Raw genomic sequence first — 545,119 nt, 5'->3', positions numbered from 1 at the left:
AAGCTACTTTGAATTGTATCAGACAATTGCTCCATCTAGTCAGCACCGAAGTATGAAGGACTACAGAACTGAACATTAGATCCCATATGTTGTGAGACATTACAATGATGTGTATTATAGTGTTACTTTTAACACATGCAACCTGTTCATAAACTTTAAGGAGAGTTGTTGGGTTGTTCAGCAAAATGTAGGACCAATTAGAGGGGGAAACGCCAGTTGTTACCCTCTGAAAGAGATTTTTTAAATTCTAATATAATTCTAATATGAAATTGGTGTTATAAAGATGGAACTGGTCCCTAAGACTTGCCTGTGTAGCAAAGGACTGGAAAATGATAATTGCAACACCATTTTTCTTTAAATAAGGAAGATTGGCATGGAGAAGAGATGAGGGATGGGGGAGGGGGCAGGTAGAATCCCTGGAAATGTCAAACTATTTTTACTTAAAAATTTCTTTATATAGAATTGAAAATCATGCTTGAAGGTACAGTAATTATGCATATCAAAAGAAACAACTCACTAAAGAAGAATCAGTTTGAGTCCTGCAGAGGCAAGTTCTTGCAAATTATTTGAGTATTAACCAGCTTATGAGTTGGAGAAGTGGACTTCCTAGACAAAAAGCTTTTGACAATGTTCAGGGACTCTGTTAGGAAACTAATTTAGCAATCATGGGATAGGAGGGGAGAGCATCTAACCATTCAGCAACTATTTATTCCTTTTCACTTACTGGACATAGTTCTCAAAGCCAAGCAAAGGATACTGATATTTAATTCCATTTTCATTAAAACAAAAATATATTGAGAACTTTTTGGGAGGAGGGGGGAATACATGCCCTAATTATTTAAGTTGCTTTTAGTATAGAAGTTAGTGAGGCAGTTTAAAATTCTCTTGTCAAATTAAGAGAAGGGCACACAAACTTTAAAGAAATGTGTTAAGTACTGAAAATTGGGGGAGAAATGCACTTAGACACACACCCAACAGGGCATTAGCAGCCAGTGACTCACCAGGGACATTAGGATTTCTGGTGGCCACCTCCCTGAGTTTTGATATATATGTGTGGCAATTAATTATAAGGCAAAAAACCATGTTGACAATAGGAAACTAAACTGCTAATACCATGCTTCCATAATCTATGATGCAGTAAAACTATCAGTGACTGGAGCAGCTTCATTAAGAAAACCACCATACTTGGAAGGGGTGGATTACTTAGGCTATGGGAAAAAAAGGCAAAGGAAGTTGTATAAAATGGAGACTTTGGGGAAAAAGTGTGTTGTGTGATGCACACACATATTTGTTTGTATAGCTGTAGAAACAGGTAAAGTTATTTAACCCAAGTTATGTTCAAACCAGCAGAACACTTACTGCATTTAGAGAGAATTACGCAGTTTGTATATAATTAGAAAGGGGCTGGGGCTCCAATCAGTAAAACCTACCAACTCATTTAGGAAAAATCATATATGAAAACCACCATTCCATAGCAGCACCGAAATCTGGTACGAGATATTCAGCAACATGGCTTTCATCTTAAAAATATAATAACAATTATAATTTTTATCTACCCTTGGGCTATAGGGTAGATTTTTTTATCCCTTATAAGAAATAAAAATGTAAGTTTCTGTTGAGAACACTAAGAAAGCATAGATAAATGTATAAATGTGTGTGTATAGGACCTTAGGGTAAACAATACAAAGAAAGAAAAAGTAATAGTGCAAATTCTGTTCACTTTACAGAACACGCAGGGCAACACACTCTGCCATTTCTCTCTCAAGCAAGCAGAAACCTGGATTATGTGTTTTGTGTGAACCTTTCATTCAAATTTACTTAAACCAGCAATTCTGCATCAGTTGACTAAGAAAAGGAGGGGGTAAGAAGAGGAAATGAGGCTTGACAGAAGGAAGGTATTTTATTTAGGTAACATTTGTCACAGATATGGTACAATATTACAAGTTTAGTATATAATACAAGAGAGAGCATTACAAACTTTACATTTCATTACAAGAATCTTTGGATTTTAGCATATTTTAAAAAGGTACAACCAACAATACTTCTGAAAACCAGTCTAAACATCTGTTCTTTATATACAGGCTCCCAACATTTACAAAATGACAAATCAACAGAAAAGACAATTGAGAAAAAGCTGCTCCAAAACAGGAGGTTAGTGTCCAGGCAATCAAATGCTTTTGGTAACCTAGTGGATAGACTCACTTGGAAAGTAAACCCCCCTCTCCAAAGATCAGCTTATCTGCTCGTAGGTCTTTCAGGATACCTTAACTGAGACCTATAAGCTAGGTTAGATGCACAGTGCTGACAGTCATGAGAGGTCCTGTGAGTACCATCATGTTGAATAAAGAATTCCATGTGGTTTTTGGCCTTATCTCAGTAAAAATCTCTTAAAAATGCTGATACAAATTATTATTATTTTTATCCCACTTTTCTGCCCAAAAGACAGTCAAGGCAATTGTGACACTGAAAAGGAACTGTGTGAGAACAGCGTAAAAAGAGAGGTTGCATCTGCCATGAAGAATCTTTATTCCTACTTTTAAAGCAGAGCCTAAGATAGGATTATTCCTTAGAATCATGCAGGGATCTTACATTCCACTGAGTCCCAATTACCATGACTAAACATTGCGTATCATGTAAGGGTGCCAAATTAATGGATGCAATAGTAAGAAATCACATTAATCAGCACCAGTTATCAAAAGAGTGTGTGCTAATATAAAAGGAAGTCTTACATAAAAGAGAACTATATAATTTTGCATTGATTTATTTAATTTAAATCCCATCTTGCCTTGAAAAAAGCGACAACCATCCAATTACATGAAGATCACACAGAGGTCTCCCATGCTGCCAAGTAAACTTTGGGGTTAAGTGGGAGTTTGAACTTAGATCCTAACTTGAGCATTTCAGCTACGATTCCATACAGACTATCTCAAGAAAGGAATTTTGTATACTGTAAGGGCAATTTCCAAACAGAGCCATTACCCTAGTTTCACCAGAAGGAGCTGTTCCAACTACATGGCTGACATACTAACGTTGCCCATCACATGATATGGTCAGTCTCTGGCTCGGACATTTTACAGACTGACATATCACAGCCCCTTTATGAAGGCTGTATGGTGCACATGCTCATCATGTGTTTTTTCACCAATTTCCAGTCTTTCAAATCTTTTCCACAAAGGAACAAACATTTGACAAACAAAGGTGAAGGCAACTAAAACATTCAGAATGGAGAATTGAACCATACAGACCAAAAAAATGAACTTACTATATGAAATGAACTGCCATGCGAAGTGAGGGAAGCAGTAGGCATGTGGGAGCGGTAATAGACAACCAGCTTTTGAACTAAGGCACCATAGTGTGGCTTGGTTAAAATGAAATCAGCTGTGGTTATTGGGATTACATGTCATTTCTTGCAAAGCAGCGTCACAGATGCCTATCACAGCCATCCTAAAGTTTTTGCTTAAAGTTGTTTGATGCAAATCATGTGCCAAAAGGAATACAGTAGTTAGTCAATTAGGTAACATTTTCCACTGCTCAGAATATTTTGAAATATTTTAATGCTTAAGACAGACTTCTTAGTTACAGAGAAGTCTGGGATGGTGGTTTTAGTAGAGCACTTCAGAAGGAGAAAGCTTTTGCTTTAGAACTTAATGGACGGAAACAAAAAAGTATATTCTTTCCTAAGCAGCACGAGCATAACATAAGCAATATTTCAAAACTCATTTGGACACCAAAGAGCATGAAAATCACCTTTGTTAACACAGCTTCGTCATTACTCAACCTGAGGAAAACTCTTTGCTTATTCCACAAGATTCAACCCCATTCCATTTGCTTTACGAACAGAAATAGGTTTTAACTTGGGGAAGGTGGGGCGGAGGGAAGGAGAGAAGAATCTCACTATTGAAAAGAAGGCCCAGTCTTATAAAGATTGCACTTCCAGTCCAGGAAACCAGTGGGAATCTCTTTACCCTCTCAGCATGGCTTTTAGATCAACACTCTCTTGATTATTTCCTTTCTCCACTGTTCTTTCCAATAATTATTGAAAGCTATCCTGCATTATAGATAGTGTGCCTTGGTTGCTGAATAAAATATAGATTAAGTTGTTGGAGGAAGAAGTGGTTTGCGATTCAGCACTGGGGATGGAGAGAGAGCAGGTGAGAGGGACTACAGTGAACCCAAACCTACAAGTTATCTAAAGCAGGGTTTTTCAAACTGCGTTCCATGAAAACCTGATGGGGTTCTATGAGAGGCTAAGGGCAAAAAGGGAAAAAAAGGTTCACTCACATGCAGCCAGTTTTTTATCACTGGAGCTTTGTCTCTTGGTAGAGATTCTGTTTTGCTTCCTTTTTTAACTAACAGGTTCTACAGTATGGACTGAAAACATTTGAGAATCACTAGTCTAAAGGAACTAGGAATTGCCTACAGGCTGCCAACATTCCTTGTGGGATTAGCTCCGTTTTCCATTAGGATAAAGTGCATGTAAAAGACTTGCAAAAGGCCTGCACATCAAAAATATGAAAATACAACAGTAGGCAGTTAATCAGAAAATAGCCGTCCAAGTTGTAGTTAAGAAGGGCCGTGCTTAACTATTGCTTTAGTGTTTTTCACCCATCCAATAAAACAGTCCTGAAGGAGGGCAGAAGTCTGAGAACATCATTAGTACATTGATTTCAACAAGGCTTCAATGTACTTCATTCTGCCTGGATCAGCACCAAGGCCTTAAGGTTTCAAAAATTTTGATTTTTCTTTTGTTGGAACGAAAGACCACCTGTAATCATGTTAATGTTATGCAACCATAAAATATTCCAGTTCCATATACATGAAGAAAGCAAGAAGAAGAAAGCTCTCTAGATACTGTTAGGCTTTGCTGCCAATTTCCTTGTTATCCTTAGTTGCAGTTTTAATTCGAAAACAGTTTTCTTCAGTTAGAAAATCAGATTAGTACAGAAGGAAATCATTTAAGATGTAATAGTTAGATCAATTTCTTAAACCCACCCACTGCAAAGAGAGTCTATTAGCAGTGTATGGAAGGAGGGTAGAAAAATATAGGTCATGAGAATTTGTATGTTGCTAAGCAAGCCCTTAGATAGTCCTCCAGCTCTCCTCATTCTCAGTCTATGTTGTCTTTTCTTTTGGTGGCTAGCTACACCTCTGGAGCCAGAAGATTTTTCCTCTCATTGGCATCCTCGAAGGTGTCTGCCATGGTGTCTGCCATTGCCTAACCTTCTCCACAGAATCCCTTTGCTCAGTTCCTAACCATTCTGCTTTGGACATTCTTGCATCAGCTGCACCTCCTTCACAGGAGCATCAGAAGCCAGATTACCCAGGGCCAAATCCCTGGCCCATCTAACACTGCTTCTTGGCAATGATTGTCCAGAGTTTTGAGCAAGGACCTTTCTCAAGACTGTGTGTAGTTGCTGGGTTCAACCTGGAACCTCTTGCAGGCAAAGCATCTGATTCACCCCTGAGCTACTGCCCTCATTTTAAAAACTGCTGAACCTCATTCTATTTGGGCAACAAAGCTATCCCTGCAAACCCCCCTCCTTTTTTTTTTTTTAGCTCCCTGATGGGACTTTTCGAAAAGAGATTTTCAAGCCATTGAGAAGCCATTTCTGGCTGAAAGTTATGCAGATAAGATCCAATTGCAGCCATGGAAATTATGCAGACCATTCAAGTTGTGACCTCAAAATCCTGCAGACATATATAGCATATATTCATTTTGAATTCACCCTCTTCTTCCATAGGAAGAAGCCAGTTTGAGTATATGGAAAGAAGCTGATTACCCTGAACCGTGTGTGTTTCTGTGCAATGGTAGGCGGTGGGTTGATTGTAAGTCGCAAGGGATTCCCTATGCTTCTTTTAAAAGAAAGCAATAAATAACAAATAAATATACAGCACTAGCAACATGGACAAGCATAGTTTAACCACGTTTATCACTGGTTAAATCCAAATCATAAGGAAGGCCCACCCTACCTTTGAATTCCCTCTTTGCATTATAATGTTATTGAAACAAAGGCAAAGAATGCCAAATGCTGGGGTTTACTTTATAAATACAACAGCACTGAAGGGAATGCTGAGAATAATAACAACAGTAATAATAACAACAATAAACAAACAGAAAAGAAAAAATCAAAGCCTTCTTCCATTTACTCTCCTATTTAAATAGAAAAGGCCAGATATACAATATTAGACTGTAATCACTGACTAAAAGGGAAAGGAAAAGCAATGTGCATGTAGGTTAGTCCCCAGTCCTCATTCCAGTACAGTGAGGAACAATATTTTCCCACTGATATCAATAAGAATAGTTGAAAGATCATGAAACAAGACTTAGGCAGTATTTCCAATAGGCTGCAATTCTATGATTCTCATTGGTTTGCTGTGGTTTAAAGATGAGCCTTGGAGTGACGAATTTTGATAGTAAGCAGCATTTGGCATTCTTTCTAGAAAATAAGTCCTGCCAACATTTCTTATACATGACTTCCCCTGAATGGCTGGGGAATGGAAGGAGAGATCTGGAAAAACACCCTGGGAAAGGCCACCATTTGCATCAAGAGTCTCATGTTACTCCATCATGACAACGGTCAACACATTTCAGTAAAGTAAGTCAAGAACACGCATACACTCTGACACATATCAACCATTTCCTCCAAACTGGCTTAGTTGTGCAAAGTTAAGGCCATTCAGGAAGGAAGGACGGAAGGAAGGAAGGAAGGAAGGAAGGGTCAGCTTCACACAGTAGTGTTGCGAGCCAGGCTGACTCGCCCGCTGGGAAATGCTCTCTCAAGTAGCCCATGATTTCCTGTTTTCTGTATTCCTTTTACTCTTCTCAGGCCGTGGAACTGATCCTCCTTCTGTCTTGGCTAGAGCCGCCAAAGAAGCCAAATTGGAGGCAGAGCCTGAAAAAGTGCCACTATGCCGGTGCTCAGGCCCAGTTGTGCTCTGTAGTTTCACTCCAGTGCTCCGGCGCCTTGCAGGCCCTGTGGCTCTTCTGACCCGACTTGGCTTCACAAGGAGCCCATAGCCTGGATTGCATTTGAAATACTGCCGGCCTTCAATGGAGCCATCATTTTTACCTTTGAGATAAGAGATTTTCTTTTAAAAGGGTTGTTTCATAAGTCATGAAAATAAATGCATCTGGCTAAGGATACTGCCCAGTGGAAACTGGGTAATGGGTAGCTTAATAAAATTTGGTGCCTGAGGACACAGCATCCCATGGGAGAACTTGGCTGCACATCACCACACCTTGTATAGGAGACCTTCCTAGTGGATCTGTGCGTTATCCCCTCCACCACCAATACAGTAATGCCTCCCAGGTTCCATAAACATGGCATAGGAAAGTAAGCCTCTCTTTCCCTCTAACTGATGTGGTAGCTGCACAAGTTAATTCAGAGTGATGCTACAGTCTATAACCCTTGTAATAAACATTTCACTTTCTGTGGCATATTTCCAGCATGCTGTGTATTCAGCATATATTATCAAGACTGTCATCTTTATATGGCAGCTCAAAAATAGAGGCAGACAAAAGGCCAGCTTGCAGAAGCCACTCAAGCAGAGTATCATATGTTTTCAAGCTTTGTTTAACTACTCAAAATACAAGGTTAACCCCTGTGGAATTGCTCTTTCACAATCAGAGCTCATGGTCATATGAAGCTGCACTATTTCCTCCTCTGGCTACTATCCCTGATTCATCAGGCACTTTCCAAAATATATGAATTGCCATCTTTTTAATTAAAGATGTTGTAAACTGAACCAGGTAAAATGAACCCCATCCATACTCTTCTGGATACAAAACATGGGTTCTGCCACTAAGTAGAGAAACCCTTTACAATCAGCCAGATTTCCATATATGCTCTGGATGAGCCACACTATTCCCAATCACTCTTGCTGAGGCCATTCCTCCTTCCACTATAGAGCAATCCATGGGTTGATGAACCTGTCCAAGTAGAGGTGGCAGGATTTCAGACAATACTGGACATTAAGGAGAAAGGCTCACCATATTGGTGACCTTTTCCACCTGCACTACTCCACCCATCCCAAGAAAAAAATTCTACATGCAGCAGACTTACACTGGGGAACAGCAAAGGGATCTAGACAGCCTTCAGTAAGAGACTAGGGTCTGAGGGAATCAGCTGTGGATTGAGGGAAATGAAAAATGATACCAAAGCCAACCACATCCACTTCCTGAACACCTCATCACATCCCAACAACACTTCTCAACACTTACCTGATGGCAAATCCAACTCGACTCCAACCCAGATTCCTTCCTGGAAGTCTGTTGGACCAACATATCTCACGGTGCCCATTTTATTTGTACCAACAGTTACATATTCACCTTCTTTCAGCCAATATGGGAGTTCATTTGCTTCTTCTGAGTCAGATGCTGCTGCATCCAGTTTCTCCTCAGAACCAGCAACTGTGCCATTGTTCTGGTCTGATCCTTCTGAATTCTGTCTGTTCTTTTCTTCTGAACACAAAGAAGCTCCTGGTTCCCCACTCAACATGCTGGAGAAGGACTTGAGTTCTGATGTTCGTACTCTTTGGATTTTGAATGGAGAATTTGCAGCGTTGGACTGAGGAGACAGGTTAACCATAACCTGAGCCTTTGAAGGTCCTGTTTCATAAACAGAAGCCAGACTGGCCTCCTTTGCAACAGAAGGAGGGCTCTCTGTTGGTAGAGTGACAGGTGTGTGTGTCAATTCTGTTTGTTTCTTAGTAGGAGAGAGAGAACAGCAGTCTTTATCCTCAGTAACTAGGGAGGTAAAAACCTGATCTTCATTTAGAGTAATGGAAGAAGTAACAGACCTGGATTTTAAGTTGCCATTTTGGCTGACTTTCTCATTGTCCTTGTCTACTTGATCGCATTTAAGGCCAGGGGTAACTGGATCCCTTTTTGAAAGAGAATGGCAACACTGAGAAGCTAAATCAGAACATGTTTTATGACCCTCTGTTGCAGACACCACCTTAGCAGTTGTTGAAATTTGGGGGGGATCATTTGTGGTGGAGGTCTGATTACTGGCTTGAAGGTGGGGGTCACTTCCTGGTGCAAGTGCTTCAGAAAGGGTTGCTGTAGAAACACTGTGTGAGAAGTACCCACTGGAGGCTTCACTCAAGGGACTTGGTGGCCCCTCCTGAGAGTCCTGTGCTTGGATGTCCACTGTGGACTGCTGTAAAGGCACTTCGGTTGATCTTTCAAGGTTCTTCTCCAACTCTGTCAACTGCATAGCCACCTCAAAAGGCTCTTTGCTCCCTTGTCCTTGGGTAACCTGAAGCAGAAATGGGTCAGAGGCTGTCAAAGCTACATTTTGGAAAATGTAAACACCATGATAAGGATAAACTAGACATTTGTTTTTTTCTAGTCCATCTTCTGTTGCCAGGTCTGAAGGGGTCTGCAACATTTTGATTCATATTTTGAAGGAAGCGGAAGATGAAAGATGTGTTTGGGTAACAGCAAACAAGAGCAGCCCTCCTGCATCATTCAAATCCATATGGCTTTTTACCCCATTTTTAACAACGCTTAGTCAGAGATGAAGGGAATGCCCTATCTGTGTCCACTGATCCCCAGCATCTAGGATTCTAAGGTTCAGAGTTTCTGTAATTCCATATGATTTAAAGAAGTACAGAAAACGTATCTCTCTCCCTTTCCCAGTACCTCCTTGTTCTCCCCGCCCCCCTCCAGGAAGTAAGTAAGCCTCCCACTGCCTGTGATTGCTACTGAATCTATAGTGGGTGGATAGAGGGAAGAAAGTCCCAATATACCATGCAGGAATTCTTAGAGTATACCTACAATTCAAACACCAGGGGTCCATAAGTTCCTTCCCCTCCCAAGAAAAGCTTTGCCCATTATTGAAAAAGTGAGAATTCTCACAGTCTGAATAGGGCACAGTTTGGAATAAAAGCCATTCAAAATTAACAATTTAGGTAACATTGGTATCCAAAATGTATAGATCTACCAGCTTATTGAACTGCATACTTTATCTGGCTCATTTATTGTTTTATCGTATGCATTTTATGGCTTGTAACTCATTCTGAGATCCTTAGGGTAGTGGGCAAGCTAAAATATGTTAATAAATAAGAATGGAATAAGTAAGAATGTGAATAACACATACTGAGTTTATGGCTTATTTCTATACTAGAGCATTAACAGGGCTCAAAGGAGGCAGTCTAGCTAATAGGCATTTTTTTTATTGAAGGCGTAGTAGGATTAATATATAAATGCATATAGCACATGAAATATGACTCCTATTATTTAATAAAAGATTATTTATATTACAGAAAGGTATGTTTGCTGTTTGAAAGGGGCGATTTATGTGAAGTGGGGAAACAAGCCAGATCTATAAGTCTCTCCAAGTTATTTGGCTTAACTCACAGAAGAGATAAATCATCATTTCCAAGTCAAGTATCACCTTGTGTAGCTCCATATGCCAAGCGTGGCTCCCTTCCCAAATGTGTTAACTGCAACACTACAAACCCACAACTTTCAGAATTAATGGTCCTTTCTATGGTTAACAGTCCATAATATACATATGATATATATACCCACACATACACACCCACACACATTATAATAGATATGGAGTAGCACTGGCCGACTTTGAAAGAACAATTACTTTTGCTAACTCATGCCCTCAGCAAACTCTTGGGATCATGACATTTCTTCAGTGTCTCCTGGGCGACACTGCTGCATGTCTTCTCCCTGCTCCATTCAGCACCCTCAGATCTTTGATCTAAGGCCACATGGAGATGTTTCATGCAGAAGAAGATAGGCAGATCTTACAAGAGGACCTTGGATGACAGTAAGAAAGAATTAACTATAGTGTTGTAGATGCCACTGAAGCAAGTAAATAAAGACTCCAAGACTGTGTTTTCAAAGGAAGAATCACAAGAAAAATTCTTGTCCTCAGACACCTGATACTACGCAGACCAAAATGTGCTATTATGGGAGATAAGGAGATGCAGCCACCAAACCTGGCTTCCCATTTCTCTTATTCCCTTTTATACCTGCAACATGGAATACTGCTTACTTGGCATTGTAGTGGAGTTGTGCACCTGCTGGCCTCCACCACACAGATACACAACATGGACATTACAATGTCATGGATAATGATAATTCAACAAGATTTAGATCTTTTTCTGTGAATACTGAGCAATTAGAATGGCTGGCTCATATGGGGCCAAGGCATAAACTGGGATTTCCCTTTCTGCCACTGAAACCTTTGGGGCTTAGTCAGGATGATTCATAGACAAACTTCTCCAATCTGCACCATCAGCATATAAATAACTATAACACCTTTTTGCATATTTTGGAGAATTAAATTCTTTACTGATTCTGGTATTACTGCTGCCTCCCATCCCTATGTAACAATAATGCAGTTATTCAGCACCACGGACAGTTCAGAACAACCCACCTGTTGGGCTTTTGCAGGACTGGCATCAATGCTGGCAGGCTGAACTGTAATTCGTGGGACTGGCTGCAATAAGAAAAGACATTCCACGCCCCAAGTATTAATCTCTGAATGACTGAAAGGAATAATTTTCAAAGGCAAGTAGAAAGTTACTCATTTCGCAGGCAGTACAATGACAATAAAGATTTCTATTCTATCTTAGTTTAAGCATAATGAGAGCTGATGGCTCAGTTCCCTTATAATGCTAAATTTAGTTTATTTGCTTTAAATGTGTGACTTCATTCTTTTATGACTTTGCATTATGTGCAAATTAAACTATTACAACTTGCTTAACAAACACAGTTAAAAACCTGGCTCAATAAGAACACAATATTTCCCAATCATTTCACATTGTAGTTACTGTAGCTACTGCCAGTAACAATACCACTGAACAGGGGCACAAGCCTCCCCTAGCGTCCCTATGCCTGCCTCCTCATGAGTAGTGACCAAGGCATCATCTCGGCCTTTCCAAATGCTCCCAGTCTCTGGTTGCTCGAGTTGAAAAGACTGGATATTCAGTGTAGTTTTATTACTTGGACTGAGCATTCTTATTACTAATTTCCTTCTGCTTCTTCTAAACATGCTTTATAGTGCTTCCTTCTGAACACACTGAGGACAAAGTTATATCTCTACCCAACCCAGGAATATTTGATGAACCATTTGTAACATTTTTCCTTGAAGGCTCTATACTTCCAGTGCTGATCTTTGCATTTTTCAATTCAACTTTTTAATCTGTAAAATTGTCTCAACAATAAAGTACTTTCATACAATAGTCTCCTAAAAATATGATTGAAACCTTCCCTTCTAAAAACTAATACAAAAATTGTTTAAGATGATAAACCTCTTAAGGATTTTCCCACAACATATTCGATTTTTGAAAGTCAATGTTAAAAAATAGAACAAAAACAGCAATTATAAAAGAAAAAGTGTAAATTAAATATACTTGCTGCCAACAGCAAACTGATGGATAAAGGAACATACCCTTTGGGCAGCAAGTACAGAAACTAATCTTTGAAAGGAAACATGGCTTATATTACAAGACTTGGAAATATCAATTTGAGGATGCTCAACAGTGCATGGAAAGGGGAAGGGGACAGAAAGAGAGAAGCCCTTCAATTCATTATCAACTTTTGTACTGTAAGTAAAGTCACAGATTTATCTTTCTAATCTGGTATTTCCTTTATATGCTGTACTTCAAATCTCATATTACTCCAACTATGAGAGCCAGCGTGGTGTAGTGGTTAAGTTACTGGACTAGAAGTAGGGCAAACCATATTCTTATCCTTTTAGGCACAGAAGCTGGCTGGGTGACTTTAGGCCAGTCACTTTTTCTCAGGGTAGTTGAAAAACATCTATCCACTAACTCATACTAGATCAATGTGGTAGACTATGGTAGATTTATAACCTTTGATGAAGGGGCCTTCATCTTGTAGTGGATTGATTCAAGCTGACAACAACAAAACAACAACAACACTTCAAGTAGCATCACCATTAGTTGAGGTATTACAGGAGATGAATCCAACATATCTGGAGGCCAGGAGGCTTAAGAAAACTGTTCTATGAACATAGATAGCTGTCTAATACTAAGCCAGGCCATTAGCTATCAAGCCAGGGCTGGCCACTAGATCAACAATCTGGTGCCCAAGATGGGAAAAAACAGAAATGAACTTTAAGTATCAAGGACCTTCTGCATAGAAAACAATGCTCCTCTCAGAGCCCCTGGCTACTTTTATGCTAGGTGGTAGAGTCAGGTGAAAGAGATCATATTACAATTTCAGAATATTTTTTTCTTCTGAATACACCTACTTTAGTATAATGGCTAAGAGCATGATTGCATTGTGGTTGCCCAGCTTGAACATTTTTTATCTGGAGGCAACTGACTGGCCACAAACTCTAATATCAGCAGGACTTTGCCTTCCTGTTTATACTTGTTACCTTTTGAATAGATCAAGTACAGGTAGTCCTTGTTCAGTGACTGCAATTGATTCCAGTGAAATGGTCACTAAGGAAACCATGTGACAAAGACACTGCAAAGATCGCTGGTTGCTGCCCTTTCATTCAGATAAAGTTCTCTGGTTCAGTGTCTTATGTCTGACTTGCTCCCCCCCCCCTTTTTTGCCCCCTCACAGGGTGGAGAGATTGCTTAAACAAGCCCTCTCTTCCTGAGCTGCTTTTCTCCCCAGCAGCACCTTCCTAAAAAGTGTTCAGGGAAAGTTAATAAGCTCAGCTCTGTGACCTTAATTAGTTGATTAGAACCCTCCAGCCTGCTCCCAGCTGCTGTCTGAAACTGACCAGTTATTCAGTTTCACACTGAAGGCTTTTGTTATCCTAAACGCTGGCATTGGTAGCAAAGTTACTTTCTCATCACCGTGGTAATTGCTGAACAAGGACTACCTGTAATGTTGCCACTAAAAGTGACTTGGAAAATTCTGGGTTCTATATGCTTTGCTTGTCTCTCCATTCTTCCTTGGGTGCTCCTGTCTTCTTTTCTTGCTTGGCAGTTCCAGTAAGAGCAATCCAGAATAAGTGAGTCAAACTGGATATCTTTTTTTTTAAGCAGATGGCTCTCTGTTCACACAGGGTTGTCATTTAAACAGACCAAGAGGCACCCATCAGCCCAACAGAATTTTTATTTCCTCCCATTTAAAGCAGCCCTTAAACAGCTTAATCAGAAACTCCCCTTTTAGGTACATTAAGCAGATTTCAGCGGAAGCCAGTCCAATAGTTACATGAAGAACCCTATTAGGCCAAATTAATTCAATCTGAATAATTAGGGAGCAGGAAGTTCTTTCAATTATTTTATATACCTTCTGCACAGCACACCTGAATACATGAGCAGCTTTTATTAATTGTGGTTTCCTTCTTCTACAGATCTGTTTCTGACTTTGCCATGGGAAGTCAAGGCAGCAGCATAGTTCGCTACTCCCTCCCTCAGTTCTCTGGCAGCAAATGGTGAGAAACCAAACAGAAAATGGGCAAGGAAGATTTATTGAAAAGCAAGAACCCCTACAGGAAGCAGGACATGTCTTTTACATTCAGGTCTATGAAAGAGACACCATCAAATAATATTCTGCACCAACAGTGTAGAATTCCATACAAGCGAATAAGCAAGCACTTTATGAACACTGGCCTGACATTTCTTTTGATAGTCCAGATAGCAAGGAACTTGGGAGGGGGGATGGCATTAAATGCAGAGAATACCACCAACTTCTGGGATTTCACCAAAGCGGACATGTAAGGATTTGGTAGCATCTGTAGAATGTGTACAAAACTTTGCAGAGAGGTGACATGTCCAATGGTCCTGGACACAATCCACTCAGCCTATCTGCAGTCTTCTCAATCATTTATGTCAGGCCCCAATCAGTTAACTGAAGGTAACAATCCAGTCCTGTTGAATTCTTTTCTACTTTAGCCATGGCAGTAAGACCAAACACTCTCCTTGAGCAACTGATCAAGTTTCCAAAGCGCCAGCACTAATTCAGATTATTTGAACACTGTTGTCCAGGTTTATTATTTAATTATTCAGTGTATATGGCTGCCCAATTCTGGGTGGCTTACAACAAATTTAAAAACCAAGATAAAAATATCAGCCTCAAAATAAAACACATAAGTAACTAACCGCTAATACTCATCTCCTTAAAACATCCCTCAGAGTTGGACTCACTCAATGCCCTGACCCAGTGTTGCCAGGAGCAGCTATGTCTTCAGTGCCTTTCAAAAGGCCAACAGGCTGGGGCCATCCAAATTTGAGGGTCTAAGCTGTTTCATGGGGCAGGCATTGCAACAGAGAAGATACAGTAGATCAAGCTCAATGCCTCACAGCAGCAATTTTTCAACATTTCAGCTAAAATGAAAGGTTGAAAAATGGCTCCATCGCTCACTCAATCCTGCCATAGAATCTCTGGCATTCTAAGGGCACATACATAGTCTTCTATTGGTCTATACCAGTGTTTCTCAACCTTGTCAGTTTTAAGATGTGTGGACTTCAACTCCCAGAATTCCCCAGCCAGTTGAGAGTACCTTTGAGATACACCTCTGTGTATTCCTGAAGTTAAGCATTGAAGGAGCAAAGTATTTATAACTGACAAGCTCTTTTTCAAAGATGGGCAATTTCCCTACCATTACTGATCTTTTCCTTGGATTCTTCAGAACACAGGTTGAAAGTCCACAGTGAAGGTTAAACAAAACTTGCCCTCTAGTTTCCTTTGAAGTGAGCTCATTTCTTTCAACTGCTGCTATAACAAAGGCAGTTAGTTTTTCTCACAGACCATCAATCTCTTCTTGGCCTCCTTTCCTTGCCATTTCCATGTGTGCAGAAACTTACAAATGTTCCTGCCTTTCAGAATAGTCCACACCACTTACAGTACATTTCGTTAAATCTTCCCTTTAAAAAATCAGCAGCTCTAGCCCTAAGTCATTTTTCCCTTTTCAGCCAGATCCCTTCTAGCACATTAACTGCTTTCTAATAAATAATCTTCCATTTCTGTAACACCCAAGAGTATCTGCATTGTGGCATAATCACCAACTACAGTAAGCCTTCGGCACTGTAAAACCATAATTTTCATTTGTAGTTAATATAATTTCTTGGCAAGCACAACAGGAAGATTGTTTGGTCTCTTTTAAAACTTCTCTGAATACCTGACCATTCATTTGGATGATTGCTAGTACACCTTTCCAATTTATTGTCCAATGCCCTTTGCTTCTCATTGCATTCCCATTCCACATTTAACTGCGGGGTTGCCTTGCTTTTTTTCTACTGGCATTTCATAGTTGCTGTTCCTTCTGGGATTATTCAGACTGGACCAGATCCTTCTTACCTCCTGCATTTTATCAATGCATACTAGCATCCACAAACACCATTTTTATGCTAACAAAGTATGAATACTGGCTCTCCTTTTTGAATAAAGGATTTTTATAATCTTGCTATTCTGAGATGCCATATGGTGCCTGCACGGACACCCAAGAATTCTCAGATAAAAGGAAAGAACCAGAAAGCAGGAGGTTAACAGAATAGAGAAATATATTTATTGGGGAAAGTAGTAGGGGAACAGACTGACACCTATAGCAATTAAGAGGAGGCTGAATCTATCACTTTTTTTCTTCTCCCTGTGGTGCTACCATTAAATACATCTACAGTTCCTTCTCCATACTGGGACAGATGAAGGTAGGCAATTGAGAGAAAATTAGAACATAGTATCCAAACTAGAGTCCAACAAAAAATGTGCAAGTCTGGAGATCACACCAAGCTTATGCATATTTGTAAAATCTACTTCCCTTAAGTTTGGAGTCCTCCTCCCCCCTTCCCCAAGTTATGGATCAAATCCACATTTCTTCTTCTTCGCAAGTATTTAATTTGTGCCATAAATGCAGGATTAAAAGTAGGCTATGTTGAAGTCCACGATTTCCTCAAAGATTTTGACCTCTTAAAATGAAAATTGTCATCCATCACTTCCCCATAGCCATAAAGAGTACACATGTTTTTTAAAGCAATAAACAGTAGAAAGCACTCACATGATCTGGTGACCATTGTCAGACTTGGACAATGGAATGGAAGAGGTGCCTGGTGAATATAGGTCAGCATGTAGTGAATGAAGAGTGCACATGCGGTTTCGCTGCTGAGCACAGTAGGATGGTGCTACAGTTTGGGTTATACTCAGATCACTACAATACAGGCATGCAACAGCTTTACAAGGGAGTACCCTGGAAGCCAAGGTCATTTATTTTTTTTAATTTCTATGCCACCCTTCCAAACAAGGCCTATTTCAAATGTCAAATGGGGTGAGGGTGGGGAATTAAAAAATATTTGTGTAAGAAATAAAAATAAGAATTCAAATGATGGAGTAAAAATAGCATATGAAAACAGAGATGACTGAATGGGATAAAAACCCATTTCACTTGGATTTCAGGCCAGGATTTTGTACAGAGACAGCCTTGTTGTACTTGTTGATAACCTGTGGATGGAGGTGGTGAATTCATCCTTATGCTCTTTAATCTCCCAGGGGCTTTTGATACCATTGACCACAGTATTCTTCTAGGCCAGCTCTGGGGGTTGGAAATAGGGAGCACCATTTTATAGTGGTTCTCTTACTTCCACCAGAGCAGGCTCCAGTTGGTATTGGTTTGGTGGCAGAGGAGTCACTTCCTAGGCCCTCCTCTGATTCTCTCTCTCCTCTTATTCAACATCTACATGAAACCACTGGGTGAGGTCATTCACTGGTTTGGGGTTTGGTAACATCAGTAGGCTGGTAATATCCAATTATATATTTTTGACTCCAGGCCAGCCAGGTGAGGCTGCCAAGGTTCTGTCCCAGTGCCTGAAAGTTACGCAGGCTTGGATGGGGAGGAACAATCTCCAATTCAATCCTACCAAGACCAAGTGGCTGTGGATGCTAGGGCCACCTAGATCTGGGTGGGGATATTTCATCTTTAACCTTGCATGGGGTAGAGTGGTGTGCAATCTCGGATTTTCTTCCTGAACTCACAGTTCCTGTTAAATGAGCAGATGGCAGCTATGTCCAGAAAGGCCTTTGCACAGCTTCATCTGGTGTGCCAGTTGCGCCCTTCAGGAGGCCCTTCATACAGTCACTCATGCCCTAGGCACTCCACAGCTCAATTACTGCAATGCGCTGTACGTGGGGCTGCCCTTGAAGGCCACTTGGAAATTACAGCTGGTCCAGAATGTAATGGTATGGGCACTAATAGCCATGCCTCAGTAAGCCATGTGACACCCCTGCTTCATGAGTTGCACTGGTTGTGGGTTTGCTTCCAGGTACGATTCAAGGTACTGGTTGTAACTTATAAAGTCTACATGGCACCATGCCTGGTTACTTGAGGTACTGTCTATCTCCTGTGGTGTTGACCTGGCCAGTTTGATCTGACAGGGTTGGCGTCCCTTTGATTAAGTAGTGTTACCTATCAGAAACTCTGAAGTGTGCCTTCTCTGTCGTGGTGCCTGCCGAATGGAATGAGGTTTCCTCTGAGATCCAGGTGGCTCCCACCCAGATGGTCCTCCCAGGCCCTGGGCTAGGACGGCGGGAGTCCCTTGTTGGGTGTATGACATGTTCTTGACTGGATCTTGATTATTGCTGTATTTGGATTGCATATTAGTCATGCTGTTTCTATGCTGTGAGCTGTCAGGTAGCGTCTAAGTTGAATAAAGTAAATGAGAAATTAAATTAGATAAAAAGTTCCACCACAGCATAAAAGTCATTAGATAAGTTCCACTGCAACATAAAACTTAGTAATATATTAGCAAAGTTTTAGAAAATATTTTATTAAATAGCAGGATGAAAAGATAACAAAGCTTGCGCTGGGGGGAGGGGCAGGGATAGTTAACCAATGGCTTGCATATAACCCCATCAAACACCCCTCTGAAAACATCTCCCAGATTGCAATGCTTCTGGGTCAAATCCAATTTTTCTGCAAGGGAGAGTGAGGCCCCTCACTTCATCCTGCTTGCCACCTTTTATCTTTATTTTTTATGTTTTATTGATTTCATTGTAATTTCTTTGTTTGTTATGAGCCACCCAGAGTCATTGAGAGATGGGTGGCATACAAGTTTACTCAATTTTTATCATCATCATCATCATCATCACCATTCCCCCCCCCCTTCCTCCAATTAAGGGTGAAGATGGACAGGAAGGCTGATGGAGGTAAACTGCTTTAATTCCCACACTTAAAACCATGCCAAAATGCTGAAAAATAACATCACTGAAGTTTGGGCATTTTGGACTGAATTTTGAGCCATTTCACAGGTTTGGGAGTGCTTTTAAAGGATGGAATGGGAGTAGTTTAGTTTCCCAAGTCCTCCTGTTCCATCTTCACCTTTAACTTCTGCCAAAGGCAAAAGAGGGCTGAAGTCCCAACTTCTTGCAGCACTCCAAAAGGTTGGAATGCAAATGTCCACTCCTGACCCTTTAAAATGCTGTCTACTTCTACACCAGGAGACTCATCACTGCAATAATCAGATTGCTCTGTCTTCAGATTTATACTTCTTTTGCTGAAGACTGTCTAATACGCTGCAGTGGTGTCTCAAGAACAGACAGCTGCTGGTTGGTGATGATAAGCCTGAAGATTATGATTTTTACAAAGCAGTATGGCTTCCCTTGCAGGATTCATGAAAGATTTTCTGAGAAAAAGCATCTCTGCCAGTTAAACAACTTTAATTAAAGTTTTATTTAGAAATGATCAAGATGGTTTACAGAAGCTTAGCAGCTTTAGTGCTGGTCACTGAGCCTTGTCATGCAATAGCAGATACAGACAAAAGGCTAGTTAACCTCTTCTTGCCTGGGGCACAATCAGGCTTTGGCAGGACCCTCACCACTCTCTTTATTAAGCACTTGAACTGTTCCTCTGATGGCCAATTTATGTGTTCCTCCAATGGCCAAGCATGATGGCATTCTCTCTCTACCACTCCTGTTTGCCATCTAAAATATTCTTTGCATGTAGATAACTAGCAAGTCAGGGAAAAGGATACAGTCTAGCATCCTCCCTGATAGCTAGTATCCCACATGCCGAGAGGATTTTCTTCTACTACCACCATCATCCAGGACAAATTTTTATATGTATTCAGCGGAATCAAGTGGCAAAGCTTCTTTGAATTGGGGCTGATGCTAGAGTGCAGATTAGAGAAAGAGATTTCACAGGAACTGCTGCTGCTGCTGCTGCTGGTATCATCATCATCATCATCATCATCATCATTATTATTATTATTATTATTATTTTATAGTCTTGGAGTACAACTGTCCTCTGTTATAGACTCAAGGAAAGCCAACAAAATGCTCTCCATTCCACCAGCAGCGCTATTTAAACTTATTGATAACACTTAAGCACCCAGCACTTTCATCTACTGTGATTTATGGAAACATCAGTTCCAGCAACAATAGTAAAATTTATGATGAGCACTTAGTGCATCTGTGTATTGCCAAATAGAAAATGCACTTCTATTTTTAAGCCATGATTTTATTCCCTATCCCTCAGCTTCACTCTGATAATCCTCACAAGATAAGGTGGTAGAGTTAAAGGAAATGCTAGTGATCTTGTTAGAGAAGGAGGTTCACAGCTATGAGGTAAGGAGAATATTTATATCTAGATTGTTAGGGACCTTCAGTAGACATACATTAGGAAGCCTTACGCTCAACTCAGGCTGGAAAACTAATAAAACCATGAATGTTTAGGAGACAAAGCAGCACCTGAGAAAGAACTTCTGAGTTCTTCTCTGCCCGGAAGTAAGGTTAGCCTTATCCCTCTTAATATTCTGCAAGTCTCTCAAGATCTGGCTATGTGTTCGGGCCTAGGGGTTCCAGGGGATTGGGGAGATTTTGCAATGGCTCCCTTACTCTTGTTCTGTGCCTAGTTCAGATGAAAAAGAAGGGTGCATGAATTACTCACCATAAGATTTAAGTGTTTTTAAAGTGGGTTCTACAGTATATCTACTATGCATGAACTGTCCCTTATAGATACTGAAAGGCTCCAGCTGATAAATAAAGTCTATTAGTATCATCCCCACTAGTAGACCAGACCAGAAACTCCACAGGAAGACCAGTACATTTTATTGAAATTGTCTATAATAGAATCTTGCAAGTCTGATTGTGCTGTACCTCCTCTCCTTCTTACACTCCAATGAAGCAGGGAGGCATTTGCCTTGTTTCCCAGGACTTAAATAATGTTTCAGCCCCCTTTGCCTAGGTAATGGTTCTTGCGTATTTCTGTCAAGGTCACTCCCTTACTCTCTACAATCAGCCTTTATTTAGCGAATTTTCTGAAAATTTAATTGCAAGTTATTGCAAATGTATTAGGAATCAAAAGGGCAGCTGAAATGTGTTTCACTTAAAAAAAGACCACATTTTCTCTTCAAAAATGGTTTAAGGAGTATTGCCTATGAATGCTTCAGTTTTGTGAAGGAAGAAATCTGTAAAACAGAGATGGACAACTTTTTGGTACCAAGGGCCATGTTTAATACTTTTACAGAAGATGGGGACCATGAAGAGGATGGGACCAGATCATATGCATACAGGGGGAGAAAACTGGGAGAGGGGGGTTGCTTTATTTGTTAATTATGATCTGCCTTTTTACAGATTATGTTTCTGTTTTCATGGCCTCCCACATCCAAATGGCAAGCAACTGTGTTGCCAGTTTTTAGGAATCATGTGTCAAGGGGGCTTTGGGAATTGCAAAAAGATGAGTTGGGGCTACATGTTGCTTCCCCTGCTGTAAAAGGAAGTGTTAAGTCTAAAGCAATTGTTGACCAAGCCTGGTTCTGGTTGATTTGTGAAACGATGATGTAACATTTAATTGCTTATCATTTTCCCCCACTTTCCCATAAAACAGTATGAACTATTGGCTTGAGAACTGAAGACCACTTTGTGATGCTCTTCTGCATTACCATTTCCTGAAGGTTAGCTGAGAACTGGTGCTTGACTGCTACTAACTTGTAATTCGCACTGGAGAGCCTAACTGTGTTTCTCTCCAACTTTCTAAAATAGTTCTTGTATGTGCTGGTTTTGCAACTCAAATAGCTATTTTTAAAGCCATGTTTGCAAGTGTAATAGAATAAAAGATTATACTGAAATGCCACTATTTGGAACTTCTCTTTCAAAAGCAAAACACACATGGAATAAACATATATACTTATGTTTAAGCTCACTGCAGCTTCAAGTTTGCCTTTTTATTACACTTTAACTTTGGGGCAAACCCAACATGAAAAACAAGCCCATCTAGAACATTTGCACAAGCAAAACCAAACAAAATAAACATAACTGAAATGTCAGCTAAGCCACTTGAATACCTCAGGAGCTTGCCGGGGATATTCAAAAGACTGGTGATTGCACTAAAAAGAAAACTCCATCTAAACAGGGAAAATCAATTTGACCCTCAATATTATTTTCCAGATACTAACCTATCACCTTGAATCACACTGATAATGCAATACAAGGATGACTTCTAAATCAATCTCTTCTGATAAAACAATAATCACATTTTATTCCCCTCTTTAAAGGCCCAGCTACTCTTTCTGTGAGATTTTTTGTAGCTTGTAAGTAACCTTCTCTGAATGGCACTACTCCAAGTTATTATACACAATCCAAAATGTTTACTATTCCAAAGATGCTGATCATCTTTCAGCAGCTTTGAAATCTTTATTAATTGATGGAACCACATCTTAGTTTTCTTCCAATGACTTCCTTCTCTTGCACTTTCCCAATGGTAGAGACCTAAAGAGATCCTGACATGTTTTGGTCAGTGAATGAAATAAGCCTGGAACCATTCAATGCATAATTTCTGAGCTAGGCTTTCCAAAATGATCCTTTTCAGATGGGTTCAGATTACAATTCTCAGAACACAACAGTAGTGTTATAAGATCCAGAAGGACACCAGATTGGAGAAGCCAAAAAACCTCAGGAAATAGTAGTAGCAAGTAGTATTGAGTAATTAGCAACCAGTCTTGGCTGATGGACTACATTTAGTTTTTTGCCTCCCAAACTGTACATTATACTGAAATGTACTCCTGGAGTAAGACAAGGTTTGCCCTGGGTGAACACTGCCCTGGGGGAACAATCTTTTGCTAACCTCAGGAATCCACTCCAAACCCCTTTCATTCGTGAACAACTTCACTTTTATTCTTGCCTGCAACCCTCTAAGTAGGATGTTGTTGTACCTGTTGAGCAAGGGGAGATGTCTGCCTGCCCTTCTTTTCATCTCTAACAGGAAACAGAGATTTGAGCAGCTTTGGCATCTGAGGCACGAAGGACTTCACGGGATTCAAGTAAGAGGCAGCCAGGCTACCAAGTCCTGAACAGACAAACAAACAGTCTAATTCATAATGCTGCCACCTGTCTCTTGAACATTCACAATGCTACTGAAGTCCACCTTGAACTATATCTAAATATATGGGCTGGCTTTGCTTAAATACATGGGTGAACAACGTGTGGTCCTTGGGCTGGGTGTGATTACTGAGCCCCTGAAAGCTCCCAGAAATTGTACTATTGAATTTGGCTGCCAAGAAACAGCCAAGCAATTTGGTGGAAAAAGAAATAAATTCTGTTCAAGTCTTTGTTTAGGATAACAAACATAAAGCCAAAGGAAATCCTGGCCTTGCTCATGGCATCAAATCATGACTGTCTATCCAATGTGGTGCTCATCCACCAAAGAAATTAGAAACTATTTCAAAAGTATGGCTCCTAGCTGCCAAAAAGTGCCTTATTCCTATTTAAAAGTGGGGAGAGGTGGGGAGGAATCTACAGCTGCAATGTTAGCTCACATCATCGATCTGCTGTAAAGCTTAGGAATATATATACCTTGGTCTGTAGAGCCATTTTGCTGAGTAGAACCACAGAGACTTGTGGACCTGGAATCTGTTGAAATCTGAGATATATCTTGCTGGCTTTCCCATCGACTCTGGAAATATTAAAAAGAAAAATACTTGCACAATGATCACACTGAAAGTAGCAACCACTCAAGGAATTTGAAAAATGCTGAAGCATACAATGAAACAAGAAGAGAAACTATTCTCATCCCATGCTGCAGAGGAAAGGTACAGGCCCTCCTTACACTTTTCTGAGCCATAGGTTATTATCTAAAAGGACCTGTTGCAAACCATAGCCAAATCTAAGCAGATCTTGTTCTGATTAGGGCCTGAATGGAAGATATCTGGCAATATTATTTATGGAACATTGAGTTTAACTATGTGAATGTAATAATTAAGTAAGTATATCAGCTTTCTCCATTGTGGCAGCATCCAGATGCATAGATCTTGACTCCCAGAATTCTCAGCTGCCATCATGCTGGCTAGGGAATTCTGGGCATTGATATTTACACATCCGGAGGGAGCATAGCTTCAGGAAGATTAGCAAAAGTAATTGTGTCATACATCTTCCTATGCTTGTGTTCTCTATGAGAACAGACCTATACCAGAAGTTCTTAGAACCTTCTGTCCTGAGAAACACTACAATTTCTTATCATGTGTTCTTTAATATTCTGATGGAGCTATACTAATATTCAGGTTGAGGAGAAAAAGGAGTATAATGAGGCTGAACATCTAATACTCTCCTGTGTGTAAGAACTAAGATTCAGGGCATGTTTGACAGAGAGACTGAACCTACATACTATCCACTAATAGACCCTCTTGCCCTTCATTACTAATTTATAGTTGTTGGCATAAAATGGGCACTCTACAGCAGCATTTAATAAGATAGCCTCTGTCTGCACAATTGCAATCAATGGAAAAAGCGTCTGTAACAGTTGGTACATCTGCACTGGAATGCTAAAGGAGTTACTGAGTTGGCAAACATTCATTCTGAAAAATGGACAGAGATATCTCTTTTCATTGTAATCTTGGGGGCTATCTCAAAGTCCATGGAAGGTCTATGGGCTATAATTTAGCAGCCACTAGATCATGAACCCTAGAAAAGAGTTGTGGCTTTGGCAAGTTAATCCCTCAAAAGAAAGAAGAAAGGTACAATGCAAGAAATTAGCACTTATAAGTGCAGATCAAGAGCCTTACAAGATAAGAAGGGAAACTAAAACTTTGAAGTGAAGCTAAAGGAAAGCCAACACAGCACCACTGTTCAAACTTTTTGACCCTACTGTCTCTATCTATTCCTTCTGCCAGCCTATCTAACAGGTTCACATAAAGCTCTTGTCTTGTAACCATTCTTCATCAGTTTGGACATCAAAATTTTATCCAACAAATGTTGCGAAGAGTCACCTACCACACAGTGGCAACCACCAGGAAATTATTTTATTGCAATGCATCAACAACATTCTACCATCAATGAGGTCATTTGCTCAACAAGTGGTGGGTACCAAGGCCAACACTTGATAATGTCTGAACAACCCAGTTTCAGAACTTGAAGAAGTTCATGCTCTTTATGATTCAACCTGCCTAGGTTTTCCCCATATTCTCTCCTCTTCTGAAGCAGATTAAACAAGAGAAGGATGGCTCTAAGTTTTCTACAAAAAAGTCTGTAACAAGGAAAGAACTTATTCATTACTTGTCTGGAGAAATGTTTGCCAAATGACTGGGCACCAAGGTCAGACTTCATTAAACTAATTCTCATCAGCCCATTTAAGAACATCATGCTCTCTGTCTCACATTGGGACAAAGTCATTACACAGATACCTTGGCACCTTCCAAATAAGCCTTATAACTCTCGCCCTTCTTCCTGCAAAAGCCCCACCATCTGTCATTCATCCATTTTATGAAACTGCCCCCACTATGCAGCTCAGGGCAGATTTCCTACATGGTCCATCCATCACTCTCCAATGTAGATAATATGGGAAACAGGATGCTTCTTTAACTGGATCTTGGTCTGCTCCAGCAAAGCAACTGGTAGACTATTTACTAGAGGGATCCCTAACCTGGAAGAAAAAAGAAGTAACAAACTGGGTTGCTCAAACTGAATTTTGGGCAAATCAAAGTATCCATTTAAATGAAGTCCACTGAAGCCTCTTATTCTGAAAATATTTTTTTGCGTTATTTTGCCATAAATATTGAATTTCATCAACCAGAACATTAACAAACTTGCACAGCCACTAGTATGAATTCTATTTTTAGAAACATTCAGTAACATCTTGCTATTTATTTGTTTGTTTGATGGATTTATACAGCTGTTCATCTCGCAAATGGATAGCTAACAACACCTAAAGACAATAAAAAACAATATTAACAAACAGTAAAACCTATAGTGGTTGCTGAGGGTATGCTATATTTGTTAAATTCTGACAGCCACAGAAACTTCCCCTCACCACAAAGTATCCTTAGCTTTCCCTTCCATCCTACATATCAGCAGTAACAAAAAATAAATGAGGATATTACTTGATCTATGCAATCCTCCTTTCTAATCTCACTGTCTTGAATTCTGCATGGCTAACCAGCTCATCTTGACATAACTGCTTGCAGTTGATAATCCACCAAACCAAAGGTTACACTTCACTCATACAAAGCAGGCAATAGGAACTCAGTAAAACTCCTGGGAATTGATGACAGTCTGGGAATGCAAAATCATTAGGGAAAGAGGCTGTGTTCCATCATCTTATAGTTCAATGGCTTGAAAAAATTTTCAAGTTATACAGCTATAACTTTCCTAAACCAGACAACTACAGTTTATACCACAGTGGTGCTAACCTTGCACTGAGCCTTCTTGGAGACACACTGGAAAGGGTTAGAAACCAGATGTATATGCTACTGCAATGTGTAATCTGACACATCATAGTACTGATGATCTATGGCTCTACCACTGAAGAACTGGATGAATAAAAATCACCTCCATGTGGGCTGAGTTGCAAGCTAGCCATTTCTAAACTCACTCTAACTCTTCAATGTGTGCTGAATGCTAGATGGATTTATGGACAGAACAGTTCCGAAGCAGCCAATTTGGCCACACAAACTAATCTCTCATTTGCAGCCTCTCTAAGGTAGGTTATACTTACTAGACCAACTGGAATAGATTGACCATAAATTCAGTAGAAGTTGAAAAAGATACACTACTTCATTCTACAATTTCTGGAATTCATTGACACAAGATGTAGGAATGATTACAAGCTTAAATAGCTTCTCTTTCTTTTGCACACTGTCTTAAGCATATGAAAAGATAGTAAATAAATGATTTAAATAAGTAAATGAAGAATGATTAAACAAATGTATGGTGGGTGGAGGGAGGAAACCCAGGGGGAACCCAGAAACACTTAGTCTTGTGTCACCTTAAAGATTTACAAATATATTACTGGATGAACTTCCATAGAACACAGTCCATGAACCCAATTTATCAGATGCCTGTTATATAGTCCTGTGAAAGAATATTCAGAAAAGAATATATACATCTAATAAAAGGAACTGTCTTCCACAAAGGTTTGTGCTAATAACATTTGTTAGTTTTTAAAGTGAAACTGGACTATTTGCTGTTTGTGCTGCAAAACACTAATGTAGCAACCACTCTGATTTCCATATTTAATTGTGCTACTGCACTGGCCATCAGGGACAATTCATGGGGGAAAAATATTTCCTTTCAGGGCCTGCTTGTGTTCTTTCTATAGGAATCTGCCTGGCCACTACTAGAAACAGGATGCCATGCCCCTTGTCTGATCCAGCAGTCCTCATGTATATTATAACATGCATGCATGAGTCCATGTTCATCCTTCATTCTCAGTTTGTTCCCATGCTCCTGTCAGTAAAGTTTAGATTGAGTTGAACATTTTTTTGGATTTAGGTAACTTTCTTAAGTTTCTCATATACTGATGGCTCTGTACAAGTGCATGCTATTTATTTTCAAATTTCAATAGTCAGACCTCTCCAACTGCTCAGATAAAGCAGGCAAGCTCACCACTTCAGAACCAAGGCCACTTCCAGGCTGGGACGCATACCACCACATTCAGAAGGATTACCTTTACTGCTGGTTAATGAAGCGAAGAAGAAAAAAGGAAGCACAATGACAGCAAATCCAAAGCAGAATGTTAGGATTAGGGTTAGAACACAGAGGACCATGGAAAAGCATTCCAGAAAGGGATACTTTGTTTATCTTGTTCATTAGGTGAACCTAATGAATTAGTTACCTCTGCCACGACCTTGGGACACTGACACATGCAATGAAGGATGGATATCGTTGAAGGGTTAAGAAACAAAAACATAAAAAAAGGAAAGAAAAACAATGAAAATTCAGATTATGAATTATCCTTCCTGCTGAAAATGCTGTTGTTCAAGGAAAAGGTGTTTGCACTCAGGACTATTCGTGGGTTCTCTGAAATTCAGCAGTCAACTACAAACACTGGGCAACAAGAAGACTTCCAAAGTATCTACAGTTGACTGAAAGTATGAATGCTCCTACTTGGCCATGATTTCCCCCTCCAAAAGATTTACCTGCTATTTTCAAGCTGGGATTATCTCAGAGTTTGTTGTGTGCTCTCAACCCTCATTCACACAACAAATCTACATTCTGAAATCCCAACATCTTCTACGTGTGCCTTGGCTAAAAATGGAGCCAAGCCCCTGCCATGATGTTAAAATGATCACATAATAACTTTCTGTTTGTAGCCAATAGTAGTTTTTGGACGTGATCATGTGTTCCATAGAAAGACTGATGCCAAAATTTATGCCCAATGATAAAGCTGAAATTTAGGAAAGTTATAATCCCCATCATCATTACAATAGCCATACTTTAAGTAAAAAAAAAAATCCGCATATAAAAGCTAGGCAAAAGCCAAAGAAAAAAAGAAAGGAAAAGAAAAGAAAAGAATAAAATAAAATAAAATAAAATAAAATAAAATAAAATAAAATAAAATAAAATAAAAGCAGAAATGAAACAAGAAATCCCCAAACCAAAAATCCACAAGGACTTCAGGATTGGGTATTTTGAAATCACAGTACAGGAACTCGCTACTCCTAAGGCAGGTCAACCTTTCTCCCCTAAGATGATTCCTTCTTTTTAATTCTGATGATACTGCAATAAAAACTTTTCGGGAGCATCAGGGAAACAGAATGCTTTCCAATCAGTATCCATGAATAAGCAAAACATCTTTTGAAACAGGAAAAAGGGTTGGAATCCTTTTTGTTTGACTTCTAGATATGCTCTGAAAAGCTTCTTCTGAATCTTTGGTGGAAGAAGATCTAGAAAAATGATTATTTTCTTTATTTTCTATTCAAGGTTATCTCTTGCCATGACAAATGTAGAATATGGTTCTGTACTGTAGATCACAGAAATTTCAAAATGGGACTGTTTTTGAGTTGAATGGAAATGGTATAGTACACATATAGCAATACGTAGTTTTACTTCTTTACACTCCAACTGCAATTTTGTATCTCATGTAGTGCCTCTGTGGACAAGGGGCTATTGAAACTACAGCACATGCCCTGGTATACTGTATTTTCTGTAATGACTCACAGACCCATTTAATAATTCCTCATCCGGTAAAATATCCTGGAAATCTTATGTGCAGTTGTTGCTATCTGATCAGAATGATTTAGTTTCCCTGAACATAGCTAAATTTTGTTATACTGTTTGTAAAATTAGGCAGACAGTGCCCATTGATGATCCCACCAATCTGTAAATATATTTTCATGTTTTGCTTTATTTCATTTTAATGTATTTTAATGCATTTAATGCATCTTTAATGTATTTTTATTTGTAATTCTGGTCTGTGACCATAATAAAGGTGATGATATTTCATGTAGATTTTTTTTCATGAAAGTGCTATAAGGCTGATCTTGCTGAGTGGTATAAGGAGTGTTTAGTAAACATACATTGTTTCTATGATAAAGGTCCTGTAGGCAGGTCCCTTCATCCTAAAAGATATTTATCTTCAAAACATTTGCTATCTCTATAATGAGTTGTTTTTCAGAGTTTTCAAGCTGGGGATTCTAGTTTTAAGCAAATCAAACACTAGATTTTTCAGTTCTGCCACTTTTGTTCCAAAATGTCAAGCCTGGTTAAAATTCTCAAATATCTGATTCAAATTAAAGTTTTAATCTACACATATTTACTCATTCAAAAAGTCTGAATAAGTAATGGTAAAGAACTTTTAAAGTGAGGAGAAGCCCAACTTAGTTTTCTTTTCTTTTGGAGCCAGGCTATCTTTTGCCAAAACTGGTCAGTTGCCAGCTCAACAGGCTGTTCTCCCTCAAACAAGGAAGGGAAAAGACTTTATTTTCTCTGTCTTCTCAATTTCAGATCCATAGTAAATTAAATGAGTAACACTACTGGCCACTTTAGACTGGAAAAGTTTTCTGTTTGTGTTTACCAAGAGAGCAGGCAACCTAACCACATTTTAGTCTACTATAACATCTCATGTGAATTGAGTTTTAGTGTACTTGCAGGTAGTCCTTGCTTATGTCTCATTTAAAAACTGCTCAAAGTTATGATGGTGTAAAAAAAAAAGTTTTGCGACCAATCCTCGCATTTATGACTATTGCAGCGTCCTGTGGTCACGTGATCACCATTCGCATGCTTCCCAACAGGCTTGCAAAAAGCAGAGTTAATAGAGAACACAGAAGCAAAATTGTAAGTTGTGTTTCACTTAATGGTTGTGGTGATTTACTAACGAACAAAGGGGAACTGAGGTCATAAGCTCGTTATGGTCACATGATTTTCTGCTTAGTGACTGTGATGCTTAGTGACAGAGTTGCTGGTTCCAGTTGTGGTCACTAAGCAAGGGCTATCTGTAATTATTTTTCCCTTTTGTCATTTTAAAAATTACAATTCAGCAGCAGCTTCTGGACTGGTTCCAAGGGCCTCGGCAAAGGACTGCATCTTTGAGGGCTCAGACTGTGCAGCCCTGGCTTGATTTGCACATGAACCACTCATTGTAGTTTGTAAACCATTGTTTATGGATTAGCATCTTATGCTAATCTTGTGGCTATTTTTCCAACAGATAATGGTAACCAAGATCACGGCTTAGTGAGATGTCTGAACACAACCACTGACTAACTCTCTAAAGTTTGCACATTGAGGTCTGTATCGCAATGTGATTCAGAGGCAGGAGATCTGCCTCAAGAAAACACTCTGGTCCTTGTTGTGTTGGAAGAAGCAAGTAAGGAGAAATGTACAGGGTATATATTAGAGGCATTGAAGCCAAAATGAAAAACAGTTCCAGTTAATGGACACTGACTGAAAAGACTCAGCAGGATTTAAGCTTCAGAGCGGGGATATTCTATTGCAAAAACTCTTTTCTGTGCTGTATTAAAATGAACAAAATATAACAGTGAAAATATAAAGGTGCAAACAGTGTGTGTGTGTGTGTATACACACACACACACTTATTAAATATATCTTTCAATATTATACAAATATAGGGAAAGTGTATAATCTAAATTAATATCAAGCAACATAATTAGTCCATATGTTATAGTTTTGATGAAAGATAAGTTACGCCTCTTAACAACCCCATCCTGTCTTGGATCCTTTAAACAACTCAGTTTAAAACTTAAGTAAAAGCAGCTTTCAAAATAATTTTTTTCAAATAGTTAAATTCCTATTTTTCTGAAAAAGTGCAACTTCTCAAACACAATAAACAAACAAACAAACAAACTGAATGCTTACTTTGTAAGAAGCAAGGCTGTATGATGGATTTAGATCTTGGCGACTTCCAGATAGCTGAAAGAGTGACAATAAAATTGTGACTTTCAAATGCAGCCTTTAGCCTGCAAGACTGACAGCAAGCATAGAGGTCAACAGAGTGCCAGAAGGTGAAGATACTTCCTGTGCCTGCAGCAGGAACCCAATATACTGTTCCCAGATGGAGAAATGCTCCTTGTCTTCCTACAACTCATTGTGGAGCCACTCTTTCTTCTCTCCTCCCTCTTCCAGCTGTGTTTTTGCTTAGATTTTTTTAATCCCACCTTTATTATTTTTATAAATAACTCAAGGCGGTGAACATACCTAATACTCCTTCCTCCTCCTAGTTTCCCCACAACAACAGCCCTGTCAGACGAGTTGGGCTGAGAGAAAGTGACTGGCCCAAAGTTACCCAGCCGTGGGTGGGACTAGAACTCACAGTCTCCTGCTTTCTAGCCTGGTCCTTAACCACTAGACCAAACTGTGAGAGTTTCAGCTCTAGTATTATAGAGACTTACTCGATTGACATTTGGTGAACTGAGACTCTTCCGATAAAGTTTTCCTTTGCCTGTTAGCTGTTCCTTTACAGCAACCTCCTGCAAGGAATGAACAAATCATTTTTTCTTTAACAATCATTTACAAAGGAAAACAAGTTTGAGCTGAATCAAGGGCAAGGAATGTTAGGCATTTCTGTAGGGATCACTGACAAGAGGACATTTATACATGTGAGTGTTACTGGCTTGGAATTATGGAAAGCATAGCCCAATATATCTGGCTGGAGACAGCTAAGACACACACGTAATCAGAGACTGGAACAAACTGTCATACAAATGCAGCCTAAGGCTGCATGTAAACCTCCTTGGACAACCACATGAATTCGACATTAGCATAAGGCAACACTGAGCCCACCCAAAAAATATCACACCAACTTTTCCAAAATCAGATTATAGTGATAATCTAGTCACTGTATTATAGTGACAATATAGTCAGAGAGTGATTACCTCCCCTTCCCTAAACAAAGAATATTGAAAAGGCCTCTCTGCTAGCTGGTATTCAACCCACTTCTGTGTTGTGAGTAACAGAACAAAAGTGGGACTGACCCCCATCTCAAAATAGTTTAGGTGTCCCCAGTCCCACAAGGAAGGGGAAGATGCTCCTGTTTCAAAGCTCCTTCTCTAAAAAGTTACCAAAAAAAAAAAAAGACAACGCGAAAGAGCCATTCCTTCTCAAAGTTAGCACTTTCTCAACAGAATCCTTCCCATCTACTAGAATAATTTCCATTTATTACTGATTAGACTAACGAAAATATTACTTATATGTAGCCTTATTTTTTTTTTTTACATACTGTACTCAACTCTTTGAGTACAGTAAATCTTTACACATAAACAAGATTGCCACCCCCCGTTCTATTTTCTTTGGAAATTGCCCTGAAGTGAGATACAACCTAAGTAAAATAAAAATATTAGGTAGTTTCATCAACATTCCTACGACCACTTTAATTTTTAGGCCTTTCACAAGGATGTTAGAGTAGGTGTCATAGTTCCACACTCTAAAGCTGGTGTATGGCTCCAGAACCCTTCAGGATCATATGTCTGAAATTCAGCACAATATGTTACTATTGTTTTTTAAAATAAAGCCCTAAAATAATAGGGATTGTAGCAAGGGTTGGCAACACAGAGCGCCAACACCCTCTTTTTATGGGCCTTGGTGACTAACCTTTAATGGCTGCTAATAACTGACAACAGTTTCCTGGGATTTTGAGATGGGAAGCAGATGCAACCTGCAAGCCTTAGAATAGGCAAAACTCAGTCTTGCCCATTAATGATGTGACTTCACCCACTGTGTGACTGAAGGGCACCCCAAGAATATCATTATAGCCTATGACCTGAGGAAGGTCCCCACACCTCTTGGCATTTTCCCTTAGGATTAACTAACCTGGCGCAACCGATCAAGAGTAAGGATGTTCTCTACAGCCAAAACACTTCGAAGGTATTTTTCTATATGGACTTCAGAAGCAGCAGAATCTGCATCTTCTACGTTGGCCGCCATTCTTGCTAATGCCTCACGTTCCTCTACCCCCTGAGCATCCTGGAAGGAAGAGCAAACCTCTCAAATTAGCAAGTCCATCGGCACATAAAAAGTAAAAGAAAAAATGCCAGGGAAACACAAGCCACAGGATGCTTGACATGCTGATCTACATTTGTGATGGCAAATTCAGAATTAAGTGGGGAGGGTAAAACTTTTCAAGAGCATCTCTACGTGGCTGAAGAGATTCTCTCTCTCATTTGCTCACACAGGTACACAGACACACTCTAATACATTCAAATACTGGCACATCTCAGGTAGAGTAATGGTTGAATTCAAAATAAGGTGGCATTCCATAGTCAATATTCATTCAACCACTGAAAAAAATCAGTTTTCTGTTTAATTTGTTTTTAATATAAATGCCTGTGTGCATTTTTTAAACTTTTCAAAAGTCTGGATGCAGAAATGGGACACAGCAGACTTCATAAATATTTGAGAAGCAGACATGACATAGAAATAAACTGATCTGTCCATTTTTACCTCTAAGTAACTGAAAGCATGTGTAGCATTAGGTACTAAGAATCAGGATCTCTAAGATGAGGTGAGATGAGCTGTTAGATACATGTATTCATTAACATGTCCAAGATAGAACTAGGACTATGGGAAAGATTTCTTGGAGAATGCTGGCATTTCCTCCTGTTTGAAACCTCCATGGGAAATTGTTCCAATCAGCTGTGACCATATGTTAAAAACCCAGCATGTGAATTCTCTTAGGATGAGATTAAGCAAACTTATGGTTGTATACTGTATAAAAATAGCAAAGGAAAGTTGCTTGTATTCATTTGTGGGCATATTTAGAAGCAACATTATATGAATTCCCCCAAATATTCACCTCTGGGATATTTGAAACGATTTCAAAAGTGATTCCACAGCCAGGTACAGAACTCCGGTAAGACATTCTTTTCAGAAAACTCTGAGCAAAACCCTAGAGGTAAAAAAGAGATCTTGTAGCTTAAAATAAGTCAATAATAAAAACAGGTACATCTCTTTCAGTAAGGTTAAACCAATACTCATATCAGCAGCAGACTGTTTAGCATGAAAGAAAAGCAGACAGCAACAGATTAGCCAAAGGGAAGTCAAAACAGAGCCATTTAATTTTTGGAAACCCCATTCTTTGTGGTGGACAATATTCCTCTGCCCACCCCTGGCCACATACATTACAGACGATCAACCTGCTCATTCATTTTTAGTAAAGCAACCTTCTTTGCACCCAATTAAACAATTATATATTACTTTCATGATCATACCATCAAAATTAAAGCCTTATGGGGGAGATTCACACATTGTGAGATGTCTCCAGTTTTGGAATCCTTTTCCCCCCACAGTGTAGGAAGATTTGGGGAACTAGGTGGGTTCAAGTAGGGTTGTGTCACATTAAAAAAGGTAGGGAGATGAAACATTGCTCTGATTCCCAGGAAGTAAATATGTGAATTGACCCCAAATACTTTATGTTTGCATCATGACAGAATGCTGACAAGGTGACCGCTTAACCGACATGCTGAGCATGTCTTCTTCTTTTTTCTATGCATGCACATATTTACTTGTGAGCTTCGAATTACTAGTGCTTTGAATTGTCAACAAGTCTGGTTTCTGAATCCCAGGCCACCGTGATCATTACAAACAATGATTTAAGAGGGTCAGAGACATTGTTTATGCTGACAGGAAGGTTCATGAGGTTAAAATCCTGACTCCTGAATTAATGCAGAGATGAGTCATCCCAAGTTGCTGGGTGCCTTGGAAGGTTATTGACACAGTTTTGAAATACATGTTTGGATTGTGTATTGACAGTAGACAAAATAGCTAAATAGCCCAGTGAGTTTAGCAGGCTGCATAGAAAAGAAATTTATAGAGATTTGTGCTAATGGCTGTAATGAACTGTACCAGCTGAGCATTTTTGTGGAGCATTGGCCATCCATGGTCAATGGCAGAGGGCATGCTTTGAAGCTTTGATCTCCAACATCTCCAGTAAAATGACCTCTACGAGCTGAAAAGTCCCCCAGCTGAAACTTTGGAAAGCTGCTGCCAGCCAGAGTAAAGTCTAAACCACACCTAGATGAGCCAAGGATTTGAAACAGTACATGACACCTCTTTCTATTATGGAAGGGCTATAAGCCTGCATGTACAAATGCATGTGAGATTGTTTTCTGAACTTCTTTCTGGATTGATCTCAGATAGTGTACCGCATGAACCCCTTACTGTAAGGCCAAACAAATTTAAACTGTCTCAAGCTTATAAATAAAATGTTGGGGTGTCCAATTTTAGTAGCCCAAGGAGAGTATCAGGGAGCACCTAAGATTTATCCCTCAGTTTCATCTCTGTTTATTCTGTCTCAGCTAAGATCACTTCCAGAACCACAGACCAGCTGGGCAGGAAAGCAAATGGGGAGAATTGCTGGAAGAAAGGTAAAATGAATAAGTAGGGAATGTTTGGCACTCCTTACCCCAGTCTTCCTTTTGCTTGCTATGGACCTGGAACAGTTCCAGGTTTATACATATAGAACCACACATAGCACACCCTAGTTCAGATTTCTGGTACATTTTCCTTTAAGGAAGAATAGGTACAAATGTTATTTGCATTAAAAGTCTTGCCAGGTGTGAATGCTCTTTAGCCTTTGAAACATTCCATGAAAGACAAGTTAGGAAAGAAGGAGAAAGGCTGAGGATATCACTTGACACTCCACTTATCAGTATAGTGGCAAAGACTGGAACTATAGCAAAAGGAACTGATGTGAAGCATTTGTGCAGACCGTGTGGGCTCCCTAACCCAATACTCAAATAGCTACAGGAGTCCTTGAAAAACCCAGTTTCTGAACAGATCTTCTCCCACTTGAGTACCCACCAGATGTGGGACTCAATCCCCAGCCAGCATGGCTATTGTTGAGAATTCCAGAAGATGAGGTCCACACATCTGGAGGTTGGAAATAGCTAGCTTATGCCATTATAATTTAGGTGCTGCAAGAAACCAGCAAGACTAGACCTCTGGAAATGTTTACACAATTTATGTCTCTTGAATTTGTTTAAGCATCCTCTTTCTACTGTCTCACCCTCCCCCAAACCTCAGCTGTTGGAGAGCAAGGCAGATATAAGCAAGGCAGATAAAGCACAGATGTACAAACCAAGGATCTAACAATGACATCAGTAACATTTCAACACATAGCCAAAAAAAAAGTTTCTATTACAAATGTCACCAAACAATATTGACTATGTGGGATGATGAGAGATGAGACAATCTGCTGGCAGCATGGATTTGCTGAAGCATGTTTTGCTAACATGCAGAAAAGCTCATTAAGGTACAACCTATCAAATACTGCCTATAAAAGTCACTATGGGATGAAGTATCTATTTCAGCAGTAAACAATGCTGACAACATGAATGATCCTCAATACTTCAGCTTCTCACACACACAGAAGCCATACAGAAAAAGATGTTTGCTGTAGAAGTGATAGATTACTACCCTTGTGGAGCCTCTATGCAGCATTCTAGCAACTGCCATGGAATCAGGAGCAAGGAAAAATGAAAGAAAAGGGGGGAAAAAAGAGTCAATTAGACAAGAAAATCTGGCTACAGAGAATACCCCAGACTAAAGTCCTAAAACCATTTAATAGATGGAAAAACACTATGAATTCCAAACTTTCTGAATCTCCAGCACTCCCACCAGAAGATGTTCTAATAAAAGGAAGCTGATTTTTACTGAATATACTTTAACTTTCAATAACTATTATAGTTTTGCCCTAGTACTTTCAGTCTCTATCTTGCTGAGACACCCCATATTTGATGCAATGGCACCCTTCAGAATCCTAAAATTTAGAGCCATGCATAATCATCTTAGATCACCTGTTCACTGCAACAATATGCATACTATTGATAGTATGCCCTACTCCCTGCTGCCGAAAACCACAAAAGCAAACTGAAAGCCCTTGCACATGAAGACATTCTGAAAGTACATCTGAACTCCAGCATAACTGTCTTCAAGGATGCAGTAAGTGATCCTAACAACCCAACCGTTCCAAAAAACCTCATGTAACAGAGACAAAGGCACCTGCCTGAAATATTTTTGAGGTCTTTTGATATCAAAGTTAACAGTGACAGCAAAAAGATAGTAAAGCATAAGAGAATATCAAATTTTACCAATAGTTTAATTCTGGATAACCATGCCTGGACGCTAAAAGGATGTGAAAATGACTGTGAATTTAGATAGCTTTCTGAAAAAGTAAAATCTGAACAAATATATGGAATGTAGCATTTATTAAAATCTATAAAGCAGTTTTCCCCAATCTGGTGTCCTCTAGATGTATTTATAATTTCTGTAATTCTGGCAAGCTGGCTAGATTTGGAGAGCAGTAAACGTAACATATTCAGAAGATATCAGATTGGAGAAGTTTCTGCATGCCAAGATAATTCAACAGATAATCCTAATTTAGAAGGGGAAACAGGATGAGGAGAAGCCATTCCATGCTATATATTTTAACTTGGGATATTAAAAGAGCTATCTGTCTAGCAGCTATTCGGAGACAGAATGCTCAGCTAGATGGAGCTTTGGCCTGATCCAGAGAAGTAATGGCTTTAATAGTGTACCTGTTTGCCATAGACATTGACGCAGATCCGCTTACGAAGGACAAGCTGCATTTCTGCGGGATGGCTCAGCTGTACTGTCACTCTCACAATCAGGAAGACTCTCTGCTCTGCAGATGTTCCTCTGCTAAGCTGTGCACAGTTGTGAACTGTGGAATCCCAGGAAGCTTCAGCTTTCACCTGCAAAATCCACCAGAAAAACAAAAGATGAACCAGAGCCAGGCTGAAGTTATAGTATAAGAAGGGTTTGTCTTCAAACCTAGTAAGGTTTTTTTTTTTTTTTTGCAGAAAAGAGGAAACAGCCCACATACAGTATCTATAACAATTCATTGTGTTTACCCACACAGTGACAGGGAGAATGCTAATCTATGGTTTGTTCAAATAAGGTGAACAAAATGAATCACAAATGGCTAAGTTTTTATAAAATAAGTCAGAGATGCAAAAAATCGCAGCCAGAAGACCATATATATTCTCTTGAGTCCTTCAAGAATGTCTGGCAGGCTCGTCCATGGGGTGGGGGGAGCATGTCTCAATCCAGACATTGGGAAGATATAGTCATCAGCAGCTCCTAGGACATATCCAGGAGAATAGCCTTGTAAGCTAAAACAATGGAAGTGCTTGATCACTGGTCTCAGTGGCTCTGATTGCAGTAGCTCCTCAGTTTCAGGAGATCTAAGGACATAAGGCAGGAATTCAATTTCCACATGGAGGAGGTCCTGCTGATGTGTTCTCAGCCATGCATTCACTAGAGCTTGGTTTGAGAGTGCTCTGAAATTGTGCTTGAGCTGTTTCCTAATTTGCCAACAATGCACCTGCTATTTACAGTAGGTGCTAAAGAATACAAAAACGTGTACTTCTCTGAGACAAAAATTCAATTTTTTTCAATGAGATAATAACCTTCCACTGTTATCTCCTCAGACTGGGCTCACATGATGGGATCCCCCTTCACAGAGCAACAACATAACCCTGTGCACAGAAAACTTGCATGTTAAAGGCACCACTAGCTATAACCCTTCTCTTTCACATGCTAGCTTTGGTAGGCAAGGATTCTTTTTGCTCGGAGGAGTAGTCATTTTCTCCACCTGCATTTGTATGGGGCATAGTCTAGAAACCAATTGACCATCTCAGTGAGAAATAAGAACAAAATATGTTTGCTCCTCTCCCTTTAACTTCCAGATGATAAATTATAATTTCAAACTAGCTTCAAAATACATTAGTGGAGTGGGAGCCATTAAGAACCAAAGGAACATGCCATATGTGCTTTCCCAGGGCTATTGTAACATTTCCCGTTAACAGCAAGAGAGCTTTCCCCAGCTCCAAGTGCTTGGGCACTGCCTTACCTCACTCTCATGGTGCTTTACAACTTGTAACTCAAAGAATTCATCTTCATCTTCAGCAACAAGAGTAGCATCCCAGCCACCAGCTTCTGGCTCATCAAGGTTATCCTGAGAGCTGAAGTCATCTGCTATAAGGGGAGAAAGAGAGAGAGAGATTCAGTAAGCAATTGCTGTGCATGATATAATATTCTTGGGAAGTTCTGGACACTATGGCTGTGCAGTACTTTAGGTTCAATTTCCAAAAGGTGCTTCAAGGTACTTAGGAGCTGAAATCTAGTATCTGTCTAAAGCTGTCAGGTTCAGCCCAAAGAACTCCACAAGACAGTGCAAATACAGTTCTGTTGCGTTTATTAGCTTCCACCTCAAGACAGAAATCTCTCCAGACTGAACCTAAGTTCCCAAGCCAGCAAGCCACAACACCGTGAATTCCTTAGGGTGGTGCCAGTTTCATCTTAAACTTCCCACACTCCTGCTGGGGGCTAAGGAAATGCTTATCTTCCTGAGCGTGGCCTTCATAACACCATTCCATCACAAAAGCAGCTTCATCTTTCCCCAGGATTGCACAGCTGTGATGATAAAACTCTTATGTTGTGCAGAAACTAATTGTACATCCTTAGTTCCCATGATGAAGACATTTTGTTAGATTAATCATATAAGCATTCTATTTGAATCACCACACTTATTTGTTCCAAAGAAATGAAAGAAATACCAGCGCACCACAAATGATCGAGGTATCGTTCAGACAAACAGGATGAGTAGGCAGTAGTGGACCAAACTGGCCATATTAGTTTCAACCTGGCCTCCATTAGTTTTGTAAGCTGGGCAAGCAATTTGATTAACAAAAATAGAATGTTTTTATTCTCCCCCTTATCCGGTCCTCACAAGGAGACACATGTACAGCTTCTATTGTGAAGTAGAAAATCAGTGTGGCTGCTCCAACAGAGCGTTCTCACACAGAACTTTAAAAAAGGGAAGATTTTTATGATTAGAGACGTTAAAAGGAGGGCAGCTGCAGCCCCACAGTGTTACACACAGGGCAACATTACTTAGATTACACGCTCAGCATCTCTTATAGCCTCAAAGAACTTTTAACTCTTTAAGGTTAAATGGCAGAGTTACAATGCATAGAGCAAATGCTCTTGTTTTGGGGAAGGGAAGCGAAAGGAGAAGAAAAAAAAGAACACATGGCTGACAGGATCTCTTATAGTTGCTTACACGGTTGTTTTTCACCCACCAAGATATATTCAGTTCATCCCTTTGTTGAAACTCACCTCCCTTCATATAAGCTCTTGTCTCACATTGTTTGCCATGGTGAAACTTACCATTTAAATCAAGGAAAATGACTGGAATGTGTGTCTCCATACCAGGCACTGGTGTCCTAAAAGAAAACAAAAGCCATGGACAAGATCGGCATATCAATTCAGGAGAGTCTTAATGCAGGACATGTTCCTTGTGATGCACAGCAACTGTATATTACATTCAGTACCCACGCAACTGTAGGACAAGGCAATGATAACCTTGGTGAATGTGGCTCTAGCTTAATTTTCTCTTGCAAAGGTAAAGGACGATCAGTAATTTCAATGCCGGTGCTCAATCAGAGCAGCATTCTCAATAGCAAGCACACAAATGTGTGTGTCTATCTCAAGTAACAAGATTGTCTTATGTGCTCTAATTTATATAGTTAACTAACTGCAAAGAAGCATGTCTGCCAAGGGAGGGATAGCAAATAACTAAGGCTTCTAGTTTTCATGGATATGCAGAGAAAAGGAGGTGGACCAAGTGAATGAACGTAGCCCTCGAAAGCAGTTTCCTCTTTCTACAGGTTGAACTGGAAGTAATGGTAAGATGTGCCACCTTTTGGCAACCATTTCTCCAAGATCCAAAACATTGCTAAACCAGTTGTGAGTAGGCACAGACAGTGCAGGGATACAGAACCTTTTTTGGGTCAAGGGCCACACCTTTATTTAGCTGCTGTTACATTTAACAGCAACTTCCAGAAGGCTCTGGAGGTCATATACAAGTGTATTTGTGAAGTAGGAATTCACTGTATATGTGTAACGTATGAAATGACCCTATGTGATATATGAAATTGCATCTAGATCATTTTTTCTATACCAATAATTATTTTGGTAATTCTATACATAGGAAAGAGTGACTTTTCCTAGGGTTATATCTCCAATACTGATAGATGACATTACCTATGCATTTGAAGGGATCTCTTCACACCATAAGGACTAGAAGCTTCATTCTTTTTTAAGAATACCAAGATTCCCAGGAACCTAAATTCTACATTCAGTAAACCCTTCTTATGCTTTCATGGGATGACAAACATTGCAGGTGTATTTGATGTACTTTCAATATTCTGAAAGGACGATTTTGCAAAGTGTCTGCTGTCTACTCAGGAACCATGAAATGCTGAATCCAGGTTAATCTTACATGCAATACCACAAGGAAAGAGGAGGCTTTTAAGTGAATGAGCCAGGCAATTGCTATTCATTTTTTCTTTTTCTTTTAAATCAGCTAAAGTGCAGTAGCAATAAATATTGATTCAACTTCTACAGAAGATTGTAATTAAACTTTGTTTAAAAGTTCTGCCACTTTAAAGAAAGAGCATAGAGCAAAGACTAGGGATTTTTCTCAAACATCCTCAGTATTAGTTGCTTTTTCCTTTCCTACCTTCCTTCAACCCAGGCATTGTTTCCAAATCTCAAATGGAAACCATTCCAAAGGCTGTTTAGCTGTCCTGGGGCAGCTTCCAAATTATGTATTAGATTTCCATATGGAATTGCAAGCAAACCTGATTGATCCTGCAAATGCTAAGGTCAGCCATTTTTTGTGGGGAATTATAAAAGCCATATCCTGTTCAGTTTTAAATTGCATGGTGCTGCCCTCAGATGTGGCAAGGGCCACAGTTTGGATGGTTTTCAAAGAGGATGGACAAATTCAAGGAGGTTAGCCTCTCAATGACTACTATTCTTGGATGTTTACCAACTCTTTGCTCACAGCCAGTAGATTTTAAACCCCAGCTGCAAGTAAGCAACAACTCTGTCCGTGTTTGTGAGCTTCCTGCATACAACTGGTTGGCCACCATGTGACAAAGAATGCTGGACTAGATCACTGTTTGCTCCAATAGGACACTTCATATGATTTATATACAAATATACATTCTCATAACACTATTCCCTTTCAGGGTAACAACATTATGCAGGGCACAAAAAAGGAATAAACAAATGAAAAGCATGAGAAAAAAGAAAAGGTAATTGAAATCTAGTTGATATTAACACTGTATCTCTCCACAGCTTTCTAGCTTATCAGCTCCATCCAAGCACGACTTGTTTTTCCCTTTCTCTTGACCCGTTCACTCTTCCTTCATATATTTGTTTTGCAATATGATCCTCATTCTTTCTTTCTATATGATCAAATGACCTCAGTGTATTTCTTTTGCATTGGTCACTCATTTCTGTACTCAGTCCACATTGATTCAGCACCCATACATTCTTGATCCTATCTCTTGTTGTTGTATCACATGCACTTAAGTGTCCCATTCTTGTTGGATTCAATTTATGTTTTTCCTGACCTAATTAACTCTCACTTTTGAATAACAAAATGGGCAGAAGCAAGCTCTTATACACAGATGTTTTCCCATCTTTCAACAAACACTAACTCCTTGCAACAGACCACATTACCCACTATCCTTCTACCAGCACTTGCACATCTGGTATTTGGGTTCTCAACCAACAATGTGGTATCATTTACATACAAAGGTACACACACTTTCATGCCTCCAACCTACACATCTCTAACATCATGACTAGCGTTCCTTATATATTAATACATTAAACAATCAAGAAGACATCGTTCTTCCTTAGTTTTACTCCCTGCTCAACATTTAAGCATTTACTAGGCATTTCATTCATTCTCATGCATATTTTACTTCCAAAATATCCTACTCTTACTACTTTCAGAAACCGATCTTCTCTTCTACCTTTCTACCATCTTTCAGGAGGGTAACTGAACTTTTTTGATTTCCATCCCACTGGCACAGTACTTCTCCACAGCTACAAACAAGATAAAGGCACCCTTCTATTTTTTCACCACATGTTCAAGCAAATAACAGGAATCTAAGCAATTTGTGAAGCTGGCTGTTTACAACTTTTTTTATTGCAGGCCTTACCACTCAGCAGGTGCTCCAGGGATCCCACTGCCAGCAGATGGCACCATTACAGCATTCCTCTCTTCTGTAAGGGTCAACCTCATCTCTAACAGCTGAGCTTCTCGATCAACATCATCTTCTGATTTGTCTGGAAGAGGCCAAGAAAGTTTCACTATACACTCAGCAACACCTCCAAAGATGACTCCAATGAAAATTGGAAGGGACCACAGGAAACCATATCAGCAGATGGCAGCAACTGGTTGACTGTGTCCATTTCTATAAGTTTAGCAGGTTAATACTTGAATAGGAGACCACCAAAATACCAAGGCTGTAGCCTAGATTGGGAAGTCATTAAATATCAAGGGAAAAAAATGACCACTTTTCTACTGTTGACAAGAAAACTGCCTAATTGTGTCCATGTAATCATCAGGAATCAGATCTGACTTGAAGACTTCTTGACCTTTACCTGGAGACCATGGAAACCTATCTTTCACCCTTGCCTTAAACTGCAAAGACAAATGTATCCATACATACACTGTTAAGGATTCTTGGGAGGAATTTCGTAATCCTATTCAACAATCGTATTAATGCTGATTTGTATGTTCTTCTAAAATACGTACAGGTATAGACAGAAGATGCCATACACGGTAGTTCCACTGTTGCCTCCTCTACCCTTACATGCAGGTCTGGAAGCTATTCTACTTGCTTACAGTAGCCTGGATGCACAGATGACTCTCCACACAGCTGGGGATGCCCAGAACTTTTTTCAAGTTTCTTAGCTTCCCAACAACTTTGGCAGCAGTTACAATGGAAAATAGGAAACTGCTTATGCTCACCAGGCTTTCCCACAAGTTTCTGCAACTGTTGATCTAGGTACTCTTGGCGTTTTGTAAGAACATTTAACCATTTCCTGCGCAGCCTCTCTAGATCTCTGTCCTGTGAAGAAATGAGATTTAAAAACAAAACATTCAGAAGTAATGGTTTGCTTCTGAAGGTGGATATCTGAACTTATGCATGCAAAAAGATTTTGAAAGCCAGGTATCAGAACAAAGAAATAGCCACTGAAAGCAACGGAAAAAGCAATGAATTAATGTTGCATCCATAAGTAGTTGCTTTTTTTATTGCAAATGAAAATCCATTTTTATACAAACTACAAATATGTGAACTTCATTTGCAAACTTACTATTCTAGCTTACATATTTTGAAATCCTGCAGTGATGAAAATTAAAAACTTGAGCATGGCTTTCTTTTTTATGAAAAGCAAATTTTGTTTTGTTTATTTCTATGGCCACCCACTTACCAAGTGACTCTGGGCAGCTAACAAAGATTAAAAACTTCAGTACAGGTAAATGATAAAAAATATTGTAAAATAAAACATACTGTGCTGAGGATCAAACACACCTCATATACTTCCAATGGGCTCATATAACGTCTTGGTCCAGGGCCTGGGGGAAGAACCAAATCTTCAAAGCCTTCTTAAAGGCCAACAGGATTGGGGTCAGCTGAATTTTGGTGGAAAGAGGGAGGCTAATACAGATAGCAGGTGTTGCAACCAAGAAGGAACACCTCCTGAGTCTATGAGATAGCACTGTTTAATAGGTGGGACCCCTAGCATGAGTGCCCTGTCAGATCTTATACAATGGGCAAGAATAAGTTAAGACAGACAGTCCCACAAACATCCAGGCTCTATGCCATGAAAAGTTTTAAAGGTGACTACCAGTACCATGAATTGAACTTGTAAGCCAACTGATAACCAGTGCAGCTTGTGCAATAGCAGTGTAACATGAGCATAATTCCATATGTCTATAATTACTTGTGCTGCCTCATTCTGGACTAGCCACAGCTTCCAGGTGTTCTTCAAAGGCATTTCCAGGTGAGTGTGCTATAATAGTCCAAGCGAGGGTGCAAATGACTGCGGGTAGGATCTCCCAATCCAGGAATGAGTGCAATTGATACACAAGATGAATTAGTGCAAAGGTCCTCCTCACATGGCTGCCATCTGCTCTTCCAGCATGAGCCAGGAGTCTAGGAGAACCCCCAAATTGCACTTCAGTTCCATTTGGGATAGTGCGACCTGAATTAGTACTAACAACTGAAGTTTTCCAAATCCACATCATTTTACTAGGGTTGAGACTAAGTCTGGTCATCTTCCTCCAGACTCCCACAACTCCAGACACTGAGAGAACTTTGACATCATTACTTGATTGGCCCACAGTTGAGATATACATCTGGGTATCATCAGTCCACTGATGATACCTGTGTGCCACCAAATGACCTTGCCCAGCTTCATGTTGATGTTAAATAGCAATGGAGAGAGTATAGAGCCCTGAGGCACCCCACATAACAGGGGTCTAGAACAGGATTGCCTCCCCAATACCTGGAACTGGCCCAGAGAAAGGAGAGGAATCTTCTTGTGCCACCCATTCCTAACTCCCTGAGCCAGACTAGAAGGATAGCATAATTGATGATTTGAAAGCTGATGAGAAATCAAGGAAGGCCAAGATGGATGCTCTATCCCCATCCCAAGCCTTCCAAAGCTGTCCACAAGTGTAGCCAATGCTGTTTCAGTACTATGTCCAGACTTATTCCTACCACGTTTTTGAAGAGAATGACTTATGTTTTTATTTTTATTTATTTATCAAACTTGTACAGCCACCCATCTCACAGAAAAGTGACTCTGGGCAGCGTACAACACTTAATTAAAAAAACAATAAATATATAAAAACATTCATTATTAAAAACTATAAAAAACACAAAAACAGGAGAGGATGATCTTATCTGCAGTAAGGGAGCCATCACAAGATCTCCCTGGTGCCCTGGGACCCCCAGGCCTGAAGGCATAGCCAGGTTTTGAGGGACCTGTGGGATTTTAGAGGGATGGAGCTAACTTCACTCTGGGGGGAGAAGATTCCATGAGGCAGGCGCCACAGCAGAGAAGACCCACCTCCTGGGACCCGCCAAGTGCAGTTCCTGACAGACAGGACCTGCAGCATGCCTTCTCTGCCAGATCTGGTGGGACGGGCAGATATAACCAGGGAGAAGCGGTCCCTCAGATAACCTGGCCCCATGCTGTGAAGGGCTTTAAAGGTCAAAAACAGCACCTTGAATTGGACCTGGAAGCAAACTGGCAAACAATGCAGCTTGTGGAGCAGAGGTGTAATGTATGCTGTTCTAGGGCATTTTGCACCAGCTGAAGCTTCCAGATATTCTTCAAGGGCAGCTCTATGGAGAGCGCATTACAGAAATCTAATCAGGAGGTAACTAGGGCATGAGTGACAGTGAACAGAGCCCCCCGATCCAGGAACGGGCGCAACCGGCGCTCAACACAAAGCTGTGCAAAGGCTCTCCTAGCCACGACTGACACCTGCTCTTTGAGCAGGAGTTTTGAGTCCAGGAGAACCCCCAGATTGTGCACTGGGTCTGTATGGGGCAGTGCTACCCCATCCAGCACCAAAGATGGCATAGTCTTAGAACTGAAAGGCCCCAAAACTTAAAGCCACCCAGTCTTGCCAGGGTTCAGCTGAAGCCTGTTGTTCCCCATCCAGACCCTCACAGCTTCCAGGCACTGGGATAAGATGCTCACAGCATCACTTAATTTGCCAGGGGCAAAGATGTATAATTGGGTATCATCAGCATATTGATGATACCTCGCCCCATGGTAACAGATGAGCTCACCCAGCCATGTCATCTAGATGTTAAATAGGAGAGGGGAGAGCACCAAACCCTGCGGCACCCCACATAGTAGGGGCTGAGGGCAGGATCTCTCCTCCCCAACCACTGACTGGAAAGGGCCCTGAAAAAAGGAGGCGAAGCAGCACCACACGGTGCCACCCCCCCCAATCCTCTGAGCCAATCCAGAAGGATACCATGGTCGATGGTATCAAAAGCTGATAAGAGGTCAAGTAGGGCAAGGATAGAGGCCATCCCCATCATGCCCTTGCCAGAGATCATCCAAAAGTGCAACCAATGATGTTTCTGTCCCAATGCCACTTGTGTAATGGCCATAGTAACACTAATAATTTTGTTTAGAGAGTATAATGTTGATTTTAGAGAGAGAATGTAATGTTGATTAGATAATATAATGTTGATTCGCTAATTAAAAAAAGACTAAATAATACAAAAATTCTTAAGTCTTGAAGAAACTAACAGCGACATATTTACCTGATAACTGTCCATGTCATCATCTTCTTCCTAGGTAAAAACCATGCGAATTCACATAAATTTCAAAGTTTTTGCAGCCAAATCTATACCAAATATGTATATATTATCTATAAGGAAAGACTCTCAGTTAATGTATCCATACTGTAGAGAACCATTCTCATTTATGGTTTCAATTATAATTATTTTTGAACCAATTGTTCTTGGGGGGAAAAAAGTTAACACTGGAGGGGCAAAATTGCTTTAACAGCTCTCTGAAATAGCTATTAGAATATGTAGAACTTTTATCACAAGTTGTTTCTCTTAAACATTTTATAGGAGTGTATGCTAAATTATGTATTTTTGTGCATGTTCTGAATATCAGTAAGCTTCAAAAACTGTGGATGGCTGCAGCCCTATGCTTTGTTAAGAAGTCTGCCTTCTTGCTCAGAAAAATGATAAAGGCTAACTTAGTTAGTTAGACAGATGGGGAAGGTGTTATCTATTTGCCTTCTAGTAAATGGATACCATGAGCCAGTTAAGGCACCAGACTAGAAACCAGGAGACTCTGAGTTCTAGTCCTGCTTTGGGCAGAAAGCCAGCTGAGTGACCTTGGGCCACTCAGCTGGCTTTCTATCTCAGCCCTAGGAAGAAGGCAATGGCAAACTACTTTTGAAATCTTGCTAAGAAAACTGCAGGGACTTGTCCAGGAGTCACTGCTGACTTGAAGACACCAAAAAAAAAAAGAAATTTTATGGCCACAGTAATTGTTTGATGAATGAGAAGTCCTCTGCCGTAGCCATTTTGTAAGTGCCCAAACCATATTCTCTACATTCAAAACATACATAAAAATGCAAAATATCATCTCCCTCTGTCTGAAAGCAGACTTGGAGAACACCATTCGCTGACAGGTATGAACATTCAACCTCCAGCTTTCAAACAGCATAGCTCCCTGTCTCACCCAGACATACATGACTCAACATATATCAAAACTTTGATGAGCTCAAGAAAGTGGTTTCTAATTCACCATTTCATCCTGCATGACAGTTCTGCATTTTAAAGCATTTATTCATTTTATTTATTTATTTGTTGGATTTCTCCCCAGCCCATCTCCCCCACAATAGCATAGAGGAAACAGAGAAATCCAGTAAGCTTATTTGTCCAAGTAATTCAGAATGATCTGCTCGTTCCAAAAACTCAAGCAGAGAAAGTTCTCTGCCAATGATCTACAGATAGACATTTTTGTGGATGGATTTGAGACATGCACATATATGCATAAACACACTTAACTGCTTTTGATATGTATCAATAATCTTCTACCTGATAATTTTCATAACTTTTTGGTGACTTGATATGTCTGATCTGCACACAGCCCACTGCTACAGATAAGATGGATTCTTCCATGAGAGGCAATGTTCCTGATTCTTGTACAGATTTCACTTCCACTTGGATTCGGTGCGACTGGCCCTGCACATCCAGAGAAAATACTGTAAAAAGCAGTATAGGAAGACAAAAGAGTAAGGGGGACCTCTGCTGGTAAAAGGTGATCAGGCAGCCTCACTTTGGAAATGCAGCATCTTGTCCATTCAAACTGATGAATCAAGTTATTTCCCTAACCATTCCAAATTGCTCAGGGGGAGAGAGAACAGACAAAAAACACTTTCTGCATTAGGACTACATATTTTCTAAAAATCACATGTCTCTCAAAACTATAAAACTGCTTTACCATGATAGTTAGACAATTAAGTTTACCAGTTCAGCATTCCTTACTTTTAACTAGCATCGCTTTCCAAGATCTTCACCAAAGGTCTTTTCCAACACAGCTACCTGAGCTCCTTTTGGCCGCATTGTAGCCTGGGCCTCTGATCTATGTAAACTTGGTGCTAAACTACTGAGCTATATCCTCTACTAAGAGCTGATCCTAAGTCTGCAAAATAAAACAATCTCACACTACTCCTGAAAGATGAGCCTGAAAACATTCCATCTACCAGAATGGGAGCATTCCCAGTGTGTTTGGGGCTGCAACTCGCAGAATCAGAATAGGCAGGGACTGCTGGAAGTAGCAGATGCCAAACAGCTGGAGGGTGCCAGAATGGGGAAAGCTACATTAGAATCACTCTTTAACTGATGGTGTAGACTTTAGAAAGCAAGGAAATAGCAATGCCAACTTGGTGTGATGCAACTGGTCTTGTTTGCTCATGTATGCACATTGTTTATTCATTCACTGTGCACGTGATCAATGGCAATTGATCAAAGGAATGGATTCTAAGATAAAGTTCTCATTGGCTGCTTTCACGCAATACACATAACCTAGTAACTGAATTAATTCATCTTCTAAGTTTGCACAATATACTGAAGCACAAACTAACCGATTGGTTTTAACTTGCCCAATGCTAACCCTAATGACGGCTGATGCTAATTAAGATTTCTATGTTGTGCAAATGCAGCTAAAAGCTGAGCTGGGCAGATTCACATAGAGGGAATGCTTTTTCAACCCACAGAGCCCTTCCTATAGAAAACTATCAGTCTTACCTCAGAAGGTGGAAGGGATATTCATTAACTTCAAATATCTGTTAAATCACATTGTTTGCATTCATTATGCAAATATATTGAAAAGATATAAAAGGTTAATTCTGTAATTATGCAAATGACATAAATTACATCAATTCTCTGGGCTGACTTGGAAACAACATACTTTGTCTGTAGTTGGGTGAGAAGTCCAAATTAAAATGTCCACTGAATCCAAAATCCACTTAATGGAGGTCCAAGGAATTGAGATTTATCTACAGGGTAGCAAGGGAAGAATTCTGTGATGTGAACAAGCTTAGCCTCCCTCAGGGGAGTTCAGAACAGCCAGAGCAAAAAATGGGAAGGTGAGAGCTAAGTAGCCTATGCTTGTTCATGTCACCACAGGAAGAGTAGCCTGAATATCATTTGACAAAAGCCAGATTCATAGTGTCTATGTGGTCAATCAACCATTCCACTAAAAAGAGGATATAGTAGGCCAGGCAGAGTAATAACAGTTGATATTATTGATGGTCTTCTTTACCATCTTACCTGCTTGAGCTGAAAAATGCCACCTGTATGTACATCCTTTGCTGGAATTACTTCTACTGGACAGTATTCTCCATTCTCATTGAGTTCCAGAATCTGAACCCATAGTTCCACTTTGCGGGTGACCTCACTCCACCTGCCAAAACACAATTTCTGGGACAGATGAACTACTCTGCCTTTTGGAAGAGTGCACCAAAGATTTTACTCTTCTTTGGAAACTAAACATCAAGAGAAGAGATATTTGCAAGTATAAGTGTGTTTGTATGAAAGAGAGGAAGAGGGAGCATATATGTGCAAGAAAGAGAGCAAGGAAGTGAGCATATGTGTGCATGCCTGGGAAAGAAACATCGAAAGGGGAAATAGCTTCCGTGCAGCTTCACTTCAATTGGGAAAACATATTTAAATTTCCCTTGTGGTTATGCCTAAGTTACTTAGAGTATCAAATTTTGCCTACATTGGCATTCACATTTTGAAAAGAGCTGCATTTTTCAAGTAAAAATCACTCAATTTCTATAGTTATAAAAGAAGCTTGACATTTTAGAAAGGCAGTGATTGAAGTGAAGGGAGAAGGAGTTGTGGCAGAAAACAAACAGGAAGGAGAGACGGTAGCGATGGGTCCCTATGGCCCTTGGTTTCTGAATTCTAAGCGGCAGAGGAATAGATTGGAAGGAAGTGAACAATAATTCATATTTTGCTAATAAATCTGCTCCTCTGACTTCTAAACAGTTTTTTCCCCACAAGTTTTAAATGTGTTTATCAACTAAGTGCCATCTCTTTTACCTGTCTCGGAGGCTTCGTGTTTTGGCTTGAATTATTCCTAAATCCCACAATGCTGGATTTTTGCGAGGATCACACTGTTTGTGTCCATATACTTCAATGGCTAGGGCACCATCAGAAAGATATTCCATAAAATCTTCAGTAATATTGATAGAGAATTCCTGGTCAGAAAAGGAGAAAAATGATAGTGCATCATTCACTTCCCTCCCTACTATTGTGGATTTTTTAGCATATGGAGGCTGAAATAAGGGGGTAAAAATTTTAGCATCCATTAGTCACAACAGGATATCTGAACTGGAACAGTCAATAGCCGAGATATGCAACCTTAACAGAAAGCTTAAATCACTATGATAAATGGAGTACCAGAAGGATCTAGAGAGCAATTTAGAAAGCTTTATGCTTGGAATCCTGAACCAAACCACAGGGGGAAACACAGCACAAATTAATGGATGGAATTTGCTGCCCTACTTTTGCTGATTTATTATTGCTTTTCATTATGATGAATTCATTTCTCTCTTCCATGTGATATTTCCTGATTGGACAGCTTGGACAGGCAATTAACCAGCAGTCTTTTGGAAAGAGGATTTTTTATATAGAGAGAAATTATTCTTGCAACTTAGACTGCCACATCTTGGAGCTTTCAGTATGTGTAGATAATATTTTTATCAGCTTCAACGGGTATATCAATATCACCCATCTGTAATACAATGGCAATAATGTAGGTCTAGCTTACTGGGCTCTTGTTATGATTAGAGTAGCGTTAGATATGAGCAGGTCTTTAGAAACATTTCCATCTGCTAAATTAGTTTTCATGAACCTGTTGTCTTCAAGATGGCGTGGTGGAGAATACAATGCTACATATCCAAAGGGTACCGGGTGGTGGAAGGCCACTGTGACTTCTTTGAGCCTAAGCTACATCAAGAATCACTTTCAACAGTCTGAATCTGCTGCGTTTTATGATCAGTGCCAGAAGCAGCTGAGATATAGTTGGTCAGCATCAAAAACATGGCTGGTTTGGTGCTGACATTAATTAAAACTGTTTTTAAACAGTATTTTGAAAGTGCTGGAAAAGAGGACGAGAGAGAGCTCACACTGGTCAGCAGTATACTGAATGAGTAATTTGTTCTTGAAAGCTCTGAATTGCTTTTCTATTTTTTTCACTAAGGGCTTTTTTAAAGAAGAAAATCAGAATATTTCAATTTCGTAAGTCATAAGAATTCATTTTGATTTTAACGGCATGGTATGCATATTTTAGGCTAAGCAAAACTATAGGCGGCTTGAAGAACTTGCTTACGTTTAAAAATCACTTTTAATGTGAAAAAAGGGAGGGATCCATTGGTTTGAGATAGGCTTCTCCAGAATAGCCTTTTGTACCTTTAAGAGTCCACAGAAGACAAATGGCCCATGAAAAACACTGCAGCTCAGCAAATAAGAGACAGCAAGCCTGATTCACATCTGATATAGCACATATGTTTTCCAGGGCTAGACATTTGTTAACTGGGATAATCCTATTACCCTACTGTGGTGTCCTTTCCTATTGTTTCTAGTCTGTTCCAAGATCCAGGGCAAAATCCTGGTTTTGATTTCTAAAGCTCTAAATGGTTTGGGACTTAGAGTCACACCCTCTCTCATATTCTGTCTGGATTTTGGTCCTTAGTAGAACCCTTGTCCTCGCCCTGTGAAATTCAGAGGGTGGCCACTAAAGACAAAATGTCTCTTCCTTCCAGTGCTAAACTCTTGGTTATAAAATGCTTTTCCGATACAAGCTCAGCCTACCTGATATTCTTTTCAGTGAACAACATTTTTTCCCCTTTGTTTCAGGCTTTTTGAGGCTTTTGACATAGATGTTTTTTAAGAACTCTCAAAGCTCTTAAAGATCCTGTTAGTTTTGAATTTCTAGAGCTGTGTTTCTCAGCCTTGGCAACTTTAAGATGTGTGGACTTCAACTCTCAGAATTCCCCAGTCAGCAAAGCAAAGCTGGCTGTGGAATTCTGGTGGTTGAAGTCCACACATCTTAGAGTTGCCAAGGTTGAGAAACACTCCTCTAGAGTTTCAAAGTTCTACATGTATGATAAAAATGTAAGGATACTTGCTGATTTTTGAGTTTTAAAAATCTCTGCCACTAGTTAGTTATAGGCAGTGTTTGATTTTTTTATTATTCTATTTTAACTCCTGAGGGAAGCCATCCAGAGAATTTCAATTATGTGGCATCCTAGAAATACTCTAAATAAATAGGTAGAGCATATATATCATGGTTAGCCTAGTACATGCTGGAAAGAAAAAAAGGAGAGGGGTTTGGAGCAACACAAAGGAGTATGCCACTTTAAGCCAGGAATCCTGGCATAAAACCACAAACAGGAACCAGCTGTATGCTTACTCAGGCCATATTTTCAATCCTGGTTACAGAAACAGGTAAATACATAAAGTACCAACAAAACAGTGTGACATGCAGGATTATAATTCATTATGGCCCCACATGGCAAGATTTATAAGCTAACAACTGGTTTAAAACTGGCTTATGAATCTAGTAAATTCTTTAGGTGTAACAAATCAGTATCCTTCATTTGGATGTTATACTAAACTATATCTGGTTTGTTTGTTTCAAATGAATGGGCTGCCAAGTATGTAACTCATTCCCATTTTGTTACAACTAGCAGAATTTCAAGCTTGAAGTGAGGGACATACATAGCTCCACTCACATGTAATACCTAGTCAGGATTTTTAAAATCACGAGTTTTTGAACAGCCCATAGTGACTGAGGTCACACATAATGCTACACCATAATATGTGTGTTCACATTACATATCACTCTGTATCTCCCCCCCACGCACAAACATTACAACTTAGCATTATATCTGAATGAGGCTAGTAAGAAAGCATTTTTCACCCCATCCTAGCAAACACTTTAATCATGAAATTGAAGTTGTGATCCTGAGATAGCAGTAAAAGCAATAGTACAATTACATTGCAATGATCGAAGACAACCATGCACCGTGGTTCCTTGCTGATGGGAGACAGAGAGGGATCCATTTCAGGGGCCACTATCACAGGTTCCAGTTGGTCCCAGAAAGAATACTTGCAGAACACAAAATTGGAGAGATGCTGAGGCAAACCAGTAGCTTGAAGGATTTTAATCTGGAGGATTAAAAGAGGCACATAACACATACAGAGGTCACTAAAATAAATAAAGTAATTAATAGATTGCATTCAATAACAATCTATATATCACTAAAACTCTTGGGTCTGTAACCTTCAACTGGGCAAAACGGTGCATCATAGGGCAACAATTTTTGATCCAAGGTACCTCAAATGGGCTAACTTACCGAATGCATCCAAAATCCGGGACCCATGACTCCCGTGGGATTGAAATTTGGGGGATTTGTGGCTGCTTCAGCACTGCTGTGCCACACAGTCAGCAAAAGTCATGTGATTGTCTTGGGCATATCCCTGACCTCTTTCCTGCCTCCCTGTCCCCTGTGCCCAATCGGCTGGCGGCAAGGCCAGACGGACGAGTGGTGATTGGCTGCTTTGGAAACAAGGCAGAAATCTGAAATTTCTTAATGGCTGAGGGCATTGAGGGAAGGATAAGGAAGCGACTTGGAAGCCTGCTGGCGAGGTAGGGCTGGCTGGGGGGCAGGTGCCAGTGGTCGATGGGTGAGCCCTCTTCCTCCCTCAAGGGAGTGGTCCCTTGGGGACTGCCAGAATGGGGAGTGGGGGTGCAGTTTTCCTCACAGTCCGCAGCTCCCTTTGTTCCACCTTCTCCCAGCAAAGTGGCAGGTAGTTCCACTGGTCAGCTGAGGAGGAGGAGGAGGAGGCAGTGGCAGCAGCTTCACTGGGGCTCTCCTGAGGGTCATGAGGGGAGTGCAAATGGCGCAAGCCTATATAATATTTGGAAATGGAGGGAGGGTGGGAGGAAGGATGGATTTCTGACACTCCCTGCCAGCTTCCCACAAGCAAAGTCAATGGGGAACCCACCAGCCAGTCACAAGTCACTCCCACTCCAACTGCTTTTTTGCCCTTGGTCATTCTGTTTACCTGTTTAGGTAAGGAAATATCTCTGAAACAACCCAATGGGTCATGGGTTGTCTAGTTCATACAAAATGTAGCCGAGCTAGTTTGTTCAGACTAATGTTTATCTTATAAAGCCAGAGGCTTCCACATTTAACAGTATTTAAATAAAATCTGCCTTAAATAAACATCTCCACCAGGGGTCACTATATGAGCAGATTTGGGAATCTCAAAGATTGCTTCACTATAAAACAGAAACCAAATCAGAAGACTGGATTTGAAGACAGAACCTTGCTCCAAAATAATTAATACAACTGACATATTTGTCTTTGTGACAGTTGAGAAAAACAGTGGAAGGTATGTACCTTGAGCTACCTAAACTCTCTGGTTTAAATACAACTTCTACAATGAGTACACTCAAAAGAGTACAACTGGGCTAAACACAACAGTGACAAATTGCTTTGGCCTCACAGCTCCAACAATTATAATTAAAATTGATTAAGGCCACTCTTCCTCCAGTTGTTGCCCTCCCAATATATTACACAATACCCACTACCTCTAGCCAGCACACCCAGCAGTCGCAATAGGGGTTTGTTTTTTGGTGCCTTTGAGTCAGGGTTGACTCCTGGTGACTGCCTGGACAAGTCCCTGCAGTTTTCTTGGCAAGATTTCAGAAGTGGTTTTGCCATTGCCTGTTTCCTAGGGCTGAGAGAGAATGACTGGCCCAAGGTCACCCAGCTGGCTTCGTGCCCAAGGCAGGACTAGAACTCAGGGCCTCCTGGTTTCTAGCCTGATGCCTTAACCACTACACCAAACTGGCTCTCCAGAATAGCTATAGATAATGAAAATTATAATCCAGAGAGCACCCAGTTCAGGACAGGCAGGCTTTTCTCTGCCAAACTGTTCATTCTGGAAAAGCAGAATTAGGGAGGCTCTTCTAGGACTCACCATGCACACTAACTTGTGCTCCTGTAGATCATTCTCGAAGCAGCCCTCCAAGCCATCGTCACCTCCTGCAATTCTCTCCCCAATGTCTCCACTCACACGTACCACTTCAACATGCAGGCGACCTGCTACCTGATGGGGTACAAATCCCATAGATAGGAGAGATAAGGTTTTGGGAAGCAAATAAACTATGTTATTGGAAACGAATACACTACGTTAGCAGAACCCTAATCAAGGCATGCTGCCCCAAACAGTAGTATAGATTGTTCAGAGGGATTTAAAGTTTTCCACTGTTCTGCCTCAGGACATACTAGACTTCAATTTTCTTTTTTCTCCAGGGCTTTTTAAGATCTATAATTTAATGTCTGTAATCTAGTTTAAAGTTCTGGGGCTATGGGCTGCTTTTAGCTCCAATAAATTGTGTTGCTATGTATTTATCTGAGCTTGTTACTCTGCACTGGGCTTGAAATGACTTATTGTGATGTCTACTGCAGTATTATGTTTTTAAGTGATTGTTTAGTGCTGGGGGGAAATCACTCTATCAGGCATTTAACATATACAAGAAATTAAAAGTAAAAATTGAATGTGCCATCCTTCATGTAGCTTCCCATGCCCTGAACTGGGAGATGTACCATCAATACAGTAATGTAAATATCCATGCTGTATATATTCCAAGAATAGCAAGGCAATTATCAAGGGATTAATCTTCTGTGTGAATCCAGTGGAGAGGCAAGTGGCAGTAAACTGGGAAAAGTAACCTCTTCTTTCTTCTCATTCAGCTTCAAGGATCATAGAGCCTAGTGATAACATCAGAGATGTCAAGGGAAATTGTCCTTCAAGGGTGGGGGGTTTATGTAAAAGGAGTATTAAGCTTAGGAGAAGCTTAAAGTTTGTTTTACAGCATTTCTAAGCTGCTTCACTCCCAGTGGACACTGGATAGCAAACAACATACAGGTAGTCCTCACCTAACAACCACAATTGGGACCAGAATCTTGGTTGCTGAGTGAAGCGTCATTAAGCGAGATGCCCAGGTGACTGCTTCGCTCAACAACCACAATCCAGACACTCCTGGTTGTGGTCGTTAAGCAATCTCCTGGGTTGTTAAGCGGATGGAGTGAAAGAGCTGTCTGCTGAAGGATTTCAGCTCAGCGCGCATCTGAAATCCTCCCAGCAGGCAGCTCTTTGAGAGCGAAAGAGCTGCCTGCCAGAGAGTTTCAGCTTTGCATAGAGCTGAAATCCTCCTGGCAGACAGCCCTTTTATTCTCAAATGTTCCTAAAGCCCACCAAAGAGTTTGCCCTCCCTTCCGTAGATGGAAGGGAAATCCTTCCTGGGGCTGGAGGAACGGAGCTCAAATCCTGAAGATTTGAGCTCTGTTCCTTCACATGGCTGAGTGGAGAGGGGAAACCTCTCAGTGGTGTGAAGGAATGGAGCTCAAATCTTCAGGATTTGAGCTCCGTTCCCGCACACTGCTGTGTCCCCTCCACTTGCAACCTTCCCTGCCAGCTTCCAATGGGGAAACCAGCAGAGAAGATTGCAAATGGCGATCACACGATCACAGGGCACTCGGCAACCAGTCGTAAATGCAAACCAGTTGCCAAGCGCCTGAAATGCGGCCATGCGGCCACGAGGGGGGGAAGCGCAACGTTTTATGATGGCCAGAAGTGCTTTACGTGCCATAAAGCGCCCTTTCTGAGGCCATCGTAACTTCGAACCATCATTAAATGAATGGTGTTAAGCAAGGACTACCTGTAACAATAACAACACAGTTAAAACAAGCCTCCTTTAATACATTAACATTCCTAGTAAAAATCGTCATGTGCCCCCACTCAGTCCGGGCCAAAGGCACAATGGAATAAGATTGTTTTAACTTGCTTATGAAAAGCCAGGAGTGGGAGGTACATGTACCTTGGGTAGGGGGGGAGAGTTCTATAAAGTGAAAGGCCTGTTGCCTTGTCTACACCCCATGTACCAAAGAAAGAGGGAGACTCTCAGCAGGCACTCTGATGACCATTTTGCAATCTTTCTTTCTCTTTCCACAGAAAAATTAAACTAAACAAAGGAAAAAGTATGCCAGCAAATTTCTGGGCTTTGCTGCTAAATTTCAGTGGTGCAATCTGGGGGCTGTGGGACCGCATTTGGCCTAGGGGTGGTCCACCCCTACAGCAGAGTGTTCATGGGACATCTTTTGCTGCTCAATTCTGCATCTAAGAGCATTGCTAATTTAGAGAACTAGCTTATGCACTGTACATGGCGGAAAGGATCACGAGTGAAATTTTCTCCATGCACACATAAATAATAAGACTAGCGTGCTGAATTCTACGTGTGAAGTAGTTGTGGAGATGAAGGATTACTCCATCATCTGCATTTTCGCCTGCTGTAGGAAATGGTATGGCTTAAGCACAGGTTTAGCAGTTTAATGAGAACTAGTCATACACTAGTCTTCTATGATTCTACTTTTCTTGTACACTGGTCAACATGCCTCCTATAGGAAATCTGTGCAGAAGAGAGGAGAGGTTATCCCAGATTCAAAAATCAGCTTTGTCATGCCTGTTTACACAGTTCATATAATTATCAAATCAATTCCTTCCAAGACAAACTCAGGGGAAGAAAATTAGGCAGAACCAAGAAGCACTGAAATGCAATTGCCTATATTAGAGGCATCTATGTCAAAAGATAGTAGATCAATTGTAACGTGCACAGAGTTATAATTCTCAAATAAGTAACTAGGTAATTATGTGACTAGGTAATGACTGAATAATTGATCATGTAGAAGCATACTTCTCCTTTCTGATTGATGATGGGCACAGCATACTGCAGCTTCACATCATAAAAGAGAGACTCGAGAAAGACATTGGCCACTCCAATGAGGCTGTGGTTCTTTTGCTCATCATAAAAAGGATCTGCTCGCCGGAAATAAGACCTCATGACCTTGAGTGGAACAGAGACCAAAAAAGAGTGAACAACAAACGTCTACAATTATTAGATCCTCTTACCCCAGAGGTTCAAATTGGCTGGGGGATCATATCGTCCCTTGCAACAGACATCTTAATAAATGAGAAAGACCCATTCCTCATCTTCCCAGTTCTTTTTCAGCCACCTTAGTACGGTGCCTCTGATATGGTTCAATCCAGCCTTGCCCAGTGTTGTGCCCTCCAGAACAAAGGCCATGCTAGAGGGGAATTCTGGGAGGACAGCATGTTGGAAAGGCTGGTTTAATCACCTGTGAGCATGTACATGAAGACACATTGAAGGTAGCTGTGTATGTCCCAATAAGTCATGTGATTTGTTTGGTTTTGTCTTAACACAATCACAACCCAGACACTATTTATAAATCATAACCCAGGCACAACTCAGACGTTGTTTACAACCCAGAACCAGTTTGGTGTAGGTATTTTAAGAAACCAGGTTATGAACCCATCCAGAGAGGACCATACTAGTGTGTAAGAACTCCTTGCTATCTCTTATTCATCAATCAGGCAGTGAATGAAGGGAAACAAAAATTCTACCTGAGATTCTGAAAGGTTGCCAGACCAGAAAAAAATATTCAACCAACCCACCCTCCTGTTTCACCTTGCTCAGTAAAGCAGTGGGAAAACAATGATGTAGTAAAGTTGAAAGTCTAAGAAGTTGGCTTAGATCATGGGAAGAAGAGGGAAAATAGAGGAGGAAAAGAAGGGTGTTGGGCTTTCTCTTAAGGCTTGCTTTATGTGTTACTGTGTTATTGTAACTGAAATATATTTAAAGACATGAGTTCATGGGAGCACTGCAGAATTTCCTGGTTAAAAGGAAAAAGTTAAGTCTTCTAATGGCCCTATTTAAAAGCCACAGATAATTTTATTTTGGTTCAATCTATGTAATTACTTCTGGATCTTCAAAGACCCAGCAATTAATTATGAAAAAGCACAATGACTCTCATAAAACAAAGTCATAGTTTCATTTAGGAAAGTTCTCTTTGTACGATAGAGATGGCAAATTGCCTCACATGGCTTTGAGGCAAGATAAGCCACTGATAAATATTTCCTTTGCAAACAGAACATGCCACATGAATGATAAGAAATAATGCTGCAATGAAAATTGTCCTTCTCCCCTCACCTTCTTTTCATTGTCTCACTGGTTGGATTGACAATGTCTATATGCATGTATATTTGTGGTGGCTGGGTGGGTAAGTGGACAGCCACTCTTAAAGGATGGAGTGAAGTTCAAGCCTACAGAACCTTGACATTTTCTCACCTTCAGAGAAACCTAATGCCAAGGTACAGCATCATTTTCAGGGTATAACTGGGATTTAAACATTGTGGCCAACAGCACAGGAAAACCAAAGAAAATCCAGACTTTTACACCTGTGAAGTCTCCCCCTTCCCAGAACTACAAAAGAGAAGAGATATTTTTAATCTTCTCTCTTAATTTTGTCATCCTGCCCAACTTTGGGGCAAAAAAAAATCTCTCTTAAGGATTTTCAGCCCAGACTTAACTAAAAAGTAGCAGGAAAGGAATAATCTTCTCCAAGGATCTCATATATGGATACATGTTCCTTTACCTACTGTTCTCAACATGGGGCTTCCATATGTGCTGGAGTTTAATTTAGTGTCCTCCAAGGTTTTTGAGAGCCAATTTCATATTATGGTTAAGGCACCAGGCTAGAAACTGGAAGACCATGAGTTCTAGTCCCACCTTAGGCACAAAGCCAGCTGGGTGATTTTGGGCGGGTCACTCTCTCTCAGCCCTAGGAAGAAGGCAGTGGCAAACCACTTCTGAAATCTTGCCAAGAAAACTGCAGGGACTTGTCCAGACAACCTCCAAGAGTCAAAACTGACTCAAAGGCACACAAACTTCAAACTTCCAAGGCTGTTGGCCAGGTTAGCTGAGGAAGATGGGAGTTGCAATACAACACATTTGGAGAAAGCTAGGCTGACAAACCCTATTTCAATGATTAAGGAAAAGTGTGACCCTAACCCCAGTCCCCACACCTCCTCCACATACCAGGTTGTCCTCCTCACAGTCCTTCCATTCTTGATAGAGGTCTCGCATATCAACCAATCGGTTCTCCAGCTTCTCCAGGGACCAGATTTGTTTGCCTTTCCCTTTTCGTCTCACCTGAATGGCTGGCTCACTAAGCACGGCACCTCGCTACAAAACACCCAGGAGGAGGAAGAAATGCAAAGAGAAAGAAGAAGAAAAGGAAGGGAAAACAGTCAATCCAAATAAGGAAAAACCTTTTTGTTACCTATCTTGAGAACTTGAATACAGCTTAAGATTGGCAAGCCTCTTCTTTGGCTTGATTTCATGTATTATCTTCTCACACCCTCCAGGGAAGATATAAAGGCTTTTTTTTCCTGTGCAAATTTGTGGTGTTATAAGAGGTTAAATAGTCAAATATACCCTTTTGTTCTGTAATTTTTATGTTGGAGTTCCTCAAGGAATGATTCCTCACCATTAACTTCATTATCTGACAGGTCTGCCAAATTTTATGTTAAATGTTTGTTGATTAACCACATTCCAAGGATGTTATTAAAGTGGCTAAGTTTTTGTCAGTGGCCCTAAGGTAGCAATTACTGTATTGTCAGAGTTATATTAAATTTTTACACTTGGCATACTTTATGTAATATGACCTATTTTCCCTTGTAACCAAGTTTCAGTATCTTGTTTGGGTTTATTCCTGTTTTATTGGCCATGATAAATATTCAGTTCAAAATCAAGACAAATTTTACCCTGGGAATACATTTGAATTCTCTGCCCCCACAATAAAATAAAATTAAAAAATCTCAGGAACAGAATGTGACAAAAAGACCACCATCTGATTTGGAAGAGAATATTTTATTATTATAAATTATATAACCTTCAAGACACACACATTTGGCTATGTATTTTAAATGAACCCAAAGAAAGACTTCTGCAAAATTAATGGCTTAACTAAAACAGAGTCACATAAGGAGATTTTTGAATACAGAACAGTAACCCATAAGCAGCAACGGAGAAAACCAAAAGTGAAAATGGAGGGAGATTCCTTTTCTCTGGAGAAGAAATTTAATCAAGTCAGCCCACAGTTGCTACACTTACATTTTAAAAGGTGTTTTTTTCCACCTTTTAAGAAAATTGTCAATGACAGACTGAACAGAAACATTTAAATTGAACTGGTATTATGACTGAATCAGCACTTCACTCATCATAAGATTCATTTAGGGGTTTTTTGGTGTCTGATAGGAACATCACATCAGCAAATGATAATATGTACTGTGATATTAAACATTCTCTCCATTTGAGATAATACCCTGCAATTTCTTTCACCATTTTCTCCTCTAGTTGAATTTCAGTAGAGACTGTATTGAGGGGGAGAACTGAAGGACACAGACCTTGGCATATTTTCCACATTCTTTTCTTGAAACTTGAGCTTCCTCTCCCCTTTTTAAAACACTGGTAAGTCTGCAGCCTTTTTACTTATATAAATAAAAAGGAATGCCATGCAGGTTACATAGTCACATAGCGAGCCAGAGAACATGCCTGACCAGGTCAGTTAAAAACCTAACAGTTGGTTTGCAAAAATTCAAAGCTTGGTTAACTTTAATTTTGGTTAGTTTTTTACTAGTTTAATGGCTTGTTTGGTTAATTTATCATTCAATATAATAGGTGAAACCAGAAAAGGATTTAAATAAGTCATTACATTAACTATGTTCCTTTAAACTAGCCTATGAGTAGTAAAACTGCACATCAATAAATGTAGAGCCAGTGCAGACAGTTACATGCATGATTCTAATCACAATAAGTAAATAAATCATTTAATTGCTAGAGTTTTACTGTTCTGAACTGGCTGTGAACTGCCCTTCACCCTGCTGTACACCTACACCTATTTTATGTACATCCCACTAGGTCAACAGACAAGAAAGTTTCTATACACTGCTTAAACATCACCTTTGGAACAGAAGGAAATATTGGTCTGGACTGAATACTGGCAGATGACATTTATGTCTGAATAGGCTTAAGTGCCTTACCTTTTTGTTTGCATTAAGGCTTGAGGCTGGGATTTGGAGAGTGACCTTGTATTCAGTTCTTTTGTCCATCTCTTCTGCAATGAAACTGGCTTCTCTAACATACAAGTTGGCCTTCATAATCTGCTCCCTCAGTTTCCGCAAGCTGTGGTTCAGCATCTCTTCTCTATTGCAAAACAAGGGAAAGAGACAAAGGGAGATGGAATTTAAAGGAAATTTTAATTTAAAACACATTCCAATAATCACATTGCTAAGGATGTTTTGTTCTGGTGCAAATCAGTTGACCATTTTTGCACCAGTTTTGAGATTTGTTCTGAACTAGGGGCCATCTGTGCAATTGGCTGCAATGCAGCATGCATGTGAATTGCTGGCCAGAAACTCTGGAGGTCCACATATCCTCCACTCCAGCTGTAGTAATACAGGACTGGTTTAGATGATATGGTTTGTTTAGGGTCTTCCCTCCCTGCAAATTTTCCTCTTCATAATGGTAAGCATTCTGCTGCTTCAGAAAATCCTGCAGTGCTTGATAGTGATTTGTATAAATGTTCACAGGGCATGATCATCCCATCTTTGGATGAATAAATCAAATCATACATGCGGAAGGGCTTCCCATTATTATGTCGCACAGAACCACTCCTAGGTCGCCTAGGATTCTCCATGAGATGTGTGGAATTCTCTTCCATCAACCTCAGAATCCTTGTCTGCAATACAATGCACTCAACATCCCATCTTCAGCCCCAAATCCTTTGTTCTTAGAAATCTGTGCAAATACCCCAAGTGCTTCCTTTCAATGGCAATGTGCAATTCAGAAGCATGCAACAATTTCCTTTTTGCTAATAAGAAAGTTATTTTTATTCAGTGATGTATAAAATCCATCTATTGCCTTAATCCAAATACATGCCAAGATGAATATTCTTCACATTAAAGACGAGAACAGGGAAAAATACCAGGCCTCTGAGAACTGGGTTCATTCCCTTCACCCACCTCTCTTCCGCCCATTGCCGTAAACGTTGCTGAGCATTGGGAGAATGGAAGGAAAACCTGTCCATGGTGCGGAAATGCTGTTTCTCTGGAGACAAGCGCCTTCGGAGCTGTTCTAGTTCGTGCTCGTACATAAGCCTCTGCCGCTCCAGGGCCGACCGCTTCTCCTCTTCGTGCTGTTGCTCTAGACTTTGTAAAATCGACTGCATTGGATCTAAGCAGAGATGAAGAAAGACGTGAGAAGCTACAAGCCTAGAAGGGATGCCTTTACGACAGATTTAAGTGTAAAGCAACAGTTTGAGCAGTAAGAAACACAGGGTGGCAGTTTTGTTTTTAAACGGGGGTAGTCATACACTCAGAGGAGTACAAATGAGTCTTTGCCCCAGTTTTTGAGAGATTACTGGGGTCAACAGTTACCTGAATCAGTTTAGTTCAGCTTCATTGCACCAGAGCTGGCACAACAGATACCCATTCCTTGGTGTGAGGGTTTTCTTCATCTGGTACAGATCACAAACTCAAAGACTGCATTTGTTTCCCCCCCCCAAAACTGTTTTATTATACAAAATTAAACACCTATTCCTTATTTCTAATCTTAATCCTAATTCTATGGTTGTTTCTATTTTCCTACCTGGCTTATTTTACAGTCTTCCTATTACTACTAAGTTTAGAACTATTTCTATATTATTTCATTTATAAATTCCTATCTCTATGTTCTATGTCTACATTCCTATCTCTATGTTTGTAGCACTATATTTTCCTAAATTAACTATTTCTTAGCTCGTCAAGTCTTTTCTTCATCCCCAGGTCTTCAGCTCCTGTAGCCAGTCTCAGTCCATTTGGACGTGAAAACCCTTTCCACTCCTCTATAGACTTGCAAATGGCCTTTTCTCTCCTGCCCCCCCCTCCCCGCACTCACAGTCCTCTCTTTCTGGAGCTCTGCACCTGGGCCTCTGCACACAATGGCCCTGCTTTGGTTCGCAGACTCTGGTTGGGCTCTTTTCCTCCCCGTCTCTCAGCTCGGCCCCTCAGCCAGTCTCGCAGCTCCAAGAATTGCAGTTTTCTTTCCCTGTCTGAAAACTGCTGCTAAGGTGCTTTGCTTTTGTGTTGGAGGTTTCTCTTTCCCACTTCCCGGCTGTCTTCCTGGCTTGATTCATTTCTTGCCACATCCACAGGCATGCTTGCTTTCTGTTTCATTTCATGGGACAAACTCCAATTAAGGAGAGGGTGGGGCTGTTTTAACCCAATTTTAAGGAGAACACCACTCACTGCATGATGGCTCTATGATTCCTACTTCCAACATTTTACCTATCTCCCCCTTAAAGATGGCTCTCAAATGTTCTGGCACTCTATTGGGTCTTTACCTAATAGGGTGAGAGTCTCATCTCTATCCACTGCTCAGTCAGGTCAGTAGTACTAGGCCTGTTAGTAAATATTTCCTGAAAAATTTCTAGAAACTCCTTTAATTTTTTTTTGGAGTGGAGTTAACTCAGGCTTCACATCCATTTCTCCTTTTTCTTGTCTTCCTGTTTTCGTATTCATGGTCTAGGTTTTCTTGGTTGGGTTCTGTTGAAACCATCAAGGTAAGGTTGGACATTCTATTACACCATTTTTGTATGATGTTTCTATGATATATATTTTTTCTATCCCCACCTATATCCAGTTGATAGTCTACAGGTCCTGTTCTTTTTACTATTTTGGAGGGTCCCTGCCACTTTGCTTGCAGTTTACATTCTGTGCTTGGCAGAAGTAAAACCTGGTCTCCCTCCTTCAGCATTTTCCTCTTTGCTCTTTTATAGTACCCTACCCGGTTTTCTGGGTTGTCTGAGCTGAAGTTAGTTTGTCCTGACCTAGGTCCTGCAATTCCTCCCTTTGTTCCAGAATGTATTCCACTATGTTCTTTGGGGCTTCTGCTTCTTTTCTCCAGCCTTCCTTTAATTATATCTAATGTCTCTTGAAGTTGTCTACCATATACCAGCTGAAATGGGTTAAACCTTGTTGATGCTTGAGGTACCTCCCTGTATGCAAATATCAGATAGGGCAACCATGTACCCAATGCCTTAACATGGTTTTAAGGGTTTTATTCATTCTCTCCATTAATCCATAGGTTGGATGATGATGTGGGATAGTCTGTATTCCTTTTACCCCCAGATTCTCATAAATACGTTTTAAAAGTGATGATTGGACATTTGTGGCTTGATCTGTTAAAAATAGTTTGAGGTATTCCTGTCCTACTAAAGTTTTTAACTAACTCTTGATTAGATAAAAGACACTGAGTAATTTTAATGCTAATTGAAAGACTTTTTTGGACTTTTTGCGTGAAACAAAAAAAAAATGAAGTTATGATGTATGGATTTGATGATTAGAAATAATAGTGGACAATAGAAAAAATGAAAGTTATGTAGTAAACTTACAGTAAGAGTTTAGTGTAAATTGATACTTATATCTGTTGTGAGGAAAGTCGGAAGTCATTCTTTTCTGCCTGCCTGCCTGCCTTCCTTCCACTTTTGACTTTGTTCTTTCTCTTCTTTTTCATTTTTTCTTTCCTTTTTCATTCTTTATCTTTAATATTAATTTTTGTTAGTTTTTATTCTTATCTTAAAATTTAATAAATGTATTTGAAAAAAAAACTTTTTAAACTAAATCTTCAGCAATCCTTCTAGTGGTGGTTGTCGTAAGAGGTACAGCCTCAGAGTATCAGGTTGCCTAATCACACAGGACAAGAATATATTGATATTGGGAAATGGCCCCACAGAATCCACTGCCACTTTTGTAAATGGTATTGGTACTACAGGGACTCTCACTCTGCTGCCTTAACCTGTGGCCCTTTTTGCTAGACCAGTTGGTACTGGGCATGATTGACAGTGATAACTCTTATCTCTGGCTATGCCTGGCCAATCAAATCTCTCTAGGGTCCTGTTCCTGTCTATAATGTCCTGACCAGGGGTTCTCATGAGCTAATTGGAGAATCTGCTCTCTGTACCTTGAAGAATTTGTTCAAGTTTTTCTTTAGTTAAGGGATATGCTCTAACTCGATATAATCTTCCATTTCCTTCTTCGAATATGGATTGTTTCTCCCCATCCTTTCTTTTCTCCCCAGTTCTTTTCCAACAGCCTTTCAATGTAGGGTCCTCTTTTTGTATTGGGCTAATACCTATTTTCCAAGGAAGAGATAAATTTTCTATTGGGTGACCTCTATGGATATCTGCCTTACGCAGTTTCTTTTCTTTCTGAGGATGTCCAGGGCATCCTATTAAATCAGGATGGGAAAGAAGTAGTTTTTCCTCTTCATCTACTATCTCTTTTAACCATCATTTTTCTTTCCTCTTCTTGTTGCCTCAGCATCTCTCTCATAATGCCTGTTAGGGCCTCAGATGGGTTGGTTTACTCTCACGGTTGGCCTCTGCCTCTACTGATTCTGATTTACCCTCTTTTTTCATTTCAAGCTGTCTTCTGGGCATGATTTAAATTGTTGCTTTTAATCTTTAAAGCTCTAAACAGTTTACTTTACTCAAAGGAGCTCCTTTTTCAGTATTAATCTTTTCTGGGAGAAATATTAGTAGGAGAGGACTTTTAAAATATAGTCCCAATTTCAGAGGTCAGCTTGTTTACAGTATGGAATGGAATATGTAGTCTCAGGATTAGTCTCCATTCTTTTGGTTTAGAAAGATAGTCAATACTTTTTTTTTCAAATAACCTTTTGGGATGATGATGATGATGATGATGGTTGGGCACACAGTCAGCCATCTGTTTAGACTGGATTTGGCATCTTTATCTACCTATTGAATCTTTCCCAAGGACCTGGGATAGGCAGATGTTGTTGTTTGATGGTATTAAAGGTATCGTAGGATATAAGCTGTTCCAAGTAAAGCTGCTTTTTGCAATTATTATTATTATTTTGGCTGCCATTTACATATGTTAAAATGGACTTTGTTTCAGTGGACAGATCACATAACTGAACTTGACTAAGCAGGTTTGAATATGATTAGTTCTTGGATGGGAAACCATTGAAAAATTCCAGGGCTGTAGAAGAATTGGGAAGTCAACAAAAGCTTGAAAGGAGGCCACAGCAAGCCATTTCTGTCTTGTTTCCAAGGAAACAACATGAACATTACCCATGTATCACTTTTAATTTCCTGGTCAAATGGAGAAAGATGTTCAGGTGGGCTCAGTGAATCGGTACCTAAATATGGATTTATTAAACTACAAAAAATATAGGATGATAGGCCAAATTATTAAAAAGGCACATCTTTGTTTAACACTATACTTGCCCTGTACCAATTTAGTAGCAGTTACATGCAGCTTAGCTCATTAGAAATGGGGACAATAGTAGCCAGTATAGAAACAGGTACAAAACATTATATGCCATTTCATACTGTATATTCCTGTCTTGGGTGACACAGCTTTTAAACTCAGTTCAGTATTTGATTCTTGCCTAAAATACCTTAAATAGCTTGGGCTCAAGAGTACATGTTTGCAGTACCTCTTCTTTGGCATGAACAGGCCATCTCCATCAAAATCTTGCAAGATATTTTGACCCATGGATACTAGGCCTACATGCAGACTATCTGGTACAGGGTCTTCTGAGTAGCAGCATCTGTGCTATTGAATTTGCTGTACTAGGAGGTTCAATGGGCATCGGTACAAAAAAGCTACTAAGTGAAAGAAAGCATTCTCTCTTTAGGCAATCTTTTGGGAATGGCTAGGATAATTTCAACTGTAACTAATTGTGGGCTGTCATCTTTGTGATTATGTTTTTAGGTTTTTCTTCAACTGTTATTAATGTCTTATAATGCTAATCTTCCTTGATAACATGCAACAGCCAAGCTTTACATTAAACATTCTTAGGGTTTCAAGTCTTATAAAACAAACCAAAGCTACACTCACAATTAGCCTCTCACTATCTATTATATACATCCATGATACAATTCCTGGAAATTGTACCATACATTTCTTGAAGGGAAGATTACACATATGACTGCCAACAACTCATAGCTATTTTGGGGGGGCAGGGGGAGGAAGAATGTAACATGTATGATTTCATCATGCAAATGACACAAATTGTGTAATTTTTGCATATATGCACAATGATGCATAACACGTGACATCAATATGGTGTCTACAGAGTGTTTTAGCCACTGATACTCACCTTCCTTGATAACATGCAACCACAGAAGTTCATTGCATATCTTATAGACAAATCAATGTAGAAAAACATTCCCCAGTAAGCTACTGAGAAATAGTAGTTTAAATTTTGTCCCTGATATACAGTAATGCATCTCACAAAACATTGCATTGCAACCACTTGCTAAATGGCATACCATAAATTGGAAACAGTGCATTCACATTCCTTACCATTTCCACCAAGAGCTTTCATAGTCACCTCCATCTGGGCATATTCATAGTTGAAGCTGATCTCGCTGGATACCTCACTGGAGCTATCTCCATCTAAATCCAGCTGTTCAGAGCTGTTACTTCCTTTCATTGAACTATCTTTGTCTTCATCCTCCGTTTCTACTTTCTTTTTCTTTTTTGGCAAATTCAGCCTTAGACAGAAAAGAAAAATGTTGACAAATATCATCCTTTGAAAACTGATTATGAAAAACAAATGCAGAGATGCCTTGTCCATGAGAGAAGGTAACAGTATTCACTAAGGAAATAAGATTATGGCTGCTATAATGAGACACACAGAACCTGAAGTTCAGCTTTTACCCATTATTGGGCATAATGGAAATTGCATTCTAACATACCTGGAGGATATCTGTTAAGGAAGATGGATCTAGCTAAATTCCTTGCCAGGCTCTACTAAGCTTTTGTCACAGCTCCTGTACATTTCAAAAAGGTTGGTATAACAAAACTCATGCCCTGAATTAATTTGTGGGAAGGGAGGTACCAATATAATATTTTGTTCAGATGTTAAGTTGCTTCTAGATAACTCCTATTTATTTTGCTTAGAGCTTTGCAGGAAAACATCCTTTGGCATTTGAGCCCTTTGCTGTACCCATTTTAATTAACAAGACCAAGTGATACTTGGAATTTCCAAATAAAAAATATATTGGGCAATTACTAACTGATTTGAAACATTCTAAGTATTATATTTGACTATTGTAATGCACTCTACAAGCAGCTACTCTTGAAGACCACCCAGAAACTATAGCTGATCCAGATGCAGTGGTTCAGGCAGTATTGGGCACGCCTTGGTATGCCATGTGACACCACTGTTCCGTAAGCTGCACTGGTTGCCAGTTACTTTCAGATGCAATTCAAGGTTCTGGTTATCACCTATAAAGCCTTTCATGACACAGGGCCAGGTTAACTGAAGGGCAGCCTATATCCCATGGTTTCTCCCCATTCAGTAAGATTGGGAGGGCTGGTACGCTTTGGGTTCCTTCAGTCAAAAATGCTATCTATCGGGACTCAGAAAGCATGTCTTCTCTCTTGCGGAACAATATTACATTCTGCTCTCTGGAATGATATCTCCCTAGAGATCCATGTAGCTCCCACCCTGATGATGTTCTGGAAGTTTTTAAAAATTTGGCTCTTCATCCAAGCCTTGGGGTAAGGTGTTTGTGGAGCCTTGTTGGTTATGTTTTGTTTGAGGGAGTGTGTTTGTCCAGACACATGGGATTTTCTTTCCATTGGCTCTTTTTAACTGCTTTTTATTTTTAAGGTAAGCTACTCAGGAATCAAGTTGGAGTTGGGTGCCCCCCAAATTTCATAAATACATAAATAATACAATATAGCTCTCATACAGGAAAACAGCCAGATAATTGTTCCTTCAGCTGAATATAATTTCACTTTAAAACTTAATAATTTTCTTATGTATCATTTTATTCCATTTATCATTTTCAGGCATTTACCTGTAACCATAGAGATGGAAATAATCCAAGAAGTATAGATATGCCATACCAAGAATATTTTAATACCTTCAGTTTAAGCAAGGACTCAGTCTGACAAAAGCAACGAATAGGGAAAATATGTTTCTTCTTAACTATTTGTAAGAGGAATTGTAAAATTACCAATATAGTAAAGTTCTTATACCAGTCTATGGTGAGACTGCACTTGGAATACTCATTCCTCAATAAGAATATTGCAGAGTTGGAAAAGGTACAAATAAAGGTGACCAAACTGGTTAGAGAACAGCTCCCCTACTAGGGAATAGTATAGCTTGTGAGGTTTTGAGAACAAAGACAAGTCAGGAAAGACATGCTAGAGATATATAAAATGACTCAAGATGTGGTAAAGATGGATTAGGAAAAAATCCCATCCTTTCTTACAGAATTAGAGTTTGTGATCATCCATTCAAACTAAATTCAGAACTGATAAAAGGAAGTAAATCTGTAAATAACACACACACACACACACACAGCTTATTTAGATGGTTTTAAAAGGGGACTGGCTAAATTTGTGGAGGATCAGGCTATCAATGGCTACTAGCTTTGATGGCTGTATAGTACACAGTATTGAATCACAGGCAGTATACCCTGAATATTGGCTGCTGAGGACTAAAAGCAGAAGAAGGTTTCTACTTTCCTCCTTGCTGTATTTGTGTGCTTCCAGAAATGAAGTGATTCCAGTCAGGGATGCAGAAAAATTGACTCTTCTTACATTCTTATCATATATTATCTCGGCCCTGAAATGAGGGCATAATAGAGAATTGGGAAATAGAGAGCAGCAGGAATAGCTATTAAGAATGGCTGTTCATCCCTCCTGAATGCTGGAATTAATTTTCACTTGAAAAACAGCATCTGAACATCGAGAAAAGCCAAAAAGACAACCTTCAAACCATAGAGCAGTGTTTCTCAACCTCAGCAGCTTTAAGATGTGTGGACTTCAACTCCCAGAATTCCCCATCCAGCATGCTGGTTGGAGAATTCTGGGAGTTGAAGTCCATACATCTTAAAGTTGCTGAGGTTGAGAAACACCACCATACAGGAAAAGTGTGTGGTCCTTAAAGAAAATGTGCAAACCTAGCTCCCCTGTAATTTTAGGCAAATGACATGCTCTTTTTATTGCCTTAAAATATAAGATGATACCAAGGTGGTCAGCTACAAAAGATAAGAAAACTGAGTCCTCATTTGCCTCTACTTCCCTTACCTCACATAATACTATAACAAAAACAAAACAAAAACCTGAAATTATAGTAATCCACCATACAAGATTTAACATTTTGCTGCAAAATTATGATCATGACATAAATCAGTAGTTGTGACAGCCTTGCACAAAGACGGTGGGTTTACAATTCCTGAAATTCCCAACTAGCATAGCCACTGATCTTGCTGGCTCAAGGAATTCTGGGAGTTATAATTCCAAAATATCTGGCAGTTGCCTAGTTGAAAAAGGCTCAACGATCTTGACTTTTAAGGGAGGACAAGTCCAGCAGATGCATGCTACAAAGCAGAAGCCCTTATAATTCCGCCGAGGTGAGCCTCCACAGCTAGCTTTCAGAAACTAAATGTTTGCCAAAGGCAGTTCAACTCCTATGTCTCAAAGCTAAACCAATTATAGAAGAAAATGAAATGAACAAAGAATAAGTAGCAGCTTACCGGAAGAAGTGATTGTTTCCCCACAAAATTCTATCACCGTGGTGTAGTTGTGTGGGACCTACAACAGCCGTACCATTCACAAATGTCCTGTGTTGGAGGAAAAAAAGTAAATATAGTCATTCCCACATCAAGGAGTTGGCTTGCCCTTAACTCCACATGGCAATGATTAAGGAAAACATAATGTGAGAGAGACTTGTGTTGATTCCTCTCCTCTGAGCCAGGGCAGCAAAGCAGAGACATTGCATAGCAAAGTAAATTGAAGACAACCCAATGCATCCGAATACTTCCTTTTCCTTTTTACAAGAAAGATATATCAATGTTCCTACAACTGGAGAAGGAAAGTCTTTTGGTAGAATCTTCTTCTTTCTACCTGAAAGAGGCAGTAGTCTTTTCCAGTCCTGTTTGTCCCTTTCTGATAACTGTCCCATCTGCTGTTTAAAAACCATCCCAAATAATCCACTTTTGCACCCACCAGAAATATGCCACCAGGGAACAGAGTATGAGAATTTAGGAGAGGCAGCAGCAGCTGGCCTGAGCAATTTCCTGTGCCACCTTGCTCTCCATTGCCCAAAACTGCAGCTCAGTCCTAGGTATGTTGCTTGTTTCAGGACTTTTCGTCAATGCAGCAGGGGGCAGGGATGTTCACTGAGTTTCTCCCTCTCCCTTTACTGAATACATAAACATTCTGAGCCAAGGAAGCCCACAGTTTTGGCACTACTATCTATTCAAATTACGGGCATGCATTTACTCTACTGGAAAAGTATTGGAATGAAAAACAAAACCAAGCAATAGAGGGAAATGTGGGTCCTTTGATTTAACTAAAGGTTCCAAGATCCAACTGTGGAATTTCTTCCATACTTCATTTAATCCTGAAGTAAGAGCAAAACTGCTTGTCTCTATAAGACGTAATACCCAGTTACCTAGTATTCTTCTGAGGTGTCAACATGACTTGTCCATCCACAGTGATATCTATTATACAGTGTTCAGGAAGAATCCCCAATCCACAGAGCTGTATATCTTGGGAATTATCAGATCCAATGAGTGTGTGCTCCTGCAAAAGATTTGAGATCAGGTCCACTGAAATCCAACAGAAAATCGTATTACTTACTACATATGAAACTGACCCTTCTCACTTCATCTCGTGCAGCTTTCCCAAAGTGCTCCAGCAAACTGCACTGTGTAAAACTATGATTGGTTTCACAGCATAATAAAGCAAAACTAAACAAGCACTCGGCCATTATCCCTTACACTTACTGTATAAAAGCCACAACACAGAAAAAATGAACTATGAGGAGGGAGTGGAGGGAAAAAGCAAGCTCAGCCTCCAGTCCTCAGAGTTACAATTATTATCCAATCACCTGGAATGGAAATAATTTAGGAATGAACTTTCTTTGCATTTACTATAACACAGTGCATCCACTTTCATACATTCTTTAACAATAGCAAAAGAGGGAAAGTATGATGGAAGGAAACAAATGGGAGGAAAAGAAGAAAAAAAGAAAGAAATCAAACTTCTCATTGAAATAGCTTTGCTTTCTCCCTCCCTTGTATTCTTTTTAAATTGGGGCACAATTCTGATGAAGAACAATGTATCCAGATAAACAATAATCTGAGAAGATGCTGGCTGTACTGCAATGGAAATTGTACTGCCCTTGCCATTAAACCTACTAAAGTTACTCATATCCACCTATCTATCTAGCACACCTGTCTACATGCAACCTGCTGAATGATGAAAGGAAAAGAAGCAAGCTTCATTTGTTTCTTAAAATTCTGTAACCTTAATGTTGTTTTAATTCCTCAAAGCAGCTTACATCAAAACAAATAAAAATCATAGTAAAAACTCAATTACGTTTAATAACATTCATCATAAATCCTCAGAATAGGAAAGCTGTGGCACAATAAGCCTGGGAACCTGGGTCCTCCAGAATTGCTAAGCTACAGTTTACAGCATCCCTTACCTCTGGGCTTGATCAACAACAACTACCTCCCTACTTCTGAATTAGAGCATCTGACTGAAGGTGAATCAGTTGGAAATGCCTTCCTCAGATCAGAAAGGGGACACTTGGTTGCCTGAATGCTAATAGCCAAGATATCAAGTGAATCTCTTTTTGTTTTGTGGCTGCAGGGAGGCATCATTCAGAAGTAGTCATGAATCAAAGGGATCCCTTTCTGGATGCTACCTGCCTCATTTCTGAAAGCAGAGAACACAACGATGGTCCCACTGAAGACCATAACAGAAATGCAGAATTGTAAGAGAGGGAAGCAGAGTAGGGGCAGGGAACTCAAGGCCCTCCAGATGCAGCCCAGCAGCACCCTGGTTGAATGTTGAATGACAATGCTTACTAACACTGTTGGGAATGATAACTTTCCATGGGTTTGGGCTTCATAGCCATTTCTATTTCTTTATAGTTTGGCACCTGGAACAGATTCTTCCCACAGCCAATCTGGCATGTGGATCTTTATAAACGTGAACTACACATCTGAATTGAAAGAAGCAGGGGAAGTGCATACTTCTCAAGGGTGTGCTTCTCAGAGGCTATGAACCATGCTAATCATGGTAAAAAGCAAAAGAAACAGGTGATATGAAGCTATCCTCTCAATTGTCTCTCTAGAAATGCAAGAACTAGAAGTAGATTTGATTATTGTTGAAAAGATATATTTCATTATAAAGTAAGATACTAACACTGAGTTCTGTGCTCAACTGATTAGTGCACCAAGCTATTTCTCTAAATCCATTTAAACAAGGCTTATTCAGACAGTAAGATCTCATCTATTCTTCTCAAAAAAGAGGCAAAGTTTCAACAAAATGCAAATGACAGCAGATAAGACCAGGAGAGCTTTCATGATGTTGTAGTGAACATGGGGGCAAATTTTATAAATTTGATCAGCACTGGTAACTCTAGCATATTTGTGCACAGCTTCATAAAGAAATGATTATTCTAGGCTCCTCAAATTATAAAGAAGTCCTTTCTGAACTTACTACAAAAGGAGCTGAAATGACTGCACTCATTTCCTTCCTCCTCCCCCCACTTTCTGAATTCTAAGATACCAGTATTAGGGCACTAAGATGAAATCTTATCATTTTGCAAATAACCAAGGTCACCCTCTGAATGTATTTTGTTGCCAAGACATTCTTTGAAGGCCTTCATGCTGAGTGGAAAAGAAACAGATATGGCACCAGTAACTAGTCGGGAGGGGGGAGTGCCAGCTGACAAAGCCAGACACCTACACTGACTTGAAATTCTCTGAAGCTATTCAAAATCAGCTCTTTTGTTGCTCCAAGGGAACAGTGATGACTAAAGACTTCCCCAACCCCCATCCTTACATTCCTCAGGGTGCTAGCCCACTTCATTATAAACAAGATTACCAGTTCTCCTTAAAGAGGCAGCATTTAAAATAATTTCACTGGCCTGTATAAGTTTAGAAGCAGCTTTCAAATATCTGAAACAATATTATGGGAAAGAGAGCCATTCATTGCATAACTCCCAGAAAAGTCTGCAATAGGTGTACTGTAATGTTGGTTTGCTTTAAACTGCAGCCTGTCCATTCAGGAGCCAGCCTCATGATGCTGCATTCCCCACCCGATGCCTCTGTTTTTTGCATTATGACTCGGCATTATACATGCAGTGATGCAAGCCATGATTGTGCAAATCAAGTTCCCTCATAATCATGGCTTGCAACCAGCTAGAAAGTGAGAACTGGGAAATCTCTGTTTCAATTCCATAGCAGCTAGGAAACAGGGCTGTTCCAACCTCCAAGGGGAGCAATAATAATGGCCTACTGGATAAAGCCACTGAGAAGCACTGTAGGGTGTTTTGAGCGCTAAACATGGAAGTATACATTTTCTCCAAGCAGACTATACTCACAGTTGAAGACAGCATGCAAAATATATTTATGGGGGAATTTGATTTGCAACTGCACACATCAAATCATAATGGATACAAATTTTATGTTTTTCAGAATATAAAAAGAACTACATGTATCCTAGTGTCTGTTGAAAATAGTTCAAAATTAACAATAAAATCTTGTGCCTGAGTACACTGGCACTGCACAAATAGCTTTATATTCAGAAGAGCTCAGTCTCAAAGAAATAAAGTGTCACAAAATCTGCTTTTGCCCAAGAAATCTGTTTTGATCCATAAGAAAAAATATTAAATCCAGAGTGGATTTTGAAATGTTTTCTATGTGACTCTTTTTTAAAGCCAGTGGATCTTACAGGAGGGTTCATGAACAAAATTTGTAGGAGCATCTCACATTCAAGCAATTTTGAAACAACCTCCTGTATCTTCCTAGTATCTCACCTTTAAATAGTAGACCAAAAGTTCATTGAGTGCAGGGTCAGCGTTCAAATTCACCAGAAAGCACTTGTTATCACCCACTTTGATCCCAGATGATTGAAGAGAGATGCCAAGACTTTCAAGTTGCTTCTGCCGTTCCTATTTGAGAAGAACACAATTACCATTAGAAAAACAACTTGAATAATATATTCTCCCACATTGTGTGGTTATTCTTCACCCTGGACATAACAGAGAAAGAGGACAAAAGGACAGATGTAGCCAATGATTGGCTACTGTAGCCCTACCCATCTCTTTGAGTGGCTATAGCCATAGCTGCTCTCTTAGCCCCCAGGTTTCATTTTGAATAGGATGGACAACCTGTAACCCTAGGCCCATGCTTAGGCCCTAACCCTCTTTTCACAGATCCAAAATCCCAGAAATTATACTACCAAACCGACTGAAAGAGAGAGGAATGAGTTCCCAACATTTAGGCATAACATGTCAAATAATTATAGACTACATCTCCAATGTAGAAAAGGAAAGACCCTGAAACCACTGCCCTGCCCAATTCAATGACATGGCAACGTTATTGTCCCACAACTGCATCCTTTGGCTGTGCACATATAGCCCACCCCACCCCTCCAAGGGGAAAAAAAAATATTGCTGATCTGATTTGGAATTTACCCATATGAAACACCACTACCAGGAAAATCTGGGACAACAGCAGCCACTGTCAAAAAAGGAAATGCGTAGGTGGAATGTTAATCCAGAGAAGAGGAGGAGGAAAGAAGAAGATATTCAACCCTCTTGTGGAATTTAGTCTCAAGGGTCACTAACTGAGAAACCAGGGCCTTGGGTATATAAGCCAAAGAGATATGCAGAAATGTAAATAATCATATTTCTCCAACCTGCTTTCCGAAACCAAGGAAAAAGTTGAGACGTGCCTTTCTTTTTATAATGCCTATGAAGTCATACTGAAAACGTACAAATCCCTCTGTTTCCTTTACTTGTGACACTGAAAGCATGACCAAAAGGCCCAACATCCAGAATGAGATAAGCACATGGAGGACATCTATTTATTTCTGGTACTGGCTTGCCATTACCAGTAAAGTCATAACTGGTATTTTCGTTTTGGAGTAGTTGGGTCCAAAGTTGATTCAAGTGCTTCTTGTCAAAGATATTTGTTCTGAATCTGATCCAATCATTCCACCAGCTGAGCAGCTGTAACTAGCCTTGTTCAATAATCTGGTGGGAGCATTGTGGACCAGATTGCTCCCACCAGAGTTCCCCAGTTGTCTAATGCTTTCCTGGGCCAGCCCAAGCAGAACATGTTGCAGTAGTACAAATAGAATGTGATGAGACACATGTATCTGCAAGATATATACTAGTTTTAGCTGCAGAGAGGCCTTTCTGGGCACTGAAACCACCCAATGTACAATTTAAATTCGCACAAAAGGGCCATCCCATCCCAAATATATTGCACTGCTATCTTCCTTTCAAGGGATCAGAAGGACCTTCATCTTCTCTAGATTAAGCTTCAAAGTATTTGTTCTCATCCAGTTTATTGCAACATGAAAACCGATTTAGAAAAATGGTTCCCACCAGGGACCACTGGTAGTTATAGGGTGTAGCTTTATACACATACACAACATCAACTGTTCTGCAGAATTCTGGTGCAATAAACAAACATAAAATGGCCCAAATTGCAGGAGAGTGCTCAATTTCACAAGTGTTTGGCTTTCTTGACAAATCTGTGCAAGGTTTCAAGTGGGAACACCAACATTTCCTAAGATCTTATGAAGTATTTTTCATTCCTTTGGCCTTTTGATTTTTTATTTGATTTTTGGGTCCCATGGAAGCCATCTGAGGGAGTACTTAAAGCAGGGATGGCAATCTATATCCCTTAAATACCTTTTTCACACCTCCCCCAGAACCATTTCCATGTTTTCAGTAAAATAAAATTAATATAAAGAACCACCTCTTTCTCCTCCACATCACCACAGCCCCCACTACGTCCCTCAACCTTCACAAAAATCATTATGTGTTCACCTCTCCTTTAAACTATCAGTAAATCCATCACTGCTTTTGCAACAACAATAATCTCTCTTTGAATTGACCATCCTAGGAATTAAGAAAGAACTCATTCATAGGGTCATAAATTGTGCCACTTACCCACAATTATCATGAGCTTTCATGAAGGGATTGTTTAAACCAGTGTTGTCCAAACTTGGCCACTTTAAGATGAGTGGACTTCAACTCCCAGAATTCCCCAGCCAGCCACAACACTGGTTTAAATGGTGACAGTATTGATTGTTATGTGCTAGCAAACCTCAGTACAAAAATGCAGACCTGTGCAATCTCCTCCGTCTTCCTGAGCTTCTCCTCCCAGGTTACTGTCATCTCCTGGATAAGTTTTTCAGACTCTTCCAAACGTTCCTTCAGTTCTGGAGATTTCATAGCCTAGAAGATTAGGGGTGAGTGGGGAGTGGAGGTGAGAAAGGAAAAGCAGAATGTGGGATTCTCCTTGGAAAGGCTACCAAGTTAACGTTCCACGTACTCCTCATTAACTTATCATTGTGATCTATCTGACTGGAAAGTATCTACCCTGAATAATACATGCAGGAAACCATTGTTCATGCTGAGTGAAATACTGGGAGAGGACACCTGCATATGGGTGGAAAAAAAAGTCTTAACTTCCAGCTCAGCATTTTATTCCAATGCTGATGAGAGGAAATCCATGTATAACAATTGCATTATTATTAAATTTCACTGACCAGCATTTGGTGCAATTATTATAAAAGGTTACAAGGTTTAAATTAAAGCATAGAGTTTTCTAAAATCAACAGATGTAAATGAAATAATTCATTTATAATGCCATAAATGCAGATAAGAAAATACTAAATATTAAAACTAATTAATGGGATTATAAAGCTATTTTGTGAATAAAAAACTAAAATGCTTACTTTATACTAAATACTAAACTACTAAGCAAGTATGTACGAAGCATGCAGGTATGTGCCTGTAGATATATGTATATAAATCTTGTTAGGATTGGTGACTGGTCAAATATAACAGAAGACTAAAATCATAAAACAACATGGAAGAGGGGAAAAAAGTATATTAGTAGAATCCTAAAAGTTAAAGGAGTAGTTTCCTGCGTAAAGTGATGTCAGCTGAAATAAATTTTGTAATTCTAGAGATGTTAGGGTTCCTGTCCAATAGAAAGAAGGAAATGAAGATGTCCTCAGAACTAGTGAGAGTACTGTTAGTGAACAGAGTTATAAAGTTAAAGTGCAAGTTACCATAGAAAGGACATCTAAGAAATATGTGGGCTAGAGTTTCAGGTTCCTCCAAATCATTTGCAGACGTCTGCTCTGCAAAACAGGTATTACAATACCTTGGCTCCAAAACTGCAGAGGGCAATACATTAAAGTGGGCTAAGGAAAAAACTCTGCAGTGCATTGGGCAGGTAAGATTGAATAGATAACCCACTGGCATGAAAGCTTTCCTATTTATATGTTACCAAATTCACCCTGCTCTACAAGGAGAGCTTTATTAAACACCCACTGACAGATTGAAGCTCTAGCTCTTGGTAAGCCCATGGCTGGGTGGGCTGTAGTTGACGTAAATCATGCTGGATTCTTGTTTTCCACGAAGAGGAAAGTTTATCAAGAAGGATCATGGCAGCCAGGGAGTTACTAGAAAAGTTTGAGTCAAAAATAAAGCCAGCATACACAGCTACAAACCTGTTCATTCTCACAATGTCAGCAGAGCCCAAGACCTGAGTTTCAGATTACTACTTATATTGCAGTATATATGAAACCACAGCACATCTATTCTTTTCTCTTGACCCACCACAGTTCTGCAGAGTTTGGGGGTAATCTATTCCTCCATTGTCAGGAATTCTTGCTTCATCCTGCATCTAATCCATTAGTAGAAATTCTAGCCTCATGTTTGACTGCTGTGTTTCTTTTTTTTTAGGAACTAGTGAATGGAAACTGGTAGCATGGAACCAAATGCTACCTTCTCCAACCTAACGAACTCTAGATACGTTCAGTTTCTGCAAGTTGCATTCAGGCTGACTAGTGATTCTGGGAGTCTTCAGCTTGTGCAAAACCATCTACAATGAGTAAAAAAGATCCTCTGGTGCCTCCTCCTCTTTGTGGTGCTGGGCACAACCAAACTCTCTGCAATTCTCTTTGGCAATCTTCTCAGGACTTGCCCTGGAATACTTTTGGAGTCTTCAAACTCCCCTCAGCCTAACAGTCTTTCACTAGTGTAACACTGTCTCTCAAGCTCACTGGTCAACATTGTTATTTACTAAACCATAGATCTTTAACAGCCAACATTGTCTAGATCCATCTTAGATTGCCAGCCATTACCTTCCTCCATCAGAGTTCTCTTTTCCAAAGTTCTGTTTTTCAAGACTCCACCATCCTTTGCCAGCTGAGCAGCCCATATTTTCTCTCTCCTATAAGAAAATCTTCCTATGGAAGACTAAGCTAACTCCTCCTTTCATCTTCTGCTTATTAGCTCACTAGAATAAAGTGTTTGAATGTCTGGGTTGCCTTCATGATGGACTCAGAGAGAAGTATAGCTTCTTGTGGCTGACACGGACCTACACAAAAATAAAATATGTTCCAATATCTTACTTCCATAATGCCAGGCATTTGTTTCTGGTAAGTCTATCTGCAAAGATTATATAACAAATGGGAATATGAGTATGCCTCTGAATTTTGAAGATCGTATTTAGTTTGTGTGGAATATATGACTTACCTACCTACATGATCTACCTCTGCTTCCAGCAGAACTGGAGGGAAGGGGGAGATAACTCTTTGCACAGAGATTCAGAGTTGGCTGCTTGAGGAGAATTACTGAACTACTGATCTGTGTGATGGGAGAAGTAGTTCTGCCATTCTCTTGGTGAATAGGCATAGTAGGATCAGAGGAAGGTTTGAGAGAGACATATAGGCAATCTATAACTTTGCCCTGGCAGCAAACTTACCATTGGATCCTCTCTTTGCAATCTGCACAATCTAAAAAACTAGCAAACTCAATATGCTGGAAGCTACATTATTCCAAGTCAGATTACATTCTTTGCAAAATGTGTTGGAATTTGCCTTAGGGTTGGAGGAGAGGGACAGAATCTACTGACTGATTAAATGAATTACTCCTACTGTTGCCTTTGGTGCAACATCTGAGGTAATTCTAAACGGCAAGACTTACCTCTGCTTTGGTAAGCTGTTCCCTGAGTTTTTCTACCTCCTCCCTCAGCTCTCGGATGATTCGGGCATTGGGATCTTCATTGACCACAGCATGGTTCACAATGTTCTTGGCCCGGTCCGCGTACCTCAGGGTAGAAAGTGTCTCATCATAATTATCTGCTGCTGGACTGACAGTAGCAACCATAGCAGTCTTACTGTTGCCACCAAGGCTGTCCTGGGAATGTGAAATCAGGAATAAGAATTTGAGGAGTTTTGATTGATTGCTTGATTTAAAGAATTTATAAGGCCACCCCTCTCCAAGGTTAACAAGAAATAATCTGTCCATGACAAGGAACTGATGGTTTCATCCTCCAATTCCACATGACCACTGCTCCAGGACATATCGAATGTGTGACTCCCACTGTGAGTTGGGTAATCAATATCCTGGATCAGGTCCATGTCTGCCATGGTGGCCATAATGTAAGAGGGACTTCCAAGCTGCTTCAGATTCCAAGCCCAAAGAAGGCAGCTTAAAGTCTCCCAGAACCAGAAGCCTGAAGAACTCCACCACTAACTCAACCATAGCACTGAGGAACTTAGGGAGGGAAGCAGTTATGCAGCGGGGAGTCTGGTAACAATAGCAGCAATCCCATCTTATTCCTAAAGCCCAACTTTACAAGCAAGGGCTCACATCTGGTTATCTGTGGGACAGTGCCCCTAGTAACCATCAGCTTTTTTTGGATGACAATAGCTGGACCTGAGATTATGGTTGTTACCACACCCAGAACCCAGGAGGGCACATTTCTGCAAGAAAAACACATTCCTCCAGGCCTAACCACGTTTTGGTAATTTCTCCTTCAATATTGTCAGCCCCCTTATACAGCAATGGATGAGGCTACCTTTATTACAGACCAATTCTGATGGCCAATGTACTGATTCCTTGAAGTCAGTACATATTTCTTGGTTTGATTTTACAGCCTACATTAAAACAACCAAAGACATTATTTCTACTTGAGAAGCTATTGTTTACATTAGGCTTATCCAACGTAGGCCCTCCAGTGTTCCCCCTTATAACAGAAGGGGAACTTTCTTACATTACAAGGTATTTTTTCCCTTGCAGCGTAACAAGAACCTTGTTAGGTCATTCCATCTTGTCTAATATCCTTTCCCCAAGAGTGGTTAACCAGCTCCCTTTTGGAAACCCACAAGCAAGATGTAGAGACAACAACCTTCTTACTATTGTTTCCTGCTAATTGGTACTGAGAATCACGTTGCCTCCAATTTTAGGGGTGATGTATAACCACTGAGACCAGGAGCCACTAATAACTTTATCCTTAATGAAATTGTCCAATCCTTTGTTAAAACATTTTACTGATAGCTTTCAATACAAACAGAGATGATTGTCCTCAATATCATATACTAGTGACCAAAGGGAAGAATGTTTGTCTACATTGGCCTGAACAGTGGTATCTTCTCTAGGAAGCAGTGATTCTTTCAGAAAGTGAGTTGGGAATCTTTTGCTTTTTCAGATGTTCTGAATTAAAAATCCTATAAACTTCAGCCAGACAGTTTAGCCAATCTGGTCAAACACTCTTGGAGTTACTAGGTTGCTCTAGGTCAGGATGCACAACTTCTTCTAGGGTAAGAATCACATTTGGATTTCAGTTGGTACACCAGGGCCATACTCCAAAATGTTATCACTGGAACCAGGAAAAAATAAATAAATTTGTTGAGTTTTTAATAATTTCTGTCACATTCAAAATTACAAAATGATAACCTCTGGAGAGCTACTGGGGACTACACCAATGGCTTTGGCACTTTTGGGGGAGTGCATGTCACCCTAGAACTTCAGATTGGCATGTCTACTCTAAGTTCTTAGGCAGGGAAAGGTTTTTCTTGCTACTTAATTTTTTTCACCAGAGATTATGCTTTGAGCAAAGCAGATGCCAAACCACCTACCTCTGATCCCTCTGACCAGAAAATATCTGTTGATGATATTCTGGGGAATGAAAGGTACTGTAGCCTAAACTACATGCAGACAATAGGTGAGATGTATATACTTTAAGTTAGCCTAACACAACCAGGCACCCTACACAACCTGTCTCTCTTAGATTACAGTTCCAGTCAGACAGCATTCCTAGTGCCTATGATTGCTAGGGAAGATGGGATTATAATCCAAGACATCTAGAAGTCATTAGGTTGTATAAAGTTGGTTTAAGTTGTCTACAAAATGTAGGCCATGCACTGCTGTTGGGTGTCATTCACAGATCTTTTTGCAACACTCCTAATTATTGTGGTGAATTTATGTTTTCATAACCCTAGTTAAAAATCAGATATAATGTCTTGCATGTTTGCTTTAGATGTGGGAAACTCAGCTTTAAACCTGTGGCAAGTAACCATTAACTTTTCCCTGCCTAAGAGGATGGAGATAAATGAAGATAGCCCCATTATAACGCATAACTTTCTAAGCTATAGGAGAAAAGGCTAGATACTGATCAAAGTGCTTACATCTGCAGCAGTAGCAATAATATACAGCACACTCCAAACATATAAAGCCCTTCAAAGGCATTGTCTTAGCCAACCTTCCAAATACCTGAAAGACATATTAGTTTTCATCAGCGGATTATGGGGAAAGGTAAGTGCTAAGGCAGAGAAAGCACTGATTGGGTCAAGCAACAATCAAATCCTCTGTGCTACAGGAAGTACATACTTTATGTGCAAAAGAGAACTGTTTCTCTTAAGTATATGGCACTGACAGCTGCTGCTAAACAGGTAAACAAAGGACAGAGAACCTGCACACATCTCTAAATGAGTAACAAATGCTTTGACCATGAATGCTTAAAATGGCCTGGACCCAGAATATACTAAGGCAGCCCTTAACAGCCTAGCATCCTCTAGATCTTTGGAATTACTGCTCTCTGAATTCCCAGCCAGCCTGGCCAATCATTCATCCACACTTCTGCTTCTCAGTTGGTTGAAGTTAGTCTGAGCAAAATGCTGCTGCTTTGGTTTAGAGCAACGCTTCAACACAAAAAAAGGTACCATTCGGCTCTGATGTCTTCAATCAAAAAGGCTAAGATGGGTCACTGTTTTAAAAGCATGCTTGTTATTAGCTTTTAGCATTAAATGTTTAATGTTAACTAAGCTTAAAGTACACAAATTACTACTAAAAGAATAGTAGTATCGTTCAAACCTTTTCACAAGCATTTTACCCATCTTGATATGTAGGAATAAGATGCCTTCATAATTTACCTATGGCTGAGCTTGTGAGTACTAGAAACTTCCCCACAACAAGGCTTAGCTGATGACTAGTTTTACTGTGGACAGAAGCTTCCTTGAAGGTACATTGCGGGTACAAATTCTAAATGAAAGAGGGAGGAAGGAAGGAAGGAAGGAAGGAAGGAAGGAAGGAAGGAAGGAAGGAAGGAAGGAAGGAAGGAAGGAAGGAAGGAGCTGTAGAACCAAGGGAGAAATGTAATTCCTAGGCTCTACCACCGAAGGTTGCCTGCAATGTCTCTTAAATAGAGATAAAGAGTCAACACAAATTAGACTTTTAAAGCAGATACAGAAGTGAATAACTCTGCAAGATGATTAAATCAAACAACCATGCACTGGCATAGAAACCCTGGCAGAAAGCAAAAGAAATAATAGCTTTTTCCCCCTCCTGCCCTAAAACTACTGCCAGGATACAAAGAAATAACTCATCCTATTTGTTTAGATTTCAAATGTTATGAAATCCCCGCCAGCTCTGAGTCCAGATTGGGTTCTTTCCCTGTTCCATCACAGTGCTGCTTTAGCCAAGCCCAGGAACTCCACATTCCAAGCCTTCTATTCAGCACAGGGGCAACAGTTGTGCAAAAACATGACTGAAACCTCCAAGCACTGGAGCACAGGTTTCAATGCTTCTTTTCTCTGAAACCATAACACACTCACTCAACAACTAGACTTGGCTGCAGTGTGATGTAGAGTCTTAGATAGATTAGACCTATTCTCAACTATGCCAGTTTCTGCTGCAAAAAGATGATCAGGATGTCTCCCTCCCACCATTTGCATGTCCACGAAAGTCTTGCATCTCCTTATAAAATTAAATCTTTATGCATTTGATTTCTAAGGTCAAACATCAGCTATAGGGTAGTTTGGAACAGGCCAAAAAGAAAGGAGAAAGAAAAGGCAGATCACTGAATGAGTGCCTGAAGCAATTACCTCTGCCGCTCATGACTCAGTCTGCATGACATAAAGGCATGGAATGCAGCAACCTTGCTTAAGTGAAACCAGTTTAAGTCTTCTTAATGTCTTTATTTATACAAGACTTCTCATAATATTGTTAACTGCCTCCAATGAAGCAAGTTTCAAACCTTACTGAAAATAAAACCGAGTTTCATTTATCTCACATTGTGTATAGGCAGTTTATTTAGCTCTGACATTCGTACAAATAGAAGCAAATATGTGTAGCTGAGGGTTGAACTGTGGAGTCCTTGGGGTTCTCTGAGCTTGGTTGTTTTCTTACAAACATTTCATTACCCGGCTAGGTAACATCTTCAGTGCTAGAATGGGATGGGGTTTGTTTATATACTGTGGCATGCCCTGCCAGTGTTGGTGGGGGTAGGGGTTTTGTTTTGTTTTACTTTTTCCCTCTGGTAGTTCCTTGATTAGGGTATTGTTTACTGCTTGATTGTATGTCTGGTGATAATCTTGGTGTTAATCTCTGCTTATCTGCATGATGATTGCTGGTGAGGAGATGTTCTGGTCTTTTGTTTTCCTTTCTATTGTCTCTTTTGAATAGTGTGTAGATGTTGTTTATCTCTATATTTATTTTTATTTATTTATTTATTAAATTTTTCAACCGCCCATCTCCCCCCAATGGGGGAACTCTGGGCGATTCACAACAAACATTAGAACATAAAATATATAAACACATAAAACCTTAATTTAAAACATTACTAAAAAGAAGAAGGAGAGACCAAGAGGATGAAAAATCTGAGGCTGAAGGTAGAAGGACTCTATGGGACTAGCCATCCCCATGCTTGAGATAGTCTCACCCCACCCCAGGCCAAGTGGCAGAACCAGGTCTTCAAAGGCTTACAAAAGGCCAGGAGTGTGGGGGCTAATCGCACCTCCGGGGGCAGGATGTTCCAAAAAGCAGGGGCTACCGCAGAGAAGGCCCGCCTTCTGGACCCTGCTAGTCAAAGTTCTTTCACTGAGGGGGTCCGAAGCATGCCCTCTCTGTGTGATCGGGTGGGACGGGTTGAAGTCATAGGGGACAGGCGGTCCCTTAGATAACCTGGTCCCATGCCATGTAGGGCTTTAAAGGTGATAACCAACACATGGGTGCCTTGTCTGAATACCAAGCTTCCAAGAATTCCCTCACATTTTTGGATTTAGCTTGGTCTAAGATGCTGACAGTTTCCCAGTTAAAATTACGGTTATATCTATCCATGTGTTGTGAGGTTAAGGAATTTTCATCATGTCTTCTGACTGCTAGCTGGTGTTCATGGATGCGCTCTGCAAGCCTTCTGCCTGTCTCTTCCTACATAGTGGTTGTTACAGTCCTTACACTGTATGTTGTAGATGACTCCTGTTTTAATAATAAAACAAAACAAAACCCACCCACCCACCCCCACCAACACTGGCAGGGCATGTCACTGTATATAAACAGAGAGCAAACCCCATTCCATTCTAGCACTGAAGATGTTACCTAGCCAAGTAACGAAACATTTGCAAGAAAACAATCAAGCTCAGAGAACCCCAAGAACTCTGACATTTGTTATTTGGATCTTTTCTTTCTAATGCTATTGTTGCTCTTGAAATTCATATTTGTGGCCTGGAAAGAATTAATTGTGGCTCCTAAAGCAGTAATTCATTTTTTTAAGTGGAAGGATGTTGATGAAATTGAAGTTAATTATTTACAGAGGCTTTGGAATAATAAGCTTGAATATCCTGTTCAGCAGTAGAAGGTTGCTTTAAAAAATGAAATGAGTCTCTCTTGATCTTAAAATAAGTTTGATATTTTGTTTTGTATATGAGAGCCAGTCTGGTCTAGTGGTTAAGGCTCCAGGCTAGAAACCAGGAGACTGTGAGTTCTAGTCCTGCCTTAGGCATGAAAACTGTCTGGGTGACTTTGGGCCAGTCCTTTTCTCTCAGCCCACGACGTCAGGCTTGGGCAACAAGTCAGGTGGTCAATTCCTGTCGCAACCAATGGATCAATATTTGGTTGATCTGAAAAAGTGGACCCTGCACGTGTGGGAAAAACACTCGGAAGAAAAAAAATTGTTTTGTATACTGGACAACTAAATTTATTAAGGATTATCTAGTTGCCTCGCTGCTGGAAACATAGGACTGGATCATTAACTCATAGGTTTATCTTCTATTGCCTTATTTGGGGCTGAAATCCACAAATTTGTCAACCTATTGTTGCTTGTCAAGGAGATAAGTAACATTCTTATCCTGCCCCTATTTGGAATATATTACTGTATCAAGAACTGTGGAGTCTTCCTGCACTGGGATGACTATGAGAACAATTATATAAGATCTGAAGGATATTTTTCTACCTATTTTCCTGGTATATGTTTTTTGCCAACATTTGAATTGGGAGGCTTTCTTCAACAGAGGAGCAAGGAAAAAGATTTTCAAGCAATTTGATGAAATATTTTGGAATTACTTTATTATATTAATTTTCAAGCCTGTTGCCATTTTTAAAAGATGTTTAATTTTTACATCACACTGTCATTACTTTTTAATGAGAATCTTCATTTATAATTTATACTGCTCTTGAGTTTCCCTTCCCCAGTGGCTGAAATGTACACGGTATGTATCTCCACCCTTCTCCAAGATACTTAACTGAAGTCTTTTCTAAACTAAGCCTCTCCATATCCAGTTATGGGTTTGCTTAGTGGTACTAATGAGAAAGAAAGTACATTTTCTTCTTTTAGTGATATAAAACCTATTAAGTGAGAAGCAGACTCTTCTCTGTGCTGATACTTATTATACAGAATTGTCTCAGCAGGAAAGGAAGCCAAGCCCTGTCCTGCTTATCACCCTAATGTAAAATCTCTGAAAACCTCATTTCACACTGTAATATTGAAAAAGCATAATCTATGTATGTAAGAAAGGGGACAAGGGGATTTTAAAATACTGTTCCTGGGTCTCACGTTTTCAGTGGGGTTGGCACAACCTCTTATCTTCAGTTCACAAAAGTTGTCACCTCCAAACGTTGCTACCCAGTTGCAATGTTTAATGTAATAGAAGGTAATAATTATTAAATACATGAGAAATAATCATATCAACATAATTTCATGTGTATGATTACACATGAGTAATTAAATGTAATGCATATTTAATTACATTTTAATTTCTTCTGTCCCCACTTATTCCTTTGTTTTGGCTCTGTCAATTTTGGGGAGTGTGGTCCCTAGCACCCCACCTCTCCCCACAAAGATGACCATCCCTGTGTTAAGCACCAGCTGATGCAGGAAAGAGCAATTAAAACAATGCATAATATTAATAATAACTAAAATTATGAAGAAAGGCTAAAGAATCTGCAATTTGGAAGAACCCTTGAAAGCCAATTTATTAATTTTTATTTTATTTATTTATTTAATCACATTTGTATAGCCGCTCATCTCACATAGTGACAATTAATCCAGATCCCTGACCAATGCAGGGAATCACAGTGTAAAATCTTCTTCTACCCTTTGGTAATTGGGATTTTTTAAAAAAGAAAAACAAAAAGACAATTTCTGTCTTGCAAAACTTGAATATAGTGGAAAGAGAAAGCTTTCACATAATTTTAGCACTCACCAGATGAAATTGGTGACAAATTCGGGATGGAGAAGAAGCAAACATACTAACAGTGTATTATTCAAAGCAGAATTTATGGAGTTCATTGCCAGCAAGTATAGAAACAGGCTTTTCCAGTGGTAAGACAAACATTACAGAAAAGAGCTAGCAACAGTATTTAGACATAATTAGCCAAAAGGAACTATTTATGTTCAAAGGCTATATATGTTTGAAGACCAGTTGGGAAATTCCTTATAAGAAGTCACCAGTAGGGGCTCCATTGAGTTTATTACTATCCATAATGACTGGCAACAGTTTTCAAGAAGAGCAAGTGTTTGCTTGTTTCTTCCTCCCAGCTCTGGAGAACCAGGTATTGATATAAAAAGCTGGATTAAAAATTCTCTTTGGCACCGACAAGTTTTGGATACATATAGTATCTCTGAATATTTGCATGAATATATTTTATTAGCGCACACACAGAAACAAATAAAATTTAGCCGTAAGGTTGTGTCACTGAATTCTTGCCAGTATTTTGTTCCTGTCTGAAGTTTCTCCAAACTAGTTGCATTCTTCTGCTGTAAACATCAAGCCAGCCTTTTGTGCAGGGCACAATCAATTCTGTATCTCTCTCATCTTGCAAGAGACTGACCTCCCCCAACCCTTTCTCTTGAGCTACAACTGATATGTCCATTGCAATTCATGCACATGCTCAATGGATGCAAAATGGCTAACAATTTAAAGCAACATCTCTGAAGTTAGCCATGACACTAACCAAGCATGGGTTAGCCATCATAAAGCTTTTATGGTAGAAGAGCTGTGTATGTGGCTGCCAGTAAATTGATTAAGAGAGATGCTATTGATTGTGAACAGTCCAGAGCGGGAAGCCACCTAAGGGGATCCAACTCTCTCAGAAAGCAAGGGAATTCTATTCCTGGAGAAAGAGCTTCCTGAGTGAGAATTCACAGAGCTACTGTGGTTTTCCACTGCAGTCAGCTGTTGCAACCCTTTATTTTATTTTCAACAGGTGTCACCTCCAAATAGACCTGAAACAGAGAATGACATGTTGAATAAAGGGTAACTTACTTTGAGTAGCCAAGTGAGCACTGAGTCACGATAAGGAACAAATTTGTTCTTATTTTTGCCAGCAGCTTGATCTGCGAGGGCTGAAATGACCAACCCAAGAGTTGTGAGAGACCTGCATTGGGGAGAAAAAGATTCTGTAATTGTACGATGACTAGAATCAGATATACACTTAGCAATAGCTGGCCCCTCTATTAATTTGCATTTTGCTTTTAGGGTAAAATTGCCTAATCATTAATTAACATAAACAGGACCCAGAAAAAATAATTCTTAGTTTTTCTCTTTGTTCTAATATAATAATTTCTGATCTCTCAGAGAAGGAAGGAAAGAAGGATGGACTATTTCTTTTAAGGGAAAGCTGGGGAAAAATGTCAAAGGAGGATGGGACTCTGCTTCTTTCTTTTCTCTTGTTGTCATTCTTCTGAATAAATAAAGAACATTGGGACATATTTACTTTTGCCTTCACCCTCCATTTAAAAACATTTAATCCCTTAAAAAGAAAAAAACTTTACTTGTTGATGTTGCTTCCTTCCTTCAACCTATCACCTGCAGCCCCCGTCTTGGTTGCTCTTTCACTGCCTGCAAGGTCAACCAGGCTCAACTTGCCCACTTTCTCACCAGAGGTCTGCGGAATGAAAACAGCATTAGCCCAAAAACGTTTCACCTCCTCAGCATCTCAAAATATCCCTCTTTCTCTTTCTCAGTTTGGGGGAAGAGAAGGGAAAGGAAGAGAAGGGAAAATGACAGCAACAACAAGGAAAGACCTTGATGCTAAAGAGGAAGTTAAATGAGGACTACATAATGCTATCGTAAATGATTTATTATACAACCAATGTGCCTACTCGAAAGGGTTTACTGAGAAATTTCTCATGCCTTCTACATAAATTTCAGCTCCCCTAATCTCCAGGCCAGAAGTTAACATCTAGCACAAATGAATGTGACTAAAGCTGATCTAGATCTTACTGGTAGGGGAAACAAAGGGATAAGAGAGATTAGAAGCAAAGATAACAAGAGATGAATCCCCCCACCCCACCCAATGCCACTGAAAATAATAAAGTCTATTTTTTTTCAGAATGAGGATTAGAGGGTTGAATGTTTTAAGTCAAACTTGCATGTTGGTGACTTTTAATTTTCCAGGTATGGAATGACCAAACCAATTAAGAGAAAAGGCACAAGACTTCACAGGGACATATTCAGACAATAACATTTGCAGATTTTTGCTTATAAGGAGTCATTCCATTACTTAGGGATACAAGCAAAGAAAGTGACAGTAGCAGACCTGTATATATCCTCAGGTTCACAAGGGACTTTCAGAGTGCAGAGAAATTGGTCCATGGGCAAAGTTCATATATTATATTTTAGCCGACTTGGGCAAAGACAAAAGAGGTTTGAAAAACATAAGATGTCCCCCAAACTCAACGCAGGTGTTCCCTAAGTTTGTGGAGAGGTGCAGTAAGTGCTATGAAAGAAAATATGCTCTTCCCTTAATCTGTTTGTTGGATATAAGGGAATATAGGAGAGTTCTTTCTATCAACGGAAATGATAGTCCTTAGTAGTGTTGCTGAAAAATTCAAGTGCTCCAGCCACAGGGCTTCAAGTATACTTTGATTTCATTGCTTTGGGGGGTGGGGGGAGGAATGGAGAAACACAACAGCCAATGTGTGCCTTTTTAGGGCGTGACGTTTTTCCCTGAAAGGTGAGGGATATATTATCTGTAAGCCCCAAACAACCAAAGGTTGTTAAGGAGTGTCTGGATACAACTGAAACCTCAAGAAGAATCGCTTTTCATAAATAAATAATGTTCTCCTGATTCAGATCCCAAACAACCTTTAGAGAATAGCAACTCTCTCTGACATTATAAGGCTCTGTGACAGCAACCTGGAAGCAAGTCCCACACTATTTTAAAACGGCATTGTTCCCAGAAATGCTATGCTGCCTCTCATGATGAGGCTGGGAATCTGTCATCTTCAGGAAGGCTTTAGTTCCCATCATCTCTGACCTTGGGCCAAAGTGGTGGGGCTAACAGGAATATGAGATGAAGAACATCTGAGGACCACAGTTTCCCCAGTCTGCCCTAGGGTAACAAGATCTATTCTAAAGCAAGTAAAACAGAAGTAAAATTCTGACGAACATACTAATTACAGTTTGCCATTTCCATATAGCATTTATAAAACTCCTTTTTCCATTACATTTTTATAGTACTCTGTTATTTATCAGTAGTGCAGATTGCAGAACTCACCCCTGACTTTACATCATACAATATGTGTGTGAGGATGATCTTGAAAACTGCATGGGATCGACTGCTCTCTTCATTCATGTTTGTTGCAGCAACTGTACGAGATTTATTGCCTTCGGACATCAAAGACTCTATATCCTAAATAAAAGAATCACAAAACATATTGTGTTTTTTAAAGTGAAGTTCATGCATAACTTGAGATGTGAACTAAGCCATGTGGCTTATTCAACAAACCATAATTAAAACAAGCCACAGCTTAATGTGATGTCTTGTCCCAGTCACTGAAGTCTCAGTTTTGTAAAGAGGCTAGAAAGTGCTATATTCGGTGAGTACGAGCTCTTATTGCTCCACACAAATCATGGTTTTGTATTACATTTTCCCCTGATTTACCCTTAATGCTGCCTGGGCAGAGCAGAGAAATAACATGTTCCTTCTGTTTTGTCAAACTGGCTGGCTAATCAAAGTATTACTTGACAGCAAATAAAACATTTTAGCTATCCTCAATCACAAGACTGTTGATTGAACTATGAGTTCTACCAATAAATTCTAATCTTTCTCTAGAGGATTTGGGCACGTTGCATTTTGACTGGTATTGGATTTCTAAAATAAATAGTATGAAAGCTTAAGCAAACTTGGAGTCCTCATGTTCTGTGGCATGGAATTTCTACCCACCTGATAGGGTGCTGGTTCAGTATAGAAAAGCACTCTACATGTTCTAGAATCACAGAGTTGAAAGAAATCTTTGAGGTCATCTAGTCCAACTATATTCAAAGACATCTTCTCCTCCTCTTTGAGCACTTCAGTATGCTCCAAACAGCACCCTTAGCATTTCTTTAGTAACCTCTAGGAGTAAGGCCTGATGATCCCAGGTTATAATTGTGCTTAGTATTTTCATTAGGACATATTAAAATTTTCAGCTAAAAAGTAAGTACTGCATCTGAACTATTTGGGCCTTGCTTACGTTCACTATGTTTAAGATCCTTACTTGAACAAGAGAAACTTTCCTACTGAAACAGGAGAAGGGTATCAAAAGGCAAGACATGGTGTATTTATGTGCATGGATGTACACTTCACGCATATTCATTCATTAAATCTTACAACAGCTTTATATAGTAGATTAGCATTATTATTACTCTATTGCAGGGCAGGATGGGGGAGATCAAGACAGATGGCTTTAGAAAGTGGTGAACTCTCATTTATTGGAGGCTTTTAAGCAGAGGTCTCTGGAGTACCCTGTACCAAAGGCTTCCATTAAATGACCTTTGAGGCCATTTTCAACTGGATGATTTTATGAGATGGCTGGGTTATATTAGACTACCTAGCAAGTTTGCTGCAAAAGTCAACCAGTGAAACTTATGTTTTATTTTAAACCTCTGCAAAACTCTTAGCAAAATGGAAAGCAGTATTCAAATTTTAGAATACAAAGAGAACAATGTAATCAAAATACCATATGCAAGTTTGCCCTGAAATTACACTGAAGTTGGGGAAGGGCCATTGGTCTGCAATAGAGCACATGTGCTGGACAGGAGTCATTATTCAAACTCAATGTAATATACCTCCTCATGTTTCTGACTTGGTCTTCTTATTTTCAGACACTTAAGGCTATTGCTAAAGTTCTGCAAATAAGCCTAGCATAGTTACTTGCTAAACCAGTTTCGCTAGATCTTTCTCTCCTCCTTTCTTTAAAAGCAAACATAACTGAAGTCTCCCTTCAGTCAGGTTAGATTCCTGATGACTTCATGAACACATCCATGTAGTTTATTTGGCAATAATATGGAAGTGGTTTACCACTGCCTCCTTCTTGGATGTTTTTTCAGCTAATATTTCCCAGTGGTCTCCTATCCAAATACTAACCAACTCCACCCCTGCATAACTTTCTAAGACCAGCCAAGTCAATTAGAAGTTAGGATTAGGAAATCAGAACAGTTTTTCAAGATTTTATGAACTACTTCTATAGAAACCTTCCCCATTCTGGTTTCCACTAGATGCGTCAGACTAAAATTCGTTCCACTATCAACTAATATAGCCATGCTGGCTGCAGAGGACAGGAGTTGTAATACTGCAGAAATCTGCTGAATTACAGGGCCTTAATACCTATAGGGCTTATATCGCAGAAGTGAAGATAGGGGGAAAACAAATAATGTTTGTATGCCTCATTAGCTTCAGAGCTATAAACATTCCAAGGATGAGAATTTCCTAAAGGGCAGTTCATGATTGCAAGTACACTGCTGATGGAAACATACCATTTATGCAGATACAACAGAGAGATTAAAGACAAGGTAATGATGGTTCAAATAACACTTTGACTTTGCTTCTGGAGGTGCTGGAGGTCAATTGTTAAAACTTTGCATTTAGGGAATCTCAAACTTAATCTTAAAATACAACACTAGAGAAGTATCTTTTGTAAAAGGCGTGCAGATGACTTCTGCCTCTAATCTTGGAAAGTCAATGCTGATCAAGCACAGGGACTACTAAACCAGACAGAACAATCTGTCCAAGATCTGATTTAAGAGCACAGAAACTATGAAATTCCTTCTCATCAATCCTGAACAGACCATGAGGAAGATGGGGGAGGCATGAGGCTTTCTTTTCTCTGCCACAACTTCATTCCTGCACTTCCACAGATCCTATGCCAAATCACTAGTGAGGGGAACTGGTTGGGCCCTTCCTTCCTCCTAGTGATTTTGCATGCTGAGAAGTCCCAGTTTAACAGACTAGAGTTGCCACATCTTAACTGATTCACTATTATTTTCTAATGTACTTAAGCTGCTTTGGACACAGGCTCTTGCAGAAAAGAGGCACATAAATAATTTGGTAATGACAACTATTCCACTAAACGTTATTAGGTAAGCCTATTGTAATGGATTTCTTTACCTTGTAACTGGCAACAGCTAGTTTAGAAAGACCATCTACATAAGGTCCATAGACACTGTGTTCTCTGACTTTTAAAGATTGACGGCTCCTGTTTGGAAACAAACATAGAACAAGATATTACATTTCCAGAACTCTGAGGAATATTGTCAGTCAGGCACTTCTGAGTCATACTGATTCATCAAGAAGCACCCAGCACTTGCTCAGACCTTTCCTCTTAACCTCAAATGATATTTCAACTTTGACTGGACTGTGCCCAGCATATCAAGATGTATTTGGCGGCTAACCTCACCGCCTAGCTTGAGGGAACTAATTCATTTTTTTCAAGGTGATACTCTCAACAACAAAAATGCTATCATACAATGGTAGGAAAAAAGATAGAAAAAGTAGAGGCTACCCAGTTTGCATGTTATCAAGTTAACAATCAACATATTTCTCTGTCTTCAGATAAATGTAAGATAAACAGCTCTACTGCTCCAGGGAATATTTAAAAAATTAACAGATTTTTGCCCTTAAACTTCCCTCAGATAATTTTGAGATTTAAAAGCCTACTCAAATAGTTAAGATAACTATGTTTTTCCTCTCCCCACATTGCTGGGCATATTTATCAGAAAAGGGATATGATGGCAAACCCCATTCTCTAGCTGTTCAATCTGGGCTCCATCCGAACCTGCCAATAACTTCTTTTTAAAAAGTATGGGAGAGCCTTATCGTGGATCTCCCAGTTACACCATGAGTTCCTGGAAATATAAAAAACGCTTTACACCTAGGATCAGCAACATGGTACCAGCAGGCCCCAAGTTGTCCACACCATTTTAAAATGATGTCTGCAGGCCCTTACAAGTAAGTTAAAATTTATTTTAAAAAACTAAATGGTTGAAACCGTGCCTGAGAATGCTAGAATCCTGCCAGAATATTGAGAACTTCAGCAAGATTTTAAGAGATTGGGGGGGGGCGGCGGCAGAGAGCTACTTGGAGCCAGAAAAGGACCCCTGCCATATATTGGGTCATAGTATAGATTCACCTGAGTCCTGGTGGTGAAGCTAAAGAGAGTGGCTCTCTTAAATTCCAGGGAAGACTCTTTCCCAGCCTACTTAGAGAGGCTTAGGATAAAAGCTGGCCCTTTTTGCATGCAAAGCACATGTTTAATTACTGAGAGAAGGCCATCCCCAGAAACAAAAATTACTGGTTTTGTTCTGGAGGAGTATGTTGATTAAGCTGGTCCCTGGTGAGGAATGCAGAAGTAGGAGACTTCCACTCCCATCAAATGATTACTTTACCAAGTTGCCTGCAATTTTGGTGTTCCCCAAAACCCTTCCTTACCCCTTTGGGTCCAGCAGATCTCTGACTTTCTCATTATAAATCTCCATGTAGGACACTTCCACCTTAAAACTCTGCTCTTCACTCTCCTCTTGCTGGGCTCTTTCAAAGAGACTGCTGCAGAGCCGAGGTATTAATCCAGGTTCATCAGCTGTGCCCATCATTGTGTACGATTTTCCAGATCCTACATAAAGGAGAAAGAAAACATTGTAAGAAAGGAGGAAAGGTGGAAGTTCCTGAAATCTTGCTGAGATAAATAAGTCTACAAGTAGATTTAGGTAACTCTTCCATTATTACTGATGAAAAGATGAAGAATAATTATTCTGGATTCATGGGAAGGCTTCCTTTACAAATGTGAATGCACTACAGCCCAACATTCCATGCCCTGTAGCAGTGTTTCTCAATCTTGGCAACTTTAAGATGCGTGGACTTCATCTCCCAGAATTCCCCAGCCAGCATGCCGGCTGGGGAATTCTGGGAGATGAAGTCCACGCATCTTAAAGATGCCAAGGTTGAGAAACACTGCCCTATAGAGTGTAAATAAATGGTTATAGTTCTATAAACCAAGCTAGATCTAATTAGATTTATAGACAGAGCTGGATTAACAAATTATTGTAACTATCTTATTTTCTCTGATAACACAGAAAAATGACGTGTATATATATATAAAACTGGTTTGTCAAATTAAATAGGTGAGTTGGAGCACTGTAACTGCCTCCTTGTGCTGTTAATTCAAGGTCAGTCATAGGAGAGGCAGGAGATGCTTATCTAGTTAATGTGGAAAAGAACCAAGCCACAGATAAATAAGGGTTATATCTGGCTGCATCCGTACATAACAAATATTATCCTGGATCTCCAGCTTTTTTGTTTGCTGCATATAAGCTAAAAAAACTATCAAAGAGAGTTAAGAGTGGGAAATTCGTGCCCTGTCCTCAGCCCATATCCACCATAACTATTATCTCACTGCAAATAAACCAGGTAGATGGCTAGTTCACAAATTGCATAAACAAAAACAGAAAAGACTAATTTCTAAAATACAACATGACAGGAAAACTTTAATGGACAATGCAGGCATTCAAGAGGCCTTTTTTTGTTATTATTCATCATTATATAAAAAACAAGATGTTCATCCAGATGATATTGATAAATATCTGTCTAAACAAAAATTACCTATTCTTACTGATCAACAGAGAAAATTACTTAATGATCCCATAACATTAGAGGAAATGTTATCTGCCTTTAAGAAAATTAATTGTGGAAAAGCACCTGGCCCAGATGGTTTATCAGCAGCCTACTATAAATATTTTGAGAAGGAGCTTTGTCTTCCTTTACAAATTACTATGAATTCGATTTTGGAATAAGGGCTATATCTGGCTGCATCCGTACATAACAAATATTATTCTGGATCTTCAGCTTTTTTGCTTGCTGCATATAAGCTAAAAAAAACTATCAAAGAGAGGGAAGAGTGGGAAATTCCTGCCCTGTCCTCAGCCCATATCCACCATAACTATTATCTCACCATTATTCTCTGCCCAATACCAGCCAGTATCTTCAGTAGCTAATGGGAAAGCAAAAAGATGTGCTGTTTTTCCCCATCACCCCCACCCTCTCCCACCTTCCTATTTCTTTAAACCTTACTTTCTTTTATATTACCTTTACCAAGCTAGAGCCCTGAGGAGTGCAGTCAACAGTAAAAATAATTGTTTAAAAAAGACAGTAAAGCAGCTGGCTCCTAATTATAAGCTCCCATATTGGGCTTTATTCATCTGGCATTCTAAATGAGGAGCGTGCAACTTTTCTGCAGCCAGCGGCAGTGCTTGGTCTCTGAGGGTTGCAGTGATTGTGGCTGGTAATGTCATCCAAGTAGGTGGAGCCAGATTTTTCAGATTTGGGGGGGGGGGTGAAGCAGCAAAATTGATGCCTGTTGCTCTGCAGAGACTCAAGGAAATTGTTTTCCTCCTTAACCTTCTCCATGTAGAAATAAATCAACCTGATCCAGAAAGGCTTGGGCTTTATTAATGAGCCTTCCATTTCATTTCTTAAAATCCTTCCCAAACTCTAGCATTTTGGTTTTGCCAATTCCTAGAGTGTTCTAAGGGCTGCAAAAGATTCCCTGAGGGTTTGTAGGTTGGGTATCTTTGCTTTAAATTATGGCAAAATGTTAGGGAGAAAGGGTAGAATGGTGGGGGATAGCTTTAGGAAATATAACTCATTTGATCTTCAATATGTCTAAAGAACTAAATTCTGAATCAGTCTATCTAAAGGATAGCCTACTCCCCGTACAATCTGCCCATTTTAATTGTTAACTGCTCTGTGGTTGATTCAAATTTGGTAGGTGAATATGGTGGACTAGGACTACAACTTCTTAACTACAATTCTCAAACTCCCTCCTTTCACCCCAACCCAATCAGGCCCAAACCTTCTCATTAACTATAAATATTCTAATGTTAAGAAACTGGTAAAAGTTGTTTTTTCAACTGGCTTTGGTATGTATTGCATACTCCCCTCTTACGAAAGCCAATTTGGTATAATGTTTAAAGGAGTGGAGGAATTCGAGTTCTAGTCCTCTCATAGGCATAAAACCAGCTGAGTGATTCTAGCTCAGACACTCTGAGCGCTAGGAAGAAAGCAATGGCTACTTCCAAAAATGTCATCAAGTTTTTGGAAGTAATCAGGAATCAGGGTTGACACAAGGGGCCATTACAACAATTTTCTCTATCTATATTGCCCCAGGGTCTGTGTTTCTGTTTCCTTTCTTTATTGTAGTTTAGATGTGCATTACTGTACTTAAGGTTACCAATGTCTTTTTAAATTTTGGGCTATATGCAGCGCCTGGCATGAAGATAATGTGAATATGAGCCATTCAAGACAGATAAGGGAGGAAATAAGGTAGTCACTCTATAGTAGTGAAAAAAGTTGTGTAAGGCTTTATGAAATCAAAACCAGCATTTGAAATTGAGGGAAGCATGAACAATTAAGTTATAAACTATTGTCTTTTCCCTGACATGTTGTTTGGTACTGTTCCTAATTTGTTTAATAATCAAAACTAACACATTTTCCCCCTTTCCCTCAATTTGCACCTTGCTAATGCTTACCAGTCTGCCCATAGGCAAAAATGCATGCATTGTAACCTTCAAAGGCATTCTGGAGAATGTTCTCACCAAGGCACTTGAAAACAACATCTTGACCTAAAATTAGAACAAAAAGATTCATATTAATGGGGGAGGAAGAGTAAAAAAAAAAGCCTTTGTTAAAACTCTCAAAAGCTTCAAACACTTGTAATGTGTGAAAACATTTAATGCTTTTCATGTGTGTCCAAAGTCAACGGAGCCTTAAAAAGTGGAAGGCACGGAGCAGATACTCATCTTGACTACACCAAAGTATCCAGTAACTTCCTTTGGAGTTGTTCTGTGTTTAACCAGCACCGGAAGCATATCTTAACAATTGTTAAGCTGGGGTTTTGTGTGGCAGATACTTGTACTGTTTGAATTCTAAAATCCCAGAGCACTTTAGCTTCTTCATTTTCTATTACTTTGTCTATTTTGTGGTCCCACCAGTTCTTGCTTGCAGACAAGTGATATTTCTTGCAGATATTCCAATGCACCATTGTTGCTACTTTGTCATGCCATTGTTTGTAATCTGTGCGATCTTCTTGCAGCAGCTAACTAGGTGGCCCACTGTTTCTTCAGTTTCTCTGCAGATGATGATGGTGATGATGATGATGATGATGATTTGGATTCCAGATCAAAAAAGTTTACTGATCACACACTTTCTTCCAGGAACTATCAGATTTTACATGCTTTCAATCTGTCATGACTTGATATCAGCTTAAGGGCAAAATATCATTTTAAGACTGAAGGGGGGAGGGAGAATTTCAGACAGCCTCAGGCATGGGTTGGAATGAGATGAAAGCAATATCATGAATATAATAGTAATTTTTCCTTGGAGTCAGACTTGACTCCTTGTGGCTTCATGGGTTAAGTCCACGCAGGTTTCTGGAGGACATTTTCAGAAGTCCGCATGCGCCTGCAAAAAGTTGCCAGAACATGTTTGTACCATATTTACACACAAGGAGGGACAGCTGCTCAAATACACTAGCCAGAACCCATATTGACAAATGCCCATCTCTTACATCAGTGTTCCTCAACCTTGGCAGCTTGAAGATGTGTGGACTTCAACTCCCAGAATTCCCCAGCCAGCTGGCTGGGGAATTCTGGGAGTTGAAGTCCACACATCTTCAAGCTGCCAAGGTTGAGGAACACTGTCTTACATAAACTCTGTCTTACATAAACACTGTCTTACATAAACTCTGCTTTTACAGGGAGGCTCCCACGTGAATTACATTTGCTCATCCTTTCCTTTTCCCATCATGTACCATGAAGGGAAAAGATCCCTGGGTAAAACTGGGGCTACTTGCACAGTAAGCAGATTTTCTTGACCTCTCCATCAGAAAAGGGAATGGGTAGAAATACCTCAGTGATGCATAGCCTAAAGGCTTGGGAATCCCGGAAACATGCTGCACCAAGATGCCAAAGGCATGGACTACCTGCCTGTTCCTTGGGAAAAGCAAAAATCAAATCCCCAGTGAACGCCACCACAAAGCCTGAGAGGCACCAGGAGGCAGGAACTCTGGGGCCAGCTCTAAGAGCTTGTTCAAGGAGCACCTCCACAACACCCAGCATTTTGCTCATCCTTTCCTTGTTTTATGGAGAGGAGAACCACAGGGAGAGCAAGAGGTGCCTTGAACTTTCACCCTCAGGCCAGAAAAGGCAACATTCCCCTTCCTTCAATTCTTCCTACCTCAGAATCTACTTCCTCCTTTCATTAGAGTTAATGACAAAATACCTTATGTAAGACCGTTAAAGCAACACATGCTACATCCTGCAACTGTTCAATATTCAGAACAACAACAACAATCCTAATGGCCCTATAAATATAGACTGTGGTCCAATCTAGCACCAATACTGGCTCCCAAACCAGTCCTATTTCTACTTTTCATCTTATGATCAAACTAGGCAGGATGTAGGTGTTTCTTATTTCTTTCTACCAATAGTTCTGTTTTGGACCAAAACGTAGTCTCACAAACAGCAAGAAATATAGAGTAGCACATCTGCTTAATTTGTCCTTCTTGTTTAATATGTCCACTCAGAACTGCACTTTTGGGAAGCTAGGTAACATCTAGAATAAAAGATAATCTAGAATTAAAACTGAATTCCAGACAGTTTTCAGACTTCAGTGGAAATCACAATGATAACTCTTCAAAAACAGGGGCCAGGCTCTTTCTTGGGAAGGGGATCTGCTGCTGGTCCTGAGAATTAAAATATCGTTCTTCTAGAAATGTGTTGGCAATGAGGAAGCTCTCTTTAAGTTCAGGAGACTACCTTTGAATCTCCTAGGACCACATCTAACTCTTTTGACAAATGATTACTAGACCAATGCCAATTTTCCTCCCACCAGAGTTGTTCATTGTTACAATGCTACCTGCATATTTTTCTTTGTTAGCTTCATCCATAGACCAGAAGCAGTGATCATAGGCAAACACCTGCAGAGAGATAAGCAAGAAATGCCTTAGAAACACTTATTTTAAAAGCCTATGATAAAGTGAACAACCCAATTAGCTGAGTTCACCATATATAGTTTCTGAAATGCATGCCTGCCCACATGATTTGATTTGATTTCTATGATATTCCATTCTAAGCTCGCTCTGAGGATGCACACAGTTCCTCCCTGCTCAGCAGCTAATTTTCAAGAATACAGACTTCCTCAACCTTGGTCTACCAGATTACAGCTCCTATCATCTCTGGCTTGTACCACCACTTGCTGTGCTGCCCAAGTAAGATGGAAGCTGTAGTCCAACCCACCGATCAAATGCCAAGTTTGAGAAGACTGAAGACCGAGCAACATTAATTCTGCCTCCTTATTTGCTCCCACTCACTGCCTGGAGCAGATTTCTTCTAACTTCTATTTAAACAAGCTTTTAAAGCTTCTAGTTGTCATGGGCTAGAAGAAATCAATGATGATAGTTGCTACTTGCATATTTCTAGTTCATACAATGGTGTGTGTGTATGTATGTATGTATGTGTGTGTATATGTATGTATGTATGTGTATATACACACACACACACATGTCCCATGAAAATGATTGAAAATTAGTAGGAATGTGTAAACCCATGACCAAGAGTCATTAGGCTTTAGAAAAGTATTCACTTGGGACCTGCCCCTCACCCCACTCTAACCCTCCAATGCCTGAAGGTATGCTTATTCATGCTAAGAGTCCACTGGTTCTCATAGCCATACATGGCTATTTGTGTCCTTCTGGACCTAGATCTACTTTCTAATTTATAAAGGAAAAAGAAACTTTTGGAGAAAAGTGATGAGAAAGCAGATAAAGTCTTTTGCATTTTATTCTTCAACAAAAAAGAAACTGCTGGGAAATAACAACTGCAATCTGACACTGTGCAAGGATAAAAAAACGACTCTAAAACCAAAATACAAAAAAACCCTAACACTCTTTTACCACAACCCTCAATCCTCAGTGTGTGCTACTGTTTTCTGACTTGTTCCTCTGACTCATGCCTTGGCTGCCAATGTAATATGTGGCTTGTTTGAGAGAGAGAGAGAGAGAGAGAGAGAGAGAGAGAGAAAAGGAAAAGCAGTTTTAAATGTTTTCCCCTTCCTCTTACAATAGCACTGAATACATCTGGAAAGAAAGTAGAAAATATTCTGGCAAAGAACTGAACTTGATTCACTACCCAGGGCTGCAAAGTATTATAAAAATCTTTTACCTTTGGTTGGCTCCTTCAGTTCCATGAGGAAACACAACAGGACATGGCAGGAGAAGAGAAGGGGAAGAAAAGAAACTGATTAATACATACACATTTTAAATGCAAAGGAAATAGCAAGTTTTAAATACATTAATCAACATTAACCTCAAGACAACACACATTTGCAATGTATTCTCTTTGAATTTTTGAGGACTGTGAAAAGAAACCTGGCTGGCCTTGAATACAAGAACTTTCTTTGGAAGACAGAAGAGATACAAGCAAAACAAGATCAATGGCCAATAAATTTTTAAAGAAGAGATCCAAAGTCTGCGACAAGCTCAACACAATGCTCTCATTCTTATTATTATATCTTAAACAGTAACACTGTCTTCTCCAATTTGATGCCCTTCAGATATGTTGGAATACAACTCAACAGAACTCAGTTCTGCTATGCCTACAAAGAAGTGCTGGATGCCATCTGCTTGCTGCTCATGGAGGCAACCATGTTCTGGAAGGTTCTCCCTCACCCCCCAAATCTGAGAGGCACCTACTCTAACATGTTTTAGGTACCTGCTGAAGACTCCATTCTTCACCCAGGCCTTTCTGATATGTAATTCAAAGAATGATTCTCCAGCCCCTATTTTCAATAGCAACAATATAAATGCATCTTTATTATTTAATATTGTTTTTAAAACTACTTTAATGTACTGTTTATTATACGTTTTACTTCTGTTTACTGCTTCAAGATGGTTCAGCACAAAAGGGGGCATGTCAATATACTGTGTTAAATAAAAAATAATTTGCACCTAGTGCTGGCCACAGGCCCAACATATCTACAGGTAATGGATGCAGATACGGGAAAACTGCATTCATAGACTGAATGAGATAGCAGCTTTTGGTGATTTTAAATTGCGGCTTCATAGGTGTAATAATGATAACATCTATACTTCAATGTTTACAGTGGATTTTAGTTTAAGGAGGGTGACTTAAAGAGTCTTGGCTGAATTATATGCCACATCACAGTTTAAAGTAATAAAACTGATTCGTGGGAAGTCCTGACCTCATACATGCCTCCCATATGGCTTGGAGGAAGAATCTGGAAGCTCCACATGACATGAGGTTTGCTAAGGTTCATCTTTCTAAGAACAATGTGCAAACCAGATTCTTATGTTAGTTATATTCATATAAATCTGGTATCATAGATCATTATTGCTCCCACATGTATTTTTTCTCCTTTTTTGATATAATCATTGGCCATCCTTATCCTTGAAACAACTCACAGAAATTCAAATGCAATACTCAGTTCGTATTGGCTGTAAAAGCTGAGAAATCTGGACAAGCAGGAGAGAGAAAGCAGGAACGCTGGCAATGAAGCATACTGCCTAGTGTAAGAGAGCACCTCTTATATTCTATTCCTCCTTCCCCCCTATGAGGAGAAACAAGAGGAAAACAGATTCTCCTTTTCTGGTCATTTTTGCTTCAGAAAAAAAGAGACATTTGGCTCACACTGCGTAATACTAGTCCTGTCTCATCACGTAAAGATATCTTCAACCACTTCAGATCCTTACTTATTCTCCATCACATTAAGTACCTTTCTCCTCTACACACACACATACGCACAGCAATCAGCATTCTAAGCTTACTGAACATGACTATTTAGAGTATCCCCCCTTGATTCATGTAAAGATTCCTATCTAAAGTTTTTTTGTACTTTGACAAACTGGGATTCTATGAACCTGTCCATATTTCCTTTTTGTAGGTGGAAAAGCTATTAGAGAAAGAATTTACCATTAGTTTACAGGGCTGCTTAATTAAGACATATAACTAAATTTTATATCACCAAATCAACATATATCACTAAACTGTATGGAGGGCATTCAGAAGTCCAGGGCCTAAAACTATTGAGATGCATTGTCAAGCCTCTGTACAATTGCACACTGAGTTCCTTCATCTTAGCTGCTCAGAGTCATCTAGATCCAATAAAATGAGGAAATAAATAAACTTCAGTTTCTTATCTGGTCTCTGCCAAAAGATTTATAGCAGAGTTACCAATATCTTTTTGCCATTCTATCATAAGCACAGCAGAACATCTGCTTAAAACGCCACCCAAACTGAATTAGCTCTAGCAAATTGTGGGTGAGATGGAAGGGCGAGCTGATTCTGACAGTTTTTATAGAACCTGGAACTGGAAAAATGTCAGATGACTGGTTTCAGTTAATGGATTGAATGAAGTTTTCTTAGATTATCTCACAACAAGTAAAGTAGAAATGGAACATGGTGCACACGTTGATCCGCTGGACATAATGTTGATCTCAGGGGTATAAGGAAAGAACAAATCTCAGTTATGATATCTAAGTGTCCAAGCAAGCACATAAAGCCATAATGACTTTTAGGTCTTACCTACATTCCAAAAAAAGATTTATGTTATTACTTTGACCTTACATGGTGACATCCCTCCCACGCTCTCATTTAGGGCTGAGATTACAAACAGCAGTAAAAATATAATTCCAGTAAAAATATTATTTTTGTACATGAAGATTTCAAATAAGGGGTTACACTATATACATATGCAATTCAAAAGGCTAATTTCAACTAACCATTGTATTCTTTCTACATCAGTGTGAGCACAGTCTTTATTAAACTTCATTTTAGGACTTCTTTCTTAAAAATGCTTAAAAATCATAACGGATTGCAGTGGCAATAACAGTCTGGATAAGTGTCTGACCTAAATAAAAACAAAGGATCAACCAGGGGAGAGAAGCAACCCAAATCATAACTGACACCTATTCTTTCATTAGATTTCCATCAGAATTTTCAATATTTTCAGCTGTCCAATTGAATCCTTAGATTAGATAAGGTTTCCTATTTGAAGCTGTTATATTATATTGGCCATCTGGCCAATATCTTTTGGCTGGTACAGTTTGGATCCCTTGATTTCAATCCCCAAGAAAGGGAGCCAACAGGAGCTCTCTGAAAGCATTTATTAGCTTTGTCAGTGATAGTTGAAGTTGGTCTGATTTGGATACTGAATATTGAAGATCTGGCAAAATGTGTCTGCCTTACGAGGTAGACCAGACAGGAAACATTAGATGAGCTAATTCTACTTTATTGTAAGGTTACATTAACAGAATCTTGCAAGTCTGAAAGTACTTCTCTCCCCTCATTCCCTTTATAGCCTCCAAAGTAGCAAGGATCTCTTCTAAGCCTCTTGCCCCCCCCCCAGCCCTGCTGTGGGCTAAGCTGCCTTTTATCTGACTGTTCCCTTGGTTGCATGTTGTTGCCCTGTCTCCCAAGGTCATTTCCACATATCGTTACAAAATGTTGGCCTGCATCCTATACCTGATTAAAATATTGGAAAGCTGAATAATTTCTAAATATTGTAGTTCCTTTAGGAATGGCACAACATAAAGCACTGAGTATCTGGAGACACTGTAATCATGTTCAGATTTCTTCACTACTCACACTGAAGGCAGCCACTGAGAAATCCAGGATAATATGAGGGACTAATTTTCCCTACTGTCAGTTGTGACTAAGACAACTGTCCCAGTTGTGGCTAAGACAACTGTCCCAGCAATGACTAGCAGCCATTTGGCCGGGTCCCATATGCAAATCCCCACACCCTAGTTTCCATTTCTTGTGTGTTAATGATTAGATCAGATTTTTTGGCTTTTAAAAGATGACAAATATAATCGTTTTAATGAATTATATTTAGCACCTATATACTGTAGGTTTTGTTTTTACTGCTGAAAATCTTACATATAGGTTTTATTTAATGTTATCCAGATGTAATCAGTCCTGGATGCATTAAGTGTCCTCTTGGGCAGACAGACAAGATATAAATAAATACCCAAACACAAATTTCTAAGCATTACCTTCTGTATTCCACAGCATCAAAGGGAACTTAATTTTTTAAGCTGAAGAGAAGCAAAGAGGCAAGAAAAGGAACCTTATAATCAGATAAGCACTTTCTAATAATTCTTCTGCTCCAGTGATAAGGAAGAAGATGAATGGATTAAGGGATCAAACAAAAAGGACATAATAAAGGGATTGCTCCCTGTCCCTTTTCAGAAGGATATAGAAGTAGAAGTAGAAATCCAGTATACAATCTAACTTTTGAAAACACCTTGTTCCCTGCCATAAATTTGGAAGCTGACAATATTCCATTCTGAGTTGGGAAGGCTTTGGGAATATTTACTTAGATATATCTAATGCAGAAAATTAGAGAATTAACTTTTCATAATTAGCATTTCTTCACTACAAATATCACTTTAGTATACTGTATAAAAATTGTGGATACTGCAATTTTCCATGTCATCTCTGCAATGCAGCCCAACCTTCCCTATTTCTGTCATTCTGTGTTAGTCAGCTTTTCACTGGTGGGAGAAAAAAGAACTGTGGGAGATGAGCTAATTTAGCAAAAAAAGACAAGCGACAATTCTTGTATGTGTGACAGAAACTGCTAATGAATCCTTTACTTTCGTTACTCTCCTGATCCCTCCTGCTAAAGTCCTGGAGCTATGTAGCCATTTTTGTTTTGCATTTCCAAACCCCTCTATTGAATAGATGGGTCATTTGAGAAAATCCCAGAAATCTACATACATGAGGTTTATTTTTAAAAAATGGTATGAAATGTTGAAAGATTGGTCAGAGAGGGATGGAGAGAGACAGAGAATGGGAAAAGGAAACAAGCCCAGATATCAGATATACATGGGCATGAAAACCAGGGAGAAGAAGTAGCTATATTGCAGGGAACGAAGACAGCAAAGCATGAAAAGTATTTGAGTCTCTAAGGAGAATTCAGGCTGTATTTTAGGTATTTCCATTTTCCCTTCCCTACAAGTCCAGTTTTTGAAAAAGTCAACATTTCTCCTTAATGTGCGTTCCATCCATCTTCAAAAGCTTCTCTTACTTTTTGTGATCCTTTGGATGGGCTTTCAACATCTGCTGTATTATTCTCCTACCCACCAAGAATAGCTGTACTGTATCTATCAGGGGCTGGCAGTTGTGAATGACTTTAGTTCTCAAATATATAGAAAGGTAGATAAAAGCACTAAATAATTTTATTCTCATATCTTTTTTCTTGATGTTGGATTTTGATGTCTTGCATTAGTTCACGCCTTCTGTCTTTCCTACCAAGGCATACTCTTTTGCTCTACGCAGATTGAACAATTTTGGCGGGAGGGGGAAGGAGATAGAAAAAACAGAACATATAACATTGTCAGATTATTTGAATTTGTATCTTGCCTTTCAAAATAATGAGTGTGCTTCTCTTATTTATGTTATCTGTACAACCTCCCTTTGCGGTAGGGCATGCCTGTGTGTGTAAACTTCATAGAATTGTATGGCTTGCCACTGCTGTATCCAGCTTGGCTCTGTGTATGAAAGATAGAGATGGGTCCAACATCTCTAGCAATGTTATGACTGAAAGACTGGGGATTCTTCCTAGTCAAGTCTAAGACTGACCATTAACTACATTACACTGCCTCTCCCATAGACCTCCTTGCTCAGTCCTATGCCTTGTGATTAGCAACATCGCTCAAGCACCCAAGCAGGCTGTTTATATAGGCTGTTGGTTATCCTTTATCTAGACACATGGGCATTACAAACAGGTTCAATTAATTAGATTGTTGTAACTGTATGTTTATATTGTGCATAATCACCTTAAGAGACCTCTAGAAAAATGGATGCATATGCACAAATGTGTTAAGTACAAATTCCCCTGCTGAACTGCCTACCTTCCTCCTTCTCCTGTTTTCTGTCATTTACTTTGTGTTTTATCTCATTTCTGTTAGCTTTAGAACCTTGTAATACACTCGAAACCTGTCCCACTTTAATCTGGGTTCATAAACCACTCAGTAAGTCTCTTCCCCTTGTTTCTGAGGTCCACCCATCCATTGCCACATAGTCGTCTTTGCCAAACAATTGTAATGCAATGAGATTCTTACAATCAACAAAGCCAAATTGAATCTCTCATCATTGTCTCCTTGGATGATTAATGTTCTGACATATTTTTAATAATATAAGAGGGGTGGACTTTTCCCTATTCCTTTTCTCCGTACAAAGCATAGTTTTATGCATGCCTATTATATTATCTCCCTCCTATGTTGATACATCACTGTTGAAAGTGGATGGCGTGGCTTTGGCATGAATATGTAAAGTCTTTAATCTGAAAGAGAGAATGATGTGACCTGGGAGATGCTAATTATTCTAAACAACTGTGTGTGTATAAGTGCTTCTTTACATTCAAGGAAATAACTGTAGCAAGTAGGGCTGTGCATCCTGTTGGATTTAAAGGCAAAAGCTGCTTCAAAGCTGGTTGGGGCATTTACCCAGCATTTGTCTTCAGCTCTTTAAAGCAACTGCATCTTTTCCCAGGATCTCATTCCTGCCCCCAGCAGTGTGATCTCCAGAAAAGATGCAACTGGTCAAAGCAGCTGCAAGGAGATGCTACAGGTGCGTATAAAAAGGATTACAACTGAAAAATGCTGCCTGATTTATTAGAATTATTAATAAGTTTGTCAGGGACACTCCACTGTGCAGTGTCCCTGCACCCCAAATGATAGCATTCATATCAGTGTGTATGCAGCAACCTCCAATAGCAGAACTAAAACAAAGGCCTCTTTCTCCATATAAACAATTCTATTTCTTCATTCAAAAACAGTATTGCAGAGTTATCAACACAAAGGAGGACTCCCAAAAGAATGCCAAAGCAGTGCTTTGCTTTGTTTGAAATACTTATACGCCCCTTTTTGAGAATAAAAGCCTTTCCAAAGCAGCTTCTGCTGTGAGATTTTAAACAAAACAGGATGAAAAAAAAATCCCCTCTCATCCCTATGGGTCATATGTACCTTCCTCAATCATTCTCTCAGGTTTACTGTTGTAGTAGCATTCCATCAATTCCAGGTTCTCTTGTCTCGTCCATGTATGGTATATATATTTAAGAACATTAATCTGTAAAAACATTTAAGCAGGTGAAAGTGCTCTAAAAAATAGGAAGAGGGGCACAAGAGATTATACTACCTTTATCTGCAAACATGGCTAGCTACAGTATCAGGCGGTAAACATTCTGCAAGTGGGAATCATTAGTTCAACAGATGTTTCCCAGGAAAACTTTCCTATCAAAGCCCTGTAGGAAGCATGGCCAATTTTCTCATCCTCTTCCGCCATCTTTGAAAAGCAAAGCATTAGGCTTTGATTAAAATATCCTCAGCAGATGTAAAATATTAATATCATGCTTTCAACTCCTCAACCCTGAGTTAGCAAACAAGCTATCTCTTGCTGAGAAAAATCCCAGTTGCTAAAATGTGTGTCAGAGTAAGAAAAAGGAAGGAAATAGATGGAAAGTTAATTATCAGCCATAACAACACCGGCTGACCTCAGGGAGTGAAAGTGGGAGTGGTCCTCATCCATGATCTATCCTTTGGGTTTTACACACCTTGACCTGCCTTCCTGCCTTGGCACAGCAGCTTCACAATTGCCACCATCTAGCTTTAGGGGACAGGAATGCCCTGACCTGGCTTCCTCCTCCTTAACTCTTGCTCATGAGAGAGAGAGGGTATCCCACAACCTGAGCACTTCCTTGCCAGAAAACTGGTCATAATAGTAATAATGGCGATGATGTAAAAGGAAAATTAAGCACTATAGTATCACCTCCTGGCCCTTGTAGCTTGAGGCACGGGGTCAGAGAAACATATCTTTCCCTTCTTTTTCCAGGAGTTGCAAACAAAACAAGAAAGTGTAATTGAAGAAAATAACATTATTTAAAAAATGAGGAAAGGTATAAACTTTCCTTTTAACTTTAGATAGCCAAATAACCAAAACACACGCAAGTAGATGAAATGAAGTGTGGAGTACTGATAAAACCCCAAACGGAACCATAAATATAAATGTGCCATCACATTTATTTTATTTATTTTTACCCCTGCTGTGGGGAAAATGGTACAAATCCATAGTGGGTAGGACCTGAGGCTCAAACCTTAAGGTGGAACAAAATTCCAGGAACCAGCTTTGCATAAAATACAATAAACTTCAGATGCAAAGGTTACTAGTGACAATGACTAGAAACAATTCAAGGAGACCAGCTCTCAGAAAATAAAGCATAAAATCTTAATGGTGCATCTTAGCATACTGATCCCTGTCACTCTATAATCCAATGTTTTACATGAATAAACCTTGTTTCTCACATATTTTTAATTTTTAAATACAGTAGGCTTAGGGGCAATTCAATGATATTCTTCTCCCTTCCGGTTCCAATCTAGAGCTCCCTCCCCAACCTCTATTCTTATCATGGATCCAGACAGTTTTATCTCTCCAAAGTCCTGAATAACTATCTTTGGCTTTTTGGAGCTAAGCCTTTCTTTTTTGACTCCCTGGAGGCTTCTGGGGGTCCCAATCCAAGGGTACCTCCCTCTTTTCTATTCTTCATTTTCTCTTTTCCAGGTTTTTCCATATTTTCCATCAATCTCGACTCCAGCTAGTCTGGCTCACATACAACGCACCACAAGGCTTTGTAAACAGAAAAGGTTGGACTGTGGGAAAAACTCCTTTATGGCTTATCCGGGCAAACCAACCCATCCCCCCTTCTTAAGGCTAGGATTCCAAAACAATTAAATTTTTACTCTCTCCAGCCAAAGGGGTGGGTGGTGGCTCATCAACCAGTGTATGTATTATTAAGCATGTTCCACTAAGGAAGGAAAGGTGTTGATTCCCTATCTGATAGATTTGCGTTTAGACCAGTGTTTCTCAACCTTGGCAACTTTAAGATGTGTGGACTTCAACTCCCAGAATTCTGGGAGTTGAAGTCCACACATCTTAAAGTTGCCAAGGTTGAGAAACACTGGTTTAGACCATCTGGGGTGAGTGTGGGGGCAGCCGGTTTCCTTGACCTATGTCAGGGAGGTTCTTGAGTGACTGGGGGCTTGCCCTTTCACTACATTAGTGATCTTCAGTTCTTTCAACTTGCCTCATTCCATCTTGGTAATAATTTGAGAGAGGGCTACATTTTTATTTTTAAGGATGATTAAGTTCCCAGCTGATTCAGAAAGCCCCAAGCATTTCATTTAGAGATAGGTTCAGACTGATTCCCCTAACACCAGAGTTTGTTGCAAATCCGTGAAATTTAACTTGATTCCCATGGCTTGTTTTAAAGGGAAACATCTTGTTAATTACTTGGTTAATTGGCTTTCTCTGCAAATGGGAAGATAATCAACACTGAAACAGAAGTAGTTTTTAAGGAAGTTCACCAAACTGGCTTGTGCAACAGGCAGTCCTCAAAGTTTACACAGAGCATCAGAGCCAAGTTGTTGTTTGGCAAATGCTTGAGGCCCTTATTATTTTTGCAACCCAAGAACAGAAGCAATGGCTTTAGGCAAGCAGACAGGCCCCTGCATTTCCCACCCCCTTACTATTGTTAGGGACAAACCTAGCACATGAACAATTCTATTCCAAACTCTCAAACTCTTACTATTTATTATAATTCTGTTGCATCTGAAGCCTCCAACCCGCCTTCCAGTTCTAGGGACAAATACTGTGTTCCATTCTACTCCTGAAGAAGTAGAAATACCAAACCCATAGAACTTGAATACTTCCATGAGGCTACATCCCAGGGATCCTACTAATTGAAAGGATTTTGCATAGACTAAATCTGCCGGTGGCTATTAATCAACTATTAGCCTTCAAACTTTGTTATGAGATTCCAGGACGCATTTTGTTGGACACAGCAGAAACAGGATGGTTGACTAGCTGAATCTTTAGTTTCATCCGGCAAGACTCCTTCAAACTCTAGATGGCCAGTATGCTGCTGCTTACCTATGTCCCAGTCTCCACACCTATGGAAACCTAGAAAAATCCCCTACAATAATTTCCAGATTAGTATTCCAAGAACAAATAATTCCACAATTCATCATGCATAGTACCTTTCTCTAGAACTACAGGATAAGGACTAAAGCAAAATTTAATCTAGGCAAAAGAAAGAAGTTATAAGGAAGGAGAAACTCTGGAAAGGATCCAGCCTCCTCTGGATGGGAAATTATTCTTGAGTAGGTCTGGGGATACTTCTGTTTTTGTTTTTGCACTTGGATACCCAACTTTAGGCTAGGGCTAAGAATGTTCTTCCAGTAGTAATGTATGGCTGTGAGAGCTGGACCATAAAGAAGGCTGAGCGCCGAAGAATTGATGCCTTTGAACTGTGGTGCTGGAGAAGACTCTTGAGAGTCCCCTGGACTGCTAGGAGGTCAAACCAGTCAATCTTAAAGGAAATCAACCCTGATTGCTCATTGGAAGGATCGATAATGAAGCTCAAGCTCAGATACTTTGGTCACCTAATGCGAAGAGAGATCTCTTTGGAGAAGACCCTGATGGTGGGAAAGATTGAAGGCAAAAGGAGAAGAGGACGGCAGAGGATGAGATGGTTAGATAGCATCACTGAAGCAATGAGCATGAAACTGAGCCAACTCAGGGAGGCAGTGAAGGACAGGAAGGCCTGGCGCAATATGGTTCATGGGGTCACGAAGAGTCGGACACGACTTAACGACTAAACAACAAACAACAAAGAATGTTCTTGCTTAGCTTAGCTTGGTACACATTTCTGAAGCAGTCTGACCCAAAGAGAAGGCTTTCTAAATCATCAACAGGGAGAAAAGGAAATTTCAGAGATTGTTGGAAACAACTGTGAATCAGAGTATCATGCACAGCTGCTTGCCCAAGTGAACAGCAGAGAAGAAAGGAAGCAGAATGCAATTTAAAGTGAGCAAAAATCACATCTCTTTAGTCCCTCCCAAGACACTTAGCAGCCCTGAAGTATGAATGGAGATAATGAATAATTAGAGATAATGAATGGATGGAATAAATAAGCAAGGGAAACAAAAGAAAAGGAGGAAACAGGTGGATCCCAAGAGGATCCCATTTCAAAATAGGACACCTAAATACTTCAAAGAATATCTCTAGCAATTATAACATCAGATTATATGTCCAAAATTTTGCAACCTAATAATGCAGAAATGTTTCTGTAATTGATTCAAGTATCTGAATTTGGTGCAGAGATTGTGGTCCTCATATAAAGCCTTGTTCTAGGTAACTTTGCTGCACGCACTTAAAACAAGAAATGGGCACTCAACTCTAAAAGCTTCAAGGGGTCCAAAATGCTCTTGGGAGCATTTGGAACAGATGCACATTAAAAATCTGTCATGTAGCTGTCATGAGGCTCTATGGGTATGTTTTGTAATGTGCAGCTTCTGCTTTAGCTGCATTTCTATCAACTTTGTTCACTGCTACTTCTGAAATTTCTAATTAAGTGTATGACTACAGTTGTTTTAAAATGTTGGAAAACCATCTTATCCTAAATCCCCTTGAGAGAAAAATTCAGCTTGGCAATGCAATGCAGTGTTATTTTCTCCTCAGCATGGCAACTGAAGCAATTTCTCTTCTCACCCTGCAATTATTTCCCTTCTCCATGTCTCAGTATTGGTACTCTAATGACTTAATAACAAAATATTCCCAGCGGAAGAATCAGACTGTGCAAATCTAACCCACAGGCTTCCATTAATTGTTTCAGGGGGCAGAAGGGAAATACTGATTCTTTAAAATAAAATGTTTTTTTAAAAAGTAGATGTACCAAAGCTACACTGCGATACTAACATACCCAACTATTTCCTCCAACAAGTAGAACATCATGTTTGAACACCATCATACCAGATAAAATTCCCTTATTAAATCAGAATATCTCATGGTGGTGAGGGGCATGTTGGAATAAAGGAGGGTTTTCACTGAGGACAGAATCTTGGCCTGACTCCTTCTAAACAATTGTGTAAGTAGTAGTTTAGGTAGTGCCAACATATTTCCCTCAAGCCTTCAGGAGAATGTAGAAGTCCATGCCCTTCAGTGCCAAAGATGGCCTTAGTTTCCTACACAATATCCTCAAGGCTACTACTTAGATCAGGGGATCCCAAACTCTTCAGCTCATTGATCCCTTCGTTAAGTTTCAGATTGCTCATCAACCCTCAAACATTTATTATATGAAAAATAATTCAATAAATACTAATTTAATAGTACTATGCATTATACTAATATCAATCCCATGGATAGTCCCACTGACCCTTGGGGGTCGATATTGATCACTTTGGGGAACCCTGACTTGTGGAGTCCTCTGAGCTTGTGTGTTTTCTTGCAAATGTTTCATTACCCAGCTAGGTAACATCTTCAGTGCTAGAATGGAGTGGAGTTTGCTCCCTATTTATATACAGTGGCTTGCCCTGCCTGTGTTGGTGCCCCCCCTCCTCAGTTCCTTGATTAGGGTACTGTTTGTATGTCTGGTGCTAATCTTGGTGTTAATCTCTGCTTATCTGGGTGATGATTGCTGGTGAGGAGATGTTCTGGTCTTTTGTTTTCCTTTTTATTGTCTCTCTTGAATAGTGTGTAGTTATCGTTTATCTCTATGTGCCTATTGATGGCTACTTTGTCTGAATACCAAGCTTCCAGGAATTCCCTCATATTTTTGGATTTAGCTTGGTCTAAGATGCTGACAGTTTCCCAGTTGAAACTATTATTAAGTCTGTCCATGTGTTGTGAGATTAAGGAGTTTTCATCATGTCTTCTGACTGCTAGTTGGTGTTCATGGATGCGCTCTGCTAGCCTTCTGCCTGTCTGTCCTACATAGTGGTTGTTACAATCCTTACACTACATGCTGTAGATGACTTGTTTTTTTCTTCTTGGGCTACTGGGTCTTCTGGTTTGCTTAAGATGTTTTGGAGGGCTTTAGTTGGTTTGTGTGCTACGGAGATGCCATGTGGTTGTAATAGTCTGTTGGTAGTTTCTGAGACATTTCTGATGTACGGCAGTGTGAGCCTTTTCATAGCTTGTGTTGGTTGTGCTGTAGAAGGTTGAGTGGTCAGGCACTTTTTGATAAAGTTGCGTGGGTATCCATTTTGTTGGAAGATGTTGTATAGGTGGTCTGTTTCCTTCTTCTGCTGTTCTGGGTTGCTGCAGTGCATTTGCGCTCGTTTGAACAATGTTCCTACACAGCTCCTCTTGTGGGTTAAATCTGAGGTGTGCATCCATGATCATTAGTCATATCGTTTTATGGCTGCTTTGTTGCACTATTTTCCATCCAGCTGTGCAGTTTATTGGAGTTTTGTATCTGACGCTGGTGGGATGAAAAGGCTCACGCTGCCATACATCAGAGATGTCTCAGAAACTGCCAACAGACTATTACAACCACATGGCATCTCCGTAGCACACAAACCAACTACACACTACTCAAAAGAGACAATAAAAAGGAAACAAAGGACCAGACCATCTCCTCACCAGCAATCATCACCCAGATAAGCAGAGATTAACACCAAGATTAGCACCAGACATACAAACAAGCAGTAAAAATACCCTAATCAAGGAACTACCGGGGGGGGGGGGGGTAAAAAAAAACCCACCAACACAGGCAGGGCAAGCCATTGTATATAAACAGGGAGCAAACTCCACTCCATTCTAGCACTGAAGATGTTACCTAGCTGGGTAATGAAACATTTGCAAGAAAACAACCAAGCTCAGAGAACCCCAAGGACTCCACAGTTCAACCTGAGCTACACATATTGTCTGACTTAGATAATGCCTATGTCCATTGTTGTAGGGGCCACTTGGACAATAGAAGAAACAAAAGAAGCAAGCCATAGCCCTCTTCCCATACAAGATTTTAGAGATCTGTTCAACTGAATCCCTGAACCTGACACAAAGAAATACTCCAAAGCCCTGTACCACTGGGTTTTTGATATTTTACTATTTTATCATTATGTGACTGCTATTGGCTGATCTGGTTATAACCCCTGTAATAGCAATTAAAAAATTGCCACCCCAATTGATCCTAATGCCTGATCCACCTTTTCTCTCCCATCTCAACTCCACATTTTTTTTTTTATGAATCTCTAGTTTTAGGATGGATTTCAGAGCTTCCTATCCTTACTTGAAAACAGATGTACTTTTGGATTGATCGTCAAGTGTGACATGGAAAAATTGTGCTATTAAAACACATATCAAACAATAGTTTCCCCTTTCAGTAAGAATACAGATATCATTTTACAATGTATTAAATTTTTCCTGGCCCCTTTACAAAGGAGTTCACATAGTAAGCTAAGGTTCAGAGAAACCCGTGTTTGTAAAATTGCTTCTTGAGGCAGAAATTAGAGATAGAATCCAATTGTGTCAGTTTGCCAGTGACACAGATGCCATCAGCAATATAGATTCTCCCTTATTATCCCACCTTTATTTATTTATTTAGTAAACTTGTCCCCGCCCATCTCCCCACAATGGGGGACTCTGGGCGGCTTACATTAAATTAAAATCATAAATACATGATTAAAAGTTATAAAAAGAACCCAAATGCCTGCTAAATCTGCTCCAGCAGGCTGGCAAATATGAGGGTGCAGAAAGGAAAAATGAAGGGGAAATTTCTTCACAGGATACCGGGTGGAACTTAGGTTAAACTGTAAAAAAGTATTTTAAAAAATTCGCAAAGCAAGTTAACAAGTTAATGTGACGACAGTTAATCTGTTAGGGAATCATTCATACAATTTAGAAATGGACTCTTCCTCAAGTTTTATACTGAGCTGGGCTCGTAGACAAGTTCATTTCCTGTCCTTTCTTCTATCCCTATTCAGATACTCCTTATCTCCCCACCACGGCCTAAAGTTCTTATGCTATATTACTAATTTGTCCGTATAAGAAAGTAAAAAAAATAACAAAATAAAAGCAATAATGCTGTTATATGTGGCATAATAAAGATATAATAAGACATGAGTTGAGTGTGTGCAACTAATAACCCAACTGCTGCTTAACATTTGGCTAATGTAAATAAAATTCCTAATAGGCAATCTCAATTTATACCCTGTCTCAATTAAAATAGTGACTCATTATATGGTGATCAAGTTATCAGGTTTTATATTGTATTATGTCTGTAGAACACCACACTCAAATGAAAAGAAGAAACATTATCCCAGTTCTTGGGAATAAGTCATCCAGTACGAAATATCTTTAGATCAACAAATCAGTTTATCTTATCCCACATCCCATTTCCAATAGGTCCAAAAGTGACCAACCAGGAAACCCATAGGCTACAATTGCTATCTTCTGTTGCTGCTGGTGTTTGATTGTGAAAGCTCTACTGTGCGGTCCTACTTAGGCAACATTACTAATAGCTATTGGTTGCTCTTCTAAGAGCCTCGTTCCTTTCTGAAGCCATCCAGGCCAATATCCATTGAGCGAGTAGAAGCAAGTTCCATACATTTATTAGAAGTTGTATGGAAATATACTTTCCTTCAGCTGCTCCTGAATTTCCTGCCAATTCATTCCACTGGATGACCTCAAGTTTTCACACAATGGGAAGAGGAAAAGTTTTCACTTTTCCCATACCATATATAATTTTATTAGTCATAATATCCTCTCTGCTAAGTAATCTTTTTTTGCCACCAGCCTTCTCCAGCTTCATACCCTCCAGATCTGCTGTTCAGTTCTATAATTCTACCTTGATCCTCATGGCTGGGAATTATAGGAATTGGTCCAATACATTCAGAGAGTGCCAGGTTGGGAAAGATTAAGCACGCTATCAACTTTGTCTGCCCACCCGGACCCTAAACAGTAGAAGGCAACAGCAGAACCACAGGTTTGCACAGCAGAGTACTCAGCCAGGAACCACACTTGGTCCAAGGCAACACCACGGCAACACGTCGGGCTCACTCCAGGGATAGTTTTTAAGACTCCTGTGAGCTCCCCTTTATATCTGCTACTTGTAGACACAAATCAGATTAGGTGATTTGCCACAACCAATTAAAAACAAACCAATAAAACCCTCAGAAAGAAACAGTGCTGCCGTTATTTTATTGCCATATTTAGCATACTGTAACAAGGCCCCAAAGCATCTTTTTGCCGCAGGAATCAAAAAGGTACATAATCCCTTGTTCTTTTTCATGAGTCCCCCTAAAACAGAGGGAAAGAGGCACTTTCAAAGACACTTGTACTCATGGCTTTTGCACATACAGGTCCAAACAGTGCCTCAGTGGCTGCCAATTTTTCTTCTTTATCCATGTGGAAGTGGGAACATCCAGAATTTACTGGCACATCAATCATCACTAATTTCCAGTTATCTTTCCTACTTAAAGATAGTACAAGCATGATAAAACAAAACTAGGTTTTGCTCAACTCCCTGCCATCTTTTGAAGTGTGGGGATAGAGAAATGTGACCTTTTTGTTTTATTTCCTGAGTTCATCCTAATTTCTTTTCCAAACGCAAATAGAGCAAAAGCTGGGGGAAATACTGAAAGGGACATTCGCTTTTTCTGTCAGCCTGCGGTCTCAACATTGACTTGCAACACTTATCCACCATTTTCCAGGGTAACCCAGCATCTCTTAAATCTCAGTGCACTACGCTATTGCCTGAACTGCCTAGGGCAGAGATAAGGAAACCCGTTCTCTTCAAATATTTTGTATTTCAAGCCTAGGGTTAATGGCCAGGCATTTGAGGAACTGTGATCCTAAACACCTAGAGGTCACCAGCTTGCCTAAACCTCCTCTCCTGGATTGGGGGGGGTACAAACAGACACCAATCCTGAGCTACACATATTATCTACTATTACAAATATACATATGTTTATAACCCCTACCAGAACCCACTCTTTCTTTTTAAACTAATGTAGCTGAATGCTCTTGAAGAACAAGGAAAGGAGCAAGGCTAAGTGGGGCTCCCTGAAACCTTTTGATTCGTTGTTTACGGCACATAAAACATCCTTCTCTGTTAGTGGATACTGTAGTGGGTGGAGGGAAATGTGAAAGTGACCAATTTAATATTTGAAGCAGCAAAAGGCTGCTGACCCAGCTTGGCAAAACATTCCTGCCATGAAACCTTGCAGTATCGGCATAGTTATTGAGTCACTCCACGATTTGCTCTCCTCCAGATGTGAGGTAAAGGTGAAGACTCCTCCAGATGTGAGGTAAAGGTGAAGATTCCCTCAAGTAGATCTCAACTTCTGGTGACTACATAAATATGACCATGTACTTTTCTTGGCAAAACACAGAAGGAGTTTGCTACTGCCTTCTTCTTGGATATATTTCTGACTTCCCAATCTAACCTACAGTCCTGGGAGTTCCCAATAGTCTCTCATCCTAGTACTAATGGCCAATCTTGCTTAGCTTTTTCAAGATCAACCAAGGTTGGCCAGGTATTGCCACTTGAGGCTGTCCAAATGCAAAAGAATCTTCAATAATCTGGTGCTGGAAAAACAGACATCCAGATTGCACAAAACAGCTGAATAATGGGACACAATTATTATTGTTTATTATAATATTATTATTATTATTATTCAATAAACTCAGGAAGAAAACACCAACAGATTCATAGGTTAGATCGTAAAACTAGCTTTAACAAGGATCACATTGTGATGAGTGTCATGCAGTTGCCAAATCAACTTCTGCAGAATTATACTGAAAGAATCACAGCAAAAGAGGATGGACAGCAATAGGTATTTTTCAATGACACCTCCAACATACATGTATAAAGCTACACCTGGTCACATTTCAGCACATGTATATGCCTAAGAGTTGTTGTTGCAATGTAAGGAAGCCAAGTTTCTTGCAAGTCAAAAAGGTACTATGTTTCCTTGCCAGAGTGCTTTGGAGGACAAAGAAGAAGATATTCTACCAGCTGGTAGAGACTATGCACTTTTGAGGTAAGGTCAAAATGATTCCATGCACACAACTCAATGTAATACATTCAGCTTGCTAGAAACTATCCCTGGCAGATGTGAACACTGTATAGCCAAGCTCTCAACTTGCAATGGAAAAGAACACAGAAGGCTGCTCGCTGTCCTGCTTCTGTGGGCAGCTTCTAATGGAGAAAGTAGGAAAGAAAATTTGCTTTGGAAGGTATGTATCATCCAAGTCTCACTTCCTCTCCTTAGACAAGGATCTTCAAATGCCATTTAGTCATGTTAAAGCAGCCTTTCCCACCAAGGTTCCTCCAGTTGTGTGAACTTCAACACCCAGAATTCTCTAGCCAGCATTGCTGGAGTTGGTCAAGTTTGCTTTGAAGGCTCAAAGAAGGGAAAAATAATTTTACCCAAGTTTTCTCTAAGCCCCAGTCATGCAAAGGCGTATGTATCCATAAAGACGAGGAATAGTATGGCCTGGAAGACAGGCTGGTGAGATTAAACATGATCTTCTATCCACAAAAGATATGACATGTAGCAGCCTTTAGTCATAATAGTTGAAATTCTTGTAGTTGAAGTCCCAGTATATCTAGAAGGCAACCAGAATGTGGAAAGCTGACAAATAGTTAAGACTCAGAAAGCCTGAACAACAAGGCAAATTCAGTAACGTCCCAAAATTCCAGGTCCCTGCATTAAGTATAATATTTTCCCTCTCCCTCCATTTTTTTTTTAAAAAGACAATAAATGGAAAGAAAATGGCCATTTTAATCTGGAATAGCCTTCAAACACCTTTGCATTTTAATCAAAGCAAGAAAGAAAAGTATCCAAGATGCCCAGTGCACGGATACAGGAGTTAAATGTTTTCCTCCTGCCTTCCCTTGAAAGTGGCACCAAGTGTGTGTGTGAGGGTAGGCACATTAAGACCATTTGCAAGAAGAAACTTGAAATCAGAGGAAGCCAAGTCTATCACAGCAGCACAAGCCAACACATGAACAATTTGTGCTGACTCCAAAAACCTCAAGCTAATACGGAGGAATGTGAAATATTTTTCAAGTTCCTTGTGTTAGGATTATAAACATTCTTCTAACAGTTTGAAACTGTAGTCTTTAGGGAGTGGGGGGAGAACTAGGCTCTGAGTTTAATAGTCAACTTTTATAGCAATGAAGAACCAATTGACAGGTTGCCTTTGCTAGTCAAAGGCTTCCAAATGTGAATGTCTCATTCTGTGGGAATGTCAGAGCAGATACAGAATAAGCTGTTGGTTAAAATTATATAGAATCGCTTATAAATAGAAGGCAGGGGTGAATGCTGGCACGCTCATCTGGATTTTCTGTCAAAAGGGCAGACGTTGCAGCCCAGAAGTAAGGAAGGCTGCCTTCTGGTCGGCCAAGAGCAGATGTTGCCTTTCCATTAAAACAGACTTATAAAGAGGATACTGCAATAAAGATGCCTTATAAAATGCTGGATTATATGGAGAAAGAAAATGGCCTTCTTTGCCTTTGTCTCTGGCTTGAAGGGACATGGACAGAGATGTCAAGGAAGACAAAAAGAAAAGTATCTTATGCTGTCCCCAAGGATCTCATTAATTAAAAATCTTCCTTTCAACAGAAGCCCTGAGTGTATCTGGGTTGGAAGTGAACTCCTGTTTTTTAAAACAGCTGCATCTGTTTCATAGCCATGCAGCTTTCATGAATTCAGAGGGATTCCCTTCACAGCATACTGGCAAAAATCATGGCTGAGTCATACAGAATGATACAAAGGCACCATTCCCAGACTATTTAAGCAACTTCTACTGAAGCTGAGAGACTTCAATTTTCATTAACTTTGCTAAGCTATGGAATATTTGGTTAGATAAAGGGAAGATGCCTGGGATTTTAAACAAAGAACTTACTTTCCAGCCATGTCAATTCAAAGGAGCCCAAGAGTACAGGATGCAAGCAACAAATAATAGTAACCACTCCATTGTTGGAATGTACTAACAATTGGAGTTCTCTGACACAAAGATATGTATTTAAGGAATGATGCTACAGTTCCTGAAAAGGGGAGGGGGCAGGAATGGTCATGTGGAGTCAAAAAAGTCTGAGCCAAATTATTCAGGTCAGGATTCAGTTCTATTTACTTTATTTGTGAAATGCCCCCTAACGCAGTCTTTCCCAAATTGGAACCCCCCACCCCCCAGATATGTTACAACACCCAGGCTCCCAGCTCACCTAACTGGTGTATTCCAACACCCTTGATGAACATCAGGTGGAGAAAGGCAATTTGTTTCTGTTGGATACAGTTGGGTTATCTGAAGAATAAACTACCATATTATGTAGCACCGGTGTTATACAGTGGTTAAGAAACTGGACCTGGAATGAAGAGATCCAGGTTCAAATCCCCACTTGATTATAGAACTCACTGAGTGTTTTATAGCTACAGCTGCACACTCTTTCTTAGGCCAATCTAACCCCATAAAATTGTTATTGTGGGCATGAGAAGAACCTTCTTGTACTCCACTTTAACTGTACAGAATATAAACACAATGAATAAATGAATAAATAAATATTAACAGCAAAAAAGGGGTGGCTATAAAAAGTTTGTCAGTTTAGTTAGTTCACTGTTTTGTTAATAGAATAGTTGGATAAAAGTACGTAGGCAATCCATGAACACCAGAGATTTCCTCTGAAAGATGCACATGGAATTTTACTGAATGCTACCACTTCTGTTTCTATTTAAATGACACAGTGACAAGAACAAACACCAGAATGTGCTATATTATGGCATCCAAGAGTGACTAATGTTATGCCCTTTCAAAGGCAGTAGCTTCCATCAATGGTTGCCTTCAGGATTTATGCAATAATTATCAGTTCAATATTTACAAAATATTTTGTAATATTTACAATAAGTGCAGTAATATTTACAACAGCCTTGCTTAGGTAGATGAGCATTATCCAACATAATTATAGATGGGAGGTAGAGGTAAAAGTGTCTTGTCTCCAATGAATTTGTGATTCAGGCAAGGTTTTGAAGAAACAGCTTCTTGACTTTCAGCATGCGTTTGTTCACAAAGCTATGGCCCCTCCTCATAATATAAGGTTCTTTCCCCCTCCCTTTTTTTTTTACTGCCACAGCAGCCTCAGAGCCACAAGCCGCTATACTGGAGGATGTGCTCTGCAAGAAGGCCAGATGCTTGATGGAGGAGAAAGTAAAGGATGACCATCTGTCATGAAGGCCAACTCCTTCCATATTTAGACCATGCTTCAATTATCCATGGGCTCCAGACTGCCCATGTAAAAGGGTTAATGTTGCCCATCACCACGTCTTGTGGCTCCAAATCTCTGCCTTGTGGGATTCTCAGCTTCAGCTGCAAGTTTCTAACATTTGCCTGCAAAAGGCCTACCAGTTATAAAAGAAAATGGCAATAAGGATTCAGCTTGCTGACTAAAATTGCCTGTTGGGAACATTTTCTTCATATGTGGTTCCTCCAAAAGAATTTGTCTGTTTACAGAGATTTTATTTTCAAGGTAGCCACACCTTTTAGTTTTTTTCAAGGTTACTTTAATTGCAAAAGCCTTTATTGTGTGAAAGGCTGGAGTTAATGTGTAATAGAAAGCATCCTGCTTTAATGCAATAATAGAAGGCTTGATATTTACTCAAAGCAAACAATTCCTTGAAAAGGATGAAATAATTAAGAAGCCAATTCAGGAGCAAATGACTGCAGCTACAAAATATAAATTCTGAGGTGTTGGCATGTTGAGAATCATTGGGTTGTTTTTAAATCACAGAGAGCAATTTTTTCCTCAACCTCAAGGGCTTATATTGCGCACGCACACAGAACCCAAAACACACAAGCAAAGAATGAGCACATTTCTCCTCCAGGCAACTTGCTGGCAAAACACTAACGTGATCCTGTTTGGATGACTACATCTGATATTCAGAGTCCAACAATAGATTATCAGTAGCAACTCAAGGGGAAAATAAAGGGCCATGCTGCTCAGTTATTCAGCAAGATACAAAGAGAGAAAAACTGCCTGAATTTTAGGGACTTGATTTGTATCCTGAAGCATCCCATCGCTGCTCTCATTTGTTCTGGGGGGATGGCATTCACCCGAAGCATCCCACCTTCCTGAAGTTTGAGATTAACTAAGGAGGTCTCATCCACATTCCATAGTTATAGGTGTTACCCACCCCAAGCAGATGTTTCCTGTTGTGGTGGTAGCGTGGTGATGGTGGTGGTGGTTGTAATTACCATGGAATGGTTATTCTTGGAAGTTCACTTGCTCTCTTCTCTAGTTTCCACTAGAAAAAAGCAAAAGGTATCCCTATTCTGCCAACCTTGAGCTCTATTTGTCTAGGTACTGCAAGAGTTCCTTATTTTTTGTCTTTTAAAAAAAGGGGGGGTACAGTGGTATTTATACAGTGTTGACTGGAGATTATTAACTTAAATCTTTAAAGACAAAAAAAAAAAAAAAGATTACATCAATATTAACTACGACTTCTAAACTGTTAATGCTGGAAAGCATAAGGTTGCTTACATTTTACATCTAAAGCAGAATGTGGCATTGATAAACGACCATGAAATACATTATTTGCTATATAATAAAGGTTTTTATCTTAAGCTTAATACTTAATACTAAGGCCTCCACTGTATTGTTACTTGTTGTTTGTGCATATTAATAAAAAGAAAAAAAAATAAACAAGTTAAAAAAGCTATTTGGTTTCTAACTTCCCCCTTCTTGTGCTTCTACCATTTTGCAGTGTTTATTAGCATTTAGGCCCCCTTAGAAATCACATGGTCAGCGTTTATTGTTGCCATGCTGCATATTTTGTTAACTTCATTTAAATTCTTTTATGATATAAGGCAGTATATAAATGATACAAATCATTTTGTTGCATTAGCCCACGACGTACAGGATCGCCCACCCTCCCTCAACTCTACTGCTCAAACATTTTCTTTTATATAACTCCTTTTTTTTTTTTTTGCTTATTGACTCTCAGATTTAGAATTTCCTTCCCAAACATCTGTGTAATGATACCCTAATTCCAGGGATATGGCACTTAAACTAGCCCAGTGACTGGACTGTCAAACACTCTTGGTGGACCGGATGATAACGGGATGTAGGGGGAGGGGGCTGACTATGAATTCAGGAAAGGGAAATTCTACCCCTGCCATTCTTTCAGTCTTTCCTCTGCTCAGATGAGGATGGCAGGCATTATTCCCAGCCTCCTTCTGAGTGGAAATTGGCAGGCTTCCTTCCACTCTTAAAATCTCTCCTCAAGACCCACCTTTTCCAACTCTAATCTTTTAAACTGCAATAACACTAGAGTAAGCATTGCAAAAGTCTGTTCAAGCAAACAACAGAGCCTTTTGTGTTCTCTTAAAAACTAAGAAATGTTTTGTAAAGCAAACTTTCAGGAGCCAACATCCACTTTGTTAAACACATGTTCTAAGTATAGAAGGAGGAATTATGTTTTGCATCTGGAACAGCAAAATTATTATACACAAGGAATAATTCTATAGTAGTGAAGCTATAACTTTACCCATAACAAAGCATGACTTCTACAAGCATTCTGAGTTTTAGTTATGGGACCAGGGGAGGGGAGAAAAATCCATAATCACTATATATCTTCTATTCTTATCCCAGGAAAATCAATAACTTCAATTTCTACATTACTAATACATTCATTCATTCATTTATACAGCTGTCCTTTCAAAAAATGCCTCAGGGTAGCATACTGTTGAAACAAAGATCACCAAAAGTAAACAATCATAAAATAATAAAATTTAGGTAACATACTGTAGTTATTTAATGGACATAGTTTCACAATGCCAATGTACTTTGTGAAGTTCTCTTTGAAAGGTTTGCAAAGCTCCAATAAATGCAAAGATAGGTTATAAATAAGAAGGTTACAAATTCCAGATGCAGCTAGGGGACAGGGATAGCAAGGGCAAACCTGCCTTCTTGTGATCTGCACAACTGGGTGCATTTGAACAGTCCACCAAGGACATATATTGCACCATTGCAAAAGGGGCCTGTCTACTGGTTGATGTACCATTGATGCAACCAACCTCTTAAATATTTTTCTGCAAGGGTGCAAATGAATTCTACTTTGCACTTGATCCTGCTGCCTCATACATTATACAGGGTTTTTAAAAATCTGAATAAGTTCTAGATTATGAAATACCACCAAAGCAAAACCCAGAAAAGGATTCACAATTTAGCTGGGAAGTGCATTATTTCCTTTTAGAATCTGGTGCTACAGAAACAGAGTTATCAATTCTTTGGAAAGTAGTCTGCATGGCTGCAACTGTTTATATTTTTGAGGATGTGGAAACTGGTCAGCTGAAAAGCATTGCCCAATATGTAAGGTTCATTTATGACTGACCTAGGCATGGTTCAGGGTTCCCTGACATCTGTGGAGAGGAAAATGCACAATCCAAGACTTATTGCCCCAACTACTGCACTTCAAGACTTGAGGTAGCAATATGGCCAAGTACTGTAATGGGAAAGAATTCCTGCTCTCCTGCATTTCGTGCCATAAGTTTGATCTCTTTCACAATAACAGCAACGTTCCCTGAGGCTTTGCAAATCCACACTGGAGCTTTCAGGCTATTTACTTAAAAAGTGGGCTGGCTGTCAAAGTTCGAGGCATACAACCAACCTTGTGATCTTGATCTAGATGCATGAACTTTGCTCAGCGCTTAAGTAAGCAGACTTAGCTGACAGAAGTGAAAGTTCTAGTGCAAACATGGCATTACTCAGCTGGACACCCACTCTCCCTGAGCCATGAATTGTAATTACATGTTTTGCCACTGCTGCCAATGGTTCTCATACTAGCAGTTCTGCTTAAACAAACTCAGAAACAGTAATTTTTGTTGTTATGGCTTTATAATAATTGGTCAAGAACTAAATGGTGTTTAGTCTGTCTTGTCTGCCAGAAACTTCCCTTTATTGTTTTGGGGAGCAATACAGGTACACGAAACAGTGATTTCCCAGCAAGAACAGGAATATCCAGTCTAAAACCTAGCAATAAAGAAGTGGAACTTAAGAAGGTCCAAAAAACTGAAGAGAAAGTTTATGGTCCTATTCCTGCCTGCCAATAACTTCTAGAAATGATGTGAACTGCTGCCAGCTGTTCACAAATTTGCCTCCTTCCTCCATCTTCCTTGACTCCTCACCTGCAACAGAGAGAATCTTTGCTAGGCAGTCATATAATGGCAGTGGCTAGGAAGAACAAAACACATTGGCAATTCCAGAGTAGAAATACCCTTTAGTAGGATTGAAATTTTCCCTATGTAAAAGGGCTTCTCGGAGATTTGGGTAGACATCTGCTGCCAAAGTGGGCTGCCCAAAGTACAGGATCAGCTTAAGAATTCAGACATGGGAAACACACTCTTCAAGAGTTCTCCATGAGTAAGTTGGATTCAATTCTGTTTGTATTTCATGACTCTCAGTTTCTGGCTACTTTGCCTTCACACTGACACCAATAGCACCATCACAGGCCCCAGAAACTTCACATACAAGATTAGAGGTGCCCTCATGTGATAAATGCCATCGTCTGCCAGCAATGCTCCTCCAAATTCTATGAAGGACAAATAAGCCAGGCTCTGCACAAAAGGGCTAATGGACACAAATTTGACACCAGGACTCAAAACAAGGACAAAGTAATATCAGAGCATTTCAATCTCCCAGGACATTTCATTACAGTTTTGGTAGGAAGAAATTTTACCAGCACAATAAATTGAGGGAGAGATTTGCCAGCATTAAAAGGTTTCAGGCCATCTCATAAGGTCTCAACACATTTAATGAGTTTTTAACACATTACAATTGCTAATTAATAAGCCACTTTTAACTGTTTCACATACACCCTGGATCTGCATAACCACCCTGTCTTCCCCCACCATTTTCCCCTTCCGATCTCACTCCAGTTTAAATCCTACATCACTTTGCCCACTCTATGCATTGGATGAACTGAGCTTTAGTTAATGAAAGCTGATATCTTTTAATAGAATTTGTTAGTTGGAAAAAGTGCTGTCAGACTCCTGATTTTTGGCTGCCTTAGACAAATATGGCTCTCCTCTTACAATGACTATAGCTGTTAGTTTTTATTTCTAAAGGAATTTCATGTGGAAAGATGTATTCCTTAGCCTTCAGAATTGTTTATTAAAATCTGCCACTTGATCCACAAGAAGGCATAGTACTGAATTTAGATTACACTACCCCAAAAAAGTGAGAGCCAATTTGGTGTAGTAGTTAAGGCACCAAGCTAGAAACGGGGAGACTGTGAGTTCTAGTCTTAGGCATGAAGCCAGCTGGATGACCTTGGGGCAGTCACTCTCTCTCAGTCCTAGGAAGGAGGCAATGGCAAACCACTTCTGAAAAACCTTGCCAAGAAAGCTGCAGGGACTTGTCCAGGCAATCACTAGTTGTCAAGACTGACTTGAAGGCACCAAAACAAAACAAAGAAGAATAGCATCAATAGAAACCCTATAGACTGCAAGAATCATACAAATTAAGCATTTATATGGTACCATATTTTACATATTTTATGTGATTCTACATGTTTTATCTGATTCTAAGATAAGACAAGAATCATATGGGCTTAAAATCTAGATTTAATTAAAAAAAAGACTGATACATTAATTTCTGCAAATTTCATACTATTTCAGTTATACAAAACCACAGTATACACAGGCTTGACTGTAGGTCTTTGTTTTTATTTCTGCCACTACAGATATACATCATACCTGTCTTCAACTTTCAAAACATCTACTTAGAAAGAAGCTGAAACAGCATTAGTACACAGCTCAGACATTACCACACTAAAATTGGGCAGCTTACTTCATGAAGGGGCACCTAGGAAATATATCTGTTTTCTTGTATTATACAATTTATTTTTGAGATGCTTTTGTGAGAGGCAGCAGTGAACATTATAAAGTACTGATATGTAAACTGAGGTTCATAACTTGCACTGACCAAAATTCTGTGGAGCTGCCTTATAGAAATGTTTTTCTTGTTGTGTTCCAGTTTTATGGAACAGCCCTCAGAGATCCAGATAGTGTTTTCTTTAATTATAATGGAAAGGGGGTCAAAACCAATTTTTTTCTGCAGAGCTTTTAATTGGTTAAGTATTTATGATTTTTAGAACTGGACATGGTTATATTTTATGGAAACCATGGGTATTTATATTTATTTGAACTGTTTTTAATGGTTTTATTCCAATTTTATAAACTGCTGGGAGTTCTTTTGGAGTCAGCTGTGCATAAATACAATCAATCAATCAATGCGTAGGTTTCATAAAAGGGCTAAAATGTATGTCAGAAAGTATGAGCCAGTGGCTAGTGATAGTTACATGTTGTGCTCAGGTGAATGGTGAGGCTGTAGATGAGGAAAAAGCCATATAAGATTATGATCACCACAAAAGGATGAAGTGACAATAGCTATGTAAAAGCGTATGCTTCTATTAATTTTGTTATATTTAAATAAAAGTGGCATAAGTCAAGAGAAAAATGAAAATAAACTGAATGTAATGGGAATGGATTATTTAAGAAGTATGTGTGGGAAAAGAAGAAACAGAATCAAGTCAAGCATGAATGGATGGATGCTGAATGAATGTGATCACAAAAGTGAGTGACCAATATGAATGAAATATATTGAGTTGGCCTGGTCATATAGAGAAAATGATCAAATCACAAAATAAATATATGGAGGGTGAGTGAATGTGTTGAAAGAAAAAAGAGAACTAAGAAAGCTATGATTAGATAGAGTTGATGAGATCCTCAAGAGAGAGAAGAGAGATTCAAAGGACAGAGGAAGATTACAAACTGGTGTATGGACATGCTCCCCAGGGGTTTGTAAAGACAGAAAGATGTGGAGAAGTATAGCAAATTGGTTGGTGTAAAGAAGATTTAGCAGCGTTTCCTTTTGTTTCTCATCTATGACCTTAATTTCTTTGGCTTATCATTTCTTACTTTGTTTCTGCATTTTGCATAAGTTGATTACTCCCAAAGGGAGTATGATGTGTGTGTTTGTGTGTACATGTATGTATATATGTTTTAAAAACTTAGATAGGAAGTGAGCATGCTGTAACAAAGTACCGGCCTTGTGCATCTTATTCATTTCCTAATATGGTTCTGTGTCTCACACAAACCCTATAGAGAACATTCGTCCTTTGGAAGCAGGCCCATCTGCCCAGAAAAAATGTAAGTTGAGGTGGGGAGGAACTTCACAATTTCCCTCATGTAAATGGATATTTTGTGACTGGCCATATTCAGTATTGTAGCCATTTTTGAAGCTGCACCAACTGGCCCCAAAAGGTTAGGGATCTCTGTTTTACATGTTCTCACTGAACGTGAAGAAAGATATATTTAAAATGAATAACAATAATTATATGTTCTATAGTAGTTTTACTATAGTTGTATAATAGTCTTCCTCAAAGTAGAACCTTTTACATGTGTTGAATTAAAATCTTCTGGTGTAGCCCAAGAAAGCTCAAGTAGAATTTTGTTACTATTTAGAATGGCACTTATTAATATTAATATGTGCTAAAGCAGCACATACATTGTATTACTTTCTTCTCCATTCCTTATCCAGAGTTTGAATCACTTCACTTCATGATCTTCAATACATCTTTGCTACCTCTAACATGTTGTTTTTCCCATTCTTCTTTTCTTCCCTATTTTTTTATTCCCACAGCGTAAGCGCAAAGAGCTCGTAACCTGCCAAGCCTTACTGCAATCAAACCACTGCAGAGATCAGTTAGGGATTCAAGATAATATGGTTTCGCTGTAATCTGGAATTAGTTAATCAGCCATTAATGAGGAAATTAATGAATCAATCAATCAATTAGGAGGCCACAATATATGACCAGGAAATTAGTAGTAGATCTAATCAGATATGTTTAACTTGGGTCAGAAGTTATGCCACTTTGCACTAAGCCAAGGAAATAGAAATAAATGCACTCATCACAGTGTTCTAGTTATCTTCCTGTACTCAGAAAATATCTTTATGTCAGAGTCCATAAAAACAACACATTATCCATTGTCTTCCAATGAAACCTATGCCTTGTCCAACCTGCTGCATTCAGCCGTTCACCATTCAGAGGAACTAATGTGCTTTAATCTTCAAATAAATTACTTTCACATAAGATGGTATTTGAGCCAAGCCTTCTCACACTGAAAAGAGTAATAATGTATGCCTGTGAGTAACTCTGCAGTAGGAGATTCTTAGATAAACAAATCCACAGAAAAGCTATGTTTTGCTGGAATATATTTTCAACTATTTATACAAATAAGAGTGAACACAATGACACTCATTTTAAATTGTAGTAACCATGTCAATTTACTGAGAAATGAGATTCTTCCCGCAAAAGAGACTCTTCAATTTCCCTACCCACACTTTGTCACAATGTTTCTTTCTTTAAAAACATATTGTCTCTTTCAGAAAAGAAAAGAAAAGAAAAGAAAAGAAAAGAAAAGAAAAGAAAAGAAAAGAAAAGAAAAGAAAAGAAAAGAAAAGAACTTACCGAGCATCTCCTTTTGAAAGGTTAGTGTTCACAGGATGAAGAATAACTTTGTTTGTATCCACATCTATCACACATTTTGTATGCAGATCTATTTCTATTAGGGAAAAAAGGGAGGGGATAAAAATGTCAAATGCCATTTTTAGAACCACAGAATTTAAATATTCCAACCTGATCATTTCTATTTTGCTAATCAGTTTGTCCCCTGTTTATCTATAACTGTATATCAGAATATTCAACTTCATACTTGGCCTAAAGTTTAAAGAATTACAGCAGCCTTCCCAAATTTGGCAGCATTCACATCTGCTGAATTATAACTGCACTCCACTAGAGTGGCTGGGGCTGCAATGGATGGAAATGACGGGGACTTTTGTCTAACAGGAGGAAGGCACTAGATTTTGGGAAACTGTTACTGGCTTTTTCTGTTGCTCCTCCCATCTCTAAACAGGCTAGCAGTATAGAATCTGCAGAGACATTTTGAAGGACTGTGAAGGAACTGGGTAGTCCAGTAACAGAGAGGAAGGAAGACAAGAGCTGTCACACAACTATTTAGGTTAGGTAAGTAGGAAAAAGACTCCTCCCCTCTAGTTTCAATATATTTACTCTTGTCATTGCTACATCCAGAACAAAAAGAGTTCCTTAATGTAGAGCATCTGACTCACTAGCCCAAGAATGAAGATTTCATGAAATAACGTAGGAAAACACAGAGCAAAATATGATCTTTTTTCACAGATCTACCACTGATGGTCCAACCAGAGCAGATAAATAATACTGGATTAGACAGACCAACTGTAAAAGACTGGTTACAAGAGTACCTAATAAAAAATGATGCAGCATGTCCTCTCCCCTATTCTGATTGGTCCAGACCAGGGTACAAGCTAGTGATACACTCCAAGAAGGATTCTACTTCTCTATCCCCATTTTTATCCATACAATCATACATTTTATTTTATCAGTGTCTGCAGACTTGAGGAATGTTCTCCTCGAGCTCTACTGAATGAGGATGGCAGTCCCCTTCATTGTGCTCAACACTACAAGTTCTCATACTGAGTGTGAGCTGAGCCTGCATGCAGGAAAGACACAGAAAGAGAGGACACTGTACACATCTACCACCCTATGTTGACTGCAGCATTCACATTTTCACATCAGTGGCTGAAGAGGGCTTTGAACTGAGAGACACCAAGAAACATATAGCTTTGTTTCACAACAGAGATGCTGGGAATAGAGCAATACTCCTTCCTGGAATCACAGGAAATTGTTGATAATAGATTTTGATTCTATACTGCAACTTCAAGTGTGTATCATACTACTTTGCATTTCTATAGCTGAACAGCCCAGTTAATTGAAAATCCACTTTTTAAAACATCCATCCACAAGCTAGTTTTACTAGCAAAAAGGAAAAAAAGATGGGAGAACCATAGTCTTCTAGAGAAAATGAAGCATAATCTGGTATGTATTGTCGAAGGCTTTCACGGCCGGCATACGATGGCTGGTGTGGGTCTTCCGGGCTGTGTGGCCGTGTTCTTGAAGTTTTGTTTCCTAACGTTTCGCCAGCACCTGTGACCGGCATCTTCAGAGTGCAGGAGCACAGACAGGAGCAGTTCTCTCTGTGCCCAGGGTGATGTGACCCTTTTGTGGGTATTTATAGAGATCTGGGGGGGGAAAGGGGGGATTGGGGGTGTGTGGGGGGTTGAGTTACTGAGTGGCTGCTTGTTTTGGTGTCAGCATCTGTGTGTATCTTCCTGGGGATTAGGCAGGGTTTTTTCTTCTATTGAATTGTTTAACGAGTGGCTGCTGGGGATGATTAGCAAGTTCATTGTGTGAACTGTTCACATGTCCTGGTGGTTGAGCTGAGTTCGTTGACCTTTTGCAGGCTGTATTTTTCAGGATTGGTAGCCAGGTTTTGTTGATTTTTAGACTCTCCTCTTTTTTATTGAAACTGTGCTGGTGTTTGTGAATCTCAATGGCTTCCCGGTATAGCCTGGTATAGTGGCTGTTGGTGTTGTCCAGTATCTCTGTGTTTTCAAATAGGATTTTGTGTCCAGTGTGCTTGAGAGCATGTTCAGCTACTGCAGATTTTTCTGGTTGTTGTAGTCTGCAGTGCCTTTCGTGTTCTTTTATCCTGGTATGGATGCTGCGTTTTGTGGTTCCGATGTATACTTGCCCGCAACTGCATGGTATGCGGTATACTCCTGCGGCGGTGAGGGGATCCCTTTTGTCTTTTGCGGGGATCCCCTCACCGCCGCAGGAGTATACCACATCACCCTGGGCACAGAGAGAACTGCTCCTGTCTGTGCTCCTGCACTCTGAAGATGCTGGTCACAGGTGCTGGCGAAACGTTAGGAAACAAAACTTCAAGAACACGGCCACACAGCCCGGAAGACTCACACCAGCCATAATCTGGTATTCTAATCATTTTAAGTATTCTTTATGTTTGGGCAGCAGATATTCCAAATTAATGGTACCTTTAGCCTACACTAAATAAATCAAATAAATGAGATCCTGCTTTTTCTTCTTTCCAATTTGAAAATGAGAGCTATTGAAAGTGAGCAGGAATTAGTTCAGACAAGGAATATAATATTTTCTTATTGCACATAAGATGTAAGGGGGAGGAGGTACTCTAAGGCAACACACTACTTCTTTTCAGTAAACATAAAATGCTAGGTCACATGGGAAGCACTCCAGATATAATAATAGCTTCCCAAAATATCCACCCTGGAAAACTGTGTGCAGATTCCTTATAAAATAATTACAGGCTTCCTGGACTGAATAGGACAACCAAAAATCATACCTTTTATGCAAACGCTATTAAAATTAAATTGTTTTGAAAAAAATCAGCAACTCTAAATCACATGCAGACACCATGCAAAGTGATTTACAATCTATCCAGGCCTAAGAGCCAACATTTATGAAGGGCTCCATCAAACTGGAAAGGATTCAAGAAAAGCTGACAAGATGATCAGAAGATTGACAAGTGAGCTCTATAAGAAGAGAGTGAGACCTGATTATGTTAGTAAGTGATAAGAGAACATACTTGAGTCCCGTACAAGTTTCTGAAGGGAGGTCAGATGAAGAAAAATACAAACTAATCTGTATCATCCCAGAAAGCATAATGTGATGGTTTTAAATTATTGGAATGAAGATTCCTCTGAGTGTTAGCAAAATGCTCTAACAATAAAAGCAATTTAACAGTGGAATCAATTTCTATGAAGTAGTGTGCTCTGCATTGCTGAATGTGTTCAACTAGAGGCTAAACTACCATCTGTCAGGGATGTTTTGATTTAAACACCTGCACTGACAGGAATCGGACTTCACAATCCAAATGGACCCTTCCAATTTTATCAATGGATTCACAGATTGTTCTAAGTCACTGTTTGCCTAATTATGGCTATGTGAATAAGCAACAGTTGAGCTGATACCACTAAGCCATAAATTATGGCTTACAAACCACATACACACATATACTAAGCCAAACTGAACATATCATGTTAGTGCTCAGCATAACATATAAACATGAGTCTACGGCCGTGCTTATCATCAAAAAGGAGAGGAAATGTTACTACTATGTTTAAGGAATTGAGAGTGAAGAATAATGATACTTCCAAAGATAATTGATCCTAATAATAGGGGTAGTTTTCATTATAAAAACAAGATAACATTTGTGCAATTGGAGTGGTTATTTTCAAACTTTCTAACATTACAGAACTTCTACACTGCACTGTTTGCTGAAAAGACTTTGTATCATGATTACAAAGCTCATGTACTTTATGGAATATGCTGGGAACCATTCTCAGGTGAACATAACTTCCACTAGTTAAGTTTAACTGCTGTCACAAATTTAATAGATACATACATGAAGCACTCTTCTGCAGCTGTCAATTACAGCAAAGTATGAGTAAATATCTCAGGATCATCAGTCTTCTCACAAATGAGATCTCACCCCCTTTTCAATCACTTTCCAAGAAACTTCAAAATTCCTATGATAGAAAGCTCCAGTGATTCTGGAAATCAACCCTGCAGCTTCAGATATATACCAGTTGGCATTTCAAAAGGAAAAAAAGAGACTTCTATAAGAGAGAACCCAAATAATATCACTGATTAGAGAAACAAAGTTTGGAAGATAACCATGTCTCTACTCAATTTCCTCTGTTAATGCATGTTACTTTTCAAATATCTTTCCTGTAACACCATCTCTAACTGAAAAGTAAAATTGGATTGACTCCACAGCAGTGGAGCTAGGAAGAAATCCAGAAAAGCCAGAGTTTTTATTAAATGTGTTGCCAAGAATGCCAACTAAAAGCATCATCACTGAAGCTTCTTCTGTATACAGTGAATGGAGCTGTACAAGTACTCTAAAAAAAGAAAAGAAACGACAAGGGCAGGATGGGAATTTAGAAAATTTCTTCTGTAGATTCAATGACTAACTCTACAGTATGGTGCGTACCTTCCTGAGGGTCTCCTATTAAAAATAAATGGACTTATTTCTGAATACCATGTGAAGTCTTGTGCTGCTTGTGACACTGATTTTATCTGAACCAACAGTCAAAAGAAAAGTTGGGGGAAGAGGGAATTTAAAAAAAAGAGCTTAAAATAGGGTTTATGATCAGCATTTTTTCTAATCACCTTACAAAGGAAGTCCCTGTACAATCCATTAAAATTTCAGACTACAATAGTTTGTTTATTATGTATGAGTACAGCAACTAGAAAACATACAATACTCAGATTTCCAGTGCTAAGACAGAAATCTAAAAGGTAGTCACGTTCCTACAGTCTCGCTGAAGGAGAGGAATATACTTAGAAACATTATTTGTATGCTTATTTTGAACTCTAAGTGTTTGCAATAGTGTAAAATAAAATCCAAATGAGTAAACATTACTTCCCATAAATCTATCCTTTAGCTAAGAAAAATTAGTAAGTTTTAAAATGTACTTCAAATGAAAATTATCAGTCTTTGGAGGAGTAGCTATATTATGAATATGTTCTTAAAAGTTGTATTCCTATAATCATTACATTAATGTTTTAGGTCACTATTAAGTGCATGGGTTAAACAAGAAGGACAAAAACTTTATAAACTGTGCTGATAATGTCAGGTGGATTGGAATCCATTTTCAAGTGTTTCACATAAAATAACCTAACTGCTTCCTTTCAAAACAGACATATTTAATTCACTACTGCAAGAGAGCATTGAGGCTTTCATAAAAAGAATAGTGCAATTGCAAACTTTTATCACTGTTCTATTTTGAGCATCTTGAAACTATATGGCCACGTGCTTCACTTCTGCAACAGAGTTCCCCCAGATTTAATTATTTCCGCCATGCAACTTATGAACAAAGGACATTCAGAACCAATTAGCACTATGTGCAAAATCTTCTTGGTTTCGAAAAGGATAATTGAGAAAAGAATCCATAGGATTCTCTTACAGTATTTGCCAGCAACTTGAATGTGCTATTTTGTCAAAAGGATAATTCCTCTAATACGATTTGTCTCCTGTAATTAAAAATTTCAGGTTAGTCAAACATTTGCCACCTTCTTATTTCAAAAATGTACAACCCAATAGCACTTCAAAAATTTTTCAACCTAATGTTAGCAGAATACACATGAGAAACATGAGTTGTGCAGGAAAGGGTGTAAACCTTGTGTAAACAGGTTCAAAGGGGAATCCAATACACACTGTATAATTAAGGGAGAGAACAGAAACAGAAGAGGATCTGTCTCATGGAAGACCAACCCCAATTTTATTGTCCCTCTCATAAGCATGGTCCCTTAAGCCAGAAACTGAAAATTAACAATTCAGATCAGAACCTCTAGCCCACACTTCCTCACCACTCTCATCTAAGTTCTGTATAGCATAGCCTTTTTTGGTGTTGCTCTCCATAATGTTGTTTTGGATAGCTCCCACATCCCAGCACATCCAATAGTTAGCGATGATGCGGTTATAGGGAGGTCCAAAATGCATTGACCTGGAACAGACCATTTTGGGGAACTGCAAAATGTTCCATTTCCCTCCAGACCATGCTAAACTTCCTCTAGACAATGCTGTTCCAGGGAGCAGTTCAGCAATTTAAGCTAAACTGATCCTCCAAATGGATGCAGTTTGAGGTGTTCTGAAAGTGACTGAACCCTCAAACAGGCCTGTTTTATCCAAAATATTATATCCAGAATACCGGAAACCACATCCAATCAGAGGATTTACTTCCATGTCACTGTCTCCAAGAATGACATGGAGAAGGGAAATGTAGGAGGTTTGGTATGGTATGGAGGGAAATGGAATGTTCCAGAGTTTTCTGAGGCAACTCATTCCGAGATCATCACATTTTGCACATCCCTATTTAACAGCACCTGAGGACTGCCCTTGGATATATGTACTCTCTTTTATTGGGCCCTTCATCATGAGAGGGGATTGAAAGACTGTCCTTTAATTTTCTGTGAAATGTGATTTGTTGTTATGTCCAAAACTGGATCCATCATTTTTTTTCAACCAAAGCTGTATAGCTTCCACTGGTGACTTACCAAAAAGGGGGCATTAATACTTTTTAGTGTCTGGATTACTAACAATGAGAAGTAAAAAAGGAATGCTATTTTAGCTCAAATAAACCTTACATTAATTTCAGCCAGACTCAAACTCAGCAGAATCCACCCACACACATGACATGGCATGGGTACTTGGATGGTTGTTGATAACACTGGTATTTCTGCTTTGGGAAACTCTAGTTCCCAACATAACTCTCAGGAAGTTAATAAGGAAGCTGGCTGATGGTCTTTGATGCAAGAGTATCAATGAATGAAGCCTGAGATCAATGTACTGCCTTAATTGAAATGCCACTTTTATCTTCTATGTTTTTAAATTATGCATTGTAAGGGGGATTTGAATATGTTTGTCAATTTAGTAGATGGGAGTGTATTAAAGTTTAAGAATCACAAGATTGGCCAAGATCAAAAACTATAGTTTTAAATGGCTTTGTTTTTCTAAATCATAGTTAAGAATGATGCAATTTTTCAGGTTCAGATATAACTCCGTATCATTACTAGTTAAAAAATGGAAGGTAATGTTTCCTTGTAACTACACCAGAGGAAAGGATTTATTTATGATAAACTATAGTTCCATCTTTCAAATGGGAAAACTATGATTTAACATTGTTTTTAAGGAATGAGGATTTTAAATCATCCTTACTATATATTTATGAGAGGAATATAGAGAGATTTCACATATGGCTCCAGGGAACTGAAGCATTTGTAATCCAGAACAAAGATCATTTAAACCATTTTTTTCTAGATAAGGCTATTGTTAGGGCAGACAATGGCATGCATAAGACATCTTTGCTCCAAAGTGAGAGAGAGCTTTGATATTTGCTACAGTCCAACACAGAGCCACAATTGATACTGGAATCTCAACACAGCCCCTCCCCAAAAGAGTCAATTTCTCCTTTTAAAATTCAGCTGTTAAATGAATTTTCAAGCTCCACTCAATACTATACGCACATACATACACACGTTTCGAATGTAAAATATGTCTGTTTTGATAACATGCATAGTTATGAAGTTTGAACAATCTACCTTTTAAAAAAACTAGGAGGTAATAAATGTATGTCTATTTATCTTTTGATATTTTTATCTTCACAAGTTTAAATATAAAGGAATTCTACATGCCTCAACTAGTCTGCGATTTTCTGCAACATAAGGTCTTTATGATATCTCCAAAAATGTCAACAACCATCTTAGAAAGGTTGGAGAAGTTTCTTTCAGGGAGAGCAGAGTGTATATGCCATTGGTACAAATATAAGAGTACAAATTTAATAAATAAATACATAAATGTAGCTGAAACAGACATTGCCCAAAGTAATGGAGAAGAGGTGGAACAAGTCAGTCCCTTCCTGCCACTAAAATTCCCTGATTGCCCCCTTTCTCTTCACCTTCCCAAGATGTTAGCTGGCAGGTCTTTAGCCAGGCACCAAATCAACACCAACAGTTTATGCTTGGGAACGAAGAGGAGATTTCAGCATCTCTTTGGCTGGAGAGAAGATTCTTAGATCAGAAGAGATGGACAATATTCCCCATCTCCCAAAGAAAATGAATTGTGAGTGATATGGATCTGGCCTATGGATCTCAGCTACACAACAAACACTCAATAAGAGCGAGGGTTTTTTTTTTTTTACTTTTTCTGAAGAAAAGCCACACAAGGAAAAGTGGCAGCTGAAATTCTAAATGGTATTATGGCCTTGGGGGTGGGGCAGAGAAAGAATGATAAAGCTGTTTTGTTCAGGGCTTCATCTAATAATTACTTGAGTGATAATTCTATGAGCTCATGCAAAATGTAAACTATTCAGAAGGATAGTTGCCCTCAAGCAGAAATGTGAAAAGGCAGGGTATCAATAAGTAATAAGGAAACAGATGTGCATGCTTTTCCTTAGGCTTCAAGAGGATTCCAGACCTCATTCTCTTGCTATAATCAGATTATTACAATCCCACAGTAATAAAAAATGGTATTGGGAAGACATTTCAAAAGTTTTGTGTCCGTCAGGACTGTTGTAGTTGTTGGAAAAAAATGGTTAGTGAAGTATTATGAGGAAGCATTCATGAAACACTGTAAATTTGAAACTCACATTAATAAAACACAATGGTTGTGTCCATTTACCATGTTATGCCAAACAAACCATATTATTTGCTTGGATGTAGCATATCATAGTGTGGTTCACACAACCTGTTAGGATAACCGCTGGGTTCTCACAACAGACTGAACCATAAACTACCCAACCCCATTTTAACCTAGCCTAGTGAATTGATTGGGTGAATTACAGGTAGTCCCCAGGTTAAGAACACCTGGGTTACAGATGACCCATAGTTAAGAATGGAGCCTATTGTAGCAAAATTTGAGTTAAATACACAATGGTTCGAGTTCATTACACAAGACTTCTTATATAGTATTATACAATAATACTGTTCTGGCTTACATACAAATTTGACTTAAGGACAAACCTTGGGAACGGAACTTGTTCTTAAACTGGGGATTTTCATTACACTTTGGAGTGGTTAGGGATCCTTGTATTCACTGTCTTGCCATAAGTCTTTCAATAACCTTGAAACATCATTTCCTGCCTGGTGCAGCAAGTAACCTGAGCAGCTTTATAGGGATGAAAATTCATGGCACAGGACAGGTTTCTCAGTGCAGTCTCTGGCTCTCCAACCCAGCAGACAAGAAAGCTCCGTCTACACTTGGTACTTGAATATCTTGTAAAATGCCAAGTTTAGCAACTAGCTTTTTGAAATATTGATTCTCAGAGGAGGGGAGGATAAAAATTGAAATATACTAGTTTTCAGGACTTGGCTATACGTGGGGTAGGGGAAAAAGGGATGTTATGCTTAAAAGATGTCAGAAAGTGGCCTCAGTTTTTCAAAATATATCCATGAAAATGCCATTTATGTGCTCATCTAAGTAATTTAGCAAGTTTAAGAACGCCAGCAAATTTCCTCCCTTCCTTCAAACATTACCAGAGAATGACTGTTCTATTTAACTTCCCTGACAGGACACACCTCAATTGAAATATTAGGAGACAACCTGCCGTAATCCCCATGCTTGTATTACCTCACCCAGTGTTGACACCTGCAAAGAAACAGACAGCAAAAGTGCAGCTATAGCACCTCACTGGGTGCTTCCCGACCATCAGAGTTGCAGATTTCTTAAAGGTAATATTAGGATTAATATTGCCAGTCTGAATTAAAGCCGATGCCCTTGTGAAACTGCACAAATGTATCTGGTTACAGTGTAAATATGTGTGAGTAGGTGAAAGTTTTCCACACTGTGGAAAAAATATGCAGAAGGGAAAGCTGGAAAAGGATACAAAATCACCCTAAAAGAGGAAAGACAAATTTACAAGAAAGGGGGAAAGGATGAGATGGCATTGACACAACTTAACCAGGTCAGTTAACAACTTGGCAGCCCATTTTCACAACTTGCAAAACTTAGTTATTTTTAACCTTAGATTTTTGCTTTGTCTTGTGGCCATCTGGTTAATTTATAGAGTCATGTTTTGTGCAAACCCAGAAAAATTAAAAAGCAGGTGACACATAATATATGAAGGCAGCCAATCTCTCATTCTCACCCGGCCCCCAAGTTGCTCAAGATCTACTTGGTTTTTTCTGCCCGCCCCATCAAAAGCTTTTCACTGGCCAGAGCACCTTACTGCAGGGAGCTCCTGCCTTCCCCCCAATGTTGCTATCTCTTTGATTGAAGGAAGAGATTTCACTCTAAACTACGCACACAAAGAGAGCGTGTTTGCTTATTATCTCCTTCTTAATGTTTGGGCCACCCATATTCAGTAGCTTTCCCTTCCCAGGTGAGGGAAGGACTTCATATCCTGTGAGCACGGGATATTCTGCTCTCCCTCCTGTCCCTGGTGGGGTGGGGACATAGAAAGTTGCCGGATCTCATTTTAGTCCACTTGGTCCTTGCTGCTATTTAGGCAGCGGTGACTGCCAGGCAGGGGCCTTCCCTCCAGTTCCTGACCCTGACCCCTAACCCAGAGCCCTGCACTACCAGGTTGAGGATGCTCCTTCCTGTCTTCTGTGTCTAGGGCTCCTGTCATGCCTTCAACCTTGCAAGGGATTCCTTCACCCTCCACTCCCAACCTTTCAAAGGCAGGGAGGCGGGCAAGGCCACACAAACTACGTTTCAGGCTGTGGCTGCTCCTTCTGACTCTTCTGCCCAGTTTCTCCCTCTGCCTCCTGCCCCAGGACAAAATATTTTTTCCATACAGGACTGCTAGGAGGGGGAAGTGGCCCTTCTCCCCTGGACTTTCTGTCAGAGGACTCACCAGACCTTCTCAAATCAGAATGTGGGCTGAGGGTTGGGTTTTTTTTTCCTTCCACAGCCCTTCAGTTCTGGGGAAGCCACCCTGCCCTCTACCAATATACTTGGGGGTGGGGGCAATGTTACCTCTGTAAATATTCCCTTCAGCACTGGGGCAGTGGTATCTCTCCACCACCGCCACCACCACTCGCTTTTTCTGCTCTTTGGATGCTTTTCTCCCACTCAGCTGGGGTGGGGGGTGTATTCGTCCTTCCTTCTCCTTGTAGCGCTGGAGGGGGGGGGGGGGTCTTTCCCGTAGCATTCAGAAGCGTCTTTCGTCCTCCCCGCTTTTAAGGGGGGTGCACCGCTTTGCCAACATGGGGGCGAGGAGGACCTGTCCACCCACAAAGCCTTGAAAGACGGACCTTTCTCGGTTCCTGCCCCGCGACGTTTGATTCCTTCACAAATGTATTTGCGGGGGGGGGGGTCCTTTCATCTGGGCGCTGCTTGGGGAAACCTCCTCTCTCCCCGCTCACTGTAAGGCGCCCGACCCGCACATCGCCCGGCAACTCACCTCTCCTATTCATGGGTCGGATCCGCACCGCCACCTTCACTTTGGAGTCCCCCATCTCGTCAACTCCGCTCCTCTTCACTTTTCCGCAGGCTTCCGTCTTCGGGGACGACAGAGAAGCAGGGGCAGGGGGAGGAGGAGGAGGAGGAGGAGGAGGAGCGTGGCTACGGGGAAAACCCTCCCACGTGGACTACAACAACCAGCGGTCCCTGCGCCAGCACGCGGGCATTTCCCCCCCCTTCTCCGTTGCCTATTGGGAAATGTGGTCTTCTCTCTACGGTCTCCTGACCCATTTCTAATATGGGGAACCGGAGCTCGAGGAGTAGAGCGGGGAGGAGCAGTTTAGCGTTTGGACGTGGGTGATTTGCGGCTCGTAGTTTTGGGGAAACAGGTGTCTCGAGAACAGGAAATCTCTGCATGTGAACAAATAGCACATCACGGAGACCCCCTCCTCTAAGCCCCTAGATGTATACATACAGTGACATATTATGTTGTACCCTATTGACTCAACATTTCTTCCTCATTTTTAAGTGGGAAGTCCGAAAAAAACCCTGATTGCAACAGAACCTAAACCAAAATTTTGATCAGTGTTTGCGAGGCTTCTGAAAGGGAAGCACACTCCGTGACTTTCACTTGAATCAAATTGGGAGGAAAACCTTATTTTACACCAGATGTGTTGTTTTTCAAAATGTGGAAGACCATGAGTGTACATGTCTGTTGTGGCATTAGGAAATGCATCTTAACAACTTCACTGTGTTCATGTTCCGCCGTTGCTACAAATAGTTCAAGTTGAAATCTATCTTCTTCCTACTATTGCCGTTTTCGTGGCACACCTGTGAACTCCCTAGGCTAAGCTGAAGGAAGGTGATCTGAGGAGGGGAGACTTTGAACGGACAACAGAGGACCCACCCCCAGTCTTCAGTTCATCCCATCTTGTTTCTGGAACAAGATAAGTGCATTAGTAATATTTGTCTGTATTTCATTTTCTTTTTTCTTCAAGCCACAGTGCATATGTAGCATGGCCCTATTTCAATTTCTGTGTCATTCTTCATAACACCTGTTACTCTTACAAGTGACCAATGTTCACAAATGTGTTCCATGCCTGTTGATGAAGATACCACACTAAAAGGCATTTTGATGTAATTCCTAAACTTTTTTTTCCTGCCCTGTGATTTAATCCACATGCATATTTGTAGCCCCACAATATTGGAGAAGTGTGATATTTATAAGAGGACAGAATTTAGGACAAGACATTATTCTGAGACTTTCTTTAAGCTAGTCTCCTCCAGATGTGTTGGATCTGCAGCTACCAGAATTGCAATCCCAATACATCTGGAATCAGCCAGGCTGGGGAAGTCTACATTAGACAGAGAGAATAAACAGGGATGGAATATATTTGGAATCCTGTTATTGAACGGGGCAAAATGAATGAATGAATAAAATTACAAAATAGGAGTCATATTAAAAGGCATATCTTCTTGGTTAAAGAAAATCTGTTAATGAAGTGTGATGTATTTGCTTTTGCACTATAAATCCCTTTGATTTTAATACATTTTTCTTTCATAATTTCCTAGTTTTTTTCCTGTGCTTTTTCTAATTATGCAGTATATGTTATATTTTTTCTTGTTAATGAAGAAAAATTCACTGCATCAATCATACACAAAATGAAATGCTATTCTGATTCTTATTTATACTGTATTTTCCAATGACTGCTTGTATCAGTCCTAACTTGATTTTAGAAAGGCCTCAGATTAAATCAGAGGGAGGATGGAATGTAATTCAGAACAAAATCAATTCAGGTGATAACAATAGAATCATAGAATGTAAAGGTTGAAAAGGATCTTGGAGATACAGTCTACTCTGTTTACTACAACATTGTCAAGAACTGGCCATCCAAACTCTGTTCAAATACAGTACTGTGCAAAAGTTTTAGGCAGGTGTGAAAAAATGCTGTAAAGTAAGAATGCTTTCAAAAATATATATTGTAATTGTTTATGTTTATCAATTTACAAAATGCAAAGTGAGCAAACAGAAGAAAAACCCAAATCAAATCAATATTTCGTGTGACCACCCTTTGCCTTCAAAACAGCATCAATTCTTCTAGGTACACTTGCACAGAGTTTTGAAAGAACTCGGCAGGTAGATTGTTCCAAACATCTTGGAGAACTAACCACAGATCTCCTGTGGATGTAGGCTGCCTCAAATCCTTCTGTCTCTTCATGTAATCCCAGACAGACTCAATGATGTTGAGATCAGGGCTCTGTGGGGGCAAAACCATCACTTCCAGGACTCCTTGTTCTTCTTTACGCTGAAGATAGTTCTTAATGACATTAGCTGTGTGTTTGGGGTCCTTGTCCTGCTGCAGAATAAATTTGGGGCCAATCACACGCCTCCCTGATGGTATGGCATGATAGATAAGGATCTGCCTGTATTTCTCAACATTGAGGACACCATTGATCCTGACCAAATCTCCAACTCCATTTGCAGAAATGCAGCCCCAAACTTGCAAGGAACCTCCACCATGCTTCAGTGTTGCCTGCAGACACTCATTATTGTACCGCTCTCCAGCCCTTCTGTGAACAAACTGCCTCCTGCTACAGCCTGCTACTGATGTAACTCATCAGTCCAGAGCACCTGCTGCCATTTTTCTGTACCCCAGTTCCTATGTTTTCCTGCATAGTTGAGTCACTTAGCTTTGTTTCCATGTCGGAGGTATGGCTTTTTGGCCGCAGTTCTTCCATGAAGACCACTTCTGGCCAGACTTCTCTGGACAGTAGATGGATGTGCCTGGGTCCCACTGGTTTCCACCAGTTCTGTGCTGATGGCACTGCTGGACATCTTCCAATGTCAAAGGGAAGTAAGCATGATGTGTCTTTCATCTGCTGCATTAAGTTTCCTTGGCCGACCACTGTGACTACAGTCCTCACTGTTGCCCATTTCTTTGTGCTTCTTCAAAAGAGCTTGAACAGCACATCTTGAAACCCCAGTCTGCTGTGAAATTTTTGCCTGGGAGAGACCTTGCTGATGTAGTATAACTACCTTGTGTCTTGTTGCTGTACTCAGTCTTGCCATAGTGTATGATCTGTAACATGAAACTGTCTTCCACAACCTTACCTTAGTCACAGAGTTTGGCTGTTCCTCACCCAGTTTTAAGCCTCCTACACAGCTGTTTCTGTTTCAGTTAATGACTGTGTTTCAACCTACACATGAAATTGATGATCATTAGCATCTGCTTGGTATAATTGGTTAATCATACACCTGACTCTAATCCTACAAGATCCCTGACTTTGTGCAAGTGTACAAGTGTAAGAATTGATGCTGGTTTGAAGCCAAAAGGTAGTCACACCAAATATTGATTTTAGATTTCTCTTCTGTTTGCTCACTTTGCATTTTGTAAATTGATAAACATAAACAATTACAATATATATTTTTGAAAGCATTCTTACTTTACAGCATTTTTTCATGCCTGGCCAGAACTTTTGCACAGTACTGTATCTCCATTAAAGGACAGTCTATCACCTCCTGAGGAAGTCTGTTCCATTGTTGAATTGCTCTTACTGTTAAGAATTTTTTCCTGACACCCACCTGAAATTTACTTCCTTGTAATTTAAATCCATTGTTTCTTATACTGGCTTCTGGAACAACTTAGAACCATTCTGCCCCTTTTTCCATATGACCTGAAGTATCTGTCTTCTTTTCTCCATGCTAAATATATTCAGCGACTGTTCCTCTTAAGTACTTTCTTTTAGACCTTTTATCATCTTGGTTTCTGTCCTCTGGACACACTTTAATCTGTCAATATCCTTCCTCAAATGTAGTGCCTGAAACATTCTTGATGTGGTCATACCAATGTAGCACAGAAAGGAATGATGACTTAATACTCCACTTACATGTGCAGCCTAGGACTACATTTGTTTTATTTGCAGCTGCATCACACTTTTGGATCATGTTCAGCTTATGATCCAGCTAGATACTCAGACCCTTTTTGAATGTACTGCTGTCCGTCAGAGTAATCACACTGAATTGTGATTTAACTTTAATTTAACTTTAATTACAGGCAATAATTCATTTTTGCCCTGGTCCCACCCATTTAATTACCCTGTTCTTTGGAGCACAGTCCCCAGAAAGTCACTCAAAAGACAAGTTCCTTGATCTACAAAAAAAGAAGGGCATCCTTTGAACTTACCCACAGTATGATTTTTTTAAATTGTGCCATAGTTGCTGTGTGAACCCAGCCATTATGGTTTGTACATTATGGTTTATGTCTCAGTGCAATGTGTGAATCCAGCCATGCGTGTTTTGCAACCAGATGATCTCTGGTTCAATCCTTGGCATCTCCAGTTCAAGAGATCTCAGGCTTCAGCCAGGGAAGATCCCAGTTTAAGACTTTGAAGAACAGCTGTTATCTAAAGACAATAGTTCTAAGGAAAATTGACTAACAATTGAGTCAGCATAAACATACTTTAAGTATTCATATGCATCCAGCAGTGTATTTTCTTAGCTTCATCAGGAGTGCCATTGGCTTACTTGGTACATGCATGCATGTATGCATGCGCACAGAAATACACACCCCTTCTCTTATTACTCATTGCACTGAAACTCCCTCCACCCAGCAGATACTGGAAATCCTGCTCCAGAATCACCTCGGTCTGGCTCCACCCTCTGCTTCTCATACAACGCTGGTCATTGTCCACACCCGGCCTGGTTGCTCAGATTTCATCAGGCACTGCCCACATTTCCTTTTTCAGTCTTACCGGATAGGAACATTTAAAAATAGTAACAAGAGATGAGGATACTGAATTTTACTGCTGCATGATACATTTTGGGAGTAGCTGGCTGTATTCATGCCTACCTATGCCTGTGCCAAACAAAATGGCAAGTCATTTGTTTGTCTGTCTGTCAAGGAATTGAAGAACTGATACAGGATAGATGGATTGCATCCAAGGCTTAATTTAAGGCCTGGCTCCTTTGGGCTTGGTCTCAGAATCAGTTTTTATTGCCAAGGTGCAACCTGATTCAGATACATGGCAGAGAGTGCCTTCAATACAGCATCAGCCAAAGCCCCGCCACCCCTGTGAAGAATGAGAGGAAAGAATCTGTGGTCAGAAGGATGATTACAGGCCTCACTAAGAGCCTTCAGGCAGACCAGCTTGTTCTCCCTTAATTCTGTTCTTCCATATATTCATTCCTCATAGTCTTCCTTTCTCTGAAATCTTGAGGACGATAATTCCTGAAATGGAATTGTTTCTTGATTCCCCCCCCCCGCCCCCTGCCAGTCTTCTGCCATCTTTGGGCATGTTGAATCACCTGGGGTAGGGAAAGGACTCATGTTCACCTGATCATTCCACATAGCTGTCTTTTTAAAGGCAGGCTGCTTTCAGACAATACCCTGGGCTAGCACAAAGATGGACTACCTACTGCAGTGTTGTCCAAACTTGGCCACTTTAAGATGAGTGGACTTCAACTCCCAGAATTCCCCAGCCAGCCAGCTGGGGAATTCTGGGAGTTGAAGTCCACTCATCTTAAAGTGGCCAAGTTTGGACAACACTGACCTAGTGGCCTCCTAAGGCAGCTAACGATCCAAGACAACCACTTGTTGAAGGAAAAACGATTCTCTGTTATTCCCCAAGAGACAGCTTATGAGCTCAGTCGCTGGATATATAAACAGCAGGGTTATATGACTGAGAAATTCTGTTTCCGCCAACTGCTTGGGATATCTACCACAGTGTAAAGAGAAGGAAGCAATGAAGTATGCCCTTCTGGTCCCATCAGTGAAAGGAGAAAGGGTCCAGTTAGCTTTTCCTCATTTCACGTGATCATTGTTACTTCTTTAGCCTGTGCAGATCACACTGTAAGAAGATTCTGAAGCTGAAACAGCTGAAGTCCCACACAGAGCACACTACAGCTCCAAGCCCCAAGATTACCAAGGCATGTGTCGCTGGAACCAAATTACTTCAGTATAGAAACAACCAGCCAGAACATTTCCACCTACCGTGGTTGCCTGGAGCTTCAAGGACAAATGTGGATCCAGAACTACTCAAGAAGTGTCTACCTGCTTCTTTGAACTTCTCTTTTCCAGAAGTGGGAACTGACCAACCAATCAGAATGCCTCCATGCACCTGATTAAACGAGTGCAGGGAAGCGAAATCTGCCTCTGGAATCGAAAGGCAGAAAGATTCCTCATTTGTTAGTTCTGCATTCAGAGGAAAGGAATTTACATTCAGCTAATGTTTAGGACAAAGTAGCTTGGAGGTCACCTGTGAAAAATAGCTGACTTTACATGTAAGTCAGACTGACACCTAGTGGCGTGATTGCTCCTCACTCTAAATAAATATTTCACATGAGTGTTTTTATTTTGTTAACGGTAACTTTTATTTTGAGAACAAGAATCGTTATAAGCATATAAGAGATGATTACAAATAGACATTCCCCAACATAGAGAAAAAAGTAGGTACTTTTTGTATTGGGATTTTACTTTGCAAGCCACTGGGAGTCGCTGTGTGTGAGTTGGGCGGCTGTATAAATTTGTTAAACAAACAAACAAACAAATAAATAAATAAAATAAAATATTCAGAAGTATGGAAGAAGAATTTAGAATATTTAGTAGATATACATCAATGAAAAACCTTTTTTTCTGCATCTTTTGATGTAGGCAACCCTTTTAGACACTGAGTGCCATCACATTATTTCTCTGATGATGTGAGAGCCAAAAAAAGAAAAACAACTAATTAAAACAACAGAAAGTGAGCTTGCCCTCTCCTCTTGATTTTCATTTCTTTTCTAGTTTTCTCCTGCCAGTTCTGCTCACAGTAGAGACTGGATGGGAAGTGCCACCATCTGCTTAGCCTTGCCCTTCCCAGCCCTACTGGGTTCCAAGCTCTTGTCCCAACTCAAAAACAAGGGAGAAAGAGATGCTCACTGGTGAAATGCAACTTGAGGATCCCAGTCTATGGACAAACTGAAAATTCTGGGGCACCAGTTGGAGCCATCCTGGGAGATGCAAAACAAGCCTGGAAAAAGCTGAAGGGTTCCAAAAGAAGATGCATCTTGCGGTGTGAGACTGTCCAACGTTGCTACAAGAACATGGCAGTCTTCACCCATCCCTGTCAAAATGGAGAAGCATTCTGAAGTCGGGCAGTGCCAAAGTTGAATCAAATAAATGAATAAATAATCAAAATAATAGAAATCTTGTATCTTCAAATCTCATGAAATTTCAGCATTCTTGCCACAAAATATCATGAGATTTCGGCAGCCTTGTCCAGAATCCCATAATATTTAGCAATTTTATGAGATTAAAGATTTACATATGTATGATTCAGGGTATGTATGATTCAGGTATCAGGCTATGGTGAATGTCATATAAGCATCACATGGCTGGCACTGTTCATATTTCCATAGATCTCTATAGATTTAAAATTAGGATTAGTCCAGCAAAGAGTAACATTTTGTGATATTGGGCAGCTGTGTGTCTTTTTAGGAAGAAATTTGTGATTCACCTTCTTATTGGAGATGTGGTACTCAAAATGCAACACTGGCTTGATGATATGGTGATGAAAAATAGTGGAGCTACTTCTGCTTATACCATATTGGGGCCCAGATTATGGAACAAATTGCCATTGATATTTCACATCAGTAGCCCAGGCCATTATGGAGATGCTGTGAATGTCTTGTCCCAGTGCTTGGAGGCTGTAATGGTCTGGATGGGATAAAATAAGTTAAACCTGAACACAAGCAAGATGGAGTTGCTCTTGTAGATGGAAGGGAACCCATACCCATGACAGAGCAGATCTATAACTTGGAGATCCTTCTGCAGTCACAGATGCTACTCTTAGAGCAGGTGAAGGTTGCAATAGGGGGCTTTTGCCCAGTTTCAGTTCATTTGCCAGTTATGGCCCAACCTGGAGGACCTTTTCAAAATAACTAATGCTATGAGTACTACTTAACTGAACTACTGCAAAGTACTTTTCATGGGACTGAGGACTACCTCAAAGCTGCAGTTAATGTAAAATGCAGTGGCCTGTTTGCTAACCAGTGTTTGTAACCAAGAGCACATTATATTATATGGCCTGCTATTGGCTGCCAATAAATTTCTGAGTACAATTCAAAGTGCTGGTTTTAACCTATGAAGTCCTATTGGCTTGGTACCTACTTACTTGCATGACTGCATTCTCCAACCAGAATCAAAGTGGCCCATTCAGTTGTCACTGGAGAGGCTGCTTGTAGTACCCCACTTCCATTAAGTAAGCAGGGAGGAGAAGAAAAGTGCTGATGTGGCAACACCTGGTCTTTGGAGTAGCCTTTTGGTTGAAGTTAGACTTGCTCCCACCTTGATTTCATTTTGGAAGATGCTCAAATCTGAGGTCTCTGGTACAGCATTTGTGGATTGACCAAAGCCATCTGAGTTTGTATGTATCTGATTTTTGCCATTGATTGATAGTTGTTTTTTTTAAAATTTTTTAATTTATTCTTCCTGTGGATGGTTTATAGATTGTTGTCTAATTTACCCAGGATACTTTATTGTTTCATTTACTGAGGATGTGTATATTATGTACATTGTTAACTGCTAGGAGTTCTATGGGACATGATAATATACAAGTTGAATGAATGAATGAATGAATGAATGAATGAATGAATGAATGAATGAAAAAATTAATGTAATTTTTTACCCTCTTTCAATTATAAAAATTTTGTCTTGTTTTAATAAAGTAGGTGTGCTGAATCTATTTCATTAATTATCTTAATAAGTAGTAAATAGATTTAAATATATTATTTTAAATCTATTTACTAATTACATAAATAACAATGCAGAAAATCAACAGTGGATCATTGAATTTCAGTGGCCACATCTGGGATGTAGAGGGACTTTAAGGACTGCAAAACAAGATCTGTGGACTGCAATACACGGGCTTCAGTTTGTCTACCATGGTATAGCCCAGCACAAAGTATTATTCAAGAGAAAATAAATGATCAGACATATAGAAGAGTGAGCCTTGCTGAAAAGAGAGCATCATGACCTACAAGGGAGATTCTTGCCTCACTAACTTAGTAGACTTTTGCAGGAGTCAACAAGTACACAGACAGAAGACATCCATCAGAGATGGCATTCTTTGACCTTCAAAAAGTTTTTGACTAAGTCCCCCAGCAACTTGGCAACTGTGGGATAAGGGAGTAGCTGCTATCATGGATTGACTAAAGGAAACAGAGAATAAAATTACACATGCATTTTTCATTTGGAGAGATTTCCATGCTTGTGGAGCATGGATTTTGAGCCATTCTGTGATACGATATGTTGAATGCGATAGTCCCTTGCCTGACCTAGTGGGACCAATTCTCTTGTCAATGCCTGAAGAGGTCCAGCTGATTCTATCATCTTATTCTCATCTTGTTCTGATGTGGTAGACCAAGTATAATGTTTCAGCTGAGGACAATTGCCTTTGAGGGATGAAAAAGTTAAAGGCTTTTATTTGTATTACAAAGGGAATGGAATTTACTGTGTGGGTGGAAAATAGTCACGTCCACCTCCCCACGTCTCCAGTGTACACACCTGGTATAAAAAGCTTCATGCAAAATAGAGGAGAGTTGCTGGATTTAAAATGGGAGACATTCCATTTAACTCTGTTATTTTGATGCTGGGCACAAGAGGGGGCTCATCACCTTTACCTCAACATGTAATTGCCTGCAAGCGGTGGGCATCCCCGAAAGAGGGTTTTGCAAGAGAAGTTGTTATATAATATTTTAGGGAAGTATGATATATATGGCACAATTACTTCTACAGTACATCTATTAGTCTGTTGCATTTAAATGAGGAGACACCCCTGCCTGTATGAAGCAGGGGCCCTTATGTAGCCACAGATCCTGCAGAACTACACAATATTCTTTCACTTGGCCCCTGAAGGATCTGATGCATGCTTACAAGAACGGGTTCTCTGTGCATACATCTGCCCTTGAAATGTTGCTGAATCAGGCCCCTCCTCCGGTGTTGGAGTTCTCCATCAATACATCTATATACACCTAACATTCCTTCTCACAAATATCACAATATCAAAGGAGAGGAAAGCAGCAGCTGGTTTCCGCAGTAGGCAAAACTCCCTGATGTGTTGGACTACCAGATCTGGACTAAAAAAATCTGGATGTAAAACTTCTAATTCTGGTGATCATCCAGATTTTTGCAGCCTAGATATGGGAATCATACAAAGTTGTGCAGATACACAGAAGCATAACATGCAGTAATTCTTTCTTTAGAAACTGGGACTCATAAGAAAACAAGGATTTGGCTATAGCACATAAGATACTTCATTGCTGATACAATAATTACAACAAAGATCAGCTTTTATCTCTCTCTTTCTGTGCATATCCCAAGGTTTCAATCCTGAGTTTCTTTCCCCCATCCTTTTATTGTAATGGACTGTTTGCAGTCTGTTTTTCATGCGAGCTTGTTGATTATACTTGGCTTGTGTTTACAAAATGGTCCTGTCTGATTCCAGGCCACTCATTTTCCTCCTTGCCAATTCTAATCCTCATACCTATCTTTGGTATCCTGCTTTTCCTAACAATGCCTTGTTAACAGGAAGGAGGGGTGAAATCACTACCCATTACTTCAATTTCTTCACACATTCCCCAGAGCATCATTTTCTTTAGAGATCCATTAGAGATTTTTTTTTTTTCAAGCTGTACTGTTCACTCCCCCAGGAATCAGCAAAAATGAATAATAGTCAGTAAATTGTGAATTGTGTCAGTCTCTCTATCACATCTGAATCTCCTCCTGAGATCACATGTCAGATCTACACACAAGTGCCTCTGTTATTCTCAGTAGGAAACCTCCAAGTCCCCTTTATACCTTTTCCATCTTGAGATGCTGCCTGGATTCTTACATTTATGAGAAGGGACTTCTTAACATTCTATGACAGTGTTTCTCAACCTTATCAACTTTAAGATGTGTGGACTTCAACTCCCAGAATTCCCCAGCCAGCATGTTGAAGTCCACACATCTTAAAGTTGATAAGGTTGAGAAACACTGTTCTATGAAGAGTGGATTGATGTTTCTTCTGTGAAAGACATGGAGTCCACCTTCACCAGAATAGTTTATGCAAGGAGTTGTGTGTCATTGAGAAGTATAGACCTACCTATGTTTAAGCTTTTTCTGCAAAGGGAAACAATGAACCAGGAAAACACAGCTAATGGGACATAGTTGTAGGGCACATTTTATCTCTGTCCCTCTAGAAATTCTGAACCTACCAACTTTGTTCTAGCAAAGATCAAGACAAAGACATAGACTAATGGTCATGTCCCACTTTTTTCAAGGTTTCTGCCTCAACCAAGGGATTATGCCCTGGACATAATAAGTGGAACAGCTTACTGTGTTGATACTGTGTATCAAGCAGTCCTACCATTAAGGGAATAAAATGGTGCCTTAGGTTTCATTTCCTGAGGGTCAAGGAACAGCAGCGAGATGTTGGCAAGAAGACTTTTTGTATTATACAGTTTTCCCTGTGCCCCTAAGCCAATCTGGCATCTCCAGAGGCAGTGAAGGACATGACTTATTGTTGCTCCAAGAGGCTTTTGTACAGGGAATGGGAGAGGCATTCTGAATTTATACGTCCTTTGGAATGAAAAAAGGGTTACAAGAGCAGCAAAACCCACACATCTTAAAACTCTATGTATTGTACTGCATTAGGAATGCAAGAGTTCTGGAGGGGCAAATAATTGTATCAGAGGTTTTGTAAAATGTCTTTATTTATTTGTTTGTTTGTTTGTTTGCTTGTTTGCTTATTTATTTAGGCTCATGGGCTGCTTCATTTGCAAATGATTAACATTTTATCTTAAAAAATGTTTGAAAAGTTGTGAAAAAGTGAAATAAATATTATGGCAAGTTTAGCTAACTTTGATAGAAAAAAACAGAAATTGACAAAGACAAAAACAATTCATAGAAAAATTAAAATACGAAATACTCTTGCTTTCTTGTAGATAGATCACCGAATCCAGCCTTCATTTAGGACAGACTATGTGTCAATGAATCTTCTAAGATGATATCATTTCTGGTTATTTTATCATATATTTTAATGATATATTTTGTCATTGGTCATATTGGTCAAAGTATCATTTGTAGTCTAGGAGAAACTGTGTGTGTTGGTTGGACAATTACAATAACATAATTTAGGGGCAGAATAGGAGCCCACTTACTGGATTTTGCTTCCTTTTTCAAATAAAATCTGGAAGTTCCATGCTATGAAGCTCTAGGTCTGAACCATAATTCTGTAATAGCACAAGAACTAACCACAAGAAAGCACCTTCAAGCAACTTGTATCATACCATACAAACATATCATAGAATGATATTGTTGTATCATTCTATCCTTGACAAGAAGCATTTACACAGAGTTAGTTTTCCATGAAGCAGAGTCATCATGTGTACAGTTGCCTATGCAAGTCAACATTCAGTTGTAGCTGTTGGAATAAATTAGAATAACTGGAGGGCTGCATAGCACTTGAGACCAATGAACTATCCATAAAGATGCATTGCAACTGAGGTCCTGAAATTAGCTGGGACTCCCTAGATCTTGCAGGTATGAAATGCCCTGAGATTATAGTAAAAAGACAGAAATAGTTCTTCAATGAAAATATGAAACTCTGCTATGAGGAATCCCTATGGTCACCTTCTTCACCCTGGGACTCTCCAGATGTGTTGAAATTCCATAATTCCCCATTAGTGTAGAGTTTTGACATCCTGGGGATGATGGGAGTCATACTACAGTGCATATGGAGAACATTTGGAAACCATGAAATAGATGCTAAGCTTGAGAAGGCTCCATTGTGCTAATGGCTGAATTCCTTGTAGTCTCAATGTTCAAAGATATTTGACTGTTGATTGGCAAAAGACTTCTGATTGGTGAAGTACAACTGGAAAGGAGCATCTTAATCAATTAACAATGCTTCTGAAACAGAAGTGACCATGTAGAAGGAGGAATACTTTGGGTATCGGTAGGGTATGATTAATTAATATATTAGACATGATTTATTTTATCTTTTATATCTTTTCTTGCTAGGTAAAGGGAGGGAGAAATGGGGCAGGAAGGAGACAAGGGACAAAACCCTATCTATGTTGCAATTTCCTGCAGAAAAGAGGCTTGCCTTCTTTAAAAGCTTACAGATTCTGCAGAGATGACAAGCAACGGATAAGAAAGGGAGTAGAATACAGAAAGGAGTAATAACACATATTCTTTTAAAAAAGCAATTCAGAGTACGATCTTCTTTCTTCAGGCTTGACTCTGTTTAGCTTTCTGGGGATCAGCCAAGGTTAGCTAGAGGCAGCCACCTGCTATGCAGCCCAAGCAGCCACCGCTTAACAGAACTGTACCTAACACATTATTCTCATTTCAAAATTTTAATCTCAGCCATAAAAATAGCTCAGAAAGAAGAGTTAGATCTGCTTTGTTACTGACTAAAAGTTTGTTAGCAAGCTTAGGGTCTCCACCATTTTATGTATTGCCTTGGCTTGAAGCATCTCCATTTTGCTGGGAAGTGGTATAAAATGCAGAGGCATCATCATCTCAGGAAAGTAGGTCACTGTGTACACTTGCTTTCCTCTAATGGTATGAATAGGTACAGCTTGCACTCTCACTTCAGTAGGCTGGGGACTTTCAGGATGTGTAAATAACTTATTCCCTTCTTATTGCCTAATGCAACTGAATCTCGTGGTGCACTTCAGAGAGCAGAAATACCTTGAAGAAACCACTGCCTTATCACTGATATGGGCACTCAGCTATTCCATAGCAACCTTCAGAATTAGGAACCTCGATCCAAAGGATGCACTTGAGACCCTTCTTGAATACTATTTACCTTTACATTTATTACCCATGATAGAAGAAGGAAAGCTAGAATTCTGTCACTTTAAACTTGGATGGGTTATAACCATTTGAAATAACCAAAAGACACAGGCTGCTTCATTCTGAGCAGGAATGGAGACAGTGATTGCTCTTAGAATGTTCAGCCTTCTCTGTATAATGTTCTTTTCCCTCCCCTCATCTTAGCTGTTGATGTCAGCTATCACATTTAGAAGTTGTGTTATTAAGTTTTGGTAGAAGGGAAGGGGGCAACTGACATCACACACATCATTGCCCTTCCAATGGCTGCCTATGGTTATGATACAGAAATGTGTTCAATCTGCTAACTGAACTAACAGTGTAAAGCTTTAGCATATATCTTTTCAATAATGCCTATAAAGTTTAAGTCATGAATTCGGTCTTTGTAATAACATCCGTAATGAAAAATAATATTTAGTTATTATCCAGTTCTGCCACTTCCATTTGAACAAAATTACTGTTAACTGTCTACTGTCCTCTTGTCTCCAAATGGCAGCATTAGCATTGCCTTCACTTACCTTGGGCGTGCTGCTCCATCTCTCTTGAATTCTTCCTCTTCTGTACCCGTTATAGATTTAATCAAATAATTGCTGAGCTAATTTGAATACCCCATATGTTCCCATTCTGTGTGGTTGTAGTAAACCAAAGATTAGATTAGTTTCTAAATTCTGGTTAGTTTTCTAATTCAAATCTTAGACATTCCATTGTTTTTTATGCCCTTGATTAAAAATTCTGATATCCATCCATCCATCCATCCATCCATCCATCCATCCATCCATCCATCCATCCATGTATCTTGATATATGCATATAGAAGAGGAAAAGTGGTAACTGTTGGTGGGTGTGTATATTTTTCTTTGTGTTTGTGTGTACAGTATGTGTCTGTCCAGAGATTCTGTATGCCCTGTCTATAATCTGAAGTGGCATAGTTTGAGAAAAGCTGACATCTTCTTGTGCCAAGTTGAAAAGTACAGCCTCTTTTGCAAAAATAAAAGATAGTTTTTATTTAATCTTTGATTAATTATCATTACCCTTAAGAGAAATGGGAATTTTTCCTTCTTTGGCCTCAAAATGGCACTTCTGCTGAAGATTTGCCTAGTTTCTTTGCTTGGGTTTTCTAAAAAAGATGATGAATCAGAATTTAGCCTTACTTATTACTCTAGTCTTTTATTATTTGGAGCCAATTTTTAGAGTTGTCCACTCAGAAAGAACAAGAAGTGACGTAATGGAGCTAATTTTAAATCTTTATTATGTTAATATCCTGACTTGTCTTTGAAGGGGTCAGGGTTGAGCTATATAAATTCTTCCTGCCATTTTATCCTAACAACAGTCCTATGAAATAGATTAGACTGAGAGTGTGTGTCTGGTCCAAATTCCTCTCTGCATTTTTACTGAGTTCAGGTTTTAACCAATAATTCTCAAGTCCTGCTTTTGATACTCAAAATTCAGGGATGGCCCAAAATCAGAAGCAGTTTGGGAACACCTTTTCTAACTAACAAATGTTATTAAAAGATGCATTACTCTCAAAAGCTTATGCCTTTTAATAAAATGTGTTAGTTGAAAAAGGTGCTACCAGATTCCTCTTGATTTTGGGTTACCACAGACTACTAACATGGCTCTCTTCCTACAAATTCAGGGATGGGAATTTTTCTTCTTTCTTGAGCCGCAACCTTTCTGAGGTAATAGTTGGAAGCCTCATGATGGGTAGGTCTGATTAAAGCACTGGGTAGGGTGATGAGAGCCAAAGGTAGGGTTGTATGGTTTATCTTTTTTACAACCTTCTTTTTACATAGAAATGTAGAAGATATGAGTTGGAAGGAACCTGCAGGAAATGATTACAGTACACCCAGAAAGACTATGTACTGGGAATGATCCCTCCAGCCAAAGCATGTAATCCTTTGAACTGGAAGAGTAACCCTGCCCTATTTTAAAAAGGATGCTTACGTACCCTAAGAGAAGGCAGTTTTGACCCTTCCCATTCTGGATATTTCAGACCACATTTTCATGTCCAGCTATCATTTCCTCAGCTTACCTATTGTCCATTAACTTCTGACATGTATAATGTCATTGCCATGTTTTATCCTTTCTTGTGATCACTTGAAAAATAAAAATATTGAGCATAAGCAAAATTCAGGATTGATAAGCAAAGGAGATATTCCTCTTTCCTGTAACTGTAGGTTCTTGGCTAAAGGGAAAGAGTAGAGTGCCTCTTCACAGAGCCAACTGACTCGGCAAAAAGACAGTAATCTACAAAATCAACAAGAAAAAGAATCAGAGTGCATTAAACTGGACTTTGAGTTAACAGTTGCAAAAATCACCACGGCAAATGTCTAATAAGTCTCAATAAATTGGTATCAACAAAATAATAATAAAGGTTGCAATTGTGACTAGCTACAACTTGATATGGGTATGTATCAGGGATAGGTTTAAGGGATAGAATGCCAAATGTACAGGTAGTCTCCGGGTTAAGAATGCCCGGGTCACAGACGACCCATAGTTAAGAATGGAGCCTATTATAGCAACATTTGAGTTAAATACACAATGATTCAAGTTAAATACACAATGGTTCGAGTTCATTACACAATACTAGTTATATAGCATTATGCAATAATACTGTTCTGGCTTGCATACAAATTCAACTTAAGGACAGACCTTGGGAACGGCACTCGTTCTTAAACTGGGGACTACCTGTATTATAATTCACTATAGACCTTAAGTGGGCTATAGACCACTGGTCAAATGGCCCAAGGTGATTAAATATTTGAGAGTATCTACAGCTAGAATGCAAACGACAACCATTAGGAAAGAGGAAAGCCTTATATGTGTACAGCTGAATAGACTCAAAGAAAGAAAATATGCTTAAAAGCTAGGAGGCTAATCAACTAAAGACTAAAATTACACTAGGAAGAAAAACAAACCTCAAGTCTGCAAAGCAACATCTAAAATGGATTCACCACCCTAAGTAGTTATACCTTGAACTGAAATGAGAGAGTCAACAATGGATCCTTCAGAAAACAGATCAACTGGTGTGGAGATCTCCAAATATATTGGCTATGACCAAACTGATCATACTATAGTCTCATAAGCTAAGTCAATAAAAACAGAAAGAGCTAACAGAAAGAGCAGAAAGGGCAACTAAATCTAAGAGACTGTATTAGTTATCTAATCCAACACCCTATTCATTGTAGGAATTCATCCCTGATAGGCCCAGCTTCCATTGAAAACCTCCAGAAATGGGGAGCCTACACCATTTTAGACAGATTGTTTCCCTGTTTAATTGTTCACATCATCAGGAAATTCCTCCTAAAATTCAACCTGAATTTTCTTTCTTTTATTTTCAGCACATTTGTCTTTGCCGTGCCCTCGGTTTCAACAATGATCAGGTCTGACCCTCTTGCATATGACAACCTTTTAGTATTTGTGGGCTCATCAGAGGGTGCATATGTAAAGTTGAAGGATCTGACTGAAAGAGGCAGCGCCACATAGTATTCCAGTTTTTCTCTTATTTTATTTATCCTCAAAGACAGTGAAAAGCAATTTAACCCAAGCTGTGCAAGTGATTTATGACCCACTAATTGCTGTGCATTCTACAGCGAACAGTTCTCCTCCCTCCCAGCTCAGCAGTCTGTTGTAAAAGTACAGAAGACAAGCAGATTTTCCTCTTGCATCCTATTAGCTCAAGGCAATTCTAAGCATGGATATGTTAGCAAGCTGATATGAGCTTAACATAGGTGCATACGTTGGTTGCATGCACTCTTCTACATTGCCAAATATCAGAGCCACTCATATCTAGGGTTAAGAAATTAATTTACTGGCCATTTTCCTCCATCTGATAGTCAGATGAACTAACAGTTAGCTGGATCTAATGAGTGATCCTCTGACAGGTAAAACCTTTGATTTTTATCTTTTATCTATCTGCTCACAATCTACTGTGCCCTCTGCATTGGTATGATAGGTCCCATGGTGCTTTTCCTCTTTTTCTGGGTCTCACCCACATATGCCTTCTTGAGTTGTGACCACTAAATAATTAATCAGCTTTGAGCAATATAAACACTGTCTAATCCAATTTAGGATCACTAGCCACCCTTTCTCTGCCTTAAAATTAATGGGTCAGCATCTTCCACAATCACTAACACTGTCTGTCTATTTCAGCCATTTGAGCCAGCCTTCTCTTCCATTTCTAAACTTCTTCCTACCAACTTCCTCAGTGTTTTAAGTCTTCCCTTTCTCAACTTGTCTCCTTCTATGAGCACTATGCCCTGTTAGAATCTATACTATCTTCTATTCCCAGCTCCTGATCATCAAAGCTTAGTGAAGAGTTAGTAAGGAGCATTTATTTGAGTATTTTCACGGATGCTGGGATATGTGGAGAGCCAGTGAGAAGGTATGGCTGCAGGCAGGCTTATTATAGGGTTGCTATCATTATCTCCCCTTAATCTTCCCATTTGCAGGTTAAGCACACCCAGCTGCTTTAACCATTTTTTATAGGGCTTAGATTCTGGAACACTTAATCATCTGTGTAGATGTCCTCTGAACCTGCTTAAGCCTCCCTATGTCCCTTTTAAAGTGCACAATCCAGAACTGGGGACAGTTCTCCAAGTATGCGCAGAGTGCAGTGGAATTATTACCTACCATGATCTGGATTAAATGCTTCTTTTAATCCAGTCCAAGATTGTATTGGGCTTTTAGCTACTACATCATACTGCTCGTCTGTGTTCAGCTAGGAGTCGCTAGTATTTCTAGATCCTTTTCGCACACAGTGACAGATCTCAATTCTTGCTAATTTGAAAGTTTTCAGTTCTCTAGGCCCTAGGAGCTACAGTGGGGCAAAAAAGTATTTAGTCAGCCACCAATTGTGCAAGTTCTCCCACTTAAAAAGATGAGAGAGGCCTGTAATTTTCATCATAGGTATACCTCAACTATGAGAGACAAAATGAGAAAAAAAATCCAGAAAATCACATTGTCTGATTTTTAAAGAATTTATTTGCAAATCATGGTGGAAAATAAGTATTTGGTCACCTACAAACAAGCAAGATGTCTGGCTCTCACAGACCTGTAACTACTTCTTTAAGAGGCTCCTCTGTCTTCCACTTGTTACCTGTAGTAATGGCACCTGTTTGACCTTGTTATCAATATAAAAGACACCTGTCCACAACCTCAAACAGTCACACTCCAAACTCCACTATGGCCGAGACCAAAGAGCTGTTGAAGGACACCAGAAACAAAATTGTAGACCTGCACCAGGCTGGGAAGACTGAATCTGCAATAGGCAAGCAGCTTGGTGTGAAGAAATCAACTGTGGGAGCAATAATTAGAAAATGGAAGACATACAAGACCACTGATAATCTCCCTCGATCTGGGGCTCCACGCAAGATCTCACCCCGTGGGGTCAAAATGATCACAAGAACGGTGAGCAAAAATCCCAGAACCACACGGGGGACCTAGTGAATGACCTGCAGAGAGCTGGGACCAAAGTAACAAAGGCTACCATCAGTAACACACTACACCGCCAGGGACTCAAATCCTGCAGTGCCAGATGTGTCCCCCTGCTTAAGCCAGTACATGTCTGGGCCTGTCTGAAGTTTGCTAGAGAGCATTTGGATGATCCAGAAGAGGATTGGGAGAATGTCATATGGTCAGATGAAACCAAAGTAGAACGTTTTGGTCTCAACTCAACTCGTCGTGTTTGGAGGAGAGAGAATGCTGAGTTGCATCCAAAGAACACCATACCTACTGTGAAGCATGGGGGTGGAAACATCATGCTTTGGGGCTGTTTTTCTGCAAAGGGACCAGGACGACTGCTCCGTGTAAAGGAAAGAATGAATGAATGGGGCCATGTATCGTGAGATTTTGAGTGAACACCTCCTTCCATCAGCAAGGGCATTGAAGATGAAACGTGGCTGGGTCTTTCAGCATGACAATGATCCCAAACACACCACCCAGGCAACGAAGGAGTGGCTTCGTAAGAAGCATTTCAAGGTCCTGGAGTGGCCTAGCCAGTCTCCAGATCTCAACCTCATGGAAAACCTTTGGAGGGAGTTGAAAGTCCATGTTGCCCAGCGACAGCCCCAAAACATCACTGCTCTAGAGGAGATCTGCATGGAGGAATGGGCCAAAATACCAGCAACAGTATGTGAAAACCTTGTGAAGACTTACAGAAAATGTTTGACCTCTGTCATTGCCAACAAAGGATATATAACAAAGTATTGAGATGAACTTTTGATATTGACCAAATACTTATTTTCCACCATGATTTGCAAATAAATTCTTTAAAAATCAGACAATGTGATTTTCTGGATTTTTTCCCCCATTTTGTCTCTCATAGTTGAGGTATACCTATGATGAAAATTACAGGCCTCTCTCATCTTTTTAAGTGGGAGAACTTGCACAATTGGTAGCTGACTAAATACTTTTTTGCCCCACTGTATTTTCCAGTGTCCCAGGAACTAAGACCAGAAATAAAGGATATAAGTTGCAGGTACTTAAATTTTGCTTAAACTTAAGGAAAAATATCTTGCTGGCAAGATCTATACAGTAGTAGAACAGTCTGCCTGCAGAGGTTATGGGTTCTCCATCTCTGGAGATTTTTAAGAAGAGGCTCGAGAGCCATCTCTCAAGGAAGGTTTAATTGGTTTACCTGCACGTTACAGAGAGTTGGACCAGATTATCTTTGTGGTCACTTTCAACTCCGCAGTACTATAATTCTATGTAGAACATGGGACAGAATTGTTCTGGAAGGCAGAACAAGAAATAATGGGTTTAAATTACAGGGAAGGAGATTTTAGTTTGTCATCAGAAAAAGGTTCCTAATGGTTTAAGTTGTTTAAATAAATACAGACTGACTGACTGACTGACTGACTGACTGTAGATGGTAGGCCTTGCTCTGTGGTAGATCAAGGAAATTGATGCAAGATTGTTACTGCTTGCACTTCATGGCCTTTTGCCCCTCCCAATTTTATATTATCTATTGAACTCATCCTGGCAAATAGAAGGGGTAGAAATGGAAGCAGTAACAGACTTCATTTATTTGGGCTCCAAGATCACCGCAGACGGAGACTGCAGCCATGAAATTAAAAGACGCTTGCTCCTTGGGAGGAAAGCTATGGCAAGCCTAGATAGCATATTAAAAAGCAGAGACGTCACCTTGCCGACAAAGATCCGCATAGTCAAAGCTATGGTTTTTCCAGTAGTAATGTATGGCTGTGAGAGCTGGACCATAAAGAAGGCTGAGCGCCGAAGAATTGATGCCTTTGAACTGTGGTGCTGGAGAAGACTCTTGAGAGTCCCCTGGACTGCTAGGAGGTCAAACCAGTCAATCTTAAAGGAAATCAACCCTGATTGCTCATTGGAAGGATCGATAATGAAGCTCAAGCTCAGATACTTTGGTCACCTAATGCGAAGAGAGATCTCTTTGGAGAAGACCCTGATGCTGGGAAAGGTTGAAGGCAAAAGGAGAAGAGGACGGCAGAGGATGAGATGGTTAGATAGCATCACTGAAGCAATGAGCATGAAACTGAGCAAACTCAGGGAGGCAGTGAAGGACAGGAAGGCCTGGCGCAATATGGTTCATGGGGTCATGAAGAGTCGGACACGACTTAACGACTAAACAACAACAATTGAACTCATCTTTGTCTATGCACCAACTACCAACCTTATATCTCCTGCTGTTTTATCAGACAGTAGCAGTATAAATTTGGTGTATCTAATGTAACTAATTTTGCTTGAAAAAAATACATGTTTAGATTAGGTAGTCTCTACCAGCCAACATCAATCCCAGTGTCAATGGGGATCAAGATCCATGAATATGACCACTTAACATTTGAACTTGACAATGAGAGATGATTTTAGAGACTAGGAAACCCTATTGTAGTCCTCCATACTACCAGACTTTCTGGACACTGCTCTGCCTTTTTCTTCAGAAGGAGGGTGTAAGGCATAACCAATCTATTGTACAGCCAGTTAGCCTCTGTGCAGCTAATACTTAAAGCAGTAGGCACAGGTCCTTTAAAGTCCAAGAGCTCTCTAGACTAGGCATATGCACACTATTATATGTTTATTTTAAGAGCTCAGTTTGCTATGGATCAGTGCTGGCACAACACTGTTGTAGGAGCTCTCACATCTCAGGTCCTGCTTTCCAACCTCTGGTACCTCAGTTTTATGGACTGTTTCCTTAACTTCTGATCCTCTGCTAGTCATCCTTATTTCACCTTGGGTAATGCTTTGTGCCTGATAACTAACCTTCACTTATTTGTAATCTGAACATGACATTGAGTTAATTTGGGCAGCAGCCTTATTCTTGATTCCACACTTCTAAGGGCAAATCCTGAGTAAAATCCCATCCTGATCCTTGGAAGAAAATGTGACTAACTTTATGTTACCAAATATGTAAGGATATATACAGGATTGCATACCATGAGCAGTCAAGAAAACAAACAAATGGATCATTGAACAAATCAACCCAGAGTTTTCACTCAAGGCACAAATGACCAGGCTCAAATTATTCTACTTTAGATACATTATGCGAAGACCTAGCTCTCTGGAGAAGGCTGTAATGCTGCGAAAGGTGGAAGGAAAGAGAAGAAGAGGACAACCAGTAGTATGGTGGATAGACTCTGTTACCATATCAATGAGTGCACCATTGGAAGAGCTGGAGGACCAGGTTAGGGACGGATCGTCATGGAGAAAATCTATCTATATGGTTGCTAAGAATCAACAATTTCATGGAATATGATCAATCAACTTAAATATGAGAGTTTCAGCATCCTTTCAAAGACTGTGTGTTCCATTGTGGATGAAGACTTGTACTGGTGAAAAGTGGAAGAAAGGAAGAAAAGAGCTCTGGACTCTCTCACAAACAAACATAAAAGCAATTTAAAAAGTTGATAACTTTGTGGTAAACCAGGAGAAATTCCTGAAGCTCTTTTCCAGATGTCTGATTCTTATGTTTTTGCTATGCTACACTTGCTTTAAATGCTTCATGCTTCCCTTTTGATGGATAGGATTTAAAAGGCTTTTAATAGGTTTTAGTGGGGGGGAATCAAGATTTAATTAGTAGTAGTAATAGTGGCATTTATAAATCCATTTCATATCCATTAGGCCCTTCAAAATGATATATTCCTCCAATCCCCATCATCCAAAAGAAATCAGTGCCTACAAAAAATTGGCCTTTTACATGAGAAGCACTTAATAAAATGAGGTTTCCTTCAGGATTATGTTTGCCAGGCTATAACGTTCTACAGGCTAAGGCTGCAGTTACTTGTCTGTAGTCTAAGTGCAGGGTTGCTGTCCATGGTCCTGACTAGAATATTCTTGCCTGGTACAGTACTTGCAGCACTGACCATGATTCCACAGTCTATTTTATCTGGCTCTGCTCCAGTTGGCAGCTCCTTGCTGTGCACTGAGAATGGGATCTCTAATGGACTAGAACTGCTCTGTGCCCAGAAAGAGGCTGTTTAGGAGTGGTTGGGCATGAAGATATTTGTTGATCCTAAAATGGCACCCACAAGATGCATACACATGTGATTGAATAAAAATGCGTTACCAAATTTTGTGTGATGTTACATGAAAGTCCATGAGATATTAGCATTCTGGTAAGAGAGATCATGAGATAACAGCTTTCTTGCATGAGATCTGGCATGTTCTAAAGATGAGATTGCCAAAACCTCAGGAGATTTCTGCCTGCATTTTTTAATTTAAGTTTTGGGAGACACCAGTGTCTGCAAAGGTTCATAGTATCCTAACCCTAACCCCCATTACAATGTAATGGTTGGGTTCAGACAACATGCCAAACCCTATACCATGGTTAACAAATGTAATTGCTGTGTCCGCCTATTATGTTCTGTCCAAACAAACATATTGCAGTTTATTGTGATGGTCTGGTTACCATTAAGCATGTTATGGGATCAAGATATTAGACTGGATTCACACAGCACCCTATGATAGGCTAAAATGGTTCTAGAAAATGTATGGTTCAGTGTGTTGTGGGAATCAGTTTTAGTAACCAAGCTGTCTGCTTAATCCAGTCAGCGGACAACCCACTCTAATTTCATTGTTGGTGCTCATGCCAATATACAATTACACTGGCTATGTAAAAGGTCTCAGTGTTTGGAATTCAGAATCTCTATCCTATTTCTTCAGAATGTGTCAAATCTTCCAAGAGTCAGGAAAAGACTGGCAAGGCTTCACGGCATCAGTAGTCCCAACCCCATTGACCAGATAGGTGGCAGTAGTTATGACTTGGCAACTGCAGCAAATCAAGGTTTAGAACATGTGTTTTGTGCTGCCAGGCCTTGGCAGTGAGGGGCATGATTTTTCAGCCACTTTTCACTTTTTCTTGGCCACAATTCTTTTTCTTGGAGGACTAGATATACAAAATGAATTAACTGACTGGGTTTAGTTATTCCCACGACACAACTAACAGAAAGGAGCTAGTTTAAACTTGTGCATGACTGGATATGATAGGGATAAATTTAACCTTCTGGAGTTATTCAACAGGGCCAACAAATTTATTTATTTATTTTTATTTAGTAAACTTGTCCCCGCCCATCTCCCCACAATGGGGGACTCTGGGCGGCTTACATCAAATTAAAATCATAAATACATGATTAAAAGTTATAAAAAAACCCAAACTTACAGAGATAAAAAAGATTAAATATCTTATTGGTGTGCCGGGACACATTAATTTGCTCATTTACCCAGTTTTTTAAGCATGTTGTGGGATCAGGGACTAAGAGTTTCAACAAAATTAAACCCTATTCCTAGCATTAAGCAAAATAATTTGACCAAATCATTTTTGGTTGGATATTAAACCAGAAAGAGGAATATCATTAGATGTTTATTTTCCTCTCCTTTTCTACCCTACCATTGCCTTATGTCTTCTTGCTAAATACAACTGAAATATTGGTTTTCCTTGTTTTCTGTCTCCTATTCAAAAAAATATCAACCTACACTAAGACACCTCACAAAGTGCTAATAATACTAGAGAGTTCCCATGTTACTTAACCTACTTAGATTGTGCAGACATTAATTATTAGGCAGAACCAGAGTCAGCCATAACAGTCAAGCTGATCCTTCCCCCCTCTTTTCATAGTCCCTTTCTTATTTCAGTTGGGACACTAGGCAGATAATTATATATGCTTTCTGGAAGGTTCCCTTTATCAGACCCAGCCAAAAAATCACAATTCATGGCTCTCCCTTTTGCCAGTGATCTGAAAGCCAAGAACCCCTGGGACTCACCTCTTTTATCTTCACCACCTTGGAAACAGGTACTCAAGCAGCAGCCTGTTGTCCAAGCCTCCCAGGTGGGACTTCTTCCCAAGAACTATGTGACCAAACAGAAGGAAAGTTGATTGATAAGAAAGTTTGCAGAAAGGTTGGGTTTTGTAAATATTTTATAGACACATTCAATACATTTTATAAACCAGCCTTTCCCACCTTGTCCCCACTCCCCAAGGGTAGTGGGCTACAGTTCCCAGAATTAAATCATTAACTATATTTGGCTAGTAATTCTATGAGTTTTATGCTAATACATTTGGAAGGCACAAGAATGGAGATAGAGAAAAGTTGACATTTAAAAAAAATAATAGAATATTTCATAAAAGCAGAGTTCATTTGCTTAAAGGAAGTTCTGATGCTCACTGAGTTTTGTTACTTTCTTAGTTATTCACCATTGATTTTTCCAGTTTCAAAATGCAAAATTGGTCCCATATCCAAATATCTGAAGTGGGATCTCCTGAGCACAGGTCCAAACAAGTAGATCTGTATAAATATGATTAAGTTCACAAGAATTGCTTTGCTTTGCTTTGCTTCTTCTTCTTTGCCAGCCTTCAACATAAATGTTTTTAGGGAACAGCAATAAAAGAGGAAAAATGAATATAATAACAATAAAGAAGTCTGGGTTAATAGTAGGCTATGAGTTGGATCAAATCTCAACAGAGAATACTTTGGATGATAATAAACTATTCTCCTACCTGCAACTCTTCAATAAGCAGAAACGAGCGCTTTGGGCACTAAAGTCTTCAAAGCAATTGCTAGATCAGTAATCCTTATGGCAGCCCAGCTCTCTTGGCATAGTAGTTTCACCCCATCTTGGCCATCTGTATCAGGTGTTCTGATTCCCAAGCCCAGTGTGTTGTCAGCTTTCTTTCATATCCCATTTTGCGAACAGATTTTTAGGACAATCTGCCAAGCCATTTTCAGATGTAAATCTTCAGATTTTATTTTTAAAAGGTTAAAACTCAGTGGTGAAGAAAGCATGGAGGGGGGAAAAAAAGACTTAGACATTGTTTTTTTAAATCTATTTATTTATGATACTTTAAAAACCAACCAATAATAAACATTTGACACTGAGTTTAGAGTTCCAGGAAAATATGTAAGCCCCACTTGATTAAATATGAGCTGGAGATGATTGGACAGCACCATACGAAGCCAGGGCTCAGCCTGAGGATCTTTGGGCCATGGCCTCAGATTAGTAGGGGGCTGCTGAACCTCTCTTCCTCTTCCAGGAACATATCTAATGCTTTGTGAAAGCCATGTAAGTGAGCAGCTCAGGCCTGGGAGGCCCAATCAAATAAAAACAGATGGCAGCACCCTTGAGCAAGCTGCCCCTGATTAATCACAAAGGGCCCTCTTCACCTTAGGGATTAGCCAGGGCCACAGCAGAAGAGGAAGACAGTTCAAGGCATTGTGGAAAATGTTAATGGGCAGGTGAATCCTAGATCTAGCAGCCGCTGCAAAGATCCTGGCCAGTGTCAGGAAAGGTCCCTGCTGGAATTATTAGGCCCCAGAAGCTGCTCATCAATATTAGGTCTTGATGCTTGCCTTGGCTTAATGGATAACACTTCCATATCAGAACTTATTGCTGTAAAATAGATTGAAGATCACAGCACTGCCTTAGAATTTGGCTCTATATCCATTTCAAAAAGCAACTCTCAGCTGAATAGCAGATGCAAGAAAAGATGAGAAAATGTCTATTAAATGCCATAAGTCTGGAAACTAAATATAACTTCTGTCAACAGAGACAGTAGAGCTTTGACTATCAGATACTGAAGAACAAAACAGAAGATGACCTCTACTTCTGTGCCCTGACAATTAGCTTCCCAGGGATATCTGGTTTGGTAATGTATAAAGCAGGATGCTGGACCTTTCATCTGATCCATCAGGACACTTCTAATGTTGGACCATCATACCTTTGGGGGTGGAGGGAAGTGGATGGAGTAAGTTAATGGCCACTAAGGCTGTTGGCTAATTAGTTATAATGAGCCCATCTGAACCTTCCTTAAACTTGGTCAGACTATTGGTCCATCTAACCCACTTTGATCTTTTGTGGCTGTGTTTACACAACACACTTAACCAAATCAGTAATGATCTATTTCATTAATTTATAGTTCGTGTATTACAAACCAAAAAAATGTGTCAGTTCAGTAACAATATTAGGCATGTTGTATGATGGCAGTATATCAGAATTAAAGTTCTTTTGTCAAATATGAGATTATGTGTTTAAACAAAGATGCAGGGGGTTGAACTTGACCCTTTGAAAATTTCAACCACATGCTTTACCACTGATCTATATGCTCTGTTACTGTGTAGAAATACTTCCTTAATTCTTTGCCCCATCCTAGTGCAAGTCCTTTATATAACTTTCTTTATGGGTCTTCCTCTTCCTGCACTGAAAGAAAATTAAAGTTTATATAACTATATTGCCTTGTTTCTTCCCTATTGGCTATGACTTTCTCTTGCCTTCACCCTCTTCTCTTTGCTGTCTCCTCCATTGCTATTTTTTACTGGAATTTCATCTCCATCTCTTTTGACTTGTTGTTCTGAAAGATGTCCAGAAGTCCTCAAGGTATGAAGTCTACTTTGTGTTTTACAGGTATCTCAATGACTTCCAACTGGAGCTATGTGCAAGAAACACCCATTTAGAATCAGGGTGTTTCTTAGCAGGTGCTGAGCACTTGACTACTGCAGTGCAGCTCACAACAATTGTGTACAAAATCCATTCCCAGGTACTGCCCCAAACTTTCTTCAATTCAGCAGACTAATTTTGGAGAAGGAGTGCTCATGTTGCTGTCGCCATTGTGAAATGCTTGGGAGATTAGAAATTCTTGCTAATATACTGCCAACAATTGACAGAGCTAACAATATATCTTGAATCATCTTTTGCTCATCTCTGATATACATCAATTATACTATATAATAATAAATAATATTATTGGGAGAAGAAACTTGGACAGATGGTTTGCATTAAGTGAAACACCTGTTAAAGTCCTGAGGGAAATACAGAAAATAATTCCCAGGTTCTCCAATTTCATTTTGAAACTTACAGAATGGGTCATTTCAGAACACAGTCAAAGAGAGAGAGAAAATGGGAGATAACCTTTTTCTGATCCAATCCAAGCTTATATTTAGATTCAGGAAAAAAGAAATAATAATAATAATAATAATAATAATAATAATAATAATAATAATAAAAAAAGCTGAGGGGGGAAATGCTAAAAACTGAGGCCTTCTCCATCTGTCATGACAAATGAGAAAATATATCCATGACAATCCAGCTTCAAAGGAAATATACTTCTCAAGACATTGTATTGATGTCCCATGTACTTCGTTTGCTTTAGCTCCCTGCTGCAGATGTCAGAATTTGAGTACAAGAAGCCAGCATTAGCAATGCCTCCCCTGCTTTAGAGTCAAGCTATTAAGATTAGTTTGTGGCTCAGTGCTGCATTCGCGTATGACACAAAACCTCAGATTTTTAAAAACCCTGCTGTATTGAACAAGCCATAGCAAATGGTTTTATACACTTTGCTAACTGACATTGGGACGTCATGCATGGATCAAGGAAGTCTTACCAAAGGAGCTAAAATTAAGGAAGAGTTTGTACTTTCAACCAGAACCCAGTATTTGCTGAGTGAAATTTACTTTAGCCAATCTCTACGGAAATTAGGAAATGCTGTGAAACATTTGTTTTTATGTTATTCATTTAGCTATCATGTGGTTGTTGTTGATTTCTGGGGTAATCAATTTTAATCTGATGTTACTTTATTGTACCTTTTAGTTCATATTCATTGATGAAAACTTTAATGTTTTGAGTATGAAAAATTATAAGTCCCAGTTGCTTCTTTCTAGCCACATCAGACTCTTCAGGATGTTGAATGTAGAAATAAGTAAATTTAAATAGGCTATGAGAAGAATCAGGCAGAGGTCTCCAGTTTGGATCCCTTTTTGACAACGAAACCTTAAACACGTATTAAATCTATTTTAGACATGTATTTTTGGAATTAAATGTCCTTGCATTTAATAAAATTTACTTCTAATAAGACGAACCTGCAATCCTTAATGCACTTACCTGGAAATAAAGCCCACTGAATTCAATATGGATTTTGTTCTGAATATGTGGGTATAGCATCTAGCTATGACTATGCATACTTGCAAGTGGCAGCCTTGCTCTGAAATACTGTAGTCTCCATTCTATCCGATTACATTAAGCTGAATTGTTGGTTCCCTCCACCCCCTGCTTTCGAAGGATATCTGTGACGTGGAAGCAAGATTGCAGTGCCATCAAGCATCACTAAATGATCTGATCTGAAGCTGAATATAAGTATATCTTGTTGGATACAAACCCATTTGATCTCAGTGGAAGGCAGGCCGCATTCACGCATTCATTGAGTTATTGCACAGAGGTTAAGTTGAGCGGGACCAAGAGTTCAGTGGTAAATCTACTTTGCATGCAGATGGCCCAGATTCAAATCCCAGCATTTCCAGTTAAAACATTCAATAGCAGGTGATGGGAAAGACCTTTCTCTGCCTGAGTCTTTGAAGTCATTCTCAGCCAGAGCAGACAGGCCTGAGCCAAAGGGATAAACAGTGTGACCTGGGATAAATCTTTCTGGGTACCTCAAAGACTGAAAAAGCAACACTGTTAAAAAATGTTGTTAAGGTCCTGCCTGAAACCAGAAGAAAAAATGGAATGGATGTCAAAAATATAGCTCTTTCTATAGCATTGGAAGACACGGCGACATATTTCTAATGGTACATTCATACAATCAAGCAGCACATATGTGAATCAGCCCTTGCATTGAAGCAAGAACATTTTTAATGGGGAATTCTAGAGTAAGAGTACAATCCACCAGTACGTCCTCTTGGGGAGTAGAAACTTTAAATCAGTTGTGATGGGTGGCTGTCTTAAACAGACCATAGTAAAATGAATAAAAGAAAAAGGAAAAGAAAAAGAAAAGCCTTCCAATTTTATCCGAACCTGATTCAACTGTTTTCTCCTTGTCCTATAGGAGCTATAAGAAAGCATGGAGGACCTTCACATCCCAGGCCCTCTGTGGAAGGCAACTTCCTTTTTTCCTTCTCATCCTGGCTTTGTCTTACCAAGTCCCTTTCGCTTCATGTCCCTGGGCAATTTTTCATCCCTTATTTACAAGGAGTCAGCTCATGCCTTTTCTTCATCTTTAGACCCCCCCCCCTTTTCATTCCTTTTGGCTCGATAGATGATGTGGTCTATTTATACCCCCCACCTTCTCTCCTTGGCTGGGTGGTGGGGGAGGAAGGGGAGGGCTCTGTAACAAATTAAATAGTGGGTGGGGGTCATTTCTGGAGGGTAATTGGTCCCATTATGGAAATGCTGGGGCAGCTGCTGGAGGTGAGGAGATTGTGAGGAGGGATCTATATTACCATACAAAGGAAACAAATGAGTATGTTTATACCAAACAGACTGACATCTCCCCCCACCCGTCTCATGCATACATACATACATACATGGAGCTACCCCTTGCGTTCCAATTTAATTTTTTTTTCCTTTTTAAAGTCAGGGATAAGAAGAAAGGAAGCATATAGTGACCCGCTGAGCAATATGCACATATACACACACACTCCATTCTGAGAACTCACTTGCGTTCTTATGATATATTTTATTTTGATCTGAAATAAAGTTTGATCTGACAATGCAGTTTGTCTCTTTTTTTCCTCTTTACCTACACTCTGAATAATTTGATTGACCCCATTCCACTGAAAAACAAATGCCAGTTAAAGAAAGATATTTGCTTTTGCAGTAGAACTAGCTACATTAATACTGTGGGTGTGCAAGAGAGAAATTACTAGCTAGAAAAGCTCAATCAATATTCCAAATGTCTTTAAAAAAAAAAAAAAAGTTGCAGAAGCATTAGCATTACGTGCTGTTTATGGCACCAGGCAGAACCCATATACACGTATTATTCCTCACTCAAGGACTGCATTTTTACACCTCGCACCAGCATATAATTCCGTATATGGAATCCACAACGCAGTACAGCCCTAAATCACATTTAAAGGTTATGGATGACAGTCATGTAAGTATGTATAATTTGTTTTATAGTTATATTTGAAACTAATAAATGCTGTAGTTATTTTCTCATTTGAGTTTAGTGTCTATGAAATTTGGCCATTGATTGAGATATGATGCAAATTTCATCTCCATCACCACCATCACTAGCATGCATACAGGCACACGTTCTCACTCCGTAACAAAATCGCTTGTCCCATTGCTTTCAGTGATTTAATATTACATTTAACTCTCTAGCTGCAAACCCTGGATTAGAGAAGCACTTGTCTCTGGCTGCACTGTGCTCTGACTTAGTAGTTTTATATGTATTCTACGTATGCTAAATATTTATTTATTTAGAATATGATTAGAAATACATATTTATACATCTACATAAAATCTATCGTAATACTTATCTATGTCTCTGCACAGGTATTCACAGATCTACTGTATGTGATTGGCAAAGGAAGTGATATATTAATAGATAATATAATAATTTATCTCTTCATCCATCCAGCCATTATCTGTTCTTGGTTGCAAAGGATCTCTCTTTTTCCATTTCCATTGTTTATCTACTACTGCATCATACCTATAATATTCATTTTGGCTTCAAATTTAATCCAAAGGGGACTTACTTTCGTGTAAGATTTGCTGTCCTTTGCAAAATAACCTGGGCTGGGGGGGGGGAGTGGGGGTGGTGTGGAAGGGTGCTTATTTCTAGCTGGTGCAGCAACATGCTTGCTTTAATTGTCATCCATTCCTGGCCCATTGGAGTGGATATCATTAAGAATGGAGTGATGCTGAACATTACTAGGTATATCTGGGGATATGGGGATATGGAATCTGATGATTATTGTTGTCATTGTTAAATGCCTAACAATATATCATCACAAGTGTCTTAAAAAAGCAATAAACCTGAGCTCAGTGATAATGTCTCAGGCATATTGAATTTGTGCTCCCATCCTCCACCACATTGGCAGCAATTGTTAAGCAGGGAGGCCATCGTTCTAGGTTTAAAATATCATGCAGGGGATTGCTCACTGAGAGCCAGAGAGAGCCAGGGAGAATCCTGCAGGGACATCTCCTTGAGAGTAAGGTTTTCCACCTCACTTGGGGCTTGCATCTAAGTAAATGTGCAGAAGCTAACTGCCCCCAGCAGCAAACATCTACTGCAGTTGCCAATGAAAAGCGCAGGGGGTGGGGTAGTGCAGGAAGAGGGGGGGAGTGGGCTTTGGGCCCCAATTAATCCCGACTTTAATATTCCTTCCCCTAATTAAGCCTGCCTATGTCCCAAGGTATGGAAAGAAGGGGCCTCTGGTGCATCACACTTACCTGGGATTCAAGTAGGAATTCTTTTTGAGGACGCAGGTCTAGGCTGGGGCTACTGAAATCCAGGTACCAGCCTTTGGCCAAATTGCACCCATTGTGCATCACCCACACACACTCCAGCTCCTATCCATCCTTCCCTGCAGTTCGCCCCCCCCTCCGAATTTTCCCCCTTCCCCGCCGGCCGAAGTTTTTCCAGCCTCGTTCTTAGCATTCACCGCGTGCCTTAATTGTATGGACATTTAAATCAAGGTCCGCTGTGAACACGCAGAGAGGGGCCTTTGCCAGCAGCTGCTGGTCCTGATGCTGACCAGGGTGGGTGGTGGGAGAAAGCGAGAAGGACCCCTTCCTTCCTGGCAGTGCGTGGGCGTGTGGAGGGGGGGATCAAAGAGGGGGAGTTGCGGCTGGCAGGCAGGTCAGCCGAGCCTTCATCCTCCCAACCCCACCCGCAAACAAAAGCGGGGAACGAGAGGCGCGGAGGCTGCCTCTGCGAAAGGGCGTCTTTGTTCTTATCAGCCTCCTCGCAGCGCCGCGGAGATCTCCCGCCACTGCAATAGGCGGTGGGGCCTGTTTCTCCGCCCTCCCCACCCCCCCATCCCACAAGAGCTGCTGCAGGTGCCCTAGTCACTCAGCCAGGACAAGAAGCGGGGAACCGGGGTCGGGGGGGGGGAAGAGAACATCCAGCTCGGGATGGGCGAGGTGATGGCTGGCGTGCCCTTACCTCCCCCAGACCATCTCTTGGTCTCCACTCCTCTCTTTTATCCCTGCTGGTCCTGATGCTGCGGACGCTGCGGCAGACGCCGCTGTTTGGTCTGCCTGCAAAGATGCTCAGCCAAGGCCAGGGTGGGAAGGAGGAAGGGAGGGGGAGATAGAGAGACGAAGGGAGGAAAGGAAAGAAAGGAGGAGAGAGAGGGAGGGAACTTGGGCTGCTGCATTCGTCTCTTTAATGGTAAGGTACCAAGCGGTCCTCCTTCCCCCAAGGATAAAAAAAAGCAGGGGGAAGGACACAGGCTAAGCGGGGGCCCATCTGGCTTGTGCTCAGCTTTGTCAAGTCTTGCATACGCTAAAATGCTAATGACCTAGATAGCTCATGGAAAATGCAGCAGCAAATAGAGAAGGGGGAGGGGAGGGAGTGGGGGAGGGAGGGAGGGAGGGAGGGAGAGGGAGAACCCAGATTCACCCCCACTCGAAAACTCATTCCTGCCCCACCCGAACCCTTCCTAAGTAGATGTGCTTGGTTACAGCATGACCAAAGGTCGCACCACAGTGGATTTTGTGGTGACCATGGTTGGGGGGGGGGGGAGAGAGAAGAGAACCTGATTTCAGGGATTACTTGACTGCATTGCGTTCATCTCTTCAAGCTACCCCCCACCCCATTTTTATCAGAGAGGGAAAGGATCATCACGGTCTCCTCCCCCCTTCCCCTTTTTTCAACTGCAGGAGGGTAACAACCGCAACACTTTTCCCATTAAATCCAATAACCAGCTCATTGCCTCCAACATCCAGCCCAACAGGCTGGCTAAATTCCGCAAAGTCTCTGTCTTGCACACCACACAAACACCGAGGCGCACAACAGTACAACTCTTTGCCTCCTCCATTTCTTTCATGACCTACCCCATGCCCAAGGTCTCTCTCCACCCTCACCTCTCCTTCCCAAACCCAACGGGAAGGAAAAAGAGAGATGGGGAGAATTCCTCATTTCCCAAACGAGTCTTAAGAGAACCTCACATCTCATCAAGCCTCAGAGCCCAAACATCCAAATGGATCTTCTTGGGTCAGACCAATAGGTCCATGATCCCTGCTTCCAACACCGGTCAGCCAGATGAATCCAGAAAACCCACCAGCAGATTCCCCCAGGTACCAGGCAATAGCCCCCTCCCCCTGAGCTGTTTACCATCTAGGAGTCGATACTCAGAGATAGATTACCTCTGAATGGAGAGACTCCACTTAAAGGTTGGCAGAGCTCTCCTCTATGTCACTCTTAAGAAGTCGCTTCTGACCCCCCACCCCCAGCTCCATTTTTCCCAATAAAACCGACCACTCCAGTGCAGAAAGCTGAGCATCCTCTGCCTGTTCTCCGGATTCTCTTCTGGGGGGCAGGGCGGGCTGCACCCGGCGATCTCTTCCTTTGGGGTAAAGGGGCAGGCTGGAAAGGGGTGGATGCTGTGAGGGATGGAGATGGGAAGGAATGGTGAGAAGGAAGGTTGACCTCGGAGCTGTTTTGAAAAGAATAAAATTGAAAATCCGCTGGCAGGACTGGACCCCTCCATGGCTTGGGCAAGCAAAGATGGTCCAGGGGGCAGCCCCTGGAGGGCAAGCGAGGTCAGCCATCTCCAGTGAAGATCCAAGATGTGATGCGCCACGCAGAGGAAGGGAGAAAGGCAGGGAGGCACGCAGCAGCAGCGTTTTTGCTGGTTGCCAGGCACTGCGGGCTGTGCCTCAAGTTGGAGCCCAAGCAAGCTTCAGCAGAGGGACGGGGTGGGCTGAGGAGCTGGGGATGGACGGGGGAGGAGGCTGCGGATCACCTGAGGAGGGAGGAGGCAGAGGAACCCTTACGGGAGTCCTTCCCAGGCCGAGCCCCTACTCTGAGCATCCCCACTATTCTGGAAGTCCTGCCAGCAGTCTTCTCTCTCCCCCACCCTCACCCTTTTCTGATTCTTGGGGGGATTAATCAGCCCTCCCCTAAAACCTACCACTCAACCCTTGTCTCCCACCCCCATTTCTACTGCCTGCCTGCCTTGGCAACAGGAGGGTTAGGCTTGTCCCCATTCAGTAACCTGCATATCAGTCATCAACTCCACCTTGAACTAACTTCCTTCCTTCCTTCCTTCCTTCCTTCCTTCCTTCCTTCCTTCCTTCCTTCCTTCCTTCCTTCCTTCCTTCCTTCCTTCCTTCCATGTTGGGGTGGGGGAAACAGTTGAGAAACCAGGCTGGGGGGAGGAGGGAAGAGAAATCAGAAACCATCCATGGCCTGGCTGAAAAGGAGAGGGAACAGGATTAAAAAACAGAGGAAAATCTCCACCACTCCCCACAACCTTTTGAAACAGTAATAAGCAGCTGATACACCCCCTCCACCTCAAAAATCTTCTGGAATTCCAGAATAGTTATTTGGAGATAAAATCTTGATTGATCCTGCACTGGGGAAAGTGGTTTGAATGTGTTAACTTCAAACCCTTTACCCTCCCCTCTCAATGTATGTAATGATGTGTGCATATAGGTGACACTGAACATCCCCGGTCTGGCACATGTTAGCAGCCATTCATCAATGTGGATGAATACACTTCATTGTATGCATATCTGAAATACATCTGAAGTTGTAATTTTTTTTTTTTAACCTATATATAGTGCCATTGGAAACATACACCACATACAGCATTTTTGGGATACTGCATTATTGCTCAACAGTCAAATTATGGAGATTCTCAGTATGCATCTGTATTCTGAAAATTATGGAAAATATGTTTATGTGTTGTCAACAGTCATGCATGGATTGCCCACCATAGATATGGAGATATTTGTTGCCAGTGTTACTACATGTATATTGTATCAGCATTTCTTTCTTTCTTTTCAAATCCTACCTCTTGTAAAAGCTAGTTAGCTTCAATTTAAAGAGGAAAGATAGATAGATAGATAGATAGATAGATAGATAGATAGATAGATAGATAGATAGATAATCGTGTGTGTGCATGCGTATGTACAGAGAGAGAGAATAAATTATGTGTGTCTAATTCAAATGACATTTTAGAGCTTTAACCCCATCTCCTAAAACCCATCTCAAGCAAAACGTGCATAGATATAAATGCTAGGGGGGTTGAGTAGGGGGGTGGTGGTGGTGAGAGAACTGCAGAGATGGGTAGGTTAGGGAGTAGATTTGGGGTCAGTTAAATTGCCTCCAACTTCTCATCACCCTCTCGCTGGAATTAATCTCAATCAATGTGTGTCTCTCTATGTGTGCAAGGCAAGTAGAACAGCTACTGCTGAAACTGGGGACATGGGGGGGCAAAGAGAGAATGTTGCTAAGGAAGGGAGGGGTAGCCATGTTTTGCAGCTGACAGCACTGCAGTGAAAGCAGAATTGACAGTTGGCTGCATGCAGGCTGCAGCGGTTAGGTATTTTTTTTTTATAACACTCTCTTCTTCCCTTCCCCAGCCTTTTTCCCATCAGAGAAGAGAATTATTCCAATCCCCCCTTCCTCCAGCTGCTATTATACCCTTCTGCACTTCCACTCACCTCCTTGGATCCAAGGTGAATTAAAAGCTTTTATGGAGGAAGATGTAGGCAGTGAGGTACGGAGGCAGGCCAAGAATGCAAAAGGCTGGGAAGAAAATTGAGGGAGGAGGGAAAAAAAGGCCTTAAAGGAAGAGGCACATTTCACCAAGAGAAAAGAAGATTAAAAGGGGTGGGTGGGAAGGAGAGAAGGGGAATGTGCTGATAGTTGTGGGATATTTCAGCCAAGCTTGAAAAAGGAATTTTAGTACTGCCATATTCCTCTGCCCATTGATGGATGAGGGTGAGGAAGGGAGGAGAGAGGTTTAAGCTTGGAAGAAACAGGGGAAAATTAGTTGGCCTTTCCCAACAAGATGTCTCCATATGTGTGGGAGTCTGACTCCCTTCACCTTTGATGATGTGAGTTGGGGCTGATGGCAGTTACAACCCATGTGAGCTATGGGCATCAAGTTAGTAAAGGCTGGATTAAGCAGTAGAATAACCTTAAAGGGGCTATTTAACTGGCTAACTAAGGGGCTCGCTGTCCTTGAAAATGAAAACTGGAAAGAGGGATGTCAGAGTACACATGAGTATTTCATGCATGTCTGAAAGTGAAACTCGGGGAAAATATGTAAACGTGATATTTATGTTAAGATCTTTAAAATTTACACATGTATCTTCTTCTGGAGACCACCCAAACTTATCTATAGGTGGTATGGACCTTGATCAAACTTCACTCTCTTGCTCGGTATTGTTAATATGGACACTGCTTATGCATACTTTCACACAATAGTCATTTAGCTGAACATACATGAGCACACTGACTTTAAACCCGATAACATTCAAGACAGGAATTGCATGAGTTGATGGCAGAGAGATACAGTAAATGAGAGACCTCCAGGTAGAAAGGCCACTCTGGAACAACTGAGTGCATTTTGTGAATAAACTCATGCCCCAATTTCTTTGTTAGGTGCAGTGTGACCACTTGGTCCTTTTTTCCAAAACTGAAAATGGGGACTTACTGGAGTAGATTTTCAGGACAAAGGACAGTACTTTGGCAGTTCAGAAGTTTCTCCACTGATGGAATTCCATCATCACACTGATTGTAACTGTGTTTCCATATTTGAATACAGAAGCAAATAACAAAACATCTGACTAAAGAGAGACCTTTAACTTGAACTGTGTCTAGTTTCTAGCTTACAAGAAAAAGTCAAAATTAAAAGTGGGATATGAATGTTTCTTTATATCGGATGATAAAGGAGTGATAGAAGAGTTCATAAAGCAAACCAGTAAGATTAATCCAACAAACCAACTGCAGTTGATATTAACATTGTTGATGGGTACACCAGGAATTATTCATAACAATTATGAACAGAATCAACAACACTATGTTTTCTATCTATGTCCCACGCTTACTTTTGTTTTTCAGCTTCTTAAGTTCTGGCCAGAGGGAAGAACTCTGAGAAGACCAACTGTATTATTCAAGATATTTTCCTTCTACCTGTTGGCAGAAGGTATCTTTCCTGACCCTTGTAAATGGCTTCTACAGCAAAGACTACTTGGGGATTGTTTTGGTCCACAAAGACAAATGTTATTTGACTTAGTTTATCCAGTTTATGAAATTGGATGAATAGTTTAGTGCTTTGTGACAGTTACTTCTGTCTCTTAAATCTTGCAATAAGGATCTGTACCCAGCTTGGATAGTTGTCCTAGATGCACCAACCAGGAAGTAAACCTAGTCTTGCAGTTTTTGGGGCCAACTATAACATGTTGTTACCCTTCCTCCCTTCTTTCCTTGCATGCCTTTAATATCCATTCTGCACCACTGGGTAGGTCAGATCTGGCTGGTGATATCACCCTACATCCAAACCTTTCAGAGACATCATTGGAAGTCTAGGAACAGTAACGAATTTGAACTGAATTCCAGATGAGAAATGAATGTCCGGCAACATGGCTTTTCATACTCTTGCTTAAGAAAGGCAAGGTGTTCATAATCGAGAGCCAGTGTAATGTAGTTCTTAAAATGTCAGCCTGGGATCAAAGAGATCCAAGTTCAAGTCCCCATTCAGGGATGGAGTTCACTGGGTGACTTCACCCAGTCACACTATCATAGCTGAACTTCAGCCCACCATCTCAGCTCAACTTACAATAAGATTTCTCTTATGGGGATAAAATGAGGGAGATTTCAAGTATGCCACTTTTGAGATCTCAGAGGAAAAAAAGGGATATTAATGCAATGAATTAAATCACCCTCCCCCCAAATAATAACTGATGAGAGTTCTTGGGCCCTTCTGATGTTTCAGAAAGGTAAAATAAAATAACCATCTATTTAACTCTGAGACCTATAAAATTCTAACTGACTATTGTATCCCTTCAGATGCTGTGAAGATTGTTTTTCTAGTTGCCAGCTTCCTAGCTATCCAATCATCCTGGTTATAAATACCTTGACTGTGAAAATTGTTAGCAGTTGCCCTGTTGGACTACTTCCTTCCATCACTGGTAGATAGGGAGTTGGAGACATGATCTTAGAGTGCATCTTATAATGTGCACCCGAAGACCTTAGGTTACCTTAGAAGACATATGTACTCTAAAATAGACATGATTTTACAGTGCACCTTACCAAAATGTGCCCATAGTCTTCTCCAATTTGCAATCTCCTCTGTTAACAATACAATATGCAAGAGCTCCAAAATAGAAGATAGATGTGCTGGATATTCACTTGCTTTCAATAAAAGTCGAAAAAAATGTATTTTCTCCAAGACAACTGTCAATTGCTATTGCAGAAAGTCATGCCCCATTTAGGATCACTACATTATTTTACATTGTAACGGTGATACATCCGTCTATTTAGATACTGGAGAATGGAATCAAATTGTTAAGGAAAGCAAAAGCTACTTCAAAGTAAGGCACTGATCAGATTGTGGGGTTGTTTCCATTGGTGACAGCATCCCTAGCAGAGGTGCGGAGGAGACAGTTTTTGCCAGTTTCATCCTTGGTACCTGCATCTTCCTGTAGATGCCCTAAGCCTGCTCCTAGAGTCTGAGGAAAACAGCGCAAGGAAGTATCACAGAGCAAAACTGGCTTTTCTGTTCCACCTGGGATTGTTCACAGAATCTTCTCCGTGAACACAGATTAAAGTTCAACTCTAAGCCAATATTTATTGCTGTGCAAACCTTGAACTCTCAATGCTAAGTTTTCCTTTTGAAATAGCATTACAAGATTTCTTAAGAGGCATAACCATATTTATGAATAGCAACAATAAAAACAAGTGTAAATATAAATGTTTCCAGGTATTCTATTATGAGAACACTTCCATTGATGACAGTGATTTTATATCACATGAACAGTCCAAAGAGAATGGGAGATTTTCATAATCTTTCTATATTTCAATGCCATTTGTTAAACCAACCATCCTCCCTCGGGTGACAGCTGTAGGGGGGATTTGGTGTGTGCACGTGTGTGTGGTGTATGGATTGGAGGGTGATTCTAGCCAGCTGGTGAAAGCAGTTGGTGGGGGAGGCCATGGCTGATTGGTTGTGGAAGGGAGGGGGTTCTTCTGAGTCCTCCGTGGTGCTGTTTGAGCTGAAGTGCCTGGAGGACTCAGTTCCCTCCTCTCTTTGGACAAATGAATGATCGTAGGGAGGTGATGTGGGGATCCTGTTTTGGGAACTGGAGGGCACATGGTGGGGTGTGTGGGAAACTCGGGGGTGGTTGGGACAGAATATCACGGTGATGATGGGTATGGGAAGGTTTGGTGGGAGGCCAGGGGCAGGACACTTTTGGGGAACAGGGGCCTGGTACCTCGTATCAGTTTCATGTTCTGGTCCCCAAACCTCAATCCTAGTTCCTGGTCAGCAGGCCTTCAGAGGCCCTGGCTTTTGGCTGCTGCTATTGAATGCCAAATCAGTTTGTAAGAAAGCTTCCCTCATCTATGATTCACAGATGAGAAGGTTGACTTGGCGTGTATTACCAAGACCTGGCTAGGACTGGGGGGTGGGAGTTCCCCTCTCAGAAACGTGTCCAGCTGTGTTTAAGGTGTGGAATTAGCCGAGATTCCAGGGCAGGGGTGGAGGTATGGCAGTTGACATTTGGAAATCTCTTATGGCTTTCAGGGGTGCTGCTCTACAAGTTGCCAGATGTGAGACCCTGTTCCTTAAGTTGGGTTCCAGGGATCATTTGGGACTCTTGCTACTGTACCAGCCTCCCTGCTATGTAGCGATCTCCCTGCCTGAGCTCCTTGACTCTGTCTCAGGGTTAGTAGTGGAATTCCCCAAGCTCATGGTCCTGGGAGATTTCAATCTGCCTTCCCTGGGAGTGGGGTCTGAGGTAGCTCAGGAGTTCATAGTCAGCATGACAGCCATGGGTCTATCCCAGGTCATCCAGGACCTGACACAGGACAGTGGTCACACACCTGATCTGGTTTTCTTGTCAGAGCAGTAGCAAAGTGATCTGGAATTGGGGGAGCTCTCTGTGGCTCCTCTGTTATGGTCAGATCATGCCCTGGTAACCATGAGATTCTCTGGCACTGCCCCCCACCCCAGGAAGCTGGACCTATTAGATTGGTCCACCTTTGGTGACTGATGGACTCACATAGTTTCCAAAGAGAGCTGGGGGTTGTTCTTGACAGTTTGCTGTATGGTCCGGTGGAGGCCTTAGTCGCCACTTGGAACAAGAGGGCAGCTGTGGCCATGGACTGGGTTGCACCCATGCAACATCTCCCTTCCCATGAATCCTGTCGCTCTCTGTGGTTTGTGGAGGAGCTGAGGGAGATGAGACAGGAGAAGAGACATCTAGAGTGCCACTGGAAGTCAGCAAAGGATGAACTTGACCGAACATGGGTAAGGGCCGCTATTAAGGCCTACCTTGTGGCAGTAGAGTGGTGAAGCAACAATTCTTCTCTGCCCTTATTGTGTCCATGGATTGCTACCCAGCAGCCTTATTCTGGGTGTCCCGAGCCCTTTTGGGTTGGGGGCACCTGGAGATTCACCTACAAGGCTGCGCAGAGGAATTTTCAGAGCATCCGTCGGACAAAATCGCTCAAATTCATTCTCAGTTAAGACCCCAGCCTTGGTGCAGGCCCTGTGGAGATGCCTGGAGCAGTCTTGTCCTGTTATCTGGGAATAGTTTGAATGTGTTGGGTCTGAGGAAGTGGACAGGGTCCTTATGAGTGTGAGCTTGGACACCTCCTTTTTAGACCCATGCCCCTCCTGGTTGCCCAAGGTTGCCCGGAGGTGACATGTGGGTGGGTTCTAGCAGTGATGAATTCATCCTTGAGAAAGGGGGTTGTCACTTAGCCTCTTAAGGAGGCATTGATGTGCCCCCTCTTAAAGAAGTCATTGTTGGATCCCACCATACTGGACAACTTTCAACCAGTGTCCAATCTCCCTTTTTTAGGGAAGGTTGTGGGTGGTCATGCAGCAGCTTCAGTGGATCCTGGATGAAGAGGATTATTTGGACTCTTTTCAGTCAGGATTCAGGCCTGGACATGGGACAGAAATGGCATTGGTTGTGCTTTTGGATGATCTCTGGTGGGGGCAGGATGGGGGTAGTGCATCCATCCTGGCTCTCCTTGACCTCTCAGCAGCTTTTGATACCACTGACCATGGTTTCCTTCTGGATCAGCTTCAGGAATTGGGAGTGGATGGCACTGTATTGTGTTGGTTCACTTCCTTCCTACGTGGCTGATACCAGTTGGTGTTGATTGGGAGTGAGATGTCCCGCCCTCAGCCCCTACTGTGGACTGCTGCAGGGTTCAGTGCTCTCTCCACTCCTGTTTAACATCTACATGAAATCACTGGGGGGGATAATCTGTTGCCATTGGGTATTATCACTATGCTGATGATATTCAATTGCACTTCTCTGCCCCTGGCGAACTAAGTGATGCTGTTGATATTCTGTCCTGGTACGTGGAGGCTGTGGGGCTCTAGATGGGGAACAACAGGCTTCAACTGAACCATTGCAAGACTGAGTGGCTTTGGGCTTTTAGGGCCTTCCGATTCTGGCACTTTACCATCTGTGGTACTGGATGGGTTGCACTGCCCCATACAGACCTGGTGTGCAATTTGGAGGTCCTTCTGGACTCACAACTCCTGCTTGAGGGGCAGGTGGCAGTCGTGGCCAGGAGGGCTTTTGCGCAACTTCGTGTTGTGCGCTAGTGCATCCATTCCTGGATCATGAGGCTTTGCTCACAGTTATACCTGTTCATCTCCCAAATGGACTACTGTAACATGCTCTACAAGGGGCTGCCCTTGAAGAGTATCTGGAAGATTCAGCTGGTGGAAAATGCAGTGGCACAGGCAGTTACGGGTGTTCCTAGAAGGACACACATTATACCTCTGCTCTGTGAGCTGCATTGGTTGCCAGTTTTCTTCCAGGTGCAATTCAAGGTGCTGGTTTTGACCTTTAAAGCCCTACATGCATGGGGCCAGGTTATCTGAAGGACCACCTCTCCCCAATCCTTATGACTTTTCGTATATATATTTTTTTACTAAGAATTTTGATTACAATAGTAAAAACTAATACAAACTAAATTTAAAGAAAGAAAAAAGAATAGTAAGAAAGAATAAAAAGTACAAATAAGAAAAAGAAAAAGAAAGAAAAAAGAGAAAAGAAAGAATATGATAAAGAAAAAGAAAAGAAATAAAGAAGTGACTTCCAACTTTCATTATAACAAACATAGATAAATTTAGTAACTCTTTATCCCCCATAAGGCTACAAACTGATATCTCTTCATCCCATATCTCATACCTTATCTATTAGCAAATCCATAAAACATAAACTTTTCAATCCTGGTATCAGCAAAAAGTCCATAAAGATTTGCTAGAAGTTTGCAAATAAATATCTTATTTTAACCTTGATCAAATAAACCAACCTTATATTCCCTTCTTTTACTTCTAACAGTCTTAATCTTTACTTCATTCAAATATTATTGTAGGACTTGATTTCTCTTCAATTCTTCTTTATCTCATTGCACAGATTTCTTCAAGGGTTTAGCAAGCCTCTTTTGTAGATCCAATAAGAAAACATTTTCCAGGTCATTCTCTTGGTTTGTCATTTGTATTTCCCCTTTAATTTTTAAAACTTCAGCCAGTTTCTTTTGTATATCCAATAAAGGGTCTTTTTTCAAATCATTCTCTTGGCCTGTCATTTGTAGTCCCACTTTTGCTACATTCTCTGTCTTGTCAGACAAAATTTGCTCCACATCTGTGATTCCCTCACTGACATCTTTTGGATATAATCTATCCATAGAATCAGACATCATTACTGACACTGTTGATATTGTAGCTACTATTTTCTGACTCCATTCTTCAAAGATCTCCTTTAATATTTCCAATGTTATGAAGTTTTGTGTCATTTTGTAAGTCCTAATTAACCAACACCAAAAGCTGGCTTGTATTTTTTCCCCTTCCACTTAGAATCTTTAGTCCCTTCTAGTGCCCAGTTTCTAAAATCACAAAGTCGCTTATCTTTGTTATGAGCCAAGATAGCAAAAATAACTAGTTCCCATGAGAAGCTATTTATTTTTTATAGTTAATTCCAAAATCTTACTGTAAAAGTCAATATTCCAAATTTAACTGGACCCTTAATCTATTTGTAACTTTCTTAAATCAAAATCTTATTTAGCTTTTTGCTCTTTATTTCAAATTCTTTAAATTCTTAAGCTTGTAATTAATTTTTATTTTGTTCAGAGTTGAAGCTAAACTCAAGTGGCAACTTTTCAAACTTCTTGTTCTGAATGTCTCTAATAGCTTTAAGATGGTTAATAGGCAATTTCTCAAAGTGATTAGAAAGTGAGGCTTGCAAACTTAGTGTCCTTTAAAAGGCTCCGCTGTGGTTGTGAGCAAGATGGCTAATCCCTTCATCTCACCAGGAGCAGCTGTCCGGAGCATGTGTGGGTGATCTCCAGTCCTCTCCTTATCTGGAGAGGTTCCAAAGAATCAGTCTACTCACCAGTTCTTTGGTCTTTGCTGTGGGTGTCAGCTCCACTTTTGTGGAGATGTCTTCAGTTTACCATGCCTCCCCTGGAAGTCAACCCTTATGGCCTTTCGGAAAGCCCTCAAAGCATGTTTTTTTCATCAGGCCTGAGGGTCCCCTAGCAGCAGAGAGCCTGCGTGTTGGTTGCAGCACATATGACATCTTAATTAACTCTTTCACAATCCTATTTTTACTTATGTTAATTAATTGCTTTAATTGGTTTTTATATTTGGTTTTAATAGTTGGCTTAATTGTATGCCATCTAGTCACCTTGTGTGAGATGGGCAGCCATATAAATTTGATAAAGAAACAATGCTAGAGCACCAACTCTCAAAAGAACTTCATTGAAATAAATGGTGATATAAGTGTAGGTGTGTGTATGTTGCGTCAGGGACATGCCTTTGATGAGGATGACTGACACCCCTTTTCTTCCTTTTCCTTGTTCCCATCTGGGTTTTTTTTCTCTGCCATCCTTGTTTCTTTGTTTTGTGTTTGTTGTATTGTTATTTGTTTTTAAAAGTTTTTAACAATTTGTAAACCATCCAGAGTTGCTGGGAGTCAGGCAGCATATTCTTCTTCTTCTTCTTCTTCTTCTTCTTCTTCTTCTTCTTCTTCTTCTTCTTCTTCTTCTTCTTCTTCTTCTTCTTCTTCTTCTTCTTCTTCTTCTTCTTCTTCATCATCATCATCATCATCATCATCATATCTTCATCTGTCAATGTATGTGAATAAGAATAGGGACCATAATTTAATGATTGAACATTTTTAGAATCCAGTTGCTAGACTTCAAAACTTGAGCGAATGTGAAAAATACCTGATGAAACTTTCAGAGAGCAGGGGAGACAAAAACAAGTCCTCCAGTGCCCATGACAAAATCATCAGTGACCTTGACAGTTTTTGCTTGTTCCTATGTCTATGTCAATATTAAAAAGGGCAAAAATGGTAAGAAATGGGTAATTGCTTTAATAATACAATGCATATTATGTGTACAATGCATATTATTTGTAGTATCCAGCTTTTCATTTGGGTTATATGTTTTTTAAGCATAAAGCATATATTGTCCTGACCATGGTATGTACAGTACTACAGTTCTGTATCTGTCACACGTACACACATCTATGGTATATTACTTAAGCCAGATTAAGAGCCTCCTTGGTGATGATAAAGTAAGGTGAGGAGGCAGTTGGCACTAGTCAGCAGGTACTAAAAAGTAATGCTGTTTAGGATCTGAGAGAGCAGCTGGGCAGAAATGATGTTCCTACAGTGGTCTATGGAGTATATAATCTTGTCCAACAACCTCATCTAGTAAATAGTTTTTATAACTGTACTGTGGATGGACGATATGGGCTGAGAGAGAGAATCTTACCTGAGGGTACTTAGACAGTTCTTGGTCCCAGTATGATTTCAGCTAAGAGTTTCCTACCATTCTGCTCATACTTAAGCTCCTTGAGGAGTCATGTAGTCACCTGCTCTCGGTGATACACTAACAATCTAATTCTTCAAGCTCTTGCCTGATTTAAATCTGGCACATCAATCTACCTCCTGAAAAAGTGTTAACCTTAAGTCCCTCCTTCTCCCATGTGCTTTTGTAAGTTATTTTGTTATTTTGGCTGCAGAATTTATCCTATCACCTGTGCCATCCAAAAATAAGAGAGGGCACCACCCCAAGTGATAGAAATAATGGGGAAAGACTTTGTTTTCTTTGAACAATAAAAGTTTTTTCCTTAAGAATCAAGTAATCTTTGACGTATAGGCAAAGTGCACATAGAGCTATTCGTTATTCCCAAGAGGCTGTAACACTCAGTGTATTGGAAACATGAGAAAATCAGAGAGATGAGCCTCTAGAAAATCTTACTTTATCAGAAAGAGGGATTTGTTTTAGTTACTGTTTGAGTTTGTTTATTGTTGTGTGGCTCATCAATGAATTGCTTCAAAGGTAAGTGATTAATTAGTCATTCTTGCAACTTTAAGCCTGTTTAAAGTCAATATGTCTGAATCCCTAAGCCAATTCAAATTCATGTTCTTAAGCAACGGACAAGGCTATCTAAGGTCAAGCTGAGTCCAAGCAATGGATTCCATGTCAACTTTTTCTCGGTCTTCCTTCCTAGAATAAACATTTTGTAATATATCCAGTGCTGAGATAACGGAAAAACAAGGAAGGAGACCTTTAATGAAATATATCAGTCCCATTCCATCAGGGTTTGTTTGTTTATTTTGGTACCTTCAAATCAGTGTTGACTCCCGGTGACTACCTGGCAAGATTTTCAGAAGAGATTTGCCCTAGCTTTATTCCTAGAGCCAACAGAGGGTGATTGGCCTAAGGTCACCCAGTTGGTTTTGTGCTTAAGGCAGGAATCAGTTTTAGCCATCCCATACTTTCCAATAATTATATTTAAACAGTAGCTAAGGAGGCCATCCCAGCCTGGTTATGGAACTTGATCTTTCTTTGTATAATTCAATAACTAAAAATATCATAATTATGGGATACACTCTTTCAACAATTGTTTTTAGTCTTCTACCCCATTTGTCCAGCTTTCAAGTAAGAAATCACAACTTTCCTCTTCAGTAGGTTTTTGGAGTTGGATGAATAATGATATTAGCTGTTGTTTTGTACTTTATTTTTTATTGTTGGACACTTCAAATGTCTATAGATAGAAAGATGGGGATACCCTGAAATAACAAATGCTAAACAGTAAATAAGCCCTACAAAATGATAAGGTTTGACAGCACAAGATTCTAGTGTGAATATATTTTAAGAATTGGTCTATCTAACCAGTATATCTGACCTAGACAATTAGAAAAATTCTAGCAATTGTCTTTTCAATTTCTTCTGACCTCAGCTAGAAACAGAGTTGATATACCACAGATATAAAATATGCTCTAGAGCCTTATTAGTGAGCAAGGCTTTTATAATAAGTCAGTGTTGCTGGAGGCAATTTTCCCCATGTCAGTTTGCATTGTGTTCCTGGACTTGTATGGCATGATAGGATGATGGATTTTCCCCATCACTGCAAGAACAAAACATTTTCTTTGATTTTTTTCCTACACCAAAATTACAGTTAATTTGGTATGCCATATTTAATTAAGTATGGTTTGTATATGCTTAACAAAAACATCATCAGCAAGTTTGTATGTCCTTACTTGTGAAATTTGCATATCAAAAAGAGGACAAGTACTGAGAAACATTATATTCCTATGCCAAGACAAGGGATTTTTAAAATTTCTCTTTTAAGGAAAGATCACATATGGAACAATTACATACATGTGTATGTTGTTTTGACCAGTTAAGCTGGTTGTGATGACAGAAGCCAGCTGGCAGAGAAACCCAACATAAGTTGCAAGACACAAACAGGTGATCAGGACCATAGACAGCTCTTTGACAGGCTTTCAGGCAGAACTTGACCACATAACAGCTTTTCTTAATACGGTACCTTTTATGACTTGGCACCTGTATACCTGGATGACTGCCTTCTCTAGAGAGAAACGGCTACAAATCCTACATTTTGGGGAGGTTCAGGGAGTTGAGATGAGGAGGTGCTGCTTTTCTGTTGCAATGCTGATGCTGTGGAACAGTCTCCCTGTGGAGATAAGGCTACCTCCCTCTTTGCTGGTCTTCCAGATGTTCTTAAAGACAGCTGTTTGGAGAACATTCCCCTGATTTGATGTTGCCATCTTTCTTTATTCATTCTTTTCTCTGTATTGTTGTATTGCTGTTGTATTTTTATTTTTTGTACTAAATATGTTTTAAATTGCACTTTTTCTGCATAAGCTGCCAAGAGTCATGTTGATTGTGGCAGCATAGAAACAAACAAACAAACAAACCATGTAGTTGGAATCATAACTTAATTGTATATACTCTAAAATCTGGTTACTGTCATGAGCACTTTAGACAAAGCCTCAGGTGAAGGAGATGGGTGGGAGGGGTTGGATGAGAATTCATGGGGCCAGATGAATCCTTCTGGATTTATCCTTCTACTTCATCATACAACTAGGCCTGATGATACTCCACAACACTTAAGCCAATGAGGATGATGTTGCTGCTAAGTGACAGAACAAAAAACAAAATGGCACAGATATGTCAAGCTTTAGGGCTCTGCTCTTTAGGAATAATGGCTTACTTGTGAATCAGGAATTTCTTCTGAAGAGACCTAGCTCAATTTAGTGCTAAAGAGCACCAGACGCATTAGAATTGAATCCTTAGCTACCCCTACATAAAAATCTGAGTCAGAAGCAATAAAATGTTGGCAACAATGCCTTTCCTCATACTTGTGTGCCCAGAACTCTGATTCAGTTTGATCACTGATTCAATGTGATTCAGTTGAATTTCTGAACGTTGATCTATTCCATACGTTCCCTCTGTGCCTGCTCCCCTGGATATACAATATTTCCCTAGCTTAGATAGTTTCAAGAAATACATTTTACACAAAACATTGATCTGATTGCTTTAAAGAGGCAGAAAAGCAATCTTAATTTTAAAAGTAAAGTGCTACTACATGGATTGTGTGTTCCTCTAAATGAATAGAGACTATGTGAAGAAATGTATTTTGCATAAATTTATTCTATCAGCTATTTTGCTGTCAATTCCCTGCAGATTTCATACTGGCATCTAGATAATCCAAAAGTGGAGGCAGGGAACCTAGTTGAGTAAAATGGGTCCATCTGCCAACATTTATTTATTCTTGCTGCACAACATAATTTTATTTATTTGATCTATGTTGTAAAGTTTGGCTCAGAAATGGCTATGGAAGCTTTAAACCAGAACCGCTCCTCCAGAACTGTAGTAACTTGAAAGATACAAGGTAATTACATCCAGCCAGGTGAACTCTCATGAACTAATATGTGCTCAGTCTTCAGGAGATTTTGGGGCACCCTGTGATTGGCAGAGAATGGTAAGCCTGCGGATTAGTCAGGCCTGGTATAAATCAGCCTTTCCCAGATCCAACCCATCTCAAAGGCACCAGCTCCAGACTTCAATAACTTGGGTGGGGGGTGTAATGGGTTTGTATTTTGGGTTTTATTTCTGTAAGCTGCCTGGAGTCACTGTGAGTGAGTTGGCCATATAAATTGTTTTAATAATAAATAAATAAATGTAGTACTCTTTATCAGAGTACAGAAGTTCAGATATAGATTCCAGGGCTTGGCCATGGTGCTAATGTATACATATTATTGCTATGATACAATCTTCTCCATCTTGACCTGACAGCTGTACTGACAAGGAAGTATTCAGGAAATGGTTGCATTTAAACAAACATTAAATGGAGTGCTACAGTTCAGCGTCAATCTATTTACCAGTGTAACTTCCCTGTAGGTGGAGAAACCTGAGATGTGACTAGTCCCTAAGCACCTCATGAGAATGAGAGGAACAAATCCTAGCTCACATTTTCTGGAAAGGATTGTTTCTTGGGATAGAGCCCCTAAGTTATATGCAGAAATTTCCAAGTGTAATCTGGCATAGCTTGTTAAAAAGATCTAGTAGCAACAGCTACTTTTTCTGCCCAAGATTATGGAAAGCCATCCAATGTGGACAATACTAGGCACCATGGACAAATAATCTAGCCTTGGTTAACGGAGGTTCATATATGTAAATAAATAACTACCAGACCAGGTAAGCTGAAATTTATCTAGATAAGTATTTTGGCTTCCTTCTTTGGTAATGAGTCATTAGATTTTCAAGCCAGGTACTATGGACTAAGGAGACAGATCTAAGGTTTATTTATTAACGGTTCTTCTTGTGCATATATATAAGAGTGACTGACAACAAGTAAAACCAATGCAATTAAAATGACTGAAATAAAAAACAATAAAAAATCAATCATAAAGAGAAGATTATCTAATAAAAGCAAATAGAGCTGATAACATATTCAAATAGTATATCAACTGAGGAATGAAGGTCTTTGTAAATAAGAATGTCTAGACAGTAAAAAACCTCTGGAAATAGCACTTGTCTGCCCTCCTCCTCAGACAGGAAATTTCATGCTTTAGGTGCAGCCACTGAACAGGCCCTTCCTAATGATGAAAATATGGAGGATGGAAAGAATTCTGAGGAAAACAACATCTGCCATGCAAGGCGGAATAAAAAAGCTCAAATGTAAGTTTCATTATTACCTCAAAGACTTGTTAAGGGTTCATTATAAGTATATTCAGAACAAAATAAAATTCATATATTTTATTTTGTACTGTTGGAAATACCGGCAAGGATGAAAGTTGTGATCACCTATATTAAAATGTACTGCAAGAGATTGCTCAAGAATTTAAATCATATTGCAAACATGTGATTTGTAATACAGTGTTGCGATCCCAACTTTGTGGCATCCTGTTCGCATTACATCTATAGATGTGCTGACTAGCAAGGTCCATTTATGTTGTTCTGGAAAGTGACAATCTTCTGTACATGCAGCTATTATAATGATTAGGTTCACCTTGATGCCACACAGGGGCATCTGCAAAGGGTGGTCAGGAGTGTCAAAGTGGCAAGCAGGACCAGGACCGAAGCCCTGTCTCTCCCTGTTTACATGCATAATTGCATATGATGTATGCAATGCACATTAAAAAGAAGCAGGACATCAATCACCTGGTCACACCTGCTATTTTGATACTGTTGACCCTCCCATCCCCAGGGATACCCCGATGCTTTGCAGGGCTGATAAGAGATGAATTTAGATCAGTTTCTGCAAGTTCTGTTAATGTAAAAATGGAGGAAAGCAATGAAAGGAGGCCTGAGATAGCTGAATAAGGATATTCTGAACTGACTATCAGAGGATGCATGCCTTAATCCCAAGTTAATTCTTGGAATAGTCTACTAGGCAAATGATATGGTTTTGTACTTAATTTCATGACAGAAAATAGCATTACAACCACACTGAGAATTCATTAATCTGTTCATCTTCCAATATATTATGGACTATATATAATCCTCCAGCAATTTCTTTCTGTACTTTAGATAGGGCAAACAGATCAGCCTATGACCCACAATATTTTAAAATAAATGGGAGAACATTTCTCCCTCTGTGGAATCTCTGTTACTAATCTTAAAAGGATTGTTCTTGAACAAATTTCAAAGAGAGATGTCCGAATGGCTCAACTGAAAACTGTATGAAGAAATTCAATTCTACCATCTTGGACTTGAATATAGATAATGGTTTTCAAACTCAGTGCATGTGTGAGTTAAATTTAGAAATCTTAGGATCTGTCTTATCTACAACTCTTATGGCTGGTCATTACATTTATTACTTATGTATCTTTAAGCTTTAATATAATATAATTGCCATCATCTGTATTTTATTTCCATCTAACTGTTTAATTCCACCCCAACCCCATCAATTGGTAATAAACTTCATACATCAGAAGTAAGTGGACACTAGTCCCTGAAAGCTTTTATACCATAATAAATTAATCATGAATGTGACCCAAGACTCTTTATTGTTCTTGCATGTCTTTGTGCAAAAAGATTACTTGGGTAGCAGACATTTCTGAAGAAGAAATGAAATGAGGAAAATGACTCTGGGAAATGTGCTTTTTATACTTGTGGACCAAAGGAAACCAAAGCAGAGTATAAATCAAACAAATAGGGTGTTCCAGCATATATAATTCTGTAGGTCCAGGGTAACATATTTCAGTCTGTTTTGAAACAAAGTAATTCCAGTTTAAATCAACAACTACTAATTTAAAGAACTGTTGATATTTTAATTTGTGGTCTGTTGAGCAGAAAACCACAGAAAACTCATTTTCAAAGATGCTGCTGAGGCATGGAGAATTGATCTAATCTCTGAATTGTCCTAAAGGAGTCGTGGAGGTGTCCATAGGTCTATCACACCTTATGAATTATCATACATATATGGTATGATTCATATGTCATACCAAGCATGTCAGTCTGTCCATCTGTCTATCTATTATCTGAGTTTTTCGTAAGAACATAAGAGCTGTGCTAGATCCAGTGAAGAGCCCAACTAATTTGTCTTATACAATGGCTAACCAGATGCACCCAAGAAGCGCATCAATATGGACAGGAAGGAATAGTCCTCTCCCACTGTTGCCACCAACAGCTGGTATTTAAAGTTTGCTGCCTTGATTTCAGAATAAAGTATAGAGTTATCAAGACTAATAGCTGTTGATTGCTCAGTACTCCATGCATTTGTCCAGTTGCCTTTTAAAATCACCTAAACTGGCATGTATCACCACAGCTAATGAATGTGAATTCTGCAGTCCAAACTGTTGCAGATAAGAATCAATGTTGCTGAGTGATGATACCCTCTGCAGCAGCTTCACCGAGAATCTGCTTAGAAATTCCATTACAGTCTGAGTATCACTGTTGAAAAGAGACTGCAATATTACCAGAACGATGTTGATCATTCAACTATTCAATCTTATCTAGACAGTTTTGGAGGTCTTTATATGCAATGAAAAGTTTCTCAAAATATTTTGTAAATGTAAGATCAAATGACAAAATCAGCCTTTAAGTACCTATATAGTCTGTACATTCTGGTAAAAACAAATAGTCTCTTTCAAGTTGATTTCATATTGATTTCAATTAAACTCAAATCTGCCATGTCTGTGTAGTTTTACTGACAACACTATGGGGTTCCCTTTCTAGTCTGCAGCCTTGGTATTTCCTAGAGCAATGAAGGTGAACCTATGACACGCATGTCATGTCAAAGGTAACATGCCATGACGTTTTGGGTGACATGCCAGTGTTCACCAACACCTGGCAACAACTATTCTTCCTGTCTGTGTTACCAAAGAAACTGAGTTTGTTTTACTTGTATTTCATTTTTGTAATTACTTGGCATTTCTTTATATAATACATAGCACCACACATAATTGGACTGTATTTTTTTAAATTGAATGCATAAAGAATTGTCTTTTGTTCAGCGGGGGGAGGTGACATGCCAGCAGAGTCAAGTTAGACATTTTCCAAATTTTTGACACACCAAGCCCAAAAGGTTTGCCATCACTGTCCTACAGGCTTCCCATCCAAGTACGAGTAAGAGCTAAACCTGCATAGCTTTTGAGATCAGCCAAGTTTGATTAGTTTTCATGGAAATTTCTAGGATTGTTATGTTATAGAAAAAAAAATATTCTGCCCTTTCTTTATCCTGATAAAAAGTTGTTTAAGAGTTATACAATTAGAATGCATTTTGTTCTCAACAATAATCTGGTTCCTGGATTCAAAAGAATTTTCTTGACCAGAGGTTCCCATCTATCTGTACAATTGTCCATTCAACAGCTGGAACAAAAGAATAAACATTTTCACTTCACTGTTATTGCTGCATGGCTAGAATGCATGAAAATAAGATTGTCTATTTGAGAATCAGGTTGAGTTGTGATATTGCAATTTTTCATAACTAGTGCCTTCCAGATATTTTGGAATTACAGTTCACAAGACCTCCAACCCTAGCACATGTTGGTGGTGAGTTCTGGATATGGTAGCCCCAACTCATCTGGAAAGCAACAGATGAGTGATTTGAGAGTTTAGTTAGATCTCAGTGCCATTGGAACAACTAGTTTCTCTCCTGAGAACCTATCCTGGGTTCAGAAATTCCACCTCCCAGTTTGATCTGTTCAGTTGCTTCACATATAGGGATGAAGATTTAAGTAGCCCCTTATATGATCAGATAGCACTAAGCTAACTTCTGCTGCACCTTATGTTGGGCCATGGTGTGGAGATATAGTACTTCTTCATCCAAAGGAGAACCCAAGTTGCTGAGTGTATTAAAGTGGCAGATTGAGAAGGAATTGATTTGTACAGCTTTCTTATATATTATCTCATTGCAGGGAAGATGACTGTCTGAATACCCCCACAAGTCTTTGTTCAATTTGTTGTCCAGCCCGTCACATAGCAGTTGTCCTCATCAGATCCGGATACACTCATAGACTCACTAGATCTCTATTGCCATTTACTCTTATGGGGCCACAGATTCATTATTATGGATTCATCCTTAGTTCTGTATCTTTTTCTTGTCCCACCCTTGTTGCCTATTGTTAATGTAAAGCTTGCTGACTTAAGTCTCAAAAGAGAAAAATCTCAGATTCCTACATCTTTTGTTTCTAAATTCAAGCTCACACTTACAGTGTGAGTGGGAGATGTGTGAAAACTGAAGTGAGTTTTACATTCCATTCCCACCCTGAGCATTCAAATTTCAGTTTGCTGTCAGTGTCAGTAGAGTAACACTAATATAGATATATCCTTCCCATAAGCGCTTTGCAATACATTGCTGCATGGGTGTAACAAAATCAAAGTAAATTTACATGCTTTACTGTCCAACCTTAGCGCCCTGTAAAGGAGGCTAACGTTATAAATCACTCAGCTACATTTACACAGCATGGTGAACCTGGTTAGGTTATATGATCTGAAGAGAAACCAGAGTATTTGTTTAGGTTTCTTGGTGGAGGGCTTAGCATGTTGTATGAACTCAGACCATTTAGTTAGTTTATGGTTCAATGGATTCTGCAAACCATTGAGAGCCAGTTTGGTGTAGTGGTTAAGGTGCTGGCCTATGTGAGAAATGCAGTCACGAATCTCTCTCTGGGTTAGTCAGAAGTAACATTTATTGAAGCATTTGCAAAGGCTGGTGGGCTTCGTTGCAAATAAGAAGCCACACCTTCTGACAGATTTCAGCATATTTTATACAATCCTATGCCGACGCCCATCTCTCCCCATTTCCCCATTGGCGGAGGGGTACTCTGAGGTCACAATCTTTGCTGTCTGCCTACTTCCTATTACCCCCCTTCTACAGACCACTATATACTACATACATCACATGTTTATGGCAAATAGATGTAGCTATGCGGGGTGTGGTTTTTATTAGGCTAATAGCGGTTGGGGGGGGGGCAAGAGTTCATGCATTCCTAAAAGATCTCTGCTAAGTATCACTTTAGATAGGTCAAACTGCTCCGGACTGGTTTTATCGCACCTTGCCTCATCCCAGAGACATCTCCCCCCTCCCCTTTTCCGGCTTCTTGCAGCCCCTTGGAACCCCTTGGTAACCATGGCGATGCCTCCTTATCTCTCCCTATTTTGAGGTAGTTTCAGAAACTAAAGCATAGGGAAGCTAGGTATGCTCAGGAGCTATGGTCAGAAAAGGGAAGTTCTGCCTAAGAGCAGAGTGGGGCAACTTCAAATCATTTTTAACTACCAACAATAACTTTTGGATTCCTCCTTCCCTCTCAGCTAGAAACCAGGAGATTGCGAGTTCTAGGCCTGCCTTAGGTATGAAAGCCAGCTGGGTGACTTTGGTCCAGGTGCTCTCTCTCAGCCCATCCCACCGCACAGGGTTGTTGTGGGGAAAAATAGGAGGTAGGAGTATTAGATGTGTGTGTGTGTGTGTGTGTGTGGTGGGATAAAAAAACAATTCTAAAAATGGGTTAAATCAGTAACTAAAGGAAGCAAGTTGTGTGAATGCAGCCATACAATACCATTAAAAGTGTTTCTGCAGGATGAACATGAATTTCCACAAAAGGGACAACAGAAGAGAAAGAAGGATAAAGAAAGTACAAGAATGGGAGGCAAAAATGCAGCCAGGTTTTAATTTCTATGGGGAGTGAAGCTAAGAGAAATGCAGATCCACACATTGCAGTGTATAGCCGCTCCCACCTCTACCCCCTGCAATAACTGCATTTTGCTGCTGCATTCAATTCTTGAAATGAAGGTTTTAAACCTCCCCAAATCAGGTTTGGGCTTTTCTTGTTCTTGCTTGGTAGGGCTCTTAAATGAGATGCTTGTGAGTCAGAAAATGGTGCAAGCCTGACTTCATCTCCTACCTCCATTCTGTTCCCCTCCTCCCTGTCCCTTGATTCATTGCCCAAGGCTGCTGCAAGAAAAGTGGAAACGCTGACTGCAGCAAATTGCCATTTTTCTGCCTTTAATCCAGGGAAAACACACCAAGGAACAGAGTGTACAACCTCATTCTCGGACTGTCTCTTGATCAAAGTGATCTGTTGAATTTGCTGCAGAAATATACTGAGAGAAGGGAAGTGGTGGTGGGGATGGGTGTAGGTGAGTAGGTGTGATGAGAGAAGGAAAGAAAACGTGTGTGTGTGTGTGTGTGTGTGTATCTGTCTCTGCTATGATTCGACAAATTGTGCAAAATCAGAACAAATGGGAAAATGCAGGAAGGTACAGATGCCTTCCTGGAGCTTTAAGCCATGATGGTTGAGAATTCTGGGAACTGCATGAATCCTACACATTTGGAAGGGTTCAGACTGAGGAACAGAATACAGATTTAAGGCAGGGTTAGGGAATCACCCTTTCAGTGGCTGGAGGTTGCATTTAATTTTTGAGAGAGAAGGGGAAAGGCTGTGATGGGTGAGTATTAATGTAAAATGGCTGCATTATATGTGGGTAAAGGCAGAATTTTACATTATTTGAGTGTGTGTGTGTGTGTGTTTCTAAAATTAAGGTAATCCTACTTTGAAGAGATAGGTGAAAAGATCTAGCTGACCTTGAAAAGTTAAGAAGTCAGACATGGCTTGTACTTGGATAGGAGATCACAGGAAAGGCCAAGGTCAGGCAAACATCCTGGAAGAAGACAATGACAAGTTTCTTCTATCTTGTTGGCAGGAAAATCACATGATACTTTAATAAACTTACCAGAAATTGAGTTTGTCTTGAGGGACCTTTTACTTTTTCAGCCCAATTTGTTTATATATTGGCTAAATTTATTTGCTGGCCTTTTCTCTAGGAGCGCAAGTTGGCATACATTGCCAGTTCTCCTTAAATTTTTCTCCATGTAACCAATCTGAGGCACTTTGGAGACCAGCCTAAAATTATCCAGTGAACTTCCATCACTGAGGGTAGATTTCAATCTGAGACCCTAACCCAGTCCCAGTCCAGCACCTTAACCACTACAGCTTATTGGGCTACTACTGCACTTTTGTAGGTTTCTTGCCTCAAAATGGCAGGGAAATGCAATGTCAATTTTTCACAATTATACCGCTGAATTACAGTGAATAGAGGGGCCACCAAAAAATGGGGTTGCCTACCATAGGATCCCTTGAGATATTTCCAAAAGGTATTTACTTTCTTTTCATCTCTGAACATTCATGCAGGGAGTTAAATGGGGTCACACCAACATTATTGACTTGTACTGGCCATTATAATCTGAGATCTAGAGATATGACTTCATTTCTAGAGTTCTGGCTCTTGAATAAAACTCTGGAATATATTTTGTATCATTTAAATAGTATTAAAGGGTATGCTACATCATTCAGGATAGGGTTAGGACCCTAAAAGATACAGTCCTATCAGGAGACGTTTAGGGCTGAACCCAGGACTTTTTCATGGAAAGCAGCAGCTCTATCCCTCAAGCTTCAGACCTCTCTCATTGCAAAATCTGCATTTCACGCCCAGGCAACTGTTGGCTATACTGGTTGGGGTGCTGGGAGTTGTAATCCAATAACCCTGGAGGGCTCCAGTTTGAGGAAAGCTGATTTAGGGGCTCTATAAACATTTCCTCAAAGCAAATTCTTTCTCCCCCTCTGGATACATGCTAGCTATACATGTGACAGAAGCCGAAGTCTCCCAGAGAGTCAGTAGCTGTATAGAGAAGCTTGAAAAACTATTTAATACGGTGATGCCAGAAAGAGACTCAGAGCAAACCTGCATTTAGGAGAGCATATTTGGATTATATGACTTGGATCAAGCTATTTTTCTTGGCACTCATCTGAGAAGTATTATAAGGTGGGGGAAAAACCCCCCACAGCAATTGCCATGTAGAGGAGATTTGACAGACATTTTGGAAGGCTGGAAAATTATCAGATGTTTCCAGAAAGCAACCAATGTGTTGGGAAGTAGCTTCTTATTTAACTGGGGATTTTTCAGGCTTGTGGCTTTACATCTGCCCATTGAAAGAATGAACACCTGTTCAGGGGTAATTGCCACCCATAACAAATTTGCACCGCATTATTTAAGCCCTTATGAAACATAAAGGTGCTGTCCAGTTCACACAGAGTTTATTGGCTGGTTTCAGATCTCATCATTCTGCCACTATGGTCTGCAGCACAGAGGTTAGGTTAATACTGCTCTCACTGAAGTGGATGAAGGAGAATTTCCTTTTGGGAATTACTTCAAAGAAGCATGACGTTTTGGCGAAATTGTCACCAATGGGCATGGTGCAATTGCACTTATTTATTTATGGAGTGCCACAAGATGTGAGGATATCCTATCTTGGATAGTATCATCATCTCTTCAGCAGTCTGAATTCCACCCAGGAGCTTTTTCAGTCTGGGAAAAGTAGATAGTTAGGGATGCTTTTGTGTGACATGATGGAAAAATGAGCAGTACAATAGCCATCTCCAGGGTTAAAATAAGCTTGTAACATCAGAAGAAAATGGAAAGATGTTCTCAAGCCTCCTGAGATTGAAATATAAAATAACAATATAAAAAATGCTTTTCATGTCATCTTTCTTTTCCTTTTTAAATGGGGGAAGAAAACATTGGAAGGTTGCGAGGCAGATTTTGGAGATTAAGCTCCTGAGCTGATGGCTGAGAGGCAGGAAGTGCTCAGCCTCATGCTCTCATTTTGGAGCACTGAAATTGACTCAGTGACACTGCTACATTTGGCCTGGTGTGGGTGGAATACCTAGCATTAGAGGTTGCAGTTTCCAATCCTTGGCTGGTCTCCTTCTTAGCAAGACACACCAGCGGAGACCACATATGGTAGATAACTGGCCTTACCTAAAAAAAGAGAAGCATCTTAAACTCCTTTTCTGTATATTGCAGAAAACTAAATGATATATTAAAGCAGGGGTGGAATTTGTTTGGAGGCCAGGGGGTGCATTGGCCAAAGACCACTATGAGTCAAGTCACGACGTTTCAGGTTTGACAGTCACTGCAGTTTTTAGAGTTCCTGCTTCAAAATGGGAGGAAACCATACTGTGGATTTTTGGTTTGAATTGACTGTGGAGAACATAAAAAATATAATGGGGGGTATATTCTCTGGTGCATCAGATTGCTCACCTTTCTCTGAAATACTAATTCATTTCTGTAGTGTCTGTGTGCCAATACGTGCACAAATCAAAATAGTATGTCTCTTAAGAGATTAAAAAAAGGAAGAGAGAAGGAGAATCTAATATCATATTTCATGATGGAGGCAGTTTGGGAAGGGAGGGACTAGGCCAACGGAAGGGGTCTTGCTGTCTTGTCTCTTCTATGATGCAGCAGAACAAAATGGCTACTGGTAACAAGTGGTTTTGGAAGGCAGAAGCCCAAAGGAAACTTGCTGAGCCAGTCTGATGAAGGGGACCATCAAGTGGTGGGTGCAGACATGGACTCTTGCATTGGGGACCACTGTACATCCCTGGTGATATGAATCAGGACACAGAAATGTGTGACTCCAGCCTACAAGATCAGCTCTTCATGGACTGAGGGCAGCGTATCAACTCTTAGTCTGTGATTGACATCTGATTTTGTGCTCTCTAGAACCAACCTGGTAAAACCATGCAAATCAGCCTTTCCCCTTCTGGCACTCTCCAGGTTTCTTGGGAATATCACTCTCATTGCAAGATGGGATCTATAATCCATCATGCTGATTGTTAGTTGTAGAGGGCTGGTGCAGGGGCTTTTCAACAGTTCCCAATGGAAATTTTCTACCGGATCCTGCTTGTTTGTTTTATTAGAAGTAATCCCAGAGATAGAGTGTGTTTCAACCTGCAGCTCCATTGAGAACAGTTTTTCCTGAAAAAGAAGGTTTGTGCATTAGGGCTTTACTTTCAGAAAGGAAGCATTTTGTGATTATCCATGGCAAGAACTGCCCCTCTCAGAAAGAAGCTCATCTATTTTGACTCATGGATGCCATTAATAGATGGACTGTTCTGGCAGAATGAACTGGAACAGAATGGCCCTAATCATTCATTTCCAGTCTTTGACAGAAGGAGTTGCTTTGTTGTATTAATGCCTGCCTGGGCAACTCTGATCCCTTCTGACTTGTATAGCATCAGGACTTTTATACTTTCATCTGTCACTGGCTGTGAAGTTATATAGGAAAAGGGGATTTTACATACACACAATGATATCAATAATATTGTGTATACAAGAAAATGCACATAAGCATACAAAACTGACCAGAAAGTCCTTATTCATCTTGGGCTTGCTGCAAACACAGCCAGCTTTCCTCAGCTTAGGGGGGAAAGATAAATTGGGACTATAACTCCTTAAACTCCGGTCAGTCACTCATGCCTAGTTATTTCCTGTACGGACTATTGCAATGCACTCCACATGGGGCAACACTTGAAGAGTATCCGGAAGCTACAGCTGGTTCAAAATGTGGCCATGCAGGCAATTTGGGGACCCCAAGGATGGCACGTGTAACACCTTTGCTGCGGGAGCCAGTTTGCTTCTGGGTCCAATTCAAGGTGTTGGTTATTACCTTTAAAGCCCTACATGGCATGGGATCAGGTTACCTGAGGGACCGTCTTATCCCCATTACATCGACCTGTCCCACCTGGTTAGGCAGAGAAGATATATTACAGACCCCACCTATGAAAGAATGTTGATTGGCGGGGCCCAGGAGGAGAACCTTCTCTGCTGTTGCCCCCACCCTATGAAACATTCTCCCCCCAGAGGTGAGATGGGCCCCAGCTCTCTCAGCCTTCTGGAAAGGGGTGAAGACCTGGCTCTGCCAACCCGTGTGGGGCGTGAGGAAGGGTAACCAACCCTGGGGGTGGCTGGCACCCTGAAGATGCTCCCATAGGTTAATAATTTTCATTTACCACCAATTCCTTGGCATACATTATTTATTTATGTACATTTTTAGTGTAATTTAATTAGTATTTATTCTTGTTTTATTGTAAATCACCCAGAGTTGCTCCTTGAGTGAGATGGGGGGGTGACTAAATTTGAAATATGAATAAATAAATAAATTCCAAGCCAGCCAAATGTAAGGCTAGCTGGGAATTCTAGCAGTTGCAATTCCAAATATATCTGGAGGCAGAGGCACTGAGGTGGGGGTGGGGGTGGGGGTAGAGTGTCATGAAAATCCCAAAGATAGTGACTTTTTCATGGACAAAGTGCTTTACTTCTTTAAGCATGCTGGAATTTTCACTGTGGTCCCTTCTCAGCATGCTATTTCTTCTGCTTGACAAAGCAAAGTTCTTTTACCTTTGGAAGGAAACAAAAGATGAGCTGACTGCTTTCCATTCTGGTTCCTAATGTGCCACCTATGGATACCAATGTGGCCACAGTCACCTCTCCCATCTGACTTGAAAAAAAATACTGATCTTTTGCAAAGCTTCAGCCTACTTTGAAGGTAAGTAAGAGTATATAGTATTAGTGGCAAATTTTCCTCTTTTTTGCTCAGTCAGATAAACTGGCACCAGGTTTGATCTAGTGATCCTTTGATAAGTAAGATCTTTGATCTTCTTTTCCATCATCTTCAACCTACCTGAGGTCCTCTGTGACAAGCAAAAAAGACCCTCCTCCTCTTGAGGACTTTTCCCTTGGATTGTGCCCTCAAATTCTTCATGAACTTCAGACTCATGAACTAAAGAGCCTTTGGCAGTGCAAAAATCTTGCCTAATCCATTTTAAGATCACTGGCTGTCTCTTCTCTGGATGGAAACCAACAATTCATATTCAACAGCCATTATGATGTATGTCCATGTTAGCCATTTTAGCTGCCAGCCATATTCCTCATTTCCAAACTTTTCCTTCCCACAGTCCTTCTGTATGTTTTTTAAGACCTCCTTTTCCATTTCATCTGCTACCCCTTCTTCTCCTGTTAGAACTATTTCCTATCAGAATCTAAACTGATACTTATTCTCATACCTATCAGCAATGTGTATATAAATTGTTTTGTCTGGGTGTCTATATGGATCCATGGATATTGGAAGAGCCAGCAAGAAAATATGGCTGAGAGCAGACTCATCCCATTGCTTGAAAAAACCTTTTGGGCTGACTTAATTTTTTCCCCTTGTACTTTAACTTTGAAAGCATTTTAAGGGAAAATAAAGTGAACATTTTGCAGGTTACACATAAATGATGAAAACTACAGCAAGTAAATGAATTTGTCTTCCTTGGTAGAACATTAACTAAAGATGGAACAATGAGCACAAATTGGAATTACAGTGCAGCCTTATGCAGAGCAGACGGTGTGCAGACCAGGTTTTTGCTTTTGAACAGGTCCCTGAAACATGTATGAATACAGTATCAGAAAGGAAGTTTATCGTAAGCTTGTTGATTTAAAGAAAACATACGATTAAATAGGCTTGAATTATGGAATACTTTCACTAACATGGAATGGCTGAATGTGGTAAGACCAGTCCTGAAGAAGGAAAAGTGTGTGTGAGAACTGGGAAGCTTAGCAAATGGTTTAATATTGAGCTAAGGAATAAGGCAAGGATACGTGATGTCCTCTTGGTTGCTTAACGTATTTATGCATAAAGGTATAAGCCACACTGATATTGATGTTAGAGGTTTTGTTGGCTGGGAACATGAATGTGTACAATTCTTCATTTAATTCATGTCACATTGTTGGCAAAGACTATATGATGTATTGAGGAAAATGGATCTGAAAATTAATGTATTAAACACTAACATGCTTAACAGGAAAAATGGAGCGAACAATTGCAGGTTATACTGAAATAGCCCAAACTACAGCAAATAGATGGATTTGTATACCTCAGTAGAATATTTACTAAAAATGGGGAAATAGATTGAGACATGTACAAATGCTGGTATAAAAATGTTGGCTGGTTTGTGGCCTGTTATGTGGAATGTCACCTGGAATGTCACTGCTGGTGACTGATGCCTATAATTTCTTTTCATATATCTGGAGGACTCATGCTTAGAGGACAAGATTAAGATGTAGAAATCCCTGAACATAGAACTATGAAGCTGATGTCAAAGGTCCATTAGAGGATCTTCAGTATGCCATACCTGGCTCCTAAGCCCTGTCAAGCTCCTGGAGGTGCTATATTTCAGGGTGCAGAGCCAAAGAGCCAGCAGGCAAACCAGTGATTATCTACAGGAAATAACTTCTAACAATTAACAGCTTTTTTCAGAAATAAGCTATTTCTTTTGAATAACCTTTCTGGTTGCCTGAGTACTAACATTTGAGTTGGGTAGGTCTCTACAAACAAGGACATAAAAGCTCTTTGTTGGCAACATATCAATGTTGGAACAGTGTCCTTAGATTATACTTCCATCCTGAGATGCTTCTTCAGAATTAAGCTTCTGTGGACTGACTGTTGCTGGACTGACTTTTGATTTGGATTTCTGCTTGATGGCTTGTTTCAACTTGGAATCCTGTTTTATGCCCTTCATCTACCTTTGACTCTGACTGACCTATGCCTGTGAATACTAACTATACTGACTTCTGTCTTCTGTGCTATTTTTGTTGCTTAGGACCATATTGCCCAGAGCAGGACATATTCAGCATTTCAGTTTTAAGCCTACATCATGACTTCACAAATGTTTGGATCTGGCAGGACAAAATTTCAAACTATGGAGGAGATTTCTAGGCATAAAATTAGTGATCATCTACTTCTCCTCAGTGAAGACGTTAATCTACAGAAGATCCTTGATGGAGCATAGAAAGTGTAATGATGTATGAAACTTAAGTGAATGTGGTGGATGCAAGATGGGCCACTAATTTATTATCGAAACTCAAACCTTGAATTATGTTAGAATGGCAATAGAAAACCACTGCAGACCATAGAGTATTGGAGAACATAAACAAAAACCTAATTAAGGAGAATAGAATAGTATAGGGGTGGAGGAAAAGAAAGAAAGAGGAGAGGCCATTTTCCCTCCACCCCTCACTGGTAGATGGATTTATTTAGCTGGGGAAAATGAATTATATCAACCTGAACAAGAGCAACCAATGAAGCATTTGTTATGCAAATCTTTTCATTACAGCAAAGCCAGAGTGCTGATCACAGATAAAATTCTTTGTAGCTTCCACCCCCACTCTCCATCCCTGCAAGAAGCAACTACCTAGGCTGATTATCTCTGCAAGAAGGGAGAAGAGGCAGACCTTTGGGTGATACAGTCTCTTCTTAGCTCCTTTATTTTATTCCCAGAAGAATAAAAAGCTGGATGACAGATGAAAAAACTGCTGGGTTCATCAAAGTTTGCTCATTTTAATTTCTCTTTCTATGTCCCCAGCTGGGGTGACATCTGCTCTTGAATGACCTCAAGTGCCTTCTGTCAGTGTATATTCCTTTGGGGATAGCTGGCCATTTTTCATATGCGCATATATTAAGGTGTTGGTTAAAGGCCTCCCTCCTGCTTTCTTGGATCTCTGCAAGTCCTGTCAATAGTCTAAAGTGGTAAGACAGATGAGGGACAGGTCATTTGTGGCTTATGACAGACCTCAAGTCACTTCTTGTAGTTCAAGTAATGCATGGTCTGTTGGCTGAAGCTTTGTCTACAAGAGGGAGATGCTGAGCATCAGTACAGTTTCTTATGAAGAACTGGGGCTTTCAAAGGCAAGGGCCAGATCTGATTTCTCTGAGAAATGGGAAAGGCAATATAATCTCATGATCCCTGAGCCCTTAACATCTGGATCTAACTATGAGGATGACTCAGGCTTCAGTGAAGAGACCATTCCACCACCACATCTCTTAGATCAGTCTTCATCAACCTGGGTGCTTTCCAGATGTATGGATTTAAACTCTCAGAATTCCACAATTACAGGGTCCATTATTAGAATCCTGGGAGTTGAACTCCACTCCTCTGAAGGTTGCCCAAATTGGGAAAGACTTCTCTGGATATAGCTTGATCTCTGTTTTCAGACTCTCAGAGAAGATGAGACACTCCAGATTTCACCTATAGCTCCTTTTGCTGTAACTAGAGCTTGAGGCAAAAGGCATAGGGCTAGAAAGTCCACCCCAGAGCTTTCAGACTAGGCTTGGCTGCATTGCCAGCTGCTCTATTTAAGTCAGAGATGAACAGTCTGAGGCCCAAGGGCTGGGAGTGGCCCCCAGAGCCCTTTTAAAAATTGCCACTGAATTGTAATTTTTTCAATGTGACAGAAGGGGAAAGTTGTTCAATGTGCGGAGAGTAATGTTAAATGTATTTAATCAACAATTTAATGTTGATTACATTTAAATGACATCAATGTTATTTTTTTTCCCCTTGGCCTTCCCATAAAAGATGTGTAAACTTTATTTTAAGGCTCTCCTGGCTATGAAACATCACTGTAGAAATCTTATGTCTCCATCTTCTCTAAACTCCAGACATTTCCTTTCACTACAGACTATTTTGTGGCTTCTTGTTACTATCTTTGACATACCATATATTATGGACTTGCTTACTCTCACCACATTTTTGCTCATAACTCACTCAGTTAACAACCCTATTTTCTTGGTTCACTTGACATTCAACTAATTATTTGGGTGGATTTGCACAACATATTAGACTAAAATGTGGTTGGCTAGTTGGTTCTATGGGTTGTGCAAACATAATCACTACTTGGGTTCTGACCCCTTGTTAACATTCCTGACTACAGTTTACATTATGGACTGCTTCTTGGCTTCTGATAAGAAGCCAGCTCTGACTACAACTTTCATAATAGATAACAAATTGTATCCTATATCCCATATACAATATATATTAGCTTAAGAAGCTGGTACAAATCATGTATGAGGCAGGAAACTGGGTCTATGGCTAGATCAAGGAATTTCCCCAGTACTTGCTTATAATGATTATTGCCATCTGGAACATGTTAATTATTTAAATATATACCCCACTTTTTCCACCAGAGTTCTCCAAGTGATTATTGTACTCTAGTTCATGTGCTTTTGCTAATAACACATTCAGGAGGAAAAACAATGCAAGAAGGAAAAAATTTGCACTGCTTTCTCTGTACGACCATCTTTTCTCACCTTTGTAAAATTAAGCTTAATTTTAATTTATCAAAAATTGGCAGCAAATGAGAAAGGCCAGGGGTCCACATAATTTGGGGGAGGGTGATTTATACCAGAGCAGAATAGCAGCTTGCAGACCTATGGCTACCTCAGGTGTCCAGACTCCTTTTTTTGTAGCTACTGAATCTGGCTTGAGAGCCAAAATTCCATGGCATGCTTTCCTATTTTGACCTGTAAATACTTGAAAATTGCAGCAAAACCTCTTAAAAATAGGCTTGACGCAGTTTCTAAAAAAGGAAAAAAAGTCTTCAAAAAGATATAAAAAAAAACATGTAAAAAAAAAACCACCCTAGAAAATACTTATTTGGCACCACCACCCCACTCACTGTGGCCCTAGCTTCCCCCAAAAGGTTAAATGCATCCCCCCTACCTCCTAATATTTCCAAGTGGGTGAACCCCAATCTCTCTGTATTTTGTGTTTGAAATCATTTCCATTATCTTAAACTCTTTCACCCGTCAGGCAAGGACTATTGTATAGCTGGTGGCTACAAATTACCATGTTGTTACACATGTGATATAGTAAGATCATAAGTGACGAAGAGGCATAGACCTTGGTGCATGAATGCATTCAACCTTACCATGGTCCTGAGAAGAAGAATTGTAGCAGGAGCTTTTCTGGCTCCACTTAAAGATGCACCTAGGACATTCAAGGCACCTAAATAATTCTGAGCTAGGCAAGCTGCCTCAGCAGGGCCTTGCTGTTGCTATGAGGCATCTTTCCCACCTAGAACATTTCTGTATAACATACATACTTCACACGTGACTCACGTTCCTGGTCCATTCGGGGCACGTACATGACATCTGCTGCTTAGAGCATGCTGCCACTGTGTGAAGTGGTTGTAGACAGAGTGAATGATTTCTTTGAGGGAGCTTTGACATGCAGGGAACCTCAGTGATGCATCAGGCCTCCTTTTCTATTAAAAAATAATCAGAACTTAATCTAGCTTGTTTTAAGTACCTAATGGGATCTGTAATTTCTTGCTAATTATATAATGATTATAGTTTGTTATCTAGGGCTGGCAATTAAACATTAAAAAAAAAACACATTAGGAAAAACCATTCTTCTGACTATCCATATGGAAGATGCTCAGTTTGTGATTTCCTTCTCAGTACCATTCAGATGTGTATTTTCCCTGCAGCAGCTCCCACTCACTGGTCTGAATTCAAACAAGGCCTGTTTCACACATTACAGTAATATCCAGTATAGTTGTTCCTCTTTGGCTTTGTGTGATATGTGATCCTCCATTATGGCTTGAGTGTGAGCCACACCACTACAGTATGTTAATTTACCATTCACCTTGTATGAATGTGTTCTGACTGGCATTTTTTTTCTTTATGCCTAAAGCATTGTCCATAATATGTCAAATATATAATGTATAACTACCCTCTCCATTTTTATTGTACTGTAAAGATCAGAATTGTGCAAACAATGATGTTCCCGGTGACATTCTATGGAAGTGAAAGTTGGACTTTGAAGAAGCAAGATAGGAAGAATATTGACGCTTTTGAACTTTGGGTTTGGAGAAGACTCTTGGGAATACCATGGACATCCAAGAAAACAAACACATGGATAATCAAACAAATCAACCCAGAGTTCTCACTCCAGGCATAAATGACCAGACTCAAATATCCTACTTCAGACACATTATGCAAAGACCTACGTAGCTCTCTGGAAAAAGCTGTGATATTGAGAAAGATGGAAGGAAAGAGAAGAAGAGAACCTCCTTGTGATTCTTCACTTCTGTAAGGTTAGAGCTAAGGAGGGATGTTGGCACATTTTCTCTTTGGGTACGCCTACATTTTGGAACAGCCTCCATCCAGAAATTCAATCTGTTCCCATTCTACTTGTTTTACTTAAGTTAAAAATAGTTATATTGGAGTGCCTTGGAGGGATGAGTTGGTGCCATCAGACTGAATAATGGGGTGATATTAATTGTATTTATTGCTTTATCATAGATTTTTTACTGTATTTTTATCAATGTATGTCAACTGCTAGGGTCTCTTTTGATTGCAGTGGAATACAATAAATATTTAACAGATAAATAGATAAATAATACAGTCTTTAAAGATGTAATAGTTACTTTTATGGGACTATGTTACAATATGTTCTGTATTACAACTTCGGAAGGAGCTCCATTTCTTCTGGGCTTCTTCCTTTTGTGACCATACTCCATGCTTTTAATTAAGTTTAGGCACCAGAGTAGAATTCTAAATGGGCTAATTTAAGGCATTATTCCCTTCTTCCATCTAATGCTTGGCAGATATGCTGGGCTGCAATTGTCATTGCTCCTAGCTAAAATGGCCATTAGCCATAATTTGTTGAAAAGACCAAAACATATGTCTTTACATTGTATATTATCCATTGTTAGCTTAACTATAATCTAACTAACTTTCTGGTATTGTACAATATATGAGACACAAACTAGTCAAAATACATTTTAGTTTCTTGTGTCCTGAGCACCCAGCTTGTAAGTCACCAAAGTCTAACATTCCAGGATGACATCATGCTTGTTGAAAAATTTACAGAATGAACTGTATTGCTACCCTTAAACCACTTTCAAACATTTGTTTCAGCAATTAAAATCTCATCAGCTATAAAATGTAACCCAAGAACCAATATAGTTCTGCCCACTGAGGTGGTTAAGCCACTTCAGCTCTGCATTGCTCTTTGTGTTGGACAATATGCCTCTTAGTCACAAGACCTTGACAAATTGACTATTATGTTTATCTAAAGGAAGATTTTCCCTCATTTATTTACTTGTGATATTTATATAATCACCTGATTCCCCAAGACTATAGTGGTTTACACTATAACCAATAAAATAATAAAAACAACACATTAAAAACTGTACTGTCCACCCAGCATCTGTTAACTAGTGACAACTTTGTGGCTGAAATTACAGGTTAAAAGCTCTGTGAAACAGCTCTGCCTTCATTGCTTTCCTAAATGCCATTAGGAAGAATGGGAGGATCTCCAGGTGTAGGCTATTCCACTGTGCTGTAGCCATACTGGAAAAGCACTTTCTTCTGCCCCTCTCCCACTGAACCTCACATAACGTTCAGCATCTCTGCTTGAGATGAACAGACTGGGTAGGTTGATCCTATCTAAAGACGGTCCTGGAGATATCTCAGTGCAGAACCATGGAAGGATTTATAGTTAATACTAGCACTTTGAGTTGTACTTGGAAGCCTACTGGTAACCCAGGTAGCTCCCACATAATTTATATTATGTGATTGTAATGGCAAGTTGGCTGCTGCATTTTGCATCAATAGCATCTTGTTAGTCTTCAAATGCAACTTCTGCAGAACATGTTGCAGTAATCTATCCTGGAGATGGTGGGGGTGTTACACTGGCCACAGCCTCCTACTCCAAGAGAAGTGTTAATTTTTTTTAAATGGGAGGGCCATATTAAATTAGTTGAGAATAAAGGAGACATTTTTTTCTGTCTGAAAAATTGCATCTTAAATTCAGGATCATCCTACTTTCTAGTAAATATAAAACTTATCTTCTATAGTTCCTTATGACAGGGTGATTGCTTATCAAGGCCATAACTCTGGCTTGTCAGCCATTAGCTTGTCTTAGTTAAGGGATAAATAACCAAATAGCTTCTAGATTGATGGAATACCTGCAGTCCCTTGTTATTGGCCATGTTGGGTGGAGAATCATAACCACTTGTTGCACCCTTTTTAGTAAGGGGTTGTTTTTTTTGATGTATCAGCAGATGGCAACACTTAGCTGACCTTTGCTGATTTTGGAAACAAAGCAGGATGGGCCCTAGTTAATACTTGGTTGGGGACCACCAGGGAATACCAGAGATGCAAGTAAAAAAAAAAAAAAATCCTGGAAGAAGGCAATTGAAAACCACTTCCATATTGTTGCCAATAAAACTACATGGACCTGTCCATAAAGCCCCTAGGAGTAAAATTAAACTCACAGGAAACTTTACTTTTTTAGTTTTTTCTTTGATAATTTGATCAATTGCTGATTATTTTTCCTCCTGACAATGGCACTAAGGCAGCTGCAGTACTCTTAAGAAGAAGAAATTGGATCTTGGTGGTATCTGCAGTTCATTATTTTGTACCCCTCTTTTAACTAGTCTCTGGAATGTAGTGTCTATTCACTTCTGCCATTTTAGAGGACCACTGCTTGGAAATAACACCCCTACACATACACACCTCCTAATGGTCCTTATGTATCATATGCCATTGTTACACTTGTAACCTTGTTAGCTATATCGTTATATGAAATCTTTTATTTGACTGATGAAATCTTCTCCATCAGTCAGGACTACAAATGGTCAAGGTCTAAAATTTAACTTCTTAACAGAGGGCCCTTGAAGGTATTGTTCTGACAGCCATTTCTCCCTTCCAATGCTTGATATTCAGCTGGACCCTTTTATTCCTCTATTACTAAGACAGATTTTGAGCCCTGTAGTCAAGGAGGAAAGGCAACTTGTCAAAGAGAAGTTGACCTTGTTCTTTTAATCACAATGCTTTTTTCTATTTCTAACACTGATCCCTCTTCATCTTGGGAAATGGAGTACAAGCTCTTGATTTAGTTTTGATCTCCAAGTCTGGCCCTCTCCAACTTGGTGCCCTCCAGGTGTATTGGGATTTCTGCCCTCAAGATTCTCAATCATTTGGGAATGATAGTCAGTCTTTATTATGACCCGAGTTTATTGAGGTTGCAACCCAAATATGTCTGTAGGGTAGAGGGCTGGGGAAGTCTGCCCCAGTGTTTTATATTTTAGTATTTTCAGGGATCTGTATATAGGTAGCTATATATTTTACTTTACAAAGGACAGCCCTCTTCCCATTTGAAGGTATCTGAAGGGCTGCACAGCTCAATTTTAATTTAAAAATAAAAGAATCTTAAAAAGGAAGAACAGGAACTTTTATTAACTCTTAGCAAATTCTGGACAGTACAATCTCTGCATCATACCAAGAAATAGTTTTTTCTTTATAGTTTAAAGACAAATTAGCTACATTAATGGCTGGCTTTGCACTTCAGAATTAACCAGGTAAAATAGAGCTAGCATTACATCTGTGTAATATGCTTAGTTGGTAGTTTTGCCTTGATTTGCTTTTTGGAGCTCAGTATACTCTTTTATCTAACCAGTTGGTTACTTTGTAATTCAATGTACCGTGTGAACCCATAAATAGGTTAATTCAAAATCAAGTTAAACCTGTTGTTAGAACCTTGTATGCAAATCTATGCCTTTCTGTTTTGGAATTTTAGGTGATTGCGTAAGTGGTGATCCTTCCTAAACACTGAAGAGTTTTCTCCATGTCTTCTCATGGAGGCACATTTATTTAGCCAAGTTCGGTGGGCCTATTTGTCATATCATGTGGACAGAGTGCATCCTAGAACTTGCCCAGTATTCCTCTGCAGTTGTGCCTTGCTTGATTGAGATGGTTTATTACAATTGCTCAATCCAACAAGGCTCAAAGTGGCCTACAACAACAAAAACAACCAAGCTCAGAGAGCACCAAGAACTCCATAAAAACAATTCAACAAATGAGAAAGTTTTTATCAAAAAGAGAAACAGCACCCTGAGGAAAAGGTACAATATCCAATTCCTAGCAGGAGGATCCACTTCATCACTGATCTACAGTATTCCAAGGCAGATTTTAATGGCTTTCCAATAAACTAATAGGTTGGGAGCCAACCTAATCTTGGGATTATTGTAAAGCTCCTTATCAGAGAAGGCTATCTGCCTTTATTCATCTTTTCCTTGATCCTCTCATAACTGAGTAAGGAAGTTCAAGAGTTTCTGGAACAGTTCCAGAAAATATGTTTTTCCTGAGATGTCAATTCTCTGCAAGTAGGCTCAAATAATTTTAAGGCACTCAATATTGGAAAAGTTTGATTTAGAGAGGTGAACTATACTGATAATTTCTGTGATATGGCCTATTAATTGTGAAATTCTGTAAAGTCATGACTATAGCTGGAACTCTGACTCTTTATTTGCTGTGGAACAGAAACCTGATTCCAAGACATCCAAGATTCCTGTGACTTCTCTAGTCTGAAGGATACAATGGATGCCTTTCTATTTCTCCAGCATATGTGTAATTTCCTAACAATTTTATGTACATTGCAAGTTTTCAGTGACAAATTTAACCTCATAGACTCACCAAAACCAGGCTTCTTCATCTAGTATCATCCACATGTGTTTGACCAACTATGTTTTTCTAGCTAGCAGAGGATGACCACCAAAATTAGTCCAATACATTTGGAGGGCAATATCTTGGAAAAGGCTGGCCTAACTTCATAAAACCCACAGCTTCAGGTCAGTAAATCTGGTCCATTCCTACTGAATGCCCATGAGCTTCTCCAGCAGCAATAACCCTTATCTCAGTTTCTTTCCATATAATTATACACTGCTGCATATAAAGAAAGGAAATTAAATTGGCAAATGTAAAGGAGAAATATTAGCATATGCCAAGGATGGCTGATCCAATTATTACAGGCCATGTATTACTTGGGATTCATTCAAGATGGAATGGCTTTTTCATATTCTGAGTTGCAACCTTAGTAGCAATCTCCTAGATAATAATTATAAGCAGCAGTTACAGAAGTTTTTAAAACACATGCGCACACATGGGGTGAACTATGAAAGACAGTGGACACATGCATTATAATAATGATAAAAGAGAGGACCAATCTCTAATTACCTGTAGGGAGGTAACCTCTTTAATTATGCTGAGTAATGCCCACTTAGAAATTACTGAGCATCCTCAATATGGAATGATGGGAGGGAAACCCCTCCAATATTTTCCACATTAGAGATAATGCATAATTTGTTGGAAAATAAACTATACATACATTAATAAGCCATAAAAAAAATGCAACCCAAAACTAGTTAATATGCTTATATTGGCAGAGGCATTAGAAAGCAAAATATCTAGCTCTACATGCTGGTAATGATGTCCATATTTCTTTTCCATGCTTGAGTCATAACCTTTCTCTATCACAACATTTATTTAAATGATCAGTATTACTTAACTATGAAGAATTATTATCTAAGAATACTTTGAGATATTTATTTATTCAACTTATATAGCTGCTCATCTCATATACGTGGCTCTGGACAACTTACAATAGTGAAATAAATGTTGCTACTGATTTGCTTGTGTAGGGGGCTGAGCATTGTACAGCTTAATCAACACTACTCACCACTGCTCTTGGAACCAGCTCCTTCCTGCTACAGTTATGAAACTTTGTGCATATAAGAAATTTCTATTCTCAGGCAATAATGATTGTGGATTGCTGCCACATCTGCAGCAACCTTGCCTAAAATAACAGTGTCTTCAACCAGATTCCCCAAAGTTAAACATATTCTTTAGAGGAAATTTCTGTATACAGAGTGTTGGTGGCAAGCATGCCAAGCTGTATCTGGTAAACATACAAGATACCCACTTTGGTAACTTTTACTTTTTTGGTGATAGGGTGAGGATGCTCATGGTGGATCTCCTTTTCTATGTAAAACTGAGGCCTTTGGTTGCTGTCAATAGTTGAATACAGATTATCTGAGACTTGTCCTGAGCTATGAACTTCTTAAACCAATTGAAGACATGATTTTATTAGCCAAGAGATCTCTAAGCTAGCTCTGCACTATGCCTTAGTGTGCATCTGCTTCTTTTCTGAGTGTGGCCACACTAAAAAGAGTTGATGACTCTGTCTTGGTACTCTATGCTAAAAACTGGTCTGATTAGAATGGCAACTTCTAATCTGTTAACCATAATTTTAAATGAATCTTGTTTAAAAGACATGGTCAGAAAGCTTATAAACTGGCTATTATTGTCCTCTTGCACTTTTCTTCCTCCCTTGGATGGGCCTGGTTTTAAGCTTTGAAATCCAACTGCTAAAAGCATTTCCTGATGTAAACCGGTAGAGATCTGTAATGCTGCACTTCCTCTGGAAATCCACCAGATGGCTTTGGAGAACTCATGACTAAAACTGAAAACTTCCTAGAAAGAAAATAAACCCCAAAGGGGGAGAAAAACAGTCCATTTAGTAATGTTTAGATACAGAATGGCAAGATAAAGCACATGACTCTGTACATTTATAATCTATTTGTGATGTCTTAGATGTATTAAGAAGTTAGTGTCACATGGATCATAGTTAAGCCTAAGAAAATTCCACTTCAGCCTCTGTTTCATTCATGTTGCAGAAAACATCAATAAGAGTTGTAAAAAACATCTCACTTCACCTTCTACATGGTAACTGGTTGTTGCATGGGCACGGGTGACTACAGCAGTAACAGTTCAGCTGAATCTCATGTAATGAGCACATAACAGTAAACCTCAACAAATTGTACGGGGTCTACAGAAAAAAAAGTCTGATATTTTATTGGATGAAGTCTACCTGGTCTATGGAAGGTGCCACAAGACACTGTTGGGCTAGCATTTTAAATACTTAATACATTTTTAACACTTGTTTTTATCAGGAAGGCTCTACTATGCCTCCATTACTGATATTTGTGCAAACATGTGCAGGAAATGTAAAATGTTGAGTTCTACATCAAAAATAGCCCGCTTCAGAGAGTTTTCAATGGAGAAACTTGACTTTAGCTAGATTCACATATTAAGTAATAGTTTCAATTGACCAGGTTTATACAGTATGCTAAGCCATAAACTGTTGTTTACAAATCATTATACCCCAATAATTTGGGGTAGGTAAGTCATGTGCCCTGTCATTTTAAATACCGGACCAGAGTATGAGATGAACCTATCCAGAATGAGCAGTTTCTGAATGGTCCATTTAATGGCTGCCTTTGGTTATTCTGTTATTCATTCTTTTGGTTCTAGTTGCTTGTTGTGGTTTTATAATTACTTTTTAAAATGCTTCTGTCCAACTGTAAGCTACCAGGGTCTCTTTTATGAATTGGGTGGCCATATCAACGAATCAAACAAATATGTAGCCCCCAAAGAGGGCAGGGCTGAACTTTTCAGATCTGCTTTTCATTTTGGGGACCTGGGAAACTGAAAGGGCATTATGTATCAGTACATAATAAACCACAATAGCTGAATCCACATAATCCACTAGCCAAAATCAAGTATTCATGAGCTGTATGCAAGCCCAGCCTCTTGCCATAATACTAGCAGCACTATCAGTGGGTATGCAGGGCATTATGTATCAGTACCACCCAATTAGTATTGGTATCTCTCAAATTCCCAACCAATGTAATCAATGCTTGGTGATAAACAGAGGTGGAGCAAATAAGGAAAGTCCAGGGTAGTATGAATAGAAGCATTCTAGAAACAAATCAAGGGGAGGAGTGATCTTTTAGGTAACCTGGCCAACAGGCTGCTACAATAATCCAACTATGACATGAGGACATGAATTAAGAGCTTGGCTATCTTAGCAGTGATACTGATAGCACCGAACAAATTTACCTCAATAGTTTTATGTACATGACAGAATGAAGCCTTGAGGAATATTATATAAATAGCTGTAATGGAATGTGAGAATGACCTTGGAAGACGAAGGGAAGAGATGCAGTCTAGGGAACGACCAGACAAAAGAGGGAAGAGCCTGCAACTAAGTAACGGGCAGAGAAAGAAACTTAGAAAGGATCTGCCCTAACTTTCAGGTGGTAAAAAGAGATGGCAGGAGATTTGTACTTCAGACATACAAGCTTCTGTTAACATAGCCTTACAATAAAGTAGAATTAGTTCATCTTGTTGTGTTTCCTGTCTGGTCCACTTGGGAGGCTGACAATAGCTGCCAGTTCAAGGACCAATTACCTCCAAGCAGAAAATTGGTCCTGGCCAGGTTCACCATGCTATAAACTAGTACTATTAAGGTTTCAAAACTCTGGCTGGAATCACATTGTGTTGTTTTAATAATAGTTTAAATAAACCACAATAGCTGAATCCACATAATCCACAAGCCAAAATCAAGTATTCATGATGGCTTAGAGTTGTATGCAAGCCCAGCCTCTGGAAATGCCATAATTGTCAGTTTTGATAGGAATGTCATAGAAACTGGAACAAGTGATAAACTTCAGCTGTACTATTTCAAAATGCCTCTTGATGATTAGATTAGCATATGGGAACATTAGGCTATTCCTTATTCACAAAGGAATTCCAATTTCTTTGGTCAGAAAAACTTTCCTATGGGAAATTAAGGAATGCTATTATGCCATAATATGCTTTGCTTGGTCAGGGCTTAGTGTTGTGCAAATGATGGCACTGCAATTTATGAACTGTGAATTATGGGTTAGTGCTTATGTTTGCACAAAACACTATATTAGGATACCAAATTTTAGCTTAGTGTGTGCAAACTGAATCTGTGTAGTTTAAAGTTACATGTTCTGGGTGAATTTCCCAAATTAGTAAACTATGGCCTAGGATGTCATGCAGTCACATCCACTGGGTTGTGCAAAGCCAGCCAGTTATTTCATAAACCAGGCTTAAGTAAAGCTTAGGTTGCTGTCTAATATAATCCAGGTTTTAGAGAGAAAGCAAGACCATAGCAACCTCTGATCCTGATTGGCCAGGGTTCCAACCGTGAAGGTGAGTACATAACACCCCCATGGCTGATTTAACTATGGTTTAATCTATTAACTCTATTTTCCGAGTACCCACAACATACTTAACCACAAATTAACGCCCGGGACTTGCCTTCCATGACACACTAGGCTAAACTGCAGTCAGCAATCTTGTGATTTAAAGGGCAAACTTTGCCTGTAGCTTCGTCCGTGACAAGAGATCCAGTTATAAATATTGTAGGAGTCAAACGAAGGTTGCACAACCAGCAGCAGGATCAGAGGCAACGGCGGTGCGGCGACAGAACCTGGACGGGCTCCCGTGTTTTTCTTTCCCGCACGGATTGCTAGCCACGTGCCCCAGGTCTCGAGCACACGGATCTGCTGGGCACGTGCCCCGGGTCTCGAGGCCGGCACTTACGCAAGCTACCAGGCGGTTCGTTACCGCCTTTTCGTCCCTTTTGCCCTGGGGCTCAAGGAAGGCGGGAGGGGCAATGCCTTTTGCTGCTGCTGCTGCTGCTGCTACTGCCGCTGCTACTGCCGCCTGCCTACTCTTCCGTACTCTCGCAACGATGGGAGAAGCCGCTTCGTCTTCCCTCAAGATTCCCAGCAAAGAAGCAGCCTTGCCTGGCAGAAACCGGAGTCTTGTCCGTATTCTCGGTAGGCAGAAGGAGAAGGAAAATACTATTTAATCCTGTTGGTGTGAGACAGTTTCCTGCGCATGCGCTTTGAGGATGAGGGAAAACGATCAACGATCTTTCTGAAGCCTGAGGGCGTGCGCTTGCTTTCTTTCGTCTGAGCAGGGCTTGACGCATGCGCCTGAGTACGCCTTCCTGTAGCGAGGCTGCTCAAGGAAAGGAAAAGCAAGTCAGCCTGTTGCGCATGCTTACTCGTGCTTCTGGTCTTCTTCAGATCGAGTGTTGCGTTTTCGTTGTGTTTTTACTACCGTGCTATTATTTTGCCTTTGCGGTAAATGAGTTATTTATTTGTTCCGAGCTTTGGTTTAATATTATTGCTAAGGTTTTTTTTTTTTAATAGTCCATGTTTTTAATTTAATTGAAATTTCAAGTTTTTTCCTTTAGACAAAAACAGTGAGAAAAACACCTGGCCTGCTTTTAATACAAGTAACAGCTTCATGCGCAGAACTCAGCATGTAGAGATTTTAGCGGTCAATTTCAGCTCGTGATTTTGCTGTTAAAGACACGGGAATAAACTAGGAGCAAGTCTATTAGAAGGAAATTTTGTGTTCTCCAGTTGTGTGCCCAGCACTGTAGGGTTCCTGAAATACTACAGCTTATCTCGATTATATATAAAATGTATTATTTTGCTATTTTAAAAAAAACTACTGACAGTTTTCAGTTTTATTATTCCCTTTGTTTTTTGTACCTATAGCTGCATTCTTAATTATATTTCATATCTGTGTACAAACAACAGAACCTGGCTATACTAATGACATCTTGAAGTATTCCTGCTTCCATAATTAGGATTGCTAAAGCCAGCGTGGTACATGGATGTTAGGGAATTCAGTGAATTTTTAAGATACAACAAAGGATCTATGCTAGGATACATGAAGGCTGTATGAAGCCTGCAAAACGTATCAATTTATTTTTTTAATTTATTACATTTCTCATATTTTCTGTGAGAGGTTAAGGGAATATAGATGATTCTCCAGGGCATGTTTTATCCCCAGCAATCCTCTGAGTTCAAGTGGAAAATGGAAGTGAGCCCAGAGTCAGGCATGAGGCTTCATTCATGTAATCAACCTCCTTGGCCTATCCTTGGAATTAGTTGATTTCTGGACGAATATTAGTTTTATATCTGTATAAACTATTTATTTGTAATAACTAACAGATGAAGATAGCCTGTTCTTTAGGATATTTCTTTTTCTAAAGCTTTGTAAGCCATTTATTTATCATGTCTATGCATTTATGACTTGTGGTTGCCAAATTGGCTAGACTCACACTACACTACACTAACCTGGTTTTCTTAATTACGTGCTTTCAATCAACTACAGTTGGCTGGATTCACACACATTAAATTGTTGGCCACAATAGTAGTAATATCCCCGAAGAGCCTGCCAATAAGCCTCCGGGCACAAAAAAGGTCTGTTTAACCGGTTTATTTGGTACCAAAGTGGGGTCCCTCTCATAAGAGAGGGAAAGCCCATTTGTGCATGCAAAACTTTTTATACCTTGTCAGCCTGTTACCTATTGGTTACCTCCTTGCACAAGCATTCTGCAACTTTAGTTATATCAGTATTGACTTCCTTCTGACCAAATAAGGTCTTCCCTTACCTGAGGCGTGGAATTACATAATTGGTTGTTTTTACTTTGCTAATGGGCCCTTTGGTAACCTTTGGTCAAAGATGTCTTCTGCTGCCCTTACCGGTCTAATAACGTTCCAGAGAGCCTTTTCTACATTGCTGGCAGGTGCAGCGCTCACTTCCCATGTCGTTGCCCTCAAAATGCCCCCTTTGGTTCTGAGAAAGCTTGCTTTTGACTGAACCATCCTTCACCAAGATGTTCTGGTAGAATGCTTGCACCTGCCTAGGGACTAGACTATTAAGGGTGCTTAAGCACAGCGGGAACCATTGCATGAAGCAGCAAACCAGCATCCCAATGCAAACACGGCAAACATGATGAATGCCATCCCAATGACCAAATTTCGGAGCCAGGAGAGGTTGGGTAGCCATGAGGTGAGCCATGACCATGACCAGCCCCATTTGGGCTCCTCAGTATTTGCTGGGTTGTGATGGCTGCACAATGCCCCTAATCTGTCCTATCACTTGTATTTCTTTGGCGTTGTCTGGTATGTACAATACTGTGCAAAAGTTTTTGGCAGGTGTGAAAAAATGCTGTAAATTAAGAATGCTTTCAAAAATATATATTGTAATTGTTTATGTTTATCAGTTTACAAAATGCAAAGTGAACAAACAGAAGAAAAACCCAAATCAAATCAATGTGACTACCCTTTGGCTTCAAACCAGCATCGGTTCTTACACTTACACACTTTGTACACTTGCACAAAGTCAGGGATCTTGTAGGATTAGAGTTAGGTGTATGATTAACCAATTATACCAAGCAGCTGCTAATGATCATCAATTTCATATGTAGGTTGAAACACAGTCATTAACTGAAACAGAAACAGCTATGTAGGAGGCTTAGAACTGGGTGAGGAACAGCCAAACTCTGCTACTAAGGTGAGGTTATGGAAGATCCGCCAGAGCATCTGATCTCTGGTGGATGGCCCGATGGAAGGCCCATAAATGGGATGGCCCATTTCTTTGTACTCCTCCAGGTAGAATCACTTTTCCTTCCACTTCCCACCACCCCTTTAGCCCCCTTTTTGCTCCATTCCAGCTCCGGTACTGCCTTTCTTCCTTGTAAGTATAGGCTGGCGTATGTTGAGCCAGGTTCATCTCTTGTCGAGGTATTGGGGCAGGCAATGGACCCCTTCTTTAGCTGCCCTCTTCGCAGCTTCATCTGCCCTCCTGTTTCCTTTTGTTACCATTGTATCCTCCTTAGTGTGGGCCCTCACATGCACTACGGCTACTGCTTTAGGCTTATTAACTTCCTCCAAAAGCTTCAATACCTCCTCGGCATGTTTCATCTCCTTATTGTTAGCCAAGAGTAGTCTCCTCTCCTTCCACAACTCCATCCACTCATCAACCAATGAGCAACCCGACTCTCTAGTATGGCCATCACCGCATGAGGAACAATCACTCTCAGCAATTGCCCCAGCATCAGTTTCTCTGCCTCGTTAACCAGCAGTTAAGCTGTGGCCGCTGCTCTCAGGCAGGCCAACCGCGAGCCACCAGGTCCAGCTGTTTGCTAAAATATGCCACTGGCCTGTCTCACAACCCTACCCGTTGGGTTAGGACCCCTGCTGCCATCGCTTGCTGTTTGTGCATAAACAGCTGAATTTTTTTTGTCAGATCAGGGAGACCCAGGGCTAGCACTTTTCTCAATTCCTCTTTTATTTCCCTGAAGGCCTTTCTGCATTCCTTGGTCCACCTGAATTCCTCATAATCCCCTTCTTTTGTAGCTTCATACAAGGATTTAGCCAGTATCCCAAAATTAGGAATCCAAATCCTGCAAAACCCTCCCATTCCCAAGAACCCCCGCAACTGCTTTCTATCCTTAGGCCATTCTATCTGAAACACTGCCAGTGACCTTCCTTCCTTTATTTTCCTTTGCCCTTGTGACAGTTCGTATCCCAGGTACCTAACCTCCTTCTGGCAAATTTGGGCCTTTTTCTTTGAGATCTTATACCCATACCCTGCCAGAAAATTCAGGAACCCTACTGTGTTTCGGAGGCACTCCTCCTCGGCTGGGGACCCTAACAGTAGGTTGTCCACATATTGGAGTAAAATGGAGGAAGTTCCTGCCTCTGGCTGCCAATTCTCTAAGGCCTTAGCCAAAATGGTTCCAAAAATAGTGGGGCTATTTTTAAATCCCTGAGGCAGCACCACCCAAAACATTTGTGTCTTCCGCCTTCCCTTTTAAGTCTTCCCACTTGAAGGCAAACAAGGATTGGCTTTCTTTTTTAAAAATTTTTAAATTTTTAAATATTTTAATCAATAAACACATATACATACATACACACATAACTTGTTTCTGACTTCTATTACTTTTACATATATTATTAGTAATTACAATTATAAAATGAAATATTAAACGTGCACCCCACCCCCAGACCAATATTTTACTTAATCATTCCTCCTTCCAAAAATATAATAATTCTTGTGTAGGTGTACATCCTTTCCCTTTCAATAAAACAAATTCTATAAATATATTCCATATCTCTGCAAAGTCATTTCGACTTTGCAACCCCCTTCTAACTTTAATATTACATGCTAACTTATCATTGATTGCAACATCCCACACTTCTTTATACCATTCCTCTATTTGATAATCGCCTTGTGTTTTCCATTTTCTAGCTACCTGTATCATTAGACTTGCCACTGTCATTAAATTTGTAATTAAAACTTTAGTAGCTTGAGTGCATCTAACCTTATCATATATTGATAACAGTGCTATATCTGGACATACTTCCAAATTTATCCCAATTACCTCATTAATCTTTTTAAATACCTGTTGCCAAAACTTCTGTACCTGTTTACAATTCCACCACATATGGAGATAAGTACCCAACTCCTGACATCCCCTCCAACATGTTACTGAATATTTCCTATCTATTTGGTTTAATCTTACAGATGTCAGATACCAAATTGTTGTGTTAAGTCATATTCCCATACTCATTTGAGATAATCTTGCTGAACTTCAATTTCAAATAATATCTTATAGATTTCACTTGTTTCACCTTTAATAACTATATTGTCTTCTTTGTCTTCTCTCTCTAAAATCATCTTCTCAAATCTTGTGTAACCTCTACATTCTTTATTTTCATTTATCCACTCCCTAGTCCATTTCTCTAATTGTATAGTTAAGCCATGATATCTTTCTTCCCCTTACCACCTCTCTTATTCTATCTTTACTATTCATTTCTTTCGCCTAATCCTTTATTTGAAATATTTTCTTTTCCCTTAATTCCTTCTCCAATTTCCAGTGGAATGGAAATTGGGAAACATATTTTTTAATAAACTAAGAAATGACTGGATGGAGTCAAGAACCCCTTTTTAAAAACTATTTTAAGGATTTGGGCAAAATATAAAGAGAAATTAATGCTAGCTCTCTCCCCATTGACCCTAGTGGTGATGATGGAAAAATTCCCTACAAATTTAAAAAGGTTGGCTTTCCTTATGTAAGGGGATACAGAAAAAAGCATCCTTCAGATCCAATACAGTAAACCAGGCATCTCGGGGGCTTAATAAGGTCAAGACAGTGTAAGGGTTGGGGACCACCGGGTGTATATCCTCAGTGATCTTATTTATGTGCTGCAAATCCTGAACAAATATGAGCCATCAGGCTTTCTGATTGGCAGTATAGGGGTATTATAGGGTGGTTCCCCTTCCCTAATCAACCCATATTTTAAAAACTTCTGAATGAGTCATGCCAGTCCCTGCCTTGCTTCTAATCAAATTGGATACTGCTGCAATCATGGGATTGCAGCCCCTTCCTTTACCTTCACTCTTACTGGGCTAGCATTCTTTGCCCTCCCTGGAATGCCCTCGTCCCATGCCTCCTGGGCTCAGTGGTGCAGTGGCTTAATGACGCTGGAGTTTGCCAGCCAGAAATGGTTGACTCTCCAACAGTTCGAGCCCAGCTCCACGTGACGGAAGTGAGCTCCCGTCATTTCCCTAGCTCCTGCCCATCTAACAGTTTGAAAGTATACCATCTACAAGTAGATAAATAGGTACCCCCATTTTGGTGGGGGGAAATGCAGCATGGGGAACAGGAATTGGTGCTGGACCTGCCTGGACGCAATTGGTGAAAGGATCGGCGGAGAAAGAAAATATTCCCGGATGAGCTGACCTCGTTAGGAATGCTGCTGGCCAGCTGATGCAAAGCTAGCTTGCCCTCTTGTAGTGCAGCAGTGCAATAATAAATGAATTAGCAATTGGTGGCGCCAGAACATCTACCGTGTGTAGGCTGGGCACTGTATGCCATACAATCAATCAATCAATCAATCAATCAATAAATGTTGTACTAGGTGTACAATCCTGTCCAGATTGCCCACTGGTCCAAGTGCTTTGGCATAGAATGTGCCCAAACACCAGGCCTCGCGTTGGGGTAATTTCATCACTATGTGGTTTCCCTCAAAGGCCAGGGTAGCTCTGAGTTTGCTCAATATATCCCTCCCTAGCAAGGGCATGGGACAATCTGGCATATATAGGAAGCGGTGTTTTACTATCTTAGTTCCCACTTGACATTCTGCTTTCTCCGGATAGTTCACCTTTTGCCCTTTTCCTGAAGCCCCCACCACCATAATTGACTCCTTTTGTACTAACAGGCCCATATTCTTATTCAACACTGATTGTGTAGCTCTGGTATCTACTATAGCTTCACAAGTGTGGTCCCCTATTTGGAGTTTTACCAGGGGTTCAGGGACTGGGAGGCTTTCAGCCTCCTTCCCCTGATTCCATCAATCTTGTTCTTTGGACTGGGCCCATAGGACAGGAGCCAGAGCCAGACCCCAACCCCTTAGGGGTCGCTCGCTGTTTGGACACTCATTTTTCCAAAATTCCTTAAACTTGGCACATTGGTTGAGTCCCAGCAAGATCCCCCCTTCACTTGGTCTTTCCTTGTTCCTATTCCCCTTCACACCTCCTCGCCCCCTCTTCTGCGAGGACCTCTACCTTCCCTTCCAGCATAGCTGTCTCTAATCACCTGAGCTAACAGAATGGCCTTCCGCTTTTGTTTCTCACTCTCAACTCTTGCATTAGCCTTTTGCCTCCCTGTATACACTTTAAAGGCTATTTCTGAAAGTTGGGGCATATCCATACCTACTGCCCCATCTGTCTTCTGGATTTTTATTTACTAATATCCAGGGCTGCCTGCACTATAAACATCATGTTGAACATCTTCCGATTGCCCTGCTCTTCTGGATCCAAATCTGTGTGTTGCCTAAATACTTTGTAAATACGCTCCAAGAAATTGCCGGGGCTCTCATGAGATCCTTGTCGGACCTCATAGATTTTTGAAAGATTTTTGGCTTTTGGTACTCCTTCATGGAGTGCCTCTACCACAGTTCGTTGGCATGTTTGGAGTTTCTGCAGGTGGACTTGGTTTTGGGAATCCCAGTTTGAATCTACGATCGGAAACAATTGAGTCACCTGCGCCTGTATGGCCACTGGTCCCTGGGCTCCCGTGTTAGTAGCCCTCTGTTCAGCAATTTTCTGTCCCCTAGTCATAATCATTCTCCTATCCTCACTAGTTAAAAAAACATTCAGTATAGTTTGTAAGTCTCCCCAAGTTGGATTGTGGCTCCGTACAATAGACAGTACCAATTTGGCTGTTTGCTCTGGGGCTTCCTGATATGGGGGCAAGTTATTCTTCCAGTTATATAAGTCAGACGTGGAAAAAGGAGTATACATGAAGACAATGGCGTGCCCCCATTGCCATCAGGTACTGGAGTTTGCTGTAGAGGGAATAAACCCATTGGCTGGGAATGCAAGCTAGGCCTGTATATTTGTTTTCCCCAATATTAAGATTTAATCTCCCAGGTCTCTCCTTCTCTGTGCCACACCCACGACAAGTCCTTTTTCCCAAAGTGTGTTGGGAATTATATGGTGGTGGAGCCATTTCATCCTTGTCCTCAGAAAGGACCTTCTGTTTCCCTTTTTGACACTTTCCCTTTTCTTTCCCCAACAGGAAAATATGGCAATCCAACCTCATAACATCATCCAATCTAACTTCATTAAACATTTCCAAATACCTCAATTCTAAATCTTTCCCTAAATAGTCCAATTTCCTCCCCAATATGTTGATCACTTCCAATGATAAACAGTCAGCTGATGGCCATCTTATGCCATCATCCAAGAGGTAGTTTGGCTATTCTGACCAGCACAAATGACTTAAGACCTGTCTACTTAGATGGTCATCCCCATGGGTCAGGTCATCAAAGTGTTGCAAAACAACTGTAGGGGTGTTGGAGGAGTGGGTCTCACTGGCAATTTTTCCTTCTTCCCTTTTTCCTCCCCCTTATCCTTTTTCCCTCTTGACTGAGAGGTTCCCATGGTTGACTCGCTTACCCTTGGAGAAAAGCTTCAGTTCCAGTGGTGTCCAGGCCTATCCTGGTCCGATATTTCTGGTCGCTGTTTTCTCTGGCCCTTTTCTGCCACACAGTATGTGGACCTCAGTGCCTATCGACCCGCCTACAAACCTTTTGTCTTTCTTGGTTTTTTTTTTTTTTTCAGAGGCTTCAGGGCGTTATAAGGGCCTGGTCTGAGGGGGGTCTGGGAAATTCCCAGGGCGCGCCTGCCCTTCTCAGTCAGTAGCCCCCGAGTCTATGAAGTCTCCTGGCTGGCTCACCAAATTTGTTGGCCACAATAGTGGTAATATCCCTGAAGACCCTGCCAATAAATCTCTGGGCACGAGAAAGGTCCATTTAACCAGTTTATTTGGTACCAAACAAAGCAGGGTCCCTTTCCCAAGAGAGGGAACCCCCATTCGCGCGCACAAACTTTTTATACCTTGTCAGTCTGTTGCCTATTGGTTACTTCCTTGCACAAGCATTCTGCAGCTTTAGTTATATAAGTATTTTTTTATTTTTTAATTTATTTAGTGGACTTCTCCCCGCCCATCTCCCCACAGTGGGGGACTCTGGGCGGTTTACATCAAATTAAAATCATAAATACATAATTAAAAGTTATAAAAAGAGAACCACACTTACAGAGATAGAAAAAAGATTAAAAGATCCAAGAGGCCAATAGAGGCCACACCAGGCCGCTAAGGGGCTAGCCAACCCCATTTCTGACATCCTCCCTCCCCGCCCCAGGTTAGATGACTTCCTTCTGATCAAATAAGGTCTTTCCCCTTCCTGGGGCATGGAATTACATAATTGGGGGCATTGTTTTTACTGTGCTAATGGGCCCTTTGGTGACCTTTGGTCAAAGATGTCTTCTGCTGCCCTTACCGGTCTAATTCTGTTCCAGACAGCCTTTTCTACGTTGCTGGCAGGTGCACCGCTCACTTCCCGTGTCATTGTCCTCAAAATCATGGTTTACAAATACAGTGGGTGGGTTCACACAACACATTAAGACAAAACTGCAGTAAACCACATTATAGCTTAATACAGTATATGAACTAGTTCACTGCTTTCTAGCATTCATGTTGTAGGAAATGCTATTTAAAAGATTTCATTCAGATGCACTCACTCTTTACATTCTTTTTTCTAAAATAACAAAAATATTTATGCATTAATAGTGCAGTCAGAATTTATGACTGGCACTTGGAATTTCTTAATATAAAGGATTTAAAGAAAGCAACATGTCAAAAACACACAATATTTAAACAAAGCTGCAGTTTCTGGAGTAATATTATCTGGATATCTGGCACTTTCTTATTATCTTGCAGCTACAGTATTCATTGGTAAACCTTTCTCATTTGCAATATTCCCTTCCAGTCCCTAGAGTTCTTGAAAAGCTGCTTAATGGTCCTCTCACACTGCTGTTTGCATAATTCTGAAGTTCTGAAGCTGGATTTCCTCTCTGAGAAGGTTTATGATAGGTTTGTAACTAGAGTACAATTTACTGAGTTGAAGTACCACTTGAAGATAGAGAATTTTATCTGATTCTTGCAATTCCTTGATAGGAAGGAAGTTATAAAAAGGATATATACAGTCCATTGCTTTTTCATTAACTTTAGCAAAAATTGAGATGACTTTTATTTTCCTTCTGTTGTGATCTGGAAAAAAAAAACCCAATCCCCCCAACTGTGTTGAGAATTTATTCTACTTTACAGAATACTTTTTAAAAAATCTTGGAAAGTGAGTGACTTGAAGGGACTATTGAATATCTAGCTGTATTGGCTTGGAGAGATTCTGAAGTAGATACGATTTTGATTTCACAACTGCTAGGCATTGTATTTTGGATGTTAGCAGTGCAGCTTGTCATATGGGGAAAAAGGTACATCTGCTGGAATTTCATATTTTGTGGACTGATTAAAGATACAACAGCTTGTTCTTCGATCAAAATATTTCAAGATTCATGAACTGAACAACAGAAATCTATAATTTTGAATATTTTCCCTATATTTTCTTAGGGAACTAAGCACATTATAATATAGCACATTAAGTAATTTTTCAAATAACATTCATATGGAATAGATTCTAAATGAGATTTGTCAGTGCTGAGTGAGGAATCCTATGTAATATTGGCTAGGTTCATATGGCATGCTAATTTGCAGTTTGCTTAACCATAATTTTATTTATTTATTTATTTATTTATTTATAAATCAAATTTATATGCCACCCATCTCACTATCAGTGACTCTAGGCGGCTCACAAATAAAAGACATAAAAACATTTAAAAACTACAGAACACATTAAAAAACTACAAAGTTAAAAGATGGAGAGAGCATCCTCAAGGTGCCAGCCACCCCCAGTGTTGGGAGCCCCCATTGGACCCCCAAGCTAGTCAGCAGAGTCAGGTGTTAAGGCTCTTCTGGAAGGCCAGAAGAGTGGGTGCCAAGATATTCCACAGGGTGGGGATGACAGCAGAAAAGGCTTTCCTCCTAGACCTTGCCGGGTGAAATTGTCTAACCTATGGGATCCGCAACATGCCCTTCCTGTCAGACTGGGTGGGATGGGCTGATATAACCAGGACAAGGCGGTTCCTCAGGTAACCTGGGCCCATGCCATGAAGGGCTTTAAAGGTCATAACCAACACCTTGAATTGGACCCAGAAGCAAACCAGAACCCAATGCAGCTCATGCAGCAGAGGTGTTACATGCGCAGCCCTAGTGGTGCCCAAAACTGCCTGCGTCGCCGCATTCTGTACTAGCTGCAGCTGCCAAATACTTTTCAAGGGTAGCCCCATGTAGAGCACATTGCAGTAGTCCATGTGGGTGATGACCAGGGCATGAGTGATTGAGAGAAGGGTATTTATTGAATAAACTGCATTTGGTTGAGTACTGAAACACTAAACCTGCAACCGCAACTGGCTGATTCAGGGAGTACGCTCAACCAAAGACAGCCTTTCCCAGGAGTATGTGTTGGTGCAATGTGTACCTGAACCCAGGTACAGATTTATATCTCTGCCGCAACAGAGAACTTTAAAACTGCCAGCAAAAGCAGCATCTTAAAAATATTATTGAAAATACTTATTCATGAATAAAGTGACACTTTAAATGCCAAAGTGGGAGAAAATCTTACAGGCATCTATATTTATTTCCCAAATATGATGTTTACATTTTTTAAAAGGACAGTGTTTCATGCATTGTAATTGGGTGATGAAATGTTGATGTGGCATAACAAACCACACTAAGAGCTTTTGTAAAGTTATCAATAGTAAAATAATATATCAGAGATTACATTATATCTTGTCTACAGTGGTTTCTGGGTTTGCTTCTTTCTTTTAATTCATATTGTCTCTAGAGTGTCTCTACTTCTCATGTAACACAGGAAAGAAGAAATTTTACCAGTTTGAGCCTAATGTCTGTTGCGAATAAAAGTGCTGCTGCTTAACAATTAAGATACATCCAAGTCACTCCTTTAGTTTGTGGTTTATATTGAATAATAATAATAATAATATGATTGTATGACTCTTTGCTTCACTGCATACAAAATACTAGATTCTCCATGACTGAACTCAAGTGTGGCTGACATCAGTTGTTAATATGACTCTTGATCAGTCACTGTCTGTTAAACAAGTGTATGGCCTCTTGGCTGTATTCCCAGTATTTGGAATCTATCAAGAGATCAAGAACAGTGGATTTCTCGGACGTGTATTATGTGTTTTATATATATTTAAAGTTGTAATGTTTTTTTGTAAGTTGCCCAGAGTCCCCTATTGTGGGGGAGATGGGCGGGGGAGAAATCCAACAAATAAATAAAAATAATCACCATACAATGCTGGAAGAAGAAATCAGTGCCTGATTTGCAGCAATGGATTGTTGATGTAAGTTGTTTGTTAAAATTTGAATTAGTTATTTTATGACAATGGAAGAAGACTTGAGAAATACGGGCAATTTTTTGGAGTTCTTGGTTTTCTGCCATGGCACCTGCCTTTTGGAACATATTTTCTTCCCCGCCCCCAGGTGAGATTGGCTCTGACCCTAGTGACCTTCTGGAAATCTCTCAAAATGTGTTTTTTTCAACAGGCCGGGGATCCCCTGGTAACAGGGAGCCCATGTGTTGGTTATATTATGTGTAAGATTCTGGCACACTCTCTCGTGATCTTGTTTCTATTTATGTCTAATTATTTTTAATGTTTTTGAAGAATGTTTTAATTGTTGGTTTATTGTACACTGCCTAGAGTTACATTTGTGAGATAAGCAGCTATATAAATTTGATAAATAAAGATAAATAAAGAGGGACCACCTCTCCCCGATTTCATGTGGCCGTCCTACCAAATCCAGCAGAGAGGGCATGTTATGGGTTCTTTTGCCACGGGAGCTACATTTGGCAGGCCTCAGGTGGTGGGCCTGCTGTGGCACCTGCACTGTGGAATCTTCTCCCCCCTGAGGTGAAGTTGGCCTTGTCATTGTTAAGCTTCTGGAGGTCCCTTAAGACTTGGTTATGCCAGCAGGCCTGGGGACCCCAGGGGACAGGGGAATTAGTGAGGTGGCTCCCTTATTTTTAACATCCTTTTATTCTGTTTTATTTTGCTTTTTATATTTTTAATGTATTTATTGATTGTTTTTAGCTTTGTTGTATGCCACCCAGAGTTGCCTGTGGTGAGGTAGGCAGCTGTATAAATTGGTTTAATAAATAAATAAAAAAGAAATTTAAGAAAAAATTGTAAATAATATATCCTGGGCGTATGTCAATGAATTGCATGCACCTCCAAGGTGATGAGATATGGCCAGCAGTATGCTTGCTTCCAAGGTAATCTCTAGATTGAGTCGATTGCTTCTGATGAAAGAGTGAGATAATTAATGAAGGTTTCAAGGATGATGAAAAGGAAAAGAAAGAAACTAGTGTGAAAGTAGAATGACTAGGAAGTGAAAGTATGAGTCTTGCATGAAAAAGTATTAGCAGATAGATTAACCTCACAAGAGACAGAATGGAAAGTAGACATAAGGAAGTGGAAACTGCTTGGAACACAGTGAAATGAGTCATATTATGGAATGTTGCAGAAATAATAGCAGGAGACATGGTTCCAAGGGTGGGGTGGAAGGGTTGTCATTATTATATATATACAGCTTTTCACAGCTGTAGGGAAATTTGCAGGTTTCAGAGCATGGCCCCATTCAGATATCTACAACCATTGACCTGTGCAGTTGTGACCTGTAGCGGTTGAGACTATTGATGGACATCCCCTAGTGTCAAGCAGGATCACCAAATCAGTGATTCTGCATATGCAGAAGGACCATAAGCAGCTCTACCTCTTGGTCACATTGACTTCCAGGTCATCCTGGGGCCTCCATAGTTTTGCTTCCGTGACCTGATATTCTCCTGGTCTAAAGGCACATTCTTCTTCCCTGCTAAATGATGTTGTGAACATCAGGTGCCTTTGGGCAGTTAATGTGCTTGAGCAACTACTGGCAAAGTATGCAGAGTTCTACAATGTCTTTGACACCAAGGAGTCTAACCATTTTTCCCTGCACTGGCCCTATGCTTATGCAATCAGTCTGAGCCCCAGAGTGATCATCCAGTTTTATTTATTTTATTTATTTAAGCAGTTTATATAGCTGCCGAACTCACTCATGGTGACTCCAGGCGGCTTACAAGAATAAAGCAGTTGTACATAAGCACTCTCTAAATCAGAGATGGAGACTCTGTGACTTCACTGAGAAAAATCTGCAATGGGTTCATTTGTCAATCTACCTCCCAAGCAAGGCCACCCTTCCTGTTTGTGAAAAAGAAATCTGGGGAGTCCATCCTGGAACAGATCAGATTTGTCACCTATAAGCCCAGCTCCACATCACATTTTGTTGCTGGTTGTCCTCTTCTCTTTCCTTCCTCCTTCACAGCATTACGAACTTCTCAAGAAAGCTGGGTCTTCAGATGATTCTAAAATATGATAATTGGAACCTAGTCATTTGTTCCTCAAGTGAGAACTCTGGATTGATTTGTTCTAGGATCCATTTGTTCATATTTTTTTTGGCTATCCATGCTATTCTGAAGAATATTCTCCAGCACCAAAGTGAAAAGTGTTAATATTCTTTCTATCCTGCTTTTTCAAATTCCAACTTTTGCTTCCCTAAGGTGTCTCAGAGAAAACCATTGCCTGCACAATTCTGTTCTTTGTAAGTATAGACATGTCACAGTATGAGTATCTTTTCCAAGGTCTTCATTGCTACTCTACCAGATGTTAGTCTGTGGCATATTTCTTGACTGCTGGTTCCTTTACCATAGATAGTTGATCCTAAAAAGTAGAAGCTATTTACTGCTTCAGTGTCTTCATTGTTAGTTAATACACATTGTTAAATATAATGAAGACTAAACTAATGACAATAGGTACAGAACTAGCCTAGTTCTGTACCTATTGTCATTAGTTTAGTCTTCATTATATTTAATCATAGTTGCATTTTTAACTCTGCTCCTTGACTTTCATATTAGAACTTGCAGATCTTACACATTTTCAGCCATTAGAGTAGTGCGATCAGCATAGAGCAGGTTATTGCTGTTTCCTCCTCCAATTTTAAAATTACACTCATTTTCTTCAAATCCAACCTCCCTCGATTTGTATCTACCACATACGTTGAATAAATGAGGAGAGAAGTGTACAGCTCTGTCTCATTCCTTAGTGACCTGGAGCCAGTCTGTTTCACCATGTTCCATCTGAACTAAGATGTATAGAATTTGTATCAGGACAATAAGATGTTCTGGGGTTCCCCTTTTCCTAACAACATTCCACAGCTTAACATAGTCTTTCTATAGTCAACAAAGCACCTACTTACTTCTGTTTGTATTTGATTTTTCAGTTATCCAGTGTGCATCAACAATAATTTCTCATTTGTTTGTATGTTTTATGTAGCCACTCATCTGACACAAGTCACTGGGTGGGTTACAGGATTAAAACATAAAAACAAAAGTCTGTCCCTCAGCCTTTTCTAAAATGAATTTGAACATCTGGCATCTGCCTTTCTGTGGAGGGCTCTAATTTGACTTGGATGATCCTAAGCATTATTTTGCTAGCATGTGAAATTAGGGATATTGTACGATAGTTTGCACAATCTAGGGATATTGTCTGATAGTTTGCACACTGTTAAGTCTCCTTTCTTTGGTATTGGAATGTTGACTAACCTCTTCCAACCTGTGGCCACTATCATTCTCCAGATTTGCTGGAATAGTTTGGTTAGAACCTTTACTGGTTATTCTTCTGTTGCTTGGCATATTTCTGTATATACCATCAGTTTATGTAGCCTTCCAACTTGCTGATCTAACTTCATCTTCTAGTACTATTTATTTATTAAATTTATAAGGCTGCCCAACACCATAGCAATTCTGAGAGGCATACAGTAAAATCCTTACTAAATACAAATAAAAAACTCCGAATGTCTGGAAGGAGTAATAGGCAAAGTGTATCTTGGATATTGAAGTTCCTAGTGTACAGAATGTTTGTACTGTATACTTTCATTAGTGCAGGAAGTACAGCTTGTATCTCTTTAGAATAGTAACACAACTTTTCAGTAATTACTAAGGCATGCTTTAACTTAGTTTAATCAGTAATTTATTGAATAAAACAAAATGTTCACACATAACATTCTGCTCACATTACTATAATATGGTTATTACATATTATTATGTAATGGCATAGGGGTTAGTTATCTGAGGGACTGTCTATTTCCAGTTGTTTCTGCCTGTCCAGTATGTTTGGGCAGTGGGTATGCTACAGGTCCCCTCAAAATCATATTGTGGGCCCGAGGAAATGTGCCTTCTCTATAGCAGAGCCTGTCCTGGAATCACATCTTCCCAGAGGTATATATATGACTAGTCTTGTGGCCCTTAAGACCTGGCTCTGCACCCAGGCCTGGGTTAATGTGTCTTTGGGGCCCCTGTCGTGTTTTTATGATTTTTTTAAAGTCCAGGCTGTCATGTTTTGTTTTACGTTTTAATTGTGTATTTGGATATTGAAAGCCACCCAGAGTCTATTGGACTGGGCAGCCATAATGAATAATTTTAATTTGTAATAACATTCATGAACAACAGTTGAATGTTTTGTGTTGAGCTAAGCCATAATGTAATTGGTTTTGGTGATAGAAACCTAACCAGACAGGTGATATTGTAGGTTGGCTTCATTTTGAAAAATATTAGGCTATAATTTGAATTTAAGGCTGTTGTCAGTTTAAATTAATATTTAAATTAAATTTATTTTTCCATTGGTATCAGCCAGTGACAAGAAAATCCTATACAATATTTTGGGTTTCTTTATGCTATAGGAAGATCCAACTATGAGAAAAGCTTCTCTGCTGACATTTCTAGGAAAATTTCTTATTGCTAAGTGGTGGTTTGCTTATAGTTCTCCAGGCTTACTGAGTAAGAAAAAAAGTTACTACCCTACAGTGTAAAAAACATGAAGTCTGTAATGCAGTTTGGCAGGAGAATGGAAGCTGCTGCCAGGATATGGTTTCTGACCACCAATATAGTTGGTCAGAAACCATATCTTGGCAGCAGCATCCATTCGGCCAGATTGTCTTACAGATATCATGGTTTGTATACTGCACAGTGGTAATTGTGCACAATATATGCACAATATATTGATTTGCAAAGGAGTTCTATTTGAAACAAGAACTTCTGATAGCCTGGCACAAGCTGGAGCTCTGCCAAGAGTGCTTGGGAAGGTTGCCATGCTGGGAGCGACGAGTAAGCTGAAGAAAAGGGGGAAAAAGGCAAGACTTGGCAAGGTTCAGTCAATCGGCTTCTTTTGTCTATTTTCTCGGCTTGAGCTTCGGGAAAGAAAACCATCTTGGGATAGAGAAAAAATCAGAAGTTTCTGGTATTCAAACTTAGAAGGTTATTCAAGTCGCTTGGGATTTTTAAAAAAGATGATATGTTAAATTTGCTCATCAGTGACATGGGAAACAACAGCCTTTTTAAAAAAGAAGTCATCACAGTGTTTGTTCTGTACATGTAGGATAATATGTACGGTATTTGAATTTTGTATGTATAAGATTTCAAAATGGGAGGCGGGGCAGAAATGAAGATTCTAAAAGTGAAAGGATTCTATTTAGAAAAGAATGTTATTAGTTTGTAAGTTAAAAGTTCTCATTGAGTTTAATTTGTTTTTAAAATCAGGGATGCTTTAAAATTTGGACTAAGAATAGAAATTTTTCTTTTCTGTCTTCATAATATACTGCAGATATTAACTATTAAAGGAGTCCCTTCTGAGATGCATCCCCAGATCTTCTGTGAAGCAAGATTATATTAAACCTGATAGTAAAAGAGTATTTTATTAAAGCAAAACAATTTCTTTTTTATATTTTCTCTTCTCCTGAGTTACCCTCTCCTTTCAGTATTTATGTCAGTGGGAAAGACCAGAACATGCAGTAGGAAGGCACCACTCTGTGCTTGAAAAGAAACAAGCAGTTATGAAGATGGCATTTCGGCTATTGCCCATGAGCAGTTTGGCGATTTACCTTTTATAACACAGGTGTGAGATCAGTGGGTTTTTTTTTTGTTTTTTTTTAAATTTCAGGATAAAAATTGTACTACAGAAAAAGTTACTTCTCTTGTGGTTTGATGGTGGCAGAATTAATCACTTGATGAAGAATGTTTTAGTTTGTGTATCTGTAATTGCTATATCTAGAAGAATAAGTGCCATAATATAATTATTAGTTTAAATAGCAATTGCTGAAAATCAGATTCATTGTAATTTTAATTATGGATTTGAATATTTAAGCTGCAGTCTGTATCTGTCAGGAAGTAAGTTCTACTGAACTAAATGGACCTTAACTCTCAGTAAACGTATTTATTTAGAAACTCTTTTCAGGACATAAGAGAAGAATAATTTATTTCTATTTTTTCTCCACCACATGTATGAAATACTTTGTCAATCAAGCCTTGAATTATTTTATTCTTGATTAACTTTTAAAGGATGATAGATATGTCACCATCTATTAAAATGAAGTTTCCTATCTTAAAAACACTTCTCATACAAATCTGTGAGTAGGTGAGGTGAAAATATTTATAAATGTGTTTATTCGTATTTGCATATTATTGTTTATATTAATTACAACTGTAATTCTCAGGACACTTAGGCAGAAGTAAATTCTATAAACAGTGAATGTGTAATTTAGAAATTAAGCATTAAAATAGGCAGCACTCTATATAGCATAAAGGTTGATTTATTTGGATTTTAAAAAATTCTAAAAACTTGTTTAGCTGAATTATTCCCAGAAATTATTGCAGCATTATTCTTAAACGGTTCATTGAATAGATAGATTCCATTTATGTTTTTGAAAATGAAACATTTCATGGTCTACTTTATTTTGTAAAACTAATATGTTATTAATGGAGGATTACTGTATTTTATAACACTGAGGAACCATTATGATTAATGTGCTTAAGATTTTTGTTAATCCTTCATAATAGAAATTTAACCCAATTCAGTCCACGTCTAGACTTTAAAATCCCATTGATTTGAATGTTTAAACATATGAAATAATTGGGATTGACAGTTCAGTCTTGTGCATTGGACATGTCCTTATATCCAGTGGGGCTCATTCTCTAATAATTACAAAGTTCCTGCTACATTTATAAACCACCTGTCTGAAATTAAAACTGACCACTTGGGAAGTACTACTTGTGAGACGTATATAAGATTGTCCTTACTTGACTTGATTTTTGGGGGGACAGGGGACATTTTCCCCTGTTTTGCATACAAATCCCAAACAAAGACAATGAAATATGTTCGTATTATTTTAAAAACTAATCTAGTTTTATTTAATATTTTACAGCTTAAGAATACATTTTAAACATACTTTGGATAATTAATTTAAAAAGTATTAATGTATTTGTTATCCTTCCAAAACTTTTAAACAACCTTTTAAGCTGAATGATTGCTAAGGAGTAATTCTGAGTTTCCAAATGGAAGTAACACAAATGTACTTTATATGTCAACATCCTGGAATTCTGGAAGATTTTGAGTGAATTCTCGAAAACTCAAGGCTCCAGTTGATGGTTTTGATACATACAAAGGACAGATCCTGTAATATGAGAGTAGATTGAACTGCAAGTATCATTTAATGTGAAATGCTTTTTAAATATATTATTTCCAGTGAAATATGTCCAGAATAAGTTCTGAGCAAGTCTCATTGAAATCAATAATATTTTCATCACTATTGAATGTAAAGAGATTGCATAGAAGCAAGTTTCTGACGTAGTATCATTATGGACTAAATAATACATAAGAGTTTTTGAATATTTAAGTTGCACTCTATGTTTGTCAGGAAGTAAGCTGAAGTGAACTAAATGGGATGTAACTTTCAATAAATATGTATATTTAGAAACTGTTTTCAGGACATAAGAGAGGAATAATTTATTCTAATAGAACCTGCCATTGCTAGCTGTGTTAATGTGCTATGTGAATAAAATTCTTACCATTTGTTTCCTTTATTTTGGAGAATGCACAACCTATAGAATAAATCCTTTTTCACAAAAGTAGGAATGCACAATTTGCAGTCTCAAGGTAGTATGTGACCTCAGATGCCTTTGATGCAGCCCTCAGAGCCTGTCCAAAACCTATGGCTGAGTTTTAATTTTTAACATGATAAAAACATGTTTAGAATACTTGAACAATATTCTATTACTTTATATTTAAATAAGTTGTATGTATTTTATTAATGTAATAATTTTATTTAAATTTAAATCAAATGTAATTTTTGCTCTACTTCTGCTCTGTATTTAATATGCATTGCCAAGCATAACCATCATGGAACTACATCATTTCTGAAAAGGGTTTCATTAGAACTAAATTTTGTCTGTATCCTGGAACATTTTTTTTTTTTTTGGTGGTGCTTTTGAGTCACCGTTAACTCTAGGCGACTGCTGGACTAGTCCCTGCAGTTTTCTTGGAAAGTTTTCGCAAGTGCTTGCTTCCTAGGGCTGAGATAGAGTGACTGCCCAACATCACCCAGCTAGCTTTGTGCTTAAGGTGGGACTAGAACTCCCAGTCTCCCGATTCCTAGCCTGTTGCCTTAACCACTACACCAAACTGTCTCTCTATCCTAGAACAATAGAAACATTAAATGCTTTTGCTTTATTTCATTCAGGATGACACTTGTTTCTAGACTTAAACACATGATAACTTTCATTTTAACGATTGATTATAAAAATAAAGTTATTAACAATGACATCTAATAAAACAACTACAATAATACAATGTATAGCATTTATTAATAGTGTACTAATTGTGATAGAATATATTATACTAAAGAATTAATAACATGGAAAAACATGCCTGTAGAAACTATTGTGAATTCTGTAATGAATCAAGGCGTAAGCATATAAAAAACTCATCAAACGCTAGTTTTTTGGAATAATATTCCATGCAATATAACAGCAGTTAAGCAAACAGCAGAGTTGTCTATTCACTATTTTCTTTTAACCTCCATTCCTTTTTTTAATAGTAATTAAAAGTTGTAATTTAAAAAAAAACTAATACAAACTAAAAAATAAAAGAATAAAAAAAATAGAAAGTGGAGAAATGAAAAAAAATAGAAAAGAAAAAAAAAAAGAATATAGTAAAGGAAAAGAAATATATAAAGAAATGACTTCCCCTTTCATCACAAGTATAAATTTTTAAAATAATTTTATCACCTTCTCTTAAAATACAACAAAAATGATCTCTTCTTCCTTAAAGCCTTGTTGTTCAGTCCTAGTCACGCTATTTACAAAGTGGCAAATATAGCTTAATAATTTTCTAGGCAGTTCTTAATTTTAGTGTTTGTATGTAGTTACTTTTCCTTCCAGAATAAATTCCAGAGCTGCTAAATTCATCATGTCAGTTGCCTTAAATAAACCAAGAAATAGGTTAGTATAACAAAAACATTAACAATAAAAATGCACTAAGTTTCAACAGGTTATTTAATAGAAATAAATAAAAGAATACAAAACTAGTCAATAAAAGTGTAGTCAATAAATTATGGGATAATAAAAGGCAACACACTAAACGAGTGCAAAATACTGTTTTGAAGAATGTTTGGATCTCACAATGACTATGCTGAGTATTCCAAAAGTATTCAAGGCTGAAATAGGGATTTAGGGAGGTTCAAGGAGAGGAGAAAGCATGGTTTAATGAGTTATTTCTTGTGTACACAATTGTTGGATATATTCCAGATTTCCTTCATAATAATCTCAACTATTCTGCTAGCTTGATATTCATAACAAGACTAAATCAAGAGATAAATCTTTCTTAGAAGCACAGTAGGAAAAAGACTGAATCTTTTTAAGAACAAAGCAGTTCCTTATCTTACTCTTCTGTTTGGGTTCTTTATCAAGGTTCAGCAAAATATTAGTATATCATAATTATAACTATTTTAGCATTAGTTCTTGGTAAATTGATTTTTAATATATTAATTTTCTGGCTGTTATTGTCCCTTTCTATCTTACTGTTTATTGCTCTTAGCCTTCGTTAACTGAACTGTGGGATACAGGCAACAATATGCTAGCTTGTGAAGTCGTCTTTAGTTTAGTTCTAGGCTGCATAGAATAGTTTGAGAATACTTAGGGTAATATTGGGCTTTGGCTGTCCTTGTGGCACACTGGCCTGAATGTGCCAGCACTGATCAATGTTGTGTCCTTACAACAAAAGGGGAATGCCAGATTTGACATGGGTACAAGTCAGGCTGGTAACTTTGTCTACTTCTCATCTTACTAGAAAAAATTATGTGAAAGCCTTTGTTGCTCAAAGCCATGCTGGGCAGTTGAGGTCAATATTTAATGGGCCTGTCTCTTAATGATTATGTAGTAGGAAAAATGATAACTTGGCATGTAAAAAAAATTGTATGGTAAAGAAGTGAACTAATGAATGAATTGAAAGAGAAAATTAAATACATGCTGTGTTAGTGCAACTCTGAGAAAAGGGAATAATAATCTGATTAACATTCTGTTCTTGTGGAGTAGAGTGGATGACTACATGCACTGAAGTAAAAATATAAGCTTAATTAAGAATGAAAGGCATAAAGTATATATCAGATAATATAAATTGGTGTCATCTTTATTGTTATGGGTATATATGAAATTTGGGATTCATAAATTGGTGATAATTTTATGTTATGCTCTAAATAAATAGTGTTAATAAGAGAAACAAGAATGAGTTTTGCGAAAAATTGTGCAACATTCTGAATGAAGGTGATCTGGAGGAAAAAGTTGTTTCATGACGTGACACAAATAGATGGATGTTGGTTTCCTATAGACAGAAGGAATGGGCAGCATACAAGCAATGCAAATAAATCAAGAGAATACAGAAAAATTAACTAAGCCATTTGGAGACCCAAGAATAAGAACAATGGACTGTTTGCTGAGTATCTGCTTAGAAAAGGGTGTGTTTGTTTTGAAAATGTAGTTTAAGCATAAGCCTATTCATTCATATGCATGGCAGAGAAATGAATATAAAAGCGTGATGGATTTGATCATTTATTATGAAAGACTGAGTTTATTTTTTATTATTTGTTATGAAAGATTGAGGATATAATGAGGATAAGGGGTTCTGAATGTATGACAGACCATTGTTTGGTGGTGTCAAGTACACATCTTGGGAAAAATTGTGATGGAAGGAAAGAAGTAAAAAAAATGAGTAGAATGACTGCAGGAAGAAAAGAAAGAAAAGAAAGTATTAGAAGGTAGATTAATCTTCTGACACAAGGAAGGAAAGTAGATATTTTGTGGAAGTGGCTTGAAACAAGCATGAAAAAAATTATGCTACAAAATGCTTATAGAAGTGCATCCTTTTAGGCTAGTGGGAAGTATGAAAAGGAATGTTTGGTGGAATAATGAGATGAAAGAGGCTGTGGATGAGAAAAATGTGTGCGTGTGCGCACCCTCCCCCCACATATATATAAGAGTTGCTGTACAGTAAATAATGATAGAAACATATTTTGTAGTAGAGCAAGAAACAGTTAAGGTTAAAAGAGGCAGAGAAAATGCAGAGCAGTTTTGATAGAAATATAAAATGGTTTTGGACGTGGATGGAAAGGAACAAATAAAGAGATACTAGCAGAGTCAATTAAATTAAAAATAAATGTGGTGAAATGATTTGGAATGAAATTCAACTGAGGGACGCCGGAAGGAATATTTTATAGTCAGTTTTGGGGTTGGATGGTACTCTAGTCTTACCTTTGACCAATATTATCTGGTCACAGGTTGAAATAATATCACCATCTCTTGGATTTTATTGTATTTAATACTTGCATTTCATATTTGTATTATTTATGTTTTTATTGATTTTAAATTGATTGGTTGTGAACTGCCCAGAGTCCTTCCTTGTGGGGGAGTTGGGCAGTGATATAAATTTGACATATAAATAAATAAATATTTTAATTTTTTTTATGGGAATGATAGTGATATGTCAAAGAATGGAATTGAAATGAATACTGCAAATGTTAGTGTCCAAGAAAAAAAAGAGAAACAGGAAGTCATAAATGCTGTGAGAATGTTGAAAGATGGTAAGGCTGCAGGTATAGATGGTATAACTAGAGAAACTTAAAATATGGCTCAGATTTGCTTACTGAGTGGCTGAGCTACTTGTTTAATGCTCATGTAGAGGCTATATCTTATCTGCTGAATGGAAAAATGCTATTATTGTTCCCTTATACAAAGGAAAAGGGAACAAGTGAATGCAAAAACTGTTGTCCATGGAAAGGTGTTTGATTGAAACAAGAGGGAACAATCTGGAAAATTTTCAGAGAAATTTTAAGCCAGGCCATAGATACGCAAACTAATTTGTTGCTTTTCAGTAGGTCCCTGAGAAATATGCAAAATGTAAAAGTTTATTGTACATTTGTTAGTTTAAAGTAAATGTATGATAGTGAAAAGGCTTGAATTATGGGATGGTTTGCTTGAATATGGAGTTGAAAGTTAGTTTTTGAATTTGATAAGAGCAATATATATTGGAAATAATATATATTTGAGAAAAAAATGGTTTACCAATGAGTGGAGAGGGAGACAAAAATGTGATGTTCCTTTGGTTAATTTTTTTTTTAGATAAATGTATAGGGGATGCTTATAGTGACATTGAATTGTATAATGCAGGCAAGAATATGGATCTAGTAATTAATCCATAGCAATAGCATAGTATAGCATAGACCACAGTAGTTTGGTTAGGTTTGGTAGTTACGTTTGGAAGGGAAAATGGAACAAATGATTTCAAGTTATAAAAAATTAAGAAAAATTAGAGCAGGTAGGTGAATTTTAGAATGCTTATTAAAGGTGGGGCAGTGGGTGGAAAAAGTTTGATGTGCAAGTACTTACAGAAAGGCAGTGAGTAGCATATGGTATGTTGTGGGAAATGAATATTTGTTGAAATAAATGAAAATGGTTATGGATAAAAGCACACTTCTTGCCACTTTATTACATGGAAATGAGAATTGAGTGTGTCAGGAGAAACATGAAAGTAACTTGAATGCAGTGGAAATTGGTTAAAGAATGCATTTGGTAAAGAAAGAGAGAGTCAAGAATATATGGATGATGAATGAATGTGGATTGAAAGAGTAAGGGACCAATATGTAAGATGTAAGTTGAACATATATATCAAGAAAGGAAGAATGAATGAGTTGAGAGGATGGAGATGACCAAGAAGGTCATGGCTTGATCTAGCTAAAGTAGAGAATGGGAGATGTGAGACAAGACAATGGATATGGTAGAAGTAATTATGATTTTTCAGGACAGAAAAGTATGGAGAGGTATGTTGGTGTATACTAGATTTAATTAGATTTCCTTTTCTCTTTATTTCATACCTTAATTTTGTTTTTCTCACTATTTCTCACTCCTTGTCTTTGTTTTATTTTTAATTTTGCTTATTCATAAATTTAATAAATTATTGTTATTATTATTATTATTCAAAAAGGGAATGTCTGATGGATATGCACATCTGTAATCAGCATTTCAATTTTACTGATTTTTCGTTAATTTAAGTAAAACCATTACACAAGGCAAAAAATAGCAACAGGATATCTATTGGCTGAAAATTAGTTTTAGACTCCAATACACTCTACAAGGAAACTATTTTCCCTAATAGTTACTCTCCATAATGCTTGGCAAAAACAAGAGATAAAGACTTGTGTAACATTCATTTAGCAAAGTGAAATCAGAGAACAATTAACTTGGAAAGCAAGTTCAAAGAAGGAAAGCCAACATTATCAATGATCACAGTGTTTGAGATTCTTTAGAAAACAACCATGTAAACAGAATATATAATAGAGGTGCATATGCAGATAGTGATAAGAATACCAGAATTGGGAGTGATTAACAGGAGCTGAATGTTGGAGATTTCAGAAAATATATGAGGTAATATTTTTTCCATAGAGTGTATAGTTAAAACAATGGAATTCACAGTCATGAACTTGAATATTTTTATTTTATTTTTTGTTTCAATTTCAAAAATTTACATAGTGCCAGTATACAAACAAATGGATCATTGAACAAATCAACCCAAAGTTCTCACTTGAGGCACTAATGACCAGGCTCAAATTATCCTGACACTTCATGTGAAGACCTAGCTCTCTGGAGAAGGCTCTAATGCTAGGAACAATGGAAGGAAAGAGAAGAAGAGGATGACCAGCAGCAAGTTGGATGAACTCAGTTACTGTAGTGCACTATTGGAAGACCTGAAGGACCAGCTTAGGGACAGATCGTCATGGAGAAAATCTGTGTGGTCACTAAGAGTTGACAGTGACTTGATGGCACATAATCACAGTTTTGATAAAACAGTTTGATAAAAACTGTTGTATATCTTTTATAGAAACAATGAAATCCCACCAATCCTTGTAAAATAATAATTCGCTACTTTGCCTTGTCATACATTGAATTTTTTCAGAAACCTGTTCAAGCATAGCTACAGACTAGATCTTTTGATACCATCTATCCATTGAAATATTACCTGGATATTTCCATTATTTAGCAATAACTAATTTGGCTGATAGAGGAACCTGAACATTTTTATGAGGGATTCACTTATTCATTGGGATTATGAATGGCTGCTAATTGAAATTGCTATATATTTTCTCCCTTTGTCTTGAATTACCAGTAAAATAATATATTACAATATTCTTACATGAATATAAGGCAGAGAATTTTGCATATCATCATAAAATATATATTTTTATTGGATTAATGAGTTGGTAAAATAAGGAAATGACAGTTTTATTAAAAATCATTTTAGTCATTATTACATCTGGCTTGCATAACATGATCCACAAAATTGAATGCAGTCAATTTTGACAAATACTGTTACCTGATTAGAGTAGTTTTTATTTTTTTAGTTGCCATGGCTCAAGATGGGATTTATTGTGTAATTAATATGTAAACTTCTCAGTGTTTTACAGTATAAATGTAACTTAGCTTAGTCTTCCTTTTGTTGCAAAAGTTATTTAAAAGCTTTGTCTCTTTCTTTATGAATAACCCCCTCATAAATAAAGAACACTGGGAATGCATGGGAAGAATACAGTATATTCTTACAGGGTGGAGAGCGTGGGAGCCACTAAGGCTGTCCTCATAACTGCATATGGTATGTGCTTTTTAGGGGGCAGCATTTACTTGGATGGAGCCGAGTTTTTGGGCTACCCAGGCTGTGTTTGGACTGTTTGTGCTGAAGGAGAGAATGAGAGTGAACTGGAGGACAAACTATGCAGAAGGATGGCTGTGCTTGCTGGCCATGCCTACCGAGCATCCTTGCTGCATCTGTAGACTTGGCAGTGGTTTTTTAAAATTTGGCTGCAGCTGCAGTTGCTTTTGGAGGAGCTGTTTGGGCTGCTTCCGAGTTTTTTGTCGAGCGGGCTGAGGAGTGGGCCAGAGGACAGGCTGGAGGATGGACCATTCCTGAGGATGGGCTGCTCCTGCTCTTCTGTTGCCGCCCTTGTGACTCAGCAGTGTTTTCTCCCTTTCTGCATCATCTGCTCTGTGCTGGATGTCAGAGCTTGGAGGTGTGGGTGGTGGCTGGGTAGGGAGGGAGTGGCAGGCTGCTGTTGACCCCCTGCCCTGCGGAGGCCTTTTGCCTTTCCTCCTGGTAGCCTTAGCTGGAAGAAAGGCTTGGCTTCCATCTGACGACTAAGTGCCTGAGTGCTGGACTGTGGGTTTCCCAATTTGAACTGAGGACTTCCTTCTTCCTCTGGGTGAGAACCACAGGAGAAATTGGATGGGGTGAATGCAAAGGGAATCCTCTTTAAGCTGGTGGGAGCAGCAAGGGAAGGGGTCCTGTGAATGCTAGGGTGTGTGAGTTTTTTGTGTATGTTAATTCCTTCTTCTGGGTGAGAGCCAGAAGAGGAATTGAGGGAGGTTGAACGGGAAGGGATCCCTCTACCTGCTGGTGGGAGTAGCAGGGGAGGGGTGCCTGTGAATGCTAGTGTGTTGTAGTGAGTAGTGTGTGTGTGTTGTAGTGAGGTAGGGAGGTTGCTGCTGGGTACTCTGATAGCACTGAGAGCTGATGAAACTAAAGTGCCTTGGGGTGCCTGGCTTCCTCTCCCTGGAATGTTTGGGAAGGATGCTAGGAAAATCCCGGTTTTAGGTCTTGGGGAGCTTGGGTGTGGGGATTGCGCTGCTGTTGGGAGGTTGGAGGTGAGCCATAATATAATTGTGGTGACGGGCATGGGAAGATATGGTGGGAGATAGGGAGCAGGCCATTCCAGGAGAATGCAGGACTGATGTCTCATATTGGTTACATGTTCCAGCTCCTTGATCTCAGCCCAAGTGCCTGGTTAGCTGACCTTTAGTGGCCCTGGCCTCCGGCTGCTGCTGCTGAATACCAGGTGGGTCTGCAATAAGGCTTCCTTTATTTAATCATTGGTGAGATGGCCGACCTGGCATGTATTACTGGTTCATTTATTTATCTAACAGATCTCTATACTGCTGCATTTGAAAGACTCCTAGTGGAGGACTTCTAAGAATTATCTTCCAGTTCTAGGAACTGAACCTTACAGAAATGTATTATTTATTAATTAATTTTCTTCCCTGCCTTTCATTTAGGAGTTTAAGGCAGGATCTGTAGTGTTTCCTCTTCATATTTTTCTCTACAACAATAATTCTGTGAGGTAGGTTGGGCTGAAAGAGTGATAGTTCTAAAAATATAGGAGTTCCTCTAAAGACTTTAGGAAACTACTCAGAGTTGGATACATTTCCCAGGAAGGGATATCAAAATTGTTATCTCTGTCTTGTGAAGTTATCACTGGCTCCTGCACCCATATTTGAAGAAGACAAAATAAAATGATAAATAAACCATGGCCTACTTGTTATAACTGGCCATAGCTTAAATCTCACAATCCTGAAGACTAAAATAGTGATAGGTTTTTCACAACCATCTTTCATTAACATCTGTACTCTCCTAGCTTTAAGAAATTTGTTAGGAAGAGAGTTAGTACATTTTCACTTTTGTTCCTCAATACTTGGCAAATATTTAGAACTGGCTGTTGAGTGGATTTAATGATATGAAAGGTGGAATCCTTATGGTCTGCAGTTACTACTCTTCCATGGAGTAAAGCATTTAGATAAACATCTGAAACATCTAAAAATGCTCTCTGTTGATTTGGTAGTAGATTGATGCATGTCCATCAATTAATGTTTCTTTTTTTCCTTTAAAAGTAAACAAATTGCAAATTAGTCCTATGTTTCCTTGGATGTACAGTGGGGCAAAAAAGTATTTAGTCAGCCACCAATTGTGCAAGTTCTCCCACTTAAAAAGATGAGAGAGGCCTGTAATTTTCATCATAGGTATACCTCAACTATGAGAGACAAAATGGGGAAAAAAATCCAGAAAATCACATTGTCTGATTTTTAAAGAATTTATTTGCAAATCATGGGGGAAAATAAGTATTTGGTCACCTACAAACAAGCAAGATGTCTGGCTCTCACAGACCTGTAACTACTTTTTTAAGAGGCTCCTCTGTCCTCCACTCGTTACCTGTAGTAATGGCACCTGTTTGACCTTGTTATCAGTATAAAAGACACCTGTCCACAACCTCAAACAGTCACACTCCAAACTCCACTATGGCCGAGACCAAAGAGCTGTCGAAGGACACCAGAAACAAAATTGTAGACCTGCACCAGGCTGGGAAGACTGAATCTGCAATAGGCAAGCAGCTTGGTGTGAAGAAATCAACTGTGGGAGCAATAATTAAAAAATGGAAGACATACAAGACCACTGATAATCTCCCTCGATCTGGGGCTCCACGCAAAATCTCACCCTGTGGGGTCAAAATGATCACAAGAATGGTGAGCAAAAATCCAGAACCACACGGGGGGACCTAGTGAATGACCTGCAGAGAGCTGGGACCAAAGTAACAAAGGCTACCATCAGTAACACACTACACCGCCCGGGACTCAAATCCTGCAGTGCCAGATGTGTCCCCCTGCTTAAGCCAGTACATGTCCGGGCCCTTCTGAAGTTTGCTAGAGAGCATTTGGATGATCCAGAAGAGGATTGGGAGAATGTCATATGGTCAGATGAAACCAAAGTAGAACGTTTTGGTCTAAACTCAACTTGTCGTGTTTGGAGGAGAGAGAATGTGGAGTTGCATCCAAAGAACACCATACCTACTGTGAAGCATGGGGGTGGAAACATCATGCTTTGGGGCTGTTTTTCTGCAAAGGGACCAGGACAACTGATCCGTGTAAAGGAAAGAATGAATGGGCCCATGTATCGTGAGATTTTGAGTGAACACCTCCTTCCATCAGCAAGGGCATTGAAGATGAAACGTGGCTGGGTCTTTCAGCATGACAATGATCCCAAACACACCGCCCGGGCAACAAAGGAGTGGCTTCGTAAGAAGCATTTCAAGGTCCTGGAGTGGCCTAGCCAGTCTCCAGATCTCAACCCCATGGAAAACCTTTGGAGGGAGTTGAAAGTCCGTGTTGCCCAGCGACAGCCCCAAAACATCACTGCTCTAGAGGAGATCTGCATGGAGGAATGGGCCAAAATACCAGCAACAGTGTGTGAAAACCTTGTGAAGACTTACAGAAAACGTTTGACCTCTGTCATTGCCAACAAAGGATATATAACAAAGTATTGAGATGAACTTTTGATATTGACCAAATACTTATTTTCCACCATGATTTGCAAATAAATTCTTTAAAAATCAGACAATGTGATTTTCTGGATTCCCCCCCCCCCCATTTTGTCTCTCATAGTTGAGGTATACCTATGATGAAAATTACAGGCCTCTCTCATCTTTTTAAGTGGGAGAACTTCCACAATTGGTGGCTGACTAAATACTTTTTTGCCCCACTGTATACCCAATGTATTCGGCCAGTCTTACTCTTAGTATTCTTAGTACTTTGGAAACTCCTAATTGATTAATTAACTAATGCACTGAATTCTAAAGATTAATTACTTTAGATGTCTTTAATTGACTGTTTGAAATTTATATGATCTGTTGCAGTAAGACTGGTTATGAATTAGAATTCATTTTAAAATTATAACTCAAAACAGCAGAATTGTTATAATTACACAATCCTAATAGACTCCATCTGCCTTTCTATGTTCCTATGTCACATTTTGTGGTGTTCCTATGAACTGTAGTCATAACTCGTATAATGTAGATGCTTCTGAAGTGCAGGAATTGCCCATGGGAGTAGAAGAAAAATCAAAAGAAAATTAAATGATTAATTAATGCAATCTAGAGTCTTTTACCAAAGGCATTTCAGGAACGTATTTAACTCTATTAATGATCATGAATTTCAAAAGCAAATTCACAGTGTTTTGAAGGTTATAAAGTACCATTTTGTAGTTACTACAGGGGAAATTATTTTAAAGTTCTGTGCTAAACCTCCCATTGAATGTGGACCTAGAAAGGAGGGATTGAGAATATCTATATATTCTTTAAAAAAAAAGGCTTCCACGAGAGGAAGATGAATATTTGGAAGAAAAATATGAATTAATTGGGTCTAATTAAGGAGCATGCACTATGATCTTATAATTTCCTGCATTTATGTGCAGAGAACTAGTGGTAGTTCTGTCAGGATTTATTGTGGAAGTATGTGAGGCAACTGAGAGTTTTGGAGGACAACATAGGAACAGGATATGACCTGTGATACTCATAATCCTATGTCTGTTAGTAGTGGAGAGAGTAATTGAGCATAAAGTCTACATTGAGTTTCATAATTATGGCTTCAGATTAGAATTAGTTGTAAATTCTTCTCTGATATGAAGGTTGTACTCTTTAATCTTTGGCCTTTGACTGTCACTTAGCTTAACATACTTCACAAGGCTGTTGTGCGAATACAATAGGCATTGAGCAGGTGAGAAAATCTAGGTACAGTGGTGCTTAAAAGCTTGTGAACCATTTGAATTTTCACTACAGGTAGTCCTTGCTTAATGACCATTCGTTCAGTGACCGCTCGAAGTTATGATGGTGCTGAATGAATGGTATTTATGAACGGTCCTCAAAGGTAGGGCCAGTGCAGCACCTTCATGGTCATGTGATCAAAATCTGGGTGCTTGGCAGCCTGCCTGCATTTATGACCACAGGGCGTGCTTCAACTCCCCCCACCCACCTGTCTCCCCTCAGTCTTTGCCCTTTTGGTTGCCCTGCCTTCTGCCGCCCCTGCTGGGTGAGGGGAGTTGAAGCTGAGGTGAGCACAGCAGGGCAGGAAAAGTATGAGGTCCTGGCCTAAAGACGGTGTGGTCCTGGCCTGACGACTGCAACTGGGACTACTGGAACTGCCATCACTAAGTGGCACAGTCATGTCATGTTTCATCTAACTACAACATTGCTTAGCGATGGAAATTCTGGTCCCAATTAGGGTCTGTTAAGTGTGGACTACCTGTATTTGTTGAGGCAGTTTCCAATGAACTTTCAATAATTTCAGTCAGCTACTTTGTAACAGAGTGTGTATAGTGACCTTTTGCATGAACACAAGGGTTAAGTCTCATAGATAACACATACAGACAGAATGACTTTGGCAATTACCTAATATTGTTACCTCCATTGTGGAGCAAATAGGCATCCAACTGCTGTAATTTTAGCAGAAAGTAATTATAATTAATGCTTTAGACCTAAATTCTGTGCATAGTTATGCACAAATAAGATAACTGAACAGATAATTGTTATTTCTGAGTACACGCATAGAATTGTTTTGTGAAGTCTGAGGACTGCCTTCTTTTTTAAAGCTGCATTTGCCACCTTTTAGCAAGAATGCATCCCAGGTTTCTTTGACTGCATAATAAAGGAGGGAGGAAAGCATGATGAAAAAAATAATCTGGTCTTGAAATCTAGCTGAAACATGAAAGAGTTAATTAAATTTTATCAAGAGGTTTTTTCTCTGGTTGCTTTCTCACACCTTTTTTAACCTCTCTTCTATTACATACATTTCACAAGGGAAATTAAATTAAAATTACATTTTGTAATGGTTCTATTTAATGACATCACCACTCTATGTGTTTTTTAATGAGCTGGAAGAAATTATATGGTTTTAGTGAAGATGTAAAACTAGATATGTGACTTAGCAGATACTCAGAGTAATCAAAACTTTTAATTGATTCCTTCCTAAAGACTTAAAGAGGTTAATGTTTATAAGATAAATTTAAACATTACATGTTTAATTTTTTTAAAGTAAAAGGGTTTTTTTTAAATTGAAAAAATGATGTATTACAATTTCATGGTTTCACCTTGGTATGATGAAGAATTGAAGTTCAATGATTAGTATTCGAATAGCGGAAGATGATTATGGCAAAGCTTAGGTAACAATCTTTCTCTGATTTTGCTTGTACCACAGAAGTTGATATAACTGATCCAAAATGATTGGCCTCAGAAGGTGATGCTGAGAAAACTATGACACTATCCCATAGCCATTGACTTATGACTTGTTGCAAAAATCTCCTGTGCTTTTCAGTATGTTTGGGGAAAGTAATCTGGAGGTTTGGGCTGAGGTATCATCAATATGCAGCTGACAATCACTTCTTCCTTTCACTCTCACCTCCTCATTACAGACAGACTGTGGAATTCTTTGACAGAGTCCAAACAAGGCAGAGTTGCTATAGATAAGGAAACTACTACTCTGGTTGCAGATTTACAGTTTTAGTCCTAAATGGGATTTTACTCTCCTAAAAAGACCAGTGTGTGATTCGGAGATCTTCTGGATATTTCACTGACTGAAAAAGCTCAGATGGTATTAGTACATGTTTAGATTGGTATTATTTGGAGGAGATAGTTCTTGGTTCAGTTATCCATCTTCAGGTGACAACATGGTTGAACTATTATATCCTCTACAAGGGACTGTGTTTTAAAGATGATCTGGGAAGTTCAGCTTGCATCAGAGGTGGTTGCTTCCTTAATGACTAGACCATGTGGTATCAGCTACAGTAATTGCAAGAGCATTTCCACAGTCAGTGAGCAGTGCCTCCTGATCCATGAAAGAGCACAAATGGAATATACATTGTAACTGTGCAAAGATGGAAATCACTGGATTGGTGGAGGGGGCTCAAACCTAAAGCCACTCTTGCTAGGGTTGAGTTGAAGCCTGTTCTTCATCATCCAGGCCCCTAAAGTCTCCAGACACTGAGAATATATCTCAACAACATCACTTGGTCAGCCAGGGGTGGGGATGTATAACTGAGTATCAGCATATTGATGATACCACACCCTGTGTGGGCAATTGACTTCACCCAGAGGCTTCATGTAGATGTTAAACAGGAGTTGGGAGAGTATGAGAATTCCACAAAGGAGAGATCTTAGGGTAATGTCTCCCCCACATCAACACTGACTGGAACTGACCTGGAGGAAGAGAGCCACCATAGTACCATGCCCCTCACTCCTAATCTCCTGAGCCAACTAAATGGAAAATTTGCATTAAAACTAGGTATTGTGCATATTTATCTGCCATTGTGGGAACTGATCATACTATATGTTAAAATGATAACCAAGAAACTGTGTTTATAGTCTAGTCTGCATGCATCTCCTTCACATCATGTTAGATGATTTGAGTACTGAACCCATACATTAGTGTTTGTTCACAATCCTTAACTTGTCCATGTGGCAGAGTATTACCCAACACCATTTAGAGACTATGGATACTGACTAGGCAATATATAAAGTGTTTTTCCTTTAGTGACCATTCTCTATGAAAGCTTATGAGTAGAACTATAAGTGAATATGTGAAATTGCTTTATCTTGAGTCAAACTAGTGCTGCCCAACTTAAATGATAGCAAGCTATTCAAAATGTCTGGTTGGAGATTTCCCCTTTGATGGAATTAGAAAAATGCCAATTGAGGAAAGCATTATATACAGTAGGGCAAAAAAGTATTTAGTCAGCCACCAATTGTGCAAGTTCTCCCACTTAAAAAGATGAGAGAGGCCTGTAATTTTCATCATAGGTATACCTCAACTATGAGAGACAAAATGAGAAAAAAAATCCAGAAAATCACATTGTCTGATTTTTAAAGAATTTATTTGCAAATCATGGGGGAAAATAAGTATTTGGTCACCTACAAACAAGCAAGATGTCTGGCTCTCACAGACCTGTAACTACTTCTTTAAGAGGCTCCTCTGTCCTCCACTCGTTACCTGTAGTAATGGCACCTGTTTGACCTTGTTATCAGTATAAAAGACACCTGTCCACAACCTCAAACAGTCACACTCCAAACTCCACTATGGCCGAGACCAAAGAGCTGTCGAAGGACACCAGAAACAAAATTGTAGACCTGCACCAGGCTGGGAAGACTGAATCTGCAATAGGCAAGCAGCTTGGTGTGAAGAAATCAACTGTGGGAGCAATAATTAGAAAATGGAAGACATACAAGACCACTGATAATCTCCCTTGATCTGGGGCTCCATGCAAGATCTCACCCTGTGGGGTCAAAATGATCACAAGAACGGTGAGCAAAAATCCCAGAACCACACGGGGGGACCTAGTGAATGACCTGCAGAGAGCTGAGACCAAAGTAACAAAGGCTACCATCAGTAACACACTATGCTGCCAGGGACTCAAATCCTGCAGTGCCAGATGTGTCCCCCTGCTTAAGCCAGTACATGTCTGGGCCCGTCTGAAGTTTGCTAGAGAGCATTTGGATGATCCAGAAGAGGATTGGGAGAATGTCATATGGTCAGATGAAACCAAAGTAGAATGTTTTGGTCTCAACTCAACTTGTGTTTGGAGGAGAGAGAATGCTGAGTTGCATCCAAAGAACACCATACCTACTGTGAAGCATGGGGGTGGAAACATCATGCTTTGGGGCTGTTTTTCTGCAAAGGGACCAGGACGACTGATCCGTGTAAAGGAAAGAATGAATGAATGGGCCCATGTATCGTGAGATTTTGAGTGAACACCTCCTTCCATCAGCAAGGGCATTGAAGATGAAATGTGGCTGGGTCTTTCAGCATGACAATGATCCCAAACACACCGCCCGGGCAACAAAGGAGTGGCTTCGTAAGAAGCATTTCAAGGTCCTGGAGTGGCCTAGCCAGTCTCCAGATCTCAACCCCATGGAAAACCTTTGGAGGGAGTTGAAAGTCCGTGTTGCCCAGCGACAGCCCCAAAACATCACTGCTCTAGAGGAGATCTGCATGGAGGAATGGGCCAAAATACCAGCAACAGTGTGTGAAAACCTTGTGAAGACTTACAGAAAACGTTTGACCTCTGTCATTGCCAACAAAGGATATATAACAAAGTATTGAGATGAACTTTTGATATTAACCAAATACTTATTTTCCACCATGATTTGCAAATAAATTCTTTAAAAATCAGACAATGTGATTTTCTGGATTCCCCCCATTTTGTCTCTCATAGTTGAGGTATACCTGTGATGAAAATTACAGGCCTCTCTCATCTTTTTAAGTGGGAGAACTTCCACAATTGGTGGCTGACTAAATACTTTTTTGCCCCACTGTATAATGGAAACATCATTCAGTAGGCAGTTGAAGTTAACAGATAGTGTGATGGGCAATTAACTCCTTATGCTGCACACAATAAGTAGGTATTTTTTTGCACATCACAGTAATGTAGTTTATTTTGTTTTTCCTTTTTCTGAAGCCTGATCATTGTGTGGTTTATAAATCATTGGTTATAGTTTGTTATTTAAGTTTAGCTAATAATGACTTATCCAATAAATCACAGTTAAACAATGGCTCAAGAGACATGCACAAACCCGGATTCTCATAGTTGAAAAACTGTGTAAAAAGTTGCACAAAGAATGAAAAGAATGAAAAATGAACTTATATAGAAAAAAACAAATCTTGAAATTTTCTGAAACTATAAGAACATTACTACTGACTGCTCACTTAAATGTGCTACAACTGCCACGCTGTGGCATTTTTGGGTTGAAATAAGCATGCTGGAAAGTCTTCGGAGGTATTTCCTGTATATAAATCTATTCTTAGCATGGTTAGATTGCATACATTTGCAACCAAGAGCATTTACAAATTGTAGATCATTTGGTCAACTAATTATATAGTTACTGCATTCCTCAATTCCGCCAGTAGTTCTAGAGATTGCCACACATTTAAAGTAGGGCCATCTGTACCTAGGGAAGTGCTGTGCTTGATTTTGATGCTTTGTGGGTTCCTGTTGAATTGATTGTGACATTATATAAATAAATAAAATGGAACATAAATTACCTTCTTAGTTGCATGTATTTTGAGATGTTTGGAATCAGGCATTATGCCTTAATGTAATTTGTTCAGATTTGGCTTAATTGGGATTGTTTTTTTCACCAAAGCAGAAAGGTAAATTGACATTCAGCACCTGTTTATGTTTTTTTTTAACTGAATCCTGGGACACTGTTTGGTATTTAGTCATTTTTTATTCAGGAGATTGCTCATACACACACACACACACACACACATATATATATACACACACACATACACACACACACATAGAATTCTATCCACTTGGAGATCACAGACCAAAAAGAGTCCAGATAGTATGGTAAAATTGTGGCCCAGGCATCACCAAAGACTTTGCCCATGGAGAGTCAAGACTAATCAAGACAAAGCATGTCACTGGCACTCCAGTCATAATTTTATCACAGAACTGGGGAGGAGAAGAAATATCTTGACTTCTGTGACTGGAGTGTTAATTCTGATAGTTTTAGTTGAATCCCAAAGTTCTGGATTGCTCACATTTAACAAATGTATATGGTTGCTTATATTAACCAAGTTACTCTGGTGGCTAAAAAAACACATGGACAAAATAACACAGTGTAAAAGCTATAAATGAGAGCCAGTTTGGTGTAGGGGTTAAGGCACCATGCTAGGAACCTGGAGACACTGAGTTCTACTGTACTCCCTAGGCATGAAGCCAGCTGAGCGATCTTGGGCCAGTCACTCTCTCAGCCCTAGCAAGAAGGCAGTGGCAAACCACTTCTGAAAATGCTGCCAGGAAAACTGCAGGGACCAGTCCAGGTAGTCGCCAGGAGTCAACATTGGCTCAAAGGGGCACAAAAAACAAAATAAAACAAAAAAACCCTATAAGCAACAGAGGTTTTTTTTTTTTAAAAATCTAGGTTTGTCACAAAACTGTCTTATAACACAGTACAGAAACCACATACTGGGCTCCACTAGCATCCTGGCCCAAGTGCCTGAGGAAAAAGTCAGGTCTTCAAAACCTCCTAGAAGGCAAACAAGGTTGGGACCATCTAAAACTCAGGGGAGAATCTATTACATAGGACAGGTGTTATGACAGAGAAGGCACACCTTCTGGGTTCCACTAGATGACATTGTTTCACAGAAGGGACACAGAGCATGGATAGGGAGAAACTATTGGAGATAGGCGGTCCCACAAGTAACCTGGCCCTTTGCCATGCAGGGTTTAAAGGTGACAACCAATGCCTTGACTTGTACCCAGAAGCCTACTGGAGTCGGTGCAACTTATGTAGTAATAGTGTTCCATGGACATACTATGGTGTACTGAAAATTGCAAGCTTTGTTGCATTCTGGCACAGTTGCAGCTTCAGATGCTTTTCAAAAGTAGCCCCATTGCAATAGTCCAACTGGGAAGGACTAAGGCATGAGTGACGATGGAATCTAGGAATGGGTGCTATTAGTGCATAAGATGGATTTGTGCAAAGATCCTCCTTACCCATCCTTTGCATGAAAGGACTGTATTTTAAAGATGGTACCATTATTGGGATTATCTTTGCAAGAGTGAACACATTACACTTGTTCCTGGAAAGTAGAAATATGGGTTTAAATGAAAGAGTGAATAAAGAGTAACAGTAAGAAGCTGCTGGGTACAGGCTTAAGTCCTGCAACAGGAGAGTCTCCTCTATGCCTAGATGTTAATGCTTGTCTTAGATGCTATAGGATTCTTAGTCCCACAAGATTTCTGTCTTAGCTATTGACTGCTGTATGTCTACTTTCCTACACTTCAAATATCACTACTTCCTCGGACCTGGGGGAAGGAGACATAGGTTGTAGTGAGACATGGAACTTGGGGTAGCTCTACTTCTTTAATTATGCATAGTGATCTCCTTACATTGTTCTTTTATAGCTTTCACCTCCTTGTCTTTGCCCAGGAAATTTAAAATCTGATACTCTAATAATAGTAGTTTTGTGTATTGTTGAAGGCTTTCACGGCCGGCATACAATGGCTGGCGTGGGTCTTCCGGGCTGTGTGGCCGTGTTCTGGAAGTTTTGTTTCCTAACGTTTCGCCAGCACCTGTGACCGGCATCTTCAGAGTGCAGGAGTTGTCTGTGCCAACGATAGTTTTATTTTGTAAGTGTATATACTAAGCATAGTCTAACAACAACAGTGCAAATCACAATGTAATATAATCAAATGAGTTATACAACCATTATCTAACCATAATTCTACCATAGTTCAGCAATATTAAGAAAAATATTAATAACTTCATAAACATTCTAAAAAAGGAGTGTGCTGTTAAAATATGATTTATGTAGTCAAAATCCCTGAAAAATGCTATATGGCTTTATAGTGCTACTACTACCAACATGTATTTGGTTCTATGGATTATTTAGAGTTGGAAGTATCTTATTCTAGTTTATCATTCAGAAAAGTTATGACGAGGAACGTTTTTATGACTCCAGATCAGAGAGTTTATCTTTTCTTCTGTAGAAAAGTTCTGTAGTTTATCTTCTTCAGTAGTTTATCTTTTTCTTCTGTTCTCCCTGCTGTTCAATAGCATGATCAAGATATAAAAGAAGATAGTACAATTTCCCCCATGTTCCATCAAAGATATTGCCAACATTTTCTTCACAGTATTTATGATATATTTTGCATCTTGGCAGAAATATTCATACCTTTTCCATCAAAGGTTGTAGAAGTTAGATTTTCTGGTACAAATGTAAGTCTCTTCAAGCTTTGCTGTGAATTTGTAAAGGATTGGAACACGGTTTCTGCAGAGCTGTGTTCTGTGTATGATACCTAAGAAGGAGGGAAAACTTCTTTCCTTTGTTATTGTTAAGTGTTCTCTTGTGCCTTTAGAGACTTCCTCAGTGATTTCTCTGTACATTTGTGAATGTGTCTGCTTCGAACTGAGCATTTAAATTTGGTAGAGGATTGTCACAGGTTCGTTTAATATCCAAGGGTGACTTACCCAGACTCACCAAGAAGTTCCCAATGAGACACTGCACACTCAGACTTTTTCTCTCCCCTATTTATACTGGGGGTTCTTTCACTTATAAAACCAATATTCACAGTTAAAAAAAAAGTTTTTTTTCCTACCCAAATGTTTCACTAATACAGTTCTCACCTAACCTATATTTCTATCTCTACTAGTACTACTACTACTACTGTTATCCTACCTTATGCATGTAGGTGACTAAGCTATGATTGTCAGCTTACTACTATATCACTCTAACTATTAAACACAACTCTTATCCCTACAATATCCGTTACTATTCCCAGGTACTACTGCTCCTTTAAAAGGACAATACTCCTGGCCTTTCCATAAACCTTTACTGTTGTGCTCTCTCTTGCTTCCTTCTGCCTCTCCTCTACACACCACACCACCTCTATACCACAACTCACCCAGCTGTTCCAAACACAGGGCTTTTTAACCAATCTCTCCCCCATCTAGACGCAGAGGTGCTTTAGAATTAAAGGAGAAGGCAGGCAATTCCAGCTGCCTACACTCTTTTTACCACCCATCCTTCCACAAGGATTTTCTGTGCTACTCTTAGAACTAACATTCCATCTCTGTTTTCAAAAGTGCTGCAAGGGGCTTGCTTCTTCATCAGCTCTGCTTGTTTTATTGCCAATACCAAAGAAATCATGCTGTGATCTTGTGTGCCAGTTTGCAGTCTTAAATTTTGTAGAATCCCCAATACATTTTTTCCTCCTGCTATGACCCTGTTACTTGTCGTATTATTGAGAACCAGTTAACTCATTTAAAGAGAATTAGTATTGTATTCCATAAGACGTAAAGTCATCCTTACATCCTTTTCTTCGCATTTGTCGATTTTAGGGAATGTATAAGCAACATACATTTAAGCAATCAGAGTAAGTGGAAGAATTGGTGGTATACTATAGTAATCTGTTTTTAATTGGATATCTATGCCATAAGTATAGTGACCATATGTCCTTTATTATAAAGGACAGTCCTTTATTTCAGAAAGCTGTCCTTTATATTTATTTATTTTTCAAAAACTCACTTTTGTCCTTTTTTTTGGTCATTTAACTTTTATCTCACAAATGGTACCACTTAATGCACAGTCTTTCACATTTATGTGAAAAATATGGAAATGGAATGGTTTTTTAAAAAATAAATTTACATATACAGTTTGATTTTAGCTATTTTTATTAGAATATGCTTTTTGTAAAGTTTTGTTTGGTTTTGCTCTTGAATTTTCCTTTGTAAAGATGTAAATATGAATAATTAAAATTTTTTATCCTTATGAACCTCTTTTAGATTTGCCCCTTTTTCAGGTTTGTCCTTTATCTTTTTCTAAGAAAATATGATGATTACATATAAATGGGAGAAGTCGGTGACTAATTTCATACATCATGCTACGTGTTTTATGTTAACCCAGCTATTGTTCTTAAATCATGGTTTATGGCATAGCATGATTTGTGTCTCAGCTATTTTAGCTTATTCTAAGAAATCAGTGGTTTAACATGGTGTATAGCAATGGTATGTAGCAATTAATCAGGTTTTGATTTTTTTCAAAAAATGGAATAATTCATTTAAAAATTACTTATTGCTTCTTGGTAATCAGCTATCATATTTAAGATTGCATTAAGATTACAACAGATAAAAGAAAAAATTAAAATGCAAAAAAAATATCTTGCAAAAAAGTGTTTTTGGTAGATAGGCATCTTTTATGGAATAGCTAATACTCTAGAAGACAGAAATTAAATTAAAAATTAGAAAATTAGTTATTGAAATTAAAAATTAGGAATTAGTTATTTTTGACTCTATTAGAAAAAGAGCCCAAAATAACAAAGAAATTTAATAGAGACAATTTCAAATTTCTTCATTTAGGAAATACAAGTTAAATGTATAGGTAGAGGATATTTGGATTGACAGTATTGTTGTGAAACATCTGGATAGATTATGTGCCATCAAGTTGTTTTTTACTCCTGGCGACCACATATATAGATTTTCTCCTAACAATCTATCCATAAGCTGGTCTTTCAGATCTTCCAATCGTGCACTCATCACCACTGTAACTGAGTCTATCTACCTTGCTGCTGGTCATGTTTGTACTGGAAATAGTAGCTGATTACAAACTGAATGTAAATCAGCAGTTTGATGATGCTACCAAAAAAAGAAAAAAGAAAATGCAATTTTAGACTATACCAACACAAGTAGTTTCTAATTTACAGGAAGTAATAGGACAAACCACATTTCATCCTAGAAGGTAGGACATGAAATAATGGTCCTACGTTACCAAAGGTAGATTCCAGCTGAACATTAGAGGAAGCTTTTCCAAGCAGTGTGGTAGGCTTTTTTCACCCAATGTGTTCAAGCAGAGTTGGACAGCTACATATTGCAGATGATTTATACAGTTACTTCATGGAACAGAAGCTTGAATTATTACTTCCAACTCTATGGTTCTACGTTCATCACAACATCTACCCTAAACATAATGTGGCAGCTGATGGGCTTTGCTGCTAATCCTTTGTCCTTGGATTTCTGTTGGTTGGCAGAGTTGCTTGATTTTCAATAGGAGGTCAGAAACTCTAACTATTTCTTCCTCCTCCTACATATGCTCAATTGTCAGTTGAAGCTGATTTAATATTATTATTATATTATTATTGCCTTTGAACTTATTTCTTAATTTGGGGGTGGGGCATTTTTTTCTGGTTACTGCCCTGGTCAAATCTTTGATTTTTGATCAAAATAAAATTAATCAATGTCCGTATTTCTTTTGATTTCTAATCTATTTAGTCATGCTCAGAATTGAAAATAACCATCCATGTTAATCTGATATTTATTTGCGATAAAGTAAAATACTTATGAAGTAAACAATGCCAGACTTCTATGTTGCAAAATATGTATTTAAATAAGTGTGCATGGCTTTCCTAGAAGATACTGGGATCATTTTTAGTGGATGTTTTGTGGCAGGGAAGCAGTAGAGTTTGAGAACAGAAGCTCTTTAATCCCTCTTCGAATGCTGAAATCTTCAGCTTTCATGTATGAAACATACAGTTAAGAGGATCTCCCCAGCTGATTAGAAGAGGACATCATTTAATTTCATACAAGAGACTGTTGCCAAGATACGCTGGTCCCAAGATCTTTGAGGGTTTTATATGTCAGCTGTAATATTTTGCAGAGTGTTTGTAACTTGGGGTTACTGCCCAAGTTCTGAATCCAAAATAATCAAATAAAATCTATCACTCGTGTGAACCATACCTGTTCTTTCCATATCAACAACTTCACATCCTTAGGGATTGTGTTTGCAGACATGAAGGTACATGATTTTGCTAAGCTACATGTCACTGCTTCATATATACAGTAAAACCTTGGATTGCGAGTAACGTGTTCTGTGAGTGTTCCATAAGACGAGCAAACATTTCTAATAAATTTTAACTTGATAAACGAGCGATGTCTTGCAATACGAGTAGTACGTGACGCCGAACATCACATGATCACAACTGAGCCAATGGTTCTTCTCTCTCTCGCTGCGGGATTGTGGGTAATCGCTCTGATATACAAGTGCTTTGGATTACAAGCATGTTTCCAGAATGAATTATGCTCACAAACCAAGGTTTTACTGTATTAATATGGAATTAATTTCTCTCTTTTTTTAAAGCCCTGGATCTCATTGGAGATCTTGACCTGCATTAACATTTAATGTAATTAAAGCTTTAGTTTTCTAACTCTTTCTCCAAAGTATTAATCAGAACCATTGAATTTTGATTCGTTAATGTTAGTAATACAGAACCTTGTTTCTAAATCAGTGTACAGGTAGTCCTTGGCTTATGTCCATTCGTTCAGCCACCGTTCAAAATTATGTCAATGCTGAAAAAATGGGTGTACGACGAAGTTCTGGCTATTGAAGCACCCCTGCGGCCACGTGATTGGGATCTGGGCACTTGGGTGCCCAGCTCATGGTTATGACATCACAGGGAGCCATGGTCATGTGATTGCCATTTGTGACCTTGATAGGCAAGCTCTGTATGCTTTTCAAAAATGATTGTTTCATCATAGGACTATTCCCCATTGTGTGCCTGGTAACCCCTTCCTCTCTAATGAATGTAAATACAAACATTAATTCCCTTCTTGCTAATTATCCCAGCGCCTGGGTGAGCATTCAAAAGGGTGGGGGTCGTGAGGAAAAGGAAAGCTCAGTTGCCATCACATGATTTCCCACTTAGCAACCACTTTGCTTAACGACAGAGCTGCCAGTCCCAATTGTGGTCACTAAATGAGGACTACCTATAGTGAAGAGACCATGGCTTGCCAGATAGCCTAAAAAAGGCTATCTGTTAAAGGAAAAAAAGCCACTGAAGCAGATCCCAGTGTGTGGGCAAAGGTGTATGGAAGAAAGGAATAATTTATATAATATAGAATTCCAATTATTTAGAGTCTGAGTGCTAATGGAATTAGGACTGGAAAAAGGCAGGTAGCATTCTAGTACCACTATGTCAAGATCTTCAAAGCAGTTTCAACTTTTCTTCAGTTTGCGTTCAACTGTAAATGGGGTTGAAATATCTTAGGAGCTTTTAGCCCAAATTCCTCAGGTTAGGTATTTAAAATCTGAGACGGGATGCAATGGTTTTCCATTTGATGTTGTGTTTTTCTTTACTGAGAGATAACCTGTTACCATTTTTCTCTCATTAAAAGAGAATTAAATGAGAGAATCCCTATTTCTCTGTTGTCATCGCCCATTAAGAGAGAAATTGTGTGCCACTTTTGGCCTGTTTTTCTATTGTGAATCTGAATGCCCTTCTAATAATATATTTCTCTTAATTTTTCTGTCTCATGTTTTTATTACCCAAGGTTGCACGGGAAAATCACATTAAGTATTCTGAGCTTTGCAAAACAAGGGCACTGTAGTGGCTTCCTCCCCTATGCCTTTCCCCTTGAACTGACCTAGAGCAATTATGTTTCTTCCCTGATGAGATGCAGTTATGTGTTACTGTTCTGTTCCTAGTGTGCTTTTGTTTGTGTTCTCTCATAATTACAGGGAGCAAGATAGGCAAGCTCTGTATTCTTTTCAAAAATGATTGTTTCATCATAGACATCTGTACTCAAGGTCTGCTGGCCATTTTTGGAAGAAAAAATGAATGATCTTTCTTTCACTGTATTTGCACCGTAATTACTTCAGTAAATGCTGATTTATTTTCTGATGCATTCATATTTTTTAATGTTAAAAAATAACTTCCCAGCTTTTTTTACTGGTATTTTTCTTCCTCTTTGGGATAATTCAGATTTGAAAATATGGCTACACTTTCCTGAAGAGGAATGCATTACATGGCAGTGAATATTTTATATGGTGCTAGTCAATTAGGACATTTCCTATCCTGAATAACTATTATTCCACTGTGTGTGATCTAAAATAAGAAGTAGGGAAGTGTAATATTGTTCTGTTTGCTGTTTGGTGATATGTTTCACTTCCTTCAGGCAAGTAACCAGGCTTATTTAGTCTCTATATAAACAAGCTATCTGACTTTTTACTTAGCCTGTTTAGAATTATGTCTTGTAAGTACTGTAGATAGTCATGCCCAAGCTTTGTGATGTACCGTATTAAGCCTTTCTAAACTGTATCTTGAATTATGGGCCTGGCAGTAGGATACAGTAATACGCAATGTGGACTGAAAAACTGAAAACAGGAGAAGAATTTGAGATCACATGAACACTGCATGCATTGGTGATGCTTTTTTTTATAGGTTTGTGGAAACAGGATATGGCTTACAAGAACTGGATTATTTTAACTTTACTCTGCTCAGCACTAGTTAACTCTTGCTTGAAGTATTGTGCTCTGGATGGAATAGTTTCAGAATCACAGTGTCAAGATGCAAGCTACTTAGTGGGATTTGGGATTCTTATAGCCACACTGTAAGTGACTATATTGTAATGCAGTGTGCTTCTTTGGTAGATTTATTACTTTCTTCACTATACTGTTGTCTACCTAATTTTAAGCCTTAACATTTTCAACTAAAATCTGATCAGTTCTATAAATTAGTGATCAGGTCAGTTATTGGTCAGATCAATATCTATATGCTCCTCCTAGAGGGTTCTTCTTCAGAGGAACAATAGATCCCTTTGGACTAGAAATTTAAGCATTTTGCTCTTGGAAACATAAGTATTAATATAAGAAGCTGAAAACTAAATTATTTATTCCTCGGTAGTTGTTAACTTATAAAGTCCTCTTCTTTTGGGTGAGGCTTTAATAATCCAGCTTCAGACAGACTCTGAAATTGCTGGAGTTTCAGCCTAATAAATTGGTTGATCCCAATCATTATAATTTGAAACTATGATGTGTGCTTAGTATGTTGTAGGACTCCTGTCCATGAGCTTGCTGGCTATCCTGCCAAATCTGTCCTACCGTACGTTTCTCTGTTGGAAGGAGCCATTTATTCCATCAAATCCAAATCCCTGCTTAAGGTAGGATTTCACATTAAAGCATCTCCAGTAGATGACTGCTGAGTGTCTGTCTGAATGCATTCTGTGAAGGGAAACCCACCATCTCTCTGGGTAATGAGTTCCACTGTCAGATGCTTTCATACTTAAGACATTTTTCCTAGCCTTCAATTGGAACCTTGTTTTGGGTAATTTAAAATCATTATTTTGCCATCTGGGATAATATAGAACAGGTCTTGGGCTTCTTCTAGGTCACATACTTTTGCATATTTTAAGAGTACTGATTATCTCCCCCCCTCAGTATTCTCAGAATGAAATATTCCTTCAGTCTCTTTCATTCCCTGATAATTCATACACCCTAATCATTTTTGCTGACTTCTCTGAACCTATTTCAGTTCTTAAAGTATGGTGCCCAAAACTGGATGCAATACTTGAGGAGAGAGCTGACCAATGCAGAATAAAATGGAATTATAATTTCACATGATTTGCAGCTACAGTATATTCCTCTTAATGTACCCTAAAATTTATAACAGTCACATTGTACTGCTGACTCATAATTTAGTATATAATCCACTGATTCTCTGCTATTTTTTTCTCAAGTATTGTTCTGTTTGAGTTCTGATTCCTGTTTGGTTATCCTATCCAAATGAGAATTTTGCATTTATCTCTGTTAAACTTAATTCTATGTCATCCCAGTTTTTTTAACTTTTCAGTAGTGTTTTTCATTTCATTTTTATCTTCTAGAATGTAATAGGATACGCATGTGTTCACATAGGATGTGGTGGCTTAGATCTCTGTTGATTCCCATAAAGGGTCACTAAACGATCCTCCCAAAATTCTTTTGTCCCTGGGGAGGCAGGTGGCAACCCCTTTAGTAGCCTGATTTGATGAGAAGGCATTTGCTAAAGGCTAAACCCTTTTTTCCAGAATGAGCACCAATGGGATATTAAGAATTTAAAATTTTGTTATATATAATAAAATCAAAGAGCTGGAATAAAATTTAAAAGAAAATAGAAAGGAAAATGGAATGAACATTTGCTTTCTTGAAGAGATTGATCTCAGACACTGTTAGCTCAGGATCAACTGCTCTCTTAGCCCTAGACTCTTAGAGAAATTCACCTTGTTCCTTGTTCCTCTTCCATAACATCTTTTAGACACAGTCTCTCCATAGAGGCAGATATCTCTGTTGACACTATTAATATTAACTTCTGAGCCCATTTTTCAAAAATATCTTTCAATATGTCCAATGTTGGAATATTTTGCTTCATTCTGTAATTGTAAGTCAAGTTTGTGTGTTCTTCTCCTCTAATTGTAATCTTTAGTTTCCTCTAGTGTCCAATTTTTAAAACCTTTTCTTATTATGTTTTTTTAAATTCAAAACAAAAGCATTTTCCCATGGGAACGTTCTTTATAATTAATTCCAAAATCTTATTTCAAATGTATCTGGACACTTAGCTTGTTTGCAACTTTCTACTCTGCCCTTACTTTGTTTTTTGTCAGCCTCAGAGGTGAAAACACAAATTCCAAAGGATAAAGGCAAAATGGAAGCTGTCCTCTTTTATAAAATATCTGCCTGAGAAGGGATACCCAACTCCTGATAGGCTGTTTGGTGTTTAGTTTTCCTGGGCTTCAGTTGCCTGCACCCTTAGTGGGATGGACAGGCCAGCTAACTTTCCTTTAATCTTTTCAGTGCCTGGATTTTTTGAAGTGTGATATGCCCACAAAATAACTGCATAGAGTTATCCCAGTTTTGTGTCATCTGCAAATTTCCTCCATTTCTTCATCCAAGCAATTAATAAAAGTGTTGAAGAGCACAGGGCTCAAGACACAATCTTGTGGAAACCCACTTGAAACCTCACTCCAGTCTGATGAGGAAGCACTGTTGAGTACCCATTGAACTTTAAACCTTGTTTCTGGTTAAATATTGCAGTCTGGGCCAATCTTTTGCTAGCCCCTCATTCTTCTCTGATCTGATGCAGTCTACAGTAGTCAGCTGAAACTGGAAAAAATGTAATTCTTCACAATATAGATAATAAGCATATGCAGGATTTATAACACAGAATTTCAGAAGGCTGGTTATGACCTACAGCTGTCTTCTGAACTTACCTAAGATGGATCACAGCTTTTGAGGAGGAAAAACAACTTTCTTGGGAAGAGAAGTAAAAACTGTGAGAAAGAGGAATGGGAATACATGAAGTCAAACTAAAACAATATCTAAGATAGAAATGCATTCTTACATAAAAATTTAACAACTCTATATATGTTGTTTTAATTTTGTTGTTGCTTTTATTGTGACGTAACTGCTGAGAGTTGCAAGATTATGGTGGGATAAAAATCAGACAGAGTTTTTATTAATGGTAATTAGTGTTCTAAATTTGATTCTGGGTCAATTTAAATAATAAGAAATTTCTTTTGTGCATGCTAAACAAGAGGTATGATGAGAAAGAATGAGAGAAACTAACAGGATACTGATTATAATTTTTGAACTGTGGTGCTTATAGCTGTTATTTTTAATACATTTTATTAAAAGTGTATCAAGCTCCTGAACAAATCCCATATATTCATTAGAGTTGTTTGGAACCTGGACATTTTTCACAACAAAAATCAATGAAGAATAGTATCATTTGCTATCATAACTGTGATGCTTCCTATTTGCAATTATTTTACATTTCCAGCATGAAGAGCTAAAAAAATTGTGCTTGAAAATGATGTTTGAAAGTGAAATATTATAGTCAATGTAATAAAGCAATCTCGGTGACATTACTGAATAAATAGAATCAGAAACATATTATTTCAAAAGGTTATGTTTCACGTACAGTAGATTTTTTTCTTATCTTGTCTCCAAAAATATTATTAAAAAGAAACATCAGTATAACACATCAGTTCTGGATATTGTAAGCATGTAAAAGAATAAGAGATCATCTAAACATTAATGCAACTTATGGATGGAAGTTATCTCCTGATATAACCTTGATGTTGTTAGTGTTTGAATGAAAAAGGAAGATCATCAGACAACCAAAAATATATGCCAGAAGTAAGTAGAGATGCATTCTATTATAAATGACTCTTTCTGTTCAGTACTATGTTAATTTGGAACTGACTTTTATTTTGAATGACGGGAAGAATTATTTGCTTGTTTTTTTATACCTGTCTGCCCGGGTCCCAATGCCACTGGATCGCTTGGAAAAATATAATCAGATAATGCAGTGATTAAATCCATAAAAGATATATAGGCAATCCTTGACTTTTGATCACCCGTTCAGGAACAGTTCATAGTTATAATGGTGCTGAAAAAGGAGACTTACGACTGATCCTCAACGTTGCAGCTGTCCCAGCACCCCTGTGGTCACATGATCACAATCTGGATGCTTGGCAACCTGTTCACACTTATGTCCGGTTGCCAAATACCCCACAATCACATGATTGCCATTTGCAACTTTCCATGCCGGCTTCCCCAGAAAGTCAAAGGGGAAGCTGGCAGGGAAGATCACAAGTCACTGGGGTAAGTCTACCCCACCTGCGCATCTCCCCCAGCCACTCTGTGCTTGTGCTACACCGGCCACTTGCGCACCCCTGTGCACCTTCCCCGACCGCACCACACCTCCCCTCACCCTCTCCGACCTGCATGGCACCTCTCGTACACCCCTGCACACCCTCCCCAACCCACGCTGCACCCCTGTGCACCCTCCATGACCTGCATCACTGCATACCCTGACCTGTGCAGTGCTGTCAGGCACCCCTGCTCCCCCTACATAAAAGTAAAATACAAAAAAAACAATAAAACCACAATTTAGATTAAAAATAAAAAAAGTAAAAAAAAAAAGAAAGATGATACATCAATCATCAAATAAATAAATGAATAAGTAAGTAAATAAAGTGTTTGCCATGGAAACCATCTGGGTGGCTGTGAACCTGTCTCTCTCTTGCATCCCAGCCTACCTCAGAGGATTGTTGCAAAGGGAAACCCATATCTAAGCCTTCTTCAGCTTCCTGTAATACTGTATTGTTGTACTGTCTACTCTAAGTTGTGACATCAAGCATGCTGAAGGCAATTTCTTCAATATTCAGCACATATACGGTGCTTTTTGAATAGCGTAGGTGTATCTAGTTTTTAGAACCAGTTGACATGTTTGGAATTTTAATCAAATGCAGTGGGAGCTGTCCCAACATGGCTGCCATAATAGGCAAGGCCAATTGCATAAAATCCTTTTATTAGAAAGCTGATGCTAAAAAAATGAGTAACTTGCCCCAAAATCTGAATATAAGGCAAAGGTAGGTTCTGAACCTCAGAATGTAGTGTCTCTTAAGTGCACAATTATCTGATTGAAGATCATTCCCCAACCATACCATCCATGTTTACTATCCATACCAACTTCTACTTATCCCATTTACTTGTTTCTTTTTATTTGAGAACCGTAACTCTAACCCTACCTCCCTCTTGTTGTTGTTGTTGTTTAGTCATTAAGTCGTGTCCGACTCTTCGTGACCCCATGAACCATATTGCGCCAGGCCTTCCTGTCCTTCACTGCCTCCCTGAGTTTGCTCAGTTTCATGCTCATTGCTTCAGTGATGCTATCTAACCATCTCATCCTCTGCCGTCCTCTTCTCCTTTTGCCTTCAATGTTTCCCAGCATCAGGGTCTTCTCCAAAGAGATCTCTCTTCGCATTAGGTGACCAAAATATCTGAGCTTGAGCTTCATTATCGATCCTTCCAATGAGCAATCAGGGTTGATTTCCTTTAAGATTGACTGGTTTGACCTCCTAGCAGTCCAGAGGACTCTCAAGAGTCTTCTCCAGCACCACAGTTCAAAGGCATCAATTCTTCGGCGCTCGGCCTTTTTTATGGTCCAGCTCTCACAGCCATACATTACTACTGGAAAAACCATAGCTTTGACTATGCGGATCTTTGTCGGCAAGGTGACGTCTCTGCTTTTTAATATGCTATCTAGGCTTGCCATAGCTTTCCTCCCAAGGAGCAAGCGTCTTTTAATTTCATGGCTGCAGTCTCCGTCTGCGGTGATCTTGGAGCCCAAATAAATGAAGTCTGTTACTGCTTCCATTTCTACCCCTTCTATTTGCCAGGGTTACACTCTCATAAATCATTTCCTTCCCTTCCATGCTTTTCTTTTCCTTTGTATAGACCTCCCCACTGAACACCAGTCACCATGCATTCTCCTCCTTGTTTGTTGCAGTATCCCAACAAGGTTGCTTGTTTTCTTACCCTATAACTTGAGTCCTTTATCCATTTCCCTATGGTCAAACTGAAACCTCCTTTTTTAAAATCAGGCAATGACAGTAGGATTCCTTCTTTATTAAACCATTGGTAGCATTCTGTCTTTACTTCCAAAGAATGCTTATGGTCCACTTTGTGCCAAAAAGTATTTGAGTGAACAAGGATGGCTAGTTGTTGGAGGCTAGCACTACACTTTGAAGGGTTCCTAACAACCAGTGTATTCACCCTGCCTGCCTGCCTGCCTGCCTGCCTACGTAAGTGCCTGCTTGTCCGAAGCACAAATATCAGCAAGGCATATGGAGGGCAAAGGGCAAAATGAGCACTTTGGTTACTGCAGCATTTAACCTCTGCTCTCTGCAAGTTCTGCATTCTTGAAGTTGTAATCATTGCATGGAATGAATGGCCTGCTGGCAGTTCTCCTCTCATTCCACCTGATTCTCAGTTTCAAAGGACTTCTGGTGAAGAACTTCCTGTTTTGTCTACTGCTGACCTTTTATTATATACTTTTTCATTCTATTATTTTCTCTTTGGGTAAACTGGTTGTTCTCCAGTAGTTGGATTATGATTTCATAATACTTTATATGCTGATATAATATATAAATGCTATCACAAGGGACAGAAATAACATGTACAAAGTTGGTAACATTATTGTATTTTCAGTTTCATTGGATAATACTTATTTTGTGGTTAGTCAATGGCCTTTGGAACTGGATGGGCTACCTATTCAAATCTGTTAATCTCTCTTTCACATGTGAAAAGCAAAAGTTGTTACTTAAGGCTCAGAAGCCATTCTTTAATTTATAGGAATCACAAAGAAAAATTAAATCAAATAGTTCAAAGGTGAGTCTATAGCTTTATCTCATATTTTGAGCAAAATAAGTGACAGTTTGGAGTTAGGAACAAACCACCTATTTTCATTTGGCCAATTCAGCTTCAGCTAGTTGCATCTTGTGGTTTTCTACATGCATTTTAGAAATGCAGGTCTGAAATATTTGAATTGCAAATGATGATGGAATTTAGCATTTTTCTTGAGAGGTATGGCACAAGCATCTGAAGTAGCACTTGCCAGACTTTTAAGCATCAATGCAGCAGAAAGCCAAATGATTTCTGAAAAAGGAACATTTCACAGAATAATTTATTTGCTATGGCAAAGCCGTATGTTGTATAATTTTCCCCTGTTGCTATGGAAACCCATTTTAGTGTTGCAGTGATTGTTAATAAGGATTTGTAGTTATATCATTTTCATCACAAGACTCCACATCATTATTGGTTGAACCATGGTTTTCTTGACAGTAGCACAGATCAACCATTGTTGCAAAATATTAAATGGCACCAGTTTTCCTGTCATTTTAAAGTCAATATTCACTTTTCCTGGAAACTCAGGTGTTGTTGCTTGTTCTATAAATGTCCTTAATTCTTGCAGGATTCTGGTATGAACAGTAGGCGGATGATGTAGGACCTTCACTTCAGAGGAGCATGATTTGAAGGCACAGAATGGCTTGGCTGCTCTGTGTAAGTAGATGAGGTACAGTTCCACTCCACCTGCCTGTTGAAAAATAAACAAGTTTTGAGGGTTTTCCAGAAGGCCATAAGGGTTGTGGCTAATCTCACCTCAGGGAGGATGATGTTCCAAAGGGCGGGGGCCACAACAGAAAAAGCTCATCTTCTAGGTCCCATCAGTTGGAACTCCTTAGCAGATGGGACCCACAACATGCCTTCTCTGTGAGATCTGATGGGGCTGGCTGACATAACTGGGGAGAGGTAGTCCCTTAGATAACCATGTAGAGCTTTAAAGGTCAAAACCAGCACCTTGAATTGGACCCAGAAGCAAACTGGTAACCAGTGCAGCTCATGGAGCAGAGGTGTAACATGTGTCCTAGGGGCACACATAACTGCCTGTACCACTGCATTTCATATATATATAGCATTTATTCAGTATACCATAGCAAAGAAATAAAGGCTTAACTTAATGTGTCAACCAAATCACAGCACTTACGGTTGGGTGTCTTATTTGAAGTTGAGGTCCATTCTAGATCACCATGGGAAGAACCCATCACTACGATAATATCCCATAGGACTGGGCTCATTCAGTTATCTGTGCTTTTGCTTTGGCTGTTTTTCTTTTGTCACATAGTTCAGTTATTGCAAATAAATCTAAGGAAAAATCGGAAACTCAGTAGCATAACATAGCTTTGCATGAAAAAGGTCTATAGTATATTGCTCAGATCGATCTTCAGTTACAAGGGCTAGGACAAGACTGAAAAAAGACCTCCAATTGTAAGTAAGTGCGTGAAGGTGTCCATGTATATGCAGTTGGAGGAGAGAGGTTATATATGCGTGTATACCTAAATGTGTGACCCCATTGATGTCTAGGAGGCTATGTCTGTCTGTATATGTGCCCTGGAGGGAGGCTTTGTGTATATATAAGCTGATTTCTGTTCACTCATATGTGTACTGATGAAAGGCCTGATGTACCGTTGGGCTTGAAAACTTTGCCTATTTCTGTCATTATTTCTGTCATGTCCCTTCAGTTCATGAAACAGCGCAAGGATTACAAGAATGCTGCTGTATTGTTTTAAGGTATAACAACAGAATCTCAAAAGATTGGCAGAGTTTCCCTCTGTATTCACCCCCCCCCCTACCATTCAAGGCGGTTATGATGACCTTCCTATCTTCTGTCTCCTTTTGCAGGACTGAGTTGTCTCTTATCTTGCCTTAACTGTTCCTGCATACTTTATTTCTACACCATGCTGATTTGACTATATGTAGGCTTCTCATTTAGAAGTAAAGTATCTGCCCAAATTCTTACATGTTACTTGAACTTTTCTTCTAATGATTACAGAATTCTGAGATGGTTGTAACTGCAATTAAGCTGAAACCAGAATCCTGACAAGATTATATAAAATGTTGAACATTCTCTTGGTGCATATGCCATTAATTGTTAGAATCCAAATGAATCTGTCTATGCTCATAAAAATACTCAGATAAGAGGAACAGAATCCTGGTCTAGGTGGATTCTGTAGGGTCAAGTTGTCAAAGTTGGATTATAGTTCAAGTGACCTAGGAAAATGAAGGACAACTCTATGTGGACTTGAGAAGATTTCAGCTAGATACCAGAAGCCAAGTGTTGCAGATTAAAATGGTCTGAAGTCAGTGGTTTAAACTAGTTGTAGACAGATCAAAGTAAAACTTTGGCTCCAGTGAGGCTGCAGAGGCTTCCTCCATTGTGGAGAGGATGTAGAGATGCTTTCTAAGATGATGCAGTTTAGTAATTGTATTGTATTTGTTTTATTTTAATCAGAAAAAAGGAATTTAAAATGTTTTAATAAAAACAGAATAAAATAAACATACCAATTATGAAAGTTTTGGGGCATTTGTTCTGGAGAGGATTCTTCCACTATATCCTTCTTTGGTATTATCAGATTCTTGTCCTCATGGTACAAGGCTTGGTATGTGGCAGTGACAAACCGAGAATATTTGGCTGAACGAATCCCAAGTCTGATTCTATTTAAAGAAGTTTGTAATACTTATTTAGCAGAGGCCAAATGTCAGAGCCTTGTATGAGGTCAGGTGTTAGGGTTAGAGCATCATTTCTGATGGGCAGCAGCTCTTAAAGGTCTTGAGCAGAAATCTTGTACCTGCCCTTTTTAACTGGGATGGTAGGATTTGAAGTGGGAATTCTCTGTGTTTCACCTTCCCATATTCCCCTGGGCTAGATTTTTCCTGCATGTCTGGAAACCTCTTGAGTTGTTTTAGAAATCCGATTGCATTACAGCTAAGGAATTTACATTTGCCAGTGTGTGGTTTATATAATGCAGGGGTCGGGAACCTATGGCTCGCGAGCCAGATGTGGCTCTTTTGATGGCTGCATCTGGCTCGCTGCCAAATCTTTAATAAAAAAAAATAACGGGGTAAGGCTTAGAACACGTCTTATATCCGCCGAGTGCAGGCCATGCCCTCCTCCGCATTGCATCCGCATCCGGCATCCTTGGGACTCACCCTACCTTGCCCCACAGCATCCACGGCTGAACGGGCCTGGAGCCGCATCGTCCTCCACAGGCAGCCGCAAATCGAGGCCCCAGCTTTGGCCTAGCTCCCGTCGGCGGCCCACGCGAATGCGATCCAGGTGCACCGTTTTGCATCCTGCTTCCGCTGCCCCTGCTCTGTTGGGTGAGTCCTCATCTTGGGCTGGCCCCCTGTTTGTGGCCCCAACGAGGTACGAGACATATTTCAGGCACGGTGCCACTTTCCACCAGTGGCCGAAAATCGAGCCCCCGGCTTGGGCCTAACCTCCTTGACGGCCTGTAAGGGTCCATCCCACCAGCTACACCCGCAATTGGCTACCCTGCCTTCATTACCTCTGCCCTGCCCCACGGACCACTATCTGGGGTGGTATCCTCCTCACCTCAGTCAGCTAGAGCTAACCAGACTACAAAGCCATCAGCAAAACCATGCAGCACCAGAAGTCGCATTAATGGTAAGAAGTACTTTATTCATCATTGGTTAGCAACAGCATAACAACGTTATTAAAAAGAATTCAGAGACTTATTGTACTTTAAAAGTGTTGGTCTTACATAAAATGCACACATTTACTTGTATTTAGTTTTAAACATATTGTATGGCTCTCACGGAATTACATTTTAAAATATGTGGCATTCATGGCTCTCTCAGACAAAAAGGTTCCCAACCCCTGATATAATGTATCAATAATTACACTTATGCTGTTTAGTTTCTTAGTGATACCCATTCACAGTTTCTCCAATTTTAGCATGGTTTATAAGAGCCAAGGACCTTTGTAAAATAGTTACATTTTCACTTGGTTGACTTCCAGTTCTAGTGAATGATGAATAATCAAAACATTAGCCAGGCACAAGTTGCATTTTTGCTTCTGTCTTTCCTGTGTATGCTTATCTCTCCCCATCCAGCCTTGCACATGCCCATCCCCCAGCTGTAATTCTGATTGGCTAAATTAATTCTGCAGCATCCTGCTGTGAATAATTATGTTATTCCTGTGTCAGTTCAAATGCCTTCTCCTTCCCCCAACCTTTCCTGAAATTAGAATGTGGCAATTGTAGTTCACAGCTGGCTCATCAGAGGTGGCCAGTTTAAGAATAGGCACATCTGACTCTGCTTAACTCTCTGCCTTGATTGCTTAAGTCTATACATGTAAACTCTATGATTACTACCATTTTGTATGTTTCAAAAATGTGCTGCTTCACCTGCAAAACTGAGCTGCTTTGAGAGGAGACTTGACAAAAAATTTATTTCTTCTCCAGACCCAGTTGACAAGGAACTCCTTTAGGCTTATATGAGGGCAGACATGACTGGCTTGAACAAGCCAGGTGTTGGCAACATTCTTTTGAACAGATCATAATTAGTAATCTTCTAAAACATCTAATTTTTTGCTTCTGCCAAGGCCAACTAGATATTTAAGTTGTAGGCCTGTGACTCAGAATGTACGTCTGGCAGAGTGAAGATAATTTCAGGTAAGAAAGTAGAGGCAGAAGAGAATACTAAGCTACTCCTGTGTCCATTATTTTCCTCCTGCAGCCTTCATTTCAGTTATTTTTCTTTTACACAGGGTCATTTTTGGTCTCCAAATGATCTCAAAATTGGTTGTTCCTTCCTGAGCAACTGACTTTCACATATTACAGAATTGTTACCAAGGGCTGTGAACCTTTGGCTTCAGAGGTATAAGCAGCCCCTGAAGTCCCTAGAGTTCTCCCTGACTGAACTGCAAATGTTGGTAGCATGACCGCATAAAATTATTAGGGTGATTTTCCATTATTTTCAGGCAGGAAATATATGGAAAATGTAGCATATACCCTACAATAGTCTTAATCCAGTGGAAAATGAAACTTTTCAGCTGCATGTCCAAAACTCTTGAAAATGGGAAATCCCATCCCTGTTTATACACATGTGAGGCACTGCTCTCCCTGCACCATTGCCCCATCCACTGTAGTCTTTAGCTACCAAATGCAGCTACCAAAAGTTTGTTAACAGCAATATTGGGCTGGCTTTAGGTTTTGAAGGAGTGCCAACCCTAATACCATCTTGTCTCCACAGCCCAGCTGCCTCTCCCATTGGAGTAATGATGATGGTGATTTTTTCATTTCTTTATACTGCAAGGCCAGAAAAAGAATCAAATTCATATCCAACTGATATAGTTAAACAAAAATGATACACAATGAAATGAAATAATATTAAATACAGTAATAACAAACTGCAAGATGGCATTTTGTATGTGTGTATAATAAAATGTGTAAAAAAGGGCTGAGGTTATAATGTTGCACCCACCATCTTGCAGATTTTGACGCTCCCTACTGTGGATGCTGCTGAATAACATAAAAGAAACTCTTAAGGCTAAATTCAGACCCCGATGGTAACTGCAACAGAATGGAATTGAGCTACTTTTGTGATATTCACGGGACTGATTATCTAATAGATGACTTCCTCTTCAGGCTGACCTAAACACCTAGTAAGGAGGACAGCTATTAACTCAGAACCCCAGCTGTCATAAAAAGGACAGTGCATCTATACAGGAGGAACTGTTTCAGTAGCTTCATCTGGACATGGACATAAACATTGCAAGAGTGGGGCACTATTGTGTCTTCCATCCAGCATCCAAGGGTAAGATGTCAAGCCTTGCTAGAATAAAGGTTCTCCTGGGAAGAACAAATAGAATACTTTAAAAAAAAAATGTATAGAAAGGCCTGCAACAGAGATCTCTGGCAGTAAACTATTTTATCTGCCTTTAAAACAAGGTCTTAAAATCTGTTTTTGTGGATATTAAAATCAAGGGTTCTTTGGTGGCCTCTGTAATAGCTTTTTCAGAGCCAAGCATGCTGAGGGATTCAGTTGAATGGCCACAGTAGGCTAAGTCCTTGCCTATATCGTTTTCCTATGAAGAGACAAATCTATCAACAAACCTACATTGTGGAATTTTTTTCTGAATTTTGTTTTCTTCAATCCCCATACCAGCCTCCATGCTGCAGAAAATTTGGTCCTGTTCCTATTTTTTTCATTATCCAAATTTAGACGCCACCCAGCTCCACAATTCTGGGCAGCCTACAAGTAAAAAAGAAAAGCAACATATGGAGATGCAAGTAAAAAAACCCCAAACCCTAGCTGACAGGAAAAAACAATACAACAAGCCATTCAGCAAATGTAAAGAAAGGGGGCCCTTTTAGGAGACTTATCCTGCTGGAAGAGAGAGTCTCCTGGCCCTTTACACAATTTCTATTATTATTTGTATATAATAATATACTGAGTGTACCTGAGCGATATTTTGGACATTTAAATGGAAATGTGGGCCTGGCAGCTGCCTTAAGATGCCAGGTATTGACACTGACCATACAAGTAACCTAAAGCATGAATTATTTTCCAGAACAATTTAACTATGTATATAAATAGTAATTTCACACTCTAATGTTTCATTAACTAGAGGCAAAATGTTCAGAGTAGTTTTCATTTTTTGTGAAACAATGGAATGTATTAGAAAAGAAAACTGCTTTTTTATTTAATTCATTGTAATGCTGGTTAGCTTACTGAGTTTGTGTCTTGTAGTTGAATTTTTCCAAGCTTCACTTACTTAAAAAAACTTTATACCTAATTCAGTTCAACCCATCAGAATATCCTTTCTGGTGTCCTCTGATGCTTTCTGCTTATTTTCATCCAGTCTGCAGGGCAAGACCCTCTTGTTGGATTTGTTTGTTGGATTGTTTACAGTTTGTTATGGTGCAAAGATGCTGCTTGCTTAGGTTTGTTTGAATATGCTTAGCTTTAGATTCTGGGAATACATTGACCTTTCCATGTCTTTTTAGCAGTTACGGGAGATAAGATAGCAGTTTTATTCATACATTATGATAACAACCTTTGCTTTTCTGAAGCTGGGGTTCAGAAGACAAGTGGTATAAAGAAGTTTGATGTATCTGAGAGTTGCTGTTCATTGATGCTGATATATGCGTGTACAGTACTACAGTGCTGTAGTCCTTGAATCATGCATTGGACTTTGCAGAAGATTTTATTATTTTGCCATGACAAAAGAGTCCTATTTGCACAGGACACACTCAGCTATCATGGCAATGTTACGTGCTAGTTGGTAGTTTGTAGATCACTATTGGCATAACTGATTCACAGGGCTTTAAAATGTACTCTGGAAGCTAACCAGAGACAGGGTAGATTGTAAGAAAATAGCCAATGACTGCCTAGATTTCTTGTGAGTAAGAAAGATATCACTTTCAGCATATGCCTTAGAAGCTAGTTCTCCATGGCAGTTTCCTGCAGTTGCTCAAACAGTTCTGTCCACAGCCTTTTAACTATGTATTGGGCTGCTGATTCAGAACAAAAAATGAACAAAAGTAAGAAAAGAAGAGAGCCATTCTGGGTTGGTGATTTGAGGTCATCCAGGTAAAGATAAGCCAGCTGTGCTTCTGCTCCTATTATGATGAAATGGTCCTTTGTGGCACTGGCAAAATGCATTAAAAAGGTTAACTGGGCACTTCCTTATAAGGAAGGTAACCAGGAGGCTAAGAAAACTTGGGGTGGGATCAGTTAAGAGAGAAAAGAGGCAGGGGAGAGTTCAGTAATCTTGAGAGGGTGAAAGGAAAGGAAAAGAGAACTGCCAATATATACAAAGCAAAAGTATCTGTTATTAGCTCTTGTGGGAACCTAAACAGACATTCTGTCATTAAGTATGGGGGAGCTTTGTGGATGTATCTCTTTAAAGAGAAATAACTTGTATCCTATACTATCTGTTCTTACAGTATTATTGTTAAATAATGTTTTAATTGTTCATGATCAGCTGATCCTCTCACTAAATGAAAACATCATGCAGGTAGTTCTTGACTTATGACCATTTGTTTAACAAGTGTTCGAAGTTATGATGGCTCTGAAAAAAGTGACCTACAATTGGTCCTCACACTTATAACTGTCGCAACATCCCAGTGGTCATGTGATAAAAATTTGGGCACTTGGCAACCGGTATGTATTTATGACAGTTGCAGCATCCTGGGGTCATGTGATCACCATTTGCGACCTTCCCAGGGGGTTTCCGACAAGCAAAGTCAATGGGGGAAGCTGGATTTGCTTAATGACCGCGTAATTTGCTTAACGACCATGGTGATTCTCTTAATTATAGCAAAAATGGTCATAAAATCAGGCATGATTCACTTAATGACAGCATCACTTAGCAAAGTTCTGGTCCCAATTGTGGTCGTATGTTGAGGATTATTTGTAGAAGAACATGATTCCTGACCCCCCTTGTCACTAAGCTGTTAGATTACTTGGAAAATAATTCATAAGAGCAAACCTCAATATAAAAACTACATTATTATCAGCTGGTGATAGCCAGGTTTTGAAATACATTTATTATTATTATTAGATTTTTATCTCAAATAGAAGAAATTATATCACCTCTGACCAAATAATTTTAGAAAGGAAAGTGGTTCAGATTCACATGATGGTATGTAAATTGATTGGATAATTCTACATTTATTTAATTTTTCACTGCCAGTTTTCTGACTGCAATTTGGCAAAGATGCAAGACATACAGGTCATATACGTATGTAGCTTTCCACAAGGTTAGATCAAATGTTTTAATAAGAACAGAAGTGTTAACAGGGCCACATTCACAAAGCTCTACAGAAAAGATTGTCAAGTTTCAAGGACCTTTTTTTGCCTTGGATGAACAATGCAGTACATTTTTAAAGGGGAAAATGAGTTTGGTTCATAGAAAATAATGTTAACGCCTGGATTAAACCATTTTGTTAATTATATGGAGGTCATTTGGAGAAAATTGCTACCAAACGCATTGAAAAGATTTTATATTCTTGCAGAAATAGCGATCTTCTGTTTCTATGGAAACAAGATAAAAGCTTTTTAATGGAGGTTTACAAAAGGTTAACACTGAGAAATTTTGCAACATTTGTTTTTTAAAAAACAAAACAAACAACAATATAGGGCAATTTTTAATGTTGAAGTGATTTCTCTTTAGTAAATTCAGAGATTTATTTAGCTTATTGTGGCTAACATTACAATAACTAATGGTTGTTGTTTCATAATATTTAGATGCTGGTTCCAAAAATGTTTCATGCTCTCATAATTTCTACAACACTTTGAGTGAGATAGGGACTGTCTCATTATTCTGTTCTTAACACACATAAAAGCTGTGTAAATGAGAGATCAGAAATAGATTGCAAGTTTTCACTTTTAGATACATAATCCAAAAGGCAATAGAATGGGGAGGGAGGAGAAAAATCCAATAACGAGATTTTTGAGTAGAAAACTCCAGCAGCCATAGACATTCACCTGAGTATAACTGGAAAATGGATGCTTCCTATCAGTCAGTAGCTGGAGTGAGCTGCATCCAATCACAGCACAGAACACCCTTATTTTGTGCCCTTGAGATGGACTCAATGATAGCCGTTAGCTGCCAGTTTATCTAACGCCCAGATATGCATAAGATTATGCTGTTAAAAGCAGAACTGTATAGTTTTCATCATATTTCTGTGTTGAAAAAACAACAAAAATTTCCATCCCCTTAATCTAATATTGAGCAAAAAAACCCCCCTCAGTTTTGTGAGTTTGGGCTGGTAAGTATATTTTGAATTTTGATGGCATGCTATGGTTACCCTTGGTAAGGGCTGAGCTGGCAGGTTTTGGCAACTACAAAATACCATTTATCAGAAGGTTAGCTGGTAATGTTTTTTTCCTCCCACTTCATGCCCCAGAGTATTGTCTGGTACTTCAGTTTACTGTTGCTTTTTCTAGTCCGTAGTCACATTTTCAAAGCAAGCACTGGGGTGCAGTTCCCCACCAGTTGTATTCTAAAATTCTAAAGTGTTCCTGGGAATATATGTTGTGTTTTAATCTGATGCTTTGCAAAACACTAGTTTCCCATTTTATTTTCTTTTTCAAATCAAATAAATTGGGGAACTTGGTGGGCACTAAGAGAAATATCTGCTGATATATTGCTGTCCACGGGTGCCATGCTGAGGGATTTTCCAAAATGTAGCTAGTTGTGCAAAGTTCACAGCTCAGTATCATATCAACCTATATTTAATATAGCTTTTTGTTCTTTTTATGTGTCACCTGGAAAGTATGTCAAGGCAATTTCCATTAAAAAGCCGAAGTTGTAATATTAAAATTGCTGCTTTTGCTTATTGGTTAGCTATTTTCAGTGGCACCAATTAGGGTTTGAATGACTGTGCCAATAAACAAACTATTTTTGATATAATTGTGGCAAACTATTATGTTCAAGCATAGCTACTGAGGTACGAACTAATGTAATCCTTGCCTTCAGTATGCCGAATTGCTCTGTTTTCTGTTTCTAAGCTCTGTGTGTGTGTGTGTGTGTGAGTGTGTGAGAACAACAACAGTAATAGCAGCAATGGCCTGTAGAAATTCTCCAGTTCCGCCTATTATACCATTTTGATTCAAATAGGTTGGCTCCAGTGAATGTTGCAGGGAATACTGATATAATTAAGTATGTTTATTAATTCCTAGTTCTCTTCTGAACAGTTTTGCCTTTTCTTTCTGCAGGATTTGTCCATGAAATGTTTAGGAGGCTTGATGTATTTTCTTAACTAAATAGTTATGAGGAATCCCCACATGGGGTCTAATTTGAGAGAAAAGTTACATAGTTTCTCAACTTTTATAAAAAAAAAAAAAAAGAAACATGCACAGTATATCAAGCTTAATTTAAATGTGTGACTTCACCTCTTTTGCCTGTTTAAGAAAAACTGCACAGTACAGTTTAAAAATAATAAAACAGCCTTGATTTTGGACTGAAAACCTTAATTAAAATGAAACTTAAAAAAAAAAAAACCTCCATCAGTGTTTCCAAATTATAAGCCCCATAATAATCATTTATCATCCTACTCACAAGTGAATTTATAGAAGATATACAGTACTGTGCAAATGTTTTAGGCAGGTGTGAAAAAATGCTGTAAAGTAAGAATGCTTTCGAAAATATATATTGTAACTGTTTATGTTTATCAATTTACAAACTGCAAAGTGAGCAAACAGAAGAGAAATCTAAATTAAATCAATATTTGGTGTGACTATCCTTTGGCTTCAAACCAGCATCAATTCTTACACTTGCACACTTTGTACACTTGCACAAAGTCAGGGATCTTGTAGGATTAGAGTCAGGGGTATGATTAACCAATTATACCAAGCAGGTGCTAATGATCATCAATTTCATGTGTAGGTTGAAACACAGTCATTTACAGAAACAGCTGTGTAGGAGGCTTACAACTGGGTGAGGAATAGCCAAACTCTGTGACTAGGGTAAGGTTGTGGAAGACAGTTTCATGTCACAGGTCATACACCATGGCAACACTGAGTACAGCAACAAGACACAAGGTAGTTATACTACATCAGCAAGGTCTCTCCCAGGCAAAAATTTCACAGCAGACGGGTTTCAAGATGTGCTGTTCAAGCTCTTTTGAAGAAGCACAAAGAAACGGGCAACGCTGAGGACTGTAGTTGCAGTGGTCGGCCAAGGAAACTTAATGCAGCAGATGAAAGACACATCATGCTTACTTCCCTTTGACATCGGAAGATGTCCAGCAGTGCCATCAGCACAGAACTGGCAGAAACCAGTGGGACCCAGGTACACCCATCTACTGTCCGGAGAAGTCTGGCCAGAAGTCTTCATGGAAGAACTGCGGCCAAAAAGCCATACCTCTGACGTGGAAACAAAGCTAAGTGACTCAACTATGCATGAAAACATAGGAAGTGGGGTACAGAAAAATGGCAGCAGGTGCTCTGGGCTGCTGAGTCAAAATTTGAAATATTTGGCTGTAGCCGGAGGCAGTTTGTTCACCAAAGGGCTGGAGAGCGGGACAAGAATGAGTGTCTGCAGGCAACACTGAAGCATGGTGGAAGTTCCTTGCAAGTTTGGGGCTGCATTTCTGCAAATGGAGTTGGAGATTTGATCAGGATCAATGGTGTCCTCAATGCTGAGAAATACAGGCAGATCCTTATCCATCATGCCATACCATCAGGGAGGCGTGTGATTGGCCCCAAATTCATTCTGCAGCAGGAGAAGGACCCCAAACACACAGCCAATGTCATTAAGAACTATCTTCAGCGTAAAGAAGAACAAGGAGTCCTGGAAGTGATGGTTTTGCCCCCACAGAGCCCTGATCTCAACATCATTGAGTCTGTCTGGGATTCCATGAAGAGACAGAAGGATTTGAGGCAGCCTACATCCACAGGAAATATGTAGTTAGTTCTCCAAGATGTTTGGAACAACTACGTGCCGAGTTCCTTCAAAAACTGTGTGCAAGTGTACCTAGAAGAATTGATGCTGTTTTGAAGGCAAAGGGTGGTCACACGAAATATGATTTGATTTGGATTTCTCTTCTGTTTGGTCACTTTGCATTTTGTAAATTGATAAACATAAACAATTACAATATATATTTTTGAAAGCATTCTTAATTTACAGAATTTTTTCATACCTGCCTAAAACTTTTGCACAGTACTGTACATGTTCTCAAGCATTGCATAGTCAGGTTTCTTGTTGCGATAATTGTCTGAAAATGTGTTGCACTGTTTTAATAGTATCCGTAGAGTATTGTTAATAACAGCCATCCTCCCAACTAAGACAGTAAAGCTATAAAAAGTTGGGAAAACACCATTCATAACTCGGTAGTTGAAGAAAGGTTTTGCAAGCTTAGCTTATTCCTCAATCCAATTTTATTAGTTGATGAAATGTTAGTAATTATATCAATTACTTCTTAATATCTGGAACTGAATAATAGAACTGTTATTTGACTTCACGTAGTATAGTCTGTAATTTCTGTTGCTTAACTTTATATTAAAAGTTAATATAAGTTAAATTATATTATCAGTTAATATAATTGCTTTTGTTTTAAGTTCATTAATTTTATAGGAGATCAAACAAAATCTATACTTTAATTCAAGTAAATTTAAAAAATAGTTTAATTATCACTAATATGGCCAAATGTATCCTTAACCTATTACTTTCTCTAGCCACTACTATTAAGGTATTTTGCAGATGAGAAAGTATTTTGAATGTGATAAATATTCCTGAATATGTATCAGGGCAATGTTTCTACATGGGATAGGGCCTGGTTACTTGAGGGACTGCTTGTCTCCCATAACATCTGCCCAGCTAATCTGATCTGGCAGGTGTGCTCTGGGTTCTTTCGATTGAACAATGTCATCTCTCAGGACCCTGGAAGTGCGCCTTCTCTGGAACAAGGTCCCCCTGAGATCGGGCTGGCCTCCACTCTGCTATTGTTTAGAATAGCTGTGAAGACCTGGCTCTTCACCCAGGCCTTCGGTGAGTGAAAGAGAGACCCTTCACTTCATTGTGCTTGCCATCTTTTATCTTTTATCTTTATTTTTTATTGATTTTATTGTAATTTCTTTGTTTTATTGTTGTGAGCTGCCCAGAGTAGTTGAGGGTTGAGTGGCATACAAGTTTAATACACCATTATTATTAAACTGTCACTGCCAAGATGTCTTAGGACTGTATGTCCAATAATTCCAAGCCAGCATGTAACAAGTTTGCCCCCTTGTCCCTGCTGGCATTTCAAAGGGCTTTGAAGACCTGGCTCTTTGTCAAGGCCTTTTAGCGAGGGTGGTGGAAGCCTTCTTGGGTGTTATGGGTCTGCTTTTGCTACTGCCCATTTTTTGCCATCTTTTATTGTTCACTATTGTTTTATTTTTTATGTTTTGTTTTATTCATTTAGAAACTTACGTAGCTGCCTATTTTATACAAAATAATCCTAGGTGGCTCTCAATAATACTAAAAAAAAAAAAGAGAATAAATAAAGCAAACCAACCCCATGACAACATCACATATCCAAACATAGCACTGCAACGTCACATATCCTCCCCGTGCTCTTATACTTGCTGGGCTTACTTCTATCTAGCATAAATCCTGTGTGAAGAGCCAGGTCTTCACAGCCTACGTTTACTTGTGAACTGAAGATGTTACCTAGCTGGGTAACAAAATGCTTGCAGGAAAAAAACCAAGCTCAGAGAACCCCAAGGACTCCACTTGTGAACTGTCCAGAGTTGCTGGGAGTTTAGGCAGGGTAAAAAGTAGTACCCTGCCTAAAGTAGTAGTAATAATTGTAGTAGTAGTAGTAGTAGTGGTGGTAATAATAATAATAAATCTGTGACGAAATCTAACACCATCAAACAACAACATCTGCCTATCCCAAGGTCCTTGGGAAGGACTCGATGGGTGGATAAAAATGCCAAATGCAGTCTAAATATCTGGCTGACTGTGCAACCAACCATAATAATAATGTCATCTCTATGGATATGTATTATAACAAAATTATGGGAATTTTTGAAAAAAATATTCCATAGGAACTGGGCTGTGGAGCTATTTTTCTATTCTAAGTGGGGCAAATCTATCTGTTACTATTGTTAGCTGAAATCTCATTCCATATAGTCATTTTCACATGACAAACACAGAGAATTCTATTAATGCAACCTCTTGCATTCACATGAGAAGGCCATCTTCAAACCTTTCCCTGACCTGTCCTTACAATATGTCCTCTTTGCCAATATTTCATGTTAAAATATGGTTGCTGGTAGATAATGACTGCAGCATATGATGAAAAACAGTATGTGATAGCACTGACCCAGACCATGTGATAGCTTGGAGAACATCACAGTTAGCTTGGAGAACATCACAGTTTGCTCTATCTTGCAGACTCAGGAGTATTTATACTATTTCTGTGCTTTTCTTTACTGATAAGGTACTTACAGCAGCTATATTGTGTGAGAGTGTAGGACTGGAACATTGGTCTTATTATACCGAGAAGCTTATTTTTCAGTCTCCCTCATTATTTAATACTCGTTTTGCTCAGCCTTTCAGCAAGTATATCCAAGAGTAAGAGTGTTACGGCAACAGATTTGCTATCTCCCCCCACACCCACCCTGTGGTTCTTTCTTAAACTTTAATCAGTGTTCTGCTCTTCATTTATTGTGTCTCCTGAGTCATCAGTATTGGTCTAATGGACTGGAACAGCCTAAGGTGAATGATAATTACTTATTGAGTTGCTGATAGCCAAGATGACAATAGGCTTATTAGATCAGTAATAATGGAAATCTGTATTTAATATAGAAATGTGTTAACCAGTTTGAAACAAAAAAGCATAATTTTTTTTTTTGGTCTTTGTTAAGAAAACTTTCAAGAGCATTGTAGGAAATTTATAAATTAATAATAAAAATCATGCCAGAAAAAGAGAAAGTATTTTGGCTTTAGTCTTATATTTTTGAAGGCAAGTTCCAATAAAGCCAATGTGATTTGCATCAAAATATATGTATTTGAAGACAAAGTGAGATATTTTATGTTCCCACAGTGTGGAAAATTAAGAACTTTAGTATGTTAAAATTAATTCTATGATCATATTGGCAGCTTCTTAGCAATTTCATGCACTACAGTAGTATAATTATTATTCTAGCTAGCTATCCATTATTTTTTACTTGTTGGTTCTGCCAGTTTTCTATAAATAGTAGTTTATGTATAACTATAAAGAAAATCTACATAGCTGCATGGCAACTTGAGGAACAGATGGAGTTCCAAGAAGTGAATTCAGGTTCCAAGGCAGATTTCAGTATTGTAAGAAAGAGCTGCCTTGTGGGCTGAGTTCTTTTCAAGACTAGATCCATTCCATTTCATCTTAATATCTGCCTTGATGGGTTGTTCCTCAAAAAGAGAGCAGGGCAAAGAATAATGCTGTCCATCTGCCTTTCCTGTGTTTGATGGCTGCAATCTAATATGTACATGTGTTAAATCTTTCTAATATTAGGAACAATCCGCTTTTATATAGTTGAAGAATTAGCAGACAAATACGGAGAAGAAAGCGTGTTCCAGGCCATTAAACAGATGTATAGCTGCATAAAATAAAAGGAACCAAGATTAGGTTCACATATTGCTCTTAGCTACAAGATAGTTTGTCTGGCTTTGGATTAATATGTGGTATGAATCCACGCACTGTAGTTTATAATACAGCCAGCTAGTTGTGTATTGCTTCACTGAAACTGAGAGGGATATGTTGAAGGTCTGCATACTGACAATTAGACTTGGGCAAATCTGGAAGGAATTTCAATATTTGGACATCATTTTAACAGAACTTCAAAAATATGTGAATATAGCAAAATGATTTTACATATTATCAACTCACCTAGATGTTGCAGAGAGAATGATCAGAATGACAGATTAAGGATTTTTGGTGGGTGTGTCCAGAGCAACATTCCTTCATGGTAACCTGTTGGATGGTGCATGGAGGCTGGGCCAGAGCCCAAAGTAAATGGGGATTCCCATGATCTCTCTGACACCCTCTCCTTTCTTTCCAAATGAGATTGCAGGGAAAGGGCAGATGGCTCTTGCCAGAAGTATGTTTGGGCCATATGCAGTCAGCCTGAAGGTTGTATATGGCTCAAGGGAGGCTGGTTATGCTGCCTCTGTTCTAGATCTATTGAAAGCAGTTGTGAAAAAAATTAGCAGTTGCCTGAAAGTGGCAACCCACCCATTGATTTGCACAGATCTGAATTTTTATCAGAGTTTTATAGCATACAGTGCAAGCAATAAAAAAGCCTGAAATCTCCTCCAAATAAAATCTATCTGCTATACTGGTCTAGTAAGGCATAGGCACTTATCTCATCTAGGAGCATCTTTCCCAGACAGTTTCTGTTGGCCTGATATGGGTGGCCAGAATACCTGCTGAGAATTCCCTCCAACCAACAGCAGGCGTTTTCTGCGGAAACTCCAGTCCTTTGGAACAGCTTGTCCTTCAAGGCACGTATGAGTCCCACTTTTGTTTCTGAAACCTTGCAAAAACCTGGCAGTTCCCAAAAGTCTTTACGGAGGCTTCTGTGCCATGTAATTCCCACAGACTGTGAGTAGCTTTACAAACTACTATCATAGCATTAAATATGGAGCCATCAGTACTAGTGCCAATTTTTAGATTCTGTATTATTAAGATTTTTACTTTGTAATCTGTTTCAATTTTTCAGTAACTGTACATCCCCAGGTTACTTAGTGTTGGGACTAAGGTGATAGGTAGATAGGTAAATACAGGTAGTCCCCAGGTTAAGAACGCCCAGGTTATGATGACCCACAGTTAAGAATGGAGCCTATTGCAGCAGAATTCAAGTTAAATACACAATGATTTGAGTTAAATACACAATGGTTTGAGTTCATTACACCATACTACTTATACAGTATTATACAATAATACTGTTCCAGCTTACGTACAAATTTGATTTAAGGACAGGCCTTGGGTACAGAACTTGTTCTTAAACTGGGGACTACCTGTACATAAATATCTGAAAAAGTTTCATTGGAGTGATCAAAATTTACAAAGATGTGGGCTTAAATACCACAAGGCAGATAATTCTATATTATAATTTTTGTGGTTGGTCAGAATTTCCTTTCAGAACTATAGAATTGATTGAACTAGAACTATAGAATTGTAAAAAGAGAGAGCCCTCCCCCCCCACCCCCATTCTGGCTGTAGGCTATTACATTCCTTTGCTCATCAAGCAGTCAGAAGTATTGGCCTCAAATTTGATTTATTTATTCATTTAACTGTCTATTAATGTTCTATCTGTGCACTCCCAGAAAAGCCAGCCATGGTGGTTAAGCCAGCTATGGTGGTCAGGTGAGGTGGCTGTTTTGACTCAGTAGTTAGACTTATAGCTAAAGTTTTATGTGAATGTCTAACCAATATCTGGCAAGCAGTAGAAATTTTGTTAGCTACATTATGCTACATCAAGACTTTTAATAAATATCTTGAGAAAGTCAAGTGATGTCAGGCAAATGTTTAACTGGATAGAGTATGTATATATATTTATTGGCAACTATAGGTTGTAGCAAAATTTGTATAAAATTACAACAATCCATATCAGTTTATTAATATTAACAGCACTGTTTGTCAACATCTGCTTTCTTATCTTCCTTGCAGCCATTGCAAACAATGCAACTTGTTTTGTTACATGTTCATCTATATCAGTCAACAGAAAATAGATTTTTTCTTCTAAACTAGACTGATTCAGTTGGATTAACAAAGGCATGATGAATCTAACTCTAGGTTCCTGATACAATTTGCAGTGTAATAAGTAATGGATGAGATCTTCCACCTATGAGTTATTACAAATGCATAAACTGTGTGTAGTTGGTAATCCTTTATATCTTCCATCCAAATAGGTTGCTGACATTGTTTGAAAATGGAGTTCTGTAAAAGCTTGTCTCAGTGAATGGGATGTAAGAGACTGTAAATAATATGACATTCCTTCTCCATCTTTAAAAGATCGATACCACTTGGCCAATTTAATCTTACATACCTGCTTTCTATCTTGTCTAAAATCTTTAAAAAATAAGTAGTCTCTCAATAGTGAACTGGATGGAGTATGATTTTTACTAACTGCTGAAACAGAAACTAACTTTTAAACAATTGAATCGGATCCTTGCATATGTCTCCCAGTTCTGTTTCTGATTGCTTGAATTTTTACCCCAAAAACGCAAATATTTTATGCTGTCCAAAACTGCATAATGGAATAAGTCCTTCAAAAAACTTGACTTTTTGCTATTGCCAGAGAAAATGAAGCTGGATTCTCCCAGAAATTACCTACTTAGGAATTCCCTTTAGAGAGCAATGGAGAATGCCTGGTTTAATGGGCCTTTAGTGAAAACTGCCTTTTCTAAGTTTTCTAGAGCAGGAAAAATTGAATTTCTAGATCTGAACATTTCCTTATTAAAAGAGAATGTTAATTATATAAAGCAGATATAGGAATATAGGTTATTATCTCCAAATTCTATATCTGCTTATATATACAGTGATATTTTTTTCCCTCTTAGAATACCTGATCTTCCTTTATTTTTTCTGAGAAAATTTGGAAACAGAAGCTCTTTCTTAGAATAGAAATATATACTTATTTGTTGATCAATATACCAGAAACATATTTTCCAGCCAACTGCAAGACTTTCAAGACCTGCTTTCTCCTCGGTATGGCCTACAAAGCATGCCTGAGTTTGTCTGGCTGTAATATTTAGTTTTCTCGGTTCACACAGTTAGATTTTTTAAAGCATGGTTTCTTGAATAAGCCATAGAAGCCTAGTTCACATATCATGGGTAGGTTCAAACATTGCACATTGCACCACTCCACTGGCCTGGCTTGGAATGACTGGCTTAAGATTTATTATTGAAGGTGTTATTTAGGTTTAAATAAAATTTACCCCTTTTTTGTTGATAAGGCTTCTGTTAGCTTTAGTTGCAATTATTAGTGGATATTAATATTATTATATATTTATTGAGATATTTTGATTCCCTTATTTATTTCAGTTTAGCTGATATGCTGTATAATTTATCAGTGAGTTATTCTGAAATGTTGTTACATTTTATTATGCAACTGATAGGTCCTCCCTTTTTTGAGAGCGCATTGGCCTGTGGCTGGTAGGAACCGGCTGTTCTTAGAGAAGATGCAGTTTGACAACCACAGAGATGTCTACCCTCATGAGGCCCAATAATATTTCAGAATTAAAAAGGTTTCCTTGCCCATTACATCACAAAGTAATCCTTCATTAAGCTCATTTGTGAATGAAATGTGTTGCCAGGCTCCATCAGAGTTCTTTTCAGTGAAACCCATCCAGCATATATCAGAGATAATCAGCAGCCAGCTTCTTCCCCTATCAGACAGTGGCAAAAGGAAAAAGAATTGGAGAACAAGAGCTACAGGTAATTTGCCTGGAAGGTTTTGACAATTTGTATAAATACTGTAGAGATGCTTGGTGAGGGCTCCTATGGCAAGGTACAGGGAGCCATTAACTTGCAAAATGGAATAGAATATGCAGTTAAAACAAGTTGGATATTTTGAGAAGTGGAAATATTGTACCAGTGTCAGGGTAATAAGAACTTTTTGGAATTAATAAGGTTTTTAAAAAATATAATGTAAGGTAGAATAAACAATGTGACCTGAACCTTGCCACCCAGGTGACAGAGAAGATGTTAGTTTTTCTTAGTACTCTCCAACAGTATTCATCAATATATCTCCAACACCGCTCATCAGTATATCAATGTTTTCTGCACAACAAAATATTTTGAAAACAAAAGATTTTATAGTGGAGTGATATAAAGGACCCAAAGGCTTTTCTTGCAAATGAAAAAGGTTTAAAAAGTTGATAAATGGCATGCATTGAATTTTGTGAAGTTAGTAGATGAAGATGCTGTCCTTTTACAACGTAACATAGTTCAGGCAATATTTGCACACAGTTCTCCATAACCAGAGGATAAATCTCTGTCACAAAGCTTTGTGATTAACAGAAATAGAGGTCTTCTATTTTAGTGACTATATTTTATTATGCCAACTTTCCTGTTGTTGGTGTGAATCATTTGGATTCTTGGAAAAGTGGCATACAAATAAACACAAGATAATGGTGCCCAAAGCTAATGGATCAATGCAAGCTTCAAATCTACCATGTGAAAAGCAGTTGTGAGAAGCAGAAATTCCATTGTATTGAAGAAAGATCTGATCTGCTGAAGTTCAATGCTGCAAAGAACTCCATGTTGAAATGCTGCAGGGGATCAGTAGTGATTAAGTCAGGTGAGGTTAGTCTGAAACATATTGTAAAGGGCAGGCCTGATACCATGAAGCTTATCTGAGCATTCCTTCTGTTCATTTGTCACTGTCAGGTGGCGGGGGGGGGGGGGAGAGGGGGAATGTAGGAGAAGCACTGAACCATTGCTGCTCATCTGTTGACTGGCAGTTGAATGAAACTTTAATATAACCTCTAGACAGATAATCTGCCATCAAGGTGTGGGCAGTTGGGCCCTAGTCTGTACATGGAGGGTATTCTATCACAGCCTGCATATTGCTTTCAGCTACTGACATCTTAACAATGGCTTCTTGTGAGATATGTGATTGGGGAGGGTGGGAAGGAAGGGGGCACACCATTTGTGCTGTATTAACAATATAGTGGAAATATGGGCTCAAGTTCTAAAATAATAATGCAGCCAGCAGGTGATCCAGATGAGAAAACATGAATGTTTTTGTCCCACTTTTTTACAGAGGGAATCAACTCCGGACAAATGTCAGCAGGTAATATAGACTGCATGGCCTAATGGTAGTATAATGTTGGAAATCCCTAATTGTAGATCTCACCCCTGCTACAAACTTTACCTTGTTTCATAAGGGAAGCCCTACTTCTGCCACCTTGATCCCCATCTATAGTACAGGCATGGGTAAACATAGTTTCTTCTTACTTTGAGTATAGCTGTTTAATTTGGTCATTTTGTTTTCACTGTTGCTCCTTTGGTGCTTGTTACTGAATTTTATCTGTTTTCTCTAAGTTGTCAAAGTACAGTGATTCATTGATTTGGTGGACTTGTCCTGGGTCATGGCTACTGTAGCTATGTGGCCAAAGATACAGTACTATGCAAAGGTTTTTGGCAGGTGTGAAAAAATGCTGTAAAGTAAGAATGCTTTCAAAGATATATATTGTAACTGTTTTTGTTTATCAATTTACAAAATGCAAAGTGAGTGAACAGAAGAAAAATCTAAATCAAATCAATATTTGGTGCGACTACCCTTTGGCTTCAAACCAGCATCAATTCTTACACTTGCACACTTTGTGCACTTGCACAAAGTCAGCAATCTTGTAGGATTAGAGTCAGGGGTATGATTAACCAATTATACCAAGCAGGTACTAATGATCATCAATTTCGTATGTAAGTTGAAACACAGTCATTAGCTGAAACAGAAACAGCTGTGTAGGAGGCTTAAAACTGGGTGAGGAACAGCCAAACTCTGTGACTAAGGTGAGGTTGTGGAAGACAGTTTTATGTCACAGGTCATACACCATAGCAACACTGAGCACAGCAACAGGACGCAAGGTAGTTCTACTGCATCAGCAAGGTCTCTCCCAGGCAAAGATTTCAAAGCAGACTGGGGTTTCAAGACGTGCTGTTCAAGCTTTTTTGAAGAAGCATGCAGAAACGGGCAACGTTGAGGACCGTAGTTGCAGTGGTCGGCCAAGGAAACTTAATGCAGCAGATGAAAGATACATCATGCTTACTTCCCTTTGACATCGGAAGATGTCCGGCAGTGCCATCAGCACAGAACTGGCAGAAACCAGTGGGACCCAGACACACCCATCTACTGTCCAGAGAAGTCTGGCCAGAAGTGGTCTTCATGGAAGAATTGCGGCCAAAAAGCCATACCTCCAACGTGGAAACAAGGCTAAGCGACTCAACTATGCACGAAAACTTAGGAAGTGGGGTACAGAAAAATGGCAGCAGGTGCTCTGGGCTGCTGAGTCAAAATTTGAAATATTTGGCTGTAGCAGGAGGCAGTTTGTTCACCAAAGGGCTAGAGAGCGGTACAAGAATGAGAGTCTGCAGGCAACACTGAAGCATGGTGGAGGTTCCTTGCAAGTTTGGGGCTGCATTTCTGCAAATGGAGTTGGAGATTTGGTCAGGATCAATGGTGTCCTCAATGCTGAAGAATACAGGCAGATCCTTATCCATCATGCCATACCATCAGGGAGGCGTGTGATTGGCCCCAAATTCATTCTGCAGCAGGAGAAGGACCCCAAACACACAGCCAATGTCATTAAGAACTATCTTCAGCGTAAAGAAGAACAAGGAGTCCTGGAAGTGATGGTTTTGCCCCCACAGAGCCCTGATCTCAATATCATCAAGTCTGTCTGGGATTCCATGAAGAGACAGAAGGATTTGAGGCAGCCTACATCCACAGGAGATCTGTAGTTAGTTCTCCGAGATGTTTGGAACAACCTACCTGCTGAGTTCCTTCAAAAACTGTGTGCAAGTGTACCTAGAAGAATTGATGCTGTTTTGAAGGCAAAGGGTGCTCACCCGAAATATTGATTTGATTTGGATTTCTCTTCTGTTTGGTCACTTTGCATTTTGTAAATTGATAAACATAAACAATTACAGTATATATTTTTGAAAGCATTCTTAATTTACAGCATTTTTTCACACATGCCTAAAACCTTTGCACACTACTGTGTATATTGTAGATTTTTCTTTGAACAAAACACAAGATCATTTTATTTATCTTTGTAAGTTTCTAAATAATTGTTTTGAGAGACATTCTATACTGTACATTAGGCAGATTTGGTAGCTTTCTTGAAAAAGTCAAGTCAGTAAATATAATAAACAGGCATGTTATTAAAATTGCAATAAGACATTAATAAAAATGTAATTTCAGATTTTTTTAAGAAAAACTAACTCATCAGGAGGAGCATGGGTGCACAAATTCTAGGATTTGTTTTGTTAGCCAAGTAAGCAAAATAAGAAAGTAATGTTGGGAGAGGAAGACAAATAGCCAATAATCGTTGATTTAGTATTGCTATGTTTGCAGTTTTCAAATCAATAGAATAGGGATGTGCAGTGCTTCTATTTCTGAAAAGGACTTTAGAGTATAAGAGAACATGAACTTAGCATGTATCTACAATACCATAAAACAGCCATGCCTGAATTTCCTGTGTACAATCATAGGTGAAGGTGCAGCTGTTTCAAGGTGTTGGCAGACAGTGATACATTCATGCTCTAAAGCATTTGGAAAGAGTGAATCCAAAATACTGCACAGCCCTATGATGTAATTCCATGATTATGCCTTTTTGCCAGTGGATGCCTCAGTGATTCAGGTTTGTACACAAGCTCCCTTCCTCAATTCTGTCTCCATTTCTTATCAGTTCTTGTCCATAGTCCATGATTAAAATATATCATCAGAGTGCTACCATATTTAAACTAAAAACTCAGGCAGTAGAGCTCAGGTACCTTTCTCTCTCTATCTGGACTCCAGTTCTGAAGTGTTCTCAATCATGTTGTTTGCCTTTGTTGGCTTTAATGAGAATAAATAATCCTGATGCAGTCACATTTATGTATATAACTGTGGCTAGAATCTATGTTGTATGGAATTTATAGAGTGATCTCAAAGGAACCCCCTGCAAATCAATGAATCTGTAAGAAATTGGAAAATCTGCATTGAATCAATGAACTGTTGGAAGGATTCATTCATATTGTGCCTCCCAATTTTGTTTCAACACTTTTAGCACAGTTCCATTAAGAAAAAAAACCCCCTTTCTATTTCTGATTTAGTATCACAGAGATACTCAGAAACCCATAAAATCTGTGTAGATCATGAAATCAAAGGAAGTTGCTTTCTCTCTGGCTCTATAGTGCGGTGCTAACTGATTAAATAAACTCAAAAGTACAGCATCTAGTGCTTTTCATATCTTGAAGATACCCTTTAGTATATGTGATTTCTCAGTGATCTTCCTTCCTTCCTAGAATCAGATATCTGCTGCACTCAGGATGGGCGGCAGAGAATTTATGAGGCAAATACCCAGTAATCATGCAATGCAGAGGCAAATGTTCATTGAAGAGAGTTTGAAAAACTGTGACTTTCATGTGAAAGTGCTTCAGCTGTCACATGATTTTGCTTTTGTCCAACAAAATGACATACTTAGCTTTGTACGTCTTCTGTGGCTTGTATCAGCTATCCTGAGTCTTTTTAGTCCTGGGACGACTCCTGCATTTGGTGACCTCTTTTTCTTTTCTTAAAATTATATATTTGTATGATGACAGTGCTACATTTGCTATTTACTACATTTGCTATTTACTGCCTGTGACATAATAATGTGCTCTGATTACCCCTCTTTAAAAATAGATTTAGGGTTTTTTATTTTTCAGTTGTATAACATAATTTATTTGTACAGTAAAACCTTGGATTGCGAGTAACTTGATCTGCGAGTATTCCGCAAGATGAGCAAACATTTCTAATAAATTTTAATTTGATAAACAAGCAATGTCTTGCAATACTAGTACGTGACGCCGAACGTCACATGATCACAACTGAGCCAATGGTTCTCTCTCTCGCTGCGGGATTGTTGGTGATTGTCTCCCATGCTAGTGATAGTGAAAGTCGTCCTAAACAATAACCCTCCTCTCTCTTGTCTCCCTCATACCAGCCACGAAGGTTTTCAAAGGTAAGTGCAGGTTAATTTGTTTTATTTTTCTTTATATTTTGTATTTTCTTTAATATTTTGTATTATATTACAGTATTGTAATCATTTTTATATGAATATTTTTCGGTTGTGGAATGAATCATCCGAGTTTCCATTATTTCTTATGGGGAAAGTCGCTTTGATATACAAGTGCTTTGGATTACAAGCATGTTTCCAGAAAGAATTATGTTCACAAACCAAGGTTTTACTGTAATTTGTATTTCAAACATATTACCTAGAGCAAACTGTGGCTTTCCAGTTACTTTTGAACTCCCATTCCCATCACCCTAGATATCTTGGACAATGGTGGAGGTTGATGGGAACTGCAGTTCAATGGAGGAACACTATTTTCATCCTTATGAGAGAGAATTTTCATATGCAGCAATATAATTGCTGAATAATTATAAATATAATTCATATAGCTATATCTATATATCTATATCTATATCTATATCAGTTATATTTAATTCTATCTGTTTTGGGAAAAGAAATGAAAATGCAAGAGTTAAACATAGATGAAGGACTATAAGTTTACATATCTTTATAGCACCACAATATTCTGACTCTGTTTGCGCATCATGCTATGCCATGTTAGTTTATCCATGACTTACTGAATAAATCACAGCTGCTGAGTTTGCAGTATATGCTAAGCCATAAACTAAGCCACATTATGACTTAGTAATATATGAATCTGGCCTTTAGATTTTTTTCCAAAGTAGATCTGAAACCTTACATTATGACAGGTGGTGCTAAGTTCATGAGAATCTTTTGTCTAGCTGCCCTGGATTTATTAGTGCATGGCTGGAGAAAATAATTGGATAGAGCTTGGGCTACTGTGTGATTGGAGGTAACAGACAATTATTTCTCAGTGCGGTTACAACTACTATATAGTTCCTTTCGGTTTCTTATCTTCTGTCGAGGAAATAAATGGTACAGGAAAAAAGCAAAACAATAGATGAAAACAGGAAAATGTGCAGTAGAATTATGGATTTCGAAGGCTGATTAGAAAGTTGCTTACTGTTTGAAGCATAAATATGTGAGTTGTAGTGTTGTGAAATAATTGTTGATTTCAGAGAAACAAGAGTAATTTAACAATATTTTATTCTACATTTAGTTTTCCCACTGATAGTGATATAGGTTATTTTTCTTTGGTTTGATAGCTGCTTTAAAACAAACAAACCACAAATCCAAAAGGAATTTGGCTCCATCTTCAACTCATTCTAAAATGAGTTTTGGAATTATCTACAGAAATACCGTGCTGAAATACATCATATTTTGTAATATTGATCAATATGCAGACAGTGCTTACAGCAATGCTTTTGCTGTAATAGATCCAATTGCATGTGAGGTGTCAGATTGTGCTACATTAACTATATGAACAAATTGCTCAAACTGTTTTAAATTACCACAGTGTCCTTTGTCACTGTCAGTTTTAATAACTAAAAATAATTTGTTCTGAAGTATAAATTGAAATCATGTTGTTTTTCATAAGTCTCCATCCAGCTGGATGAAAAGCAGTGAAAGTCACCTGGTTGATATGGAAGTTTTCTCATTCTTTACTTTATGTTATTCATCCCTGAAAACTATAGTAGCTGCACATTTAACTCCTTGTTTGGGACTCCGTCTCCAACTCCAAAAGTGGCTGCTGCTGCTTGAGGTACTCTGAAACCATCTCAATTCTAAGGACAGCTGTTGGTGGCATCATTCAGTTCTAGATAAGATGTAGTGCTTAGATTATATTCTTTGCATTTCTGTTTGTCCTTAGTATTAAATGTTGGTAAAAGGCTTAATGGCTGGGTTCATTCACACATTACACAGAGCCAAATGATTCATTTGGTTTTGGCTTAGCATGTTGTGTAAGTCTAGGCACTGTAGTTTTAAAAACATGCTTTATGGCTTAGTGCAAAGAAAGAGCCATGAAGAGTAGTTTATTCAGCAAATCAGGTTTAACCAATGATTTTTTAAAAATGCTGATGAATTGTTTTGTGATGTGCATTTAGGACAGAAGTCACATTTGTCTGTGATTTACTGGACTTGTATTTTAGCAATACAGAAGAAGTGTAGATTAGAATACCAGATTTACTTTTCGTCATGCCACATGTAGTATTCTCTGCTAATATGTATATTTTAGCCTGTATACCACAAGTGCAACTAAAGCCCTGTTTTATCCCAAGCACATTCACAGTATTCTATGCAAGCTAGGATTTCTAGGTAGACCAGACCAAGAAATCAACTCCACAGAAAAGCTACAACTACTTTTATTGACCCTGGCTATAATAGCAAAATCTTATGTTTTATCTCCTCCTTCTTATAACTCAGTGAATTACGGACATATATGCCTGAGCAGCTTCTGAACTCTATCTGGACATTTTGGAGTTAAAAAATATTTTACCCTTTATCATCTTGGCAACTGAGCTTGCATATATCCATCAATGTTATCTTCCTTATTTTCTGCACTAATCTAGAGACTACCTTGAAGCCAACATACTGTTGCCCACATCTCATCAATTTAGAGTATAAATATAATAGTCAAGATATACTATCTGATACTCACTGCATATGGCTTGGAAACCTCTATTGAAGTGGCTCCATGCATGCAAGAGACTACAACTTAGTCATGCATTCATATCCACTGTTAATAGAAAAAATATGTTCACTTAATAGAAAAGCACATTTTTCTCTCAGTGGAGGAATGGGGTGGGATATTTATCTGATTTTAACTCTTTTTAAAACTATTTTGAATTCTGTTCAAAATACATAAGGAAAATAATAAATCCATTGTTACTGAGAGGATCGTTGTTAATGTGGAGAGGGAGATGTATTCTGAGAAGTGATTATAGAATAAATAAAAAGTGTCACAAAAGGGAACAGAACAACAAGGTGAGAGTTCTGCCAATACTTCCTTGTCCACATTTCCTCATCAAATAACTGCTGGCCTTTTTCTGGGTTTATCCCTCACCACAATATCCTTGATGGAGACAGATGAGATCTGTTACCAGAACTACAAGGGGAAAAACATATCTTAACTCCAAAACAAGCAGAAAATATATGGAAGTGGCTCAGACAGACACCTCCCTAATTCATATAAGAAGACAAGGTACAGTATAATCAAACTTGCAAGATTCTGTTATTACAGAATAATAACTCAATAAAAGTAGTCTTAGCCTTCCTGTGGAGTTGGTTCCCGGTCTGGTCTACCTGGTGGGGCTGACACCATTACATGAACTAATCAGAGATCAGCTCAGCTGGAAAGTTCAATCAGAGGCTAAATTACTCAGTTACAAATACAAGAGCCCAGTCAGTCCCTGCTTAGTTGCATGTGAGCTGTTGAGAAGTGTGCTTTGGAGCAGATGATGTTGCCTCTGAAGTTGCCAGCAACAGTTGCTGGTGAAACATCAGGACACCAGAAATGATTGTTGCCATTTAGCCCAGAAGCTCATCACCATTAGTTCATTGTACTTTCATTAATTTAAAGAAAGTGTATGATACAGTAAATAGGCTTGAATTATGGAATGTTGTGCATAAATATGGAGTTGAAGGTCATTACTGAAAGCAGTCAGAGTCATATGTGACAGGAGTAAAAAATGCATTAGAATAAACAGCTTAAAAATTCAGCACTGAGCTGAGAATAAGACAAGAACATACAATGTCCCTTTTGTTGTTTTAAGGCATTTATGCATATTTGTATAAAGATGCTTTTGGGAATCCCTTATGGACTTTTTGCTGAAAAAAAAATGATTGGATGATTTATGGATTGGATCATTAGAAAGAGTATATTATGGAAAGAAGGAAACTTTGATGTAACCTTAGAGAGAGAGGACAAAATATAAATGTACTTATAATTGCTGTTAAGAAGCCTGGAAGCTACTTCTTTGTTATTCTTTTTTTCTTTTTCCTTCTTTTCTACTTCTTTTTCTATACTTCTTTTTCATTTTTCTATTACTTTTCTTCATCTATCTTAAACTCAAAATCTGGATTGTTTTTACTCTTTTATTAAACTTCTTTAATAAAAATTTTATATATATATATATATATATAGAGAGAGAGAGAGAGAGAGAGAGAGAGAGAGAGAGAATGCTTATGGGTGACAAACAACATATGTTTGTTGGGGATGTAAATGTACATGTACTTTTATATGCATATAATGTCACATTGTTGGCTAAGAACTCAAATGCTTTGCAACTAATGTTATATAAATAGTATAATGCAATTAGGTGTGTGATTAAAGATCAATTTCCTTTGACAGGGAATTGAAAGGGAAGAAGGAAGCCTACACCAGTATATAATACACATAAAGTTATATAAGTAGGCAATGTACAAATGTGAGTAAATAAATAAATCCCCACCCCACCCCCAAACCATATAGCAAATAGGTGAATTTGTGTACTTTGGTAGAATGTTTACTCGCTGTTAAAGATGAATGTAGAATTTTAAGATGTGCAAGCTGTGGAGAATGGTAATGGGTAATATCTTGTGTGGAATATTGAAAAAAGAGAAAAGGCAGTGTATAGCAGTGTGCTGCTTCCCATTTAATTATATGGAAATGAAAATTGGGTATGTCAGAAGAAACATAAAAGCAAGTTGAATGTGATGGGAATTGATTAAAACAAGTCTGTATGAGAAAACAAGAGGAGAAAGGGCTGAGAATGAATGGGTGCTGAATGAATGTAGATTGAGTACAAAAGTGAATGACCATTATGAAAGAAGTATATTGAGATGGTTTAGTCATATACACTGAGGATTAAATCACAAAACAAATATATGAAGGAAGAATGAATAGATCGAGAAGAAGAGGAAGATTAAAAAAATTTGATGGAGTTGATGAGAGGTTTAAAGAAGAAAAGGCAGTGTATGAAGTTTGTACAGAAATGGTTTGCAAGGGAAGATATGGAGAGGTATAATGAACAGTATTGGTATATACTGTATTAATCTCTGTTTCCTTTTCTTATGTCACAGCTTCAATATCTTTGGCTTTCTATTTCTTAATTCCATTCTGCATTATGTATAATACTGCTTACTTCAAAAGATAGTAGCATGATGGGAATGTATGTATTTAACAATGCATATCTGAGAGCTGTTGTGCATTTTAATTCTGTGACTTAACAGATAGTGGTTTAAAGAAAGGATAGAGATCCATTAATTTTCTTAGACGTATAGGAAGAACAGAAGAAATTGATTTTGAAATAAAACGTAGATGTGAATTTCATTCCAATATGCATAATTGGAAGTAAGTATTTTAGAAGTCTGTTAGTTATACTGTAAATACCAAGTATCTGGGAAAGTAATATTGATTATATATGGTAAAAAGCATGAACAGCTTGGTAGGGTACATTTACCTCTCTCATAAAAGTGAAAAGCTGTAGTGACCAGAGAAATACAAAATTCAGTTCAAAGGTGTGAGTTCCATGTTATCTTTAAAATAATAAACACCACAAAGTACCTTCCTACATCTCTCCAGATATATTTTACTTCAGTGTCCATCACCACCAAACTGGCTGAAGAACACTGAGAACTGAAATGAAACCTCTTCTGAATGCCAGAATGTCTGCCAGGCAGCTAACTGGTTGAGCTTAGCACGATATATGAATACAGCCACAATGGATTTATAGTTACAATAAAACTTGGTTTTGCTGGATTAAGTGAGGGACAGGGTATCTGTAATTCCCTAAAACTGTTCAGTTGAATAGTATTTCATTGCAGTGACACAGTTGATGGAAATTCGTCATTTGCATCATTTATGTCATTTGCAAGATGGGATTGTTCTTCTCCACTTATTGCATCCACAGACTCTTGCCTGGAACCCCTGTTCAGTGTTACCAAGACTCTTTTAAGGAAAGATGGGTGAGACAAAGCTCCTTCAGGCTTGATGGATGAATTTGTGGGTTTCTTGGTAAATAAAGTTGCTTGAATTTGCTCTGCCAATTGGACAGAGTCCACTGTGCTGAATAAGGTGGGGTCTTGTAGTATTATCTGGGATTCCTTTCATATTGTAGAGTTCAAAGAAATGGACAGGATTATCTGTGGTATGAATCCTGCCACCTGTGGGCTAGATCCATGTCTCTCCAGCTTCTTTGGACAGCCACTAGGGTTTGAATAGCTAGATCCAGGAGACTGTCAGTGCTTCTTTGAGTGGGTAAATAATGCTACCTATCTTGAAGGAAAGGTGGTAGAATAGAAGGTCCTAGAATAAACAGATTATCTGTATTTCTGGTAGTCAGAATTCAGGTCCAATCATGGGACAAAAATGGCATTGATAGCTATAGTGGATGACCTTTGTTGGAACAGATGAGGGAGTGTATCCCTCTTAGTCTCTTTGGACTTATTGGTCACATTTGATACCATCAACCATGGCATCTTGCTGAATCATCTGCAAGGGTTGGGAATGGGGGGGGCACTGTTTTATGGTGGTTGTGCTCCTACCTGAATTGTGGGGAAGCAGCACTCACATCTTTGGTTGTTTCAGTGTGGTGTGCTACAGGGCTCAGTATTTTCCCCATATTATCCAATATTTATATGGAGCTGGTGGAAAAGGTCATTTGTCAGTTCAATATATTGATGACACTTAACTATATGTTGCTATCCTGGGTCAAGCCAGAGCTGCCATGGAAAGATTGAACTAGTGTCTGAAGGCTGTCAGGATCTGGATGGGGTGAAGCAAGCTCAGACTAAATTTTACCAAGACCAAGTTACTTTCCATCAATAAACATTGGAGTGATCTGATAACAGTAGTTACTCTAGATATGATCATACTCCCACTAAAGGAATTGGTTCATGAGTTGGAGGTCTCATGGTTCCTACTTAAACAACAAGTGAAGGCTGTGGCCAAGGGCTCTTTACCCAGGAATAGTTGTTATGCCAGTATAACCCTTTCTGCACCAATATTTATTATATTTTAAATATTCTAAATAAAGTAATTTCTGTTGTACCATCATTACACAAATGTTGCCAATTACAACAGGATTTGGTCTGTTGCATCAAAATCCATTGGAGTAAGGTCTGGAAAATTGAAAGTTTTACTGTAATGACTTTTGTCTTAACATAATACATGAATCCATGGTTTATTCTTGATAATGAACAAATCATGGTTAAGCAAGCTATGGCTTAATGTGATGTGTGAACCTAGGCATCGAGTTATTATTTATTTATTAACTTTGCTTGCCACCAAATTATCTAGAATTTGTGACTAGAATAAATTGGGTTATCATTTTGAGAATACAGTGGTACCTCTAGTTACGAACTTAATCCGTTCCGTGACTCTGGTTGCAACTCGAGTTGGTCTCAAGTCGAGGTAAATTTTCCCATAAGGTTCAATGTAAATACGGTTAATCTGTTCCGCCCTCCGAATTTGGTCGCACCCCGAGGTAAATTTCCCCCATAAGGTTCAATGTAAATACAGCTAAACAGTTCTGAAACATGCATTTTATTTTTAAACCTCAAAAACCTTCCAAACGCCACAAAACACACCACAAGCCTCACCGAACATCTCCTTGCTACCGCGATCTCGCCCACAGGAAGCCGCGACCGCGTGGCAGCAGGGAAAATGGCCGCGGATCCGGTTTGTAAGTAGAAGCAAGTTCGTAAGTAGAGGTAAATTTTTGGGGCCGGAGCTAGTCGTATCTCGAAAATTTCGTAAGTAGGGGCGTTCGTAAGTAGAGGTACCACTGTATATGAAAGGAGTACTTCATTAGCACAAACTATAGCTCATAGAATGTCTTCCTGTTCTCTGTATGGACACTACTGACAATGGCTCAGTAATGTCAGGTGGTTCAAAATTCAGCCGATTTTTTTTTTACGTTTAAGTTAAAAAGTTTAAAGCACAGATTATATGACTCCAATCCTACATCAACTTTATTAGTTATGATTTGTTTATGAACACAGTTTAAAGTGCTGGGTATTAACTTTTAAATCCTTTAAACACACAGGAACAAGATACTGTACAGAATGTTTCCCCCATATTACAGTAACTTTCTTGAGCTTCAAAGACCTTTCTTTTTGTATCTCCTCTTGTAAAGGCCTATTCTGTGAAAGTGCCTAGTCTGCATTTATTTATTTGTTATTTATTTGATTGATTTATATTTCACTTTTCTGACCAGAGGATACTTTGTGGAATGGCATCTCCATCCCTGGTGAGGTAAGTGATGCTGTTTCTGCCCTCTTGCGGTGCCTGGAGGCTGTGAGGGTCTGGATGGAGAACAACAGGCTCCAGCTGAACCCTGGCAAGACGGAGTGGCTGTGGGTTAATGGCTCTTCTGTATCCGGGATGTTGTCATCGTTGGTTCTGGATGGGGTAGCACTGCCCCAGACAGACCCAGTGCGTAACTTGGGGGTCCTCCTGGACTCACAACTCCTGCTCAAAGAGCAGGTGGCAGCCGTGGCCAGGAGGGCTTTTGCACAGCTTCAGGTTGTGCACCAGTTACGCCCTTTTCTGGATTGGGATGCCTTGCGAACGGTCACTCATGCCCTTGTTATCTCCCAGATAGACTATTGCAACGCGCTCTACATGGGGCTACCCTTGAAGAATATCCGGAAGCTGTAGCTGGTCCAGAATGCGGCCGCGCAGGCGATTTTTGGGGCCTGAAGAAGGACCCATATAACACCTCTGCTCCGTGAGCTGCATTGGGTACCAGTTTGCTTCCGGGTCCAATTCAAGGTGTTGGTTATCATCGTTAAAGCCCTACATGGCATGGGGCCAGGCTACCTGAAGGACCGCCTCGCCCCCACAATCTCTACCCATCCCACCCGATCTCAGAGAGAGGGCATGCTTCGGATCCCTGCGGTAAAAGAACTCCGATTAGTGGGGGCCAGAAGGCGGGCCTTCTCTGCTGTGGCCCCCGCCCTTTGGAACATCTTGCCCCCGGAGGTGAGACAGGCCCCCTCACTCCAGGCCTTTCAGAGGGACTTAAAGACATGGCTCTGCCATCTGGCCTGGGGCAGGGAGGGAAGAAATCAGAATTGGGGTTGGCTGGCCCCTTAGTGGTATGCTGTGGCCCCAGCGGCCTCTTAGATTTCTTAGCTTTTTTATTTTTATTTTTAATATTTGGTTTTATAACTTTTAACTGTATTCATGTTTTTTAGTATGTTGTAAGCCGCCCAGAGTCCCCCATTGTGGGGAGATGGGCAGGGACAAATTAAATAAATAATAATAATAATAATAATCAATCCTTCCATTTTTAGATGGTCATTTAAGATCAATTTGTTTGAGAATGTAGTTTTGAGTTTTAGTAGTTGAGGGTTGGATCTTTTGATTAATTGATGCTACTTTGGGGTCTATTATCTTGTGTTTTTATTAATTTCATAATTGTGAAATTGATCAGTCCTATGTAACTATATTTAAATGTAGGTGTCATTAAGTTAAATGGAACTTACTTGCAGTAAATTAATGTAGAATTACAGAATATCTTGCTTTTTGGATATCTGTTTTGAACAGAATAATAGAAGGAATATAAATTTAAAAAATCTATAGCAGTCCTCTTAGATGATGTGAATGAGTCTCATGACAGAATCCTATAGTAGAGAATAAACATGACGCTGAATTTAAGTGAGCAGTAGCAGAAGACGAGAAGAACAAGGTAAAGTGATTAAATGAATGAATATCTAATATAATGCAGATTCTAGAGAAAAAGATATTGTTTCCGATAATGGTTTGAATGCACAAAAGACTGCATTGGGTAGAGGACAGGTTTTTGCATCTTGGTCCTTACGTCTCATTTGCTTATGTGATTTATTTGGTCTTTGTTTAATACTATATGAATTCAGCCATTGTGATTATTCAGTAAACCATGATTAAAACAAACCATGTTTTAGCTTGATGTGTGAGACCAGTGCTTAAATCTTTTTCTTGTTGTGCAGATAGCTGTGTTAAGTGTTTTGGCAAAGAACAGTGTTAATTCCTGAAAATATTTTATCACATTTTATCTCTATATTTCACAAGATCTAATCTGTACTAAGATAAGAGAGCTCAAATTTTTCTGGAGATCTTTAAATTGAACTGCTGTAAATAAAAACCTGGGGCATGAATAGGAATAAATATAATAAAACAAATCTCTTGATCAATCAAATATAACCTTTAACATCACTGCTACTAATCATTTACATAGCATTAACTGTACTAGTTGTTAAAGCCTAAGGATTTTAAAAACTGATTAGTTTCTATGTCCTTGAATACCATCCCAAAATTACAACTGGTTCTGAATGCAGTGGTGCACATAGTTTTGGGTGCCTCTTGGTTTGCCTTGATTACATCACTACTATGGGAGCCGCGCTGGCTTCCACTTTCTTTCTGGGCGTAATTCAAGGTATTGGTTGCAACATTTAAATCTCTGAATGGCATGGATCCAGATTATTTGTGGGACTGCTTCTCCCTGAGAGTATGTGCTTGTTAAGCAGGTCAAATAGGGTGGGGTGATACAGGTCTCTTATCTTAAATGTTGCCATCTAGTGGAACCTAGGAAGTGCACCTTTTCAGTAGTGACCCCTGCCCTGTGGAAAACTCCCCCTGAGATCCAGCAGGCCCCCACCCTATTACCCCTCTAGAAAGCCTTGAAAAGCTGGTTCCCGTCCCCCCCAACTTTGGGTTAGGTGAGGCTGAAACTTTGGGTTAGGTGAGGCTGAAGCCCAGTAAATGTGATTGTTTATGTATAGGGGAGTGTTGTTTTAGGGCACTGAGAATTGTTTTGGAAGTTAGTTTTAAATTTTCTTTTGTTTTTATTGCTGTTTTTGTGAGCCACCCAGGGTTATGGCATGTATGTATTTTCTCAATTTATATGGCCACCCATCTCAATTTTTTAGCCAAGGTAAAAAACAAAATCAACAACAAATCAGCACAGTTGTTGCACAGGCTCTGCCCACAACCAGATCCCTAGGTATATAAGATGAGCCGCCATATAAATCAATCAAACAAACTTTCCTACAGGTAGTCCTTGACTTACGACCACAATTGGGACCAGAATTTCCACCGCTAAGTGATGCAGTTGTAAAGTGTGATGTCACGTGAGTGCATCACTTAGTGATGGCAAATCCAGCACTTCCAGTTGCTATTGTTAACCAAATTCCAGTGGTCATTAGCCGAGGACCCACCCCAATCCAAGCCATTTTGGGCTTGGTCCCTCTCAGGCCTGAGCCTTGGTTTTTCCAAGTAAGGGACTGCCTCCCCTTCAACTACCCCCAACTGTCTATTCCCCCTACATGTCTGCCTTTTTGGCTGCCCTGAACCCTGCCTTGTGGGGTAGCAAGCAACCCCAGAACTGCGCAGCTCTGGGGCTGCTTGCCACACTGTGGCTCAGGGGCTTCTTGGCATGCTGCAGCTCTGGGACAACAAGAAGCCACTGAGCTGCAATGCAGTGTGAAGACCTTGGCGGTACTGTGTGAAGCTGCCGCCAGCCCAGTCCAGTCCCAGCCTCAGTTGCCATTACCACTCTGCACTCTGAGGTCTGTGCATGACCTGGGGAAGAAAGCCTATGTGGCCAGCAGCTGCCTTGTGAAGGAAGCAGTCCCAGACATGCTTGGTCAGCAGCAGGAGCGAGAAGATGGTGGTCAGCTAGGGTGGCAGGGGCCGCGGAGTACAGGGGTCCAAAAGGGCATAGATGGGGGGAGATAGGTGGGTGGGGGGAGTTGAAGCGCCCCTGCAGTTGTAAGTGTAGCCTGGATACCAAGCACCCAAATTTTGATCATGTGACTGCGGGGGTGCTGCAACGGCTGTAACTCCAAATGGTTGCTGAATGAATGGTCGTAAGTCGAGGACTACCTGTATTTGACAAGTCAATATTGCTTTGATTTTCAGGTAAACATCATGTGAATGGAAACAGTATGGTTGAACCTTTTCCAGAGGGAGTGCACATGACAATATTTGGTAAGTTCAATTTGTCTAGTATTGGGACTTTATATCTGACTAGACTTATATAAAATTATGCTGTTTTTCTACTATTAATATTAATGAATATCATTATAATTCTTTACTTCCAGAAACTGTTTATCATTGTTATCCCTTTTTAAAATAATAACTTATCCAAGAATAGATGAATTTGAATTTTTTTATATTCACCTCTGGTATTTTAGACCCATCCTATACATCCAGATGTGGGTACTGTACATGGGATGGAAAATGAATGAAGATTTATTTATTTATTTATTTTATTTATTTATCATATTTATATAGCCACCCATCTCACACAAGGTGACTTTGGGCAGTGTTACAACAATTAAAAAATAAATACATAAAAACAATTAGACATAAAAAAACTGTTAAAACACACAAAATAGGAGGGGATAAAATTGATAAGGGAGCCATCGTAAAATCTCCCTGTCCCCTGGGAGCCCCAGGCCTGATCACATAGTCAGGTCTTGAGGGACTTGCGGAATGTTAAGAGGGATGGAGCTAATCTCACTTCTGGGGGGAGAAGATTCCACAAGGTGGGTGTCACAGCAGAGAAGGCCCGCCTCCTGGGACCTGCCAAATGTAATTCTCTAGCAGATGGGATCCACAGCATGCCTTCTCTGCCAAACCTGATGGGATGGGCAGATGTAATTGGGGAGAGGTGGTCCCTCAGGTAACCCAGCCCCATGCCACAAAGGGCTTTAAAGGTTAAAACCAGCACCTTGAATTGGACCCAGGAGCAAACTGGCAATCAGTGCAGCTCGCAAAGCAGAGGTGTAACATGTACCTCCCTAGGGGCACACATAACTGCCCACACCACTGCATTTTGCACCAGCTGAAGGTTCCAGATATTCTTCAAGGGCAGCCCCATGTAGAACGCGTTACAGAAATCCAAACGGGAGGTGACCAGAGCATGAGTGACAGTGATTAGGTCCCTCTGATCTAGGAATGGGTGCAACTGGCACACGAAGCTATGCAAAGGCCTTCCTAGCCACGACTGCTACCTGCTCTTTGAGCAGGAGTCGTGAGTCCAGGAGAACCCCCAGATTGCACACAAGATCTGTCTGGGGCAGTGCAACCCCATTCGGTACTAAAGATGGCATAACTCTAGCACCAGAAGGCCCCGGAACCCACAGTCACTCAGTCTTGCCAGGGTTCAGTTGAAGCCTGTTGTTCCCCATCAAGACCCTCACAGCCTCCAGACACAAGGATAAGACATTCACAGCATCATTTAATTCTCCAGGGGCTGAGATGTATAATTGGGTATCATCAGCATACTGATGATACCTCACCCCATGGTGATGGATGAGCTCACCCAGTGGCCTCACGTAGACGTTAAATAGGGAGAGCACCGAACCCTGTGGCACCCCACATAACAGGGGCCAAGGGCGGGATCTCTCATCCCCAACCACCACTGACTGGAATCGGCCCTGGAGGAAGGAGGTGAACCAGCACAACACAGTGCTGCCCACCCCCAATCCTCTGAGCCAGTCAGAAGGATACCATGGTTGATGGTATCGAAAGCCACTGAGACTACAAGTAGGGCAAGGATGGATGCACAATCCCCATCCCACCCTCACCAGAGATCATCCAAAAGTGCAACCAATGCTGTTTCCATCCCATATACAGGCCTGAATCCTGACTGGAAGGGATCCAGATAATCTGCTTCATCCAAGGTCCTCTGAAGCTGTTGCAGAACCACCTTCTCAATCACCTTCCCCAAAAAGGGGAGTTTAGATACTGGATGAAAATTGTCCAGTATAGTGGGGTCTAGTGATAGCCTCTTGAGGAGGGGGCGAACCAAGTCCTCCTTAAGAGGTGAGGGAACAACCCCTTCACTCAAAGATGCATTAACCATCGCTAGAACCCACTCACACAACACCCCCCGGGCTGCTTTCACAAGCCAGGAGGGGCATGGATCTAAAGAGCAAGTGGCTGAGCTCACAGTCCCAAGGACCCTGTCCACTCAGGTCCAACAGGTTCAAACTGTTCCCAGATAACAGGGCAAGACTCCTCCCTAGGTACCTCCACTGGACCTGCAGTAAAGCCAGCATCCAAGTGAGAATGAATCCGAGCAATTTTATCTGACAGATGCCGAGAAAATTCCTCCGCATGTCCCTGCAGAAGGTTCTCCGAGCCATCCTTACCCAGGAGGGCTCGTGTCACCCGAAACAGGGCTGCGGGGCGGCTATCTGCGGACGCAATAAGAATGGAGGAGTAATGACACTTTGCTGCCCTTATCGCCACTGAGTAAGCATGAATAGCCGCTCTAACCCATGTTTGGTTGAGTTTGTCCCTTGTCGAGCGCCAGCGATACTCTGGATGTCTCGTCTCTCGCTTCCTCTTCCTTAGCTCTTCCATAAACCATGGAGAGTGCCGGGATCCCTGAAAGGAGAGAGATTGCATGGGCGCGATCATATCCAAAGCCTCAGCCGCCCCTTTATTCCAAGCGGCTTCCAAGGCTTCAGATGGACTGTGCAGCAGACCAACAGGAACACCTCCCAGCTCCCTCTGGAACCCATCCAGGTCCATTAGTCGCCAGGGGCGGACTGATCTAATAGGTCCAGCCTCCCTGCAGTGGATAGTGGTGCTAGGGAATCCCATTGTAATCAGGGTGTGATCTGACCATGACAAGGGGGACACCCAAAGCTCCCCCAATTTCAGATCACATAGCCACTGCTCCGACAGGAACACCAGATCCGGCGTATGACCACTGTTCTGTGTTGGGCTCTGGATATTTTGAGATAGGCCGATGGCTGTCATGGTGGCCATGAACTGTCGAGCCCCCTCAGGCCCCATCCCTAGAGAAGGCAAATTGAAGTCTCCCAAGACCATAAGCCTGGGGAACTCCACTGCCAACCCAGACATGGCGTCAAGGAGCTCAGGCAGGGAAGTTGCTGTGCAGCAGGGAGGCCGGTACAACAGCAGCAATCCCAACTGATCCTTAGAGCTCAACTTGATGAACAGGGACTCACATCTGGTGACCTGTGGTTCAGTGTCCCTGAAAGTTGTAAGAGATTCCCGGATGAAAATTGCCATACCTCCACCCCTGCCCCGGATTCTCGGCTGATGCCACACTCGAAACCTGGCTGGGCACAACTCTGCGAGGGCTACCCACCCCCTCCGACTCCAGCCAGGTCTCAGTGATACATGCCAGGTCAGCTCTCTCATCCGTGATTAAATCAACACAATTTTACAGACTGACCTGGTGTTTAGAAGCAGCAGCTGGAGACCGGAGCTGGAACACGAAACCGGCAACAAACAATGGTCCTACAGTCCCTGGGAATGGCCTGCTCCCTGTCTCCCACCATATCTCCCCATGCCCGTCACCACCATAATATTTTGGCCCACCCCCATCCCCCCAACAGCAGCCCCATCCCTATATCAACACTCCTCAATTCCCAGAACTGGGGAGCATTTGCTGTCCTTACCAGCCATACCTGGGAGGGGAACTGGGCACCCCGAGGCTCTTTACCTTACTAGCTCTCAGAGCCATCAGAGCCCAGCAGCCACCTCCCCTACTTCATTCCCACAGCCTCACACACAAACGTACACAGGGATCCCTCCCTTGCTGCTCCCACCAGCAGGCAGTGGGCACCCTGCCCATTCACCCTTCATCAATTTCCTCCTCCGACTCTCACCCAGAGAGAGGATCAACACATCCAAACCCACTCACGCTCACACACACCCCACTCAGCATCCAGGACCTCCTACCCTACTGCTCCCACCAGCTGGCAGAGTCTCCAGTCATTCACCCTCCCACCAAGCCCACCTCTGGCTGTCACCCAGAGGAAGGCAAGGAGGGGGAATAACATTCAATTTCTAGTGGGAAGCCCACAGTCCAACTCCCAGGCACTTCACCATTAAATGGGAGTAGTGGTGTTTTCTTCTTCTTGAGGCTACCAGAGGGAAGCAGAAAGGCCTCCGCAGGGGAGGGGGGTCTGTCACTCCACTGCAACCCTCCCATCCTGCCTAGCCCCTGCCTACACCTCCAGAACCCCAGCGTCCAGATGAAGAGCCAATGACAGATGGTAAAAGGCTACAACACCCCAGAGCTCCAAGACACAGTTGGAGCAGCTCCTCAGTCCACTCCTTAAAGAAACAGCTTGGGCAGTTCTCCAAAGCAGCGTGAAGAAGTCCCTCCAGCAAGCAGCAGACTCCTCCAACCAAGCCAGCTAAGCCAGTCCAAGAACGCTGCTCCCAAATTCAAGAAAGCCACCAAGGTCGCAAATGCGGCAAACACTGCAAACTTAGCAACTCCAGCAGCAATCACAGCAGCAGCAGCTGAGCTAATCCCAAAAAATGCTGTCACTGAATTCAGAGGAGCCGCCAAGTTTACAAACGCAACAAACACAGTTGGGGCGGTAGGCATGGCAAGCGCAGCAAAACGATAAGCGCTGCTGTCGCACACACTACTCTAGCCAAAGAAGTCCAAGCAAACCTGAGCAGTCCCAGTTTTTATACGGGTGAGTGCCAGTCCAGAGTATCCCTCCACACAGCAAACACGTACACAGCAGACACATACAAAATTACAAGGACAGCGGCTCTGCAGCTCTCATTCTCCCCTCCATCTTAACCAGAGGCTTAATATCTTATTAACAATAAGACTGCTATATGGAATAAGGGAGCCAGTTTGATATAGTGGCTAGAAGCTGGGAGACTGAGAGTTCAGTTCCAGCTGGGTGACTTTGGGCCAGTCACTCACTCTCAGCTCTAGGAAGAAAACAATGGCAAACCACTTCCAAAACTCTTGCCAAGAAGACTGCAGGGACTTGTCCAGGCAGTCACCAGGAGTCAAAACTGACTTAAAAGCACATATACACAAAATTGAACAAAGGATTCATGTAATGATGGATTAAAGCTCAGACCTGATGCAATAAAGAAAACATTCGCTATCGCTCCCAGTTTTTTATTAGAAGGGAATAGCAACTGACAGTTAATCATTATAGTGTTTAGCCAGAAGCCATTTTAAATATTCCAGGGTACAAATACCACAATTCCAGAACAGAAACTTGAAGTAAACAACGCACTCACATCACATTAAAATGTTTGGAGACACTTACAAAGCAGCCATCTTAAACTTTTGGACTTAATTGCGTACAGTAACGCATTCAACAAGAAAATACAGAAGGTTGCTTCAGTCATGAGTTACATGTATCACGGACCAATTTGCACAGGCTTAATTTTAGTGATCTTGTTGTTTATTTTTTTTTTTTACTGTTCTTTTCTCTGTCCTTTCAGTCACTGAAACCCAATATAAACTTTACTTAGCTGGGACTTTGACTTCACTTTTGAAGAGGATAGTGAAGTCCAGATATTGATGTGCAGAGTTTTTAGTGACCTTTCTTTCTATTAATTATTAAGTTGTAAACTTTCTGAAGAGTTTTTGAGGATCAGAAGCAATACTGTTGTAGTTTAGACATATGAGGGCAGTAAAATTCTAGTTTCCTGTTGAGAATTTCTGGTAAAGATAATAAAAAAAGGGCTGATATGGTATTCACTGTAGATATAACTGAACGATATTCTGTTATGCTCACTTAGTCTTGATACTCAATAGATATCTTATAGTTATTTCCATCAGTATCATGTGGGAATAAAAGTAAATATTCCTATTTTTGATTTGACATGTTTTCAATTTGCAATAGGTAAATAGTTATGTGAGGCTTAGAGAAAGGAAGAAATTGGGGTCCAAATGTCTACAAAATGCTTACAACCACTGTGTCATTATCAAGGACATTCTTTGAAGAACATGGTGCTGTAATAAAGGGAACTGTCCTTGACTGTTGTTATATTAACATTCTTTGATTTCATCTTTATTTTATTTTTATATACTTTCCCCTTACTTTTTCTTTATGGAGGCTCTGTGGCTTTTAGAACTGTATAGATTTTTTAAAAATCTAACTTTATTTTACAGTTTTTATAGGTGTGACAAAAAATAATCAAAATGATAAAAAACAAGAGTAAGAATAAATTAACAATAATACATTACTCTATTGTCAAGATGTTTATGCCATCTTTTGTAGTGTGTTTCCTGGGATATTATGCTTTCTAGTCTGACAGCATTTTGTATTTTACATTTATTTTTCATCTATTCAACTTTTGTCTTTCCCTCCCTTAAAGCTCATTGAGTTTAATCTGGTATTAATGCTAGTTGGCTTGCAAGATACTATCTTTAGAAGCATAAACTTATTTTCAGATATTCAACATTCTTAAATATTGTCCCTGGATTACTTTGGAAACAAAGCATTTCTTTGGAGCCATGGCATGCACAAATAAATGTGTTTGTGTGTGTGATCTTGAGATTTCTGTTTCTATGATACATTATGGAATTTCTTAAACAAAGATAGGATCTATTGTTTGGATCTACAGTAAAGCTGCCATTTGGAGTCAAGACTATATATGCTCATATGCTGAAATAAGTGCTGCCTACCTCAGTATGAATAACAAGCCTGTATTGTTTGATCAAGTTTTCTGAAATTATTTTTTCTGTAGGAAGCCCCTGTATTCTTCTTTGGCATCTTGTGGTTGGATGTTATGAGATCTGCACAAAATGTGAACTTTGTAGTCAAATATACATCACCAGCAATTTAGGGGGGTTGCAACCTCCAGTTAAATCGAAATAAGTTTCATTGAGCTTAGTACTTGAATTTTTTCGTGCATCTAAAGGCCTCCTTTGCCAGCATATAGGGTTTGCTTTTTCCTTGTGACTTCCTTGAACAATATCCCCCCCACTTTTTTTTTTTTTTTTTAACAGGGAGTAAAACCAGGGTTCTCTTAAAAGTAACATCCTGTTAAAATAAGGTTGTATTGCTGTCAGTATTTATAATTTGCTGTTGCATGCCTGTTTAACCAGTTGGTGCTCCTGCTTTTTTAAAAATTGCGTGTTAGATATTTTCTATCCTTATCAGCAGTAAAGGAACCAGCAGTCAAGAAATATGCCACAGACCACCACTTGGTAAAATAGCAGTTAAAGGAAGATTTCCAGATGCTGTGATGTGTCTATAGCTACAAAGGTTAGAATCATTCAGCCAATGGTTTTCCCTGTAATACTCTGTGAAAGCAAAAGTTGGACTTCGAAGAAGCAAGATAGAAAGAATATTGATGCTTTTAACTTTAGTGTTGGAGAAGACTTCTGTGGAGAGTAGGGAAGATGACCTCAACAGAGATACACAAGATCTGTTACCAAAGTGATAAGGGGAAGAACATGGCTTAAGTCCCAAAACAGAAGAAGGCATGTGCAAAGATTCAGGCAGAGACTTCCCTAATTACCTAATACATGAGTATTGGGGTGGGGGTGGGGAGGCAGGGAGGAAGTAAAGCAGTCAGACTTGTAAGATTCTGTTACAATAGCCGATTTTAATAAATATAATTTTAGCCTTTGGGTGGAGTTGATTTCTTGGTTTGGTTTACATAGTGGGATTGACAACTCTTGAGAATCAGTCCTTAGTTCTCAAATTATCATATTTTGACCACATTATCTGAAGACTTAGCTTTCTGGAGAAGTCTATAATTTTGAGAAAGGTGGAAGGAATGAAAGAAAGAATAGACCAGCAGCAGGATTGATGCACTTAATTGCAGTGGTGATCAGTGCACCATTGGAAGATCTGAGGTCTGGGTGGGGAAAGATCAACCTGGAGAAAGTCTATGTATGTGGCTGCTAAGAGTTGATACTGATTTAGTGGCATATAATGATTTAATTTTGTTTTATCAACTCTGTTACTGCTTCTTACTGTACCGTTTTACTATTTTATAGTGTTCTGATTTGTTTTATTTGCTTGTTAACTATCTTTAAATTTGTAAAATGGCAAGTTATAAGTCCATAGGTTAATAATGTTAAAAAAGCAGGGAGATTTTAATTGAGCACATTTCCTGCCAGATGGAACTATACAGTGTCAAGAAGAATGTATCGCTTTCTTTTTCCGCGCATAAGAATGACCTTCTCTGTTAAAATGCTGAATATCTCTGATAAGCTGCATTCTTACAAAACCAATTTGAAAGTGGCATCATTGACATTTTGGAATTTTCTCTGAGTAAATGGCTTCATGATTGTGTTCTTAAGCCTGGTATCCATTCAGGTAGAATTGCTGACCTCTACCTTAGGAGAGATAGCAATCCACCTCAGGTAATAGAGTAGGGTTTATATGCCTCGTACAGTATAAGGAGATCTGAACATCATGCCTTTTTCTTTTTGCTTGTGACAAATAATGTTAAAAGCCAATTGTGTTATATTGTCTCTTGCATAAGGGTAAAAATAGGGGATGGACTGAAATGTTTGTGCTAATGATTATTATTAAATATAATGTGATTCTCAGAAATCAGGAGAGATCAAATATACTTTTGTGATTAAGAATTTTTAGTTAATGGTTTGCACTGACTTACCTGTTTCTCAAAAGGAATGTCTGTTCTGTTATTTTGATGGTAATTTACAATCTTGTAAATAGTTTGTTTATGATAAGGCTTATAGTATAACTAGACAGTTAAATGGAACATTAAAATAACTCTGATTTGTGGAGAACTAGGATTGTGTTCTAGTTGTGTGATTTTCTTTTTGTGTGTTTGGACTTGTCTTGAATATGCAGCATCAAAGCATTCCATGCTAGGCTATTGTAATACACTAGAGTGGACTTTGAAAATTTTGTGAAAGCTGGCAACATTATGTATTTATTTACAATTTGTTCATTGCCTCAGTCATATGACTCTGGGTGAGGTGCAACAAAACAAAAATCATGAGCAGAAATAAAACAAAAATCATGAGTAGAAATAAAAGAGAATTAGTGAATCCCCCCACCAAAAATCACAAACAAATATACAGATGGATGTTCACTACTATTCAAACTGAGGCTAAAGCTTGATAGAATAGAAGGGATTTAACAATCTTCCACTGTGATATTTGGCAAACTACAGTTCAAATAGATCATGGCTTGGTATGAAGTATGAATGGAGAAACTAATCAATGCAAGTTCACTGTATGACTTGGGCAGATGACTGTCTCCCAGCCCAAACTATCTCACACAGGTCTTTTATGGGATGGTGCTATGTACATTATATTTAGCTCTAGAGGAAAGGTGGAATATAAAGGTAAAGAATTTGGTTTATTTCAATTTCCAGCTCATAACAAGGAGACAAGAATACTAAAGTACTGAATCATTTCTGCAGTTATTGAGGTATGCCTTCAATGTCTATTAGCCTTACATTATCTTTGGAACTTGAGCCTTTGCTCAGTTACCATGAAAAATGTCCTTTGTCCCTCAGGAAAGTCAAGTATGACTCTTGTTTTAAAATGCAGATTCTTATTGCCTGGATTCGACCCAATGGTGGTGATTCTGTTCTTTTTGGAGAAAGAATATTTTTGATATTACCTAGAGAAGGCTAAAAGACTCTCCGGAGCTTTAGCTGTCGACTCTTTTTGTGTGCCGTCATACTTTTTGGGGGGGGGGCATCATGGGCATTGGAACATGAATAAGCAGATTATTAATTCGCTACTTAGGTTGACAGCTCAAATTCTACTTTCTCAGAGAAGGTCTGTGGAAGGGCAGACTGCCTGAGCAGATTATAAGCACCTGTGCTCCTTCCTTCCCCTCCCTTCTCAGCCCTCCCCCAGCATCAGGATGACCCAGTTGCCAATCAAACAGCAGGTGGGGGGGGGAGGGAGGACAAGATGTCTGCCTGGGAGTTCTGCAGCCTTTTTCTTCCCTCAGACCTGGTGTGACCTAAAAGTTCTGCTAGTCATTTCCCTCAAGTGGAGCCAAGATGCAGAATAGGAGAAGAGTCAACAACCCCAGCCAAGGGGGAAAAAAAAGGCAGAAAAGGCAAAGAAAAAGTAAAGAAAAAGTAAAGGTTTTGACAAAACAGAAATAAAACTAAAACAGGTAAGACAGACTGAACCCTGTAGAAAAGGAATATAGCTCTAGAGAGAGTGACCATAGGGATATAAAGGGTTTAAGAAAAAGAAATAGAGAGATCAGCAATAAACAAATATATAGAATAGAAAGATATGAAAATACAGTGAAATTGAACAGAATATACTGTACATAGCCTATAGAAAATACTTAAAATAGAATGTAGTTTTAATAATAAAATATTAGTTTCTGAAATGGTTGAATCCATTTATAATTTACAATTCCATTTTTTTTTTTTTGGGTAAGCTTTCCTTGTTTTGAAAAAGAAAAGTCTCCCCCAGCCTTTGAAGGGAGATACAAGGGAGATACAGAAACCCAATCAACTGTCCAACTTTCCAGTGCTTTGTGTGTTTATTGAGTCTAGATCAATCTATTACTTGAATCTGAAATGCTCATACAGAACCAAGACCATCTAACTAGGGAATATATATGAACTGTTACTCAGATATGACATGGAGACAAAACAAACAAAAAAAAAGTGTGATAAATGGATGCAAAATTTTAAAGAAATAGTCATAACACAATAATGGGAAGAATTATGGAAGAAATCTATAAAATTTACCTGAAGTTATAACTTAAGGGAAAACTGATATAAAATGTTTTATGTATGGTATACAACTACATAAATAATTGCCAAAACATAAAGTAATAAATGCTGGAAACGCCATGAGACATAAGGAACATTTTACCATATATGGTAGACAAGTAAAAAACCCTCAAAAGTACTAGAAAGAAATATTATTCAGAGAATTTTAGAAATCAAATTTAAAATGAAACCACAATTCTTATTAGGCATAATTCCAATACATATTAACAAAAATGTCACAGTTTACTAAGATACATGTTCATGGCTGCAAGGATAAACTTAGCACAACATTGGAAAAGAGTTACTGATGCTAACTCAGAATTTAAACTTAAATAGATTGGGAACTTAAACTTGAAGAATATGCAGTAATGGCAAAATTAACAGCATGGGTTCACAACAAGTTTTACCTCATTCAAGCAAGAATGGCTTCCATACATATTACATACTGCACAGCAAGGTAAATGTAAGTATTCAGAGTATGGTTTTTAAGGGGAAAAAGAACTGATTAAAGAGCTGAAATCAGAAATATACAAAAATTTTAAATGTTTATCAATATGGTATATCAGTGGAGTACAACAAGGGGGAAGTTAGAAACTAAATGTTTATAATATTTTTAGTAGTTTTTCTATTTTTTTAAACAACAAATAGTGGAGATTTTGGCACTTAGCTTAATGATTCAAATCCTTTCTCATATTATTTATTTATTTATTTTTAGTTCAAATTTAGACACCCCCCATCTAATGTACTTTATTTTTTATGGTTAATTTCTCATCAATGATATACTGAGCACTAAAGAAAAAAAGAGTCAGTTTGGTGTAGTGGTTAAGGCAGCAGGTTATAACCTAGGAGACTATGAGTTCTAGTCCCACCTTAGGCATGAAGCCAACTAGGTGATTTTGGGCCAGTCACTCTTTCTCAGCCCTAGAAAGGAGGCAATGGCAAACCACCTCTGAAAATGTTGCAGGGACTCAACACTCACTTGAAGGGAAAGGGAGGGAGGGAGGGAAACCTGCAAAAAGATCATCTAAAAGTTAAAAGGGGAGCAGTTCTTACCTGCCCAAGAAACTCTTCCTGCACTGATAGTGGTGTATATAAAGTAAATTCAACCAATAAATAAATAATGGCCATTTCAGTTGTGGTGATCTATCGTCACTGACTGGTGCATCTGTTCCCTTTGGGCATTGTCTGTTAAACAAAGGCAGAATTTTGGGTCCAGACATACATGTCAAAAGGGAAGAGTTTGGAATCTGTGGAGAAGATTAACTATGTCTACATCCTACTCTCTGAGTATCCATCTCAAGTTCAAGACCTTTTAATTCTAACCCTTGCATTTGATGTATACTGGTAATGATTGACGTAGGTTCTCACATTCCTTTTCTGATGAGACACATCTGGAATCTATGTGTTGTTCTAAAATGTGTACCATATTAAACAAGAAATATAAAGATCATCTGTTTTTCATGAGTTCCAGTTCCCATAAGCAGTAAGAATGAATTTAGAATATATGGCACCTTTTACATCTGAGAAGATGATTATATGAAAATAACAGTTCTGTTATTTTCAATTAACAACCAAACTGGAAACTGGAAGGTTTTGAGATCCAGAGTGCAATTATACACACTTTTTTTTCTTTGTCCTTTTATTCACTGCTGGATAAAGAATATTCTGGTTGTACAATTATTTTTAGACTGTTGTGACACTTTGTTTTTAGTACATTTAAACTAATAACATAGATAAGAGCTGGTCAGAGAACATCACTTTAGTTTGAAGTTGGTTTCTGAAGTTTCAAAGGAATGCTATAACTTTGTGATCTATTTGATGGCAGGATTGCCTTTGTTCTATTTACTATGTTTCTAAAGAAATGTTGAAAATGACAGGAGGTAGAAGAGTTGTTCTGATTCACTTCTCAAAAGGACTTGGACTAAAACATTTCAAAGAAAAAAAAACCCTGACTGTCTAGTAGATTTTATTCCCTGAAATAGAGACGGGAAGTATCCTGTCTTTCACATACAAACAAATCCCACCAAAGCCAATAAAATTTAAGAGCTTAACTTTAAGAAGTTTATGCATTTTGAAACTAACCTGATGAAAATAGGAAGATGTGAAGCTGCCTTATATTAATTGGAAATAATGGTCTACATTTAAACTATACTTCGTTCAATATTTATATGCATAAAGAAGAGTCTGCACACCAGTTTCCTACATTTGTCACTCCAAGAATTTTTGGTAATGATCCCTTTTATATAAAACAGAGATGGGTGATTTATTTTGTCCAGGAATCATAGTGTTGTTATTTCAGTTTTTTTCACACTGCAGGTATTATGGCTAGCAGGAGTCATTCTGCCAGTTACTGTTGTAATTAAAGTGGGCAGGATTGAAATTTTCCCTCTTTTTTATTATTAGGGTGGAGCAACAGAAAAAGGGTGCTTTTAAGTCTGAGGAATAATGCACCTATTTTTTAATTTACATTGTGGAAAAGAAGACAGAAATTGTGCCATTTTACTGCCATATTTCAGTGGTGCAATCTTGGAAGGCTTTGTGGTCTGCAGAAATAATATTTGCAGCAGATTGCCCATCAAAATATCAATTATGATGAAACATGTCAACTTGATAATAATTAAACCAAATGAAAACACACTGATTTTGTTTTAACAAAGCAAATGTCAGTACATCAGTTTTAGTTCCTTGGGACAGCTTCTGATTTGAACTGCAAATCCATGCAGAAAATGTGGTCTCTTCAATTCTAATTGCAGATTTTTTTATACTAGCATGCTATAATGCCTATCACAAAGAATTTCCCCCTTCCCAGTTTTTAGGGTCTTCTCAAGACTTTAAACAAGATTAGGGAGAAAGGGATATCTTGCAAAATGTTGACACAAGTTTTATTTAAGACAACATTCAAGGCAACTTTAATGACTTTTTAAGAAGCTTTATGAAGCCCTTTTTAAGAAGTTTTATGCATTTTCCTAATTGGCATATATTTTCTAGCCAAAAAATGTTAATTATTATCTGTCAAGTGATGGATTCAACATAGCTCTTGATCCCTGCTTGCTGTTTAATTTGTTACCATTTGGGAGATTTCAATTTCATAGGATGAATTCTGAGGCTACAAGGTCATTATATGGAGGTTATTTGCTAACTTATACCTGCAGATCATTCCAGGTATGGAGTTTTGCCAAGTTGAGGTTTTGACTTTTAAATAGACTGGTCATGTCAGTGAATAAATAGTTCATTTTTATGTGCACTTTGTATATTATTTGCATGCATAAATTGACTAGGCTGAGAGGGCTCTTCCCCACCTCCTTCTTGCATGATCTCTAATTTAGTTAATTATTGCTCTGCCACCTTTAAAGATTGCAGATGCCAGGAAGCAGAACATTAAATGAATGTTTGCCATTAATACAGATTATTGTGTTTTGACAGTTTGCTAATCAACTAAAAGAAAATTATGCTGTAAAAATATGTATGATTGCCTTTTAACCTACCATAAAGCTCTTATACACATAGGGTCTTTTCACTAAAGGTTCTGCATTTTGTAAGCAATTTTTGGTAAAGTGGAGCATCTAAAATTAGGCAGTATCGGTACTTTTAATATTTGAGTTTATGAAGAACATTTTTTTCCATTTTTCCCATTCAGTTAGCTTCATATCTCAATCCAGAAATCAAATTTAAATGTAGAGTTGTCAAATTGCTAAGCAGGTAACTGAATTAACTCATTTTCTGACCTTGTATGATTCAGTTCAGTACGTTGGATAATAAGCTAACCAATTTGTACAGCAGCCTCAGCCACAAACATCTAGGTTAATGCTGACCAATTTTTACATGTTATACAACTATCACGTCTTTAACTAGCCTAAGTCCTTTGTATTAAAAACTAAATTATTATTTAAGATCATGAGCATTTGTGAATTACCAAGGAAAGAATGAGTTTGTCAGGCAATAAAAAAAGAGGAAAAGACATCTTACTGAATATATTGGTGCTTTTTCAGAAAATGTGGTTTGCCACTAATGACTTTTGATGTTCAAAGGATGTATTTCAAAAACACCTTTCTGTTACATTTTCATCTGCGTCATGTGAGTTTAGATATTTTCATTGAAATCTTTGAAATTCTATACTGATAATATTTTAGTTAAACTGAGATGGAAATCCAAACATCACTATTTCCCTAATACAGGGGTCTATAATCAAATTGTCATAAATGCTTCATGACAATTTGTTCAATAGCCCAAAAGAGAATACGCAAGCCTTTTCATACACTGATACAAAAATCTCTAGTGAGACAAAATGAAAAGTATCATGGTATGCCATTAAGAATACATATATTAAATAATGTTTTTATTGCAAAAGAGAGCTATTTTTCATCATTTCACTTTGGTCATTTAGGCCATGGTCATGTTTGTACAATGATAGTTGAGGTTCTGATTGATACTGAAGCTGGCTATATGATGGATGGTTCTTGAGTTGAGGCTAGAAGCAACAAAACTATTAGCTCTGTTGAAGATCCAAGAGCCCCATTAAACTGCAAGCATGCTAAAATTCCAGGTGGGGGTATCTCACCCCTATCAGATCCTTCTTCAGACCATCACCCTGCATGGATCTCTCCACTGCTTTCCTTATGTGGGATATCCTCTCCACCTGAGGTATCCTGGGAAGACAAGGGAGCAAGTACAGCATGTCTGATTCCCTGCAGACCCCGATGGCTGCCCTAGGAGCACAGAGGAGCTGTGTAGTGGCAGTGATTTAGAAAGCAGGCAAGTGGGAAAGAGTAGACTCCAGCCCTAACCCTCACCGTGATGACATTTTGATATACAAATAGGAGTGGTCCTAGAGTAATAATGGTAATTGGCACTGTTATGATATGAACTTTCTTATCACAGGTTCTCTCTAATTTTGTAAGGAACCATGAAAAGCAACCATGATCCTTGAATAGAATATGATCTTGGGTTTCAGAGCATTTGTTGAATTTATTTCAGGGACACTAATTCAAGAGATAGCATAATGGCCTCCTGATTAAAGCATGTTAGGAAGATTCAAATGGAGTACAAAACTTGGCATTAGTATCTGAAACCCTGCTTTGGTGTCTGAAACTCTATTTGCAATAAAAATATAGAATCATTGAATGGACCTCTTAATGGACACTATTATTATTTTCAGTAGTGAGATGTCTGTTTAACATATCTTTGCTTTGTTAAAGCAAAACAACTTTGTTGGGGTACTTTGAAAGTTACATATGGATATTGGGACCCACATGCAGTCCATGAGCTGTGAGCCTTTGCTTTAGGGGACATTGCTGAGTTACTTCAGTATATAGTCGGGGGGGGGGGGGTTGTCACTGCATTTTTAATTGTTTGTTTAAGCAATATCTGATAAGACCTTAATTTAACTCAAGCATCTTTATTATAATAGCTCTTTATGTCTATTGCAGGGATGGGCTGTTTCTGGGGGGCAGAGAAGAAATTTTGGAGGCTGAAAGGAGTCTACTCTACTCAAGTAGGTTATGCGGGAGGATATACCCCAAATCCCACATATGAAGAAGTCTGTTCAGGTAAGGTTCATATTTTTATGGACTGAATGTCTCTTACTGACAAAATGTAATATAAGAAATAAATCTGCAGGAGATCAAGAAAGAAAATAAACATATAGGAGGTTAAGAGGAATCTATACAGGTGAGGGTATTTATGAAGTTGCTTTATACTGAGCCATATAATTGATTTGTCTGGCCTCATACTTCCTATTTTGTAGAAACCTTTGGCCCATGTAGTTGATTGAATCAGTATCTTCCACCTTTATGCAAACTACAATCTTTTTAATACCCAGTGTAGCAGGGTTGTACATACTATGCATGAAAGGGGTGGGGAATCAAAATACTCCATCAAAGATAACCCATATATTTTGGGAAGAAGTTAAAACATTTAGAACTTGTGTACATTTTGTCAGCTTTTCAAACAACTGAAAAATCTATTTAGCACTCAGTCATTGCCCAATAATTTTTTCCTATGGATTATACATTAGCATATCTTTCAAGAACAGAATGAAGAAAAAATGAAAGAAAACAAATGGAAAATATCTCAGGATGTTCTGTACTCAGTACTGGACTCAGTGTTTGGAAAGAATAATTGTGGAAATATGTAGCTCTAGCCATTCATATTTTGCATGTAAAATATTTCTAAATGGACAACTTAAATATCTAAATAATTTTGTAAAAATAATATACAGGGACATTAAAAACAAAACAAAAACAAAAACCAAACATGAGGTTTCCACCATGTTTAAAAATTTGCTTTATAACTAAATTGGACTTTTTATTTATTTATTTATTTCAATTTATAGGGTCTCCCACCTCAACATTATGACTCTGGCTAACAACCATTAAGATAATGATCTCATGGCTCTCCCCCATGTCCTATAACAGCCAAGTTTTCAAGGCCTTATAAAAGGCAAAATGGGTTCCATTTAATCTAATCTCTGAGGGATGGTGTTTCAGAGCAAGTGCCATGACAGGAAAAGCTGTGTTCCTGGGTTCCCCTTTAATGAATGCAGCCTATAGCATGTCCCTCCTGCTGGATCTGATAGGATGAGTAGATACAGTTGGGGAGAGCCGGTCCCTCAAATAAACCTAGCCACATGCCATTCTTGCTTTGTAAAAAAAGAAAATATAGAGAAGTCCTCCATTAATTAAATGTGTTATAGAGTTAGTCTTCAACCCTTAGAAACCCACTTTTAATCCCAGAGTAGTTAGACTAGTTCTTAATTTATTTGCCAGTCTCTGTTTCCTTCCAGCATGAATAAATGCAACCGAAGTCTCTTGTACATTTAATTATTGTATAAATGGGGAAGATTTTGCAGAAGCAGTTTATCATGTAAGTGTGAGAAAATCCTTCTGCCTGAGGAAACACTTGGAATTCTGAGAAAGCATCAGGGGCATGACAGGAATGTTAGACCATGCAGAAAATAGCCAGTATTTTTAAAGGAACAAAAAGAGTTAGGACCACAGATGGTGCAAATTTTGAAAACATTGTTTGACCTGTGGCCTTTGAAACAATTTTATTATTTCCCCTTTGAAGTGCATTAATCTTGTACCCACTGGAATAGATTTTTTTTCCTTTGAGGTTCCTTTGATTTTGTATCCATTTGAAATAAATTTACTCCTTTCCCTTTGAAGTGTATTGTTTACCCTATCCCACGCCATCACTGAAAAAATCTATTTTCTCTTGCAAGTAGTTATCCAAGTGTTGTTTCCTAACAATAATCAGGATCTTAAAATCATAATAAATTCCTTCACCTGGTGGGCAAAGCTGCAGCCCCTGGTTTTTCCTGTGCATTGAGAAAGCGGGACCTGGCTTGGAATGCTACCCTGTTTCTGTGGAAGCAAAAGTGAGAGTACAATCTAGACTTGCTGTTTTCTGCTTGTCTGCTTCAGTTTGGTTAAGCTAGTTTCTGTACAATTAAGAGTAAAGAAATTTTATATTCCTTTATTTTGTATTCCTTTATGACTGTTCTTTCTCCTCCTTTAACAGCCTTCTAAGCTAACCTCCTCTCCCCGTGGAAATAGAAGTGGTGATAATATATCTCGTTAGTCAGAATGTGACTTCTTTGTGGGTTCTATGTGGTGATGTTGCAACTTTGTATACCCAATTCAGTGCCTTCTGTAGATACAAGGATTTCATCTTAGCTGGCCTAACTATCCTTGCAGCCCAGGTAATCAGTTACATCGGCAGTATTTGTATTAATCAAGTAGTGTGTAATATAAGAACTGGATTTTAGAAGTCTTTAAAATGTTTAGAAACTTGTGTGTAATTCAGCTTGCTCCTGGCCACATAGTAGCAAGGGATCTCATAATATATATTGCAGCTCATGCAATGCAGTCGTTAGGAGCAATGGAGCATCCCAGAATGTGTCTTATCTCATGACATATTTTATTACCAAACTCTCTTAATATAAGATTCTCTGTGCATTAAATGACATCCACAGCAATTTGAATTGTTTCACAGCTTACTTGACTTCTTTTGGATTATAGTATTTTAGTAGCAGAACGTAGGAGCAAACCATTGTGATTTATTATATATTATGCTTTTAAGAATTTTCTATCTATCTATCTATCACCTTTTACGTTAACAAGGTACAAACCATGTTGCGCTGAGCTAAAACAGTAATCAGATTACTCTGACTTCTGAAGATAAGAACCCTGATAGAAAATTATTTTTATATCTCAGTAAATTGTCCTACAGATGCATGTTTGAAAAGATATTTGTAATGGATAAATGTTTTGGGCTATTTCCAGTGCCTTTGACTCAATAGACAAATACACATTTTTTTGGCAAGCTTTATGTAAAATTCATGATGTTCATTCATTATGAAATATCTCTTTATAGTTTGCTTACAGATGTTCAGAACAACTTTTTGTTTATTAGTGTATTCAGAGTGTTTTCAGATCTGCACATATAAAGTAGAACTGAGATCTGATGGAGGGAAAAACTTCTTGTTGATTCAACAGCTGCTTTGTGGTAGTTATCAGCCTCTATCCTTACCCCATGTCATTTGCCTGAGATCAAAATGTTTTTACATTATATTTCTGATTCAGACTTGAATATGTAACCATGTAATTATCTGAAATTTTGGTTAGCCTTTCAGAATGTAATTATATGGAGGAACATGAGCTTTGAACATTATTTATTATCTAGATATGTTACCCTAAAAGTCATTTAGTTGGTTTGTATTTGAGTCACCCTGTAATGTTTCTTCCTCAACAGCTGTCAGTTTGTTTTTTAATATGTTTAAGTGATCTTTGAAAATTAATGGCAATTTAAATGCTGCCTGTTTTTAGGTTTGTTGCCATGATACCTACAGTTTTGTTTGACAAATTATGCTTGTCACACAATTTGCTTTTTTAAGAGTTTCCTTCAATTTTAAAATTTTGTGACAGCTGAGAAATGATTCTTTATTATTATATTATTTTTATTCCATGCCCCCTTCTATGTTGTTGGTTGTCTGAGAGTTCATTGATTGTTGTTCATTTATTAAAAATATGTATATGCTGACTTTTATTTTGTTCAGCATGTAACACTAAAAAACTAAAAGCAGTAAAAGTATAGGGACAATACATTGAAAGCTAATTAAAACCAATCCCTATAAAAAATTAACCGACCGAGACCAAACACTGTGTAAAGCATAACTGAATTCAACAAGAAAATTTCACAATGTTATTTCAACTCAAAGAGAGTATTTCATGTCAGGGTGTTACCCTGGAGGAGAAATTTATCAGTGTAAATATGGCAATGACAGAGCACAGCTAAGCTGTATATGCAATCAACTCAGTACAGATTGTACAGTAAAAGTCTGTGTTCAGTTTTCTACAAACAGACTGTGGACTAGTTATTTTGCAATGCTCACAGAGCACCACAATGCAGTGTCTACGCTGATTCCTGACATTTCATAACTTAATTTTTTTTCATTCCTGTCCACTTGATGGAAAACCAAGAGATCAATGATAATTTATTATCTTTTGTACCAATGGAGGTGAATATGTGTAGCTCAGGGTTGAACTGTGGAGTCCTTGGGGTTCTCTGAGCTTGGTTCTTTTCCTGCAAACGTTTCATTACCTGGCTAGGTACATCTTCAGTGCTGGAATGGGATGGGGTTTGCTTTCTGTTTATACTCTTGGTGTTGGTGGGGGTGGGGGTGTTGTTTTGTTCCTCTGGTAGTTCCTTGATTAGGGTATTGTTTGCTGCTTGCTTGTGTGCCTTGTGGTAACCTCTGCTTATCTTGGTGATAATTGCTGGTGAGGAGCTGTTCTGGTTGTTTGTCTCTTTTGAATAGTGTGTAGATGCTATTTATCTCTATGTGTCTGTGAGACCACCTATACAACATCTTCCAACAAAATGGATATCCATGCAACTTTATCAAAAAGTGCCTGACCACTCAACCTACTGCGACACAAACAACACAAACTATGAAAAGGATCACACTTCCATACATCAAAAACGTCTCAGAAACCACATGGCATCTCCGTGGCACACAAACCAACGAAAGCCCTCCAAAATATCTTAAGTAAACCAAAAGACCCAGTAGCACAAGAAGAAAAAACAGGAGTCATCTACAACATACAGTGCAAGGACTGCAACAAACACTATGTAGGACAGACAGGCAGAAAACTGGCAGAGCGCATCCATGAACACCAACTAGCAGTCAGAAGACATGAAAATTCCTTAATCTCACAACACATGGACAGATATAACCATAATTTTAACTGGGAAACTGTCAGCATTTTAGACCAAGCAAAATCCAAAAATGCAAGGGAATTCTTGGAAGCTTGGTATTCAGACAAGGCTGCAATTAACAGACACATAGAGATAAACAGCATCTACACAAAAGTGTTATGGCTCAGTAAAACCTGCTTTGCTTCAGCACTGCTTCACTTAATTTTTGTGAGTTTTCTAGCGAGGGCATTTTTGCTTATTTTATTTACTTATTCATTATATGTAACACTGCCTTTTCCTATAAGATGTATAAAACAGCTAACAAAACAGAATAATCTAAAATTCAATAAGAGCATATCAAAAGAGCAGTCTGTTAAAATATAACTAAATTAAAATCCAGAAAATGCCCAGATAAGATTCTTTTTGTACCGATATGCAAAGTTTGGAAGCAGTCACTCAGAAAACCTTTGAGTTCCTGTCATGTTTGCAGAACAGAGAAAAGTGCTTTTCTGGAAAATCTCAGCACTTGGCCATTCATACAGAATAAGGCAGCCATTTGCGCAGCATAATCCTAAGGCATTTAAGACTTCATCATCTACGATCAGTGGTTTGAACTGTGCCCATTTATTACTGAAGGAGATGAGCAATTACTGAAGGAGATGGCCAGCTACCCTTTACAGGATGTGTTTAAGTAGAGGCTGGCAGCCTTCTGTGGACTTCTGCACTGAGTAGGGGATTGGACTCGATGGCCACATGATTCCGTATCACTTTTCTTTTTTCTAAAGAACGTGCATAGCAATTCCATGTGTTGATTATCTCTTTCTGAACACACTAAAGAAAAAGAGAAGCTTGCAAGATTTCTTTTCATTCATCTTGTACATAGTACGTTTTGTCACTAAAATATCCAACTATCAGATGGAGGTATAACTTGAAGGGGAAGAAAGATAACTGTCCTATTAATATAACTGAGATATTATTGCCCGTTGACAGATGTGCCTAGATTTCCAAGATGCTTTAGCTGCATTATTAAACTACAAACAGTATCTCTGTTTTCTATCACTACTAAGGATACCTGCTGGGTTTGAGAACAAACTATGAGGATTGCAGGCTTGAAGTCTTCAGACAGTATGATAACAGTTTAGCATATTTCTTTTTGTTGAACCTGTTGTGAAGGGAATGGATTCCTGTTAGGTTTTTGACTATTTTTCTTACAGCCTCTCTTAAAAGAACAGGGTGCAAGGATTTAAATGTGGAGATTTTCTGTATAGAGTGCACCCTTGATCATTCCAAATTCTTCTGCTTGTTTGGCTATATCATTCTACCACTTTCCTTTGGTTAGCTTAGTTCATGTGGGCTGAAGGAGAGGCAGGTCAGTTTGTTGAAGTATTCTGTATGCCTTGAAAGAATCCTAGGTGGCACTGTACAGAACTGATAGCAGTTCCCATTCTCCATTTTTTTATTGTTGTAAATAAGAGCAATTATTTGAAAGAAAGCATTCATTGCTAGTAGTTTCTATCCTGAACACTTGGGTTCCTTGGAAGTATCAGGTGTTCTCTTTAATTAAACGATTGGTAAGAGGACAGTTTTTGAAAGACAGTTTGCTTAATTCTTTCTGTCATTGCTCAGCAATATGTAGACATAGGAAAATAAATATGTTCTAAGGTCCTATTTACTTGGGCAAGTTTGAGCTCCTAAGCATTGCCATTACTTTGTCTTTCTAGGATAGGGGTGAGAATATATCAGACTTTTGGGTGTGTTTGTGTGTGTGTGTGTGTGGGGGGGTGTTCCTACACCAGATAGATCAAACTCAAGTAGAAAAGGAAGGTTTTTACTATGCTGAGTATTATATGTTAGGATCCTTCCGAGCATACATTCAGTCCAAGAATTTGTAATCAGTCATGGATTTGCTCTTGGTTTCCCTGAAGTAGTCTTTTTCAGCAATCTATTTGGATTGTACTTGTTATTAATAGACAACTGTCAGAAACCCTTGTGAATATAATGCAAATCACCCAGAGATCTCTGCTGCTCAGTTTGTTTTCTGCCACTATTGCCCTACACTTTTTGCAATTTGTAAGTTCTTCAGCAACCAGATGGATCTAGATGATGATACGACTAAAATCCTGCTCCTGCTCTGAGTAAATGATATACATTAAATAGTTTTATAAATTTATTTATAAATCTGAATTTTAGCTTGCTAATTTTTTTTAAAAAAATATTGTTTGCCCAGCCACTTCAACCAGAAGATTGCTAGTTGTTTGTTTTAATTTCCCATTGAGCATGGCAAATTGTATCCACCCTACTTGTGGGAACTTATTTAGAAAAACCACACAGAATTGAAATATTCATCATACCAAATTTTGTGTGATATGCATTTTCCCCCAATAAGGAAATAATGTGCAAAATGAATACTGTTCTGACTCACTTTTTAAAATGTGATTAAAGAAATGATGGGTGTGAAAAACATAGGGGCAGAACAAGAACCTTGTTTAATCAGACCAAAAGCTACCTTTCCAATCAGCTGCTTACAGCAGAGATGTGCAAACTTTCTTGGGCTGAGGATCACAAGTGACTTTGAATGGCATAGGGTCAGGACAAGTTGCTGAGATTGAAGCAAAATATACTCTTCATTGAACTCTTGATGGAATTCAGATTATTACTCCCCTTACATGATTTAATAATTTTCCCCTTAAGCATTTGCAGACCTTAGCAAGGCTATATTTAAGGTATGGTACAAACCACAGACTAGGAGGCTGAATGCTTCTCTTATATTTACAAGAGGTAGGTTTACTATACAGGCTATATACTGCTAGTGTATTAAGCCTATTATGTACAAACTTACCTACTTATCTGTGCTTAATACTGTAAGTGACAAAGATAATAGTTACAATACTGAACAAGGTTACACATTTCCCTTTTCCCCTGTGTTCTTAATTGCCCACCTTTCTTAGCAATAGAGGTAGTAGTAGCACAGTTCTTTCCCTAACCCTCTCCTTTAGGAATTGAGAATCCTAATTTTTTTTACCCAGGTCTTAACATTCTTTTAGCTTACCCAGAGCCCTGTATTTTTCTTGGTCCTCCTACTTCAGTAGGTCCTGCTGCAGGTTGGGATTGCCTGGTAATTGCTCCCTTTTACCAAGTTTTTACTCAGTTTGTAGGAGGGAAGGGGAAGACAATTACTTGTAGTTGGTCTGCATCTTTGGAAGGCTTGTGAGGCTGTTTTCTGTTACTTCTTACTCCAGCTGTGGCAGGTTCAGAGTCTCCTTACTCCACCAGTCTATTTAGGTTCAGTTTTGCCTTCTTTACAGATGACTGGCTTCTCCTGCAGCCCTGCAACTCAACTCCCTTTCTTTCTTACACTGACACACTATACATTTTGAATTTCTCTAACTCTCTGCAATATAGGTGTGGTCCTCTACTCTTTTAAAATCCAAGGGGACACAAAACCACTTCTTTAGCAGACTCGTTCCCTCTTCCTTTAGTAAGAAGAGTTGCAAAATTTTCATGAGCTCACATTGTTAAACACAAACTAGTAAATAGTAATTGGGACCAATTTGCTGTTGAAGGAAAGCTAGAACTGAGTTCTTTTCAAGCTGCAGACTGGTAAGAAGAACAATATCTTTCTACTAGATAAGGTAGGAAAGTAAGGTACACATCCCAGGTTTTTCATGGCTGGATTTGAGAATGTGTTTCTCAGCACAACTTTTGTAAGAGTTTCTGTTTCTTCTGGGAGAGTGCTCTGCCCACAGTGGACTGAACATTTGAACAAACATGTTATGGAGATGAATGATAAGAATAGGGAGTGGTCCAATAGCCAAATGTAATGGTTTGTCCTGAGTATTCGTACTGAAGGGAGAAATGACCAGCACCGAGCAACTGGAATGATCTATATTGTTATTAAATACAAATTTACAAAAGAGCACAGATGATCTGAATTGCTCACATCTTTCTCATTATTTGTAGTGTTTCATTTGGTTAAATTAATGCTTTTATTTCTCCCTCCCCCTCCCCCATCGCAAAGTCAAAGCTCGGGTTCCTTTAATGACCCATCAGAAAGGAATAATAGTTATAACGATGATGTTTACAGGACACATCCTATTTCCCTGAAATCATGATATTCCTGTAATTACAGTGTGTAATATTATATCCACCATTTATATGCCACTATTCCCAAGGAGCAAAAGCTCCATATGTTTGAGTGCATTTTTTCTCACATTAGGTTAATGATTTTGAGTTGTTTCAAATGAGGGGCCTTCATAGTCTATTTTGTATTTAAATGAAAAAAGTTTAATGCTCTGTCTTCATGAGAATGTTAATAAAACTATTCTGGTTTCATGAACTAAAGTAAATGAGAAGGATAAACTCTGTGGGTGAATTCTCGGGGTTTCATAGGCCTTTCCCTGCTTATCTGTTGAAGAAATCATCAGGTCCTAAATATAATGCATGTAAACCTGTTTTTTTTTTTTACATTTTTAAAGTGTCATGAAATATAATAATAAAATTCAATATGCCAGCATTATTTCTCTATTTACAGTGTTTATGTGTGGCATGAACTAGATTAGCTAACCCTCAGTCCCTGCTTCATGACAGGTTGGGGGAAGTCCAGCAAGACAGGATTCATCTTCAGGAAGATAAGGCAGGTCAACATCTGGGCATGAGTGAAGGGGTGTCACCACATTAGCTGCCATGGAGAGCACTATCTTGCTTAAGATGCTAGATGGTGGGCAAGAGACTTACCACTGGGCAAGCATTGCCAGGCCCGGTCAGATCTTTTCACTGATTGTCCAGGATTGGAACAGATCCATCCACTCATCTTTCGTTGGCTTACTCAGGTAGTACAGAATGAAGCATGAGCCAACAGGCAATATCTCCCTGCTCCCTGGCAGTGTGCCTAGTTGTGGTTTGTGTACTTGGATCTACCAGGGAAGTCCCTGGCTGCTGTTACTGCTGCTGGAAGGAATGTTTGCTGAACAGCTTAATCCCATCCTTCAGGCTGTACCCTAGTCTTCTTTTCACAACCTGGGCAACTTCTACAATCAGAGTCTCTCAGCTGGGGGAAACTGTCGGTGTGGACAATCATCCCTTTCACTCTGGAAGCACTACTCTTTTGCTGGAATTTATTCAAGTTCATTTCTGAGAAGAGAACCAAAGTTGTTATAACCAAGGGCTGGAAAGCATTTCTAGTGCTACTTGTGCTTTTTCTTTTTTATTCAGAAACTCAGACAATATAAAGAAATGCAGGCACACAACTTTTAATGTTCATCTTAACAAATCCAAGTAACAACAACAACAACAACAACAACAACAACAACTTATTTAATTTAGGTGCCGCCCAACTCCAACTAACTCTGGGCAGTTTGCAGTGTAACAGAAAAACTAAAGTACAATATAGATAAGAAAAATATCCAGCTTTATATCTCCACTCCTGGCTGCCCAAGTGATGCCGTGGAGGTTCTGCCTTGGTGTCTGGAGACCTTTGGGGGGGGGGGTGTTTGGATGGGGAACAACAGGCTTCAGCTCAACCCTAGAGAAACTGAGTGGCTCTGGGTATTAGGGCCCCTGGGTTCCAAGGATTTTCCATCTTTAGTTCTGGGCATTGCCCCAAACGGAACCAGGGTGCAGTTTGGGGGTTCCACTGGGTGGGGTCTAAAGGATCAGGCTTTAGGGTACACGGAGCTCAACCTGGCACTGGTTCAGCATCTGCCTCTCCTTTGCACTCTGGTGGAAATAATCAGTATTCATATGGCACTTGTCCATAAATGCAAAGGTGGCAATCTTAACGAAGTTAAGGTGCTGGCCCCCTCCAGATCAAGAGCATCCCACATAATCAGATAAGAATTATAAGTAATGCAGCTGATGCCAATAAGCTGTGCGTGATGTACTTCCCTTTGCATTTTGGGCTCATTATCCATGACCGTGAAACCACAGTTGAGATTTGGCTATCCAGGCAGCCAGCTCTTGACCAAGTAGTTCGAGGCCAGGAGAGGGAGGGAGGGATGGCTGTTGTCATCTGTGAGTCATTGCACCACAGATAACTGGAATGAGACACCCAGAAATGGTTGAAGTTGGGCTTTAGGGAACAGTCAGGGTTGCTGCTGTTGTACTGCTTTCCCTGCTGTCTGACAGTCCAGTATCTGATGCTTCACTCCAAAACTCCACCTAGCTTACCAGCGCTCCCCAGCTAAAGCTAATAGCAGGAGGGACTTGAGTGGTTTCTTCTGCTGTACTGGTGGAGACAGAAAAATTCAAAATATAACACCCTGAATGCAAGAAGCAAGACATCTTCCAGTCACATCATCTGAAACAGAACAGAACAGTTGAAAAGTTTTCCACTTGAAAGAACCTCTGAGACACCATGCTTGAAACAGTTTGTATCTGAGCTGTTTTGCACATCACTAATTTCAATCATAAGAAGCTTTTCCTGATCCCCAAATGCTTCAGCATTGAAAGCCAGTTCAGTAGGGGTTGTGGAGGTAAGGTAAATGAGAAGAGCTAGGAAGATTCAAAATAAAAAACAAACAAAAACAAACAAAAAACCCTTTTCTATAAGTTTTACTTCTTTGTATCTGATTCCCCAGTTGGCTTAAGACAGTGTTTGCTCACTGAAATGGCAAAATAAGAAATTAATTGTCATTCCTTTCCAAACAGTATCAAATGTTAATTGTGGCTGAAATGCCTTCCAATGATTCTGTTCTAATGTCACATTTCCATAAAGTATATACAGCTGAACTTTCTACAGAATGCACTGTATCAGTCTGACATGCTTGTGTCTAATCTCTCATTTCTATGTAAAATGATCATAAGCAAGTGAAGAGCCATCTTTTGGCACCATGCTTGTGTAGGTTAGCATAGGTGTTACCTACCTCAAGAACTTCACCTTTTTATAGATCCTGGCAGAACTAGGACAGATTAAAAGATATAAATAGAACGGTCAGGCACCGCAACTAACTCAGATGCTAACTCTTTCACCATATGTATTCCAAGTTCTGACAAAACTTGATCTAGCTAAGTTAAAGGCTCATTCATTACCTCTTTTTCCAATGTGATATGCTATATTTGCCTGCACATTTTCTCCCCAGAAGATTAGTTGCCCTACGCAGAAAATACAGTGGTACCTCTAGTTACGAACGCCCCTCCTTACGAATTTTTCAAGATACGACTAGCTCCGGCCCCAAAAATTTACCTCGACATGCGAACTCCACCTCTACTTACGAACCGGATCCGCGGCCATTTTCCCTGCTGCCACGCGGTCGCGGCTTCCTGTGGGCGAGATCGCGGTAGCAAGGAGACGTTCGGTGAGGCTTGTGGTGTGTTTTGTGGCGTTTGGAGGTTTTTGAGGTTTAAAAATAAAATGCATATGTTTCAGAACTGTTTAGCCGTATTTACATTGAACCTTATGGGGAAATTTGCCTCATGGTGCGACCAGATTCGGAGGATGGAACGGATTAACCGTATTTACATTGAACCTTATGGGAAACTTTACCTTGACTTGCAACCAACTCGAGTTACAACCAGAGTCATGGAACGGATTAAGTTCGTAACTAGAGGTACCACTGTAAATACAGAAATTAATATACATACAACTGTAGATTATATTAATAGTATATTAGTCTGAAACTTAAAGAAATTGGCATTAAAATTGAATTTAAATTTGAACTACGATACATATTTTAAAGAATAGTTCACTAAAAGTGCACATTTTAAAATACTACTGTTTACATTACTCTTCGATAAGTGCCATGCTGGCTGGATAACTCTGGAAATTGAAATTTTAAACAAATCTGGAAGTTGGGGGAAATGGTTATATTGAAATATACAATGTGCAAATTTCTCAACTATTGTTACCTGAAGGATAATCTATTAGCTTGATGTATGGAGCCTGACAAGATGTTAAACAATATTTTCTGTTCTCATTTTGTTTTTATTTTAGAATATGTTCTCTCTCTTCACATTTCCCAGCCACCCAATATTGAATGCGTATTGGAAAGAGTATTAAGCATCTCCCAATAATAGCATATGGCTATTTCTTTTATTCTAGAACTTTAAAGGCAGTGTTAACTGTGAGCAAGTGTGCACTTGAGCAAGGATAGGCATTGTATTTATACCTGTCTCTTTAAATAAATCCACTTTAATTGGTAACCTAACTAATGCTTATATGAATATATTCCATGGCAGCAGCTGTTAGCTTTTTAAGGATGATCTTTAAGTATGGTGCGTACTCATTCTGTGCATCTCAATAAGTTAATCATTCCCAATTCATTGAATTGTGGAGTTATGCTCACAGGGCAATGGATTGCCTATTAATTATTGTAACTTTCTCTCTTCATCTTGCTTTTGTCTCAGCTGCAGCAGTCTTGTTTGCCTCCTGCCACCCTTGTCTTTTCTTTCCTCTTAAAGAACTAGCTATTCTTCCTACTGTATAGTGTGAGTTAAATTGGACCAGATGTTGCCTTGTATATTTTCTTACCTGTATTAGAAACATAGAGTCATATGAAGTTAGGAGGGGATACTTAGGCTATTGAGTCTAATCCCCTATCTTGTACAAGAACCTAAATTAAAGCAACCCAAATAAATAGATATCTACTTTTGTTTGAACACATCCAGTGAAGAAGAGATGAACATTTCTTTGTAACTAGATGTACTATCAAACTGTTCTTACTCCTAGAAAGTTTCTAACCTTCAACTGGAATTTGCTTTCCTGTAATTTGAATCCATCATTTTATGTCCTGAACTTTGGAACAATGGACAAAGTTCTTCACCAACTTTGTATGATATTTACAAGCATTTGAAGAATACTATTAGGTTCTTCATATCCATGGCGTTCTCTTCTCAAAAATAAACTCTGAGAGCTAGTGGGATGTAGTGGTTATGTTGTTGAATTACGATGAGGAAACCAGGTTCTAGTCTATCCTTAGCCATAGAAATTCCCTTTGTGACTTTTTGTCCATCAGTATCTTTCAGCCCAATATAAGGTTGCTGTTCTGGAGATAAAATGAATAGAGATCCCCATGTGAGCCACCTTGACTTCTGCAGGAAAGGTGGAATATAAATCCAAACGACAAAGATGATGATGATGATGATGATGATGATGATGATGACGACGACAACGTTCCCTCAATCTCTCTTCATAGGATTTAATTTCTGAATCCTGATCATCTTTATTGCTCCTCCTGGAATCTTTTTTTCAATTTGCCCAAATTCTGCTGAATTTTTTAAGAGGCTATAAGAGGACCTGAAATCTTATAATCCTCATAGAATCGCACAGTACACACTGTGCATCATTCTGTGAAAGCTAAACTCTCTGACAAGCTTACCATTTTTGCCCTTGGAATAGTACAACAGTATAATCCATTCAAGTTAGCCCCATAGTAAAAATCCTGATTCTTTTTGCAAGAATTATCCTAAAAATCAGAATACGATTACTGAACAAATGTATGGATCAGGAAAGGCTTCCTATCCTAAGAAATTGCTCAGGCAAGGGACCATTTAAATAGCATATTGACCATCATTATTCTTATCACCACTCAGTGATGAGTAGTTCCACCCCTTGATTGTCAGTTAGCTCACACATCCTGCATGATTGGTTGCCCAAGTCTCAAAGGTTTGGCTCACAGCATTTTTGGCTGCCTTATTTTAAACAAAATAACAACAAAACCCATCCTTTTGATGAACAGATGCAGAAGCAAACCTTTCCCCAACTCTTTTCCCTGCACCACTGTGTACTTTGCACTTCAAAAATAAGAGCAGCTGTTTCCCCACGAGCATTTAATTTCCTTTTCTCTCCCAATCACTAGTGGCCTTGATCGCAAGAGACAAAATTAATATGGATGAAGACAGGTTTTGTATGGATTAAATTGAACTAAATAGAACTTTTAAAAAAAAAATGTGAATGTGAAAATATAGTGAATTGCAAAGAGGTAAGCAATCACCGTTGAGGATGTTGTCCCTCTGGCTTGTTTTGATGGAAATATAAGATTATAGCAGGGTGTGGGAAGCAATCTTCTATTCTAGAAAAGGGGCAGGTAAATAGCAAACTGTTTATCAAAGCTAGATTTAATTAATTCCCTGTATGGTTCAAAACTAACTCTGTCTTATTGGTCCCTTATAGCATAATTAATCATCAGTAATAATTTGTTTTATGTGGATTCCTGAGGTTAAACACGAGCATAGCAATTCATTAAGAAAGGGATGGAAATTAATGACTTCTAAGAGGTTTGTTACAAAAAACGCTGAAAAGGTTTATTTAAAGGCTAATGATTGATGTGTACAGTATTTTATCTGTTAAACTTGGGAGTTTAAATCTGGGTCGAGTCCCAACAGAAATACAGAGGCTGCTGTTTGATCATTTGCTAGTGATTAACATTCTTTGAGGAGAAACGATACAAGATACAATTTTTCATTTATATTCTTGATAAGGTGCTAGCCATCAGTGAGCAGAAAATCCTGCAGAAAGAATGAATTAGGAATACATTTTATCTATGTACATATTAATGAATGTTTTGATTTATAATAAGTTTGATCCTATAAAGTAATACAAATTCATTTTCTGACTGATGATCCTTATGTAACCAAAGCAGCACAATATATCCACAACAGGGTAAGGACTTGAAAAGTATAAACACCTTTTGGAAAAAAATAATTATAAGGGAAAAGGAAACCCCAAAACAGGCAATAAGCGTTAAGCATGTTCTGTGATCACAGAATGCTGATCAATTATTGACAGTGGAGGGTAGAAGAAGGAAATAAATTGGAGTATGGTAGAATATGTTGGAAGCGGGCATGACTGGGTAGAAATCTGAAGAGGAGAATTCCACATTGCTGTATTTTGTTGGAGATCCACTTCACACAGGGCAGTATTTTCATACAGCTATTGATGTATGACAGGGATTGTAATTTCTGTTGGTTTTGAAGGCCAAACCTGTTTTTTTTAGGCATATGAAGTCCATAATTCAAAAGTGAGTAGGTCAAGGCACCACTTCTGGAGGACAGTCCACAATTGTTAATTGTGAAATGGGTGCTTTAAGCAGCTCTATAGCCTAAAGCATTCATTTTGCCTCTAAAGCTCCCCAAACACCCTCAAATGCAAAAGGCCTAAGTATTTAACTTCAAGAGATACTGGGAAATCACATACAGCTTTCCGGCCATTTTTTTGTACTGATGTATACTACCACATGTGATAAGCATCATACTGATAGGTTTACATATTATCTGCACATGAAATGAAACTGGTATGTGTGAACGCTTATGTCTGATATGATTATTATCAACTTCGTGTGGAAGTTACATCACTGTGTAAAGTTCACCCAGTGTAATGTTTTATTCAAGCTTTTGGCAGCTTTTTCTTTATATTTACAAGGGGAAAACCAAAACAGTCCCTTTTTGTGATCAAGCTATCTAGGCAAACCCTATGGATAGCAGTGTCTCTCAATACCCACCAAACACTGATTGGCTGTGTTCAAACAGATCAGTGAAAGAATTTGTGCTGCATTCACAGAGTGTGCTAAGCCTGCTTAGTTTTAACCTTGTTGTTCTCTCTCTCTCTCTCTCTCTCTCTCTCCCTTCCTCCCTCCCTCCCTCTTTTATGGAGTGTTGTGCAAATCCAATGCATTTGATTAGTTTATAGGGACCCAGAAAATGTTTTACAGCAGCAAGTAAATTAAACGTTGTACAGAGGGAGCCACTAAATGTAAGCTAGGGTACAGTCTAACAAAAGCAAATAATAAGTTCCAGTGATTTCAGAGGTGCTTAAGACCATTTCTGGCAAGTGTTTTCACCTCCAGTCTATTAATATGCTACAGTCAGAGTGAACATTTATATGATTTTCACATTTGGAATTATCTTCACAGGAGTTGTGGAAGAGCACATATTTCATATATAACAGTGTGATCCCTATTAGTTTCTTGTCACAAGTTCTCAGGTGGATAGAGCTGAGTCTGGACAATCAAATTTCTTCAGTCATCATCACCAGAAGATCCACAGTATATCTCACACTGCGTACCTTATAACATAGCCGCCTTATCTGATGGTATGACTGTTGAAGATACATGTTTTTGTCAACTGTTCTCTACCCAGTTAATGTATATGGAGGTTCAGTCCATTTTGTCATGTTGATTTCTTGTTGCTAAGCAAGAAGGGACTGTTTTATTTGCAAGTCAATTTATTATTATCTAGTCTTTAGATACATATTTAATGTAACTGCATATGGATATAATAGCTCTGCTGAATTAGAACAAAGACCAGTACAGACAAAGAATTGGTTCCCATAGTCTGCAATGAGGTGCCTTTGGGCTGCCTATTAGCATGATGTAACAGTAGCAAGATATGCACATTCTTTAATAATGTCTTATACATCTTCAAGGCTATGGCCTGGATGTATTATTTTCCTGAACTCATTTGCTATCAGAAAAGGCAAAGGGAATGCAAGCAAACAATTTGCTCACAGAACTTTCCCCTGATAACCCTCTCTCAAATTGTCCTTCCCATAAGAAATACATGGAGGAGATGTCACTGAATCCTTCTCTACTTTAGGAAGCCTTCTGATATTTAGCATGGAAGCAACTGCTAGCAAATTGAGAAATTTCTTTCTCTTATTTAAAGAAATGGACTAAGGATACTACATTTTACAAGTGTGGATGTATTTTCAATATGGGCTCAAGCAGGAAGCAGCAGGCCAGAACTAAGCTGAAAAAGAGGTAGTAAATGGGTGGGAAAAAACATGAGGGTGCCAAATCAGGAGAGAATCACTACCTAAATTATTGGGAGGAAAGGATCCAGCAAGCCTCTAACTCTTCCAAGTTTAGTCAGATATGATCTGCTCTATAATTGTGTAAAATAAATAAATCATGGCATAAAAACAAAGGTAACTGGATGTGGATTTTCTGATTGATTGATTATGTGCCATCAAGTCTACGTTGACTCTTAGCAACTACAGATAGCTTTCCTCCATGATAGTCTGTCCCTAACCTGGTCTTTCAGGTCTTCCAATGGTGTACTCATCATCACTGGTTTTCTGAGCCTTCTGTAATTCAAACATTGCTGCAAAAGGAAATTGATGTCAGTTAAATAAAACCCATCTTTATGACCCTATTTTTATGCACTTTCCCACCACTTTCCTAGCGATGTATACAATTCATCGGTTCATTTTCCTTGTCTTGCTTTTGCAAAGGCAAAAGGCATGCCACGTTTTTCTACAACCTAGCCTTCTGCCACAACATTAATTGAAGATTTTGTTTGCTTCCCTGCTCCACATTTAGACTATCACTTCTTGGTGGATAGCACTGATTTCTATTCTTATGCAAAAAAGAAAAGAAAAAGACTAGTTACATTGAATACAAAAACAGTGTTGTGCTCATTGACAATAAGATATTCTGCAGCATTTCAGACACTAATTTTATTATGCTCTCAGTGGTTGTTTCACCAGATGCTCCAAAGATGTTTCCAAATGAAGGTTTTATTTTGCAAGTGTTCTGCTTCATTTATTTTATTGATGGTGGGAAGCACCCTAATACAAGACAGTCTAGAAGGAAAGCTACTGTAAAATAGGTATGCTGTTATTTTGATTAGTAGTGTTAGGAGCTACTGCTATGGAAATACCTGAAGAGATACATAATACTGTATATATGCACACATTATACCATCTGGAACTTAGTAACTCTGTGTTAGCTGCAAAAGTTTAAGCTAGCCATTTTTCTAATTCAGTCAAAAATATTTCAGACACTCCCAAATGAAACTTTTGTATCAGTTTCTGGCCACAAAATTCAAATTCTTTATAATACTTTTGTATTTGATTGTTGTGTCATCAAATGTGGCCCCTGAGATAAACACACTGAATAGTTCCAACCTATGAAGTTTATGGTTTTGCTATAATTTTTCTGGTCTCTGATCACATGCCCAATTCCTATAATTTTGCTTCAGTTTGAGTATGACTATTGTTTTGCAAGCCTATGGCAGAAGGTTGTAAGTTTTAGAGTGTGGGAACAGCAAATAGTACAATTCAGGATGGGAAGGCAGGGCTTACCAGACATCCTCTTACCAGGCCAAACTTTTTTATCAGCCACTATAACAGGTTTTACAGGGTTTTTTTCCCTATGTTGACAAAAAGTCAGATTTCATCTATACATTAATGAACTGATGAGTTAGTGACCAGAAAATAGTTCTCAGTGTCAGAGTTCAATGAAAATATTGTGGGCCAAACTAATGGCTGGGGTGTGCAGTACAGGTAGTCCCCGAGTTAAGAATGCCCAGTTTAAGGACAACCCATAGTTAAGAGCAGAGCCTATTGTAACAAAATTTGAGGTAAGTACACAGTGGTTCGAGTTCATTACACAATGGTTCGAATTAATTACACAATACTATTATTATATAATAATTCTGTTCTGGCTTACATGCAAATTCGACTTAAGGACAGACCTTGGGAACAGAACTCATTCTTAAACTGAGAACTATCTATATAACTTGTAAAAAGATACATTACTTCTACTGCAAAATAGAACTGAGAGATGATAGAACTGATAAATAAATATAAACATTCTGTCTTTATCCTTAAATATAATCAACAGGAAGAGGATAATGAAATCTAGATAATATATTTTTTCCTTATGGGATAAAGTGTCTAGTACTTATGGAACAGTTTTTCAACATGCGGTATAACCACAAAGGCATAAAAACAAGTCCTGAGATTTTGCACCTTAAATGGTTTTCTTATATAATATAGAAAAGGACTTTGTTGAATATGAAAATGTCATGGTTTAGGTTTTGTAATAATTCATCCTTGGGTATATACTATGGTAGAGTTTCATTTGTTCAAACGATATGCACTTGAAATGAACCATACAGTACATGAGTGGAATCCTTGGGGTTCTCTGAGCTTGGTTGTTTTCTTGGAGACGTTTCATTACCCATCTAGGTAACATCTTAGATCTTAGATGTTACCTAGACAGGTAATGAAACGTCTGCAAGAAAACAACCAAGCTCAGAGAACCCCAAGGACTCCACAGTTTAACCCCGAGCTACATATATTATCTTCTGTTGGTTGAACATGAGTATATATTTCTCTGATGTGTCAAGACACAAACTTTGTTACATGGAAGTTATAATCACAGGACAACCTAACCAAGTGTAAAGCTGCTTTTGGTCAAATTTTAAAAGCAAAAGAATATAAAAGCCTGATATGTTAAGCCATAGGCGTATCCAGTCCAACATTCTGTGTTCCACAGTGGCCAACTGGATAACTTGGGAAAGCTCACAAACCTGGAATAGGGCAGTAGCCTCTTTCTACATCACTTCCCAGCAACATTATTACAGCATGTTGCCTAAGAATTGGAATTGTAAACTTCCATCATTTTTAATAGCCACTAATAGTCTTACCCTCCTTGAACAGGTCAATTCCTTGAAAAATCACTTAAATTTTTTGCCATTATCCCAAAAGCTGTTAGTAAATTCCAGTTTATGCAATGCATATAAAAGTATTTCCTTTTATTAGTCCTGAATCCCTCTGCATGTAATTTCAGTGGATGGTCTTGAGTACTAACATTAGGAAAGAGGTAGAAAAATTTATCTCCCTCAGTGCTATTTATGGTTTCATACACATGATGTCTCCCCTATTCTTTGTTTGAAGCTAAAGAAAAAACCAAGGCAGTTGCCTTCATTAATAAGGGAGTTCCTCAGCCCACTAATAATTTTGGATGCCCTTTTCTGCACTGTCCCTTGCACCATATTATCATGAAGGTACAGTAACTAGAACTACACATAATACAGCACATGTGCTCTCACACAAATTTGTTTAACGGCATTGTTATTGTGACAGTCCCATTTTCAATTCTCTTCCTAATAATTATAGTCATGGATTTTGCCTTGTTTCTTTGTTCGTTTCTTTACTCTGTTTTTACAGCAGCTGTGTGTTGGATTGATCAGTTACATAGTTAGCTAATTCATATACAGGTAGTCCCCAGTTTAAGAATGAGTTCTGTTCCCAAGGCCTGTCCTTAAGTTGAATTTGTATGTAAGTCAGAACAGTATTATAGTATAATACTGTATAAGTAGTATTGTGTAATGAACTCGAACCATTGTGTATTTAACTTGAACTATTGCTACAATAGGCTCTGTTCTTAACTATGGGTCATCCTTAAACCAGACCTTCTTAACGTGGGGACTACCTATACTGCACACCCCAGCCAATAGTTTGGCCCACAATATTTTCATTGAACTCTGACACTGAGAACTATTTTCTTGTCACTAACTCATCAATTCATTAATGTATAGGTGAAATCTGACTTTTTATCAACATAGGGAAAAAAACCCTGTAAAACTTGTTACAGTGGTCGATAAAAAAGTTTGGCCTGGTAAGAGGATGTCTGGTAAGCCCTGTCTTCCCATCCTGAATTGTACTATTTGCTGTTCCCACACTCTAAAACTTTCCCTTCTCTCTCTGCATCAGCCTCATCAGGAAATCATGATGACACTGGAAAGCTGCTAAGAGTATGTGCCGAGGTGGGGCAGACCGGGCTCAGGGTTTAAAGCCCGCTCCCCTATGAACTTCCTTTCTGTTCTATTGGGCTGCAATGAGCAGGATTTAGATTTCTCAGAATGCTCTGACATCAGACTACTCAGTATTGCTCTTTGGACTGCTCAGCCATTCAAGAAAGACTTGCATAATTCCCATAAGGTTGACTTGGGAAAAATGCCAATACCCACAATCAGAGAATACCTTTATTAGGATCAGCAAAATATATCTTACTCTGTGAAGAGATCCAGATCGGAAATGCTCTTCCCAATTTGGTGTTAATTGGTTAATTATATTTAAGCTATTGCCTGAACCTAGATTTTTGATCAGAATGGTAGTGATAGTCTTTACATTGTTTTAGGCATAGTTTGGATGCAATAACCTTTGCATTAACAAAGATTTAAAAGGTATAAATGTTTCTCAAATTCATTTTTCCTCACGCAGTTTAGGGTTCACAGTGGCCTTCCTCAAAGTCATTCCATGATCTCAAAAAAGAAAAAAGAAAAAAAAAAGAATTGCAACTCACCATGTTTATTGTTTAACATGACATATTTCATTAGCAATTGTGCATCATTAAATGACATTTGATGAAATCAATTTTTAAAACTCCAGTGAGTTCTTAGTCTTCCAAACAAGAGTGCCTTCCCTCACCTTTCCTACTGGGATATTTTCAGTACTTAACTTTTTAAATAACGTCGTCTTTGCTGGCATTAGGTGCCAGGGATTAAAATGCATGTAATTCTGACCAGTTTAGCTTATGCCTACATAAGGTGTAAATACCTGTTGAATCTTATTCAAATAGAAGTTATTTTCTGTTTCCACACTAACAGTTGTATTATGCTTTGCTTCGGTGCTGCCTGCAAAGCTACCTCAGTTATGATCCTGTTTGCTATTTTCATTTGTCTTGTGTTCAGTAAGCAACTGTATAGAATGCCACTTTTGCAAAAAGTCCTTTACCCTTTTCTGTCTAGGAATGCTTTCTCTTTTGGAATGAACAACATAAAAATAATACTGTAATTCACAGAAGGAGGAATGGTATTGGGAATTTTTAGCCATGGGAACAGGTGACTCAAGTGGAATAGGATTGTAGTCCTCATATACCAGAAGGGTTATCACACAGAAAAAAGTCAAACCTATTATTTGTTGTTTCAGATGTGAATTAATGGATTTAAATTACAGAAAAGCAGATTCTGTTTAAACATTAGAAAAACATTCCTATCAGTAAAAGTAGTTTGACAGTGGAACCAATTACCCGGGAAGTGGTAGGCTTCCCTTCACTGGATGTCCTGAAGCAGAGGTTATGCGGATAAAGACCTGGCTGTGTTCCCAAGCCTTGGACTAGGTTGTTGGAACCCCCTTTGCTGGATGTTAGATGTTAGTGGGATGTTTTGGGTTGTTTGCCAGGTTTGCCATCTTGTTCCTGTTCTAGTTTCACATACTTTTGCCAGACACAAATATGTAGCTTTGAATCATTTTCCTCAATCAGTACAAGAACAAGTATAATGTTTTTGAGTCATTTTGTTTAGGTTTTCTTTATCTAAGGACTTGTATAGAGAGCAGATCACATTTTAGGTAATATTTTTGCAGAAATATTGAAAATTCAAAAGGGTTCACAAACTTTTAAGCACCACTGTAAATGGTTCTTCCCAAATGTATGATTCCATCATCACCATCGTCATTATAATCTTTTTATCCTGGTTTCTTCTGGATCTTGTAATGGCAAATTAAGACTACATTCTTTGGTAATTGGGGTACATCTAGGACAAAGCAATGGAAATGCTTCATTTTGCATCGGGATACTTAATTTATTGTTTAAATCTTTTACAAATGCCGCACTGAAGTTATTAGAAATTTGCAATATATATATGAGTATCTTCAACTGCCAAGAGCAACAAAATGAATCATATCCTAGGCTTCAGCAACTATAAAATAGATCTAAATCTCTTTTAATAATGTAAATATTGTTGAGCTAATCAAATTGATTAGATTATGTGATGATACCAGTGGAAGAATGATTTATGATTAATCATACCATTTTCCATGTATCTTAGTATTAATTCTAGTACTACAGTACAATGGAAGCTATTTAGCTGAAATGCAAATGACTAGCAACTCAGTCATTGAAAAAACAGAAGAATTGGAATGAGTGCACCAGTGCTGAGTCTGTCCTCAGAAATGCACATGTGTAGATCTGATCCTTGAACATGGCTCAGTGACTGATTTTTCTACACTGGAAAAATGAGAATACAGCAAAGGGTAGGGCTGAGCATGGCAGCAGATTCCTTGTAATTATTCAAAGAGAAGTACTAGGGGATTTGAAAAGACAGGTAATTATTACAACTAAGGATAGTTAGGGCTCTGTCAAATGTTTCCTAATTTTTGTGTTGACATGGAAATTAGCAAATTTGACATGGACATAGTGCCAAAGAATGAAGGCTTGTGCTGTTTGTACTGCCAAAGGCTTATGCTCTTGGATGTCACTGTAGTCCTCTGTTTGATGTATCCTCTCAGTATCATTTTCCTGTGTCCCTCATTACCACTGAATTTGGCCAAGGAAATCCATATTAATTTATTTGCAGGTAATATTAATGTCATTCCATCAGACATAGCATTACAATGTCATGAAGAAAATTACATTTGTTTTCATAGTCCACTTCTTTAATCAGAGGTGATACAGCTGAGAACAGTGAGGCCAAGCTAGAAGAAGCAAGAAGCAATAGAAGTTACAAGAAACTTTGCTGAAATAATATGAGTTTTGTACCAAGTAGGTGTTGAAAATGGGAAGCATTTTGATAATAATAAAAGTAAACGTGAAATTATTAAAGTCATTTCTGCCCACATTCATCCCATGATATATGATTCTGATTAGACTTTCTGGCAATTTTCTCCAGCTCAACCTTCCCTACAGTGAGATTTGCATTATTAGCTTGGAGAATCATTTCATATGGCAAGGATGGGCAACCTTCAGACACATATCACTACTAACTATTTATATGTGACTTCCAAAAATAGAGAAGATTGTACTGAGAAAATTTTGGCAGAATGCTTTTCTGTTTATTTTATGTTTTTTTTGAGAAGAAACCAGCAAAATGTGTGTTAATCTAGATTTATAGCTTAGATATAGCATATCAATTTTCCTTTCAAAAATGAACCCACCTGCTCCCTAAAAAGAAGGAGCAGAGCCGGAACAAAAAGGAGGTGAAACTGTTCCCCCTGCCCATCACCTGTGTGACCTCATGACTTTATTGCCATGCCCTGCAAGGCTGGGAAAAAATGAAGCAAAAAAGTACAATTTCCCAATGGAATAAAGCATTGCCATTCCTGTGATGAGGTTCTTCTGAAACCACCAGAAAAAGTGGCATGGCCTACAACTGTATAGCAAGTCTTTTTCTCTCCACATATTTTTACTAATTTAATTTATTATTGAAGAATAAATCCATTCTTTGGGTTGGTTTCAATGATTAATATTCTTGTTTCTTATTATTTTAAGGCAAAACTGGCCATACTGAAGTTGTGCGAGTGGTATTTCAGCCGGAAACCATCAGCTTTGAGAAACTGCTCAAGGTCTTCTGGGAGAATCATGACCCGACACAAGGTAGAGTGATGAGTGAGCCAGTATTTAATTATCTTACTAATTACAGCTGGGATAATTAGTGTTTGAGTTGCTCGGAAGAGATGAACCTTGAAATCGCACCACAGCTCAAGAGTATGATTGCAGGCATTTATTGATGGGATGGGAAGCATGAGGAACTCGAATTTCACAAGCCGCCCCCTCCCCCCTGCCACCCAATAGATGGCTGTGCTGTGAAAATTCCCACAGAGAGATATATAAGACAATAGAAATTCTTTTCACCTTTGGATTATTACACCTTCTTCCTTAATGTAATCTCTTGCCTTTCAAATTAAAGGTATAGTTGATCATTTCAGTTATGACTTTGGTCTGTGAGTTTGGTCTATTTCATTTTTTCAGGTTATCTTTTATGATGAGAAAAAAATGAATAAAATGTTGAGGCATGGGGAATAACAAAGTGGTGGGAAGTTCTTTCAGACAGTATTTTGCTGTGACAAGTCCTTCTTTGAAAGTGTCTGGAGGCTGCATGTAATATGCAGCTAGCATAACAGACTTATGAAAATGTTTTAAAATAGGCTTTGGCACCTTTTCAGAGGATGAATACTATCATATGATCTCATGATGGCATGAACACACACTTTAAAAAATGGCTAAAATTGTGAAATCTCACACAATTTCATATGAAGTTGCTGAATTCCTGCAAGATCTCAGAAAATCTCTTAAGAGATTTTGAAGTAACCAAGCTGCCGGTGAGGATTCATAGTGAACTAGATGTCCCTGGAGGAGCGGGTATGGCGTTGTGGTGGAGATCAGCAGCCAGAAAGCAAATTCTGGCTGGCAAAGTCTCTCCTGAAAAAGGAGAGATTGTAAGATTGTCCACTTGCACTCCAGACAGATGCTCCTCATGAGTAGACTGCAGGAATTGAGGTTTTTGCAGTTGGCAAAAACTGTTGAGGGATTTCAATCAAGCTCACAGCTGTAATGCAGCCTTTATGGACATAAGATTCACATGAGCTTCATTTCTTAACTACTTTTGTACGTAACTAATTTACAGCTGAAGAGAGATTTTCTGAGTGGCAGGATAAGAAAATTCCTTTTGGTGAGTTATTATTTTTTCTGGATTACAAAGGAATAAAGAAAAAAAAGGTTTTAAAGAGTTAAAAACTTTTGATGAAAGCTTAACAAGGAGAAAGTTTAAAACGGATAAAGGAGACAGTTATTTTGAAAGATTATTTTTGGTGAAAGTGCTTTTGAACAAATTGGAATTAAATTAGACAAACGAACCAGACCTTCATGGGAATGTTTTTTCCTTACTATTAAAGAGTACAGACAATTGGTAGATTTTATAAAACAAAACATAAAGGTAATATGAGCCAGACTGTGATGCTGACTGTAACTGTGGAGATGTTGATTGTGATGCTGATTGTAACTACGGAGTGCCCTTTGAGATTAAAGTATTAAGGGCACAGGAAGACAAAAGAGGAAAAAAGGGGAAGCTTGCCTTTTCATTTTCCTTTGTTTGAGATACTTTCATTTTTGGGATTATAATATTGTAATGGCAACCAGCAGAAAAGCGGCAAGAATGGAATGGAAGGAGAGGATCTCTAAAGCAACCTGCAGAGAGAGAATTACACCAGATTTGCTTCAAAAAATGTTTGAGCAACTGGGCAATAAGTTAGATGAATCACTTAATACTAAATTGTTGGCTTTTGAAAAAAGAATGGATGAAAGTCTTGCAAAGATGAAAGAGGAGATGAAAGAATTTAAGAAGATGGAAAGCTCTGTAAAACAAGTGTCTGGAGATGTAAAACAAATTAATGACAAAGTGGAAATTTTGAGGAGTAAGACAGAAGTTATAGACAGAGAGCTGGAAAGTGAACTAAATAATCTGGCTCTATTGGAATTTAGAGAGAAGAGATTTTGTTTGAGATTTAGAGCAATCCTAGGGGATTCTGCTGAGGATATTAGAAAAAAGATTATTAAAATCTTAGCAAATTTTTTGGATTGGGATGAGAAGGATACAGAGGCAGAAATTGATGAAATATATAGAATAAATACAAGATTTGCAAAAATAAGAAATGTTCCAAGGGATGTTTTGGGGCACCTTGTTAGGAAGAAGACAAGGGATCAAGTGTTGCAACAGCATTTTAATATAAGACTGAAGATTGATAATACAGATATAATTGTTCTTGAAGAAATTCCTATTAGAATTTTGTATAAGAGAAAAGAGTATTCTTTTTTGACTGAAAGTTTAAAGCAGAAAGAGATCCCATTTCAATGAGACAAATTGCAAGGTGTGATTTTTACTTTTAAACAACAGAAGTTTTGATTGAATTCTGTCCAGAAGGCAAGAGAATTTCTAGAAAAATTCAAAGAGGAATTGGAGGAGATTCATATGGAAGTGACAGAGGAATGATACTGAACTAGGCACTACAGGTGTCAATTTTTCTAAATTTTTGGCTTGATTATGGATTATAAATGCTTAACATAGAATATAAATGGAGCAAGTTCTCCTCAAAAGAGAAAAAAAATCATTATTTGAAAAAATTAAAACAAGATATAATTTGCCTACAAGAGACACATATTAGAAAAAAGGACATAAATATTTGATTTATAAAAAATAGGGCAAAAAAAATATTTCAGCTGGAACAAAACATAAAAAAAGGAAATGGAGCTGTTTTATGTATAAATCCTCAACTAAAACCAGAACTTGTATTGACTGACGAGCATGGTAGATTTGTTAGGGTGGAAGCTAATATGTATGGGACTAATCCCCAAATGAGGACAAAATCTTGTTTTATAAATGACTTATGGAGAGATTAATAGGTTTCTCTTATGAAAATTGGTATTTGATGGGGGATTGGAATGGCGTGATCTCCCCACAACTGGAGAGAACTTCTGCGGAAAATATTAAAATCACTCAAAGCAAATTTCCAAAAGTTTTCTTTGATTTGATGGACAATTTAGGGCTAATTGATATATGGAGACAGAAAAATGGCAGTTCAAGAGAGTATACCTACTTTTCTGAAAGACATAGATCCTTTTCAAGAATAGACATGATTTGGACTTCAAAGAACTTGGCTACTAAGTTTTCTAAAGTAGAGCTATTACTAAAGACTTGTTTGGATCATAATCCTGTGAGTTTGGTTTATAAAAGAAAATCTAATTCTTTAAGATGGAGTCTAAATGAAACATTGCTACAGAAAGAAGCAATAGTGGAGGACTGTAAAAAAAATTAAAAGAATTGTTTGAAAATTATTTAGGTAAAGTCACTGATTTAAGAATGGTTTGGGATGCAAGTAAAGTTTTATTAGTGGTTATTTTATATAACATAATAGTGAACTTAAAACTTCAAGTCAAGAGAAAAAACAGGCTATTTTGGATGAAATAAAGACAAAAGAAGAATTAAAGAAATTTCCAGAGATGATAAGTATTTCTCAACAAATTAAGCTTTCACAACAAGATTTATCTATGTTAGCAGTAAGAGAAATAGAAATAAAAATGAATTATGTAAAGCAAAAAAAATTGAGTTTGCAAATAAACCATGGAAGTGGCTAGCATATAAATTATGAAAAGAAAAAGAAAAGAAAATGATATTGAAACTACAAGAGGGTGATACTGTGTTAATGGACAATGTGGCTATACAAAATGCATTTCATCAATATTATTCCAATTTGTATAAGGGAAGTGACATCTCTCTAGAGAAAATAGATTAATATCTAAAGAAACAAAATTTACTGAGGATTACAGGGGAACAGATTACGAACAGACCTATTATAATAATAAGGGAAATTTCTGAAGCTATAAAAAATATTGAACTAGGAAAGGTGCCTGGATTATCGGGTTCTTATTATAAATGTGTTGAGGATGAACTTTACAACCATTACAAAACACGATGAGCCCTGTCCTACAGGGAGAAAAGATGCAGAGAGTTGGAAAGAAGCCAATATAGCATTAATACCCAAAGAGGAACAAGATTTGACTATAATAAGAAACTGTAGGCCAATATAATTATTGAATAATGACTACAAGTTGTTCACAATGATTCTAGCTTACCGACTGAAAATAAATTTGCAAGAATTGAGGATCAATGTGGGTTTTTACCTAAAAGACAGTTAAAAGACAATGTTAGAAATATGTTGGACATTTTGGAATATTTGAAGATATATAAGAGAAGGCTTTTGACAATTTGAACTGGGCTTTCTTGTTCAAGGTTTTGGAAGATAAGAATTTTGGAGAGAACTTTATAAAATGGGTAAGATTGATTTACACTTCATAGAAAGCACAAATAATTGTTAATGGAGATCTAACAAAAACCTGTAAGATACAAGAAGGAACAAGACAGGGATGCCTACTGTCTCCTCTTGTTTATTTTGGTTCTTGAAGTATTGATAGAGATATAAGACAAGATGAGAGGATTGTGGGAATAAAGATTAAAAAGGAAATTTATAAGTTAAGCGCTTTTGCAGATGACTTGGTGTTGGTCCTAGAAGATCCTTTAAAGGGAACTGAAATATTAATGGGTAAATCAAAAGAATTTGGTGCATTAACAGGTTTCAAGATTAATAAACAGAAGATGACGATGTTAACAAAAATATGAAAATAGAAGATCAAACAGAATTGATGAATAAAATGGGTTTTAAGATTGAGAAGAAGGTAAAATATCTGGGTATCACTATGACAAATATGAACTGTATAGTATTTCAAAATAACTATGTTAAGACATGGAATGAAGTTAAAAAGGATATGTTAAGATGGGAGAAATTACAACTGTCATTGCTGGGGAAAATTTCTGTGATAAAATGAATGTCTTGCCTAGAATGATCTTTTTGTTTCAGATAATACCTGTTTTGACAACTGATGCACCATTTAAACAGTGGCAGAAGGATATATCTAAATTTGTGTGGCAGGAGAAAAAACCACAAGTTACATATAAGGTGTTACAAGATGGGAGGCAATAGGCAACTTGGAAAGTTTACAGTCAAGAATTGAATATTTTGTGACTAGCCACATCTACCATGGCAACCATTTGGGGAAAGTGCAAGCCTCCCTCAGCGGCCATTTTATGAGAGTACCCATGATGTGTTCTCAAAATACCAAATGCACTAACTGATCTTACAGGTTTGGGGAGCCCTCAAATAGATTATATGTTTCATTTAGCTGTCATTGAAAGGGGAGAGGAATGCAGCTCCTCTCACTGTAAAGGGTTAAGAATGTAGCTATAGAGGAGATGAAATAGGGAATTAGGAATCAAAGCACTTAAGCAAAATTCCTTTTTTTCTGCCACCTCTTCCCTTTGTCTATCTTTCCCATTGTTCATTTTTGAACTTGCCCGTCCCTGCTCCTTTCTTCTGGATGGCTTTTCTTCAAAGTGCTTTCCTTTCTCCAGGAATGCATTGCCTGTCCTGTATTTCTAGGTAGCAACATTTCATGCTGTGCTATTGTTGGTTCAGGATCCTTGAGTCAGGATCTCCAGTGCAGCAAGCATGAGCATAGGATATGCTTTTTGATGAGCCTTTGTTTTCTGCCCAAATAGAACACAGCTCAAAATCCTGGTACCTACTCCATCAGCACAAGGTTTCATTTGACTCATGACCACAAGCAGGAGGAGAAACAGGGAGAAATAGGTACAGTGGGGCAAAAAAGTACTTAGTCAGCTACCAATTGTGCAAGTTCTCCCACTTAAAAAGATGAGAGAGGCCTGTAATTTTCATCATAGGTATACCTCAACTATGAGAGACAAAATGGGGGGAAAAATCCAGAAAATCACATTGTCTGATTTTTAAAGAATTTATTTGCAAATCATGGTGGAAAATAAGTATTTGGTCAATATCAAAAGTTCATCTCAATACTTTGTTATATATCCTTTGTTGGCAATGACAGAGGTCAAACGTTTTCTGTAAGTCTTCACAAGGTTTTCACACACTGTTGCTGGTATTTTGGCCCATTCCTCCATGCAGATCTCCTCTAGAGCAGTGATGTTTTGGGGCTGTCTCTGGGCAACACGGACTTTCAACTCCCTCCAAAGGTTTTCCACGGAGTTGAGATATGGAGACTGGCTAGGCCACTCCAGGACCTTGAAATGCTTCTTACGAAGCCACTCCTTCGTTGCCCAGGCAGTGTGTTTGGGATCATTGTCATGCTGAAAGACCCAGCCACGTTTCATCTTCAATGCCCTTGCTGATGGAAGGAGGTGTTCACTCAAAATCTCACGATACATGGCCCCATTCATTCATTCTTTCCTTTACACGGATCAGTCGTCCTGGTCCCTTTGCAGAAAAACAGCCCCAAAGCATGATGTTTCCACCCCCATGCTTCACAGTAGGTATGGTGTTCTTTGGATGCAACTCAGCATTCTCTCTCCTCCAAACACGACGAGTTGAGTTTAGACCAAAACGTTCTACTTTGGTTTCATCTGACCATCTGACATTCTCCCAATCCTCTTCTGGATCATCCAAATACTCTCTAGCAAACTTCAGACAGACCCGGACATGTACTGGCTTAAGCAGGGGGACACATCTGGCACTGCAGGATTTGAGTCCCTGGCAGCGTAGTGTGTTACTGATGGTAGCCTTTGTTACTTTGGTCCCAGCTCTCTGCAAGTCATTCACTAGGTCCCCCCATGTGGTTCTGGGATTTTTGCTCACCATTCTTGTGATCGTTTTGACCCCACAGGGTGAGATCTTGCATGGAACCCCAGATTGAGGGAGATTATCAGTGGTCTTGTATGTCTTCCATTTTCTAATTATTGCTCCCACAGTTGATTTCTTCACACCAAGCCGCTTGCCTATTGCAGATTCAGTCTTCCCAGCCTGGTGCAGGTCTACAATTTTGTTTCTGGTGTCCTTCAACAGCTCTTTTGTCTTGGCCATAGTGGAGTTTGGAGTGTGACTGTTTGAGGTTGTGGACAGGTATCTTTTATACTGTTAACAAGGTCAAAGAGGTGCCATTACTACAGGTAACGAGTGGAGGACAGAGGAGCCTCTTAAAGAAGTAGTTACAGGTCTGTGAGAGCCAGACATCTTGCTTGTTTGTAGGTGACCAAATACTTATTTTCCACCATGATTTGCAAATAAATTCTTTAAAAATCAGACTGTGATTTTCTGGATTTCCCCCCCATTTTGTCTCTCATAGTTGAGGTATACCTATGATGAAAATTACAGGCCTCTCTCATCTTTTTAAGTGGGAGAACTTGCACAATTGGTGGCTGACTAAATACTTTTTTGCCCCACTGTACTTCCCAGCTGCTTGACTACCTTTGGAATCTGTGGTAATAAATCAGACTTTGGCATCTGTGATAAGAAATTATCACTGTTGAAGACTACAGAATTTTGTAAACGAAGCCAAGCATGTGAAACTGCTTTATTTAGGATGCTAATACCAAATGGTACAAAGCCGTGGACCTGATGAATCCTCATTTCTCTTATCGAGATCTAGCTGCCACATTCAGCACACAGAGAAGCAGACACAAATTTGTATCAGATCTTCATTGCTTCATTTCATGTTACCTAAAGGCCCTGTTTATTAGTCATTGGGTGGGAAAGGCTGCCTTTTATGGAGGCTGCACAAGGAATCTATCATCTGCAAATAATTAGAATTAGACACTAGAAATTACATTGTTTTTCTAATGAGCAGATGTGTCTACTTGGAGAAGGAGGACAGCTGTACCCATATAAAAATGTGAAAGCAAGTCTAAACCAACACTGCACATTTTGTGATAACCCTACTATTTCACTTTGACGTTATAAAAAAATGGGTCATTACATAAGGGATCATTACATAAAATGTACTGATTTTTTAAAATTGCATTTGTTCAAGATACCTCCTCCAGAACTTTGAAAAAAGATGTATAAAAAACCAGACCTCAGTAATAGAGCTCCTGCTTTGCCTAAGTGAAGCAAATTCAGTTATTGGGATAGCACTTCCTATTTGCAGAGACTTATTGACATGATGTTGAAAGCATACTTTGTCTTCTTTTCTGCTTCAGCTTTAAAAGAGCTGTTCTGGATCAGATAAAAGATCTCCCTGCACTGTGTTCTTTTCCCACAGTAGTTAAGTGGAGGCTTGTGAGAGGCTTACAGGTAGGACATAAGTGCATGTATGGAATAGCATCCTCTCTTCTATAACCCTATAGTCAGCATCCATGAGACAGGAGAAATAATGAAGGAGGATTTCTTTCAAAGAGACAACTGTTTGTGCTGTGTAGTCTTATTTGTGTATGAAAAGTGAGGAAGTGGAAGGATAGGACTTACTTTACCCCTCTTCAGCAAGTCTACTGAAATTTAAAGGCCTTCAGTAGACTCTGTAATGAGATAAAAAATTATGGGAAGCGTCTGTAGAATCAACAGGGGAATGAGCTAGAAGTTCTAGTCTCCCTACTCTAATTTTTCTTGACAGCAAATGATGTTGTTCCAACAAATTATTCTCTAAAGTTATGTGTATGTATTTATGTGTATGTGTGCTGAGAAACACTCATCAGGACAGAAGAAATATGCAAACCATAATCAGAAATCCCACAAAATGAATAGGTAGTAGGGAAGACTTTGCCCTTAATCATTAGTCATGTCCCATGCCTATGGTATCTGCAAAGTAAAAATATAAAGAACAATTTTATACAATAATATTTGGACATAGAAGACCTAGCAGCTGCAAAGTGCATGAGTAATGGTCACCTGGAAGGCTCCTCTACTGTACTGATGGCTAGGCTCATACAACATGCTAGACCAAGTTAAAATAGGGTTCACTGATTTGCTGTTCAACATGTAGTGGGAATCCAACCATTATCTTAGCTTGTTGTGTGAACCAGGCCATTGTGTTAAGCCATGATTTAACAAATAAGGTAGTATGTTAGATAACATAGGAAATGTTCTATTAACTCAGGTCTAGAGTTTGTCTTATTATTTGAACCCAGCCTATAAACTCTCTATCTTGTGCATCTAGCACAGATTTTATTTATTTATTTATTTATTTATTTATTTATTTATTTATTTGCTTGTCATATTTATATGCCGCCCATCTCACAGAAACATGACTCTGGGAAGCATACAATAAAACCATAAAACCATAAAAATAATAATTATAACAATTAAAACATAATTTATTATATTATTAAAAAGACTAAAAAAGGAAGGGAGAGCATAGATGTTACATACAATGTAGACACCTCATTAAATTCCCATTTCCACAAGCCCCCAAGTCTGTTGACACAACCAAGTTTTAAGGGACTTCCAGAAGGACATCAAAGAGGGGGGCCAGTCTCACCTCGGTGGGGGGGGGTGATGTTCCACAGGGCTGATGCCATGGCAGAAAAGGCCCTTTTCCTGGGTTCCACCAAACGTAATTCCATAGCAGACGAAACTTGGAGCAGGCTTCTTCTGCCAGACCTGATGGGATGGGTGGAAGTAATTGAGAAGAGGTGATCCCTCAAATAACCCAGCCCCATGCCATTAAGTGCTTTAAAAGTCAAAACCAGCACCTTGAATTGGACCCAGAAGCAAACTGGCAGCCAATGAAGGTGTAATGTGTGCTGTTCTAGGGGCACACATAACTGCACATGCTGCTGCATTTTGCACCAGCCGAAGCTTCTGGATACTCTTCAAAGGCCAACTCCATGTAGAGCACATTACAGTAGTCTACCTGGGAGGTGACCAGGGCATGAGTGATTGTGAACAGAGCCTCTCGATCCAGGAACGGGCACAACTGATGCACAACTCAAAGCTGTGCAAAGGCGCTCCTAGCCACGACTGCCACCTGCTCTTTGAGCAGGAGTCGTGAGTCCAGGAGGACCCCCAAGTTGCGCACCTGGTCTGTTGGGGCAGTGCAGCCCCATTCAGTACCAAGGATAGTATAGTCCCAGAACAAGAAGGCCCCAAAACCCAGAGCCATTCACTCTTAACAGGGTTCAGTTGAAGCCTGTTGTTCCCCACCCAGATCCCTACAGCTTCCAGGCACCAGGATAGGACATCAACAGCATTGCTTAATTCAGCAGGGGCAGAGATGTATTATTGGGTATCATCAGCATACTGATATATTAGTATAGTGCAGAGACAGCCCATTGGTGGTTAACAGTCATACTTGTGTGGGGATGGATGTGGTAGTGAGCTGGGTACCACTCACTAGATTTTCACTTAATAATCCTAGGTATTATTATACTTTTCCATAATCTGTGTATTTAGCCATTTTTCCAGTTTAAGCACTTTTATTCTAGTTGTAGTTGATGTTATAGACTGATAGGTTTGAAGGGCAGCAGTTTGAGAAAATTTGTTTTAACTGTTCCTATCCCCATCCTTATGTCTCATGTAAGGTTTTTGTTTCCACACTTCCCCTTTCTCCCTAATTCACCTGTGCTTTGGTCTCTCATCCTTTGCCCCCATTTTTATCTCAGATACCCGGCTCTGCCCTTCTCTTCTTTTCCTCCTGGACATGAGTTGTGCTTCCTCCCAGATCTTCTTTTCACTCAGTGTTCATTATTTTATTTCTTCTGTTCTGCCTTATTACCATTTATCATCTGTTGGCCCCCCCCTCCCCTGAATGGCATAGTCAGCTGAACTAAATTAGTAGCACTTTTTAGGATCCAAGGAAATGTTTTGCATAGCCAGGCTCTAGAACAGGTGAAGCCTACTGAAAGCTGCTTTTCCATCTTCCCAGTTTCCAACACATTTTGTCACCCAAGGCAAGTGGCATCACTACTTCGTACACAGAACACAAGCCAAAGCTTCTTTCACCATGAGAATTTTTGGATTCTGGGCATAATATGGCTGGTCATTTCAGGCAGGAAATAAAATAGCTGCCTGCAGTCCATAAAATAAAACTCAGCCAGTGTAACCAACAACCTCCAGCACAGTTTTAGTTTTTAGAAGGTCTTTAGAATAATCTGACCTGCCTTTCACATTATTTTTGTTAGCCAGGGTAATGGGGAAAGATGTGGTACAGTGACTGCATCCAGTACGAAATAAGCCCCTTCATTATTTATGCATTATTCATAGCAGTGTTTGTGAGCACTGCATTCCTTTGGTCAGTTTGATTTACAATCTGCATTAAAATTCACGCGTAAATGCTACATGGATTATTAGTAGGCTTTTAATCTTTGATTTCATGTCTAATTAGTTACAAGAGGTCAAACCTGATTTTCTTTTTCTCTTTCTCCTTTTTCCCTGAAGCAGCATTTTCAGATGACTATTTTTCTTCCCTATTACCTAAAGCCTCTACCTTCCCATAATTGTAAGGCAGTAATAACTTGCCTTAATGATAATATAAGAGACTTCCATGAATTTTATATCTTAATCCTCTCTCAATATGCTGTAATCTAGACAAGCTTGAGTGATTCAGTGCATAAGTTAGGCAAAATACTGAGTGCATTAGGAAGCCATATTGTATGAAAGAAGTTCATCCATCTAGCCTCTTGTGTCTGAGTGAACCATGGTTTAATCAACCCAGTTTTATGGATTTGAATGATACTCTGCATTATAAACTACATAGGCTAGGTTCTCACAATGTACTAGGCTATAATGGGTTTGGCTAATTTTGTGGCTTGATGTATTGTGTGAACATCCCTTAACAGATATTGGCTCTCCAGGCAGAGAGAGATCCTTCTCACCACCTGCTAGCTGACACTTTTAATCCTATAGTTATAACTGAATCTTAGATATTTTGCTTTTAGTTCAGGGGTATTGCCAAACAGGTACAATTTCTCCCCAAAGTTAAAGTGATACTGTCAGCTCTTTAATGTATACCAGGTCTAGAAACAAATAGCACAAGGAATGCTGGGAGTTACTTTGTTGATAAAGACAATCATAACAGAATCTTGAAAGCCTGTCAGGTTTTTCTTTTTCTCCCTCTTATACCAAAGAGAATCAGGGCAGGGCAGTCTTGATTTTCTTTTTTGCACCTTCCTATTTTCCCAGGTAATGTTCATGCCTTCCCAATGGTTGCAGTATATTTCCCTCAAGGCCATCTCTCTACTCCTCTGTGGATACATAAGAATACAAATAAGATAAGCACTATCTGGAGACTTCACAAACAAGGTCATACAAAACCTAATTTCTTATTTGGAATAATATTAGGGCTTGTAGGCTAGTGAGAAGCTCATAGCATAAAGCAAAGATGGGACCACTAGATCTGTGCTGCAGAAATATGGATACCCACTAGATAGCAGCAAAGAAAAAAATTGACTCTTTTCTGCTATCTAGTGGTCATCAGGATTTTTGTAGTTCAATGTACAGTAGTTGTCTGTGGAGAGTAAGGAAGATGATCTTGATGGAAATATGCAGGAGTGTTAACTAGGCAAAAGGGCTGAAACATTTTTAAAATCCAGAGCAATGAGATAACATTCAGAAGTCAGTCAGGCAGATGCCTCCCTAATTTACTGGAGTATAAGAAGAAGAAGAAGAAGGAGATAAAGCACAATTAGACTTGCAAGATTCTGTTATTATAGCCAATCTCAATAAAAGTACTTTTAGATTTCCTATGGAATTGATTTCCTGGTCAGGTCTACCAAGTGGGGCTGACATAGTCCTACATAAGATGCTTACTGCCCCTTCACTCCTACCCTAATACCAGCTAATTCCATTATAAAGTTTGAAAAAAAAAGAAGTAAGCTATCAGCTAAAATTGGCAGGCATCCCTGCAGTCCTGTAAAAAGCCATGGTGATGGCCTTGAAGGAAATATTCCAAAGCTGTTTCAGGAGCAACTAGGGAGAAGTGTTCCTTAAACCCTGGGAAAGGAGATAGTGTTAGGAAGGGACTCAGGCTGCTCCTCTCTGACTCAATGGAGTATAAGAGGGAGGAAAAGCAAAATACAAGGAGAGTTGCAAAACTCTGTTTCTATAGCTTATCTCAATAAAGTATATATATAGTCTTCTTGTGGTTTCTTGATCTGGTCTACCTTGTAGAGCTGACAAGTCCATTGTTTTATTCTTAAATAATGACTTTAAAGCCTAATTTACATCTTAATTATTGATCTCTTACACGTTTACATGTGATAAATACCAGTTCTTGCCACCTATGATTACATTGGCACATGAACCTTGGCTCAGGAGATTTTGATATTCAGACATAACTTGTCAACATCCTGAGCATGACTTGCTGAGCCAGGGGGATTCAACAACCCAGGCCTCAACTGGCTACAGCTTCACAGTCTGGGATTGAGTGGGACCAGGTTGCTAGCCTAGTCTGTGACAATGAATCCATATAGACCATCCTAATTTTCTACAGTCTCCATCATTTGCATATTCAAGCAGATATATGCAGGTGGATCCAAACAACCAACAACCCAGGAATATCCATCCCCAAGTTCTGGCCTCCTACACTTTACACTTCATACCAGCACCATTTGCTGTGCCGCTCCATAGCGTTCTGTCCTTGCAAATCATCCTTGCTTCTACCACATCCATACATGGCCTCCAACACTGCCTTTTGTTCTTTAAACTCCTCATCTCTCTGAGATCTTAAAAGTTTCAATATTGTTACAGTAAAAATATAAGAATATAATACTGAATCCAGATCTTTTTGTTATGAATATGTATTCATAAAAATAGCACTGCTAAGTAATTCTGTTCATAAATAGAGTGGCTTCCCATAAGTTTATGGTGGTAGAAGAATGGGTCTGCTCCTCAGAATAATTTTTTAAAGTTAGTTGTGCCTGTCCTAAAGTTTGGAGAGGTTTGGCTCCAGTTTTCACACCTCTGTCATTTATTGTTGTTAGTCCTCTTACTAATTCTATTGTGTTTCATTGTGTTAAATGACAAATCCTGTTGGAGAAATTATAAAATCATAGTATGATGGTTGCATCTTTCACATGTCCCAGCAATCCAGCCAGAGTTGGGAGGCAGCTGCCACTGGGTGTTTAGTTGAAGTTTTTTCCTGCCAGTTAGTCTGTGTGTTGCATTTGCCAGACCGGTGGGTTTGCCATAGTACTAGCTCATTTTCATACCATGACCTTCTCTTCAGAGTTTTCTTTTCCCTTGGCAACTCTTAAGCTTTGTTCACAGGATCGTTACAGTGAGTGATGAGATCAAGCCAGGGTGACACAATATAAATAACTTTTGCTAAATAATAATACGATGAGCTGCAGGAAAGGTTTTTATTAGTCTTAACTCAGCAGGTATTGATTGGGGGGAGAAGAAAATGGTGGATCAATATATTAGAAAGCAAATGGCAGCTGTAGAAAATGTAAATCAAAGCTGTATTTTTTACAACCCAAGAAACTATGAGTTGCCCTTTACAGTTTCACTACACCACACTAAAGAGAGTTTTAGATTATAGTAATTTGTCTCCATTATTAGCATGATCCTTTGGGAGTGAAAGATTAGAAAAGAGAACTGTTAGGTTCTTGTCTGTTATGAGAAGGAGATTAGAAATAGTACATGTATGACACTCAAAATACCATTACACATTAATACTAGAAGGGAGGAAAACCTGATAATTCCACATGGGATGTCCTCAACATGGAGATTGGCAGACTAAAATAATTCATCTAGATGCAAACTTTATTACAATGTGACATAATTTCTATTTTTCTCTGAGTTGGACCAAAATCTAGTGATTTTTTTATGGCTTGCAAAACATATTTTACACATTGCTGGTGGCTTTGTTTAAGAGGTACCTATTACTTTTGTCACTATTGCAGCTTTCCTTATAATTTTAATGAAATGACAGGATGCCATATATCAGGAATACCTGGTTAACCCAAACCATTAACGATAAGATACAAGCACAAGGGAGAGACACATACAGAAGAAGCAAGAGAAGAGAGAACTAGGTATTTCAGCAGTGAATACCAGGAAGGACAAATATGAGTTCTCTTCCATGGACTTGGGAAATAGCATAGAAATACCAAATAGGTTGGAAAAATTAAAAATACCAAAAACTACACTGGCCTTGATAATGAATAAAGTCCCCCTCACTTGGAGATATTTAACTTTCAATAATGGTGAAAACATTAAATTAATTAAGAGAGGTCTTATTCTACATGGGTCAGTCCTCAGCTTATCAACAAATGTGCTTACCACAATACAGTATTAAAAAGCTTCTTTGTTTTCTCCATACAGACAGTTTCCTTACATTAGGATGAAGGGTATGTAGTATATATCATGGTCTGTATTCTGGCTAGACCCTGGTCCAGTTTAAAACATATTGGGGCCTCAGTTTCACTACCAAATTTCAGATAATTCAGATTTGGACAGCATTTTTAGTTCAGAGTTTTCTGTTTTCTTAACTAGTATCTTCAAGTAGCCCACCTATTCCTTAACCAACTCAATTTAACACCAATTCTATTTAAGAACATTTCTTTGGCAGCATATTAATGTTACTATGATATTTGCATGATGCCTAAATGAAAAGTAGCATGCCAGGTTAAACAGCTTGTTACCCTTACTAAATTAAGAAAACTAACGTTACCAGTATAATTTGCATAATAGCTCTCACTGGTCCTAACAGTACTCTAAATATCCACTTGCCTCTCTTTTAATCCTGTGGAAAACCCTTCTCCTAAGATTTTAAAATAAAGGGTATGGGGAGCTGTGGAATCCCAAATGATTTTCTGGTCGACTGAAAAATGTTTTATTCTGCCTATTTTTTATGGCTTAGTAATCAGAGATATTCTGCTTTTGATTTAATGCTCAGCTTTAATGATTGTGGTATTTTGTGGTCCCTTTTTAAGGTCGAAAGGCACTACAGAAATATTTTTAATAAATAAGTAGAAAAGAAATTTTTGGTAAAAACATCAGTTCGTACTACCTGCTTGGAGAGCTAATCTCCACAGTTAGTCTCCCTTTCTTCTATCTTCTTTAGTCTTTCTTCTGATAAAGGATGTATATATTTTTTTATTTGAAAAGAACGTTAGGGCTCAAGAGAACCATCACCAGTTTATAGTTCCACCATTAGCTTTTTATGGCTTAGTTCATATATCATAGGACCCTCTTCTCAAGATAAAGCATGATGGCTGTTTAGCCTGTACTTGAACACATCCAATGAAAGGGCACCCATCACCTCTCTGGATGATGTTACTGATCTTACAAGGAATTTTTGGAATCAGCCTAATCCATTATCTTGTGTCCTGCGCTCTTGGAAAATAAAGTCATTGTATATCTTTTCATGTATTTGAAGAATGTTAGGGTTATTATATATAGTAGTTTAGTGTAGTGGTTAAGGTGCTGGCCTAGAAACCAGGAGACTGTGAGATCTAGGTCTCCCTTAGGCATGAAAGACAGTTGGATGACCCTGGACCAGTCGCTCTCTCTCATCCCAACCCACCTCACAGGGTGGTTGTTCTGGGGAAGGGAGGCAGGAGTATTAGGTATGTTCACTGCCTTGAGTTGACTAAATATATATACAAAAAAGGTGGAATAACATGATGATGATGATGATGATGATGATGATGATGATGATGATGATGAGCTATGGGACAACCTAAAGAAATACAACAAGAATGCAGCTTGGATAAAGGAGATGGATAAGAATAAAAAAGAAGCTGAAATGAAAGAACTTGTAATAACAGCAGGAATGGTGGAGAAAAGGGCAAGGAAGATCAAGAATTGGTCAGCACCAGGTAAAGATGAACTGCATGGTTTGTGGTTGAAACATCTGACTGGTCCACATCCATTCATTGCCAAGCAGTTTAACAACATAATGCAAGGAGGTGAAATTGAAGATTGGTTAACATCTGGCAAAACCTACCTGATAAAGATCCAAAAAAAAAAGGGCAGCACCAGGCAACTACAGGCCAACTACCTGCTTACCGACAACTTTCAAATTGCTAACTGGTGTGGTAGCTGACGCAGTCCAACAGCATCTAGTTGAAAACAAGCTCTTTCCATCAGAGCAGAAAGGAAACTGCCCAAACCGCAGAGGAACAAAAGATCAGCTCCTAATTGACAAGATGATTTTGGAAAACTGCAAGAGAAGGAAGACCAACCTGAATGTAGCTTGGATTGATTACAAAAAGGCATTTGACTCCCTGCCACATGAATGGATAATCAAGTGCCTAGAAATAAGGAGTCAATAGAAACATCAGAAGCTTTGTGTAAAGATCAATGACACAATGGAAGACACAGTTGCTGGTCAATGGTGATAGATTGGGAGAGGTTAATATCAAAAGAAGAATCTTTCAAGGAGTCTCACTATAACCACTACTGTTTGTCATTGCATTGATTCCTCTGTCAACAATACTGAACAAGTCAGGCCATGGCTATCAAACATCAAAAACATCTGCGAGGCTATCCCACCTCCTTTACATGGACAATCTGAAGCTGTATGGAAAAACACCATCTGAAATGGAATCACTGCTCAACACTGTCCAAATATACAGCCAAGATATTGCAATGGAGTTTGGACTGGACAAATGTGCCATCCTTATTATCAACAAAGGAAAAATAATGACAACTGAAGGAATGGAAATAACATCATGAGTCTGATGAAGAAGATCACTACAAATACCTGGGCATCCTTCAAGCTGACAACATCAAGCACACTGAAGTCAAGAAGAAGGTTAGTAGTGAATACATTGTGCGAGTGAAGAAGATCTTAATGTCCAAACTCAGTGGAGAAAATACCATCAAGACAATTAACACCCAGGCAATTCCAGTCATTAGATACAGAGCTAGAATAGTGGACTGGACTTAAGCAGAACTAGAGGCCCTGGATAGGAAGACCAGAAAAATAATGACAATGAATCATGCCCTTCATCCATGCAGCAATGTTGACAGACTCTATTTACCAAGGAGCTTAGGTGGGTGTGAAATGTTGCAAGTACACCAGACAGTTGAAGAAGAAAAAAGGTCATTGGAAGAAAATCTGAAGGACAGTGAAGAAGATGCAATAAAGTGAGTATACCATGAAGGCTTACTGAATACTGAAGAGACCAAACTGGCCTACAAGAAAGTCCAATTGAAGAATAGGAAAGAGACATGACAAGGCAAAGCATTACATGGCTAGTGCATTAAAAAAAACTAGCAGGCAAAGCAGATAACAAGAAGACCTGGCATTGGCTAAGAGCAGGAAAGTTGAAGAAAGAGATGGAGGGGTTAATTCTGGCTGCACAAGACCAAGCCTTAAGAACAAATGCATACAAAGGCAGAATTGAGAAGACAGCAACAGACAGCAAATGCTGGCTCTGCACAGAAGCTGAAGAAACAGCAGACCACCTAGTTAGCTGCTGCAAGAAAATTGCACAGACTGAGTATACATAACAACATCACAAAATAGCAGCAATGGTGCATTGGAATATCTGCAAGAAATACCAGTTGCCTGCAGGCAAGAACTGGTGGGACCAGAAAATAGATAAAGTAATAGAAAATGAAGCCAAAGTGGTCTGGGACATTAGGATTCAGACAGAGAAGCATCTACCACACAACACCCCAGACTTAACAATTGTTGATAAGAAAGACCAAAAAGTCTGGATAGTGGACATTCCAATACCTGGAGACAGCAGAATAGAAGAGAAAAAAAGGAGAAAATCACAAATAGAAAGGCCTGCAAATAGAAGTAGAATGACTATGGCAAAAGAAAGCAAAGATAGTACCAATAGTAATAGGCATCTTGGCTGCAATCCCAAAACATCTGGAGTAGCACTTGAAGACCATCAGCATTGACAGAATCACTATCAGTCAATTGCAAAAGGCAGCTTTACTTCGAACAGCTTATATCTTGGGAAGGACTCGATGGGTGGAAAAAAATGCCAAATCCAGTCTAAAATCTAGCTGACTGTGTGACCAACCAATCATCATCATCATCATCATCATCATCATCATCATCATCATCATCATGGAATGCAGAACTCCAGTGTAATGGAATAGCTGAGCCTGTAAGGTAGAAAGCTGTAGACTCAGAATCTCCTCTTCTAGAAGCCTCTGGGTCCCCTTCCCATGGCCGTACTTGGAACAGCTTACATCACCTTTAACAGCTCACATCACCTTTAATACCATCAAATAACAACATCTGCCTATCCCAGGTCCTTGGGAAGGACTCGATAGGTGGATAAGAATGCCAAATCCAGTCTAAACCTCTGGCTGATTGTGCGACCAACAACAATAATGATATACTGTGTAAGATTTGCCCCGTTCGACAGAGAAACTCCCGTGACACGGGTGGTTCACAAAAGAGGTTTACTCATGCGTAACGTAGCAGTCACAAGCAAAGCCAGGACTGGCTTGGTACATTTGCATCACTCGTTATATTCCCCACTTCCCGTGCTTTTTTCGCCCCGCGATCGCGTTACCGCTGCGGATTATCGGCCCCCCAATAATCCCCCTTAATTGTCCATGATGGCAGGTTCAGCCAGGGTCCATTGTCCTTGATTGGCAGTCCCCCCCGGCTTGGGTTGGTCCCCCCTCGTTACGTGCAAGCCCGAGGGTTCTGCGTTGCGTGGCGATCTTGTTTCGCTGCCTGCGGCCCCGTTCATTGTTGGCTCGCGCCATTATCAGTGTAGAGTTTCCTGTTTGGCTGGGCGCAGGTGGCCCATTAATTAGCGGCACTTTCAGTTCCTCTTTCCCTCAGCTAGCTATCGCTGGTGGAGTTCGCGCGGTCTGGCTGCAAGCTTCCCCGAAGCGCCGTGCCGGCCGAACCTGACATACTGAGCCTTTTTTCTCAGGGTTAAACATGACGAGTTCCTTTGTTCTCTCTTTATAGGACTCATTTGTAGTCCTCTGAATCATGGTTATTGGCCTTTTCTGAACTGCTTCTGGCTTGGCTTATTCTTTAATGTGTGTTATCTAGAACTGGATAGGATATTCAAGGTGTGGCTGATCAACAAAATAAAGAAGCACACTTACTTCCTGTGATTTGGCAATTATATTTGTGTTGATAAGAGCTAAAATTGTATTTGCCTTTTTTGCAGGCACTTTACACTGGTGGCTTGTGATCAATTACAATTCTAAGATACTTTTCACATATACTGTTACCATGCCAGATATCCCCATTCTATATCTGTGCCTTTGATTTCTTTTTCCTGAATGTAGAATTTTGCATTTACTTCATTATAATATTTTTAAGCCACTTTTCTAACTTATCAGAATTAGGTTCACGCATTCTACTGCTCCACTCTGATTGGGACAGATCCTGAAGGGAAAGTTCTTTTCTACTTTCTTCACCTTAGAATAGATAAAATGTGCTTTCAAGCCTTTCTCTCTTTAATCTTTTCTTTTTATTTTCCCCATTAGTACTAAAAGATTTAGCCATATTGTTACAGGTCAAGCCATTTCTATTCAAAAGTGTCTTAATCCCAGTTAGGTTATTTTATGCCTTTTCCCCCATCCCTCTTCTTCCTAGCATCCTGCTTGTCTATTAATTTGTCTCCTGTTCCCTCTGAATGCTGTTCATACATTTGTTTTTATTATAATAAATGGTTAATTTAGCCAATCATTTAGGTGGATATCTTAGTAGCTGCTTCTGCATACTGTGCCTGGGCTGAAACCCTAATACATATGACTCAATCAAAATTGTATGAGGATACATCATTTCATACTGCTTTATGTACCTGGAAGGATATAATCAAAACTAAGAAATATGTTGATTTCAGTGGGAATCTTAACTTAGTTGACATGCTAGGACATAGAAGCATTTAACACTGTGTGGATAAATTATCCATGTACTTGTTTTTCTGTGTTAACAATGTAACTTGTTTCATATGGGATTTGAAATCACTAGTAAATCTGAAACTAATTCATATTTTGCTAAATATTAATACAGCTGCAGGATTAGTGTCAGATGCAATTCAAACTGTGCTTGTCCTGCAGCCTTAAATGGCCAGGCTCCTCCTGTACACTCTTGAAGGACTTCTGCTCACCATAAGCTTATCAGTCATGGCAGACATTCTGCTTGAAAACTGGTGTTTCCCATCGCTTGCGCAAGCACCTGAGCTCCGCAGAGCAGGAGGTGAGCGGCGGGCAGGCGAGTGAGCAAAAACCGGCACTCCCCATCGCTCACATGAGTGAAAACCGGTGCTCCCCATCGCTCATGCGAGTGCCTGAGCTTGCTTGCCCGCCGTTCACCTCCTGCTCTGTGGAGCTCAGGCGCTCGCATGAGCGATGGGGAACACCAGTTTTTGCTCGCTCGCCCTCTGCTCACCTCCTGCTCTGCAGAGCTGCCCCGGTTATAGCCCTCGCTCAAATGAAGGCTCCACTCTCCCAGCCCTGCCGCTTGAGTGTCAGCGTATAACACGCAGCTAGGATTTCAGCCCCAAATTTTAAGGAAAAAAGTGTGTGTTATACACCGATAAATACGGTATCTGATTTTGTCTGTATTCTTATTTGGTTAAATGAGATGTTGCTAAGGTTGCTATGAATAAGCTGATTGAGGTATCACTGGGAAGAGCCCTGAAAATAGGATACATGGTAGCATTGTAGAAAGGTAAGATGACATATCTGAGTAGGTATAGTTTGCCTTGTGAAGCTTTGTCCTTAATAAAGAAAGGATCATTAGTATCCTAACCTTCTACTCTTGTTTCCTGCACTGAATGCCTTACCTTATTTATTGTTTATAGGATTGGAGAATTTCAAAAACTAATTGGTATCAGGAAGGGGTTACATAAACTTTGGCTGTTTGTCCAACAAGTTTAACAATCATCTTGATCTCCTTTATCAATGAGCACTCTCTCTACACCAAAAATTGGGCTGCATAGATGTCTTAGAGAGCTAGTAGCCTATTGTGACAGAGAAGGCCTCAAAATAAAACACCCAAAAATAAAAGTCCTGGTATTTTCCAGAAAATGGCTCAATTTCTTAACTAGTTACGTGATAATTGAAGTACTATGAGCAGATGAAATCTTTCAATACCAATTTTGATAAAATCTTAACAGCATTCAAACAGAGAGTGTGACTTGGATATTCAGTTGGATAGGGCCAAAATTTTCCTTCTACTGCATATATGCAATGGATATCAGAACTGATAACTTCAGTTATCAGAAATTTTAATCTCCTTCACAATTGGGAGATTAGTACTTTCCTTTTAAAATGACCAACTTTTAGATATATTAAGGTCGATGGTGAAATCTCTATTTGAGGCTTTACCTTATACAGTATATTTTACTAAGCCATCTGGAACATTATTACTGCTTCCTGATTTTTTCTCTTTTTTTTTAATTAATCTTTTTTTTAAAAAAAGAAAAAAGCAAAAAAAGAAAGAAAAAGAAAATAAAGAAGTCCCCAAAGTTGTACAGTTAGTGCTCAGTGTATTGTTGGTAAAAAAATTAACTTGATGTATTCTGTTTGTTATGGTTATTTTTGACAAAAAGGAAAAGGATTTTAAATATCTTTTTGAATCTCTGAGCTGAATGCCAATATCTCTACTATGTTATAATTTAACGATAAATCACCTACCAAAAAAGAAAAACACCAACAAGAAACACTACTAAAAACATTAAAGGTGAATATTTAGTATCTAATTTTAGAATTGGTCTTGCTCTTCCAAACTTCAAATTATATTATAGAACAAGCTGTCTGCCATGGCTAACAGAATGGATAAAATCCCTGAACAGTAGAATATCAATATTGGAAGGAGTTAGCCTAGCTAGTGGGCTTCACAGATATTTATGGTACAGGGACATCAAAGAGGATAAAAATTTAAAAGAATGTATTATAAAACAAAGCTTGATAAAAGTATAGAACCTTATGAGAATAATAAGTCCTGCAATTTCACTGCTAGCCTCTCTCTCAATGCTTTTCATGCTGGAGATAACTATGGTAAGAAAAGTGCAATTACACATGTAGATATGGTCCATTCAGATTCCATGAATAGACTAAAGACACAGCAAGAATTACTTGGAAAAGGCCGGAATATACCATGGCTGATATACTAACAAATTGTTGGAAGAATAAAAACTGACCTCAAAAATGAAGGAGGGCTTCTAAGAAAAATGACAAAATTTGAAATACTCATATAGAATCAGGACTACCTATTAGGCATATATATAAACTGCTACTTAGATATGATAAGGAGACAGAACAAATCAAAATGATAAAATGGATACAAAACTTTAAAGAAACAGTCACAGTACAACAATTAGAAGAACTATGGAACAAACCTATAACATTCACCCCAAGTTACAACTTAATAAGAGAAAAGTGGTATAAACTGTTTTATTGATGGAATACAACCCTGTCAATAATTGCCAAGATAGACAATCATATAGTAATAAATGCTGGAAATGCCATGATTCAGAAAAAACATTCTACCATATGTGGTGGACATGTAAAAACCTCAAAAGTACTGGAATTAATACACAGCACTATTCAGAGAATTATAGAAATCAAATTTGAATTGAAACCACTTTTTCTTTTTTTACTAGGCATAATTCCAAGATGTATCAATAAAAAATATCATAATTTACTAAGATACATGTTCACAACCGTGAGAATAAACCTAGCACACTTTTGGAAAAAATAGTTACCGATTATATCAGACCGGGCGCTTAAACTTGGAGAATATGCATTAATAGCAAAATTAACATTGTATCTTCACAACCGAAGTTTAACCAAATTTAAGCAAGAATGGCTACCATGTATGCTATATATGGCATATAGCAAGGCAAACTTAAACATTTAGAGTATGCTTTTTAAGGGAAAAAGAATTGACCTAAGAACTGAAATCAGAAATATATCAAAATGTTAAATGTTTATAAATATTGTATATCGGAATACAACACAAGGGAAGTTGGGAACTAAATATTCACCTTGCATTTTTTTTTCCTTATCCCTTTTTCAGTTATGTTAGGTTTATTAAATTATAAGCTGTAAAGTAGTATGTAAAGTAGTATGTAAAGTAGTATGTAAACACAGTATATAAATGTAGGGTCCGTAAACAAAAAGAAGACATGACTACCAGGGCATTAAAGAGCTTATAGGATAGTAAGGATGGTGCTTTCACCACTGTTGGCTTTCAGTGCATCTCAAGAGCAAAGTCCCCCAAAGAGTATGGCAGTAATGGTTGTTAGGCATTCTAATAGCATTATTTTTCTGCTATTAGGTATAATTTGTTTTGCTCGCTCACCCCATAATGCCATAGCTTTGGTGGATAAGTCCATACATCCTCCTAATCTTCCTGCTGCAGAAAGCAACATTCTCTCAGCTTCTAGTCTATTCTGCCCCTAAAGCTGAAACAACAAATTCACTGTAACACACCCATCACTGGGAGCCAATGTGAAGCCCTCTTTTTATTTAAAGCAGATCAAGATTATAGAGAACATAGGCAGTTTTTGTCAGGGTGCAGAACTATCTCTATTGATTACCGCTTTCCATTTATTGGAAGAGATCTGAAAGGTGCCTCTCTAGTTGGATTCTTTGAGTGATGTACCAAATATTTTAGAAGCCTCTTGGTTTCAGTAAATTAAACATGACACATAATGTAGTCATTCACTTGATTTGCCTTAATGCCTTACTTGGCTGCTGTTGATGCCACTGCAGCACTATATGCATTTAGTTTTCCTCAATTTATGTTGTTAAAGCAAGAGAAAGAGGAACTTGACAAAAATGGCAAGTGCAGGCACTTGCTGATCTAAATGAAGAAGAGGCCTAAAATTAGATTGCTTGGTTGATTATAACTCTACTTTCTATACACTCAAGCTAGATGTTATGAAAGTACATCTTTTCTTGCCAGCTCGGCTCAGACACTTAGTACTCACCCATGAGTGAGGCATGGGTTTTGATAATGTATATAGAGAGATTATTCCACTTCTTGCCTCTCTTGGAGATAGGAAAGGCATGGGCCTTTTAAAAACAAAGGGCAGAAGAAGCTGGGAACCAAGGCTGGGAAAAACATAGGGCTAACATCCTTCCCCACCACCCTCCAATTATAGTTCCTAGAATTTCCAGGAAAAAGTGAAGTGCAGGTAATTGAAGCAGAGGAAACATCTGTTTAAAGAAGATTCTGTTTTTTGTAAAAATAGGCAATAAGTCTAGGGAGGAATATGCATTAGCGTTTTTATTTTTCTGTGTCGTGCTAAGGCATTTGTCTTTTTGCCTGTATTTCCCTCTGCAAGGTCAGAAATTGTGTGTAACTTCAGCCTTCTATTCAGATCTCAGGTTTCTTTATATAATCAATTTATATGGCCATTCACTTTCCAGGGCAACTCTGGACAGCTAACCAGGCATTACAAACAATAGTGGAGCAAAAAAACAGGCATGCAATCTAGCTGTCAGACAAATAATATCATCTTCCGAGATGGGCACATTTAACATCCCAGCCCAAATGTCTGGGGGAAGAACCAGGTTTTTAATGCTTTCCAAAAGGCTAGCAGGATTAGGCCCAATTGTAAAATTTCCAATTCTGAGATCCAAAAGCCACAGCCACTTGGTCTTGATGGGACTGGGTTCAAACCTATTCCTCCCCAACCAGAATTCCACAGCCTCCAGACACTTGGGTCAGCACATTGATAACATCACTTGGTCAGCCCTTGGGGGAGATGTATAGTTGAGTATCATCAGGTAGTCCTCGACTTATGACCATAATTGGGCCTGGAAGTTCCATCGCTAAGCAATGCAGTTGTTAAGTGAGTTGTGCCTGATTTTACAACCTTTTTTGCTGTGGTCGTTAAGTGAATCGTTGTGGTTGTTAAGCAAATCCAGCTTCCCCCCTTGACTTTACTTGTTGGAAGCCTTTTGGGAAGGTTGCAAATGACGATTGTGTGGCCCTGGGATGCTGCTACTGTCGTAAATACATGCCAGTTGCCAAGCACCCAAATTTTGATCATGTGACCGTGGGGACATTGCGACAGACGTAAGTGTGAGAGCCAGTCATAAGTCACTTTTTTCAGCACTGTCATAACTTCGGATGGTCATAAACAAATGCTCGTAAGTTGAGGACTACCTGTACTGATAATAGTTCATCCCATACTGACAGATAACCTTACCCAACAGTTCCACATAGATGTTAAACAAAAGTGGAGAGGATGTAGAGCTCTGAGATACCCTGCAGAAAGGAGAAGAACCACCAAAACACTGTGCCTTCTACTCCCAACCCCCACAGCCAGTCTGGAAGGATACCATGGTCAGTGGATCAAAGCCTGCTGAAAGGTCAAGGAGACTAGGATGGAAGCACTCCCCGCACCTTGAACCTAGCCCTCCATTGATGTCAGCCATTCATGGTAGTCCAAACTAGGAAACCAAAGTTAAGAATACTAATACCATTTATTATTATTACTTACAAGGACTCTGTCCAGCTCAAACTCATCCCAGGTAACTGGCAGCATTGTGTCTCAGTCATCTCCATGGCACCCACATAACTGGAGCAACTCAGAGCAAATCTGAGTGACTTTATCCACCAGATGTTTAGAACAGTTCACACAGCAGCTCCATAGGGGCTCCTCTGGCTCCTCATCCAGGAGGGCATAAGTTGCCCCAAACACAGCTGTCAGCCAACATTTGGCAGACGCGTTAAGAGCACAGAAACACATTTTGCCACTCTTATTGCCAGAAGGTAAACCTTTAAAAAAGCTCTTACCTGGGCTCAGCCAGAGTAACTCTTTGTCTTTTCCAGTGGTGCTGTAAGAGTCTTTTCTGTTGACTCATCCCCCAGAGGTCATCTGAAAATCAAACGGCGCTCTAGAGTCCACAAACAGAGAGAGTTTGCAAAGGTATGATTTGATCTAGGGCCTCAGCTGCCCCCCCTCCCCTATTCCAAGTGGCAACCAAAGCCTCAGTCAGTGACCCCAAACTCCCTTTGAAACCCTTTGAGGTCCATCAGGTGCTTGGGGCGGCTGATCAAATAGGCCTTGTTTCCCAGTGGATAGGAAGTTATAATATTTTGATAAAATCTTCATGTAGTAATAAAGTTTTTAGCAGAAAACTATTTCTAGCAGACCATTATCAGCTTGTGATCTGGCTGCAGAACTGCATTTTCTTCTGTAATTTAACTAAATGGCTAATCATGGTCTTATCAGTTCTGAATTTATCTCCTTCAAGACTTGATATTTGCATTTTGGGTTTTTGAAGTTGAATTTTTTTTCCAAGTTTTCTTTACCTTTTTAATAATAAATTTTGATTTTGTTTATTTTCTATAAGATTGGTCTGTCTCCCACATGAAGAAAAAAGGGCTAAAACCTATATGTTAAATGGACAGGAGGCTGATCTACTGAAATCATTTTGCTTTTTGCATTTGTACTTTTAATCACCAGAAAGTCAGCACAGGTTGTGAGAGCATCCCTCTGACACAAGAAGGAATGGGGTGGGCACCATGTGAAGTGCCCCCTGGAGGATAGATAGTATCGGCTGGAAGTCCCAAAATTCTGGCCTAAAGCAGGAAGTGAGGCCATGGGAAGGGGACCATGAGGGCTTCTAGAAGAGGAGATTCTGAGTGTGCAGCTTTCTACCTTAGAGGCTCAGCTGTTCCATTACACTGGAGTTCTGCATGCCGTGATGGTGGTGGTGGTGGTGGTGGTTGGTCGCACAGTCAGCCAGATGTTTAGGCTGGATTTGGCATTTTTATCCACCTATCGAGTCCTTTCCAAGGACCTGGGATAGGCAGATGTTGTTTGATAGTGTTAGAGGTATCGTTGCAGGATGTAAGCTGTTCCAAGTAAAGCTGCCATTTACAATTGACTGATGGTGATTTTGTCAATGCTGATGGCCTTCAAGTGGTGCTCCAGATGTTTTGGGATTGCACCTAAAGTCCCTATAACTATTGGTATTATCTTTGCTTTCTTTTGCCATAGTTGTTCTACTTCTATTTGCAGGTCTTTATATATTGTGATTTTCTCCAGTTCTTTTTCATCTATTCTGCTGTCTCCAGACATGAGAGTTCTGTAATTAAACTTTTCATCCCTTCCTATATTTTTACCTTTTAGGGATGCGGCAGGGAAATGATGTTGGGACACAATATCGGTCTGCCATCTATACATTCACCTCAGAACAAATGGAGTCTGCCTTGAAATCTAAAAATGATTACCAAAAGGTAAGGTTAAACAAAACTTACACTTAAAGTACCTTCAGATCTCCTTACAGCATTCAGATGAGAAAAGCCATTATCAGTTTTGTAGCCATTAGCCTGTGCTTTGCTGAAAAGAGTTACGGTTTTTTGGCTCCTTCAGAACTAGCTGCCTATTTTGTTTCCCATCTCACTGTCAAGGGCAGTGCATTTATATCAGATATTCTGTTGGCTTTGCTGTACTTTTTCATGCCATCATTCATAATGAAGAGAAACTCTAACCCGGAACTGTGAATATCTTGCAGTATTGTTTGCTGCCTGTTTGAATAGCTATGGGAGACTCTTTATAAAATATGTGATGTCTGACATCACTACCTTTGAGTTTTCTTCCTGCAAGGGACAGTCAGCAAAACAGAGTATCAGCAGGGAGATTTGCTGGCTAATGATTTCACATTAGTTAAATATAAATGAAAGAAGAATGGGAGACAGTGACAGACATATAACTCTCATAATTGCAGAATTGAGTTGTTTATTCACTTGGGAACAATTTTACAGTATTTTATATTTGGATAGTCAGGAACTTAGGATATTTCCAAATCAAACTCCTATACAATTGTATAAATCAAGCCAAGTGATGCAATAAACTCTAAACCTCATGTGCTTTTAGTTTTTTGTATTTGTCCTGAGTATATTGACTATATCTGAAATAGTAGCAGTAGCAGCAGTAGCGGCATGGAAAAATGTATGCTATGCTACTATACTAATGTCCTTCCCCAAAGTCTTCTCATCATTTCCCAGTGAACTATAAATTTTATTCTAATGAATGCTTGCGTCATTATTATTCATTCCCCCTCCCAAAAGGGCTAAGGATGGTTCTAATTAATTTATATTATTTCCCCCCACCCTTCAGTTTTATGTGCAGTTTTTGAGAGATGGGTTTAAGGTTGAAAAAGTGTCTTTTTTTCCCCTTGCCCCAGAAAATCTTTCCTGTTGTATACTGAAAGGGAGGTTTAAAAAAAAATGAGGGAAGGCTTACCCTATCTGTAGTCTTACAGATTGCCAGCAACATTTTCTTAATAAGTGAAGCATATTAAGTTTGCACATTGCAAACTAGCAGCCTTGATTCTCACTTTAGCACTCACTTAGCTGAGGTTTGCTGTCAGCAACTCTCCCCCACTTCCTACTGTGCTTAGACCACAGCTCATCATGCGGCCATTGTCTGTCTGCTTTGGCCTGTCAACTTGGAGAGAGAAGTATTGCCCTGTGACTGACTATTATAGGGTCAAATGTGACCATGACAGCATGCAGGTATTGGTCCTCTAATCAGAGGTAGCTGCTCAAATTGTGAGCCTTTTTTTGGTTTTTTTTGGTCCATTCCTTTGCCTGTTTCCTTTCCTGCTTTTTCATTCTTGACATGTTAACTTTTCATAAACAAATTTTATGGGTAGGTATCTGACCCATTTAAATGAAGAGAATTAAGGTGTTTTCACAAATAGAAAAGGTTAAAGTAGTTCCAGGCATCCTAACCAGACTTTTTCCTCAGTATCTCCTTTTCTCAATATAGCTTAATGTTTTGCATTTTAATTTTTCTGATCACACGCAAGGAGTTTGTTAGAAGGTCAGATCACTGAGGATTATTCATATAATCTTTATATCATAAGTTGTGTCTGTCTAATTTAAATAACATGGAGTGCAATTCAGAAATAAGTCTTACTGAGATTGATAGAATTTTGTCTGGGGGATTGACAGTATAGAATTTAAGCTTTAGATGTTTAATTCAAGTCAAGTCATCTCTCTGTAATCTGACTGTTTTAAAATCACTCTTATGTATACTTATTCTGTAATATTCTGCAAGCAACTTCTGTAGATAGTTATTTCATTTGGTGGTGGTTGTTTGGTAGATTTGAAAGCAAAATGGTGAACTGTCAATCATTTTATAAGCTTAAATAAAATAAATTGCATGCTGGTGTTCTTCCACATTGGTGTAATTTCTTCTACCCTACATCCGGAAACAGGGGTCTCCACAGAGTATGGTTAAAAGAAGTCAAGATGCAGGCCACAATGGTGTGATCAAAGCTCCACATGTTTTTTATGTGTATTTTGTGTGCGACACACGTAAAACATGGGCGGAGCTTCATGTTCACCATCATGGCTGCAATCTTGACTTTTATGACCATATCTTTTGGACACCCCTGTCCAAAAAGCAGTAGAAAGTTGGGGCTTATTTCCTAAAGAGGCAATATATTTTCAGCAAAATGGAATGAGAATGTTGGCTTATACTTCCTTACAGGCCAATATCAGGAACTTAAACTGATCTCCAATTCTGAATCTGGGACCAAAATGTGTCAGTTTGTTGTATAGTTGCCCAATGTTGGTCAAAGAAAAGAAATGTAAGAAGTCCAGCCATTTGAGCAGAGAATCTTTTTGTTAAAAAAGTGAACCAGAGTTGGACATGTGATGCCTCTGTTCAAGAAAAACCTTCTCAGTTTGAGTACTTAGAAGATTTTGCCCTGTTTTTGCTTGTGCACAATTTGGTAGAAGCTCTCGGACAGTTTTACCTCTAATTTTGAAAACGATGGGCCTCATCTTCCATTTATGATGTGCCAGGCAGTGCCAAAAGTTATGCCTTTGGAAAACTTTGGAAAGTATGAATTTGTCACAGATCTGTTTTGGATAGTTGCTACACAGGAAGGCAGGCAACTAGCTATAGTGGGGCAAAAAAGTATTTAGTCAGCCACCAGTTGTGCAAGTTCTCCCACTTAAAAAGATGAGAGAGGCCTGTAATTTTCATCATAGGTATACCTCAACTATGAGAGACAAAATGGGGGGGAAATCCAGAAAATCACATTGTCTGATTTTTAAAGAATTTATTTGCAAATCATGGTGGAAAATAAGTATTTGGTCACCTACAAACAAGCAAGATGTCTGGCTCTCACAGACCTGTAACTACTTCTTTAAGAGGCTCCTCTGTCCTCCACTCGTTACCTGTAGTAATGGCACCTCTTTGACCTTGTTATCAGTATAAAAGACACCTGTCCACAACCTCAAACAGTCACACTCCAAACTCCACTATGGCTGAGACCAAAGAGCAGTTGAAGGACACCAGAAACAAAATTGTAGACCTGCACCAGGCTGGGAAGACTGAATCTGCAATAGGCAAGCAGCTTGGTGTGAAGAAATCAACTGTGGGAGCAATAATTAGAAAATGGAAGACATACAAGACCACTGATAATCTCCCTTGATCTGGGGCTCCACGCAAGATCTCACCCTGTGGGGTCAAAATGATCACAGGAACGGTGAGCAAAAATCCCAGAACCACACGGGGGGACCTAGTGAATGACCTGCAGAGAGCTGGGACCAAAGTAACAAAGGCTACCATCAGTAACACACTACGCTGCCAGGGACTCAAATCCTGCAATGCCAGATGTGTCCCCCTGTTTAAGCCAGTACATGTCCGGGCCCGTCTGAAGTTTGCTAGAGAGCATTTGGATGATCCAGAAGAGGATTGGGAGAATGTCAGATGGTCAGATGAAACCAAAGTAGAACGTTTTGGTCTAAACTCAACTTGTCGTGTTTGGAGGAGAGAGAATGCTGAGTTGCATCCAAAGAACACCATACCTACTGTGAAGCATGGGGGTGGAAACATCATGCTTTGGGGCTGTTTTTCTGCAAAGGGACCAGGACGACTGATCCGTATAAAGGAAAGAATGAATGGGCCCATGTATCGTGAGATTTTGAGTGAACACCTCCTTCCATCAGCAAGGGCATTGAAGATGAAATGTGGCTGGGTCTTTCAGCATGACAATGATCCCAAACACACCGCCCGGGCAACGAAGGAGTGGCTTAGTAAGAAGCATTTCAAGGTCCTGGAATGGCCTAGCCAGACTCCAGATCTCAACCCCATGGAAAACCTTTGGAGGGAGTTGAAAGTCCGTGTTGCCCAGCGACAGCCCCAAAACATCACTGCTCTAGAGGAGATCTGCATGGAGGAATGGGCCAAAATACCAGCAACAGTGTGTGAAAACCTTGTGAAGACTTACAGAAAACGTTTGACCTCTGTCATTGCCAACAAAGGATATATAACAAAGTATTGAGATGAACTTTTGATATTGACCAAATACTTATTTTCCACCATGATTTGCAAATAAATTCTTTAAAAATCAGACAATGTGATTTTCTGGATTTTTTCCCCCATTTTGTCTCTCATAGTTGAGGTATACAGTACCTATGATGAAAATTACAGGCCTCTCTCATCTTTGTAAGTGGGAGAACTTGCACAATTGGTGGCTGACTAAATACTTTTTTGCCCCACTGTATATGTTTCACTGGTGAAGGATTTTGTTTGTTGTTTCACAGGTAGTGTTTAAGTTTTAGTTATGTACAGTCTTAATCCTACTCTTCTAATTTATATCCTACTTATTTTCCTATACACCTATTAATTTATTTACAGAGTTTTTCAGTAATTTCTCATCGTTCACAAATCATACAGTAAGCCCAGCTTGCATACAGTAAGCCCAGCTGCATTTGTTTGTAACTCTATTCCTCTAACATCAGTAGAGATTTTTTTCCATTCTCTCTAAACTGTGTTTACCTTCACAGTCCCTTTACACACTGTGCAGTATCTTTTTAGCTTCCCAGCTCATGATATAGGATACTGGTCTCTCTCTCTCTCTCTCTCTCCACCGCCCCCCCGCCCCCGACTCTGCTACTCTGCTTCTCTTTGTTGATCCCATAACAATTTAGCTCTCCTTCTGGCTATCTCACACTGTTTTCTAATGGACTTGTGTCTTCTCTCTTTCTTGGACAACCTAATATGGTCTAAGCTCAAAAATGTCAGTCCTACCTCCAACATACTCCAGCACCACAATCACTTAGCCACTGAACAATCTAGCCATCAGCAATGTTGCTCTCCAGCCATCTTTCCCTTCTGTCCGAGTTCTTGTTATCAGTTTACAAGTAGGCAGGGAACATAGAGACATTCCTGTTTCCTTTAGAACAGTTGTGAATCTACAGTACAGAAAAGAAATTGCATCTTCCAAAAGCTCTCCAAAACACTAAGTAGGGGGAAAATCCTTACATTTTTCCTCTTAATTACAACTGTGCTTCTCTTTCTATATACAGTACATAGGAAGGAAGAGTTTGCATTTTCCAGTCTCTTCTATGCAAGCTTTCTAAAAGGTTCAGAGATGGCCTAATTTTGCAGTGTTCCATCAGGATTGCTGCTGTGTGTAAAAGATGCATGGCATATTGCAACAAGCAACCAACCCATAGTGGTTTATTATCTGATAGTGGACTATTGCCAAGAGAAAAATACATAGCAGGTGGATGCCAAAAAAGATACAAATTCTAAATCCAAACACATGGTTAGGATAAGCCAGGATTCAGTTGCCATAATTGGCTGTGGTTTGAGTGGTTATTATACTTACGTTAGGAAATTTCATAGACTCTATCTTTGGTTTAATGTCTTTACAGTTTGTATTCCTAATCAATTCTGCAGTGGCTTTGGTACATGATCAGGCTAATCCAACATTAAATAATCAATTTGTATGTCCATGAGTTATGTGTTACCTTCCCTATTTTTTATGTTGGTATAATTCTTTGTTTTCCCACTATTTCAGTTATTTAATTATATCTTGACTAACCATCCACCACTCCAAATTCGTCATTGCACTTCCACATGTGCAAATTGGTGTTAGGCATTAATTTACGCAACAAATAATCATTCACATTATTCAGTGGCATTTTATTACTGCAAAGAAGGGAAATACTTCTGTAATTGACTTGCCAGCTCCAAGATATGGTAATTCAGAATTATGGACAAGGCAGAACTTGGTTTATTTCATTGCCCTCTGGTGGCCCTAGCACATGTTTGCAGCATTATTAGAACAGTTCATATTTCTCTCTCTTTTTTTAAGCATGGAGAAGTTGCCTATACTCAGTATTGGTGACAATTTTAGAAAGAGAAGCTGTGTAAAAATGTTAACATTATGGGAAATAATGCAAGCCATTTTCTTTCCCTGCATTGAGCATGTTTCATTCTGTAGCAGTGATGATCTGTAAGTTTAAATACCCATATGTATCTTATTTCCCCCTATGTTCTAATATGTATTAGGAGCTAAGCCAATTCCAATTCATCTTGCATTAGAAACTTCCTGCAGAATGTAGAAATGGACAATAGCTCTTTTCAAACAGCAAAAATATATATTAAAAAAAGTGATATGTTTTTCTTTACAATTGAGAGATTAAGTAGAAAATCAAAATCCAGCTGTAGCTCAAGTCTAGGGAATGAGTCTGAAGCTAAAAAAAAAAAGAAGAGTCATTGGGAGTCAGGCACTATAAATTGAATACTTGAATATGATAGTCACAAAAGCTTTAATCTAGCCTGACAGCAGTTTAAAAAAAACACACACACACTAGGAAATTATTATTTATTTAATTTATATCCTGCTTTTCTCCCCAACGGTGTTCAAGATTGTGAAAAAAAAAAAAAACTGGTGAAAACTAAACAGCCTTAACTCCTTTTTCTCAAAGTAAAAGTAAAGGGGGCTGAGCACAGCTCCCAAAGGAGCTCATTCCATAGCATGAGGAAAGCAAAGGAGAAGCCCTCTCTCATATTTTTTAATTCTGTTATCTGTTTAATTGTTGTTAGCCACCCAAAGTTATTTTATATAATATGAGCAGTCATCAATTCTAATAAATAAATAAATAAATAAATAAATAAATGAATAAATAAATGTGACTGACAGATGGACCTCCTTAATGGGGCTTCTCCTGGCACACTGGGATATATCAGATAATCCATTGCCAGAAGAGAAACTGCTTATGCAGACATCTAGAGAGAGTCTACAGATTGTACCCCCTCTTTGTGAGGTTCATGGGGCATGGAACAGCAACAGCCCTTCTCAGTGATGGCCCATCACTCTGTGGAACACTCTTCCCCAGAGATATGGATGGCCTCCAACCCTAGTTATTTATGTCTGGCAGGATAGAAATACTGGAAAATAAAATAAAATAGAATAGTAAAATAAAAAGGAAAGAGTGCACCCATTGAAGCTTCTGGACATTCCCCAAAGGTAGTTCTTCATAGAACTACAGGTCAGATAGAGTTGCAGCTGAATCTGAACATCAAAATAAACTGCATTAACCCAAACAAAAACTACACTGAATTTAAGACTACTCCCCATTCCACATCCCTTACTGTGCACTTATCTAAAACAAGACTTTCATTTTAAATATAAATTATTGGAGGGTGGGCAGAAATATAGCCAGCTTTTCAAGAAATATAGTGTTCATAAAAGTTTATAGTTTGCTTGAAGGAAAAAAATGTGGGACAGCATTGGAATTAAAACTGAGTTGTGGGCCTACTGAGGAGCTGTTTTCCTCCCATTAAGTCTTAATCTTAGTTGCCCCTCCTCCCAGTTTTGACTTTACAGGACTGTAAAATTTATAAAAATATAGGGCCAGTTTTTGAAGGGAGATAAAAGCAGTATATAAATGTTAATGGTTGCATATCAATCTGCCTATTTATAAGTTGAACGATCTAAGACATCACTGCAGGTTAATATAGGACTTCCAAATATAGGCAGCTTATTATTTCATTGTTACAGCACCTAGTCAACCTTGGCTGATCTCAGAAAAGTTAAGCAGGGTTAGATATAGTTAGTACCTGCATAGTAAATCACAAAGAAATCCCAGGATTATAAACTGAGCTGGAAAATAAAAAAAAAATCCCAAAAGAAGGCTATAGCAAACTTTATTTTCTTTATTGTTGCCAAGAAAATAGCATGGTTCCATTAAGATGGAGCTCAACTTGAGGTAGACTTTATTTTTACTATTCATTAAACTTTTTACTGTAGTATTTTAATTGTGATGTGCTCATTACTTTACTGTTGATACTTTTAGTGGAAAAGCAAGTTGTAAATATGATAATAAATTTAATAAGAATCAGCTATCATATTTTGGGGGGCAGTAGTACAAATTGTTTAAAGCTGATTTGCTGACAACAAAATGTATTGTTGTGATTTTTTAGCCTTTCAAGAATACCTTGAAAAAATTGAGATATGTTTTATTCCAAAGATGGGGAATCTGTGTCCTCCAGATGTTCTTTAACCACCTTCAATCATTCTTGAGCGTTAGTCTATGTGGCTAGGTTTGATAGGACTGGAGGGCTATATATTCCCTTCCACAGCTTTATTTAGTATTTGAACAGGGCTGGGGATAGTAGAAATTTCCAGTGCAGTCCAATGTCTGTCTGATCAAAAATGAGTCTTACTGCGCTGAAATGTATGCTGGAGACTTACGGAAATAAGTTCTCTGAATTACTGGATCAACTTCACAGAACTTTGATTGAATCACAATTTCACCCCAACTCCAGTTGAAACTTGGAATGCATGCCTTCAGTTACAGAGGCTCTTTATTCAGAGATATTGCTGTTCTTCAAAAATGGCAGAGTTTCAGTCTGCTCACATTCAAACATTTTCTTTCCATGTTCCAGGGCTGAGATCTGCCCAGATGGCAGATTCTGAACTGTTGTGCTAGTCACCCCTGAGGCAAATTAAACCTGACCTACAACTACTCGAGTTGGGCTTGTAGAGGAAAGGTTGACATTTGCAGTGTACATTATTAGCCAAATAACACTGTTGTTATTTGAACAGGCATGGTGGAAATAGTTCTGCTTTTTTTCTTTTTTCTTTTGTGCCTTCGAGTCAGTGTTGACTCCTGGCAATTGCCTGGACAAGTCCCTGCAGTTTTCTTGGCAAGGTTTTTCAGAAGTGGGTTGCCATTGCCTCCTTCCTAGGGCTAAGAGAGAGTGACTGGCCCAAAGTCACCCAGCTGGCTTCATACTTAAGGTGTGACTAGAACTCATGGTCTCCTGATTTCTAGCCTGATGCCCTAACCACTACACCAAACCACCATAGAAAATTAGACAGTAACTGTTTTCATAAAGAATAACTATACAATGAAGGAAATGTTCCTAAAAGCAGGGAAGAAATTTTGGTTTCAGACATTATTAACTTTTGAACAGAGATGAGTTCTATATAGTATATTTCTTTAAAAAACCCAGACTAGCATTTTCCCCCTTTCTTCTAAAGAAAAGATCATAGACTTACATTGAATTAACAAATACAATGCCTTTGTTTTGTAAAGAGAGGCTGCACATGCCCTGTTGTAACAGAGATAAATACATTTTTTAAAAAAAATGTGAGTATGTTTGTTGTGTTGGCAGGGTGAAACTTAAAAAGAAGACAGAAATGGAGCACTTGAACAAGACTTGCTCCTTCTGATGGGAATGTTTAATCCTGAATCTGATCTTCCACTCAGCCTCCCTCTTCTCATTTCTGCCCCCACCCTTACATGCAACACATTTATCTTCTTCCATGTGACACCTTGAATATGCTGCAGAATCAGCTATAGTTACCATAGTAACCAGCCTAAAAACCATGCCCATTGGATGCATCCTTGGGAGGAGGAAGAAAAAGGCCACCCACCATTGTTCCCTATCAACTCTTAGCCCAGAACCCATTAACAGGCATTGTCAAGAAAGGGCAGCACCCGGAGGTCACTTGAATTGCCAGCTGTATACTCTACTTGCCTTGCTGTGTCACTAACAGCCCCTTCCCTTCTCCCTGGTCAATGCCATTAGTTTGACCCTCGGATGTGGATGTTGCCAAAGAACAGGAGTCAAGCAGAGAACTGCAAGCAGGGAACTTCTTTTGTTTAACATCTTGCTACATTTCCTTTTGAACTGTTTAGGATTCAGATGCAGTTGCAAATGGGGCCTTTCCTCCTGCCAGTTCAAACGGCGGAAATGCAGATGACAGGCCTCAGATATTATAATTAACTTCCATTTACAGCACAGCTGTCATCAGAATTGCTATGACAATTGAGCAACCAAGAGGGCCATTCTGCACCTGGACCAGATTAAATTCTAAACTTGGTTCTCCTTTGATCTTCTCTCCACACTTTGCTCTCTTGCACATACATGTGCACATGCACCCACACATACACACACATTCTGATGGTGTTTTAATTGTAAAATAAATATTTAGGCTTCTCAGCACTTTCTTGATACTTCTAACATTCAGGCTCAGAACAGCTTGAGCTTCTTTACAGTCTTCACAATAATGCAAAATAGTGAAGATGCAAATGCATTTGGAATATGCAGGAAGCTGTAGGGAGGCAGATGAGAATTGTTCCGCTGAAAGATTCTGTTCTACTAGGAAATGGAAAAAGTTCCATTTCATTTATATGTTTATATGATTTTTATTTTTCCATCTCCAGTTTTGTAACATTTTAAATGTTCACTGTATTTGTATGTGACAATTCTACAATACTATGCTATCAAGATGTTTTAAAAGAATGAAAATTTTGGGGCCAATATTTAGCAGTTAGATGTAATTCAGTGAAGGATTTTCTCACAATTTTTTATACCATTTTATAGTTATTTATAGTTATTGTATAGACAGTCTTTTTTCTTGTGTTTGGTCTTGGACGAAAGTAAATTTTGACTGATTTTTTTTAAAGGTGTTTTGCAAGTCTAAAATTGTTAGAGCAATATCTAGCAGTTATGTAATTCAGTTAAGCCCCATCCCTTGTGACTGTATTAAGAAATGCCCATCATTTCAGTTTGTTTCTAGTGATAATTTATAACTGTTCCAAGGCTATTTCAGTGATCTCTTTGATTCCACCATCCATCCATTGTCTTCTGCTTCTACTTCCCTCAACCTTGTCAAGTATTTTCTCATTATCTTCTCACATCATGTGCCCAAAGTATGTGAGTTTCTGCTTGTTGATCATTGCTTTAAGACAGCAGTCAGTTTTTATTTCATCCAGGATCAAGTGATTGGTTCTTCTTACAGTCCATGATTCTCTTAGTAACTATCTCAAAATACCTAATTCAAAGGTAGTTATCTTATGCTTCTTGCTCACAGTGTCCAGCTTTCACAGTCACACATTATCACTGGGGAAAAAAAAAAGTCCTATTTCCATCTTTGTTAACACAAAAGTATTCTTCAGGACTTTGTCTAGGCTTGTCATTGGTTTCTTCCCTTGGACTAATTTTGTTTCATTTTTCCAAAATTCTGTCCATCTATCTATTCTTGAGTCCAAGAAAATGAAACTAATATTATGTCATCATCAGCAATAAATTCACTGAGCTTGCTGGTTGACATTACCTTTATTTTAATATTTAATATTAACTCAGATTTCCATATTTACTTTCATAATGATATCTATGTCTTCTTTACTTTCGGTTAATCAAGTGGTATTTTCATATTTCAAATTGTTAGTGTTCTGGCCTCCAATTTTGATTCCGTATGTCACCTTTTCTAATCCCACCATTCTTACAGTAATTCCTTGTTAATTATAAAGCATCCTTAGAAGAATAAACAGATTCCTGATGCAGCCATTAGCTTTAACATTTGAGTATGAACTACAGAATCAAAGGTCTTGCCTTTGTTGTGTGAGGACTAAATGCAATGGTTCTGTAATCTGCACATTCACGTGCATCTCTTTTATATAGACATGTATGCTGATCCTTTTCAATCTCTAGGCAAATAGTTCCATATTAGCTGAGAGAACTGTTAGCTTTTTAATAGTCTTTTCTCTGGCAGCTTTAAATAGTTCAGTGGGTATTTCCTCAGAGCTTGGAGTTTTCCTATTTTACAGCTGGTTCAATGCTCTTGGTACCTTTCTTGTGAAATCAGTTCCCTAACCCCCATAAGATCAACCTTACAGACTTGCTCAGCGCACTGGTTTCTGCACCAGCAATCAGCACTGACTCTGAGAGAGAGTCTTTGTGGCATTATAGGGGAGGAGGTCATGTTTCTACTACTCAAAGAGAGGTAAAGATTACCCCGCCCAAGACTAGATGGGAAGGGAGAAGCTGCTGCTGAAGATACAGGTATATCTTGCCTGTAGTCGGGGGTGAAGAGGAGGTGAGCAAAAACAAATCCAGTAAAAGGAGAAGCTTCTCCTATTGCAACCAATTAAGTTATTGAAGTTCCCACCACTTCCCCATTGTGCCCATGCTGAAATGTTGTTGTTGTTGTTGTTCAGTCGTTAAGTCGTGTCCGACTCTTCGTGACCCCATGAACAATATTGCGCCAGGCCTTCCTGTCCTTCACTGCCTCCCTGAGTTTGCTCAGTTTCATGCTCATTGCTTCAGTGATGCTATCTAACCATCTCATCCTCTGCCGTCCTCTTCTCCTTTTGCCTTCAATCTTTTCCAGCATCAGGTTCTTTTCCAAAGACTCCTCTCTTCGCATTAGGTGACCAAAGTATCTGAGCTTGAGCTTCATTATCAGTCCTTCCAATGAGCAATCAGGGTTGATTTCCTTTAAGATTGACTGGTTTGACCTCCTAGCAGTCCAGGGAACTCTCAAGAGTCTTCTCCAGCACCACAGTTCAAAGGCATCAATTCTTCGGCGCTCAGCCTTCTTTATGGTCCAGCTCTCACAGCCATACATTACTACTGGAAAAACCATAGCTTTGACTATGCGGATCTTTGTCGGCAAGGTGACATCTCTGCTTTTTAATATGCTATCTAGGTTTGCCATAGCTTTCCTCCCAAGGAGCAAGCGTCTTTTAATTTCATGGCTGCAGTCTCCGTCTGCGGTGATCTTGGAGCCCAAATAAATGAAGTCTGTTACTGCTTCCATTTCTACCCCTTCTATTTGCCAGGAATTGATGGGTCCAGATGCCATGATCTTAGTTTTTTTAATGTTGAGTTTCAAGCCAGCTTTCGGACTCTCCTCCTTCACCCTCATCAAGAGGCCCTTTAGTTCTTCTTCACTTTCTGCCATTAGGGTGGTATTGTCTGCATATCTGAGGTTATTGACTGGTTCTAACTGTTGCTTCTTGGCCCGCATACAGATTTCTCAGGAGACAGGTAAGATGGTCTGGTACCCCCATCGCTTTAAGAATTTGCCAGAGTTTGTTGTGATCCACACAATCGAAGGCTTTTGCATAGTCAATGAAGCAGAAGTAGATATTTTTCTGGAACTCTCGTGCTTTCTCCATGATCCAGCGAATGTTGGCAATTTGATCTCTAGTTCCTCTGCCTCTTCGAAACCCAGCTTGTACATCCGGTAGTTCTCGGTTCACATACTGCTGAAGCCTAGCTTGTAGGATTTTGAGCATAACCTTGCTAGGATGTGAAATGAGTGCAATTGTGCGATAGTTTGAGCATTCTTTGGCATTGCCCTTCTTTGGAATTGGAACGTAAACTGACCTTTTCCAATCCCGTGGCCACTGTTGCGTTTTCCAAACTTGCTGGCATATTGAGTGCAGCACTTTAACAGCATCATCTTTTAGTATTTTAAATAACTAAGCTGGAATACTGTCATCTCCACTAGCTTTGTTGTTAGCAATGCTTCCTAAGGCCCACTTGACTTCACTCTCTAGGATGTCTGGCTCAAGGTCAGTGACCACACCAGCATGGACATCAGGGACATTAAGATCTTTCTTGTATAGTTCTTCTGTGTATTCTTGCCACCTCTTCTTAATCTCTTCTGCTTCTGTTAGGTCCCTGCCTTTTTGTCCTTTATCATGCCCATCTTTGCACTAAACGTTCCTTTGATATCTCCAATTTTCTTGAAGAGATCTGTAGTCTTCCCCATTCTATTGTTTTCCTCAATTTCTTTGCACTGTTCATTTAAGAAGGCCTTCTTATCTCTCCTTGCTGTTCTCTGGAAATCTGCATTCAGTTGCTTATATCTTTCCCTTTCACCCTTGCTTTTCACATTCCTTCTTTCCACAGCTATTTGTAATGCCTCATCAGACAGCCATTTTGCTTTCTTGCATTTCTTTTTCCTTGGGATGGTTTTAGTTGCTGCCTCCTGTACAATGTTACAGACCTCCGTCCATAGTTCTTCAGGCACTCTGTCTACCAAATCTAACCCTCTAAATCTATTCATCACCTTCACTGTGTATTCACAAGGAATATGATCTAAGTCATATCTGAGTGGTCTAGTGGTTTTCCCTACATTCTTCAATTTAAGCCTAAATTTTGCAGTAAGAAGCTCATGATCTGAGCCACAGTCAGCTCCTGGTCTTGTTTTTGCTGTCTGTATAGAGCTTCTCCATCTTTGGCTGCAAAGTATGTAATCAATCTGGTTTCGGTATTGACCATCTGTAATGTGTAGAGTCGTCTCTTGTGTTGTTGGAAAAGAGTGTTTGCTATGACTAGCTTGTTCTCTTGACAGAATTCTATTAGCCTTTGCCCTGCTTCATTTTGTGCTCCAAGGCCAAACTTGCCTGTTATTCCGATTACTCCTTGACTTCCTAATTTAGCATTCCAATCCCCTATGATGAAAAGGACATCTTTTTTTGGTGCTAGTTCTAGAAGGTGTTGTAGGTCTTCATAGAACCGGTCAACTTCACCTTCTTCGGCATCAGTAGTTGGGGCATAGACTTGGATTACTGTGATGTTGAATGGTTTGCCTTGGATACGCACTGAGATCATTCTGTCGTTTTTGAGGTTGTACCCCATTACTGCCTTTCCCACTCTCTTATTCACTATGAGTGCAACTCCATTTCTTCTAAGGGTTTCTTGCCCACAGTAGTAGATATAATGGTCACCCGAATTAAATTCACCCATTCCTGTCCATTTCAATTCACTGATTCCCAAGATGTCGACGTTCAATCTTGTCATCTCATGTTTGACCACATCCAGCTTGCCTTGGTTCATAGATCTTACATTCCAGGTACCTATACAATATTGTTCTTTACAGCATCGGACCTTCTTTTCGCTTCCAGATACATCCACAGCTGAACGTCCTTTCGGCTTTGGCCCAGCCGCTTCACTCTTTCTGGAGCTACTTGGAAATGCCCTCCGTTCTTCCCCAGTAGCATATTGGACACCTTCCGACCTGAGGGGCTCATCTTCCAGTGTCATATCTTTTAGCCTTCTAACATTGTCCATGGGGTTTTCTTGGCAAGGATACTGGAGTGGGTTGCCATTTCCTTCTCCAGTGGACCACATTTTGTCAGAACTCTCTGTCATGACCTGTCCGTCTTGCGTGGCCCTACACGGTATAGCTCATAGCTTCACTGAGTTATGCAAGCCCCTTCGCCACGACAAGGCAGTGATCCATGAAGGAGGAAGAGATATAGATTAGTGAAAAAATAATGGACATTAACAACTACCAACACCCAGCTAAGAGGAGAGGTAATAGTGCCATTGAAGGGAGAGAAACATGTAGTCAAAGGACAGATGAAAAGAGGAAGAGGGTGAAAATCTCCTGACACCTATAGAACTAAAGAAGGAGGGGAGGATGAAGCTGGAAAAGAAAGTAATGTCAGGATTGAAGTTAGCAAGCCAGGAATAACAAAATTCATCATGAAAACCTACACAGTTGCTGTAGCGTAAGAGTGAGAAGAGAGTGGTTACCCCTTGTTTGCAACATCAGAGTTAGAGAATGAAACCCAGAATTAACCTGTGAGGCCAGATCCTTTAGCTTGATAGAAGTTCCTCTTTGTCCCATTTAGTTTGGTATCACTGCAGTAATGAGCTGAATGAATTATCTTTCCTTATCCATTTTTGTTTTATGTTCAAAGTCTGTGTAGTTCTTATATATCCTTCTTGTTGTTGCCCAGGGCTTTCACTGTCCATCTTTCTCTAGTCATTATGATAGTTTGTTTTGAAAAACACTGATTTTTTCATCTTTGAAATTTTGGAATATTTTTTCCAGTTCATTTTTTATAGTGCCTCTTTCCTCTTTCCATAATTTCTTCTTTTTTTAAAATAATAATTTTATTGAAATTTTCAGATACAAAGATAAAAAAACTAATACAAACTAAGAAAAATATAAAAAGAAAAAAGAAGGTGCAGAGAAAAAAAGAAAAGAAAAAGAAATATATAAAGAAATGACTTTCCCCTTCATGAAGACAAGTACAAACAATTTCAGTAACTTTTCACCTTCTCTGCTACTTCAACAAAATTTTTCTTCTTCCCATATCTTATCTATAAACAAATTTTAAAGCCTCGTTGTTCACACCTAGTCAGCAAAAGTCCATTAAGAGTTACCACAAATAGCAACATATATATATTTTAACCTTAATCAAATAACCCAGTTTTATATTCCTTTCCTTTCAACACAGTAACTAATCACTTTCTCTAAAAATACAGCAAAGGATCTCTTTTTCCCATATCTTATCTCTTAACTATAAACAAATCTTTAAAACCTCATAATTTGGTCCTAGTCAAGAAAAGTCCATTAAGACTAATCAAAAATATTTTCCCATGGGAAGGTTTTTTACATTTAATTTCAAAATTTTCATATTTTTTAAATAAAATTTTAAACAACCCACAGGAACAATTCTTGTGATTCATTTCAAAATCTGATTTCAAGTCCCTCTGGCCCATTAGTCGATTTATAACTTTCCAAAATCAACGTTCTAATCACCCTTTTGCTGTTTGTTCCAAAATAAGATTTTTAAAAGTCCTTAAACTTAAACTTCTTTCATCAAGGATAGAAGGAAACTCACCCAGTGTAATGAAACTTGCTTTTCTGAAGGTTCTTAATATCCAAAAAGCCGCTAACAAGCAATTTCCAGAAAGATCAAAAAAGGAAGTATGCGAACCCAGTGTCCTTCTGAAGGCTCCGAACTGCAGCTTGGGCAAAGCTTACTTTCCCTTGGCTCCCAGAGCTCTAAAACATGCTGGAGATTGCTATCTTATGGTCCCCTTGCAGGGAGCCACTGTATGGAATGCTTGTGGGCAATCCTGGTCCTCTCCTTGCTCCAATTCTCTATGTATAACTTCTGTTTACTCTCTTATCATTGATTTATATCTCTAGATATAATTTCTCAAATTTCTTGCACAAGTGTACTGAATCTGTTCCATATGTTACACTTATATTCTGATAATATGCCTTCTAAGCCAAATTTACAGGTATACCTGATCTCTTTAATTTTCTAAGTTTAACCTCTATATTTGACATTAATAATTCATGTTCTGTTTTATAATCAGCATCTGGAAATGTCCTTGCTGATTAGATTTCACTTCTTTATCTTCTGTTTCCAGTAGATAGTTTGATTCTGATGTTGTCCATCTGCTGATGTCTGAATGTAGAGTCCACATTTATATTGCAATAAACAGAAAATAAATTCTGTCTGCAAAGCTCAACCTATCTCCGTTGTTGAATTTACCCAACACAAGTCTTCTTACAATTCCAGGTTCTTCCATTTTTCCAACTTTTACATTCCAATTATCTATTAGTAAGTTGTTTTAGATATTGTACATTACTACATTGTTTTTAGATGTTAGATGTTACTGCAAGTTGCCATAGCATTCCTCAGTGTCCTCCATCCATTGCATTTAATAGGTGCAAACATTAGTATTACATGGATGTTTACTGAATACACTAAATTTAATGGGTATGATCTTATCACTTATTGAATTATAGCCAACTACATACTTAGCAGTGTCCTTTTTAAATTTCATTGCCACTCCATTCTTTCGTCTGGTCTCATCCCCTAAATAGTATATAATCTAATTATCTATTTAAAGTGGCTTCTCCAGTAACTAAAGGAGTACTTTCTGACTTAGGATCTCATTATTTGGCACCCAAACCTGTATAACATTACAGCCTTCCTCATACTATTTTGTTGGCAACAATATAGAAATGGCTTGTCATTGTTTTCTTCTGTGTTTGATTTTGGAATTCCTCCTTCTAGAAAGGTGAGCTTCCCACATGCTTTCAGAATCTCAGTTACTGTTGTATTCTGGTTATCCTTAGCTTATCCCTCCCCTTTTGACCTTACCTTACCAGCAAGGATGACTCTACTAGAAGCTCACAGTTAAGGGTCATTGAAACTACTGAGCCTTCCCACTACGTCAAAGGAATATCTAGCAAATACCACTTTTTAAAAGTTCCGTGGGACATTTCTATCTTCCTTTCTTGAATAATTTGGAGAGAAATGGTGGAAATTTTGCATTCAGTAGTACAATGTTTTTAGTCAGGCTTTCTAGGAAAAAGCCATTTCACAAAGCATCAGACTAAATTTAGTCACTGGCATGTTATGTTCAAGACTGGAGACTTGTATTTCTCTGCCAATTCAGATATAGAAAGAAGAAGAAGGAAGACTTACGATACTTCTCCTTCCATCTCTGATATTGGCAATACAAATGGGGATGAATCAGAGGCTGGGCTGCGCCTCTTATCTGATAAATGGTTGAGGTGGCTGGCAGCAAGCATAGGAACAGCAGGAAGTTTTATAATAGTTAGCTAATAAACAGATTTACCTGCTAGAACAAATTTTTACTACACAGCAGAAATTTTCAGAGGGATTTAATAAAACAAATGTCAGTTCAAAGCCCCTCAAATTAAATCATGGGGCTAATAAAATAAAATCTTTATTATTGCAGTTCAAGACCAGTATACATAGAAAAATAAAACTAACCTAAGACTGTGATAGGGCAAGGCCAGTACAGAGTGCACTAGAAGCATAAGAACTAAAGGTGAACAATATAAAACTATACAAATCAAGAAATGTGCAAAAGAAGTAAAAAGCAACTAAGAACATAAAATCCTGAACCATAAATAGCTGAAATTAGCCCTAAATCTAAGGGAAGGAATATCTAACTAATTTGAAAATAGAGATTAACATTTAGAAGTTAAAAAGATAGAGTTTAAAAGTTGGGGAATTAGAATAGCTGTTTCAAATCACACTACTTAAAATGTGTGTAAGTCTGAACATGGACATACCTATCTAACACCATCAGGATAGTCACATATGCATACATGCATATATAACACCATTCCAGACCCTGGTTAGGTGTGTGGGGCTATGAAGCCTAAGACTCTATCAACAGCTAGAAGTTGGCACAGGATTAGCTACAGGCTACAAGGATGCAGATAATGGTCTGCTTGAGCCACATTTAGAATTTATCAGTGTCTGCCATATTCTAGATGCAGTTGTGGAGAATTCTGCAATACTGTATATAATGGCAGGGTTCTCAATTGAAAGTAAGCAAGAAATGTAGAAATGCCTTGTGTGGCTGAGATACTTGTGCAGGAGCAGAGTAATAAGGTTGTCACATGCAAGCCCTTCTATGGCTTGGAATTGTTGCAGGGGGGAATGGAGACTGTACCAAAATCTTTCTGGATGGAAAAAAATTGGAGCACTGCTCAAATCTGTCTGTCACTCTGTGCTTATTATCCTTTGTTTGATGACGAGTTTTGCCTGATTACAGTGGGGCAAAAAAGTATTTAGTCAGCCACCAATTGTGCAAGTTCTCCCACTTACAAAGATGAGAGAGGCCTGTAATTTTCATCATAGGCATACCTCAACTATGAGAGACAAAATGGGGGAAAAAATCCAGAAAATCACATTGTCTGATTTTTAAAGAATTTATTTGCAAATCATGGTGGAAAATAAGTATTTGGTCAATATCAAAAGTTCATCTCAATACTTTGTTATATATCCTTTGTTGGCAATGACAGAGGTCAAACGTTTTCTGTAAGTCTTCACAAGGTTTTCACACACTGTTGCTGGTATTTTGGCCCATTCCTCCATGCAGATCTCCTCTACAGCAGTGATGTTTGGGGGCTGTCACTGGGCAACACGGACTTTCAACTCCCTCCAAAGGTTTTCCATGGGGTTGAGATCTGGAGACTGGCTAGGCCACTCCAGGACCTTGAAATGCTTCTTATGAAGCCACTCATTCGTTGCCCGGGTGGTGTGTTTGGGATCATTGTCATGCTGAAAGACCCAGCCACGTTTCATCTTCAATGCCCTTGCTGATGGAAGGAGGTGTTCACTCAAAATCTCACGATACATGGGCCCATTCATTCTTTCCTTTATACGGATCAGTCGTCCTGGTCCCTTTGCAGAAAAACAGCCCCAAAGCATGATGTTTCCACCCCCATGCTTCACAGTAGGTATGGTGTTCTTTGGATGCAACTCAGCATTCTCTCTCCTCCAAACACGACGAGTTGAGTTTAGACCTCTAAAGGTCTAATGTCAGATGTCTAATGTTAGACATCTGACATTCTCCCAATCCTCTTCTGGATCATCCAAATGCTCTCTAGCAAACCTCAGATGGGCCCGGACATGCACTGGCTTAAGCAGGGGGACACGTCTGGCACTGCTGGATTTGAGTCCCTGGTGGTGTAGTGTGTTACTGATGGTAGCCTTTGTTACTTTGGTCCCAGCTCTCTGCAAGTCATTCACTAGGTCCCCCCATGTGGTTCTGGGATTTTTGCTCACCGTTCTTGTGATCATTTTGACCCCACGGGGTGAGATCTTGCATGGAGCCCCAGATCGAGGGAGATGATCAGTGGTCTTGTATGTCTTCCATTTTCTAATTATTGCTCCCACAGTTGATTTCTTCACACCAAGCTGCTTGCCTATTGCAGATTCAGTCTTCCCAGCCTGGCGCAGGTCTACAATTTTGTTCTGGTGTCCTTCGACAGCTCTTTGGTCTTGGCCATAGTGGAGTTTGGAGTGTGACTGTTTGAGGTTGTGGACAGGTGTCTTTTATACTGATAACAAGGTCAAAGAGGTGCCATTACTACAGGTAACGAGTGGAGGACAGAGGAGCCTCTTAAAGAAGTAGTTACAGGTCTGTGAGAGCCAGACATCTTGCTTGTTTGTAGGTGACCAAATACTTATTTTCCACCATGATTTGCAAATAAATTCTTTAAAAATCAGACAATGTGATTTTCTGGATTTTTTTTCTCATTTTATCTCTCATAGTTGAGGTATACCTATGATGAAAATTACAGGCCTCTCTCATCTTTTTAAGTGGGAGAACTTGCACAATTGGTGGCTGACTAAATACTTTTTTGCCCCACTGTATATCCCATAGACAATAGGGCATGAGAAGAAAAATCCAGTGCTAAGATCTTACACCGTAGAGCTTTTTTCCATGGGGACTGGTAATTGTCCTGCAAGGTCAGAGGGGTCAAGCTATAAGGGTATAGATATAGTTTAAACCAGTAGTGGCCAATGGCCATTTAATATTCCTGTCCCAAGGCATAGAATAGAATTAGAGACATATCACAGAATTTGGAGGGCTGAGCAAAAAAAACTAGGAACGGATCAATTCCAGCGGGACAAAGCTGGGAAAAAGTCCCTGCTGCACACTGTAGAGGAGCTCAGCTAAATGCTTGGCATCAAATAATCTAAGTGCTGCTGGGATATACCAACTACCTCTTGATGTCAAGAATTTGAGAACAGCAGAGAAGCTCCTCTGTGCAATCTGTATGACATGATCAGTGTTGGGTTTTCTGGAGCTGGAGGCATAACCACCCCTAAGTTTTTAAAGTGCAAGACATGTTTGATCCCTTGTCCCTCAATATTCCAAGAGTAGGGCTTAAACCTCTTGGTGAAGACCATAACTTTAGTTTTCTGATAGTTTATATCTAATTGGTTTGTCTTACAGTGAATGCCAAAGGCAGCCAATGCTCTTTTAAGGCCTGTTGGAGTCATACTCTGTATAAAGTGGGATTGAAAGCTGTTGGTCAGCTTGGGAGAGTGGAAATTTGGGTCCTGTAGATGGCTCACCATGCCATTAATGTAATAGTTAAACAGAAGGGGAGCAAGTATACATCCCTGTTTGACTCCCTTCCAAGTTGGACTGACATTCAGTAGATAGCCTCTGGGATTGCACCTGACCTTGATCTTCATGTGTCTGCATGAAGAGAGCAAATCAGAAGGAGTAGCTTTTAGTCAATTGAAGAGGCTTCTAACTTCTGCCAAAGTCTGATTCAAGATATGGAATCAAAAGCACATTTAAGATCTATAAATACCACATACAAGGAGGTTGGCTTGTTAGAAGAGTATTTTTCAATAACATACTGTAGGACAAAGCACTGATCTACTGTGGATCTGCCCTCTCTAAAGCCAGCTTGCTCCTCAGCCAGATTTTCTTGCTTAAGCCAGTCCCTAGGTTTCCAGTAAAGGTGTCTCTAGTACAGCTTGTTGATAGTATTAAGCAGGCTGATAGGTCCTACAGGTAGTCCTCATTTAGCGAATGCCTCATTTAGTGACCATCCGCAATTACGATGATGATGAAAAAGTAATTTTGTAACCAGTCCTCATATTTACAACCTTCACACGTCTGCAAAGCAAAGCTGAAGTAAGATCATAAGCGTTGCTGTTTCAATTAGCAACTGTTTCACTTAACAACCAAGTTGCCTGTCCCAATTGTAGTCACTAAATGAGGACTACCTGTAGTTGCCACGGTCATTCTTGACCTTTTAAAATATCAACACTACGATTGCTGTCCCCCAGTTCTTGGTGATGGATCCATGTGAATTGATATAGGTAAACAGCGTGGTGAAAGCTGGGGTCCACCATTCAGCATTGTTCTTTATCAGCTCTGGGGGAATTAAGTCTTCCCTAGGAGCCTTTCCAGCTGTCAGTTGAGTGATGTGATTCTTAATCTCCATTGAAGACGTAGGAGCAGGTCCTCCAGTTCCTGTGTAATGCATTCATTCTCTGTAGAGTCTACAGAGGTTGTGAAAGTGCTTTTCCCAGGCCCTTGGGGGTATGTGAGTGTCTAGTTGTGACTGACCACTATTACAAGCACCATGCATTTTATGCCAAAATGTGACAGAATCCTTTGTCTTGACCACATGAATCAGGCATGACCATGCTGCTCTGATATAATCATTCTTCTTATATGCCAGAAGCTGTTTATATTTCTTCTTCAGTTGGAGTAACTCTGTTGTATCTTCTGGAGGACATGATGGCTTTTTTGGCAATGATACAGTCCTTATTAAATCAAGGCTTGGAGGGATGCATGGCCACCTTGGGAAAGGACATTTCTTTAAGTGTAAGATGTTTTCGGAGCTCTTGTGTTAGGGCTTAATAGATCCCTAAGGGACTATGGGGAGACTCCTATGACATTAGGACATTGCAGTAGCTCAAAATAGGTTCTGCTGCCAACCACTCTGTAAGCGCCTTGTCTAACTGGGAAATCCATTTAGCACAGCATCTGCCTTTACTAGTAGGTAAAATGAAAGATTGAAAATGGTCCTCTGTCTGGGGCTGTTGAAATAGAGATGCTAGACTGAGAAATGGTCACTAAAAACCTGAAGAATGATTCTAAGGCTCTCTACAAGGGGGAACAGGTTCTCTGAGGTGATCATATAGTCAATTACCTTCATTTGGAGCCAGTTAAGAAACATGAACTCCCCAAGATGGAGTTCCTTCAGTGGTTATCTGTGGGATTTAGTTCTGCCAAGCTCAATTTCTTCTGTCTGCATAGAAGCGGGTTTATGAAAATATGACTCTGACATACTCTCTTAGGAGGTTAAGGGAGAGCCCTCCATACTTCAGGTCATAAATCTGTTCTCTGATACTAGTGTACTCACAATCTTTGTTGGCACTACGGATATGAGATAAGATTCCATATGCATTTGCTTCTTGACATTGCCAGCATGGCTGACTCCCCCCAAATAATTTGGGGGGATGATTCTAGATCTTTTCTTGCCTTTACGTGGCATAATTAAGTTACACGGTAAGGCCCAGGGGATTTTAAGTTTGCCTTTAGTCAGGAACTCACAGTGAGAAAAGTCATTGGGTTGCCATCTTGTCTCCAACCACGGGCTATAGGAGGGAAGCGGCCTTCTTGGTCCTCGAATAATGATCTCTAAAATGGGGCCAGGAGATGATCCAGATGCATTCATAAATACGAAGGGCCCTTGGCTGCAGGCTAGCCAGAGTTGTGGTGGGTTTTGATATTGACTCTTTGTTTCTTTGGTCCAGCACAAGAAGCAGATTTTTTTTCCTCTGTCAATAGGCTTTCTGTGCCTGCCTTGAGATATATGATATGGTAGCAGTGTTTTCAGATTTCAGCAGCATAACTGATAGTTTAGTTCCTTTCCCTGCAAAGGAAGAGTAGCAGCAAGCTGAGGGTATAATCTGTATACAAGATGAGTGGTCATTGGGAAAAGGAGGATGAAAGAGCCTGGACTGTTGGAGGCAACTAGACCAAGGATTCCTGCTGAAGCAAGTAATAAAGAAGAAGCCCAGAGAATCTGGCTGTACTGGCTGTTGATAACTCACATCTAGGGGATATATAAGACTGTTGACTAGTAGGAAAGAAGGTTCTGTGTTCCAGAGATTCTTATCAGTTAAGCAGGCAGCTGAATAGCTTCTGGAGGGATGGGAAAGGAGGGAGGAAACATTGTAAAAAGCTGTAGTTCATGGGCCTCCAGCCAGCATGGACTTTCACTATTGTAATTGAAAGAAACACGGTTTGTTTTGCTCCATTAGAACAAGGGCATTATGCTATGCAAGTTACTGGAGAGAAGTGTTCATGCAAGCATTGGCTGAAATAAAAAATAGTTTGGAAGAGATCAGGTGTCCTCATTCCGACACTATGGAATACGAGTAGGAAGGAGGATTTATCACACCACCTCCTCCATCTTCAATTTAAGGCAGTTGCTTTAAAAACAAAACAAAACAATCCCTCATGGTTTTTTTCAGCTGTTGGTGAATAGGAGCACTGTTTTCATGAAATGATGTTTTGGCACAGCAGCTTTTCCTCATGTTGAATGAGACAGAAATGTTTGCTAAAAGTAGGAAGTTGGTAAGAATTGAGATAGGGGAGTGGGAAGCCACTGGAGAAACTTAGGGGCTTGTTCATGTAAGCTGAGTTTGAATATGCTAACGGAACATTCTAAATCCGAAGCCTTACACATGCAGAATAAATGCATCCCTGCTAAAATGTCAATCTCTTGCTCCTTATTTGTTAAATGGGTTCTGTATTTGTCAGAAGAAACCATAACTTCCTTGGTGAGAAATAGGGATCGAAAAGTACCATATCAGCAAATCTGGAAATCTTTTAACAACTTTTAGAAGGTAATTTATATAAAAGAGGAGAAAACTAGGAGGAAAGTAATTAGAACTCTCTAGATTGGACTGTAACTCTTAGAAGCCCTAGTTAGCATGCCAGGATTGTGGGAATTGTAGTTCAAAAGATTTGGAGAGTACCAGGTTGCCTACAATTGGCCTATAGAGGTAACGTAATCAAGGGTGTCTGCTGGTATGTTGAAAAAAAAACTTTTTACACTGTGTCTTCAGTCTTTCTTCCTCTGCTTTTAAGCATCTACCCCTCATGCATTTTAAACTGTTCACTTAGAATCTGGGAATTGCTGTTTGGTGTTATCCATCAAAGCATTTCAGTACCTGTTTAAGTTAAACCACCAGCATAAATGGAGGTACCTTTGCTTCGAATCAGCTAAGCAGCTTCCATTCCCATTCCTCCCTCCTCTCCCCACCCCACAACCAAATAATACTGCCAGCATTTATGCTTATTATACCCTCCTCCCCAGGATGTGTGCATGATGAAAGAAAGAAATGGATGAGATGCAAATTTCTAGAAAAGAATTACAGAATGTTTAAAAGAACAGTAAGCAGGAAAGGCTTGGTTGCTAGGATTTAAAGGAAATAAAAAGGCTCTTTTTGTTCGGCCTGGTCCTGCTGTGGAACAACAGCTATGAATAAACTGGTGCTGCCCAGTTAATGGGCTTCCCAACTAAATCTCATCAAACTACATCTAGAAAAATCAATAACTGTTACTCCCCCCCCCCCATTTATAAAAATAGCCAGTTGAGTACAAGTATAGCTGAGTTTCTCTTCCACTCATTCTATTGTTTTCTAAGGAGATAGCTTTAAAACAATACACATGTATTCATTTTAGAAAACAATGTTCTGATTTTGTGATTTTTTTGTAGTAATTTTATTAAAGATTACAATTTCCAACAATAAAAATGAGTACAAAGTAACAAAAATAAAAGAATACAAAGAAAAAATAGAAGGCGCAGAAAAGAAAAAAAGAAAAAATAGAAAAATAGAAAAGAAAGAAAAAATAAGAATATAATAAAGAAAAAGTAAAGAAATATATAAAGAAGTGACTTCTCCCTTCATCACAACAAGTATAAACAATTTTAGTAATTTATCACCTTCTCTTAAAGTACAACAAATGATCTCTTCTTCCCATATCCAATCCTTATCTATAAACAAATCCATAAAATCTTGTAATTTCAGTCCTGATGTCAACAAAAGTCCATTAAGGATTACCAGAGACAACAACATATCTATTGAATAAGTCTGTTATTACATCTTAATATGGACAAATATACTTCACTCTGGTCTCAGCATATTATGTCTAAACTCAAGCAAACTGGGATTGTGATTGATGATTTATATTTATCAGATGAAACTTACGTATTTAGAATAATCAAACAGAGATTCTTAGATCTAGAGTACCACAAACTCAGACCTGCTCAACCCCATGTTTGTTCATCTGCCATGCTTGGTATTGAAACTTATTTGGGTAAGATGGCATATTATTTGTATGATCTTGAGGTTCCATCTCAGCGTAGGGCCTTCTTTTTGGCCAGAGTAAATTCTTTTCCTTCCAAGGTACTTTTCGGAAGGTATAAATACATCCCCAATCACGAGAGGCTCTGTTCTTGCGGCACTCCTGATACAATCCACCATATAATTTTTGACTGCCACTTAGTTGAGACTCTCTGCTACGAACTGCTTTTAAAACCTTTTCAGGGTATATACCCGCTAAACACTGTCTCATCCTGCCAAAATTTATTGAGAGACACCGTGCCTGCAATTACCAGAATTGTTGCCAAATTCCTGGAGGAAGTACAGTGGTACCTCGGGATATGAACACCTCTACTAACGAACATTTCGGGTTATGACCAGCTTCGGCAGGAAAAATTTACCTCGGGTTACAAACTCGCCTCTAGTTACGAACCGGATCCGCGGCCATTTTCCCTGCTGCCACGCAGTTGTGGCTTCCTGTGGGAGAGGTCGCGGTAGCAAGGAGATATTCGGTGAGGCTTGTGGTGTGTTTTGCGGTGTTTTGTGAAGGTTTTTGGTGTGCGTGTTAGCATGGCTCCAAAGAAAATGCAGAGCAGGCTTGGCGGGAGTAAAGCTCTGAACAGAAATTGCCTCGGGTTGCGACCAAATTTGGGCGGAGGGCGGAACGGATTGACCGGATTTACATTGAACCCTATGGGGAAATTTGCCTCGGGTTGCGACCAAATTCGGAGGGTGGAACGGATTAACCAGATTTACATTGAACCTTATGGGAAACTTTACCTCGACTTGAGACCAACTCGAGTTGCAACCAGAGTCACGGAACGGATTAAATTCGTATCCCGAGGTACCAGTGTACTCAAAAGTAAACGCAAACAATTCCCACAATGAGTATGGCTACCCCTTTGATTAATTCTCAGTATGTAACTATGTGCTTTTATACTTTTGTTTGTCCTTTTAATGCCAATAAAGGTTTGATTGATTGATTGATTGATTGAGCTATTTTAATGTTGATCAAATAAACCAACTTTACATTCCTTCCTTTTACTTCTAACAATCTTAATATTTAGTCCCTTGAAATAATGTCCTAGAATTTGATTTCTTTTCATTTTTTTTCCTTTGTCCTTTCTCATAAAATTCTTCAAAGCTTTAACAAGCCTCTTTTATAAATCCAGTATAGGAAAATTATCCAAGTCACTCTTTGGGTTTGTTATCTGTATATCCCTTTTAATTATTAAGACATCAGCTAGTTTCTTTTGTATGTCCAGTGTAACATCTTTTTCCATATTTTTCTGGTAGCCTGTCATTTTTAAATCCACTTTCAAATCAGTCTTGATCATGTCAGGTAATATTTGTTCCTCTTCAACAGCATCTTTTAAATATAGTGCAGATACCCTTAAAATTAATTTCTGGGTCCGTTGTTCAAAAATATCCTTTAATATGTCCAATGTTAAAATATTTTGCTTCATTCTGTATTAGTAAGTCAAGTTTGAGTGTTCTTTAATTGTAATCTTAGTTCTTTCTAGTTCCCTCTAGTGTCCAATTTTTAAAGTCTTATTTTTTTAAAAGAATTCAAAACAAAAGCATTTTCCCATGGGATAGATTCTTTATAATTAATTCCAAAATCTTATTTCAAATTTATCTGGGCCCTTAGTCCATTTGTAACTTTCTAAAATCAACGTTTTAATCACCCTTTTGCTGTTTATTCAAAAAAAAAATTTTTTTAAGTCCTTAAACTTGTATCTAAAAATTCTTTAGCTAAGGATTGAAGGAAACTTGTGTGGTGCTGTAAAACCTGTTTATTCCATCATCTCCCAGAGCTCTAAACCTGCTGGAGACTACTGTCTTGTGGGCTCCTTGCGAGGAGCAACTGTCTGGAGCACTTGTGGGTGATCTCAAGTCCTCTCCTTGTCTGGAGAGGAATTACAAAGAGCCGGTCAACTCATCGGCTCTTCATTCCACCTCAGTCGCTAGCTCTGCATCTTCAGTTCACTGTCTCTTCTCCTGAAGTCGACATTTCTGGTTTTTTTGATATATTGATTTACTACAAATATTACAATAATAAGCGTTTTATATTTGTGTATTATAGTACAGATTCTGTTTGAAATTTCCAAATATTCTGTCAAGATGACTGGAACATAAAAATAAATGTGTGACTTTTCTAGAATTATATTCTTCTCCAAAATAAACCCTGCCTTTAATTTTTGCCTGCATATATGCATTGGGATTTGGCTATTTGATAGATCATATTATCCTACATGAGACTACTCTGGCTGTAATGTGTGTAAGAGAAATCCTTCTCTTAGTCCCATAGTGCCAGAAGCATGTCTGGAAGAAAACTTGGGCCACCTCCACATGGCACCATTTCCACTCTCCAATCCCTTTCACAAAATTTTGTAGCTGCCAATCTAATTTTCTTTACTCCTGCCAGTTTTGGAATGCTGAAAACAGGCAGGCAGTACCATGAGCCAGTCAGTGTACTGACTGCAGGAGAATGCAAGAATAACCATACTGTAGTGCCCCACCCTCTGAGAAAAACCCCTTCACTTTCATTGCACATAGGTGAGAAAAATGAATGGCTAGCCTTCCCTCCTCCATGCTCTGATCTGGCTGTTTTACAAAAAAATGGGAGTTGTTAATATGAGGGAAAATCAGCCTAGCTGTCAAGACATCATTCTTCCTGTGTATCAGTTCCCACTGAAAGCTATTATGATGGCACCACACCACAGTTTTTCAGCCAGGTACTTTTCCTATGACCTATAGTCATGGCTATAGCTTATGGTGTAGAACCTCTATGATACTTCTGTAGATGGGAGAGAGAGTAACAGCTATCTTAAGCCCAAAAGCTGGGGAGCCCAGAGGCTGGTTGCCAAGCAGATTTTTACATAGATTGTAAACTGCCTAAAAGGACTAATAATGCTGATCACGTTGTGTGTGTAGTGTAATAGAGATCTCGTAACTCAGGAGCTAGAAAGTGGTGTGAGAAAAAAATTCCTGCAAATTAAAAAATGGTCTGCCCCAAGCCTCATAGAACTCTAACATTGTAACAGAGAAATTTTGCAATTTGAACTGGCCACCACTGAGCTAGAAGAACATTTGTTCAGTTGTCCAAGGAGAGTGACACTATAGGAACATAAGAGCATGATACCAAAGCAGTTGATACAGTGCCAGATGCAGAGAGGTCCAGTGATTGCTGTTAGATTTTGGTTACTTATCAAGGAGTTCTACCACTCTGTCATCCTACTGGCAGGCAAAACCTTTTCTAGATTAACCTGTTCACATTTTGGAAGGAAAGTTGGCCATTTGTTTATTAGATCTGGGTTTCTACCATACAAAATGGCTCTCTAGGCATCTTAATTAATCTGTTAACAATGAATGGAGCATTCAGTAGATGCTGTTTGTCTTATTATAATGTTTTTAATAATGTTCTAAATGGAGTGTCTAATGGTTTTTAATTAATTATTTTTATTTTAGTTCTTGTCAGCCGCTTTGATTGCTATTTATTGTTGAAAAGATGGGAGATATATAGAAAGAACAATCAGTGTACTAGAATGGCTTATTATCATAGTGTGCCAAACACTATTCTTCAACAGAGTTTGCTGTTATTTTTTTCCATTTTTGCAGTCAATATTCCCAGAGTTCCAACAAACTTTCTGTTGTTGTTTATCACACCTCTTTAAGAAACATAATTTATGCCTAAATATAGTTCAGCTCCTATTGTTTCTTGAACTGTGTTCTTCAAAACTTACAGAAGGCTATTTCTGCAGTATAAGGCTGTTCTCTCTTTGTGTGTGTGTGTGTATACATATACATACTATATTTTTCTCTTTAGTCATCTGAATGAATTATTTATCTTGCACAACCTGCAGTCAAAGAAACTAAACTTAAGAAAAAGTTCTACCACTTTCCGTTAAAAATAAACAACAAACTAAACCCCACCCCTGAGACTCGCTCATTACTATGACTTGTCTGGTGAAAGGGCAAGATCACAGAATTCCAACTTGTGCAAAGGGCTCGTTCTCACATGCAGCACAAACGTGCTAATGAAGCACACCAGCTAAAGCAGAATCCACCAGGAGGTTTTGAAATGGGAGTGAGGGAGACATAGAAGAAAGGTCCTTGTGGCATTCATACTTAGCCAGGTCAGTTAAAGACTTTCTGCATTTGCACAAGGATTGCTTTCTTGTGAGTTTTGTGTCACATGAACTTAGCCCATTTGGTTAGTTTATAATTCAGGATCCAGAAAATGTGTTAATTTGGTAACCAGGATCAGTGATGTTGTGAAAAGCCTGCTGATTTATCTTTCCTTGAAATCCATCTATTTGTCTCTCATGTAATTTCAAAGAATTTGCTTTGAGGTTTTATCTAAATCAACATAACATCCTGTTTAAGCATAGTATTGGGATGACAACTTGGAAACTTGCTCTTTTATTTCTTTATCTCGGGGTATATAAAACTAGAGGTTTTAGTGCCAACTCTTTCAGAAACTTATTTGATTGGACTGAGATCCTTGGGATATTTACTTGCTCAAAGCTTGTTACAGTTAATAGTAATGGAAGGACTTATTGTGTTCTACTATGTTTGTAAGTTGAAGGCAAAATAAAAAGACGAACTCCCCATTTCCCTTGGAAAATCAGGAATTATATAAAAAAAATCCATGGAAAATTGAGGGAGACGAATGACAAATATTTATGGGAATAGGTGGGAAAACCCCCAGTTATTCTGGCCCCCTTTTTATTTGAGGGAATGACTGTTTGGTCCTTCAGAAGCTTACCTATTCCTCAGTGAGAAGATCAGAAATGATAGATAAGCTTCCTGGAAAGGAGACTTTTTGGTTCGCTTATTTAGCTTTGACTTAAAAGTCAGCCTTTTTGATTTGAGCCAATAAAACTAAAGAAACTAAAGAAACAACAGATCAGAACTTAATGTGATATGTGAATCCAGCTCTCTCTCTCTCTCTCTCTCTCTCTCTCTCTCTCTCTGTAGAGAGAGAGAGAGATGGAGACAGAAATATGGTTTAATAGAACACATTACCTTTTCTTGTACTTCATAATTTCATGGCTTGGAAGAGGTTGAATAGAAACTGACTGGGCTTACTCTACAACTTTTCTTTTTTTTTGGAAGCAAGAAGACAATGCAGAAAGGGAGGGAGTTACACAGTGCTGGCAGCACAACACAGTGTTATTGCTGCCAGCCATGTTTTATGAGGTTACATCTGAATTAAGTCACAGGGATATATTGCCCAGCATCTTGCTAGGTAAGTGAAAGAATATCTTCCCTTGCATTAGCTAGAAGACAAACATCAGTAGAAGTGTGACTTGCAAATAGCATAAGTACAAAGGAACGGAATTTGGTGAAGATTCCTAGATAATTATTAAGTGATTAAAATATATCTGTGTGATATAATAGCTATTCACAACATTTTAAATTGGATAGAATCATTTGTGTTTTCCTTTTCTCTCCCTAGTATTGGGGGTCATCTGAGGAAACTGATCCAAACACTGACCTACCTCACACACCAGGACCAGAACCATTGGGTTGTAATTAAAAGGAAGGTAGTTCAGCTAAATAACAGGAGGAACTTCCTGATTGTACAAGCTATCAGCCAGTGGAACAGGTTGCCACATGATGGTGAACTTTCCATCACCAGAGGTCATCAAACAGAATCTCAATAGTCATCCTTCAGAGATGTTGCACCAAGCAGGCAATCCTGCACTGAACAGTGGGTTGGATTAGATGATATCCAAGATCTCTTCCAACTCTGATTCTATTATTTTTGGCTCCGCTTGGTCTAAAGTAGTGCTTTCTGTTTCCTTCTGACATGATTTTTGTTGTAAACATGGTCTAGCATGTTTCATTGATGATGTAGTTAATGATGGAGTCAGGCTGAGATCTGCCCTGCTATTGCCAAGTTTAGGACTCTGCAGTCAGCCCTTTTTCTTGGTTGGCTTGGATTGCTGGAGAGACCAATACATCTGGCTTCTGCAGAAGCATTTACCTGTGTAATGCCTGACTGGAGTTTTGTCAGGTCCTCGTAAACACAGGTTTAGTGGTCTTTTGGAAGAGCACTAGACCTGTTTTTTAAAGTACTCTTCTGCTTCATGGAAGGTCTATTTAAACTAGGGAAGAAAATCAGGTCCTGACAGTTCACTCCAGCACTAAGATAGCCAGCTTAAAACTGACAAGATTAATCAGTTTCACACCTCCTGCTTCTGTTTGCCTCCTAAACACTCCCCCACCCTTTGGAATGCTCACCCCAGTGCTGAGATAGATAGTAAGATGGGAATTAATGTTTGTATTACATTCATTGGAGAGGAAAGGATTCCAAGAGAGTAAGCAGGCACACAATAGGGAACACACCGGGCCGTTTGTGTAGCACACTTGCGGCTCCCAGCCCCAAGTGCACTCCTTTTGATGTGTATCGTGTGCCTTCTTAATCTCTTGGAATCCCTTCCTCTCCAATCTCTCCACTCTGCAAGGGGAGGAAAAAAGAAAAATGTGTATTGACTGTAATGGCAATCACATGACTGAGGGACGTGTGAAGGTCGTAAATGTGGGCATTGGTTGTAAAGTTATTTTCCAGCACTGTCGTAACTTTGAATAGTCACTGAACGAGGCAGTCAGTAAGCAAGGACTACCTGTATTTCTAAACACAGTTTTACTGCTCTTTCAAAAGAGCACTAGACCTGTGTTCTGAAACAGCTCTACAGAAAGGTCAGGAATGGATCATTTTCATGCCTTGGGATCTCTTAAGCAATTTGACATGTGGCTGAACCAGCTGCTCCAAGCACCCACCTATACTTGCCTAGTCCCATTCCACTACATGTTGTTAAAAGAGAGCAACTGCATGCCTGTTTTTCCTTCTGGATGGAGTGACACTCAGTTGGAAAGAAAACAAAATCAGGGAATCCCCAATCACTTTCTTTAACTTCTACTGCATTAAAATGCTAATGGTCTCATTGCTGAGGCAGATTAATATTTGGCCATTGTAGCTTATGCCAACATTTCTGCCAGGACAAGGACTGGTGGACTATACTTTACTACAGCCAGCTGGCTGTGCCCAAATTCCTGTCCACAGATACCAATGAGATGGATCTCAGAAATGGGCAACATTTGTTACTTTTTTTGCTGCTAGAATATACTTGCAGAAAATGCAAGCTTGGTGCAGTATCAGAGGATTAGAGTTGCAAGTAGTCAAAGTTCAACTGATGAGTGAAGATGAATATTTTCAAATCAGGCAATGGAAACACTAAGGCATGGACAGAGGAAGCGACTCTCCATAAGGAAGACAATCAAGCAGAAGCAAAGCTAATGGATGAGAATGACAACCAAAAGCAAGAAACATTTGCTTCTCTGCTCCAACTGAGAAATACCTTTTAGGCCCTTGTACAAGAAACAGGCTGTGAGTCTTCAAGAAAAGAAAAAGAGACACCGCATAACTGGAAATCATGGAATAGATCCCTGAAAGTCTGAGAGATACACCTGTGTCCTGCAAGGAGATAAAGGGAAGAGTTACGGCAATTGATGTCTTACTACTACGAAGAACCAAAAGTGTGCCAAGCAAAAACACTGGCTCATGAAATGTGCTGTTTGTAAGAAACAGGGCGATGTTAGAATAGGTCTGAAGATTTATCAAGTCCATTGACAATTATCCTTTCCTGTTAATCCATTTAGGCAAATTATACTGTAAAGAGCAGCTAGAAGTGGATCACCATGGACACTAAAGATCTAGGAAGAAAGCTCATGTGGCTTGTCATTAGTTCTTCTATTCCATGGAAAAATACTGGAAAGGGAAAAATAATATTGCAAGTGAATGACTGGCTACATGCATAGTCTGGGACCATAGTTTTCTAGTCTGATCTACCTTTAAGGGCTGACATGTACAGAGCATCTGGGTTAAAATGAGTAATATAAAAAAGGTGTACTGTTATTGGTGCCTATAGTTGTCCATCCAGCCAAAGAAAGATGAAGGTAATATTTTCTAAAGCACATTGCAGATTGTTACTGGTCATGCTGGGGGGAGCCATTGTCCTCCAAAGAGACAAAGTGGTTTGTCAGTCCTGGACTTCATTAGAGGAAGGAGAATAAAAGTCTTCACTGCCTATTCTTTAATGAAATGTGACAATAGGGGATCAACAAGGGGAAATTGAAAACTCTAGCAGCAGTATTTTATTCACGTCTGCCACTAGATGAAATTAACTCAAAGTCAAAAGAGAGAGAGAGAGAGGGAGGGAGGGACAGGAAAAACTTTATTTTTAGGCTAACAAGGAATTTCTTAAGCAGCAGTTCCAAGATTATTGCCATCTTGGTCAGGTATGCCAAGAGACTCATCTGAGTTGGCGGTCTCTCCACATTAACTTAGCCAAAACCAACCTGCTCCTTTGAAATTAGGTTTCTTTATTTTTTCCTGTTCAATCACTGTAACATAGTACTACCTGTCCCTTCTTTTGAATACAGTTACAGGTTTAAGTAATTTATTAATCAATACTGCAAATATTTGCTTTTGTATCTGTTAACTTGCAATGACTAGGGTTAAAAGATGTGTATAGTATTTCCTGCTATACATATCTTCCCCAAAGTCATGTAGTAATAGTGATGGGGGACTTTAACTGCCTTAACACCTGTTGGGAGAAAAACTGAATTTCCTTACCTGCATTGTCGACAACTTTCTCCTTCAGAGGCTGGAGGAAAGCACAGTTGATACAAACCAACTTTGATCTATCCTTGATATAAACCAATTGAAAATATTTAATTGCGAGACTAGAAGCTAAGTCCTATAAAGAGAGGTTTGGAACTAGTAGATGAGCATATAATAGCTCTTTTCAGATACTCACACAGCAAAAGGTCAAGACCTGTTCTCTATTGTTTCATAGGAAAGGAGCTTCTGATGAATGGTAAAAATTAACTTCTTAATACTAAGAGTAATGTAACAGTGGTGGGCTCCCCTTCACTTTGGTATGGTCAAGGAAAAGTTAGATGGTCATCTGTCAGAGATGCTTTCATTAGGGTTCCAGCAGTGAAACAGGTAGTTGGACTATAATTTAAATGGCTCCTTCAAACTTTGTAATTCTGTAAATGCCCCATATTGTCTTTGTCCTCAGTATTTTTTGTTTAACATATAAAAATGGTCACATTTATTCACTTGTGCCCCAAAGATTTTCCTGTTTACTTAGGTACTGTATATAATTTAATTAGTACATTATTGAATACTGCTATGTATCTGATTTTAATTGTTGATTTCTTTTTCTTTTTTCTTTTTAAATTGCATTACATTTTGTAGTGTATGATCTTGAAAAACATTGTTCTGAAAGGAGGGGCATTAAATATTTGAATGAATTTATCAGTGAATCAAGAAACAAATGCAGCAACTTCCACCACATTTGTGGGATTCCCTCATCTGTAAATGATCTAGGTGGCCTCTATAATGCCTGTTCTGAGAGCTCCCATACACCCAAAACAGATGCAAGGAAACTGATTCTCTTTGCATAGTGATACTTTTAAAAAATGGCAAATTTTAACATTGACATATCATAATTAACCCACAAGCAGTACATGTTTCTGAGGAAAAAAACCCTCTCAAACTATTGATGTGAAACATATTGGCAACATTATTTCTTTACCTGGAATCAGAGAAGCTCATGAAGAACGGGTCATTTAATGGCATCACAGAAATAAAAGTATAGCAAGTGGAAAGGAGACTAACAAAACGAAACAAAACAAAGAGAGCCTTTCGTCTCTGACATAAGATTGTTTATGGCAAACTTGTTTGGCTGAATTGTACATTTGCCTATTATCTTAACGTGTTATATGTATGCAAATTGCATTCTTTGCTTATTGTGCAGCATACATACTGTTAACACAGCCACGAGGGTGCTAGAATAGCATTATTTAAGCATCATTAGTATGCAACAAGGTACCTTGCTTCCCACTTAATCCCTTTGCAAAGTGGGCCTACAAGCTCTCTGTCTCTTTGTTATGACAGTGCTAGTCTTTGTGCTTCTAATGCAATACTAATAAGACTTTAAACTAGAGAGCTATATTAGGTAGACAGGAAATTGAGAGGAGAGAATAAATCCCAAGAATGGGGAGTTGGGAGGAAGAAAAGGAAAGGAGGGGAGACACTATTTGTGAGCGCAATGAAGATGGGGTAGAGAAGTACAGAGATACCCTGGAGAATTTAGCTAAAACAGCCTTGCAGAAAGGAAATATAAATGGAAAATGAAGCTTGTTAAAATTGTTTCCTTCTGCAGTGTCATGAGGTTGAGATCCAAATGTAGATTTCAAAGGCTATTTGAACTTAGGTTCCCCAAAATCAGGTTCTTTGATGGTTTTTCTCCTGAGTTCTTGGTGCCCTGCTGGTTTGCAATCCTGTCCACTATAAAGCATGGTGTCAGCCCTTTGAGGTAGGGAAGGTCAAATAATAGAGACAGGAGGGATTCTAGGAAGGCTACTTTACTGCTATAGGGTATATTAACAGAGTCTTGAAAGCCTCTCCAAAACCTTCTCTGTCTCTTTTAAGGACAATAAAGTCAAGGCAGAGTTGTTCTGAATCTCTTTCTCAGGCTTTCTACTTTTCAGGGCTGAGCAGCTGTTTTCCCTCTCTAGCTTCCTTCTCCAGACTAGAGTTAAATTCCTCTACATGTGGCCTCAGAATTTGCTTTTCAGTGGCGAAGCTGGACAACCCAGGTATGTGTGTGAGATGCTGTACCTTCCTTGCCCCCTTTCAAAATCAAATAGCTGAAATTATGCTTGATTTTTCAGTGTTGCAGATCACTGAATAGTACAGCATGATTTCCCACTAAAATCAGAAATGAAAATATGCATTTGACTTCCAGTAACTCTGATGTAGCTAAAAACATATATAAAGATTATAAAGAATTTATAGTCCCTCTTCCAAGAAGAGGAAAGAGGAACTAGACCTTCCCTCCTTTATCTATCCCTCCTTTTTTCCAGGGAGGGAAATTTCTGCCTTTGCTGCTATGTATTTGCTTTGGGGAATATCTGTACACCTTGGAGAAGGAGGAAAAGTAGGAGGAAGCAGCCTTAATTTCATGTTTAGTTTCACCTGATCCCTTATAAGGTCTATTAGTGGCTTTTTTGCATTGCTAACCTTTAAAAATACACTCTGCTCAGCATAGTTTTTTTGTGTAAACTATACTGAGTAGGACTTGTGGAAGAGCATAGATTGCATCTATGTAATGAGTCATAATGGCCCAGTATAACAATTCAACTACAACATCAAGCCATACATGTAATTTCCTTCAAATGAAAAAGGAAGGGACGTTCAAATTAGAAAATATGCAGAAAGAGTAGGCTTCTGTTCTGATATGGGCACAGTAAGCCACAAACTAACCAGCAGTAGTCCTTGCAATATGACCATATTACATGAGCAAGCCTGGCATGTGTTGCCAGTGAATGAGGGTTACAACTATAAATCTATAAGCAGGCTGCTGCATTTTCTATCAGTTGCAGCATCCAAGTCATCCTCAAAGGTGGTGCCTTTGTGTGTCTATGCCCCTAGTACAGCACAGATATACTGTATTTTGTGCACATATTTCCCTGCGTTATATTTTCTTAGATGCAATTTCTGCAGTATGTTAATTGATAATACATGTTTGTATTGTACAATTTTTTGAGCCAATAATTATTTTCTGATGAATGCAAACATATATTACATGTCAATTTGTACTGTGATAGATCCTGTTTGGAACAATGTAGAATTAGAATATTTCATCTGAAAATAATTCAGTGATGGTATCTTCTATATCCCTAGGAATACATGTGTGCTGTAGCACTTACTCTGTCAATGTATTTTCGACTCACCAAATGAAAAATAGGTAAAGCTGATTCTGTTTTAATGGTGAAAGAGTATAGCTCTGTAGCAAAGACTACCAGGTTTTACATGACATCTTTAGTTTAAAAGGCCAGATAATAGAAGATTTGAAGCTGTGATGAAAGGCACTGCAGATGAAGCAGATAATTCTGTGTTAGGCAAAGAATCACATTTCTTAATATGCTCACATTTCAGCATGTAATGGGAAAGAACAGCTCTTTGTGGTTCTGTCAGAAGGCCTGTACAGGGTTATCCAAGTTTGTTCTTATCCCACTCCTGAACTGTAGCTTTGAATGGGGTTAACACAATGCTTAATACCATTGTGTGATTTTGCATACTAGGCAAGCTTCACTTTTCCAGTAACTGAAATTCCTGCCAAATCTTCCAATATGTTGATGATCTGATCTCAACACTGGGTACAGGAAGGACAGAATATTGGAAGATTTGACATTCTTACCATGAGATTTCATATTTGAATGTCAATATTTCTAATTAAGATCTTACACAAAAACACTGAACTGGCACAAAACCTGGCAATCTTAGCAAGAATGTTGGTCTTTTCTTCTATCTATAAATGGGGTGGGTAGGTTGCTACTGCCATTTTAGGGTGCAACAGATGCATGGTGTCTGTGGTTGCCACATTGTTGAATGTTGGTTTGGATGAACAACTGACTTGCTCAAGGTCATTCTGTGAGAATCATGTCTGAAAAAGAGATTTTTTCAAAAAATAAATAAGTAATTAAAATTCTTATTTAAAAAATGTTTGGAAAAGAGGAGCTCATTACTCCATCCTTGTATTGTCCACCCTCATTCTTGGAGTTACTTATATTTAGAAAAAGAAGGCAGGCACAGAGAACTCCAATACGAAAACAAATACAGAGGAAATCTCAAATAGTAAAATAATCATTTTAGGCCTACTCTCAAAGCACAGTCATATATCATGTATTTAATAATTTAATGATGAGACAGTTGTAATAATTCATATTTTAAAAATGTAGATCTATCATAAGAATGAGTAAAAGCAAATTAAATAAATGGCATAGTGCCTGCATGAAATTGTGTCACCTTTGATTTGCTAAATAGATAATGCATAGCTTTATTTTCATAGTTATAGTTTAAAAAACATAGCAAGATGTGAGATGCATTGAGCACTGTGTTCTACATCTTCTAAGTCTTTTAAAGATTATTTATTTATTTAAGGAATTTAAATGGCTTCCTATTTTCTGAAAGACAGCGTATAAGAAATTAAAATTATTAAAAGAAATGTGATATTAAAAACAACTTCAATTAGAACATTGTATGTATAAAACATGAAAAAGAGGGAAAGGAAGAAGAAGAAAGTAATCACCGTTTATAAATTTTTTAAAGAAAATAAATAAACTACATATTTAGCACTCATACAAGGAAAGCCTCAGGCAAGAGATATGTCTTAAGCAGGTGTTTAAGGCAGTACAAAGTTGTAATTTCCTAAATGCCAGTGAAAGAGATTGAAGATTTCAAAGAGTTGGTTCTACACAGATAGGGCTCGCTTACATGTAAATGTGAGTTACCAAATATTCATAATGAGTCATTATATTAAGTTATATTCATAATCCAATGTTATCACATTAATAATCAGGAAAGCTGCCTCCAAAAATCAGGTTTATAGCCATCACTCAGTTTTATAACAGGGAAGATAATTTGGTCCCAAGTGGTTCTGGGCTTTAGATACCAGCAATAAGACTTTGAACATGATTTAGTAGCTAATTTGCAGTGATGTGATACCTGTATGTCTATACCCCCCACTCAGGATTCTGTATACGTTTCTTAAGAACTCAACCATTTTTCCCATTGGTAACGTGTTTCTAATTCTATATGTCCAACGTAGATGAATTTACCAGCTAGATAAATTTGAACCATGCAAGATCCAATATAAATAATATCAGTATAACAATGTAATATCAGTATTGTATTCATTCATTCAGTACATATGCTTTTCTGCTGCTTCAATCAAGAAACAAATCTAAGTGGCTTCCCAGATTGATATACAGTGATTTATTCAATGCATATCATTTTAATAAACAACACACTATAAAATCACCACAACGTCATCATTAGGAACACCAATATACATCCTAGGTTCATATATCCACTATATCAACCCCCAAATGCCTGTTTAAAAGCCAAGCCTTCACAAATCTTCTAAATATTAGCAGCAAGGAAGTGGATCTTATTTCGTGGGGAAGGGCATTCACAGAAGGGGAGTTCTGGCAGAGAATGCTCAGTTTCAGGTCCCTTCTCACTGGACCTCAGGGAGGATGGAGACTTTCTGCCAGAGATAGGTAGATAATGAAACGTTTGCAAGAAAAGAACCAAGCTCAGAGAACCCCAAGGACTCCAGGGATGGGTAGATTCTAATTGGAATAAGTAGCCCCGCAGATATCCATGTCCCAAGCTATATAGTTATTACTAGCACCTTGAATTTACCTAGAAATAAACCAGTAGCCAATGTGGGCTATGGGGTACTGGTGCTATATGGCGGCATTGGGAAGTTTCCATTAGTATAGAGGCAACTGCATCCTGCACCACCTTTAGAGTGATTTTCAGAAATAGTCCCAGGTAGAGTGCATTACAGCAGTCCATTTGAGAATGATAGAAGTGTGAGTGAATGCTGGCAGTGCCTCCCATTACAGGAATGGTGTAACAGGCACATCAGCTGAAGCTGAACAAAGGCCCTCCTAGCCACAGCTTTCCCCTGCTGTTTCAGCAGGAGCTGTGAATCCAAGAGAACCACCAGATTAGGAACCAGCTCCTGAGAGAAGCAGAGTATGGAGCTAAATTCATCTAGCTAGAACAAGAGGGGTGATGAAGGTGTATTAAAAGATGGATACAGTCTAAGGATGGTCTATCAGATAAATCTTCCCCCTCCCCCCCCGCCTCAATGAGTGAGCTGATAAAAGCGTAATGTGAGATGGGTAGTGAAACAAAGTGTTAATACATATATTCCCCGCCACAGGAAGAATGCTACTCCTCTCCAGTCCATTTCACATATGGGTTAATTTTCTGTTTACATCCTCCAGAGGGCAACTCTGGCATATCTGACTTGAATAGCTTCATCTTTGATTCCAATATTGTAAATTAAAATGGTCCACTCTGCACAATGAGATATGGAAGATGTGTGTGACTTTGTATAGAGATAGAGAAAAAGAGATACAGATACAGATGTCTAGATAACATTCCCTGGGTACTGATATGGTAATTTCACAGTGTATTTGGAGCCCTTTAGTAGGTTTACCTTCCTTCCTTGCAAAATTATTTCAAAACAGAAATAATTGAAATGCTTTGCTTTTTTACTTTTGCTTTTGGGGAATATTCCTCAACAAGATAAACTAAATTCCATGTTGTGTGTTTGCTTTCAACGTTGTCTGTATATGAAAAAAGGCACTTCAGAGTAATATTTGCCTGGCATGACTCCCTCCTGATGGAGGGAAACGAAGAATGTGCTTTTCCTATATATATTGGTTTGGCACAGGCTGCTTGCTGGTGTGATTCTGGCAGCTGTGAAGCCCAGCTGCCCAGTTCCAACTAATCTCTTCTCTCAGAATATTAGCAAAGCTTCTTTTAGTACTGCATTGCCAAGAATCAAATTGAATATTGTGTTTGGCTGGTTTAATGTTTGTGCAGTACAATCCTAAGTATTGGGTATGTGTGTGTGTGGGACTGACTTTCCTCCTTTTTAAAGTAATGTTTGCTTTTTTATTGTTTTTAACCTTATAAACCACCAGGAGTCATATGACAAGCAGGAGGCCTTAGAAATCTATGAAAGAAATAAAAGAATTTGGAGTAGTGTAATGGTTAGGTTATTGAGCTAGGACTGGTGAGACCCAGGTTCAAGTCTACACTTCTGTAATTTTAGACCAGTCACACTTACAAAGTAGGTGTTCATGTTCATGTAGCATGGAATGCTATGAGCTCCTGGAAGAAAAGTGAGATATTATTTTTTGTATGTGTGTATGTATGTATGTATTTATTTATTATTGGATTTATATGGCTACCCATCTCAAATACATGACTCTGGGCAGCTAACAATATTAAAAATTATAAAAGCATATACAATACCCCCCTCCCCCAAAACACACAACAGCCTGGAAAAATTACAAAACATCAGTCAATCACTTGACACAGCCAAGAAAAGGGCTCCATCACACATCCAGGGCCCCACGCTCAAGCACAGAGCCAAGTCTTCAAGGCCTTATGGAAGGCCAATGGGGACAGGGACAATCACCCCAAAGGGGTGATATTCCAAAGGGCAGTGCCATGGCAGAAAAGGCTCTCCTCCTGGGCCCACTAGCTGATACTCCTTTGCAGATGGGACCTGGATCATGCCCATCCTGCCATACTGGATGGAACGGGTAGAAACAACCAGGGAGAGACAGTCCTGTAAGTAACCCGGCCCCAAGCCATAAAGGGCTTTAAAGGTGACTACCAATAATTTGGTATAAGTAAATAGATAAGTCCCATTATCTTCAGTAGGTTTTCTACCAGGTACAGATGTAAGCCCCTTCAAATGCTTCAACTGGAAAGAAACAGAAGTCTGTCCTGGATCCCTATTATACTTCCAGGTGAGTATCAGTGGAGTGGATCTCTCCTTTGGGACCTTCCAGATTCTCTGCCTATCTGATTTCTTTTGTTTTGATACTGGTCCTGCCACCATTGTATCCATTTTGTGTGTTGACAAGGTTTACTTGCCACCAAGGAGCCTGAAGGATTACAGCCTGCCTTCAAAATTTCAAATGAACACATTAACCAAAAAAAGTTGGGAACCCTGATTTAATCCAATCTCCTATGGCAAGATGAAATCCATCAACACTATGTGTACCTTAGGCAGAAAGTACATGGCAAGAATATACTTATGGGATTATATTAGTTGATTCGATCCTTTCAAGTGGTGTTTCTTCTCCAAATTTAGCTAACACAGTTGGCTACTAAATTATCCCAAGTTTTTGGGTTTACACAATATATTGAATTGTAAACTTCCCAAACAGGCTGACTTCACACAACTTGCTAAACCAAAAAAACTAACCAAGATTAATAATAACTAGGCCTTATATGATATGCTAGGTCTTTTCCTGACCGTATTAATTTATGTTAAGTGAACATAGCCAAACTTTTTTTTTTCCTCCAGAGATTCTACTACATTTTGGCCACTCCTTCTAGCCTATGTCCATCATTCCACTTGCCCAGCCCTTTTCTCTTCCTGAGCTTCTTAAGTGAATGCCAGGAAAATGTTTTCCTTTGAACTTCACAGGGAGAGCAGGACATGAAGTTGGCAGGATGTGTGGATAAAGTGGAAGAAGACAGCATCGTTTCAAGTCTTCATACATTGAGTTGAATACCTGAAGAGGTGATCATCAAATCTGGAGAAGGAAGAACTTAAGATCATCATGATATATGAATGAAAACTCTGTAAAAAGCTACAGTGATGTATGCATTATCCTTCATGAGGAAGAAAAAGTAATTAGATTGTTGGGTTTGGCTCATAAACATACTAGACAGACTAAAATAAGATTGAATAGCTTGTTGTTTGGTGTGTTCGGTGTTGTTCAGGAACCTAACCATTGTCTTAATGTGTTATATGAACCAGACAATCACAGTCATGATATGGCAACTCATTTACTATGTTCAGTCTTTCTGCTTAATTCCATGAAGCTGTAAAACAAATGATTTAAAGAAATCCAACTACTAGGAGTAATATGTAATATGCATCATGCTTTATTCCTTCATGCTCTAGGGATATTACTTCAATAGTTCTTTAATGTGAGAGGGAAGGCAGCATGTCTAGACCTTCCACTTGAATTAATGGCTGTGGGAAGATTTGAATGAGAGGCTTCTTATTTCACAGTTCATTTTCTTAATCTCTAGTCTTGCTACATTATTTCTTCTGCAGTATCTCTACTATAGAGGTAAGAAGACTGCTTAATGACATTTTTACTACTCCAAACTTTAGGTAAAGCAGTACAATACATTATGCTGCTTTTCATTCATTTATTCATTTAAAGGATTTATATGGCTGACCATCTCATACAACATAACCCTGGGAGGCTCACAACAACATGCCAAAATAACAAAACTCGGGAAAATTAAAACCACTGCACACAACCAGCATCATAGCACTCCTACACTAAACGCAGTACACTGGGCTTAGGTCCCATCCTGGACCCATGGCTCTTGCTCAAGGAGCCCCGCTTATGGTCATTCACACTTGAGTCACTTCTCGACTGGAGCTTGTAGCAGAGAGCTCTACAAGGGATCGACCTTGAAGACTACCCAGAAGCTTTAACTAGCCCAGAATGCAGTGTTTTAGGGAAAATGGCAGGTACAATGAAGGAGCCATGATGCATAAAGTCTGGAGTTGGCATAGCCAGGGCTTGGGGAGCTTCTGTGTTTTTGTTTCTTAAAATCTGGTCAGCTACTTTCCTGTATCTCCCTCCTTGAAGTGGCAAGAAACCACTGCTTTTTTTTCAGGAGGGCACTTGGAAGGGATGGGCAAAGCCTTGGAGGCTGTGTACTGCTTGTGGATGTGGCTTGCCAGTCCCTGACTTAAAAAAAAATCATGCAACATGACTTGCCTGATTAGACTCAGGTCTCTCCCTTAATTGCTTCATTTCTAGTGGAAGGACTCTTGCCTTGTACCAGTGAAATAGCTGCACAGAGAAAGTTTGTAACCTGGGCATGATGTACTGACAGAAAGTAGTAACTTCATTTCTATGGCACCTTTTTACCTTAAAATAGTAGAGGCTGGTCTTCATGAACCCAAATTGCAAAGAGAAACTTTCTAGGCTGTTTCATATAGCAACTTCTATAGTCTGTCTTGGTCCAATTTGACTGGGGATTTTTGGGATATGCCATGTATCTCAGAGAGATATTTGAAGAAGATTGCTCTAGTATTAAACTGAAAGTAGAAGAAATTAGGACAACTTGTTGTATGTCTTCTCTCCCCCTTTTCTTTACTGGGATTAATGCAAAGTTCATTACACGTGCTCAAATCTTTATAGCTTGAGTTGAAATGGATCTTCTGTGGATCTGCCAATACAGTTTGATTCTCTTATTGGAGAATTTTTTAAAAAATAAGGTTTTCTTAACTTGAAGTGAGTTTTAAGAGGTAAATATCAGTGAGTTTTAAGATCATTAACTCCCAGTGAGAATTTTACTGCTATGGCAGCCTTCTCCAACCTACTGCTGTCAGATGTGCTGGAATATGAGTTCCATCATCCTCACCCAACACAGCCAGTGGTCCATATGATTTCTATTATGGTAGGGCACATGTTCAGACAGGTTTTTCAGACTTGAGCACTTCCAAAAAAAAAAAAAAAACTTAATCAAAAGCCAGCTTTCCAGCACAGCCATAATGTGAACATGTTGCATAAGTATGCCACGTCCTTTTTAACACTTTCCTCTCAAGCAGTACCTTTTAACAATAAAATGCTTCCTAAAAATACTCTGATATTTTTAGCCATCATGTATGAATCAGGTTGTATTGCACATTTCCCTGGTGAACAAAAGAGATGAGTTTGTGTTCATTAACTCTGGGCCATCTGGTACAAACATGATGCAGTCTGTGAATCAAAACATGGACCAAACTCCAGGGATGGGGAGAGGTGCCAGGCCCTGTACTGAGGACTTGGGGTGGGGTAGACAGCAGTTAATTGCATAGATATTTTTCTTTCTCTCCCTCTCTTAATTATCTTCTTTTATAGCATATCTGAGCTGTAGCTACTATCTCATAAATCTGTCTTCTTTTCACAGAGAATGTGAATGGTTTTACAGTCCAACTTTATGTTTGGTAGGTTAAAACTCAGCTGAATCAGAGTACCAGTGACTTTTGCGCTTTCAAAAAGGGGACTCCTCAATCTTGAAAGAAATGGTCCCTGTACTACAGCAGAGAAAACCACTCTATGTACAAAGTCATCCTACACTGATTTAGTGTTTTGTGTTTTTATATTCGTTTAGCCATTGCTCAGTTGCCCTTCCTCAATGAAATTTTTTAAACTATACATACACATAGGCTGTGTTTGTATGGTCACACTAATTGCAAAAGTGCCGTTATCATATCTGTGCTCATCTTTTTTTTAAACAGTGGTCTTTTTAACAAGCCATTGTGATTGGATTCATATAACACACTAAGCTAGAAACCATGGTTTACTAATTACAGTAGTAAATTTAGTAATTGCCTGGAACTTTGAAACAAAACATTCCCTACAACCACATTTTGTTGCAGGTCTAATTTATTTGAACTAATTTCCAATTTTGCAATATAGTAAGGCTAGTTATACAAACCTACTGTATTCTGAATAATATTGACTTTGTTGACCTTGGTGGGAGGCAGGGAGAACCACACTGGAATAGTAGTTTGGAGGATCAGAATTTTCCCTCCTTCCCGCATCAGTCATTCCTACAGTAGTTAATTGTGATGTCATGATCAGAAGACTGTAATTATAGGTGTGGGGAACAAGAAGCATAAGTTAATCTGTTCTGCAGAGCCAAGATGCAGTTTCCATGCCAATATACTTAGCATAGCCATTTTAATAGTCCTGATTTCCTAGGTATGTGTGGGAAAGGCATTAGAAGCAAAATGATAGACAAAACTACAGCAAGAAAATACTTTGGGAAAAGAAAAAAAATTGTATAGTTCAGCAGCTATTCAGAATAATTTCTTATATTAATGGAATCCATTCTGCAGCATCAGCCTTCATACATCTAAACTACCACCATGGGTCAAGCAATAATCCAGTGTTGTAAGAGCAGCTAGATACCATTTCAGCTGTTGCAAAATGCATCATGGGCAAGATGATGGCATTAATTGTCTTGTTAATTCTAACTAGCCATAGCAGCAGTATGATGATGGTCCTTTTCCTCTTCTTCCTCAGTGTTGCTCCTGAAAACCAAGAAGCTGCGCATATTACAATAGATGTCAAAAAAGAGCCATTGAAAATGACAGAATTACACAGAAGGGCATTTGAGAATACAGGAGAGGGAGGATTCCTATCCCAGAATTTCTCACAGAATTTCTGTGTTATGAAATAGTTGAACTGTTTCTTTCTGAAATGTAGGCAACAATTTCTCAAGTCTCCTCAAATGGCAGATAAAGCTATGCTCTTCTATAATCAAAATTCTGTAGTTGGAAATTTTTTAGAAATGCTTCTGGATATATGCGGTAACTAACCACAGCCCTTTTAGTCCAATATTGCACTTTTAGTTGGGTTCCATGAAATGCTAAGAACTTTTTGCCAAAACTCCATTGTTGGACCATGACTCTATCACCCTCCTCCTCCTCCTTATTTATACAGTTTATATCTCTCCTTTCTGCCCATGATGGCTAAAAATAAAAATAGTATTTTTAAAAAGTTAAAATCATAATGAACTCATTCAGACTGAAAAGGCTTGGCAAAAGAACTCCTTCCTTATAACTCCTTATAAACTCCTTCCTTATAAACAGAAATTGGAAGCAGAGAGCAACTCCTTAGAGGATGAACTACAGAGTCTGGGAGCAACAAATATTGTACCATTAGCCTCCCTCACCTGACCCACACATTTTCAAACAATACTTTGCAAACATAATAGTTAGGGCAGCCTCCACCAATGTCAGCAGTGCAGCTGGGGATTCCAAAACTTATACTCATTTAATACGTACAAGTCTGCAGTCTAGAGAAGGCTGAGCTAGGGCTGCCTGCCTGCCTGCCTTCCTGCCTTCCTGCCTGCCTTCCTGCCTTCCTGCCTTCCTTCCTTCCTCCCTCCCTCCCTCCCTTCCTCCCTCCCTTCCTTCCCTTCCCTTCCCTTCCCTTCCCTTCCTTCCCTTCCTTCCTTCCTTCCCTTCCTTCCCTTCCTTCCTTCCTTCCTTCCTTCCTTCCTTCCTTCCTTCCTTCCTTCCTTCCTTCCTTCCTTCCTTCCTTCCTTCCTTCCTTCCTTCCTTCCTTCCTTCCTGCCTGCCTTCCTTCCTTCCCTTCCTTCCTTCCTTCCTTTCCTTCCTTCCTTCCTTCCTTCCTTCCTTCCTTCCTTCCTTCCTTCCTTCCTTCCTTCCTTCCTTCCTTCCTTCCTTCCTTCCTAATTCCATATTCTGTTTTTACTTGTATATAACACTGAGCATTTGCAACAAAATAAAAGTTATTGAAGGCCTTATTTGATTAAAGCCATGGGGAACGGCCGAAGTCAATATCTATGGCTCCATCTCATGACAACACAGAATATGGAAGATTTCATTTTGGAAGATAAGAGGAGTACATGATAATGAGCATTTATTAGCAAATGAAGTAAAAGTCAGAAAAATAAATATCCTGAGTGGAACTAAGAACGGAAGGAAGTAGTTGATCTAAGTGAAGATGGTCTGATTACATGAAGATGAATTGACTATATAGGGAAGTGAAGGTGTAGGTTCGGTTACTTATCAATGAAGGGGCTGTAATGTGTGTCAGAAAATACGAATTAATGTAATCTAGGTAGATGTGGTATGTTTGAAAGAAGGAATCCATACGTTTGTGACAGCTGCATATTATGCTCCAGTAAATAACAATGGAAGGATCACTACTGCACATTGGAAAAATTGTGCAGTATTCTGGATGAATATGATCCAAGGGAAAATCTATTAATATGCAGTTATGGCAAATGAGGGAATTGAAAAGCATGACATTGGGTTTATTTCTGATTAAAGATTAAGAGAATTAGTGAAGGATACAGGGGAAGAGAACGTTCTGAATGTGGGACGGGCCATTATTTGGTAGTGTCAGGAGTAGATCTTGGGAAAAAAATGAACATGGAAGAAAAGAAAATAAGTAAAAGAACACATGAGTCCTGCATTAAAAGAAACAGGGAACAAATCAAGGATATGTGATATCCTTTTTTATTTAATGTATTTATAGATAAAATACAAAAATGCTTGTAATGATATTAAAGATGTATTGGTTGACAGCATGAACATATATGAAGTTATGTGTGTAGAGAGCCTGAATGTTCAAATATTTCATACTGACTGCAAAATGATTTGCGATGAATATTTAATAGGTTGTGTGATGCAGACAACAGGAGATGGAGTGAACAGTTGCAAATTGCACATAACTGGCAAAAAAAAAAAAAAAAAGGAGCAAATAGATGAATTTGTGTACCTTGGTAGAATGTTTACTGAAGTTTGGAAAATGGTAGAGAAGTTTTAAGATATGCAAATGCTGTGGCTAGTGCATGATCAGTGTTTGTTAAAGGAAGCAAAAATGGCAGTGTATGCTTCTGTCCACTCTTTTATATGACGTGAGAGTTAGGTATGCCAGAATAAACATAAAGATAAATATAGTGGGGATTTGTGTGTTTAAGAAGCTTATGTGATGAAACAAGAAGAAATAGGGTCAATAACAAATGAGTGCTGAATTAATTTTGATTGAATATGGAGTGGCCAGTACAGAAATACACTTTAATCATATATGACAAAAGTATGAAGATCAAATTAACAAGAAGGAAGAATGAATGGATTGAGAAGAGAAAGACTGGTTTGTAAGGACAGGGAGATATGAACAATTACAGTGAATGATGTTAGTTAAACTGTTTCAGCTGGGCTTCCTTTTCTTTTTTTATCTCCTGCCTTTAATTTCATTGGCTTTACTGTCTTTTCCCCTTTTTATATTCTGCATAATATTGCTTACCCCAACATGGGAATGCATGTATGTATATATGAGAAATAATAGTTGGCACGGTCCATTTGTGCCTGGTATGCAACCTAATACCCATTTATGTTTGGAATTCAAACCCTACCAGCTCCAGGCAGCATGTGGAAATTGTAGCCCTAAACAACTGGAGAACACCAGATTGCTCGTTACTGCTCTGACAATGGAATTCCTGGGCTTTTCCCTGTTCTTTGATGGCAGAACCAAGAAATAAATCTTATAAATCTATAGACTTGAGATATTCATGCTTTATTAACTGAATTGCATATCTTAGTGTTGCAATTGCTGGTATTTATAATTCTGGAATCAGTTGGTTTGAACTCTAGAGTCTGATAACCATTACTAAGATATTATACCTGGTCCTAAAAGACAACGATTAAGCCTTGATACCGTAACGTTTAACATTTAAAAGCTCTGAATTCTATATACTACTTTCTCAGGGACGAAAACCTTTTCAGCATAATTAATGGTGACATATCAGTTTCTGTCTGGGTGGTATTTGCCTGTTCAAAGCAGAATTTTTTTCTGAAACTTTCTGATTCATTTTTTCCTCTGAAGATATCTCTCTAGTTATTGACCACGAACATCTTTTTTTCTTTTAAATTAATATTAATTCAACATTCATTTAACACAGAGATTTCTGTTCTTTTTTTAATAAAAAGGCTAGTGTCATAACTTGAATCAAACTGCCATATGAGTTTTCTTGAATCTGTTCCTTTCACTCAAAGCTGGAAGCTTAAAAAAAGGCAGACGTTGCTTAAAATAAATTATTACCCCCTTCTCTAAATGATTTTTCTTAGAATGAAGAAACCCAGAACTGATTTGAATTCCCAAATTTTCCTTCTAACAGAATAAATACTTTTTTGACAAAGAAGATGCTTTTGCCCAAGAAAAAGGATTTTTATATCCGGTGTCCTCAATTTTGAAAGAAGCAATCTGCCAACGGCACTTCCTAACTGAGAGGAACAATCTGCCTTTGATATTACATTAGTAAAGAACAGATAGGCTTTTCCTGATAGGAAAGTGGATTAGCAATATAGGTAAGTGAAGGAGTGCATTGATGGGAAACACTGGTCACCCTTGTGAGATGATTTAGAGACAGACCTATATATTTAACTCCAGCAAGTAGCACTTGAGCAAACCTGATATGAACTTAGACTGTTGATGTTAGTGAGGCTACACAAAAAAACTACTTTCAATGGGCCTTCATTATACTGTTCAGTGTGTCTCTCAGTCTTTGCAAGAAGTGTGAATTCTGATTATTTCTCTGCAGTCTTATGAAGTGACATCCTTGTGAATTTTCTGTTAATCTTTTGTAGTTTTAGAGTGGAAACTCTGAGATTAAAACAGTCCAAAGCCACTCAAAAGATGTATATTGGAAATGACACTCATACAGCAGAAACTTAATATACAATCTGAAAGTCCACAATTGCCATATAACTTCTGGAATTTGGTGATGTTTCAGATTTATATTTTGATTATTGATAAATAATCCATAGTTTTAACAGTCTTTCACAACAATGCTTTGGATTTATTCCACGTCTCTTAATTATTGATTTTATTATTGATTATTAATCAAATCCCTAACCCATGCTTTCTAAATACAGAACTTAGGAAATCACGGGAAAATGCAGAACATACTGGGAATTGTGGCTTTGCAGTGAAGAAGTCATAGTTGCACTGCATTTATTTCTGGCCCGTTACTTTGCCAGCTATATGTCCGATTATTCCAGGATTGGTACCTTATAGGAATGGGGGGGGGGAACTATATTTTAAAAAATACTTTTATCCTGTTCATTCTGTGTGGCAGGTTATTTACAACTGGGAATGATCCACTGTAGAAACAGGACCTTGGCACTGGGTGTAGAGAGGGTACTTTTCAGCCTGTACTGAAGAGATTCAAAACATTTAAACATCCATAAACTATAAACAGAAGGAGCCATGTCTTATGCATTGTGGCTTTAAACGCAGTCTTGGCAGTAGCTTAATAAGTTCAGTGGTTAAACGCTTTTCCAGTAGAAGAGAATATATGTAGCTCAGGGTTGAATTGTGGAGCCCTTGGTGCTCTCTGAGCTTGTTCACTTGCAGACATTTCATTACCCAACTAGGTAACATAATTAGGCTAGTGAGTATGGGGTTTGTTCCCTGTTTATATACAGTAGCTTGCCCAGCCAGAGTTGGTGGGAGTGTGGTTTTCTCCTTGATTAGAGCATTGTTTTCTTCTTGATTGTTTGTCTGGTGTTAATCCTTGCTCATCTGGGTATTGGTTGCTCATCTGGGTATTGGAGAGGATGTGTTCTGGTCTTTTTGTTTCCTTCTTAGCTTTTTTATTGTCTCTTTTGAATGGTGTGTAAATGTGGTTTATATCTATTGCCTACTGATTTGTCTGAATGCCAAGCTTCCAGGAATTTCCTCATGTTTTTGGATTTAGCTTGGTCTAGGATGCTCACAGTTTCCTAGTTGTAACCATGGTTGAGTCTGTCCATGTGTTGTGAGATTCAGGAGTTTTCATTGTGTCTTCTGACTGCTAGTTGGTGTTCATGTATGTGCTTTGCTAGCCTTCTGTCTATCTGTCGTGCATAGTGGCTGTTACAGTCCTTACACTGTATGTTATACATGACTCCTGTTTTTCCTTCCTGGACTATTGGGTTCTTTGGCTTACTTAAGATGTTTTGGAGGGCTTTAGTTGGTTTGTGTGCTATGGTGATGCCGTGTGGTTGTAATACTCTGTTGTTTCTGAGATTTTTTTATGTATGGCAGTGTTATCCTTTTCATAGTTTGTGCTGCAGTGGGTTGTCAGGCACTTTTTGATAAAGTTGCATGGGTATCCATTTTGTTGGAAGATGCGGTCTGTTTCTTTTTTCTGGTGTTCTGGGTTACTGCAGTGCATTTATACTCTATGGATTTAAAGAGTGCTATGACATCAAATGAAACCATAATTTCATCTTTTATTTTTAGGTCTTTTATTTTCTTGAGGTACTATACCTCCACCAACACTGGCAGGACAAGCTACTGTTTATAAACAGGGAACAAACCCCACACTCACTTGCACTGATAATGTTACCTAGTCAGGTAATGAAACACCTGCATGCAAAAAACCAAGCTCAGAGAGCACCAAGGACTCCACAAAATGATTTTCTTACAAATAGCCTCAGATTCAATTCCTAATGTCTTCAAATAAGACTGGAGAAGATTTCTCTGAAACTCTGGAGGTCTCTGCCATTCAATGGAGGCAAGACTGAGACAAAAGGGCCAATAAATTTTCTTGATCCAATGTTTCCTATCTTCTAAAAAACATGCTTGTTAAATATTTCTGATGAAAGTATTCCATGAACAGGATATTGCTATTGGAAAGAAATTAGTTTATTTGGGCTTTGAAATTAATCAGTATTAAATTATTTCAATCCTAGCTTTAATATTTTAGTTTTAACTTAATGCATGTGTTTTTGCTGTAAACTACTGATTGGTTTTGGTAGCTGTGATCTAAAAATCTCAACAAATAAACATCAGCCTTCCCCTGTCTTTTCTGTAAGCATAATAGGAACCAGCTGAGGGGCTGTCCAGGGTACTGGAACTTCCACCTCTTCATCTTCTGGAAGCCTTTTCTGGGCACTTTTCTCTCATTTCTCACTCAAAAATGGATAGTTAAAACCAGACTTGAAAAGCAATTTACAGCATCCTGAGCCAGGTTCCATACTTGTGCTAACTTTTATGTCAGTGCAATGGCAATAAAACAGAAAATAGAGATTTAATTCTCACAATATAAAACGCATTGATTCACAAGAAAAAAGGAATCCAGCACCCACAATATGACAATATTGTCATTGTGATTGATTAATTAATTATGGCACAAAAGGCACAAAAATTCAAGTTCTGCAGAACTTTTCATCAAACAAGAACGCAGAGAATGGAGAAGAAAATCCAAAAGTTACAGAGTGAATTCTGCAGTTCAATTTCAGTATCAAAGAGGGAGATTTTAGATCGAAAGTATTAATCAGAGGTAAGTATTGTCAGTGCCTAGCATTCAGAAACAAAAAATAATGCCTGAGAAGTTGCCCTATTCTTCTTCAGATTTAAAAACACAAAGGTTATAATGCCAAATCTGTCCCCTGCCTTGAATGTTGGGAAATCTTTGTACTGGACGAAATGTGATTTACCTTTCCTGTAATTTTATCAGTATTTTGGAGGGATAGTGGAATTAACTACTTAAAATAGTACTTACATAGGTATTCCAGCAGCAGCACCTTGGAAATAAGCCAATAAGAGTCTCTTTTCGACAGTGTATTCTCTTCACCCATGGACATCTTCCACCAGGAATCAGCCTGCAATTAACTTGATAATTGATCATATCCTTTCTCTCATTTTTGGGGTAGGCAAGTCAAAATCACTGCCAGATGAACGCAATTACCAGAGAAATGAACTTACATTTAAACATTTACAGAAGAAATATATAAATTGACCCCCACTGCCAATAGAAATAATCCCATCCACTTGCATTCTTTTCAAAAGATCTGTTTAAATCTGATTTAGGAGGTACTCAAATTATCCTCATATTAAATTGGATCCTGTTAGAATCAAGATGGTCTCCAGTCCAAATTGTGCTTTTGGTATTTGGACACCTTCAGTCTGCTACCATCAAGATGTCTATTGTCCTAACCCTAACTCTTCCCTAATGTCCTAAACTATACATGAAAAGGAAGCTCCCAGGAACTGCTCCAACACATCCTCAGGGCTGCTGGGAGTGTATGCAGCAGCATGGTGAGAAGTGTTACGCCACCTCTCTGTGCTTCCTAAAACTCTGTTTGCCATCTTCGTTTTCCCACCATATATAGTGTACTTGAGACACCTGGGAATCTTTGTGGACAAAGCAGATTTGCAGCAAATACAACTGGATTCAGTGAGAAAAGGGTCTTAAGAGATAAGAAGTTGACCTCAGAAATGTTTCCAAATTCATCCCCATTATTTATCTATTAATTGTTCAAAACATTTCCATCCTTGATGCTAGTACCATCCTTTTAAGGCAAGGCTGCCTGGTATGTATGCATAGACCTCAGACTTCTAGGAGTAACTTGGCAACCAAAGGACTCAAAGGAGGTCTGATTTCCCTCATCCTGCCCACGTTTCTGCGTATGCACGCTTTTGAAAAAGAAAGTGCTGACTGAGGAAAGAAACTTTCGGCTAATGATGGTCCCTCTTTCCCCCTGTGAGCCTCACTACTGTTCTCAATTTCCTGACCAGCTTGTGCCCCTCCCCCGCTCCTTTCCTGGCATCTGTGATTGTTTCGAATGGAGCTGCACTACCTGCTGCTCCGACTTTCTAGCACAGAATACATGTTGCACTGCCAAGCAGTGAACTGCCAGCCATCTGCCATCCAAATCAAAATTTGCATTGTTTCTTCTTAAAATAACGCCTTCAGAATACAAAGTAACTCTCTGCATCAGGCTTCAATATTGAAAGTCAGCCAGAATTTAAAAGGGGGAAGGGGAAGAGGGAGCGTGACAGAGAAATAGCCCTACCAAATATGCTTCAAAGAGGAACACTTGTGGACACCTTTAGAGAGCTGAAAGGTCTGTTTCTCTCTCTCTCTCACTCCTTGCAGTCTGATTATATATTTATAGAAACCCAGAATAAGAAAAGATAGCAGAAAGTCCAGGGATGCAGGACTCCCTCCCCCTACTCCTAATTCATATATCCCACAAAATCTGGACCATAACATTGACAGATAAAGAGCAGATGCACTGCAGAGACTCATGCAAGCAAGCCAGTCAATATCTAAATAGGTAGGAGAGAAATATGATATGTTATAGTATTTATAGCTACTGATTCTTTTGTATTTTGGGTACAGTGTCTTTGCCAAATTCCTCTTTCTGTCTTCACTGCAACCTGCAAGATGGGTTGCTATGCATTTCACTTTGCAATTGAGAAGAAGAGAAGAGATGTGACTTATCTTGCCTTCTCAAAAAATTTATGTGCAAGCAGAGATTTGACCCCCACATTCAAGCATCCTATCTCTCAAAGATAGCAGTATTTTAGCCTCCACCTACATTGTTCAACTCTGCCCTGCCAAAGCAGCAACAAAGATTGGAAGTGAGCAATGAGAGAGTCCATGTTTTGAAGGTTTGCAGTGATATGGTGGAAAGACAACTCAGCATCAACCGTGCTCCAGAAGAACATACAGATTCTGGAACAATAAACATAGCAGGGACTGCATTAGATTTCAGTATAGATCAAATCTAGGACACATCCAGAGAACAAGATAAGTTACCAATGTGTAGATTAGTGTTAACTTGTAGGTTCTACAAGCTAGTTGCAATGTTTAGCTATTGCCTTTGGTTACCTTTTTCTGTATTTGGTCTAGGCTGACAGTTTATCCTTCATAATGCTGCTTTTCTACCTATTGGTTTTATAAATTTTGGGTTTAAAAACAAAAATAGGTTTAGTTGGTCATCTGTATGCAAAATTATAACTGAAAGTACAAGTTCATGAGTGATTGAAATAATTCCCGTAAAGTAGGTTGAGCAACCTGTGACCCCCACATCTGTTCTTATGGCTTATGGAACCCTCTCTGACCACTGTTGATTAAAATTGTTGGTGCCATTTCCCTCCATTTGGGGGTGGAAAACACCTGAAAAACAGTATCAGAAGCTGTATAATAGATTTAACAAAGAATCATCAATAGACTTTTCCCCTAAATCACCCACTTTGCATCATTGCCCCACCGACTGTGGCCCACCATTTCTCTAAAATATCAAGTGTGACCATGGCCATTAAAAATTGCTCACTATTGCTGTAGACAGTGGATACTATAGTTGATTAAACTGTTCCATAATTCATTTCTGTTTTCTTACTTGTGACACAGGTCAGTGAAAGGAATAAGCCACATATAAATTGAGAACCATTGTGTCATTTTATATTACATGTGTTCCCTTGCACCTTTACTCTTGTAAGTTTGCTGAGTACTCTTTTGACCTTAACCAGAGAAATCTGCTAATATCAGTTAACATTAGAACTCATAGTTGCAAAGCAACTTCAGCTTCTTTTGAGTGGTAACTCTTATTTTTTACTGTGACATGCATGAAAGCACCTGTCACAGATAGCACAGAAGCAAATGCAGTTCAGCAACTGAATCCATCTACAAATCTGAAGAATAGTCAACTAGGCTATCTAGGATACTCCTTTAGGCACTGTGTCCACCAATTACATGAACAGCTTGATATGGTTCTAGCAGAACAGTGACTGTGTAGTGCTAGGAATGTGCATGAAAATGTGGAATCCACTTACTGTTTTGTGAGTCCCATTGTAATTCTTGAAAGTTAAGAACAAGTAGGATGGCTCCACCCAATGTGCTTTTTTTCTTGTTAGAATATGTTTACAATTTATGACCACATTAATTAATGAACTATTTCTGAAGTGCTCTCTGGCTCTCAGTGTGACATACTCAGTTCAGTTAGTCAAATTTGTATCACATCCTTTCCTAAATTAGCAGGCTGGTCATTTATTATGCTTATGTAAATGGCTTCTGTGTCAGGGACCTCTTTATGCAGTCTTCAGCTCTGCAGGAAAATAGCCATGTTCTTATAGTATAATGACCTGACACCACTTTTTTTTTTAAAAAAATCACATGCTCATTTTTTTGTTTAACCTCTTTCCTGCACATTCTGTATCAGGATCATGATTGTATACACAGAGGTCATCTTTCTGCCTATTCTGGAAAGGATGGGCAAGGGATTTCCTGGGGCTCTGGGGGATCGTTCACATCCCTAATGCTTTCCCTTAATTTAGGTTTAACTGATTGGGACCCCCTTATATAAATGTTATTTCAGGCTATGAATCAGGTTATGTTTAAAGTGGCATTCTTGATTCAGATCACATCAGTTTGCCATGTAAGTGAAGTTGGGTATTGAGGGCTGACTTCTCTATCTTCAGTTTCACAAGGTTAAGGTTGTCCTTCATCCAGATACGCTCTTTCTCCTGAAAGTCATGTTTGATTTCCGTATAAATTAATCTATTACATGTTCAAGTTTATTTCTTCAATTTATTGATTACTCTTGAGTGCTCCCTCATTTCTCAGAACCTTGGCTTTCTACACTTACAGGACTGATTCCTTTCCTGTTTGTGGCACATTTTTCTCTACTATCAAGGCACTAAGACAGGCCTCCCAGTTTCACCATAAGAAATTGATAATGGGTTACAGAAACTATCCAGTTATCATATGGATTATCCCACGGTAATCTGTCTCATCAGGTCAGAATTCATTATGCCAGATCCTTGGTCTTCTTACAGTCTTATTAACAAGTGTATTTTTTGCCTGGCTTTTGTAAAACTGCCACCCAGTCTCAGCCCTTGATATTTATTAAACACTATTTTCTGGATATCTGAGCAAAATTAGATGCATTCTTTGGCAGGACTATAGTGTAATCTAACACTTTTGGGCATCTGCCATTCCACCACTGAGATACATTTGCTAGTTGCTACTCACCTGTATGTGTGTTGCACAGAAATCATAAAGAAAACAGACTGTCTACCTGTAACTGTTTCTTTAAGTGGTCATCTATGTATTCATACGACTCCTCACCGCTATCACCAGTCTTCTCCTCTACAGGTGACTGGTTTAAGATAACCTGCATTTGATACTACAAGGATATATGGGAGCATTGCCCAGGGCAAGTGCATTAAGGAGTGGGAAAATCCTCTGCAGCTCTAGAAAAATCATATGTTCATTCTGGGCAGGGACATCACCCATAAATGAAAATGCACAGATGTTCACTCAAAGAATGACAATTATAGGTAAGCATACTGTCTATTTCAGAATAGGGATGAATCAGATTTTCAGGCCCCACAGAGGTATAGATAGGTCCTACTGCAAAACTTGATTTGACAGCACAGTGAAAAAAACCTGCTTTCTTTAACAGTGTGATGGAATGGAATTATGAAGGCCAGGCTCAGGGAGATAAGCATTTTCTTAGCTCGCCGCAAGAGCGTGGGAACTACAAGAGGATGAGACTGGCACCTCCCTGAGGAATTCACACTGTTGTGGCTGGCTGACTTAGGAGCTGGGGTTTCGGTCTGGGAAGATTGATGTCAGGCCTAGCCCAAGGAACTCCAAGAGACAATGCAAAATCAGTTCAGGTATGTTTATTAGCTACAACCTCTAGCAAGAATCTTCCCAGACTGAAACACCATCTCCTAAGTCAGCCAGCCACAACAGTGTGAATTCCTCAAGGAGGTGCCAGTCTCATCCTCTTGTAGTTCCCATGGTCTTGCGGTGAGCTAAGAAAATGCTTATCTCCCTGAGCCTGGCCTTCATAATTCCATTCCATCACAAACAGTGATGTAGGGAACAGGTCATACACATTCCAAAATAACATTTCTTGGAGCAGCTTTGATGCCATGGAGATGAAGAACTGGCTGAAAGCAGGAGGATCTGTACTTTAAGGTGGCATACAGAGCTACTCTGACAGGAAAAAAGGCTTCTCTGTTTTCAGCTCCTGTGCTTCTCCCATTGCTTCCCCCAATCTAGAAACATTGCCTGACTCATGAAATATATTATCATATCATACCACTGTAGCAATATCTTTCCATAAAAAAACCATGAGTTTGGAGAGTTCTGTGTGAGAATTTGTTACATTATTAATATTTTCCCTGACAATGGGACACACTTTCCCCTGGCTTTCTTCCAAATCATTTTGCTCTCTTTTCTAACTTTCCAACTTTGGGGTGGATACATATTTTCTAGTTGAATTTTCTTTCTAGTTCAATGCAAAATAAAAAGAGAGACCAAATATTACATAAAGAGGTGAAGAAGGATTGTGTAGAGTGGTCTTATTCTCCAGTATGCACGTCAGTGCCTTCGAACACCATGCTAAGTTATCTGTGGAATTGTGATTACCTGATATTTAGTTACACATTCAGGCTTGATTCAGATGTTCAGGTTTCAGTGTTGAACTTAGTTCAACCGCTTACTTACTAGCCTACTTGTGTTCCTGTTTTGAGATGCCTGTAGTAAATAGTAGATAGCCAACAAGTGTCATTGTGCTCAATTTGCCACAGAATGTAGCAAGGCCAGGAGACAAATTGCCCGCATCCTAAAAGATGACATCATAATAGAGGGGAGGGAAGGGTGAAGTAAGTTGTCAACTGAATAATGGCCTCTTCTAAATATTTAACCACTGTTAATCATAATGAAATATTTGACAGTCAGTTGACTAGCATCAGTGCTAAGCTGTAGTTTGTAGCTTTGTGTCCAAAATATTCTGTAGCTTCATAAATATTTAGCTCAGCCTTCACCTACAGTATATGCTACAGATCAGTCATTAAGCTTCATCTGAGGAACTGAGGTTCAAAATATGTGGTGGACATCCAACTGCTTATTCTTTATCTACAGTATGCAATTGTCAGTTGCATTCCAAGAATGATAACAGAAGTTGGTGATCAATATATTTCTGTGTCTTCCACAAAGACTATAGGTGTGATTGACAGGTGCAGATTACCCCATGTCTATTTTTGCAGGTCCTGGGGAGACATTTTATTTCAGCAGGATTTTGTCTACTACATGCAGATGTTTTGATTTGTGGTTTTTATCTTCATAGTTTTCTTGCTTTTTTATTTCCTTTTTACTGAATGCATTGTTTTATATTGTACCACAGTTTTAAATGGTTACAAAATGTTCTGAATGGTGCAAAATCATTAGGAATGGCAGGATAGGATTCTCTAATAAATACAAATAAATTTTAAAATATCTTCAAATATTAATATATTTTCTGCCTTCACAACACAGTTTTTATGAAACAAGGCAACAAAGAATGAGTTAGAAGGGATAATGGGAATGTAATCTACATTCCTTTTGCTTTACGTTCAGCCCATCAAGAAGAGAATGCAATGTATAGGAGCAATGGAGGTCCTATGAATTAGGTGTAGAAGTCTCATTTTTATCCTTTTGAGTAAGCTGCCATCTTTATATTTCTGCATCTATTCTTTATGGTTTGCAGAGTGGATGCTAGGGGTCACAAGTCTTTGTTTGTATTCACTGCCAGCACTAAAAAAAAAATTATTAGAAGGAGTGCTATGTTTTAATCTTGTTATTCAGTTCAAGGAGACGTTAATAAAGGAACTTCGGAGCCCTTGAGAATATCTCATCTCTACCATTTTGAAAGGGGTGTGTGTGAAACTTTGCTGTTATTCATATGTTCATCAGTGACAATCTGAGCCTCCATTTAAGCATCAAAATGAATTATTCTGTCAAGGGCATTCCCATATTCCAAGTCTGATCAGGATGAGGAAGGTGGGCTGGCTCTCTGGGCAACATGATGGGACCCATTGTTTGTACCATTCTTTGTCTCTCCATCTCTCCATATTTTTATTACCTTATTTTATTAGACATATTTATTTTACCAGATAATAACAACAGTGTATATTGTCTTGTCTGACATCGGATTTTTAAAAGTTACTGAGTTTCATTTCCCCAAAAAGCGTAATCCTTTGCATCTTTCAGTTGAAATATCATCTGTCCACCAACTGAAAGTCTGTTGCAAATAGGAAGGAAGTGTTATGGGAGGCAAAGCCCTGAAGGGTTGGTTTGTTTGAATATAAATGAAAGAAATCATATTCATTTTATCTTCATTTTATTTTATTTTTCTCAACTTACCCAATTCTTGGAAAACATGCAACATAAAAAATGATGAATGTGTCAGGTCAGTAAATGAATCCTTATGCCTTCTGGGCTATATTCTGTAGCTCACCAATGCTTTGATCCCTTAAAGTAAATCTGAGAGAGATTCCTGGCTGGAATCTTGTAGAAGAGGTTTCCAAATAATCTAAACTAAGATTTATTTTAAATATAAAAATAACCCATAATGGCCTGGTTCATATAACATGAAAAGCTATAAATTCTGTTTTACAAATCACAGTGGCTGCTTTCATACATAATGTTAAGCCAAAATGAAGCAAATTGTATTATAGACTACTGTGATATGTTGACACCAATTGCTTTCTTCCTAACATGGTTTCCATCATATTCATTTACAGAACTTAAGGTTGAAATTATGTGTATTTCTCTCTTTCTCTGTCTCAGATTTTGGTATATTTATATAATAAAATTTCTAGTCTTTTATTATTAGAAACTATCCTATTAGATTGGATTGTAGTAGCTTGTTCAAATGTAAAAATATTGTTCTCCCAAGTTCTTGTTACCTACTAACAATTGTTCCATCTTTTTTCTTTTTCTCTTCCTATGCATATGCATTAAAAAAGGAACATTGGGAGGCAGAGCTGGTGGTGGGAGGTTAAGGTTAGCCTGTACATAAAATCTAAACATTGCTCCATGTAGCTATTATTAGTTCTGACTGGTGGTAGTTCTCATACAGCTTAAGCAGATGTTTTTCTCAGCCTGGCTTCTGAAATAATTTAACTGGAAATGTGAGGTATTGAACTTGGGATCTTATGCATGTGCTGTTTTTCTGAGCTATGGATCCTTCCATTTATGCCTCTGCTCTTCATGAACTGACCCAACCCACAACTCAGCTGAGCGCCACTTCTCTATGTTTGTCCTCTTGGATACCTCTTGTAGTTATTCTGAATGAGCAGCAGTGAGAGAGATGCTCTCACTTCAGTGTGATAAATTTTATAGACAGCATTTTCTCTATTATTAAGTCAGGCTATGATTTTCTCCTACTTCAATGCTTGTTGCATTGCTGAAGAGAAAGGATTCTTTATAGAAGGAATCATTATTAAAAGAGTGGGGTTGGTTAAATCATAGGATTGGAAAGGGCCATTTAGGCCATCAAGTCCAACCATCTGCTTAAAGCAAGAATCTAAATGAAAGCATCCATGAAAAACGGTTGTCCAATCTCTGCTTGAAAACATTCAGTGAAATGGAGCTCACCATCTGTCTCCGTAACCGGTTTTTGCAGTAGAATCTGTTTTCCTGTAACTTAAATCCATTATTCTGTGTCCTTTCCACTTAAATAATAGTGCAAATTCTTGGCCTTGCTTCTGCATCAAGATTTCACAGAAATATGTTGGAAATGAAAGTATCTCAAAGAATGAGATTGAAACAAATGCTACACAAAATTTATAATTTTATAATTTATGTATTTTTCCTTAGTAAATTCTGAGAAAAAATGCTAAAAAGGACATTATAAATGCTGTGAGAATGTTGAGTAATGGTAAAGCTGCAGGTGTAGTTGGAGAAATGTTCAGATATGGATATTGTACTCTAATGGACTGGCTGTGTGACTTGTTTAGCATGTATGTAAATCTGTGCCTAACAATTGGAAGAATGCCATTATTATTCCCTCTACAACAGGATAAGTAGCAAGAATAATGCAACTCCTACAGGGGAATTACTTTTGCACAGATATGGAGTTAAAGGTGGATTGGTGAATGTAGTAAGACTGGTATAAGATGAAAACAAAACGGATGTGAAAATTGGAAACTGTAGCTAATGGTTTGGCATTGAACAGTGAGTAAGAGAAGGATATGATGTTTTCTTGCTTGTTCAATGTTTTTATGAATAAATGTATAAGGAGTCCTTATAGTATTGTTTGAAGTGTGTTGATTGGGGATAAAAAGGTATGTAAACTTTTATATACAAATGATATTGTTTGCTGAGAACCCAAATGATTTCCATTGAATGTGAGGTTGTATGATGCGTTGAGAAACATGGATCTGAAAATTAATGTATCAAAGATGAACATACTTGTGTTTGCCAGGGAAAATGAAGTTAATTGTTGCAAGTTATAAATATATGCTGAAAAAATAGAGCAAGTCAATTAATTTGTGTATCTCCATAGAATATTAACTAAAGATGGGAAAATAGTTGGAGAAGTTTTAAGAAGATTTCTTGCTGATAGAAAGAAAATGGGTAGTAAGGTAGTTTGTTGCAAGGAAATAATGTCTGTTAATGTTTGTTAAAAGAAAATGGCTATATATAAGAACATGTATCTGCCCATTTTATTCTGTGAACGTGAGTATTGGCTAGATCAGGAAAAAAAACATAAAAGTAAGTTAAATGGAGTGGAAATGTAATACTTAAGTGTGTGTGGTAAAATGAGAAGTTATAGACTCAAGATAATGTGTACTGGATGAATATTGATTGAATATAAAAGTGAGTAACCAGTATGAAATAAGTACGTTGAGAAACTGAATGAGGTGCAAATCATAAACTCATTGAAGGAAAAGGCAACATTTGATAGGAAAGAGAAAACTGAAAAAGTGGTGATTGGATGGAGTTAACGAGATCCTCAAAAAGAGAGAGATGAAAAGTTTAAAGAAGACGATATATAAAATGATGAATGGATGCGGTGATGAATGGATGCGGTGTTTGCAAGGAGAGAAAGTTATGGAAAAGCATAATGAATGATGTTGGTATAAAGTATTTCTAGCTGTTTCCTTTTCTTATCCCATGCCTTTAATGCCCTTTGTTTATTATTTCTTACTCCTTTTCTGGGCTGTGCATAATGCTGCTTACTTTGAAAGGGAATAGCATGATGGATATGTATCTAGATATGCATATACTGAAGTGAGTAGGAGCTTGGGAAAGCTCTTCCAGACCACCCACATCTTCTTCTATGCAACTGTACTTCAGAACCATCTGCAGTCTCTAGAGAGCCTTGGGGGCAGCCCCCAGATGCCCTCCAAAAGTTGCCATCACTGCTTGAGGGAGAATCACGTTAACTTCATTAATTTAATTGTAAGTTAATTAATGTTAAATTGCATGCCATGGCCCTGAATTTTTGTACTGTATTATCAACACAATACTTACAGATCAAGGACAGCCTTTAGCATGGAAAATGTGCTCATCTCTGCTACACAACAGCATAGGATCCCAGTTACAGTGTGAATGGTAGTTGCTACCTTGGCATCAGTGTTAACAGTGTCCACAGCTCTCTTAAATTCTTTTCAGAAGGCAAGGAATTTCAAAAGAAAAAGAAAAAAAACAGCAGGAAGCAACAGAAATAAACAATTGCTGGGCTTCTCTGCCTCCACTGGATGATGTGGGTGGTAAGACGTGGGGGGAACGTGTCAACAGCACTGCTGTTTTTAATGAAGCAGGGAGCTAATTTGAAACTTGGCAGCATCCAGCATCACTTTCTTCTGGAGACTGTTGCCATATTGCATCATCTGGATATGTGCTGCTTTGATTCATCCTGTTTTCCCCCCTTCCTGCAGCTGCAGTGCAGCAGAATCTTCAAAGTGCAGTGCAAAGGACCTGCTTTGAAATGTTAAGCTAGAGATTTTATAAAGAGAAAGTATGGGTAATAGTTAAAGTGTGGGTCTGCACCTGGGGTGACCCAGGCTCAAATCTACCTTCAGCCATGGAATTTCACTGGGTGGCTTTGGGCTAGTCATTCTCTCTCAGCCCCACTTATCTTGCAGGTTGTTGTAGTGGGGAAAAATTGAGGAGGGAGCACTCTGTATGCTGGCTTGAGCTCATGGAAGATTAGATTTATAAATCTAATAAATAGATAAGCAAATAAATAGATGCTCACTGGCATAATTTGCATATTATCTTGAGGCTAATCATCCACAACCTCATTGTTTTCAGAAAAATGCCTTTTCTTTCTATAGATTAATTAGGTTTTGGTCTATGTAGAAAATAGGCTATCTGGATATTAGCCTGGCCTTTCTGTGTTTTGTTGTTCTGACTGTAAGCTCTCTGAGGTAACAGACTAGCATTCTCTCTGTATGTTCTACAGGGAATAGCCCTACACATGACAGGTAGAACAAATGGCATGGCATAACTCAATTGTCATGAACTCAACAGCACAGGCATCAAAATGCTAGTTTTATATGTACAGGTAGTCCTAGCTTAACGACTGTAATTGGGATTGGAATTTCCATTGTGAAATGATGCAGTCATAAAGCGCAATGTCACGTGACCACACTGCTTAGTGATGGCAATTCTGGCAGCCCCCGGTTACCGTTGTTAAACAAGGACTGCACAGGTCATTAAGCAAGGACCTCACACGACTGTGACTTCCGACTTCCTACTGGCTTCCCCATTGACTTTGCTTGTGGGAAGCTGATAGGGAAGGTCGCAAATTGTGATCACGTCACCATGAGACGCTGCAATGGTCAGAAATCTGGGCCAGTTGCCAAGCACCCAGATCGTGATCATATGATTACAGGGGCACTGCAATGGCCAGAACTTTGAGGACTGGTTGTAAGTACCATTTGTTCATCACTTTCATAAGTTTGAACAGTTGCTGAGTAAGTGGTCGTTAAACAAGAACCACCTGTATCAGCGTTTGCTTCAAAAGATATGACAAACCTCTTTAAGTATAGCAACTTTTTTTTTTAATCCGCACTCCGTCGTTACCTATTCTGCAGTGACTGCCTGGACGAGTCCCTGCAGTTTTCAAGGCAAGGTGTTTCGGAAGTGGTTTGCCATTGCCTCCTTCCTAGAGCAGAGCCCAGCTGGCGAGTGCAGGAGGTGGGGTTTCCGTTGCTTCGTGCCTTTTTTGGGCGTGCGCGGCTTCCGTGTTACTGGCAACTTGGTCCCGTCTCCCATGCAAGCGCCGCCAGCATTTTTCCTCTCACCAGGGTGAGAGTACCCATTTATCTACTCATGTAAGTTTTCGAGCTGCAGGGTTGGCAGGAGCTGGGGAGGAAGCAGGAGCTCACTCTGCTGCATGGAGCTGGGCTTGAACCACTGAAGTGTCAACCATTTCTGGCCGGCAACTTTCAGAGTCATTAAGCCGCTGCGCCACCACGTCCCTCAAGTATAGCAACACCTACCGGGTAAGCTGCAAAGAGGAAAGAGTTGTAACACATACCTAAGCAATTTGTTCTCTTTTTTTCTCCATTGCTCCCTTAAACAGTGTTTTCAATTGGAGTTTACCTTATCTGGCCTTTTAGATGCCAGCAGATAAGTAAAACATTCTTACTTGTTTATGATGTTTTTAAAAATGATGTTTAAGCTTTTTGACAAGGTCAGGTGCTTCAGAAGAGGTAGGGATAAATAGATGAAATGTAAATAATGCCTCAGACACCTTCAGGTTCTGCATAAGGTTGGAATGGTTGGTTGCAGGATTTTGATGTGTGTCTGTGCTTGTGTGCGTGACTTGATATTTCTTTAAAATAGTCACTTGTGAGATATGCCAGTAGGGAAAGAAGCTCAATTACCAATCTGTGGTTTTACTCTTCCACTAAGGATATCCTGTCCTATTTTGATGTTCATTAAAAAACATATTTCATTCCACACGCTGCTGTTGCTGAGTTACAGTGGGGCAAAAAAGTATTTAGTCAGCCACCAATTCTGCAAGTTCTCCCACTTAAAAAGTTGAGAGAGGCCTGTAATTTTCATCATAGGTATACCTCAACTATGAGAGACAAAATGGGAAAAAAATCCAGAAAATCACATTGTCTGATTTTTAAAGAATTTATTTGCAAATCATGGTGGAAAATAAGTATTTGGTCAATATCAAAAGTTCATCTCAATACTTTGTTATATATCCTTTGTTGGCAATGACAGAGGTCAAACGTTTTCTGTAAGTCTTCACAAGGTTTTCACACACTGTTGCTGGTATTTTGGCCCATTCCTCCATGCAGATCTCCTCTACAGCAGTGATGTTTGGGGGCTGTCACTGGGCAACACGGACTTTCAACTCCCTCCAAAGGTTTTCCATGGGGTTGAGATCTGGAGACTGGCTAGGCCACTCCAGGACCTTGAAATGCTTCTTATGAAGCCACTCCTTCGTTGCCCGGGCGGTGTGTTTGGGATCATTGTCATGCTGAAAGACCCAGCCACGTTTCATCTTCAATGCCCTTGCTGATGGAAGGAGGTGTTCACTCAAAATCTCACGATACATGGCCCCATTCATTCATTCCTTTACACAGATCAGTCGTCCTGGTCCCTTTGCAGAAAAACAGCCCCAAAGCATGATGTTTCCACCTCCATGCTTCACAGTAGGTATGGTGTTCTTTGGATGCAACTCAGCATTCTCTCTCCTCCAAACACAACGAGTTGAGTTGAGACCAAAACATTCTACTTTGGTTTCATCTGACCATATGACATTCTCCCAATCCTCTTCTGGATCATCCAAATGCTCTCTAGCAAACTTCAGATGGGCCCGGACATGTACTGGCTTAAGCAGGGGGACACATCTGGCACTGCAGGATTTGAGTCCCTGGCAGCGTAGTGTGTTACTGATGGTAGCCTTTGTTACTTTGGTCCCAGCTCTCTGCAGGTCATTCACTAGGTCCCCCCATGTGGTTCTGGGATTTTTTGCTCACCGTTCTTGTGATCATTTTGACCCCACAGGGTGAGATCTTGCATGGAGCCCCAGATCGAGGGAGATTATCAGTGGTCTTGTATGTCTTCCATTTTCTAATTATTGCTCCCACAGTTGATTTCTTCACACCAAGCTGCTTGCCTATTGCAGATTCAGTCTTCCCAGCCTGGTGCAGGTCTACAATTTTGTTCTGGTGTCCTTCAACAGATCTTTGGTCTTGGCCATAGTGGAGTTTGGAGTGTGACTGTTTGAGGTTGTGGACAGGTGTCTTTTATACTGATAACAAGGTCAAACAGGTGCCATTACTACAGGTAACGAGTGGAGGACAGAGGAGCCTCTTAAAGAAGTAGTTACAGGCCTGTGAGAGCCAGACATCTTGCTTGTTTGTAGGTGACCAAAGACTTATTTTCCACCATGATTTGCAAATAAATTCTTTAAAAATCAGACAATGTGATTTTCTGGATTTTTTTCCTCATTTTGTCTCTCATAGTTGAGGTATACCTATGATGAAAATTACAGGCCTCTCTCATCTTTTTAAGTGGGAGAACTTGCACAATTGGTGGCTGACTAAATACTTTTTTGCCCCACTGTAGGAGGTATTTTACTTTGAGCTTCTTTGCAGTAGATTTTTTGAGTTCAGTCACAGAATGCCTTGTGTTGTCTTTCTTCCTATTGTCAACAAGAAGTCCTGCCTGGCTTAAAGCTTTTGATAAATTATATTTGTCCTTCTGCTCAGGTTGGCTTACAGCAGAAACACCATAAAGCTCTTGAGGGGTAGGGCAGCCCATCACTACAGCAGTCATCCTCTGCATCTGGCCACAGGATCTCACATGTCATTCCCCCCAGTGTGTTTTTCTCTCCATTCTTCCTCTCCTTTGTCTCCTCTAGCAACAACACTAGCATTTTTCTTTCTTTCTCTTGGTTCTTTATCTATCTGAATATGCAGGACCTTTGCATTTTTAAAAAGAAGTGTGGTGCTGAATGGTAGATTGCAAGTACTGGATGTGTAATCAGTGATGCAGTTCTAGCACTTTCCTCATAATGTCTTCCCTTGGGTGGCTGCAGGGGGTAAAAAAAGTATGGCTTGAGGGGTTTTTTACCCCCTCTGGAGACACCACTGAGCTGCATGCAGGACCCAGGTTCAGTCTTTGGGATATCCAGATAAAATTGGGCAGGATTCCTGCCTGATATCTTGGGGAATGTTTACCAATTAGTATCGACAATGTCAAGCTAGATGGCCCAGTAATCAAACCTGATACAATGCCTTTCGTATGCACATATATATGGGCTAGCAGCTGTCCTTGATCTGTTACTATCTCTTAAGTGAAAATAAGAATAGAAATTAATCTCTTGTCATAGAGACTTTGTTGTCACTTCCCCTGTCAATGTTAAGTTAGTTCTGAATGAGCTTTCTTAGTAATGAAAGCTTCATATATTTGTTGACTTTTGTATATTTCAGTGATTTAGATAGCACTCTCAAATGGCTTAACTAGCAGGCTTACAGTATTCTGAAGCTTCAAAAAGTTTGCTTTCACTGGTTCATTAAATAGCATTTAACCTGAAACCTACTATGAAAACAAACCAGCTTTCTCTACATTACAAGACATCTCAAGGACATTAATTTTTGGGGTCTGATGTTATTTCTGTCCTCCTAACCTTTTACCCCCCATTTCTCCCTTAGCTAGTCCCAGTGCTTTGTTGATAAGCAAGCGACAAGAATCTTGTCATCTTCTCCGGAAATGTTTTATTCTTTGGCAAAATGCCATGGCAGTCTATTCACCATTACACAGCAAACACTTCAGTCTCCATGATTAGTCATCCCTATCCACAAGAACTTGTATTTATAAGGTGGCATTTCTTTAACTATTGCTTAAGTTACATTGCTTTGAATCCAGTTAAACTGCCTGGGAAAATTCTCTCATTTGCCCCCATTGACTATGTTTGTCCTTGATATAAGTGGTGCATCTCCAAAAGACAGGATTTTCATTTTATCGGCTAACACTATCATACCTCACACCCTTAGTTCTATTTATGTGCATATGAGTTACATTGCTGAGTCTCAGAATAAAATTGGAGCACTTTTGTTTACTCCATTCTTTGCTTCTTGAAAATGGTCATCCAGCAAAAGCTTTGATTGTCGATAGTGACACAATGATTAAAAGCCTAGGAAATATTATGGAAAAAATTAACTTTCAAAATAACATAATAACTTTTGCAGTATTCAGTTTTATGAAAAACCTTTAACAGAATACAGTTCTTCAGTTGCCTGTTTGACAATAAGGTTTTTCTTTCAGCAAATCTTACTGTTAAACCCCATTATTGCCCCCTGAACGTATATATTTCCCATCTAAAACATACCCTTGTATCTTAAAACCTGTCCATTGTTTCTTCCCTGGAAAGCAGGGGAAAAGAAGTGGATAGGAAAAGGGAATTTCTTTTTTCTTTCCACAATTCCACTGCTCCTTAGCTGTGGTTCTTGGCTGGGTAGTCTCCTTTGAGCCGAGGTCACCTTTTGATGATTCCATGGACACAGGTTTTTTTGGCAGTGACATAGACTCTTATTGTTTCCTCATTCTAGGTTGTTGCTGTTATTATTATTATTATATGTTTACCCTGCTTTTTTTTTCTATATATGGTCAACTCAAGGCGGCAAACATACTTAATACTCCTATCTCCTATTTTCCCCACAAAAACAACCTGGTGAGGTGGGTTGGGCTGAGAGAGAGTGACTGGCCCAAAGTTACCCAACCAGCTTTCATTTCATGTCGTGTCACTTTCCAGTCTAGCCTACATCCCTTATATTCCATACTGGTCTCCCATATAAATGCTAAGCAGGGCTGATCCTGCTTATTTTCCAAGCCCAGATAAGATTGGCCAAGTGCACAGTGGTCTTGCAAAACTATATACCATGAAAGACAAGACACAAGCATTCTCTCTCTCTCTCTCTCTCTCTCTCTCACACACACACACACACACACACACACATCATACCCAACCTAAGAACATTTCTCTAAAATGTTCTTTGAAATTATGTTTAAAACAGTTTCTCTTTGCTCAAGTTGAAAGAGAGTTGCCAGGAAAAATGAACCAAACATTATATGTCCAGGATTATTGCTGGCCAAGGTTTGTGATACAAACAGTTCTGGAATGTGATCATGATGATAGAGTATTTGAAGGAAAAAATTCAGCATACTTCCTGCCTACCCATGATCTCTAGAAATTTCCCTCTTCCAATACCACTTTGTTGACATGCAGCAGACTAGATCTGAAGATACAAAGCTGGAAGAACAGTGTGATTTCATCCTTCTTCTGCACAACTGGCACAAATCTTTCCAGATCAAAACAAAGGCATTCGTTTGTTTGGAATCAGGAACTGTGACTGTTAACGTCATTTATTTTATCCAAATTCCTCAGAATGACTCATATCCTTAGATATCCATGCATATGAATTACTTTCATGTTCTCTACACATTTATATAGGCTTTCATTGTTGTTGTTGTTGTTGGCCTTATGTCCCTTGTTGGGAGAGAAAGTGTTTTATTGTCAGCAAATTAAGGGCAGCAAATTCTGTAATATTTAGAGATCAAAAGTTTTCAAGTACTGTTTGGTATTCAGCTGATGGCAGTGAGACATGTGGGCAAGGGATAAGTTAGAGTATGGTTACCATATCTGTGTTGGAGAAATCCAAACAACAACAGGATGGGAGCAAAGAGATACAGAAAACAGTTGTTATCTAGATTTTTGCATCCCAGATTTGATACCCCTATCTTTTCAGTTGCAGCATTATTAAAAGCCTTATTGCATTGTGATTTCTCTCCATTGTTGTCTTCAGCTTATATCTTGACTTCCAAGAGCTTTGTTAGTAGCTCTTTGATCTTCCCTCCAAATCTGTGAAAAGCTTATTTTGTGAGGAAATACATACAAGTTGAGTTGATTCAGCGTGGGGACTTTTAGATCCCATATTGTTCTGTTGTAACCTGTTGTTATTTTACTCTGGTTTTAGTGTAATCAACTGATTATGTTTCTGAAAAATTGGATTTGTATTATATTTGGAAGCTGCCTGAAATGCAGGACGGAGTGGGGTGAGACTAAAAACAATATGAACAAACTCTATGACCGCCTTCCCAAACTTGCTGCTTTTGGAGGGTCTTGAATTACAGCTCTCATCACCTCCAGACAGCCATGGGCCATTGGTGTAATGGGACTGTAGTCCAACACATCCAGACCACAGCGGTTGGAAAAGGCTGCTCAAAGAGGAAGACCCACCTAGAGAAGCAGTGCTTTCTTGCGGTGGCTAGCAGCCTGTTTTTGTTTTCGTTTTGTTTTGTAAGTGGGGGAACTTTCCCAGCTTCACACTGTTAGAAAGGAGTGTGATAAGAAAACTTTCCAGCAACAAACCTAACCCACTTTCGTGTTCTCTTTTTCATTATTTTTTTCATCCTGTCATTTCAAATGCCAAGATTTTTTGAAAGACGATAACTTTTCAGCGTCAGTAATCACTCTTCCATCTGGTCCAGCCTGCTGCTTCCAAATCTGCGTGTTCTCAGCTGTGGAGCATTCAACTTCCTGCTTGTCTTCCTCTTGGAAACAGAGATGCCAGCAGAAGTTAAATTGTAACAGCCTGGTGGGGAAGCATCTTTCAGTTCAGCTGAAGCTTTAGAAGAGACAATATTTAGCACTCCACCATCTTTTTTAAAAATAAACCATAGGTTCTTCCCTGTAACAGAAAGACTGCCTCCCCCCCCCCACTTGATTTTCTATATAAAAAGGGGGGGAAAAAGGCAAAACAAAACCCTGTTCTATTGCTGGTTACTTGAATCACTTGATCACTGCAGTCCTTCATACTTCACCATTTACAAATCTGGTGTGGGGGACAAATAATATTCCATTCTTACATTCCTGACTGCTGTGAGGGATTTTGAATTGCACAGCAGTAGGAGCAGGCAAACTGAAACTGCCTGATGACCCTGGAGGGGAAGGAGACAGATAAAAGAAACCAGGTTATCTTTTTCTTGGTGTGAAAGGACATTGTTTAGGTTAGAAGGTCCTAGTATTAGTAGAAAGGGCGGGCTTGGAGCCTCCTTAGAAACACAGAATTTAGAGGCACTTGTTCAGCCCATACTAAGGTCACCTTATGTTCTTATCAAATGCTATATTCCAGCTGTAAAGGCCATGTTATAATTTACAGTGCTTTTGTAAGTCTTACATACCATTTCAGAGGATATATAACTTGTAACCTTGTGGATTTGGGGATTCTCTGCATTCCTTTGTTGAGGAGCCCAATCATCTCTGTAGCTGTGCATGCCAATAAAAGGTACTTTGTTGCATCTTTCTCCAATTTCTTTGGTTCCTAATTTAGGTGGTCATTTTCCCCACAACACTGGTTTCCATCTCCTATGTGAAACGAAGCATAGATTCCTACGTTTTAGTACCTAAACTGTGCCATGTTTATTCCAGCAGACAATTATATGCAGAAGGTTGCCCCACAGAGTTTAATGTCACTCCTGGAGGGTTGTGTATACAATAGCAGCCTAACAGCACAATTGTGTATATTTCTGTTGAGAAGTCTTAAACATTTTTACTTTAACAGTATATGTTATTGAAGATTATAAGGTTTACTTCTCATTCCCCATGCAGAGAATGATGCTGCTAAAGATGTGGCTGAAAGTATTGGTACCCCTCGACTTTTTCCTAGAGAATCTCAATTTCCCATGAAATAAGTTGAAACTGACACAAGTAAATAGCACCCACCATTCTTTATTCCATAGTCCGTAGAGCAGACACTTTGGTTTTGATGTATGACTTAACATATTCTTGTAAATAATAAAACAAATGAAAATGGCATGGACATAATTATTGGTACCCCTTAGAAGTTAAAATACATTATTGGATTTAGTGATCTCTCAAGCAAATTGTTTAGTTTAATTGGTGTCACAGGTATCTTCAATCTCATAATCAGATTTGAATAAAGAAAAGTACTCGCTTAGGCGTTTTGTGTCATTGTGTGCAGCACAATGAACATGGACAAGAGAAAGATAAGCATAGAGTTGTTTGAGGAGAAAAGGAAGAAGGTAATAGCCAAGCATTGTAAAGGTAAAGGATACAAAACCATCTCCAAAAAGCTTCATGTTACTTTGACTATGATTGGTAATATTATCAAGAAGTTTAAGGTCCACGGGACCATACCCAACCTCCCTGAACATGGCCACAAGAGGAAAATTGACCCCAGATGGAACAGAAGGATAATTTGAATGATGGAGAAAGAAACCAGGAAAACTTCAAAAGAGATCCTGGCTGACCTCCAAGATCAAGGAACAACAATATCAAGTTGCACCATCCGTGGCTGTCTGACTGAAAGTGGCCTCCATGGTAGAAGACCCAGGAACATTCCACTTCTGAAAGCCAGACACAAAAAGCCACACTGAGGGTTGCTAAAATGCATGTTGACAACCCCTTCTGGGAGAATGTCCTTTGGACAGATGAAACAATATTAGAGCTTTTTGGTAAGTTGCAGCAGCTCTATCTTCACAGAAGAAAAAAATGATGTTTTTAAAGAAAAGAAAACCATCCTTACAGTGAAATATGGAGGAGGCTCCATAATGTTATGAGGTTGCTTTGCTGTCTCTGGCACTAGGTGCTTTGAATCTGTGCAGGACACAGTGAAAGCTGAAGATTATCAAGGCATTCTGGAATGAAAGATAATGCCCAGTGTTAGAAAGCTCTGTCTCAGTCTCAGGTGGTGGGTCTTCCGGCAAAACAAAACCTACATCTAGGAGAACACAAGAATGATTGAAAAGCAAACATTGGACCATTCTGAAGTGGCCTGCTATGAATCCTGATCTGAATCCAATAGAACATCTATGGAAAGAGCTGAAATTCACAGTTGGGAGAAGGAGCCTAAGATAACTGAAGCAGTTTGCTCAAGAAGAGTGGGACAGATTAACAGTTGACAAGTATAGAAGTTTTATTCAGAGCTACAGAAAGCATTTTATTGCAGTTACTGCCTCAAAAGGTGTGCTATGAAATATTTGGTTAGGGATACCAATAATTGTGGAATAAAGAATAGTGGGTGTCATTTACTTATGTCAGTTTCAACTTTTTTCACGGCAAATTGGGATTCTTTGGGGGAAAGTGGAGGGGTACTTTTGGCCACATCTGTACATCACAATCCTATGCTTTTTAGAAATGACTGCCAGGTAAGTGTGTATAATATGGGTAGGAAACCAGTGGCCTAAACTGGGATTCACGCGAGCCCTTGCTCTATTTTCATATATTTGGGAAGCAACTAGAAGAAAAGGAGGGCAAAGAGTGATTTTGGTTATGTGCCATCAAGTCAGTGTCACTCTTACTGACACATAGATAGATAGATAGTCCATCCATCTGGCTGTTGGTTGTCCTCTTCTTCTCTTTCCTTTCACCTTTCCCAGCGTTATAAACTTCTGAAGTGCCTGAAGTGTTTTTTTTTTCAGCTTGGTCATTTGTGCCTTGAGTGAGAACTCTGAATTTATTTGTTCAGTGATCCATTTGTTTGTTTTGTTGGCTGTCCATGATATTTTCAGGAGTCTTCTCCAACACCAAAGTTCAAAAGCATCAATGCTCTATCCTGCTTTTTCAAAATCTCTTTCACTTCCATAGAGTGTCACAGAGGAAATCATTGCCTGAACAATCCTGATTTTTATAGGTATAGACACATCCCAGGATCTAAATATCTTTTCCAAGGTCATCATTGCTAATCTACCAAGTGCTAGTCTGTAGCGTATTTCTTGACTACTAGTTCATTTATTGTTCATCCTAAAAGGCAGACGCTATCCACCACTTCAGTATTTTCATTGTTAATTATAAGTCTGGTTGCTGTACATGTTGTCATTAATTTGGTTTTTATATTTAATCTTAGTCCCATTTTTTCACTGTGTTCCTTGACTTTCATTACTAGAGCTTGCAGATCCTTTGCATTTTCAGCTATTAGAGTAGTGTCAGTAGCATAGCACAAGTTATTGATGTTTCTTCCTCTAATTGTAAAACCATGCTCATCCTCTTCCAATCCAGCTTCCCTCAATATATGTTCCTCATATAGGTTGAAGGGGAAGTGCATACAGCTTTATCTCATTCCTTTGCCAACCTGTAGTTAGTCTGTTTCCTTATATTGTGGCTTCCTGATCTGTATATAGGTTTTGGATGGGGACAATTTTTGGGGATTCCCATTCTTTTAAATACATTAACAAATTGGCATGATTGACACAATTGAAGGCCTTTGTATAATCAATGAAGCACTTATTTCTTTTTGGTATTCTTTGGCTTTCTCAATTTTCAGTACACATCAGCAATAGTGCCTCATGTTTCTCAGCCTTTTCTAAAGCTAGCTTGAACATCTGACATCTCTTCTTCCTTATAGGGATCTACTTTGCACTGGGTGATCCTAAGCATTATTTTGCTAGCATATGAAATTAAAGATATTATGCAATAGTTTGCACACTCTGTTAAGTATCCTTTCTTTAGCTGTGGCATGTAGATTGACCTCTTCCAATCTGTTGGCTACTGTGTTGTTCTCCAGATTTGCTGGCATAATTTGGTTATAACTTATGACCAAACCTATAACCAAACTTATAATTTGACAGAATCTTCTATTGCTTGCCATGTTTTTGTAGATATTCAACTACAGTGCTGATCTAACTTAATCTAGTACTAGAGCTTCTTCTAAGTATAGAATATCTTCTAAGGTATCTTGGATGTTGGCAGCTCTGCAGAATTTCACTATACTCCTTCCACCTTTCTTTGATCTTCTTTGAATCAATTACTATTTGGCCACTGGCATCATTTAGCATACCGATTTCATGTTGGAACCTCCTTCTGAGTTCAGAGATCTTTTGGAAGACTTTCATTGTTTTTTCATTCTTTGCTCACACAGTTTTGTAGTACTATAGCCCCATTTCCCACAGTTTGGACTGCTGTGTAGACTAGGTTATTTGGAAGGAGTCAGGTTGTCAGCCTTGTGACATTATCTGAAGTCCAGACAAGAAGTACACCCAGATGAACTAATTCTACATTATTGTAAAGTTACATTAACAGAATCTTGCAAGTCTGAAAGTACATTTCTCTCCCATTGCCTTTACAGCCCAAGAAACCAGAGAGGGTCCCTTCTAGATGTTTGCCGTGCTCACATTCCTGATGCGGGCTAAGCTGCCGTTTATCTGACTGTTGCCTGGCTGCAACTCCTCCCCCTGTCTCTCAAGGTCATTCCCACATACCATTACATAGCTATAGGATGTGGCTTGTTTCTGCTAAGTAAAAAAGTTGACTGTTGTCATTGGAGTGGAGTATAGTCTATCTGAAGGCAATGCAGCTCTATAATCTTGAAGGATTGACTTTTTCCACCAAGGTAATGGGGGAGGGGGGTTCGAATTTCTTTCCTAAGATGTTCCTGGAAAATGTTCAGACATATGCTACGCATGTTTCAGCTATTAATATTTCCTTTTTTAGAACCAGTAGCATTACTTATTAAGAGTATTTATTCAGGCTGTGCAATGCTTTGGATTTGAAGTATCTGGAGGTTAAGTCATGGCAACTGAATTTCTTTTCTTTTGGTTTGATATGTTTCGCTGCTTGTCCAAGCAGCTTCCTCAGTCTAGAAAGTTGGTAAGGGGGGACCCCATAAATGTCTTCCAGTGTGGCTGCGTTTCTCACTAACATGATGGGTTCATTGAAGAGACAATAGGAGATGTGATTAGTAGAGTCTTTGGGATGTGGATGTCTTACTCCTAATCCCTCACTCATCCCCAAGTGGGTTGTTAAGTGCTGCCTCCCTGGTGAATTTGTGAAGTGGTCTTAATCTTCCTGGGGACTGATAAAAGAGCAGCATGAAAAATGGGAGACAAGTTGTGTCTGAGGCCTCTACCTCTATTGAGGGAAGGATTTTCCACTTTGGCATAAATGGATTCCTTCACTTCTCTCTCAAACCACTCTGTCCAAAATGTGAACGTGTATCAAACCAAAAGAAAAGTCCAGTTGCCATGACTCAACCTCCAGATAATTCCACCTGGATGACTGAGAATCTTCATCATAAACATTTTGGATTTGAAGGCAAAGATGTGCTTTGGAGCATGTAGGGGCACTCATACATCACTTGTCTGCAATTTCCTGAATGCTTCTTTTTCTGGGTTCATATTGCAGCTGTGAAAGGCAGCTCTGCAATCCTGAGAAAAGATGCAGTAGCTTTAAATAATTGCAGATGAGTGTTCTGTGAGTGTCCTTGTGTACTCAGAAGCTCTCCTTTGCCATCAGACATGAAGTTCTGCACAGCCCTAGGTTTATACCTTGTCTCCCAGTCATGATCACTGAGATACTGTTCAATGTAATTAAACTGGCAACACATAAATGCAGTCAGGAGGAAGATGGGAAACCCAATGGAAAAAAATCATCAACCACTTTAAAAAATCAAAGGTAGTAAAAGGTTTTTAGTATGCCCTGCCAAAAAATCTGTACAAAGACCATATTCTATAATACACACACACACACACACACCATCATCATCAAGTTAAATACTGAGACAGCATGGGCAAAGTGTGGCCCTTCATATGATATTAGGTTGTGGCTACCATTATCCTTCAGCACTGGTACTGCTGGCTAAGGCAGATGGGAGTTGATGTTGCCCAACCCTGCATTACTAGAATGGCTCCAGAGATGGTGAGCCAAGGTGAGGCACCATGAACAAAAAAGCCTCTTTTCTCTTCATTCATCTTGAGTCAGGTAGCCGTGACCCTCCATGAAGGATGACACAGTGGCTGTGGTTAGATATGGTAGCCCCAATTCATGTTGCAAAACAAGGAGATTTCTCTTTATGTCAGTACAGCTCCCTCCCTGCTGTTATATTGCCTGCACACTTCAGTGAAGGGAATCTTTTTCATGTATGCCAGGTAGTCCTAGTGAAATAATGGAGTTGGCTTGAAAAGCATAAACAATGTTGGGCAGAGCTATGTGGTCCTGAGGTCAGAAGCAAAGAAATGGCCAAGCCCTTATAGAGCAAACTTTGGGACTTTCAGGCTCAGATAAAATGGGGGAGGGGGGAGGAGAGGAATCTGTGTGGAGAGAGAGGTTCCTGCTGTGTTGATTTCCACACACATACACTCCTTTTCTAGGGCTATCAGGTCTGGGCTATAATAGCATGGATGACCACTAGAAAGCAGCTAGGATCATCTGGAATAGTCCACAGTGGATGCTGCTCCTTCTTGTTCCCACAACCATCTATTTTCTCAGAGAAGGCAATAAATAGGAAGTAGCTGCAGACTGGAAGAATAGCAAAACTGGAGGTCTTTGTAAGAGTTTCTCTTCCAGCTATATAGGACTTGGCTGCTGCCTACATCACTGGCCTCTGAGGTCATGTCCTGGGATATGCATATTGTGGCATCAGCAGCCAGTTTTCCCATCCCTCCTTATGTCAATATTAATGTGCAGTCCTTCCATCCTTGTGTCAGCAGAAAACAACATTGTGCTAATCTTTTGCTAAATTGATATTTCTGTGTCAAAAACAAAGTACCCACCATGCAGGCCAGGTATCTGGTGTCTCTCTCAGTCCAAGTCATAGAGGGTAGCTTCCAATGACCAGATGGAGCAAGTCACATTCACAGTAAATGTTAGTAACCAAAAGGAGCTGGGTAGATCCCTGCCCTGGACTGTGTTATCACCTGCCTTATCACAGAGGTGTCATAGATCATTTATGTAGCATGTCGTGTGAGGGACGGAGAGGAAAACACCATTTTAGTAGTGGACAATTAAAGACAACTTCAGGCTGCCACCACAGCAGGCTGGGAATGGAACGGTTAGCAAGGCATCTTCATACCATGTTAAGTGGAATGTGAGAATGAGACTAATTGTTTACATGCAACAACAGTATGGATCACACCTTGTGGAGGTAGCCTGTTTTCTGATCTTCTATCCTCTTTCTGCTTTGTTTCAGTAATAAAGGAAAGTGAAACTTCATGGTATGGCTAGGGATTTTCATTGGACTGACTGGTCATCACATGCTTCATATGGAGCCATTGGATGATGCTCTTCCCACCACTGTGCAGCTGGGAAACAGCCATCTGCCATTTATTTTGAACTTAGCAAGTCATCCACAGGTTCCTTCTATTCACAACTAACCTCAAGAGCATTTCTAGAAATGAACTATGGGGATGTTCTCTGGTGAACAGATTCCATCAGAGTCTACACATCAGATGACGCAGGAAGTTTAATTTCCACATGGTGCTGCCTAGGGGCAGACACCTATAGATGGATTCACATGAATCCTTGATTTAATGCAGCAGGGTACTTCTTATGTTCTTGTTCTTCTGGTTTTTGTGGGTGGTGAGAAAGCCTTTTCTGTTCTTTCAGGAATTTAGGTAACTGGCAGTGCTGGCTATATGTTTTGTTTAAAACCTCATCTTCTAAAAGGTAGTGGAAATGTCCTCTTTGAAAGGGGGAGATCCTAGTTTTAATATCTAATGGAAGTATCATATGATTCAAGGGAGCTGCTTGTGATTGAAAAGAGTGGGGAACTTGTTATGTTTTAATGGCTGAAAAAGAACAATAATGAGGGAAGCTGCCCCACGGAGGAAAAAAAAAGAGGTGTAGATTGGGACAGCTTTTCCCAGCTGCAGTGGTGGGAAGAGCATCATCCAATGCCTTCCTGATGGGTTGGACTAGAATACCCACAATTCCTAGTCCACGTGACAAGTGATGGGAATAGTCATCCATCACCAGGTTAAGACAGGCTCAATTAGAGGACAGAAAGAGAAAAATTAGACTGCACATTTAATTTCCCTGCTTACCCCCCCTTCTAGAGTACTCTGGTATTTTGATGAAAGGAAACAACTGAACCTGACATTAAGGAGAGGGAGGAAACTTCCTGCTTCTGGAAACTTCCTGTAATAAAGTAACTGAACAGTTTTGAGATTTCACAATGCTTTCCGTTTCCTAATTAGGACAAGCTTAAAAGGGAACAGTTGGCATTCCCGTTGGTGAGGGCCATGTGTTACCTGCAGCCGGCCAAGTCGAGAATGAGCCTGATTTTTCTCTTACCTACGTTCTGCAATCGGCAGCTGCTCTGAACAGGTGCTCGCTCTCTTTAGAGCAGATGGCACCAAAAGTGAGTTTGTTGGCAAGTGTCTTTGCAAAGCAACCCTTCTTCTCACACATATTGATGTGTATACAATGTGTCACACTCAATCAGACCCCTGTTTTTTGTTATAAAGCACTTCAGTTTGTGATAGAAGGTCAGTGAGAGGAAGATCTCTGGTTTGGTCTGATGATTATTGTGATCTAAGAACAGTTGTAGTTTAAGGGCCAGACCAAATGCTTTCAGGCTTTTCCTAGTGTGATACCCACTCCATTTAAAGAAACATGCATTAATAGTCACTTAATAAGCAGTCAAATATCTTCAGATTTAAATTGAATCTTGAGTATTTTGATTTTTTTTAAAGAGGTCATTATGCGGATTATTCCAATTTAAGATATTTTGTTCAGCAAACAGACATAAGAATTGTGGTCCACCAGGATTGGTTCTGGAGTGAAGTGGGAAACTCAACCTGCGTAATATTGATTGTAGCTTACTTGATTCACCTCTTTCCCTCCTTCCCATATTTCCTTTTAAATGACACATGCCTCTCCCTTTGTCTACACTCTAAAAGCAAGATACTTGATCAAGTAAAAAAAATGGTGTATTAATCTCTGTGATCAATCTGTGGTTTCTGTCTCTGACACCTATTAGTGGGGATTTTACAGAATTCAGTCTTTGTGAATTGTGATGTGAACTGACTTGTTGTATGAAGCTAGAACTACCATATCTGAATTTTTCATGTCTTCAAATTTTACAGTGCAGTTCTTGGTTCAAGAAACATTCTGAAAGTTTGTGTATTTTAGTATTAAATGTATTTACAAATTTGTGCATTTAGATAAAATATGCTCAGAAATGTTTTTGGTGAGAAAATAGATACAGAAATAACATACCATGTACAGATTTTTGTGCTGAATCCTTTTTCAAATCCCACATTACAGTGGAAATTGGATAGAATTAACTTCAGATTGAACAGATGTGAAAGTGACGCAGCCCATAAATAGCCATAAAGAGACTGATTTGCCCATCCTTGGCTGTCAGTCACTTTCTCCCCTCAATGAGAGAATTTGAACCTGGCAAAGGAGACTAAAGGATAATTGGTTGCACATTCAAGTATCTGTTTATGCCATTTATTAATAGTCAGCAGTAGTAAGTAGTACAGGAAAACCTTGATTCTTCAGACCTCCATTCTGTAGACTTTCAATGCAATGGGCAAAATTTTATTTTGAACTTCAACCCCAAATAATGGACAGTTTGTTTTTGTTTTTTTCAGAGCAGACAAATGATGTAACAATTTACCTCATTTATTTAATTATATAAATGATATTTTATGTCATTTGTGCCAGTTCATTTACATATGCAAATGACATAGATTGATGCTATTGATGTAAGCACATCAGGTACATAATTATACAAATGATGTAAAAATTTCAGTAATAAATTGGGATGCAATGAATGCTCAGATTTAAAAAATAGCCCATGCCCCCCAAATAGTATTAAATCAAGGTTTTACTGTACTGCTACTTCTAGTCATTAGCAGGGGCGGGGGAGCAGAGGAAGGGTAGGCAAATGATGAAATATGCAAGCTCCGCCCTTTTTGTATATGTGCAGTGACCTACAGTATGTAAGGGGCGGAATTTCCATTGTAACGCTTGCTTTGTCATTCTGGCAAGAGAGTCAGCCTCTGCTATTAGTAATAGGCTGGAGTTTTTACTATACCACCCTTAAACATCAGCAAGGAGGGAGTGCCTAGCTAATGTCACAAGATTAAGCTTTCTGGTTAGCATTGGAATGGGAGACCAGCAGGAAATTCCAGGAGGGTAGGCTAGATTGGGGAATTGAAGAAACATCCCAGAAGATAACAATGGCAAACCAGGAGTCAAGTTCAGCTTGAAGCAGGTTAATCTGTTATCCCACCACCTTTAAAAAACAGCCACACTGCTTTATAATGAAAACACTCAAGGAAACAAATAAAACAATAACCACAAAAGAAAGGAAACCATAACCCACAGACACATGTGAGATTTCTGTTCACTCACATGGTGCTGAATTTTTTGTTGAACGAATAGTTTTGACTGAGGTATGTGTGGGTTGGCCTTGGTCAGTTCTGTTCTTATTTCTGCTATTCTGTTGTTCTCTTGTTATTTTTTTTCTGTTAAAAATGTTTATAATATTGTATTTTTAATTCCTTGTTTTCATATTTCTACAAATTGTAACTTGCCCTAAGTTACTCAGTGAGTTGAACAGAATATGTTTCTAATAAATGAATCTGATTACTCAATTAATCCACTTTTTGAGTTCATATACTGTACTGAATCAGAGACTAACCTATACAATTTGATTTGTTTAACATGCTAAGCTACAAAGAAACCAGCCAAAGTTAGTGCTATTCAATTTAATGTATTGTGCAAATGCATCTGTTCAATCTTTGACCATGTTAAATGGGTTGTATAAATAGAGGTGACTTTCTGGGTCCATAAATATGCCTGTTGCAGTGGCACAGAGTGTGACATGTACTGGCTTTTCCATAGCAGAATCCTATGTAATGACAAACAGTCTAAAGCGCAACCTTTGTGACACAATTGCAGTCCCTTTGTAACACATTTAGGATAGAGTTCAAATATAGAGGTACCGTATCAACTCATCAACCATAGAAGGTATGTGAATTTTTGCTTGCTGATCATCATCTCAAGGGAACACTCAGCATTTTCAGGTGTTCTGGCATAACCATTAGCTTTAATGTGTTCATCGTAGCATGATCTAAACATTCAAAGGCATTGCTGTAGTCAATGAAGCATGGATAAACCACCATCTTACAGCAGCCATCTGATCTCATGTCCCTTTTTTTTAAACTTGCCTGTTCATTTAGTATTTCTCTCTCCATATAAGGCTTTATTGTTCTTTGTAAGATCCTGAACAAATTGTTTATATGATGAATTAGTGCAATTGTCAGTAATTTATCTGTTCTCTTGTATCTTTTTTCTTTGGTACAGATATATAGACCAATTTTTTTCTAATATCTGGGCCATGCTGTTTTGCTCCATAGCTACCTCTTGGCATAGAACTGTTAACACTTTAGCTACCTCTTCTCATGCAGCTTCAAACAATTCAGTAGTGATTTCTGCTTGACAGCTAGTCTATTGCTTTTCATACCTCACTTTCTAGTAGTCCCCAAATATATCCTCTCTCTACAAAAGTTTCTATCATTCTACAATCTTGCTTGTAAAAAGTTTCAGTATACAGATAGTCCCTGGGTTAAGAACACCTGGTTTAAGGATGACCCATAGTTAAGAATGGAGCCTATGGTAGCAAAATTTGAGTTAAATGATTTGAGTTAAATACACAATGGTCACAGTACTACTTATACAGTATTATACAATAATACTTTTCCAGCTTATGTACAAATTCAACGTAAGGACAGACCTTGGGAACAGAACTCGTTCTTAAACTGAGGATTACGTGTATTATCTTTTTCTGCAGTTAAATGGTGTTTATTCCCAACTACACTGTTTCAAGCTTTAGTGCCTAATTTATCCTGGAATAATGGCTTTTATATATATTTTATTTGTATCTTTTTTTGTATTATTTAGAAATACATTGTATTTCTTTTTACATTTTTAGTATTGGTACTTTTAATATTTTAGATTGTTTTACAATCTACCCAGGGAAACTCTGGCCATTGGGTTGGTGAAAATTATTTTTCATGTGATCCTGATAGGTGGATGCTCTGCGAAATGCAGAAATGGAGAGAATAACAATATCTTTTGTTCATTTGTTTAAATTGAAGCAGTTATAAACATGAGATGCATGGGGAAGGGAAGTATTAATTGTGTGTTTGTCAATTGAAGCAGTTGTACACATGGCCATCTAAAGAGGGAATTCCTCTATTGCTTTGTAATATGTGAGGGAATGAAGTTGAGGTTTTCTGTGCTTGGGAAAAGTAGCCGCAGCCAGGCAGAAACGCTTCTCACCCCATTTCCCTCATTTCCCTAACTCAACCTTTACCCACAAGCATCCAAGCCGGCGTTCCAGCTGCCTGTGATAGTTGAGCCACACCCAGGCATTTTCAAGGACCTGCTGATGTCCAGTGGCAGCCTCACCCCACCCAGGCTCTTAGCTTAGAGAAGCAAATGCTAAGACAGAGTAGAGGTGTGTGTGTAGGAGGAAAGGTGATAGGCAAATGGCATACAGACGGGAAGCAGTACACTTTTGTTTGAACTGAGTATTAAAGAACTGAGTATTAAAGACCTATTTACATGGCAATATCACCTTGCAAATCCTAGAAGGGTGGAGAGCAATAGTCTGTTGTTGGGGAAGATGTGTGCTGCAATAAAGTATTGTGTACAGATTTACTACATTATGATGTGTCCTGTCCTTGGAAAGTAAAGAACCCTCACATAATATATGTGTAAGATGAACCCCTCACTTCCCTCTTATTAGTTTCATACATCACAATAGGCTCTTCTTTCATGAGCCTGTCTCTCTGAAGTCATGGGTATGTTAAACCAATGGCTCCAGTTCATGTTAAAAGGCCTCAATTAGCACCTCCAGGGACTCAATACCCGAGCTCTGGAATGTGCTAAAAAACAATATCTCTTCACACCATCAGATAAAGGTAATGATTCTCAAGCTGAACTCTATTCCTTTGACTACATGGGCATACCCATGCAGTTTCTTGGCAAAAGTAGAGAAGTGGCTTGCTTTTGCCTTCTTTGGAGATTTTTTTTCCCAATTTCCCAGTTGTATTGTATTAACTTTATTACAGTCAATTAGACCAGTACAATAGTTTAATTTACATCCCTGGGATTTCCTGGTAGTCCCTCATTCAGATATTAACCAGATCTGACCCTGCTTAGCTTTACTGAGGTCAGTCAAGTTGTGTTAGCCCTTTGAGGTAGTTCAGACAAGAAGCACAACCAGGAGCATCAGCACTAACTTTATTGTAAGGATACATTAAACAGAATCTTGCAAGACTGAAAGTATTTCTCCCCTCCTCTCTTTTTTGTCTCTGGAAAACTAGGGAGGGTCCCTTCTGAAACACTTCCCATGCTCTTCCTCCACCTGCGGACTGAGCTACCTCTTAGCAGACGGTTGCCCTGGCTGTGGTTCTTCCTCCTGACTCCCAAAGTCATTCCCACATACCATCACAAGTTGGCTAAGCGCTGATACTTTCTGAAATGCTTGCAATCAAGTGTACCCTAATCTTCTTTGTTTAAGCTTAGATTCCTGTTTTTTCTCCATGGCTACATCACATTCATTCAAGCCAGAGGCAAAAGAACTGACCAGAAGGGGTTTGTGCATTTCCTTTCTCCCTGGGCACCAAGACCCCCATACTAGCTTGGCTTTACTGTTCATTTTAAACAAACAACTGGAGTCGAGGCAACCAGATGAGACTGACATCTGCTTCTTCAACTCTTGCCAAGTCATTGCTGTTCCATAGCTAGTATGGATGAGAGAGGCTACAGATGCCAAGTTCTCTTGGAAAGGCACAATGCATTCTTCACATTTCTCTCCCTCTTCCACTGGTTTTGTTCCTTTCCTCCAGTATACTAAGGAGTGCATCTGAGATGGTTATGATGCTGCTTGAAAGACTGCAAAGAAGAACTTCTCAAAGGGCTGGTCTTGCTTAGTGAGGAAAAAAAAAGCCCAAGGGGTGATCTAACAGTCCTCATGAGGAGATAATGCCACAAAAGAAAATCATTTAGGACAAAGGAGGCAGTATCTGTAAGAACTGTAGGACAAATTAGAATCAGATGAAGGGCTTAAAATCATAAGAATGGTAGCATTCTGGGAACATGGCCCTTAAACAGTTGCTGACGCACAATCTCTCCCTACAAATTCAAAAAGTCATTTTGTGTCCAGCACTTTTTTACATACAGACACACACACTCATATTTCAGAGAAGAACACAGGAAGCTGCTTCACCATAATGAGGCCAGTAACCCAAGTAGTACAGTGATGCTCCTCAGATAGGCAGAGGTACTCCCACCCCTACTTGGAGAGGCCATTGCAGAACTGAGGTCTACCCTGTTGAGCTTTTCCTTTTGTGGAGAACAGAAACTGATTCATGGACAGATTGGGAGGGCATGCAGACTCTAGGAGAAAAAGGAAATCTCCAACAGTTTCTCAGGGAGAAGACGTTCTGTAGTAATGACTGCAGGACTGCTGTTGAAAAACTCCAGTGGAAGGAATTATTTCAAAATATCCTTTTTTGGAGGTGGGGGGATTTAACTGAAGTGTGGAAAGCCAGGGAGACTACAGAAAAATTATCGTACAGTGGAGGAGTACATGTATCCCATGGTTACCTTAAAGCTAAATTAATTTAGGAACCATACACCCTACTCATGGGAATTTTTTCAACATACTGTTTTCCTTTTAAATATTTTTAAAATAAATTATCTATCATCAAATTTAATATGAATCCTAGTTGTTTGGAGGCACTATTTATGCTTTGAGTGCTATAGATTATTCTTAATTTTTGATAGCTGAAAAAAAGTTGTGTAGTGTGGACTTTAATTCTCTCCTTAAAGAGTTATCTGAAATTCTGAATGGCCCATGGAAACCATAATCTAATACAAATATTTTAGTAACTGTTTTGCTAGCAGATTAATGTGAGGAGGAGCATGGAATTAGTTCTTAGGCTTCTTCCCAGGTTTAGTAGATGCCAAGAACATATTTGTAAAGTAAGATTGAAAGTTGGTCCTACAGCATGGGGACTGGTGGGCTTTTATCTGTTCGGAAAATTGTAAGCTGACAGAATCTTCTGCCAGCTCGATCTGGACAATGAACCAAATTGCATCTCCAATCTTAAATGATGAGTCCCTAAAGAGAGGGACTTTGAACTTTCCAAAACCATATTATATTATTCCAGGTAATACTCAAAAGCTTGGGTGCAACCCAGCTTCAAGCAAACTCTACTGTATAACACCTGATCCACTGAGATCAGGTATCAAATGCACAAACTCATTTAATTGGTATCAAAATTAAATCTAGGCTGCCAATATAGGCACTACTGAGAATCTGGAAGTTGACATCTACATATCTCAAGGACACTCAGCTGGGGAAGGTTGCCCTAATATTTGTGCTTTTTTTCATGATAAAAGGCTATTATCAGATCTTCTTCTGCTCCTTCTAGAGGAAGCAAATACACAATACATACCCAGAATTCATCCAGATTTTCTAATTATCTCAAAACGTTGGGTGCACATCACCCCATCTCTTGTTTTTGTAAGCTGGAACAATGGATTGAATGAAAAGTAATGCCTTCAGTGTTATAAATTGCCAACAGACGGCAGTAGTAATGCATTAGAAGCTCTGACATTTTCTTTAGCATATGTTCTGTCACTTCAGTTGAGAGAGAGTTGCTGTGAGAAACTTCTATCTTTTCCCAAAATTGAAGGAATACCTTCATGAGCATCTGTTTGATGCAAATGAAAAGGTGGAAATAACTGTCAGGACCTGATTGAAGAGATAAAATGTTGAGTTCTTTCATGATTGCTTTAAGAAGCCTGTCCATTGTAAACAGAAGTATGAAGTGAATTGTAATAATTATGTAGAAAAGTAACAGGTAACAAAATAGCTTATTCCAAGGATTATTTTCCTATTTCATTTATTAAAATATCCCTGCTTAAACTAAAGTTATGGAGATGAACGCTTTACTTTTCATTCAACCCTCATATATAGGAAAATACCTCACTGAGGGTGATCTTTTATTATTAGCAATAGGAAAATTTGCCTAATACTCTCCCCATTTTTATCTTGAGTCTCTTTGCAAGATCTCTGTGAAGACTGTAATTCTCCTATAGTAAGTTAAGACTATGACAGAGTCATGTACAGGTAGTCCCTGGGTTAAGTAAGGATGACCCATAGTTAAGAACAGAGCCTATTGTAGCAAAATTTGAATTAAATACACAATGGTTCAAGTTAATTACACAATACTACTTATACAGTATTATACAATAATACTGCTGTGGCTTACATACAAGTTCGACTTAAGGACAGACCTTGGGAACGGAACTCATTCTTAAATTGGGGACTACCTGTATTTGGTTGTTTTGTCCATTGTCTTTAGATCCTTCCTTTTGTCCAAGAAGTTATAGATAGATATGTAGTATTTATCTTTCTCCAGTTGTATCCACAGTCACTTGCAGAAGTTTGGGCTGAGGGATACCGATTAGATTGATAATCTGATGGAGTCTAGGAACACCTTTTCAGATCAATTAATCTCCTGATTTTTACTGCCATAGAGTAGCATGGCTCACCTTCTACAATGACTAGACCAGTGTCACCCAGGGAGCTTTTAATGAGTGTGGATTTGAATCTGGGTTGCCCACTCTTAGATTAATCCTTTACCCACCATGCTACACTTGCCCAAATTCACATTAATCCTAGATTTAGAGCCAAACGCTTTCTCTGTTAAACAATATTTTCTTTTTCTTATCTAGTTGAATGATCTATTATTAATCATGCATATGACTTCCTATAAAGGAGCAAACAATTCCTAATAAGACTCTTTCCTTCCTTTCCTTTGTCTTTGGCAGGTATTGACAGAGAATGGTTTTGGTGTCATCACAACTGAAATCCGCGAGGCTCCAGAGTTCTATTACGCTGAAGAATATCATCAGCAGTACCTAAGCAAGCACCCTAATGGTTACTGTGGACTTGGAGGCACAGGAGTTTCCTGCCCTGTTGGTATTAAAGTATGATCCTTACTCACAGAGCAACAAATCCTTAAGCAACGTATCAGATGTAAAGAAATGTGCTTTGGATTTTTACTGCAGACTTCAGTGTAGCTTTCACAAATGTCATGAAATCAGTGGCATTTATTTTCAAGGAAAGGCATAGGACCAAGTTATACACGAATTAACTGTAGAATCTTCCTTGGACTATATCATTTTGAGTTTAGAAAGGAAAAAATGCATTTTTAAATAGAAACAAATTCATTACTTTTAGAAAATCTGCACATTGGAGGAGGGTTTTCTACTTAAGCACAGGTCTCTCTGTCTTTTCAGAAAATGAATGGCCCCCTAAAACTGGAGAGGGCCACACTTAAAAATATAGGGACATCTGAAATGGCACAATCCATGATGGTTTATATCAGAGATCTGCAATTTCTGAAGACATGAAGGCTACATTGGTCTTTCTATGCCATGTTGAGGGCTAAACTCCAAATAGCAATGTCCATTGGTACAATGTTTGGTGGAGCTGTATTTTTTAAATGAATGAATGCCTTAAACCATTGCAAGGGTTAAGGTTAAGGAAATGTTGCTTAACCCTCCCCCAGTCCAAAAATGAGGGGGGGAAAGTTTGAATGTTTAGCCCTACCCACGCTGGGGGCTGGAAACATGGTGCTGGTAGATTGTATGTGACCTCTAGGCTTCATTTTTTGCACACTTATAATCTTGCTGAATATATATGCATATTCAGACTCCCATTACGGCCATGTGGAGTGATATGCTTTGAGTAGGATTCAGTGGGGTTTTGTATCATATATATGCTAAGATAACTTTTTACATTAATAATAAAAGCTGAAGAATTAAGGCAAAGGTATGCATTTCAGGTTTAAGTAACAAGAAAGAATATTAGCAAAATTATTGGTGGGGGGTGCTTCCTGGGGTTGAATTGGAGTTGAGAAACAGGAGGCGAGGGCAGGGCTAGCATCCCCACACCTCTCCCATTTCTTCACTCAAAATACCCAATCTTGCAATTCACTTCATAAATTAGTACCAGAGATACAATATTAACAGCTAGCCATTAGCTATTAGCCTGATACTTCTGTTCCAGGTTTGTGGTACCATTGTATATATGCTTCTTGAAGTTAACTGCAAAATAAATTTCAAGTGAGAACATTATGTAGCTGTAACTACCCTTAATAACTATAACATTATACTTGAAATGAGGTATTTCCTGAAAGTAACTGAGGGATGTGAGAACATTAATACTAAGTTTCTTAACTGATTTCTCAGCTTGATTTCTGAAATGCAAAAGGGAAGTTTCATGAGGTCTTCCACTCACAGATTTCTTTCATGCCCCAAATATTGTTTTATACAAGCATGTTTAAGAACGTGTTCTCTAATTCTTCCAACCAGTCCCCAACCTCTTACAACAATGTACACATAGAGTTTCTCAATAGTGAGAGTGGATCGCATGGAAAAGAACCAAAGTAGGTTCTGTTGACCTCTGAACTGGTCTGAATTGGTAGGGAGATTGTATTAAAAATATAACAATAAAGAGCTGCAAATATAGCTGATGGTCCATGTGTGCTTTGTACTATTATCTCAAGTACATGAAATCCAGGTCTAGGAGTTGACTTTTGGCTCATAGCTTGGTAACTACAGATCAGATACTCCTTCCTGGAGGTCTCTTGAATTCCACATAGCCATAAATATCTACCCTCAATCTTTGTGATGCATGTTCATCTCTCTTCCAAATGCTCTGCTGTAACAAAGAAGTATGGGTAGAATCATGAACTGGCCACATCCTTTAAGCCACACTCGCACAACCACTTCCAGCTATTTGCTTTTCACCCCGTTGTGCATTTCAATGTCAGCCATTGGGTAGGTCTTAACATGTGACTCTGTCTTCCCTCTTGGATTTCCCCCCCCCCTTTGAAATGCCTGGTTCCTATAGTAACAGAATGTATTGTATTGAGCATTATACCTCTGAATTGTTCTATTGTTCACTGTCAAGGAAACCAGCACTATCTATAATTTCCCAGCCACTTGGTGAAAAGGAAATGAAAGGGAGAACAGGGTATAATAATGATGTTGGTACCTTACTCCTGCTGTCCTTGCTCCTGGCTATAATATTGGTTGATGTGGGTGGGGGTATTCTACTGGGTGGGACCTCTTTGGCAAAACAATGTTCATTGCCAAGGAGCAATCACAAATTACAGCTTTAGAATCACCACTGTTTAAGATGAAAAGTGCTGTTGGAGTTTGTATTCATTAGCACATCTGATGCTAGATTTGATTTTGGGCTTAGCAAAGCATCAAGAGGGGTTTTCTCATACCAGAAAGTTTATTTCTCATGGTGGTTGCTTAATGTTATGCTTTTGGGTCATCATTCTAAACAGATCCTTCCCAGCCTGACTGGAGATTGTTTTCATTTATGTACTGCCCAGAAATGCAACTGATCTACTCATTGCTGTTGGTTTCTTGGCCTTTGGGCCCATTGTACAGAGGTAACAAATAATTTGCCTCCTTGGTCATAATATGGTGATGTGATCTAACCAATCCAAACATAGGATGAATATATTTTCAGAGGGACTGTTGCATTTGCCTCCTGCAAGAAAAATAGGAGAGCCTTCTGGTACCTTAAAGAATCATGGCCTGTCTCAATTTCTTCCTAATCACAGCATAATCATATTTGGCAACATGGTTTTCCAACCATGTCCCTATGATGTTGCCTTCATCTTATCTCAAACCATGAGTGAAATAGCTTAAGTAGCCCCTAGCCCTACCAGTGTTAAAGTAGTATTTTCCATCCCTATTTCAACACCATCCAAGGTATAAAATGGTATAAAATCTATTGGGATTTGTCTCAGTGACTGAGAATAGAGCCAGGTTAGAGTTTGGCAATGGAAACAGCAAAATTCAACCTGGTATTGTTTTCTGCCACCTCAAGGATGGCTAAGTAGCACTTCAGCTCATCAGTGGGGAAAGATCCTCTGTATAACATAACCATTTACAAATGAGAATATCAAATACATGAAAAATATTGCTCTAGTGCTGGAGTGGGCAATCCACAGCCTCCATACAGCTGCAGTCAGCTTCCCAAATCTCCCTAGGTGGATTTGTAATTATTTTTTTCACATTTGAGACTTAGGGAAGCTAACAGGCAAAATTTGTACCATAGCCTTACAGAAATGTAAGGCTCCCATTACTCCTTTTAAAAAGCCCATCTCCTCCAAAAATTGGAATCATTCTTTCTTCTGCTGGATTAGATTAAAGGGTATAATGGGTGGCTTAAATTGTAGCCTCTTACCAGCCTTCCCCTAAAATTAAAAAGGGGAGGGGCTTGACATTTTTGGGGTCTGCCAATTCCCAGTAGTTATAAAGCCATCTCAGAAAAAACAAGGTGCTGATTTGCTTAAAGTATAGCTGTGTTGTTCTATTGATAGTTGCCCTTGTCTGGTGCTGTTCATAGAGACTATCTGGCATTTCAACTCCATAATCGGCCATGTAGAAACTTAACTGCACACTGTTTACAAACAAATACTTGCCTTCCTGCCTTCCTTCCCACTCCCAAAAAGATCTGGGTGGCACTCTCTGTCCTCCCTCTATACATACAGTACATACCTGTAGAGCAGTATAATGACTGTAAACCTCACCTCCCAGACAGGTGCCTGCCTCAGCCCCAATAAGCGCTTGTTCCATAATAATTGCACAATGACAGAAAAAAACAGGATTTGCCATCAAGAATCCACAGTCTGGGGAGCAGTGGGGTTGAAAGCCAGTGTCACTAGATACCCAATCCCTGCTGCCTTCATGGTGGATGCACGTCTGGATAGTGCCTAATTCTCAGCCAAAGGCATGATGGCTGCCAATATCAGATCCCTTCAAAGGGGCCAAGGTGCTTGTAGATGAGATCTTAAGTGGAACCAAGGACAAAAAGAAAGCCCTGCTCATATCGTACCAAAAACTGATACTGGGACTAAAAGGGACATGGATCATCCTAGGGGTATGTGACATGACCTTTGAACAAATCACACCAGCCTCAGCCTGAGTCTAGAGGAAACCCTACTGACAAAAAGGGGGGATACAAATAACAAGTGTCTCTCCTGCCAAGTTTGATCTTTGCCCACATATATAATATCAGATACATAGATCCTAAAGATGGTATCACATAGTCACGTCATAGATTTCATCACCCCTTTGGACACACAAGGTGACCAAAAAGCCAAAAAAAAAAAAAAATCACATTTTCCTGAAGGCCATCAATCACCTTATCTAACAAGTGATTGAGCACGTGCCTTTGGGCCAGAGATTCTTGGGCTTACATTCCATATTTTTCATTGTTGCAAGAAAAACAAGATATGATGCAACATCCTGACTGGAGCAAGTGAACTATTGCACCAGATACTGCCAGTTCTGGATGCAGACTCTGATACATGATAGAATGTCTCCAGAAAAACAATATTGAAGTCTCACTGAAGTTACAGAAGATCTACGTACATACTGTAGTCATATCCACCCATCCCACTGGTAGTTCCTGAGGCTCGAATGCAAGAGTGTTTGCTAGCAATTGAAAGCCCTTCCATCCGCCCTGTGGTCAGCTCCTAGAACAGTGATGGTGAACCTATAACACTCATGTCAAAGGTGACATGCTACGACATTTGGGATGACACACCAGTGTTCACCAACACCCGACAACAACTATTCTTCCTGTTTGAGTTACCAAAGAAACTGAATTTGTTTTACCCGTATTTAATTTTTGTAATTATTTGACATGTCTTTATATAATACATAGCACCACACATGGATGGACTGGACTTTTTAAAATAAATGAATATCTAAAGAATTGTTTCTCTTTTGTTCGGGATGTGTGTGTGTGACACGCCAGCAGAGTCAAGTTAGGGATTTTCCAAATTTTTGACACGGCGAGCCCAAAAGGTTTGCCATCACTGTCCTAGAATGTTCATAGAGGTGATTGTGATTGTTGTAGCCATCTCAAATCCCAGGGAATATGTCTGTACCTCTTTCTATATGACTTGTTTTTTTCTGATCTGCATTTATCAAGGAAGGCAAAAATAACTATAGTGCAGACCATCAAGGGCTGAGGTTTCCTAAATCAGTGAAGAAAAGAGCATCCTTTAACTGGCATACAGCCTACAACACCTCAGTACCATTCTCAACACTAAGACAGTGTCTTCTTAATGAGCTAGAATTTTGAACCAAGTTTTATTCTTGGCTTCTGGTTCATGGCAACCCAGGAAGTCTACTTCAATTGTAACAAGAACCAAACTATCAGTAACGGTTTCCTGATCAGTTTAACTATTTCCATTATATGGAACAGGCAAATAGGAGTGATCAGACAGCACACCCTAGTATCTTGCTTAAGAATGATAACTCACAGCATTTTCTGTGAAATGGGCTATTATTTTGTGTTTCTTATACTTTAGTGATAATTGCTTATCCTGCCAATAGAATTCATGCCATTTCTAGACTAGACTTACAATTCAATTTTTCATTGATTTTGTGGTGGGAATTTTATTTAACTTTTACTAATAGATGCATGATTTATATATTTTTCAAAAATATGGACCTTCACCCCACAAAGTGACTTGGAGGTCAGGGAGGACTTTTTTTCACAAAATGGGCATTTTTAAAAGTTAGCTGAATGCATTATGATCAATCTGTTATGTGAATCAGTTCACTGAAGCAAGATAAAGTCATAAGGAAGTTGTTGAGCCCTTTGAGTTGAGATTATTTTGTAGATGTCTCATCTTGAATAATAATTTAGACCTAAGGAAGTGTGTGGGACCTGAAAATGGAGCATACTCACTTTTTATTACTAGTTTCCTCAGAAAATTTGGCACTTTTCCTCTGAACAAAGGGCAATCTTAAGTGTATATTTTGGCCTAGGTTTAGAGACCTTCTCTTCTAAGGAGTAATTTATTGGCATAACCGTGTGTGTGTGTGTGTGTGTGTGTGTGTGTGTGGCATCATTAGTGTCCGAATCATTAAGTAAGATACGACAGAATGGCAAAATGTCAGTATCCATTTCATGCCATTTTGCTTCATGTATGTCAGAGAGATGGGAGACTTGCTTGTTAGCTCAACTGTGGCAAATAGCAATAATTTACAGTTTGGGGAAAAGGGTTCATTCAGAAAACAGCTTGTGGAGAGAAGGTCAGACCTTTTTCTTCATACAAAGGGCTTCCAATCCATATTATCCCCTATAACTGCTATTTTCTTAAAACACACACACACACATAAGCCCAGGGATAAAATGTTTTTTTTCTGTTCTGGGCCTTTCTTCTTAATTATTGGCACTTATGAATATAATCTGATTTGTAGCCAGAATATATCTGGCTGTAATATATGAACTAGAATATATCTATTTATACCCATCAGCTTTCAATGAGAATTATAGATCCAATCCTTCTCATTCAGATTGTTTCTTTGAGTGTCACAGTTGCTTTCAGGAAAATGATACCTTTTCTTCTACACTTCCTTCTTTGACATCACTCTGGTGCCAGTTGAGTTTTTCAACACTGTCAGAGGAGATTCCGGTATATTTATTTAGAAGTCCCTTCTCTTGAAGGCATGGCCAAATCTCTCTATGAGACATATGAAAAATAACCCCATCCTCTAGACCTGCATTATCTAAGGTTCAGTAGAGCAGGGTCATAAGAACATAAAGACCATGCGGAATTAAACCAAAGACCTCTTTAATCCAACATCCTTCTTCCCATATTGGCCAACCAGATATCACTGGGAAGACTGCCAGCAGGATATGAGTGCAATTTTAGAGTACTGAGAAAAATATCCCTGTGATCTAATAGCCATTGATAGTTTTACCCTCCATGAATTTGGTTTGCCCTTGGAGACTGGTGTGGATAGATGGCTGTCAATTCTGCCAACACCCTGCTTAATTAATGGAATCTGGAAATGAGCCAAGCAATTTTTACATATACTCATAAGCATTTATTCTTCATTGCAGAGCTCATAAGCATGCACACCCCAATTAATTAGGGAGCTGGGAGTAATGAAGCAAGTAAAAAGACAACTAGAGCAACAGTGGAAAAAGCTTGAGTTTCACCGAGGACAAATGAGATCTCATATTTGGGGGTGATGATGGCAGCAAAAATAGTCTTAATTTTCTGCCACTATTGCATCTCTGCAAAACCATTCAGAGAGCTATTATTTTGGGTGAAAAGAGAATAAATTGCCTCTCAGACAAGACTGGAGGATTTCTCAAAAGATCCCCATGACTTGACTACAAAGCATTATGAGGATAAAGATCAATGTGTGATAATCTGTTGGTAAACAGACCATAGTATTCAGAAATGTAAGATTAGAGCAGGAATTACAGATGTCCAATATGTAAATTTGAATGTCAGAAATGATTTAAAATGGATCTCTTTAACTTTTATCATGCATCTTTTCCATCTTTTCAAATGATGAAGAAACACTCCCAGTAGTTCCTCTCAATAAGGGGCTTAATTTTGACAGTGTAATTGCTGAATTTTTAAAATCATTTTGAGATGGGAAACACACACACACACCAAATTTGTCACCAACCATCTCATTAAAAAGCAACATAATAGTGCAGGGTAAATACTAAGGTAGGCTTAACACAGTTTTAAAAATAAAGCCATCAGTCCTCACCCCGCAACGCATACAAACATAATATCCCGGGTCCTGCTTGTGTATGTAATACGGGCTTGACTGCTTCTCAACATCACCACACATATTGCATCCTCCTGTCTCCACTTACTTTTAGGTTCCACCCACTCTTTTCTGGCGCCATCTATTTTTTGAATGGGCTTTTAGAAGACCCCCTACCCCATGAATGAAAGTACCTTGCCCAATCCCTGTTCCTCCAATTTTTGTTGAAGAACAGTGATGCAGGAATGAAGGATAATAGCTAAACTTACTACTTAACCTTTGCATTATCTTTCATTTGACCAGGTGTCTCTGTTTTTGTTTCTGCTGAGATTAGGGCTGGAGACTGTAACAACTGGTTTATTATTATTACTATTAATAATACGTTCTGTTCCTCCAAATGAATATCACAGTCTAATTGGGTGTTAACCAAGGAACTAAGAGGGATTGCTATAAAATGTTGCTGTTCTGAGTAGGATAATTTTAGCAAAATTAGTTGTTTGAGGTCCAGTACGTTTAAACTTTCTAAGTATTTAATGAATCCAAATATTGAATGCCAAAAGCAACAATTATGATTTGTATGATGTTTGACCTTTCTCTTCACAATGTTGATCTCAGTTTGAAAATCACAATATTTTATTTTCTCCAGTTATTTTTCATCAACTTAGCTGTCTCTGATATTGCCACATCGATGAATCACACCTTTTCTGTAACAGTAATATATGGTGTATTGTGTTTTAAGTTCCTATCAATTTCAGTTTTGAAATCCCACAAAATTTTTATCTTCTCATTTTGCAAAACTTTTTTAGTTCCCAGTGATCTATACAAATAGTAAAGCCAAGTTTTCTACATAAATTCCAGGGGACAATTTTCATGGCGCTGTATCAAGGCGCTATAGTATGTCCACCCTGTTCAGTGGTTTTATTACAGCCCCTAATGAGATTGTCTACTGGTTTATTTTACATAATTGCATTTTTGGCTTTGATGGTATTGGTTTGCAGGGCATGTTCTTGAGCTGCTATGATTGTTCTTTTTTATATGTTCCAGGTTTCAACTAGAGTCATGTTAGATTTTGATCTGCTTTTCTTTCAGCATCATACATATTCTGGCCATAGAATGGCTTGCTTTTCCAGGTGTTAATCTGACTTTGAATTACTTCAAATTTAGTTTTTGTTGTCTCCAAGAGCTTTTCCTTACAAATTTTCATAAGCAGAGCCTGTTTACTTTTTGTCTGTAATCATTCAGACTATGTTTTTCTTCTTGCAATAGTTTTTTACAGCACTATTAATAGTGCTTTAACCGGCACTATTTCTGGATATGTATAATCTGTGAATGTCACTTCTTGGGTAAAAAGCATGATGTACGGTCATTAGTTTTCTTGTTTTCCTATCCAATTTGTCTAATTCAGGTTGGGGCCAGTCCATTATCCCTGCTATTTAGCTAATTACATGGACTGACCAAGTGTTCATTGCTTTAACAATATTTCCGTGATGTAATTTAGATTTTAAAATATTTTGGACTCATTTGATATAATTTGAACTAGTAGTCTTTTTAACTTGGTCATACAGTAAATCAGAGGCTTCCATTAACCCTAAATTTTATTATTATTTCATTAAAAAAATAGCTTTATATAGAAGCCCTTCTAAAATTGCTGCCAAACTATAATCAAATCAAAATTATTTTTTCCTTGATTCTGCCTACCTCTTTGTCCTAGCCTCTACTTTTTGGAATGTGACCCCTGGAACTCCTCTTAAAGATCAAATATTGCCCTCAGTCTCAAACCTGCACAGGCCTTTTCTTTACTGGGATAGCTGCCCTTTTCCTGGGTACTTGCAACACTTGACTCTTTCACCATTCAAAAAACCGAACCCTTGGAAATTTCAGAAGCTTGGACACACATTCACCCCCTTGTTGCTGGGCTTGCAAATACCAGGCAAACCCCAGGATTCCATTATGACATCATCCCAGGTGACCTAGCTAGTGCATGAGGTCACATGGGGCAGGGGAAATGTGGGCTGTGCCACTTCTAGGCAAACACATTTGTTCTGACCTACACAATGAGGATTGTAGGAAGTACTTTGTTTAGTGTTTAGTTTAAAAGTGGAGGACTCCTTTAGAAAGAGGGTAAAATGCTGCTGCTTGTGCTTCTGTTTCTGGCCTCCTCAATGAAAGTCTGTTATGCAAGTAGGTGGAATCTTTTTTTAATGTATTTTTTCCATACATCCCATGAGAAAAATATGACAATCTTGGAGCTGTCTAGGTCCTATTATCACAGAGTCTGGCTAAGATATACAGTTCCAACCAGCTCACACTCAACTTTCTCACACTTGGAAAACGGGCACAAATTTAGAGGAATGAATTCCATTTTTTTTAAACAGAATTAAGTACATTGCCTACCGTTCCAATTTCTTCATGTGGCCTGAGTCCCAAATTCAGAGCCACTTCATGGACAGTACCAAGACTCAAAGAGGGAACCCCAGCAAGTGCGTCTGAAACCCTACCCTGGCAGGTCAGCATCCAAACCAAAGATAAGCTTATCTGCAGAGGGGCAATTCTGAGCAGCTGGTGGATCCTGTCTGCAGCTCGCTGCTTCATGGAGGATCTGTAAGTATTGCAAAGAAGATATAAGACAGATGCCAATAGATTCAAGGGAAGTGCAAGCATCTTTAGGAAAATAAAGGGTGATAACACAGTCTCATAACAATTGAGTAAGGACTGAGGCATGCTAAATTGATATGGATGCAACTAATGGCAGGGGAGAACTAGCAAACTGCATGAGGAAGGAATAGAACTTTGAACAGGAACATCCACGTGGTAACAATGAAAACACTCCTCTTTCATATTCCCACCACCAGTCCCCGACAGCAGGCTAATTCAACTTATCCTGCCTGCTCTACTTCGTTTGTTGTAGGATCCCCATTCACTGTTTACCCAGCCAGTTGGAATGAGGCAGTCTTAGCTAATGCTTTGACCTCTTTTTCTCTGTCCAAGCTCCCAGGTACACCAATCCATACCTTACAGTTCAGGCCATTCCAAGCTGGGAATTCAAGGGATTTTGAAAAAAAATGGGTAATTTGTAGCTTATGTATAGGTTCAGTTCAAAAGATATACTCATCTTTTATAACATTTTTGCACTAAATATACCATTGGTTCAACTGAACAGTATATCTTACTTCTTGATTCCTCGGGCCAGCTCTTAGGGTCATAGATACATTTCATTAATGTGTTGATGCCATCTTCTTTGTTCCCAAGTTCTTCAGATCTCCCCATAGTGGTCAGCTTGCATGGGAAGCCTTCAGAGAAAAAGAAGTTGGACAGGGTGATCATCCATGAAGATTTCAACAGTACAAGTCTGAGAAACAACATTGCTTTGATCTTGTTGGATTCTCCCATCAACTTCAGTGAAAAAACGACACCAATTTGCTTGCCCTTGTTGCAAGACCTCAGCATATGGCAAAACTGCTGGGTTGCCACATGGAAGACCATAATGGCTGGTACTGCATTTTCTAATCCAAGACTGAGCCAAATACTCTCCCCCTAAATTTGTCAGTTTATCTACAATCTCAAGTTAGGGAGGCATTTCAGAAATGGAGAAATCTAGGTGGGGTGACATTTTTAAGCCTTACTACTGATAACTTCACTTTTCCCACTGCTCCTGCATGTGCTTTTGAAAAGATCTTTTGGTTTCTTGTCCTTTCCAGTAGGAAAAACTTTCTAACTCTGCCTTCTATTTCATAATGGCCACCTTGAAATCAAATCACAGGGAGGGCAAAAAGAATTGCATCCTAGTTCTTATTCTGATTTTTTATTTATTATTATTTATTTATTGTTAAATTCATATGCTGCCCATCTCCCCCAGAGGGTGGCTCTGGGCAGCTTACAATTAAAAACCAACACAATAAAAACAATAAAAATATAAATACGCCCGATTAAAACACAAATAAATCTATAAAAGCCATATAGAAATCAAGAAGATGGGGGAAGCAGTATCAACCATCCCACGAGCCAGTTACAGCAGTAATTTGGCTTTGAGACAAATTAATCAGCCTTGAGTCAGCCCTTCAGGGTAGACCAGGTCAGGAAATAGACACTGCATGAACTATTGGAACTCTATTATTATAGGGTATAGTGTCAGACACCTGAAAGCCTGATAGAGATTATTTCTCTCCCCTCTTATGCTAAAGAGAATCGAGATGGGGAAATTTTTGAATTGCTTTCCTCACCCAGCCACCTCCCCCCCCCCCCCCGCAAATCTATCCAGGCTAAGGTGATGTTTACATAACGGTTGTTGAATTCCTTCTTCAAGGCCATCTCCTACCTCCTTTCAAAATCGAGGGAATATTAGGAAGCAAGGGTTTCCTACCTAGAGAGGAAGAGGAGTAAAAAGAGTCTTTACAAAAAATATAGTCCATAGCAGCAGGGAAGGTGAATGATTTAGCACCTTCAGAAGCAAAAACCGGAAGAGGGGATGGAATGCTTTCATGGACAGTCCCCCTCTCCTGCATGAATTCAAACTAGAAATGAAATCTTGAAAACTTCCGACACACCCCTGCTTTTAGACATCGATTGTTGCTATTGCTACTGTGAGGGATAACAATTGGCATTGGTGGGTTCTTGGGATCTCAAAGTTTCAGATAAAGGGAAGGGAATAAAGCAGTAACCAACTTCCCTTCTCCTTCCCAGCTTAGGTTGCAGACAAGATTAAAGAGAAGGGCTCCCTATCAGGGCTCCCTTAATCAGCTATTAATCAGGGCAGGCCATTTTTATGGCTGGGGAAGGTGTATATGTATGTGTGAATGTGTATATGTATGTGTGAATGTGTGTATGTGAGTGTGTGTATGTGTGTGTATACTGTATATAAGGGTATGTGTACATTCATGTAGTTATATGCAAATGATTAGGCACCCCTGGTCAAACTGTATGTTTCTGTGAATCTCTAAGTGCTACAAGCTGACACAATCTCTATGTAGTGCAAAGTAAAGAAATGACATCTTTCTACCAGTCTGAATGCATACATATCATTTATGGGCAATTATATACAGATTCAAAATAAGAAAACAGTGTGTATGGCAGGTGCAGTTTGGACCCTTCCTTTGGCAAAAATAAGTTTTCCTGGAGCCAGCTAAGAATCTTCCTTGTTTGCTTTTGGAACATTTCCCACTCTTCTGTGCAAAATTCTTTCACCTCAGAAATATTCTTAGGGAATTTTTATAAAGTCTGTAATCTGGGGATTGTAAAGGCCTTTTCAAAACCTTTATTTTCTTTCCTGCAAGTACTTCATAATTAATTTGGAGGCATGTTTTGGATTGTTGTCTTACTGAAATAGCTGATTGCTTTTCAGTTTTAAGTTCTTCACTGACTGTGGGACATCAGTTTGAAGACAAAGAAAAATCTCGACTCGAACTACTTGAAAACTATTATAGGATACAGCTGTGCATATATATGTACATATACATATACTTTCAACAGGCCCAAAAGTGAGGTTAACTTTAAGGCATTTTCAAGGATTTCTACAGATGAGTTTATCTAATAGCTTATATGCATTACTTATTTTTTCTCTAGAGCAGTGTTTCTCAACCCTGGCAACTTTAAGATGTGTGGACTTCAACTCTTAGAATTCCCCAGCCAGCTTGGGAGTAGAATTCTGGGAGCTGAAGTCCACACATCTTAAAGTTGCCAAGGTTGAGAACACTGCTCTAGAAAATGGTGGAAAGTCTCTCCTACTGGCAGCCAAATTTCAGCAGCATAGTCTTGTGGATCTGCAAGGGCCATAGAAAAAGGGATCAGGGCCACATGCTGCCGACCCACCTCAAGTTGTGCATCCATGCCTATTTCTCCCTTCCCTTCCCTCATAGTTTATGAGACCAGGATCTCTTTCCATCCCATGGGAACAAAGCTGGGCTTTCTCTGACATCATCCCATGAGATTGGCAGGGCTGCTTCTTGTTTATGGTGACAGGATAGTCATGTTTCCTTAATGTATTCTGTCCCCATTTTTATTCCAGCATCTTCTGCATCTATCTGAAACAAATACATTGATATTTTTATTTTGCCAGAACATAGAGCAAATGGCTACAATCCTTCCCAATCCAGATACCATCCAGATGTTTTTGACTAAGGTGAAATCCTTCCCAATTCAAGCAGAGAAGGAAATAGAAGTACCATGGCCCTTTTTGGCTGGGTGATATACCACATTGAATAGACTTAATATAAATATAGGGAGTCAGCTATTTTCCTCTTGACCTAGTTGACAAAGCAACAACTTTATTAGTTTCTATTTCCAGATCCAGCAGCTGACCCCTCTCCTGCAGACAGCCAGGCTTTTTTTTGCTGAATTTCCAGAATAGTGGTTTTGTTCTGGATAGACACAGCCATGAGGCTGAGGTGAAGCACCATGTGGTTGATTCCTGTCCACTACTGATTGATTCTAAACTGCTACTAGGCCTTCACCCTTTCCTCTGTGCCTGCAGATGATGAGAAATTAGCCAACATATTAACGAAGATAGAAGTGACTCTACTAGACAGAGACATATGTTCCAAGGAAATCCAGGGACTGACCGAGAATGTCTTGTGTGCTATTTCTAAGGAAGGCATGGAGGAGACCTGCAAGGTACACTTAATTTCATCTTGAGCTATTAGAAGACCCCAATATGTCTTCCACAGCAGACTGAGGCTACCAATGTCCATGTTTTGTTACTCAACTTTCAAACAGCTAGGGAAGATCTTTTAGGAAAGTATCAAGCTAAATCTGTTCCTTATTCCACAGGGACATACTAAATTCAAGTCGTAATATTGGAGACTGGGTATGCAGAAAAGGGGAAAAGACATGTTATTATTTTCTTTGCTTTTTATTATTTTCTTTACTTTGCCCTTCCCTTCTTTTCTCTTTCTTCTTTGATGTCTTTGTGGCCCTTTGATTTGTTTGTTAGTCCTTTAAGTATCAAAAATAGGAGGAAGGGTTTTGCTACAACAGACTAATCTCTTGTGTATTTTATGTGGGGGAGGAAGAATACAGAAAAGTTTCAGAAGAAGATCTGTTTTGTTTTTTTTAATAGAAAGGTTATTTGGTGGGCAGTTGGAAGCGTAAAGAAAAGTATGAAGGGAAGGGGAGGGCAGTGGCTGGAGGATTAAACTATGTTTTAAAGCATTTTTATTATTTACGTAGTACCTATTGATACATATTAGAAAATGCAAATCTATGCCTTTTGGTGTTTACAATCCAAAATCCAAGCCAGGAGAAATAAGACATGGAAATTAAAATGGAGGCTGGGGTACGTAGAGGAAAACTGCTCATTTCTTTTGGGTAAAAATTCATAAAAAACTTTGACAGATTTGTATTAAAAAGGAGGAGAAAGCTGATCCTTGCCAGGTGAGGCATAACTGAGGTCACCTACATTCAGGATGCCAAAGGTGCATTTGATTGCCTGTCCACCATTAATATATTCTCTTGAACCATTCAAAACCCATTGCTTGTAGGAGTTTGGGCTATTTCAGCTGTACTTTTATTTCACCAGGTTGAGAGTGGGAGTCCCTTGGTCTGTGATTCTGGAAGCAACATGAAATGGTTTGTGGTTGGCATAGCAAGCTGGGGGGGTAACTGTGACCAAGAGGCAAGCCCCACAGTCTACACTGTAGTCTTCAGCTACCTTGACTGGATCCAAAGGGCAACAGCTCAAGAAGGAAAGCCGTTTATTCCTGAAGGAGTGGATGACATTGGATCTTACACTGAAGTCTTTATTCCTGATTCTGTTTACTGTTCTCCCCGCCTTTCAACAGCCTGCACAATTGCTCCAGTTTTGCTACTGATAGATTCAGTTTATACTGAACATCTTTTTGTTAAAAAATTCTGATCTTGTAAATTGGTCTGCCCCCAATCTAGCACCTTCCAAATGTGTTGGATGAAGATTCCCATTCTGATTGGAGCCTGACTTGTCTGACATTTTTGGAAAACAAAGATTGGAGAAGGCTGCTGGAAGCTGCTCTAACTCTCAGCAGAGCCTCCTCCGATTAAACCTTATTTATGTGTAATAAATAGGTTTTTTTAAAGAATTAAAGCTTTTTGTGCTGAAGTAAGAATACTTCCTGCACAGTTCCTAGCGCTGTCTTTATTACCTATTGAAAAGGACCTGTGTGTATATTTTGTGCAAGACAGGGAGACATCCTGTGGCCACACTGGATACTGCAAGACATTAAAAGTATCTCCTCAAAGGATACTGCGCATATAAAAATAGCTAGTGGTGACAATTCAAGGTAGTCCTACACTTCTGTTCTTCCTTTGAATATCACTTCTGGGAAGCTTTCCAGAACTTACTATGCTTGGTTTCCTACGGAACAGCACTATCATAATTGATATCCTAGACCAGAATCAATTCTTCTGGTCTGTTGTTATTCTAGCATCATAGATATCCCAGTCAGGGTGGGCCCAAGATGTTTTGCTATTGGAGTGGTAGGGCAAGATGGTAGTCTTCTCCCAAATTATGTACAGAAGTAGACCAGCATGGTTGTAAAAATCTGATTTCAACATTGTTGATGAGATAGCACCCTCTGGTGAGGCTGGTTTAAGGGGTCCTAAACTAGTCTTTATTGGCATAGTAAAGGTAATGGCTGGTGTTAATGATCAAGGCAGCTACCAGAGCCCCATTGCCAGTCTGACCACCAACCCCTGACCTTCTCATAGAACACTAGCAGTGAAGAGATGTGCTGCTGGGATGAGGAATACTGCAAATTGGGGGGGGGAAGGGGGTTTCAGTCAAAGATACTTCTTTATTGGAAAGCAACCCTGTAGTCCTGACCATGGCTTTCTTCCCAAACTGCATGCAGACGGTGACATTCCTACAAGTATTGGGCAGCCTAGTTCACAACTGTATGTAATTGCAGCTTGGGAAGTGGTCTGGGCTGAAAAAGCAGCCCCACACCATTGTGGGTAACAGAGGGTGATTTGGATTCCTAGCCCCAAGACATTGCAGTCTCCATAAAAATCTGCCTTAAGCTGAAGGGAAAGTCAGTTTCTTTAAATAGCTCTCTGAAGGACCTCTCAGGGTAAATCCAACACCCAGACTCATGCAGAAGCCTGTTGTTCAAGGGACCTCCTGCAGATAGTTGTTGGGCTTCCTGAAAACCCTTAAAAATGAGTCTAGAAAAAGAGACTCCTCTCCCCCTGCCTATGTTGCTGTGTGGATTTGTGTGGAGGAGATATTTGCTGCCCTGTTGCAAACTATAGGAATGTTGGTTTTGTCTTTTGGGGGAGAGAGACAACTGTCATGTCGGTCCACTTTCTTTAAAAATAGAAGAGGTATTCCCACACATCTGGAGGGCACTGGGTTGGAAAAGGCTGCTCCAAAGAGCTTGTTCTGCTCTGAATATTCTTTTGTGTTTCAGATAGTTTTTATATATGGCAGCTGGTCATCTCAGCTGTAGGGGTGCCATGCTTTCCTGTAGGTCAGGTTTTTCTTCATAGGCTTTTTGCCTGCCTCTCTAATTGATAATGCATTTATTAACCTTCTGCTGAATGGTATTTTCCTGTATCTGTGACTAAAAACAATTGTTGTACAAAAAGAATAGGTTTTAACTGAAGGAATAATTGCTTCTTCACGTGTCTTCTTCCTTGCCCTTTATATCAGTGTACCTTTTTGGACAGCCCTGTTTTTTCTACTGAGGCTAATCCTGAGTTTGAGAAACTGTACCCCAAGAGGAACTCCCAGAAGTGGGGGTCCCTGCTGTTTCCTATCCAATTCCTAGCCTCATCACAGAACACCTGCCCAAATCCAGTAAGATTCAAGACATTCTTTTTCCTTTACTCTCAGCTAACTTTTCACTATAAATAGTTACAAACACTTTAATTTCTTGCTCTCAGAGTCAAAGATGGTTGCTTAAAGCAAGTAGTAAAACAGAGCTCTTCTTGGTCTCACAGATCTACAACAAGATTTACACAAATATAAGAATAACTTTACAGAGCAGCAGCAATGGAACTCAATCAGTCCTGAGGGGCATGCTAAGAGAATGCAATCTCTCTGCCTCTCTTGCTCTCTGTTACCCAAGAGTCAGGAAGGGTATTTTTCAAAACCCATTAGCTTTAAAACACCCAAAAGTCAATTTTAGTTGACTTGCAAAAGTTTTGTTTCCTTTACCCTCCTCCTGGCCCTTCTTGATTCCTCTTGTGCTCCTCCCTCCTGGCCCTGATCCAAATCCAGATTGTCAGGTCATTGGTTCTTCCAATCTTCCAGTCATCGTACACCAAGCTATTCCTCACTCTCTTGGTCTCAGCCCTGTCCCTGGCATGCCTGATGCATATAGAAAGGGGCAGGGCTTTAATTCTGGCCACCATCTTGACACATGTACCCTTGCTGATGTCCCAGCCAGGCACATTGGGCTGATTCTCCTCACAGTGAAAATTTGCCCACTTATCCAGCTCCCTTAAATCCCTTTTGTGCCTGAATTACCTTTCTTTGCTCACCTAACACCTTGACAGCATTATCCCTTCTCTCTCTTCTTTTGTCTTATGCTGCCTGACTCATGAGAAATCTTCCCCTCACTCACCTTCTTTTTCCTTTACTCTCAGCTAACTTTTCATTTTAAATTTCTGACTCCTTTTTATTTCCTCAGCTTGTTTTCCTAAGCTAACTACTTCCTTTTTTTCCCTAGCTACTTTGTTCAGACTTGGTCTCTCTCTGGGTCAAACCTTGTTTTTGTCAGAGTCCCTAGATTTGTTCCTCTGAATCCAAAACTTTATACATTTTATATAGTTCCTGGACTCTAAGTTTCATTTCTTCCTGTCAGCTCTTGGGCAACTTCCTGCTCCCATTAGAAGGTTCCAATTCAGGTTTCTTTGTGGGCTTCCCAGTATCTGGTGAGAACCTCTTTATTTCATCCTATGATTGGGCTACCTGTTGCCTGTTGTTTACCCACATATCCAGTTTCCTCTGTTCTAGGCACCCAGATTTCTAACACCCAGGTTATTTCCTTGCTTTTCATGACAACCCCCATATCAATTTGCACCAACTTTATTCATTTCCTTAACTTTACTGCAGCCTTCTGGGTTATATCGGTTTGGGCAATATTTTCCTCCTTTGGAAAATGACTTCTTTGGAAATGTATGTTTTTAGATTATGAAGCTCAGGGTTCCTTTTTCTCTTCCCTTTCCACTTAATTTCTTTAATGGCTCCTAGGATGTATTAAATATCCTTAACAATAGGAATGATGTTGCTGAAGGGAACACAATAGCAAAAGAAGACACTGTTGCTTTGCACATTTTGTGGCCTTCTCCAACCCCTGAAATATACATCAGCTGAATTTTATCTCTTTTGTTTCTGAAGGCCAGACCTCAGGGACCCATCCTGTGGAGCTTCCAGGATCTCATGTTAGGATCTTATCATCCCAACCAGGGGAGGTCAGGTCTATTGAATTCATTTCAGTTTTTCAGTAGCCATGTGTCACAATGACTAATTGTAGCCTTAGTGTTAAGAGACACAAATATCCCTGAATACCAGTTGCTGGGCTGGTTGCTTTGACACCCTGCTATGGAGGCCCATGCATTTTCCTTGATAAAGGAAAGCCCTGTATTTGAGGGCATCCTCCATCTCTCAACTTTCCCCAACATGTTACCATCTTGATGAGTTAGATTGCAACCTCATTTGCCTGAAAGGCTGCCGGAATCAGGTCTCTCTGTCAAGGTCAAGGCTAGCTGAAAGATAAAGAGCCATGAGGCAAGAAGACAGCTGAAGCTGTCCATCTGCAACTGATGCCTGGACTGGCTGGGAGTCTGAAGAGAGCCAGGAACAGTTTCCAACATGTGTAAGCTAAAAGAAGAAGCAGATGCTTTAACAAGTTGAAGTGAGAGGTTAGTTCAGCCTGACATGCGAGCCCAAAAATGTGGGTTAATTCAGTAAACAAAATAACCAAGGATAACTGTGTTGTATGAACACAACAAAAGAATATCATCACATTTCCCTCAGTTATCTTCTCAAAGCTAATCCTAACCAGATTCCTCAATCATTCAGAACAGAACCTAGTTTCTAGATGAGCTGCCTGCTCCATTATTTATTGCCTTCATTGAAGGATTTGTCTGAATCCTTAAAATGTAATGCTCTGGAACTTTAAGTTTAGATACCAGCCCTTCTAAAGTTGCATCTGAATATATAAATTAGCAAATGCCCATTTTAAGCAAATCTGTGTCCTCTTTTGCCCTTTTGGGGGCAGGTGAAATTAAGACACTACCCTATTTTGCTTGGGGATTTCTGGAGGCATACCAGGGTGATGGACCAGACTGACTTTTGATCTGATCCATCAAGCACAGCTAGGTTTCCAGGATTGCCTAGAAGAAGCTTGAAGCTACTGAAGAACCATTTTTGGTTCTGCCAAAATATGAAAGCTGAGCCTTGATTTTGTTGTTTTAAGGATGAAATAAATCTACACATGATTCCTTTTTTTTTTTTTTTTGGTGCCTTTGAGTCAGTGTTGACTCCTGGCGCCTGCTTAGACAAGTCCCTGCAGTTTACTTGGCAAGATTTCAGAAGTGGTTTTGCCATTGCCTGCTTCCTAGGGCTGAGAGAGGGTGACTGGGTGGTCATCCTTGTTCAGCTTGTGCAAGAGTTTCTTTTAAGTACGTTGGGACTAATCCTGCTCTGGACGAAGGGAAGTGTTTTTGTTTAGCAGCTCCTTCATTTACTAAGTTTTCTAGCTCTTTTAAATGAATATCGGTTTGGGAGCTAGCATTATATAACTGGATGATGGAAGTGTACAGAATTCTTATAGGTGAAGAAACATAGACCAAAAAAAAAAAAAGAATAGGTAGGAAAGCCAAATGGATGGAGGAGGATGAGTTAAGCTGGAAGGGTTGGTTTATTCTCTAGCCAAGACTTTGGCTGAAGATTTCAGTGACCTAAGAGGTGAGGCAGCAATTCCTTAGCAAGGCCTCTGAGTGGCAGAATTGCTTTCTTTTCTCATACCTCCTGCATTGACTCACATACAGGCTATCTTTTGTGAGCTCCTCAAATGTAATCCAGACATCTTTGATTCCAGCTAGAAGACAACCATTTCAATTATGTTAAAAACTGAGAACCAAAAGAGTTGGATGAATCCCTGAATCAATTCTCTTGGAATAATTTCTTCAAAACCAAGATTTTTCTGCAGATGCTTTTTCTTTAAACATGTCTAGTGGAGCAGACATCACAAACAAGGTGACATTTCACCTTTTACACTTTCCTGGGACCTGGATAGGGCTAATGTCTATCAAAGTGGCATTTTAGGAAAGATTGTGGCTTATGGAGCACAGCAATACAAGATGTTAGATCTGAGCCCTCAGTGCCCTGTTTTTGGTGCAGCCTTAAGAGCTCTTCCAATAAATGTAGCCAAATTATCATTTTAACATGCCAGGCAGAAGAAATCATTTCAACCTTCCAATCTGGTGTACACTTCTGGGTTTTTCTGGCGATCTCCTGTCTAAGTATTAACCAGGTCGGTCTCTCCTTAGATTTTTTGACAACAGCCAATATAGGCTATCTGCTGCTACCTTCTACAGCATTATATTACCTATATATTTATTTGATTTTGATCTCAAATTCAGATCTTATTGAAATCAAATTTAGTTGCAATCCAGGGTCTGCCAACATTTTGGAGGGTGGTTATTCCCTATCATGTCACTCGAGGACTGCTAGGGTTTCTGACTCATAAAAGATATTAGCCAGAGACAGACACATCCACAATGATGGTCACTGGCTTCAAATGGCAGGCACAACCAGATGATCAAAGTTTCATCCCTATTTTATGTGTGTGCAATGCACAGCACATATTAAAAAGGAAAGGGGCTTTGATCACCAAGTCAAGCCTGCCATTCTGAAGCCAGTGATCATCACTGCAGATGCCTCTGGCCAATGATGATCTACTTCTTTGTAAGATGAACATAAGCTAATTTCATGAACACTGTAACACAAAAATAGAAAACTACTATCTTGCCCTGGTTTTCTTAAGCCTCCACTTGATTAGTCTTCTTGGGCATGATGGAGATTACCAGAGACAAAATGTCAGGGAGCTTCCTAGTGGTAAGACCTTGGCATCTCCAGTAAAAAGATATCAAGGTTACTGAAGCAATTGGCAGCCATACTGGTTATACAGTACACAATTGGTTTAATCCAGGAGCTCCTGGGTGGGTGGAATTTTGAGAACTTATTTTGGATAATGTGGCAAAATGGCTGCTTGAGAGGTCTCGCCATTGCGGCATAACCAATTACAAAGCACTGGTTTACCAGAATGCCACCTGCCACCCCCTCTAGCCCCTCCACTCAGGATGCTCTATTACTAGCGTTGAAGTGCAACATATCTGGAGGACACAAGGGAGACCAAATTGGAGAAGGTAGCACACTGCATAAAGCTAGCCAGTGTGGTTTCCTTGTGGCCTGCGTGCCTTGTCTGATTCCACCAGAGGATCCTCCTCAACAGTGTTGTATGTGGGTGCTTCACCAAAGAAGCTATTGAGCATTTCTTCATCAGGTTCTCATTTAATGGATGGATAGATGGGAATGAAGGCAGGGGACATTCTCTAGGGTCCTTTGGCTGAATTCAGAAGGAGCTGAGCTTTGAACCCAGGGTTTCCAGGGTGATAGCAACATTCATCTTGGAAAGTAGTTCTTAAGAATTTCCTGCTTTGAGATTTGGAGATGGATGGAGGAAGGGATCTATTTCTCACTTTGGCAATAATATGAACGAGAAGAAAGAAGAAGTTGTGAATTAACAATCATAAAGGCGTGCTCCCCCCCATCTCACACCTTGCTCTCCATTCAGGCTTTGGACAATAAACAAGGTCATTTCATTCATTCAGTTCATGGAGTAAACAAAGTCTTACAATAATAAATTTCCCCCCTTCCGCTCACCCCGTTCTGCCTCCCCTCCTCTTTTCTCTAAGAATAGCCGGGCCTCCCCAGCTCCCTTTTACCTTCATCTCTGCCTCTGAGAATCTGACTTGCTGCAACTTCCTCAAACAGAGTTCAGGGTTCCACAAAAGAAGCAGCATTTCCTACCCAGTGTGGGAATCTCACCTTCCCGGGTAACATCTGCATGGATATCCCCTCCCCATCCTTTCTTGTGTTTGTCCGTCATTCTTTTTCTTTTCTTTTTTTTCCCCTCTCTTCTCTGTTGCAAAATAGAAAACAAATTAAAATATCATACCAGTAATTATTAAAGCAATACATATTGGCATAGCTGGTGCGCCCTTCAAGTGTGCCATGCTATAACACCTACCACCCCAATCCAGGGGCTTGGGGGCTGGGATTGATGGAAAGCATGCTCAACATATAAACAAAAAACAAAAAACAAAACAGGCCTGCCTGTAATTACTTCAACTTCAAGACAGTCTTATTGTGTTAACAGGCCAGTTGTAGCCTGCTAGTAACCAAGCCAACAGAGAGATGGGGGGTGTTTGCCATTTTCAGTACCTTCACTGGGGAATGGGAAGTGAATGTATTTGAGGAGAGATTGGGGAGTGGAGGCCTCAGGGAGGGGGGTAGCTAGAGGGTCCTCCTTTTATTTGGACACGGATTAAGTAGGAGAAGATGCCCGAGGACCCCTTTGCTGTCCTGCTTGCCCCAGCATCAAGACACCCTGCTAACTCTTGAAGACATGAATGTGCAACATTGTCCTCAAAATACCCCAGGCCCACTGTGAAGACAGCTGCCATTCAGGGGTGTCCACAGGGGTTGGGGTTGTGGTTAAAAAAAAAATGCCAAGAAGGCAGCCAGAACTGTACAATCTCCTAATGGCTGTCCTCTTGGCTTTTTTGACTCCCCTGTGGCTGCCCAGTCTCTATCTGTTTTTTTCTTGCTCTGCTGCAAAAGTGGTCTTTTTCCATACTTGCCAATACAAGCCACGCTGAGCAATCAGTCCAAGGTAAGTTTAGGCGCAGGGACCCCCATGGAAGGGGAAACGGGGAAGCAGATCTGCTGCTGCCAGTTCCTTAATCTCCATGGGACGAGAGAATCAGCAGCAAAGGAGCCATCCTCCCCCGTTTCTCCCCACTCTTCTTGGACATGTGTTATCATGAGTCATGGTTACCGGTGGATCACTGACCTATGTCAAGAATGGCCATTCTAAATATAGTGCAGGTGCATCAAAGCCACATGGGGGTTGCATTTCTACTGTGGAGCTGCCCACTGAGGCTCTTCTGGCAGCCTTGCAGGGAAGTACCAGGTTACCATTTTACTACTCCACTATGGGGTTGTCAGTGGAAGGGCTGCAACTAGCAGCTCCATGGTTAGGCTGCCTAGAGCTTCGCTGTGGAGCTCCTGGCTGCAGCTTCTGTTGGCAGCCTTGAAGTCATCTGCATCCCAGTGGACTATTGGTAGAAGAACTACAAAGTCCCACAGTGAAGATGAACTGTGCACAGCTTCACTCTAGGGCTGCCAGCTGCAGTTCAGCGCAGCTTCAATGTGGGAATACAGCTCTTCTTGCTCTCCCTCCTTCTCTGCATTGGAGGTTGAAGCATGCTGTATGTGCTTGTGAGAGTTTCTGAGAGCAGAACCTGAACAAGGATTTTGGTGAGGAAGATGTTAGAAATACAACAGCAAGGAGATTTATTTACAGGAAAGCCTAGCATCTAACTACATCCTACCAATAGAAGAGATTATATGTAGCTCAGGGTTAACTGTGGAGCCCTTGGTGCTCTCTGAGCTTAGTTGTTTGCTTGGAGACGTTTCATTACCTGACTAGGTAACATCATCAGTGCTAGTGAGTGTGGGGTTTGCTCCCTGTTTATATACGGTAGCTTGCCCAGCCAGTGTTGGTGGGGGTGTGGTTTTCTCCCTGGTAATTCCTTGATTAGGGCATTGTTTTCGGCTTGTTTGTCTGCTTGATTGTTTGTCTCCTTGGTAGTCTCCTTGGTAGTTCAAGCAGTAACTACATCCTTCCAGGAGAACACGTGGCCCATGCATGTGTGCCTGGGAAGAAAGGCAGAAGAAAGTGATTTAAGATTAACAATATTCTAGACAAAAGTGCAGGCAGAGTGATGGAAAGAACATAAAGTAAACAGTTAACTATCTACACCATACTGCCTCCTTGTGGTCAGTAGGTCATGAGATGCTGAAGTCCCGTGCTGCAGGATTTGGATCTCCAGTACTTAACCGTTGCTTTACCTACCATGCATGAGTAACAGGAGAAGATGATGGCAAAGACACGGCAGAGACTGGGTTCTTTGCTTGCAGTGCTGATGTAGACAGAAGCCCTAGTCTTCTTCAATGCTAAGATAGAATAAGGATCGGAAGTGCATTTAGTGCTTCTTTAAGCCAGCATATTTAACTATTGACTTCCACACTGAATAGCAGCATGCAGAATAAACGATTCTATCATGCAGAATAAACTAGAGATCACACATTGTGTAAAGCTGTGAAATGGTTGTTTGGCTAAACTTATTGAGTGAATCAAGTTGGTGCGGTTTGCAAACCATAGTGTATGGCTCAGGGTGTTGTGAGAATCCATCCCATTGTGGTTTATTCAATAAACTGTGGCTAAGTAAACATAGTTTAACAGTGTAGAAACAGTGAGCCCTAGAAAACCCACCTCTGCTTGACTTGGGAGGTCTTGATTCTGTTAATGCCACTGCTTGCTTGGTATACCCCTCCCCAACCTGGCTTTAAGAGCCTCTAAGGATTCTAACTTGTCAATGATCATTATTTTCCTTTTCAAGTGGAGTTTCCCAGTACCTTAAAGGAGGCAGTGAAAAGACCCTTGGTTGAGAAACCTTCACTGGCAGTGCTGCTTTCAACACCGATGCCAGTAGCCAGTATTCCATGTTTACTCAAACTTGTGAAGCATATAGTGGCACTATAACTGCAGGAAAGTGATTATCTCGATCTTTTCCTATTCAGATTTAGATCTGAATTTAGCATGCAGACATTTTGTCATCTTGTTGGATGATCTGTATAGGTAGTCCTTGCTTAATAACCACAACTGGGACTGGCAACTCTGTCGCTAAGTGTTGTGGTCATTAAGCAAGACATCATGTGACCGTGACGTGCGATTTTACAGGCAGCTTCTCTATTGACTCTTCTTATTGGAATCTGGCTATGAAGTGCACAAATGGTGATCACGTGACTGTGGGAAGCTGCGACAGTCATAAATGCCTGATTGTTGCAAAGCGCTCAAATCTTGATTATGTGACCGCAGGGAAACTGTGATGGTTGTAAGTGCAAAGACTGGTCATAAAGTTACTTTTTCAGCACCACTGTAACTTGGAATGGTTGCTAAACAAGGCAGTCATTAAGCAAGGACTACCTGTAGTGAAAAAGAGATGGGGGAAATATAATCCTGTGAGTTCTACTTTTGATACCACAGGCCAAATTGTATGTCTTATTGGAACACTGGGAGGAACTGGGGCTGGAAGTGCTGCTACTAGGAAGCTTTTGCCAAATGCCTTTGAAACTGTCCCCGGGGTTCCTGCAACGCTCACCTCTACATTAAGCCACTGGGAATAATGCTTTGCCAGTTTGGGCCTAGTTGTGACCAGTATGTTGAAGGTGCTTAGCTGTTCCTTTCCTTTCCTTTCCTTTCCTTTCCTTTCCTTTCCTTTCCTTTCCTTTCCTTTCCTTTCCTTTCCTTTCCTTTCCTTTCCTTTCCTTTCCTTTCCTTTCCTTTCCTTTCCTTTCCTTTCCTTTCCCATACTGTGGGATTGAATGTCACTAAAGTCTCCATATTTATACCAGCAGTGAAGAATTGGTTGTGGAAGAATAAGTTGAATTTCCTGCTAGATAGAGCTGTTACTGGTTCTGGGTGCTAGATTTCAGGACTCAGGAGAATATATGTTCTGGAGGGGCTCATAAAAGGTTTGCACCTGAAGATACCTTCATAACAGCTGTGGCAAAGGAGAACTTTTCAACTTCAACTAATGAAGCAGGCGAATCCCTAAGTGGAAAAGAGAAATCTAGCTTTGATGAGTCATATGTTGGAAACTTCAAGGCTAAGCTATTATTATGTCTCTTTGTGGGTCAGCTCTTGAAGATGATCTGAGAACTGTAGCTAGACCAGAATTCAGAAGCACCAATACTGAATGAGATTTTCAAAACCAGTACTGGTGTTCTTTCATGCACCAATACTGAATGAGACTTTCAACACATAACTCCTGTCCTGAAACAGGTTCATTGGTTACCAGGTGCCTTCCAAGTCCAATTCATAGTGGTCACAATGGTGTATAAAGCTTTATATAGCTACTTACATGACTGTTACAGTCTGTTACATGCTACTAGGCTATCAATGGGGAATATTTTTAGTGGGTTCATATTATGGAAGGAATAGCCATGAGTTACAGCCTGCACAATCTTAATCCAATTTCAGAGGAAGCTCAAAATGTATTTATTTTCCCAGGACGTGCCACTGTTTCAACTTTGATGTCATATATATATTATTGTTTTTAAAAACTTATTTTTAATGGGAATTATTAATAAGATATCCAAAGAGCGTGAGCCACATCAATAAATAAATGCGTAATCAATCTAATTCTACAGCCTAAAGCCTTACATCTAGAACCAACTCTTATGTACTGCAGCCCTTATATCAGGGGTGGGCAAGCTGCATATGGGCCTCACAGACTGCCTGTGAAGCCTATTGGACCTCCTGCACCTCATTCCTTTACTGCAGACTGATCTGCAGATTGCTGGTAACTAGATTCATTGGGCTTCCCCTTTCATCCCAGTTCATGAGCAACAGGAACAGGTCCTATTGTCATTTTGTGCAGGGCCTACAAAAAGAAGCCTTGAGCAGCATAAACCATTTTCATCCCAAGAGACAAATCATTTCTACTCCAGAGCACTCTAGATCAGAAGTAATCTAGAGATTAATAACATCTATTAACATCAAGAAAAACTCAGGGGGTTGTCAAGGATGAGCTGCAGACGACTGCAAAGATGGAGACAGAAGAGAAGGTTCACTGTCAGGCTCTTGGGTTCAGGTCATGGGTCAATTCTTAGAAACTCAGGTACAACCTGGTGTCACAAATTTAACCAGAAGGAGGAAAACAATTACTGGCCCAAACAATAACCTTTTACAGCTTTCCTGTTAAGGAGAACCCGTGAGCTGCCTAGATGGAGCCAATCCAGAGCTGGCACTCCACCAAATATGGTGGTTCTCTGCAGCACATGTAGAGCTGTCAGTTCTACATGTGGTGGTTAGAAGCATGGCCTATGAAGGGAGGAGTTTAATCTTCACACCCTAAATTAAACTATGCATTCAGAGGGCTTTCAAACATTTACAATCACTATCGAGGAAATGATATGTTTGGAGGCCTCTCTAAGTGCTAGACACAATGACAGTGCCTTTAAGACTACAAAATACATAATGCAGTGCAGTTTATTACCTACTCTGCATGCACTTAAACATTAAAAGGCACACCTAAGGATGTGTGCCTTTGAAGGAAGGGAGAGGATGCTCCAAGTGGAGTTCTATTCATATTATTAAACATTCACACTTCAATAGGTTCTCTGTTAAAGTTGGTAGAGAGGCTGTTACTGACCCCCCGAACAAAGGACTTTCTTTCCCTCACCCTCTGGCCAGTGCAATAGGTCTTGGCTGAAAGAACAATCTTGGCAGTCTGTGGCTACCTATCTTATGAATGAATAGAAGGGCCAAAGGAAGCACCTGCTGGGAGAGGAAATCCAGGACAACTTTTATTATCCCCTTTCACAGGTCTATTCAGAACTCCATTAGGGGTTTCCTTTTCCCCTTGTGGGTAGCTTCTGCATTCACTGGTGGCAAAAAAAAGAGGAAAAAAAAGGCTGTGTCCATTCTAGCCTGATGCCAATAGAGAACAGCCAAGACTCCAAATTCTCAACCAAAGGGCTATTTTCAATAAACTAGATTCCCTGGTGACTCATTATTACCGTTGTGGTTTGCATATAAAAGATGTTGCAATTGTTTGAGCCTATTATAATGTTTAACTTATTTGTTTTGGGTTCTTTTTCTCAGAGCTCTCTGCTTCCCTTCTGAAAACACAAATGCCATTTCAGTAGATTACGCAGATCCTTTTTTACGCTTTACGTGACAATTGGGATTCACCGGTGTTTCCTATGGCAGGTTGGTTGTTTGCCACATGTTTTTAGAAAGTTGCCTAATCAGCATAATTAGCGGGGTGAGAGACAAATGAATTCAAATCATAAAAAACAAAACCAAGATAGTAAACAACACAGAAACAAACAATACTCGCAGCAAATAATTAAAAAAATGTCATGGTGTGAAAACAGTGGTTTTTAAACATTCCTGGAAAAATTATAAACAGGAAGCCATTGCCTTGTGCTGAAAAGACCATAAAGCTGATTGGGGAATTCTGGGAGTTGAAGTCCACACATCTTAAAGTTGTCAAGTTTGAAAAACACTGAAGTAGACAATCTAGGCAAGCCTTTTGGAGGGACTTTCTATAGCTGACCGTTCCTCATCCTCTGAGAAAAACTTCTCTTTATTAATCCCCTGCTTCTTGACTCATTGGATGAGGCCCTTGAATGAGAGCCCTACCAGCCCCAAGACATAGCCTGTCTGGGTTAGCCATTATAGAAAGGGCAAGTAAAATTGTCAATATCACACTACCTAGAACAACCAGATTGGGCTACAAATCCAAAGGTCACTTAGCTTCAACTGATTTCAGTGGGAACGAATTCCTTTAAAAAAATGGCTGGAGTGGGAAGGCAGAATGAATGTTGTCTAGTTTCATTGATTATTAGATTGCTAGCTCATCCTCCCTTTGAGAAATTAAAATGGCATATTTTATCCTCAGGAGACGAGAGTTGTTAGGCTGTGACAGAGTGACTGGCCCAAGACATCCCATAAGCACTAGGATCAAATGAAGGTTTTAACCTGACCGTATCCACTCCCAGTCCAACATTTTAACCATTATACTACACATTGGCCATACTATACCATGTTTACCTTAGTTAACTTAACAATTGTTTCCTCAATCAACTCAATTTTCTGGATTAGCACAACATGCCGTAAACTAACACATAGACTGGGTTTGCACATCACCTCAGGCTAAAATGTGGTTGGTAAGTTTCTAGAATGGTGTATTATTCAAATAGTCTGGTTTTCCAATGGTGAGAGGACCATAATGGGTTAAATTTCCTCCTTTAGCATTAAAGTTGCAACCTTAGAACATTAGTTTATGTGTTGTGTCTTTCTACTGACGAGGCACAAATTACTAGGCTCAAATTTGGACACATTATGCAAAGGCCTAGCTCTCTGGAAAAGGCATTAATGCTGGGAAAGGTGGAAGGAAAGAGAAGAGGACAACCAGCAGCAAGGTGGATGGACCCAGTTAAGGTGGTGATGAGTTTAGGGACAGATCGTCATGGAGAAAATCTATCTAGGTAATCAGTAGAGTCAACAACAACTTCATGGCATGTAATCAATCAATCAATCAATCAATCAATCAATCAATCAATCAATCAATGTTTCTCTTGATAGTAGAAATACCAGTAGATGCCCCTAGAGTCAGGAGCAGACTTTTCTGCTGCTCACTTTATTAAAATTTCTAGAACTAATCCCAGTGAGTATGTCAGAGTTACAACATATACAGACAGCTGAAGACACCTGAGCAACAGTGTAAGATTGCAGTCATTCTGTGTTGCCACCTGGTGGCCAGTCAGGAGATAGCAGGTTCTTTGGGATTCTAAGACTACAGGCTCAGACCAAGGTGAAATGTCAAAAAGCATTTTCAGGAGAGTTACTGAGAAAGACATACCTATTTTAATCTTTTAAGCTTGCCAGGAAACCTGAGAAATGGCAGCAGATGTACTACTGGAGCTGGCCAATGGTTGCGCAGCACCTCTTCTTCCCAGGCCTTTAGGTCTCTGCCGAGGTTTCAAATATCTGGGGACATTTGCCACCTTTTTATACTTCTCTTAAGAAACAGTTTATAGAATAACACCTGGAGATGGCTTGATAGCATATCTTATCAGTGACTTGGTCACAACTACAGTCAGTGGACTCTCTGCCAGAGATATTTTTAAGTAAGACAGGGTCCCTCGCAGAAAGCACCTGGGGATAGTTTGAATGACAACTCTGGCCAATAACCTGGGAACCCAGATAACTGATTCTATGGCAACAATGAGGCATCATTTCTAACAGACAACACATGGAGGTAGTCTGGTCAATAACATGGGAACCCAACACAAGCGGCCCTTTGCTAAGAATATTCTTATGGGGAACATTTCTAGCGTGCAGCCATTGCTCTTCCTCCCCTTAGTAGGTGTTCAACTGGGGAGCTCGTATTGTTCTCTTTATTTCAATTGTTATAAGTAAGAATACAGACAAAAGGCTCATGAGTGAGAGTGATTTACAGTATAATGATACAATCCACAGTTTGCTAAGTAACTTTTTCTAAGTTTACATGTGGAGGAATGTACAGTACAAGCTTGTTAAGTTAAATTACACACACGTTGCCTTAGCTGGCTAAATCTTATATGTACACAAAGGAAAAAGAGGTCCACACCAGCATCTCCTCACCTGTATATGTTGTAACTCTGACATACTCACTGGGATTAGTTCTTCTAGAAATTTTAATAAAGTGAGCAGCAGAAAAGTCTGCTCCTGACTCTAGGGGCATCTACTGGTAATTCTACTATCAAGAGAAACATTGATTGATTGATTGATTGATTGATTACATGCCATGAAGTTGTTGTTGACTCTACTGATTACCTAGATAGATTTTCTCCATGACGCCAGTTTATTTCACTGGCGAATAAACATACCTAATTCACTATAGCCCTCCCAGCTCCAAATTCTAAAAAAGAATTATGAGAACCAGTTTGGTGTAGTGGTTAAGGCACCAGGGTAGAAACCAGGAGACCGTGAGTTCTAATCCTGCCTTGGGCACGAAGCCAGCTGGGTGATCTTGGCCAGTCATTCTCTTTCATCCCTAGGAAGACGAAGGCCATGGCAAATCACTTCTGAAAACCTTGCCAAGAAAACTGCAGGGATTAGTCCAGGCAGTCACCAGGAGTCAAAAAGTGACTCAAAGGCACACACACACACACCCACAAAAACACCCAGAGTCACTTTTTGTGAGATGGGCAGTATCTAAATTTGAAATATAAATCAATCAATCAATCAATCAATCAATCAATCAATCAATCAATCTGTGGCACATTTGAGGCATTCATGAGTGCTTGAATTCTGTCTACATTCTTGTGTAGGACTTATGCATCAGTGATGTGACATAATATGCAGTGCTGGTTTGACAAAACTCGTGATGTGTCATGCTAAAATCCCCCAATCTCTCCAGTGCTGCTTCGAGGTTTTGCAGAAGCACCTCAACTCAAAGTGCTGGTTCTGATGCTGCTACATAAATAAGGCTGTTATAACTATATAACCCCTTATGTGTCATTATGGTAAGAAACATTTTGGAACCTTTTGGAATCTTCCTCCATTTCCATCTGTAAATAAGGCTCTGCTAGGGCTGTTCCACTGAAATGTTGTCTCTCAATGAGATTAGGGGAAAAAAAATGTCCTCAGTTCTAGATAAGGGATTTGCTCAGCTGTAATAGTGGATTCATGGTAAATCACCAGAAATCCTGACGGTTCTAGTCTTCCATCCTAAGGCTGGTTGGTCATCTTCAAAGATACTCTAATATAGACTGCACTAAGGTACTTTCCAATTTTCTTAGCTATGGGATCCTAAGTGTAAGATGAGCTCCAATCAACTTTGAAAGAATTTCCTCCTTCCACCTGATCCATCTGAGTTTCTACTTTTTTGTGTATGACATATGGAACTGAACTTGCTTTGTGAAACTTGGGTATGGCATTTTCCTGTAAAACTATTTTATTTTTGATGTGCTTGAGTATACCTGGGCCATCTATGAAAATGGCACAGCATCACCCAATACATTTTTTTTAGTTTATTTTTAGTTTACTCTTGCTGATCTCAGTGACAGGAAATATAGTGCACAGGTTGTTGATGGAATTCCAATTCAGCAGCAGCTTCCCCAGCCAGCCGTGACTCCAGAGTGCTGGTCCACCTGTTTTCATAACATATAAATCCCATATGCCTTGCTGTTTATTGTATTTTACAGGTATACCAGGAGAAATGGCCTTCCTGGTCCCAAAAGAGGTATAATTCCTGGTTCAAGAGGTATAATTATTGTCCATTGCTGTAAACAATGGTTGTGGAGTGTCCATGCACTTGGGGTCACTCCAAGTGCTGCTCCTTCTCATTGATAGGGGGGATGTGATACTAAGTGCATTTTTTTCCTGCAGATCTTAATCTGTATTGTTTCTTGAGCCAATGCTCAGATAGACCTTCTGAATGTCAGGCTTTTGGCTGTGTTTTCATAACAGGAAGCGGCCTGCTCCCTCTTGCAGTATAAAGGAACTCCATTGTATGTGAGAGAATCCGTACCAGAAATCGGAAATCTATTAGCTGCAATCTTGTTGCCAAGTTTCTGAGTATTCCTTCTAAACCAAAATAAGAAGCGAGGCAGCTCTGCTTACTCTCCAGAACAACTTTCTCCAACCCAGTGCCCACCATATATGCTGAACTATGCCCACTTTTCTGGGCCAATCAGAAGGTAGCACACAGGAGGCCAGTTGGCTAAGAACAATTCTCCATTCGAGACAGATAAGCTGTCAGGTTCAGCCCAAGAACAACCACAAGACAGTCCAGAATCAGTTCAGCTCCTTTATTAGCTTACACCTCATAGACAGAATCTCGCCAGTCCAATTCTAATCCCCAACAACAGCAACTATAACCATGATGCCCTTAGGGAGGGGCCAGTCTCCTTCTCTTGACTTTCCCACATTCCGGCTGGGGGCTGGGGAGGTGCTTTCCCTTGAACCTCTCTTCTCCCTCCCGGCAACCTTGCAGCTCCATTCCAGAATCCTCCCTGCTCATGTCTTCTATCACATAAGCAGAGTTTTTGCAGTTAGATAATGGACTTAGTTACCATGTGATGAAAGCATGGTCACCAATTTAATGGCTTCAAAGGGCCCTTCCCTCACTTGCACTTAATTGTAGCACAAACATGCCCTAACGAACTTATTTTTCTACTGCGTCTTTATAACATTCCCTCCATCTGATCCCCAGCCCATACCAGAAGCAGCATTAAGTTGTCCCTAGCTGTACCACTGTCAAAGTTGTGTTTTCCTACTTATGAAGGCACAGGTTTTTCCATAGATACAATGTGATATGCTTCACCTACCATTCTGTTAGTGATGGAGTCAGGTGACCCACATTGGGTAGAATCAGCGCAGTATATATTGGTCTCTTTAAGCTAGTGTGGACATACCTCTTCCAGAGCCATTTTGCTTTGGGTCCCCATTGAATGTATCCATACAAAATATTTGTGCAAAACTAAGGTGAGTATTTATTTATTTATTTATTTATTTATTTATTTATTTATTATTAAACTTGTATGCCGCCCATCTCCCCCAATGGGTGACTCTGGGCGGCTCACAATAACAAAAAAGAAAAAACATACCAATCTCTCCAACAGTGGCTAAAATCCATAAATAATTAAAATACAAACATACATTAAAAATGTCCTAAAACCCCCCTGTATATTTTAGCACTAACACCTTCAAGATGCTGGGGGGGCGGGGAGCCAAACTCATCATCCCACCAGCCATCTCCACAGATGCGAGCCCCCTCCGGCCCCCAGGCCTTCCGGCAGAGCCAGAATTTAACCCCTTTTCTGAAGGCCATGAGGGAGGGGGCACACCGGACCTGGGGAGGCAAGATGTTCCATAGGGTGGGAGCCACAGCAGAAAAGGCCCTCTGCCTAGACCCCACCAATCGAAATTCCTTGATCGGTGGGGTCTGCAACCTGCCCCTTCTGCAACAGATGGTTAAGCCTACTAGTTTAGCCATTTGTCAAAACTCATATTCAACCCAGCTCCATGTTACAAAGAGTGATTGGTAGATGTGTTCCTGCTGGCTGGTGGTGTTTGGTGGGAGGGGAAGGAAACAAAGTTAGGGAACCCCCCAATTCCTATCTTAAACATGCCTTTTACACTGTATATGTACCTTTTGTTGGCATTGTGCAAAATAGGGTTCCCCAGGAGAGACATCACATTTTATACAGTGTAGTTTTCTCTCAACTCAAGGTCTGGTAGATAAGCACTAACTCAGCCATGTGGAAGAGCCCCTAGACAAAAATCAAGGAGGATAAGACTAGTCATATTTATTTATATTTATATTTTATTTTATTTAAAAGATTTGTATGGCCACCATCGCAGAGCACAACTCTGGGCAGCTCACGATAGCCAAATGCCACTTTCAGGATTAGAGACAGCTTGTGCTTTTACAAGCTGCTAAGGAACAATCTTATAAGAGACTGAATATACACATCATTTTTAAAAAATTATTTCTGTTTTAATGCCTGGAAGAGAAACAGAGGTCACATACTGATAAAAAGGTTAAAGTGCTATGAATCAGGATGGCCCATGTTCCCACTAAATAAACTGAGTTCTTCTAGCTGCATGTGGCTTCTAGATTGAGGCCATAAGCGAGATTTTGCCTCTTATTTATTTTTATTTATTATTAAATTTATATGCTGCCCGTCTCCCCCAGATTTATATGCCATCAACTTGCAGAATGCCTTCTGTTGATATTTTTCCCAGAATTTTTCTCTTAACTTTTGGACTTTAGAGAAGATGTTAAGGATGTGAATGGGAACATTTAGCCTGAGACCTTACGTTCTCATTCCTATCTTTAAATCTGTCCCAAATCCCTAAATCAAACAAAGATAATTCCACTGAAAATCAGTCATTTTGCTGTCAAATTTTGATAGTATGATCTTAGTCTGTTTCAGTGGCTGCAAATAGGGTTCTGGGGTCTCATGAAGCTCGTGGCCTCTAAGTTCCACTCAGGGCTGGCATATTTGTTAGGATCATAATATGATAATTCAGTGCTTATGGACACCAAGATACTTCTAGATACCTTTTTGGGTGCCTGTCAAATTCCTGGTCCCATGTGGCTATGCATTCTTCAGATAACCATTTTATATGTATTTGTACATATGTATTAGTAGCTGGGATACTGAAAAGCAGAACACCCACTCAATGCCATTTTTATTATTAACGATTCTTACAAGCTAAACTTGGCAGCTGTCCCAGTCCAGGTTTTTGTTTGGAAGTACATCACTTGCCCAGGAGAAAAGATAAAAGGAAAGGGGAAAGTGGTTAGAAAAGTTTTAATTTGATCTGTTAAAAAACGAACCACATTACTAAACAAGAATGCTTCAGTGCCACGTGAATTGACACATGCAGCCTCTTCCAGTTGTGTTAACCCAACTGCAGTTCCATAGATCACTTGCAGCATAAGAACAACATACTGGCTGGTGCCAAATTTGCTGCGGATGCAAAGGCTGCTGCAGAATGTTACTTTCTTGGGAGCTGCAACTAGGGGGCATCAAGCTACCACTTTATCCTGTTAATTGGGTGATTAGCTGATAGCTGTACCAGGAAAGATTCATCACTGGCCTATATGTACAGCCTGAACATATGAAATGGCTCTTGATTCCAGCTGCCATTTTAGAGACAGGAAGCCAACTTGTCCCAAGCTGATGGGAGATAGGAGTGTGTTTGCACAGCTGGTGCCTCAACTGTGCCCATTCCTGGTCATCTCCGGTCTGGTCACAGTGACTCACACTTTTGTCTGGCCACCTTGACTAAGCTGCCTTTGCAACATTTTAAAAGATGTGTAAGTTGGTGCAGAAGGCATCTTCTATGCTATTGAGCAGGCTGGATACACACAGAATATAGGGCTTCCATGTTACAATGGTGACATTGCCTACCTGCCTGTTTCTCAGCACAAGGACATTTGCTGACTGACTGATGAATGAGGTGACATGAATCTGCCATTCTGCCTCCTGATCTTCCAGAGGGATACAAGAGGCCATCTGGTGATAGGATGAGGTCACTAGAAGGGGGAGGGCGGATATAAATTTGCTGCCTTCAGTTGACCAATAGGTGAGATAAAAATATAATAGTAATAATAATAACAACAGTCATAATAATATTTTACAGCCCCATTTGGGGCGTGTTTTCAGGGTTTTTAGTTTTAAGAGTGGGAGTGGAAGGCCTCTGGGAGGCAGGCAATCTTTGTGGCAAGCAATTTTGGACTATTAAGGAAGCTTACTGCCTCCTAGAGGCCACCCCCTCTCACATTTTCACCTTTAATTTGAAAGGGAGGGGGAAATGAAGAATTCACCCAGCTCAAATTTAGCTATTATGCCACCAGAAGTTAGTGGTGCGGTATCAGGGTGCAAACGGGATGCTTAGAGGCCCTTTCCTGCTGGAAATAAATATGATGGCAATCCTCCCTCTTGAAAGGAAACTGATGAGTCCCCCCCCCCCAAAAACAAAATCTGATTTAATAAGATGCCAATCTGCAGTCTGGTTTTGCAGTCGCCCCGCGAGGAAAGAATAATGCAGGCAACCCCACAAGGAACACAAAAAGGAGGCCAAAAAAAAAAGAGCAGAATTTGATTCAGAATCAAGTTTGCATATTCTTTGAGAAGTGACAGTATCAGCTCCTATATCATCAAAAATGATTAAGATGATAATCATGATGATTTATCATTTTTGGTAAAGCACCATCAATATATCTGTTCTTTTCTGCCTTTAAAAGGACATATATTTGCAAGCTGAAGTTTAACACTGGGACCTCAGAAAAAGCTAGAAAGGAAAGCACCACAAAGTTACTACAGTTCACTATTATCCAGTTTTGTAATGGTACTTGTGAAAAAAGATCTTGAAAAGTACTTAATGCAATTGAATCTGAGCCTTCAATGTAAAGTGGCTGCAGAAAAGGCAAACACTGTTTTGATCTGCAGCAACTGAAATATAATTTCCAAATTACAAGAAGTAACTGTTCCACTTTATCCTGCTTTAGTTCAAATCCATTTCAAGCATTATGTCCCACCCTGGGCATCACACTTAAGAAGGATTAAGAGAAATTGGAACAGATTCAGAGAATGGCAACATGGATGATCAGGAACTAATAACCAAACCCTATGAACCGAGACGGAAAGAGCTAGATATGTTTAGTCTTGAGAAAATATGACTTGTATGCCAAACGCGATAGCGTGCTTCAAATATCTACAACATATTTGACACACAGGAGAAGATAAAAACCTATTCTCTTTTGTTCCAAAGGACAGGACATGCAATAGTGAATTTAAGTGATAAGAAGGCAGAATCCAACTGAATGCTACAAAAATATTTTGATACTAAGAGCAGGTCAACAATGGAACCTATTACCTTGAGACTGGTGGGCTTCCCTTTTTTGGATGTGTTCAAGTAGAGGCTACACAGCCATCAGTTTAAGATGCTTTACTTTAGATTTCTGTACTGAGCAGGGAATTGGCCTTGATGGCCTAAATCGTCACTTCCCATGTCATAATTCTGGGATTCTGAGTTGCATGCAACTTATTTTGAATTCAGGCTATGTTACTGCAGAGTATGGGGACTCAGGTGCCTCATGGAAAAGATGGGCTTGATGGTGAGAGATGACATCATGCAAGTCTTTTGGAGTAGGGCGGCAAGGAACAAGGGTGAAGTATTTTCCAAGAGCAGGAAGCCTTTAGACTACGTTGAGTAGAGCTGGAGCAGTAAAGATCACAACTCTGGATCTATGGCCTTCTAAGAGCAGGGAGTTATGGGAAAGGTACCTGGTTTTTAACACAGAGAAATGTGGGGAGGGGAAACTCCGGAGGATTTTGATGGTCAAAATCAGGAGACTATGCTGGACATGAGGACAAACAGGAACCCAGTGTGGAGACTTAGAAAGGACATCATGTCAGCACAATGTCAAGGAAAGTGAGTGATTCGAGCAACAAAATGCTGGATGGCACCAAGGGTGCTGGAATGAGTCAATAGAAGAGTAGAGATACTTTTCATTTTCACTTTCAATTTCTGCAAAAGGGACATAATGGAAGGGCAATTCTGCAATGAAGCCAAAACACAACTTAGCTTCAGAGTAAGATAGCACCCAATTTGTGTGCTTTGTCCAGATAAATTCCTTTTCAGCATTTAGGATCTCCTGCTCAACATTTTTCTGAGTACTGTATCTGCCTCAGTTGACCCTAAGGAGGTCAGGGTACACAGGGGCTCTGAGATGGAGTGGGATGTATCGGTTAAAGATTTTAGGTAGGGAGCTCACAAAAATACTTTCATATTAAAAAACAAACAAACAAGCATGTCATGCTAGATTCCTACATGGAGTGCTATTTTTGTGTGAAGTCCAAAGTGATGGAAACGGTAATTTTCTCAGAAAGAACTGTAAAAAAATCTGGAATCTGCCTTTTCATATGTGTTGCATTTACTGTGGAGTTTCCTCCATTGCAAACATTGTCTATTCTGAACTTATTTTCAGGAAAATAATGAAGAAGGATGTTCCAAGAAATACCTTCAAGATGTATACAAAGTACATGGCAGGGGAAATAACATCATACCACCAGCCCTGCATGCAGGAACCACGATCTCCCACAGGCCCACATTTGGTGTGATGTCCAAAAAGAGGCATACGTTTAATTGCCTGTGCAAAGAGAAGTCTCTGGATCAGGAACCCTGGTAATACAGGGATTCCAACTGGGTGTGTTGTCTATGCACATACATGTAGCTACGTCGGTGCTACTTTCAAAAGCTGTGCTAAATGTATGCACGTTAAGGGCAAAGCTGGGTGGGAAATTCACTTGGTCACTCCAGGAAAAAACTTTGGTCACAGGGCCACCTCCCTCTCTAGGTATGCCAGAAGATGCTCATTTTTGCAAACCCTACATCTTTATCATTTATGACTTGCTACTCTGAAATTTTTATTTTGAATATAAATCCATGAAATTGTTTCCTAGCTAACTAAGGAGCTCAGGGGGTGAGCCTGGAATCTTCTGGGGGTGGAGTCATTTGCCTGTCACTACGCTGTGGCTGTTTCCCTCCAGGGAATGGTAGGACCTCAGTGTTAACCTGAGTTTTGTTATTTCAATGTGTGGATGGTGTATCTTCCATCAATTGTACATTTTCTTGAGGTTTCCTCCCTAAGAGTGTATGGTAGGTGTCGGCTGAATTGTTCAATTCAAGCCTTTTCAGACAGGATACCAGCTGAATGCCAGGTGCTGAAATATTTTCCTGTGCAGTGGTGCAGTGCATGTGAATTGCTGATAACACAAACAATGCAGCAAAGGAAAAAGTGGTAACAATTAGACTCTGGAAGCTCTTGGGACATAACCCATCTGCCCACCCCCACCTACAATATTTATGCGGCCTTCCAAATGCAGCAAGGTAAGATACGAAGAAACACATAAAGTAAACTTGTTCCAAAAGATTGATCTCAAAATTATGTTCTATAAATATACTTGTAAATGCATTTTGAACAAGAGCAGGTAATATTAAATGATGTATCAGGAGTAACAACGGACAAATGTTAACTATGCATACAAGCCGAATAAACAAACAAACAAACAAACAAACAAACTACCTGCAGTAGCATGTCTGGCAGTAGATAACTTAAAACTGTTAATACTTGACAGTACTATCAAAATTAACTTGTAGGAATATCTTATGGAATCCATTAGTTAGCATCCTGATGTAATTTGATGGGTTGCAGACAGTATTTGAAAGAACAGACAGCTAACATGCAATAGCAATCAATACTTGATAGCTTCTGTTGGGTAACAGTGTTTGGCAGTATCAGACAGGTAATATTGTTGTGCAGTAAAGAATTATATCCTACTTCAGACACATCAGATGAAGACCCAGCTCTCTGGAGAAGGCTCTAATGCTGGGAAAGGTGGAAGGAAAGGGAAGAAGAGGACAACCAGCAGCAAGGTGGATGGACTCAGTTACGGTGGCAATGAGTGCACTATTGGAAGGACCAGGTTAGGGAGAGATCATCATGGAGAAACCATCTATGTGGTTACCAAGAGTTGACAACAACTTCATGGCACATAATCAAAGTAAATAATTAATATTTGACCAGCAAGTGACATACAATTTCTGTCATTCAGCTGCTTCTGCCTCTTTATGTTCCAACAGACATACGTAATTTTACCAGGATTGCCTGCCAGAAACTGTTTCTTTGAATTCTCTTAAATTAATTTTTGTGTTATCAGTGGTAGTCTTCTAGCCACCTTGTCATCTGTTGGCCTCTTTTTTTATTGCCTTCAATTCTTCGAAGCATCAGGGTCTTCTCCAAAGACTCTTGCCTTTTCTTTTGTGTGTCTAAAATATTTTTGCTCCATTATTAGGGCTTCCAGTAAGCCATCTGATTTTACTTCTTCCAGTATTGAATAGTTTGTTCTTCTGTTGCTCTGCTGCTGAATATTAAAAAAAAACAACTCTAACATTATATCAACAACACAGTGTAAATAGGTGGAGAAGGATGTAAGTTAGTAACTATCTTCCTAGGCTCAAAAATATATAGGGATGGGGACTGTAGCCATGAAATAAGCATATTTCTGTGGCTTGGGATAAATGTATGACAGTTCTAGACAAAACATTGAAGTGCAGAGATATCAAATTGACATCAATGGTATATAGTGTCAAGACCGTGGTTTTCCTATTTGTAGCCTATGGCTATGAAAGCTTGGCCATCCAAAAGACTGAATGAAGAAAACTTAATGCCTCTGAATTGTGATGCTGGAGAAAGTTGGTGAGAATCCTTTGGAGTGCAGGAAGAATAAATAATTCAATCCTGAATGAAGTAAAACAAGACTGCTCCCCTGGAAGCCCTGTAGCATCTACTAAGTCTTATTCTCCATAACATTAGTTATTTAATTTATTAGAAATACCCTCTTAAATGAAAGAGAAGGAATATATAGCATCCGATTTTGATGTCAAATTTCATCTTGGACTTTTACACATTGAATTGTGACACTGTCTTTGGAAAGCAATATTGAGCCAAGTTTAAATCAAACCTTTGATCATTTTAATGGTTTATCCATGCTCAAATGTTTTAATTTTATTCATTCAGTCATTGGTCATCAGATGCACTCTAACAAATGGGACATGGCAGCAACATCTGGCAAAGTATGTCCATTTATTGTTTCAGTTAGTCACCCAGGGCTGCCTCTACAACATGCCACGCCATGCCAATCTCAATTTTCTATTTTCTCCCCAGTAATCAATCATCATTTGATATGCTCAGTCTTCATTGGGCTGTTTGCTTTTTCTCTTTCACCTTAGGGTTTCCTCTCCCCCACCCAAATACTTCTGCAAAGCTTCAGAAGTTGTGGAAGTAGCTGTTATGCGCAGATGGGGTGGTTCTTTTTCACTGCATAACATCAGCCCTCTCTGCTGAACAATCACCACAGAAAGGCTGTGTAGAGAAATCAAATGATGGGATGTGAATAAGTAAAACAACCCTCCAGCACAAAACGTTTCAGAAAACAATTCAAGAATTTACCAGCCGGTCTACTACAGACCATCTGCTGCTATTTTTACCACATGTTGATCAAAACCACGAGGATTGCACCATTTCCAACCTTAAGCAGGAGACCTATCTTACAAAAACATTTTTTTAAATCCTCTGTGAGTATTAAAAAAACTTTTTCTAAAAGTCTGGCTTTGGTCAGAAGTTTTGAAGTAGAGGGCTAGATCTCTGCTTATTGTGGAACCTTGAGCATATTCCGTCCTGTATTAGCAGGGGATGGGCTAGATGACCTTTGATCTCCTTTTCAGACGTATGATTTTATGATGTGCCTTACACCTGAGCACACTGGGCTTCTAGTAAACTGAGCCAACATCAGGATTCCAAACCAGGATTTTCTCCCACTGTACATACATTATGGCCAGTTCAGCCATGTTCCTTTGGACAAACTGTTTTGTCAGCATTTGCCACAGGGCTCTGTGAAACAACACCAATTAGGTTTGTCAGGCCTTCTTTGGAAGCCTGAAGATGTATGAAATCGAACTGGGGAAATGATCCATCAAGCCCCAAAGAGGGTCCAAGGCTTGTCACGGTGGCTCGGTATTGAGTGAACCTGCAGTCTCTCTGGACAGTCAGGTTATGGAGAACATTATATCATCCCAAGTCAATCCTGAAGCAGAAGGGAGTGAAAAATGAGACAGAGGGGTTGTTGCTTTGGGATATTGACCAGGAAGAGTCTGCACTAAGATGCAGCATATTGCATAGAAGCTCCTAGAGACATTGCTGGGGTCGCAAATTCAGGTGAGTAATGATTAATGAGCATCAAGGAAGATAGCTTCCAAAGACAGAAATAGCCCTTCTGAATTAGTCAGGAGTCCATCTTGTCCAGCATTCTCCCTCCTGAAGCAGCCAATCAAATGGGAAACTGGGAAACTCACGGAGAAGAGAAAAAGAGCCTGTAGCTTAGCAGATGTCATACTTGCTTTGCCTCTCCTGCTAGGACTGGAAATACTCGTGTCTGAAACCCAAGAGAGCTGGTGATCTTCAGTATTGACAGTATTGGAGTAGGTGAACCTGTGGCCCATCTTGCCTTCCTAGGTTCGCCTTTGGCACTCAGAGATACACTACTTTTGGACACAGAGGTGCTCTTTTACTAATTGCCAACATCCATAAGTGTTTCCACCATGAATCTTTAACGTAACTCCTCCAGCCTGCCAGCATCAAGCCATCCCTGTAGTCTGAATGAGAACAACCTCCCAGATGCATAGAGGCTATTTTTCTTATGCAAATAGAAAATACAAAGGCTATGCTTTGGATTCAGACCAGGGGGTGGAAAAGTTAGAACTTCCCTACTCCTGCCCCCATACCATGCTGGGGTCCCAAACTGTGTCTCCCATACTGTATTTTCTTTTAAATGATACACATCACAAGGAATCAGAAACAACCAATAGCTGAACAACATTGCTGATTGCAGTCTGAATATATCTGGAAAACTCCAGGTTAGAGAAATTAGCCTTATGGAATTGGAGTCTGTATGTTACAGCACATTGGTAAAGTAATAATTTCTTTAACCAGTCATGGGGTGGGGGGTGGGGGTGGAAGTTGCTTATACTGCATCTGATCCTGGTTTCTTCTAGCCATGAGACTAGTCTGTCAAGTTCTTTGGGAGCTAAGGTAAATTCTTGGGGCAACCCCAAGGTTAATCTAATCTAATAAGGCTCTTAAAACACTCTTTTTTAAAAAAATTAGAGCTACATTTCCATGCATGTTGGATAAGACTATAATACAGTTACAATCCTGAATCCATTGGTACAAAAGGACTTCTTGGAAGCCAGCAAAAGTCCTTGTGAGTATGCAGATAGTAAATGCACATGCAAATATGGATTAAAGAGTTAATTAAAGACTCAAGATCTAGCTATATCCCTCATCTGCTGCAGAAATTCTGAGCAAATATTCTTACCTCGTCTATAGATCATAGACCCAGAGCAGTGACATAATAAATAATCCACTCTAAGTTTTTAAAGGTAAGCCTTGGAAGACCATTAATAACAGCTCTGGTGCCATATATCAAAGTGAAGCCTTCCCATTATAGCTGATGTCTGCTCTCCAGTCCCCTCCTGCTCCTGTTCATAGTTTGGTTTGGGGCTGCAAACCATACTGCTCAATATTTCTGTTCTCTGAAAGCCCATGTTATCTTTTCATGGAATTTCATGCCAACTAGCCCAACTATTTTGTCTAGCAATTATACTGCAGAATGAGAGCCAAATAAAGACTTGGAATTATCCAGAGCGGAGATGAGGTAAAACAGGAGGTCAAATAGAAGTGGGAGAGCCAGTATGGAGTGGTGACTAGGAGGCTGGACTAGGACTGGGAAGACCCAGATTCAAGTCTACTAATGCCTAAGAAGACTTTGAGCCAATGTCTTTCTCTCTCTCTCTGTCCAGCTACCACACAGAATTATTGTGGGGCAAAATTGAAGGAGCAAATGCTACCTATGTTGCTCTGAGAGAAAAGGTAAGATATACATTTAATGAATAAATAAAATGCAAAATAATATATACAGTATGTGGCAACCAGCCTGAGCTAAGTCTCCAATTCTCTTTCAGCACCACAATTTATCTTAACCAAATCCAATCCTGGATAAATTTTAAGTTTGAGTTTAAACAACAGAAAGTGTGGCATTAAAGAAGGTATAACATGAGGACAATCAAGTTGGTCTAATGAACAAAGACTATCTCCATATTTATTATTTATTATTTTGTTATTTTTTGATTTATTAGAGTTCTACACCACCTTTTCTACCAAAGCCCAAGGTGACATTTTTCACATTCCCTCCTCCAATTTTTCCCAGAGCAAAAATCCCGTGAGCCAGGTTGGGCTGAAAGAGTGTTAAAAAGAATTGTCATATTAAAATGACAAATTGTAATGGCTGGAATATTTAATTCATCCCAAATTATGATTAGATCTGGAAGCCCTCAGTATTCATTGATTATCAATTAAACCAGCTGAATTAATTGAAAAATCTAATTAACCAGCTGGCTGAAGGAGGGGAGTACATGGCCTTCCAACCAGCTGGTAGAACCCCATTTCTAAATGAATGCTTCTTACCTTTGTATCATGAGATCAGGAAGAATCAAATCCTTTTCTCTTCTTCCTTATATAAATCCTGTGACTTCTTCATGTTCTTGGAGTAACAGGTTGCCCTTACTGGAAATGGTATCCTCAGTTCCACAGACTCATTCAGAAGCATGAGTAGAACATGGGGAGAGGGAATTTTAAGCCCCCAAAGAGGTGGATTATCCCCTTCAATTGGGATGAGGGTTATCTAGAACATTATTTCTTGCATGTCATTTTTTTTTATAAAATGTCCTTACACTAAACAACAACCTTGTATTTAGAATTTTCAAAAAATATTTAAAAGACGTGCTTCAGAAGTTGCATAACATCAGCACATCTTTTCTGTTCATTAAGGTAGCCTTACTTTTTTTAGGCTTCCCTGAAAGAGATGCTGCTGTATAAGGAGTCCACTCATGAAAGTTAATGTAACTCCTTAAAGCACCACCATTCTTTTTTCATGCTTTCAAGGAAGCTTGAAAAAGGTAAAGTTTCAATGCACCGCCCATAAACATGCATGGTGTGTGTGTGTCTCTTAAAAATAGTGAAGAAGGCAGCCACAACTGCACAGTTGAAGACCTGCCTCCTTTTAGGGTGTTGCACATGCGGGGCTTCAATTGTGCAGTTGTGGCCATCATTTTGACTTACTTTTAGCTCTCCTCTGGGTGCTGTAACACAGCCCTAATCTCTCACTGTCCCCCCACCGAAATTCCTGTTTCAGTTCTTTTTCAGTTCTACCTTTCCACATAAATTTTTGTCCCCTCTCTCTCTGCTATTTAGTGATAAGAATTACAAGTCACTGAATTTTGTTCCTTCCATCTTTAGTCCCATGCACTGAAATTACAGTGGCCTGGTGCACCAGAGAGGTCACCAATGGCTGTTTTCCATCAAACACAGTGCAAGTCATACATCTGATCATCTTGTATAAATGCAGCATTACAATTTTTGCATAGGAAGAAAATGTTTTCCCTGCTATCTCTTTTGCCTGGAAGGTAATTTTTCCCCCCTAGTCAGAAGTGGGTATTATTTCAAAGACAAGCAGTGGTGGCCTCTGGGGAAACACAGCTAAATTTCCAATTCAGTACTTGCAATCGATAGTGTGCTCTTGGGAGTCAATTAGCACAGTCTCAGATTATAACTGTAGGGACCTTTCCCCCCTTATGTTTCTATTATTTCCCGTGGCCCCCTCCCTGCCCGCTCTGGGAACTGGTTTCATTCAGGGCTTTGTTTCCCATTGAACCTGGCGCTGCTGTTAAAGATACATACAGATCCCATCATCAGTCAAATTATTTTGTGGAAGAAAGCAGTCTGGATATGAAGAAGAGAGTCCTGTGGCTCTAGTGTTGGGCAGAGAAATTCTCCTGCAATTCCCCCCCCCCTAATTCTCATTCAGTTTGATGAAAAAGAGTTTGAGTGACATTGTCACTGTGGAGTGTGATGTTTCTGCAGTGATTTAGGGCTCTTCCTCACTTTCCCCTAACTACAGCAAGAACATACCCCAACAATGTTTTATTCTGCCATGCTTTCATGATGTTGCCTTCATCTCATCCCCAGCAAAAACCTGTGGGAGCTTAAAATCATTCTTAGCCATCCTCTTACGACACAATTTCTGTGACGGATATGATCTGGCAGACTTCACCAATCGTTTGATCAGGAGGGGGCATCGGTGAGAGGCTGTGGGAAGTTGAGGGGGGAAGAGGAGTTCAGTTGATGTGAGAAAAGGTAACACAGCCCAGACACGTGGGCCATGAGAAGGAAGCACTTCAAAGAGACATCCGTTAACTGACTTACTATAAGTCCACCTAAGAATTTAATCTTGTGGTTTTCAAGATTATGTTCTAACTCAATTGCCATTAAAACTGCTTTCCTGAAATCCACGCAGTTCTTGTTTCTTTGGTTTGCCAGCTATATGGGGCTTGACAGGATCTACCCATTTTGGACTGGGCCACAGGAAATACCAAACTTCTGCAGAGGCATCTGATGACATAGTGCCTGACGAATACTTTACATTGTGTTAATCAGGACTTCTGCAGCCTCATTATCAATGTGTGTTTAGCTCTCTTTTGAAAGAGTGTTAGTCCTATGCTACATAGAAGGTTGATTGTGCTGCACAGGTTAATTGAAACTGGGAAAGAGGGCTGGGTTTGCTAGATGTGTTTTGCTATTTCTGTCACTACTGGGCTCACTGCAGCTTTTCCATTGTTTCGACCAACACAGGGTTTTGCATGGCCATATTTTTTGTTCTTTTTATTATTTTTATTTCTCTGAGGTTTCACACAAGAGCATTATGTCTGTCCTCCTGACTGGGCAACATTCTTTAGACCAGTATCATGCACCTGCAATTCCAAAACTGTTTGTGCACTGCCCTACAGTTAGTTATGTCCACCTTGTCCACGCCATTCCAGATTTGATGACACCGGGTGCCATGCTCTTAATTCTTGTTATTATGATAGAGACAATTACGGCAGGATTAAGGAAGCCTACTGTTGTGGACATTGTTCTCCCTAGTCGCGCTCAGGCTACTTCCTGGTACTGCTGGTCATGACATCAGAACTACAGTACTTGGTCACTCCACGTCAACACTAACACTCCCTTGCAGTTCTAGCTGGGGATGGAACGCATTATGAATCATGTCTGCTATGTACCTTCCTTTTCTTTCTTGCTTTATCCTGAGCCTCCTGCAAGACTGTTATTCAAATTATTTTTGAACACAGATTTAATGCTCTTTCAGAAAAGGACTACACCTGTGTTCAGAAACAACTCTATTAACAGGGGTAGGGAGGAAGGGTTGTGAGGAGAAGTAGGAGACTCTTGAATCATGTGTGAATCAACCTTGATTTCTTGCTCTGGAAGACCTCTTTACTGTCATCACTCAGGCTGTTCCATTTCTTTCTTATCTAATGGAGATCTCCGTGACAGGAATTGACCAGCATCCCATTAGTGCTGAAGTTATGTTGCAGGCTTATACCTTTTTAGATGCAGAATCTTACATGATTGAAGTTTCATAGGTTTAAACCTTTAGTAAAGAGTAGACCACACATGAAATCAAAGGGCTGGAAGTAGCTTCAGAGCTGATTTAGTCCAGCTCTCTTCCATTTATTATTATTATTATTATTATTATTATTATTATTATTATTATTATCATCATCATCATCATCATCATCATCATCATCATCATCAGGTTTCTTCTTTTTCACCTCTCCTCTGAGCTAAGCATAGCCAACTTCTCTCTTTCCTTGCAGGGCATTATTCCAGGTCCCTCGCCATCTTTGCCACCATCCTCTGGAGGTATTCATTTTTCTCAACAAATTTCTTAAATTGTATTGTCAAGTATCTTAGCAAAACATGTCTATGAATTACATTATTTAACCAAGAAAAAAAAAAACCCTCTCCAGCTTTGTATTTGCATTTTTGTTTAAAAAGGTAACTGTGATGAAAGCTACCGCATTAATAATACTGAACACTCTTATTCGGAAGACTCATTAACCCCATTGAACTTGATCAGATTACTCCCTAAAGCAGTGTTTCTCAACCTTGGCAACTTTAAGATATGTGGACTTCAACTCCCAGAATTCCCCAGCCAGCCATGCTGGCTGGGGGATTCTGGGAGTTGAAGTCCACATATCTTAAAGTTGCCAAAGCTGAGAAACACTGCCTTAAAGAGTGTTTAGAATTGGCTGCTGTTACTTTCAGATTTTATAAGGCATGAAAACCTGTCATAATACCAGATTGAAGTATCTGTCCATCTCAATTAGCACCATCAATTTTGATTAACACTAGAATTATGACTTCAGGGAGAGATCTTTCCCATCATCTCCTACCTGATCATTTATTTCAGATTAATTCAGTTTAGGTTTGTGAACATCACCATTCACCATTCAGCATACCCAACAGACATATATTGGAAAATTCATTGGGGGAAAATATATCAATACTTAGTAGAAAAAAATGGCACTTTCTATTACAGCTCCCATAACCCCTAGATAGAAAGTCTAATTATTAGGAATTATGGGAATTGTAATCCAAAATATCTGGATGACCCAGGTTACTTTCCCCCAGCTCTACTATCTCTTTTTAAACATTGAAATAATGACCTGGGATTATCAAATTTTGCTGTACGTCATGCGTTGTACCTTGATATTAATCTTGAAGTGTGCATTAGAAGAAGGCATCAACTTTTCAGGGCACAGGCTAAAAAGAAAACATGCACTGCTTGTTATCATGTCCATGACTCAATGTGTAACATATATAATCCTTAGCAGTGAATCAGAGAGTGTAAGAACAAGAAGTGTGAAAGTTTGCTCAAAACACAGTAGCCATATTTAACAGAAGGATTTTGCTACAGGAAACCTCTCTCCTACAGGCCTCCAACTTCCACGTATGAGAAGGAACACATTTTGTTTTATGCAGAATTCATACTGGAATATATCAGATTATGTTTTTCCTTAAAGTCTGATTTAATAGGCTGAGAAAAATCCAAGTATGTCAAATACACCAAAGTCATCAATGATTCATTTTAAAAGTCCAGATCCTCTTGATCAATAGCCTTTGAGTTCTGTTCCTTCTTTTTAGAGAATTGATCACTATCTTCATTTTCTTCATTTTGGGGATCTTCTCCCATCACAATGCTTGCCTGAGATGATAGATCTTCTTCCTCCTCTTCATTACTGTCAGGATACATCTTTGCATGCCTACTCTCTGCAACCAATTTAGCTTCCCCATCACTTCCACAATCACCATCCTCATTGCCAATATTCTCCTTTTCCTTAGATACATCTCCATCACTTCTACATTCAGATCCTTTTCTGAGAATCTCTGGTCTTTCAGTGTCCCCATTCTCTTCTGTTCCTCTGTCATCTTCTGTGTTCTGTACAGATTCATTGCTATCTGCTTGCTCTGCTTCATTCTCTACAGCTTCATCCTCCTCCTTGTTTTCATCCTCTTCAACTTCTGCGGTTTCTGAACATACTTCACATCTTGCCTCTATACTGGCATTGTTCTCAAATTTCTCTCCACTACTAGCAGGAATTTCTTCCTCAATAATGGCCTGAGATTCATCAACATTTTCTGTAGGTTCATCTCCTTGGCTTTCTCTTTCACCCATTTCTACTGCACTATTAGTTTTATCTCTCATGTTAGGTTCAGCTTCAGCTTCTTGATCTTCCTTTTGTGTTTCTTTCTGTTCCTCATCCATCTCCTCTTCACCATTCAATTCTTTGTCTCCTTCACTTTTGGCTTCCATTTCCTGATTATTTTCTTCAAATATTACATCATTTTCTTCCTGTTCTACAGCCTGTTCTTCTTTCATTTCCTTCTCCTGTTCTTCATCCTCTTTTTCTTTCTTAGATTCCCCTAACTTTTTGTCCTGTTCTGTTTCTTTCTCCTTTTCTTCTCCTTCTCCTCCTTCTTCTTCTTCTTTCACAGATTTCTTCTCATTTTTTTCTTCTTTTGTTTCTACACCTTCTTGTTTTGCTGCTTCCTCTTTTTCATCTTCTTTCACAGACTCCCATTTCCTTTTTTCATCTACTACTTTTTCCTCCTCTTTGTGCTCTTCCTCTTCTTCTTTCACAGACTCCCCCTCCTCCTTGTCCTCTTCAAGTTCCTCATAGTTCTGATTTTTAAATACTCTCTCACTGTCTGTCAGAGTTTCATCTTCATTTGCTTCCTGTACTTTTTGTTCTTTGATGCCATCTGCTTCTTTTGCTTCATCATATTTTGCTTCCTGCTCTGCTTTGCATTCAACAGTTTTCTTTGTTGCTTGTTTGGCTTCTTCCTCCTGGCCCAGTTCACTAATATCATGTTCTGCCTTCCTATGAACAACATTGGTTGTCTTCATCCTCAGGAGTTCTTGTAGATCAAAAGCCTTCATAACTGGGGTTGGAGCCCTAGCCATCACTACAACTGTACGTTGTGCAGCCTTGGCCACAATTTTTTTCCTGATGCATACATCGCAGGGGCAATACTCTTCATCTGTTAGCTGATCATCATATCTATCATCATCTTGAATTGTACTATAAAGGAAGTCATCTTTGTCAATGTCATAAGATAAGCCCCTAGGTTCCAATTGCTTATTCAAATTTGTATTCTGTTCATTGATATTACTGAGTGATAACATACTTGTCAAACGGCGCCTCCGGTTTTCTAGATTTGGGGTAGATACATGTCTTAATTCATTTTCTGGAGGTTTTGGAATCTTCTTGCCTGCTCTGCTTCTGATTTTATTTAATTCTTTCTCCACAGTCTTCTGTATCCTCCTGTTCACTTCTTCTTTCAGTTCTGCGATCATCAAATCCAGCTCTTCACTGTTTGGCAGGTTCCATTTCACTTTGAACTCATTCATGGCACTGACATAATGTGTCATGAATTCCTTCTCAATCTTCTTCAGAAGTTTTAGCACCCAAACTGGGTCAGGGCTGATAGATCTTTGTTGGATCATTGGAGAAACTGCAGGAGAGATCACTGCAGTTTGATGAGATATGTTGCTAGATTCTGTATCATCTTTATTCACAAACTGCTTTTCTGAATTGATCTTGGGCTCTTTCTCATCAATAGTCTCATTTACACTTGAGTCAGGTTCTGTCTCATTGTTGCCTGCCTCTTCAATATACTCTTCACTGGGATTTTTTTCTACTTCCTTGGCCATAGTGCCTGTGTGAGCCTCCATCAGGACATTATCTGCATTAGTGTCATTCTCTGCACCATCCACATTTTGATCATCATGTTTACAATTTTTTTCCAATTCTTTCTCTTTACTGTTCTCATGATGCTGGTCTACTGTTGCTTCTATTACCTCCTGTACTCCAGCAAGCTTTGGTTGTTTTTCACTTTCCAATTTTGAACAAAGTGTTCTTGGCTGAGAATTTTCCTCTGACTCTTCCACATTACCATCTTCTTCCTCTGGCTTTCCTTCTTCAGGGAATGTGGCTTTATCTCTTTTCACTTTTAACAAGGCACAAATATGGGCACCAACACCACTTTCTTCTCCTGAACCTCCATCACCACTACTTACATCAATCCCTGAAGAGGTCATTGGTGTGAAGTCACCATCTTTTGAATTAGGACCCTTGAAACCTGAGGATGCTTTCATTTGGCCTTTTCCTTGTAGCCCTGAATTTGTACCCCCTTTTTCAGATGTGTTTCCAAACCATTCAGCCTGGAAAATGTTCAAGAGTTCTTTGTATCTGAACCAGTTCAGGCATTTATTTTGTTTATTGGATGGATCCCACTCTTCATCAAGGAGTTGTAAGCTAGCAAGGCATTGTATCAAAATATTGGCTGAGTTGCTGAGTTTTCTTCCCAATGTAGGGGACACTTCAGGCAAACTGTACGAACGATCTGATTTTGCTTCATGTTTGGAAGCCAGCAGTGTTTTCATGATCTGCACAGAGATCTGAATAGTGTTGGGCAAGTCTTTTTTGTGATTGTTTTGGCCGTGGATGACAGAAGAATGGCACTCTCCTTCATTAGTTTCAGGTCCTTCTGATATCATTTCAGATGTCTTCTCCTCCTGGGGATACTCCTTTTCTGCTAGCTTTTCACAATCTTCTGTGTCTTCCTTCTCACTGCATTTCTCTTCCAATGACTCCTGGTTGTTTGAACAGCTTGGAACTTCAGCATGTAATTCTATTTTCTCCTCATCTTTCTGCATCTCACATTTCATCAGCAGAGACTCTGAAGGAATCTTTCTCAGCCACTCATGCACAACTTCTTCTGGAGAGGCATTGGGAAGTGAAGATGGGATGATTTGGTCATAATTTTCTGAAGCAGCTTCTGCTTTGGCCACTGCCTCTTCCTCTACTTGCCTCTTCTCTTGCCAGGAGCCTTTGTTTTCCTTCCATATATCCAAATTATCCTCTGCTTCATTTACTGTGTCCATTTCAGGCAGCTGTGAACCAGCCATTTCTTTCTGCAATTCATCTGCAGTTGGCTCCAATTCAGTGCACACAAGGGCACTGTTGATGTTCATCAGCAGAGACTGACTCTTCTTGCTGCTGGGTCTTTCTCTGGGGGGGACAGGGGAGTGGAAATTGTACAGTGTTGCAGATGCTGTTTCTGAAACCTGGCTACAATATTTCAGGCTAGCATGAACATTGCTTCTCTTCTTTTGTCTTGGTTTGGAAGATTGTGCTATGCTTGATTGTGAACTGACATCATTATTCTCTGAGGCTTGCATCTCTGAACAAGTACTCTTAGCGTCAGAATATAACAAGATCCTTGAACTAGCACACTGAAGATAATTGTTTCTGGTTTCTGCTATGTGACCACATCTAGAGCACATAGATTCTACGATCTTTCCTTGCCTGGAAGTGTTTGCCTGAGTACTGATTTTGGCAGTACCAGCCCCATTTTTCCTATCAGATTCTAAGAAGTTGGAAACAGGGGATGAAAGCTTGTTGGTGTCTTCTAACTGGCTCCTCCTATGACTACTTTTGGAGGACTTACTATAGCATTTAGATATCCTGCTGGCATTCTCCTCATTGCTGGCAGCTGCTTCACTTAAAGATGATACATTTGAATGAGGAGAGTTTGAGTTATCAGATGTTTGACCTTCTTTGTCTCTTTTCCCTACTTTCTTTGAGTTTTCTGAATAATAGGTTGCCTTGCTGCTTGATCTTCCATCTTCTACATGTGAAGGTCCTTTGGTTTTCTTTTTCTTGATAGTGGATTCTCTACTTGATCCACCAGATACTTTGGAATCTCCTTTTGAGTAATTTTGGTTGCACTTGCTTCTGTTGAAAATTCTGGAGGCAGATAAACCAACACTAGGCATATCCATTTCACTGCTATCAGTCCTCCTATCATCTTCATTACAAACTTTGGACTGGAAGAATCTGTTCCTGGAATTTCTGCCACACTTACTGACTTCATCCTTGATAAGATGATTGGACATCATATTTTCTGAAATGGAATTTATTTCATTATTATCCTCATCTTCCTTTTCAACCTCTACCTGTGAGACAATTTTAGGGGAGCAGTCATCACTGGAAAAAGAAGATGGTATTTGATCATAAGAAGATGCTATATGATTATTATCTGAAATCTTTCCTAGCTTGTCTTTTGTTCCAAATATGCTAGATTTACTGGATTTGCTACAAGCACTATTTGCAGAAGAAGAACAGCCAATAATTTCTTCTCTTTCCTTAATGCTACAGGATGAAATGGTCCTTATCACGCTACTTGTTTCCTCTAACACTTTTATCTGGCTTTCTATAGAATATTGAAATTCTGATTTGTTACTCCTAGCTCTATTTCCTTTACTTTCATCTCTTTCTTTCCTCACTATGGATTCATCTTCATTTTCTGAACTGGTCAAGCTAGCTACACCATTCATTTCCTCTGGTGCCTCCTTTTGGCTTGTGTTTGTTTGATCATGTAGACAGCAGCAATTTTTAACTCCACCATTCTCTATCTTATTCCCTAGAGTCTCTGAGTAATCATAAATCTTTTGTATGATGTGTTCAGAATGTTTCCTTTCATTTGATAAAGTGTGGATACTGTCAGTGGAAGCCTTCTTTTTATGGACAATTCTCTGATGCGATGAAGTGCTTGAGCAAGAAGAATGTGTGTACCAAGTGTTTGTTATCCCTGGCTCTTCTTTTTGAGAAACATGCATGGGATTCTTCCAAATATCATAGCTGCTGTGTGGCTTACTGCAACTATGGCAATAAGTCTCCTCATTTTCAGATTCACCAAGATTTGAGATGTAAGAGTCAGTGTCACAGGGATATAAAGAGTCATCCATTTCAAAGCTAGTCTCTTGGTTAATTTTCTCTCTTGGCTCTATTTGATTACCTTCCCTGACATCTGACTCTTCACAGGGTGTCCCATTCATCAAGTTTGACTTCTTGATTTGTGTGGACCACTGAAGAGTCTCATCAGTGAGCAGATGGAAGCGGACTTTCATTTCAACCGATAGGCTGCCATCTTTATTCATATACACTTTCTTTTCTATGTCGTCATTGACTAAAGAAGGGACCAAATCTGCTCCTTTAGAATGCAGACAATTATTTAAAGAGGGGATTCCATTTTCTGGTGAGGTGGCTGGACCATTTATATAGGATTTTTCAGATGATAATGAAAACCTCATAGACCGATTGCTCAAGGACGATCTTGGGTGAATTACACTCTTTTTGGCTTTCAGCCCAAAATTCACTGCAGTTTGCAGCAGTGGGGGAGGAAGGTAATGAGGAAACAAAGGAGAGAAATTAGAAAAGTGTATGCCTAATATCTTGAACTGATAATAATAAACTATAGCAGTTGCTTTAACCACACAAAGAATCTGGTTCAGCTTTTAGAATCTCAGCAAAGGTAAGCAAGTCTATCACAAATCTATTTTCAAGGGGACTAAAGTCCGTCCCTTGTCTTTTTCTGGTGTGATCTCTCAAGGGCTTCACATTGTGCCAAGAGGAGAGGAAAATAGATTACAGGATGCATCCTCCCCAACCCCAAAATAACCAGTTGCAAATGAAATGTACTAAGCTGTATTCCAAATCATCGCAAGCTTTTAAAACTATCAGTACTCTAATTCAGGAAATGAAGTCATGTTGCTAGAATCATAGAGCTGGAAGGGACCTTGGAGGTCTTCTAGGCCAACCTTCTAGTCCTCATACCATCTTGGACAAATGGTTGTCCAATCTTTTCTTGAAAACCTCCAGCGATGGAGCAATATTGAAAGACAGGAACTACTCAAACAGCCTTTCCTAACTTAGAGAATTCCAAATTTCTTGAAATTATAAATGCCAGAATTCCCAGCCAGGGCAATCAAGCTGATGCAGTAGCTATCAATCTGGTACAGCTGACTTATTAGTACAGTAATATATTATTACTCCTACAGGGTGAATATGAGTATTATTTTCCAAATAGTATTAATTCTCAGAAGCAGCTTATGGCAAGCTTCTAGATGTGTTGGCATACAACTTTAGCCATCATCAGCCATCAGGCCAATCTGAGGTTTATCAAAATTATAATAAACATATATGGGGAAGGTTGATATGTGGGATCCACCACAACTGGGATGGGCTGCATTGCCTGGCTCCATCACCACTGATGTTTGGATTTCAGGTGACCTGACTGATGTCAGGATTTCAGATTATTGGCTAAAGCAATTTTATTGCCACTTTCTGCTATTGTTGTCATCTCTTGCCCTAAACTCTGGAAATTAAATTGTTCACAGTAAACCTTATGAATGGCTATTGCTAGTGTTATTATGTTCTTTTTTTAAAAAAATCTGGTTTTAATGGATGGATGGCTAACAGCTTTTGATTCAAACGGCTGAATTAATTAAATAAAAAATTTAGCAAGTAGAAGGCTGAAGCCAAATGGCAGGAGAACAGGAACTCTTGCTCTAATCTAGAAGACCATTTCCCCCTCTTCATCTTATTACCCCCCTGTTACTTTCAGGAAGGCTTCATTCCTTTCCCCTCCCTCCTCCAAATCTAGAAACAAAGAGCACCAGCCCAAATCCAGGCACCTGTTCTTACTTTCATTCTTTTTGCCTATGGGGTTACTGCTGGAGTGGGAAGCTAGGCCAGGTAATTTCTCTGAAGAGTGCTTCTTTGGATTTTGCATCATGACTGGCTTGAAGGGTTCTTGGCCAACACAGATGAGCACATCTGGGCAAAGCAGCAGACCTTGCACACTGTCAATCTGGAGAGGAGGCAAACACAGTAGCAGTCAATAGAGGTAAAGCAGGGAACAGTACATTGAAGGTGCAATGGTTGACTGAGGCTAACTTACACCTCTGTCCAAATCTAGAGTGGTCACTTTACTGCCTTTACAGCTTTTTATGTGCATGTCTTCTATTCTATGTTTGTGAGGAGTTGAAGAGAGTAGCAGGTGGGGTGATGATGCAAAGTGGACAGAGTTGCATCATGCATATGGGTAGAATGGAGATTTTCCATTTTGTTTGTTTGGGTTTCCTGTCTCAAAATGGCAGGAAGCCACAATATTTGGTGGCACAACTCAGAGGAGAACCGAAGAGTGCAAAAAATGATTTCAAGAGGCATATAATGCTCAAGAGCTGCATGTTGCCTACTCTTCCTTATTTAAAGAGTTGTCCAGTCTACATCAACTTTAAAGATCAAGAATTGCAAGAAGAGAGAGAGAGCGAAAGCCATGGAGCTTTTCAATAGTTAGCAGCCTCTGGGCAGTCGCCTGGGCAGCAAACACAGTCAGATGACCAGCCAAAGCAAGATAACAGGCAGAAATGACCCTTTCAGGTTTTATTTATATAAACTAATCAGATTAACCAAGGACACTCAACTGAATGCAGGACACCCACTTGCAGGACTGAAAATTACATCAGCTTACTCTGTATTAAGGGTGATTTCTTATGTACCAGCATAACTCTGAAGGCTCTCCTTTGCCTCCCCACTGGGTCACTGGGATTGAGTTATAGGGTGAATGGACCAGAAGTACTGACAAAAAGATAATATATGGATGTGTGGGAGTGTGTGAGAGAGTGTGGAGGTAGATCTTACTCACTAGATGTTTAACACATCGTCTAGCTGTGGCTATGTTGGTAAAAAGAACTGCCATCATTAATTGGGTTGCCTGGCTTGTGGCCTCCTTCCTGGGTTCCTGATGCCTTAGCCTCTCCTAAGAAGAGTACTTATGAGGGTTTCAGCAAATCACACATTTAATTTTTCTCCTCTCTCCAATTTTCCTTTTCTGGCTTATAGTTAACATTCCATGACTATTATGCTTGATCCTCAGCTATTTTGATTATGGCTGTGCTGCCTCCTTATTTTACTTGTGGTTTTAAACCTTTGCAGTTCTATATACCTGTTAGCCAGCACTTTCCCAGATAAGCATATTGATACCTGCCTTTAGATTCTCACACTGCCTTGTCGTGGCGAAGGGGCTTGCGTAACTCAGTGAAGCCATGAGCTATACCGTGCAGGGCCACCCAAGACGGACAGGTCATGACAGAGAGTTCTGACAAAATGTGGTCCACTGGAGAAGGAAATGGCAACCCACTCCAGTATCCTTGCCAAGAAAACCCCATGGACAATGTTAGAAGGCTAAAAGATATGACGCCGGAAGATGAGCCCCTCAGGTCGGAAGGTGTCCAATATGCTACTGGGGAAGAGCGGAGGGCATTTCCAAGTAGCTCCAGAAAGAGTGAAGCGGCTGGGCCAAAGCCGAAAGGACGTTCAGCTGTGGATGTATCTGGAAGCGAAAAGAAGGTCCGATGCTGTAAAGAACAATATTGTATAGGTACCTGGAATGTAAGATCTATGAACCAAGGCAAGCTGGATGTGGTCAAACATGAGATGACAAGATTGAACGTCGACATCTTGGGAATCAGCGAACTGAAATGGACGGGAATGGGTGAATTTAATTCGGGTGACCATTATATCTACTACTGTGGGCAAGAAACCCTTAGAAGAAATGGAGTTGCACTCATAGTCAATAAGAGAGTGGGAAAGGCAGTAATGGGGTACAACCTCAAAAACGACAGAATGATCTCAGTGCGTATCCAAGGCAAACCATTCAATATCACAGTCATCCAAGTCTATGCCCCAACCACTGATGCTGAAGAAGCTGAAGTTGACCGCTTCTATGAAGACCTACAACACCTTCTAGAACTAGCACCAAAAAGATGTCCTTTTCATCATAGGGGATTGGAATGCTAAAGTAGGAAGTCAAGGAGTAATCGGAATAACAGGCAAATTTGGCCTTGGAGTACAAAATGAAGCAGGGCAAAGGCTAATAGAGTTCTGTCAAGAGAACAAGCTAGTCATAGCAAACACTCTTTTCCAACAACACAAGAGACGACTCTACACATGGACATCACCAGATGGTCAATACCGAAACCAGATTGATTATATACTTTGCAGCCAAAGATGGAGAAGCTCTATACAGACAGCAAAAACAAGACCAGGAGCTGACTGTGGCTCAGATCATGAGCTTCTTACTGCAAAATTTAGGCTTAAATTGAAGAATGTAGGGAAAACCACTAGACCACTCAGGTATGACTTAGATCATATTCCTTGTGAGTACACAGTGAAGGTGATGAATAGATTTAGAGGATTAGATTTGGTAGACAGAGTGCCTGAAGAACTATGGACGGAGGTCCGTAACATTGTACAGGAGGCAGCAACTAAAACCATCCCAAAGAAAAAGAAATGCAAGAAAGCAAAATGGCTGTCTGATGAGGCTTTACAAATAGCTGTGGAAAGAAGGAATGCGAAAAGCAAGGGTGAAAGGGAAAGATATAAGCAACTGAATGCAGATTTCCAGAGAATAGCAAGGAGAGATAAGAAGGCCTTCTTAAATGAACAATGCAAAGAAATTGAGGAAAACAATAGAATGGGGAAGACAGAGATCTCTACAAGAAAATTGGAGATATGAAAGGAACGTTTAGTGCAAAGATGGGCATGATAAAGGACAAAAAAGGCAGGGACCTAACAGAAGCAGAAGAGATTAAGAAGAGGTGGCAAGAATACACAGAAGAACTATACAAGAAAGATCTTAATGTCCCTGATGTCCACGCTGGTGTGATCACTGACCTTGAGCCAGACATCCTAGAGAGTGAAGTCAAGTGGGCCTTAGGAAGCATTGCTAACAACAAAGCTAGTGGAGATGACAGTATTCCAGCTGAGTTATTTAAAATACTAAAAGATGATGGTGTTAAAGTGCTGCACTCAATATGCCAGCAAGTTTGGAAAACGCAACAGTGGCCACGGGATTGGAAAAGGTCAGTTTATGTTCCAATTCCAAAGAAGGGCAACGCCAAAGAATGCTCAAACTATTGCACAATTGCACTCATTTCACATGCTAGCAAGGTTATGCTCAAAATCCTACAAGCTAGGCTTCAGCAATACATGAACCGAGAACTACCGGATGTACAAGCTGGGTTTCGAAGAGGCAGAGGAACTAGAGATCAAATCGCCAACATTCGCTGGATCATGGAGAAAGCACGAGAGTTCCAGAAAAATATCTACTTCTGCTTCATTGACTATGCAAAAGCCTTTGATTGTGTGGATCACAACAAACTGTGGCAAATTCTTAAAGAGATGGGAATACCAGACCACCTTACCTATCTCCTGAGAAATCTGTATGCGGGCCAAGAAGCAACAGTTAGAACCGGTCATGGAACAACCGATTGGTTCAAAATAGGGAAAGGTGTACGACAAGGCTGTATACTGTCACCCTGCTTATTTAACCTATATGCAGAGTACATCATGAGAAATGCCAGGCTGGAAGAATCACAAGCCGGAATTAAGATTGCAGGGAGAATCATCAACAACCTCAGATATGCGGACGATACCACCCTAATGGCAGAAAGTGAAGAAGAACTAAAGAGCCTCTTGATGAGGGTGAAAGAGGAGAGTGCAAAAGCTGGCTTGAAACTCAACATTAAAAAAACTAAGATCATGGCATCTGGACCCATCAATTCCTGGCAAATAGAAGGGGTAGAAATGGAAGCAGTAACAGACTTCATTTATTTGGGCTCCAAGATCACCGCAGACGGAGACTGCAGCCATGAAATTAAAAGACGCTTGCTCCTTGGGAGGAAAGCTATGGCAAGCCTAGATAGCATATTAAAAAGCAGAGACGTCACCTTGCCGACAAAGATCCACATAGTCAAAGCTATGGTTTTTCCAGTAGTAATGTATGGCTGCGAGAGCTGGACCATAAAGAAGGCGGAGCGCCGAAGAATTGATGCCTTTGAACTGTGGTGCTGGAGAAGACTCTTGAGAGTCCCCTGGACTGCTAGGAGGTCAAACCAGTCAATCTTAAAAGAAATCAACCCTGATTGCTCATTGGAAGGATTGATAATGAAGCTCAGGCTCAGATACTTTGGTCACCTAATGCGAAGAGAGGACTGTTTGGAAAAGACCCTGATGCTGGGAAAGATTGAAGGCAAAAGGAGAAGGGGACGGCAGAGGATGAGATGGTTAGATAGCATCACTGAAGCAATGAGCATGAAACTGAGCAAACTCAGGGAGGCAGTGAAGGATAGGAAGGCCTGGCGCAATATGGTTCATGGGGTCACGAAGAGTCGGACACGACTAAACGACTAAACGACGACGCTCTTTGGCTCCACTTCCATTTTTAGTCATCACTTGAGTTCACTAGTAAAGGAAGGACCACATCCTGAAATTTCTCTTTAGGCCTTGAAAATTAGCAGTTCCCGAAGTCAATTTAGCATTTTTGGGCCTGGAATCATGTGTTTCTAGAGATTAATGGTGCAATCCCTCTTTGGTTTTGAGCTAATAGCTAAATAGAAAATCTGGTTTTCATGTAAATATAATTGTCAAGCACTGTGAACATGCATACTTAGAAGTTCAGATTAGGCTTATTAAATAAATGGTCCAACTTTGCTTTTGCATCTAGTGCTATGCAGCACCAAGACTCAAGACTCACCCTCTTCCCATCCACTGTGTAGAGCTTCCTCACTGTGAACTGCATGATTTCTGAAATTTCATCCAAGAGAACTTTGAAGCTCTGTGCATTTCGACGGTTCAGGATAATTGGCAACTGTGTTGCAATATCTCCATTTTTGATGAGAGTGATTTTCTTGGGTATCCTTGGACCCTGCTGGGTGAAAGCCATTGGGTAATCTTCTTGTTTGATATCTTGTGCTACCCTCTTGAAAGCACTAGTTGGCCGTCTAATCTTTTGGGGACCCAGCCTCCGGCTGGCAACACCAATGTTAAGAGGTGTGACATATTTCTTATCTGAACAAAGATAGCATCCTCCATCCTCCAGCTGATCCAATGTGCTGATGAAGTGTATCCCCCGTGGGGTTGTGATGGCCCGCACCCCAAAAGGCAGGGGGACCTTGTTGGAGAGGTCATCCATGAGAGCATTGAAACTTTTGAAACTGCGTTGATTGATGGCCATCTTGATTCCTCCAAACTGGGGGTCCCCACTCTTGTAGAAAGTTATCTTCTTGGCTGGAGGCACCTGGGTGACAGCTTTTGTACGAACCATAGGAGGAAGAGGCTGCTCATAGCTATAGGAACTGGTGGAGTGATAATCAACAGGTGGAAGGCTCATCCTACTGAATGTTTAGAGGTAACTGTGATGCAAGAAAAAAAATATAATTACCTACACATGAAACACACATACATATAGTCCAATAATTCAGTAACACCAGAAGTCCAGCAAACAAATAACCTAGCTGGAAATTCATCTAGTCCATGTATTTTAAATCCCATTCTACCACCTGCTTTATTATTGCATCAGTAGGATTAGGCTGCAGAGTTAATTAAATAATTTGTGCAATGCCAACCTGACAATTGTCCCACAATTTTGAGAGTGCAGTTTTCCACAGTTGCTTGGAAACCCTCATGTTCCAGCTTTGCCTCCATTTATGCCAAGTTTACCTTCCTTAAAGTTTCTTGTTTGTATGCGTAACTTCTAGGATCCAAACTTGATGTCTGAGGCTTTAAAAATTGTTTATACCTATATGCATGCACATATTTTGCCCAAGTGCTGTACTGATTTTTCTATATTAAATAAAGCAAGTTGCACTACAACTTACCACAACTGATCCTTGGAATCCTGAGAGTACATCTGGGAATGAGGGAAATGGGGTTGGGACTGGTTGACCTAGATCATGCTTGAGGATATTTATGGAAACACATTTCTTGGTACCTATGTTCCAATTGTCCAAATCTTGAAAAGTATGTCAGAGCTAATCAGAAGCAATATTAAAGGAGGACAAGTCAGAATTTTTGAGGAACAGAGTATACCACTTGTGGAATTCAGTTGGGTTAATAGTTTGAGAAAGACAAAATGTTATGCTTCCTCATGCATTCTCTAGAACCACTATTCCAGATTTTCTAATGCAAAGCACAGGAAGGACAAACACCATTATTTCTCCACTCTTATTGCATCCTCAGAGTGTTGCCCAGCGGCCCTGTTCAGGGTCACCCAGTCCCTCCTGGGTAAAGAGGGTTCTGAGGACCATCTACAGGGTCACACAGAGGAATTTGCTGAACACCTGATGGATAAAATCTCTCAGATCTGCTCGCAGTTGGAGCCTAAGCATGATGCAGGTCCAGTGGAGATGCCCAGGGAGCAGACTTACCTGGTTATCTGGGAATGGTTTGATCCTGTTGGACCTGAGGAAGTGGACAAGGTCCTCAGGGCTACTAGTGTGGCTACCTGTGCATTAGATCCTTGTCCCTCCTGGCTGGTTAAAGCCACCAAAGAGGTGACACGGGGGTGGGTACCAGTGGTGGTTAATTCATCCTTGCAGGAGGGGGGTGTTCCTGACATCTTTTAAAAAGGCCCTGGTCCACCCCCTCCTCAAGAAGCTGTCGCTAGATCCCACCCTTTTGGACAATTTTTGTTCAGTTTCCCACCTTCCCTTTTTAGGAAAAGTTGTGGAAAAGGTGGTTGCACAACAGCTTCAGAGGATCCTGGAGGAAACAGATTATCTGGACCCCTTTCAATCAGGTTTCAGGCCTGTTTATGGGACAGAAACAGCATTGGTCACACTTTTAGATGATCTCCAGAGAGAGAAGGATGGGGTAGTGCGTCCATCCTTGCTCTTCTTGACCTCTCGGCAGCTTTTGATACCATCCTTTTGAGTCAGCTGTGGGAACTGGGGCTTGGAGGCACAGGTTTGTGCTGGTTCAGTTCCTTCCTCCAAGGCTGATCCCAATCAGTGTTGATAGGGAGTGAGAGGTCCAACCTGGGGCCCCTACTTTGTGGGGTGTCTCAGGGTTTGGTGCTCTCATTGGTCCTATTTAACATCTACATGAAACCGTTGGATGAGATCATCCAGCACCATGGTATGAGGTATCATCAGTATGCTGATGATACTCAACTATATATCTCCATCCCTGATGACCTAAGCGATGCTGTGGTTACGATTTCACAGTGCCTGGAGGCTGTAGGGGCCTGGATGGGGGACAACAGGCTTCAACTGAACCTTGGTAAGATGGAATGGCTGTGGGTATGGGGAACCTCAAGATCTAGTAGCTTATCATCCTTGGTTCTGGGTAGGGTTATACTACCCCAGACAAACCCAGTGTATAATCTGGGGGTCCTCCTAGACTCACGACTCCTATTTGAAGAGCAGGTGGCAGTTGTGGCTAGGAGGGCCTTTGCGCAACTTCGTGTTGTGTGTCAGTTACACCCCTTCCTGGATCAGGAGGACCTCCATGAGGTCACTCATGCCCTGGTCACCTCCTGTCTGGATTACTGCAATGTGCTCTACATGGGGCTACCCTTGAAGAGTATTCAGAAGCTACAGCTGGCACACAATGCAGTGGCACAGACAGTTTTGAACGCCCCTAGGGTGGCACTTATAATACCTCTGTTACACGAGCTGCATTGGTTGCCGGTTTGCTTCCAGGTCCAATTCAAGGTGTTGGTTATTACCTTTAAAGCCCTTCATGGCACAGGAATAGGTTATCTGAGGAGCCATCTTGCCCCCATTATATTAGCCTACCCCACTCGGTCCAGCAGAAGGGGCATGTTGCGGACCCCACCAATCAAGGAATTTTGGCTGGCAGGTTCTAGGAAGAGGGCCTTTTTTGCCATGGCCCCCGCTGTGTGGAACAGCTTGCCTCCTGCAGTGTGGTCCACCCGTACTCTCTTGGCCTTTTGAAAAAGTGTGAAGACATGGCTATGCCAGATGGCCTGAGGGCCTGATGGGGGCTCGCGTTGTTGGAATTGGCTGGTGGGATAATCGATACTGCTCCGCCCCCATCTTCTTGAATTGTATATAGTCTTTTTATATAGAATTGTTATTAGTTAATTGTAATATGGATTTATATTTTTATTGTTTTTACTGTTTTGGATTTTAATTGTGAGCCGCCCAGAGATCCCCTCTGGGGGAAATGGGCAGGATATAAATCTAATAAATAAATAAATAAATAAATAAATAAATAAAATAATAAATGTTCCAAAATAATTAGAAAACTTTGATCCCAGAATTAGGTTTGCTTTTTCTGCCTGGACATGCTGGAACTAGAACCCAGGAATGTTCTAAGTGCAAAACATGTGCTCTACCCAGACCTATAGACATAAAGGCCTTTCATGCTAGATAGCACATGTGGGCCACAGCTTCTCAGTTATGTAAGGAATTTTGGTGCCATCCACAGAGGTAAGTTTCATCGACACGGAAGTAGTGATTTTCTTCTTCTGGAATTGCCTTCTTCTAATCTTAGCTGTTTTAAGAATGGCTGAAATTATGATATGGTAGGGGTACTGTGCATGTTATTGAAGATATTCTTTTTTGGGGGGGGGACACACTGACAGGCAAAATAGAAGTAAAATGGGCCAAGAAATATAAAGACCTGGAATCAGCTTTATAGAGAGCAAGATAACCTAGATTTTGAACAGAATGACTTACATTTAATTATATTTGCATAGCCATCCCCTTCTTTCCTATTTATTAACACTGATGCCCAAACCTTTGCCCACAAAGGTCTTTGCTGAAGTTTCCAAAAAGTGTCTAGACCAGTGTTTCTCAACCTTGGCAACTTTAAGATGTGTGGACTGCAGTTCTCATGCTGGCTGGGGGATTCTAGGAGCTGAAGTCCACACATCTTAAAGTTGCCAAGGTTGAGAAACACTGGTCTAGGCCTTTGGGGTCAACTGTAGGAAACCGATATTTGGGGGATGGGGAATCAAATGTTCAGTTTCTTCAGCATGAGGCTCTACATTCCTCACATCATTCCTCTACATTCTTCACATTACACACATGGAAATGCTCAGGCTGTGAGTGCATTTTACCTCATACACATGCTCTTGAGCCCTACTAAAGCAAATGGAGAGGGTTGCTTCAGTTTGCATAACAGGTGTCCCACTTTCCATGACACACTTCAGGGGAACCTAGCTGTATACCATGTCTCCTGGGGAGAGACCGTTTTGGTTTCACACATTCCAGAGTTATTATAAATCTGCTGTTGGCTTAGATCAAAACCTGTTAAAGCTGACTCGGGGCTTTTTTGCAGTACAGCCTTCAGTTGCTTGACTTTGTGCATCAACTGCCTGGAAATGAAGCCACCTTGAGAAATTCCTTTCCACATTTCACCCCCTTACTCCACTTTGGGCACAGTGATGGCTTATGTTCTGTCCAGACCACGGCCTCCTCTGCTTCCTATCCATGCTTTCCTTTCTGTGGCCATGTGGGAAAAAAAAAAAAAGAAAAGAACAAGAGAGGTACAGTTCTTCCTCTCACTTGGGCTAAAAGAAGAAACTTGGCAGAACTCTTGTCAATGTCACCCACTCAAAAGAAAAAAGAACAAAAATGAACAAAGAAAGAAGAATGAGCCAGCTTTTCACCCTTCCTATGCTAAAGCTGTTCAAGACAAACAAAAACAAAGGAATTGCTAGCATTTCCCTGTTCCACTGCAGTTCCTGTAAAAACATAGCCACAAGCTAACACTCCCACAACCCCGCAACCAAAGGCCCAGCTTTTCATGGCAAGCAGCTCAGCATGAAATGGCTGTTGAGAGACCAGAGAGCAAGGACTGGGGAAGCTTGCCCCAAATCACACAACAGTGAACTAGAACAGAGGCATTTGTGTAAAATGGAATGAAGTGCAGCAGGGGAGTGGAAGGGGAAAAAAACTTTTGATGTAGAATAAGAAAATTCAGGAAGAGGTCAAATTCCCAGAGGCTACAGGCAGGCTGAGGAGAACCTCATCTGATGCTGCCCTCCTGCAAGTGTAGATGGCCTGTGCTACGTATAGGAATCTTTATTTGGTCAATGACCAGCATAAAATAAACAAGAGATAGAGAAAATACAAAGCTACAACATCTCAAGCGGGAGAAGGGAGTACTGTAATAATGTGTTATGACACATATACTCTAGGACCAGAGTTACATGCAAGAATATAATATTTTTAACTTCAAAATTATAATTTATAAGACAAGAGCACAATGAAACTAAAACCAATACAAGATAGTTCCTAAAACTGAAAATATCGTATTTTAATAGTAGAACTATAGCCTATAAAACTATAGCTCTACCGAACTGAAAAAAGTCAGATAAAATTATCTCTATACCAGCGTTTGACTTATTTCCATTATGGTAACACACAATGTAGCTACTGAGAAAGTGATGGAAGGTTTCAGATCTTCTAAAAGGAACTTCAGAAAGTGCTTGCCTGATCTTCCAGCATGTTTGTGGAATAGGGGTAAGATAAGATTGGTCCAAAAGGCCCTGTAAAATTTACGGTGTGGCAATACATGGGTGATTGTTTCCATCTCATTAATGCCACATGGGGAGGTGCGCTCAGTGAATGGAATTTTAGCAAACCTGCCTTACAGCAATGCAGAGGGAAGGATGTTATGTCTAGCTTTAAAAAATGCTTTTCTCAGCTTGGGGAGATGGCCTGTGCTCACCTCAGGGCAAATAGGAAGTATGGATCAGTCTTCAGAGAGATAGGACTGTATGAGAAACACAGCTTCAAATTATATTTTTGACTGAATTGTTAATGAATCCAATCAAGAGGATGTCGGAGTAGCCCCAGATTTTCTTGGGACAAGAGATCTGCTATAAGTACCCTCCATTCTTCTGGCTGAATACTTGCTTCTCCTATTAATAGTGTTGTCTTTATTTGCAAATGTTGTTGTTCTCTTCACATCTCTTTGTGGATTTATTTGGAGTATTACATTCTGCTCATCAACTCCTCCATTACTCTGAGAATCCTCTCTAGAAGAACTGAAGACTCCAATGCTGAAGTTACTTTCTAGAGAGATTAAGTACAGTACTAAAATAGAATGAAAAGATCTGTACATGTAAAACATTCAGCCACTGCCCCATGACATAAACAAAATGAAATCCTCACAAATAGCCTTTGGTAGCCCTTTTCACAATCTGGCCCCCAATAAATTCCTCCTTTTCAGACAGGGCACAGGACAAGACAAGCTGTTCATTTCAGTGGCCAAGTGTGCTTGAACACAACTGGACAGCAGCCTGGCAAACAGCAATTCTGCTGTAGCAACTAGTTAAACTGCCCTGGAAGTGCCTGAACATGTGGCTTGTAGGATTCAGTACAGAAGTGAATAAACAGAAAGGAAGAAGTATATTTGAGCAGTTTGGTTATAGAGAGAATGAAAGAAGATTAAATCAGAAAAGCAAATATGTAAAGGAAGAGTGAATGGGTCAAGAGGAAGGAGAAGATGAGAAAGCTATGTTTGGATGGAGCTGATGAGATCCTAAAAAAAAAGGGAGAAATGAGATGTTTAAAGTATACTGTAAGAAGTGGTGTACAGATGTGGTGGAAGCCAGGATGATTTTACGAGGATAGAAACCTATCTTGTTAAAAACTAGTTTTAGCTGTTATTTCCTTTTCCTTTTATTCTCATGCCTTTGATTTCTTTGGCATTACTACTTCTTTCTGTTCTTCTGCATTCTGCACAAGGTTTCTTGTCTCAAAAAGAAATAATGTAATGGGTGTAAATGCATGTGAAATATTCAACACAACAAATCCATGTTGTATGTACACTAAACATCCAACACAACAAATAAACACAATGAACACAAATGATAAATAATTTTTAAAAAATCTAATTCTTTCAACCATTCTTTGTAGGAGTTCCTAGACCCCTTAGGGATTGGGTCACTCTGCTGAATGCACTTTCCTTTTTAATGTGTGATACTTAGAATTCAATATTATGTTTCAGACATAGCCTGACCAACACAAAATATAAAATGACTTGCCTCATAATGGATTGAGTTAGGATATTGGTGGAACTCTTTGCAGTTGTTCTGATTCCATATGCACCAGGATGAATAATATTCCAGCCAATGGAAAGTACAGAACAATTAGCAATTGCCAGATTAATTGTATGTATGGATTTGGCTACATTTTGATATTTAAGGAATCTCAAAACATCCTCTCTATGATTGAACTGTAATATTCTAAATATGCTGTAATACTCAGCATGTGGGAAAACTTATAAATGATTATCTTAGCACAGGAAACATCTGGAAATGAACTTGAGCCAAAACATGTCCAAGAATCAGCTCTCACATTTAATATTTCAATATATTTGATCTTCTTGTGGGATTCCCAGGAGTTATTCATTTTGCATATTGCTGTTTCCTCACTTACATACTTAACATTAGTCCATGTGTCCTAAAAACCCAAATGCTGACACTAAAATCAATAAAATTACAATATAATTTGTTTGATTACTACCTTTTCAGTGACCCAAGATATTTTTTCTAAAATGCACTTCTTAAATTTAAACAAATGGGGAATGATATAGCAAGACGATTCATTTGGAAGGTGTTTTCAAGGTGTTTGATACAACCATGAGCTCTAGAAAAACAAATACTGAGTTTCCCAGGATGCTGGCTATCCAGATAGACAGAAAGTGTTTCTCTTCCTTTCCATTGGAAGATTAACCAATAACTCAGTTAAGTGCCAGTTAAGATCTAAACCAGTCTAAGCTTTAAGCTCCTGCATGCTTATCTTATATTTTAAATTTAATAGGGCTTTTCTAGTCAACGACCTAATAGTTAGAACCCTAATCCCATCAATATCAATACATCAGGATCTAAACCCAAGTTCTTTGAGGAAAGCTACTTGTAGATTGGCTTGCAGCACAATGACAAATGACATTTATTTAATTAAATTTGGATGTCACCTGACTCCAACTGACTCCCAATTTAAAATAAGACTTACCAGAGTGAAGACAGACCAAAGGCATCACTTTGTTCCACTCTCCAACTCAAAGCAGGGCCTCTTTCCTCTTCTGGGCAACTCTATAGGAAATGTAGAGACCTCTTAGCAAAGATGGTATTCAAACTCAAAAGATAGCTGCAATTTCTGCCTGATCATCCAGTTGTAGTCCATGGGCCTGATAAGAGGAAATCTCTTCAAAACTTTGAAATTAATCAGCTTGTCCACTTTGGAAACTAGGCTTCCGCTGCGGCATCAAACTCTGTGAAAGAAGACCCGTATTTCTTGCAATATGAAAAGAAAGTGGTAAGCTGTTGTTCTTATTTAATGGCTAATCCGAATAGGATTATGATGGGCAGCAAAGCTACTTAGGTGGCAGGTGCCATCTGCCCAGGCAGAAATAATGAGGCACAGCTGATGATGGGAGGGTCCTTACTGCAAAAGATTGAGCCCCTGTAGCCCACCGAAGAATGCACTGTTATGGTCCAGCAAGAGCGTGATCTAATCCAGTGTTTTTCTCAACCTTAACAATTTTAAAATATGTGGACTGGCTGGGGTATTTTGGGAGTTGAAATCCACATATCTTAGAGTTGCTAAGGTTGAGAAACACTGATCTGAACTGTCTTAAGCTCTCTTCCTTGATAAGGAAGAGGTAAGCCTCATAGGTAAACCATACTGCAATGACTCACTCCTAAAAACATGATTATTAGAAGACTGCAGCCTTTGAGGCTCTCCACACTGGCATGGTATAGTCCTATCCATCCACTCTACTTTGTTGGTAGAGTACTCCATACTCTACCAATATGAACTCCGCTGTCTCCATTGCTGATCTGTCTACTGCTTGTATTCCCAGCAACTTGACTTCCAGTCAGCCCCCCTAGGTAGACCAGAGTAGGACATCAACTCTACGGGAAGGCTAAAACCACTTTTATCGAGACTGGCTATAATACCAGAATCTTGCAAGTCTCTCTGTTGTACCTCCTCCCTGTTCTTATACTCCAACGAATCAGGGAGAAGTCCACCTGAGTTGTTTCTGAATGTTATCTCATAGTTCTGGGCTTTAAAAATGCTACACTCTCATAATGGTTCCTGCATATTTCCATCAAGTTCATCTTCCTTACTCTCTACACTACCCTTCAAGACAAGGAGTGCAAAGCCTAACAGATCTTAGACACCTTAAGGCTGTCCTTGGATGGTGTGAGAATAAGGGTAAAAACACTACACAGCCTCTTCCTTACTAACATTTTGGAAGCTTTTAAAGACTGTGCTGTTCTGGACAGACTTTTCCTGGTTTTATTAACTCATCTGATTCTCTATGTATGTTTGTAGTGTGTGGATGGGGTTGTGGTTTTTTTGTTTATTGATTTTTATTTGGTTTTATATTTTATGTAAGCCACCAGGAGTCTCTGAATTGCGATGAGGCAGAAATGTGGCAAATCAATAAATAAGTAAATATTAAAATCACATTAACCAAGGTGGTGGACTGTATCTTCTGAAATACTTGGTTTCGCTGCTGAATATTTCATACTATCAGGATCCCTTTTTTTGTTTAGCTACAATTTTCATCTCCTGGTTCTATTCCTGGCCCTTCATCAATAGAAAATGTCTGTGTCATCTCCATTATCTTTTGGATATCTCAATGCAGCAAGCCAAGACTGTAACTGAAAGAATGAGTAATGAATCCCCAAATCCCTCTTCCTGCTTAGCAATGACATGATTTGATGGCTTAGCCCCTCCATTTAGGAGCAAAAATCTGACCTATTTTACAAAGTGTAAGGCTTACTGATTATATATGTGAAATGCTCAGATACCAGGCCTTATTATTAAATCCCCTGCTCTCCAGAAGATAGTCCCACCTTCTTTTATTATAAGTACCCATTTTTACCTGTGGAATGCTTTTTCCAAATATTGAAACTAGCCAGCTAATTTGCATGGTGCAAAAACAGCTCCCTGTGTTCTTAATTGTGTAGCAAATTAGCTGGCTAGAAGGGGAACAACCTTTTCAGTCACGGTACTCACTCTTAGAATATCTCCCTAGGGAAATTTACTTGGCACCAAGCATCTTTCCAGTACCACCATATAAATGTGTGTCCGTATGTGTGTATCTCTTCAGTATTGTAATTTTATCCATCTCTCTCTCTCTCTCTCTCTCTCTCTTCTTCTTCTTGCTGTTGATCTGATCTGCAGATTCTTTAATTAAGACTGTGTTTTTGAATCATCTTTATAGGTATACTGCTGTCAATATTTAGTGCAAAAATGGACTAGAAACCTTTTTAGTTTAATTGTTGTGGGCTTCCTTAAGCGATACCCTTCCTATGTCTAAGATTTCCTTGATTCCTGCTGGTATTTTCCTTGCACAGATACACTAGGAGGAGCCAAGGAGATGTAGGTGGCAGGAGGAAAAGGATAAGTCTTTCATAATCAGAGATACTTAGATTCCAGGAATAGCAGGAGGGAGCCAGTACTGTTGATTGGATTTTCAGCTTCAGCATTTTGCCTCCTCGGATGACATTGGCTGCAGTTGCAGAATATATTAACCCATGGTTCACTTAACCTTGGTTACTCAATCCAGTTTTCTGGGTTCACATGACACACTGAACCATAAACTAAGCACACATTGATTGGGTTCATATAGGATCTGGATTAAAATATGATTGTCTACTTTGCGACTTATGATGTCATATGAACACAGTTACTATATCTTAGAAAAAAGGTTTATAGGGCATACATCTCCCATATTCACTTGTGCATATATTGTATGTTCTGATGTTTAGCTATGAACATAAATGGGTATTTAATTATTGTTATATTTATATCTCACCTTTCTTTTGGAAACCCAAGGAAGCAAAAATGGGCAATGTCCCTTATTTTATTCTCACAGCAATAACTCTGTGAGGTAGGTTGGACTGATAGAGCCCAAACTCACCAAGTCAACTCCATGTCAAAGTGAGGATCTGAATCTGAGTCTCCCATGTCCAATGTCTTATCCACTGCAGCAAATACTGTAGGAACTTTTTAAAAAAAGAAAGTAATTGAATTTGGAGGATACCAGACCACCCCCAATTTTTCATGAAAGCAAGACTTTGAGATTTGAAAGGTAACCCATGGCAGATTAGATAGACAGATAGAGAGATAGACAGACAGACACACACACACACACACACACACACACACATTCCTGGACAGAACTCACTAATGCAGGAGAACCACTTTTGGATGGAAATGCAGAGAAGCAGTGTTTTCAAGCAATATCTTTTAGATCTGAGTAGGCAAACAGAAAGGTGAATGCAGTCAATGTCCTTCTTTTGGAAGCCGCATCAAATTGAAATATGATCCACAAATTCTTTCCCAGAACTGTGCTGTTAAAGGTTCTCTACCCCCATGTAAACATAATGAAGTGAATAAGCATAAATAAATCCTGACTTGGATGTGTTGTTTTCTGGAACCTCTATGAAGACACTCCTTTAGGGCTTGGGAAAATGGATAGACATACTGTATAGCTTATTGAGCATAAGCACCATTAGTTATTGGGGGAAAAAAGTATAAAGTAAAGTATAATTAAATGTCCAGCTGCCTATACCTGGTCATTACATTTAAAAAAAAAATAACACTCTGGCAATTGGATAGATTAAATAATTCAGAAAGCAAGTAAAACTAAGAAAGAATGCAGTATTATCCCTGGTGGGAAGCAGCATTTTGTGGCCATATCAAGTAGTGATGCCCTGTTTGCTGCGACTCTTATTGTATACCACCGGGCAAGGTCTGGGTGGTTATCTAGGGGCAATTATGGCTTCAGGGCTTGGATTTGGCCGTGAAGGCCAACCTGGGCTGTGCTGCTGGTCATATCTTTTATGGTTGCTTCGGCATTGCTCAAGACCCCGGTTTCTCCTTACCAATGAAAATTAGCTTGCTTAATCTGAAATCCTGCTTAGCCAGGAGACTTTAGACCTGACTGCTTAGCAAGCAAAGCTGCAGTTTGTAGGACCTAAAGAAGATCCCATGCAGCTCTCTGTTGAAGTTAGCATAGGAAAGTAATAGTAGCAATAATAGTAGTAGTGGTAGTGGTAAAATTATGCTGTTGATTTGTTGATGCCAAATGATATACACTCTGATTCTAGGGGAAAAAACATATTTTTAGTTGTATAAGAAAAAGAAAAATATTCTTACATATATAGTTAAATTTAGTTATATATATAATAATGTAGATTTTTAAAGTACTATTTCTTAGAATTCTTGGGTATTGGCCAAGCATTGTACCTCTTTATTGCAGATGGAGGGTTTAGGCCAAGAGATGTTACAAGGCTACCTTGAATTTCATGGTCAGGATGAGGTTATTTTTAAACTGTTAATTCACAAGTTGTGGTTCTTGAAAGAGCACAGGGTGGGCGAAGAGAGCATTTGTGATGAAGAATCCATGGGTAAGAACAATGATGTCTGGTAAAGGCCACAGCGATGCCATATGTTGTGACATCATCACATAAACTATGTCATTTGTGTGATGATGTCATATCATACATGACCTTACTTAGCTTTTTCTGTGCCTGCTTTCCCTCCCTCCTCACGTCATCATATTTTGCCTCCTCTGCTCAATCCCCCCTAAACTGGGGGTGGGGAATGAGTAAAATAATAGGAAAGGAAATGTGTAGCTAGGGAAAGGTTAAGCAGCTGCTCCTGTTTTCTGGTCCTCCCTCACAGATGACCCCTTCCTGCCATCTATTAGAGTTACAAGGTAGCCACAAAAGATTTTCCACTGCTGTGATTGTTTCATGACTTAGCTACCACTATCTAGGGCTTTTCCCTATTTGCACATGTCATGAACATGCCTTCTGATAACTCCTTTTTTCTGACATATTGGGATGTTGTCTTTGTTTTTTCCCTGACCCATAACACTGGAACAGCTAAGTCGTCCTTAGCTGTTCCAGTGTTAAAATAGTGTGCTTTCCTTTTAAGCAGACAACAAACAATGGCTAGTTAGTGTAACTGCAATTTGTCCAGCTTCACCAACCAATCAGTATCACAGTCAGATGATGCGTGGGGGCTGGATAAGCTCAGCACTACTGACCATTTAGGTTGGTGTGTGGGAATGCCCACTTCAGTCTTTCA

The 545,119-nt window shown here is 39.4% G+C and overlaps 5 protein-coding genes and 1 long non-coding RNA gene across 9 annotated transcripts; 2 read left to right on the top strand and 4 right to left on the bottom strand.

The window, feature by feature from the left end:
- Positions 1-1,881: 1,881 nt before the first annotated feature.
- Positions 1,882-145,271, bottom strand: KIF13B (kinesin family member 13B). 3 transcript variants are annotated; one of them, XM_088152488.1, is made up of 41 exons: positions 145,124-145,271; positions 133,770-133,863; positions 104,602-104,614; positions 103,298-103,358; positions 100,912-101,004; positions 97,820-98,000; positions 96,500-96,587; positions 93,629-93,763; positions 91,902-92,014; positions 91,393-91,504; positions 82,556-82,768; positions 79,679-79,789; positions 77,354-77,488; positions 73,973-74,103; positions 73,053-73,139; positions 69,862-70,052; positions 64,513-64,723; positions 63,532-63,694; positions 61,526-61,672; positions 59,324-59,473; positions 56,548-56,676; positions 54,556-54,726; positions 51,595-51,752; positions 50,818-50,950; positions 49,081-49,227; positions 47,785-47,814; positions 44,460-44,559; positions 43,645-43,771; positions 40,793-40,848; positions 39,474-39,598; positions 38,137-38,313; positions 34,395-34,487; positions 33,413-33,565; positions 31,996-32,073; positions 31,463-31,516; positions 27,984-28,004; positions 23,732-23,831; positions 23,092-23,225; positions 11,403-11,465; positions 8,222-9,260; positions 1,882-7,070 (listed from the first exon to the last, which is right to left on the bottom strand). In XM_088152488.1, exons 1-41 carry the CDS (start codon positions 145,176-145,178, stop codon positions 6,778-6,780), a joined length of 5,865 nt encoding a protein of 1,954 aa, XP_088008614.1. In that variant the 5' UTR covers positions 145,179-145,271; the 3' UTR covers positions 1,882-6,777. The 3 variants fall into 3 exon arrangements, with proteins under 3 accessions (XP_088008614.1, XP_088008616.1, XP_088008615.1); XM_088152490.1 differs by lacking the exon at positions 11,403-11,465; XM_088152489.1 differs by lacking the exon at positions 27,984-28,004.
- A 71,250-nt stretch (positions 145,272-216,521) lies between these two features.
- LOC148214358 (uncharacterized) lies at positions 216,522-222,543 on the bottom strand. Its single transcript, XR_015798166.1, has 2 exons — positions 222,268-222,543; positions 216,522-219,609 (listed from the first exon to the last, which is right to left on the bottom strand). It is a non-coding gene; the product is annotated as an uncharacterized LOC148214358 (long non-coding RNA).
- MSRA (methionine sulfoxide reductase A) lies at positions 222,542-475,162 on the top strand. 2 transcript variants are annotated; one of them, XM_088152313.1, is made up of 6 exons: positions 222,544-222,795; positions 311,814-311,882; positions 327,818-327,937; positions 352,577-352,681; positions 380,427-380,533; positions 470,182-475,162. In XM_088152313.1, exons 1-6 carry the CDS (start codon positions 222,630-222,632, stop codon positions 470,344-470,346), a joined length of 732 nt encoding a protein of 243 aa, XP_088008439.1. In that variant the 5' UTR covers positions 222,544-222,629; the 3' UTR covers positions 470,347-475,162. The 2 variants fall into 2 exon arrangements, with proteins under 2 accessions (XP_088008440.1, XP_088008439.1); XM_088152314.1 differs by lacking the exon at positions 311,814-311,882 and having other exon boundaries at positions 222,542-222,795.
- LOC148214357 (uncharacterized) lies at positions 313,737-315,084 on the bottom strand (the record flags this gene model as incomplete). Its single annotated transcript, XM_088152442.1, is given in 2 exon segments — positions 313,737-315,026; positions 315,028-315,084. Coding segments are annotated over 2 exon segments (1,236 nt in total), but the record flags the coding sequence as incomplete, so codon positions are not given.
- A 4,939-nt stretch (positions 475,163-480,101) lies between the features above and the next one.
- On the top strand, positions 480,102-485,821 carry LOC112542540 (serine protease 55-like). Its single transcript, XM_088152553.1, has 5 exons — positions 480,102-480,156; positions 480,351-480,576; positions 481,225-481,466; positions 484,442-484,581; positions 485,486-485,821. The coding sequence occupies exons 1-5, from the start codon at positions 480,102-480,104 to the stop codon at positions 485,819-485,821; spliced, it is 999 nt and encodes a 332-aa protein (XP_088008679.1).
- Positions 485,822-519,922: 34,101 nt separating this feature from the next.
- On the bottom strand, positions 519,923-532,416 carry RP1L1 (RP1 like 1). The gene is made up of 5 exons (XM_088152552.1): positions 531,781-532,416; positions 526,887-527,052; positions 521,041-525,558; positions 520,571-520,896; positions 519,923-520,453 (listed from the first exon to the last, which is right to left on the bottom strand). The coding sequence occupies exons 1-5, from the start codon at positions 532,414-532,416 to the stop codon at positions 519,923-519,925; spliced, it is 6,177 nt and encodes a 2,058-aa protein (XP_088008678.1).
- Between the last annotated feature and the right edge of the window lie 12,703 nt (positions 532,417-545,119).

Source organism: Python bivittatus, unplaced genomic scaffold (genome assembly GCF_059951505.1).
Source record: "Python bivittatus isolate LINGU-HERP-01145 unplaced genomic scaffold, Pbiv_v1 ctg000690_np1212, whole genome shotgun sequence".
NCBI lineage: Eukaryota > Metazoa > Chordata > Lepidosauria > Squamata > Pythonidae > Python > Python bivittatus.
The sequence above is the reverse complement of the archived record's forward strand: the minus strand, read 5'-3'. Positions and strand labels throughout refer to the sequence as shown.

Coding starts and splice junctions, on each gene's coding strand:
- KIF13B (XM_088152488.1), bottom strand. CDS start 145,178: ATGGGGGACTCCAAAGTGAAGGTGGCGGTGCGGATCCGACCCATGAAT. Junction 77,489..79,678: donor AGACGGAGGAGATTGCACAG/GTCTGCATTTTT, acceptor CTTCTCAAATAG/GAACGGCAGAAGCAACTTGA. Junction 31,517..31,995: donor GTTCACCAAATGTCAATCGA/GTAAGTCTCTAT, acceptor TCACTCTTTCAG/CTATCTGGAAGTCGCCAAGA.
- MSRA (XM_088152313.1), top strand. CDS start 222,630: ATGCCTTTTGCTGCTGCTGCTGCTGCTGCTACTGCCGCTGCTACTGCC. Junction 222,796..311,813: donor GAGTCTTGTCCGTATTCTCG/GTAGGCAGAAGG, acceptor TTTGATTTTCAG/GTAAACATCATGTGAATGGA. Junction 311,883..327,817: donor AGTGCACATGACAATATTTG/GTAAGTTCAATT, acceptor TGTCTATTGCAG/GGATGGGCTGTTTCTGGGGG.
- LOC112542540 (XM_088152553.1), top strand. CDS start 480,102: ATGCTGCTGCTTGTGCTTCTGTTTCTGGCCTCCTCAATGAAAGTCTGT. Junction 480,157..480,350: donor AATGAAAGTCTGTTATGCAA/GTAGGTGGAATC, acceptor TTTTTTAAACAG/AATTAAGTACATTGCCTACC. Junction 481,467..484,441: donor ATGGAAGACCATAATGGCTG/GTACTGCATTTT, acceptor CTGTGCCTGCAG/ATGATGAGAAATTAGCCAAC.
- RP1L1 (XM_088152552.1), bottom strand. CDS start 532,416: ATGAGCCTTCCACCTGTTGATTATCACTCCACCAGTTCCTATAGCTAT. Junction 525,559..526,886: donor CATAGGCAAAAAGAATGAAA/GTAAGAACAGGT, acceptor TGCAAACTGCAG/TGAATTTTGGGCTGAAAGCC. Junction 520,897..521,040: donor AGATGAAACTCTGACAGACA/GTGAGAGAGTAT, acceptor CTGTGAAAGAAG/ATGAAAAAGAGGAAGCAGCA.